Below are 576,716 nucleotides of genomic sequence, written 5' to 3'. Positions count from 1 at the left end.
TCTGTAGTCTTGTATTTCCTCCTGCCTCCAGGACATCTCTACTTGGATGTCCTGCTGACATCTCTAACTTAACATGCCTAACACAGAACTCCATATTTCCACCGAAACTCTGTCATCATCATCATCATCATCCATTCCCATCACTGTAGATATCACCACCTTCCTTCCTGATTCACAAGCCCATAACCTTGGTGTTTTCTGTGACTTATCCCTCTCATTCAACCCACATATTCAATCTGTCACCAAATACTGTGGTAAAACCTTCATAGTATTGCTAAAATCTGCGCTTTCCTCTCTGTGCAAACTGCTACTGTGTTAATCCAAGCACTTATCCTGCCTTGATTATTGCACAGCCTCTTTCCTGATCTCCTTGTCTCCTGTCTCTCTCCACTTCAGTCCATACTTCACACTGCTGCCTAGATCAGTTTTCTATAAAGCCATTCAGTCCATGTTTCCCCACTAATCAAGAACATCTAGTGGTTGCCCATCCAACTCCACATCAAACAGAAACTCCTTACCATCAACTTCAAAGCACTCAATCACTTTGCCCCCTTCTACCTTATCTCTCTGATTCCCTACTATAACCCAGAAATTTCATTCCACTCCTCTAATGCCAACCTACTCACCATATCTCAATATTACCTAACTTGTCTCCAACTCTTCACCTAAATCCTACTTTTGGCCTGGAATGCCCTCCCTCTTCATATCTGACAGACAACCCCTCTACCCATCTTCAAAGCCTTATTAAAAGCATATTTCCTCTAACAGGCCTTCCCCGATTTAAGCCTTCATTTCCTCTTCTCCCACTCTCTTCTGCATTGCCCTTGCACTTGGATTTGCACCCTTTATTCACCTCTCCCTCAGGACCACAGTACTTATATACATATCCATAATTCATTTCTTTATATTAATGTCTGCCCCTATAGACTCGAAACTTCTTGTGGGCAAGGAACGTGTCTGCAAACACTGTTTTATTTTGCAATCACAAGCGCTTAGTACAGTAGTCTGCACACTGTAAGTGCTCAATGAATATGATTGAAAGCACATCAGATTTGGTGATATCTTTGAAACATCTCCCCCAAATCTATTGATTTCCACTGAATCAATGCAAATTTGTTACTCTAATACTATTTTCCCATAACACAAGATTCTTCAGGAAAACAACATCTGTGTCATAGGACTACTCCCTGTTCCTGTTTTCAAAATAGACAACTGGTAAATATTACTTATTGTCTACTTTTTTATATCCTGAAGGCTCTATTTCAAAGTACACAGGAGGCGAAGCTGGAAAAGCTTCAGTTTTCTTGCTTTACTACAGTGTGCTTAGAAAATGAAGAAATGTTTAGCTTGCTGTCAGTAAAGACAAGTCATCTTTTAGAAATTACTGTAATGACTTTCATATCCTCCATTGAAAACAGCAGTATTTTTCTTGTTGCCTTCTCTGTACCTTAGAATCAATATTCAGAAATGGGGACAGTAAAAAGAAATTAATTAATCTAGACAAAGTGTTCTGCAATAAGCACAAGTAGTAACATGTTGAGCCCAATTTTTGTCCTGGAGTCAGAGGAATAATCTGAAGTTTGGGTGCCCTAAGATCAGCTCATTGGTGAGTTGAATCTTCCTCCTAATAAGTGGTTCTAGAGATTGTTAAATTTAGATCACAAACATGGCCTGGAGTGTCCTGGGTACGGTCATGAAGATGTCTACATCTACACTGCCAGGTGGATTTTCTGGAGGGGGAAAAGGTCTAGTTAATCAATGGTATTTATTGGGTGAGAACTGTGTGCAGAGCACTGTACTGAACGCTTGGGAGGGTAAAATTCAATAGAGTTGGTAGAAACGTTCTCTTAGTAAGAGCTTAGTAAATTTAAGAGGAACACTGCTTGTCACAGCATCCATTTTCTCATGGTGCTAGGTTAGGAGGACAGGATGTCTATCCAGCAGATATTCACTAGATAATTATAAATCCTTTACTTGCTAAGTACGTGAATCCAACCCTGCTGATAGAGTTCATGGTACATAACCATTTTCTGTCAGTGAATCTTTTGGGAAATTTGGATCACCCAGGCCTGTTGTTCTGTTTGGGTGACAACCCCCTCTCCCCTCTCCCATCCCCCTGACCCCCCACCCTCTTCCCCCTGCATGTGAAGAGGTGGGAGAAGTAATATACAAAACCTAAAAATAATTTTAAATCATGATTTTGTGATTTAGACTGAGTCTTGAAACTTTAGGGTTCAAACTGAATTCAGAATTGCCAAGTACAATTTCCAACATCTAAGAAAAAGGGTACAAAATAAAGACTCAAAACTTGTTGGACATCAAAGAACTCTTTTGAAATGAACTTTGCTTTGCAAAGTGTGAATGACTCAAACATGTGGAATAAATTTCCCTTAACCTATGTTTGGGTTTAAAAATTCAAGGGGAAAACTGCTTAGTAAATGATTCAGAATTCTGCTGAATCCCAAATGTTTGAAAAATAATTGGAGATGCTTGGTGTAAAGGCATAAGACTTTCCTTATGCACAAGTTTATCCAATAACAAAAAATAAGGGGAAAAGGGTTAAACTAATGTTGTACAGTCTTTCAAGTAGGAGCCCCATCAGCTGCTTCTTCACTCTAGTTTATGGGGAGAGATTTTCATTAATTCTGTTGTACTCTTCTAACCACTTAGTACAGTGTTCTGCACATAGGAATTGCTCAGTAATTACCACTGATTGGTTTAGAAAACTATTTCACCACCACATTGTTAGTGGTTACCTCTTTCTCAAGACCAGGATCCAACATCTATACTGCCTACCTGAATGATGCAGTTCTGGAACCTGACACCACATCTTTGGTGAGACCACACAACAAATAAGAGACAGGATTGAGCCAGAGGATTGGAACTCTCCAAAACACTGAATAAGGAATCCATCAAAATGAATGTGGAATGATCTGGAAAAGCCAGGCTACTAGAAAAATATTTTGAACCTGAAAGATTTAGTTTCATTTCTGCACACACAATCACTCAGTGCTATTTTTATACTTACGGTGTGCAGAACACCATACTATCTGCTGAACCACTGAACTCCTTAGAGGAATTTCACACTCGCCATTTTGATCAATTTGCCTACATTTTTTGTGTGTTGTGAAGGCACAAAGTTTGTGAATTGAATATCCAATTGGAGTTCTTCCCACTGAGTGTATATACAACTGCTATGAAGATGGAGGATTGTGGTGCTACAAAGAGCAATCTTTTTTGGCATGTTCTATCAACATGTGACATGAATGATGCTTTCTACTTCAAAAAAGAGCACCAGCATTTTTTTGTTAAAAATAGGCCAAAAACATTTTATCATCTAGAATTGATGTGCTCATCTTCTAAAAGCACTGTTGCTTTCAAATGTACATGCTCCTTCAGGGTAGTGATACTTCAGATATTAGGATGACACACAAAATGTGATGTTAAAAATAGTGCATATAGTTTCTGTTCATAAAATATAAATGTGTGGGTGAGAAAAGGAAAAATGTGTTTGCTCAATATTTTGAAACAAATGAAACAGAGGCTACTTGGGAAAGATTTATTTATTTTTTTTGAACTTCACTTTACCTTTGCAAATAGTGTCTAGTAACTAAGGATAATGGACAAGATTGCACAAAAGGCTGATGCTCTTCTAGCTGTATCTTCCTTCAGAATGGATGGATAATAGTGAAGCTGATTTCATTATCATGACCGCTAACCTTTCCACATGTAATGAAAATGGGAATTTATGCAGCATGGCTTACTGGAAAAAGCACGTGCTTGGGAGTCAGAGGTCATGGGTTCTAATCCTGGCTCTGCCACTAATCAGCCATGTGACTTTGGGCAAGTCACTTAACTTCTCTAGCCTCAGTTACCTCATCTGTAAAATGGGTATTAGAACTGTGAGCTCCAGTGGGACAACCTGATTACCTTGTATCTACCCCAGTGTTTAGAACAGTGTTTGGCACATAGTAAGTGCTTAACAAATACCATCATTATTATCACTTATCACTTCAGAAAAATTTAGCTGAACTTCCCTAAACCTTATTCCCACTTTGTGTTTCTGTTTTGTACAACTCTGAAGCACCAGAATGGAGAATAATAATTATAGCCAGGACCACTCTTCCAGTGAACTTGGTGATGCTGTAAATATTCAAAATGAGGAGGAAAAAGTGAGTTTAATAAATAGCATTTTACTTAGATGTAAAATAATAGAATATTCTATCTCCCTTTTTTCTAAACATAATGACCTAGAAAAAAAAGAATCTTTAAATCCATCCTCTATTAAGAGCTTTAATCCATTCCAGCTAGAATGACACTTTAGAAATCTTCAATAACTTTCCTAAGGCAATTCACTCTGAAATCTACTAAATCACTATTTGCTCTGCTAAAGATAAATAGAAATCTTTCTATGACAATTTAATATAATGCGCTGTTCATCTCCGTATTTTGTCTAGCAGACAAAATGTGAGGAACTTATTCACCTACTAAAAATTTGGTAAATAAAATATTCTGATGACAATTTTATGTTCTACTTTGTTCATCTTTGTCGGGAAGAAAAATATGAGAAACTATCAATTCCCTGTGTACCCATAGAAAAGATATGGTTGTTGACAATATAGATAGAAATATGATTCATCTAAAAGTAGCAGAAGTACAGTTGGTTCATCTGTAATGCCTGTTTTCACTACTCTTTTTAGGTAAATCAATTAATCATATTTATTGAGTGCTTACTATGTGCGGAGCACTGTACCAAGCATTTGGGAGAGTACAATACTCTGGCAGAGACGTTACCTGCCCATAACAAGCTTAGACTCCAGAGGGAGAGACAGACATTGATATGAATAAGTAATCTATAATATAAAATTAAAAGATTTGTACATTAGCCCCATCCCCAACCCATGGCACTAATATCAAATGTCCAAAGGTCACAGATTGAAGTGCATAGGCGATGCAGAAGGCAGAGTGAGTGGGGACAAGAGGGCTTAATTAGGGCTTCTTGGAGGAGATGCAACTTTAATGCTTTGAAGGTGAAGTTAGTGATGGTCTGGCATATATTATATGGAGGGGGAGGGAATTTCAGGCTGGGGGAGGATGTAGGAAAATAGACGAGAATTCTTTAAATACACTTTTTTACCCCCAATTGTGGAATTAGGGACTATTTTTACAATTTCACAACTCTGGTTAGAATGTGAAGTGATAGTCATGTGTGGTGTGGATCAAGGTGGACTTATAACCTGAGATTTCTTAAATCAGTGAAACTGTACTAAGCATTTGAAAGGGAACAACAGAATTATTGCTCTCAAGGAGCTTACAATTCAGCAGGAAAGAAAAATAATAATAATAATAATGTTGGTATTTGTTAAGCGCTTACTATGTGCAGAGCACTGTTCTAAGCGCTGGGGTAGATACAGGGTAATCAGGTTGTCCCACATGGGGCTCACAGTTAATCCCCATTTTACAGATGAGGTAACTGAAGCACAGAGAAGTTAAGTGACTTGCCCACAGTCACACAGCTGACAAGTGGCAGAGCCGGGAGTCGAACTCATGACCTCTGACTCCGAAGCCCAGGCTCTTTTCCACTGAGCCACGCTGCTTCCCTGTAAATACTGCTGCTGCTGTAAATACTAAATTACAGGTAGAGGAAGCAACAAGGGATAAAGATTTGCATGTATTCTTGTGTGTACATATCCCAGTGTACACCGTCAGGCATGAAATCCCTAAAATCTCCCCTGGTCCTCTCCAGTCTCTCCCTGCTCCTGCTCCTTCTTCAACTCTCCCATCTTTCCCACCAGTAGTTCAAGGAGAGACCTCCTGCCGCCTCTCAAAATCCAGCCCTTTCACCTGCATTTCTGACCACATCCTGTTGTTCCTTATCAAAGTGCTTGCCTCCTCCCTTCTTCTGTCTCTGACCATCAACCTCAGTTGTTCCCTCTATAATGGCTTCTTCCTCTTTGCTTTCTAATATGCTCTTGTGTCCTTTATTCTTTTTTTTAAAAAAACCCTCCCTTGGCCCCATGCCTCCCTTCAGTCATCACTCCATCTCCCTCCTACCATTATTCTCCAATCTCCTTGAGTGAGTTGTCTACAGATGCTGTCTCCACGTCCTCTTCCCCGATTCTCTCCTTGATCCCCACCAGTTTGGCTTCCGCTACCTTCACTCCACAGAAATTGCCCTCTCAAAGGTCACCAGTGTTCTCCTTCTAGCCATATCTAATGACCTGTGCTCCATCCTAATCATCTTCGACTTAGCTGTCTTTGACACTGTTCACCACCCCCTTTTCCTGGAAACATTATCCAACATTAGCTTCCATCTACATCTCCACTTCAAGTCCCTGTACATCCCTACTTCTAGTTACCGGTCACTTTAGTTCCTTAAGTTTCTCCAGCAATGTCCTCAGAGTGCACACATATGTGTGCACACGCACTTAAGCTTTTAATGGATTAGGCAATGTTTACAATTGATTGTGCCACTAAATGTAATGAATTAGCTATTTAAATTAATTACTGTCTCCCCTTCTAGACTATAAGGTCAATATGGTCGGGGAATGTGTCTGCAAACTCTGTTGTATTCTACTCCCCCAAGCACTTCCTACAGTGCCCTGCATATAGTAAGGACTCAGTAAATGCCATTGATGATGATGATCTTTGTCATTTTAGTTATCTCTTTTCAGTTCAGCAACTGCATCAACCCATAATGTCTGAGTCCTTTGCACACAATGGGCACTTGTTTAGTGTCAGTGATGATGATGATACTCATGTGAGTGGGCGTTCACTCTAGACTCAATTGTAACATGCACAATAGGAAAATACTGGCAAGATAAAATTGAAGCCTAATTTTTTTTATTTGAAGAGTGAATTAATTTCAGTGAAGAAAATAATCTTGTGTTTTTTGAAGATTTTTTAGATGCCCAGAAAGTACCTTAAAGATTGCCTTTGGAGGCACTGTCAAAAGAAAATGATGTTCAAAGCCTAGATTGCAGCATTCCTGCTCTACTCCCAAACAAGCTGCATGATTTGTGTGCATACACACATACACACACACGTATATTTGTGTGTATATAATATGTGTGTCTATATATACGTGTGCACACATATATATGTACATAAACACACATACGCACACATATATCTATGTCACATATTTTGGACTTATATATTTAAACAAGTTATTTTACTTTTGTACTTTTTTATGGTATGCATCATTATGATAATTAGCCATTTTCATATTGGTTATTGTTTCTTGTCAAACAGTCAATGTAATCTACAAGCAGTGTTTTTAGGGAGAAATCACTATCTGTATTGATGGCCTGATAGTCTCAGTGCAAAATGTAGATAAAAATGCAACATAAGAAGATCCAATACCTGAAAGCACTCAGTCATCCATTTTATTCTTCATAAACATAGGAATTCATTTAAAATTTGAACATTTTACAGGAATGTTCGAAGTAATAGATTATCGCATTTCTAGCTGAAAAGGGAACAAATTGTTCATTGAAGAGCTAAAAAAAGTCATTTAGGACTTCATTTTAGCACATTTAAAATAAAATACAGCCATGGCATTCCTGCACATTATTATCTGCTGACTCAAAATGAATCTGCTGTAGTAGAAGTAAGCATTTAGCATTCCAAAATTGCAGTCTAAATAATTCCTCTAGTAAGCTAAATATATTGGCTTCAATAACCTCAGTTGGATTTCAACAAGCCCTTCAGTATTGACCGTCAGTGCTCTTAGATTGTCAAAGAACAGATGAAATGGCAATGATTGAAAATCCAGCATCACAATCATATGTGGGTGTGAGAGAGATTTCTATTGTGGTTAATCACCATTAGAAATATTTACCAATAGATAAATCAATTAAGGAGTTATATAATTTAAAATCTATATCCTATAACAACTGGCACATCACCCCTTCAGTTAAGCATATAGAAAAACCTAGGATAATCACATTAGATTTCTAATATATTCAGGTTTCACCTGGTTCTAATATTTCTTTTGATATCAAGACATGCTGATGTCCTCAATTCTTTTCTTGAATAACTTGATGAAATAGAGAGGCAAATAAAAGAATAAAATAAAGGAAGGCTTTACTAGGCCTTTTTGGCCCACCAAAAGCTGAGGGAAGTTATAAGTGACATTTTGGATTGTTCCAACTTTATCTGTAAATACTAATATCAGGACAAAGGTATATGGGGACAATTTTTAAAATAACTTGGAGACTAATAGCATATATATGATATGGCATGTAATACCAGTTTTATAGCACAATAGCACATTCCTGCAAAAGCTAAATTCTCTCACAAAATGTGGAAACTAAGAAGAGAATTTGACCCACTAAGGAATAAATCAGAAAACATTAGAGAATGCTAGATCTGCAATCTCTTAAGAAACCAGAACTAAATAGAGAAAGGAGTTGTGCCAGAAAAACATTTTATAGCAATTATTAATATGGGGTGGACAGAGAAAGGAAAGGAAACATGCAATGTATCTGGAAATAGAAATTTGGGATATTCTTGAAGGGTTTCTTACCTATCCTATAAAGAGTATACTATAAAATATACTATACTATTCTATACTATGAGAATATATTATAAAAGTGCTATAGAAACTCATGAGCCATTTATCCTCTCTTAAATTCCACTCCTATTTCATAGTTGTGGAGAGAATATTATGGATCTTAAGGAGGGGAATGATTAGATTTGATTTATCAGGAGAAATATTCAGGTCAGGACCAGATATGACATGTTCATCTGATTGACAGGATTGATAAATACCATCAATCTAATGAGTAAGAGATTGCCCAGAATGTGCAGGAAGATGGGGAGCCAGGGGAAGATTTGTGTATCTGTCTTCCCCCATTAAAGCGGAAGTTCCTTGTGGGCAGGGAGTACATCTTGTACTTCAGCATTTTTCAAAGCACTGGGAAACAGTGCACTCCACCCAATAAACACTCAAAAAATATCTTTATTACTACTACCACAGGTGTGACATAATTAGAATGATGAATAGAAAACAACTATTTTTTATTGAGACCAGAAAGACTGATTGTGGCAATAGTTGTCCTATTTAAGTGCTTACTACATGCCAAACACTGTACTAAATGTTGGGGAGATATAAGATAATCAAGTTGGACACAGTTCTTATCCCACACGGGGTTCAGAGTCTAAGGATGTGCAAAAGGATGTGCCCATCTCATCTTAAAATTTACTTTCTCCACCTATACCACCGACCCCCATCCCTATGCAACATATCAACCCTTCCCTTCTTTCCTCCTTAGTCACAATCTTACCTTATCAATCCTTCCCTTCTTTCCTACCTAGCCACAATCTTAAAAGATCATGTTCCAATGGTTCCTTCCCCATGGCTTCCTAACACTCCCATGTATAATAATGGTGGTATTTGTTAAGCGCTTACTATGTTCTAATGTTCACTATGTTCTACTATGTTCACTGTTCTAAGCCCTGGGGGGGATACAAGGTGATCAGGTTGTCCCATGTGGGGCTCACAGTTTTTAATCCCCATTTTACAGATGAGGTAACTGAGGCACAGAGAAGTTAAGTGACTTGTCCAAAGTCACACAGCTGGCAAGCGGCAGAGCCAGGATTAGAACCCATGACCTCTGACTTCCAAACCCAGGCTCCTTCCACTGAGCCGCGCTGCTTCTCTAGTAATAATGATGGTATTTGTTAAGTGCTTACTACATGCAAAGCACTGTTCTAAGCGCTGGGGTGACACAAGGTCATCGGGTTGTCCCACGTGGGGCTCACAGTCTTAATTCCTATTTTAAGATGAGGGAACTGAGGCACGGAGAAGTTAAGCAACTTGCCCAAAGTCACACAGCTGACAAGTGGTGGAGGCTGAATTAGAATCCATCACCTCTGACTCCCAAGCCCGGGCTCTTTCCACTGAGTCACGCTGTTTCTCCCAGCTCAGTATATACCCATGTATACCCCGGCTCAGTCACACTTCCCACAGCCCCAGGACTCCCTCCAGTTATCACTCCATCTCGCGACTACCATTCCAAATTCCTTGAGCTAATTGTCTACTCCCGCTGACTCTACTTCCTCTGTTCCAATTCTCCTCTAGGCTTCCTCCAATCTGGCTTCCTCCCCTTCACTCCATGGGAACTACCTTCTCTAACTTTATGAATGACCTACTTCTTGCCATGTCCAGTGTCCTCTACTTCATGCTAACACTCCATAACCTCTCTGCTATTTTCAATACTGTAGAGCACCCCCTTCATCCTGAAACACTATTTAACCTGGGCTTCCTTGACACTGTCCTCTTTTGGTTCTCCTCTTCTCTCTCTCTGGCTGTTCCTTCTAAGTCTCTTTCATAGGCTCTGCCTCTGAATCACACAGTCTAACGGTGGGAGCCCTTCAAGGCTCAGTTCTTGATCCCCTTCCATTTTTCCACCTACACCCATTCCCTCGAGAACTTATTTGTTCCTATGAAACCATAGCTGCAAACTACCATCTCTACATTGATGATTCCTAAATCTCTCTCTCCAGTCCTGATCTCTCTCCTTCTTTAATAATAATAATTATAATAATGTATTTGTTAAGCGCTTAATATGTGCAAGCACTGTTTTAAGCACTGGTGGGGATACAAGGTGTTCAGGTTGTCCCACATGGGGCTCACAGTCTCAATCCCCATTTTACAGATGAGGTAACTGAGGTGCAGAGAAGTTGACTTGTCCAAAGTCACACAGTTGACAAGTGGCAGAACTGGGATTAGAACCCATGACCTCTGACTCCTAAGCCCATGCTCTTTCCACTGAGCCATGCATTTCCTCCTGCTTTCAGGACATCTCTAACTTGGATTTCCCACACTTCTCAAACTTTACATGCCCAAAACAGAACTCCTCATCTTTCTTGCCAAATTCTTATCTCACCAGGTCTTTCCCATCCTACCTCCTCTCTCGTTCAATCCGCGTATTCGGTCTGTCACCAAATCCTGTCCTTTCTACCTTCACAATATCTCTAAAATCCACCTTTTCCATTCCATCCAAACTGCTTCCACTCTGATTTGAGTACTTACCCTATTAACTTGACTACTGCATCAGCCTCCTTCCTGATATCTCTGCCTGTTGTCTTTCCCCACTCCAGTTCTTTTTTTATTCTCTGCTCAATCATTTAAATAAAAGAACAGTCTGTGCACTGTTCAAGAGACTCCAATGGTTACCCATACACCTCAGTATCAAATAGAAACGCCTTATCATCAGCTTTAAAGCACTTAATCAGCTTGCCCCCACTTATCTTATCTCACTGATTTCCTACTTCAACCCAGTCTAAATACTTCACTCCCCTAATGTCAACATATTCACTGAAACCCGATCTCACCTATCTTGCTTCCAGCCCCTTGCCCAAATCCTCTCTCTGTCTTGGAACTCCATCCTCCTTCATATATGACATACCACCACTCTCCCCACCTCCAAAGCCTTTTTTTTTGTATTAAGTGCTTACTATGTGCCAATCGAGCACTATACTAAGCACCGAGGTCAATACAAGGTAATCAGGTTGGAGGCAGTCTCTGTCCTCCATAGGGCTCAGTCTTAATATTCATTTTAGAAATAAAGTAACTGATGCACGGAGAAGTTTAAGTGATTTTCCAAAGGTCACAGAGCAGACAAGTGGTAGAGCAAGATTAGGCCCCAGGTCCTCTGACTCTCAGGTCTGTGATCTTTGCACTAGGCCATGCTGCTTCTGTATTAAAATCACATCTCCAAGAGGCTTTCCCAATTAAGCCCTCTTCCCTACTCACTCTTCCTTCTGAATTACTTATGTATTTGGATCTGTACCCTTTAAGCACTTGATAGTCACCCCCACCCTTATCCCCACAGCACTTATGTACAAATCTGTAATTAATTTAATGTTTGTCTTCTTCTCTAGACTGTAAGCTCCTAGAGGAGAGGGAACATGTCTACCAACTCTGTTGTATTTTTCTCTCCCAAAGGCTTAGTACAGTGCTCTGCAATCATTCAGTCATACTTATTGAGTGTTTACTTATATGTAGGACACTGTACTAAGCACTTGGGAGAGTACGATACGATAATATAACAAATATTCCCTGCCCACAACAATCTTACAGTCTAGAGGGGAAGACAGATATTAATATAAATCAAATTATGGTTGTGAGCTCATTATGGGCAGGGATTGTCACTCTTTATTGCTGTATTGTACTTTCTCAAATACTTAGTACAGCGCTCTATACACAGTAAGTACTCAATAAATATGACTGAATGAATGAGAAAGTGCTGTGGGGCTGGGCAAGGCAGAAGGGAGTGGGAAAAGAGGAAATGAAGGCTGAGGGAAGGTCTATTGGAGGAGAAGTGCTTTCAGTAAGTCTTTGAAGGTGGGGAGAGAAATTGTCTGTAGGATATGAAAAGGGAGGGTGTTTCAGGCTAGAGGCAAGAGGTGGGCAAGAGGTCAGCAGTGAGACAGGAGATGAAAATACAGTGACTAGCTTGGTATTAGATGAGTGAAGTGTGAGGGCTTGGTTGTAGTAGGAGAGTAATGAGGTGAGGTAGGAGTGGGCAAGATGACTGAATGCTTTAAAGCTGATGATGAGGAGTTTCTGTTTGATGAGGAGGTGGATGGACAACTACTGGAGGTTCTTGAGGAGTGGGCAAACATGGACTGAATGTTTTTGTAGAAAAATGTTCTGGGCAGCAGAGTGAAGTATGGTCTGGAGGGGAGAGAGATAGGCAAGGAGATCAGCAAGGAGCTGATACAGTAATCAAGGATTAAAGTGGCAGCAGTTTGGATTCCCAGTAAGTGATCATAAATAAAATTGATTGATTGTGGATAGAAACATCAGTGAGAGAGAAAACTATTCTCTACTGATTCACAGAACAGTCATTTTAGGATTTTTTTTGGCCAGATGGGAGTGTATTGAGCGGAAGGTCAGTTACTCTGGAAGCTGTCCGATGGGGAGTTCTATCACAATTTATCATTATTCTCCACACTCTGAGACCCCATTGCTGAGGTTATTACTGCCGGGGGGTGGGGGTGGGGGTTAGAAGGGGGGCTCTATTCTCCCCCAGTGGAGAAGGAGAAAAATCTCCTTGACCACTTCAAAAACATCTTCTCCACTTGCATTCCGACTCTGCCTCAGGCACTGGACTGTTTGCGGAGCTCCCAAGGAATGAGGTCCCTGCTCCAACAGCATAGGGAATGGCCCTTAGGAAATCATGAATGGAGTCCACAATCTGTTCCTAGTAATTTCCCTGGTGGCTCCTTACTCCCTCGCACTTTGCCCCAGGGAATAGCCCCTTTGGTGTCTACATGAGGAGAGTACCCACATTTTCATTGGCCACCCAGATTTATAGTAGCTTCCCTCCCATTTCGGTATTATTCAAGCAGCAACATGGCTTAGTGGAAAGAACATGGGCTTGGGAGTAAGAAGTAATAGGTTCTAATCCCAGCTCTGCAACTTGTCAGCTGTGTGACTTTGGACAGGTCACAGGTCACTTAACTTCTCTGTGCCTCATTTACCTCATCTGTAAAAGGGGGATTAAAACTGTGAGCCGCACGTAAGACAATGTGATTACCTTGTATTCATTCCATAGTGTTTATTGAGCGCTTACTATGTGCAGAGCACTATACTAAGTGCTTGGAATGTGCAATTTGACAACATATAGAGACAATCCCTGCCCAATAACAGGCTCACAGTTTAAACTTGTGTCTACCCCAGTCCTTAGAACAGTGTCTGGCACATAGTAAGAAGCAGCTTGGGAAGCAGTGTGGCTCAGTGGAAAGAGCCTGGGCTTCGGAGTCAGGGGTCATGGGTTTGACTCCCGGCTCTGCCACTTGTCAGTTGTGACTGAGGGGCAAGTCGCTTAACTTCTCTGTGCTTCAGTTACCTCATCTTTAAAATGGGGATTAACTCTGAGCCTTACGTGGGACAACCTGATTATCCTGTATCTACCCCAGCGCTTAGAACAGTGCTCTGCACATAGTAAGTGCTTAACAAATACCAACATTATTAGTAAGAGCTTAACAAATACTATCATTATTATTCAATGTTTTCTGGGTATTATACTAAGCATGGATAACTACATGTGAGTGTGGGGAAAAGACCAGTATCCAAACTAGATTCTTTGCTTCATTAAGTTAATATCTTCTCTGGCCTTTCAGTATTGACTTCTGTTCCCATCTCACACTATTGCTTGTTCTTTCCTCTTGGGATGATTTAAGAGTTAGTTTAAGATGTTAGTTTCTCTCAGAAATGACTGTCCAGGCAGCAGCATCTCATATTGGATTCAGTGACCTCATCTGTCTCACCTTCACATCCCTGCTATTCAAGGTTCATTATCTGATCAGTAAACACAATGCCAGATTAATGGATTTTATTAACTTTTTAGTATGACCAGCAATAATATTGATCTCTATCGCATGTTGTCTTCCAGGGTCACATTTATTCCATCTGACAGCATTTTCCCTACATAGATTTTACTTGGAAAGAGCTGGGTTTTTTTTGTTTGTTTTTTCTCCTTTGGAAAATATGAACAAATTCAAGTTCTTAATGAGAACCATAAATAAAAAGGACTTGGAAGTGGTGAGTTAGGTTAGATAATCAGCCATCTATTTTTCACATAAATTTGTGGTCAGAAATTGCATACTGCAGCTTCTCCCACACCAAAAGCTGATAAAAAAATTTAATGGGACATTCATGAGATCATAAAGCAGGTCGCTTAATGCACTCTGGAGATTTATTTTGAACTGTTAAGAGGAATTTTCAAAATGGAGCATTATTTCAATAAGAAATATGTAAAATATATATAATAATAACGATGGAATTTATTAAGCATGTACTAGGTGTAAAGCACTGTTCTAAGTGCTGGGGTAGATACAAGGTAATCAGGGTGTCCCACGTGGAGCTCACAGTCTTAATTCCCATTTTACAGATGAGGTACTGAGGCACAGAGAAGTTAAATAACTTGCCCAAGGTCACGCTGCTGACAAGTGGTGGAGCCAGGATTAGAACCCAAATTCTCTGACTCAGAAGCCCATGCTTTTTCCACTTATAATATATAAATAGAGAAATCCTGCAGAGTATAGCGTAGTATAAAAGAGGCGAGGATGGGTATATTAGCCATTTGCATTTTGTTAAAGTGAGACCCACCCCAAACAATGATAGCTTCCAGATGAACTTCTTTGATCATATTCCAAAGGTTGAAAGCATTGAGTTAGAGGGCATTTTCAACTCACTTTCTCCAGTTGGAAACCTCCAGATAGGATCTAATTGGTGGACACATATGCTAGTCTGTTGAGTTGCTGCTTCCTCTGATTGGTTACCCCATATGGGATGTAATTGGCAGTGACTCCAACATTTGCCGGGATTTCACGTTTCTTAAAAAAAAAAAAAGTCTTAGAATTCCTGAAGGAAACAAAGCTAGTTTTTTTGGGGTTTTTAAATGTGCACAAGGAACACTTTTCAGTCCAACTGGGCCCAGGTGAGGGATGGTTGGGAGGGAAATGAGATGTGGTGAGATAAGATGGGATATTGTGGGACCAGATGGGAGAACAGGGGAAAGGGGGAGATGGTTGGGGTATAGTGAGATGCAGAGGAAGATGAAGGGTTTGTGGCAAGATGCAGGGGAATGCGGAGGGGATTGAGGGGATGTGGGAGGAAGGTTCGACCCTAACCCTGCTTGCTTCCTTCACTCACTTCCCTCTTTTGCTCCATCTTCACTAGTGCAGATGAAGTGGTTGCCTATCAACCTCCGCTCCAAACAAAAACTCCTCACTCTAGGCTTCAAGGGTCTACATCACCTTGCCCCTTCCTACCTCTCCTCCCTTCTCTCTTTCTACCGCCCACCCCGCATGCTCCGCTCCTCTGCCACCCACCTCCTCACTGTCCCTCGGTCTCGCCTATCCCGCCGTCGACCCCTGGGCCACGTCTTCCCGCGGTCCTGGAACGCCCTCCCTCCTCACCTCCTCCAACCTGATTCTCTTCCCCTCTTCAAAACCCTACTTAAAACTCACCTCCTCCAAGAGGCCTTCCCAGACTGAGCTCCTCTTCTCCCTCTACTCCCTCTACCACCCCCTTCACCTCTCCGCAGCTTAACCCTCTTTTCCCCCCATTTCCCTCTGCTCCTCCCCTGCTCCCTTCCCATCCCCTCAGCACTGTACTCGTCCGCTCAACTGTATATATTTTCATTACCCTATTTATTTTGTTAATGAAATGAACATCGCCTTGATTCTATTTAGTTGCCATTGTTTTTACGAGATGTTCTTCCCCTTGACTCTATTTATTGCCATTGTTCTTGTCTGTCCGTCTCCCCTGATTAGACTGTAAACCCGTCAAACGGCAGGGACTGTCTCTATCTGTTGCTGACTTGTTCATTCCAAGTGCTTAGTACAGTGTTCTGCACATAGTAAGCGCTCAATAAATACTATTGAATAAATGAATGAAAACGACACTTAAAGGACTTGGGAATGCATTCATTAGATGTTCTATGCTGGCTTCATGGTCTTGTCCATGAACTTATTTTGGACCCCAAACTTGTGTATTTAAATGGATAGTTTTAAAATCAGAGGGAAAGAATCCAACAGAGAGGGAATGGCTGAAGAAAGTGAGAGAGGGAAGAAGAGTGGGCCCATGGGCCCTTAGAAGGTGAGAAAACGGTAGGGTTAGAGAGAGGCACAGATAGGACAGATTTTAAAAGCACATGGAAGAGTAAAATACAACACTCCTCCAATGCCTCAAGAACCTCCAGTGGTTGCCCATCCACCTCTGCATCAAACAGAAATTCCTCACTATTGACTTTAAATCCTTCAGTCACCTTGGCCTTCCTATCTCAACTCTCTGATCTCCTACTACAACCCAGCCCACACACTTTACTCCGCTAATGCCCACCTACTCACTATACCTCAATCTCATCTAGCTCACCACTGACCCCTCACCCACATCCTGCTTCTACTTCAGGAAGGAGTTAAAGGCATGGACTACTTGATGCAGAAAAATAGGCATGGAAATCTGAGGGAGAAACATTGTCCACAAGAGAGGGCAGAGTTATAGTAGGTGAGGATTAATTTAAAGTGACCCAATGTAGATTGGTCATTGGCTTTCCTCTAACAAATATTCTGTAGCAGGAAAGAAAGAAGTGTACTGTGAAGGTGATCCAGACTGAGTGTTGGTGGGGAGACAACAATGGAGGAAAAGAGGGTGAAGGAGTGGAGTTTAGCATAGTGGGCAATGTTGAGAGCATGAATTGTGTACAAGGGAAGGGTGGTTGTATAGGGAGTGATGTTCCTGAGATGAGTGGAGCTGGCCTTGAGATTAGATATTTCTGTGGCAGACAGTGTGAGAGGGCAGTTTTGCAGGGAAGGTTGGTGTGGAGAAAGGAGATTAGTTGGCTGTAGTTGGAGAGTGGGTTTCAGAGTCGGTGAGAAAGAAATGTACAGTGAACTGAGTTCCAGTGTGTGCTCAAGTTGGAGTTGGAAGTCTGCAGAACTGAGGTGTTCTCAAGATGAAGCAAGCAGAAGAGGTGGGGGAGGATCATGAGGAACAAGAGGTCGGGGAGGATCATGAGGGAACATCCACATTGATATTAAAGGCCTCAGGAAGGAAAAAAACAAAAGCATAAAAGTTCTCTCCCCCCTCAGGGTCGCACCTGGAGAGTTTCCAGTACTCTACCAGTTTCAACTACGGGACGGAGAATCAAGCAGAGGCCTACCCATTCCATTCCTAGCTTGGGCAGTGGCTAGTGAGTGGAAGGCAGTCTGCTACAAGTCAAAATTCACCTGTGCTGGGCAGCAGCTGTATGAGAGAGAGTTGAGAGCAGTGACTCAAGTTTACTGCGTGGAAGGAGGCAAAGGCAAACCACTTTAGTGTTTTTACCAAGAATTCTATGGATACATTACCAGAAGGATTGCAGATGGAGGTGGGGCGTTCTGGGAGAGATGTGTCCGCTGAGTCGCTATTTATTGGAAAAGACCCAACAACATAAAACAAGACAAAGTTCTCTCAGAGAAGTAGAGGTGGGGACAAGGGGTGGTAGATGACTGGAGCTAGTAATTCTAATGGATGGGAGAAGCAGATGATGTGGACTTCAGAAGTAAATGAGGTGAGGGATGGAGTGGGTGGACTGAGGCGAAAGTACATAAGGGGCAATGAGCAGGGGGACTCCTCTCCCTTTACTCATAAGTCAGGGAGAGTGGGAGAAGGTGAGGCCTCCTCACAAGAGAGTGGCAGGGGAGATGATACCTCCTAGAATGAGTCAGATCTCCGCAATGGTGAGGATGAGCAGTGACTGGTTTAGGGAGAGGTCAAGGACAAAGGGTGATTTACCTAAAATGGAACTTTGCCCACAATGGTACTTTGCTCAAAGAGATCACTTTTTGGCAGGAATTTGGGGTGGGAGACTAGCACAAGGGATGGGTATGACTTGGATAGATGGGAGCTGACCGAGGGCATTGCTGAGCATGATGGTTTGGGGCAGTGGAGAGAGAGGGAGTCAGGAATGTGGTGAGCAGAGGGTGAGGTGGAGGAGGTCACGTCACGGTGGTGTCCCCCATCCAGAGTGACCAGAGTTTAAAGTCCATGGTTCTGAGTAACCATAGAAACTTCTGGGCCAAAAACATCAGTGATGGTATTAATAATAATAATGTTGGTATTTAAGTGCTTACTATGTGCTGAGCACTGTTCTAAGCGCTGGGGTAGATACAAGGTAATCAGGTTGTCCCACGTGAGGCTCACAGTTAATCCCCATTTTACAGATGAGGTAAGTGAGGCACAGAGAAGTGAAGTGACTTGCCCACAGTCACACAGCTGACAAGTGGCAGAGCCAGGATTTGAACTCATGACCTCTGACTCCCAAGCCCGTGCTCTTTTCACTGAGCCACGCTACTTCTCGACATTTCTTCCACATGTCAAGACTTGTAACAGGTCCTTCCTCAGGACCACTATATATCTCTACTTCCATAAAGTCATCAGGTAATCTTGTTCATTCAATCATATTTGTTGAGTGCTTAGTGTGGGCAGAGCACTGTACTAAGTGCTTGGGAAGTACAATTCAACAACAGAGAGAATCCCGGCCCACAAAGGACTCACAGTCTAGAAGGGGGAGACAGATATCAAAACAAGTAAACAGGCATCAGTAGCATCATTACAAATAAGAATTATAGATACACATTATTAATAAAAAAAACTCTCATCAATTTATCACATTGGCATATATATTATTGTCCTTATATCCCATCTCTAGCAAATGATTTGACCATAGAAAAATTCTCCCAACCAGGTGAATCTCCCAAATGAGGTGGTTCCATTTTTTTTAATGGAATTTAAGAGCTTATTATATGCCTGGCACTGTATTAAGCATGGGGGTTGATATGAGCTAATTAAGTTAGGCAGAGTCCATGTCCCACATGGGGCTCACAGTCTTAATTCCCATTTTAAAGATAAGGTAACTGAGACATAGAGAAGTGAAGGTCAAAGAGCAGATGAGTGGTAGAGCTGGGATAAGAAGCAGAAGAATTAGAATTAGAAGAGAAGCAGCATAGTTCAGTGGAAAGAGCCCAGGCTTGGGAGGCAGAGGTCATGGGTTCAAATTCCGGTTCTGCCACTTAGCTATGTGACTGTGGGCAAGTCACTTCACTTCTCTGTGCCTCAGTTACCTCATCTGGAAAATGGGGATAGAGACTGTGAGCCTCACGTGGGACAACCTGATAACCTTGTATCCTCTCCAGCGCTTAGAACAGTGCTCTGCACATAGTAAGCACTTAACAAATACCATTATAATTAGAACCCAGGTCTTCCTGACTCCCAGGCCAATACTCTATTCCCTAGGCCTTGCTCTGCTTCTCTACTGGATAAATCCTAAATCATGATTTAAATGTATCATTTGACTTCTAAGCGTTTACTTTATTCAAAGCACTCTTTAAGTGTGGGAGAATGGTATCAAGGCTTTGAGTCAGGTGGTATTCCTAACTCGCAGGGAGCTCACCTTCTAAAAGTTCAGGAGAGGCAGTAAATGCTATTTCTCGAGTGCTTCCTTTGTGCAGTGTACTCTAAGTGTTTGCGGGAGTTCAGTATAGTTGGTAAACATGACTCCTGGCCTCAAGGAGCTTCCAGTCCACACTGAGAAAGGACCAGTCAAATTCAGTTATAAAAGCAAACAACATCAAAAAAAAGTCAATTCAACTATGATGAGAAAAACAGCTGTAGTGCTCTTGGGAAAGACTAGTCCTCAAGATCCTCACCATTCATAATAAGTCTATTCTTGATACCAATGGCCTCAATGTTTCTAACATTCTAAGGGTTTGGAAATCATGCTTCTGGCACCCCTGCTCTAGTGCAGTGGGTCTCTTCCTTACCAGTGAAGACCAGAGGGGAAATATTTTTCTACAATTTCAGTCACTGTTCTGTTGTCCCTAGAGCCCAGTCTCACAAGCAGATAAATTTTAAAAATCCAAAGATGCTAAATAATACTTTGAAAGCCAATGTCATGTGCTTAATTTCTATTCTAAATTACCACAGTTCAGTATAAGTGAAGTCATTTAATGACACACAGCAATAGAAAACAGTTCTCCTTTCTGTTTTACCCATTAGCCAGTGCACTAACTGCTACTGGGAAATACCAGGCGCTGAACTCAGACTTTGCCTAATAGGTAAAGAACTTTTCAATCTGTATTATTTTCCCAGGTTTTGATCAGGCCTAATACTCAAGTAGGAGCATTCTTTGTTTTAAACAGTGATGTGGAGAGCACTTCACGTTATGTTGGAGCAGAAGCTCAGAGAGCAAAAAAGCAAATAACTTTTTCCCCCCTTCAAGTTATTATGACAAGCTGCTGTTACTCTCATATTAAACCACCAAAAGCTGTTGTCAAAAGAGCCCACACATATGGTGTTTGTAAGTTTAGTTTACTTCATGTGATTTTATATTTCTCCAGACTTCCTGAAACTCACATACTCTTCCTTTTCAATTACTGAAGATAATTTAATAATGCACTCTTTATAAACAAAGAACTATTCATTGTTTGGAAGTCAAAGAACCATTTTGGCATCCATAGAGGATGACTGAGGTCCTAGTTAGATTTTTAAAACATGGTCTGTAGGTTCTGTGGTAGGATTCAAGGCCATTTCAGAGGAGAAACTACATCGCTATAATTTTTTGTCAAGACTAAATGAAATAAGCAGCATTAAGTTAATATACATAGCAAAATTATAACAATTTAGAATGTGTTTGACCTCAGATCCTACTTAATATCAGTACCAGATTTGTGTCAAATCTGTTTCTTGAACATAGAATGGTGGAAATATTGGCATAATATAATACTACATGCAATTAAATTATTTCTTAGACATTACTGGACCTCAATCTCAACTACTTCTTGTATGTGCCGGAACTCCAAGACTGAGAAAATGGCCTTTTTTGTGGCTTGAAGACCTCTGCGTGGCAACACGACTGATTTATCTCATTTATGGCAATCATTAGACTTAAGAGCTGCCCACAGAACTTTAACCAATATAGACTATAGTGAAGATAGATGGGACCAAACAACATCAGCAATGTGAACCCTCTACCACCTCCCTCCCCAACCCTCTCTATTCCTTACCTAGATTGTAAGCATGCTGTGGGCAGGGAATGTGTCTGCTATATTGTTTGTTGTATTGTACTTTCTCAAGTGCTTAGTACAGTGCTCTGAACACAGTAAGCCCTCAATTAATTTGTTTATTTGATCATATTTATTGAGTGCTTATTGTGTGCAGAACACTCTACTAAGTCCTTGGGAGAGTACAATACAACAATAAACAGAAGCATTCCCTGCCCACAACAAGCTTATAGTCTAGAGTGGGGGACAGTCAATAGATTGACTGGACCCCATGGTTTGTGACTGGGGTGACTATTGGTCTGACCCGTGAAGAGCCTGACATCCTGCTGCTCCTGTCATCTGTAGCATCATCTTTGTCTCTCATGATTTTGTCTCATCTTTCCTCATGTTTCTGTTCCTACCACCTGTCCTACCTTATTTTTAGATCCTGAGTTGCTTGGGTGCTAGCAATCAAGTCTCTCTCTCATCTCTGTCTCATTGGAGTACTTTCTTCCCCAGAGCTTGGCACACAATAGGCATTTAATAAATACTATTACTACTAAAAAGCTGCTCTGCATCAGGAAACAGGAATGTTTTCATTCAATCAATCAGTGGTATTTAAGAGCTTATGTGCACAGCACTGTATTAAGTGCTTGGGAGAGCATACAATGCAACAGAATTAGCAGACACTTTCCCTTCACTCCACAGTGAGCCCAGTCTCTATGGTCACCAATGATGTCCTTCTTGCCATCTGTTCTCCATCTATACTCATGCCCTTGGTGAACTCATTCACTCCCACGGCTTCAACTATCATCTCTACGCAGATGACACCCAAATCTTCATCTCCTCCCCTGTTCTCTCCTCCTCCCTCCAGGCTCGTATCTCCTTAATAATAATAATAATAATGTTGGTATTTGTTAAGCGCTTACTATGTGCCGAGCACTGTTCTAAGCGCTGGAGTAGACACAGGGGAATCAGGATGTCCCACGTGGGGCTCACAGTCTTAATCCCCATTTTACAGATGAGGTAACTGAGGCACAGAGAAGTTAAGTGACTTGCCCATGGTCACACAGCTGAAAAGTGGCAGAGCTGGGATTCAAACTCATGACCTCTGACTCCAAAGCCCGTGCTCTTTCCACTGAGCCACGCTGCTTCTCCTTCTGCCTCCAGGATGTCTCCACCTGGATGTCTGCCCGCCACCTAAAATTCAACATGTCTAAAACTGAGCTCCTTATCTTCCCTCCCAAACCCTGTCTTCTCCCTGACTTCCCCCTCACTGTGGATGGCACTACCATCCTTCCTTTGACTCCCACAACCTTGGTGTCGTCCTTGACTCAGCTCTCTCATTCACCCCACACATCCAATCAGTAACCAACACCTGCCAGTCTCACCTTCACAATATCACCAAGATCCGTCCTTCCCTCTCCTTCCAAACTGTTATCGTGCTGGTACAAGCACTCATAATACCTTGACTGAATTATTGTGTCAGCCTCCTCTCGGATCTCCCTTCCTCCTGTCTGTCCCCACTCCAGTCTCTTATTTATTCTGCTGCCCGGATCATCTTCCTTCGGAAACGCTCTGGGCATGTCACTACCCTCCTCAAAAACTTGCAGTGGTTGTCTATCAACCTTCGCATGAAACAAAAACTCCTCACTCTTGGCTTCAAAGTTCTCCATCATCTTGCCGCCTCCTACCTCACCTCCCTTCTCTTTCTACTGCCCACCCTGTACACTCCGCTCCTCTGCCGCTCATCTCCTCACTGTCCCCTGTTCATGCCTATCCTGCTGTCGACCCCTGGCCCACGTCCTACCGCTGTGCTGTAATGCCCTCCCTCCTCATATCTGCCAAACTAATTCTCTTCCCCTCTTCAAAGCCCTACTGAGAGCTCGCCTCCTCTGGGAGGCCTTCCAAGACTGAGCCCCCCCCCCCCCACCTTCCCCTCTGCTCCCCTTCCCCTCCCCTTTCCCTTTACTCTTCCCCCATCCCCTCCCCTCCGCACTGTGTTCAATTGTATGCCTTATTTATTACCCTATTTATTTTGTTAATGAGGTGCATATCTCCTTGATTCTGTTTATCTTGATGATGTCTTGTTTTTGTTTTGTTCTGTTTTGCTTTGCTGTCTCCCCCATTGAGACTATGAGCCCGTAATTGGGGAGGGGATTGTCTCTATCTGTTGCCAAATTGTACATTCCAAGTGCTTAGTACAGTGCGCTGCCCATAGTAGCATGGCTCAGTGGAAAGAGCCCAGATTTGGGAGTCAGAGGTCGTGGGTTCTAATCCCAGCTCCGCCACTTGTCTGCTGTGTGACCTTTGGCAAGTCACTTAACTTCTCTGTGCCTCAGTTACCTCATCTGTTAAAATGGGGATTAAAAAATGCGAAGCCCCACTTGGGACAATCTGATTATCCTGTGACTACCCCAGCGCTTAGAACAGTGCTCTGCACATCGAAAGTGCTTTACAAATACCATAATTATTATTATAGTAAGTGCTCAATAAATACTATTGAATGAATGAATGAAGTAACCAAATCTAAAATAGCTCTACTCCATCCTGATCCTCCTTGATCTCTCAGCTGGTTGTGACACTGCGATCCACTCCCTTCTCCTCACAACCTCACAAAGACATAGACTTTCAAATTGATATTAACCTGGTTCTTCCCCTACCTGTGGCCTCTCCTTAATTCTCTGTCTCATGTTCTGCCTGTCATCCTCTTACTGTAGTTGGCCCTCAAGTTTCTCTTCTGGGTATGCATGCCCATCTACTCTTTTCACTCCACACGCACTCTATTGTACTTCCCTGGTTTCACTACTATCTTGGTGTGAATGATTCCCAAATCTAACTCTCTAGCCCTGATCTCTCATCTAATTTACAATCTAAAATCATGAACTGGGAGGGGAGCAAGTGAGTTACGTTCAGTAAGAAAAGATGGTGTTGAGAGTATTAATTTGGTTATTAAGGGAAGACATTTTAGGGTACAGAGACTAAATGGGGCATGATGACTTGAGAAAATTGGATGGGGTTAAAAGATCAGAGGTAGCTGTGGGGGAACACAACAGATTGGTGGGGAGGAGGGGGTGTGTGGAAGAGAAGGCTGGTGAGGAGATTGTGGTCAGATAGAGGGATTTCAGAGGTGGTGAGATTAGAGATTGTACAGTGACTAGAGATGATATTAAATATGGGTCCAAGTTGGTGGTGCGAGAGGTGGGGTGGAGAAGGAGGTAGGTGGAGTTGAGGAGTGATACGAAGTGGGTAGTGGAAGGGTCATTAGGAACATCTATGTGGATATTGAAGTCCCCAAGGATCAAATGTAGGTATGGACAAAGAAGGAATTTGAGAAAGGGATCAAAATGGTTCAGAAAGTTGGAGTTGGGGCCTGGGGGTGGTAGATAACCACGACTAGTATCTTGAGTGTGTGCTAGATGTAGATGATATTGGCTTCAAAGGAAGGGAAAGAGATGGATGGAAGAGGTGGAATGGCACTGGGGAACGAGAAGGAAGCTGACTCCTCTCCATCTCCCAGTGCATCTTGGGGTGTGGGAGAAGATTAGAGAGAGAGACGAGAGATCGTGTCTCTTCCCCTCTTCAAAACCCTACTTACAGCTCACCTCCTCCAAGAGGCCTTCCCAGACTGAGCTCCCCTTCTCCCTCTACTCCCTCTACCTCCCCCCTTCACTTCTCCACAGCTAAACCCTCTTTTCCCCCCATTTCCCTCTGCTCTTCCCCCTCTCCATTCCCATCCCTTCAGCACTATACTTATCTGCTCAACTGTATATATTTTCATTACCCTATTTTTTGTTAATGAAATGTACATTGCCTTAATTCTATTTATTTGCTATTGTTTTAATGAGATGTTCATTCCCTTGATTCTATTTATTGCTATTGTTCTTTTCTGTCCGTCTCCCCCGATTAGACTGTAAGCCCGTCAAAGGGCAGGGACTGTCTCTATCTGTTACCGATCTGTACATTCCAAACTCTTAGTACAGTGCTCTGCACATAGTAAGCGCTCAATAAATACTATTGAATGAATGAATGAATCTGGGGAGAGCCAGGTTGCAGTAATGGTGAGGAGGAGCAGTAACTGGGTTAGGAACAGGTCAAGATTGAAAGGAAGCTTTCCTGTAATAGAGTGGGGGTTCCACAGGCTGCATTTGACTGAGGTTGTGGAGGGAGGAAGGGCAGGAGGGGATGGATGGGAATGAGCTGACAGAGGGCCAAAGTGATGGGAGGTGGTTGAGGGGTGGCTCTGGGACAGGATAATAGGGAAGGGGATGGTGGAGGGGTGGCACAAGGAGTGGGGAGGGATTGGATGGAGGGTGAGGGGTGCTGGGAAGGGAGATCAGGGATGGGCTGATTGGAGGGAGTGGATTGAGGGGATATGGTGAGGTCAGAGAAATGTAATGATTATAGGTGAGTTTGTCAGCTGCAATAATTGCTTAATTCAGTAGTTCCGTGACTAAATTGATGAATTATATGTAGGTCCTTGACAGTGAAGAGGTGAATGTTTAGGAGTAAACAGAGGGCTGGGTTGATGTTGATATTTAAGAATTCTAGTACTTGTTGCCAGGATGTCAGACGGCCACACCTGTTCTGTGTTCTCCACTGTGGATTCAAGCCAGGCTACAGGGAGAGGGAAGATGAAGGAATGGCAGCTACTCGACTTCAGCAGTTCATGAGCAAAATATCTGTATCCTGGCAGGTGGATGGTAGGGAATGGTTCTGATATTTAGTGACCTGGGCCACCTGAGGCAGGTCTGTGGAGAGATCTCAATGTCCTCAGGCATCTCTCTGTCCCAGGGGATATTTGATGGTCAAAGCCAGTTGAGGCAGGTCAGCAGAGAGATCTCAGTGTCCTCGGGCAGGCAGTGTTTAATGGCCCAAGCCAGCTGAGGCAGCTCAGCAGGGAGAAATCTCATTGACCTTAGGTAGGTCTCTGTGTGGGAGATGTTTAATGGACCAGGCTGGCTGAGGCAGCTTGGCAGGGAAAGGTCTCAGTGTCCTGGGGTAGGTCTCTGTCCCAGATGGTGTTCAATGGTCCGGGAAGACTGAGGCAGCAAAGGTTGTAAAGCAATTCAGAAGTTTGATGCCATATTGCCCACCCAAATTCATTTTAGATTGTAGTTTATGTTGATTTTTGTTTGGCAAAAATCCCAATCTTTTTAATGGGAATCCTTTTCCTCCTAACATGAAGTAATTGATAGAATAAATTCATCCCTCTAAATCTACTGAACCACAGCCATTAGATTTCTCACATATTTGTGAGGATTTTGGACAGTATACATACATACCGGAATCCCAAATAATAAATGCAGTGAAGAACTGATTCTGTTCAATGAGAAGCAGCATTGCCTAGTGGATAGAGCATGGGCCTGGGAGTCAGAAGGACCTGGGTTCTGATCCCAGCTTCGCCAATTGTCTGCTGTATGACCTTGGGCAAATCATTCAACTGCTCTGAACCTGTTACCTAATCTGTAAATGAAGATTAAGACTGTGAGTCCCTTGTGGGACATGGACTGTGTCCAACCTGATTAGCTTGTATTTACTGTATTTTGTACAGTGTCTGGCACACAGTGTTTAAAAAATATCAAAAATATGGCGTGGTGGATATGGAAAGCTGTTGAACTAGTACTCTACCTATGTCTACAGAGTTCGGCTGGAGGCCTTCATCCTGACCTACTAGAAAAGCTATGCAATAGAAAAGAAGGGGATCCACAGAAAGGAGTAAATGGGAAGAGTGGTAGTAGCATTTATTAAGCAATTACCACGGGCAGAGCACTGTACCTACTGCTGGAAGAGAATACACTGTTGAGAATTAGACATTGTTCCTGTCTCCAGGGGGTGGGGAGTGAGAGGGCTCACAATCTAAGGGTGTGTTTGAACACAATTCAAACCGTAAGAATGTATCCCAAAATTTGTCATGAGCCTGGATTACATTTTGAATTTATCATCAGATGAAAATCAGAAAAGTTTTATACTTCTTTCATCCCAACACCACCCAGAGTTCTGCTATGTGTTCTTTGCATTTTGATTATCATTCAATGTTCAAGGACAATTTAATTGCAGTTCCCAATTTAGGTACATTATAATTTCAAAGAGTTGGCATCCTTGTCCCAAAATAACTGCAGAAGTATTCAGTAAATGCTACTGCACTATCAACAACAAATTTTGATTGAGTGACCACCAGTTGGATTCTGAGGATCCATTCAGGAGGCAATGTGGACTACTAGAAACAACTCTGGGAAGTCAGAGGATATGGGTTCTAATCCTGGCTCTGAAACCTTGCTGTGTGACTTTGGAGAAGATATTGAACTTCTCTGTGTCTCACAAAGTTACTCTTTTTACCAGGAGAAAAGATTCAACTTTGTTTTAGCTCAAATTGACTTGTAATATTATAATATAGGATTAAACCTTTGGGTCGGAAATGCCACTAAAATCTAAAAGTATCAGGCAGAAGAACTGCCTCCATTTTACCATATCAGAATAAATTGGGAAGATAGTGTAAGGCAATGGAAAACTGAATGGGCTTTAATATTTAAGAAATCACTGAATTTATGAAGTCTAAATCCATTTCTAAATGTGTGAACTTGAAATATTTTGACATCACAGAGATTTGTATTAATAAACATGATGCCTTCATGCTACAACAGTTGGTGATTCATTAGCATTTTTTCTTAATTAACTGCTCTTGTTTTAGGAAGAGCAAATATAATAGAGACAGCTGGCCAAAGTTATCTTCAATTTTAGTCCATATAGAGTATTAGGGAATTATTTGGACTCCTATTTGTGTTTTCAGATGATCAGCTTCCAGCACTTGTTCATAACGGTTTCTCCTAATGCATCACAGAATTCACCATGCAAACCATTGTTAATCCAATCATAGATCATTCTCAAAAACCCAGAAGGTAACCCAAAATTCATATCCAAAATTTGCAACCATCTAAATTGCATACCTTATTACTTAAATAATCACTCACCTTTAATTAACTAGGGTTAATTGACAGTTCATTTTTTCTTCATTCAAATAGGTGATATAAATTAATTATAGGAAATGTTCATCAAATGTTTTGATTAGCGTATGCATGTTTACTTGTATTAGGAACAGAAAAAAATTAGGATTTCATTAGGTATACTCTTATCTTCAGATTACATCTTTTTTGCACATTAACATTAACTTGTCATGAATATGAGTAGATTGGACAACCAATAGATGTTACTTAAGGAGTGGATATTCTCAGATCATCTAAAATCTGCAGAATTTCAAAATCCACCCAATGCTTTCTTATCAAATTCACAGGTTTTTAAAAAATATTCTACTATATATTTGCCTCCTGGGAGAATTTTAGGGTGCAATTCTTTTTCAAAGCAATATAACTCTTTATTTTTTTGTGTAGTAAGGAAAATGATGTCCCTAACATCAATACAAAGATAAAACTCTTTCATGCAAGATTTTTCTTTCTTTCTAAAGAAGGTATGACTAAGATTTCACTGCATCTATTTTAAGTCAGGAAAATATGGTGTGAAATTTCAGGAATTTATTTCATATATCTGGGAAAGTCTTTTCATATTTATCCACACTCTTCTCCACTGTCAATCATTTGATCAGTCAATCGATGATATATACTGAGTGCTTACTAAGTGCTTGCGGAAGTACAGTATGACAGAGTTGATAGACATGATGCTTACAGAGAGGGGAAATAGAGTATAAGACTACGTAAGTGTTGTGGGTTTGGGGTGAGTATCCAAGTACTCAAGGGGTACACAGCCAAGTGTATAGTTGATTCAGAGGGAAAGGTGGATAGGGAAAATAAGGGCATAGTCAGAAAGGCCCCTTCTTGAAGATGTGGTTTAAGGAAGGTTTTGAAGGTAGGGAGAGTGGTAGACTGTTAGACGTGAAGCAGGAGGAAGTGCCAAGGCCAAGAGAAGAGGTGAACAAGGGATTAATAATGGGGTAGATGAGGATCAGAGTGTGTGAATTTAGATTGTAGTAGATCAGTGACATAAAATAGGAGGGAAAGAGCTGATTGAGTGCTTTAGAGCACTGTTTGATGCAGAGGTGGATGGGGAACTTTGGAGGCTTTTTGAGGAGTTGGGAGATTCATTCATTCATTCAATTATATTTGTTGAGCACTTACTGTGTTCACAGCACTCTATTCAGTGATTGGAAAGTACAGTTCAGCAGGAAATAGAGACAGTCCCTGGCCACAATTGGCTCAGAGTCTAGAAGGAGAGAGACAGACATCAAAACTAGCAAAATTAGGCATCAATAGCATCATTATAAATAAACAGAATTGCAGATATATACATATCATTAATAAAAAATAAGCAGAATTATAAATATGTACATATATACACACAAGTGCTGTGGCTAAGGGAGAAGAGTAGATACAGACTGAAACTCTTTTTCAGAAAAATGATCTGGCAGCACAGTGAAATATAGCCTCAGTGGGGTGAGACAGGAAGCAGGAAGGTCAGTGAGTAAGTGGAAATAAATGCTTGGATCAGCATGGTAGGAGTCCATTCCTCTCAAGCTAACCTGTCTCTCTGTCTCTCACTCTCATCTCTAAATCATCTCTAATTCAAACCATCATTAAATCCCGTCGGTTCCACCTTCACAACATCGCTAAAATCTGCCCTATGCTCTCCACCCAAACTGCTTCCTGGATAATACAATGATTCATCCCCTTCCTGCCTGGATTACTGTAACAGCCTCCTTGCTGACCTCCCAGCCTCCTGTCTCTCCCCACTCCAGTCCACACTTCACTCTGCTGCCCAGATAATTTTCCTCAAAAACGTTCTGGACATGTCACCTTGTTCCTCAAAAAACTCTAGTGGTAGTCTATCCACCCCCACAGCAAACAAAAACTCCTCACTATTGGCTGTAAAATACTCCACCACCTTGGCGCCTCATTCCTCACCTCGCTACAATCTATCCTGCATACACAGTGCTAATCTTCTTACTGTGCCTTGATCTGGCCACTCTCTCCACAGATTCCCTAGCCCACATTCTGCCTATGGCCTGAAATGCCCTCCTTCCTCAAATCCGACAGTTACTCTCCCCGCCTTCAAAGCCTTATTGGAGGCACATCTATTCCAAGACGCCTTCCCAGACAAAGCCCAACCTTTCCTCATCTCCCACTACCTTCTGCATCTCCCTGACTTGTTCCCTTTGCTCTTCCCCCCTCCAACCCCACAGTACTTGTGTACATATCTGCAATTTTACTTATTTGTATTCATGTCTGTCCCCTCCCTTCTAGACTGTAAGCTTGTTTTGGGCAGGGAATGTGCCTGTTTATTGTTGTGTTGCACTCTCCCAAGCACTTAGTACAGTGTTCTGCACACAGTAAGTGCTCAATAAATACAATTGAATGAATAAGTGAATGAATGAATCTCTGCTGCCTCCAACCTCTTGTTCCTGCCCTGTCTCCAACCTGAAACTTCCTCCCATTTCAAAATTTTCAGACCATAACTCTTCCCTTCTTCAAAGTCATCCTGAAATCACTTCCAGAAGTCTTCCTGTAAATGACATCTCTAATTAATTATTAGGCCTTCTCTAATTAATAATTTTTCCCAGGTTAATATCCTTCAATTACCACCTTTTTACTTTTGCTCCAACTATGCACTTATGTATTCACAATCAACTGTACACTTCCAAACATGGACTTACTTATCCTATTGCTCAAACACTCACCTACCTACATACCTGATTTTCCTCCTCCTATCTATAAATTAGTTTCATGTCTGTATCCTCTGTTAGACTGCAAGATCCTTGGAAGTAAAATTCTGTAATTCTGGGGATCAGTGCCTACCACAGTGCTCTGCACACAGTAGGCACCCAGTAAATACTATTGATTTATTGAATTTGGCAGAGATTACAGGATCCTATCATCCCAGAAGCCCTATAAAAATGGGAACTTCAGGTTTATCCATGGTGTAGTTACCTGACTAATAATAACTATGATATTTGTTATGTCCCAAGCATTGTACTGAGACTGGAAGATACAAGGTAATCATATGGGGCACAGTCCCCACCCCACAAGAGGCTCACAATCTAAGAGGAAGGGAGAGCAGGCATTTAATCTCCATTTTACAGATGAAGAGACAGAGGGAGAGAGAAGCAAAGCAACTTGCCCAGGTCCTCTGACTTGCAGGCCCATGTTCTTTCCACTAGTGTCGGTCAGTCAATCAAATTGTATTTCTTGAGTACTTACTGTGCGCAGAGCACCATACTAAGTGCTTGGGGGAATTGAATGTAACAACATAACAGACATTCCCTGCCCACTAGGAGCTTACAAGCTAGAGGATGCCAGAGCTGCAGACCACGACAATGGAAGATCTATCCCCTGCAAGCACAGGGGTGAGCAGAAACTAAAAATTCTGCCCACGACCCCATTTCTACCTTTAAAATATTTAAATGCCCAGAAGATGCTGGCTGTTGTAACTACATGACTGTTACCAAAACTGGTGAGGAGCCTGAGGATCTTTCTTCCAAACAAGTATCCCTTGTTCAGATATTTAATTCAATTTTGTTGCCATTGATTGTTTAGACTGTAGTTTATTGTAGTTCTTAATTTCATTCTTATTGCTCTCTGTATCTGTCCACCTCCCATTTTTAGATTGTAATCATCTTGTGGGATAAAGACCGTGTTTATTTTAATTACCTTATATTCGGCCCATTTCTTAGTGCATAAAGGAATACTAAATCAATCAATCTTATTCAGCACTTACTGTGTGCAGAGCACACAGGGAAAATGCAATATGACAATATAACTGAAAGATTCCCTGTCCACAATGAGCTTACAGTTCAGAGAAGAATTACTACCCCTACTTCTGTTAGGAAGATGGTGAGAGGAATCAAAAAAGCAAATTGTTGGAAAAGTCTTGACCCCTATCAAATCATGGAAATGTCATCCCTAAAAGACTAAGGTTAATTGTCCCAGACCAAGAGAGGGTGATCAGAATCCATTGGGAATTAAGTGGTATTGACTGGTGTATTCTCACAATTTGCATTTTGAATTTATTGGTGGCCTTAACACTAGAGTTTCAGAAATCCTTCCATGAAATATCAGTGTTGTTACTGCACACAAATGACTCCTAAGTCATACTCTTTACACAGATGTCACAGGGCAGGCTTTAAAGATGTGGGGCCAGTGGAAAGAGAACGCGCCTGCGAGTCAGAGGACCTGGGTCTGAATCCCAGCTCTGCCACTTGTCTGCTGTGTGACCTTGGACAAGTCTTTTAGCTTCTCTCAGTCAATCAAGAATCATATTTGAGTGTTTACTGTATGCAGAGCCCTGAACTAATTGCTTGGGAGAGTACAGTGTAACAGAGTTAGTAGACACGTTCCCTGTCTGCAAAGAGTTTACAGTTTAGAAGGGAAGATAGACATTAGTATAAATAAATAAATTGAATTACAGACATGTACCTCAGTGCTATGTGGCTGAGGGAGGAGTGAATAAAGGGTGCAAATCCTTGTTCAGGGGTGATGCAGAAGGGAGTGGGAGAAGAGGAAATAGCTTCACTGGGGAAGGCTTCTTGGAGGAGATATTATTTTGATAAGGTTTTGAAGGTGGGAAGAGTGATCATCTGTCAAATATGAAGAGGGATGGCATTCCAGCCAGAGACTGGATATGGGTAAGGGGTTAATGGTGAGATAAATGAATCTAAGGTACAATGAGTAGGTTAGCATTAGAGGAAGGAAGTGTGCAGGCTGGTTTGCAGTAGGAGAGCAAGAAGGTAAGGTAGGAGGGGGCAAGGTGATTGAGTGCTTTAAGCAAAAACTTTCTCTTTGATGCACAAATGTATGGGCTACCAGTGGAGATTTTTGAGGAATGGGGAAACATTTCCTGAATGTTTTTGTAGAAAAGTGATCTGGGCAGCAGAATGAAGTGGGGAGAGACAGGAGGCAAGGAGGTCAGTAAGAAGGCTAATACAATAATAATAATAATGATGATGATGATGGTATTTGTTAAGAGCTTATTATGTGTCAAGCACTGTTCTAAGCACTGATATATACAAAGTAATCGGTTAGAGACAGTCCCTGTCCCACCTGGGGTTCACAGTCTCAAACCCCATTTTACAGATGACGGAACTGAGGCCCAGAGAAGTTAAGTGACTTGTGAAGGTCACCCAGCAGACAAGTGGCCCTCTCGTAGCCTCAATCACCTTACCCTCTCCTACCTCACCTTGCTGCTCTTCTTTTACAATTCAGCCCATACACTTTGTTCATCTAATGCTAACCTTTTCACTGTACCTCAATCTCATCTATCTCACCTCTAACCTCTTGTCTACATCTTACTTCTTGCCTGGAATGCCCTCCCTCCTCATATAATGCTCTCCCACTTCATAGCCATATTGAAGGTACACCTCTTCCAAGAAGGCTTCACTGACTAAGCACTCCTCTCCTCTTCTCCTACTCGCTTCTGTGTCACTCTGACTTGCCCCCTTCATTCATCTTCCCTCCCATCCCCCAGCACATATTTATTTCTTTATTTCTTTATTTATTTGTATTCATGTCTGTCTCCCCCTCTAGATTGAGCTCATGTGGGTAAAGAATGTGTCCATTGGTTATTGTATTGTATTCTCCCAAGTACTTAGTGCAGTGCTTTACACATAGTAAGTGCTGAATAAATGCAATTTACTGAATGAATGAAGTGGCAGAGCCAGAGTTAGAACCTACAACCTATGACTCTCAGGCCCATGCTCTATTCACTAGGCCATGAGTAATCAAGGAAGGATAGGATAAGTGCTTGGATTAACATAGGAGCAGTTTGGAGGGAGGGAAAAGGGCAGATCTTAGTGATGTTGTGAAGGTTGAACCAACAGGATCTAGTGTTAGATTGAATATGTGGGTTAAATGAGAGAGGGGAGTCAAGGGTATTACCAAAGTTAAGGACGTGTGAGACAGGGAGGATGGTGGTGCTGTCTACAATGATGGGAAAGTCATGAGGAGGACAGGCTGGGAATATGAGAAGTTCTGTTTTGGACAATGTTAAGATTAAGTTGTCAGCAGGACATTCAAGGATAGTTTATGCACATAGTAAAACTTCAATGAATGCCAAGAAATAAATAAGTAGCACTGTCCTGAAGGCAGTAAGGAATATGAAACTGCAGAGAAGGAGAGTGATCAGGGATGGAGCTGTAGATTTGGGAATCACCTGCATAGAAGGAGTAGTTGAAACCGAGGGAGCAAATGAGTTCTCCAAGGGAACGGGTGTAGATGGAGAATAAAAGGGTAACCAGTTTGGGTGTGGGAGGCAGAGGAAGAGCCCATGGAAGAGACTGACAATGAGTAGAGACAGGAGGAGAACCTCAGTTATCACATTGGTAAAATAGGGATCAAATACTCTTCCATCCAGCTTAGAATGTCAGCCCAAACCTGATTATCTTTTACCTACCCCAGCTCTTAGTATAGCGCCTGGCATGTAGTAGGAGCTTAACAAATATCATAAAAAACCCACAAAAAATCACGCTCTTCTTTGACCTCCTTGCCAATAGTAGAAAAAAAAATGAAACCTAATGTTTTCCAGCAGCAACATGTAGTCACTCTTGGAAAAAATGCATTTATGCTGACTTCTATAATCATATTTTGAATCTACATTCATAGGGATAAACCTCAAATCATTTTCAAGCATTCCCCATGCAAAAAGACAATTCCTATATCTGGAAATAAAAGTCAGGGCTCCTGTTTATTATTCAAGGGGAATGACTCTACCCTATTCTTTAAAATCTGAGTTCAAGATCATATTTAAATTTACTTTCCTTTAGGGGGAGAGCTAAGACTAAGACCCCAAGAAATAAGTATCTCTTACTGGTCATTAGATTTCAGATGTCACTTTGCTTTTCATCAGATACATCTGAAATAGAGTTTGTGTTTTCATTGGCAGAAAAACTGTATCCCACAAAGGACAATATGCATATAAATTGGAACTACAGATGTGTGAACCATTTGGAAAAATAACTTGAGCTGACTTAAGTTAAATTTATGGAACTCTTCTGAACTGGTCTGGAACCATTTTAAAGTTTATATCACTCATGGAAATATGTTCCCTTTATTTCCCCTCCTTATCTTTCAACACGTAGTTATATATTGTTCTGAGTTCCTTCTTTTGTTTTCCATAAGAGAAATTAATTTTTGTGGATGATGCCAGAATGTTATCTTGGGAATCAGAAGTTTTCCATTTGAGAAGGACAACATTAAATGTCACATTTGCCTGCTGTGTGACCTTGGGCAAATGACTTTGGTCATTTAACTTCTTTGTGCCTCATTTTCCTCATCTTTAAAATGGGGATCAAATACCTGTTCTCTCCCATCCTTAGACTGTCAGCCTCAGGTGGACTGCGACTATCTCCTATACTATTTTTATAAATCAGTGATATTCACTGAGTGCTTACAATAAATAAGCCAAGCACTGTACTGAACACTTGGGAAGGTACAATATAATAGTATTGGCAGATGCTATCCCTACCTACAAGGAGTATCCAATCTATAGGGAGAAACAGATATAAAAATACATTACAGATAGGAGAAATATAGTATATACATAGGTGCTCTGGGGCTGGGTTGAGTATCAAAGTGCTCAAGGGGTACATAGTCAAATGTGTAGGAGGAGATGCAGAAGGAAGGGTGGTAGGAGAATTGAGCACTTAGGAAAGACTTCTTAGAGCAGATGTGATTTTAGGAGTGTCTTTAGGATGGGAAGAGTGGTAGACTGGAAAGGAGTTTCTGTTTGATATAGAGGTTAATGAGCGACACTTAGAGGTTTTTAATGCATGTTTTTCAGAAAAATGGTGCAGGAAGCAAAGTGAAGCATGGACTGATGTGAGGAGAGACAGGAGGCAGGAAGGTCAGCGAGGAGGCTGATGCAATAGTGAAAGTGGAAAATCTTAAGTGCTTGGATCAGGTGGGAAGGAGAGAAAAGGGTAGATTCTATCAATGTTGAGGAGATGCAAATGATAGGATTCTTATGTTTTCCCTAAGATAAATTCTATTTTGTGGATGGCGCCAGAAAATTATCTTGGGAATCAGAAGGTTTCCATTAGAGAAACAAGCAAAATGTAACCATTTCCCTACCATGTAATCTTGGGCCGGTCACTTAATTTCTTTGTGGCTGTTTCATCATCTGTAAAATGGTGATTAAATATGTGTTCTCCCACCTCCTTAGACTGCAAGCCCCTGTGTTTTTTCCCATTATTATCAGTCAATGATATTTGTTGATATTTCATCTAACTCCTACTACAGCCCAGGCTACCTACTTTGCTTCTTCAGAGCCAGCTTGCTCACTGTGTCTCCCTGCCAATCCCACACCCCCTTCTGGCTGGAAACTCTCTCCCTCGCCATGTATGCCAAAGCAGCGTGGCTCAGCGGAAAAAGCCTGGGCTTGGGAGTCAGAGGTCATGGGTTCGAATTCCGGCTCTGCCACTTGTCAGTTGTGTGACTGTGGGCAAGTCACTTTACTTCTCTGTGCCTCAGTTACCTCATCTGTAAAATGGGGATGAAGACTGTGAGCCTTACGTGGGACAACCTGATGACCCTGTATCTACCCCAGCGCTTAGAACAGTGCTCTGCACATAGTAAATGCTTAACAAATACCAACATTATTATTATTATTACTACTCTCCCAACCTTATAAGCCTTATTAAGGTCACATCTCCTCCAAGGGGCCAGCCATGATTAAGCCCCTTTTTCCTCTATTCCCTCTCCCATCTGCACTTATCTAGGCCTTTATATCTATACTATTAAAGCACTTGTTAGCCACCCTGCCCTCAGCCCCACAGCACATGTACACATATCTGTAATATACTTGTATTAATGTCTGTCTACCCCTCTAGTCTGCAAGCTCTTTATGGTCAGGGAATTTGTCTACCAATTTTGTTGTACACCACTTTCCCAAGCAATACAGTGCTCTGCACAGAGTAATTACTCAATAAGTAACATTGATAGATTGATTTCCTGATGGATGGAATGTGTAGGTTGAATGAGAGAGATGAATCATTGACAATGCCAAGGTTACAGACTAATGAGGTAGGGAGTATGGTGGTGATGTCTATAGGGATAAAATAATCAGGGGAATAATAGGATTGGGTGGGAAAAGGAGGAGTTCTGTTTTGGTCTTGTTAAGTTCATTCATTCAATAGTATTTATTGAGCACTTACTATGTGCAGAGCACTGTACTAAGCGCTTGGAATGAACAAGTCAGCAACAGATAGAGACAGTCCCTGCCGTTTGACGGGCTTACAGTCTAATCGAGGGAGACAGACAGACAAGAACAATGGCAATAAATAGAGTCAAGGGGAAGAATATCTCGTAAAAACAATGGCAACTAAATAGAATCAAGGCGATGTACATGTCATTAACAAAATTAACAAAATAAATAGGGTAATGAAAATATATACAGTTGTGCGGACGAGTACAGTGCTGAGGGGATGGCAAGGGAGAGGGGGAGGAGCAGAGGGAAATGGGGGGAAAAGAGGATTAAGCTGCGGAGAGGTGAAGGGGGGGTGGTAGAGGGAGTAGAGGGAGAAGGGGAGCTCAGTCTGGGAAGGCCTCTTGGAGGAGGTGAGTTTGTGGTGTCCACACAGCTCAGTCTTTTTTTTCCTTTTATTCATGGTATTTGTTAAGTGCTTACTATTTGCTAGACATTGTACTAAGCACTGAAGTAGATACAAGCTAATCAGGTTGGACATAGCCCCTGACCTTCATGGGGTACACAGTCTGAATTCCCATTTTACATATAAGGTAACTGAATCAAGGAGAAGTGAAGTGATATGCCAAGGTCAAACAGTAGACAAGTGGTAAAGCTGGGATTAGAACCCAGGTCCTTCTGACTCTCAGGCCCATGTGCTCTCCACTAGGCCAGTCTCCTTCTCACATTTATTAGAACATAATAAGAATATAACAAATGCCACAATTATTAGAATGGACAAACTTCGAAGATCCCACTGAGTGTAGAGACCTACACTTGGTAGAGTTGTTGTTGTCAAATGTTGTGTCATTTCCAAACCATGATGACTCCATGGACACATCTTTTCCAGAGCATCCCATCTTCATCTATGGTCATTCTAGAATGTAGTCCATGGAGGTTTTTCTTGGTAGAGTACAGTGGAAGAAATAGAGGAAATTCCTGGCCTCAAATAGGCCATTAGGTCATGGGAAGCAGCATGGCCTAGTGGATACACCATGGGTTTGGAATTCAGAGGACCTGGGTTCTAATTCCAGCTCTGCCACTTGCCCTCTCAGTGACCTTGGGAAAGGCAATTAACTTCTCTGTGCCTCAGTTTCCTCAACTACAAAATGGGAATTCAATACCTGTTCTCCCTCCTACTCAGTCCGTAAACTCCTTGTGGAACATGGGCTGAATACAGCCTGATCTGTCCCAGCTCTTAGAACAGTGCTAGGCCCACAGTAAGCACTTCACAAGTACCAAAAAAAAAGTAGTTTGCAATTTAGGGTTGGAGACAGACACTAAAATATTTTAGATAGGAGGAGGAAGTTATGGACAGGATTATGTGCTTAAGTAACCATGCATGTAAGTCATAAACATATCTACTATGGGAGATTATGAGTTAGGTAGTGCTGAGATGTCAGTAGAGGCATGGAATCTGGGACAGTTAGAGATAATTTGATTTGATTATCTTGTATGTACTCTAGTGCTTAATAGAGTGCTTGGCAAATAGTAACACTTAATAAATACCACAGTTGTTATTATTAACAAGAGTTGGCCATCTACAGGAAAGTCATTTCAGAAGGAATTTGAAATTGGGGAGAGCTCTATTATGTTGGATTTGAAATGGGAAAGGAGAAAAGGCAAGAACAAGAGGTTGACTGCAGTTGAGAAAGAGGAGGCACAGAGAGTATGTTAACTTGAGTGGAACCCAGAGTGTGAGCACAAGTGAAGTGGAGAAGAGGAGGAGGAACTCGAAGAAGAGTCTACCCTAATAGACTGTAGGCAGGGAACGGGTCTACCAACTCTTTTGCACATGACGTAGTGAATAGAACATGGGCCTAGGACTCAGAAAGTCATGGGTTCTAATCCCAGCTCCACCACTTGTCTGCTGTGTGACCTTGGGAAAGTAAATACTTCACTTCTCTGTGCCTCAGTTATCTCATCTGTAAAATGGGCATTGAGACCATGAGCGCCATGGGGACAGGGGACATAGTCCAACCCAATTTGCTTATATCCACACAGCACTTAGTACAGTGCCTGGCACATAGTAAGCATTTAAAAAATACCATAATTATTATTATTATACTCACCTAAGAATTTAGTGCAGTGGCCTGCATACAGTAAGTAATAATAATAATAATGTTGGTATTTGTTAAGCACTTATGTGCAGAGAACTGTTCTAAGCGCTGGGGTAGACACAGGGGAATCAGGTTGTCCCACGTGGGGCTCACAGTCTTAATCCCATTTTACAGATGAGGTAACTGAGGCGCAGAGAAGTTAAGTGACTTGCCCACAGTCACACAGCTGACAAGTGGCCGAGCTGGGATTCGAACCCATGACCTCTGACTCCAAAGCCCAATAAATACCATTGATGATGATGATGAAGAAGAGGTAACTGAAAGCCTTAAAGTCATTAGTCAGAATTTTCTCCTCGATGCAGAGAGGAACAGGCAACCAATTGGAGGTTTAGGAAAAGTGGGGAGATAAATGCAGAATGACATTTAGAAAAATGAGAAGCAGTATGGAAAGAGCACAAGCCTGAGAGTCAGAAGGCATAGGTTCTAATCTTGGCTCTGCCTCTTGCCTGCTATGTGACCTTGGGTAGGTCACTTGATTTTTTTACACTGCAGTTTCCTATAACAGAGATTGCATATCTGTTTTTCCTCCTAAACTGTGAGCTCCAGGTTCCAGGTGGGATGGGGACTGTGTCCGACCTGATTACCTAAGGTCCTTGCAGCTTACACTGTCTGTGACCATTTTCAAGGCTACCTATTTGTAGTCTAATCTTCTGAAATCCTCTCGTCAAAGAGAGCAACCAATTTCCCCACCCCAAGATTTATAAGCCTGCAGTGGTAGTCTCCCCCAAGTTCATTGCTGAATCACCTTCTCTTTGTATGTCTTTGAAATGCTTGTTACCTCTCTTCTTTTGTAAGTCCCCTATTACTTTATTATGCCTCAGTTATTTGGGATCTACCTTTACCTATTATTTTCACATGCCTCCCTCAGTGAGCTGCGATCAATCAAACAATCATGTTTATTGAGCACTTACTGTGTACAAAGCACTGTACTAAGCTCTTGGGAGCATCGAATATTACAGAGTTTGTTTTTCAATACATTCCTTGACAACAACAATCTCACAGTCTAAAACGGGAGACTCTAGTAGGGAATCAGGGAATTGAGGTAGGTGGGGACAAGGTGTTTGAGTGTTTTAAAGCCTATGGTAAGGAGCTTCTGTCAGATGCGGAGGTGGATGAGCAACCACTGGAGGTTCTTTAGGAGTAGGAAAAATGGACTGAATGGATGTTAAGCATTCCAATTTTCTGTTGTCCTTAGTCTTACCCTGTCACTTATGTTGAGTATCATTTGTAGGCGATGCTGGTGAAATTGCTTAAGAAGCAAGAGTAATCTTCTACAGAAGGGTCCAGTCACAAAGCATCATAGAAGTTGGACACCATCACAGATTTATTGTTCTTCAATTCATAACTAGTTTGGTTGCAATTTGAAACTGTAAATTCCTCCTCTTGCCTCAAAGTTCCCTGTGGGCAGGGATCATTCCTACCACCTCTGCTGTATTGTACTCTTCCAAACACTTAGTGCCCCATATGCAGCAAGTGATCAATAAATACATTTGATTGACTGAAGTGAATGTCAGGAAGAATTTTCTTTGCCAAATCAGTGCCTTCTATTGGAAAAGACATAGCGCCAACTGTATTTTACAGGATTAGATTTAAGGTTTCAGTAGGTTTCAAAGATTTCCTAAGAGGCTTAAATGTGGAAAATTAATGTTCTCTCCCAATTGTATGATCCAATTTGAACAATATTTTCTATTTCTCATTAGGTATGGGTGATTTGAAGGTTATGGCATTTATTAAGCTCTTACAATGCTTTGAGTGCTGTACGAAGGTATGTAAAGTAAATAATAATGTTGGTATTTGTTAAGCGCTTACATGCTTACTATGTGCAGAGCACACTTCTAAGCACTGGGGTAGATACAAAGTAATGAGGTTGTCCCACATGAGGCTCACAGTCAATCCCCATTTTACAGATGAGGTAACTGAGGCCCAGAGAAGTTAAGTGACTTGCCCAAGTCACACAGCTGACAAGTGGCAGAGCTGGGATTCGAACCCATGACCTCTGACTCCCAAGCGCAGGCTCTTTCCACTGAGCCACGCTGGAACTCATGAAGAATAAAGACAGTGGAATCCTGAACAACATGTAACAGAGTTAATAAGAGAACAGTGTTAGAATAAATAACTCATAATCCTCATTAATCTAGGCATCCTTAGTTACCAACTGCTGTAGCTTCTCCAGGGTCTTAAGTGTTCCAAGGGCAAAGACTTCTGGGAGCTGGGGAGCCTGGTCCAGTCATTGGACTGTGATGACCCTGACTTCAAGGGGTTCTGGAACATGTGCAACTCAGTCCCTCCATCTCAAAGCAGAAGAGATACCTTTAACAGAATCTTCAATCTAGAGGCGATTTTTGTCAATACTATAAATATATTCAAACAAAGAAACATATGGATATATTTTTCAATCTTCATAGTGCCATTTAGAACAGGCCCTTATGACATTAAATTTGGGACTCTACTTTAAAATACTTATATTTTCATTAACCTTCTTGCAATAAATTTTCTAAGAAGATTTTTACGTTTCTGGCAGGCAGCAAAATCTGCCACACTTTCCTTTAAGGAGGATTAAGCACAAACAAGCAGTGGAAAAAATTTGTCTAGTAAAGATTTTAGTTAGCTTGATACCTAATGTTCCTCATAGCAGCAGAGTGCTGACTCTTCTACTTTATGAGTCAGAAAAGTGTTTTAACTATCCATGGGGAAGAAGAGAAACCTGATGAATTGATAGCCAGTTTCTCTAAGACTTTAAGGTATTATTTAGTTAGTGGGTAATTCTGTATGCTGTATAAAATTTAGTGATTCACTCCTGAAACTGTGGTAAAAAGTCTTTATCAGTCTATTCTTCTAGTGTTCTTTTTTCCTCTCTCCTTGATGCCCTTTTAACACTTAATGATAAACTCAGAACAAAGCTGCATGACTGGATGAGATGGAAGAAGTTGGGAATGTATATCTTTTGTGTCTCTAAGAGTCTCAAACCACTTCAGGAAGGGGAGGGATGGACCAATTGGCTGATCCGTGGCCAGTTGGCTGATCCGTGGCCCTTCCAATCAATCATTTAATCAATAGAATTTATTGAGCTCTTACTATGTGCAGAGCACTGTAGTATGTGCTTGGGAGAGTACAACAGAGTTGGACTTAGAGCCCTGGGATTTTTAAAAAGACGTCTGCTTAGATGGACAGTGGTGTTGCCCTCCAAAGTGAAAATTCATTGTGGGCAGGTACTGTGTCTGTTTATTGTTGTATTGTGCTCTCCCAAGCACTTTGATTCACTAGTATTTATTGAGCGGTTACTATGTGCAGAGCACTGTACCAAGTGCTTGGAATGTACAAATCGGCAAAAGATAGAGACAGTCCCTGCCCTTTGACGGGCTTACAGTCTAATGGGGGGAGACAGACAAAAACAATAGCAATAAATAGAATCAAGGGGATGTACATCTCATTAAAACAATAGCAGTAAATAGAAAAATATGGAACGTTTCACGAATTTGCGTGTCATCCTTGTGCAGGGGCCATGCTAATCTTTCATTCATTCAATAGTATTTATTGAGCGCTTACTATGTGCAGAGCACTGTACTAAGCCCTTGGAATGAACAAGTCGGCAACAGATAGAGACAGTCCCTGCCATTTGACGGGCTTACAGTCTAATCGGGGGAGACGGACAGACAAGAACAATGGCAATAAATAGAGTCGAGGGGAAGAACATCTCATAAAAACAATGGCAACTAAATAGAATCAAGGCGATGTATATTTCATTAACAAAATAAATAGGGTAATGAAAATATATACAGTTGAGCGGACGAGTACAGTGTTGAGGGGATGGGAAGGGAGAGGGGCAGGAGCAGAGGGAAAGGGGAAAAAGAGGGTTTAGCTGCGGAGAGGTGAAGGGGGGGTGGTAGAGGGAGTAGAGGGAGAAGGGGAGCTCAGTCTGGGAAGGCCTCTTGGAGGAGGTGAGTTTTAAGTAGGGTTTTGAAGAGGGGAAGAGAATCAGTTTTGCGGAGGTGAGGAGGGAGGGCGTTCCAGGACCGCGGGAGGACGTGGCCCAGGGGCCGATGGCAGGATAGGCGAGACCGAGGGACAGTGAGGAGGTGGGCGGCAGAGGAGCGGAGCGTGCGGGGTGGGCGGTAGAAAGAGAGAAGGGAGGAGAGGTAGGAAGGGGCAAGGTGACGTAGAGCCTTGAAACCTAGAGTGAGGAGTTTTTGTTTGGAGCGGAGGTCGATAGGCAACAACTGGAGTTGTTTAAGAAGGGGAGTGACATGCCCAGAATGTTTCTGCAGGAAGATGAGCCGGGCAGCGGAGTGAAGAATAGACTGGAGCGGGGAGAGAGGAGGAAGGGAGATCAGAGAGAAGGCTGACACAGTAGTCTAGCCGGGATATAACGAGAGCCCGTAGCAGTAAGGTAGCCGTCTGGGTGGAGAGGAAAGGGCGGATCTTGGCGATATTGTAAAGGTGAAACCCGCAGGTCTTGGTAACAGATAGGATGTGTGGGGTGAACGAGAGAGACGAGTCAAGGATGACACCGAGATCGCGGGCCCGAGAGATGGGAAGGATGGTCGTGCCATCCACGGTGATAGGGAAGTCTGGGAGAGGACCAGGTTTGGGAGGGAGGATGAGGAGCTCAGTCTTGCTCATGTTGAGTTTTAGGTGGCGGGCCGACATCCAGGTGGAGACATCCTGGAGGCAGGAGGAGATGCGAGCCTGAAGGGAGGGGGAGAGGACAGGGGCGGAGATGTAGATCTGCATGTCATCTGCGTAGAGATGGTAGTCAAAGCCGTGAGAGCGAATGAGTTCACCGAGGGAGTGAGTGTAAATGGAGAAGAGAAGAGGGCCAAGAACTGACCCTTGAGGAACTCCAACAGTTAAAGGATGGGAGGGGGAGGAGGCGCCAGCGAAGGAGACCGAGAATGACCGGCCAGAGAGGTAAGAGGAGAACCAGGAGAGGACGGAGTCTGTGAAGCCAAGGTGAGATAAGGTATGGAGGAGGAGGAGATGGTCGACAGTGTCAAAGGCAGCAGAGAGGTCAAGGAGGATTAGAATGGAGTAGGAGCCATTGGATTTGGCAAGAAGGAGGTCATGGGTGACCTTAGAGAGAGCAGTCTCGGTAGAGTGGAGGGGACGGAAGCCAGATTGGAGGGGGTCCAGGAGAGAATGGGAGTTAAGGAATTCTGAGCATCGATTGTAGACGACTCGTTCTAGGATTTTGGAAAGGAAGGGTAGTAGGAAGATAGGGCGATAACTGGAGGGGGAAGTGGGGTCAAGAGCGGGTTTTTTTAGGATGGGGGAGACGTGGGCATGTTTGAAGGCAGAGGGGAAGGAGCCATTGGAGATTGAGTGGTTAAAAATAGAAGTTAAGGAAGGGAGGAGGGCAGGGGCGATGGTTTTAATAAGGTGAGAGGGCATGGGGTCCGAGGCGCATGTGGAGGGGGTGGCACTTGCGAGGAGGGAGGAGATCTCCTCTGAGGATACTGCAGGGAAGGATGGGAAAGTAGGGGAGAGGGTTGGTGGGGGGGAGGGGAGAGGCAAAGGGGTGACTTTGGGGAGCTCAGACCTGATAGTGTTGATTTTCATGAGGAAATAGGCGGCCAGATCATTGGGGGTGAGAGATGGGGGAGGGGGAGGAACAGGGGGCCTAAGAAGAGAGTTAAAGGTCCGGAACAATTGGTGGGGGTGACGGGAATGGGTGTCGATGAGGGAGGAGAAGAAGTTTTGCCTGGCGGAGGAGAGGGCAGAGTTAAGGCAGGAAAGGATAAATTTGAAGTGTGTGAGGTCGGCTTGGTGCTTGGACTTTCGCCAGCAGCACTCGGCAGCTCGAGCATAGGAGCGTAGGAGGCGGACGGAGGAGGTGATCCAGGGCTGTGGGTTAGTGGAGCGAGAGCGGCGGAGGGAAAGGGGGGCGAGAGAGTTGAGATGAGTAGAGAGGGTGGAGTTGAGAGCGGAGACCTGATCGTCGAGAGTGGGAAGAGAGGACAGGGCGGCGAGGTGAGGAGAGATGCTATTGGAAAGACGGATGGGATCAAGAGAGCGGAGGTCTCTGTGGGGCAGTAGCGAAGATTTGCAGGGGGAGGGAGTGTGAGAGATGAGGCAGGTGAGAAGGTTAGTACAGTGATCAGAAAACAGTAAGTGCTCAATAAATATGACTGGATGCTTATTAATTTATGGTAGCTATAGTATAGGTTGCCAATTATCCCTCCAAGATGAACCCTTTAAAGTACTTTGCAGCTAGTCTCTGGCCCTTTAAGATTTTTTTTTTTAAATACAGCCTTTTTGCTGTTGATGTTCTCCTTCAGGGCAGTGTTTCTCCTCGAGTGAGTTGGATATTTCCCAGTCCTACAACTGATATACTGTTATAATGTGACAACAGCTTATTTCACATATAGAGGCCTAGGTCTGCTGGCTGACCTTAGGCAAGTCACTTAACCTCTCTGGGCCTCAGTTACCTCATCTGTAAAATGAGGATTAAGAGTGTGAGCTGCATGTAGGACAGGGACTATGTCCCTATGTGGGGTAGGCTTCAAGGCTCTCCATCACCTTGCCCCTTCCTACCTCTCCTCCCTTCTCTCTTTCTACCGCCCACCCCGCACGCTCCGCTCCTCTGCCGCCCACCTCCTCACCGTCCCTCGGTCTCGCCTATCCCGCCGTTGACCCCTGGGTCACGTCCTCCCACGGACCTGGAACGCCCTCCCTCCTCACCTCCGCCAAACTGATTCTCTTTCCCTCTTCAAAACCCTACTTAAAACTCACCTCCTCCAAGAGGCCTTCCCAGACTGAGCTCCTCTTCTCCCTCTACTCCCTCTGCCATCCCCCCTTTACCTCTCCGCAGCTAAACCCTCATTTTCCCCTTTTCCCTCTGCTCCTCCACCTCTCCCTTCCCATCCCCACAGCACTGTACTCATCCGCTCAACTGTATATATTTTCGTTACCCTATTTATTTTGTTAATGAATTGTACATAGCCTTGATTCTATTTAGTTGCCATTGTTTTTACGAGATGTTCTTCCCCTTGACTCTGTTTATTGCCATTGTTCTCGTCTGTCCGTCTCCCCCGATTAGACTGTAAGCCCGTCAAACGGCAGGGACTGTCTCTATCTGTTGCCGACTTGTTCATCCCAAGTGCTTAGTACAGTGCTCTGCACATAGTAAGCGCTCAATAAATACTATTGAATGAATGAATGAATAGGACTATGTATCTACCCCAGTGCTTAGAACAGTGCTCGGCACATAGTAAGCATTTAGTAAGTATCACAGTTACTATTATTTGGTTTTCTTGGCTCTTTCCCCCACCCTTGCTAGGCCTCTCAGTCTTCCTCCTCATGGCAGTTATGTTTTCAGGTGATTGTGACCTGAGCTCTGGTGCCTAGCTGGAGAGAGGGAGGATACTTGGGAGAACCTTTAATGAGGTTACAAAATGAACACAAATGATCATGCAGAGAGAAGCTGCAGCTTTAGGGTCAAGGAATGGAATTTACAGGCTAACATGGAAGTTGGAGATTTAGGAAGAAACAGTCATAGTATTTATAGTTTGAAAAGAAGGATGGGAGAAAAAGCCCGTGTCAGTATAGATGTTTAAAGAGGTGATAAATTTTTCAGGTGGTTCCTACAAATGGAGAAGATTGGAAAGAGCAAAATTTGGATTCTGCATGTTATCTTTATAAATTTTGACTCTTTAAGGCTTAGCTTATTTCTAAATATGGTGTGTGTAGTAGATAATCACATCGATCTTTGTGATCCAGAATATTTTTGGCTGTTTGATGAAATCAAAATCATGTAAATAGCATGATTTGGGAAGAATTTCTACTTATATAGCACCTTCATTTTCTCCTTTAAAAGAAGTGCAGATGCTATTGATATATGGTTTTGTTGACTAATGGCATTGTCTAGGTAGTTGGAGTAGGTCAGTCAATCAATCAATGGTACTGAGTGTTTACTTTGTGCAGAGTACAGTAAATTTGAATAATTCAACAGATAGTAAGGTCATAGACATTTTAGATATCTCTCAAATGAATTGGGGGATGGGACCAAGTCCCACATCCATATGAAAGAAGGTCAGATTGTCCACTAAATATGTGTGCTGGGTGTTAATAAAACAAAAATCATAGTCATTTCTTGATGATATGTGTAATGTAGCTTAGTACACCTGTATTTTATGTGCTTACTAATAATTCTGGGTAGGTTAGAAGGCTTCAAACAAGTGTTTGACTACAAGCCATTCACTAGCAATATTCATTGCAAAACGATGTGATCCAGCACCTATTTCCATGAGCTATCCTTCACTAAGAAGATGGCTTTACTCAGATCTGACCCAGCAAATGAGGAGAAATAAAGACTTTCTAAAGATCCAGAAAGATTCATGATTCTCATGGGAGACTTCAATACTTCTGTACAAATGATGCAGAAAAGTGGACATCAAGCAATTGGCAAACTGAACAACAGTGGCCGACTCTTCTAAAAATGAATGTGTTAAATCTCAAATGTCAGTCTCCCACACAGTTTCTACGCACCAAAGGCAAGCAAGCTATCTATCTGGGATACTCCTGAGTCCTTAGCATGGGTTCCTTTTTAATTTCATTGGCTCTCGACTGTGAAACTGGAGGATGTTTGCTGCTATGTATAGTGTAGAATGCTGAAATATCCATCACCTGAATAAATCAGTCAGTGGTATTTATTGACTTTATGGTGTGCAGATCACTGTACTAAGAGCTTGGGAGAATGCAGTACAATGGATTTGGTAGCCATTTCCCTCCCCTCAATGAGCTGACAGTGTAGAGGACGAGTTTACATTCTAGAGGATAAGCTTAAATCTCAAATATTTAATGCATCACGAAGTGGCATCCAAATGGGATGGCAGAATGTCAGACTTTTAGAGTATGAAGGTATGTGCAAGGAAGTTTGGGGTAGAATTGAAGCAACCCTGTATAACTCTCTGAATGTGACCAAGCATCACCACCAGTTACTCCTTCAGGACGATCTTAAAGAATATAGATGGTGATGGCAGAATATGACCTTCTTGCAGTGTAAGATCATCTGCACTTGGACGATCCTCATGACCCTGACTAATATGAAACCTACTGATCCTTTTACTGTGCAATATAGAACAAGTATATGTAATAATAATAATATTGATTGTGTTTTTTGTTAAGAATTTACTATATGCCAAGCACTGTACTAAGCACTGGGGTAAATATAAGCAAATCAGGTTGGAAACCATCCCTGTCCTATGTGGGGCTCACAGTCTCAATCCCCAATTTAAAGTTGCGGTATCTGAGGTCCAGAGAAATGAAGAAACTTGCCCAATATCACACAGCAGACAAGTGGCAGAGCTGGGAATAAAACCCATGAGCTTCTGATTCCCAGGCCCGTGGTCTATCCACTACACCATGCTGCTTTTCATAAGTGAAAAATTGTGTGGCACTAAGGTAAGACAAAGAGAAACAAAACTGTGCATAGCCAAAGCAAACCCATATGTCACTGAAAAGTGTATATGGAGCCACACACAGCACCATAGCACTAAAGACTAGAAATGGCTTCCCCTTCATCACAGAGGACATCTTAGTGGTACCACAGCATTGATCTCTTTAACTTATTTAACTTTCACCACTGAGGGTGCCTCTACAAGGAAAGTAAAGGCGTTTTCAAATTGTCTATTTACAAAACTCTCTGCAGTCATTTCAGATATTTCTTTTACCCTTAGGGGATAAATTCACATGCTAAAAAGGTTTGAAACTTTGATCCCTTCCTTACAAGTCATTAAAGTAAGTAGCAGTTAACGTATTGGAAGTGTTTCCAGAAATACTAATGTCTGGGTCTGAAACTTTCAAGAAATCAGGAATGAATCTTATTTTAAAAGCTTTTACTTTCAATTCCTTTGCATTCCATATGATTAGAGGCAAAAGAGATTTATCAGCATGTCACAGAATCAAACAGATACACCATCAGTTATATATAATATATGTATAATCAATGTATGGCTCTCATATAAACAGATCCTTTAGAATTGGCAACTCTGACTCCTATGGTGTCTTCTCTGATCACTGAGCTGCAGAAGTGTGTCCCATGAGTGAATAGTGGGTAGGCTTCTCTCACAGCATGTTTTCAAATGTCTTTATAAAACCCATATTCCTCTGAAAATAAGGTCTAGTCAGGATCTGGGGGGATTGAGGCAGAACTGATAAATTCAGTTGCAGAAGATGCAGTTAGAAAAAGATTTTTTAAAAAAAAATCCAAAAACTTCTCCTTCCCAAAAATAAAAATGAATGAAAATGCACAATTCCTTTTTCAAAGTGTCCCACATCCTGGAGTGATGTTGGAGAGCAATCAATCTCATTTGGCCACAAGATAAGGGAGATAGACGGTGTTCTGATTCTTGGTCCTCTAGCGAGATATTTTACTTGTTTAAAACTCTTCTAGTTCTGTGGTTTGTCAGACTTCATGTACTTGCTATTATCTTCATATGTTTGGTATTATCTTTTCAAACAGTAAAACACTCATACAAGAATATAGAGTAAAAGGTTATAAATAAAGGAAGAAAGCAAGATTCCTATTTTAATGAGGGTCTTTGCAAAAGCAAGCAAATTTCCATATTTTTGGCTAATTGATATTGTGATTTGATACAATATTTACACCTACTTGATTGGCCTGAGGCCTAATTAACTTCAGCTCTACAGTGACTGCCAGCGATATTTTAGCTACAGAACATTGGTTAGTACTTTTCCGATCTGTGATGTGTTGACGGCTGTGCTTGAAGTAACTAGAGCAGCAATGTAGTAAAAGTTCAATACAGAGTGGGGCAATTTAAAATCAGCTTGCTCAGGAAGCTAAAGAGTATAAGCTCTTTTTGTTTCCAACTAAGGCAGCTTGCTTTGAAGTGAGATCCTATCAAAGAAAGCCCTAGAGGCCCTGTCAACAGAAGAACTCAATTGGAGGTGGGTAGACTATTTAAAGGTCACTTTGTCAGAAGGGTTTTGCAAGGAATTTAATACTCCCTTTTTTGGGTAAGGGAGCATTTCTAGCCACAGATCTCTCGCAGAAATGCCCCTTTCACTTAAACCCATTGTTTCCTTTAGAATTCCAGCAAGGTAACTGCCCACCACTGATCATACATAACAGAGAAGACAGTGCATTAGAAGACCATAATAGAAAGGCCCAGAAATAATTTTCCCTAAAATGATCTCTTGCTCAACAGCAAAATACAGCTTAGGAACGTTACTCTCCATGAAAATGCTATTTAATTGTATTCATTTTCCAACCAAACTAAACCAAACCATTGATACCTCAAAATACCACAATTCTTGTAGAGAAACACAAATTAGCTGTATAGGAAAATCGAGAAAGAGAACCATAATTAGGGATATGGCAACTCAGCTATTTAGAAATTGTATGATTATATGTTATGGGTCTGTGGCATGCTTAGGAGAACACTAGTTTATCACAGTTGTACTAAATTTTTGCTATTTTTGTCAAATTTAACTGTGTAAATGTTTTCTTACCACAAATCGTTGCTCTTAATCCATTTTTCTGTTGTTGTTCTCCCCTTTCTTTCCAACACTTTTTATGAACTGATCTACTTAGGTGTTCATGGTGACATAGAATTGACTTGTTTGAAACATAAATTATTGAACCAAAATTAGTTCATTAGTAACTATAGCCCTTTTTTGTTCTTAAAGATTAGTTTCTGCACTTTTTTTTTTACCTTTCCTTTTGTAGAATTGTTTCTTACCACACAGAGTAATTTCCTTTCTCATGTGTAGGTACACTTTTAATTATAATTTATTTAGCAGGCTTTGTGTATGTATGAGTGTGTTTCACTACCCATATAAAACAAAATTTAAAAATGCTACATAGATTTACACCTCCAATACAATCAAATATTATAATATACCATATAAACTTGAAAGCTGATGAGCTTTGAAAATGCTTCTATTGAACCTCTGAAAATGTTTGATTTTTAAATTAGTGGAAATGTTCCAGTTTGAAAAAGAAAGAAAAATGGGAGGCATGAATAGCTTGAAATATTAATGGCTCCCAAACCGATTTTAAATCTCTCATAGGTGTGGGGAAAATTGTTCATCTTCAGCAAATATCATAAAATCACCATGGGAGACAGTCAATTGCTACATACGTAGTAAACAATTCACTTCACAGTGAACCTTTATCCTTCATCGAGCAATTTTTAAGGGTTTTTTTCTTTGAATAGTCTTAAATAAAAGGCAAAAATCAATGTTCCCATGGTCATTCAGTGGTTATGGCCTTCAATGTGATAATTACTTTGAAATTTGCACCCTATTTTCCAAAATAATTATATTCTGAAGCAGACAAAGCAAGAAGTCAGGTTAAGATGTAAAATTTAGAGCAGAGTAGAGAAGTTCATCTTCCTCTATGTGCAACATGTTGTGAAGTGCATGTACAACCTTCACCCACAAGCTATGCACAGATGATACTAGGTATACAATCCAGATGTCTTACTTTCCAGAGCATTACACTTTTTCCACTGGGCCAAGAGTGAGGTTGGATGTACTTGGAGAAAATCATATAGCATTAAAGCAAATGCACACAGCAGAGTATATTCAGCTCCAATCCATCCCAATAAGTCCACCTAGGGAGCAGCACCAATAACAGTCAAGCACAATCAATAATTAATCAAATATATTTATTGAGCACTTACTGGGTACAAAGCAGTGTACTAAGAGCTTGGGGGTGAGTATGACACAATATAGCAGACACACTCCTTGCCCCAAAACAGAATTCTGATCATTCACAATTTAAAGGGAACAGGGGAAAAGCACAGTTCACCTACCTACACAGAGGCAGAGACCTTAGGTGCAAGGGAATTTGGATAAAATAATGGGTGAGCGATTTAGAGAGGAAAGTAAGGCATATTGGTGGAACACACAGTTTACCATTGGGTTTGTTGTCCAGGATACCAACCATTTCGGTGCTCAAAATGTATATCTACTCTGAAATCTAGAAATTTTCTTGGATCTCAGTATTAGTATATGAAAAACCACATAAATAATCTTGATTCCCTGAAAATTCCCTGAAAATCAGATGTCTAGCTTTGACCAAAAGGATTTCAGGTAAAAATTCACATAAATTGTTAACATATTATATTTTTCTCATGGAAAAGTATAGAACAATTTTACAGAAATAAATGAAAAGTGTTAGATGTGCAAACATATGTATGCTGCTACATAGAGGATGATAATTGTAGCATTTGTTTAGTGCTTACTATGAGTCACGAGCTTTTCTGTGTTGGGTTAGATGCAAGTTAATCAGTTCGGAAACAGTCCCTTACCACAGTGATCCTACATTTTAGAGAGAACAACTATTAAATCTCCATTTTAGAGTTGTTGAAACTGAGACTAAGAGAAGTTCAGTGGCTTACTCAAGGTTGCACAGAGGACAGTTGGCAGAGCCAGGATTAGAACGCCAGCCCTCTGACTTCTAGGCCTGTGTTTTTTTCAATACGTCATGTTCCTTCTCTAAGGATGGCAGTGAAATACAATCCAAATGTAAGGATGGGTATATATACAAAATGGAACATCCAAATGGCAAAAGTTATGTTGAAATTAAATATTAATATAAATATTACTTAATATTTAAACTGTAACTTGCTAATATGAAGTTATTTCTCAAACCCCATTTTGAAATAACATACTTGTCTCAAATCCCTCAGGAAAACAATCATCTGTGTTAACCAAGGATCTCTGTGAACCCTTTTCCTATTCCCCATTATATGAATAGGGGTAGGTCCCCCACAGACCTTTGTCCCCCAGTAGAGAACCCCTCTTTGCTGACAGACCCAAAGCCCAAGAGACTGAGAACCTCAATGTGTAGACTCTAGAGGGAGAAAGCAAAAAAGCTTTAGTGTGAGGTCACCAGGGGTCAAAAGAAGCACCTTCCCTCCTCTTGGGCTCTCATTTTATACCCATTCATTCAATCATATTTATTGAGCATTTACTGTGTGCAGAGCACTGTACTAAGTGCTTGGAAAGTTGTTGTTTGGCTCAGTGGAAAGATCATGGGCTTGGGAGTCAGAGGTCATGCATTCTAATACTGGCTCTGCCACTTGTCAGCTGTGTGGCTTTGGGCAAGTCACTACTTCTCTGTGCCTCAGTTACCTCACCTGTAAAATGGGGACTAAGACTGTGGCCCCACTGGGACAACCTGATCATTTTTATCCCCCCTGCCCCCCAGAGCTTAGAACAGTGCTTTGCACATAGTAAGCACTTAACAAGTACCATTATTATTACAATTCAGCAATAGAGACAGTCCCTGCCCACACCGGGCATACCCTGCACTTCACAAGAGCCATATCTAGAGGTTGAAGCAATATTGGTCTAATGTTGATCTAATGTTCCTCTAATGCCAACTGAATCATTGTACCTTCATCTCATCTGTCTCACTGCCGACCTTTCGCCTACTTCCTGCCTCTGATCTGGAACGTCTTCCCTCTTCTTATCTGTCAGATGACCATTCTTCCCCACCTTCCAAGCCTTATTCAAAGCACATCTCCTCCAAGAGGCCTTCCCTGACCTAGCCTTCATTTTCTCTTCTCCCACTCTCTTCTGTATTGCCCTTGTAGTTGGATTTGCATCCTTTATTCATGCCTCCTTCAGCTCCACAACACTCATGTACATATGCATAATTTATTTAATTACATTAATGTCTGTCTCCCCCTCTGAAGTGTAAGCTCATTTTGGGCAGGGAATGTTTCTACTAACTCTATTGTTTTCTACTCTCCCAAGTGCTATGTACAGTGCTCTGCACACAGTAAGTGCTTAAAAATAAGATCGAATGATTGATTGGTCACTTTTTTCACTCACATCATCCAAGCTGTGCAGGCTTAGTATTTGCTGGCATATTGCATAAATTGTCATGACCATTTAAATGAGTCTTGCTAGGTAATTATCATCACCTTTGCCTCTGCAAATCAATCAATTCTATTTATTGAGTACTTACTGTATTCATAACACAGTACTAAGCACTCAGGGGAGTAAAATAGTTAAGAGTTTGTAGATACATTCCCTCTCACAAGAAGTTTACAGTCTAAAGGGGGACACAGATATTAAAAGTAGATTATAGATATGTTCATAAGTGCTGTGGAGCTGAAGATGAGGTACACATCAGCTACTTAAAGGGATACAGATCCATTTACAGTAGCAACACAGAGGGGAAATTTAGTAGGGAAAATGAGAGCTTAGTTGGGAAAGACCTCTTGGAGGAGATCTGATTTTGATAAGATTTTGAAAACGGGGAAAGTAGTGGTCTGTCATATATGGGTTTGTGGAGAGGGGCAAACCAGGTCAAAGGAAGAATGTGGGCAAGGGGTCAATGAATGGTAAGATATATGAAACTGAGGTACAGTGATTAGGTTGGCATTAGAGAAACAGACTGTGTGGGTGAGTGTGTGCGTCTGCTTGCTATGACAAGGGCGGAGGTCAGCAATTAGATGGTAGTGAACTCTACCAATTTCACAGTGGAGGTGCTGGTTAGTTTCTACTCTACCAATTTCACAGTGGAGGTGCTGATCACTTTCTAGCTGGTAGTAGCAAGTCTTTCTCGTTCTTGTAATCCCATGCATCTTACTGTGCATTTGCTGTGAGGGAGTACCATACTAAGCACTTGGGAGAGTCCACTACAATAGAGTTGGTAGACATGATCCCTGCCCTCATGGAACTTTGCAATCTAATACCCAATCCTACTGTTATCTTGGGGAGCGGGTTCTCTTAGACAAGAGCCCCCCCATTGGAAGCTTCTCAACATTCTTCTTTTCCTTTTCCAACATTAACCTTTCCCTTTCTCAACAGTTACCTTCACCACCCAAGTTGAATGGAAGAGCCAGTTGGAATCCATTGTTCCAATTTGCCTTCATAGTTAGAGAGGCAGTTCACTCTTTGAACAAATACATTATTTTTGAACTTCACAGATGGGTGTTCAGTCTCCATGTGAATTATGTTTTAGAAGACTAATTAGTTTATCCTTGGGTAAATTATACAGATAGCAGCAGCATTAGCACTACAGGGCTGATTAGGCTACTCAAATGACTGCTGGGCAAGTGTCCAAGCTACAGTCAATATTACCTAGTGTAGCCCTCTGTGAATGGTTGATTTCATTCAGGATGGAACATGCAGAAGAAAATGGTGGGGGCCATCTGTAATTATATAAACCATTGAGGATTAATTTGGAATTTGATAGTGTAGATTTCTGCTGCAATGAAGGGAGAGGTTTAGTTAATCTCCCTAGTTAGCTGCAGTAATTCAGTTTAGAGACTCTTCCAGTCTACTATTGGTTTTTGAATCCCAAGACCCTTCTGAACAGTGCATATCAAATTTCTTCTCTTATACCTGGTTCTTCTCTGATTCCTCCCATTTACCCTGAATACTACAGTGGAGTCAGGATATGAAATACTATGATATCTCAAAAAATACACCCCACAAATACCCCATAGTCACTGAATGAGTAGAAGCAATAAGTGGTCTTTATGAATTATTTTTCCACAATTGGCTTATCGTGTATCCCATTTTAGCTAGTAGAGTTTCAGATTTTTATAGGCCTTCCTGGCAGTGTTAGATAAATCCCATTAGTTGATCACAATACCACAAATGAAGATGTGAACTAAATTCATGAATCTAAGTTGATGAGTGAGTTATGTGTGAGCGATTGACTATGTAGGTAAAGCTGACTAAATGTGTGCGACCATACAGTGGTGATATTTGTTACGCGTTTACTATGTGGCAAGCCCTGTATGAAGCTTTGGGTTAAATCCTGGGTAATTAGGTCAGGTCAGGAGAAACAGCATGACCTAGTGGATAGAGCACAGGTCTGAGAGTCTGAGGGACCTGGATTCTAATACTGGCTCTTTCACTTGTCTGCTGTGTGACCTTGGGCAAGTCGCTTAACTTCTTTGTACCTCAATTACCTCATCTGTAAAATGGGGATTAAGACAGGGACTAAATCCAATTTTTTTTAGCTGGAATCTACCCCAGTGCTTAGAACAGTGCCTGGCACATAGCGCTTAACAAACCCGAGGAAAAACAAAAAGACACAGTTCCTGCCTCATATGAGGTTCAGACTATGAACTAAAAGGGAGGGAGAACAGATAATTTAATCCCCATTTTACCAAAAGAAGTCAAGTGATTTGTCTGAGGTCACACAGCTGGTAAGTTGTGGAGCCAGCATTAGAACCCAGGTCTCTGACTCTACTGGATCAAACCGCTTCTTGATCAGTACCTGGAACTGATTGTGTGCTTGTGTGTGGCAGTACGTGCAGGTTTCCATGCTTGACTATGGGGTCATGCCACTTCATAAGGCAAGGTCTTCTGTGGGTAAATCAGGGTCCAGTGTTTCCTGGAAAATCTAGGGGAACTTCATTAAAGATAAAAATAAATCAAAATTTAGGAAACAAGTGAGTTGCTAGGTAAGATATGTTGAAGGAACATCCTGGGGTTTGGCTTTTTTTAGTCACTCACATAGGCTCTAAACCACACAGGGCACAGCTGAGCCTGGCCTCTCAGAAGCTTTTTCTCTGACCCAGGCTGTTCTCAGGGTACTGATTCAGCACAACCCTGAGTGGATTGTACTGAAACAAGGTGCAGTGCCCTCTCAGAACTGGAATGTTTTGTTTACAGGTGGACAGTTGTTGTCGAGGTGGACATGGAGGGGGAGCTGGAATGATTCCCCAGAAATTACCCACCTTTAAAGGATGTTTCTTCAACTAAGCGGTAAAAATCATGGTCTAGAAGGTGGGGGCTTAGCCCTCAGAGAGTGTTCCTTGAAGATGTGACTTGGAGACGGCATTTAGATGGGTGGTGAGGGGTGGGGGAGGAACATGTGTATACATGTCAACCATAATGTTTATTAATGATATGAATATATCTATAATTCTATTTATTTTGATGCTATTGATGCCTGTCTACTTGTTTTGTTTTGTTGCCTGTCTCTCCCTTCTAGACTGTGAGCCTGTTGTTAGGTAGGGATTGTCTCTATCTGTTGCTGAATTGTACTCTCCAAGTGCTTAGTACAGTGCTCTGCACACAATAAGTGCTCCATAAATATGATTGAATGAATGAATAATTGGAAAACATGAAAATCTCCAGCAGAAGGAGGAGTAGAAGTAGAGGCCAAGGCTAGCCCACAAACTCCCACCTTTCTTCCAGGTCTGGCAAGCTGGGGCTGGAGTATAGACTAAGGGCAGACCAGCACTCTCCCCACCTTATCTCCTTCCCAACCCTTTCCCCCCACATCCTTTCCTTCTACTCTCCCTCCTCTTCCCCTCACCCCTTCCTCTTAGGCTCTCCCTCCTCTCCCCCTTCCATCTCTTTCTCTTCTGCTCCTTTCCCCCTCCCCCTCCCCATCCTCTTCTCATACTATACCCCCTTTCCCTCCCCCCCACATTTCTATTTCCTTCCCTATTCCCATTCCTAATGGCAGTAACAGCTGTCACTATGAAGCAACGATGCAGTAAAATGATATGATCATATTGCACTGGATATGACGTCAAGGGTCACACAATGGCGCATAAATTTTATGTTTTGGGGAACTATAACTGCTCCAAGCTGTCATTTGCTTTGGCATTAAAAAGGATCCCCCCTGCTGTAGACTAACCCATGAAGCAAATGTGGAACACAGGCATAGCAACCTCTGAAGTAAATACTAAGCATTTTAAACTTTGGTAATTTACTCCCCTTTGTAATTAAGCATCATAATGATGAGCTATTTTGCAGTATATCTGCGTACAGTTTTGCTTCTCAGGAAGGATAACAGCAGTATCTCTCAGCCCAAACAGCATGGAATTTTTTTTTCCTCTCTGCCTCCTAGAGATTTCTCAGTTGTGGGCCAGGGCTGGTGGGGCGGTGGGGGGCCGGGGGGCAGGGAGGGTAGTGGAGTACACAAGGGGACAATGGGGAGGGAGAGGGAGAAGTAGGGGGAAGAAAAACACAGTGAAGTGGTGCACATAAATAAGCCCCTGGTCTTACTGCATAGTCAGATTGACAGGAAATCTTACGGGCTTAAAACTTTTTAGAAGGTTTTTTACTCCAGAGAACCGCCCAGTGAAGCCAAGGATAAAAGTGAAGTCAATAAACAAAGGAGGCGGAGGGGAAATAAACACCTAGTAGCATATACATTAGTGCAGAATATTACTTAGAGGGGTGCTTGTAATTTAACTTCCAGAGTCCCACAAGATAGCAATTCCTGTCCCTGCTGTGCTGTTTGTGTTGTTGTTTTTGTTCTTTTCCCAGTTGGATTTATCCTCTCAGCTCTTTGTTTCCTAGATCCCCAAAACCTCACTAGCTAAACTGTACTTTAAAAGCACTCCCCAGATCTCCAAGATTACTACTGTGCATGTGAAGGGCATTTTCATTTCTAAAAATTAATAGTTAAGGCATAGTGTCCTGTGAAAAGAACAGTGTCACCACATAATAGCCTCTTGCTGCTGGATATATCACAAGGGATGAAATCAGAATAAGCGTCAAGGTGAAACTGAGACATTGATCTTGTGACACTGTTTTCTCCTGGGGACTCCATTTTTATTGGGCCAAATGGTTGAAGATTTAATCTCTCTGTCTGAGGGAAGGAGGTGCTGTAGACAGTAGTTGTCTCTTGAATCATCAGTGTTTTACTGAATTCCGGCCTATTCATCCAGCATACTGATGGATGGATTCAGAGAGCAGTAAGCCATTAAAACTTTTGAAGCCTGAATCGTGCTTTTATGAAATAACTTGTGGCAGAGAGTCTTACTGTGATCATGTGACTTGTCAAATGACCAGATCTCTAATTGGCTAGCCTATATTCAACTGATAAATCTAAATGTCAATTCACTGCACATATCTACAAGGCTCAGAAGCAGCATAGCATAGTGGATAACTATGTATCTAACTGTACTCTCAGAGTACATAACAGACTCAGAAGGTCTTGGGTTCTAATCCCAACTCTGCCACTTGTCTGCTGTGTGACCTAGGGAAAGCCACTTCACTTATATAGGCCTCAGTTACTGCATCTGTAAAATGGGGATTGAGATTGTGAGCCCCACATGGGATAGGGACTGTGTCCAACCCAATTTGCCTAAATACATTCCACTGCTTAGTATGGGGCCTGGCACATAGTAAACGCTTTATCAGTGTGGGTAAGGCTGAAGAAATGAGTCGGATGTATTTCACCAAGCCGAGAGGAAATCAGGGCCTTAATATGTGAAACTATTTTACAATTTGTGTAAATGTCCTTTATCTTAATACCCTAGGGTGCTGAAATTCCCATTCCTTCCCAAAGCTGCAAAACCATTTTCCTCCCCATCACTTAATTGTTCCATCATGGGTGGCAGAGTATGAGGTTAAAAAAACCAATCAAGATTCTGAGGCTGCTCAGTCATACAATATCATTGCTTATTATTGGTATTGATGACCTTGGAAATGACTTTCCTGATTTGAAAATTCAGAAGAAGTTAATAGGTTACTGGGTACTTATTCTTCCTAGCAAAGAGTTTAGAGTTCAGTGTTACTGAAAAAGAGATAAGTGGTTTGGGAGTGCAGGGCTAGAACCTTAGCTATTTTTCTACTCTGTCATCAGTCATTCATTTCCACCCCTTAAAGGGGGTTCTGTCATCTTCTGAAAATTGAAATTCTATGAGAGTCCAACACCTGTGTCTTTCTGAAATCCCTCACTGATGTTGGAGAACAAAGATGCTACGTTTTTAAGAGGTTGGTATGCTAGAAAAAAGTCCTATGACATCCATAATAGAAATATTAAAAGGGAGCGTAAAATCAAATGACTGTGACAATTAGTAATTACACTCCCTTCCCCCATGGCCCACAAATCCTGGGCTGGTAGGAAGAACCATTAGACTAGACTATGAGCTCGTTGTGGGCAGCTAATGTGTCTGATTGTTGCTGCATTATAGTCGACCAAGCACATAGTACAGTGATTTGCACACAGTAAGCACTCAATACCATTGAATGAATGAACCATTTGCGAAGTCATGAATTTAGCCAACATTGTTCCATGTGTTGTGGGTTTGTCATTCACTTCCTGAGTACATTCATCCCTTCAAGCCTGAGGGATCCATTTAGCTACTCTCTGCCACAGAACAGTGAATGGTTCCATGGTACCTTGAAAGGCCAATAATCTCATCTGGCTACCTAGCAAACACTCGGGAATAGGTCACTCATCTAGAATCTTGCTGCAGCAAGCTGAGTTATAACAGACATCAACGGGCTAACTCTGAAGGATAGCACCACTTCAAATTTATTTCCATTTAGGTGTATTCGCCGGCATTAGTAAGTAGTCCCTGCAGATTGAACATGTTTTAAGAATAGTACAGCCTGCTCTACCCAACTCCCAATACAAAGATTAATAGAGCCCCCAATAAATATTCAGTACACAGGAAATAAATGCAAAATTAAGCCTCTTACTCCCTCATTGTCTCCCAAGATGGTTAGTTCCAGAAGATGGCTCCTCGAGTCTCCCTCGGGCAGGGATAAGACAAAAACTCCTCCAGTCTTCCATGTCTTAATCCCTAGAGTTCAGATGTTCACATCTAACCCATTTATCAGACAGATTTTCATCCATATTCCTTGTTTTATACTTTAGTTTTTGAGTCTCCAGGAAGTGCCCTGCTAATAAAATGGCCATTCTAAGGTTTCTTCATGGTCCACCTTCCTGTCTTCACTAGCTTTGCAGATGAGGCCTCCATGAGGCCTTCCCAGACTGAGCTTCCCCTTTTCCCTCTGCTCCCTCTGCTGCCCCTCTATCTCCCCTTCATCTCCCCTCAGCTAAGTCCCCTTTTCCCCCCATTTCCCTCAGCACTGTGCTCATCCACTCATTTGTATATATTTTTTATTACCCTATTTATTTTGTTAATGAGATGTACATGCCCTTGATTCTATTTATTGCTATTGTTTTTGTCTGTCTGTCTCCCCTGATTAGACTGTAAACCTGTCAATGGAAAGGGATTGTCTCTATCTGTTACCGAATTGTACATTCCCAGCACTTAGTACAGGGCTCTGCACATAGTAAGTGCTCAATAAATACTATTAAATGAATGAATGAATGTGCAGTCCAGAATGTTGCTTTAGAAGCCATGCTCCAGTTCCTAACTCCCCTAATTCTGTTTCTGGAGGCCCCAACTTCCTTTTCACTAAAAATCTGTTCCCATATCTCTAAAGGAGATTCAGTATTATAAATATGTGTGATTAAAAAGAAGAGCATATTTATATGTGTGTAATTTATTTCTAAACTAATGAACACTCTTGAAGCAGTGTGGCTTAGTGGTAAACCACAGACCTGGGAGTCAGTACATCATGGGTTCTAATCTCATCTCTGCCATATGTCTGCTGTGTGACCTTGGGCAAGTCACTTTACTTCTCTGGGCCTCAGTTCCTACATCTGTAAAATGGGGATTAAATCTGTGAACCCCATGTGGGACAACTTGATTACCTTGTACCTTCCCCAGTGCTTAGAACAGTGCTTGGCACATAGTAAGCACTTAACAAATCCCATCATTATTTATATTCTGTTCCACTTCATTTTTTCAGTTATCCTGATGGTTGGAGGTTCTCCTGCCCCTGTCTTCAGACATACCTGACAACCTTTTTCCCTCCTTGTTTTTCTGCCTCCTTTCCCTATTCCATTGTCTTTGTTCTGAGTCAAGTGATTTCTCCTGACTCTCCTGTGACCTCTTCCTCCCAGACAATCTCCCCAACCCAGTAGCAAACACTAGAAGTTCAGCATACTTGGCAGTAACTCAGATGGATGCCTCTCTCTACATGATTGCTACTCTATGAATCCCACAACTCCCATCCAAATTAAAATATGAAAAAAGTGATCCATCACAGTGAAGAAACATGGCAATTATACCAACTCCCTTCACTAAAGTGTCTGTAAATCTATGTTCAATCTGGACTATTTTATTCACTGTCTATTTGCAGCCAATTCTTTACTGTAATGGGGAAAAAAAAGTAAAAACAATCCATTCAGTTGGTATCAACGACCTTCTGGTTTTCACACAAAGTTCTCTCCATTAAGCTATCAAGAAGACTCATAAAAATTTAGCGTATATTTTATGAAGGATAAGTCATTAGAGTTCAAAAAGTCTATTAGGATTTCCTTTTACTGATATGACATTTACTCACAAAACAATTCCATAAATGCCTTTTGGGTGACATTTTAAGGTTAAAGCTGTTCAAAAATAAACTGAAAACATTTTTCTCCTATGTGCTGCAGTGTGGTGTGATTAACTAGCTAGTCTCTACATAGCAACATTTTTTTTATAGCTCTTATATGTTTCCTTCTGTAAAAATTACAAACATCCTACTTTTTTCTCTTGACCCCAATTCTTCCCTTATGGCTCTTATTTAATTCCGCTTGCACCTCCAAAATCCCTTTGCACATTATCGAAACATTTGCCCCCTTCCTTTTTTCCTCTTTGACTGCTATCTTATATTGTTCATCGTCCAATGGCTTACTCACACTGCTTTCAAACATGTTTGAAAGCAAACATACTCTTGTCTCCCGTAGCCTAAAAATACCCCTTCCTTAACTAATCTTCCTCCAGTTATTGTCCCTTCTCCCTCTTACCATTCGTCTCCAAACTTCTTGAATAAATTGCCTACACCTGCTGTCTCCACTTCCTCCCCTCCAAGTTTCTCCTTGACCCTCTCCAGTCTGGCTTCTGCTCCCTTTACTCCACTGTAACTGCCCTCTAAAGGTCACCCAAGATCTCCTTCTTGTCAAATCCAGGGGCCTCTACTCCATCCTAATCTTCCTCAACCTTTGGACCACCCTCTTCTCCTGGAAAAGCAGAATGATTTTCAGATTTCAGGTTCAGCTTGCATCCTGGTAATGGTAAAATCATCCCTTTATTTGTGTATAACATAAAATGAATGTAAAATAATTGAGAAGGAGTGCATGATGTGGTTTTCTTTCAGATCACTGCCCACTAATCCTCTCATCATTGGAGATAATAGCTGGATTCTTTAAACAGACTCATGAAAAAAATCATTTAATTTACTAGAACCCAGACGGCTATTATATATTTACAAGGAAGAAAATGTCACAAAGGAACATAAATTAGAATGCTACTAGTTAATTTTAATTGATAATATTAACATATTCCAAGGAATTGTGTTTTAAAAGGAAACACATCACCACTAAACGAGTTCTATCTCTGATCCAATTTTGACATCCCTACAGCTTGTGTTAATTTATCAGAAAGCAATAATCCATAGGGTAAAGAATTGTTCTGACTCTCAGTAAGATGAATGCTACTACAAAATGTCTCTTTAAAGCAGGAAAAGCATCATTTCCCAACTTGTGATGAGTAAACGGAAAGAGAAGATGTATTTATCCCCACTTTATGAGTTTTTGGAAAAGCCATTATTCTTAATATCAGGGCAGAGCACCCTGTCTCCCAAACTCAGTGCTCCAATTCCTTCACCGACACTGGTTGATCAATATTCCCACTTTAAATACATCATGAGAGCCTTTAATAAGTGTTATTATTGGCTTGGGAGATCATCAAGTGAGGTAGAAGTGAGAAATCAACCTACTTTGTCCATTCATTAGAGTAATTATTAAATGGCTCTGCTAAATCAATTCCCTTTGAATACTAATCTTTGCTTACTGTTTATAAGCCAGAGCATTTATAGATCTCCTGAAACCAGCAGCCAACTTTCAGAACAAACTAGCTAACTCTACATTTGGAGTTGATTTTTAATTTAACTGCATATAATATGGGCTTAGATAACCAAATGGTATTTTGATTTCTAGAATCCTATTTTAGTAAGCTATGTGATTATCATTCTTTGAACGACTTATGCACAGAGGGAGTGTGTTGCTATGATCATTTTTTTCCCTTTATGAACACATCTGTGATGAATGACATAAGTAAATGGAAGAACATAGGGAGGAAAATGTAGGTAAAATAAATCCATGTAAAACAGTTTTTTGTTATTTTTTTTTCTGTGACCATTGCTGGCTTGTTTTCCTCTGTGCACCCTTTATGTTTAGTGCACTATATATAACACTCAGTTGGGGCTATATTACTGATGAACCCCACATTAAGAAAACTCATTGTCTAGTATGTACATCTTGACCAAGGATGATAGAAAGTTGGTCTTTCCTGGATTGTCTAGGGAAGTATAAGCTTATATAGCATCATAGGAGATTTAATTGTGTCACAGGAAGAACATTCTGTTCTTAACCATTTGATGATATATATTGAGCAGAACACTGTACTAAGCTCTTGGGACAGTATAATGCAAGAGAGTTGGTAGACATGATCCCTGTCTACAAGGAGCTTAAGGATGATTAATCAATCACATTTATAGAACACTTACTATGTACAGAGCACTGTAATAATAATTATAATGTTGGTATTTAAGTGCTTACTATATGCAGAGCACTGTTCTAAGTGCCGGGGTAGATACAGCGTAATCAGTTTGTCCCACTTGAGGCTGTCTTAATCCCCATTTTACAGATGAGTAATTAAGGCACAGAGAAGTTAAGTGACTTGCCCACAGTCACACAGCTGCCAAGTGGCAGAGTCGGGATTCGAACCCATGACCCCTGACTCCCAAGCCCGTGCCTTTTCCATTGAGCCACGCTGCTTCTCATGTGCTGTACTAAGTGCTAGTGGAACTGCAATAATACTACTAATTAATGATTATGTTATTTAAGTGCTTAATATGTGCCAGGCATTGTACTAAATGCTGGGATGGTTACAAGCAACTCAGTTTAAACACAACCTGTCCTGCATTGGGCTCACAGTCTTAATCCTCATTTTACAGATGAGGTCACTGAGGCCCAGAGGAGTGAATTAACTTGCCCAAGGCCACACAGCAGACAAGTGGTGAAGATGGGATTAGAACCCATGACCTTCTGGCTCTCGGGCCTGTGCTTTATCCACTATGCCATGCTGCTTCTCATCTGCTTATGAGAGTTGGTAGAATTGATTAATAGGAGTCACTGGATAAGTGTAATTTAGTGGATAGAGCATGGGTCTGGGAGTCAGAAGGTCATGGGTTCTAATCCCTGCTCTGCCACTTTTCTGCTGTATGATCTTGGGCCAGTCAATTAACTTCTCCTTGCCTCACTTACCTGTAAAATGGAGATAAAGACTGTAAACCCCATCTGGGACAGGGACTGTATTCAATCCAATTGTCTTGTATCTACCCCAGCACTTAGATTAGTGCCTGGTACATGATAAGTGATTTACAAATACCACAGTTATTATCTCAAATTGGAAATGTTTAAGAATGGCCATAGAGAATCTTCTGTCTCACTTAGGAAAATGTACATTAGTCCATGTTGGAAGAGGAAATCACTAGGTAACTTCTAGTAATTCAAATAAGTCTGTTAGAACTGTGTGTAGGACCATTCAATATAAAATGATTCAAGGGCCCCTTTTTTAACATCACACATCATATTTCAGCTCAATCATTAAAAATACATTTAAAATGAAAAATACTTCACTGATATAGCACAAAAACATTTAAAGCTTAAAGGCTTATAACAAGGTCCAGTAAGCTGTGACAACTAGCTCAGTGCACATATGTATATATTATTATACAAGCAGTGAGACTGACTTGATCTGTATTCTGAACTCAGTGAAGCAAAAGGGAAAATTGAAATGGAGAAATACGACACAAAGAAGTCCCCTCTGTAAGTGAACAAATCATTGCTTAGTATTAGTGTAATCATAAACTGATTTAATTAGAATTAAGGTCCTTAGTCAAAGGTCACATTAGGTCATTAATAAAAGGAAGGCATGGATTTTTGTCTAGAGAATAGTAGCGTGTCTTAATGGAAAGAGCATGGACCTGGGAGTAAAAGGACCTGGGCTCTAATATTTATTTTGCCAGTTGCCTATGTGACCTTGGGCAAGTCACTTAACTTCTCTGTGCCTCAGTTTCCTCATCTGTTAAATGGGGATTCAGTACCCATTCTCCCTCCTCTTTGGACTGTGAGCCCATATGGGACAGGGGTGGTGTCCAACCTGATTATTTTGTATCTACTCCAGCATTTAGAACAGTGCTTGGCACATTGTAAGTGGTCAGTAAATTCCACAATTATTAGAAAAAGGACAAAATACCAGGCAGTGTCTTTCTCAATATTTTATTTAAACTTTGCAACCTGTTAACTTTTGGGCTGCCCTTAAAATTACATTCTTGGGAGAGTACAATGCATGTTCCCTTGTCACAGGGAGCTTCTAGTCTAGAAAGGGGGAAGGGAAGGCGGGAAGAAGTTAACTGACTTGCCCAAGGTCAAACATGAGGCAAGGATTAAAACACAGATCCTCTGACTTCTAGGCCCATATACTTTCCATTAGACCATGCTGTTTCTCCAAAGACAAGGGAGCATCAAGTTTCATTTGTTTGCCTGTCTCCCCCGATTAGACTGTAAGCCCATCAAAGGGCAGGGACTGTCTCTGTTGCCGATTTGTACATTCCAAGCACTTAGTACAGTGCTCTGCACATAGTAAGCGCTCAATAAATACTATTGAATGAATGAATGAATACTAAGTTGAAGGCTTGCCGAGCTGTGGTGGAACCATTATAAATATGACGTGTTAAGTGCTCACTATATTTTAATTGCTGGGGTCAGATGGGACATGTGGCTCACTATCAAAGAGATGGAGAGCAAATATCTCATCCCAATTTAGCACATAAAGGAACTGAGGTATGAGAGGTTGTGACTTACCCAAAGTCAACAGACCAGGAGTGGTGGTAGAGATGAAGGTAGAATCCTGGTCAAATAACTCTTATACCCATACTTTTTCCAGTCGTTCATTAATTCACTTGTATTTATTGAGAGCTTACTGTGTACAGAACACTGTATGAAGCACATGGGAGAGTACAGTAAAACAGTTAATAGAAACTTTCCCTGCCCACAGTGGCCAAACTGCCTACCTAGGAGATTGGAAAATCAACGAGGCTTAGTGGATAGAGCATGGGCCTAGGACTCATGACATCATGGATTCTAATCATGGCTCTGCTGCATGTCTGCTGTGTGACCTTGGGAAAGTCACTTCACTTCTCTGTGCCTCAGTTACCTCATCTGTAAAATGGGAATTAAAACTCTGAGCCCTATGTGGGACAGGGGCTGTATCCAATATCATTTTCTTGTATCCACCCCAGTGGTTAGTTCAGTGCCCGGCACATAGTAAGTGCTTAATAAATACTATATTATTTTAAGTGGATATTAGAACCCAGGTCTTACTATATGCCAGGCACTGTCCTAATTGTTAGATACAAGTAGATACAAGTTAATCAGACTGGACACAGTCCATGTCTCACATGGGGCTCACAGTTGTAATACCCATTTTACAGATGAGGTAACTGAGGCATAGAGAAGTTAATTGACTTGCCAAAGGTCATATAGCAGACAAGTGGTGAAGCTGGGACCCAGGTCTTTCTGACTACCAGGCTGGTGTCCTATCCACTAGGCCACACTGCTGCATGCAGAGCACTGTACTAAATGCTTGGCAGAGTACCATATAACAGAGTTGGTAGACATGTTCCCTGCCCACAAGGAGCTTACAGCCTATAAATTCATTTACATATGTGTAAATAAATTAGGGATATGTGCATAAGTGCTGTGGCAATGAGGGTGGGGTGAATAAAGGATGTAAATTCATGTACAAGAGCGACATGTAAAGGAATGGGAGAGGAGAGAATGAGGACAGAGTTGGAGAAGGCCTATTGGAGGAGATGTGTTTTATTAAGACTGCTTGGGAGTTGTGAAACAATGTGACATAGTAATAATAACTGTGGTTTTTGTTAAATGCTTACTATGGGCCAGGTACATAGCACTGGGGTGGATACAACCAAATCGGATTGGACACAGCCCCTGTCCCAAATGGGGCTCACAGTCTTACTCCCCATTTTACATATGAGATAACTGAGGCCCAGAGAAGTTGAGAGACTTGCCTGAGGTCACAGAGCTGAGAAGTGACAGAGCCGGGATTAGAAAACAGGTCCTTCTGACTCCCAGGCCGTGCTTTATCCATTAGGCCACAATGTACTTTCCTAATTGCTTAGTACAGTGCTCTGCACATAGTTAAGTGCTTGTTAAATACTCTTGATTGATTGACTAGATATAAGTAAACACTGTTGGGAGAAGAGTGCAGCAAACCCACCATTTATTCATTCAACAGTATTTATTGAGAACTTACTACGTGCGGAGCACTGTACTAAGCATTTGGAATGTACAATTCGACAACAGATAGAGACAATCCCTGCCCATTGATGGGCTTACAGTCTAATCGGGGGAGACAGATGGACAAAAACAAGACAACTTAATCACGATAAATAAAATCAAGGCAGCAGTTGGTGAGGGGTTGCAAAGTTTCACAAAAATGAGAAAATAAAGACAGAGTTGACAGCAGTGACAAGAGCTGAATGAGAAAAATCATCTCTCTTTTTTTTTTAATAATGGTACTTGTTAAGCACTTACTATGTGCCAGGCACTGTACTTAGTGCTGGGGTAGATACAAGATAATCCAGTTGGACACAGTCCTTGTCCCACATGGGGCTCACAGTTTTAAGTACATGCAAATAATACATCAGGATGTTTTGATTATGAATCTGTCTTTTCAAGCAGAATCACACAGACAGGCAGAGTATGACCTCCAACGTGTATCTTCAGAATCAGAGTGGCTCCACCTTCATTGAAGAGATCATGAATATCATGACTATATAACAATAATAATTATGGGATTCATTAAGCACTTACTATATGCCAGGCACCTTACTAAGTACTGGGGTGGATACAAGCATATCAGGTTGGACACAGTCCCTGTCACACATAGGGCTCACAATCTAAATCCCCAATTGACAGATGAGGGAACTGAGGCCCAGAGAAGTGAAGTGATTTGCCCATGGTCACACAGCCGATGTGACAGAGTCGGAATTAGAACTCATGACCTTCTATCAGGCTTGTGCTCTATCCACGATGCTATGCTGTTAATCACACCTTGCTTGTACCTTGACCTGTATTCTTTAAGCATTTGATATTGACCCCTCCCTCAGCCCCACAGCACTCATGTACAGATCCATCCTGTGTCTGAATGTCTGTCTCCCCTTTTAGACTAATAAGCTCTTGGTGGGCAGGGGCTATGTTTACAAACTCTGTTGCATTGTACTTTTCCAAGCACTTAGATCAGTGTTGTATACACAGTAAGCAACCAATAAATACCACTGGTGAATTGACTGATTGATGGTGTGGCAGAGTTGCTTCAGATGTTTTGAGTCAGTGAAGACTTGAATATTTGTTCAACCACACTGCCTTCTCTCTCAGCTGGCATTCCTGAGTTTATCCGGTTAAGAAATTAAAGCTCCCATGTGAAATCACAGAGCAGTAAAAGTAAAACTTAGAGTTCTATATCTGGATTCATGAATACCATCAGATAAAGGCATTCTCCTGGAATTTAAGTGGGTAGAGACTTATGTGTGGTAGATAGAGAGGAAATACAGTTATATATGACATCTGTGGTAAACTCAAGCAACACAATCATATAGATGAGACCTGCAAGTGTTAGAGGACATCATGGAAAGAATATTAATATTATAAAAGTAATCCAAAACTCTGAAATTTTATAAATGTTGTGTACCAACAACAAAAGGAGGACAAGCTTTTGGCAAAATAAAACAAAAACCTTTAAATTTGGAAAATTTGACTTATTTACCCAGGAGAACTACTTCACTGATGTACTTCTACATGTTTAACTCGCCATCAGTGGCATCACCTTCATATCTGAAGAATGGATATATAGCTAGATCTGTGATATGATAGCTATGATAGCTATGCTACAGATAGAGAATAATCAGTTCTGTCGATTTGAATATCTTTTTTCTGCCAACATGCTTTAAACGGATAGTGAAATAACCTTTGGATTTTAATTAATTTACAACACAATTCCATAAAAAATACGGGTAAATAATTAATTGCTGTGAGCTTTACAGCACAAAATCAGCTCCCTCCTTCCTACTTTACCAATCTCCTTCTGATATCCTGAAGTCCTGCTACAGCCCTGCCCGCACACTTTGTTCCTCTAGTCCTAGCTTGCTTACTGTGCCCCAGCCTCTATATCTCTCTGCTGACTCCTTTCCTACATACACCCTCTGTCCTAGAACTCCCTTCCCCTCTACATATGCCAGACCATCACTCTCCCCACCTTCAAAGCCTTATTAAGGTTACAACTCCTCCAAGACGCCATCCCTGATTAAGCCCTCTTTCCCTCAGCTCCCTCTCCCTTCTGTGTCATCTATGTGCTTTGACATGTACCTTTTGGGCATTTGGCATTCACCCCACCGATGCACATATCTATTCATGATTTATTTACATTAATGTCTGCCTCCTCTAGGTTGTAAGCTCATAGTGGGCAGGGAACATGACTATCAACTCTGTTGCATTGTACTCACTCAGTAAATACAATTGATTGATGTTTTATTCCTTCTTTAGAACTGTCAAGCAAGTTGTAGATTTTTCTGAATTTTCCCACTGGGTGGTAGCTAATACCTACTTGGCTGCAAGTGTAATGATGATAACCCACAGTGCTCAGTAAATGTTAAAACTTCAAACTATTATAATGTTCATGACAGGATTTTGCCTGCGAAAGCTTAAGATATCAAACATCTTTGTTTTCCCTTAAATGAAAAGGAAAGTACACCTGCGCTTTTGAAATACAATTTTCAGCTGTTCATCTCATGCTGTGGGTTAATTACTCCTACTATTTTGAAAGCTGAATATTAGCATGGTGACTGAATGTGGAAAAAATATTTTTGATCTTGCCCTTCACATGCCTGCTAGGCTCCTGATTTCACCTGGTGTTTATGAATGATTTCTCCTCCTGGATTTATAATATTGGAGATTTAGTATATTCTGGGTTTTGTGTGCTTTCATGTATAACATGAGGCCTGGGGTTTCAGAGAACACTAGGATTCTTATAATTACAATTAGTATGATGTATTTTCAGATATTTGCTTAATAGTGTCATAGTAGAATAACATTAACTGACGATGCAAAAATGGCTTTTAAAGATTGGTGGCTTTGAGGTCAATATAGCAGACCAACTCAACACTTACATAAAACCTTTAAGGATACTTTTTGCCTTTACTAGTGAAGAGGGGACAGGTGGGGGAAGCAATCGGGTTTGGACCTTCTGCTTTCCTGGGAGTGGACCAGGTTGGAGCTACTGTCGTGGCTGCAATAATGTTCCAGGAGTGAGCTTTGAACCCAAACTGTCCTAGAGAGCCTATCTCCCACCCCCGTACCCAAACCCATTCTCCCCCGATCCATTTTCCAACCAGACCAATTATCCTGCACACTTTTTATTATAAAACATGAAATTCCCTTCTGAGAAGGAGTGCAGCTATAGCTGCTATTTTCTTTCTCTCCCCAGCGCCTGTAAATCAGATTCTCAAGAGGAGGATTGGCAGATGTACCCACTATTAGGAGTCTGTCTGGAAAAACCAATCAGAGGAAGTGACCCATTAACACCCTGTGAAGGAATGATTTCAAAGAAGGGGGTCTACCATTTCATATTCCTCCATACATTTTGAAGGCACACCTTTGTGGTATTTTAGTGTTCCATAGTGCACTATGATGTGGACAATTTGTCTACCTGCAAATTGTCATTTTCCTTCTGACTCTTGGAAGTGAAGGACTTTGAAATGGCCTGGAAAAGATCAATGGAGCAAATGCAGCCTTAAGGGAAGGCAAGCTTGCTTTATCCTGGGGGCCATCTGCCTTAGGGAAGATGAGCCTGAAATTGAACTTAATGTTAAACATACTTTCTGTCTCTACCAGATTAAAAGTTTGGTCCTTTTACTACACCTATTGATGAAACCAATTAAAGTTAAAGTGTCCAAATTTACTTAAAGTCAGCAAAATGAAATGATGTTGGTATTTGTTAAGTGCTTACTATGTGCAGAGCACTGTTCTAAGCGCTGGGGTAGACACAGGGGAATCAGGTTGTCCCACATGGGGCTCACAGTTTTCATCCCCATTTTACAGATGAGGTAACTGAGGCACAGAGAAGTAAAGTGACATGCCCAAAGTCACACAGCTGGCAAGTGGCAGAGCTGGGATTTGAACTCATGACCTCTGACTCCAAAGCCAGGGCTCTTTCCTAAGAACTCTAAAGCATGGTGACCAGATGTCTTTCTTCAAGCAGGACAGCCTGCTGTTCAGGGGTCCAATCTACCACCCAAATGGTCTAGTGTAGGACCCCTGAGGCACATTGGTCAGTTATTTTGGCCTGTGGATCACATCCCTTTTAGTAAGTGACTGGAGCTGGCTGTGTGAAGAGTTGGGGTGCAGGAGGTTTAACTGTAGAAATATAGGTAGAAATCTAGCCACTTCTTCCCTTAATGGCTCTTTACTGTCTCACAGGTGACTTTGAATGTACACACAGTAATCTCTGAAATGTCCCTGTTCCTGGATTCAGGCCTGCCTCATATCCATCAGACAATTACTTCCCCCTGCACATCTTGGAGACACATCTCCTCCACAGCACTTACATACATATCAGTAATTTACTTAGTCATTTTAATGTCTGTCTCCCCACTGGACTATAAACTCACTGTTGGCAGGGAATGTGTCTGTTATATTGGTATATTGTACTCTCCCAAGTGCACAGTACATTGTTCTGCACACAGTAAGCACACAATAAATATGGTAGACCAACTGACCGACTGTTGAGAAATCACTAGGCCCAGTAGGAGCCACTGGAGGCAGAAGTATGGCCCAAGATCCCAGGCTTGGGAGTCAAAGGTTATGGGTTCTAATCTTGGCTCAACCGTTTGTCAGCTGTGTGACTTTGAGCAAGTCAATTAACTTCTCTGTGCCTCAGTTACCTCATTTGTAAAATGGGGATCAAGACTGTGAGTCCCATTTGGGACAACCTGATTACCTTATATCTCCTTCAGCACTTAGAACAGTGCTTGGCACATAGCAAGTGCTAAACAAATGCCATTTCATCATTAACTTGGTCGGGTCTGACTCATGGGTCACTTTTTGCCTATTCCTGCATTAGAATCTCACTTTCCTCCAGGGTATGCAGAAATGGTCTTAGAGAAATGTCAGTAGAAGTGATAGCATAGCAACAGGGTGAGAAAGAGGAGGAGGAAGAGAGGAAATAGAAGAGGCCAAGCAGCCTATTTAGATTCTTCTTATAAATCAATCAGTGATATTAGTTGAGCACTTACCGTATACAGAGTTCTGTCCAAAGCCCTTGGAAGGGTACAGTAGGGTAAGGGCATATGATCCTTGCCCTCAAGGAACTGACAATCCAGCTTTCAATCCTCCTCATTTTCAGTGCCAGAAGCAACTGCCAATGGTTCCTCTGCCTTCACTACTACAACTCAACTGGCTAATCCTTGGGCAGAACTGAGAAGTTTCTAGCCTGGCCAGAACTACATGTTTCTAGCCACACTGGAAACAATGGATGGATGTACGGATCCAGGCGGCACTAGTTTACACAGAAGAGCTAGTAAGGCTGTCACCATGTTGCATGGTGATGACAGCAGGTTCTGGGAGCAGCCCAAGCTGAACGGACCCTTTTGGACCTTGATGCCACTACCGATGCTTCTGGCTAGTGGATTGTTAGCCGTGACAGCAGTGCAGATGACCTGGCTTATCGGGACCACCAGTCTTCACCACTGTCATTGGTCCCTGGGTGGAAGTGGCAGCAGAGAGAGTGGTCCTGGCTTAAATGACTCAATGTGGAACATGGGGCTGTTTTGTGGGCTTTTTTAATGAATTCTGTTAAGCTCATAATATGTGCCAGGCATTGAATAAAGTGCTGGGAGAGATGCATCATAATCAGGTTATACCCAATCTTGTCCCACTTTGGGGCTCACGATCCAAGTAGCTCTAATCCCCATTTTATAGCTGAGAAAACTGAGGCCCAGACAAGTTGATTTGCCAAGGTCACACAGCAGACAAGTGGTTGATTAGAACCCAGGTCCTAGAACCTAGATTAAAACTCTTGATTAGAACCCAGGTGCTTCTGACTCCCAGGCCCAAGCTCCATCTACTAGGCCATCCTGATTCTTTCTCCTTTTTCTTTCTTACCCTTTTTTCTCCTCATTCCCTCTTCATTTCCTTTCTCTCTTTTTTTATTTTACTTCTGGGAGGACCTTCCCTATCCCAACATCATTCTGGTCACCCTAGTCTGCAGAGAAATGAAATGAGTGAGTGATTTCTGCTTATGATACTGGCACACATGATTCATACAATCTTCTAGCACTAAATGAACTCAATTCTAAGGCTTGAAGATGAGGAAAAGGAAGATTTCTCAATAGTTAATTGCTCCCTCTGAATTTTGAAAGTCCATCATGAATCCTGTGTATAATCATGGTTACCTCCAAGCCCTTTCAGCCACATTCCCCCCACCTGGAAATAACACAGGAGAAGCTACACATGTCCAATATACACATGTCCAGGGTCTAGAATTGTAATTGTTCTTCAGTGTTTCTGCCTGGCAAATTATCTTTGATTCCTGGCTCTTGACAAATACTTGTTTGTGCTTTACGCAGTGCATAGAACAGTGCTTGGCACATAGTAAGTGCTTAACAAATACCATAATACCACTGGTGATGATATAAACCTATACTCTCTGAATATAGTATATTTATCAGTTTATGTCAACATCTCTCCTTCCTTAGATTGACAACACTCTGGGGAGTAGGAGTCATGTCTTCCAATTTCTTCTGTGTTCTACAAGTATTTGGTATAGTAGTCAGAACATAATAGGTGCAAAATTATAATAATGATATTCATTAAGCACAGTGTGTACTAAGCACTCTGCTAAATGCTGTGTCTGTCCTGTGCTGACCTCTCTCCTATATCCTCCCCCTAATCAAGACCTCTCTATAAAAGCTCTCTCCACCTTCAAAGCATTATTAAGGTCACATCTCCAAAAGGCCTTCCCCGATTAAGCGCTCTTTTCCCCAGATCTCTCTCCCTTCTTTGTCGTCTATGTCCTTGGATCTGTGACTATTGGGCATTTGATACTCACACCACCCCAACCCCACAGCACTTATGTATACTTCTTTAACATGTATTATAAGTTGTTCATATTAATGTCTGCCTCCCCTTTTAGACTCTAAGATCTTCATGATCAGGGAATGTTTCTGCTAATTTTGTTGTATTGTACTCTTTCAAATGCTTAATATAGTGCTTTGCATGCAGTAAGCACTCAATAAATACCATTGGTTGGGTGACCGATATAGGAAGAGGCAGATATATTATTCCCGTTTTACAGGGCAGAGAACTGAGGTACTGAAAGGTTGTGACTTGCCCAAGGATAGAATGCAGGTGGCAGAGCCAGGATTAGAGCCCAGATTTCCTGATGGTCATCTCCATGCTGTCTCCACTAGGTCATGCTGCCTCTGCTCAGTCAGTACAGGAGATGATGATGATGATTACATGGATCTAAGGAAGGGAAAAACACCAGTTGTAGAATATATGGCAAAGCCATAAATATCTCTAAGATTCCCTGCATGCAGTGCAGAAGCTCCCCCTTTCGTCTCTGTAGATGATTGATCTGCCCAGGTGAGGTAATGTGTAAGACCCAAAGGAGTTTGGGATGATGGTGGAAGTCTCAGTTTGAAGATGCTTCATGTAGCTTACCTTTTCTGGGGCGGGGTGGGGTGGGTGGGAGGTGGGGCGGTCCCAGAGATCAACAATCCACTCATTTTAGCCATTTTGACCTTGATGGGTACCTTGCTCACCAACTCCTCACACTTCTTTCATTTTTCTCATTCTCCTTCCTCTACAAATGTTTAAACCATTTCCCTAGTGACCCACACAACAGTCAAAGCTGTGCAGATTAGATGCATTTCTATTGAGGAAGTGTGGAAATGTGGGAAGTCAAAAGCAAAAGAAACCAGTAACTAATAGATGGATGGAGATTATGTTTGAAGAATGAGGAAACTTTAAAAGGTTCAGAATGGGTATTGATGAAAATTTAGTCTCACATTATCCTGGGTTTTCAAGGCCAAGCAGTAAATCTCGAAAAAAAAAAAATAGTTTTGTTTCCTCCAGAATGTTTGGAATTCTACCCTAAATTGCTGTGAGAAACATCACAACACTATTTTCCAATCTCAGTCAGAAAAAGAAGCTGCGTGGCATATTGGAAAGAGCCCAGACTTGGGAGTCAGAGGTTGTGGACTCTAATCCCAACTCCAACACGTGTCAGCTGTGTGACTTTGGGCAAGTCATTTATTTTCTCTGTGCCTCAGTTACCTCATCTGTAAAATGGGTATAAAGACTGTGAGCCACAAGTGGGACAATCTGGTAACCTTGTATCTACCCCAGTGCTTAGAAGAGTGCTAGGCACATAGTAAGTGCTTAACAAATGTCATTATTATTGTTATTATTTTTTAAAAAATGAGGAAACACTTCTGTATTTGGATCTCAAACATGCAAATTTCAAATTCCTTGGAAAACCAGAAGCCATATCATTGGGTATTATTTTTGAAGGCTGGAACAAAATACACTTCCAAGTTTAATGCCTATTTTAATGCATAATAATTGCAATTATAGAAACATCTCCCTGGATTTTTAAACATCACTTGCCCCACTGCCTGCCTTCTCATTCCTTGCACCCACTACCACAGCGGGAAAATGACAGGCAGGTACAGGAGAGTGTAAATGATGGTGAATTGCCACCATCATTTAATTAACTTCTTCTCAAACACTTGTGTTCCAGAAGTCTTCATGTCTAGATGAGGACACATCCACCGTTTACAATGGGAAACTGCAGCCATGTATTATATGCTGATGGACACTCTCAAAACAGGAGTTAGAAACTAAGCTTCTAATGGCAGGGGACATGCCTGCCAACTCTGTTGTATTGTACCCTCCCAAGCTCTGAATTCAGTTCTCTGTACACAGCAAGCACTCAATAAATACAATTGATTGATTAACTATTTATTTTTATATCCTCTGGCTAGATCTATAAACAGAAGTTTCTGAAAAACAATATAAAATTTTAAGATATATATCAGGTGGGACCAGGAAAACACTTCACACAACCAAATGCAACTCTGTCGTATTGTACTCTTCCAACTGCTTAGTATAATGCTTTGCACTCAGTAAGTGCTCAATGAGTACCACTGATTGACTGATTCTGCAGTGGGGAATGTGGGTTTGGCAGCAGCCTTTCAAGAAACCCACTCAGTTCTACTATAAAATGGCACAGGCTTAATAAGTACCATTTAAAAATAAAGCAGTGAAAACCTTAAGGAAACTAGTTGGTTAAAAAACAATTTGAATATAAAATGAAACAATGATTAATAGTAATTATTCTGGTATTTGGTAAGTGCCAACTATGTGCCAAACACTGTACTAAACCCTGGGGTAGATAGCAGAAACATTAAAATTGCCCTGGTCAAACCCACTCTCCCTGACAAATCACCACCCCGAATGGTGCAATCCATTTTTTTGACAGTGGCTATATCTCCCTGGCCCCACCCTTGACAAAGAATAGCCTGAAAATGAAGATAAATTTCAGGTCAGGCTTGAGGGGGCAAAAGCCCATTTGCTGATTTTATCTCCAGGTCCTGATTCTGAGCAGTTATAATAGCTTTTTTTATCCTTTAGGTTCATTTCTTTCACTCCACCAGCATTAACTCAATTAAACAAATGGCCTGGTCTTTCAGCCCTCACTCAGGAAAATCTCCATCATCTTGCTAAACTGGCAGTATCCTTTGATGAATTGCTTTCCTTCCAACCCGCTGACATCAAGGAAGACTGACTTGTTTCTCCTGGGGAATTCCTAGACAGGCCTTCCTTTGGGATAATAAATCTGGAGTGAAAGAACAATTCCTTCCAAAGAACCGTCAAACATGAATGTGCCTGCCTTAAAATAGTTTCTGTGCACATATTTCTTTTAATTAGGAACAAAGACAGCTTTCACTAACTCTAATTTTGTGTTTCAGGGTGCAATAAGTCCCGTAACTGCACTTATTATCCACCTGATCAACTCCCAAAGCCAAGTGCCACCTGTTGAAGTGGTCCAGAATGTAGGTTTATGACTAAAGCAGAAACATCAGCTGACCCCCAAAGATTCACAGCAAAATAGCTGAGAGTAAAATCCCATAGAAATCCAAAGAACCCCAAGGGAATAACTTCCCTGCCTAACCTCACTCTTCAGGTCTCAGTTCAACAGCTGTTCTGCTGTACCATACACCTTATCTCAAATTTCCAGATGGACCCTTTTGGGTCTGGCTGACCCTGTAAAGAATAATTGCAAAATGCTGAGAAGTTTAAACACATCCTTTTAGTTGAATTGAAGGCCCTGGACTGGAATAATTCATGAGATACACTTAACTTGCAAGATTTTAATTATGTCTTTATCAGTTCTCAATTTGAAATGCCAATACAGCAAAGGAGTATAGTCACCTAACATTTCGAGGTCTGGTGTTCTATGGACACACTTAGAAAATACATTTCATACCTTCATGGCCAAAATGACAAAAAAAGAATGAATTCCTATACATTTAAAAATAGAACCAGGGCATTTGTGCGAATGTGAGGAGTCAGAGTCAGGGATCCTACCTGTGAAATAACCTTTGTTTAGGAGACCGTGGCATTCATCCTAAAAATGGTGTGTATGATGTCATTAAATTATGTTGTGCCCCTGTTACATCAGATCTGGCTTCCACCCCTCCTTCACTGGATGGAAATTAACCTCTCAAAGGTCACCAATTATCTCATTGCTAAATCCAATGGCCTCTACTCCATCATAATCCTCCTCAATCTCTCAAATACCTTTGACACTGTGGACCAGCCCCTTCTCGTGGAAATATTATCTAGCCTTGGCTTCACTGACACTGTTTTTTACAGATTCTCCTCCTATAGCTCTTGCTACTAATTCTTATTCTCTTTCATAGGGTCCACTTCTTCCTCCCACCCTTAATTGTGGGAATCCCTCAAGGATCATTTCTGGGTCCTCTTCTATTCTCCACCTACACCACCTATATTGGAGAACTTATTCACTCCCATTGTTTTAACTACCTTCTATATTTCCAGCCCTGATCTTTCTCCTCTCTGTAATTTCACATTTCCTCCTGTATTCAAGCGTATCTCTACTTGGTTGTCCTGCTGACACCTCAAATGTAACAAGTCTAACACAAAATTTGTTGTCTTGCCAACCAAACCCTGTCCTTTCCATCAGTATTACCCTCAACTCGTCTCATTCAGTTAACCCACATAGTGAATCTGGAACCAAATCCTGTTAGTTCTACCTTCACAAGATCACTAAAATTTGTCCTTTCCTCTTCATTCAAACTGTTACTACAGTAATCCAAAGTATTTATCCAATTCTGTTTTAACTACTCTAACAGCCGTCTTGGTGACCTCCCTGTCTTCTGTCTCTTCCCGCTCCAGTCCATACTTCATTCTCCTTCCTATATCATTTAAACAACAACAATCACAGAAAATGTTCAGGCCATATTTCCCCACTCCTCAAGAACCTCCAGGGGTTGCCCATATACTTCTGCATCAAATGGAAACCCTTTACCATAGACTTTAAAGTACTGTCACCTTGCCTCCTCCTATCTTAGCTCACTGATTTCCAACTAATAATAATAATAATGTTGGTATTTGTTAAGCGCTTACTATGTGCCGAGCACTGTTCTAAGCGCTGGGGTAGACACAGGGGAATCAGGATGTCCCACGTGGGGCTCACAGTCTTAATCCCCATTTTACAGATGAGGGAACTGAGGCACCGAGAAGTTAAGTGACTTGCCCAAAGTCACACAGCTGGCAAGTGGCAGAGCCGGGGTTCGAACCCATGACCTCTGACTCCAAAGCCCGTGCTCTTTCCAGTGAGCCACGCTGCTTCTCAACCCAGCACATTTACCCTGTGCCTCTAAAGCCATCATATTCACTGTCTAACAATCTTGTTTACCTTGCTACTGAACACTTGCCCATATTCTCCCACTGGCATGGCTCTCCCTCCATCTTCTTATCTAACAGACTATCACTCTCCCCTAACTTTAGTACCTTATTAAAATCATAGCTCTTCCAAGAGGTCTTCCCTGACTATGTTCTTATTTCCCCTACTCCCTCTCCCTTCTGTATCATTCTTGCACTTGGATTTTTGCCCTTTATTCACCCCATCCTCAGCGCCACAGCATTTATGTACATATCCATAATTTATGTTAAAATCTGTCTCCCCACCTAGACTCCTTGTGGGCAGGGAACATGTCTACCAGTTCTGTTCTATTGTACTCTCCCATGAGCTAACTACCATGCTTGGCACATAGTAAGCACTCAATAAATTCAATTGATTGATAAATTGATAATATGCAACTCCTTTTGGGTATTTGTTAGGGCTGTCAATGGTAATCCCACATATAGTATAATTCCACTCTTGGAAATCTTTTAGTGTTTTCTGATCCATGTAATTTGCACTAGACAAATTTACATTTCTTTATGACACAAGCAGTCAATGGTATTTATTGAGGGCTTACTTTGTGCAGAGTACTGTACTGAGTTCTTGGGAGAGTGCAGTGGAATTGGTAGACATGATCCATACCCTTAGTTCATCGCCTCACCTCTTTCTACTCCTCCTCACTAGCACAGTGCCTAACTGAAGAAAACACATTCAGACTTCTCTGGCAAGCTCTAGTTTCTATAAAATATACAGCAGTGTCAAGACCAGGCAGAGGAGGATCCATTTCTACTAAGACCTGTTCTGCACTCATTATTAGATCCTCTTCTGTTTCCTTCAGATTCTAGAAATGACCAGATTTTCTTTTCCTGGCTACCCTAAGAGAGTTATCTGCAACTTGACTTAATAATTATGGTATTTCTTAAGCATTAACTATGTGCCAGGTACTGTACTAAGCACTGGGGTGGATACAAGCAAATCAAGTTGGACACAGTCTCTTGTCCCACATGGGGCTCACTGTCTCAATTCCTATTTTACAGATGAGGCAACTGAGGCACAGAGACGATAAGTGACTTGCCTAAGGTCACACAGTAGACAAGAGGCAGAGCTGGGATTGGAACCCATGACCTTCTGACTTCCAGGCCTGTGCTTTATCCACTATGCCATGTACTGTGTTTGATAATGTACTATTAAGACAATGAGAATGAGAAATCAGTCAGTCAATATAATTTATTGAGTACCTACTAGTTTCATAACACTGTACTAAGCACTTGGGAGAATACAATAAAGTATAATTTCAGCAACTTTAAAAGTGAAGCTTCATCCATGTAATTTGTGATACAGACCCAGGGATATAAACTGCATAGAAAGTTTTTGCTAAATTTATGGGACACTTGGAAAAAAATTAGCTGAAAATGGGCTGGCATCTCTACACAGCAGTGAGAAACAGTGTGGCCTACTGGATCAAGCATGGACCTGGGAGTCAGAAGGACTAGGGTTCTAATCCCGGCTCCACCAGTTGTCTGTTATGTGATTTGGGCAACACCTCAAGCTTAATATGACCAAAACAGAACACCTCATCTTCCCCGTCCTCTCCCTGAATTTTTATAACTATAGATAAGAAGACTATATTCTCTGCTTCGAAAGCCTGTAACCTTGTGATTATCATCAACTTTTCCCTCATAAAACTTGTATATTGATTCTGTCACCAAATCTGCCCTTTCCTTTCCATACAAACTGTTACCACAATTATCTAAGCACTTATCCTTTAATGTATCAGCCTCCTCACTGAGGTCCCTGCCTATTGTCCCTCCTCACTCCAGTTCATATTACACTCTGCTGTCTGAATTATTTTTCTAAAATATTGTTCAGTGCATGTCTCCCCAGTCTTCAAAAGCCTCCAATGGTTGTCGATCCACCAAACACCCTTACCATGCATAGGCTTTAAGGCCCTCATTCAGCTTATCCCCTCTTCTTATATTACTGAGATAGAAGTAATATCTATTACTCAGTAAATACCATTAATTGCTTGTGTCAGAAGGAAATGTAAATTTGTCTAGTGCAAATTACATGGATCAGAAAACACTAAAAGACTTCCAAGAGTGGAAATTCTTAACTCAGCCCATACAGTTTACTCATCTAACACAGGCCTACTCTCTATCCTTTGATCTCAACTATCCCACCATGGGCCCCTTGCCTTATCTTCCCTTGGTGCCTATTCATCTGAATCTTGAACCCTCTAAACACTTTATATTCACCCCAACCTTAGCCCCACAGCACTTATGTACATATCATTAAACTCTGTCATTTCTATTATCTGTAATTTATTTTAATCTCTGTCTCCCCATCTGGCCTGTAAACTTCTTCCAACTCTGTTGTATTGTACTCTCCCAAGTGCTCTATACAAAGTAAATGATCAGTTAATATCATTTATGCATTTATTGCAAAAGTTGTGTTTTTCTGACAGTTTGTAAGTGAACCCATAGTTCATTAGACATAAAAACACTCGGAAGTTTGACTGCACCTGGAAAGTGAACTATGAAAGAAATGTTTCAGTGTGATTTATTCTATCCAAACCTGATTTTAAATGCAGTATTGTGGAAGGTAGGTGTCCATCTGGCTTATATATTCAGGATGGGGGGGTGGGGGTTAGCTACAGAAAGATGTTATGTTACTGATTGGAAATAGCCTTAGATGCCAGCACAAAATGAAACAATAAAGTAAATATACTACACCATGTCTAATAAAATCATCATCAGCCATTCACTAATATCAAAATTGTACTCATTCAGTAGATATGAGTCCAGATTCCTTGAGTGCACTCCTTCTATCTTAGAGGTCTGGCACTGTCAGTTACAAAGAAGTCATACGTGAGGTGCAACAGTAATTCAACACTAACCAACTTATTCCCAGTAGCTTTCACAGTCATGGGTTTGAAGAAAATGTAGACCTTAGAGCCCAGACATTTCTAATGTTCACTGCCACAGCCAATAGAACACCTGAGTATCTGCTGGTGGCAGAATGTCTGATGTCAAATGTGGAGCCTGGAGGTAAAATAGTTTCTTCCCCTGTAAAATTGTGTGCTGATCTTTAAAGAATAAAATTTCCTGTCCCTCTTTCTGCTTGAAGGAAAGGGACTAATCTTCTTGAGAGTAGAAAAGAGTGTTGTGGGGGAAGAAACTGGCAGGCTTGTAATGCTCCATTCTTAGGCTGTGAATAGATCCTTTGAATGAGAGATCTTCTGACAGACATAAAGTCAGTTCCCTCTTGATGCCTCTCAAACTACTTCCTGCTGTGTGACCTTGGGCAAGTTGCTTTTCTGGGACTCAGTTTCCACAAAACCCACAATTTTCATTATCATTACTATTATTATCAATGTGGGAACATCCTTCTGCATGTTTTACAAGAAGGACCGATCCTTATGCTAGTGGTTCTCTGTTTCAAGACACTACCTCCTTATAATCAAATCTTTGTAAAGCCTTTTATGATTAATTCATTCAATCATATTTGTTGAGCACTGACTGTGTGCACAGCACTCTACTAAGTGCTTGGGAGAGTACAATACAACATAAACAATCGCATTCCTTCACCACAGTGAGCTTGCAATCTAGGAGAACTCTGGGAGAACAGTGTCTCTCCTGGTTTTGCCCTTCTAGTGGCATTGTTTGAGACTGTGTTTCACCTTCTCTTTTAAATGCTAATTCTGTCCTCCAGCCTTCCTCTTAGTCCATCCACTTCCCCATACAGCAGCTGTTTGGGTAGCCTCTGTCATCCGTTCTTCTCATAGGTTCCAACCAGGATCTGACTTGCTAGAAGTATTTCTGGGGAGCTGATTTTTTTTTTATTATAGTATTTGTTCTGATTGTGTTTCAGTAGCACAGTGTCAATCTTGTCCTGCCAACTGATACTGAGTGTGGTTCAGAGATAATGTTGAAGAATCTGCTCCAGGATGTGAATGTGTCTCTTCTAGAATGGGTCTAGGTTTTAATCAGCCAATCAATCAATAGTATTTTTTGAGCATTTACTGCATGCAGAGCACTGTACCAAATTCTTGGGAGAGTACAGTGCAACAGAGTTGGCAGACACATTCCCTGCCCACAATGAGATTAGAGTCTAGAGGGGGAGAAAGACATTGATATAAATTATGGATATGTGCATGAGTGCTGTATTACGAATATCAAGTGCTTAAAGGGTACTGATCAAAGTGCACAGGTGATGCCTTAGGGAAAATGACAGTTTAGTCAGGGAAGGCTTTGGATGAGATGTAATTTTAGGATGACTTGGAGAAGCAGCGTGGCTCAGTGGAAAGAGCACGGGCTTTGGAGTCAGAGGTCATGAGTTCAAATCCCAGCTCTGCCACTTGTCAGCTGTGTGACTGTGGGCAAGTCACTTAACTTCTCTGTGCCTCAGTTACCTCATCTGTAAAATGGGGATTAAGACTGTGAGCCCCACGTGGGACATCCTGATTCCCCTGTGTCTACCCCAGCGCTTAGAACAGTGCTCGGCACATAGGAAGCGCTTAACAAATACCAACATTATTATTATTGAATCTGTGGAGAGTGGTACAATGTCATATCTGAAGTGGGAGAAAGTTCTAGGTCAGAGGGAGGATGTGAACAAGGGGTCGGTAATAGGATCAGCGAGACCTAGGTACAATGAATAGGTCAATGTCAGAAAAGTAGACTGTGCAGGGTGGGTTGTAAGTTGTCATAGGACTATAAAAGCCTGAACACCACAGTGGCTCTGTATATCTTAGTCTTGGTATGCAGGTGGAAAAAGCTGTTCCTGACACCTTCTGTCTTGCAGTCTTCTTTGAAGTCATGCTCTCTTTTTGAAATAATCCCTGTATGAAGAAGAAAACAGATACTTGCTAAAGTTCTGCTGAGTGGACTTATCTAAAGACTGACAAAACAAAATCGAGAGAAATTATACATTCATTCTATATAGTGAAAAATGAAGCAAGTGGGAATTTGAAACCAAAAAAGGCAAGAAATTTGAAATTAAGATTCACTGAGTAGAGATTATATAATAACAGGAATAGAATGGGGCCCAAGTAACACCTTTGAGGTCTTTTCAAGAATCTTACTGAATTAATAAGGGGATATCACCTCTTAGGCACTCAGTGATCATTTTAATCAATTTTTAAAACATCTTCAAAGATAAATTTCAAAACTAAACTAACCTCTTAAAATTGTCATTTGAGAATTGGGGCTAAGAGAACCAGGCAAATTAAAATTCCTACAGAAAAAATGATTTTTTTCTCCCTATACTGTATACGACATAGTCCTTGGAATGGGTTACTTGGGGTTTAAGGAAAGAAAACTGTTCAGTGAAATCTCAACATTTTAATGATAGATTTATTGCACCTTAATCAAAAATCCTGCTGTCCTAGCCACTCATCATAGACACTGGAGTCGCCCATTTTAAGAGAAATTAGATTTCTGTGAGGAAGCCATTGAATTTGACCTCATAGCCCTGTCCCCCTTCCTGCTTCCTGGGACCAGGCTACCAGCTAGAGTTTGCCATAGGCTCTGCCCCTCCTCTCCATCCTCGAGCAGTGGTGTGTCTTTGCCTGGCTTTTACCAGTGAATCCTACCGCTACCTCCGTGGGCTATAGTGGGCTTACACTCTTACCCTCACCTAATGGAATAAGACTTTTGCAGTGGGGGAATTGTCTCAATTTTAAGAGTTCCCTCCCACCCCCAAAAGGCCGAAGGCATCTCCTGTTCAAGTCCTTCTTTAATTTAGGGTGGCAGAAAGGGAACTTGATAGGCTCCATGGTGGAAGAGGCATAACAGTGGCATGGAGATAAGAAAAAGAAGGAGTCTGTAGTAACAGCAGCCACTGCTGCTGCAATCACTACTAACTTCTTCTGAGAAGCAGGGTGGCTCAGTGAAGAGAGACCGGGCTTGGGAGTCAGAGGTCATGGGTACGAATTCCAGCTCTGCCACTTGTCAACTGAGAGACTGTGGGCAAGTCACTTACCTAATCTGTGCCTCAGTTCCCTCATCTGTAAAATGGGGATTAAGACTGTGAGCCTCATGTGGGACAACCTGATTACCCTGTATCTACCCCAGAGCTTAGAACAGTGCTCTGCACATAGTAAGCGCTTAACAAATACCAACAATATTATTATTATTATTATTATTCTTTATTACTGTAAGTTCCTCTAGACAGTAAGCTCCTTGTGGGTTGGGAGCGTGCCTACCGACTCTGTTGTATTATACTGTCCTAAACTGCACATACTAAGTGCTCAATAAATACATCGGTTGATTGAAATGGCTCATCTAGGGGTTAAGCCCAGGTATTTCTGATATATCCAGAATGACACACTTCCAGTTACCCACAGATGGGCAAGATCGGGTCCAGGTTTGTGTTAGGATTAGGTAAGACTGATTCAGTCACGATGGCTGCTGGGTGATTACGGCTTCTATCCAGTTGGTGGTGGTGAATGTGGAGGTGGTAACAGTCTCCTCTCCCTTCTCCTTTCTCCCTTCCCTCTTCTTCTTTATACATTACCTCCTTTCCTCCTCTCACTCTTCACCTGTTCCTTCACCACCACACTCTTCATTTCATCTGTTTTCCATCCAGAACCCATCTCTCCCATGCTTTTTGTTTCCTCCAATTTTCTGGCTCTGCCCCATAACCACCTAAAAGTGATCAAGAATCTGATATTTTTATTACCCTACTAATTTTGTTAATGAGGTGTACATCTCCTTGATTCTATTTATTGCGATTAACTTGTCTTGTTTTTGTCCGTCTGAGCAAATAGCTCAGAAGAATGATGAGATATGAATTGCACCCCAAGAGTGTGAGGCATAAAGGAAGTGGAGACCAGTATTACTTAAATTATAAGATATCAAACTGGTTAATAAGAACACAAAAATGGGAGAAGAAATATTTCCAAATGTTTGTTAAAATGGGAATTTACTGTTAACTGTATGATAACAAAGAACATGCATTTTTGGAAAATCATGTTAGGAATTTGAAATGATTCTAAAAGGCCAAATATTCTGGTTTCTCCACCATGAAAAATGAACGAAAATGCAAAAAATATGGGATCATTATCATAAACAATGAAAAATGCCTTAAAAAATACATTATGAACTAAATATAAAGTACAATTATCTTGACGATTAACTATAGAAACAGAATAAAAGCCCAGCTTCAGAAAAACTGTGATCTCTCTGAATATGGAAAAATGAGCTGTGGAGAATGTCATCCCGCTACCAAATCTCTAAGGGTAAAAGAAAAATAAATTGGCTCCTGAATCCAGGAGGAAATTGAAGATGTGGGAGTAGCATTCATACTACAAAGCACACTGCATAATTCAGGACAGTATAATGACAACAGTAGACTTAAAATGGCCTAAAAATTGGACAATAATTCAAAAATACAATCAAGATAAAAATGAATATAGGAAAAGTGCCAATTTAAGAGTTTGAAATAAGTGAAATCCTTCTGAATTCAAAACCATTCTAAGGAGAATTGAATTGTTTCCTTAGGGAAAGCATCAGGAAAATACTTCATAAAGGGCTCGATTCTCATCCCAGTAAGGGAAGCAGCTTCTCTGGTTAAATCCACCCTGGGCTGTTTCTGCTGAGGGAGGAGAGTCATTCCCCAATCCCACGCACAGCAAAGCACTTCTGCTCAGCTCCTGCTCTGACACACATTGGGACACTGGGCCAAGAATTGCCTACAAGAAGCATTTTTCTGACATGCACAGGTCCCTTTGCCAGAGACCCTGATTGCTGCCCTCCCTTTCCATTTAAAGCAACAATGGGAAGATCTATACCATTGTCCTGCGAGCTGGCAGAATTAAAGGAGGATCCAGGATTGGTCTAACGGTGATGTTTTCTCTGCTCCATCCATGGAAGGCAAGTTTTGCTTAGGCCCTCTTGGGTATACAAGAATACATAGAGTTCAAAGTATTCTCACCTTCTTTTTATGGTATTTGTTAAGCACTTGCTTTGTGCCAGGCACTACACTAAGCGTTAGGGTAGATACCTTGCCTGCACCTATCTCACTTCACTTCTCTCCTACTACTACTCAGCCTGCACACTTCATTTCTCTAGTGCTAACCTTCTCACTGTGTCTCCTTCTTGCCTGTCTCACCACCGACCCCTACCCCCACATCCTGCCTCTGACATAGAATGCCCTCCCTTTTCAAATCTGGCAGGCAATTACTCTCCCCTCCTTCAAAGCCTTGTTAAAGGCACATCTCCTCCAAGAGGGCTTTCCAGACTAAGCCCCACTTTTCCTCATCCCCACTCGCTTCTGCATCACCCTGACTTGCTCCCTTTGCTTTTCCACCTTCCCAACCCCACAGCAATATTGTACATATCTGTCATTTTATATATATATATACTTCTCTTTGTCTCCCCTCCTCTAGACCATAAGCTCATTGTGGGCAAGGAATATCAATGTTTACTGTTGTTTTGTACTTTTCCACATGCTTAGTACAATGCTCTTGACAGTAAGCAATCAAATATAGTTGAATGAATAATTGAGTGAATATAGGCTAATCAGATTGGTCACAGCCCTTGACCCAAATAGGGCTCATAGTCTTAATTTCCCATTTTACAGATGAAGTAGCTGAGGCAAAGAGAAGTTGTGACTTGCCCAAGATCAAACAGCAGACAAGTGGTGGTGCAGAGATTAGAACCCGGTCCTCTGACTCCCAGGCCCATACTCCTTCCACTACTACTACTACTAATTATAATAATAATGGTATTTGCTAAGTGCTTACTGTGTGCCGGAACTGTACTAAGCACTGAGGTGGTACAAGGAAATTAGTTGGACCAAATTACTGTCCCATGTGGGACTCACAGTCTCAATCCCCATTTTACAGATGAGGTAACTGAGGCCCAGAGAAGTGAAGTGACTTGCCCAGTGACATTTAGCAGAGAAGTGGCAGAGCCAGGATTAGAATCCATGACCTTCTGACTCCCAGTCCCGAGCTCTATCCACTACACCATGCTGCTTTTCACTACGTAACACTGCTTCCATATAAATGCCATTCAATTCAGTTCACTACAAAAGACAAATGTTAGATACTTAGTTCGGCTTGATATCTCATAATATCCCGGCTAGATTACTGTGTCAGCCTTCTCTCTGATCTCCCTTCCTCCTCTCTCTCCCTGCTCCAGTGTATTCTTCACTCCGCTGCCCGGCTCATCTTCTTGCAGAAACACTCTGGGCATGCCACTCCACTCCTTAAAAACCTCCAGTGGTTGCCTATCAACCTCCACACAAGACAAAAACTTCTCACTCTAGGCTTCAAGGCTCTCCATCACCTTGCCCCCTCCTACCTCTCCTCCCTTCTCTCTTTCTACTGCCCACCCTGCATGCTCCGCTCCTCTGCCACCCACCTCCTCACCGTCCCCCGTTCTCGCCTATCCCGCCGTCGACGCCCGGGCCACGTCTTCCCGCAATCCTGGAACGCCCTCCCTTCTCACCTCCGCCAAACTAATTCTCTTCCCCTCTTCAAAACCCTACTTAAAACTCACCTCCTCCAAGAGGCTTTCCCAGACTGAGCTCCTCTTTTCCCTCTGCTCCCCCTCTACCCCCCTTCACCTCTCCTCAGCTAAGCCCTCTTTTCCCCCCTTTCCTTCTACTCCTCCCCCTCTTCCTTCCCATCCCCTCAGCACTGTACTCGTCCACTCAACTGCATATATTTTCATTACCCTATTTATTTTGTTAATGAGATGTTCATCCCCTCAATTCTATTTATTGCTATTGTTGTTGTCTGTCTCCCCCGATTAGACTGTAAGCCCATCAAAGGGCAGGACCTGTCTCTATCTGTTACCGATTTGTACATTCCAAGCGCTTAGTTCAGTGCTCTGCACATAGTAAGCGCTCAATAAATACTATTGAATGAATGAATAATTTCTAAAATATCTTTAATGCTGATGAATTTTTTCCTAATGAGTGCTGGAAGAAGCATGGTATAGTGAATAGAGCTCCGGCCTGGGAGTAAGAAGGTCTACTTCTAATCCTGGCTCTGCCACTTCTCTGCTTTGTGACTTGGGCAAGTCATTCCCTTTCTCTGGTGCTCAGTTACCTCATCTGTAAAATGGGGATTAAGACTGAGCCCCAGGTGGGGCAGGGATTGCGTCCAACTTGATTTGCTTGTATCTACTCCAGCCCTTAGTATAGCACCTCATACATAGTAAGTGCTTAACAAGTACCATAATTATCATTATTATTATTCTGGAGCCACCATCCCAGGGGCTTCCCTGCCTCTAGTCTCTCCTCTCCCTAGTCCATCTTCTACTCTACTGTTTGAATCATTTCTCTCCCTCTAGACTGCAAACTTGATGTGGGCAGGGAATGTGTCTACTACCTCTGTTGTATTGTACTCTCTCAAGTGCTTAGTATAGTGCTCTTCACACAGTTGGCACTCAATAAATATCACTGATGTTTATGATGATAATTTTTCCTGAAAATACTTTCTTCACACATCTCCCCACTCAAAATCCTCCAATAGGTGCCATCAATCTCCAGGGAAGGAGGAAAGGAAGAAAGGAAGAGAAGAACAGGATGGAAGCGAAGGGAAGAAAGGGAGAGGGGAATGGGGGAGAAGGGAAATGAGAGGGAAGAGAGGAAAAGGAGGAAAATGAGGCAAAGGAAGTAAGGAAAAAAAGGGAGAAGCAGTATGGCCTAGTTGAAAGAGCATGAGCCTGGGATTCAGAAGAGCTGGGTTCTAATCTCAGCTCCAGCATTTAACCACTCTGCAACTTTGGGGAAGTCATTTAGTTTCTCTGTGCCTCAGTTTCCTTATTTGTAAAGTGGGAATTCAATACCTCTTCCCCCTCCTACAAAGACTATGAGCCCCATGTAGGACAGCAGTATGTCCAACATGATTGTTTTGTATCTTCACACATAATAAGCTTTTAACAAATACCAAAATTATTATTTTTATAATTTAAAATGAAAATAGGAGTGGGGAAAAAGATCAGAGGATAGCTGCCCTTCATCTTTTAAGATGACACAAGTGGCAGACAATGAGATCCTATTCATGCATGAGAGAGTGGCTGAAAAGATGATACATTGTAAGTAAAGATAAAACCTTCATGAATTTGTCCACACATCTGGCTCACTCTATTCTTTGAGTCTGACCTTTGGTATCTCAAGAAGAAAAATCCCTCTCCCAGTGTTTGCCTGTCAGGCTGGCCGGTCTGCTGCCCTGGACTCCCAGTGGAAGGTAGTGTTAGTTATCAGCATTTTGTGGTATATCCACTGATAAATTGATATTTAGCTTTCTAATACTATGTGATTTGATGATTGCATTTCCCTAGTTCAGCACTGCTACATTCCAATGTGTTGAAATCCCCTTTAAAGATCAGTGTCCCACATTTTGGTTTTACTGTTTTAACTGTTTAATAATTTAATCTCAGGTCTTGATCAGTGATTTTTGGTCACATCCTTGCCCCCAGAAGTGATTGCCAGAAGACACATATCCTACCTTGTGCAGGAGACAGAGCTTATGTACTTTCTCCTCCCTCAACTGCTTTGCACATTTATTTACTTCTACAATTGAAAGACATACTGGAAGCTCAAAATAAGACAGCTTTTTCCTTCAAAATAGTTTATAAATCCTCAAGTAGAGATCAGAATGCACTGTGGGTTCTATATATTGGAATAAGAGTGTGTGACTATGTAATGGATCTCTTTTGCAAAATAATCACTGGATGGAGGCCTCAAATTCACACACAGTTTTGATAGAGTGACACAGTAGTTATATCTCTTTGGTTAGTGTAATGTGACCGAGAATATGGCAACAACCTTTCTCTTGTTTATCAAATGGCTTTGTCCATCTATGGTTCAGCTGTGTGCCTTGGTGCTGAGATTTCAACTTTAGAAACTTGAATGGGTAGTGAACAGGTATTATGGGAAAATCTCTATTCCTGCCTTGCATGTCATAATCTCTTCTTCTGCGCTTAGAGGAGTTCAGTTCCTAGATCTTCCAAGCTGTCACCTTTCACAAGCAATAAGAGGCATTTAAAAAATTAAACCTGACTTGCATATCTATTCCTAACATCCTCCAGAAGGGGAAAATAACTCACCCAGGAGGGCAAAATATCCATCAGTATGTGTCAGAATGGGCTCCCTAGCCTCAGATGATGTTCCAAGCGTTACTCATACTTAAGCTCACATAGTGAAACTACAGCCAGCAAATCATCTATGATCCTTGAGAGGGAGAGTGATGAGGAGAGATGGAACAAAAAGAAAGGAGGTCAAAGTGCAGGAGGAGCTGAGGGAAACTGTATTACTTTATAGGTAATTAACCATTCAAAACTGAATTTGCTAAAGAATCAAGTGTTAGTCTGTGTGTCTTCCAGGAATGCAATGAAAATGAGAGAAAGACTGACAATTAAATCCTGAGTTGGAGCAGAAAATCCATTTCACACTGTGATTCTTTTTCCTTTCTCCTAATTTTTCATTTGTTTGTTTCTCTTCTGGATTTTCCCACCTAGGATGTTGTTATTTTTCAAGCTCCCTCTAGACAGTAAGCTCGTTGTGGGTAGGAAACATGTCTCCCATCTCTGGTGTATTGTCCTCTCCTAAACTCTTAGTACTGTGCTCTTCACACACTAACTGCTCAATAAATACCACTGATTTATTGTCGGATTCCTCTTCCTCCTTCATTTGGGGATACATGACAGTATTCCTGGTGTCACCAGCCAGTCTACAGGTACCTCTACTATTGGTTATTAAGAGTAATAGCAGTCATACACAGGGAGCTAAATGGTGGAAGGTGCTATTTTCCTCCCCAACCCATAAGTTGGTTTCCTCTGGGGAAACAACCAGACATAGTTGGGTCTAAGCCAGCGGTTAAACTTAGCTAAAGTGCTCTTTCAGCTCCTTGACTTTCTCTACCGGTTTATGACCTGCTTAACCTTTCTTTTATCTCTTTGAGAATGGTTAGAAATTATGTGAATCCAGATATGCAGCTGAAAATGCAGCCTCACTTTCGAATGCCTAAAGGTTATCAATGGCCTTATAACAGAGACCAAAGTGATCTATTCTGTTTGTCTCCTCCTCCGTGACCATCAGCCGCCTTTGACACTATGGTCCACTCCTGTCTCCTTGAAATACTAACAAGCTTTGGTTTTACCATCAGGTATTAACCCAGCTTTCCTCCTACTTCTTCCATTGCTACTTGGGTTTTTTGGCTGCCTCCTCCTCTTCCTCCTCCTGGCAGTCCCTAACTGTAGGTGCCCTGCAACACTCTGTCCTGTTTTCTCTACTCTTCTGTTTATACTCTTTCCCTGGGGAGACTAACCCCTCCCATAGATTTAACTGCCATCAATATGTGGATGATTCCCAATTCTACCTATCTAGCCCCAATACTCATCTAATTTATAATCCTGCTTTTCCTCTTGCCTGCCAGCACCAAAAATGAGTGACTCAACTTCCACACTAAGCACTTTCCTCCCAATGTTCCCATCTCTGTTGATGACAATACCATCTTTCCAATCCTGGAGACTGTAACTCCTGTTTTATCCTTGGCTCTACATCTGTCAACTCTCATATTAAAGCTACTGCTAAATCCTGCCAGTGCCTACCACACATTTCCCACGGCTGACTTCCTCTCCCACCCAGATTGCTACTGCCTTGGTCCAATCTCTTGGTTTATTTTTCTAAAAAAAAGCTCAGTCTGTGACTCCTTACTTCTTAAGAACTTCCAATGGTTGCCCATCCACCTCCGTAACATACAGAGACTCCTTAGCATTGGCTTTAGAGCATTTGATCAGCTTACCCTCTGCTGCCCTACCCTACTGATTTCCTTCTACAACCCAGCCTGCACACTTTGCTCCTCTAATGCCAACCTGCTCTCTGGACCTTGATGTCATGTAACTTTACACTATCCCCTTCTCTATGTCCTTCCTCTGGCCTGGACCTCCCTCCCACTTCTTATACAATAGACCATCACTCTCCCCCATCTTCAAAGCCTTATTTAGGTCACATCTCCAAGAGAGCCCTCATTTCCCCCTACTCCATCTCCCTTCTATGTTGCCTATGCACTTAGATTTATACCCTTTAGGTAATTGAGATTCATCCTACCATCTCTCCCCCAGCACTTCTGTGCATATCCATTATTTATTTCAATGCCTGTCTCCAATTCTAGACTGCAAGCTCCTTATGGGCAGGGAACACATCTACCAGCTCTGTATTATTGTTCTCTCCCAAGTGCATAGTTTGGTGCTCTGCACAAAATAAGTGCTCACTATATGCCAGTGATTGACTGATTGTTGTTACGTCTTGACCAGACTATTGTATCAACCCCCTCTCTGGTATCCCTGCTCTTAAGCATCTTTCTCCTCCGATCTATACAATAACTGCCACACACAAACCATTTCTTTAAGCATCAATCCTCTTTCATTTATCTCATGGTTCCCCATTTCTCTCTACATCATAATACCTTCTTATGATTAACTTTAAGGCTCTCTACCAACTCTCACTCCATCATATTCTTCAGCTCATATTCCTCAGTGCTCCCAAGTCAAGCTCCTAGATCTACTTTGATATCAAATCACCGCTTCCCCCCGCCCCCCTTCATCTAGGTCACTCTATTCCACACACCTGAAAATCCCTTCTTTCATCCATAATAATAATGGTGGTATTTGTTAAGTGCTTACTATGTGCAAAGCACTGTTCTAAGCGCTGGGGGGTTACCAGGTGATCAGGTTGTCCCACATGGAGCTCACAGTTTTCATCCCCATTTTACAGATGAGGTAACTGAGGCACAGAGAAGTTAAGTGATTTGCCCAAAGTCACACAGCTGACAAGCAGTGGAGTTGGGATTCGAACCCATGACCTCTGACTCCCAAGCCTGGGCTCTTTCCACTGAGCCATGCTTCCAACTTATGAAAGCTCTCCTGACCTTTAAAGCCCTCAAACTCCTACCTCTTCCAACAAGCCTTCCCTAATTGACTCCTAAAATCCATCACATTGACCCGTCAGCCATTATTTGCACTTATACATAATTTATATCCTCACTAGTATTTATTTCCAAAAATGAGATAATCAAAATAAATGAATTGATTTTACAATGTCATAAATATATATATAATATACCTGTACATATACAGTCAATTTATTTATAAATGAGGTAATCAGAATAAATTTACTATAATAGTAATGTTGGTATTTGTTAAGTGCTTACTATGTGCAGAGCACTGTTCTAAGCGCTGGGGTAGATACAGGGTAATCAGGTTGTCCCATGTGAGGCTCACAGTTAATCCCCATTTTACAGATGAGGTAACTGAGGCACAGAGAAGTGAAGTGACTTGCCCACAGTCACCCAGCTGACAAGTGGCAGAGTTGGGATTTGAACCCATGACTTCTGACTCCCAAGCCCAGGCTCTTTTTACTGAGCCACGCTGCTTCTCCAGTGCAATGCCACTGACTGTACAGTCAATTTATTCTGACTACCTGATTTGTAAATATTTTTATGTCTCCCTCCTTAGAGCATAAGCTCACTGCAGGGAGGAATGTGTCTGATGCTTCTGGGAAGCAGTGTGGCCTAGTGTAAGGTCTGAGAGTCAGAGGACCTGGGTTCTGATCCTGGCTCTGCCACTTGCTTGCTGTTTGATTTTGGGCAAGTCACTTAACTTCTCTTTGCCTCAGTTTCTCATCTGCAAATTGAGATTCAGTATCTGTTTTCCCTCCTCCTTAGTCTGTGAGCCCCATGTGGGACAGAGACAGTATCTCACCTAAAACTCTTGTATGTACCGCAGTAGTTAGTACAGTGCTAGTACAGTACACAATGAAAGCACTTAACCACTACCATAATTATTATTCTGTTATACTTTGCGAAGTACTCAGTAAAGTGCATTGCAGCTAATGGATGCTCAATAAATACCTTTATGCCTCTTCCTTCCCCTCTTCTTCTTCTTCCTAATTCTAGGAAGAAAGTCTGTCTCACTAACACTAGCAGCACTAACACACAGGAATTCAAGCAAAGATATTCTAGTCTGCAGGAATGCTTTTTCTGAGCTCCCTCCAAAACCAATCTGGCACCAGGGCCTGGGAGTCAGGGGACCTAGGTCCTATTTCCAGCTTTACCCCTTACCTGCAGGTCACTTAACGTCTCCATGCCACAGTTTCTTCATCTGTAAAATGAAGACAAAATACCTCTTTTCCCTCCTTCCCTCTTTATCCAGTGTGGAACTAGGTCTATGTCCAATCTGATTATCTTGTATTAACCCCCAAATTTAGTTGGATGACTGGACAATATTAAGCACTGGATGAGTAACCTCATTATTATTGCTCTTACAATCTGTTTCAAAGGAGAAATCTGAGAGCCTATTCAACTCAAAATGGCTTCTCTCTTTCAGTTTCCCACTCCGATTGGTAAGGTGAGCCAGAAAAGGAGGCTTCAGGGTGGCTCTGGGAAAGAAAATCTCCAGGAGAATCTATTGTTCTGTGGTTAGTGTTTCTCCTTCAGGGATTCGTCTGGACAAGGCCGCAGCTGAGAATCTAGGGTGGTCCTGAGGAAAAAAAAGTTTTTGCGGGCTGCTGAGGAAAATTATGTAACACTGGGTGGACTTCACACTGTACTAGGACTGATGTGCTGACCAAACATATTTCTTACTTACAGGCAACCTCAGAATGGGATCTTCCTTATCCCATTTGAATAAGTCCGTTGTGTTCTTTGACTCCATTACAAAATCCCTAACCCACTGCAGGACTGGTGGTTCAAAATTAAGGAAACATAGCTTAACAGAAAGGCCATTACAAGATAGATGTCTTCGTTGAATTACTGTCACTTTTTCTAGATTCTCCCTCTAGACCGTAAACTTGTGGGCAGGGAACTTGTCTACCAACTCTGTTATATTGCACTCTCCCAAGCACTTAGTAGTGTTCTGCACACAGTAAGTGCTCAATAAATCCAACTGATTGATTCCATGGTGAAACTACATATATATGTGTGTGTGTGTGTATATGTATATATATATATACATATGTAGTTTCACCATGGAATATATGTATATATATATGTGTGTGTGTATATATACATATATATATATATATATTTAGAAAGAGAGAGATTCTAACATCTTCCTCAGAGTGTTTGCTCTGCACAGCACTTTGCACAAAGTAGGCACTCAATAAATATTGAGCACAGTGACAATGACTCACAACACTATACTAGGCAATCAATAACTGGTATTTACTGAGTGATTACTGTGTGCAGAGCACTTTACTAAGTACTTGGGGGTATACAACATAGTAGAGTTGGTAAACCTCAAGGAGGTTGCAATCTAGTGGGACAGACATTAAAAAAAAGCAAATTAGCAAATACCATTAATGAGGGCCAAGGCACATAAACGTCCTGACACTTCAGTCTACTCGCCCTGTCCAAAAGGGATTCTGGCAGGCAGGATTCCTCTTCTGTGGGTGGAGATTCCTGCCTCCATGAACATAGCCTATGGTTAGAACCCTCCTGGCACAAGGCTTGCCTACCTTATCTATATTTCATATAGTTCCAATATATCCCAATTGACATCAATGTGATAAACTAAGCTGCTGAATCTCAGAATGAAGAAATGCAGTTCAAGATTGTCAGTGAATGGTGCAGCTGTCTGTATGTACATCTGGAGTTCATTCATTCATTATTTCAATCATATTTATTGAGTGCTTACTGTGTGCCACACACTGTATTAAGCACTGGGGAGAGCACAATATAACAACAAACAGACACACTCCCTTCCCATAACAAACTCACAGTCTAGAGGGGGAGACAGACATTAATATGCATAAATAAATAAATAAAAGATATATAGATATATATACATATGTGTTGTGGGGTTGGGATAGAGGATGAATGAAGGGAGAAAATCAGGAGAAGCAGCATGGCATAGTGGATAAAGCATGGGCCTTAGAATCAGAAGGTCAAATGGGTTCTAATCCCTGCTCCACCATTGGTCTGCTCTGTGGCCTTGGGCAACTCACTTCACTTCTCTGTACCCTAGCTACCTCATCTGGAAAATGGGGATTGAGACTATAAGTCCCAGCTGGGACCCAGTTTACTTGTATTCATCCCAGTGCTTAGTACAGATTTAACAAATACAATAATAATAATTAATAATAATCTTAATAATCACATTCTGCTGAATCCAGCTGTAAATCTGAGCACAGGTGCATGCATTGCAACCTTCACTTCAGAACCTCTTCTCGACAATAATAGATATTTTGAGAATATTAACATTTAGATTTACAATGCAAGAGGCTTCTGATAACTTTATCTTAAATCAAAAACTTGGAACTAATTTTCTCATAGATGTAACTTTATAATTAGAGAATTGTTTTTTGAATCACATTTGGATACTATAATTATTTTGGCTATTTATTAAGCATTTACCTATGCCAAGAATTGTGCTAAGTTCTGGGTTAGATATAAAATAATCATATCATATCCAATCTCCTTTTCCACTCAGGGTCATCATTCATACATATATATATATAAAACTGTCTCTCTCTTTATAGCTCTCAGACCACCACTCTCCCCATCTTCCAAACAATATTCAAATCATAACTCCTCCAAGAAGTGTTACCTGAATAACCTCACATTTCCCCATCCTATTTGCCCCTCCCTTCAAAATATATATACATATATATGTGCTACATATATATGTATATATATATAGAGAGAGAGAGAATCTTATTTTATCTCCATTTTATAGATAGGAAAACTAAAGGACAGTGATATATTAGGGACTTGCCCTAGGTCACACATCAGACCAACCTAGGGAAGTGTCTTACTTAGCAATGAATTTAAAATAAAGCACACAAAAATAGTATGGGAATAGCTGTCCCATTCTCTTTTCACCAGACCATCCTTGATATCCTATGTTTAACCAAAATTATCCAGAACTTAGTGATCATTCAGTTATATCTGAGTAATGTATTCACATTAATGTATTTGTAGGAGTCAGAGAGTTCCCATAGTAGGTTCTCTAATGTTTACTTCCTCAGAAGATAAATGGAAGGGTTGGCCATCTCTGGAGACTCCACATGGTGAACAGGTAAATGTCCCAACAACAGAACCCCCTCTAGCCTCTACCATCTTCCCTCACCAAACCTCCCTTCACCTTTCCTCTCCTTATTAAATTTTAAAATTGTTTCCCTCTTTCTCTATGACCCACCAAACTCACAGCTAGTGTTGTAAAGTCAAAACAGATGTGTTGTGAAGTTTAATCAGGTATAATGATAATAATAATACTGGTATTTGTTAAGTGCTTACTGTGTGCCTAGCACTGTTTTAAGTGCTGGGGTAGATACAAGGTAATCAGGTTGTCCCATGTGGGGCTCACAGTTTTAACCCCCATTTTACAGATGAGGTAACTGAGGGACAGAGAAGCTAAATGACTTGCCGAAAGTCACACAGCTGACAAGTAGCGGAACCTGGATTAGAACCCATGACCTTTGACTCCCAAGCCCATGGTCTTTCCACTAAGCCATGCTGCTAATTACAAATGTTGTGTCACTCACTTTATCACTAAAAGGCTTACATTGAAGACTGTATTTAAAATAGTTGTAAGGAGAGAAAAGTTTGAGGTTACAGTACTTTATAAATTTTTGGCTAGGTCCTGCAGTACTCCTTATCATTATTATTGTAATAATTTTTGCTGATATTTTTGACCACCTACTTTATTAATAATAATAATGTTGATATTTGTTAAGCACTTACTATGTGCCAAGCACTGTTCTAAGCTTGGTAGTATTTGTTAAGCACATGCTATGTGCCAGACACTGTACTAAGTTGTCACCCATCGCCGGGGACAGGTTCTTTCGGAATCGGCACGGCGAGAGAGAGAGAGAGAGAGGCTGGGGATGGAAAACCTGAGTTTTGTATAGGATTTATTCCGCGGGGCAAATTGAATTAATTAATTATTTAGACGTGACAATCCGCCTTCCCTTTTGGGAGAAATATTGTGTTAAAGCTTCCCCTTTGGGAGGAATATGGTGTTAGAGCTTCCCTAACGGGAGGAATACACTGATATGTTACTCGCGTGTGGGCGGACACCCGAGCCTACTTATGATTTACTCACAACATGGTGAGGCGGTTGGCTCCCACCATGTGCTCACCCCACCCAGGAGGAATACACCTTTGCATTAAAAACACTTATGCATTAAACACTAATGAGTTACATACACTTAAGAGTTAATAATAATAATAATAATAATAATAATAATGTTGGTATTTGTTAAGCTCTTACTATGTGCCGAGCACTGTTCTAAGCACTGGGGTAGGACACAGGGGAATCAGGTTGTCCCACATGGGGCTCACAGACTTAATCCCCATTTTACAGATGAGGTAACTGAGGCACCGAGAAGTCAAGTGACTTGCCCAAAGTCACACAGCTGACAAGTGGCCGAGCCAGGATTCGAACCCATGACCTCTGACTCCAAAGCCCGTGCTCTTTCCACTGAGCCACGCTGCTTAAATCCAGTTATGCATTACCCACTTATGGTTACTCGTGCTTGGTGAGGCGGCTAGCTCCCACCATATCAACGTCCCACTGGGGAGGCACCCACTTAGACATCAAATCCACTTAAATGTTACATACCCATGGTGAAGCATTTGGCTTCCAACCCCACGAGCGCTCAGCAGGACAGGATACTCACCCATCCCACGGCTCCTCACTCGGTGCAGGCAGAGTGGCCTTCTCACGCTCTGGACAGAGGCGACCTAGAGCCGGCTGCTGCAAGTTCCGTTCCTCTGCATAGAAGGTTAGAGGCGTATTTATCAACTGTGCCCTTAGGCCATTCCAGCTTCCAGCCTCAGTTTATCCAATCTCTGCCCTCCCCCCTCCTCCATTCCTAATTTGATTGGCACGGGGGCGAGGGGCACCTTCTGTATTCCCATCTTGGGCGGTCAATCTGACAGTTTTGGTTGTGGGGCGGTGTCCCACCCTCACTTCCGAGTTCCACCTGCTGGCTCAGGAGGTCACGAGATAGCATTTGACCTTGAGATGGTCGGTACCCCAGGGTCACCTTGGGACATAAGTGCTGGGATTGATTCAAGCAAACTGGGTTGGACATAGTCCCTGTCCCACATGGGACTCATGGTCTTAATCTCCATGTGACAGATGAGGTAATTGAGGCACAGAGAAGTTAAGTGACTTGTCCAAGGTCACACAGCAGGCAAGTGGCTGAGTCAGGATTAGAACCAGGTCTTTTGTTGAGAAGTAGCTTGGCCTCGTGGAAAGAGCTTGAGCCTGAGAGTCAGAGGACCCAGGTTATAATCTTAGCTCTGCCACTTGCCTGCTGTGTGACCTTGGGCAGGTCACTTAACTTGTCTGTGCCTCAGTTCACTCTAACCTGAAAAATTTGGTTTAACTACCTGTTCTGGTATACCTCCAGATAGCTCAAAGGAAAGAACCCTTCTAAATAAGTGTTTCCAAAATAGATTCCAAGGATATGAAGGGAAAGGAATTTCATTTACTGCTAAAATGCCACTGAAGATCAGTCTATCCTAGAGCAGGAGGTCAGGAAGAAATGAATCTATGTTCTGCTTTTTATTCCATCTGGATGGAGTGGAATAGAAAAAGCCCTGGTGACTTAAATCACTTTACTGATTTTCAGGCAACTGCTTAAAGGCCATTAGAAACAGCATAGCTGTTCCTAAATCAAACAGAAAGCAGCCCAAGCACTGAGACATTTCCAGGAAGCATATGTGAAAGTGTGTGCTAGAGGGAAATGAATTGCAGTGGATGTATATCGTTTAATGCAATGTCCCATGTTTCTGCTAGGGAAGGGTCTTGGTTAGTGTTGAATGTCACAGAAAACAAATCCAAAAAGAAAAAAAAAAGTATGGGAATTGCAGATTTGTGTCGGCCTAGAAGACACAGCCACATCTGTGCTGCATATGTTTGAACAAAACCTTTGGAGGGAGAAAGCTCCGGTTCCAGGGTAATTAAAGGTCTCTCACCCTCTGTCTCACACATACACACACACACACCTACACACATATATGCACGCATGCACAACCATCCACATTTTCATGCTGCCGTTAAAATCCTAACTAAAAGTGAATGTTGGTATGAACAATGGATAAACAATTGGAAGCATGGTAATGCAGAGCATGTTTAGTGGAAGCAGTATGGCCTTGTGAATAGAGCACAGACCTGGGAGTCAGAGGACCTGAGTTCTAACCTTGGCTTTGACAGTTTCCTGCTGTGTGACCATGGTAAATTCACTTAACTTCTCTGTGGCTCAGTTCCCTGGTCTGTAAAATGGAGATTCAATACTTTTTCTCCCTCCCCCTTAGACTGTGAGCCCCATGTGGGACAGGGACTGTGCCCAACCTGCTTATCTTGTATCTATCCCAGCACTTAGTACAGTGCTCGGCACATTGTAAGCACTTAGATTAGAATCCAGGTCCTTATCCTGGCTCTATCACATCTGCTGTGTGACCTAGGGCAACTTAACTTCTTAACGTAACTTCTTAACAATTTAACTTCTTGGGCCTCAGTTACCTTATCTGAAAAGGGGGGTTAAGAGTTCGAACGAGGATGGCATTTGTTAAGCGCTTACTATGTGCCATGCACTGCTCTAAGCGCTGGACCCATTTGGGAGTCAGAGAAAGTGGGTTCTAATCCCGGCTCAGCCACTTGTCTGCTGTGTGGCCTTGGGCAAGTCACTTCTCTGTGCCTCAGTTACCTCATCTGTAAAACGGAGATTAAAACTGTGAGCCCCATGTGGGACAACCTGATTGCCCTGTATCTATCCCAGTGCTTAGAATAGTGCTTGGCACATAGTAACTGCTTAACAAATGCCATTATCTTCATCATGTGGGACAGGGAATGTGTCCAACCTGCTTAACTTGTATCTACCCCGGCACTTAGAACAATGCTTGGCACATAGTAAGTGCTTAACAAATACCATACCATAATTGTTAACAAATACCATAATTTTTATTATTATCGTACCTTATTCATATCAGATAAAACAAAGGACAAGACCTAGTGGGTTTAACTAGAGTCACAAGCTATTTTGGCTTACTTTGGGTTATGAGTTTGCCTCTGATGCCTAAAGACAACCTTGCATTGTTTGGTGTGCTTAATGCAAAAGGCCTGGGTTTGGAAGTCATGGGGCCCAAATACCGGTCCCATCTCTGCCACTGGTCTGCTGAGTTACCTCCAGCAAGTCACTTACCTTCTCTATAATAATAATAATTATGGTATTTGTTAAGTGCTCACTATCAGCCAAGCACTGTCCTAGGTGTTGGGCTAGATAAAGGTAATCAGTGTGGATACAGTCCCTGTCCCATATGGAGCTCACAGTCTTAATCCCTGTTTCACAAATGAGGTAACTGTGGCAGAGAAAAGTTAAATGAGTTGCCCAAGGTCACACAGCTGATTAGTGATGAAGCCAGGATTAGAACCCATATCCCATCATTCCCAAGCCCATGATCTTGCCACTAGGATATATTGCTATTCTGTGCTTCAGGGTCCTCATCTCTAAATGAATACTTACTTCTCCCTACTTCGCAGGGATATTGAGAGGAGAAACTGAAATCACTGATGTGCAAATGCTTTGCAAATGTGCTTTATAAATTCAGGTCATTATTATTTTTAGATGCTTTCATTTTTATTTCTACAAATAACATGTAAGGTTAGTAGTATGGAGTTATGTATTATGTCAATATTATGATAAATGATCAGTGGATTGTTTTGATTATTTGATAAATATAAGGGCTATCTTTTAAGTCCTATCAACCAATCAATCGATCATATTTATTGAGCAATTACTGTGTGCAGAGCATTGTACTAAGTGCTTGGGAGAGTAGAATAAAACAGACTTGGTAGACATGCTTACTGCCCATAAGGAGCTCACAGTCTAGAGAGGGGCTTAAGTGGCTTAGACTGCCCTTTCCTCTCCACTCTTTCTTCTCCATCCAAACTGCTACCACATTATTGCAATCTCCTTTCATCTCTTGCCTTGATTACTGTATCAGCCTCTTTGATGACTTCCCTCCCTCCTGTCTCTCCCAATTCCAATCCATACTCAATTTTGCTGCCTGAATCATTTTCCTTCAAAAACATTCAGAACGTCTTTCCCCACTCCTCAAAAAAATCCAGTGGTTGCCCATCCACCTCCACATCAAATTAAAACTCCTGACATTGGCTTTAAAAAAGCACTCTGTGTTACCATCACCACTCCTACCCAACCTCGCTACTCTCCACTAATGCCAACCTTCTCACTGTGCCTACATGCTGACTCTCTCATCGCCAACCCCTCGCCCATATACTTCCTCTGGTCTGAACATCCTCCCTTCTCAAATCTGACAGACACTTACTCTCCATCCATTCAAAGCCTTATTGAAGACACATCTCCTCCAAGAGGTTTTCCCTAAGCCCCCCTTTTCTCTTCTCCTACTCTCTTCTGTGTTGCCCTGATTCACTCCATTTATTCATCCCCTCTCCCAGCTCCACAGCATTTATGTATTTTTCCGTAATTTATTTATTTTGATGACCTGTTCCCCTCTAGACTGTAAGCTTACTGTGGGCAGAGAATGTGTCTGTCTGTTGTTATATCGCACTCTCCCAAGTGTTTGGGAAGCATCATGGTGTAATGGAGAGAGCATGGGCCTGGGAGTCAGAAGGTCATAGGTTCTAATCCCAATGCTGCCACTTGTCTGCTGTGTGACCTTGGGCAAGTCACTTCACTTCCTCTGCTCCCCTGTTACCTTATCTGTAAAATGAGGCTTGAGACTGTGACCCCCATGTGGGACAGGGACCTTGCCCAACCCAATCTGCTTGTATCCACTCTAGTGCTTAGTACAGTGACTGATATATAGTAAGCCCTTAAAAATGACACAGTTTTTATTAGCAGTGGTAGTACAGTGCTCTGCTTACAGTAACTGCTCAGTAAATACACTTGAATGACTTGCCCAATGGAGGTCCTCTCTCATCTCCTCTTGAAGCCTCTCCTTCCTCCCTCCCTAGGAATTCCATTTGCATCCCCTCTGGAAACCTCTCCTTTTAACCCAGTTTAATTTTACACACATAATTTATGTCTTACACACCTTTCCATATAGTTTCACCACATTCCATTTTTGGCCTCCTGCCAAGTCCTTCTAGAAAGTCACTTCCACTAGAAATTTTCTCACAGGCACAATTCCAGGAATCAGGTATTAGTTCCTGAACTAAGATCAGATACCCTGTTTTTACCAAAACCACCCAGAATTGTATATTCCATCAATTAAAGATTTTTAAAATGACATTGCATTCATGTATTTATAATGTCAGAGATTGCACACTTGGGTTGTTAACAAGATTACCAATAACATGATTCTGGGACTGAGTCACTTCACCTGTACTATTGCACAAAGCCTCACAACTTCAATGCAAGGTATGTGGGGATGGATGATAATAGGGTAGAAATAAGGAAGAGTCGTCCAAAAAGGGGCACCCATAACAGAATAAGTGCTGGTGTGCTCTTTCCAGCTTTAAAGAATTACTGCAAGCAGAGAACCGTGCCCTAGACATCTTCATTTAAGAAGACATGCAAGCAATTGTAACCATTCCACCAGGCATTTCGCATGGTCAGTAAGTCTAAAGAAAATCGAGGGAATGTTTCAGTCTGCACCAGGAAAGTCATAAACACCACCAAAAATGTATCTCAGCAATATACAGATCTAAACTCTGTGCCAGAATTCTGTTACCTAGTCAGCACGCTGATAAGTGACAGAATGATGGACAAGGAGTAGAATACCTAATAAAGCAGGCCAAAACATTCTTTAGGAAACTGTCAAGTAGGGAGTAGGGTAGTACGCTATCAGGGTCTAGACAAACTAATGGTCTCTAATGTTGTCCAAACTTCTCAATGGCTGTGAGACCAGAGACCCACAGAGGCACCTGTCAATCAATCAATCCGTCACATTTATTGAGGACTTACTATGGGTACAGCTCATCTGTCCAGCTCATCTGTCTCCTTGAGCCACTCAATCAGCTCCATACACTGGCAATAGCAACTGGCAAGGCAAGATCATGAACGATGGAGTTCTGGAACATGGTCAGTCTCCATGCTCACCTTCATACCGCTATGCTGGGTGGGACACACAAGGAAAATGAGAACAAACAACTACTGTGTGATGAGTTGAAATGGGGAAACTGGAAGCAAGGAGGGAAAAGGAAGCATTTGAAAAACATGGTAAAGCAAAGCCTTAGACTTTGCTACATCTCAATGGGAAACTGCTAAAAATTTGCTGAGGCAGGATCAAGATCAGCTTTCCAGAAATGAGTGGCTCTTAATAAACAAAAGGTTTATAAGGAATGAGAGACATGAAGTCATAAGAGAAAACAGCACCAGGTGCTGCAAACATTCAGCATGACAACACTATCACGGATGGCCTTTTGACATGCACAGTGTGGCTGGGTCATTCAGGAACTAAGTCCCTGGGGTTGGTAAGGGCCACATTACAGAAGGCAAGGTCTACCCTTGCAGAAAATGGGGGGAGCACAGTGCAGTAAGCTAGGGCTAGGGTATAATAAATGAGAATACAGGCAGCTTGAAGTGACAGGTGATGTTCTGCTTGGAGGTGGTAAATCATGGTTACAAAAAACTGGATCTTGGAGAAATCAAATGGACAGAAAAATTAGAATGGACAGTCCAAAGCATTGTTGGAAGTCCGGCTTGGGGAAGGAAACCTGTATACCATCAGATCTGGTATCTTTGTCCTTCTTTGTGCCTATATTTGCAGTGGTGATTTGACTACGTATCGGAGAAAATCAATCTTTTTTTTATCAATCAATCGGATTTATTGATCACTTACTATGTGCAGAGCACTGTATTAAGAACCTGGGACAGTACAGTATGACAGAATTGGAAGGCATTCCCTGCCCACAGTGAGTTTATATGTCTTTGCACATTGACAGCTGATTTATTCTCTGTAGACTGATTGGTATCGTGGATTTTGAGGAGATAATTACAGTGTTGCTGCCAACTTTATAAGATTATGTCATTGTCTGTATAGAGATGGGTGGCACTATCATATTATCATATGGTATGTGTCAAATGTCATCCCATTTTAGATAATTTTATAAGTACTTATTACATTATAATAATAAGAAAAAACTGTTGACCACAATGGGTAATGGCATTGTTTTCCAAATATTTAGAAATTAAATCCACAATTTGCTTTTTGCAAAACTCTCAGCCTCATTCAGCAGTGGTCCTGTAAATAGCTAATGAATTTCTTGGCTCTCTAGCTTTCAACCTTAGGATCTCTATTTTTTAACCTTCAAATGTGTACTAGTTTTCAAAGTATTCTTTCTTTGATTGTTTTTATCAATAGCTTTTTTTCATAATCACTCTAAAAAATCATTCAAAATAGTTTCCATTGATCTTCTGAAGGGTTTAAAAAAACAGTAGAGTAAGATCTTTCTGGAATCATCCTCTTTTTATAAATAGCCTTTCTTCTTTTCTGAGTGCATTTCCTCCTGAAATATTCACAAATGCCATTAACTCTCATTCTTGTGGCCTTAAATCTCATCTGCCTATTTCTGTTCTAGTCTGCTCCCTGCAGTTCATGACTATGTCACGTTTATTCAATAACTTTGGCTATCTTTTTCCATTTTTATCACAACCTTGATAATTCCCTCAGTCACCTATGTACATTTATGTTGAATTCTTTTCACAAAAATTGGAATTCCCTTACCTAAGTTTTTCTTTTTAGTTCACTAAAGCATCATAACAATCTACCCTTTCAAGATACTGATATCTTGTTATTAATGTAAACATGCAGGGATTTCATCCACACTGGGAAATGTCTAGAGTCCATGCAGTTCTTCCAAAATGTATGTTTTGTCTTACATGTTTTGGACAGAATGCTCTTAAGGAATTAGGGAATGTTCTTTGAATGACATGTATTTAACTGAAAAGAATATAATGATGATGTTGGAAGGTTGTGTATAAGCAATATATGCTGAATAAGGCCTACTTACTCAAATTATAATTTGGTATTTAAGTGCTGTCTATGTGCCAAGCACTGTACTAGGTGCTGGCACAGATATAGGAATATCAGGTTAGATACAGTCCCTGTTCCACTAGGGGCTTACAGTCTAAGGAATATGGACACATATTTTATCACCATTTTAGAGATGAGGAAAATGAGGCAGAGAAGTGAGGTGACTTTCCCAAGATCACACAGCCAGTAAGTGGCAGAGTTGGGATGATAATAATAATATGTGTCTGTGCATATATTCATTCATTCATTCAATCAATCGATTTACTGCACTAAGCACTTGGAAAGTACAATTCAGCAACAGAGACAATCCTTGCCCAACAACGGGCTCACAGTCTAGAAATGATTATATGTATGTGTGTATATATATTCATTCAATAGTATTTATTGAGCGCTTACTATGTGCAGAGCACTGTACTAAGCGCTTGGGATGAACAAGTCGGCAACAGATAGAGACAGTCCCTGCCGTTTGACGGGATATGTGTATGTGTATGTATGTATATGTGTATATATATGTACATACCTACAAATATGTATGTATATGCATACACTTACATACACAGTCTTATAGAGAGAGAGCACATAATCTATATTTGATTATTTATTTTGAACACTATAATTGCAAATATTTTAATGGTTTGTCTCACCCAGGAAAGTGTCAGTTCCTTGTGGGTGGGAAATATGTCATTTCTTTATTTTGAAATCCTGAAGTTCAATAGCAGGGGAGACAGACATGAAAATAAATTACAGATGGGAGGATGTAATAATAACTGTGGTATTTGTTAAGCATTATGTGTCAAGCATTGTTCTAGGAGCTGAAGTAGGTTGAAGATGATCAAGAAAGACTCAGCCCCTATCCCTAATAGGGCTCTCAGTCTAAGGAGTCTAAGTCCCTATTTTACAGATGAGAAAACTGAGGCCTGGAAAAGGTGAGTGATTAGTCCAAGGTCACCTGTCAGGTGAGTGGCAGAGCCGGGATTAGAGTCCATGTTTTCTGACTACCAGGCCCATGCTCTTTCAACTGGGCCATATTGCTACTCATAGTGTGCATATACTTTGTATATAAGAGTGTATATAAGATGTGTATATAGGTAACAAGGCCGTAGGTGGTACAGAAGCAGCATAGCTCAGTGGAAAGAGCATGGGTTTAGGAGTCAGAGGTCATGGGTTCTAATCCTGGCCCCACCATCTGTCAGCTGTGTGACTTTGAATAAGTCACTTCACTTCTCTGTGTCTCAGTTACCTCATCTGTAAAATGGGGATTAACACTGTGAGCCTCACATGGGACAATCTGATTACACTGTATCAACCCCTGCGCTTAGAACAGTGCTTGGCATGTAGTAAGTGCTTAACAAATACCAACATTATTATTATTATTATTATAGGGGTTGTGAGCTCATAAGTGTTTCGTGGGTGCAGAAGGACTGAAGTGGCAATTGGGGATATAAAGGTGGGAATACCAGAAAAATCTGGGAAGATTTAATGCTGGAAATACCATCTTAATCCCAATCAGAATCTTAGGCATCAACAGAGTTTGGCACACGGTTAAAATGCCAGAAAATGGAGAAGGGAGGTATAAAATGGCATGGTATATCCTCATCAATGGTTTGCCACCCATGGACCTTCTGAATGGCCCTCATGGTCAGCAGAGCACCAGATGCACAAATAGGACAAGCTCATATTCAGGCCATCTATAAACACTAGAATTCTTTCCCAAATGACCACACTCGGCAGGTGATTTTTAATAACATGGCATAGCAGCAGAGAGCCATTAATACTGGAAAGGATTTTGTGGATAGTTTCCACGCAACCGAGTTAATGAGCAGGTGCTCCCACATGTGGGCCCTTAAAAAGCTTGGGTGGGTTGCCTAATTTCCAGGCAGCAGGTAGGCCCGGCTTTACTCTCTCAGTGGACAATATCAGAGGGCAGAAGAAGCACAGTCGGGTCAGTAGAAGGGACACTCCATTGAAGAGGGCAGTGGGGGGGCCCAGGATTCAACAGACGTGATGGCAGAATGGCAGGGAACAGCATAAAAGAGAATTCTAGACTGTAAGCTCCTCGAGGGCAGGGACTGTGTTGTTTTTTGTTGTACAATCCCAAGTGCTTAGTACAGTGCTCTGCACACAGTAAGTGCTCAATATATACGATTGAATGAATGAATGGAGAGGCAGATAAGTAGGGACACGGTGTCATATGAGGCTGCAGTGCAAGTCAGTGATAGAGGATTAAGGAATCTCTAGTGCTCAGTGTGAGTTGGAAGTGGGATCCATTGCTATCAGGGACCTGGACAGGAAGAACATTGTCTCTCAACTAATGAAGGAGGGTCAGGTTCACCCCAGACAAATGCTTTAGAAGTGGAAGATGAAGTGGGCTTCCAAATGATGTCACTATTTTATACTGTATGTGGATGCAGAAGAATGTGACATCACCTGTGACACTGACTTTGCATACAGTATAATGAAATGGGATGGGAGTCCCATTCATATGGAACCAGGGGCAGTGGCAGATTGTTCCTTGTCTCCAGCAGCCGAAGGTATGGATTTGGTCCTGTCAGAAAGGTGTAAAATTAGCGTTAGCTTCCTTTTATCTTCATGAAATTCTGTAGAGGACTGGTTGAAATTATAATGTAGCTGGCTGTTGTTATATTAGATACCCTAGTAAGTGCTCAATAAATACTATTGAATGAATATCCTCTTTAGGGTCCTCTTTGATATCCTCTTTTAGATATCCTCTTTTTAGGCTGCTCTTTCTCAGTTTCCAATTCTGGCTTTTCATTTTGCCCTCACATTTTAACTGTGTGTAACTCCTAATGCTACTTCTGAGTCTTGTTATATATCATTCTCTTGGGAAACTCATCTCCTCACGTGGTTCTAGTTACTACCTCTTGGGGAATGACTCCTAAATCTTCACCTTCACTCCGCCCTCTCACCTGCTTTAAAATCTCTTATCTCCTCTTCCATCTGGGACATCCCCCTGGCCCTTGGCATAAACTTGACATATCCAAAGAGAACTCCTCAGGTTTCCTCCCAAACCATCTCCTCTCCATAGTTTTTCCATCCTGTGCATTTCCAGGATTTTGGGATGTTATCTATGAGAATGAGACGTCCATCTGGTTTCACACCTGTAAACAACATAGGGCAACTTCATTTACTTTACTTCAGATCTTGTATTCCACCTCTGACATCTGTTCACAGTTTGATTTCTTCATTTGGAATATATTCTCTGGGTGAAGACTTACACCTACGCCATTCCACAGCTCTCTTCTCTTCTCAGGCACAGGGTGGTAACTGCCATTCCTATTGGTTTTCATCCCTGGCAAAACAGTGGAGCTGAAAAGCTAATTTTCTTCTTCTAGAATGACTCACTGACCAACAGACGTTCTGATTTGATTGAAACTGATCCTTGCTGTTTTTCTCCTTCAACCGTACTCACTGTCAGATGCGTAGATATTGTTTATTTTCTGGCTAAGGTCCATGTAGCTTTCCGCTTCTTTGCTTTCTTCACCGTTTGCATGACTGAACCCTTCCAGGCACTATCAGTGGGGTGCATCCATATGTTTCTTAAGAGACTTATCCCTAGAACAACTTTGTTTGATTACATCTATGGCACTTGCATTTTTCTTTTCAGTTTTAGTAGAAGTATTAGCAATTAATAGCACTTACTGTGTACAGAACACTGCACTAAGTGCTGGGGAAGAGTAAGCAAGCGGGAATTAGACATAGACCCTGTCTCTTGCTGGGTTTGCAATCTACCAGTCAATCAATCAATTGTATTTATTGAGTGCTTACTATGCACAGAGCATAGTAATGTTTGGGAGAGTACAAAAGAATTAGCAGACATGTTGCCTGCCCATACAGTCTAGAGGAGGTGACATACATTAATATGAATAAATAAGTAATTTATAAAATATAACTTAAAGTTATATACTAGGTGCTGTGTGGTTGAGAGTGGGGAGAATATCAAGTGTCCAAAGGTCACAGATTGAAGTGCAATCTATGAATAAAGGTGGGAGAGAGGACTTGAGACAGACACATTGAGAGTAATGAAACAATAAAACATTAAAGTAGCATAAGAGACAAGGGCAAAAATATGAAATACAGAATTAAATACCGAAGTCAGTAGGGAGTTGTGGTTGAAGGAGCAGAATGTGAGACTCATGATTCAGAATCCCTGGCATACCCATAGCCACAACAATGGCTACCATGATCACTAAACTTCCCAAGGTTTTTAAGAGTCTTCATGCTGCAGGTGTGATTCTCTTCCTTGCCAAGGTTGTGGAGAGCAGGACAGGATCAAATCTCCTCGACTGTGTGGAGGGGAGCCGTAGTCGATGATTCCTGGGAAGGCAATGAGGTAGGTGCACATGGCAGGCCAGAGGCAGGCAGAGAGTTCCTCAGCTACTGTGTAGGAATGCTGAGGTTACAAAGGGAGATGAGGAGACAATTACCAGATCATTTACTTGGATGGTGGTGCAGAGTAGTAGTGTGGCCTAACAGAACACAGGCCTGGAAGTCAGCAGGACCTGGGTTCTATTACCAGCACCACCACCTCTCAGCTTCTCTGTTCTTCAGTTACCTTGTCTGTAAAATGGGGGTTAAGACTGTGAGCCCTGTGTGGGACCTAGACTGTGCCTAACCTGATTATCTTGAATCTTAGAACAGTGTTTTAGACATAGTGAGCCCTTAATACATACCATAAACAAAAGAAAGTGACGAGCTACAACAGGGGCTTTCATACCTGAACCTGCTGTGCACGGAGCATTCTGGGAACAGGCTGGGATCTGTGGGAAGGTCTGAGCATGCAGAGCTCACATTTTGCTCAGCTGAGATAGAGGGAAGAGGCCAAGGAATCACAGTAGTGACTTTCATATCAGGCCCAGGATGCAGATTGCGTGCTGTTTGTATGTTTGTTTGTGGTATTCTTAAGCACTTACTTGGTGCCAGGCACTGTGCTAAGTGCTGGGGTAGATACAAACTAGTCAGGTCGGACACAGTCCATGTCTCACATGGGGCTCACAGCTTTAACTCCCATTTTACAGATGAGGCAACTGAGGCCCAGAGAGGTTGAGTGACTTGCCCAAGGTCACACAGCAGGCATGTGGCAGAACTGGGATTAGAACCCAGGTCCTCTGACTCTTTAGGCCCATGTTCTTTCTGTGCTGCTTCTCTGCTGGGGACTGGCAAAGAGTCCCAAAACCAAGGCTTTGGTGGTTGGAGAAGGGTTTCCCTGAGGGCAGACAGGGAGGCAAGACAGCAATTACAGATATTTCACTCAGCTGTTGGTATAATATTGGTAAATAGAATGTAATCCTTAAAGAAAGATAATACATCAGTTATGCTCATCATTAATTCCTAGATCCAGATTAGTGTGTGAATGAATCATGACTCCAGGATGACTGTATTCAGATTTAGCAAGACTGTGTCACTCTATATGACTTCTCAGTAGGTTGATACAGAAAGAGCTTTCGAAATCATCATTTCTGCTAAAAATGTGCATCTTGTTGCCTCCAAAGGCTTATGTATGTTTATTAGATTCCAGTTTTGTTACCTTTCTTGAAAAATGTCAAATTACATTGAGCTGTATATTTTCCTGTTTTATTTATAATTGTCCTTCATCTTCAAAGTTGGCGTCACTGTCAGTGAAATTTAAGAATGGATGAACATAGGGTTGGAAAGGTTGATGCAGGTCTGACAGCCCTAAACACACAAAGTCTGTCCTCTGTTGTTCTGATATGTTTCCTAATAATTCAGTTATTTAAGTATTCACTACATGTCAAGCACTGTACTAAGCCCTGGAGCAGATACCAGATAATCACAGTAAACCTGCCCCATATGGGCTCACAGTCCAATTTTACAGATAAGGAAATTGGAGCCCAAAGAATTTAAGTGACTTGTCCAAGGTCACACAGCAGATAAATGGAAGAGCAGGGATTAGAACCCAGGTCTTCTGACTCCTAGGACCTTGCACTTTCTATTAGGCTGCTTCTCAGTGTTTTTTGGCACAACTCGTGCTTTTTCTATATTTTCCCTCAGTCATGGGAGTCTCTTGAAATCTGTTCAGTTTAAATACAGCCACTCCTTTCTTAATTTAAGTGCACCAGTGCATCTCCCTGCTGCAGTTGACTTTTGACATTCACACATACAAAGTGCTGGATACAAGCAAATTGGACTAGGTCCAGTCTCTGTCCCACACGGAGCTCACATTCTTAAGTACCCATTTGATGGCTAAGGTAACTGAAACACAGAAAAGGTAAGTGACTTGCCCGAGGTCGCACAGCTGACAAGTGGCGGAGTTGGGATTAGAAACCAGGTCCTTCTAACTCCCAAGCTCATGCTCAATTCACTAGGCCACACTGCTTCTAGATATGAGGCCTGATGGTCTGAAGATGAACTTTATAATATTTTTAAAGCACCTTGCTTTTTGTTTCTCCATTTCATCTCCCCATTAAGCAGTTATTTGGGTAGTCTCCTGTTTTTTGATCACTTCTCACATCCCAAGTAACAAGCTACGGAGAGGTCTTGCTATTTAACTTCCCTTTGTCTATGTTCTCATTCTCTGCCCTCTGTGCCCTAGAAAGAACATGCATAAGAGAGATGAGACAGTGCAAGTGGCAATAAGCAAACCCACTGGCAGTAAGTCAATTCCTCTGCATGAGTTCTTGGTCCTGAAGTCTGAATTCTTAGCGTCATCCATCGTTCCTAGCAGGAGACTCCATCCACTGTCAGACCTCTTGGTGGTGAGGAGAGCTCCTATGTGGTGCTGGTAGTATTGCTCAAAAAGACAGATGCAGCATTCATGGCATGTCTGGGCTTAAAGCATCATATAAATAATAGAGCAGCAAAACAGTTCTAGAGACCTTTTGATTGCTCTGAAGCTTTAGGCCATACTGTGGCCTGGCAGTCTACAGTCAGTCAGTTATATTTATTGAGTGCTTATTTGGTGCAGAGCACCGTACTAAGGATTTGGAGGACTACATATATCAGCATAACAGACACATTCCCTACCCAAAATGAGTTTACAGTTTAGAGGGCTTCCAAAAGATCTTGATTTGATCAAATCAATAACTTCTTTGATCAAATCTTGATTTGATTTTCTTCTTCCTTGCTTATTTTTGGACAGAATGATGCAACCCCTTGCCCACATCCCTCTAGCCTGGAACTTCCCCCCCCTTCATACCCAACAGGCGACCTCTCTCCCCACCTTCAAAGCTCAACTAAAATCATGTCTCTTTCCCCAAGGAAACTCTCACTTCCTCATCCTATTCATCCTACCTTCTGTATCACTTATGGACTTGGATCTGTACTCCTTAAGCACTTTGATACAACACCTTCTGCCCGACAACATTTATGTACATATCCTTACACTTTGTCTTTTACCCAAAATGTAATTTAACATCTCTCTTCCCCATTTAGAGATTGTAAACCAACTGTGGACGGTGTCTCCCAACTCTATTGTACTGTACTTTCCCAAGTGCCTAGTACAGTGCTCTGGACACAGTAAGAACTCAATTATATCAGTGATTCTGCACACAGTAAGGGCTCAATAAATACAACTGATTGATTGATTTAATTTTAGAATTCTGTGACATTGTTCAGTCCTGCAGTGCTTATGGTGGTGTGCTGGATTTCTCTATGGCTGGGTGCCACATTATTTCTGTTTTCTTCAGATTTAACAGTGGATTATCACAAAAGACTGACTCACCAACATGTCTCACGATTGTTTCATAGGAGTAGCTTGAGCACTCACTTTAAGTGTCCTGAACTAGACTCTGGGAAATACAAAATAAAGAAGTGTCACATTCTCTGCCCTCAAGGACTTGCTCTTTTAACATCTACGGGAAGCAGAGTGAGCTAGTGAAGAAAACACAGGCCTGAGAGTTAGAGGACCTGAGTTCTAATTCCAGCTCTGCACTTCCCTTCATTGTGACTTGGTAAGTCACTTAACTTCGATGTGTTTCAGTTTCCTAAATAGCAAAATGGGGATTCAATACTGGCTTTCCTTCCTACTTAGACTGTGAGCCCCATGTAGGACAGGGTTTGTGTGTGACCTGATTATCATTTTTCTAACTAATCATTTAGTATGGCTTAGTGGAAAGAGCACGGGCTTGGGAGTCAGAGGTCATGGGTTCTAACTCCGGCCCCATCACTTAGCTGTATGACTTTGGGAATGTCACTTATCTTCTCTGTGCCTCAGTTACCTTGTCAGCACTTAGAAAAGTGCTTGGCAGATAGTAAGCACTTAACAAATACCGTCATTATCATTATTATTATAATGATTGACACGTAGTAAGTACTTAATAGAATAATAATAATGACAGTTATAATAATCTACATGCTTTGTGCATAGCTGCCAATAGAGTAACATCACAGAAACAAAATAATCAATCAATTTGAGTGCTTACTGTGTGCAGAGCAGTGTACTAAGTACTAGGGAGAGTACACTATAACCGAGTTGGTAGACACAGAATAACTCTGGAGTAATTGTCCCTAAGATACTTCTATTGAGACTTGAAGCTTAATGACTTGAACTAGTTTCTTCTAAAATTGATGAATGATGAGAAAACTGGAATTTTGTACCTCACTAATTATCTTTTAGCTGATGGAGGAGTGAATGTGGTAGTTAATGTAGTCAGTCTTGAACAGAATCTGGCTAGTTTTCTGTTGGAGTGCTTTGTTTTGATGCAGTCTGATATGGGATTTTATGAGAGATTAATTATTCAACAGCATTTTGGACTACCTTTGGTAATCCATGAACAGTACTGTTTTCTGAATGGTTAGAGTGCCTTTGTACATGATGTGTTCTTTCAAATATTGTGCCGGTGCCTTAAATGGAGGTATACCTCCTGTTTGGAGATTTCAGCCATATGTTATACTGACCTGGGAAATTTGGGGGGCATTACAATACAATGGTATATTAAATTATTTCCAGAATTATTTCTGAAACTAGTTCTAGGTTTGTTCTTGGTGGAAGTGACATACTGTGACTTTGCTGGAAAATTTTGTACCCATTCCACCCAGTTTCACTATCATTTTCATTTCTCTGGGCCTCCAACATAGTCTATTTCTCATTCTAGCTCTATCAACTGAATTCAAGCCCTCCTTCATTTCAGCTGCTATTCTCAATTTCTTCTTTCTGAACTCTTCAGGTATGTTTCTAATCATTCCCGAATACCCTTGCAAAATGTCCTTTATTCTTTTCTGGTAACATCCGTTCTTGCCATCCTTTTTGGTATCTTCTTCTTGATGCTATCTTTTTAACTTAAATTCAATGCCCATAATTCCTTTGCAAACACTTTGAAAAACTGGGACTTTTGCACTGCGTCCTGAGCGAGCTTTTTAATTTGATCATACTTGGAAAGGGCTAATTTTTAATCCTGATTATTGTTCTCAACTTGCATAAGTGTTGCTTTCTTTTAGGATTGGTGTGTTCGTGACCTGCAAGCCAATCAGAAAAAGCCATCTGAAGTCTTTTTCACTTTGCTGCTCTTTCCCAAATTAGCCAGTGAAATAATTTTGGCCACTTTCTATCCCATGATAGTAAAATCTCCTTGTACCATAATGATAATTGTGGTATTTGTTAAGCACTGTATTTAGTGCTGGGGTAGATAAAAGATCATCAGGTCCAATGTGGGGCTCACAGTCTAAGTAAGAGGGAGAGCAGCTATTGAACCCCCATTTTGCAGATGAGGAAAATGAAGTACAGAGAAGTTAAGTGACTTGCCCAAGGTATCAGTTATGTTTCTTTTATCCTTCTAAATTCTTAAGATGTACACCTAGAAGGACAACTGGGGATAATGTGGAACTGTAGTTTGCTCTTTACGGTTTGATGATTCCTTCAGCCTGAATCCATTACTTCCTATGCTGCCTCAGATGATGGGTGATGCTTAGCCAACACAGAAGTCTACACCCATTTTTCCATGACGTCAGTGAAACAGCTGGCACTCATTTGTCATGCCAGACTGTGTTCCTGCTGAGCTGATTAAAAGAAAACTACCCATTGACTTCAGACGGAATGTGACTTTTGAGAGAACTTTTTAGGAAGGAAATCAATGTATTGGAAGTAAGGAAAATGCAAGTAAGACACTATGTTTTGCAGGATGGTTGACATATCTAAGCATTCTGATTGGCTCAGGGATGACCCCATGTATGATTGATAGGACACATACACCAATATACTCCTCTTCCACAGATGGAAGCTTTGCTTTCCAGATAATAGGGTCTATGGTGAAAATAACCTGAGGGCAGGCAGTTACTGATTTCCCCCTCCTTGTCTCTGTTCTTTGGGTATCCACCCCTACCAGCTTCAACTCCATGCCCCACAGGAGAAGGACTGGGAGAGGAATTAGAGCCAGCAGAATGGGAAAAAAGTCATATTTACTGCTTCAGTGGTCAATTGTGGTGGTGGAAGCCCAGGAATTGAGGAGTAGCAAAAACACAAAAGGTTATGGGAAGCTATAGATTCTGCTAGCACTGATGCAGACACTAAACTCTTAATGTCATTACCTTCTAAAGGCTGCATGCCAGGCAGATGCTGTGTAACCTTGGGCAAGTCTCTTGTAACTTCTCTGAACCTCAGTTTCCTTATCTGTAAAATGGGGATTAATGAACTCTTCTCCCTCCCTCTTACACTGTGAGACCCAAATGGGCCTGTGTCTGATCTCATTATCCTATATATCCCCCAGTGCCTAGTACAATGTTTAGTACATAGTAAATGCTTAACATACTCCAAAATAATTTCAGAAAAATGACAACTTAATGATAGTTGTTACTGTGACTGAAGTTTCTCTTACCTTTTCCTGCTGCAGCTGATTTCCTCTGCAAACACTGAACCCACTTCTCTACTAGTATTTTTCTAATTTTCCAATTTTCTACAGTAACATTCAGTCCATGTTTCCCCGCTCCTCAAGAACCTTCACCTCTGCATCAAACAGAAATTCCTCACCATTGACTTTAAAGCATTCAGTCACCTTTCCCCTCCTGCCTCCCCTTGCTACTCTCCTACTACATCTCAGCCCACAGACCTTGCTCTTCTAATGCCAACTACATCTCTGTCTCGTCCATCTTTCTACCTACGTCTCACCATCATCCTGCCTCTGTCCTGGAACACCCTCCTTTTTCATATCCTACATAACCCTACTTTCAAAACCTTACTGAAGGAATATCTCCTCCAAGAGACCTTCCCTGATTTCCTCTTTCCTTCTTTCCTGTTTTCCCACTCCCTTCTCCTTCACACCCTGATTTGCTTCCTTAATTCACCACCCCCACCTCCAGACCCACAGCACTAGACTGTGAGCCCATCATTGGGCAGGGATTGTCTCTATCTGTTGCCAAATTGTACATTCCAAGTGCTTAGTACAGTGCTCTGCACATAGTAAGTACTCAGCAAATACTAATGAATGTACATAGCTTTATTTTATTTATTGTCTGTCTCCCTCTCTAGACTGTAAGCTTGTTGTGGGCAGAGCTTGGTTGGGAGTATGAGTGTGGTGAGGAATGGCTGGGAGAGGGTTGTGTGTATGTACTTGTGTGTGTGTCTGTTTCTCTGAGTATTGTTCCATAATGTTTAGATCTGTGTGTTTTTTCCCAGTGATATTAAGCAATTACTGTTTGCCAATCAGAATAGACAGTCTCTAGCCCAGATAGGGCTATCATTCTAAAAGGTTAAGAGGGCAGGTACCTTATCCACATTTTAAAGATGAAAAAACTGAGGCCCAGGGTGCTCAGTCACTGAGTTAATTATATTGTGTTCAGAGCTCTGTACTAAGTGCTTGGAAGAGTACATTATAACAATAACAGAGACATTCCTTACCAACAATGAGCTTACAGTCTAGAAAGGAAGACAGACATCAATATAAATTAATGAATTACAGATATGTTCATAGGTATTGGGGGCTGGAAGGGAAGATGCATAAAGGGATCAAGTCAGGGTGATGCAGAAGGAAGTGGGAGAAGAGTAAAGGAGGGTCTAGTTAGGGAAGGGCTCTTGCAGGAGATTTACCTTCAGTAAAGCTTTGGAGTGGGGGAGCATAATTGTCAGGTATGAGGAGAAAGGGTGTTCCCTTCCAGAGGCAGAATGTGGGCAAGGGGTCAGTGGGGATATAGATTAGATTGAGGTACAGTGAGATTAGCATTACAGGAGAGAAGTGTGTGTGCTAGGTTGTAGTAGGAGAGTAACAAGGGGATGTGGGAAGGGGCAAGGTGATTGAGTGCTTTAAAGTCAATGGTGAGTAGTTTCTGTTTGATACAGAGTTAATAATAATAATAATGTTGGTATTTGTTAAGCGCTTACTATGTGCAGAGCACTGTTCTAAGCACCGGGGTAGATACAGGGGAATCAGGTTGTCCCATGTGAGGCTCACAATCTTCATCCCCATTTTACAGATGAGGTAACTGAGGCACCGAGAAGAGTGGATAGAGCATGGGCCTGGGAGTCAGAAGGATCTGGTTCTAATCCTAGCTTTGCCACATGTCTGCTGTGTGATTTTGGGCAAGTCACTTAACTTCTATGGGCCTCAGTTATTTCATCTGTAAAATGGGGATTAAGAGTGTAATTGTGTGTCCCATGTGGGACTGGGACTTTGTCCAGTCTGATTGATTTGTATCTATCTCAGTGCTTAAAACAGTGCCTGGCACATAGTAAGAGTTTAACAAGTACCATAATGATTATTATTGAGGAGTGGGGAAACATGTAATGAAAGTTTTTGTAGAAAAATGATCTGAACAGCAGAGTGCCATATAAACAGGAGTGGGGAGAGACAGTAGTAAGGTAAGGCAGTAAGGTCAAGTAGCCTGCCCAAGGCTACAGAGTAGGCCAGGGGCTGAGCTGGGGTTAAACCCCAGAAACTTGCTTTTCCAAGGCAAATTATGCTCTTCCTATGCTAAACGGTGGCCATCTTCATTCATTTCATATTTAAAAGCAGTATTAGAGATGTTACACCAGAAATTCCTGGGGTGATAGGCTCCACACATGTTCTTACAATCTCTGGAGAAAAAGAAATATATTTAGGGCCATGCAGGAGTTAGAGTGTAGTGGATTTGGTAGTCTATTGTTACTCTAAATCACTCTGGCCACTAGCTATATCTAATAACGACTAAGCAACTGGGTCTAGTGGACAAATTGGAAAAAGAAGACTTCTCTGGAAGAGGTAGCTGAAAGACCAGGGTCTTAAGGTTTATGTTTGGTGAACTCAACAGTGTGTTTCACCTTGAAGCAGAGAAGTAGCATGGACTAGTGGAAAAAGCCCAGACTTGGGAGGCAGATGCCCTGAGTTCTAATTTCTGACCTCCGCTTACCTGCTCTGTGACCATGGGCAAGTCATTTATCTTCCATGTGCCTCAGTTCCCTCATCTGTAAAATGGGGATTCAATACATCTTCCTCCTACTTAGACTGTGAGCCCTCTGTCTGACCAGTGCTTAGTACAGTGCTTGGCACATTGTAAGCACTTAAATACCACATTTGTTATATTCTAGCTTTGGGGCAAGGCCTGGTGTAGTGGAAAAGAACATGGGACAGAGTCAGAAGACCCAGGTTACAAGTTCTAACTTAATAGTATTTACTGAGCTCTTACTATGTGCAGAGCATTGTACCAAATGCTTGGGAGAGAACAATACAGTAGAGTTAGCAGACATGTTTTGTGCCCACAAGGAGCTCACAGTCTAAAGGGGAAGACAGACACTAGCTGCTAACCTGCTCTGTGACTTCAGGCAAGTCACCTGAGTTGTCTGGGCTTCATTTTCCTCGTTTCTAAAATGAGGTTAAATTTCCTGTTCTCCATGAGTCCCCTGTGGGACAGAAACTCTGTATATCTCTTCATCTTGTATCTGCCTTAGTATTTAGCACAACCTTGGCACAGAGCACAGTCCAAAAATCATCGTGATATTATTAAATAGGAATCCTCTTTCAGTGACAGTCTCAGGGGTGCCTCAGTGAGTTTATGATGGATTTCTGTTAGGAGAGCAGACCATAAAATAGGCTAAAGTGAAATAATTACACACCTATCCCCTCTAGACTGTAAGCTCCCTCTAGACTGTAAGCACCTTGTGGGCAAGGAATGTGCTTGATATGTGTGTTGTACTCTCTCGAGCACTAGATACAGTGCTCTGCACACAGTAAGCCCTCAATAAAAACAAGTCATTGATTGATTATTCATGCCAACAAAAGAAACCATGGCAAAAAACATTCACAGGGATCTTTTCTCATGCTTTTCCATTCTCCTCCCCTTTTCTCTCTCAGTCTCGAGAGTGACAAGATTTCAAGATCTTCTTGTTTCTGTGAGAAAATTAGCAATGTTTGATTTTATAGCAGTTTGTGGCAAAGAAATGGAGAAGCCAGAAGAGTAAACGTCAGTCAGAGCCAACAGGAGAAGGAGCCAGATAGGAAAACACCAGAGGCAAAAATAGACAAGAAGCCAGATGCCCAAGCACACATGCCATGGCAACTCAGGATTTGTTTGCACATCAGATGAACACTGGAGGCATAGCTACTTCTAGAAGGGTCCAATAAACTAAAGTCATTTTGATGAAATGGAAGTTCTCTTCCTTTACTAGGACTTCCTGTCCTAGCCAGGGACAATTCTAAAAGAGGCAGTATGTACTAGAGTAAAAATCTGGGCCTCGGAAACAGGACACCCAGTGTCTAGTCCCAGCTCCATTATTGGCCTGCTTTGTGATCTTGCATAAGTCACTTGCTCTTTCTAGGTCACAACTTCATCATCTATAAATTGGTAATTATCATATTATCATCTCTCTATCTCCCTCCCTCCCCCCCGCCTTCCTTCCTGCCTCCTAGGGCCAGTTGATATTGAAAAGTGGCAACTGATTAGACAGTATTTTGAAATCTTTAAGTGTTATTCAAAATATAATTTATATTGCAGTATATAACATATTATTATTATTACTATTCACCCCTGGTAAACCAGGGATGATCATGAGCAAGAAAAGGTTGTCAGATTATCAATAACTGCCCATTAATTTCTGTAGTCAGTTTTTTTACCTTTCAGCGTGATGGAGAAAAGCAGCATATCCTAGAGCACGGGCCCAGAAACTAGAAAGACCTGAGTTCTAATCCCAGCTCCGCCACGTGTCTGCTGTGTGAACTTGGGCAAGTCATTTAACACATCCCTGTGGCTCAGAGAATTTAAGTGTCTGTTATATTTTACTCTTTCAAGCACTTAGTACTATGCTCTGTACACAGTAAGCACTCAATAAATAGGATTGACTCATTGATTGCTAGATTAATTGATTATGCCAGCACTCAGTACAGTGCCTGACACATACTCAGGACTTAATAAACACCATAAAAAAACAAAACAAGCAAAAAATGGTGGCATCTTTGCCATCCTGCAGCATTTTCTCTCGACTCCATTTGTTGAAGCAGAAGTCGGTTCAGATGTGTTACCTTACAGATACTCAGAATTTTCAAAAGAAAATTCCCAGCATCAAAAATTTCCACTTGCCCTTTCTTCCTTCACCAGTGCTGTAACAACAATATGACCCAAAACAATGGATATGAGTGACCTGAAGAAGCACGGGGCTGGTGACAGGGGTTAGAATTTCTGTTTTTCTTAAGATATGGGCTTCAATGAACTGATTCCTGCCAGCAGTTGGCCCAGTAGGCTACTTACTGATCCACAGAGCTAAGTTAAGGTGATCCAAGTCAGTATCTAGGAGTGCAGCTCCACGTATTTACTGGCCGGATGAAGCTACAACAATAACGTCAATGTCCCGACCACAGGTTTGTTCCGGAGATGTGGCCAGTACCAGATGGCGACTGTAATAACTGAATTGGCTGCCATCGGTTGGCACTGTTCTTCGTGTTGATGCCAAGAGCATTATTCCAATAGCTATGAAGGCGCTACTGGCAACTCCCTCCTACACCACTACATAATATCATATTCCAAATGTCAGCAATCAGACAGATGATCTGCCAGTTAATACAGTTGACTAATTGATGAATTTGTGTTACAAAGAAGATTAATTTGGATTCATACACTCATCATCTATGTTGTAGTAGGTAGCAGATGCCTAGGACATACTTATTTAAAGAACTGTTGTCATATTCAAGGCTCCCCAAGTAATGAATAGTTCCCAAACCTCATTAAACTATCATTTATCCTCTTGCATTTACTACCCTACTATTGCCACTTAGCAAGTTATTTGTGTGCAGATGCTTTATCTTTGATAAATAGTTTTATATCTAAATTTTATGGATTTAGGATTTAATAGCTTAAAGTCTGAAATTAGTTCAGAGTGAGTCCCCTCTCCATACTGAAGGAACTAAAAAGTGGCAAATGATTGGAAAGTATTTTGAAATCTTTAAGCTTGGTTTAATAATAATAATAATAATAATGTTGGTATTTGTTAAGCGCTTACTATGTGCCGAGCACTGTTCTAAGCGCTGGGATAGACATAGGGGAATCAGGTTGTCCCACGTGGGGCTCACAGTCTTAATCCCCATTTTACAGATGAGGGAACTGAGGCACAGAGAAGTTAAGTGACTTGCCCACAGTCACACAGCCGACAAGTGGCAGAGCTGGGATTCGAACTCATGAGCCCTGACTCCAAAGCCCGTGCTCTTTCCACTGAGCCGGTTTATACTCAATCTCATTAGCTGAAAAGATAGAAGTGCCTCTTTGCAGATGGATTTCTAGATACAACTTCAATTTCAAATCTCTCTCCTCTTACTTAGGGTCCATTATCCTGTATTTGTTATATTTTAACATAATTTACCCCACAGAGAACCTTTCTCCCTCACATTTTCAAAATATAGACATCTTCTTTCACACTCATGGGTAATAATAATAACTCCATTCCAGCTGACAACATTGTCCCTTCCAGAATCTTCTTTTGATGACTGCCATTCTAACCTCTACAGCAACCTCAGATATGAAGTTGCCTGTACCGAAATTGGCATAACAAAGTGACAGCATGTCCGATCATCTTTTTTTCCCAAGGAATATGTTAAGCACTTACTCGGTGCTAAGCACTGTAGTAAGCACTTGGGTAGATCCAAGCTAATCAGATTGGACACAGTCCATGTCCCATATGGCACTCAGTCTTAATAATAATAATGTTGATATTTGTTAAGCGCTTACTATGTGCCGAGCACTGTTCTAAGCGCTGGGGTAGACATAGGGGAATCAGGGAGTCTTAAATCCATTTTACAGGTGAGGTAATTTAGACACAGAGAAGTTAAATTTTGCCTACAGCAGAGAAATGGCAGAGTTGGGATTAGAACTCAGGTCAGCTAACTCCTGGACCGAAGCTCTCTCCTTTAGGCCATGCTCCTTTCCCATATGTACAGTGTCTGCTCAGTAGCCTTCCTGAATCAACTTTGAAATCTTTTTCACTTATTTTTAGTTTATAATCACCATTTTCCTTTCCTGTTATTTTTATATTTAAAATCATCCTTCATATTCAAAACTGATGGTATGAATCGATAATTTCACTTTTGGGTGAGAGTGTAGCCTACAATCTCAACCATACCATGTACACACAAACATGTTCTTTTGTAGTCCCAACAGAAACTGCCTCCAATGATGCTCATGGGTACTGGTCCAGAAGACGAACATGATGTCATATTCATTTCGCCATGGACACAGCATGACATCATGACATCTTATGTGTTAGTTTGCCGAAGGATGCCCACAGCTGCCTAAACTTCGAAGATTTTATCACTTGCTTTACAGCCTGAATGTTCCCTTCCAGGGTCTTTCTTAACATGGCACCACTAACAAGCCTTACAACCCTTTGGCAGGAGGCAGGTGGAAGGAAGGCTTCTTGCTAAAATTTAAATTATTAGATATAAGACTGCTAGGGTATATATATAGCAAAAAAAGGCATCCCAGCTAAAAACTGTATTGCCCAGTACTAAGCCAGATGACTGGTTACTATATCCTGCAGGCACTCAATCAGCACTCATCTGTGACTCTGTGTTTTTGAAAGTTGCCTCTTACCTCATACTTAGAGCATTTCTTCTGTCTCTTTAGCTTTCAGCTTCACCGTTTCATGTTACCATGCAGCAGTTGTTAGGATCCATACTGTGATCTGTTTTATGCATGTTCTCCACTCAGCAATGCCTAGCTCCAATGCTTCACAGCATCTTGCTATGATTTGCCAACAATGGAGAGTAGTGAGATATCAGGATAGTTACTACTACTATCTTATCTCTGATCTCTCCTTGAATATGATGATGATGATGATGAGGGCATCTTTGAGGTAGTGTGGCATCTTCTCAGTGTTTCACAAGCTGGGGAAAAGGTTTGTGTAAATCATAAGTGCATCCATTTCCATTCTGTCTACCTTAGAGGTTTTTCATCAGGGATAGGTGTTCTACCAGTTTTTATGAGTCTCTGATGGTGATTTCCTCAATACTACAAATAAGTGCCATGGTTTCATATGTTGGTAGGCCTTTCGATTTGTAGGATAGCAGAAGAACTATTCAGGGAAATACTGAAGTGTTATTGCTGTCTGCTCAGAACTCCATGATTGTAGACTCTTTGTGGCCAGGGAACTTATCTATGAACTCTATTATATTGTATTCTCTTAAGCTCTTAGGACAATTTGCTGCACAAAGCACTCAATAAATATAATTGATCATGACAAGACTATGTATTCATTCTTAATAATAATAATTATGGCATTTGTTAAGTGCTTACTATGTGCCAGGCACTCTTCAGCGGTACTGTGATAGTGCATTTGTACCAAGTACCTTTTAGTGATGAACTTAAATTATTAGTCTGGAGGCAGTCTTCATAGCCTTCAATCTCAACCTGGTCACTTTACCAGTTGTTGTACATATCTGTCAACTTAATTTACACATCACAAAATAGGCTTCTACAAGACTCTCATCTGTCAAGATTATGTGCAAATAGAATATATTGTCGCTGCATTGGATTGCACTGTTTTGATGGTTTGGAGGCCACTTTCTGATTCATAGTCTGTATTGTCAGTGAGAGTTTGGGGCTCACAATTCCACTGAGGATGATTTTGTCTTGGAAGATTATATAACATGCTTGAGATGCCATGATACTAAGATGCTATCAGATGCCAAGCATATGTCCTGTCAGTTCAAACTTCACAACATCTCTAAAATCTGCCCATTCCTCTCCATCCAAACTGCTACCACATTAATCCAAGCATTTATCCTGTCCCACCTCAACAATTGCATCAACCTTCCTACTGACCTCTCTGTCTCCACATTCCAGTCCATTCTTCACTCGGCTGCCAGAGTCATTTTCTACATCTCCTTACTCCTCAAGAACGTACAGTGGTTGCCCATCCAACTTCATATCAAAGGAAAATGCCTTACCATCTGCTTTATAGCACTCAATCACCTTGCCCCTTCCTACCTTACCTCCCTGATTTCTTACTGCAACCCAGCACACACATTTTACTCCTCTAATCCTAACCCACTCACTTACCTTGATCTCATCTATCTCACTGCTGCTCCTCTCCCATGACCTGCCTCTGGCCTGGAATGCCCTCCCTCTTGATATCTGACAGATGATCACTCTCCCCACTTTCAAAGCCTTATTAAAAACCCATCTCCTCAAAGAGACCTTCCATCAGCCCTCATTTTCTCTTCTTCTACATCTGCACCACCCTTACACATTTGCAGCCTTTTATCATCACTCCTTCAACCCCACAGCACTTATGTACATGTCCATAATTTCTTCATTTATATTAACATCAGTCTCCCCCTCTGCACTGTAAACTCACTGTGGGCAGGGAACATAATAATAATAATGTTGGTATTTGTTAAGCATTTACTATGTGCAGAGCACTGTTCTAAGTGCTGGGGTAGATACAGGGTCATCAGGTTGTCCTACATGAGGCTCACAATCAATTCCCCATTTTACAGATGAGGTAACTGAGGCTCAGCGAAGTTAAGTGACTTGCCCACAGTCACACAGCTGACAAGTGGTTGATCCAGGATTCGAACCCATGACCTCTGACTCCCAAGCCCTTTTCACTGAGCCACACTGCGTCTACCAGCTGTCATATTGTACTCTCTCAAGCACTTAATATATACTCTGCACATAAAAGAACCTCAATAAATATGACTGATTGTTAGTTGATTATTTACTACTACCTTCCCCATCTTATAAAATCTTTGGGGACATTATAATATAGTATCATCTTTCTTTTCTCTAACGATATTTGTTAAGAGTTTATTATGTACCAGACACTGTAGTAAGTGTTGGGCTAAATACAGCCCCACATGGCACTCACAGTCTTACTCTCCATTTTACAGATGAGGTAACAGGCACAGAGAAGTAAAGCGACTTACCCAAGGTCACACAGTAGACAAGTGGCAGAGCTGGAATTCAAATCCAGGTCCTCCTGACTCCCTAGTCAGGCTCCATATTCCGCTATACAAATTGCTAAGATTACGACATACTGAAGCTTCCAGTTTACTCTGCAAATGTAAGATTTTTGGAAATTGCTTTTCTAGTAAGTTGTTTCTTAACCTCTGTTCCTTTTTTCTTACTGCTTTCATAACCAAATCACTCATCCTTTTTAAATGATTATTTTAACTGCATTGGCACGCAAAAATTGATTTTAGCAGAAACATATTTTGGAGTTAAACTTCTTAATAGTCTGTATTTTTATCCTGAATGGTTGTATTTATTTTAGTAGCCTCAACTACATTTTGTTTTTGATTTTGTGTGGGTTCATAAAGCTTATTCAGGTATTACTCTTCATTAATATTTATGACTGTGCCAACTTGGACTGGTGTAGAAATAGCCTGTTTTCAAGTTGGTTAAATGCCCAACAATGCTGAACTTGGTCCTTGCATTTTGGCATTTCCCATCGCTGATGTAAACTGCTACCTGAAAATATCAAAATGAATTATTTTCATTGAAAAAGCATGAAAATAGAAAGGTTCGTGAGGTGACAATATATGGTACTGTTCAAGCACTGTGTCCATTATTTTTGATTATATTTTCCTAGAAAGTTCTGGAAGGGCCTAAACTTCAGACAGGTTTACAGCTTTTGAGTAGATTTGAACCGTATTTTTTTAGGCATATCAAAATTTGTCATTCCAGGTCTAGGTGATTTGCACTAACATACTGCTGATCACAGGTATTGATCCTGCACCAATACTGCTCCTACGGCTTGAACAAATGCTTTTGCAAGAGGCCATTGGACTTAACATTGGGCTCAATTTGCATGATTTGGATCAATTAAAAAAACTGGGAAGATGATCATTTTGATGGTCTCACACTTCATTATCCTATGAATCATACACATAAATTAATAGGGGAGAAAAGATCATTCTAAGCCTATGTTAGATCTTGGACCTACAAGTAGCAGGGGTCCTTTCGCTTATTCCTTCATTCTATTCAATGGCATGTACTGAATGCCTACTGTATGCAAAGCACTGTACCAAACACTGGGGAAGAATACAAGAAGTCATGATCCTTAACCCTCAAGAGAATAAAAATCTAAGGAAAGCTAAGGGATTCAAAAGGAAAACTCGACTGTTTCCCACCCAACACAAACACACACACACACACAAATGACTGTAAATTCCTTGATGGATTATTCTATTGGCTGATGCAGTAAAGACTCAAATAAAAATGATGGATTGAGTAAACTAGCATAAAAGCCAGAGGTAATGATGAATATAATAAGAGCACCTGGACAGTATGGCTGAAGGAGACCTTGTCAGCTCCTCAATGCTTGAGCAGGATTGTCCAGTGGCTAACAGATATGGCAGTCACAGCCTCACCAATGTTCTGAAGTTTGAGAAAGTAGCCTCCGCCATGCTACAATTTCTCCCTACCCAGTTAGGTCAAGGTGGGTTGGGACCCCCACAAACAGCACAGGGGGAAGCAGTCCAGATCCCTGATGGTATGAATGAATGAAAGTATGGCTCACTTCTCAAGGATCCTTGCTTTTTTGTAATACTTTCCTTTTGATCCCTCTGCTCCCAGTTGGAACTGTCTCCATATTCAAGAAACATCTACTTTGGGTCTACCATGATGAAAGGATTTAAGGAGTGATGTTCACTCCATTCTACTACAATAACATCCCGTGGCTTAGTAGATAGAGCATGGACTTGGGAGTCATAGAACATGGGTTCTAATCCCAGCTTCCCCACTTTGGGCAAGTCATTTCACTTCTCTGTGCCTCAGTTATCTCTTCTGTAAAATGGGGATTAAGACTGTGAGCCTCAGGTGGGACAACCTGATTGTATTTACCCTAGTGCTTAGAATAGTGCCTGGCACACAGTAAGTGCTTAACAAATACCATCATTATCATTATTATTATAAAAGAGATTAAGGGTGGTTGCCATGTAGAATGGGGAAGTAGTCACTGTTTAGGAAGTCTAAAATGAAGGAAGTCCCTCTCAAGACCTTCATCAAATCTCTCAAGCCATTCCTAAGGGACTAGAGGTTGACAGCTTTAATCTGCTTTATGAAATCAATCAATATTACTTAATGACTATCTTTTTATGGTATTAATTAAGCACTTAATATATGCCAGGGACTGTACTAATTGCTGGGGTACTACAGAGTAATAATATTTGTTAAATGCTTACTATTTGTACTCTCCAAGTGCTTAGTACAGTGCTCTGCACACAGTAAGCACTCAATAAGTACGATTGAATGAATGAATGAATGTGTCAGGCACTGTACTAAGTGCTGGGGTGGATACAAGCAAATCAGGTTGGACACAGTGTCCCTGTCCCACATGGGGCTCACATTCTTAATCCCCATTTTACAGATGAGGGAACCAAGTCACAGAGAGGTGAAGTGACTCTCCCAAGGTCATATAGCCCATAAGTGGCAGAGATAGGATTAGAACCCATATCCTTCTTTCTCCCAGGCCTGTGCTCTCTCCACCAGGGCATAAGTGCATGGGAATGTATCATAAAGTTGATAAATACAATTTGTGCTCCTGAGGATCTTGAATCTAATGAAGGAGATAGGCATTAAAATAAATTACAGATATGAGGAATTAAGGCAAAGTATATGCATATAACCTATGTTCATAAGGGCTAAGGCTAAGGGCTATGCGTGAGCACTTCAATGATTGGCTTATGCTGAAGTGGCAGTAGGGGGCATTAACAGGGAAGGTCTCCTGGAAGAGGTGTGATTTCAGAAGGGCTTTGAAAATGGGAGAACTGTGTTGTATTATATGAAGCAGGGGCAAGTTATATGTATAATAATAATAATGATATTATTTGTTAAGCACTTACTACGTGGCAAGCAATTCTAAGCCCTGGGTTAGTTACAAAGTAAGTTATGTGTCCCAAGTGGGGCTCAAGGTCTTAATCTCCATTTTACAGATGAGGTAACTGAGGCACAGAGAAGGTAAGTGACTTGTCCAGAATCACACAGCTGACAAGTTGAGGAGCTGGGATTAGAAGTCATGACCTCTGACTCCCAAGCCCGGGCTCTTGACACTAGGCCATGCTGTTTCCCCTAAAGTAGGAGGGAGAACAGGTATTTAATCCCCATTTCATAGTCAAAGAAATTGAGGCACAGAGAAGTAAAGGGACTTGTCCAAGATCACACAATAGGCAAGTGGCAAAGCTGGGATGAGAACCCAGGTCCCCTGACTCCTAGGTCTGTAGTCTTTCCACTAGGCTATGCTGCTTCCCACTGAACCTTCCTCTATCTTCCACTCCCTTAACTGTAGGTGTCTCTTGAGTCTCTGTTTAAGTTGCCACCCCCTCACAATTTATACTCCTTTCCATGGGAAGCTTATCTGCTTCCAAAGCTTCAACTATGACTTACCTCAGTGGATGCCACCCAAATATACCTCGCTACCAAAGCCTCTCTTACTCTCACAATCCACTTGTTTTATCTCCAGGACATCTCTACATGGATGTCTTGACTGTTCGGGCTCTGTGGCTTAGTGGAAAGAGCACAGACTTGGGAGTCGGAGGTCATGGGTTCTAATCCCGACTCCGCCACTTGTCTGCTGTGTGACCTTGGGCAAGTCACTTAACTTCTCTGTGCCTCAGTTACCTCATCTGTAAAAATGGGAATTTAAAAATGTGAGCCCCACGTGGGACAATCTGATTACCCTGTGTCTACCCCAGCGCTTAGAACAGTGCTCTGTACATAGTAAGCGCTTAACAAATACCATAAATACCATATGTTCAAAATTGGAACTTCCTTCCCAAATCCTCACCTCAATCTCAATTTCCTATCACAGTTGACAACATCATAACCCTCCTATTTCTCAAGCCCATGAACTGGAAAAATGACAGAAATATTTAGAGAAAACCTACCAAGCAACTATTCTCTCTTTTTCTGTATGCAGAGAAGGAAACCAGCTGGAGTTGGTAGAGAATTACATTGGTAATCTAAGCAGGAGATAGAAGTTCAACCTCTTTCTCCATAATATATTTGATCCTGGAAATCTACCCTTCGGCTGTTTCTCAGCTTTCACATCAATGCCAAAGGGAATAATTATACTGACCTTCCATACAGATTTTATGAAAATAGCTAATGAAAATTATGATGATTTTGTCATACCTAATGCAACAAAAATGAACTTCATTTTAAAAAAATCTCAATAATAAAGAGTTAAAGGCACATTTAGGGGAAAAGATAAATTGTGTTTGGTTTTAAAGGTTTTCTAAATAAGTTTCCATTGGGAAAAAAACCCCTCAAATAGACTGCATTAAAAAAAAGCCTAATGTGTCAGGAAGGTCTTTTAATAGGAGCTCCTTATTTCCCTCGGTATTTAGTTTACAGGATAAACTTTATGTTTTAAAACCTATGATGTGGAAACAATGCATATTTTGGGTACAAACAAAATGATAGTTCTATTTCTGTCAATTCTGTGGCTCCATTCCTCAGATTTTAACTGTGAAAAATACACCACCACAAGCGAAATACCAAAGCCTGAAATATCTTTATTTGAGGGAATCAAGCAATGTGTGGGTAAATGATCTATATATGTGAGGCCCCTATTTTACGAGCATTTCGTAAAACCTCAAATCAACTTTCTATTTTGTGGCTTGCATTTTTCCCAGAGTTTTAAAATAAGTAGGGAAAAATGATTTCCAAGGAAAAAATATTACCTTTCTTAAAATTTGTAAATCATGGATGCCCTTGCGTTCTTCAAAACCCTCAACTTGAGAGAACTGAGTGAGAAATCCCTGGGCAGTATCTTTTGTAACATGCTTAATATTTTGTAAATATCATGATCAGTCAGAAACTTGAGTTATTTCAAATTAGTTATATTTCATTTTCAAATAAAGCATGGCACAGGGAAATATTAAAGGAATTAGCTTAGGGTCAGTGAATGTTTAATTCATAAATTATTAGTGTCAGAATTAACGGAACTTCTCACGTATCAAGCAGCATATGTTCACTGACATCTGGAGAACAGAAATGAAAGATTTTGATTCAGTGAGTTTGATGATGGTAATATAAACTGTCAGAGGCAACCTGTAAAGCACTGTCAGTCTCCTAGGGTTCTAATAGACTTATTATGAAACCCATCTCTTAGGGGATAATAAAGGGAGTATATTATATATCCATGGCACCTACCCCATTGAGACCAACTATTTTAGAGATGGCATTATTATTATCATTATTATCACTATTATTTCTACTGTAGTGTTTGTTAAGCACTCTGCTAAGGGCTGGTTAATCAGCTTGGGCACAGGCCCCGTCCCTCATGGACTCACAGTCCAAATAGAAGTGTAGCACATTGTAGGACTATAGATGAATAGTGCCTCAGGCTTGGGAACACATCCACGCATGGCATATAAAATGAAAGCTAGAACTGCACACTAAACCGGGACATATAAGGTATGGCTTCAAATGGTCTGTGAACTCTTTCTCTCCTTTACCCCACCACAGACATCATCAGAGCACTTCTTTTATCCTGGGTTTGACCTCAATCCTCTCTTTCTCTGTCTCTCTGTCTCTCTCTCCCTCACACCCGTGCACGTGCGCGCGCACACACACACACACACACACACACACACACACACACACACTTATCCTTAGGTGCTTTAACTCTGCCCTCTCCTCTGTATGACAAAGTTATTTCTCCATCCTTATTATCACCCATGCCCACTGCCCTTGCCAGTCGTTCCAGATGTTTAACTCCCTCCTAAAACCCCTTACCTCCTTCATCCATTTCCCCTACTGAACTGACCACTTTACTGAGAAAATTGAATCCAGCAGGCATGATCTCCCTGAAATCTCCCCTGCCCCTTGCCAGTCCCTCCTTCCTCCTGCCCCTCCTTCAACTCTTCCACCTTTCCCAACAATATCTGAAGAGGAGATCTCCTACTTTCTGTCAAAATCCAGCCCCTCCACCTGTGCATCTGACCCCATCCCTTTGCACTTTATCAAAATACTTGCCTCCTCACTTCTTCCCTCCCTAACAGCCATCTTCAACTGTTTGTTCTCCAATTTCTTCTTCCACACTCTTTTCAAAAATGCTCATGTCTCCCTTATCCTGAAAAAAACCTCCCTTGACCCCATGGCTCCCTCTAGTTATCACCCCATCTCCCTCTTACCATTCCTCTCCAAACTCCATGAGCAAGTTGTCTACACCCTCTGTCTCAAGTTCCTCTCCACCAATTCTTCCTTTGACAGCACCAAATCTGGCTTCTGTACCCTTCCCTCCACAGAAATCACCCTCTCCAAGATTGCAAATGATTTCCTTCTTGCCAAATCCAATGGCTTCTACTCCATCTTATTCAGCCTCGACCGCTCAGCTACCTTTGGCACTGACGACCACTCCCTTCTCCTGGAAACATTATCCAACCTTATCTTCACTGATATTGTCCTCTCCTGGTCCTTCTTCTATCTTTCTGACTGCTCATTCTCAGTCTCTTTCATTGGCTCCTCCTTTGCCTCCTACCCCTAACTGTAGTTGTCCCTCATGGTTTCTGTGCCTCTCTTCCTTATCACACATTCTCTGCTCCTTGCCTGTTTACTCCAGTGCTTTTTTCCCCCCTACCGTCCTCAGCTCTTCATTGTCACTACCTCTTCATTACTGTCAGAAAAATATTGAGGCAACCACAAGGCTATTGATTGCTTGAGACGGAGGGAAAGAGAGGAGGGATCTGTGCCTGATAGAGATGAGCACCAGCTTCTTAAACTTAATTCACCATTTTTAATCAGCTCTCATTTCTTTGGGAATAAAAATAGTGTGCTGTCTCTCTTGCCCTGTCCCTCTCTCTGGCTCTCCCTCTTCCCCTCCTCTTTCCACTATGCCTTTTTTCAATGGTATTTGTTAAGCGCTTACTATGTGCCAGGCATTGTACCAAGAGCAGAGGTAGTTACAAGATAATCAAGTTGTACACAGTTCATGTCCCATGTGGGATTCACAGTCTTATTCCCCACTTCACAAATGAGGGAACTAAAGCACAGAGAAGTTAAATTACTTGCCTAAGGTCACACAGCAGACATGCTAGAGCAGGGAATAGAAACCAGGTCCTCTGACTTCCAAGCCAGTGCTCTTTCCACTAGGCCACGCTGCTTCTCCTTCCATCTGTCTCTTCTCAACATCTCTCCATACATGTATTCTCTTTTCCTCTTCAAAACCCTACTTAAAACTCACCTCCTCCAAGAGGCCTTCCCAGACTGAGCTCCTCTTCTCCCTCTACTCCCTCTGCCACCTCCCCTTTACCTCTCCGCAGCTAAACCCTCTTTTTCCCCTTTTCCCTCTGCTCCTCCACCTCTCCCTTCCCATCCCCACAGCACTGTACTCGTCCGCTCAACTGTATATATTTTCATTACCCTATTTATTTTGTTAATGAATTGTACATCGCCTTGATTCTATTTAGTTGCCATTGTTTTTACAGATGTTCTTCCCCTTGACTCTATTTATTGCCATTGTTCTTATCTGTCCATCTCCCCCGATTAGACTGTAAGCCCGTCAAACGGCAGGGACTGTCTCTATCTGTTGCCGACTTGTTCATCCCAAGCGCTTAGTACAGTGCTCTGCACATAGTAAGCGCTCAATAAATACTATTGAATGAATGAATGGTTCACTTCTGGATCCCCTTCCCAAATCTACATCTGCAGCCCTGATCTCTCTATCTCTCTGCAGTCTTGCATTTCCTCTTACCTTCAAGACATCTCTACTTAGATACTCTTCCATCCCTTCAAATTTAACATGACAAAAACAGAACTCCTTAATCTTCCCACACAAACCCTGTCCTTCCCCTGACTTTCCCATCACTGTAGATAGTACCACTATCTTTTCTGTCTCACAAGCTTGTAACCTTGGCTTTATTCTTGTGTCCTCCCTCTCATTCACCCCACATATTCAATCTATCACTAAATCCTATCAGTTCAACCTCCACATCATCACTAAAATCTGTCTTTTAATAAGATAAGCACTTATCTTATTCCACCTTGATTACCATATCGACCTCCTTGCTGACATCCCTGTCTCCTCTCTCTCCCCAATTCAGTCCATACTTGGCTCTGCAGCCCAGATCATTGTTCTACAAAACCGTTTAGTGCATGTTTCCCCACTAATCAAGAACATCCAGGGGTTACCCATCCACCTCCGCATCAAAGAAAAACTCCTCACCATCAGCTTTAAAGCACTCAATCACCTTGCCCCCTTCTACCTCACCTGGCTACTCTCTTAATACAACCCATCCCACACACTTTGCTCAGCTAATGCTAACCTACTCACTGTACCTTGATTTTGTCTATCTCACAACTGACCTCTTGCCCATTTCCTGCCTCTGGCCTGGAACACCCTCCCTCTTCATATCTGACAGGCAATTACTGTCCCCCACTTCAAAGTCTTACTGAAGTCACATCTTCTTCAACAGCCCTTCCCTGACTAAGGCCTCTTTTCCTTTTCTTCCACTCCCTTCTGTGTCTCCCTAACTTGTTCCCTTTATTCAACTGCCCTCCCATTCCCACAGCACTTATGTATATATTTGTAAATTATTTGTTCATATTAATATCTTCTCCCTCTCCAGATTGTAAGTTTGGGATAGGGAATGTGTTTGTTTATTTTTTACTCTCCAAAGCACTTAGTAGAGTGTTCTACACAGAGTAAGTGCTCAATAAATATGATTCTTGATTATTAACTTCTGAATTTCTTTTTATCCTTTGTTTTAGCATATTGAATAACTGAAGGGAAGGAAAAGATTAAAACAAAGTAATGTAAAAGTCAAAGAAGGCCTTCCAACTGGAAGGCAGATATTATATCTTTTGTCTGTCTGTCTCCCCTGATTAGACTGTAAGCCCATCAATGGGCAGGGATTGTCTCTATCTGTTGCCAAATTGTATATTCCAAGTGCTTAGTACAGTGCTCTGCACATAGTAAGCGCTCAATAAATACTATTGAATGAACTGTTGTACCCCCACAAGGACTTAGTACATTGCTCTGTACTCAGTAAATGCTCAGTAAATACCACTATTGATTAATTGACTGACTCAGCCTGTAAGTTAGATTATGCACTTCAATCAATTAATCATATTTGTTGAGTGCTTTCTTTATGCAGGGCACTGAATTAAGCGCTTGGGAGAGTACAATACAACAATATAAGCAGACACATTCCCTGCCCACTATGAGTTTACAGTCTAGCAGGGGAGATAGAATTAAAGGAGGCATTATTCTGTCACTGGGATCCTACCTTATCCTGACTAGGCTAGAATGAACTCCTAGTTTTAAATTAATATGCTCAAAATTATCTTTCATGGATAGTAGTATCTTTTTTATGAAGCAACATGGCCTAGTGGGAAGATCACAGCCTGGGAGTCAGAGGACCTAGGTGATCATCTCTGCTCCACCTGCCTTCTGTGTGACATTGAAAGAGTCACTTACTTTTCTGTGCCTCAGTTTCCTCATGTGTAAAATGGGGATTAAATATCTGATCTCCCTCATTCTTAGATTGCAAACCCATGAAATTCAGGGACTATGTCCAACTTGATTATCTTCTATTTACCCCTGTGAATAATGAAGTGCTTGGTATATAGTAAGTACTTAACAACCCTAATTCTTGTTAGCATTAGAAGTAATAGTAATCATACTTAGTAAGTGCAACAGACTGTGGCAATGACTTGGGAAAGTATAACAAAAGGACAAGACTTGTTCCTTGCCCAAAAGCAAATCACCCTCTAACAGGGGAAATAATAATAATAATAATAAAAATATTTCTTAATCATTTACTATGGGCCAACACTGTACTAAGTGCTGGGGTAGATACAAGACAACCAGGTCCTACATGGAGCTTACAATCAAAGTAGGAGGGAGAACAGGTATTGAATCCCCACTCTGTGAATTAGGGTACTGAGGCACAGAGAGGCTAAGAGACTTGCCCAAGGTCACACAGCAGGTTTACAGTGGAGTTGGGATTAGAACCCAGGACTGTGACTCCCAAGCCCATACTCCTTCCTCTAAGACATGCTGTAAAATCTATTTATAACTGGTGAGAGCAGGAGGAAGAACCAAGATTAACTAGGCAATTGAATGAGTATAATATGATGAAATGCATCAAAATGAATCACTGAATATACAACACAGTACACAACTATGCACAGATGCTGAGAATGGGTATATATAAATGAGTGTTAAAGATGACTGTTTGATATGACATGGGGTTGATGGGAATTAATTGAGGAAGGCTTTCTGGAGGAGGTGGTATTTAAAGAGAACTTTGAAGGTGCCAAGGGCTGAGAGATGGCAAAACAGAAAATATAAATGAATGGAAAGGAAAGGAAAGAGGATCAGAGAGAGGAAAGGGAGAGGAACATAGAAGGAAAGAAGGGGAAGAAAGAAGAAGAGATGGGAGAGATGAAAGGAGGGAGGGTACAGGCTAAAAGAGAGAATTGAGAGAGGGAAGATGAAGGAGGGGGAAGGGGAGGGAATGGAAAAAGGACAAAGAGGGGAGAGAGGAGAAAGAAGAGGGTGGAGAAAAGGGAGAAGCAGATGGGAAGGAGGTGAGAAAAGACAAAGTCTTAGGATTTATAAAAATCTTATCTTGTAGATAGGAAATTACCTAGAAATACTAAGTATTCTAGTTCAAAGACAGTTTTCTCAAAGCCAAAATTGAATCAAGCTGCAACTCCAGGAATACCTTCACAGAAAGCGACTTCAGAAGATATAGTTTATATAAACTGGCAGGAGACACCTTAATAAGGCATAGTTTAATAAATCAAATTTAAACAGCTCAGTAGGGGGAGGTTAAGAGTAGAGGGACCAGAGGGGGAAATAAGAACCAGTCATATTTTCAACAAGTGCTCCTGCTGGTCAGTGATAAGAGAACAATGAAACCTGACTAAAAAAGTAGAGGAAATTTCCATTTTAGTGCCACTGGTAAACTCATTTTCTCATCTTCTGTTGTTTTTTAGCCTTATCTACCTCACTCCCAGCAACCTGGATCCCTTTTCTCTCTCCCATGACCTATCCCTCCATTTATCAATCAGTAATTGTCTTTTAATAATAATTGTGATACTTGTTAAGCCCTTACTATGTGCCAGGCACCGTACTGAGCACTGGGTTGGATACAAGCAAAATCGTGTTGGATACAGTCCTTGTCCCAACTGGGGCTTACAGTCTCAATCCCCAATTTACAGATGAGGTAACTGAGGCCCAGACAATAACTGTCTTATATGTTAAGCACTACTATGTGCCAGGCATTGTTCTACGCACTGGGGTGGATACAAGCAAATTGGGTTGGACAAAGTCCCTGTCCCCAATTGAGGTTCAGGGTCTCAATTCCCATTTTACAGATGAGGTAACTGAGGCCCAGAGAAGTGAAGTGACTTGTCCATGGTCACACAGCAGATTTGGTAGAGCCAGGGTTAGAACTTATGACTGTCTGACTTCCAGGCCCATGCTCTATTACACCATGCTACTCTGAGGCACCTTTTTTGTTCAGAACATTGTACCAAGTGTTTGGGAGAATACAATTGAGTTAGAAGTCACTGATACATTATTTAAATGGTATTTGTTAAGCAACTTACTATGTGCCATACATTGTACTAAGCACTGGGATAGATGCAAGCTTATTAGGTTGGACACAGACCATATCTCATATGGGGTTCACAGTCTTAATCCCCATTTCACCGATGAGGTAACTGAGGTATAGAAAAAGGTGACTTATCCAAGGTCATACAGCAGACAAGTGGTGGAGTTAGGATTAGAATTCAGGTCCTCTGACTCCCAGGTCCGTGCTTTTTCCACTAGGCCATGTCCTCAAAGACCTTGTCTGCCCTCAGTATCTTTGAGGGAAGAAAATATTTACCCTCTGCTCTCAAAGATCTTACAGTCTAGCAGGGAAAAAAATCCATCAATCAATCCATCAGTGATGTTTACTGAGTGTACAGCACTGTACAAAGCGCTTGGGAGAGAACAAGAGAGCAGAGTTGGTAGGTGAAATCCTGACCATAAGTACTAGAAGTAGGAAGAAGTGGACTAAACTTTTTTTTAGAAAAATGATCTGGGTAGTGGAGTTTTTGTATGGACTAGAGAAGTGAGAGGCAGGAGGAAGGCTTCATTGCGGGCAGGGAATGTGTTAAATGGTTTTGTTCTATTCTCCCAAACTCTTAGTACAGTGCTCGGCACACAGTGAGTGTTCAATAAATATGATTGATTGATTGATTGATTAAAAGGAAGCTAGTGAGGTGGAAGGCATAGTTCAAGAGGGGTATGGTAATAATAATAATGTTGGTATTTGCTAAGCTCTTACTATGTACCGAGCACTGTTCTAAGCACTGGGGTAGACACAAGGGAATCAGGTTGTCCCACATGGGGCTCACAGTCTTAATCCCCATTTTACAGATGAGGTAACTGAGGCACCGAGAAGTTCAGTGACTTGCCCAAAGTCACACAACTGATAAAGTGGCCGAGCTGGGATTCAAACCCATGACCTCTGACTCCAAAGCCCGTGCTCTTTCCACTGACCCACGCTGTATGGTAAGTGCTGGATCAGTGTAGTAGTAGTTTGGATGAAAAGAGTAGAGTTTAGCAGTGGTGTGAAGGTAGAATTGACAGGGTTTGGTAATAGACTGAATATGTGGGTTGAATGAGAAGCAGCATGACCTAGTGGATGGGCCAAGGAGTCAGAAGGACCTGGGTTCCTAATCTTGGCTCTACTGTGTGACCTTGTGCAAGTCATTTCACTTCTCTGGGCCTCCATTATTTCATTTGTAAAATGGGGATTAAGATTGTGAGTCCTTGTGCGACAGTGACTGTTTCCAACCCGATTTGCTTGTATCCACCCCAGTGCTTAGAACAGGACCTGGCACAAAGTAAGGGTTTAACAAATACCATATTAATATTATAGTGCCTGACACATAGTAAGCATTTAACAAAATCCTCCCCCCTAAAAAGAATGTGAGATGAGTTAAGGAAATATCAAATTTATAAGCTTGTGAGACAGGTAGGAAGATGGTCTTGTCCTCAGTGATTGGAAAAGCAAGGGGAAGATAGGGCTTGGTTTGTTAAGATGAGAAGTTCTGTTTTAGACATGTTAAGTTTTATGTTTTGGTGGGACATCCAAGTAGAGATGTCCTGAATGCAAAAGGAAGGTGGGACTGAAGAGGAGAGAAGTCAGAGCTAAAGAGGTAGATTTGGGAATCATCTGCATAGAGACAGTAGATGAAGTTATGGGCGTGAATGAGTTATCCAAGGGAGTGGCTGTAAATGAAGAATAGAAGGGGACCCAGACTTGAATCTTGACTCCCAAAATAAGGGGGTGGGAGGTAGAGGAGGGGCTTGCAAAAGAGACTGGGAATGATAGGCCAGAGAAATAGGAAGAGAACCAGAAAGAGATGCAGTTTTCAAACATGCTTAAGAATGCTTTATCCTTAAAAAAAAATCCAACTCCCTTAACCCTATGGCTCCCTCTAATTATCATCCCACCTCCCTCTTACCATTTCTCTCTAAACATCTCGAGACAGTTGCTTACACCTGCTGTCTCTACTTCCTCTGCTCCAATTTTTTCCTTGATCCTCTCCATTCTGGTTTCAGCCACTTCACTCCACAGAAACAGCCAAGGTGACGATTGAGCTGCTTCTCACCACGTTTGACAGTCTCTGCTCTATCTTAATCCTCCTAGAGCTCTCGACTACCTTCAGCATTATAGACCAATGTTTTCTCTTTCAAACTTTATCCAGTTTTGCCTTCATTGACACTGTCCTCTCGTGGTTCTCCTCCTCTATCTCTGACCACTCCTTTTAAGTCTCTTTTGCAGGCTCCTCTTCCGCCTCCCACCTTCAGACAGTAGAGGTCCCTCTAGGCTCAGTCCTGAGTTCCCTTCTATTCTCCATCTACACCCACTCCCTTGGGGAACTCTTTCACTCCCATGGCTTCAACCACCATCTTTAAAGAAGCTGCGTAGCTTAGTGGAAAGAGCCTGGGCTTGGGAGTCAGAGGTCATGAGTTCGAATCCTAGCTCTGCCACTTATCACTGTGACTGTGGGCAAGTTACTTCACTTCTCTGTGCCTCAGTTACCTCATCTGTAAAATGGGGATTAACTGTGAGCCTCACATGGGACAACCTGATGACCCTGTATCTCCCCCAGCGCTTAGAACAGTGCTCTGCACATAGTAAGCACTTAACAAATACCAACATTATTATTATTATCTCTATGAGGACGATTACCAAATCTACATTTCCAGCCTGACCTCTCTCCTTCTGCAGTTTCACATTTCCTCCTGTTTTCAAGACTTCTCTTCCTGGATATTCCAATGACACCTCAAACCTAACGTGTCCAAAATGGAGCTTCTTATCTTCCCATCCAAACCTTATCCTCCCCACGTCTTTCCCATCACTGTAGACAATACCACTATCCTGCCTATCTCACAAGCCTGTAACCTTGGCATTTCCTCAACTCATCTCTCTCATTCAATTTACATATTCAATCTAATCTCAAATTTTGTTTATATTGTTATGTGTGTCAATGTCTGCCTCCCCCTCTATACTGTAAGCACCAATTTCTTAATGTAAAGTATTTATTATGTGTCAAATACAATTCTAAGCACTGGGGTAGTTTCAGGTTTATCAGTTTGGATACAGGGACTCACAGTCTAAGTAGGAGGGAGATCAGATAAGGAATCCCCATTTTACAATTGAGAAAACTGAGGCACAGAGAAGTTAATAGACATATCCAAGATCACATAACAGGCAAGTGACAGAGTTATGATGAGAATCCAGGCCTTCTGATTCTCAGGCATGGGCTTTTTTCACTAGGCCACACTGGTTCTCCTTGTGGGAAGGGCACACGCCTACCAACTCTATTGTATTGTACTCTCCCTAGGGTTTAATATGGCTCTCTGCCCAAAGTGAGTGTGCAATAAATGCCACTGATTGATTAAGAGGGATTAAGATACTCCTCTAGATCATAAAATCATTGTGGGCTGGAGACATGTCTACCAACTCAGTTATAGTGTCATCTCCCAAGTGCTTAGTACAGTGCTTGGAACACAGTAAGTGTTCAATAAATACCATTGATTTATTGATTGATGGAGTAGAGACCATTAGATTTGGCAAGAAGGAGTTCATTTGTGACCTTAGAAAGGACAGTTCCCATGGAGTGGAGAGGGCGGAAGCCAGACTGGAGGGAATCAAGGAAAAAATTGGAGAGGAGAGGAAGTTAGAGAAGCAGCATGACTTAGTGGAAAGAGCATAGCAGAGGACGTGGGAGTCAGAGGACGTGGGTTCTAATTAATGCTCTGCCACTTGTCGCTGTGTGTCATTGGGCAAGCCACTTAACTTCTCTTGGCCTCAGTTAGCATGGCTTAGTGGGAAGAGCACAGGCCTGGGAGTCAGAGGACATGGGTTCTAATTACTGCTCCACCACTTGTCACTGTGTGACCTTGGGCAAGCCGTTAACTTCTATGTGCCTCAGTTACCTCATCTGTAAAATGGGGATTAAGACTGTGAGCCCATGTGGGACAACTTGATTACCTTGTATCTACCCCAACCCTTAGAACAGTGCTTTGTATCTAGTACTCGCTTAACAAATTCCATTATTATTATTATTATTAAAGGATGGATTCTTTTAGTATAGGGGATACACGGGCATGTTTGAAAGCACTGGGAAACTCTCCAGGTGCGATCCTGAGAGGAGCCACTTTTCTCACTCCCCTTCAAATCCAATCCCTAATTTGTATGTCCCCACTGAAGGCTGGGGTTCACTGGAGGCACAGGGGAAGGTGCAGAGCCCATCTGGGTCTGTGCACCCCACTACCTGCTAATTCATCCCACTATCTGTCCTGGAAGAGGGCAGCAGGGAGTGGTTGCTGGGGAGTAGGAGGAAGAGGGAAGTGGAGAGGGATGAGAGCATGCTGAGGGAGGTTTGAGAGGGTCACTGGAGGTTGTGGAAGTACCTACACTGATGACTGAGAAATGGCATGGGCGCTGGGACAATGAGATGGGGAATAATGAGATGGGAGGGGTCCCCCTGGTTGGGTTCTGACTCCTCTCCCCCATTTCTCTTTCACTACTATTTCTCAGTCCTTACTGAATTGTCACCAAACACTTCCTCCTCCAGCCTTTCCCCTTCCAGCTTCTGCCTCTAGCTCATCCTAATTCCCTGTCCTTGCCGCTACATAATCGCCGGAAAAAAAGCAAAGGAATAAAAAGAAAACTGTCCTTCGCCTTTTTCCTCCTCCCAGGCACTCACACTTGCACATACCTATACAGAGCAGACATTTATCAGTGCATTTCATTTTAGAAAAAGTAGGTTCATTCACTCCTCAGGATCCAGCAATTCCTTTTAGGAGAACAAGTCATTGCATCTCCTCCTTATTCCATCTATAATACAGGAACCCAGAGAGAGCCTTCAACTAGAAATCTGTATATGATCCACTGAATTTTAATGGTTGTGCTGCTATTAAAGATTTAAAAACCTATACGTAGGTCTCTAATATGTATAAAGTACTGAAGGGAGGGTACAAAGGTGATCATATATAAATATCACAGTAGGAAAAAAGTTAACACCTTAGTTCAAGTGAAATATTTTAAAAATAAAACTAGATGCAGTAGTGAACGTAAGGAGGGCATTTTTGTTTTGAATCCCAGAAAATTTTCATATCTGCAAAAGAGCAGACATAAAAGCAGACTGAAAATCAATAACCAGATTTGGCCCATGTCTTAATAGTGTTGGCCATATCTGATTAGTTGGCAAGCTATAATAAAAAGGGTTTGTGCATCTGTGTTACAATTCAGCACCAAGACTAAGAAGACTAGGATGAGGATGAGGAGAGGGAGATGGTGAGGGGTGGGGAGGCAGGGGAGCAAGAAAAGGGAAGGAAGAGGCACTCTCCTGGAAAAAATACCCCTTTTCTACCTCCTCCCTCCTCTTTCCCTTCACCACCCCCCCATCTTTCTCTCATCCCCTCCTCAGGTCTCATAGTGGGAAGAGGGGAGTCAGCTGATTAAAGGCTACTACCCAGGGGTGTTGCAACCTTGGCATTCCCTGTCCAACCCTGCCCCAAGCCTCTGGAAAGGGACAAAAGGGTGAGGGGGAAGTGGGAGTTGTGACAGCAGAATTGGGGATGGAAATGCCTGCAGTGCACTGTCAGTTAGTTCAGGAGTGTAACCTCCAAGTACAAAAGAGGGAAAAATTGAAATCAATCAATAGTATTTACTGATCACTTATTGTGTGCAGAGCGCTGTACTAAGTTCTGGGGTAGATTCAAGATAATCGGGTCAGACACAGTCCCCATCCACATGGGGCTCACAGTCTAAGGAGTAGGGAGAATAGGTATTTAATCCCCATTTTTCAGATGATGAAAATGAGGCACCAAGAAGTTAACTGGTTTGTCCAAGGTCACACAGAGGCAAATGGTGGAATGGATATTAGACACCTGGTCCTTTAACTTCAAGCCCCATTCTCTTTCTTCTCTAAGCCATGCTGGAAAGGAGTGAGGCAGACAGATAGTGGAAGGAAAGAGAGCAGAACAAGGAACTGACAAAGTCAAGGAGGTAGAGGAAGTGTTCCTGGAGAGATGGCTGTGAAACCTATCTGGCTGTGAGAGAGGCAGCAGTGATGGTCCTCATAGAGCTACAACTCACAAGACCTGTTCCCTGCCCACAAGGCACCCACAAAACTGATGGGGAACACAGACACAGGAATGTAAGCAGTAGAATCATAATAAATGACATTGAATAGTTGATTGGCTATCGACTTCACTGCCACTGTCTTCTTATGGTTCTCCTATCTGTCTGGCTCAACTATTGCTCATTCTCAGTCTCTTTCAGGGGCTCCTCTGTGGGTGTCCCTCAAGGTTCAGTTCTCCATCTACACCCACTGCCTTAGAGAACTCATTCACTCACATGGCTTCGGATAACACCTTTGAGGTCCAGAGACTTACCCAAGGTCACACAGCAGACAGGTGGAGGAGCCAGGATGAAAACACAGGTCCTTCTGACTCCCAGGCCTATGCTCTATCCACTAGGCCATGCTGCTTCCCAAGCCCTGGAAGAGATGCAAGATTCAGGTTCTACCAGAAAAACTCTGTGAAATGGCTCAAGAAGGGTTGTTTCAGCTATGTTAGTTGAAGCAGTAATAGCCACACCTGCTGTTGTGAATAACAGGAGGCTGGGAAAACATTCTCAACTACATCATCTAAAGCTCCAATTGCAAAAGATGGAAGAATTATACAAATAATGATAATAATGGTATTTGTTAAGTGCTTACTATGTGCCAAGCACTGTTTAAGTGCTGGGGTAAATACAAGGTAATCAGGTTATCCCATGTGGGGCTCACAGTCTCAATCCCCATTTTACACATGAGGTAACTGAGGCACAAGTTAAGTGACTTGCCCAAGGTCACACAGCAGACAAGTGGTGGAACTGGGATTAGAACCCACAACATCTGACTCCCAAGCCCATGCTTTTGCCACTAGGTCATGCTGCTCCGGTTATGCTGGGCCATGGGTTGTCCCATTTCCCCTCTCCTCGAGAACTTCCAGTGGTTGCCCATCAACAGAAATGGCTTACCATTGGCTTTAAAGCACTCAATCACCTTGCCTCCTCCTACTTCACCCTACTACTCTTCTACTACAACCCAGCCTGCACACTTGGCTCCTCTAATGTTAACCTTCTCAACTGTACCTCCATCTCTATCTCACCACGGACTTCTCTCCAACGTCCTGCCTTGGCCTGGAGCACCATCCCTTTCCTTATCTGACAGACAATTACTTTCCCCCAATTCAAAGTCTTATTCAAGGCACATCTCCGTCAAGAGACCATCCCTAAGCCCTCCTTTCCCCTTTTCCCACTCACTTCTGCATTGCCCTGACTTGCTCCCTTTATTCACTCGGTTTCCTAGCTACACAGCACTTATGAACATATCTGTAATTTATTTATATTAATGTCTTTCTCCCCCTCTAGAGTGTACGTTTGTTGGGATGGGAGTGTGACTGTTTACTGTTATATTGTACTCTCCCAAGTCCCTCTCAGGGTCTCATCCGGAGAGTTTTCAGTACTCTACCAGTCTCAACTACAGGAGGGAGAGTCAATCAGAGGCACATCTATTCCATTTCTAGCTTAGGCAGTATCTAGTTAGTGGAAGGCAATCTACTACAAGTCAGAACTCACCTGTGATGGGCAGCAGTGGCATGGGATAAAGTCGAAGGCGGAGACTCAGTGCGCAGAGGAGGCAGGGGTAAACCACTTCCATACTTTTATCAAGACAACTCTATGGATACACTATCAGAACAATTGCAGATGGAGGCGGGGCGGTCTGGGAGAGATGTGTCCAGGGTGTTGCTATGGGTCAGAGATGACTCGATAGCATAAGACAAGACTCTCTCAAGTGCTTAGTACAGTACTCTGCACACAGTAAGTGCTCAGTAAATATGATTTACTAACTGAATCATCCTATTGGTATATACTCATGCCCACCAGCCATTTTAGAGAAAGTAAGCATTCACTGATCAGCTCCTGCAGGAGGGATATAGGAGCCTGTGGTGACACTTACATTTGCTAATTACAATCCATGAACTGACTCCAAGGAGGTGGTTTCTCCAAAGCTGAGAAGCCCTAGGGTGGTCATCCCCATGGCGTTGATGTTTATGTAGTGGGGAGTGAGTGTATGCATGAGTCAGACAAAATCCTGGTATTTAGACTATGGACCTTTTGATAGGCACAATGCAGTTCCCCACATTTGGAAGAGAAGTGAAAAAACAGGTGGTGCTCAACAAGGAACAACTGTAAATAACGATAAAACATGGAACATGTGTTTGTTAAACTTGAAGTAAAACATCTGATTTGTATTTCATTTTTTACTTAATGTTATTTAGGAGAGCATATTGTTAAAAAAAACACACAACAAAACTAAGCTAACCAACTGCTCTCTGAAATGTTCGTTATTTTTGGTTGTTTTAAAACTGTGTTAATATTGTCTTCAGGGGTTCTAATTGTTTGGAAAAAAATGTAATTAGCTAGCATTTGCTTTTATTCTCTCCATTATTGAAGGCCCAGAGGGCCAAAGTTCAGGAAACAGGAGAGAGAAGAGGTGGAGAGGATGCCAAATGAAAATAATTCACAGCTGGACACTGGTCTACAGGAAGAATTGGGTTGGGGTTGGGTGTTAATTTGGGCAAGGAGTTTGAGAAAACCAGAAAGGAAAGAAATAAAATGACTCTGGGCCTGCATTCAAGTCCCAAGGTCCTTCCGCATTGGAATCACTTTAATTACTGTCCATTAGTGGTTTATTTGTTGATGAGTTTCCTTCTCTATTTGGCTTGCAAACCCAGAGATGGGTCCATTTTCCAAATCCGGGAACGATTCCATTGTAAAATAATGTTTTTTTTATTACCATATCCTGGAAGAAACGATCATTGAAGGACAGATTAAGCCTATTGTTCCAATCCTTTCAAAATAAAAACACATCGCTTGCAATAAGCATCCACCTATTCCACCTGCCAAAAGAACCAATTCCTCTCTTCATTCCCTTTATACAACTTATGAGAGCATCTGAGGACAGAGTCTGTGACTCCACAAACACTATAAAACAAAGATGATTTCTGAACAATTTTCCATTAAATCTCACCACCTTAGCATTCCAAAGTCCCCACTTGATATAGTAGCATAAACTCATTCATTCAATCATATTTACTGAGTGCTCACTGTGTGATAAGCACTGTACTAAGCCCTTGGGAGAGTACAATATAACAACAAACAGACATATTCCTGCCCACTACGAGCTCACAGTCTAGAGGGAGAGACAGACATTAATATAAATAGATTAAATAAATATATACATTAATAAATAAGAGGTACATAGAGATATACATAAGTGCTGTGGGGATGAGAGGGAGGATGAATGAAGGAGCAAGTAAGAGTGGTGAAGAAGGGAGAGGTAGAAGAGGAGGGCATAATCAGGGAAGTCTTCTTGAAGATGTGCCTTCAATAAGGTTTTGAAGTAGGGGAGAGCAATTATCTTTCTGATATGAGGAGGGAGGGCTTTCCAGGCGACAGGTAGAATGTGGATGAGAGGTTGACGGTGAGATAGATGAGATCAAGGTAAATTGATTCATTTTGATCATGATTAGATTGTAAGCTCCTCAAAAGTGGAGAGCACATCTCTGAATTATTTAATGTGTTCTCTGACCACCTTTTCCAGGGCAGGGCACACAGTAGGTGCTCAGTACCGACTGTGATAATAATAATAATGATAATGATAATGATGGTATTTGTTAAGCACTTATTAGGTGTCAAGCACTGTTCAAAGCACTGGGGTAGATACAAGGTAATCAGGTTGGACACAGTCCCTGTCCAACATGGGACTCTCAGTCTTAATCCCCATTTTACAGATAAGGTAACTGAGGCACAAAGAAGTTAAGTGACTTGCCCAAGACACACAGCAGACAAATGGTAGAAGTGCGATTAGAACCCATGTCCTCTGACTCACAAGCCTGTGCTCTTGACACTAGGCCATGCTGCTTCCTTGAGGGTCATATTTACCATCAACAAATTGTAAGCTTCCAGCACAATGAACCACAATCAATAGCTAAAGAGTTATGGTTCTTTGAATCATAACATAACATCTTGTTGCAAGCCCACTGAAATGACTTCATATATTTTAAGTTAGATTGTTCCTATTTGGAAGCAAATATAAATTCAAGCCTGTGGGAATGCCTGGGTTCAAGAGGCACCCACAAAAACCCATCAAGATCTAGGGGAGGATAACTTTGCTTTCCCCCAGAACACACACTTGACCTTGCACACTTAGAATCTTGGAAGACTAGGTGCATCCTCTCATTTATTTTCAAAATGGCCTTGTTAATACAGGCTGGTTAGGGGTTTGATTCTCCCTTAGTTGTTACGCTCAAGATCATTTATAGATGATACAATGGTAAGATTTACAAGACTAACAATCTGGAAATAGACCTCCTCCTTTGAATATGTGAATATCTCCAATCAGTCAATCAGTGTGTGCAGAGTACTGTACTTGGGAAAGAATAATACAACAGAGTTGGTAGGCTTGTTCCCTGCCCATTGTAAGCTTATATGACAGGTTTTAAAACAGTCCAATCCATTCTGATTTGATCCCACAGATTGGAATGACCATTTGAAGAGATTTTCCCATGTTTTAGCACTGAAAGCCTTAGGCCTTAAAGAGGGCTCTTGTCTGAGAGTTTTTAATGAGAGTGGTTAATGACTAAAGATTTTTGCAGGAAGTTTTCCACATGCAGTATAAACATTCCCATTAAAAAGAAGAGGATTTGTTAATATTTGAGGGAAACTATGAGAATAATGGTGGGGCTTTTCATAAGAGATTCATACTCATTAAAGTAAGCTCTACAGTAGGTGGGAACTGAGATAAAGAGAGAGAGAGAGAGGAAGGGAGGAAGGAAGGAATTATATGTCTGTCTCCCCCTCTAGACTGTAAACTCGTTGTGGGGAGGGAATGTGTCTATTTATTTTTATTATTGTACTCTCCCATGTGCTTAGTACAGTGCTCTGTACATCCTAAAAGCTCAATAAATGCAACTGAGGAAGGAAGGAAAGAAATTAAGAGAGATGGAAAGTGAGAGGAGGGGTGGGAAGAGAGAATAAGAGAGAGAGACAAGCAATGAGGTCTAATACAAATGCACTTATGTATATACCCGTAATTTATGTACCTCCCTCTCTAAATCCCCCTCTAAGGTCATTGTGGGCAGGGAATGTGTTTACCGATTCTGTTAAATTACACTGTCTCCCAGGTACTTGGTACAGTGCCCCACACAAAGTAAATGCTCAATAAATATCATTGATTGATAGGTTGACTAATACCAAAAAGAGTGCAGAAGTAGAAGTCAGACTAGAGTTCTACATCCAACTCTGCCACTTAGGGATGTCACTTCACTTCTCTGGTGCCTCATTTTAATTCCCTAAAAATAAGGATTCAATACCTGTTCTACTTCCTTAAACTGAGAGCCCATGCGGGACAGGGAATGTCCAATCTAATTGTATTGTAGCTTGTCCAATGCAAACCCTTCATATAATAATAGTAATAATAATAATATGAAATCCTATTACTACTACTAATAATAATACTGACAGGCAGGAGCTAGAAATTGATGTGACCACTGCAAAGTCTCTTTCAAAGCAAGGTTGAGCCATGAAAGCAAGATTGTTATGAATAGTTAATCAATAATATTTATTGAATACTTACTGTATGCAGAGCAGTATACTAAGATCTTGGGAGAGTACAAATTATCCTATCCTGCCAAATGAGACTCCTTGCTGATCTCCCTTCCTCCTCTCTCTCCCCACTCCAGTCCATACATCACTCTGCTGCCTGGATCATTTTCCTACAAAAATGTTCAGTTCATGTTTCCCCACTCCTCAAGAACTTCCAGCTGTTGCCCACCTCCACATCAAACAGAGCTCCTTACCATCATCTTCAAAGTACTCAATCACCTTGCCTCCTCCTACCTCACCTCTCTACACTCCTACTACAACCCAGCCCACACACCTATCTCCTCTAATGCTAACCTATTTCACTGTACCTCAGCCTCGTCTATATCGCTGCCGACCTCTCGCCCACATCTTGCCTCTGCCCTGGAATTCTCTTCCTCTCCATATCTGACATTTACTCTCCCTCCCCATAAAGCCTTATTGAAGGCACATCTCCAAGAGGCCTTCCCTAACTAAGCCCTCTTTTCCTTTTCTTCCATTCCCTCTGTGTCACTCAGACTTGCTCCCTTTATTCATCAACGCCCCTGTCCTAGCCCCAAAACACGTACATATCTGTAATTTATAATTATTTATGTCTGTTTCCCCCTATAGACGTTAAGCTCACTGTGGGCATGAAATGTGTTACATTGTACTTTCCTAGGTGCTTAGTATAGTAAGTGCTTAATAAATATGATTGACTGATGGACTTAACAGAGTTGGAAGATAAGTTCCCCGTGCACACTGAGCTTATGTCTAGATGGGGAGAGTGTAAGCTTATCTCTAGACTTTAAGCTCATTGTGGGCAGGGAATGAGTCTATCAGACATCACTACAAATAAATAAATTACAGATCTGTACCTAACTGCTGTGGTGCAGGGTGAGATGAATATCATGGGTTTAAAGGGTACAGATCCAGGTACATAGGTGATGCAGAAGGAATAGGGAGTCGTGGAAAAGAGAGATTATTGGGAAGGCTTTCTGGAGGAGATGTGACCTGAATAAGGCCTTGAAGGTGGAAAGAGTGGTGGTCTATGATCTATGAAGGGGTAGGGAGTTCCAGACTAGAGAGACAATGTGGTAAAAGGGGTTATGGTGACATAGATGAGATCAAGGCACAGTAAGCAAACTGGTGCTAGAGGAGTGAAATGTTTGAGCTGGGCTATAATAGGAAATCAGTGAGGTAAAATAGGAGGAGGCAAACTCATTCAGTGCTTTGAAGCCAAGTTTCTGTTTGATCTGGAGTGGATGGTCAATCCCTGGAAGTTCTTGGTGAGTGGGGACATGTAGACTGAAAGTTTCATTTGTAGAAAAATGATTCAGGCAGCACAGTGAAGTATGGACTGGAAGCAGGAAGGTTAGCAAGGAGCCAGATGTAATAGTCAAGGCGGGATATGTTGCTTGGATCAGCATTGTAGCAGTTTGGATGAAGAGGAAAGGATGGATTTTAGCACTGTTGTGAAAGTACAATCAATGGGATTTGGTGACATTGAATATGTGGGTTGAATGAGAGAAGAGAGTCACGGTTACAGGCTCATGAGTTAGGGAGGATGGTGGTATTGTCTACTGCGATAGGAAAGAAAGTAGGAGGACAGAGTTTGGGTGGGAAGATTTAGAGTTCAATTTTGAATGTCTAGTTTGTGGTTCGGTGGAACATCCAAGTTGAGATGTCCTGAAGGGAGGAGGAAATATGAGGCTGCAAAAAAGGAGAAAGATCAAGCCTGGAGAAGTAAACTTGTGAATCACCTGTGTAAAAATAAAGCTTTCAGACTAGGTCTGAAGGAAGACCATTCTGACAAAGACTTCTGGAGTGATTGATTGAAGCAGCAATAAAGCCACTTTCAGGGGAACATATTTATAGTGACTTCCTTGCTGAGGTCAGGTCAGAGAAGTGCAACCACCTGCAATGACCCAAGAATATTACAGAGTTACAGAGAGGAGACTTGGTAGTGAGGGAGGCAGTGAAGGGCATTCTGATATAGGATTCCTGCACTGAGTGTGGTTAATAGACAACTATGACTAGAAGGTGCAGTAAGGAGTAAAATCTCCAATGCTTGCTCATCCTCCTCTGCATCCAACAGACTTTACCTTGCTAATTTACTACCATAAGCCAATCTGCACATTTTTCTCTTCTACTACCAACCTACTTGCTATACCATGATCTCATCTAATTCTCAGCAGACCCCTCTCCCACAGCCTCCCTCTGGCCAGGAATTACTTGGCCCTTTATAAATGACAGAACACAGCTCTCCCGACCTTCCACACCCCCCTAAATTTACATATCCTCTAAGAGGCCTTACCTGACTAACCCCTCATTTCCCCTATTTGCCCTCCCTTCTGCATCACCTATGCACTTGGATCTGTATCTTTTAAGCACTTGATATTAATTCCAAGAGAAATAGCATGGCTTAGAGGATAGAGCATGGGCCTGGGAATCATAAGGACCTGGATTCTAATCTTACCTCTGCCACTTGTCTGCTTTGTGACCTTAGGTAAGTCACTTCATTTCTCTGTACCGTAGTTATCGCATCTGCAAAATGGAGACTAAGACTGTGAGCCCTATATGGGACAGGGACTGTATCCAACCTGATTATCTTGTATCTACCCCCATACTTAGAACAGTGCCTGGCACCTAGTAAGAGTTTAAAAAATACCACAATTATTATTATTGTTATGTACATATCCTTACCCTCTGCCACTTGTCTGTATAATAATAATGATGTAAAGCGCTTACTATGTGCCAAGCACTTTTCTAAGCACTGGGGTAGATACAAGATAATCAGGTTATCCCATGTAGGGTTCACAGTCTTAATCCCCATTTTACAGATGAGGAAACCAAGGCACAGAAAAGTTTACTTGACTTGCCCAAGGTCACTCAGTAGACAAGTGGCGGAGCAGGAATTAGAATGCATGACCTCTGATTCTCAAGCCCGTGCTTTTGCCACCAAACCATGTATTTTAATGTCTATCTCACCATGCCTAGACTGTAAGCTCCTTATGGGAAGGCATCATGTCAACAGAGTCTAATGAACTATACTCTTCCAAGTGATCAGTACAGTGCTGAATACATCAGAAACCCTCAAATACCAATGATTAATTGCTTGATTGACTGATTTTGAGACTTTAGCTATGAAGGAGGAGAAACTATATTAAAGCTATGGGTGTATTTGGTAAAGAGGAGTTAGACAAGCAGGCAGGGATCCCCTTGCGGTCAGAAATTGGTTTTCAGCTCAAGATTAAAATTATAGGAAAAAACTCCATGAGAAACAGTGTTTTGTCCAACACATCCCAAGATTTAAAGGGCTTTAAATCTAAGCATGGAAGTGCCTGGTTTCCCAGGAGATTCAGTTATATCCAAGAGGAACTAATTATTTGGGGCTTAACGGTGGGAATTTTAAACCTGGCCACTCTAAATCATGACATTCCCAAGTTCAGGGAATTAGAAAATAGTCTCAGATTACATTTTCTTACTTTCACATGGGACACACATGTTCTGACCTGCTTAAGACTCTATCAATTCCTACTGTTTCTGGGTGGAACTGAAAAATGTTAAATCATTTACAAACTGAGAAGGGAGAAAAGCCTTAGTAGGGGGATGAATACTAAATAGCAGCATGATCTCTACTGCTCAGGTCTTGTGCCTTCTTTATCCCGCTCCATACCCCAAAGCTGACTACACAGCACTCGAATTTCCAGTGTACTGGGAAAATAATCTTAGCCCTTTCGACCCATCTGCAACTACTCTTCTTAGGGACACAGGAGTTCTGGAATGATTGCTACCTCAAGACAGGGTGAACGTCCCCCCACAGCACCGCGCCTACCCAAGCAATCCTGACGCCACCCAGCAGGGCTTTATATTAAAAATATGGTCTCTCTGGATCGTGCAGGAAGATCGGATTGTCAGAACAATGTGTAGGGGTGATGGAGTCTGCCAAGTAAAACACGATGGGCAGATTCAGTCTGCAGAGCCCCACGCCCCGAGATGTTCATTCCAGGGTGAATTGCGTGTAAGCATCTAATGACAAGACTTGGCCTGTGCTGTGGGGTGTTCTTAGAAGGATTTAGCTCTCTCCTGAAATGGAGTTTATATTTTGTCAGATAAATGTGGCTTTTATCAAAAACAGCAGTCGAGAGATGGGCTTACGCACCACGAGGAGACAAACCCGGAAAAGCAGATTGAAAAGGAAGGCATGCTTCACGAGTCAGGCTGGAATAGCTCCATGGGGATCTGGGGTCTCCCCCTCTAGACTGTAAGCTTATAGACAAGGAATGTGTCTGTTTATTGCTATATAATAATAATAATAATAATAATAATTGTGGTATTTATTAAGTGCTTACTATGTACCAGGCACTGTAGTAAGTGCTGCATTGGGTACAAGCAAATCATGTTGGACATAGCCACTGTCCTGCATGGGGCTCACAGTCTTAGTCCCCATTTTACAAATGAGGTAACTGAGGCACAAAAAAGTGAAATGATTTGCCTAAGGCCACACAACAGACAAGTGGCAGTCTCCCAAGCACTTAGTACAGTACTCTGCACGCAATAAGCACTCAGAAAGTATGATTGATTGAATGAATGAGCGAATGGGGAAAATCCCAGTGGGCTGGAGCTGTGGGGATCATGGAGCAGCTCATGGGAGCCCCTTCATTCTGGCTGCCTGTGCCTCTCCCTGAACCAGTTCCAAGCAACGAAGAACCTCCTTTTTTGAGCAAGTGAGCTGCCTAGCAAAAGACACAGAAGAGGAAAGTAATGGAGGGTCAACACCTCATGTCTCCCTCCTCCTCCTTCCCATTCAGTCTGGCCTTTGGAGAAAGTCCAGAGACCAGGGATCATTTTTGAGCTGTGGAAGAATAGTCCTGAATCCATTTTTCCTGAGTAAACAAGAGTCCAGTGATCCCAAGATGGTCAAATCACATGCTCTGCTGGATTCTGCCTACAGTTCTAAATGAATTTTCCCTCTTTGCCTTATGGTGCAACTGGGTCAAGTGTTCAAATCAATTTACAAAAGGTGTTTGATTCATTTCAAGGTAGTTAGGTTACAAATGTTGACCAGGAAGTTACCTGTTCTGAATGTAGAGAGGGTCTTTATAGTAGATAATGATCCTAAAAGCAATGTATGGCTGTGAAGAGCAGTTTGTAAGCTATATTTCCTTCTACATGGTGCCCAAATAAAGTAGGGCCCTGAAAGTGAAGCTGTCCTTAAGTCCACAAGAAGAGTGTAATTTGGGGTCAGGAGCACTTGGCTCAAGTCAGGACTGTTAAAAGTAATCCCTGCTCTGATGCTATCTTGAATCAGCAGTAATTAAGTTCACTCTGGGGAAAAAAAAATCCTCAGCATCACCAACACCAGAATTCTGCTCCTTTTCCCTCTCCCTTGCATTCCCCACTAGTGGCTGGGGCCCAGGGAAACTGACAAGATTCTCAAGAGTTGAACTTGGGATCTGGAAGGGCGGTTAACAGGGCAGGTCAGAGGGAAATAGAAAAAGGGGGGTAGTTACAGTGGAAAAGGGGGAAAGGGAAATGGGAGAAGGGGAAGTGGAAAAAGGACGAGAAACAGGGTGGGAAGAGGGGATTCTTTTCCCACCCTCAACAAAGACCTCCTCCTCTGCCCCTGCTCAACTTTCGTACTCAGACCCAAAGCTGAGCTGCTAATGCCTGCCACAGCTTAATCTCCTGTCACCCTCTGTCAGCCCATCCCCAGCCCATCCCAATAGTTCTTCTGAGCTAAGAGGAGCCAATCAATCAATTGATGAATGTTTCTTATTTATTAACTCATTAAATAGTATTTGAATGCTTCCTCTGTTTCTTAAAACCTTACTCTGTGTATAGCACTGCACTAAGGTCTTGGGAGAGTACAATACAACAGAGTTGGTAGACATGTTCCCTGACGACAAGGAGCTCACAGTCTGGAGGGGGAGACAGACAATAAAAAGAAAGACAGAATGTGGGGTGAATATCAAGGGCTTACAGGGTACAAATCCAAATGCCGGGATAATGTAGAAGGGAGAGGGAGTAGGAGGGATGAGGGTTTCATCAGGGAAGGGTTCTTGGAGAAAAAATGATTTTAATATGGATTTGAAAGTGAGTAGAGTGGGGGTAGTGTATTTCTGGAGAGAGAAGGAGTTCCAGGCCAGAAAGAAGAATTAGGAATGGGGGTAATGGTGACATAGATGAGATCAAGGTACACTGAGTAGACTGGCATTTGAGGAGCAAAGTGTGTGGGCTGAGATATAGTAGGAAAAGAGGGATATAAGATAGGAGGTGGCAAGGTGATTGAGTTTTTCAAAGCCAATTGTAAGGAATTTCTACTTGATGTGGAGGTGGATGGGTAACACTGGAAGTTCTTGGAGAGTGGGGAGATGTAGAGTGAATGTTCTTTTAGAAAAATGATCCAGGCAGCAGATTGAAGAATGGACTGGGGTGGAGAGAGATAGGAGACCATGAGTTCAGCAAGGAGGTCGATCCAGCAATTAAGTCAGGAGAAGATAAGTGCTTGGATCAGTGTGATAGCCATTTGGATGGAGAGGAGAGAGTGGATTTTAGCAATGTTGTGAAGGTAGAGCCATCAGGATTTGGTGACAGATTGAATATGTAGGTTGAATGAGAAAGATGAGGGAGGATAATGTCAAGGTTATGGGCTTGGAGTCAGAGAGGAGAGTGGTGCTGTTTACAGTGATGGGAAAAACATGGTTAGGTCAGGATTTGGGTGGGGAGATGAGGAGTCCTGTTTTGGACAGTGAGTAATGGAGGGGCCAAAAGACCAGGAGCAATTAGAGCCCCTTGGCCTCAACAAACCCAGGCTTCAGAGCCAGAAAGCATGTGGTCTAGTGGATAAAGTACAGGAAGAAGAAGATCTGGGTTCTAATCCCAGTTTTCCCCCTTGACTGCTGTGTGACCTTGGGCCTGATACTTTCTCTGTGCTTCAGTTTCCTTATGTGTAACATGGGGGTTCAATGCATGTTTCCCCTCCTATTTTGACTGTAACTGATGTGATTAACACTAATCTAGCCCAGTGCTTAGAACAGTGCTTCACAGTTTAACAAATACCAAATTTATTAATTATGAATAGGAAGAGAAACTAGGTTGGCCACTCCAGAAACTCACTGTCCAAAAAGGAGCAATTACACTTTTAGCTGCCACCTCCTTCGAGTGTGGCCTAGTGAAACCAGGACCCCTGGGTTCTAATCTCAGGTCCACTACTTGCCCGCTGTGTGACCTTGAGCAAGTCACTTAACTTCTGTGTGTCTCAGTTTCCTCATCTGTAAAATGGGGATTCAATATCTGAACTCTCACTTAGACTGTGAGCCCCATGTGGCACAGGGACTATGTCTGATGTGATTATCTTGTTCCTATTTCTGCACTTAGTACAGTGCTTGGAACATAGTAAATAATAATACCATAATTATTATCATCTTTGAGCTAGCCCTGTCATGTAGTAAAGAGCAGCTAAGTCTGTCCCACCTTCCCAAGCCACGTGGGAGTGGAGCACATGGAAGGAACAGGAACAAAGCAAGGAAAATAAGGGTGGGGCCAGAACCATAAGGGGATGAGGGAGAAAAGCAAGGATAAAAGATCAAAAGGAAGAGAGATTCCTTGGGTGTTTTCTGGATTTTCTAGGTATGGGATGGCTGTCATTTTACCAAATACTCATGGTTAGTCCAGATCCTCAGAAGTGGTTTATATTCATCTACTTGTCTTAGGTGTATGCCTTAAGAGCCCAGTTATTAGCATACTGGGAATTCAGCAAGAATGATCCAGAGGCTTATAATGTTGCTTCCAACCTGTTGAAAGGGTTTCCCATGAAATAGAACCAGCTCTCCCTCTAAACTGTAAGTTCCTTGTGGACAAGGATTGTTCCTACCAACTCTATTATATTCTCCCAAGTGCATAATATAGTATTATGTGCATGGTAAGTGTTCAATAAATATCACTGATTGATTGATAGGAGTAAGAAGGATAGAAGAGAAGGGAGGCAGTGAGAAAGCAAGAAAAGGGTCGGGGGCAAAGAAAGGGAGAGAGGCAGAGGGCTGCTAGGGGCTGAGGCCCAGAAATCACCTGCCTCTGTCACCACAGCTACTTCTACTAGTAGTGTGGCCTAGTGGAAAGGGCATGGGCCTGGTAGTCAGGGGACCTGTGTCCTAATCTTGGCTCTGCCATTCATTTGCTGTGAAACCTTGGCTCGATCACTTAATTCCTCTGAACCTCAGTTTCCTCATGTGTAAAATGGGCAAAGAATACCTGTTCTTCCCCCTACTCAGATTGGGAGCCCCATGTGGGACAGGGACTGTGCCTGACCTGGTTATCTTCAATCTACCTAGTGCCTAATAGAGTGCTTGGCACAGAGTAAGTGCTTAAGAAAGGCCAGAATTCCAATTAATAATTTACTATATTATTATTATCAATATTATTATTATTTTTCTCCACTACTCCTATCTTGGGGAGCTACAGAAGACACTTCCCAAACAGAGCACCAGCTAACTCATCTACTTCATCATTTCTGCTTTGGTAATAGCAACCATGTTGACTGTGGTTCCTGATATAAGTCCCGTCCTGGAAGTAGTTCCCCGGGACAAAAGGTGGAAAGCCCAGAAGAGATTGGTCCCGCCACCGCTATCATTACCCCCATTACCACTGTTGCTAAGAATTATCCTCCTGCTACCCTAGCTGAAAATGGGACTTCAACAAGTCTAGCCTTAGGCTATTGTGGTGGCAATTCAATCCAAAAAGCAGGATGATCCCACCAATAGTGAAATTTAATTCTGTAGATTGTCCCAGGAGTTTCCCATAAATTGGTGTCCTTTTTGCACAAATGCATCTCAGTGGACAGTTGTAATAGCATATAGTAGTAGCATGGCATAGTGATCATCAGCTGTAGTTGCAACCTAGCTGGGTGGACAGAACACACGCCTAGGAGTCATAAGACCTGAGGTCTAATTCTGGCTCTGCCTTTTGCCTCCAACATAACATAGTACAAGTCATAAGCCTCCCCTGTTCCTCAGTATCCTCATTTGTAAAGTGGGATACAATTTTACAGATGGACTGCCTATTCTCCCTCCTACTTAGACTGTGAGCCCCATTTGGGATCGGGACAACATCTGCCCTGATAATTTTGTATCGATGCTGATGCAAAGTAAGCACTTAAATACCACAATTGTTATTATTATTCATAGTAGTTGTAGTAATAATAGTCACAGGGTAATGCTATCAGTAAGCTTGTCATGGGCAGTGAATGTATCTGTTATATTCCTATAATGTACTCTCCCAAGCACTTACAACAGTGCTCTGCACACAGTGAGAGTTCAATAAATACGGCTCAATGAATGAATACACAGACTAACCTGATCCCATGCAGGCTCTGTGATAGAGTCTTCCAGTCTATCAGTCATTTTTTGAGTACTTCTTTGAGCATAGCACTGCTCTGAGCACTTGGGTAATTAAGAGACATGATTCTGACACTCAAGGAGCTTCTAATGAGGGGGACAGATATAAGCCATTCACAAAAGCTATGACTGTGGGTAGCGAAGGATTTGGAAGGTCCTATGTTTAATTCTGACTTGCAGTGTGCCGGTCCACCCATACTTTTGCTGAAATAAGCTCCCACATTCCTAACAAATAGGAACTAACATTTTTGATTTTAAAACTTTTATGCTGACTAACCCAGACCTATTTCTTTGATAGTTTGCATTGATCTTTAAAATACAGAAGTACTGTTGGTTTGATCTTTCATTATTAATGCTGGTTTGTATTTCATGTTTTCTTGTTTCTGTATGAGAAGTTGCTGGACTGTGACATTGGAAGGCAAAATTAAATAGCTGAAGAAAGATTGGTATGAGGAGATTTGTGGTGCAGAAAAACATTTTTTTAAACATGGCTTCATTTGCACGCAAACTAAAGGAAAAAAAGGGGGGGGGGAATGATTCTAATTGACTGCTTTCCTCAGGGGGCTTTGATGTACCCTGGGATTTCAGTGCCAGGTAACTATAACTACTACAGAGAAGGCCAAATGTGTTGGCAGAGGCATTCCAAGGCAGTCCTCTGGCCCCAGCTGTCTCTGGCCTGTGGCTTTCCCTTATTGTCATCTGCTGGTATGAGAGATGCCCACTTGTACATGTTTCCATTGCTATTCAAATAATGCCATCACTTTGGTTTTGTACACTCACCTGACATGTCACTAAAAAGGAAGAACTTTTCCTGCTGAATTTTCTAGGCTTTATCTCTGTCCGTAGAGACGTTTCAGTTTAGCCCGTATAAAAACTTGGCCTTTCTGAAAGAGGAGTACACTCTACATTTTGTACTGCTGTGCAGTCTGATGCCTTGAAAAGTCACATCTCATTATCGTCCTCATCAACAGCATTTATTATTGGGCCCATGCTGTGAGGAGCAGTGGGCTAGGAAGTACTCAATTTAATGGAGTGGTCCTGAAATTTGGAATGCTAATGGAAGATTCATAGACTTGAGGCAGAAAAGAGACAATACTGGGGAGCTAACGATTGCATGGATTGAATTTGAGCTATCCATCTTTTCAGTCACCCCCTCAGAAGCATTGTTGAATGCAAAGGCTACTGATATTCAACAGTTAATGGGCCACAATATCTTGTGCAGATTCCATTTAGCATTTCGACTACTCTGAATCGTTATTCCACCTTCCCACAAGAAAATCGTCTTTCGTAATATTCAAGCTAACTGGAAAATGTGAAATTTAAACTGCAAAATATGGACCGTTCTCCATCTTAGTCTACCCCATCTGTTTTTCTTCCTTGTCACTCTGAACTGCTCAAGGGCTGTGCCACTCTGTTCTGTCCTGCTTTCTCCAAATTCTGACATTTGTTTTTTGGGGTTTTTTTTACATTTTATGGTATTCGTTAAGCTTTTACTATGTGCTAGGAACTGAACTAAGTGCTGGGGTAGATACAAGCTAATCAGAATAGACACAGTCCAAGTTCCATATGTGGTTCTCAGTCTTAATTCTTATTTAAAGATGACGTAACTGAGACACAGAGAAGTTATATGACTTACTTTCCCAAGGTCGCACAGCAGACAAGTGGTGGAGCCGGCATTAATACTCGGATCCTCTAACTCCCAGCCCATGCTCTTCCCACTAGGCCATGCTGCTCTTCTCTAACTTTTGATGCTGGCCTACTTGCCCCATTTCCCTGCCCACATGCTCCTCATCTTGCCCTCTTTCTGCCCCTACCAATGTATCTATCCTGCTACCTTGATTGCCCATCTCCTCATCTCTCCCTATCAATCAATCAATCATATTTATTGAGCACTTACTGTGTTCAGGGACTGTACAACAATGCAGTGAGCTTACAGTATAGAGGGGGAGGCATATATTAATATAAATAAATACAGTATCCCTCTACTCCTCCCACTTCTCCTTCCCCTTGTCTCTTACCACTCTTGCTAAAGCCCAAATGTTCAATGTTGACCTGACTGGTGCCTTTTAATGAATAATTATGATATGGGCTTTTCACATTAAACCTATTTTACTCCATTTTCTACCTCCATTTTTCTAAAATTTTTGAAGATGAAAAATTTTGGAATGTGTGTCTCTGACTCAGAGTTCCTCATAGTTCCCTGTTTTGCTAACCCTACTTCCCTTCATCCTAGAAAGTGTCAGCCTTTCTGTATTGAGCCCCCACTGGTGCAGAACACTCTTCTGAGAAGTTGGAAAAGTACAGTTAAAATACAAGACACATTCCTTGCTCCCAAGGCACTCTTCAGCTTTCTCCCTACTAACAATCCCCTCTCCCTTCACAACGCAACAAAGCATACACACTTTGCTCCTCTAATAGCCTACTCCCTGTGCCTCTCTCTCATTTCTCTCATCCTCAAACCCTTGCTCACATACTCCCTCCTGCCTGGAACTCTCTCCATCTTAATATCTGACAGACTCCCACTTTCTCCTTCTGCAGTGTCCTACTAAAATCTCATCTCCTCCAGAAAAACTTCCCTGACTAATCTCTCATCTCCCCATCCTATTTTCCCTCCCTACTGAATCACTTAGGCCCTTAGTTCTAACTCTAAGCACTTTGGTACTTACCCCAACCCCATTCTCAACACTTATGTACATGTACTTAGGCATATAAAATCTATTTATTTTAATGTCTGTCACTCCTATTAGATCACAATCTCTTTGAGATCAGGAATTGTATCTACTTACTCTACTGTGGTATTTATTGAGCACTTACTGTGTGCAGAACACTGTACTAAGCACTTGGAAGAGTGCAGTACAAGAGTTGGTAGACACATTCTCTGCCTACAGTGAACTTACAGTCCAGACAAGGAACTAGAGTCTAGAGTCCAGTTGTACTCTCCCAAGTGCTCAGTACAGTATAATGAGTCAAGGATAACACCACTATTATGGGCTTGTGAGACAGGGAGGTTGGTGGTGTTTGCTGTCTACAGTGGAGGGAAGGTCCAGGGGAGGACAGAGTTTGGTTGAGAATATAAGGCATTCTGCTTTGGACATGTTAAATTTGAGGTGTTGGTGGGATATTGAAGCAGAGATGGCCTGAAGGCAGAACAAAAGATAAGACTGCAGGGAAGGACAGAGATCAGGGGCTGGAGTTGTAGATTTGGAAATCATTGGCATAGAGGTGGTAGTTGAAGCCATAGGAGTGAATGAGTTCTCCAAGGCAATAAATGTAGGTAGAGAATAGAAGGGGACCAAGAACAGAGCCTAGAGGGTCACCCAGAGTTAAGGAGTGGGAGGCGGGGAGGAGCACATGAAAGACTCAGAATGAGTGGCCAGAGAGATAGGAGGAGAACCAGGAGAGAATAGTGTCACTGAAGGCAAGGTTAGACATTGTTTCCAGAAGTGTGGAGTCAACAGTGTCAAAGGCAGCTGAGAGGTCGAGAAGGATTAAGATGGAGTAGAGGTCATTTGATTTGGCAAGAAGGAGATTACCAGTGACCTTAGAGAGGACAGCTTTGGTGGACTGAAGGGGGCAGAAGCCAGATTGGAGGGCTCAAGGACAGAATTGGAGGAGAAGAAGTGGAGGTGGTGGGTGTAGACAACTGGCTCAAGGAGTTTGGAGAGGAATGTTAGGAGGGAGATGATGTGATAACTGAAGGGAGCCATGGGGTCAAGGGAGCATTGTTTTAGGATAGGGATAGGACAGTTTTAAATAGTGTGGAAGAAGCCATTGGAGAGTGAACAGCTGAAGGTGGTAGTCAGGTAGGGAAGAAGAAAGGGTGCATACACTTTGATAAGGTGAGAAAGATTGTGGTCAGAGGCACAGGTGAAGGGGGTGACTTTTGAGAGGATGTGGGAGTACTCCTCTTGAGATACTGCTGCGAAAGTTGGGAGAGGTGAAGGAGGGCAGGAAAAGGGTGAGACTAGAGAGGACTGGACTTCATTACATTGGAAATTATCTCAGGGCAGGAACTGTGTGTTTTCGTTCTGTTATGCTTTCCAAGTGCTTAGTATAATGCTCTACACTTAGAAGGTGTCCCATATATATGACTGGCTCACAGGCCATAATAATGGTATTTGTTACTATGTGCCAAGCACTGAGATAGATACCAGATAATCTGGTCTGACACAATTGCTCTCCCTCACTGGGGTTACAATATGTGGTGGGGGGGGAATAAAGGTATTTAATATCCATTTTACAGAAGAGAAAAGTGAGGGCCAGAGAGGTTAAGTGATTTTCCCAAGGTCACACAGCAGACAAGTAGCAAAGCCATGGACTTCTGTCACCTAGACTAGTGCTCTCTCTACTAGGACAAGTTGCTTCTGATAAGTATATTCTTTGTTTTCGGTATTTTCTTTAGTGTAAACATCCCCAGTGGGTTAAAATTTAGGTCATCCCATTTTGATTTTTTAATTAACAGAAAGGTGTACCAGGGTGGAAAGTGGAGGCAAAAGTCACAGTCCCAACACCCAAAGAGCTGTGACTATGTCTTTCCTCTCACAACACCCACTTCATCTTGGAAGGCCAAGCTGACTTGAATTACAATGGAACTATACTACAACCATTCTACTGCTCAAGTTAATTGAGTTGTGATGAAATAACGACGGTGCCCTGAATTCAACATGTTGAAAGCAGGGATTGAAAATGAGTGTATTTTGCACAGGAAGGTAAGAGCCAAAATCCTGAGTTTTCTGATCCTACCATCCCACTCACTTGCCATGTAATTCTGGCAAGGTCCTGAAACCTCTTCGTGAGCATTTCAGTGCCTCTTTTGAAGATAGCAGGAGGTGGAACTGCATTTATCCATCAATCAAGCATACTTATTCATTACTGTGTTTTTTTATGGCATTTGTTAAACACTTACTATTAGCCAGGTACTATACTAAGTACTGGAGTAGATACAAGGTAGGACAATGTCTGTGTCCCAAATGGGGCTCACATTCTTAATCCCTATTTTACCGATGAGGTAACTGAGGCACAGAACAGTAAAGTGACTTGCCCAAGGTCATAGAACAGACAAGTGGCAGAGCTGGGATTAGAGCACTGATCCTGCTGACTCCCAGGCCCATGCCCTATCCACTAGGCCACGGTACACCTCAATTGCTTAGTACAGTGCTCTGCACTAAGTGCTTGGGAAAGTACAATATAGCAGAGTTGGTAGATTCATTCATTCATTCAATTGCATTTATTGAGCGCTTACTGTGTGAAAAGCACAGTATTAAGTACTTGGGAGAGTACAATCATTCCCTGCCCACAAGAAACATATAATCTAGAGAGGAGTTTATAGTCTAGGATATTTCTTTAAACTTCTGAAGTCTCAATGTACAGCACCATTCTGTATTGCTGACTATGAAGGTGCACTCTGATTCTGTAGTCGTTATTTTTTTCTGACATTTCCACTACCGCTGTATTTTCCGGTGACTTTCCTAGCTTTACTGGCAATGGTCTTTGCCACTGAACCAACATGGGCTGTGGCTTCTTTGTGTCTCAAAAGGCATCTAAACTCACTGTAGGCAGGGAACGTGTCTACCTGCTCTGTTGAACTGTAGTCATCCAAGTGCTTAGCAAAGAGTTCTGCCTTCAGTAAGCACTCAATAAATACCATTGATCTAACCATCTTGGCAGCTCCTTCTGCTGCTAAAACTGGATACAGGTTTGGAAAAGTCCACCCTGACACTGTGGAATATACCATATTTTCTGCTCTTTACTTTGCTAATGTTGGACTAGCTTGTGTGTCTAATTCCCCTCTTGTAAAAAAAAAATTAAGAGGTAGTAGTGTTAATTGCATAGACTATGTCAGAATCAAAGATTAGTGCTATTTTCAATAAAATGCCTATTTTAGTATTATGATTAAATTAGTTATTTCATTTTTCTTATTCTCCCTCTTCTCTAATGAAATCATCACTAATTTAAGATCTTTCACCAAAATGCCCAGGATGTCCTATTCACCCTCCATGTTTTCATAGCGCTTCACACAGTACCTTGAAACTCTGCCATTCCCTCTGTTTTTCTTTGGTTATGTATTCCCAGTTGATCTCATCCTGCAAAGAAACAGAACAATGCTGATTAGTAAAGTCAATGTTGTTTAAATTATTGAGAGTCTTCTGTGACTTAATTTCACCAACTACTAATTTTTTAATCCCTTCAAGATTGTATGACCTAATTTGTGTACTGTACTCCTACACACAGCTCATCATTGCTGGCAGGGGGAATACATATTAGTTGGAGAATCTAAAGGTTTTTTCAACTTTCTCAGGACATGAAACCCCTTGCAATGTGGATAAAAATCCCTCATTTGGGGAGAGGAAACAGCTGGTGATTGGGTCAAGAGACTGTGCTAATAGAAACCAAATTCTCATTTGGGCATTAGGATCAAACTTAAAAGTGAAATTTGGGAACTGGTACAGTTCTTTGTGGCAAATTTTATAATATCCATATTAATAATTTATTAATTTATGTTAATGTCTGTCTCCCACTCTAGACTGTAAGCTCGCTGTTGGCAGGGAATATGTCTACCAACTGTGCTATATTATATACTATCCCAAGTGCTTAGTACAGTGCTCTGCTTGCAGTAAGGGCTACTTTTCTGCTGTGACCTTGGGCAAATCACTTAACTTATCTGTGCCTCAGTTCCCTCATCTGTAAAATTGGGGATTAAGACTGTGAGCCCCCTGTGAGAGGGGAACTATGTCTAACCTGATTACCTTCAATCTACCCAAGTGCTAAGAACAGTGCCTGGCACATAGTAAGCATTTCACACATACAATTAAAAAATAAAGGGTAAGTCCACAATAAATATGATTGAATGATGGAAATCAATGCTAACTGCCATGCAAAGAACTGCAAAGGAGCCATTTAGTACCCTGACTGAGGAGGTGTGAAATATGAATACTCTCAAGTTCTCAAGCAACTGCTCTCTGGTGAGATGAGTGAGGTCAACACTAAGTTGAATGGGCAGAAGAAATGCCCCAGTGATGCTTGGAAACATGGCACCAGCTCCCAGGGCTAGAGCATGGAATGCTGGAAACAGCAGCAACATCAACAGCCAGCAGTCAAGAAAGGGCAAGTACTGGGCAGTCAGACAAGCAAAGAGGCAGGGCTATAAACATCATGTCTGCAAGCTGGGGTTCCCATCTTCAAACAAATGGATGCCTTACACATACCCAGAGAATCACAACTCACTTCCCATGTCACAGGGATTATGCTTCCCAAAGCAGCAATCTTTTCTGATTGTCAGTTACATTTGTTTATATTTTAAAAAGCTACATTTTTGTAGACTCATTTAAGCAGTATCCTCCATCACTGACTTCAATGTGAAACACTCCTGGCCTGGAAAACAGAGCAAAGAATGGGGTCGAGGTGGTAGGCTGGGTTGGGGAAGGGCTCTGAGGGCCAGAGGAGATTCCTGAAACTTTATAACCCTCTTCTGGCCCACAGTGCCTCCGACCCATAATCCTGTTCTCCACCCTCATCTCAGCAACTCTTTGACTCCATTCTTTTCCCTGTTGGCCAGGCCAGGGATGTTCCATATTAGAGTCAGTGATGGAGGGAACTGCTTAAATGAGTCTCCAAAAATGTAGCTTTTTAAAATATAAGCCCCCTCCCCATCAACTCAATTCCTGGGCTGTACCTTGAAGGCATGAGGGCAGGGAGCACTATAATACCTTTTGGAGAATGCAAGAGATTGCTATCAGGAATACGGCACTCCCAGACTCCATTCCTTTTCCTTCCCCATACCCGGTGCTAGCGGACCACTTCTTACTGATTCCTGTCTTGTATGACATTTTCCCCTCTGCATAACTCCGTGTCCCCAAAACTCCCAGAAACCTCTGCTGCCAGATATTGTCCCCAGTCACTTATTCGAGTGGTTCCAGTGGTAAGGGAAAGAGCATGGGATTAGGAGTCAGGAGATATGGGTGTTAATTCCACTTCTGCCACTGGCCTGGCTGTGTATCACTCTGGGAAAGTCACACATCTTCTCTATGCCTCCATTTCCTCCTCAATAAAATGGAAATAGGATAACTGCTCTCCCTCCTCTTTAGATTTGAGTCCTGTGATAGGAAGAACTGGGTCTCACCTGATTATCTTTTTTTTAATGCTATTTTTTAAGCATATACTACAAGCCAGGCCCAGCACTAAGTGCTGGGGGAGATACAAGCTAATCGGGTTAGGCACAGCCCATGTCCCATGTAGGGCTCACATTCTTAATCCCCATTTTATAGATGAGGTAAATGAGGTACAGGGAAGTTAAATGACTTGGCCAAGGTCATTTATCTTGTATCTACCCTAGTGCTCAGTACATAGTAAACACTTGAAAAACATTATAATTAATTTTATTCTTTTTATTATTCTTACTATTCATATAATGAAACATGGGGTGATCATATTTAGTTTTTAACAGTAATCTTCTGCTTTCCTGTCCTCCTAGGTTACCCCCTCAAAGTAAAGGAATTTACTAAAAAAAACTGATGTTATTAAGTCCTTTATTATTAATGCATCAGGGAGCCACAGGGCAGAGGGAAGAAGGGTGAAGAAGGAAGAAGGTGGGTGGGTAGTGAGAGTAGGGGGCTGACAAAGATGTTTGCTCTAAGGGCCTCCTGTTTCTATCTCCCACTAGGGCTATAGAATGTAGGTCAAATACTAGCTAAGGGGAGCTCTTAAAAAAGTTTGAAAAAGCCCTGGTAGAACAGGATATAATCTTGCTCTCCCAGCTGTAACATCTTTCAAAGGATAGCTAACTAATTTCCTCCAAACAAAACTCTGGGATGTTATATGAGGCACATCCAAGCATAATGAACATTGCTTATTTCATGTGTGAAGCCTTTTGAGCTTTTCAATTTTTTATTTACCTGAGAGGGTTTCTTTTTGATTTTTCAAGAGTAAGAAAGTCCAAGAGTTAGCTCTGTACCCGGAAGTCTCAATCCTGTGTTTTATCCAACTCTCTCACTGACTCCTTGTAGATCCAATTCTCTTACAGGGAGTGCTAAATGGACAAACTGACTTAAATTCTCCATGAAAACAAGCTGCTTAGCCCTGGATGGTGATTTAACCTAGTCAAGACATCTAGAAGTGGGCAATTAACCAAGTGGGATCATAGTTCTCCAAATCAATCAAAAGTATTTATTGAGCACCTACTGTGTGCAGAGCACAGTACTAAGCAGTTAAAAGAATACAATAGAGTGAGAAGATATGATTCTTGTCCTCAAGACTCTGAGAGTGAAATTCTTCTCCTTGGGGGGATATTTTCTTCCCAGTGCTCATCGAGCTGCCTAAAACAATGAAAAATGAAGTAATATATTTTAGGCTCCCTAACCTCATTGTGCTCCATTTTCCTGACACAAAAAATGTGACTAATTCCTCCTGCCTTCAATCCTTCTATCTCAGAGAAATTGAATAATAGAACTGAGAACTGAATAATAGAAATCCAAACCTTTTAAATCTCTCCCCCCTTTTTTCCTCCCTCCTCCATCTCTTATACTCTGATGATTTGCCAGGAGCCAAGAATAAGGTATCTTCAGATACATGATTGCTTATGACAGAAGTATAGCCAGGAGTTGGAAGCAAGCCATGCCACGAACCAATGTTTAGAAATATTTTTGGTGGTGCCCAGGTTTCTTTCCTGTTCCAATTCTGATGTGGGCCACTAACGTGCTGCTAGAATGATCTTCAGGGAAATTGTAGGTTGGAGAATAGGCAAACTATCTGTCTCAAGTCCAGAATGAAGCCTCTTGCAAAGAAATCCAAGACAGATGTTTCAAGCTAGCAGATGCTTGTGTTGAAACTCTCAGCAGATATAGAGAATGGAAATTTTTTGGAGACCCTTGCCTGTATAATGGATAAACTGGCCAGTATATGCAAGATTTCTAGGTGCAGCTTTAGATTTCATAAAGAGTTGAATTGAGTCCATAAATTAAATAGGAAAAAAACATATTTTTACCAGCTAAAATCAGTGAGATTCTTGGTTTTATCTTATTATCTCTTCTATAGAAGCCCAGTATAGGAGTGAATTCAGTGAATTAAAGTGTGGTATTCTGTTGGCATCTGAATGGTGCAAGGGAGGGAAAGGCAGGGAACAGAGTTAATAGATTATGGCAGTGGAGTGTATGGGTAGAACCCGTGAGCTGAAAAATGGATCTCCTATGGCACAGTGAATGTTTTATAAAATCCTAAAATTGTTCTCTCCAATCTGAAGACATTTAAAAAGTTTTTGGGTCACTACTGAAACTACAGACAAATAAGGAGAAGGCTAGATGGAGGGCTGGAAAGGAGGGCAGGTACTGTATCCAACATAATCGTTTATCTATCCCAGTCCTTAGTACAGAATTTGGCACAAAGTAAGCACTCAAGTATCATTAAAAAGAAAAAGATGAGAGAGGGACAGAAGAATTTAAGTGGTCTATTCCTACTGGAGTAAAGGAAACAAAGCTCTATCAGCAAAAGTAGGGGTGATTGATTGATTGATTAATTGGATATCATGTCAGTCCCCTCCTCCAATCTCCAGGGGACATTAATGATATTACATAGCTACCATGGTCTAGTGGAGAGAGTATGGGCCTGGGAGTATGATCCCAACTCCAGCATTTGCCTGCTTTGTGACCTTGGGCATTCATTCAATTGTATTTATTGAGTGCTTACTGTGTGCAGAGCACTGTACTAGGCACTTGAACAAGTACAATATAGCAATAAACGGACACATTCCCCACCCACAACCTCACTTCTCTGCACCTCAGTTACCTCATCTGTAAAATGGGAATTATGAATAGGAGCCCCATGTGGGATGTGACTGCATCCAACCATGATAAGCTTGTGTCTACCCCATCACTTAGTACAGTGCTTGGCACACACTAAGCACTAAACAAATACCACAATTGTTATTATTATTCTTGTACAGGAGACTGAATGTTCTGTATGCATTTAATAATAATAATAATGATATTGGTATTTGTTAAGCGCTTACTATGTGCCAAGTACTGTTCTAAGCTCTGGGGTAGATACAAGGTAATCGGGTTGTCCCATGTAGGGCTCACAGTCTTCATCCCCATTTTACAGATGAGGTAACTGAGGCACAGAGAAATCAAGTGACTTGCCCAAGGTCACATAGCTGACAAGTGGTGAAGCAGGGATTAGAGCCCATGACCTCTGATTCCCAAGACTGTGCTTTTTCTACTAAGCCATGCTGCTTCTCATTTTCTCAAGCATTAGGACTGATGATCCGAGGAAAGTGAATAGAGTTGACTCTCCTATAATGTGCATTTGGACTCTATGTTTTAGATAGAACTCTCTTAGGAAATTAAGGAATTTTCTTATGACAATATGAGTGCATTTAGGTAGAACATGAAGAAGCACTGAGAGAAATGGTTATGTACATGCTTAAGGTGTCAGTTAAAGTGCATATACCTTAATGTTGAATAACTATATGCGGGGTTTATCAAGAACAAAATGCCCATATTCTAGGAGAATTTATGGGCTCCTTATGGGCAGGGATCATGTCTACCACTTCTATTGTACTGTACTCTCCCAAGCACTTACTAAGGTGCTCTGCACAAAGTAAGCAATCAATGATTAATGATGATGATAATAATAATAATAATTGTGACATTTGTTAATCATTTACAATGTGGCAGGCACTAAACTAAGCACTGGGGTGGATACAAGAAAATTGGGTTGGACGTAGTCCCTGTCCCACATGAGGTTCACAGTCTTATTCCCCATTTTACAGATGAGGTAACTGAGGCCCAGATAAGTTAAGTGTCTTGCCCAAAGTCACACAGCAGACAAGTGGCAGCAGGATTAGAACCCAGATCCTTCTGAATTCCATCCCTGTGCTCTATCTACTAGGCCATGCTACTTGTCCAATACCATTGATGGATTAAATGATGACTGTTTTTTCTACCTTGGGGCTCAATACTAGGCTTGCTCCTCATTAGATGGTGCAACCTTTTGTGACGAAGGTTTAGAACTATTCAGATATATATTAATTCTCCTTTCCTGCTAAATCCGATTTCTTTTTCAAAATTGATCCAGCCGCTCTAGCTTTCCTATTGCTATAGTGACGTAAACGGCTCCCCGAGGACATCAAATAATCCAAGAATCTCTAATGGCTTGACCTACTAAGAGGAGGTTGCTATTTGGGAGATTAGCAAACCCCATCAATCTTGGTAATTGAATAATCTTTTTTAAATTGTGGGCTAAACTGGAATTTTGCTCATCTGAGTAGGGCCAGGCTAGATCAAGTATATGGCTATCTTATTCTGCCCTAAAAACCAATTAGGACCTGCTCTTCATTCATTCATTCATTCAATCGTATTTATTGAGCACTTACTGTTTGCAGAGCACTGTACTAAGTGCTTGGAAAGTGCAATTCAACAATAAAGAGAGATAATCCCTGCCCACAGTGGGCCTTCCCAACCTAGAGCCATTCAATAACTTTCAAAGTCCACAGAAAGCATGGTGAAGGCAGAATCTTGGAGGTCCAAACCCATGGCCTCAGGAAAAGTTAGAAATGAGTGGGACTGGAGTGTTTTCATCATTAAGGCCCACAGTATAAGCAAATTTCCTTTGAGTTATTTACTAAAATGACAGCTATTTGGGAACATCATGCAGACTTCTCAAGTGCCAACTAGGTAAACATAGGGCTGGAATTTTCACACTAGGATTATTTATTGGAAGCCACAAGCTGTAGTTAGGGTCCAGTCGATTTACATGGTGCCCAAACCATTTAGGAAAATTTAACCTTAGCTTCTCTTTTGCCTCAATTACCTTATCTGTAAAATGGGTATAAAATACCCATCCTTCCCTTTCTCTTATACTGTGAACCCCAGGTGGCTCAGGGATTGGGTCCCATTTGCTTATATGGTAGGTACCCCAGGCGTTAGTGCAGTGCTTGGCACATAGTAAGCACTTACCAAATACCACAATTACAATTAGTTCTTCTCTTGTTTTAAGACATATTGTAAAAGGATAAAGGAATAAAGATTCAGGAAAATGTTGTAAAAATGCATAAGAGTGTTTTCCCAAGTGGTGTGGGTGAAATGATTATCATCACTCCTGAGAAAACAGTCCCAGCTAAGATTAACAACAAAACATCACTGAATTTTTGCCAAATCCTTTGTGCTGCTAATTTACATTGAGCCACATGAGCTAACTCCAATAACCTTTGAAATTTTAGAACAAATAACAAAGAAATCAATAGGTAATTTAGAAGAACATAAAAATATGATAGGATGTAAAAATAATGAGTCTGTTTCCCTTAGGGAGAAGGGAGAGGCATGGAAACCACATAGGAATAAGCTAAATGCACTTTTAGACCTGTTTTAACGATGTGTCAATTTTTGAGGTGCAATAAAAGTCTGTTCCCATGGGCACAATTGCCTCATTGCAACATATGTTCAAATTGCCTATTGTATACTTGAGAACATTATCAATGGATTGGACAAAATTTCTTGTCAAATGATGGATAAGACTCAGTCCTCTATCCTCAAGACCCAGCATTCATTCAATTGTATTTACTGAGCGCTTACTGTGTGCTGAGCACAGTACGAAGTGCTTGGGTAAGTACACCCATGTAAGGGAATTGATTCTACTGCTATGATTTGTGCAATACCACGTGAACTCTCTTGTCCCTGCCAGCTGTGTTCTGCCAGGGACACAGTGTTTAACGATTAAATGAGGAGGGCGGGAAGGTGGAAAATCACCTTGAGACATGTAGACATACATGTATTCACCTGATGTTAAGACAGTTAACAATACTATAATTATCTACAAAAAATGAAGGTACAGCTGCCCTGAGAACCGAAAGAGTGCAGGACTGGGAGTCAGAAAATGTGGGATTTAATCCTGGCTCTGCTACTTGTCTGATCATGACCATGGTCAGTCACTTACTTTTTCTGTGCCTCAGTTACCTCATCTGTTTAGGAGGGATTGAATACCTGTTCTTTCTCTCCCTTAGATTATCTTATATCTACCCCAGCACTTAGTAAAGTGCTTGGCAAATGATAAGCACTTAACAAATACCACAATTACTATTATTAGTAATAGTACTATACTACTACTATAGTAGTATACTACTACTAATAATAATCCAATAATAATCAACCTTTTTTATATGTGAAAAAATAGAGAGATCTGCCTTCACTCTCAGTTCACTCCCAGAATAGTTGCCTATAGGAAAGTCCAAATGAGCCCAATTCGTTCTTTAATGACCACTCACTGCACATGAACATTAACTGAATAGGGTAGGAAAGCACAGTTCGGAGATTGAAGACATGTAAAGGGAGAACCTCAGCCCTCTGCTGACAACAGGGAAAAAGCCATCCATCACACTCTCTTGTTCAGCCCATCAATCTGTGAGTCACACTGACTGAGTGCTTACTGTGTACAGAGCAAAACTGTAAACTCATTATGGGCAGGGAATATGCCTCCTAATTCTTTTGCATTGTACTTTCCCAAGTGCTTACTACAGTGTTCTGCACATAGTAAGTGCTCAATAAATACAATTGATTGATTAAATTCACTCCCCTCCTCCAGTGCCCAAATGTTAGGGAGAATTGATGAAGTCTGTGATCACAGGACAGAAATATTTCTGATTCTTCAGCAGCAGCAGTGGACACTACTGTGCCCTCAGTCATTTCATAAGCCATGTCACAGTAACTTAGTAAAGGTTGTGAGGATCCTTTCCAATGTATTGTAAATATCAAGGAAAAACAAAAAACCACTACCACCAACAAGATAAACCCCACACAGAAGAGAAGGAGGAAGAATCCAAAAGACTACACAGTTGTCCTTTGCACAGGATGAAGAAAAGAGCAGGAGCATTGGAGTGAAGCTTATGTGCGCGAGAGAAAATTGTTCCATTCTCATAAAATTATACCCATAACTCCCTGACTCCAGAAACATCCCTCTGGCGATGAAGAAAAGACCTCTCTTAAACAAGGTCTATCCAGACCCTTTCTCTATGAGTCATCTTTCTCAGGCCAAAATCTACCAATCTGTGGTATTTTTTGAAAGTTTACTGTGTGCAGAACACCACACTAAATGGTAACAGCCTTATCCATTGCTATGATTCTGATTGCTCTCCTAGTCTTAGAGAAACAGTTAAGCACCGAGGATAGAGCATGGGCCTGGAGTCAGAAGGACCTGGGTTCTAATCCCAGCTCTGCCACTTGCCTAGACAAGTCACTTCACTGGGCCTCAGTTATCTCATCTGGAGAATAGGGATGAAGTCTGTGAGCCCCATGTGGGACAGGGACTGTGTCCAACCCGATTTGCTGGTATCCACCCCAGTGCTTAGTACAGTACCTGACACATAGTAAGTGCTTAAAAAATATGAAAAAAAATCCAAAAACAAAGCCCTCAAGAGCATGTACAAGACTTCTAACTATCCCTGATTCTTAACTCTTCCACCCAGAACCCATGGCAGGCAAAACCTCCCTCTGAATTGTCCCAAACCAATTCTCTACCCTCCTTCAAAGCCATACTAACATACCTCATTTATTCAGGTGGCCTTTCCTAGTTAATCTCCCTTTCCATCATAGCTGTGCTATCCTTTTAGTTATCCCAGCACTCTTCTATCCCTTTCTGTTTACTTCTTTTTATATATTTACTTATATGCATGTGTTAATATTAACACCTAGTTCAATACAATTCTCTCTATAGACCAATTTATTATTTAGTACAATTCTCCATACACAGTAAGTGATCAATAAATAGGATTGATTGGCTAACCCATCTTCCCCTTTAGAAGACAAGTTATGGGACAGGTATCACATCTTATTATTATTAATAATAATTGTGGTATTTATTAAGTGCCTACTATTTCTCAAGTATCGTTCTAAGTACTAGGGAAGATAAAGGATAAATAGGTCAGGAACAGTTCCTGTCCCACATACAACTCCCATTATAAATTGGAAGGAACAAAGGTAGTGAATCCCCACTTTACAGATTAGGGAACTGAAGCAAAGAGAAGTTAAGTGACTTGCCCAAGATCACACAGCAGTCATGTGGTGGAGCCAGGACTTGAACCCAAGTCCTCTAACTCCTAGGACTGTGCTCTTTCTCCTAGACAATTCTATATTTTTTCCATATGTTGGCTTTGTACCTAGTTTAATATTATTAAGTCCCATCAAGTCTTTTCCGATTCATAGTGATTCCTTGGATATACTTTCTCCAGAATGTCCTGCCCTCTGCCATAATCTGTAAACTTTCTAGTGGTTCTTTCGTTATCGTTATGGTTTCTCTCCATCTAGCTGCTGGTCTGCCTCTTTCACATTTTCCATGGACTTTTCCTAGCATTAGTGTCTTCTCCAGAGAATTAGTTCTGATTACGTGTCCAAAATATGCTAATCTAAGTTGAGTCATTTGGCCTTTCAAAGACCAGTTTGGTTTAATTTGCTCTAAAATCCATTTGTTTGTCTTTTGGGCAGCCCATGGTATTCACAAAAGCCTTCTCCAACAACACATTTCAAAAGTTTAATTTAGTAATACTTATATGTCTGTCTTGGTGCTATCACAGGATGGTCTCTTCAAATAACTTCACTGATTATACATAATGCAGAATCAAGGCTTACTTATTATTAGTAATGGCTAATTGGTATCTGACACTGCACAATTTGTCTTCATCATACTAGTAATGTGACATTTGGAAAACATAGTAGCCTTCAAAATGGCCTGGGAAGATTTATTATTCTCCACGTGAAAAGGAACAAGAAACTGAATCACTGACAGGATGAAGCATTTTAAAGGATATTTCCCCAAATTCCCCAGATAAGGGGGGAAATAACTCAGATCATTATCAGACCCAGAGATCAGCCAATGAGACAGCTGTGATCTTTGTCCCAAGCCCCAATATTTTCATTTCTATAAAGACAAAAACAGAACATGTCTAGGTCTAGGTTGGAAAGCTGGTCTATATGCCTATGCAATGGACAGTCTGAATCAATTCAGGCCTTTCCGCTTTTTGTGTAATTGAATCTGTTTTAGTTTTTCCCGAGATGCTTGGTTATATAGTCCATTAAATCAGAATTTCCATGTAATATTGATTTAGTGCTAATGCAATTATCAAGAGATTCCAAAATATAACTTTCTAAAGAAGAAAAAATGAGAAGTATTATGCTGCTTTGCTAAAAACAAATGGATGTGTTTCAGGCCAGTTGGGATTTCTAGACTTGAGAGAATCTTGATTACTGGAAGCACATGTAGGAAAAATGGCATGACACAGCATAGCCTGGTGCAAAAAGTGTGCACATAAATGTCAGAAACTGGGTTCTAATCTTAACTCTGCCACTTGCTTGCTCTGTTATCTTGGGTAAGTCACTTAACTTCTCTGTGCCTTAGTTTCCTCATCTGTAAAACATAGGGTTTGATGAGCTCGTTGTGGTCAGGGATTGTCTCTATTGCTATCGTGTACTTTCCCAATCACTTAGTACAATGATCTGCACACAGCACTCAGTAAATATAATTGAATGAACGATACCCTTTCTCCCTCCTACTTAGATTGCAAGTCCATCTGGAACAGAGCCTGTGCCCAACCTGATTATCTTTTCTCTAGCCCAGCACTTAGTACAGTGGTAGGCACACAGAAAGGGCTTAATAAATACTGCAATTATTATTTTCCTACTACTACTACTAATATTAGTGGCAATAATACTACTAACAAAAAGAACAGACTAGCTTTGTCTTGAAGGATTCTGTCCCCCAAATTGAAGAAATGACCCCAGATAAATGGTTTTCTAATATTTAGATGGGACAGGAGCCAGTGTGGATAGGATAAAGGCCATCACTAACATGAAGGGGTCTGAGGATATCCAGGAGGTGTCACAGTAAGTATATACTGCCATTTCTTCACTTTAGTTATGTTGTTTCAGAGTAATCAATCCCAAAACCAAAACTCTATGAGAACATCATCATCATCTTCAGTGTCCATCTCCTTACTGAGGCCTAGCACCTTCCAAGGAGACTCAAGTTTACTGTGTGGAAAAAGGCAGTGGTAAACCACTTCCATATTTCTACCAAGAAAATGCTGTGGATACACTACCAGGATGATGATAATAATAATGATAATAACATTACTAATGATGGTATTTGTTAAGTGCTTACTATGTGCCAAGCCCTGTTCTAAGCACTGGGGTAGATACAAGGTAATCAGGTTGTTCCACGTGGGGCTCACAGTCTTAATCCCCTTTTTATAGATGAGGGAATTGAGCCACAGAGACATTAAGTGACTTGCCCAAAATCACACAGCTGATAAGTGGCATAGCCAGGATTAGAGCCCACAGCTGATTGCAGATGGAGGTGGAGTGTTCAGGAAGAGATGTGTCTATGGAGTTGCTATGGGTAGAAAATGACTCAACAGCATAAAACAAGACATACATGCTGTTGTGGGGCTGAAGGTGAGATGAATATCAAGTGCTCCAAGAGTGCAGATCCTAGGGCATAGACAACACTTAAGGGAAAGGGAGCTGGGGAAATGGCTTAACAGGGAAGGCCTCTTGGAGGAGATGTGACCTGAAAAGGCTATTTCTATTTCTGAGTTCTTAAATGTGAAGAGGCTCCAGATGAATGGTTCAGGTACATTTAAGTATACAGTAAGTTAACCTAAAAGATCATTTATAAGGACCCTGTGAACAGCTGACTAAAGTAGATAATGAAGACCCTAACAAGTGGTGAGTCAGCTACCCTGGCAGCCAGCTGCTTGTAACCAAATTCACCTGCTTGTGACACTATAGAAAAGCCATTTTGACTATAATCAATCAACCAATCAATAATTTTTATTGAGGGCTTACTGTGGGCAGACCACTGTACTGAGCTCCCCATAATGAGCTTTACCCCATAACTACTGTGAGCATTATGTACAGTACATCATCCCTCTGTGCCTATTTGTTCATTTTACTCTGCCCCACAGAAACCTGTATTTGACAAGAGTCTGTGAGTGTCTCTGCAAAAATCACAACACTGTAACTGCTTTGCACAGGTTCTGTGTCCTCAAGACTTCATGAATGGACTATATGATTCACCTGCCATTTATGACAGACGGCTCTATTATCACCTTTAAAAGGAAAAGCTAAGTACCTTAGAAGCAGCATGGCCTAATGGATAAAGCATGGACCTGGAAATCAGAAGGATCTAATTCTAATTCCAGCTCCGCCACTTATCTGCTGTGTGACCTTGGGCAAATCACTTTATTTCTCTGTAACTGAGGCACATCTGTATAATGGGGATTAAGACTGTGAGCCCCATGCAGGAGATGGATGATGTCCAACTTGACTAATTTGTATGTATTCCATGCTTAGTACATTGCCTGGCACATAGTAAATGCTTAACAAATGTCATTAAATAAATACATAAAAATCTGGATCACTGAGTCCTTGGAGTAAAATCTGTTTCTCACTTACAGGGCCTGTCCCTCTTTTAAGACTATCTTTTGGTCGATTAATCTTTCCACATTCAAGAATGATTACCGTAGTTCTGGGTTTACAGTGACCACTCAAAAACATAATGTGCAGGATTGTCCCAAGGTCTAAGTCATTTTAGATAGTAAATTAAAGTCTAAGGAAGAACATTAACTCTTTTGAAGCAGTAGGGGACCACCTAGTGCACTGACTCTGCTGTGAGGAACTAGACTATCCTGAAATCTTACTGAGAATTCCTCCTTAGTATTAGCCTGGATGCATAATAATCATAATCTTAACAATAATGATAATAGTAATATACGTTAAGGACTATGTGCAAAGCACTGTACTGAATGCTGGGGTTGATGCAAGATAATCAGGTCCCACATGAGGCTCACAGTCTAAGTAGGAGGGAGAACCTGGGGATAAAGGCTGTGAGCCCCACAAGGGATACCCTGAATACCTTGTATCTACCCCAGTGCTTAGAACAGTGCTTGGCACATAGTAAGCACTTAGCAAATACCATCATCATCATCATCAACAAATACCATTATTATTATTATTATTATTTTGCAGATGAGGAACTGAGGCTTGTCCCCTCTTATCTTTTCTCACTGATCTCCTAAGGTAACTCAGCCCACAAACTCTACTCCTCTAGTGCCAACTTGCTCATTGGACCCTGATCTCACCTATTTTACCCCTGACCCTTTTCCCACATCCTCCCTCTGGCCTGGAACTTCCTCCTACTCCATAGACACCAGACCACAGCTCTCTACACCTTCAAAGTCTCACTGTGATCACATTTCTTCCAGGAGCCTTTCCTCAATTAAGCCCTGCTCCCTCTCCCTTCTGGGTCATCTATGCACTCAGATCTGTGATCTTTAGACAATTGATATTCTCTGCACCCTCAGTCTGACAGCAGTTATCTATATATCAGGTTTTTTTATCTAACCTGATTATCTTATATCTTTCCCAGTGCTTAGAACAGTACTTGTCACATAGTAAGTGCTTAACAAATACTATTAATAATAATAATTTATATTAATATCTGTCTCTCCCCCTACACCGAAAGCTTGTTATGGGCAGTGAATGTAACTACCAGGTCTGCTGTATTGTACTCTCCCAGGTGATTGGTAGAGTGCACTACACACAGCAAGCGCTTGATAAATACCATTAGTGAGGATGATGAAGTGACTTGTCCAAGGTCACACCGCTGACAAGTGGCAGAGCCTGGATCAGAAACAAGGTCTTCATGGCATGGCACCAGGAATTTCATTCTCAACTAAATTCATCATTCAGGCAATAAAGCACCATTTAATAGTCTGCTGCCTTAAATGGCACCCTTTTGAGCTGAAATAATTAATGTGTTTCTCTACACAGAATAGTGTGGTGGATAGAGCACGGGCCTGGAAGTCAGGTCATGGGTTCTAATCCCCACTCCACCATTTGTCTGCTTTGTGACCTTGGGCAAGTCACTTCACTCCTCTGTGCCTTAGTGACCTCATCTGTATAATGGGGATTGAGATTGTGAGCTCCCACGTGAGACAGGGACTGTGTCTAACCCAATTTGCATGTATCCAGCACAGCATTTAGTACAGTGCCTGGAACATAGAAAACACTTAACAAAAACCATATTATTATTATTACCATTATTTTTTTCCAAAGAGTCATTGAAGCATGGCTGCATTTCCCACTTGTATGTGACAATGCTGATGGTCTGCTTGTGTGGATGTGGCAGAGATGCAGGTGGTGGACAGATATTTCCAAGGGGCACGTAGGAGGAGACAGCCCATTTAGTCCATCACTGTTTGCTGCTATGTCTATTCGGCTGCAAGTTCCACAGCAACATTGTTTCAAGAGAACCACCTTCGTCCAGAGTACTGCTTGAGGCAAGTTGGTCTGTCTGTTGCTATTTTTTCCCAGCATGCCACAGTTATGCCTAATTGACTTAATGAGCCCATCCTTAAAATTATGCTGCTATGGTTGAGAATGATAGTAATGTATTAGTAGCCTGGATTAGAAAGCAAAGGGTTGGATGATATGTTCTGTTTTATTTGATTCCACAAGACAGGCAGACTGCCATGTCCCATGAATTGTGCATCCTTCTTATGGCCTCTGAGCACACTGGGTAAAGTATATTGAGCTGTCCAGATGTACAGCTGCATGAATCCCAGCGAGATGCTATATATCCCAAAGGAAATCCCAGAAACCTCTGGCTAGTCATGGGTGACATAAAGCCTTTGGGGTGACTGAAGCCAATCTATAATTCCAAAAGCAATAAAGAATATGGTTGTGATTGTTTATTGCTGAGATTCATAAAATGACTCCCATTGAGAAGTGCCACTGGGCACAAGTTTTAGGCAAAATAAACAAAATGATAAAGAGCCCAAGTCAACTTTAATTAACATATCAATTAGGAAAAGCTCAATTGAACAGCTGTCTCTTGCACTCTGCCCGGAAGTTCAATGAACCAGAGCTTTGTCAGGTCGAGAAATGAACAAAGCACCAGTCTTGAGGCTTTGGGACTTATCAGAAGCTTTCTAGTAGATCTTAAAGTCAGAGCGCAAAGAGACATAGGTAATCCTCTAAGGTATGTAAGACTCAAGCCATATGGAGATGTAAAGATTTAAAAAGAGTTGTATTCAATCTTTAATTATATGCTCTGTGGCTGCTTCCTGGCTTTCCAACATCTTGACTGTATTGTACTAATGAACATTTGCTTATGCTTTGCTTTTCCTGTTTTTATATAGGTTCCTTCATTTTAAGAAATCCTCATCTCAAGGATCCTGATAAAATAGATAGGGAAGTCCTATTTACTGAGGGACTACGATTTACATATTTTGACTGAGTAGAAATTCAATCCAGATGCCCTATCCAAGATCATGTTATAAGAAAATCTTTAGTAAGAACTGAGTCCCAGTAAAATAATGAAAGGGTAAATCTCACTAGGGCTTGGGTTGGGTTTAGTCTGAAGCTGCATTCAGCCATTCCCTCTTTCAGGTAGGGAGCTCTGGAGATGCCCAACATTTCTGGAGCATGTATGAGGTTTTCCCATTTGCCGGTTATTGTTAATGGTTGCCGTTGGTAATGGAATTTGTTAAGTGCTTACCATGGGTTAGGTACTGTTCTAAGTGCTGGGATAGATACAAGGTGATGAGGTTGGACACAGTCTCTGTCCCTTATGGGGCTCACAGTCTTGATCCTCATTATAGAGATGAGGTAACTGAGGCACAGAGGAGTGAAGTGATTTTCCCAAGGTCACACAGCATATAAATGGCAGAGCTGGGATTAGAACCCAGTTCTTTCTGACTCCCAGGCCCGCGGTCTGTCCACTAGGTCTTGCTGCTTCTCTGTTTCCCCATTTTCCAGTGGTCCCAGCAGTCCTTGGGGCAGCCTTTCAAGTCTCTAGATGAGAGGTTGGAGTCCCTAAGCATTCCTGTTTTGGTGCCAGACTGCTGGTCTGTGGCCACAACTGGGACAGGTTGGTATTCATGGGGACTACTGTTTGAAAAGACATGAGCAGAAACTGGGCTGGCCAGGTCCAGACTTCTGGCCAAGCAAGCTTCTAAGCATCACCACTTTTCAAATCTGTTCCCTTTTTCAGTAGGCACTGGCTTAAAGTGGCAGACCCACCATGTTTGGCTTGGTTTTAAAGTGCTGCAGTGTTATCTGAGCTTTATGAGGTTCATAAATTGACAAGCCTAGGACATCGTCTCCCAACAGCACTGAATGCCAACTATATGCCAAGCACTGAAAGCTGCCTTGGGATCTAGTCATCAATCAATCAATCAACAGTGTTTATTATTTATGGGATGCCAAGCAATGTACTAATCACCTGGGAGAATACAACAGAGTTGGTAAACAAGTTCCCTGCCCACAGTGAGCTTACAAGACCCTGAATCTTCCATTAAAGAGCTATCAAATCCAACAGGGGAGAGGGATGGCACATTGTTAGAGAGGGGTTTGGTCCCCAGCTGAGCCAGGATCATCCCCAGCCACCTCAATTGAGATAGCATGTAGAACCTGTCCTTCAGTTTGCATGTTAACTCACTATTTTCCAACACTAAATCTTTACTCCTCCCAATCAATCCATCAGTGGTATTTATTGAGTGCTTACTGAGTGCAGAGAAGTGTACTAAGTGTTTGGGAGAGTACAATAAAATAGAGGGAAAAATAAAACCATAAAACAAAGTTGGGATAACAGTTCCCTGCCTGCAGTGAGTTTACAGTCTAGAGGGTAAATGGATTTAAAAATAATACATACTGTAGAGATGGGTACATAAGTGCTGTGGGGCATAGCATAAGAATAATACCAAATGACCAAATGATCTTGGTGCAGATCCAAGTGCAGAGTGCAGAGACACAATCTGAACTTGTAACTATACCTCACTCAACTCTCCCACTTTGCCCCATTTTTTTCACCACTCTTCTGACCTGGAAGTCCCTCTCACTCTGAATTGGCCAGAATTCAGGCTTTCAGCACCCTATTAAAATCCCACTTTCAGGAGGTCTTCCCAATTGTCTCACAACACCCTTAGCTACTTGTTATACCCTTATTTTATCTCAAGTTCCCACTATTTGTAAATAACTGTCTCTCTCCCTCTTTAGATTTTAAGCCCCTTGAGTGAAAGGAAGCATATGGTACAGTGTCTTGCATTAAGAGCTGCTCAATAAATATTATTAACTGATAAAGTGATTGATAGTAAGATGGTATGAATGAGTGTGTCAGATACTTGGACTCCCTTGTGGCTGTTGCACATGGTCTCTATGAAATGTGGTAATTCACCTTTTCTGGTACCTTGCTACTTGGGTGACTCTTGCTCAAACCTAGATGATTAAGAGAAGAAAAGATATATCCTACTTCCAGCAAGATGTGTGTTTGAGGTGTTAGGGGGATGGTTTTTGCTAGGTCATTCACATTCTCTCTCCCAACAATTCTAATAATAACTGTGGCATTTGTTAATCGCTTACTTTGTGTCAAGCACTATACTATGTGCTGGGGTAGATGGAAGAGAATTGGGTCAGACACAATCCCTCTCCTAAACAGGGCTCACAGTTTAATAGGAAGGAAGAACAGGAAGTGAATCCCCATTTTAGAGATAAGAAAATTGAGTCACAGAGAAGTTAACTGTCTTGTTCCAGGTCACACAGAAGGCAAGTGACAGAGCTGGGATTGAACCCAGTTCCCTAACTCCCAGACCCGTGATCTTTCCACTAGGCCACTCCGATTCCCAGTCCCCCTATTCCCAGGGCAATGCAACTGGAGGGGAAAATGGACACAGGCTTTGGCCAAAGAACAGAATCTCTCTGAGATCTCAACAGCAGTGGATTATTGCTGTATACTCAGTTCATAACCCATCAATGAATATCAAGCTCAGCATAACTTGGTAAAGGGTAGGTGGTATCCTCCATTTTTTCACAAGAAACAGGGGAAAAAGCAAGAAAAAAGAATTGAAAACCCAAAGACCATCACCACCACTAACAAAAACATAGTTATCTTGCACACAATTTTTTGTTGCTGCTGTTCTCATTTAACTTTTGGTTTCCTGTTTGGAGATAGTGAATTCAGTGAATGCTGTGTGTCCAGAAAGAGGACGGAACCATGAGAGTGTCAAGGGAAAATGCTGGAATGGAGATGGGGATTTGTTTTGTGGATCTTGGAAACAGGGAAATTCAATCTTCTAATATATCCATAGTCTTTCCTTTTCCTACATGTTACATGCACCGAGCCTCACCAGAGCAAGCCCCAGATGCAATAAATTACTACTTGTATGAAATAGATTTCCATTGAATTAGACAAATAAAGCTTTTTAAACCAAATCAGTATCAAAAAATAGTTGTCAAAATAAAGCAAACATGCTTGGTGAAACATGAAAAGATGAAACACAGAAGAACAAAAGGAAAAAGATTACTACAAAGCTCTGTAGGTGTCTAGAATTCATTCTGGATTTTTTTCAGGATGATCCCTGGGCATTTTATGAAAGCCTCTTGCACATGAATTATCTTTTCAAAACTACTTTTAATCAAAACTGATTTTATTCAGGAGACCATAACCCTTGTCCAAATGAGAACCAGATCCACTTTGACATCAAACTCTACATTTGTTTTTTGGATCTTTGATCTTCCTTTCATAAGAAAACCACTACCGCTGTTGTTTGAAACACAATATTAGTTTCTAGTCACTCACTGCACCCATTTCACTCAGAAAAAACCCTACTCTCTTGCCATTTAAGCAAACATCTCTTTCCACATAATTTAAACTTCTGCATCACAAGGCTGGATTGTCAGCTTGTTGAGGCCAGGGGATGGTGTCATCCCCAAAGCAAGGCTGTAACCTCTTGGTAAAGGGCTGTGCAGCCTGTGGGCACCTAACAAATTGAACTGAATTAAACAAAAGTAAATTCTCATTTTCAAAATAATAAAAATTCATGTTACCCTATCTAAACTTTACAAATGTCACCTACTGGTAAATGTCAGATTTTACGGATTTCATTTAAAAATTAGACTCCTTTTAAAATGAACTGAGACATTTCTTATTCCCTTTGCCCTTTTTCATGTATTAAGATGAAATATGCACTGGCAAGGTTTTGGTATTCCTCTGTTTTTCCTTATCGATCAAACAATAGTATTTATTCAGAACCTACTGTGCACAGAGCATTATGCTAACTGCATGGGAAAGTACAATAGATTTCCAACAGAATTGAAATCTGCCTTCAAGTGTTTACAGTTTAGCAGGGGAACAAAAGCATTTACAGAGAGGAGGAAGAAGGAGAAAGAGGATATGTGCACAAATGCCACTGGAGGTTGTGAAAACTCTCCTTTTCTGTGGTCTCGCATTTTTCCTTTTGCCTTCAGGACACCTTTATTTGGATGTACCGCTAACACAAACTCAACATGGCTGAAACAGAACTCCACATTTTTCCATCCAAATTGTGTTCTCCCCCATGCTTTCCCAACATCCAGATGATATTCCTCAACAGTGTAGGCAACACAATCCTCTTTTCGGTTCTACCTTCACAATACCTCTAGAATCTACCCCTTCCTCTCTATGCAAACTGCTACCATGCTGCTCCAAGCATTTATCCTATCCCACCTTGACAATTGCATCAGTCTCTCTGCTGATCTCTCTGCCTCCTGCCTCTTCCCTCTCTAGTTCATACTTTACTCAGCTGGCTAGATCACTTTTGAAAAAAAAAAAAAGTCCAGTCTGCATTTCCCAACTACTCAAAAACCTCTAATGGTTGCTCATCCAACCTCAATGAAACAGAAACTTTACCATGGCTTTAATGTACTCAGTCAGCTCTGTCTCTCTCCTACCTTACGTCACTAATCTCCTACCATACCCCTAACCAGACATTCAACTCCTCTATGCTAAACTACTCACTGTAGATTAATCTACTCACCTTGATCTAGCCTATGCTTCCAATGACCCCTTCCTCACATCTTCCCTCTTGTCTGGAACTCCCTCCCACTTTGTATCCTACAGACCACCACTCTCCCCACCTTTCAAAGCCCTACTAAAATCAAATCCTCCAAGAGGCCTTCCCTAAGCCCACGTTTCCATGCCTAAGACCTTCTTTCTGAGTTTTCTATGTGCTTGAGTCTTCACTCTTTAAGCACTTTGATATTCATTCACCTCCAATCCCACAGCACTTACATGTATATCCAGCTGTATTTTATTTTAGTGCCTGTTTCTCTCACTAGACTGTAAGCTCCTTATGGGCAGGAATTATGCCTAGTACAGTGTGTGTTGCACACAGTAATTATTCAGTAAATGACATTAAATGATTGAATGATGGAAATGCCTTGTTCCAGCAACAGAACCTTAGCTGCCATCAGAGTATGGGTTTAAGTTGTTGTTTCTTGTGGTCACAATAATAGTTTTTGCTAAACATAGAAAAAATCACTGGTGACCCTGTAGAGAACAGTATCATTAGACACAAGAGGAATGAGACCAGATGGTAGAGAGTCAAGAGGAGAGTTGGAGGAAGAAAGAAATTGAGGCAGCAGTTGTATACAACTTACTTGAGAAGCTTGGGAGCAAGAGCTAGAGGGTGCAACGTGATTCAGAGAATGTTTCTTTCAGGATGGGGAGATATAAACATGTTTGAAGACAAAAGGAAAAGAGCTATCAGAGAGTGGGTGGTTGAAAGTGGTGGTCAGGGAGGGAAGAAGAATGAGTACAAGCAGTTTGAGAAAGTGAGAAAGAGTGGGGCTTGAGATACAGGTAGAAAGCATGGATTGCTTGAGATACAGCTTAGGGAAGGGATGACAAAGTAGATGTTGAGAGGGAGGGGAGAGAGAGGGGATGTTGAGAGGATGCTGAGTTGCCTTGGGGAGCTCAGACCTAATGATATCGATTCTGTCAATTAAACAATTCTCTATCTCCCCCTATGTCTCCCCAATCTTGTTGTGTCTTCCCAACTCCCCACCTATCCATGATCTTTCTCTCTGCCATCATATAGTCTTTTTCCCCTTCTTCTCATAGTCTCCATTATCCTTTTTCTCAAATCTACCTCATGTTTTATTCCCACCTCCCCCTCCCTAAATTTCTCTTCCTTGTGTATTTTTCCCTTTCCCTTCCATCTTCATCTTCTAATCACTGTTTCCCCAATCTCTCCCAGATTTTTCCATACCTTCACTAATGCCTCATGTTCTCTCTTCACTCTCCTGCTCTAGCCATTGGCTAGATTGTCATGTTGCTGCTTCTGCTTCCTGCATCAGCAGCAGTTAGGAGGCAGATACAATTGCTAGTGCTGACATCCCTCTCCACAGACCTGGGCAGGCCCAATTAGCATAGCTGGTTACGTTCTTCGCACTTGCCCAGACCTGTGAACAGAGACCTTTGGAGCTATTAGAAATATTGAATAGTAACTCCCTCCATCTCCATGAGCCTATCCAGGATAGAAAATCTTCTCTTAAATCAGAATCATCCTCAAAGCTCTCTGGCACTGGCTCTAAAGATTTCTAAATAAAGTTTTCTATTTTGAGACTGATCTAAAAAAAAAAATCACATTTTGCTAATCAAGAGACTCTCATTTCCAAAGCCCATTATAATTCATTTTGTATAGATTAATGTTAAACAGCAGATTTAAAACAGATGGATCGCTGGAACTGTGTGACAAGGCTGACTCTGGGGAGCCAGCTAGATTTTCAACATTTTAAAAATTCTTTATTTACTACCAGCATCCAAGCTAGTTCATTGGTGCAGAATACAGATAGTATCTTAGCAAAATGGAGCAGGTCTTTCTCTGGGGACAGCAGATGCTGCCTTAAAATAAATCAGTTGGTATTTATTGAGTACTTACTGTGTGCAGAGCACTATACTAAGTGCTTGTAGGAGTATGATACGACAGAGTTGGTAGACATGTTCTCTGCACACAAGGAGTTTACTGTATAGAGGGTAGTTGGGGAATTGATGAGGGGAAGGATTCTATGCTCCAAGGCATTTTGAAACAAAAAGCTCTAGAAGCACTGTTTCTTGAAAGGACAGAATTATTAAGATTGGATAGGTCAGAAGCCCTTGTGTATCTCTACCACTGGAGTGGGTCTCACCTCACAGCGAAACCACAGCGAGAAAATTTACAGGGGCTACAGAGTCCCAGAGATCCCTTTGAACATGGGACCAGGTTCACATAGCAGAGTGAACCATGCTGGAGACAGACATAAAGGAAAGAAAAATGTATTTTGGGGTACATCACTTTTCTGGGTGAGTGGAGAGATCAACCAATTAATCAGTAATCTTAATTGACCATTTACACTGTGCAGAATACTGGACTAAGTGTTTGGGAGTGTACGATTTAGTTAGCAAATATGATCCTTGTTTCCAAGCAGCTTTCAGTCTAGCAAAATGGATTACAGTTTGGGTGAAGCCACAGAGTTGGAAGAAATTTTCCATGAGTGCTAATGATTGTGGAGAATGAAAATGAATCCTCCTTCTCTCCTCTCATATGCCCTGCAGAGCTCCGGGAGACTGAGCTGCAGATGAGGAAGCACTGTGAGAGGATAGGAAGCCCACCCTCAATTTAGCAAGCAGTGTGGTCTAGTGGATAGAGCACAGGCCTGGTAGTCAGAAGGATCTGGGTGCTAATTGGGCTCTGCCACTTGTCTAAGTGACCTTGAGCAAGTCATTTCACCTCTCTAGGCTTCAGTTACCTCATCTGTAAAATGAAGATTAAAACTTTGAGCCCCAAATGGGATAGGGACTGTGTCCAACCTGATTTTGTATTTACCCCAATATGTAGTACAGTGCCCGGCACATAGTAAGTGCTTAACAAATACCACAAATATTATTATCATTATCAAAGATGATTCCACTTTTTATGCCTCCCTGCCAGTGTGGCTCAAACTGCAACATTATTTCAGAGAAGAGCAAGGGCCAAGCCAAGCACAAGCCTAAGCCCACTTCAAGCAAGGAATCCATACTTCACTCCACTGCCATTATCTTTCTACAAAAACGTTCGGGACATGTCACCCCTGTCCTCAAAAATTGCCAGTGGTTGCCTACTAACCTCCATATCAAACAAAAACTCCTCACTCTTGGCTTTAAAGCTCTCCATCAGCTTGCCCCTTCTTCCCTCACCTCCCTTCTCTCCTTCTACATCCCAGCCCACACACTCCACTCCTCTGGTGCTAACCTTCTCACTGTCCCTCAACCTCACCTGTCTCACCACCGAACCCTGGCCCAAGTCCTTCCTCTGGCCTGGAATGCCCTCCCCTCCTCAAATCCTCCTATCTCCCTTCCCCTCCTTCAAAGCCCTATTGAAGGCGTACCTCCTCCAAGAGGCTTTCCCAGACTTTTCCTCAGCTCCCCCTCCTTCCTGCGTCACCTCGGCTTGCTCCCTTTGATCTCTCTGCCTTGCACCCCACAGCACTTATATATATATATATATGTATGTATATATCTATAATTCTACTTATTTATATTAATGCCTGTTTACATGTTTTGATATCTATCTCCACCCCCGCACCCCACCCCCTGCAAGACTGTAAGCCCATTGTGGGCAGGGATTGTCTCTCTTTATTGCTGTATTGTATTTTTCAAGTACTTAGTACAGTGTTCTGCACACAGTAAGTGCAAAATTAATAAGATTGAATGATCTAAGTGGTGGGGAGGAGAAAATGGGGAAGGAGACCAGCTGGCCTTTCCATGGCATGTAAGAGTGTGAGGTTAATAATAAGCCCAATTTTCTTATCCAAGATTCCTGTGGATTTAGCAACACATCTTTTGAGAGAGCAACCTCATTCTACCCCCTCCTTAACCTCTGTCTGAGAAACTCCCCCCCAAAACCATGAATACTTTATGGGCCACAGCTAGTTAACACTTATTGATAATGCTGTCATATAATAAATGCAAATAGTATTTCCTTTGTACCATTAGCAGGACACAGAGAAGGGATACAGAACTAGTAGTCTGTAAGTTGTTGGTGCTCTTTGTGGGAAAGACTTTTTCAAAGCAATTAATGAAGCTTTATGAGGAGGCCCGTTCTTGTTTATCTTTGTTTCAATTAAAACATGACAACTTGGGTTGCCTATTGTGGCTTTCAGGATTGTAAGCATCAGGAACATGCATAAAGAGGAGTAATGATCCATCTCAGAATCTTTCACTCACTGCCATTTTCCCCATGCATTGAGTTTCTAGGACAATATTGATTTTGCAGTCATGTTAAACAACAGATTAAGGAACTATTTCCTGCCAGATTCTCTATATCCTTTCATATTCATGAGGTTCTATACTTATTAAGGACTTCCTATGCACAGAACATGTTACTGTATGCTTGGAATTATACAGTACAAGAAGCCTTGAGGAACCTCCAGTGGAATGGAGACACTTGTAGACATTTCCTCTTACCTGAGTGAGTTGGCCAAAAGTCGCCTTAGCAGTTTGAAGCATTAGTTTCTGTGTCACCCAATCTAAATCTAGAAAAAAAGGAAAAAATTGCTCACTTTTTCAAAATATTATAATTATAGATAATAATATAATGATAATAGTTAAATAATAATAATGGTATTTGTGGGCTTGATAAGTGCCAAATACTGTTCTCAGACCCAGGTTAAGTATGAAACCATCAAAACTGGCACACACCCTGTCCTTTATAGGGTTTACAGACTGAGGGGGAGGGAGATTGGGAGCATAATCCCCATTTTACAGCCTAGGAAACTGAGTCACAGAAAGGTTAAATGGCTTGCCCAGCTTCATACAAAAGTCATATGGAGGAGCCAGAATTAGAACCTAGGTCTCCTGACTCCCAGTTCTGGGCTCTTTCCACTAGGCTAGACTGTGTCTAATCATAATAGTAACCTGCAGAAGGTAGAAGAGAGTTACATCCATTGTACTAGTAGTGTTTAAAGTGTCAAAGCATAACTTTGGACCTGCGTATCTAAATATCATTACCGTCATCATTTTAATCCAGGGAGAAGGCATTTTGGTAAAATTGCTACCGAGAAGAGTGGTTAAGACCTCTAGAATCCATTTTAACAGCTACAAGTCACAACAATACTGTTCAGAACACTGGGATCTCCACTAAAGAGGGCTCTGAACCTACATAATAATAATGATTCTGGTATTTGTAAGAATTGACTATGTGCCAGGCACTGTACTAAGCGCTGGGGTGGATACAAGCAAATTGGGTTGGATATAGTACCGGTCCCACGTGAGGCTCACACTCTCAGTCTCCATTTTACAGATGAGGTAACTGAGGCACAGAAAAGATAAGTGACTTGCCCAAGGTCAGAGAGTAGACAAATGGCAGAGCCGGCATTAGAATCCATGACTTTCTGACTCCCAGGCCCGTGCTCTATCCACTATACTACGATGCTTCTTTAACAGACAGAGCATCAGAGTGGAATTCAGGGGACTCTACTTCAAGCTTTGCCACTGACCTGTTGGATAACCTCAAGTAAGTCACTTAATATCTCAGTACCTTGGATTCCTCATCTGTAAACTAGGGATGATGTTTTCTGCCTCTTCCTCCCTCACAGGGAAGTGGTGAGGAAGAAATAATTCTATTATATTGCACTATCCTATATGCTTAGTACAGTGCTCTCCTTAGAGTTAGTGCTACATAAATACCATTGAATTGATAGACTGATCGAGGAAAACATTAAACAATAGATATAATTATGCTTTAGGGGAAAAATACTCAGCATCATCACAGTAATATGAAAGCTGTGGAAAAAAAAAGATTTGTATGTAGGATTCAGATAGGCAGAGGGACAGTCTAGCCTCTGAAGAAAGAGGCATACAGTAATTATGTTATTTATTCAGCAATATTCAGCATTTTGTACATTTCATTTGTCTTAAAAACTCAGAATAATGATGATATTTGTTAAGTAAGTACATATTATGTCAAGCACTGTTCTAAGCACTAGAGTAGAAATAAATTAATCAAGTCATACACAGTTCCTTGTCCCACATGGGGTTCACAGTATAAGTAGGAGGTATATTGTAGAGAGAGAAGTGATATGATGCATGCACTAAATGTCCTGTGTTTACATTAATTTTATATTATTTGGATTTAGACACAGATGTCATTTCAACATAGTTTAAATATTCAGACAAGACACATTTCACTGAGCCACATGATAGATTACAGGGCTGAGAGCTGTCACAAGATAATTGACATCGTGATGCACAAATTTGCATGTTTTATTTTTCCCATTTACTTTAAATGAAGAAAATGTGAGCTGAAATAGTATCTTGATAAAAATATTTCTTAAATCCTGATTACTAATGAATTAGAGGCTCCTGGAAAGCTGCAGCACTAAAGGGTCACAGGCAAAGAGCAAATCCAATATGTGTATGCAATGAGCTATGGCAACAAAAACATTCACGGAATTGGAAATTAGGTTGAAAAAGATTCCTTAGCTCTCCATAAGAAGAAAAATAATTGTTAGCCCTTTTCATCATATGTGGAATTTATTGAGCACTTACTATGTGGAGAACCCTGTACTAAGTCCTTTGGAGAGTACAATACAACAGAGTTGGTAGACACATGTCCTGCCCACAGTGACCTTAGAGATATAATGAAAACAGGGAATGAGAAGCAACATAGTCTAGTGGTTAGAGCACAGGTCTAAGAGTCAGTAGGCCCTGGGTTCTAATCCCAGCTTTGACCCTTGTCAGCTGAGTGACCTTGAGTAACTCACTTACCTTCTCTGTGCATCAGTTACCTCATCTGTAAAATGGGGAGGACTAGCCACTCCAGGTCTATTAAGGGGACCAATTAATAAATAAATCCGTCCGCCTCCTATGCTCCTATGCTCGAGCTGCTGAGCGCTGCTGGCGAAAGTCCAAGCACCAAGCCGACCTCACACACTTCAAATTTATCCTTTCCTGCCTTAACTCTGCCCTTTCCTCTGCCAGGCAAAGCTTCTTCTCCTCCCTCATCGACACCCATGCCCGTCACCCCCGCCGATTGTTCTGGACCTTTAACTCTCTCCTTAGGCCCCCTGTTCCTCCCCCTCCCCCATCTCTCACCCCCAATGATCTGGCCACCTATTTCCTCACGAAAATCAACACAATCAGGTCTGAGCTCCCCAAAGTCACCCCTCCGCCTCTCCCCTCCCGCCCACCAACCCTCTCCCCTACTTTCCCATCCTTCCCTGCAGTATCCTCAGAGGAGATCTCCTCCCTCCTCGCAAGTGCCACCCCCTCCACCTGCGCCTCAGACCCCATTCCCTCTCACCTTATTAAAACCGTCGCCCCTGCCCTCCTACCTTCCTTAACTTCTATTTTTAACCACTCAATCTCCAAGGGCTCCTTCCCCTCTGCCTTCAAACATGCCCACATCTCCCCCATCCTAAAAAAACCCGCTCTTGACCCCACTTCCCCCTCCAGTTATCGCCCTATCTCCCTACTACCCTTCCTTTCCAAAATCCTAGAACGAGTCATCTACAATCGATGCTTAGAATTCCTTAACTCCCATTTTCTCCTAGACCCCCTCCAATCTGGCTTCCGTCCCCTCCACTCTACCGAGACTGCTCTCTCTAAGGTCACCCATGACCTCCTTCTTGCCAAATCTAATGGCTCCTACTCCATTCTAATCCTCCTTGACCTCTCTGCTGCCTTTGACAATGTCGACCATCCCCTCCTCCTCCATACCTTATCTCACCTTGGCTTCACGGACTCTGTCCTCTCCTGGTTCTCCTCTTACCTCTCTGGCCAGTCATTCTCGGTCTCCTTCGCTGGAGCCTCCTCCCACTCCCATCCTTTAACTGTTGGAGTTCCTCAAGGGTCAGTTCTTGGCCCTCTTCTGTTCTCCATTTACACTCACTCCCTTGGTGAACTCATTCGCTCCCACGGCTTTGACTACCATCTCTACGCAGATGACATGCAGATCTACATCTCCGCCCCTGTCCTCTCCCCCTCCCTTTAGGCTCGCATCTCCTCCTGCCTCCAGGATGTCTCCACCTGGATGTCGACCCACCACCTAAAACTCAACATGAGCAAGACTGAGCTCCTCATCTTCCCTCCCAAACCCGGTCCTCTCCCAGACTTCTCTATCACCGTCGATGGCACGACCATCCTTCCCATCTCTCAGGCCCGCAATCTCGGTGTCATCCTTGACTCGTCTCTCTCGTTCACCCCACACATCCTATCCGTTACCGAGACCTGCCGGTTTCACCTCTACAATATCGCCAAGATCCGCCCTTTCCTCTCCACCCAAACGGCTACCTTACTGCTACGGGGTCTTGTTATATCCCGGCTAGAATACTGTGTCAGCCTTCTCTCTGACCTCCCTTCCTCCTCTCTCGCCCCGCTCCAGTCTATTCTTCACTCTTCTGCCCGGCTCATCTTCCTGCAGAAACGATCTGGGCATGTCACTCCCCTTCTTAAACAACTCCAGTGGTTGCCTATCAACCTCCGCTCCAAACAAAAACTCCTCACTCTAGGCTTCAAGGCTCTCCATCACCTTGCCCCTTCCTACCTCTCCTCCCTTCTCTCTTTCTACCACCCACCCCACACGCTCCGCTCCTCCGCCGCCCACCTCCTCACCGTCCCTCGGTCTCGCCTATCCTGCCGTCAACCCCTGGGCCACGTCCTCCCGCGGTCCTGGAACGCCCTCCCTCCTCACCTCCGCTAAACTGATTCTCTTTCCCTCTTCAAAACCCTACTTAAAACTCACCTCCTCCAAGAGGCGTTCCCAGACTGAGCTCCTCTTCTCCCTCTACTCCCTCTGCCATCCCCCCTTTACCTCTCCGCAGCTTAACCCTCTTTTTCCCCTTTTCCCTCTGCTCCTCCACCTCTCCCTTCCCATCCCCACAGCACTGTACTCGTCCACTCAACTGTATATATTTTCATTACCCTATTTATTTTGTTAATGAATTGTACATCGCCTTGATTCTATTTAGTTGCCATTGTTTTTACGAGATGTTCTTCCCCTTGACTCTATTTATTGCCATTGTTCTTGTCTGTCCGTCTCCCCCGATTAGACTGTAAGCCCGTCAAACGGCAGGGACTGTCTCTATCTGTTGCCGACTTGTTCATCCCAAGCGCTTAGTACAGTGCTCTGCACATAGTAAGCGCTCAATAAATACTATTGAATGAATGAATGAATGCTTACTGTGTGCAGACCAACAAGGTTTACTGCAACAAACTTACCATCCGGGAAATAATGAGTCATTGAGAAGACTAGTCAAAAATCGGTAAGAATTAAAAGAGCAGCAAAAACCTTAAAAAAGTTAAAAGAACCTTAAAAGAACAAATCTATAAATCTTTCCAATTATCACCATTTCAGATAGCAGAATATGCCTCATGGTATAAATATTAACAGCACGATCTGGTCCCATCAGTATTTGGTGACCTCACTACTATTACAGAGAAGGAAGTACAGAGTACACAATGTGCCCAAAGCAAAGACATAGAACTCTAATTAAAGAAACGAAAGCCGAAAATGAATGTCATATCCTTCAAATTGTCAATCGTGCAAAAAGGAGATGCAGAATTCCACTCAGGGTTGGAGTTTGACAGGTTACTAAGACCAATATATGCAAAATGTTCACTAGGGTTCAATTTCTAACTGGAAAGGGATGGATTAGTTGACATAATGCAGCTTTTCCATCTTAGATAATTGAGACAAGAAATTGTTCCAAAAATCCATAGAACAACTTCTAGAATGTCAGTTCTTTAGAGGTTATAAGCTCCTTGTGGCCAGGGAGTGTCTTCCAAGTCCATGATATTGTATTCTCCCAAAAGCTTAGGAGGGTGGTCTGCAAGTGCTCAATAAATATAACTGATTGACTGCTTGACTAATTGGACGAGGGACAGGTATGTGGGGAACCCGAGAGTCTGTGTGTGGGCTTTGTTCTTGCTAGTCTTTTTGAAACATATGTTCATGTCTAGAACATTCAAATCTCAAGAATAGAAGGTCCAAGAGATGAGCAAGTTTGTGTACTGATTATGAGCTTCAGATGATGCTCATAATCATTAAAAGAGCAGCAAAAACCTTAAAAAAAGTTAAAAGAATCTTAAAAGAACAAATCTATAAATCTTTCTAATTATCACCATTTCAAATAGCAGAATCTGCCTCATGATATAAATATTAACAACACAATCTGGTCCCTTCAGTATTTGGTGACCTCACAAGATGATGCTGACCGTCAGTTAAGATGCCAATATTTTCCCACTACACTGCTGGCATTTCTGCCTTTTGGCATTTGGGTGAACCAAAATCTATTAGGGTTAAGGATGGTCCATCCCCATTGATGAGGATGAACTCTAGGAAGACAACCATCACCTTGGAGCACCCGTGGATACCACTGTTGAGACAGAACATAGGACCAGATGGACCCCATGACTAACCTGGGATGACCTCGCTGACGGTTCATGATCTAAAAATTCCCTCCCCTTCTTAGTCCAAAATAAACCTTGATCGAGCCAGTAAAAAGAGTTGTTAAACATATTAACACAAAGTAATTTTAAGGAAGTCAGAGCTGTAGCTGAGGACCCAGGGCTCTCATAGCTCCTGGTGATTTTTTTTCTTTTTCATATTTCTCACTTTGTTTACAATGACAGCTACGAGCATCCAGCTCTCTGACTGTAGCTCTTGACAGAATCATTTGTTTTCTCTCTGAACAATGAATGAAATTACCTCTTGTCCTGCCTCCCCGGCTCTCTGTGCAAAATAAATTTTGTCAGGCAAAAGTTTGTCCTTGCTTACTCCACAGAACTTAGGCCTGGTATAGTAAAAGTGATTTCAAAGGATGAGTGGAAAGGGTAAAGCGAAAGGAGTGAAATCTTTACCCCTGAGTGCCTGGGGCTTGGACACTATATTCACACTTAAAAGATTTATCAAGTGCCTAATATAGTAGAAAATTACATTACATGCTTGGGAAACAGACACATCCCTACCCTTGGATGATCATTCAATCTAATAGGAGGACAAACTTACAACTCCATAAAGTCTAGTAAGAGATCTTGACAATAACAACAGAAATAAAGTGATGAAAAGAAATAAACAGATCAGAACATAAAGAGATTCAGAATGGCTGAAATGGCAAAGGGGATATCATGGCTATTATGATGAGGTGGGAAGCATACGGGGAATTTCTAATGGAAGAGGTAACTTTTTTGAAAAGCCTTAAATAAAAGGACAAGTTGTGTCTGGCAAAGCTGAGGTAGACCAGGGGGATGGATGGGGAGTTTTTTGGGAGCCTCTCTGGTGATTCAAGGAGAAGCAGAGAAAGCCCTGGTTTTGCCTGCTCAGGCTTAGCACCGCTTGTCAAGAGAGGTATCTATTCAAACTGGCCCAAATCTGCATGGGCAAATCTGATGTTAAACACCAAACTAATGCTCATGGAAACTGCACCCCTATCATTAGTCCTTCCTGGAAGCCCACCCAAGAACTTTATACCATCAATTCTGCCTAAAAAATGGACAAGCATTTTAGACTTTTCTAATCTAGAACGCTGGATGGACCTCGGGGCAGGAAGCACCCAGGATTCAGAGAGGGTGACAGTAGAGTGAAGGGACCAGCCCAGAACCTCCAGTTATCTTGGGCAGCAGCTGTCAATCAGTGGGTAACAGACCAATCAGCAGGAACCTTCAAGGTGACAGTCTAGTAAAGAAAAGGCACTGTTTGATATCAAACCTGATGATGATGATGGTATTTAATAATCATAATAATTGCGATATTTACTATGTGCCAGCCACTGTACTAAACACTGCAGTGAATATAAGCAAATTGGGTTGGACACAGTCCCTGCCCTACATGGGGCTCACAGTCTCAATCCCAATTTTACAGATGAGGTAACTGAGGCACAGAGAAATGAAATGACTTGCCCAAGGTTACACAGCAGCAAGTGGCAGAGCCAGGATTAGAACCCTTGACCTTCTGACTCCCAGTCTAGACTCTAATTTGTTATGCCATGCTAAGCACTTACTATGTGTCAAATACTGTACTAATCACTGGAAATGTTGCAAGCTAATCAGGTTGGACACAGTCCCTGCCCACATGGGCTTCACAGTCCTAATCCCCATTTTACAGATGAGGTAACTGAAGCATAGAGAAATTAAGTGACTTGCCCAAGATCACACAGCAGACAAGTGATGGAGCTGGGATTAGAACCCAGGCCCTTCTGACTCCTAGGCCCATGCTCTATCCACTAAGGTATGCTGCTCTCCTATGCTGAATTATAACAAAAAGTGTTTGAATTAGATTCCCCCATTTTAGCAAGATATTAACTAGTTAGTAGCTGTCAGTTCCACCAAAGCATGTGTAATCATGATAATAATAATAATTGTGGTAATTGTTAAGCTCTTATTATGTGCCAGATACTGTACTAAGCACAGGGTAGATACAAAATAATCGGGTTGGGTCCAAGCCCTGCCCCACACAAGGCTCAGAGTCTTAACCCCCATTTTATAGATGAGGAAAAGTTAAATGCCTAAGGTTATGAAGCAGACAAGTGGCGGAACCGGGATTAGAACCCAGTGAATTCCAAGTAGCCTTTTCAACCTGCTGAACAGTTTGCCCCATGCCGACTTGGCATTATATCTCCATTCCTTCTATGTCTTTGGGTTCTTGGCAGAACTGAATGGACCAGTGCTCATTGTATCAAAAAGTGCAAATCCTACTATTAGCTGACTAACGATTTGGATATCGTTAGCATCATTAAGTTTCATAGGGATTGTGTGAAATGTTTTCAATCCACCATTAGATTAGTCCTATGCAGACAAGGCCAGTGAAGTCCACCAAAGTGAATAAAATGACAAGGAATCATCATCGGAGACAAATGGAAGGAACAGATGCTAAATATGACAATAAACGATTGGCACTGAGAACTCTGCCTAAACTGAAGGCCGCATTTTTGTTATTTCTCCTTCCAAACAAATTATTCCTGGAGGGTCATCGCAGACTGATATACTATGAGATTGGTAGCCAAATTACAGGATGTATTCAAAACACTGGCAAAATCATTCACTTGAAAGCTAGAAATTTCTAAGAAATGTATTTTCCATGTGTGCAAATCTTTGTATTGGTAGCCAGTATGTAGATTATTGCCAGACTAAATATTAGGCATTCCAAGGGAATTACAAGTAGAAAATAATTAGGCCTGGAAAAATAACATTGCGGCTCAGAAGTGTGGCCTAGTGAAAAGAGCACATGCTAAGGAGTCAGAACACCTGGGTTCTAACCCTGGCTTTGCCACTTGCCTGCTCTGTGGCCTTGCATAAGTTACTTAATTGCTCAATGCCTCAATTTTCTCATCTGTAAAATGAGGATAGAGTGACTCCTTGCCCTGCCTCTTAGATTATGACCCACCGTATAGGACAGGGGTTGTCCAGTATGTTTAAAGTGTATCTACCACAGAATTTAGCAAATAGTAAGTGGTTTATAAGTGCCTCTCAAAAATCAGCAAGAATATACAACTAATTAATGGGGTACCAGCAACAGTGGCAGAGTGGCTTAGTAGAAAGAGCACAGACCTTGGAAGAAGAGAATTTGGGTTCTAATCCAAGCTCTGCCACTGGCCTGCTGTGAGACCATGGGCAAGTCAATTAACTTCTCTGCATCTCAATTACTTCATGTGTGAAATGGGGATTTAAATGTACTCCCTTCTACTTAGACTATGAGCCTCAGGAGAACAGGGGCTGTGCCCACCTTGATTGCTTTAAATCTACCCCAGTTATTAGAACAGTGCCTGGCACATAGAAAGCACTAAATGAATACATTTTATTTTAAAAATAGCCCCATTTTCAATCTCTAGTCCAAGAATATTGAACTATCTTCCCACCTCTTCCCAGATCTCCAGCCAGGCATCTCCAGTTGGTAGTCTTTAATAGTGGAAGAAATGTACTAAGTGCTAAGAGTAGCTACAAGATAATCAGATCAGACACTGCTGCTGTCCCATGTGGGACTCTCAGTCTAAGAGATAAGGAGAACAGGTTTTTAATCCCCATTTTACAGAGGAGGAAACTGAAGGACAGAGTTGTTAAATTATTTGCCCTGGTCACGCAGCGGGCAAGTGGTAATGCTGGGATTAAAACCCAGGTCTTCGGACTCCCTGACCCATGTGCTTTCCACTAGGCTGTGCTGCTTCTCACTATCTTTATCTACGTGTAGCAGAGAATCCTCAAAGTCTTTTGACATTTCATGAAATGCATCATCCTTGTTCCCCAGGACTTTTGCTCCAACCAAAGTGGGTTCCTTCATTGATCCATCAGTTTTATTAACAGAGTGCTTACTTTTTGCCCTTGGGAGAGTGCAATATAATAGATTTAGTAGTCTTGTACCCTGACCACAAGGAATTTACAGTCTGGAGGGGTGACTGGAGTTAAAATATATTTTGGATATGTACTTTGGGGCTAAGGATGGGGTGAATGCAGGGCACAAATCCAAGTGCAGGGGGATGCAGAAGGGAAAAGGAGTAGAAGAAATAAGTGCTTGAATAGGGGAGGCCTCTTGGAGAAGATATGATTTTAATAAGGCTTTGAGAGTGATCACCAGACCCATCTAATACACATTCCTAGTATCTACCACTGCACCCTAGTCACACTCAGTAAATATTTAGAGGTGACAACAGCCAGCTGAGAAGCTGCCCATCTCTAAGAAACACTGTTCCAGAGAAGCTTTTAAATGGGTCTCATCTGGAAATAATCATTATGATTCATTGGCTTTTGTAACTAAATGAGGACCATTCTATTTAATTGCCAAAGTCAAATGCAGGAGCTAATCAAACAGATGGTTAGCTTAATTATCTGAAACCCAAATCAGAGACCTTGGTTAAAATTAACAATAACAAAATATCTGAGTGTTCCACTACATATCTGATACCTGGGCAGTTCAATCCTGGCTAATGAGGAATCACAGTCCCATTCCTTAATGCAGAAACACGGAAGAGCTGTTAAAATGTTCATTTACATGTAACCTTCTCTTCTGCCTCCTCTCTATTCTGTTGCCTATTTCTCAAAATCCAGTTAAAACACCATTAATCTAAGAGAGAAGCAATATGGCTTAGTGGCAAGAGCCCAGGCTTAAGAGTCAGAGGATATGGGTATTAATACCAGCTTTGCCACTTGTCTGCTGTATAACCTTGGGCAAGTCACTTAACTTCTCTGTGCCTCAGTTCCCTCATCTGTAATCATCTGGATTAGGACTGTGAACCCCATGTCGGGCAAAAATTGTAGCTAGTCCAATTTGTTTGTATCCATCCCAGCACTCAACACAGGACCTGAAACATAGTAAGCACTTAAACACCACAGTTATTACTATCATCATCATTATTATTAGGATTATTAGTGGCATGGAAAATGCCCAGAAGAACAAAATGTGGGAAGTAAAATTTAGAGCTGCTTCTAGGTTGAGGGATGGAGCCAATTGTTGGATAGGGATTGTCTCTATCTGTTGCCGAATTCTACTTTCCAAGTGCTTAGTACAGTGCTCTGCACACAGTAAGCGCTCTATAAATATGATTGAATGAATGAATGAAGCACTTAAAAGGCTGGGACCAGTAGCTCAGGCAGACTCCAGTGGACAGTCTCTTTGTACAGTGCTTTACACACAGTAAGCACTCCATTCAATCATATTTATTGAACACTTACTATGTGCAAAGCACTGTGCTAAGTGCTTGGAATGTACAATTCGGCAACAGATAGAGACAATCCCTGCCCAACAATGGGCTCACGGTCTAAACTGGGGAGACAGACAACAAAACAAAACAGAACAAAACAACACAAGTAGTCTGGTGAACAAAAACAAGTAGTTTGGCAATAAATATGATTGGATGAATGAATGGACACAATAGTATTCTGTGATAAATGTTTCCTTCATACAGAGTAATAAACATAATAATGGTAATATTTGTTAAGTGCTTACTCTGGGCCCAACACTATTCTAAAACTCTTGGGTAGATACAAGATAATTAGGTTGGACACAGTCCTTGTCCCACGAGAGGCTCACAGTCTAACTAGGAAGGAGAATAGATATTGCATCCCCATTTAACAGATGAGGAAACTGAAGCACAGAGAAGATAAGTGACTTGTCCAATGTCACACAGCAGGCAGAGCCGGCTTTAGAACTCGGATCCTCTGACTCCCAGGCCCAAATGAATGTAAATTACTCTTTTGTTGAATAGAATCAGTAGAAACTAAAGGAAATGCACAGAAACAGGTGGATTCTTCTACCATTCACAACCTCAGAAACTCCTAAGCATGCATATAAAGCTTGTGGTAGGCAGGGAACATGCCTTCCAATTCTGCTACATTGTACCCTCCCAAGTACTTAGTACAGTGCTCTGCACCCAGTAAGCACTCAATAAATGTGATTGACTGACTGATCAATCCAATTATTCCAACCTTTTTGTAATCTCTCTTTTTCAGTCACCAGGACAGGGGTTTTTGAAGACTGAAGTTTCATAACCCAAGAGATGAACACTGCATTTTTCCAGAGGATCGTGTCTTCTATTGCACTCTCAGTCAGTCAGTCATTCAATCAGTGGTATTTATTTGGCACTTGCTCCGTGCAGACCACTGCATTAAGCTCTTGGTAGAGTAACAAGAAAACGGAGTTGGTAGATATCTTCCCTGCATACAAGGACCTCACAGTCTAGACCCAAGCACTTAGTACTGTGCTCTGAACACAGTAGCCCCTCAACAATTAAGATTGATTGATAAGGACTTCAGCAAGCTTAAGGCAGAGGAAAGTATTATGCAAAAGAGTACCAATCCCACCTCCTAAGGGTCTTTGCTCGCTGTAGGTTTTCACTATCAACTGATCAGTGAAGCAAAAACAGTTCACCTTAAAAGAGATGCTTCACGGTTTCTGAGGAGCAGGATTGGTTAAAATCAGGTGGTTGATCAATAACTTGAACTGAACAGAAGATGCTTGATGACCCCGATGATAAGGAAAGGAAATTAATCTGATCTAGCTGTAGCTTTTAGTAAACCCATGGAACTATAATGCAGATGAAGCAGGTTAACGAAAGAGTTAGTTGTCAATTTTAATTGTAGACTATAGTTAACATGCTCTAGGTGTGTGCTGAGAAATTATCCCTTGATCAACTTGATCAGGTAAAATGGTAAAATATCTATTTTACCATTGAGGTAACTAAGGCACCAAGAAGTGAAGTGCCTTGCCCAAGGTCACAGTGCAGAGAAGTGGCGGAGCTGGGATTAGAACCCAGGTCCTCTAATTCCCAGGTGTGTGATCTTTCCACCCCCTATAATCCTGTAGGAATCCAGAATAAAGAAAATGCCAACAGATGAGTAGCCCTTCTCATCATCAATACAAATATTGCAGGATAGAACTGTCCACCTGTGACTATTTTATTAGTAGTAATAATAATAATGATAGCAATAATAATGGTATTTGAAAACTGCTTACTTTATGCCAAGCTCTGTACTAAATACTGAGGTAAATACAAAATAATCAAGTTGGACATGGTTTAAGTAGAAGGCATTGGTATTTAATCTCCATTTTACAATTAGAAAACTGAGGCACAGAGAAGGTAAATGACTCATCCAAGTTTTCACAGCAGGTAAGTGGCGGAACTGGGATCAGAACCCAGGTCCTCCGACTTCCTGGAGTGATTATGTTGTATCTACCCCAGTGATTAGTGCAGTGCTTGGCACATATTAAGCACTGACCAAATACCACAGTTATTGCTGTTGAATCTTTACTCTGAGTCACCTCATTTTTAATTGCACAGTACTAGGCTGATCAGTCATCTGCAGCTCTCTCCCACTTGTCAGTAACAGTGCTCTTCTGATTGAGATTCTGCTTTATCATGTCTTCAAAGTATTTCTTCATTTCACTCTACAGCAGCTATCTGGGTGTTCTGCAGTTAATTTATTCTCATATATCCTACATAGCAAAGGTGTCATTTGAAGAATATTGCTATGATGGTTGTGAATTGCCTGAATTCCAAGGCGTCATTTTTGTGATCCTGTCTTGCTTTTTGATGTTACATCATGGCATGTAGGTGACACCAGACGTGATTTACAATATAAAGAGGCAGTAGAGGCTTGTAGAGTGTGTTGTAGGTATAGGAAAAAAATAATTCAATCCATTATATTTATTGAACCTTTCTGTGTGCAGAGCACTGTATCTAGTCCTTGGGAAAGTATAATACAGCAGAATTAGTAGATATGTTTCCTGCCCACAAGGAGCTTTCAGCCTATTAGATCTTACAAGGAAGTGGTTTTCCTGGATCAGAGTTGAGTTTTCACACTGCCATTGATTTGTTGTGTGCCTTTGGACAAGCAGAAATAGCAGTAGAAGCATTAATGGTTTTCAGCAACCCAGAATACAAAACACTAAAGTAAGTGCTTGGGAAAGTCCAGCAGAAACAGAACACAGGTTCTCTGTTCACAGGGAGCTCACAAAAGAGTGGGGAAGAAGGACATACATGTGAGCCCTCTAGACTGTAAACTCATTGTGGGCAGGGAATATCTGTTTCATTGTTGCACTGTATTCTCCCAGATACTTAGTACCATGCTCTGCACATAGTAAGCTCTTAATAAATGTGATTGAATATTTACAAACGATGAGAACAGTAAGAATAATAAGGATTAAATGGGGAATAAAATAACTATGCCATATTTTTATGTATATACCTATATATGGTGCAAATGGGTATATATGTGAAAATGCTAGGGGTAAGGAACATGTCATTGATCCTTCCTTTTGTCTTGGATTTCCCATCCACAAAGCAACCCAAGTCAATGTTTGTAAAGCAATCAGGAACTGTCATAAGATGTTGGAACTCATCTATGAGCTATAGGACACTATTATGTCTGTACATTCTTCTCAAAAAGAAATAACCTACGTCTAAGCTTTAGGCTTTTCAGAGGGAGAAAATCCAGTAACTCTAAAGGCTCATTACTTAGACTTGTAAAAAACAGTAATGTTGAAGTAGTAGACCATTAGTTTAGTGAAAAGATAGAATTGAAGGAATACTTATTTACATATATACTTCCAAGAAGGAAGCATAACAGTTTAGGCTGACTTGGTTGTATGTAGGTTAATTCAGCCATAACAAAATATTATTATTCCGGCTTACCCATCATATTGCAGTATGTATAAAAACCTAAGGAAATCATTTCAGCTTCCCGCATAGAGTTGTTGCTTAAAAGTCATTTGAAAAATAAGGCTTTACAGAACATCTATCATTATAATGGTTTACGTCTTTTATGAACACTGTCTTTTTTTTCTTTCTTATTCCAAAACAATGGTTAAGGTTTAATTTTCAGAAAATGAATGTTGGGTATATGAAGGGTGCCTAGGAAAAAATGACATTGTGCAAATGAAAATAAGAGTTTTGTTTTCAATTGCATTTTGGCAATTTCTAATTCCCTTTACAGATGAGCCTGTTTAGTGGTTTTTTGTTTTCTTTTGTTTTTCCCACTGTGAACTCTGACCACCCTACTCCTGTCCAGGGTGTAACATTATGTAGCTGTAAACCCACCAGGGCTCCTACTACCTAAGTGGGCCTCATCTCATCTGGATGAGATTTGAGAAACAAAAAAAAATAATAATTCTTCCCCTAAATCTCCCTCCCATGTGCGTCTCAATGCCTCCTCCCATCTGCAACCTCAGGTCCCTTGGTTTTAAGTGTTTAAATGTTACCGTATTCTAGGCACTCTGCCAGTATTACAATGGGCTTAATATTACAGGATTATAGTGTTACCATTACAGGGTTACAGTATTTGAGAAATAGCTTTCAGAATAACATGAGAAATGGTAGAAAGCTAAATGAGGTGAGTGTGCAGTGGAATGAAATATGTAATTAATAACTGGAAATGGCATCAAAGTTTCAGGCACCTGTCACCCCACACTGACAGCCTGATGAATTATTGGTGGCCTGACATGATTTTGTCCAGAGCTCTCCAGCAAAAGAGCAGTAGCTCAGAGGAGTTTGTCTGAAATCTGAGACAGGCACTGGTCTAGACACCTTCATCATCCTCACTGTGAACATTCACCAGGCACCCACAAAAGGCACAGAATTGCCAGAACTACTCTCCAGAAACCAGAGTTGATAAGGTCCCTGCCTTTTGACCGGATTTGTTGTCTTACATACCCTACATGATACAAAACCTAGAACTTCCATGTTAGTTTCATTTTTCAATTTTTCACTTGAGACTAGCTAGGGGAGAAAACTTCTTGAATTTTTTTTCTCAAATTATACTTTAGTTGGGTTTTACTATCCTACATATTCGAGGTACTGCCTAGCTGTTTTCCAAACTGGCAATGGCAACTAGCAGAGCAAGGGAAGGGGGCTAAAGGGTGAGTGGAAAATCTTGATACGCAGTTGTTGTTTATGATATTTGTTAAGTGCTTACAATGTGCCAGGCACTGTACTAAGTGCTGGGATAGATATACGCTTATCAGATGGGACACAATCCAAGTACCACATGGGGCTCAGTCTTAATCCCAATTTTACCGATGAAGGAGATGAGGCACAGAGAAGTAGAGTGACTTGCCCAAGGTCCCATAGCATACAGTTGTTGGAGCCTGGATTAGAAACTAGGTCCTTCTGCCTCAAAGGCCCACACTTTATCCACTAGGTAATGCTGATTGCAGTTGGTCAAATAGCAATCCAGCCAGCAAAGAAGGTGACTGTGAGATAGGGTAGACAACTAAGATAGCTCCCATGGTCCTTTGGGGCTCCAAGGGGGTACCAAATATGGAGAGCAGCAAGATGGCAACTCCATTTCTGGACGAAGTATAGGGCTTAGTTCACTTCCCTGACTTCTTCCCCCTCCCTCAATCAATCAATTGTATTTACTGAGCACTTATAGTGTGCAGAGCAGCATGGCCTAGTTGAAGCCCCCCTTTTCCTTAGGTCCCATCCCTTTCCCATCGCCCTGACTTGCTACCTTTGATCTACTCCGCCCCTCCCCACAGCACTTGTGTATATATATACACATATATATAATTCTACTCGTTTATATTAATGCCTGTTTACTTGTTTTAATGTGTACATACCTATCTATAATTCTATTTTATAATGATGCTATTAACAGCTGTTTACTTGGTTTGCTGTCTGTCTCCCCCTTTCTAGACTGAATCCCAGTGTGGACAGGATGGTCTCTCTTTAGTGGTGAATTTTACTTTCCAAGCACTTATTACAGTGTTCGGCATACAGTAAGTGCTCAATAAATATGATTGAATGAATGAATGTTTAGGAACAATGATATTTAAACACAGAAAACCTCTTCACTGAACATTAGAAATATACTTTCCTTGAAATTTCATGCAGAGATCATCTATTATAATGATCTTCTCAGCACTTTTTTCGATAACAATATTAAATTTTAATCCTCACATTTTCACAATGCTCTCTCACTTCGAGATAATGCTCTTATTTTGCAACACATACAAAGAAAAACCTTCCTACTTCACCCCTTAACATTTGAAGAACTTTGGTGAACTTGAAAAGAGAGATCACCCATTGGATGACTGTTTTGTTTAATTAGCATTAGAAAATAATTGATCTCTTGCAAGCTAGAACTAGGTACTTTTTTGCTGAATAGGATGTGAAAGATTGTACATGAGAAATAGCATGGTCTAGTGGAAACGGCACTGGCCTGGGAGTCAGAGAACCTGGATTCTAATACCACTTCTGCCAGTTGCTTGCTGTGTACCTTGGGCAAGTCACTCAACTTCTCTGTGCCTCAGTTTCCTCAACTGTAAAATAGTATTCAAAACCTGTTCTCCCTCCTACTCAGATGGTTAGCCCCATGTGGGACAGGGACTGAGTATTTACCTGATTAGCTTTTATATACCTCAGAACGTAGGACAGTGCTTGGCATATAGTAAGCACTTAAATACTATAATGCAGCATGGCCTAGTGGAAAGAGCATGGTCCTGGGAATCAGAGGACCTGGGCTTTAGTCCTGGCCCTGGCAATTGCTTGATATGTGACCATAGACAAATCAGGTAAGTTTTCTGTGCCTCAGTTTCCTCATCTGTAAAATGGTATTAAATATCCATTCTCCCTCCTACTTAAACTGTGAGCTCCATGTAGGACAAGGACTGTGTCTAACCTGAAAAACTTGTATTTACCCCAGCACTTAGAACAGTGCTTGGTACATAGTAAGCACTTAAGGAATATTGTAATTTTCATTATTATTCCCAATCAATCAATCAATGGTATTGAGTGCCTTCTGTGTGCAGAACACTCTACTATTTGGGAAAGTACAATATAATAAAGTTGGGAGACGCTAATCCCGCCCCCAAGGAAGCAGCATGGCTCAGTAGAAATAGCCCAGGCTTGGGAGTCAGAGGTCATGGGTTCTAATCCCAGCTCTGCCACTTGTCAGCTGTGTGACTTAGGGCAAGTAACTTCACTTCTCTGTGCCTCCGTCACCTCATCTGTCAAATGGAGGATGAAGACTGTGAGCCCTACGTGGGACAACCTGATTACCTTGTATCTCTCCCAGTGCTTAGAACAGTGCTTGGCACATAGTAAGTGCTTAACAAATACCAACATCATCATCATCATCAAGGAGCTTACAGACTACAGAGTGCTACACATTCATAAAAAGGCATCTAATTTATTTTTTATTATTCGTTCATATTTTTGTTGCTATTCGACCATGTGACTATGTTTATTTTATTATTTATATTATTTTTAAATAGACTTATACGGTTTTGGTCAATTCTTTGGATATTTGGAATGCACTTATGCATTTTATTGCCCATGGGAAATTATACTCAATTTAGTGCTCCTTCACTTAACACTAACATTCTCTTTTTCTGAAACCAATTAGAAGTGCTAACTTGGAGGTATCACTACATGAACTTTACCTTTTAGAAATGAAACTTTGAGTTGATTAAAACTAATAATTGGCTTTACAGTGGAAAAAGGAAATGTTTCCTAAGTCTTTTGTTATTTTTCATTCATTCATTCAATCGTATTTATTGAGTGCTTACTGTATGCAGAGCACTGTACTAAGCATTTGGAAAGTACAATTCGGCAACAAATAGAGACAATCCTTACCCAACAATGGGTTCATAGTCTATACAATTGTAAATTTGTTCTTTTTATGGGTTACTCCTTTTCTCTAACCATTCTCAGTTAATAATTAATCTTAAAACAATCTCCATTGTTATCCCTCTGGAAAGTACCATTTTTGTCCAACTTCTGTCCTAGAAAATTTGTTTTCTCTCTTTTCCACATCATCATCATTTTCACTCATTCAATTATATTTATTAAGCACTTACTGTGTGCAGAACACTGTACTAAGCACTTGGGGAGATCTAATACAACAATAAACAGTGATAATCCCTGTCCACAATGAGCTCACATTATTATTATTATTATTAGATGCAGGCAGAGCTCACAGTCTAGTCCATTTCCTCTCCTCACTCATTTTCATCTGAATCATCACCATTTTGTCCCCTAATCAACAAATGAACATCAGAATATGTATCTGCCCAAATTCTCATCCACGCCAATTCCCCTGCAGCCTGCAATCGAACTGTGAACCTCATCCTCAATTATTTTCTCAATAAATACTAATTCCCTCATTTTTCAAAGAGGTTTGCCTCATTTTAGCTCAAGCTTCCACAATGGATCACTTGATTCCACTGGCTCCTTTCCTAGCTGTTAAAGAGAATCCCTGGTGCATAACCAGAAGTCACACTTTGGCCTACTCTGCCTATTATTTAGAATAAGCTGATTACCAAAGAGGTTACAGATGAGGCTATTTGTTCCATTATAGGAAAGGCCTAGCTCTTGCATGCCTGATGCTTTAAGTCACCTTTAAGGAGTCCAAAATGGCCCTTTCTGTCTTTAAGGAGAAAAAGTATTGTGGCTGCAATCCTCTGCTTCAATTTTACTCTCTTATGTCTTATTGTTTAACTACCTGTCTGATCTCCCTGTAATCTACACGCTGAAAGTATTTTAAAAGTGAATTGCTCCATATAGAGGCTTATTTCCCTTACACAAAATGGACACATATGTTCCTGTTCCCCACAAACTGGTGGAACCAATATCAACGATCAGTATTTGGCTTTTGGAAAGGCCAGAATGTTTTCCATTAAAAATGAAATGCTTCCCAAAATAGACCCTGATCATGTAGATTTCAAAGAAATTAGAATCATATCTTCAACTGGATGTCATCTATAGAATCTTGGGAATTAATTGGAAGGGGTGTTTCAATTTCAAACAACAGTGTTGAATTAATATCTTATTCCCAAGTGATTCACAGTATCGTTTCAAGATCAGTCAGGTATCAGTTGGTGTTTTCCGATTGACGAGTTACCCGCTGAAACAGCTGAACATGGATACTCTTAAGTGATTCTTTGGACCATTCTCATGAAAGAAGAATACCCAGAGGATAGTCCCTTGATCTCAAATTCTCAACACCCCCCCCTTTTCCCAAACCTGGGAAATGATTCTTCAGGGAGACATCATCCCAAGAGATGGTCCAGAGTTCCTGTGTTGTAGGGTTAGTCATGGTTTTAGGATTTTCCACTCTAACTTCCTAGAGATGGTCATTTACTGTCAAATTAGGGGCAATGACTTTGCAAGTTTAATCTGAAAAAAATGATCCAACCTATGATGAAAAAAAGCTAAGATTCATAAACTATTTCTTCAGGTGATTCAAAGTAAGATCTGCCTCCAGTTTCTCTTCTCACAGATCGATACATCACTCTGCTGCCCAAACGTGTTTCTAAAACATTGTTTTAACATGTCTCCCCACTCCTCAGAAACCTCGAGTGTTTGCTCATGTGGGCGCAGAAATGCCTGATAATTGCCTTTGAGTTCCTCAGTCGGCTTTTTCCCTACTACTTATCCTCTCTCCTCTCCCACTAAAAAGGGCCCACATGCTTTGCCACTCTTAACATCAACTGATTTACTGTCTTTTTTTCATCTCTCTCATTATTGATACCTTGCTTGCACTCTCCCTTCTGCTTGGAGCTTCTTCCCACTTCATATCCAACAGACCACCGGACTCCACCCAACTCTTCTCTAACTAATCTTTCTCCCCCCAACATCTTATCTCCCACCCCATTGATTATCCCTAATCCCTTAGCAACTCACTCCACCTCCTCTCCCCATAGTACTTATGTACATATACTTTTAGTCAGTTATAATAATAATAATAAAAAATAAAAATAATAATGATGGTATTTGTTAAGCACTTACTATATGCCATGCACTGTTCTAAGTGCTGGGGTAGATACAAGGTGATCAGGTTGTCTCATGTGGGGCTCACAGTATTAATCCCCATTTTACAGATGAGGTAACTGAGGCACAGAGAAGTTAAGTGACTTGCCTAAAGTCACACAGCTGATGAGTGGCAGAGCTAGGAATAGAACACATGACCTCTGACTCTTAAACCCGTGCTCCTTCCACTAAGCCTCACTGTTTCTCTGTAATTATCATCATTACAACTGAATATAGCAACTGAGTAAAAGTATATATACCTAAGTACTATGGGGAGAGAAGGTGGGGTGAATAATAATGCTATAAATCATAATTATAGCATTTATTAAGCACTTACTGTATGCCAGGCACTGTACTAAGCACCAGGGTGGATACAAGCAAATCAGGTTAGACACAGCCATCATCCCTTGTAGGGCTCACAGTTTCAATCCCCTTTTTACAGATAAGGTAACTGAGGCACGGAGAAGTGAAGTGACTTGCCCAAGGTCATACAACAGACAAATGGCAGAGTCAGGATTAGCACCCATGAGCTTCTGCAACCCAGGCCTGTACTCTATTCACTATCCCATGCTGCTTCTACTACGCCATACTGCTTAATGTAATCACTGGGCAAGTTCCAAAATCTCTAAAATACTTTGAATTTTAGCACAAATTCAACCTCTGGGCCTTGGTTAGGCGGCTGCAAATATGAAATGATGAAACTGGGTATAGAAGGTTGAATTGAAATGGAAAGACATTTCTAGAAAAAGGAAAGGTAAAGGTTGGAAAAGGTAAAATCGTGGGTGAGTAGACCACTGCAGAATGTTCCTTGATTAAAGAATTTTGGAGCAGTTTTAAACCATGGCCTGTGTTTGTCAGTCTCATGCAGATCCCGAAGCACAAGACTAGGAAAAGGGAGGGGTGGAATCACATAGGGAATTTAAAGGCTAATCTGTAATGGATAGGAGGCCTTTATAAGAGCCACTTATTGTAGGTTATTTTCAACAGATTTACAGATAACCTTGCCTACAAATGTTTCTAGGTCACTTTCTATTAACTCCAGGGAATGTTTATCAGAGACATCCCATTGAGGCTAATTTCTGTTATTGATTCGCACTATTCTGCTTTTTCTCTTTCTAGCCTTCTAAAACCTCTCTCACTTATTCATGTGTTCAACAGCATCACACATTTCATTTCAGCAATTTTTTCTGACTCAAATTAAGGACAATGGAGGATGAAAAGGCTTTATCTAGGGATGTTTAAAAAATGAAATCATCATTTTCTGATCATCACATTAACATGGAATGAGCTCAAAAATGGTCTGATTTCTTTCAAAAATATAGCTGCATTTACTCTCAATTTTTTTTCCAGTTTATCGTGTATTTGTGTATGTATACACATATATGCACTGCAGTTGCCCTTTGTACTCAAAGTTCAACTACAGGTGTGTGTGTGTTGCTTTAAGAACACAGCCTTGCAAACACACTAGGTGCATAAAAGATTGAATTTTGTTGCACTGTCTTATTTACTAAATAGTATTTTTGTTGGCAGTTCCTGACTCTGGCTTTGTTTTAGCCTCTCTGTCTCACAGTTCCCTAAAACTTATTCTCAAAAAGAGCTGCTCCATTCTTGAATTCACTTGCCATGCCTCATGCATCTCCCAGTTTTCAGCTGAGAGGAAGCCCTGATTGAGGCTTTGTTTATTACATCTCTAAAATGTTTCCTCTGTCCAGAGCTGAAGTAGGCTGCCTCTAAGACCCAGGGCTAATAAATTTTGCAGGGTCTCCAAGTGATGCGTGATGTCATTACAGAATGCTCTGTATGGTGTCATTGAAGCCATTTTTCTGGATTTCCCTTAATCCTACCCCCACCTTGGATAGTCCACTGGTCTGAGGAGTGGGATTCAGGGTGAGAGAATGTGTCTTTTAAGCACTTGCCTGATAAGGAGCCTCCCCTATTCCCATGCTGGCTCTTCCACACCCCCTTTCTAACCCAACTGGGACTGATCAGGTCAGAGAACTGCCTTGCCCAAGCACAGGTGCTGACTGGGGTCATGGCACTAGGGAATTATGTATCTGCCACTCCATCCCTGCCCTTCAGAATCAGCGTGGCTTAGTGGGTAGAGCATGGGCATGGGAGTCAAAAGGTCCTGGGTTCTAATAATGGCTCTGCCACATGTCTGCTGTATGACCTTGGGCAAGTCACTTAATTTCTCTGGGCTTCAGTTACCTCATCTATAAAATGGGGATTAAGAGTATGAGCCCCATGTGGGACAGGGACTGTTGTCAAACTGGGTCCAACTTATATCTACCCCAACAATTAGAACAGTGCTTGGCACAAAGTAAGTGCTTAACAAGTACCATGATTACTATTTTTCCCATATTCTGCCCATGACCCATTTGACAGGAGTCTCAGCCTCACCTGAAATCCCACTGTCAGCTGGTTACTGATTCCAAAGGAAACAGGCAGGGAGAGGGCTCAATCTGTCTGCCTCTTGGCTACCACTCAGGTTAGACAGAGAGGCTGGCAGAAAGGGACAGAGGATGTTGGGTTAAGCCTGCAAGGGGTCTGAGAGTTCAAGTCGATGTTTGAGCCAGATCTGGGCTAGGAGAATTTTAGTGGCACTGCCTCTGGGACTTGGGGTGGAAAGGTCTCCAGTTCCTTGGCCCAAGCCTGCTCCCATTCTGCACCAAACCAAGTTTGTTTCTGGTCTCCTCCCAGCTGGAAATTCTTGGTACTATGAGGGCACGGCTCTGCCCAGGTCAACTCCTTGCAGATCCCATCGCTCAAGTCTCCCCTCACAGCCAGGGCTTCAAGGTAGAGAGAAAGAAGGAGAGGGCTGCTGATGAGGGGAATCTCTGCCCCTGATTCTCTTCCTGAAATTTGCTCCCCTTCACTGAAATTCACTGAAATTTCTTTTAATGTCTGTCTCCCTATGTAGATTTTAAGTTCCTCAAGGGCAAGGATTGTGTCTGTCAACTCTTGTACTCTCCTGAGCTCTTAGTACAGTTACACAGTAAGCATTCAATAAATACCATTGATTGACTGTTGGATTGACAGTACAACAGAACATAGGAAATACCCAGAATACAGAAAATGCTCAATATCACTACAACCCAGCCTCCTCCTCGAATGCCAACCTTCTCACTGTACCTCAGTCTCATCTGTCTCACTGCCAAACTCTCACCCACATCCTTCCTCTGGCCTGGAACACCCTGCCTCCTCATATTGACAGACAGTTACTCTCCCCACCTTCAAAGCCTTGTTGAAGGCACATCTCCAAAAGTCCTTCTCTGAGTAAACTCTACATTTTCTATTCTCCTACTCCCTTCTGTGTTGCCAACATGCTCCTTTATTCACCCCCCCTTCCAGCCCCACAACATTTAAATACATATCTGTTATTTACTTATATTAATGTCTGTTTCCTCCACTAAACTGTAATCTTGTTGTGGGCAGGGAATGTGTCTGTTTTAGTGTACTCTCCCAAGCACTTGGTATAGTGTTCTGCACACGGTAAGTGTCTAATAGGACTGACTGAATAAGTAGTTTTGACTGATTGATTCCTAGAGGCCTCCCTCCCCTTCCTGACCTCTAAGAACTCTGAGAGTGCAGTGGGTGGGGGAGATTTGCTTAGCGCTCAGCAAGGGGGTTTCCAGCTAGAAACTGAGCCTGGAGCATCCTGAGCTGTTTTTACCAGGGCTGCAGATCTGACATGGGCAGGACCCATAGCTGGGGACCCTGAACTGCAGATCTTAAAACCCTCTGCTTCTCTGGACTTGCCTCTGTCCCTCTAATTTCAGCTCATTCATCTTCTTCAGATGTTGCACCCAGTAAAGTTGTGTTGAGGAGGCCATAGATTCAAAGCTAGCAGAGTTTGGAGAAACCAAAAATAAGATGCCTATCAAGGAATCAAAGACTAAGAGTTCTGACATAACAGTCTGTCTTCACCAAAACAATATATCCATCATTACGATCAATTAATTCACCCTCACCTACTATATGCAAAGCACAGTACTGGAAACCTGAGGCATTTTAATCCATCCTCATCTACTATATGCAAAGCACTATACTAGAGGCTTGAGGAATTTTCTGAAGAATGAGATGTCCCTGTCCTTGAAGAACTGACAGACTCTTAGGCACTTATTCTCCGTCTTTGGAGGGCTCAACTTTTGGTGCTCCAACCTCCCCCAATTTAATGCATCTTTCATATTATTTCAGCTGTGGAGGCATTTCAGACAATTGTGTGGAGATTTAATTTTGGTATTTATAGCATGAAAACAACATTAGTGACCTTACTGATACTGACAGTTGTCATGACATTGGCCAAGGGAAACAAATCTTAGAAAATGCTTTAGGTTCCCATTTTTTTTGTTTGTACATAATGATGTTAGCAGAAGCTGTATTAGTGGAATAGTTGGAAAATAAAAATTAGATCCAGGCATTTGTTTGGCATTTGAAAAAATAAATCACCTTATGGGCAAACCAGCCTGAGAGTAGCAATAAGGCGGCTTGGGTGTGGAGATCTCTTTAGACACTGACAAAGTCTACTTTAGGCTTTGCTTTTCTCTTTATATATTTTGTCTCACAGACCACCATCCTGTTGGATCATTTGGCTTTATCAGTGTTGGTGTCAGAATATACAAACATGCAAGGAAAATTTTACAGAGGGCCATTTTTCCAGCTCTAATCCTAGACTCACCAGATATATCTAGCCAAACATCCTATTAGCCAGAAAATCGCCCTCACTTTATTAAAAACAAAACATGGGGGGAATTCACAAAATAAATCTTTTATCTCTAGTTCTGAGACTACCATAGCATAACATCCCACCTTCTGTCTACATTTAAACTGACTAGTATAGACTCCTGCTAAGCATATTAATGCATTCTACCAGGGTTCTTGAAGCATAAGGAAGCCTCAGTCCCTCATATTACTGTTCTCTTTTTTGATCTTCCATTTCTTTGGGAATCAGAGCCAAATCATGAGGGTGAAATGGTAGGGAGGCTGACATTAAGAGAGAGGAATTCACTATTTCTGACTATAGGGGTATAATTTAGTCTGATATACTTTAGGATGTTCTTTTCCTCTTTTTGTTTTAATAGAAGGAGGGCATCACTCATCTGACAGAATGGACACCTCCCTTCCCCCCAACAAACCTCTATTCTACTGCAGGGAAACACCACGAGCAGGGATTCCAGTAGCACTTAAATTTATCAGTCCCACTAGCAGCAATGTCATTTGTGACCCTTTAAGTATGCTAGAGAGATCGATCAATAGAATAGTGGCAGAAGTGCCTTATAATGGTAGAACAGAAATATGAATGAATTAAATGAGCAGCATGGGGTAGTGGATATAGAACGGGCCTGGAAGTCAGAAGGTCATGGGTTCTACTCCTGACTCTGCCACTTTTCTGCTGTGTGACCTCAGGCAAATTACTAAACTCCTCTGTGCCTCAGATACCTCATCTATAAAATGGGGATTGAGACTGTGAGTCCCTTGAGGGGCAGAGACTGTGTCCAACCTAATTTACTTGTATCCACCCCAGCACTTAGTAAGCACTTAACAGATACCATAATTATTATTATTATTATTATTATCATTATTATTATGGGTACCCTCCAAAACTTTAGAATGGTATATGTGGTATTTACCAACTGTCTTTAAATGAATGAATCAATCTGTTTAGCAAGATTTATTTTTTACGGTATTTGTCAATCACTTAATATGTACCAACCACTGTACTAGGAGTGGGACAGATACAAGCTAATTAGGTTACACACAGTCCCTCTACAACTTGGGGTTCACAATGTAAGTAGGGAGGGAGTAGAATTTAATCCCCATTTTAAGGATGAGGTAATAGCGGAACAGAGCAGTTATGTGACTTGCCTAAGATCACATAGCAGACAAGCCACAGAGCCAGGATTAGAAAGCAGGACCTCTGACTCCCAGGTCTGTGCTCTTTCCACTAGGCAACACTGTTTCCCTGGTATTTAATAGATCAATGGTATTTCATTCGTCCGTACTGTGTGGAGAGCATTGTACTACAACTTGTATATTTGATGTAGCTAAAAGAGGTGTACCATTTAGTGAATATTCAAATAACCACATTTGACACTACCTGCATGAACAGCATTTGGGTTTTTCTGTGAAATTTTTGTCTTCTAAGAGCCACTGAGAAAAATTCTGGGCAGTTAACATAGAATAGAAGAACTATTTCAGAAAATGATCCAGAGATCAAAGAGCTATAAAGTGATATCACAAAGTATTCAATCTACCATCAGCACTTTTACAGATCAATTGAACACTAACAAAAGAAATGCCTTTAGAGGCAGGACTGAAATAAGTACCCAGCTCCAGTTAAGGAACATATAAACAAGAAGGAGAAGCCTAAACCTGTAGATGTACAGGGCTGTACAAATGTGAAGGCACTTATCCTCCAAGAAGCCTTCCCTAAGCCCTACTCTCCTCTTTTCCCTCTCCCTTCTGCTCAGCTCTTTTTTTCTCCTTCATTCATCCTCCCTCCCATCCCCACAACACATATGTATATATCTGTAATCTATTTATTTATATGAATGTCTGTCTCCTCTTCTAGACTCTGAACTCACTATGGGCAGAAATTTGTCTGTTGTCATATTGTACTCTCCCAAGCATTTAATACAGTGCTTTGTACACAGTAAGCATTCAATAAATATGATTGAATGAATGAATTAAAATTTCCATTTAAGGAAGGAAGTTTATGGATCTTAGGTAGGATTAGACTGTGAGCCCCATGTGGGACAGGGACTGTGTCTGATCTTATTGTATTGTATCTACACCCGCATTTAGCACAATGCTTGGCACATGATAGCACTTAACAAATATTATCATTATAATGATTATTAGGCTTGTCCTTTGGCAAGAAGATGACATTGCTGATGGTGCCAGGTATCTATAAGTGTGAGACTCTTCACATCACACTTTGGTCATTTCCACCTTTTCTAGTCCCTTGTCATTTGGGTATAACTCAAACACAATGATGAAGACAGGTAAACTATATCCTACTATCTTTAGGACATGCATCGGGTTGGGCACAGTCCCTGCCCCATATGGGGCTCCCACATTAATCCCCATTTTACAGATGAGGCAACTGAGGCACAGAGGAAGGGAAATGACTTGCCCAAGGTCACACAGCAGACAGGTGGCAGAGGCAGGGCTAGAACCCAGGTCCTTCTGACTCCCAGGCCCATGCTTTATCCACTAGGCTACACTGCTTTGCGGCTTAGTGGAAAGAGCATGGCACTGGGAGTCAGAGGTCATAGTTCTAATTCCAGTTCCACTTTGGGCAAGTCACTTCTGTTCTCTGGGCCTCAGTTACCTCATCTGTAAAATGGGTATTAAGGCTGTGAGCCCCATTTGGGATGACCTGATTACCTTTGTATCTACCTCAGTGCTTAGAACAGTGCTTGGCACATAGTAAGTGCTTAAAAAATACCATTATTATTATTATTATTCTCATCCTACACCACTATGCCCTCTCTCAATTGGTAAAACACCACTGAGTGCAATACTCAGGGTCTTGTCTGTTTTCTTTTGAAACCCTAGGAAAAGTGAAAAAATACAGTTATCATGTTGGTAGAAGGGAGATGGCAAGCAGTAGAAACATTGGACTGACTCCTTTAGATTGTAAGCTTAATAATAATAATAAAGCAATAATAATTCTAATAATAATGATAATTTTGGTATTTGTTAAAGCGCTTACTATGTGCCAAGCACTATACTAAGTACTGGGGTAGGTACAAAATAATTAGGTCCCAGTAAGAGTTATGATTCTAAGTCAAAGGGAACACAAGTACTTAATCCCTATTTTGCAGATGAGGGAACTGAGGCACAGAGAAATGACTTTCCCAACAGATAAGTGGCAGAGTCAGGATTAGAATCCAGGTCCTCTGACTCACACACCTGTGCATTTTCTATAGACAATACTGCTTCCCTAGACTAGACTGTAAGCTCACCTCCAGACTGTAAACTTATTATCGCCAAGATCCGCCCTTTCCTCTCCACCCAAACGGCTACCTTACTATTACGGGCTCTCGTTATATCCCGGCTAGACTACTGTGTCAGCCTTCTCTCTGACCTCCCTTCCTCCTCTCTCGCCCCGCTCCGGTCTATTCTTCACTCCGCTGCCCGGCTCATCTTCCTGCAGAAACGATCTGGGCATGTCACTCCCCTTCTTAAACAACTCCAGTGGTTGCCTATCGACCTCCGCTCCAAACAAAAACTCCTCACTCTAGGCTTCAAGGCTCTCCATCACCTTGCCCCTTCCTACCTCTCCTCCCTTCTCTCTTTCTACCGCCCACCCCGCACGCTCCGCTCCTCTGCCGCCCACCTCCTCGCCGTCCCTCGGTCTCGCCTATCCCGCCGTCGACCCCTGGGTCACGTCCTCCCGCGGTCCTGGAACGCCCTCCCTCCTCACCTCCGCCAAACTGATTCTCTTTCCCTCTTCAAAACCTTACTTAAAAATCACCTCCTCCAAGAGGCCTTCCCAGACTGAGCTCCTCTTCCCCCTCTACTCCCTCTGCCATCCCCCCTTTACCTCTCCGCAGCTAAAGCCTCATTTTCCCCTTTTCCCTCTGCTCCTCCACCTCTCCCTTCCCATCCCCACAGCACTGTACCCGTCCGCTCAACTGTATATATTTTCGTTACCCTATTTATTTTGTTAATGAATTGTACATCGCCTTGATTCTATTTAGTTGCCATTGTTTTTACGAGATGTTCTTCCCCTTGACGCTGTTTAGTGCCATTGTTCTCGTCTGTCCGTCTCCCCCGAGTAGACTGTAAGCCCGTCAAACAGCAGGGACTGTCTCTATCTGTTGCCGACTTGTTCATCCCAAGCGCTTAGTACAGTGCTCTGCACATAGTAAGCACTCAATAAATACTATTGAATGAATGAATGAATGAATAGACAGGGAACATGTCTACCACTTCTGTTGTATTATGCTCAACCAAACACTTAGTCCAATGTTCCGCACACATTAAGCGCTCAATAAATACCATTGATTGACTGAATGATCTGATCAGATCAGGACATATGAAGACAAGGGAACAACACAATGCCAGCCTCCCATCTCTGGGCACAGATAGACCTATTGCCCACAACTTTGGGACTGTGAGAACCATCCCTGACACCCATCAAGTACCACTCCAATAAGAATAGATCCATTGCACAGCTGAAGATTGTTAGATGGATCTGCTTTCATTTTAGTCAATGTGTAAAGAGTTGGCAAGAACATTCTAGAGATTCCTTCCACCATTAAAGATACGGTTTTCTTAAGAATAACAACTGCCTGGTGCCAAACACTACTGAGAATTTGATTACAATACAATAGATGTGATAGACAAGATCCCAGCCTACAAGGAGCTTATAATCATCACTGTATTTATAGAAAGGAAGGGTATAAAAACTCCTGTAACTCATATCCCAGTTGAAATCAGAGCTGAAGGAGAAAATTGTTCAGATGACTTTTCCTCAATATATATAATATCAAGGAAATGGACAGGATATTGAGAAAGTTTACCTCTTTATTTGTGAGAAAACTGATTAGGAGAAATATTGTTTTAACTCATCCTTTCCTACTGCTGGCAAGATTCAAATCAGTGACTGGATAATATCCTTAGCCTTGACTTCTCTGAATCACAACGTGACTTCAGACAGTAGCTGGGTTCAGTGAACATGATCCTTGTGCAAGTCAGATGCAGGAGAAATGCTGGAGCCATTAGGGCCAATAACAGTGTTTATCGATTTTAAAAACACACGTGACACCATCAGACAACCTGGATTCTGGCAGCTAATCCATAATTTGGGCTCCCCTGAGTAGTTTTCTGCAATTGAATGGCCAAAGGGGTCAGAGTTGAAAGGGTCCCGTTGGGCTTCATATTGGAGTAAGGACTACCTGGTATCAGTTATAGGGTCAGTATCAGGTACAATACTATTCTACTTAACCAGCCTTGAAGATTGAGTAAAAGTCCTGAAATCTGGTTTCATGTAGATCCTGCTGCTGTTAGGCAACATATTCAACAGGCTTTGAGCATCATCGAAAGTTCTTGATGTTTAACACAAGAGCTGCTAAACACTGATGACTGACCACCAACGGAAATGTATGTAAAATTGGAAATATGTAGGATCAACAACGTGCTGTGGAATGACAACAAGCCTGCAGATCGCCAAGATTAGACACAAATGAATGTATGAATCCGACCCAGAACAGCTCTCCAGAGGCTGGACTTTTGCCCTTAGGCTTTAACCCCATGGCATAAAGCTGTGGCCAAACTTGGACAATAATTGGCCAGACTTGAACAATAATAGTGATGGTATTAAGTACTTTTCATTCATTTCATGCATTCATTTGCATTTATTGAGCACTTACTGTATGCAGAGCACTGTATAGAGTGTTTGGGAGAGTACAATACAACAATAAACAGAGGCAATCCCTGCCCACAACAAACTTACAGTCTAGAGGGGGCAGGAGACATACATCAATTCAAATAAATTACAGATATATACCTAAGTGCTGTGGTGCTGGGAGGGGGAAAGAACAAACCCAAGCCCTGTCCTAGATACTGGGGTAGAAACAAGGCAATCAGATTAGACAACAGCTCCTTTCTCACAATGGGCTCATTGTCTAAAAGGGAGGAAGAGAGAACAGGTATGTTATTCCTGTTTTTATGAATGAGGAATCTGAGGATTAGAGATTTGCCCAAGATCACACAGCGAGCAAGAATGCTTGCTCTGCCTCTGGAACAAGTGCACTAAGTAAGGGACTGTGGGACAGATGAGTGACCTGCTGGATGCTCGTAGGGCTGGGAGCGAGGAGTTTTGCCATGTTCAAGAAACACATAAGTGCATTCCTCCTGAGAGAGAAGTGTTCATGGGGCAGGAGCTACTTGCTTTACCATGTGCGACTAAATAAGTATATTCCTCCCGAGAGGGAAGCCTTCAGTTTGAATGGATACAGGGCATTGCAGGGTGCAGGATGCCAAACTAAAATAAATGTATTCCTCCCGAGAGGAAAGTTCAATTCACTGTGTGCAAATAACTAAATAAGTGTAGTCCTCCTGAGAAGGGAGTCAATTTTCTGCAAGGAATAAATTTAGTATGGCTCAGCCTTTCTGACTCCAGTCTCTCTCAATCTCTCAGTTCCAATCCTTGAAACCTGGCCCCACATGACAGGTGACAGCCTGCATCCTGAGAGACCATTGCTGGGATGTCTAGGCATTCTTGAATGTATAACTTTCAAAGAGGAAGCAGCGTGGCTTAGTGGATAAAGCATGGCCCTGGGAGTCAGAAGGACCTGGATTCTAATCCTGATTCTGCCACGTCTGCTGTGTGACCTTAGGTGAGCCACTTCACTTCTCTGTGCCTCAGTTACCTCATCTGTAAAATGGTGATTTATGTGTGAGCCCCAGGTGGGTCAGGAACTGTGTCCAATCTCATTAACTTGTATCACCTCCAGCATGTTTAACAGTGCTTGGCACATAGTAAGCACTTAGCAAGTACTATAATTATCATTAAACAGCATTATTATTAGTATTATTATGGTTAGTATTATTGAACCTACAAGTCCCTGTAGCCCACTTGACCAACATGCTCAAAAGCAGCATACCTGAGAAGAAGCCCTTGTAGGAAATGATAACCAGGATCTTCTTCATTCCCATTTCTTCACTGTGACCCCCTCAAGTGCTGCATTTTCAATTACCTAGGGGTCAGAACTTGACTGGACCAAGGATGTGTGACCTATGAAAAGCTCTGCTTCACACAACCAAAAGTGTTCAGTAGTGATGATGTGCTAAAAGTGGTCAATGAATGCTGCAGCCTACACAAGGTCCCCATCCAAAGACGCATGACACATAAATAGAAACCCCAAAATAATCTATCTTCTTGAAGATTTCACAGGCAGGATTCCATCAGAGAGTAAGCTCGGTGTGGGCAGGGAATGTATCTGTTACATTGTTATATTGCACTCTCCCAAGCACTTAGTATAGTGCTTGACACACAGTAAGTGTTTAATAAATATGACTGATTGATTGATTTGGCATCAAGCTTCTGGCCTATTTAGAAGCCTAGTAACTCTCTTTTTGACCAAACAATGGAATAAAAGGAGAGGCGATTAGGTATCCCTGTCTTCAGTCCCACTCACATGCTGGGATAGGATGTCCCGAGGCTTATTTTCCTCTTTGAATGTGTAAAAGTCCACATATATTTATGTGTTATATACTGTTAGTACTAATACCAGTAATAGTGTTAAGTGTTTAAAGGGTATAGTGCACAGAACCTAGCTCAAGGAAAGAATACACTGATACAAATTAAATATGGTCTCTGTTCCTTTGAGGAACATCCCACTTACTCAGAAATACTGTCAATGTCGTCCATGTTCCATATGAAAAAGCATTATGTATTCAGTAGTATACAAGTCACTGTGACCCACTTAACCTCCATACCCAAACTACCTTCCCTTGATGACCAAATTGTTGCCCTCAACTCCACCCTCTCCCAGCTCCTGTGGACTAAGTCTTAGGGGGGCTTCAGTTTTCGACAGAAACATTCAGTCCATGTTTCCCCACTCCTCAAGAACTTCCAGTGGTTGCCCATCACCTCCACATCAAAGAAAAACTCCATTGGCTTTAAAGCACTCAGTCCCCTTGCCCCCTCCTTCCTCTCCTCACTACTCTACTACTACAACTCAGACTCACACTTTGCTACTCTATTGCCAACCTATCTCACCACTGACCTCTCACCCATATCCTGCCTCTGGCCCGGAATGCTCTCCCTTTTCCATAAATGACAGGTAATTATTCTCACCTCCTTCAAAGCCTTATTGAAGGCACATCTCCTATGAGAGGTCTTCCCTGATTCAGTTCTCATTTCCTTTTTTCCTACTCCCTTCTGTCACCTTGATTTACTTCCTTTATTACCTGCCCCCTCAGCCCCACAGCACTTAAGTACATATCTGTAATTTGTTTATTTATATAAATGTTTCACCTTCTTGACTGTAAACTTGGGGTGGACAGGGAATGTCTCTCTTATATTCTTATATTATGCTCTCCCAAGCACTTAGTACAATGCTCTGCACAATGTAAGTGCTCAATAAATACAATTGATTGATTGGTGCACTGAGTTCCTACTGTGTGGAGAGCACTATACTTAGTATGTGGGAGCCCACAACAGAGCTAAAGGAAATATTCCCTTTTATGCTAATTGTTAAGTGCTTACTATGTGCCAGGCACTGTTACTAAGCACTGGGGTAGATACAAGCTAATCAGGTTGGACACAGTCCATCTCCCACATGGGGCTAATGGTCTTAATCCCCATTATACAGATGAGGTAACTGAGGCACAGAGAAATGAAGTGACTTGACCAAGGTGATACTGCAGACAAGTGGAGGAGCTAGATTTATAACCCAGATCCTTCTAACTCTCAAGCCCAGGCTCTCTCTATCCACTAGGCCAAAGTGATTCTCTATCCCTTTCCCATGCCACCTCTATGAACTGCAAGAACCAGATCACTAAGAGCAGAGCACAGTTTGCCTAAGCTCCTGGGAGTAACTTCTAATAAGCTTTGGGTTATTAATAAACTGCATGAGGCCCATTTGCAAGTACTCATCTCCTCAGTCCCCTGGCTGGGACATGACCTGGAAGTGTGGTGAGGCTAACCTATAGCAGTGGAATAATAAACATTTCATTTGACTTTCAAAATAAATCTTCCACAATGGTGATGTCGATAAAGCTGATGATTTAGAAAACACTTTAAGTGACCACGGGGGCTATAATCTTCTCTATTTTAAGCCTCCTTATGGCTAAATTGTAGGTTTAGAATGTGTGTAGTAGTTGAGGAAAACACATTGCTTTCTTTCCTGTGTTTGGTCTTAACTCGATGCCTCAGGAATATCACATTCTATGCTCACCTGCCAAAGACCCTGTGAATTTTGGCACCCTCAATCAGTTTCTTAACAACTATGAGCACAACATTTGGTAATGTTCCCTAGGTTACAGAATTCAGTGATAGTTTTCAACTGTGATTTAGCAGGTTAAGGTTTTTCATACATGGAAAAGATTTTCCTGGGGTAAATTTTACATGACCTACGGATTCAAACCAGTGAGGAAGTCATTATCCTTTGCTAACTGCGAAAGTCATTATGAATGCAGAGAAACTCTGGGCTGCAAAATCAGGGCCTATCAATCAATCAATCAGTAGCATTTATTGAGCACTCACTGTATGCAGAGCACTGTTCTAAACACTTGGGAGAGTATAATGCAATAGACTTCACTTGGGAGAGTATAATGCAACAGATTTGCAAGTGATACATCCCACTTATTGAGAAACAGGGTCAGTGTCATCGAAGACCCATATATGACACCAAATGGCAAGAGGGGAAAAAAGCAGAAGAATCATAAAAGTTTAGTGAAATACATATCTATTCTGGGTCCCAAGTGTTGCACAAATTCAAGTACATAAGGAAGGCACTATAGTTCATGGTTTGTGAGAGTGCCTTCATGGAAAGCTCAAGACCAGACCCTTCCATGGTGGAGCTGAAAGAACCTGGCATATACAAACACAAATCCCACATATGTAAATGTCTGTGAAAAAGTTCAGACAGAAAATATGCAGATGCCATTTCAAAAATTTGTATAAATCCCATTAATGAACATGGAAATTAAACAGAAATGAATCTAAAAATAGTATATATATTATGTTTTCAGAAATGAGTGCAGCAAAAATTCCAGATGAATTTATATAATCCAAAAGGATTAATGAAAATGAGAGGGGTACTCCAGGGAGAAAGCATGTCATTATTGACCTATTTCTGGGTTATTTAACTTGAAATTTTGATTACTTTTGAGAATAAACAATATAAATACATAAATACTGAATCAGAATTTCTTTTCTGAATCTAATTAATGTTACAACCACCAATCAAGAAAAAGCACATTTTAGTACTAAAAACAAACTCAACATTTGGAATTAAATTGTATAGGTTTCCAGAAATTGAATTGTCATTTTCAAATTTAATATATCAATAGTGTAATATATTTAAACATCTGTTTCCCCCTATCTGTCTTTATAAGTGTCACCTAATCTCTGAACAAAAAGAAAAAAATCCTTCATGGAAAAAAATAATTCATTCAAAATTAGGGCTACTTAAAGATATCACTTTAAATTATATTGTTGACAGCTAGAAGTGGTTTGGTTTCCTGAGTATGTACAATAATCAATGTGTTTTTCTAGAGAAGCCCCAAGTGTTCAATGATAGTAATTTAGCTAAGATTATTTTTTTTTTGCTGATGGAAAAGTGAAACATTCCTAAATGCTTCATAAGTGCTAAGAGCATTACCATCAATATTTGATATTAACACTAACAAAAACTCATGTCATCTTCCTTTCAAGCTGAATGGAGACACTGGGAGTCATGGCAGAAAAACCACAAAATTCTTCTGTTCACAGATAATTGCCCAGAGCATCCAAGGCCTGAAAATTGGAAAATATCATATCCATGTTTCTTCCTGCAAATACACCATGCTTCCTGTAGCCCATGGCTCCAGAGGAGGTGAGTAGTCTCAGAGCTGTTTTCAGCCCTTGTTATGGCTAAGGATGGCCAAGTGCAACAAAAGGAAGTAAAACAATGTAATCACTTTTCTCAACACAATCCAAAGATTTTAGAAGAAATTGAGCTGTCACAGAAAATAACAATCTCTAATTGCTTCTCTCATCCTGACTTCAAATCAGGGGCACCTGGGCCTGTTGATATTCCAAGGCCAGGATAACCTGGCCTACATTCAGACCCAAAGATTTTCATCCCTAAAACAAGGATGTGTGACTGAGCAAGCTTGTCTTCTGAAAATTTCATTCCAGGAAGAAAACCTATACTGTATGCTTTGGGAACCTTCCTTGTAGTTTGCTCCAGACACACTTGGGGATGGTGATGGGCAGGGAACATATCTACCAACTCCATTATATTGTACTCTCTCAAATGCTTAGAGCAGGGTTCTACCCATAGTAAGCACTCAACAAATATGATTGCCTGATGGTGTCTCTGGGAACTAATTGAAGCCATCTTCTCTCAACCAAGTTTCAATAATGATCACCTGTCCCACCACCTCTAACCCATGCCACTTCTGGGGAATGGCATACCCACCTCAATGCTCTGGATAGCAAACTACACTCTGGAAAGTGAAAAGGAGCTATTACATGGTCACAGACTCTTTTCTTGTCCCTGCCAGACATGGCACCACAAATACTGAGGACCACTGGTGAGTCTGGCAATAGTGTGCGGGTGGCTCAGCACAACTTATCATTTGCTGTGTTCATTCCTCCTAAGACAACCTTCTTCTCAACTCCCTTGCCACTTCCCCTTGTTCATGCTATTTTCTAAGGTCAGAATGCCTTCCAATCAATCATATTTATGGAGAACTCACTGTGTACAGAATACTGTACCAAGCGCTTGGGAGAGTACAATTTAACAGAATTGGGAGACATGTTCCCTGACCACAAGGAGCTTATACCTCATATCTGGCAGACCACAGCTGTCCCCAGATTCAAATCCTTCCTAAAATCCCACCGCAACCAATAAGGTCTACTCAAATGATTCTCCAGCAACCTGAGTCATATTATCCCTTCAGCTAACTCTAGCATTTATGAACATATACCTCCCTAGCACTTCTGTAAATATTTCCACTTTATTCATTTTTGATCCCTCTATTTGTAAACATTTCCATGTATCAGCTCATTGTGGGCAGGGAATAGGTCATTTTATTAATCTGTTCTTTTTAAATGTCTAGTATAGTGCACCAAACCAAGTGGGGGGCTCAGTCCATATTATTTCTACCATCAACTTTTAAAAAACAAGTATATGTCCTACTATGAGACCGACCCTATGATGTGTAAAGCAGCAGCATGGCCTAGTGGAAAGAGCCCAAGCCTGAGAGTCAGAGGACCTGGTTTCCATTCTCAGATCTGCCAATTGCTTATTGGGTGACTTTGCGCAAGTTATTTAGCTTCTCTGTGCCTCAGTTTTCCTATCTGTAAATTGGGGATTCAGTACTGAGTATCCTTCCCCCTTAGACTGGGAGCTTCACGTAGGAGAGGGACTGGGTCCAATCTGTCTTGTATTTCTCCAGCACCTAGTACAGTGCTTGGCACATAGTAAGTGCTTAACAAATACCATTATTATTACTATTATAGTTATTGCTATTAAGTAATTTATTATTATTTATTTACTTAGCATCCATTTGGTGTAATGAACTATACAAGCACTCCAGAAGTACCAAGTGACACATTCCCTGATCTAAAGGAAAGTCCTTCCTAAGACATTAGCTGCCTGGACACTTGGTTGACCAATCATTCAAGAAGAAGGAGCAGTCTGAGCGCTCATATCTGGTATTTGAGAAGTCCTAGGTAGGAAAGCACTGCTCAGCCCAAATGGAGATGGGGCTAGAAGAAGTGGTTTAAAAATGTAGCAGCTCACTCATCTAAACCAGGCTCACCAGAAAATTGGATCTAGTAGACTTTAACCTTGAGTTGCTAAAGGTAATAAAAAAACAGAAAAGACAAGTCATGGAATATTAGGATAGCAATCACCAAGAAGTATAACACTCTATAATGGCCATGAATGAATCCGGACTCCTTGGTGAAGGACAGGAACAAGAGACTTGCCCTCTCAAAGTAACATCATTAGATTTGCAAATAGATTCATCTCTCAGATCTGCCCAGAAATGAGTGATCTGTTGATGATCTTACACCTTGCCTCTGGAACAAAATCCCTTTGCTACCACAAGGAGATCATATTGCCCATCCCATGTGGGACAAGAACTGTGTTCAACCCGATAATAATAATAATATTAGCATTTGTCAAGCTCTTACTATGTGCCAGGCACTGTACTAAGCGCTGGGGTGGATACAATAAAATCAACTCAGATTGGGCACTGTCCCTGTCCCACATGGGGCTCACAGGCTCAATGGGGCTTATTGCATCTACCCAAGAGCTACCAACAGTGCTTAATGCAAAGTCCTTAGCAAAGTATCATTAAGCAAAAAAGATAAATTGCAATAAAGATGAAGAAGCTTCTCTATGGACTGGGACAGATTAATTGTAGTGATGCCAAAATGCAAAGAGGCAATTTTAAGGGGGGATTCCAATGAACAAGCAGATGGTAATTTTTAAAAATGAAAAGAAAATATCAGACTTTATGAGAATGGAAAGCTATATAGATAATGATCTATTCATTCAATAGGGTCTCTCCACTCTGACTGTTCTCCTAATACAACCCAAACCCACACATTTTGTTCTTCTAGTGTCAACCTAATCACTGTACCACTGATCTTTTATCTAATCACCTACCCTTTTCCGATGTCCTCCCATTGACCTGGATCTCCTTCCCTCTTCATATCACCACCACTTACCCCACCTTCAAAGCCCTCCTAAAATCATATCTCCTCCAAGAGGCTTCCCTAACTGCACCTTCATTTCTCATCCCCACTCCTTCTGCATCACCCATACACTAGAATCTGTACCCATTAAACACTTAATAGTCACCCGATCCACAGCTTCATAGCACTTACATACAAATCCATAATTTATTTTAAATGTCTGCCTCACTGTCTAAACCAAAAGCTCCTTGCAGGCAGGGATCATACCTATCAATTTTATTGTATTGCAGGTTCCTAAGCACTTCATACAATACTCTGCTCACAAAAAGTACTCAATAAATAAAACTGATTGGTTGAGTCATTCATTCACAGTGAGGGAGCAAAACCCTTGAGATTATTACCATAAGAGAAAGACATCACTGATGATTCACTGAGGCCTAAATGATGGCATTCATTCAATCATATTTATTGAGCTCTTACTGTGTGCAGAGAACTTTACTAAGCACTTTCTCACAATCCCCCGTGTGAGGCTAAGTCAATAGAAGCCAGGTGAGACCAGTACCACAATCCAAACATCATATTGGGCAACCAATGAGTATATATCATCATAAACTGCTAGAATGGGTTAATACTCTCCAACACTGAGAATTTACTACCCTGAATCAAAGCGTAGATAGGAGTTCTCCAACATAGCATCACTTTGGAATTCATACCATGATAGCTATGACAGTGATGAGGTCATGTGATAAAGATGATGTCGATCTACCGTGGACAGGTTAGATGCAGACATTGGTGAGCAATCATTTGCCAAATGTGATTTAATCAGAAGAAAAAGAGGAAAAGGATGAGCTGAAGGACAACCACGCAAAGATATATTCTAGTCAAGTCCTGGGAAATGGAGCAGGTCAATTGCAAAATTGCTTCATGAAATACACACAATGAAGAGAAATGCCACTGATTAAAGACATAGTAAACAGAGGTCATCTATGTTTCCAATTAAATGTTATATTCCAATTTTGGCTTCACTGACTTGATTATTTGATTACTGTATCAGACTCCTTGCTGACCTCCCTGACTCCTGTCTTTTCCTATTCTAGTTCATACTTCACTCTTCTGCCTGGGCCATTTTTCTTCATGAATGTTCAGTTCATATTACCCTGCTCCTCAAGAACCTCTAGGAGTTGCCCATCCATCTCCGCATCAAACAGAAACTCCTTGCCATCAACTTTAAAGCACTCATTTCGCTCCCTCCTATCTTACCTTCCTGATTTCCTTCTACAGTCCAGCTCACACACTACATTCCTCTGATGCCAAACTCCTCACTGTAATTCAGTATCATCAATCTCACTGCCAACCCTTCACCCATGACCTGTCTCTGGCCTGGAATCCCTCTCCCTTTATATCCAATAGTCGATCGGATAGTCTTATTAAAATCAAAACTCCTCTAAGAGGTCTTCCCAATTAAGTTGTCATTTCCTCTCCTCCCACACCCTTCTGTGTCATCATCGTAGTTGGATTTGCACTCTTTTTCACCCTATTCTCAGCCCCACAGCACTTAGGTCTTTTGCCCTGTACTCTCCCAAGTGCTTAATACAATATTCTGCAAAATGTAAGTGTTCAATAAATACCATTGGTTAATTATGTACATTTTTTATGCATTTATATTTATGACTGTCTGCCCCTCTGTACTTCAAGATGATTGTTGGCATTGAAAGTGTCTTCCCTTAAATTTTATTCTCCCAAATGCTTAGTACAGTTTTCTACACACAGGAATCAACAAAATGAAATTGATTGATACAGTGTACTTTATGTGAAATATTACATGTTATCCTGTCTCTAGTTATTGCATACAAGATTTAAATTGGGAACACTCCTAGTAAAAATATATTTCTCATTAATTATATGTACATTGACTAACGGGATTTGTTCATTTTTTTCAATCAGTTACCACCTCCCTCCTTTCAATATCACTTGAGGCAGGCAACTTTTGAAGAAACATCTGGCTTGCAATGTTATGGAGGTCATATTTTAGTTAATGAAGGCAGAAATATTTTTTTTTTAAACAGACGAGATCCTTATACTTGAAGACAGTCAAAAGAGCTTTCTGATTTTTTTTTTTAATTGGAAAAATATTGGAGCGGCTTGCCTAGGGACTGAGATCAAGACCAAACATTTGGACCTTTCAAAAATGATTGAGCCAAAGGTAAAAGATTCATATGATCAGTCGAAATATTGCCTCTGGCTATAGTGTTTTCCTTTTCCACAGAATATTGTGGAGCAGCAAAATAATATAAAACTATGACCCATGTTTAATACCTGATTAACAACCAACAACTAAATAAAACTTTATATGCTCGATGAGTTTCCTTCAATTTCCATGTTTTTTATGATCTTCTGAAAGGAACTAAGAGTTTCAAATAGACTATTCAATTAAATAGGCAAATACATAAGTGCACCAACTTCTGTCTTGCGGTGTCCATGGAAGAGCCGCAGCTAGACCAAGAAGAGCCACATGAGGCAGCATAAAAGAGAAATGGTCAAAGGATCAGGAGAATCAATCACTGATATTTATGGAGAAGAAACTGCACTCTCACTGATCCTTTTCCAGCTTCTATTGACACACCCTGCCTACCCCACGATTCTCAGAGAAGAAGAAAAGTAATTTGAACTCAATGAATTCTGTTTTACAATGTATATAAAATGTTACCATCAATCAATGGATTTTTTGAGTGAATAATAACTGTGGTATTTGTTAAATGCTTACTATGTGCCAGACACTGTACTAAGCACTGGGGTAGCTACAAAATAATCGGATTAGACACAGCCCCTGTCCCACATAGGGCTCACAGTCTTAATCCCCATTTTACAGATGGGGAAACTGAAGCACAAAGATGTTAAGTTAACACAGCAGACAAGTTATGGAGCCAGGATTAGAACCCAGGTCCTCTGACTCTCAGGCCCACGCTCTTTACACTAGACTACACTTGTGTTCAGAGCACTGTACTAAATTCTTGGGAGACTACCCACAACAGAGTTGGTAAACATAGTCTCTGCCCTAGAGTGGGAAACAGACATTAATAGGACTTAATAAATTGTGGATATGTACGTTATTACTGTAGGGCTGAGGGTGTAGTAAATACAGGTGTTTTAAGGGTACAGATCCAAGTGCTATAGCAACAGCTGGAAGAAAGAGCCAAAATAAAATACATATATATATATATATATATATAATTCTTTCCTTCCAGAAATCCAGTTGATTTAGTTTAGCTCCAAGGATAAACATTTGTTGGCTACAGCATGAAATCTTGAAAATTGGGTTTCTTCCCCTTCCCCACCATACAACTTCCAAGATTCAGTATCAGTGATGAAAAGTTGAAGATGTTTTCCCTGTAGAAAAACTTTCTGACAATTTGTACCAGTATCATCTGGGAGTCTTCTCTTTCAGAGAGGATATACTCTCAACATTTATCACTTTTGGAAGTACACTGTTTACCAGTTGTGCATGAATGAGAATAAACCATACAGAAGAACAGCGACATCACTCCTGATGCTGGAAGCCATTCTTTGCTGTTATAGAAGTGCTGCATTTGTTTTCTCCTGGTAAAAATGTGATTTTAAATTGCAATAAAGTTAAAAGATTCAGGTTGGTTGGGTTTTTGCTTATCACAGTAAAACGAGATGTAAATCCTAGAATTAAAGAAAAATGTTTTGCCAAAGGAGAAGTTATAATCTTAGCTCCAACTTTTGATCATGTTATTGCTTCAGAGACTTGAAAAATGGTGAATCACCTGGATCTGATGGCACTGCTGCAGAAAACAAGTGAGGGGATTAAAAGTTTAGTCATCCCCACCTCCCTCCCACCATTCCGCTCCAGATTCTTCAAGCAAGTTCTCTATACTCACTACCTTTACTTCCTCGCCTCCATTTCTCTTGTGGACCCCTTTCTGCCACCTTCACTTCACAGAAAATGTCCCCTCTGAAGTCACCAGGGACCTTCTTCTTGCCAAACCCAACAGTTTCTACCCACTCTAATCACACAGCCCTCCCACTCAAGCACTCTGGTTGGGGATTCTCTTTTTTTGTTAATGGTATCTGTTAAGGATGTATTATATGCCAGGCATTGTACTAAGTTCTGGGATAAATAAGATCTAATCAGGCTGGAAACCATCCATGTCCTATGTGGAGATAATAATAATGATGGAATTTTTGAAGTGCTGTGTTCCAAGCACTGTTCTAAGCACCGGAATAGATACAAGGTTATCAGGTTGTCCCACTTGGGGCTCACAGTCTTGATCCCTATTTTATAGATGAGGTAACTGAGGCACAGAGAAGTTAAGTGACTTGCCCAAAGTCATACAGATGACAAGTGGCAGAGTCAGGATTCGAACCCATGACCTCTGACTCCCAAGCCCAGGCTCTTTCCACTAAGCCACGCTGCTTCTCTATGACAGTTCAAGTCTTAACCCCATTTTAGAGATGAGAAAACTGAGATAGAGAAAAATTAAGTGACTTGCCTAAGATCACACAGGAGACATGTGGCAGGGCCATGTTTTACATAGCAATGGAAGAGAAGCTCTCCTGCCAGCTTCTGTCTCTCTGCCTGTCCCCTCTCTCATTTTAAGGAGGCATCATTCCATACCTCATGCAATTTGTAACTCTCAGACTACTCTGACACAAATCTTACCTTCACAAAATACCCACAAAATTACCCATTCCCCATCTAGGTTACATGAATGATACATGTGCTTTTTCTGGTCTCTGGTTTTCTTTCTTCCCTTCTTGTTATATTTTATAGCATTTGTTAATCACTTGGTTTGTGCCAGATGCTTTACTAAGTGCTGGAATAGATACAAGCTAATTAGGTTGGACAAACCCTGTCCCACATGGGTCTCACAGTCTTAATCTCCATTATACAGATGAGCTAACTGAGGCACTGAAAAGTGAAGTGACTTGCCCCAGGTTACACAACAGACAAGTGATAGAGCTGGGATTAGAAGTTAGAACCCAAGTCCTTCTTACTACCAGGTGTGTGGTTTATCCATTAGGTCATCTTCTAATCGTTTTTCTCTGCCAGTCCCTTCCTCTTTGCCCTAAAATCATCTGTCACCATAGGTTTCCTGCCTCTCAGTCAAAGCGTACATGAGTGTATTTGTACAAATGTCCATGTGTTCCTGTGGCTCTTTTGTATACCTCCTGAGGACCCTCTGACTTAGTTAACCTAATTCTGAGTGTACCTTTATATGTGTGAATGGGTGCCCAGACACATGAATGTTTTATGTGAGAAAGAAGCCTCTGACCGCTTTCTGCATGGTCTGTACAGTTTGCCCAGAAATCAGAAACATGCTCTAGCTTAATCAATCTTATTTACTGAGTGTTTACTATCTGCAGATCACTGTACTCAATCCTTGAGAGAGTACAATACAACAAAAATTAACATACATTCCCGGACCATAACAAGCTTCTGCCTATCTCCTGCTCTGATTTGGACCAGGGCTTCAAATCTGTCAGGGTGTGCACCACAGTCACTTGGACCAAAAGGGGACTTCATAAGACTGGTAGGGTCCAGAAAAATTACTGGAGAATGCGAGGATTACATTTTCCTTTCCTTAGCTGTACTAATCAGTCATTTCTCTTAGAGTCGTTGGGACCATCATGCTTAAAGAAATGAGGATAAACCAGATCTGTAATATATCTATTTTTTTATATTAATGGCTCTCTCCCTGAGAGTGTAAGCTTGCTGTGGGCAGGGAATATCTGTTTATTGTTATATTTTATTCTCACAAGTGCTTAGTATGGTGCTTTGCACACAGTAAACAGTCAATAAATATGACTGAATGAATGAATCAATAAGTTCTGGAGGATAATGGTCTAGTGAAAATAGCACAGGCCTAGGAGGCAGGAATCTGAGTCCCAACTTGGTCAATGACCTGCTATGTGACCTTGAATAAGTCACATAACCTCCCTGAGCCTCAGCTTCTTCTTTAAATGGGGATAAGATAGATAACATACCTGCTCTCCCTACCTCTGAGTCTGTGATCCCTATGTGGAACAGGGACCTTGTCTGATTTGAGCATGCTGAATCTACCACAGTGCTTAGAACAGCATTTGAAAATAGGCACATAATAAATACCATATAAAACGGATTATGGTACTTGAACTTGATTCTCAGCAGTTACCTATAATTCTAGAATTTTTGCATTCTGATCTAATATGGATTTAAGAGACCTTCGCAAAAGTTCTGGTGTAACAGGAAAGCTGTCTTTCAACAGATCAATCAGTGGTATTTATTGATTGCTTACTTTGAGCAGAACACTGTCCTAAGTGCTTAGGAGAGTACAGTACTCTCTCAAGGAGGTTGATACTCTCTCAAGGAGGTTGCAATATAATTTTGGACACAGAGAGTGAAATAAATTGCAGGTATGGGAAGTAACCAAATGACAGTGCATTGCAGAGGGAATATTGAGGGAAAGTATGGTGGAGGGATGACAGCTCAGTTCAGGAAGGCTATCTAGAGGAAATATGATTTCAGTAAGGCTTTGAAGATGGGGAGAAGAGTAGATTGTTGGGTATGTTGAGGGAGGCAGTTCCAAGCAGAAGGAGGGGCTCAATGGCAGGTGAGATGAATGTGAATAGATTGGTATTAGAGGAGCCACATGCATGGGGTTGTGCTTTAGTAGAAGACTGATTGGCTACCTTGTATCCTATGGTGAGGAGTTTCTGCTTGATTCAGAGTCAAATGGACCTGCATTGGAAGCACTTGATGCTTAGACTCTGAGTCCCTTGTGGAACAGGGACTGTGTCCAATTTAATTAACTTGTATCTACCCCAGCGCTTAGAACAGTGGCTGACATAATAAGTGCTTAACAAGCAGCATGGCTCAGTGAAAAGAGCCTGGGCTTGGAGTCAGAGGTCATGGGTTCTAATCCCAGCTCTGCCGCTTGTCAGCTGTGTGACTTTGGGCAAGTCACTTAATTTCTCTGTGCCTCAGTTACGTCATCTGTAAAATGGGGATTAAAAACTGTGAGCTCCACATGGGACAACCTGATCACCTTGTATCCCCCCAACGCTTAGAACAGTGCTTTGCACATAGTAAGCGCTTAACAAATACCACTATTGTTATTATTGCTGAGGAGTGGGCAGATGTGTACTGACTGAGTAAAGTATGGACAAGTGAGGGGAAAAGCTAGAGGCAGGGATATGAACGACAAAGATGATGCACTCGTCAAAATGAAATATGCCAAGTGTTTTAACCAGTTTGGGTGAAGATGAAGGAGTGAACTCCAGATATATTTTTTTTTTTATGGTATTTGTTAAGCAGTATGTGCCAGGCACTGTACAAAGCACTGGGGTAGATACAAAATAATCAGTAGGATACAGTCCATGTCTTAATCCCTATTTTACAAATAAGGTCACTAAAGCAGAGAGGTGAACTAACTTGACCAAGGTCACACAACAGACACAAGGTGTAGCTGGCATTAGAACCCAGATTCTCTGACTCCCAGCTTGTGCTCTTTCCATTAGGTCATACTGTTGTTGTGATAGAATCTACAAGCTTTAGTGACTCATGCAATATGTGAGTTGAAGGAGAGATAAGGAGAGGTTTAAGAGATTAGAGAGATGGCAGAGTAGTCTACCATGAGAGGAAAGTCAAGGGGAGAAGAAAGCTTGTTAAGGGAGCTGAAAAAGTTCAGTTTTGGACATGTTGAGTTTAAGGTGACAGCAGGTCATCCATGTAGAAATATTATGGGACCATCCACAGCTCAAAGAGGCACATAACCTATGTTGGGCATCCTGTGTAACATTTTATATTTTTTATCAGCCCAAATTCATGGAGACTAGTCTTAAGTCTCTGGGTCAAAATGACAGAGCAGGATTAATATTTATAGATATGCACATTGTGAAGAATAATTGGAATAGAAGGAAGGCCATAGAAATAAGCAGAAAAGATTGTTGTTCCTCAACTCTGAAAATAATTTTTTGGGGTAATTTGGCCTTAATGCCTGGTCGGCATTTCGCTAGCACTATCTCACTTACAAAAATCTTTAATTCACCCCTTTAGAGAGACATCAACAGTACATAAAATAGAGAAATATAAACATTCATGAATTCAAACAGAGAATTTTCTCCCTAACCTATTGTGGCCAAACAATAGAGAAAATCATGCTAAACCTCATCCCCATTCAGGGAATGTTTAACTAATTATGCATACGCCATGACGGCATCTTTGAGAGCAGACAGTCTCCAATGAGCTTAATGCGGAATGAAATTTCAAATCTGAACGGTGCTAAAAACCTTGCTTAGCCTATTTGGATTTCCAGTCTGCCAGATGGCTAAGAAGATTTTAATATAGGTTGGAAGAAGCACTTTCATGTGTGAAATGTAGATTTATATAAAACAGTCCAGTGTGTATTTGTCTCGCCTCAGTTAGCATAATTAGTACAGGAAGAAAATTACTGCGTTATATCAAGTGAGATCACTGCAGTGCTAAATAATAAATTGGTAAAAATTCTCCTTTTGAGCATTATTCGGCATGAGACTTTTGTTTTGTTTGTTCGAACATCTCAGAAGTTAAAACAACAATTTTAAACAAATGGAGTTCAAATGAATAGATCATTAACAGAGCTACCATGATAAACTCTTAAACCATTTTTTGCATCATCTGTGAGATACACATGTTCCACAGAAGAACATAAGCAGTCCCATTCCTGAGTTAGACCTATTTTACATCCAGGTCAGGGCTCTTCTTTGCCAGGGGCAAGAGAATGCTTGGAGGGACTCTGGTAACTTGATATTCAGACTCATGGTGATGGACGGATCAACTAAAACCTTTAACATTTCCTTCTGCATACTAGATTATAATTTCCTAGAGCAACACATCATGGGTCATGCCTTTATCTACATTAAGGCAAGTAGTTGTCAGAAATAGGAGGATCAGTTACACTTTTTTAGGTTCTATTTTCTGCTCCCCAGGCCTAAAGGAAGACCTAATTATGAACAAGGTAACAAGAGACTGCCCCTTCACTGCAGCAGCAGTGACAGTGCAAAGAAGTGGAAGTTGAGGAGTCCTATACTAAAACACAACCATCAGTGACTCGGAAGGGCCAGGATGGCAGAGGCTGGTGAATAAAGGAAGCAGTAGCAGGAGAAGGAGAAGAAGGATACCTTTCTCATCTTTTCTACTCTAAGTAGTTGCCTTTTTGCTGGAACTGTTGACTACCAGTTATGCATGTGCTTAAGACAAGGTCACAAACTTCTAACGTAAGGGGATGTCAAAGAGACTCCCAGTGCCTCAGAAGTATCCTCTTTCCTTCACAAACACAAGGATATGGTGGGTTGGTGACAAGGAAGGGGTTGAAGAGATGAGTGAGGAGGGCAGGGGGCACTTCAGAACAGCTTCATAGGGGCAGCATGACCTAATGGAAAGAGCGTGGGCCTGAGTTCTAAACCCAGCTCTGCCATTTGCCTGCTTTATGACCTTAAGCAAGTCTCTTAACTTCTCTATGCCTAAGTTTCCTCATCTGCAACCTGTTCTCCCTCCTGCTTAGATTGTGAGCTCCACATGTGACCTGATTATCTTATATTTACTTCAGCACTTAGTACAGTGCTCGGTACGTAATATGCACTTGAAAAAAGAAAAAAAAATACACTTGCCCGCCAGCCCCCGGTGGGGCCTAATAGAGCATCCTAGACCATGTGTTGGTGAAGTCGATTAGACTGTAAGCCCATCAGTGGGCAGGGACTGTCTCTATCTGTTAGTGATTTGTACATTCCAAGCGCTTAGTACAGTGCTCTGCACATAGTAAGCGCTCAATAAATACTATTGAATGAATGAAGGAAGGAAGGAAAACTGTCAAACACATGCCATGCTGCCAGTATGATTGGTCACCTAATGTAAAACAGTGAATTCTGTTTTCAAACTGAAGTTCATCTAAGACTTTGGTCCTCAGAAACTGGGAGAACTACTCCTGGGCTAGTGAAGTAGTCTTTTCCAAGTAGGCTAGTGAGTAGTCACCAATATAGCTGAATGCTAGCAAATAAATAGGTCAAGGGCCCAAAGAATCATCAACTTTTATATGAAGACTCAGAGGGAAATACAGTTTACCTGTCACAACTGCTAATTCAAGGGCTTTGACTGTGGGGTGAATGAAAAAGGGAGAGAGAAGGGATGAGAAGCACTTTACCTACAGGAAGGGAGACCCTTACTAGAAGTGAAAACACCTTTATACCTTTACTCCAGATAATGATGATAATGATAATAGTAATAATAATAATGATATTTGTGAAATACTATGTGCCAAGGACCGTACTAGGTGCTGGTGTGGATATAAGCAAAACAGGTTGGATCCAGTCCCTGTGCCACATGAGGCTCACAGTCTCAATCCCCATTTTACAGAAGAGGTAACTGAGGCCCAGAGAAATGAAATGACTTGCTCACAGTCACACAGCACACATGATAGAGCCAGGATTAGAACTCATGACTGTCTGACTCCCCAGCCCATGCTTTATCCACTGTGCCATTCTTATCCAATTCCAATCAACTGAGCCTAATCACTGCGTGGCTCACTGGAAAGAACACAGGCTTTGGAGTCGGAGGTCATGGGTTCGAACCCCGGCTCTGCCACTTGCCAGCTGTGTGACTTTGGGCAAGTCACTTAACTTCTCGGTGCCTCAGTTCCCTCATCTGTAAAATGGGGATTAAGACTGTGAGCCCCACGTGGGACAACCTGATTCCCCTGTGTCTACCCCAGCGCTTAGAACAGTGCTCGGCACATAGTAAGTGCTTAACAAATACCAACATTATTATTATTATTATTAACTCCCTCACCTTTTAAACCTTTTTTATGGTATGTGTTACACATTTATTAAGTGCCAGGTACTGTACTAAGCACTGGGACAGATATAAGATAATTAGGTTGCACAAAGAACATGACCCACATGGGGCTCACAGTCTTAATCTCTATTTTACAAATGCGGTAACTGAGGTACTGAGAAGTTAAGTGACATGCCCAAGGTCCCACAGCAGACAAGTGGCAGAGCCAGGATTAGAAGACAAGATCCTCTGACTCCCAGACCTTTGTTTTATCTGCTAGGTCATGCTACTTCTCAATGAGAAGCAGATTTAAAGTTTCTGTACCTTAAACAAGAAAAATAAAATCTGAAGCAGATGAAAAGTTTTTTAAACTTTACCTAATATCTTCTGAGCATCAATGATCCCCAATTCAACTTCAGTTCCTGTGATGATTGTACATGTGAAAGGAACTTGCAGAAGAACACTTATCTCACCAAAGGACTCCTTTTCATGAAGTTTACCCAAGAACACCCGTCTGATCTTCTTTCCCTATTTGAGAGATTGGAAAGGACTTTGTATGTAATTCAGTGCGACTACAAAAATGTTATTAATGGTACATAGCCTTCGGGATGCTCAAGAAAGCATTTACAAACTATTTTTTATTATGGTATATCAACAAACTAAGAATTATATATGGAATTCAAGAAAACATTATTCAAAATAATTCAGTTCTCCTGAATTCCATATATAATTCTTAGTTTATTGATACAACATAGTAAATAGATGAATAGAAATACTACTAACTTGACTGATCAAAGGACAAAAAAGATGGACAATCATTACGATCTAGTTTTCTCTGGTTTAGAAATCCAGCCAGAAAAGCATACTTGTTATTTATTAACTCCCTTAGTTTAAATAATACTAAAATAGAGTTGGCAAGGGACAGGAACTGTTTACTGAACTTACAACTGTATGCTGGATTTCTCGGTCCAGATGTAAATTTCTTCTACATCACCATTGCTCAGTGTTTCAAAACAGCTAAGGCCATAAGTTTTGGATGATTTATTTCCAAGTGGGTTTTTTCTTTCTGTTGTATTTTTCCAAGCATTTAGTACAGAGCTTTGCACTCAGCAGGAGCTCAATAAATAAACCCGATAGATTGATTAATTTTTGTTTCCAATTAAAAGTTGGCAAGAAACAGAGAATCAGGTTAAGGGATTTTCAAAGGGTTCTTTTCTAATTATTTAATGAAGCAACTCTCCTTATTAGCAGCTAAATCATTAATACCAATTGGGCTCTTTCTCACCTACTCAGCATTTATGAACAAGGGAAGAGAGAAAGAAAACAAATTAAGGCATATGCCTTATGAAGTTAGAAATCAAAGTGAAATGAGGAGGAAGCTGAAAGTGGATAGTCAGCCAAGGCAAGAAATCCCAGAGAATAAGGTTCACTGAGGCTAATACACAGAATTACAGGCCACAGATACTGCCATTATTCAGTTTCTCTACTCCTGTATAGAATAAGTAAAGGACATCTCTACTTGGATGTCCTCCCATCACCTCTAACTTAACATGTCCCATACAGAGCTCTTTATCTTCTCACCCAAACCCTGTCCTCCCACTCACTTCCCCATCACTGTTGATGGCATCATCATCCTTCCTCTTTCACAAGCCCGTAACCTTTGCATTATCCTTGAATCCTCTCATTCAACCCATCTATTCAAACCATCACTAAATCCCGTCAGTTCTACCTTCACATCATTGCTAAAATCTGTTCCTTCTTCTCCATCTGAAACTGCTTCCACATTAATGCAAGCACTTATCCTATCCTGTCTTGATTATTCTATCAGCCTCCTCACTGACCAATGGTCCATAGAGTCCTACACTATGTCTCTGACAGTGGTCACATGATACTCTTGGTTAAGGTTGGATCATTTAACATCTTTAATGTTTCCTTCTGCATCCCTCTAATAGCCCACTATGGAGATTTTTAATCAATGAATGCTCTCAGTGGCCATGAAATGAAGAGCAGCAGGATGATGATGGGTTATGATGATGGTGATGAAGATGGTGGTGGTCTTTACTAAATGATTACTTAAATAGTTCATCTTCCACATGGGGCACACAGTTTTAGGGAGCTCTGAAACTTAGGAAGATAAAAGCTTGGAGCAGAAGTGGGAAATAGTGAAAAAATACTGAACACACAAGGTAATCAAAAAGGAGTGCAAATGGACAAAAAAGAGGGGAAGGGAGAAAGAAAAATATCAAGCTTCTAAATCCCCTGTAAATATATTGAGGGTTATAATAAATTGTAAAAGATTTTACAAAAACACTTGGAAAAATTCAGCTACCTATTTCAAAGAGTAGTAGTATCTAGTTATCTGAAAGGAAGTCTGTGTTTATTTGAAATCATTTGGCTAATTCTTGAATGGGCCTGTGACTTTTTACCCAAAAGATCTGTAATGATAAAAATGATGGTATTTCTTAGGTGTTTACTATGTGCCAAGCACTGTTCTAAGCCCTGGGGTAGATACATGGTAATCAGGTTGTCCCCTGTGAGACCCACAGACTTAATCCCCATTTTACAGATGAGGTAACTGAGGCACAGAGAAATGAAGTGACTTGCCCAAAATCACACATCTGATAAATGGCGGAGCCAGGATTAGAACCCACGACCTCTGACTCCCAAACCCGGGCTCTTTCCACTAAAGCATGAGTACCAAACTCTAAAGCATCAGCAGCATAAAATGATCATATCTTTTAACAATACTGAATTACACTGTTTTATCAATAGTGTGATATGTAAATAGTAAACTCAAATATCCCAAGTTAAAAAATATGTTTAATGGAATTGGTAAAAAAGACTTACCATTTTCCTAGGAGGGTGTTTCACAAGACCTACAATTTCTCTGAAAACCTTACAGTATCCAGAATGAATGAATCCCACAAATGAAATTATGTCTCCAGCTTTCACCAGCACTGCAACAAAAAGTGACATTTAAGGTTTGCAAGATTGATCTCCACCTTAAGCTATATAAATGACAATTTAGCATTGGTGGTTTACATACAGGATCCTATACCCTAGGAGCTTCACAAACTGATGCTGAACCACATGCTTTACTGAAAATGTTTGTTGTTATTTTAATGTAAGCTCGTTGTGGGCAGGGAATGTGTCTGTTTATCATTGTATTGTACTCTCCCAAGTGCTTAGTACAGTGTTCTGTACACAGTAAACATTAAATATGATTGAATGACTAACAAGCCCAAATTTCTATTTTTATGGACTACTTGAAATCTTCACATAAATAAGAACTATTTTATACAAAGTATCACTTTGAAAAATTCCTGGTAGTGTGTTATTGGTACATATAGGCTGGATTATTTGAAAATAAATCCATTTAACAGAAGAGCTTGTGGTGAACAATATGTAAATAGATCTCTCTACAATTATCAGCAATCAGTAGTATTTATTGAGCACTTAATGTGTGCATAATGCAGTACAAAGTGATTGGGAGAGTACAACTAAGTTGCTAGACATGCTCCCTCCCCACCAGGAATTTACAGCCCAGAGGGGGAAACATACATCAACAAAAATAAAAATAATAATAGTACTTAAGTGCTTACTATGTGCCAAGTGCTGTTCTAAACACTGGAGTAGATACAAGTTAATCAAGTGGGACATAGTCCCTGTCCCACTTGGAGCTCAGTCTTAATCCCCATTTTACAGATGAGGTAACTGAGGCCTAGAGAAGTTAATTAGCTTGCCCAAGATCATACAGCAGACATGTAATGGAACTGGGATTAGAATCCAGGTCCTTCTGACGCCCAGTCCCGTGCTTTCTGAGTATGAATATATGTTCGGTGAGAGTGGGGTGAAAGTTATTTAAGGAGTACAGATCTAAGTGCACAGGAGACTCAGAAAGGCGAGGAATTAGGGGCAAAAAAGGCTTAATCAGGGAAAGTCTCTTGGAGGAGATATGATTATAGTAAGGCTTTGAGGGTGGAAAGACTGACAGTATGGTGTGTACAGAGCAGGAAGGAGTTCTAGGTCAGAGGGAGGACATGGGCAAAGGTTCAGCAGTGAGATAGATGAGATTGGGGCACAATGAGTAAACTGGACTGGGTGGTACTAGGAAGCCCACTGTGGGCAGGGATTGTCTCTCTTCATTGCTGAATTGGACTTTCCAAGCACTTATTCAGTGCTCTGCACACACAGTAAGCACTCAATAAATATGACTGAATAAATGAAATCAGTGAGGCAGGGAGAGCTGCTTAAGGGCTTTAGAGCTGATGATTCTGTTTGATATGAAGGTGGATGGGCAATCACTGTAGTTCCTTGAGGAGAGAGAAAACATGGACTGAACATTCTTTAGAGAAGTAATCTGGACAACAGAGTGAAGTAAGGTCTGGAGTGGAGAAAGAGAGGAGGCAGGGAGGTCATTGAGGAGGCTGCTGCAGTAGTCAAGATGGGATGTGATAGGTGCTTGAATCAGTGCAGTAACAGTTCAGATGAAGAGGAAACCATATTGAGAAGGTAGAACCGACAGGATTTGGTGGCATTGGATACATGGGTTGAATGAGAGAGATGAGTCTAGGATAATGCCAAGGTTATGGGCTTGTGAGGTAGGGCAGGTAGTGGAATTGTCTACAGTGATGGAAAAGACAAGGGAAGGACAGGATGGATTTGAGCAGGTGTCAGTGGGACACACAATTAGAGATGTCCTGAAGGCAGGAAGAAACGCAAGACAAGGGAAGGAGAGAGGTCAGGGCTTAAGATGTAAATATGGGAATCATCTGCATAGAGATGGTAGTTGAAGCCATGGCAGCAAATGAGTTCTCCAAGGGAATGGGTGTAGAAGGAGAACAGAAGGCAACACAGAAGTGAATCTTGAGGGATCCTCACTGTCAGAGTGTGAAGGCAGGGGAGGAGCCTGTGAAAGCGACTGAAAAGGAGTGGTCAGTGAGAAAGGAGAACCAGGAGAGGGCAGTGTCAGTGCGGCCAAGGTTGTATAATTTTTCCAGGAAAAGGGGTTGTTACAATGGCCAAGGCAGATGAGAGGTCGAGGAGACCATCACATTTGGCTAGAAGAAGGTCACTGTGACCTCAGAGAAGGCAGTTTCAGTGGAGAGAAGGGATTGGAAACCAGATTGGAGAGGATCAAGGAGATAATTGGAGGAGAGGAAGTAGAGGCAACGGGTGCAGACAAGCAACGAGTGCACACAACTCACTCAAGGCATTTTGGAAGTGAATGGTAGGAGGGAGAGGGGGCTATAACTAGAGGGAGTTGTGGGTTCAAGGAAGGGTTTTCTTAGGATAGAGGAGAGAAACATGAGCATGATTAAAGCAGTGGCTCAGAAGCCATTGGAAAGTGAATAGTTGAAGATGGCAGTGAGGGAGGGAAGGATGCCTTGAGTTGCTTAAAATTATATTTTTATTTTGCTGACTTGAACATACTCTTCTATAGGAGCCAATCCACAAATGGACAATTTTAAGTCTCGAGCAATCTGGGACCTTTAAGGGAAAATGTCCCCTTGTAGACTGTGAGTCCCCTTCTAGACTGTGAGCCCGTTGTTGGGTAGGGATTGTCGCTATTGCCGAATTGTACTTTCCTAACGCTTAGTACAGTGCTCTGCAACAGCGTTCAATAAATACAATTGAATGAACGAATGAATGAAAAGAGTTAATCATAGTTTCATTCCTGTTAACTACTGGAGGAAACTCTCACCTAAAAAAACTTTTTGTCCAACATCCACATTCATGACAATCTTAGTGGCTCCCAGTGAGGTCACTGAATCCCTGTGAGTTCACGGTCACCCTATGTCTGCACTAGCTTGCTAAAGGCACTCACTATTTGACATAGACATGCTCAGAGAATACGCAGGGGAACTGGGTGACTGTGCCCTTCTAGCCTTCCATCCTCTAGCAGGATCTCTTTAAAAAAAAAAATGCATTCACTTTTTCTTTTTCTATAAGATTATTTTTTTTTCCCTTGGTTTAAAGGGATGAGAAGAGCCTAGATTTCAGGAGGCCTAATGTGTGATCGACAATGAAGATTGTTTTTTATTTCTAAGTGTAAAAAAAGGTAGCAGCTCTGTAACACTTATTGGTGTTAATGAAATGGTGATGAACTTAGAGAAAATCAAACGACTGTAATAAAATTGCACGAGTAGCATTGAAAGTCATGAAATACCAGGACAACCATCAGTAAAATCAAAGTTTAACACTGGCACAAATCAAAATAATCACTTCTACTTTATCAACCCAAACCACACAAAATCAACCCATAAAAATGAATGACTAAAACCTTAATTCGCTTGTTTATTCACTGATGAGAAAACAGCCAAGTATTACCTTGTTAACTAAACTATTTTGCACTTTCAAAACATCAAAATTACAACATAATCAATCAATTTTAAAGTATTTATGGAACATCTACTATGTGGAAAGCACCGTACTGAATGTTTGGTAGAGAATGAAAGAATGTATAGACATGACTTGTTCCCCTAAAGCAGCTTGCAATCCGGGGGGAGAAACAGATCCTGAAAATATTTCAGCTAGGAGGAAGAACTATAGACAGAAGATACACACATGTGGATTTGAGTAACCAAGTGTGGTGGAGGTTTAAGATTGCTGAAGTGACCATAGTGGAGTTAAAGGAAACAGCATGGCATAGTGGAAAGAGCATGACCCTGGGAGTGAGAAAGTCATGACTTTCCCAGCTCCGCCACTTGTCTGCTGTGTGACCTTTGGCAAGTCACTTTAGTTCTCTGTGCATCATGGGGAATGAGTCTGTGAGCCCAACATGGGAAAGGGACTGTTTTCGATCTGAAAGGGACTGTCTTCGATCTGCTTTGCTTGTATCCACTCCAGTGCTTAGTACAGTGCTTGGCACATTAGTAAGCACTTAACAAGTACAATTATTATTATAAGAAAGGGGGATTAAATAATTGAGGAAAGCCTCTTAGAACAAATCTGATTTCAGATGGCCTTTGAAAATGGGAAGAACACTGAGAAGCAGTGTAGGCTAATGGATTGACCGTGAGGCCAAGGAGTCAGAAGGACCTGGGTTCTAATCCCAGCTCTGCCACTTGCCTGCTGGTATGACCTTGGGCAAATCAGTTAACTTCTCAGTGCCTCAGTTACCTCATCTCTAAAATGGGGATTAATTCTACGAGCCCTATGTGGGACATGGACCGTCTCCATACTGACAACTTGCATCTACCCCAGTACTTAATACAATGAAATAATAATAACAATGGTGGGATTTATTAAGCTCTTACTATGTACCAGGCTTAGCACTGGGATGGATACAAGCGAATTGGGTTGGACACATCCCTGTCCCACATGGAGCTCACAATTATAATGCCCATTTTACAGATGAGGTAACTGAGGCCCAGAGAAGTTAAGTGACTTGCCCAAGGTCATACAATAGACAAGCGGAGGAGTTGGAATTAGGATCCAGGCCCTTCTAACTCCCAGGTGATTGCTCTATCAACTAAGCCAAGTAAGCACTTAACAAATACCATTTAACAAACCCCCCAAAACAGTGGTGTGTTGGTTGTGAAGAAGGAGGAAGTTCCAAATAGGGACTCGGAAGGGGAACAATAGCTTGGAAGCAGGGGAGACCAGTATAGACACAGTGACTAGTTAAGCTTGAGAAGAGTGAGAGGTACAAGCTGGGCTAGATTGAGAGATGACAATGGATACATTAATAGGAGAGAACTGATTGTGTACCTTAATGAGGCTGGCCAGGAGTTGCTGCTTGATACAAAGAGAAATGGTCACCGATTGGGAACTTTTTTAGGGTAGAGGCAACATATGCGAAGAGAGATTTTAGGAAGGCGACTCAAACAGCAGAGTAATAATAATGATGATGGTATTAAGTGCTTACCATGTGTGAAGCACTGTTCTAAGTGCTGGGGGGTATACAAGGTGAACAGGTTGTCCCACATGGGGCTCACAGTCTTAATCCCCATTTGGCAGATGAGGTAACTGAGGCACAGAGAAGTTAAGTGACTTGCCCAAAGTCACACAGCTGACAAGTGGTGGAGCTGGGATTCGAACCCATGACCTCTGACTCCCAAGCCCAGGCTCTTTCCACTGAGCCACACTGCTTCTCTATGAAATATAGACTGGAGAGGGGAAATACCGGAGGCAGGGAAATCAGAAAGGAGGCCGATATAATTTTCAAGCCAAGATATGACGAGCACCTAGATCCAAGTGGCAGCACAGTACTGTTTACTGTGCACTATTTATCACAATGATACAGTGATACGAATCATGATAAGTTTTCCTTCCACATCTGACCTTTGGGGCCTAGTGAGCTAGTAGGGTCATGAACATAACATTTTTAGGTGCTATGTTTATTAGTTTTTTTAAAAGAATCACATGAACCAGCACAATTTGAGATCAATCAATTAATCGGTGGTATTTTTTGAGCGCCTGCTGTGTGAAAAGCACTGTATTAAGTGCTTCATAAAGTGCAATACAACAGAGTTGCAAGACACATATTGGGCCTATAAGGAGTTACTGCCTGGTGGGGGAGATGGACATCAAAATAAATTATGGATATGTTAGGGTGAGGGGGAGGGGTGAATATCAAATGTTTAAAAGATTCAGATCAAAGTGCAAAGGTGGCATGGAAAGGAAAGTGAATATGGAGATGAGGGCTTAGTTGGAGACAGCTTCTTGAAGGAGATGTGATTTTAATGAGGCTTTAAAGGTGGGGAGAATGATGGTCGCTCATATATGAAGGGGGAGTGAGTTCTAGGCTAGGAGGAGGACATGAACAAGGGGTTAGAGGCGAGATAGACATGATGAGGTACAGTGAGTAGGCTGGCATTAGAGGACTGAAGTGTGAGCTGGGTTGTAGTCGATCAGTGAGGTTATAGGTAGGAGTGGGAGAACTGAAGTATGCCTTAAAGATGATGATAAGGAGTCTATGTTTGTTGTGGAGATGGATGAGAAACCAGTGGAGGTTTTTGAGAAATGGTGATATGCAAACTGAACTTTTTAATAAAAATGATCTGAGCAGAAGAGTGAAACCAAGTTTGGTGTGGGCAGAGACAGGAGGCAGAGAGGTCAGTGAAGAAGCTGATGCTGTTATCAAGGTGGGCTATAAGTGCTTGGATCAGAGTAGTAGCAGTTTGGATGGACTGATGTGAATGTAGAACCGACAGGATTGGTGACAGATTGACTTTGTGGGTTGAATGAGAGGGATGAGTAGAGGATAATGCCAAGATTTTGGGTTTGTGAAAGCGCAATCCAAGCAAGAGGATTACATTCTTCTTTTCCCAGGCCACTACTGCCTTTGGCTGTAAAATGGTCTCCCTATATCCTCCTCCCTTTCTTCCACATCCATTTTAAGCATGAAATTCCAACAATTTCCATTCTGGAAAATTTTAGGAAAGACAGGGAGGAACCTTTATTTTCTCCGGATCATCATTGTCACTATTATTCTCGTCTTTATTGTGGTCATCATCATTTTGAGTATCATCGATATTTACTGATCACCTCTCCTGAACTGAGCAACATATTAATCATATAGGGGATAAACAAAAGCAGGGAAAGACAATTGACTGTGCCAACACCATCCAGTCACAAATCCTTGGCCACTCTCCATGTACAAAGCAGCATGGAAAGGACTGCAGATTATATACTTCAGTCCTTTATGCCTCACTCAAGTGTATGGATAACTCTACCCTACCAGTAGAGAACAATGACAAAGCTGATTGTGATATAAATCAATGATCTCTTTGTGTTCCTTTCTTTCTTTGAGAATTGTGTGGCAAACAGCTTTATAATACTCCCTTAATTGATGTTCCACTACACTGGGAAGTTGCCATGATTGTGCCATTATGCTAGAGTGTTTACAAGCTGGCTATTTTCTTCTTTTGGGCACAGAAAAAGCATGGCATTTTGTTCTGTCTGCTCTTAGAGAAGCAGCCAAAAGCCAATTCTGCTGCCACACTTCAAAATCATTCTGCTTTGAAACCACACTCAGACTGATAGATTTGTCATCCAAAATTCTTTACCATTCTGATCACAGAAAGGAGCATGAAAGGGCCAATCAAAAGTCTTAAACACCATCAGGGAAATTAGGCAGGGAATCCCATAATTGAATTCATCATTATAATCAGGGCTGTAATCATGAAAGTTTGACAGTACTTTCTCACTCAAGCTACGTCCATCCTATTTAACACTATTTGTCTTTGCTTAATTTTCAGTGTAAAAACAAAAATTGAACGTTTCACTTGCTGAATATTGGTCTAGGTACCTTCCAGTGCCCTCCAAACCCCTGCTTTTGCCTTCCCTCATGATCTTCATCTTTCTCTCTGTCCCTACCATTTCTATCAAGGTAACTCCTTCTTCTTTCCACCTGAATTCTCTCATATGAGACCATGCTTTCATTCTAATCCCTGACCTAATAATAATTATGGTGATATTTATTCAGTGCTTACTAGGTGTTGAGCACGAAACAAAGTGCTGAGATAGATACAAAATAAAACCCCAAATCAGACAAACATCACTTTTCAATTTCAAACTCATCTCCAAAATCTCTTCCTTGATTGAACAGAAATCCTATATTCCCAATCTGTTCAAGTACCAACTATTCAGAATGGTAGTCATGTATATGTGTAAATATGCAATTTGGGAAAGCTATCAGTAATAAAATCATAATCATATATATAATATGATATGCATATTATCATAATTCTATATGTCCAGCATAATCCATATACAGGTAGATCCAACATAATCCATACATAGATAGATACTACATTATACATATATGGAAAAAGAAAACTTTAATTTCCAAAGCACTGTCACCAACATTACCTCACTAAATCTTCACAACAGCTCTGCAAGAGAAATGCAAAGAGGCTAAAGGTCTTTCTTAGGGTCAGGAGCAATGACCTGAGATGTACTAGAATTCATTCAGATCATCCAAGTCCCAGCCCAGGGTCACTTCCACTTAACTACACTGCCAGACATATCGTAGACTTCCCCCACATCAAAATGTCATCAGAGCAAATCATACTCCCCTTCACATCTATCATTCAACTCTAAACTCCTGAACAGAAAAGCATCTGTTCTTGTTTTTGCATTTTTTTCCCCCAACACCTAAAGCAGTGCCATATACAAAGTTGGTCCGAAATAAGTGATTTCAACATCTTTGGCATTCTATTAATACTAATTCGGATCAAACGCTGCATCAGCTCATAATTATGTAGGCCTCAGATCTCCCCATGATAGTGTAAACTTGATGGGGGAAGGTGCCATGTCTAATCTATTCTTTTTAACTCAATATCTAAGTGAATGTTTGGTCATCTTGATGTAAAAATGATAAATTACCATCAAAGCCAAAGTAATGGTTTTTCTTGGGCAAAATAAACTACTTATCCAGAGAAGAATTTTTCAGCCATAATCCAAGTAATATCTTTGAAGTGATTCTCAGGCCACAACTGAGAGGTAGGATATAGAAGGTGTTATTTATAATGAAAGTGTTGAATGTTAATTTAGTAAAATCATTAGTAATTACATAGATTACAGAAGGTAATGAATTTAATAACAGCTTTACTTAGAATTCTATGTAGGAGAAAAATGATTACTATGGATTAAAATCTGTTTTCATTTCTGAATCTGTAAATGTAATAAGAATTTGTTGCTATTTAGTTTTGAGATTAAATTTTGTACATTTCTAAATGGTAACTTTTAGCATATTTTAGTATATCTAGTTCTTCCACATTGCATGTTTTCAGTACATGCTTTGGAAAGAGCCCTGTTAAAGGAATTAGGGAACCCTCTTCAGGAAACACATGCTTATCTGAATCGAACACAAATCTAAGAGGCAATGGTTGCTCACATGCTCACTATGCACACAAGGTACATATACAGCAGTCAATCCTATTTGTGAGGTAATCTTATTTATTGAGCACGTACTGTGTGCAGAGCACTGTACTAAGTCCTTGGAAGGGTACAATATAACAATAAACAGACACATTCCCTGCCCACAAAGAGCTAGCAGTCTAGAGAGAGACATTAATATAAATAAATTACATATATGTACATATGTGCTGTGGGGCTGGGAGTGGGGATGAATAAAGGGAGCAAGTCAGGGTGGTGTAGAAAGGAGTAGGAGAAGAATAAAGAAGGGATTAGTAAGGGAAGGCCTTCTGGAGGAGATGTGCCTTCAATGAGACTTTGAAGTGGGGGAGAGTAACCGTCTGTCGGATATAAGTAGGAAGGGCATTTTAGGCCAGAGGCAGGACATGAGCAAGAGGTAGGTGGTAAGATAGACAAGAGTTTTGGTTTTACTTAAGGAGGGATTTTAAGAGGAATGTAACCCTTGTCTTATAGGAAAACTAAGTATAATTAATAAATGCTGGTATAGTGATCAGTTGCTTTACATATAAACTTCAAATAAATAAAATTTACCACAGTTAGGTCAATCAATCTGTGGTATTTACTGAACACTTACGGCTTGCAAAGCATTATACTAAGCCCATGGGAGAGTATAGTATGGTTGGTAGACATAGTCCCTGCCCTCCAAAATCTTGAAGCTATATCCTTTCATCAATTACTTTACAACAGCTCTGAATTATAAAAGACATTATTGATGATGAAGTCCTTAAAATGCCATTAATGATGAAATCCTTTTCATTCATTCAATCATATTTTTTGAGTGCTTACTATGTGCAGAGCACTGTATTAAGTTCACACATGCCTGTGGCTGAATAATAGCAATCCATAAGTGAGAAGCAGCATTGAGAGCCTCTGCTGGTTCTGGACATGGACTGTGTCCAAGCTGATTCACTTGTATCTACACCAGCGCTTAGAACACAGTAAGTACTTAAGAAATATCATAATAAAGGGGGAAAAAAGCTGCACAACCAATGCCAACAGGGCTTCCCATCAGCCCTTGATCTCCACCACAGCAGAGAGAAGCAGCAGCAACCACACCGAGGGTCTCTGCTGGTTCACTGTCCATCAGATCAACTTCTGCTGCTTGGGAAAGAAGCTGCCCTCCCCACTGCCACAAATATTTGCTTCAACCAAGGAGAGATGAGGTTATAGTTGCAACGTGAGATGGTTTCAACTTTTAGGACATTGGGAAGACCGTGGTTGTGGCTCTGACTTGTAATTGTCAGACTGAGCCATGAATAGCCTGTAACTCAGCTCCTCTAGCCACAATACCCTTCTGTCCCTTTTCACATTTACCACTGCCCTTGACTTTTATGCTGTTTCTGTGGCTTCAGTGTTTCACCTTTCCTTACAGAAAGGTACAGATCTGTCTCCACCTCTCTTTCCCCAATTTGTTCTTGGATTGTGAATTTTGGTGGGGTTCAAGGACTTGTAATATTTCCCAGGTTACATTATGGGTCTTGCACCAAAAACATGTAATAAATATGAATATTACTGCTTAACATAAATTTATATTATTATTATCTATTAGAGAAGCAACATGGCTTAGTTGATAGAGCACTGGCCTGGAAGTCAGAAGGACCTGGATTCTAATCCTGGCTCTATCACTTGTCTGCTGTTTGACCTTGAGTAAGTCACTTAACTTCTCTGTGCCTCAGTTACCTCATCTATAAAATGGGGATTAAGAATATGATCCCCATGGGGGACATGGACTGTGTCCAAACTGATTAGCTTGTATCTATGTCAAACTGATTAGCTTGTATCTATGTCAGCACTTAGTACAGTGCATGTCACAGAATAAGTGCTTAACAATACTATCAAAAAATTACTAAATGAGTGATATTTGACCAACTTTTTCAATTGAGACTCCCTCTGTCTTGATTTCTGTGAAGGTTTCTGTCAAGGACACTTAACTGGCACCTGCCCAACCAGGCATTCTGTTGCAGTGCTCTCTCAAAAGTCTACTCATCTATTGCCTTGTTAGAGACTAATAATAATTATAATTATGGTATTTGTTAAGTGCTTACTATGTGCCAAACACTATTCTAAGTGCTAGGGTAGATACAAGTTAATCAGTTTGGATCCAGTCCAAGTCTCAGATGGGGCTCTCAGTCTTGACCCCATTTTTCACAAATGAGGTAACACTGCACAAAGAAGTGAACTGACTTGCCCAGGGTCACACAGCATGCATGTGGTGGAACCAGGATTAGAAACCAAGTCCTTCTGAATCCCAGGCCCAGTCTCTATCCACTAAGCCCCGCTGATATGATTCACTAGATTTTAAATGGATAATATTGCTCTCCCCGATTGCATTACCTCCTCTATCCTTGGCAGGCATCTTCAAAAGTTCACTCTCCAGTGGCTTCTTCCACACTTTTTTCAAACATGCCCATGTCCACTGTATCCTAAAAAAAAAACCTCTCTTGCCCCCAAGACTCCCTCCAGTTAAGGCCTTACCTCCCTCCTACGATTACTCTCCAAAGTCCTTGAGTGAGATAGCTATATATGGCATAGTGAATAAACCACTGGCCTGAGAGTCAGAAAGTTATGGGTTCTAATCCCACCTCTGACACTTGACTGCTGTGTGATCTTGGGCAAGTCATTCACTTCTCTGGGCCTCAGTTACCTCATCTGTAAAATGGGAATTGAGACTTATTTCCACATGAGACAGGGACTGTTTCCAACATGATTTGCTTGTATCCACCCTAGCGCTTAATACAGTGCCTGGCACACAGTAAGTGCTTAGCAAATCCCATAATTATTATTATTAGTAGTATTATACCTACTGCCTCTACTTCCTCTCCTCTCTCTCTTTGATCCCCTTCAATGTGGCTTCCACCTCTTTTATTCCACAAAGACTGCTCTCTCAAAGGTCACTAATGACCTCCTTTGTGCCAAATCCAATAGCCTCCACTTCGTCCTAATGTTCCTCAAACTTTCAGCTGTTTTAACACTGAGGGATATCCTTGGCTTCAGTGACACTGTCCTCTCTTGTTCTCTTCCTATCTCTCTGGCCACTCATTCTCAGTCTCTTTACCAAGCTTCACCTCTGCTTCCTACCACCTAACTGTAGGATTCTCTCAAAGCTCACTCTGGGGTCCCTTTCTATTTTCCATTTGCACCCACTCCCTTGAAGAACACTTTGGCTCCCATGGTTTCAACTACCATCTCTATGCAGATGATTCCCAAATCTACACCTCCAGCCCTGATCATCTTCCTTCTCTGCAATCTTGCATTTCCTCCTGACTTCAGGACATGTCTACTTAGATGTTCTGCTGACAATTCAAACTAAACATTTCCAAAATAGAACTCCTCATCTTCCCACCTAAATCCTGTCATCCCCCTGATTTTCCCATCATTGTAAACAGCACTACCAACCTCCTTGTCTTCCAAGTCCATAACCTTGACATTATCCTTGAATCATCTCATTCAACCCATGTTGAATCTGTGACCAGTTTCTGTCAGTTCTACATTGGCAACATTTTTTTAAATCTGCCCTTTCTTCTTCATCCAAACTGCTACCATGTTGATCCAAGCACTTATCCTATCCCAACTTGACTACTGCATAAACCCCCTGGTTGACCTCCCAGCATCCTATCTCTTCCCACTTCCAGTCCATACTTCATTCTGCTGCATGGAACACTTTTCTAAAAAAAAAAATTCAGTCCATGTTTATCCATTCCTCAAGAACTTCTAGTGGTTGTCCATCCACTCTGCAAACAGAGTACTCCTTTAAAGTACAATCACTTTGGCCCCACCTATCTTACCCCAATGATTTCTACTCATGACCTAGGGAAGCAGCACAGCCTAGAGAAGCAGCATGGACTAGTGGGTAGAGCATGAGCCTGAGTGTCAGAAGGACCTGGGTTCTAATCCTGACTTCATTACTTGTCTGCTGTTTGATCCTTGGAGAAGCCACTCAATGTCTCTGTGCCTCATTTACCCTCTGTAAAATGTTAAGATTGTGAGCCCCATTTGGGACAGGGACTGTGTGCAACCCGATTTGCTTGTATCCATCCCACTGCTTAGTACAGTACCTGGCACTTAGTAAGCACTTAAAAAATGCCACAGTTATTATTACTACAACTAAGATCCTCTAATAACCTGAACCTTGATCTAATCTATCTTACTGCCAACCCTTCACTCATGCTCTGCCTCTGGCCTGGATCTCCCTCCTGCTTCATATTTGACAGACAATAACTCTCATCACCTTCAAATTCTTACTGAAATCACATCTCCTCCGAGACATCTTCCCTGACTAAGCCTCATGTTGTACCCTCCCTCTCCCTCTGCATCTGCCTCGTACCTGGACTCATTCCCTTTATTCACCACCCCCTCAGCCACTCAGAATATAGGTACCTATCCAGAATTTATTTAATTATATTAAAGTCTGCCTTCCCCTCTAGCATGTAAACCTGTTGTGGGCAGGGAACACGTCTACCAACTCTATTATATTCTACTCTCTCAAGCCCTTAGCACAGTGCTCCGCAAATGGTAAGCATTAAATAAATACAATTGATTAATGGATTGATATATGATAATTAGGTCAAACACAGTCCCTGTCCCATAAAAAACTCGCAGTCTTAGGGGGAGGGAGTTTGGGCAACACTACATCTCTATAGAGTTTTAGGTTGGTCTGGATCTTGGTACCACACTGCTCCCACTCTGTTTGACAATCTCCCAAAGGATCTGCTGGTCTTTTTTATTCTCTTTTCTACTTCTTTGTCTATTATTGTATCGTTGGTCTGTAGGCTGTATACTGGTCTGTATGTAGATAAAATTCTGTTCCAGACTTCAGCTCTGCAACACCAATACTTATTTTTAGGTGTTGGTATTATCTTCCCTGGTGCACCCAGTTTTCTTTAGACCTATCATCCATAGTGCCTGGTTGATTTGATAAAGCAGTTTACAATTCTTTACTTGTCTTTATGGGGGAGACTTAAGAATGTTTGAGGGTAGAGGGCAAAGAGCCATCAAAGTGACAGTAAAAGAGGGATGGGGCAAAAGCAAGGGCTTTTAGGTGGTGAGAAGCAATAATAATAATAATAATTAAGGTATTTGCTAAATGCTTACTCTGTGCCAAGCACTGTTCTAAACGCTGGGGTAGATACAAGGTAATCAGGTTGTCCCATGTGGGGCTCACAGTCTTAATCTCCATTTTACAGATGAAGTAACTGAGGTACAGAGATGTTAAGTGGCTTGCCCAAGTTCACACAGAAGACAAGTGGCAGAACCAGGATTAGAATACACATTCTCTGACTCCCAAGCCTAAGCTCTTTCCATTAATCCACACTACTTTTGAGGTCTTATGAACAGGTGGAGAGGGTAACTTTTGAAAGCACCTGGGAGAACTCTTGAGAGATGGCTGGTAAGGATGAGAGAATGGTTGGAGTGCAAGGAAGTTGGGGAGATGAGGCAAATTTGGGGAGCCCTGTTGCTGTCCCCTGGTTTCACTTCCCCCAAATCCCTGTTCCTCAATCCTCTATAGACCCTACCTCGAAACTCACCCAAGCCCCAGATCACTTACGTACATAGCCTTACACTCTACTATTTCCCCTATTTGTAATTGATTTCAATTTCTGTATCCCTCTCTAGATTCTAAGCTTCTAGTAGGCAGGGAACACGTCTAACAATTCTGTTATATTGGAATGTCCCAAGCTCTTTTACAATGCTCAGCACATAATGAACACTCAAATATCATTGATTTATTGATTGACTGACAAGTTTGGGCAAGAGAGATTGTCTCTTTCTCACTGCAGGACCCTGCCTACAATGAAGTATTTCACCACAGAGGAAGAAAGTAAATTGCTTTATTCAACCATATTACTTGGATAAAATAGAAACCAAAATAATGGTTTATCAAAATTCACAGGGCAGCCTGAAGAACTGTCACTAATACACTGAGTAGGAAGCCCTACTCTAAAGCCACTAATCCTAGTTCCTGAATGGCAACTGAGTTATTACTGACTTGGTATTTCATTGCTCCAGGATATTCCCCAGAGGCTCCTCCACAACGGTGGTCTTCCATCTACCTACAAAGGAGTGATGGAAGAAGGAACCCAAGATTTCAACATTTTAGTCAATCAATCAGTGATATTTATTGAACATTTACAGTGGGCAAAGCACTGTACTACTCACTTGGGAAGCTACAATATAATAGAATTGGTAAACATGTTCCTAGCCTACAATGAGCTTATAGTCAAGAGGGGCAGACAGATATTAATGCAAATAAATTACTGATATGCACATAAGTACTCTGGGGCTGAGGGGTGAATAAAGGGATTAAATCAGGGTGATGCAGAAGGGAATGGGAGAAGAGAACATGAGGGCTTATTCAGGGAAGGCCTCTTGGAGGAGATGCACCTTCAGTAAAATGTGCCTTCAATATGACTGTAAATTTGTCTCTTCAGACTGTAAGCTCGTTGTGTGCAGGGAATGTGTGTTTGTTGTATCGTACACTCCCAAGCACTTAATACAGTGCTCTGCACAGAGTAAGCAATCAATAAATATGATTGAATGAAAGGGCTGAGTAGCCATTTCTGAAGCACTCTCTGCTGTACATGGGCCCATCACAAAATTTAGCACCCTCCTGCCTCCCACCCAAATAACACCCAGCAGAAACACTAATTGCCACTTCTTGCTTGGATAGCAGCAGCAAGGATGATGGGGAGATCACCTCAGGGAATATAAAGGGCAACAACAGCAAGGTCATGTCATGGAAAGCAGCAGATTCCACACTGTAGCTTCTCTGCCCGTGTTTCTGCCAGTATTACCTCTCTGGCTACACCGAATTCTGGGAAAGATGGTAAGCTTATGCATCCTAGAACCCGAGAGCTTAGGTTAAACTTTACAATGGAAAATCAGAGGAGATAGCAAGGTTCCCTCACATTTATTCATGGTCGTTTTGAACTAACCTGAATCCTGGAGAGAGGAGGGAAAGAGGGAGGCCACATGTAAGTATTAAGAGACCCGCAATTCAGACAGCAAGGCACTGAGCTGGCAGTTCCTCCAATTAAGTAGGCAACGCACCTCCTGCTCCTCTGCATGCTTCATGACACATTTGTGCACACCATAGACCTTTATGAGCCACACTAAGCTTTTTCTCTTCCCTCTGATCAGCTAATTAAAACAACAACACTTCCATTCCTAATTAGCTTCATTCTCCTCAGAAAGAATCCACTGAAAGTGTAAGAGTAATACTAAGGGGAAATTTTGCTACATTAAAAAGTACATGCATTTTCCATGTAATTTAAGAGATTAAATTTATCGTCTTCTGTGGCAGGGCACATGGACATTTTTTGGTATGATTTTTCACTCAAATCCCTTTCTGTTGTACTTTGCTATCCATTTGCAATTTGCATTTCAGTTTAATATCAGGAGCTGCAATGGTGTTGTTTCTGCTCTTTCTTTTCCAACTTCAAATGGGATGTATTGCCCACAAGAGTCTTTGTGGGCTTTGTTGGCAGTGTGGAAAACTTCACCGAATGCTTTCAGGGTGAAGATCTCTGTGGCGAATACTGGATCAGTGGTATTTACTGTGTGCAGTACTGGGAGAGTACAAAACAACGGAGTTGGTAGGCACGTTGCTTGCCCACAACAAGCTTACAGCCTAGAGGGAGAGCCAGACATTAAAATAAATTATGGATATGTACCTAAGTGCTGTGGGGCTTAGGGAAAGATGGATATAAAGTGCCTACAGAGGACAGATACAAGTATATAGGAGTCACAGAAAAGAGGGAGAGTAGGGCAAATAAGGACTTAGTTGGGGAAGACCTTTTGGAGGAGATGTAATTTAAATAAGGCTTTGAAGGTGGGGACAGGGATGTTCAGTCAGATATTAAGGGGGAGGGAGTTTCAGGCCAGTGGGTGAGTGTGAGAAAGGGGCCAGTTGAAAGACAGATGAGATCTAGGTACAGTAGGTAGGTTGATGTTGGAGAAGTGAAGTTTCTGGACTGTAGGAAATCAATGATGTTAGATAGGAGAGGGTGGGATGATTAAGTAATAGCAATAATATTAATTGATAATACTTATGATATTTTTTAAGTGCTTACTATGTGCCAGGCACTGTACACAAGAAAATCAGGTTGAACACAATCCCTGCCCCACTTGGGTTCACAGTCTCAATCCCCATTTTACAGATGAGGTAACTGAGGTACAGAGAAGTGAAGTGACTTTCCCCAGGTCACACAGCAGACAAATCATGGAGCTGGGATTAGAACCTATGACCTTCTGACTCCCAGGCCCATATTAAGCGTTTTAAAGCTGACGGTAAGGAGTTTTAGCTTGATGCAGAGGTGAATGGGCCAACAATGGAGGTTCTTGATGAGTGGGGAGATGTGAACTGAATTTTTTTTTTGGATAAAAGTGATCCAGGCAAGAGTGAAGTATGGATTGGAGTAGGAAGAGAGAGGAGGGAAGTTGGCAAGGAGGTTGAAGCAGTGGTCAAGAAGGGATATGATAAGTGCTTGGATCAGCATAGTAGCAGCAGTTTGGATGGAGAAAGGGTACTTGGAATCTACTTGGGGCACTGGATCTTGAATAATTGGAAGGATGATTTTTGTTTCATTTGAAAAATTGGGGCACCACATTCAAGTTGCAGTTTCTACCTCCAGGGGTTCAGCAGGATGAAATAAAAATAGAACAAGCAGTGTGGGTTAATGGAAAGAACATGGTCTTGGGAGTCAGAGATCATGGGCTCTAATCCCAGCTCTGCCACTTGTCAGCTGTGTAACTTTGGGCAAGTCACTTAACTTCTCTGGGCCTCAGTTCCATCATCGGTAAAATGAGAATTAAGACTGTAAAACTCACATGGGACAACCTGATGACCTTTTATCTACCCCAGTGCTTAGAACAGTGCTTGGCACATAGTAAGAGCTTAAGAAATGCCATCACCATAAAAATGCGTTCTTACATAAATCTGTGTTCAGAGAAAAGGCACCACATGCCATTGGATGCATTAGATTTTTGAAGATGCCCAAGACTAGAACGTATTGAGGGATCACCTTGCCAACCCCCATTGCCAACCATGATCACACTTAAACCATTCCAAAGGGGACAGTCTCTTCTGTATTATGACCACCAACCCACAATGACCTTCTGAGCTTAGGCAGTAGCTGGAGGATTCTAAGTAAATGTTCTGGGCTGTCTGGAAGAGAACAGTTCTCTTGATGACTACTTCCTAGGGGGGCTTCTTGCCTCCAATTCCAGGAGTATGTAAAAATCTAACCCAGGGGAGAAAAACTCACTTTCATCAATCACTCAATGGTACTTTATGATCACTTACTGGGTTCAGGGCACTGTACTAAGCACCCACTTGAGCAGCCTGAAGAAGAACAGCATAATAGAAAAAGCACATTAATGGGAGTCAGCTCTGTCACTCGCCTGTTGTATGACCTGGAACAAGCCACTTAACATCTCTGTGCCTGATAGGTAAACCTTAAATGCAAAGGGGAAGCAGCATGGCTTAGTGGAAAGAGCACTGACCAGGGTGTCAGAGGATCTGGGTTCTAATTCCACCTCTGCTAATTGATTTGCCAATTGCTAAATGGGTGACCTTGGGCAGGTCACTTTACTGCTCTGTGCCACATTTTCCTCAACTGTAAAATGGGGATTCAATACACATTCTCCCTCTCACTTAAGACTGTAAACCAAGTGCAGGACAGGGACTTTGTCCGACCTAACTGACTTGTAACTACCTCAGTGCTTAGAAAGGTGTTTGAACATATTAAGTGCTTGACAAGTACCATAAAAGAAACAAAAAAAGATACCTGTTCTCTCTCTCCCCTTTAGATGGTGAACCCCATTAGGGAAATAGATTGTGTTTGAGCTAGTTATCCTAACATTTAGGGTAGTGTTTGGTGCATAATAAGCCCTTAAATAATATGATTATCATTATTGTGTTCATTATTGAGCACAACATAAGCAAAAGACAAAATCCCCACCCATCAGGAGCTTGCAGATTAAAAGGGAAATAGCAGACATAAATTATTTACAGATAGAGGGAGCAGGATGAACACAATGATGATGATGATGATTATAATTATGGTATGTGCCCAGCACTGTACTAAGCGCTGGGGTAGATACAAATTTATTAGGTTGGACACAGTCCCTCTCCCACATGGAGTTCACAGCCTTAATCTCCATTTCACAGATGAGGTTACTGAAGCACAGAGACATTAAATGACCTGCCTAAAGTCACACAGCAGACAAGTGGCAGATCTGGGATTAGAACCCGGGTCCTTCTGACTCCCAGGCCTGTGATCTATCCCTCAAGCCACACTGCTTCTCTATAAGGGTGTGAGTGGCCATATCAAAGGTATGGAAGGATATAAGGTATAAATAAATAATTTAAAATGCTTAATCACTTTAGTGCTATGGATGAGGATATACCCAATTTTATTGGCGACTTGAGAATAGCCTACCTGTTCCCGCTTAGTATCTGACATGGGAGTTCTTCAGTAAAAGTATTTGTAAAAGGTCCAGTTGTATTTGAAGTCTACCCCACTGTCTGATAATTCAGAGCCACAGCAATGGTAAAAGTATCCTCTCAAGGCTCTCAATGTACATGGAAACAAGATAATCCTCATAAAAACCTTTTTCAACCTGAATGCCACTCACCCTTCAACCTTCTTTATAGCAGTAGTAGTAGTAATATTTATTCAACACCCACCAGCTGCAATGCATGGCACTAAAAACTTAGGAAGTATAAAACAGAGTACCGATATATTCTTCTGCCCACCGAAGCTTACACTCTGATGGGGAAGACGGACATTAAAATATTCACCAATAGAATAATTGAGTGATCAATTGAATAGAGGATAAACATGCTCAAGATGAATATAATTACATACGTAAGTGTTGAAGATTGCCATTGTGGGTTTGTGCGAGGCGTGATGCTGGGTACTAATTGGGGAAGAGGTTTTGTTGAGATGGGATGTTATGAGGCCACTGAATGCAGGAGCACTGTGTTCTGCTGGTTTGGAGGAGAAAGTTTCATGCCAGAGGAACAGTGAGTAAGTTAAAGAAAGGTGGGAGAGGTGAGAACGAGGTACAGTTAAACAGTCAACTTCAGAGGAGCAGCGTGGACAGGTGGAGCAAGCACGGCCTGGGAGTCACAAGGGCCTGGGCTCTAATCCCACTCTGCCAATTTATTGCTGAGTGACTTTGGGAAAGTCACTTAATTTCTCTGTGCCTCAGTTTCCTCAAATTAAAATGGGGTTACCTGTTTTCCCTCCTACTTAGACTGTGAGCCCTATTTAGGACAGGGACTGTGTCTGACAACTTGTATGTGCTGCAACACTTAGAACAGTGTTTGACACATAGTAAATGCTTAACGAATATCATAAATAAAAAAGGGGAATGAAGAGAACCATCTGAGGAATAGCAGATGAAGACAGCAGGCTATGTCAGAGGGGGGTAAGTAGGTTAAGAGTTTTCAGGACTAGTGGGAGATTTTGTTTGATGTGTAAAGACACAGGGAACAAATTGAAGATTCTGTGAAGCAGAGAGATGCAAGAAGACAGTATATGAAGAAGAGGGAGAGAGCTTGCCTTGAAAGCCAATGTTCAGGCATTTCTAGTTGATTCAATAAGGCATAATCACTGATGATTTTGTAATATGGGGAGATATGAGCAGAACAGTGTTTTCACAGAAGTGATCTGAGCAGTAGAATAATGTCTGAACTGGAGAGGGGAGAGATTGGAGGCAAGGATATCAGGAAGCTGTCTAAAACAGGAGTTTGGTCGAGTTATGACAAGGGCCCGGGCCAGGGTGGCTGTTTAGAAAGGGCAGATTCATGAAATCACTATGGAAGAAATACTGACAGGACATGAAAGACTAATGTATCTAATTAGGGATTATTCTCTTGAGGAACTTTTTGGTAAGGAAAATATTCTTGATTGTACTTAAATCTTGACCAGTGGGGTGCATATACCCGTGCTCTTTCTTCTGACATCATCCGATATTCTCTCAGTTAGACGTGCTTTGTCAGAAAAATGTTGCCCAATTTCCCAAATTGTTCTATTCAAAATACTTAGTGAAAATACATATTATGGGAAAACTGTCTACACTCTAATAAAGGCATTAAGGAAATTGCTAATGCTTGAAAAAATTAGCACTATGTGGTTTAAGAGATAATGTGCAAGAATCTTATCACTTGGTGTTGATAACATTTAGAGCTACAGAACCCACTTCTTAACCCTGTCCTGGGCATGAATGTCTGCCTAATTCTCTGGAACAGTTGATGACTGGGATAATTTGTACCCCACAGCTCTCCAAATCTCTCTACATGTAGAAACTACTCCAATATGATTCCATAAATGAACTACAGCTCTATGGACTGTGATCCTGCTATTTGGGGGAATCCCTGAAAGATGGTGGCTATGAAGTGAATGTAGTGGGCCAACTCAATGCCTTCCCCAGGGTTTTCAGCATCATGTTTGCCTGTACTAGCAAAGAGAGGAGAAGGAACAAGTAGCAAGTAGGGTCGGTCCACCTTCTTGCCTGAGAGCACACTGCTTGCTGGAAACTCACAAAGCTAGAGATTTTATTTTATGATATGTTTAAAGCTTTCACTGTGTCAAGCACTGTTCTAAGCACTGGATTGATTCAAGTTAATCAATTCAGGCACAGTCCCTATCCCACATGGGCCTCACAGTCTAAGTAGGAGGGAGAACAGGTTTTGAATACCCATTTTGCAGTTAATGAAACTGAGGCACAGAGAAGTTAGGTTACTTGACCAAGGTCATACAGCAGACAAGTGATTTAACTGGGGTTAGAAGCCAGGTTCTCTGGCTCCCAGGTCTGTGATCTATCCTCTGGGCCCTATTGCTTCCCAGTTGTGCTATGGCTTGCTTTTAATGGCTTCCACTTTCTGGGTGGTTTTGCCCTCTTCTGGGATCAAGAAGGAGGTAGCATACTATCACTTATAATAATAATGATGCTATTTGTTAAGCACTTATGATGTATCAAGCACTGTTCTAAGCACTGGGGTAGATATGAACTAATCAGGCCCTGTCCCACATGGGGCTCACAGTCTTAATCCCCATTTTACAGATGAGGTAACTGAGGCCAAGAGAAGTTTAGAGACTTGCCCAAGGTCACACTACAGACAAGTGGCAGAACTGGGCTTAGAACCTAGGCCCTTCCGATTTCCGGGCCCGTGCTCTATCCACTAAGCTATACTGCTTATTAGTATGATTATCATTATGGTATTTATTAAGCACTGTGTGCCATACACTGTATTTAACTTCCAGAAAAGATACAAGACAATCAGGTTTGGCACGGTCCCTGTCCCATAAAGGGCTCATAGTCTAAGTCATAGCTCCTGGACTCAATAAGCCTTTCAGGAAGCTAATATACCATCTAGAATTGGCTAGGCTCTTTTATAAGTTTTTATAGCATTTTCTCACTTGAAATAAGTATAAATTAACTTTAGTCCAAAAATTACTGTGAAGTACTCTTTGGGAGATAAGACCTGCTACAGCGAGGATTTGGAAAGAATAACTACACATCCCATGGATTTTAGACCTATAAGGACATCAATATAATTGTTTTACAAAGTATTTTTTATGCTGGAGCAGCAATCTCCCCCAAGGTTCCAGAGGGAGCCACCATAGAGAAAAATGCCTACTACAGAGAAAAATGATCTGGGGGCACCAACAGAAAGAAATGGCTAGAAAATGCAGAGATATATATATAAAATGGTAGCAATTTACAAGGACAGACAATTGTAACTCCTCATCTGTTACCTAGCGAACATTGCCTCAAATTATTTCTATCACTGGCTTTTTTTCTAAAATGTGCTTATGTCAAAAAAGTGGTTAAAAATAGTACTTTTTTTTCCCTGCTTATCTTCAATCTGATCCTTCCATGTCATTGCAGTTCCACTTAATACATTTTTTGGGGAACACAGGGACGGTTTAACTACAGTCCAGAATACAAGAACTAAAACTTAATTTACCACATCATCTTAGGGTGCACAAAGAAATGACTTCCTTCTTACTATAGCCCAGCCCACACACTTCACTCCTGTAATACCAACCCACTCTACCTCAATCTCGTCTATCTCGCTGCCAACTCCTTGCTCACATCCTTCCTCTGGTCTGGAACTCCCAACCCTTTCATATCCAACAGACTACTACTCTCCCATCTTCAAAAATTTATTAAAATCATAGCTCTTTGAAGAGGTCTTCTCTGACTCTAATCCCTCGTTTCCCCACCCTATTTGCCAGCCAATCAATTGATCATTTTTCTACAAAAGTGCTCAGGACATATTTCCCCACTCCTCAAAAAACTCCAGTAGTTCATCCATCTCGCTTCAAACAAAAACTCTTCACCACTGGCTTCAAAGCACTCACTCACCTTGCCCTCTACTTCACCTCACTACTCTTTTATTACAGTCCAGCCCACACACTTCACTCTTCTAATGCTAGCCTTCTCACTGTACCTCAATCTCGTTTATCTCGCCACCTGCCTATGGCCTGTAATGCCCTCCCTCTCCTCAAATCCGACAGAAAATTACTCTCCCCTGTCCACTTCAAAGCCTTACTAAAGTCACCTCCCCTCCAAGAGGTCTTTCCTGACTAAGCCCTCCTTTCTTCTTCTTCTACTCCCATCAGCTTCACCCTGATTTGATCCCTTTATTCTTGCCCTCCTTTCAGACCCATAGCACTTATGTACATATTTGTGATTTACATTAATGTCTTAGTACAGTATTCTGCACACAGTTTGTGCTTAATAAATATAATTAAATAAATAAATGACCTGTCAATGGTATTTATTGAGCACTGACCATGTGCAGAGCACACAAAGTACATTACAATCAAGTGGGTAAACATTTCCCTGTCCACCAGGAGCTTACAGTCTAAGGACGGAGATAAACATTAAAATGAATTATGGATATGTACATAAATGATGTGGGGATGAGGGTGGGGTTAATATTAAGTGGTTAGGAGTACAAACTCTAGTTTAAAAGTTACACAAATTGGAGAGGGAGTTGGGAAAATGAGAGATTAGGTGGAGTAGGCCTATTGAAGGCTTTGAAGGTGGTGAGAGTGGTGGTCTGTTGGATATGAAGAAAGAGGGATTCCAGGTCAGAAAGAGAATATGGGCAAAGGGTCAGCAGTACAATAAATCAAGGTGCCATAAGTAGTTTGGTGTTAAAGGAGAGAAGTGAGTGGGCTGGGTTGTAGTAGGAAATCAGTGATATAAGACAGGAGGAGGCAAGATGAGTGCTTTAAATTGAGTGGAAAAGAGTTTCCACTTGATGCGGAGGTGGATGGGCAACCACTGGAAGTTCTTGAGGAGATGGGAAATATGAACTGAACTTTTTAAAAAAAAAATAATTGAGGAAGCAGAGGGAAGTATGGATTGGAGTGGGAAGAGACAGGAGAGGGAGATTAGCAAGGAGGCTGATGCACTAATCAAGGCACGATATAATAAATCCTTAGATCAGCATAATAGCAGTTTGGATGGAGAGGAAAAGGTGGATTTTATCAATGTGGTGAAGGTAGAAACAACAGGATTTGGTGACACTGAATTTGTGGGTGAATGAGAAAGATGAGTCAAGGATAATGTAATGGTTATGGGTTTGTGAGATAGGGACGATGGTGGAGTTGTTTACAGTGATGGGAGAGTCAGTGGGAGGGCAGTTTGGGCAGGAAAATGAGGAGTTCTATTATGGATATGTTAATTTGGGGTCATTGGCAGGGCATCCAAGTAGAGATGTCCTGAAGGCAGGAGGAAATAAAGCTGCAGAGATGGAGAGAGGTCAGATCTAGAGATGATAGCTGAAGCCATGGAATCAGATGAGCTCTCTGAGGGAGATGGCATAGATGGAGAATAGAGGGGGATACAGAACTGAGTTTTGAGGGACTTCCACTGTTAAAAGTTTGGAGGCAGAGGAGAAGCCTGTGAAAAAGAGTGAATAGGAGTGGCCTGAGAGACAGGAGGAGAACCAGGACAGGACAGTGTCAGAGAAGCCAAGTTTTGGTCTGTACCCCTTAATGATTTTGACATTCACCCAAATCCCTGCCCCACAGTATGCATATACAGATCATTATACTCTGTTCTTTCTCCTATCTGTAACTTATTTTGAGGTCTGTCTACCCCTCCCGTCTGTAAGCCCTATGGGGGCTGTAAGCTCTATGTGGGCTGTAAACTCTATGTGGGCTGTAAACTCTATGTGGGCAGAGATTGAGATTACCAACTCTATTGTATTGTATCACAAGTTCTTAGTACACATCTCTGCACACAGTAAGCACTCAATAATAATTATCAGTTGATTGACTCTGAGGAGAACTATTTCAGATCAGTAGGGAACCAGTTAGTGTAGAAGAGAAATTGTTAGTGATAACTTAGTAGCCTAGAAGTCTGAACAGGCTTTCCAAAAATGAAATACTTTTTTCTTTCTAGAAGAGTCAGGCCCTGGTTACCTGCATCCTAATTTGGAGCCTTTAAATGTTGCAAAATGATCAGAAAGAAAAAAGATAACATTTTATTTAGGTGTAACAGTCTAAGATGTTTTAGGTCACACCAATTTATTACAATAGACAAACTAGAACTAACAGAAGGGGGACAGGGTTTGGGTGGGAATATGAGTTCTGTTTCTAATTTCTAAATTTTAGAAAGTGAACTGATGAATCAAAATTGAGTGAAATTGGGTAAATCCCTAAGAATTCATACCCTATTTATTGAGCATAGCCCTACAGGGAAAAACACAATTGGTTTTATTTACTATGAATAGTAACACAATTAATAAGTTGTCTGAACTAATTTTCCTTGAGACCTACTTTTCCTAGTCCCCGACTATCAAGTATGCACGAGAAAAATATCTAATTTTTCTCAGATATTCTTAACACACACCCTTTCACATCTGTAAAATGTATGACTAAAAGGAAAGGGAGGCATCCAAATGTGAGTATAGGAAAACATAAAACTATAATGACATAGTTTGTTTTGCCTAGTTGCGGTCACTTTTTGGAAGCAATCATTAAACTGATTTATTAGGCCCTTAACAAAAGCAACAACCTACTTCATCATTACTGACAGCCATTTTTAAAATCTAGTTCTATAAAGTTGCAAAACTATGATATTGCCTATCTTTCTCAGTGGGAAATGTGAAATGGGCCCTGTCCTGCCCTAGATTTGTTTTCCATGGTAACCCGGAATTGATACAATAGTTTTAGAAATACTGTTCTTGCTACGTGTTTTTTGAATTTTCTCTGTGATTATTTCAAAATTCTCTCTCAGAGAGCCGTAAGAAATATGATCACATTTTGGGGAGCTCCAAGTGGGATGGGGGCAATACTTTAGGGTGTAGGGGAGATAGAGGGAAAATTAGAAGGGAGAGGGGAGGTAAATAGAAAAAGAGAGAAGGGGAGAGAAATGGGGGGGAAATAAAGAAAGAGAAAGAAAAATAGAAAAGGAGAGAGGTGGAAGGGAAAGAAAAAGAGGGCAAGGGAAACTTAGAGAGGGAGGGAGGGAGGGAGAGAAAAGAGAAAGAGAGGTAAAATAGAAAAGAAGGGGAGGGAAAATTAGAAGGGGAGAGAGGGAGGGAAATTTGAAAGAGAGAGGGGGGAAGTATATAAAAAGTAAGGAAGAGGGAAGGAGAAGTAGAGAGGGAATAAGAGAGGAAGGGAGAGGGGACATGAAGATAGAGTGGAAAAAAGACAAGGGAAAGAGGAAGAGACAAACATATATTGTAAGGTGTATCCATACAGATGGAGTCACCACCAGTTATTTGGTTTCCAGGCTATGCCCACAGCTGATTGAAACATGGCCTCAAAAAATGTCCTTGTTACAATTAGGAGAAGATGTCAAAGACGTGGGTATGGCCTCCCCCTTCTCATCGCTGCATCCTTCATGTTTTCTAATATCCTTGAACATCCAAATTATCGCTGGAGAGATTTGGTCACTTGCAGCGGAATGTCCTGAGAAATAGAGGTCGCTTGAGAGCACAGGGAAGGAAAAGGAATGCCTACAGACCTGCCCCTGCTGCTACTGGTACGATGGTCATTGCTCCAGCAGCAGCTGCAAAGGAGAGAGAAACCACCATGCAGCTGCAGTTCTCCCTTTTTAAATTTTTAGTATCTATTAAGCACTTACTGTGTGCCAGGCCCCATACTAAGCGCTGGGGTAGATAAAAGCTAATTAGGCTGGACACAGACCATGTCCGACATGTGGCTCACCGTCTTAATCTCCATTATACAGATGAGGTAACTGAGGCACAGAGAAGTGAAGTGACTTACCTAAGGTCACACAGCACTCAAGTGGCATAACTGGGATTAGAACCCAGGTTTTTCTGGCTCCCAGGCCCATGCCCTAACCACTAGACCATGCTGCTTCTTGTCTACCATCTCCACATTCCCAGATGACCCTGTAAAGACAGCCTCATGGGAGTGGAGGTCACTTGCCTTCTTACATGCCTTGTTGTCCCTTCCTCAGATTCCACAGTCCCACAGTATCTTTGCAGTTGGTCACAGGCTCTTTCCCCAGCATCCTTTAGGTTATAACAGCTCTTGCAGGCTTTACCACCTCATCCTCACAGATGTTCACTCAGCCTCTCACCCATCTGTCCACTCCTCAAATACGGCTAAATTATTGCAATGCAACTTTAGTTTTCTGGATGAAAATCATTCCCCAAATGTATTAATAGAGATGATTATCAGAACTAATAATAGTTTTTTGAGCACTTATCAATCAATAAATCTATCATATTTTATTAAATGCTTACTTCATGCATGGCACTGGACAATGCAAGTTGGGTGAGTGAAATGTAACAGAGTTGCTAGAAATGTTCCCTATAATACAAGGTACTTACAGTCTAGAAGGGGAGACAGAGGGAGTCATGGGCTAATGGACAGTGAATCCATGAGCATGTTTGAAAGCAGTGGGGAAGAAGCCATTAGAGAGTGAACACTTGAGGATGACAATCAGGGTGGGAAGAAGAGACAGGCCAAGGATTTTGTTACGGTGCAAAGGGATGGGATCAGAGTCACAGCTGGAGGATGTGTAGTTTGAGAGGAGGTGGGAGATCTTTTGAAGATCTGTTGGGATAGATGGGAGAGTTGAAGAAGGGTCAAGGGGAGGGAGGGACTGGAGAGGAGCAAGAACTTTCCTATGTATTTCGGTGAATAATCCATCAATCAACCACTGAGTAACATTTCTGGATATTTATTCTGTGCAGAGCACTGACCTAAAGACTTGGGAGAATACAATAGAATTGGTGGACAAGACTTCCTGTTCTCATGAACATTACAATCTAGCAGATTATAACGGAAGAAAAAAATGTGGTCCCTGCCCTCAAGAAGCTTACGATGGAACAATGAATAGACTTCGACTAATGAAATTTAACTTTCCCTAGGTCTTACTATCAAATCTGGAAAAACAAGTGTCTCAGCCTTGTGAGTAGGCCTGATGGTAATGATAAGGGAGAGGTAGCGTGGTCTAGTGGAGCATGGGCCTGGGAGTCAGAAAGAACTGGGTTCTAATCCCTGTTCTGCCTCTTGTCTGCTGAGTGATCTTGGGAAAGTCACTTAACTTCTCTTTACATCAGTTTCCTCATTTGTAAAATGGGGATTTAGACTGTGAGATCCATGTGGAACAGGGACTGTATCCAACCTGATTTGCTTGTGTCCACCCCAAGTGCTTAGTACAAGTCACCTGGTGCTGGATTGGGAGATCACCTTAAGGCCCACAGAAATGAAGCCACAAACATTCATCCATCATTCTGTGGGTAGACCATAACTTTAATTTTTTTAGTTTCTTGAAAGTAGGATAAAATACAGGAATTACTTTGCCCCTTTAGATTGCTGGGAAGACAAAAGAAAGTTTGGGAAAAATGATTTTTTTTAAGGATCAAAATGAGGACTCACTAACAAAAGCAGCATTGCCTAGTGGATAAAGCACTGGTCTAGGTGTCAGAAGGACCTGGGTTCCAACCCCAGCTCTGCCATTTGTCTTCTTAGTAACCTTGGGCAAGTCAACTAACATCTGGGTGCCTCAATTACCTGAGCTGTAAAATGGGGATTAAGACTGTGAGACCCATGTGGGACCTGGACTGTGTCCGGCCTAAATAGCTGATATCTACCTTAGGGTTCAGTATAGTGCCTGTCACATAGTAAGCACTCAACAAATACCATTTTTTTAAAAAAAGGAAATCAGAAGCTACAATCTTCTGGCTTTTAGTGCAGAGCTCTCTCTGCCAATTTGGGCTGCATGCATAATTGCTCATTTCTCTCAGTTTAACAAACCAGAATATTGAACTACTGTATTACCTCACAGTCTGCTAAACAAGAAATAGAAACTGCATATCATTAATTTACACATCTCATGAATAAATGATCATGCTAGTCAACATTCTCTACTGAATTTAGCAGTTCGCCTTTTGAACTGAGATAATTTACTCATATAATCATGTTTCCTAGTGTTAAATGGAAGTTTTTCGAAAATATTATCTCCATAGGCTCAGCTTGGGAAGTAATTATATAAATCCAATAGCGAGAAGGAAAAGGGATTACTAAGAGATTATGCCATAGATAATATATGGAATTTAACTGACATTCTTTCAATACCCTGTATTATCTAACACTCTGATTTGGCCACCCACTGTTCCGAAATCTGATAAATTGTATTTTGGAGCTTTCATAGCATTGGTGTGGTACTATAAACATTTATTAACTACTAATTCATCATATCTACTGATGAAATCACCACTTTTTTATTTCAGTTTGAATAATGTGCATAATTTTCTAAAATGCTCAGACCAATTAAGGATTACATTTTTCAGTTGTCATACAAACCAAATAAATAAGGACTGCAGATACTCTTTCTCTGCACACATCAAATAAAATACAAGATTAGCTCATGTTTTAAAGAACTAAACAGTTTCTGATGATAATTTTTTTGCTCTCCCTTTTTTGCCCCCAAATAACCATACTGTGAATTTGTAAAGAAAAAATGAAAAGAAACTCACCATATCCTGGTGGAAATTGCTGCCACTTAATGAGCGACGTTAACTCAAACAAAGATAATTTAGGCCAATTATTATAATAAGGGCATTTTTGGATTAATTGCTCCCTAGAAGTTCTTTCACGTCTTGCTATTTCCTAAAAGACAGCACAAAACTCAAAATAATATAATTTGAGGGAAACAAATGGCAATCTTGATTCATTGTCACTGTCCTCTCCTGGTTTTCCTATTTCTCTGGCCATTCATTCTCAGTCTCTTTCGCAGGTTCCTTCTCTACCTCCCTCCCTCTAACTGTGGGAGTCCCTCAAGACTCCCTTCTGGATCCTGCCTATTCTCCACCTACAATCACATCCTTGGAAAACACATTCATTTCCAAGGCTTCAACTACCATCTCTACAAGGATGATTCACAAGTCTACATCTCCAGCCTGATCTTTCTCCTTCTCTTTAGTTTTATATTTCTTCCTGCCTTCAGGATAACCCCATCCTCTCCCCATCTTACCCAATACTGTAGACAGCACCACTATCCTCCCTGACTCACAAGTCCAGAACCTTGATATTACTCTCAACTCACTGCTCTCATTCAACCCACATATTCAATCTGACACCAAATCCTATCAGTTCTACTGTCACAGCACTTTTAAAATATCCCCTTTCCTCTCTATCCAAACTGCTACTTCATTAATTGAAGTATTTATTCTATCCTACCTTGATTACTGCATCAGCCTCCTTGCTAATATCCTTGCCTCCTCTCTATTCTCACCCCAGTCCATACTTTACTCTGCTGCCTGGATCATAATCATTCAATCCACATTTCCCCACTCCTCAATAATGTCCAGTGGTTGCCCATCCACTGCTGTATCAAATAGAGACTCCTTAACCTTGGCTTTAAAATATTCAAATACCTTGCCCACTCATATCTTACCTCTCCGATTTTCTATTACTATCCATCCTCCTCACTTCACACTAATTATAACCTATTCATCGTTCCTCCATCTCATCTAGCTCACCATCAACCCTTTGCCCATGTCCTGCCTCTGGCCTGGAGGTCCCTCCCCCTTTATATCTGACAGAAAATCACTCTCCTACCTTCAAAGCCTTATTAAAATCACACCTCCTCCAAGAGGCCTTCCCCAAATAAGCCCTTATTTTCTCTTCTCCCACTCTCTTCTGCATCATGTTTTACTTGTATTTGCAAGCTTTAATCATCCCACCCTCATCCCCACAGCACTTATGTATATATCTGTTATTTATTTATATTTATGTCTCTCTCCCTCTTTAGACTGTAAGCATCTTGTGGGCAGGGAATGTGTCTATTAACTCTTTTATATTGTATTCTCCCAAGTGCTTAGTACAGTTGTCTGTACACCCTAAATGCTCAATAAATATGCATGATTAATTGATCAGATAGGTAAGGACAGTAGCATAGAAGGAAAGGGTATCAAAATCAAAGTGACCTTTCATGTGACTGAAGTTTAATTTAGGACTATTTTTTGCCAGAAACCCAATTTGCAAATCTCTAGCAATTAGGAATATAGAAATGATTATTAAAAAATATTTTTTCTTTTTCTATCTTTTTAAGATGTTCACAGATGTCTTGTATGGTCCTTGTTCTTCTCAAATGCATTCAGAAAAGAAAGCATTCCTAAAAACTTGTCATTGCAAAAAAAATGAAAAAAAAATCCAAAAATTTGTATTATCTATCTCAATAATGCACCTTTGTTTTTTATTCTTAAAGCTCCTGCTTTGTCATTCAAAACAAGTTGATTGATATGTAACACATGATAATGAAGAAAATGTGCCTTAATTTGAAGTTCAACAAAACAATTCACCTAATCAAATGTGCAGCTAACAAGTTCTCCTACTTGCAGAACCCAAGAGTGAGAGCCAAAATTTGGTTGAATTCAAAAGATTTTAGGATTCAAAAGAACTCATCCAACAGAGAATGTGTAAATATGAAGTAAGAATAAAACACATCTTCCTAAACAATCTTGACATTAATAATGTAACTTGTAACATCCCTTGGCCTTGATGAATCCCTTCTTGCCCACCAAGATGCTATGTGCAGTGACAGACAGAGAGCTGTAAATTCACTATTGCATTTATGGCTAGCCTTCAATTTATCCAAATGTACAGCATGTCACATAAGGAAAGATCAAAAAAGGAAAGATCAAAAATAGAATTTGGTGTCTTTCAAGGGTAAACTTTTGTAAAGGAAATTACAAATGTGATTTTAAATCAATCAGTATTTGTTAAGTATTTACTGCTTATAGAGCATTGTACTAAGTTCTAGGAGGAGTATAATACAATAGAATTGGTAGACATGTTCCCAGCCCTCAAGATTACAATCTAGTTGAGGAGTTTACAATAAAGTAGATATATGCAGGAAGAAGGCCTACAAGACTAGAAGCCTTTGCAAACCCCAAGATGTTTTCCTTTTACCTTTAATTGCTATATTCCTTGGAGCTGATTATAATATTTATTAAGTATTCATATGTGTTTACCCCAAGAACTGGGGTAAATAGAAGATAATCAATTCAGACTCATTTCAATATATTATGAAAATATTCATTTATGTGGATATACTGACGATATCACAATGCACATATGTATAAGCTTACTGATGCTTATGTGCATATGAGAATGTTTACATGAGTAAATCCTTATTTGGTCCCTTTATGTAGTAAAGCCCCTGGGAGGCAGATGTATTCCTTGGGAAATGTCATATTAGTACTTCAGTAGTAAATCTTCACTGCAGTTAATACAATGATGAGTACACAGCATATATTCAATGAAGCATTTTGATTATAATAAAGGAAAGACTGTTGGTATGGAAGAATGTAATGTAGTGGATATGTTATGTATGTTGTTTTTATTTAGTGGATACATTTTCTTCAGATTGGGCCAGTATCCCAAGTTTGGTATCTGAATCTACTTTCATCCCTGAAAAGACCTCAATTTCTCAATATGAAGATGTAGTGCTGTCCTCCACTTTTAAAGATGGTGAAATTCTAACCACCAACCTAAACTGCAACTTCTTTAGGATGTGTCATTTTGAGGTATGAGCAATTTATCGGAAACGTTCTTCAAAATGACTGAATAAGGTACTACAGCGCCTCACCACCTCCTCCATTATCTAAGTGTTTCAAATCAGTTGATTGTATTTATTGAGTGCTTTCTGTGTGCAGAGCACTGAACTAAGCACTTGGGAGAGTACAACACAGCAATATAACAGACACATTCCCCACCCACAGTGAAACTACCTAGATGCTGGCCTTGAAATGTGGGCTTAGGGAGCTGGGAAAGGAGGAGTGTGGGACATTTCATGATCAATCCTCCTGCCCTTCCCACAGAGGCTCAGTGTCCCTCTCCACTCATTCAATTCAATAGTATTTATTGAATGTTTACTGTGTGTAATGCACTGTACTGAATGTTTCAGAGAGTGTAATACAATAAATGGACACATTCCCTACCCAAGATGAGCTTACAGCCTAAAGGTTCTCATTCTCTATCCTCAACAGGAGTGGCAGCAGCAGCTACATGACACCGACTGGAGCACCTCTTCTGTGTCTTCTGGTGGGATGGGGACTGCCGGAGAAGAGGTCCAGCAGATACAACATCCCCCAGCGGAGACAGAACGTGGTGTTATGAGGCTTCTGAGGCTAACATCCCCTACATACCAAGGAACCAGGATGCAGCTTTGTGAAGTTCACAGGGACAACCCCCATTTTCCCCCACAAGGAGCCAGGGGACAGCATTAAGGTTCATGAGGCAACTGCCCAGATCCCTGCACCTCTCCCCCTCCACCATCTGCATCAAATTGCATCATAGGATTGGCAGATGATAATTATAATGATATTCATTAAGCGCTTACTATGTGCCAGGCAATGTACTAAGTGCTGTGGTGGATACGAGCAAATCGGGTTGGACTCAGTCCCTGTCTCACGTGTAGCTCACAGTCTCAATTCTCATTTTACAGATGAGGTAACTAAAGCCCAGAGAAGTGAAGTGACCTGCCCAAGGTCACATAGCAGACAAATGACAGAGCTGGGATTAGAACCCACGACCTACTGAGTTCCAGGCCCATGTTCTATCCACTACGTCATGCCGCTTCAGTTCCCATCTGCAGGATGAGGACATAAATAAACAGGATCTCAGTCACACCCATAAAACAATCAAATGGACTTTAAGCAATCCATGACCTTCTGACTCCCAGGCCCAGGCTCTATCCACTATGTCATGTTGCTTCATAATTAGGGCATTTGTTAAGTGCTTACTAGGTGCCAGGAACTCTACTAAGCACTGGGGTAAAAGCAAATTGTGTTGGACACAGTCCCTGTCCCATGTGGGGCTCACATTCTCAATCCCCATTTTCCAGATGAGGTAACTGAGGCCCAGATAAGTGAAATGATTTGCCCAGGGTCACATAGCAGGCAAGTGGCTGAGTCAGGATTAGAATTCATGACCTTCACACTCAATAATGAGGATCTGATCTATTGTATGAGTGGATAGAGCTGAATACATTGATCAACAATGTATTTCACACAGTGTTCACATAACAGTTATCCTTAGTCATGGCAATGGGTCTGCCACTTGCTGGGAAGGTCACTGTTTTTAAATTTTCCTCTTAGTGCCCTAAACTTCAGTAACTCCTCAATGGTAGGGAACTCATTTACCAAGTCTGCAGTACTCTACTCTTCCAAGCACTTACTACAGAGTTCTGCACACACTGAGTGCTCAATAAATACCATTGATTGATTGACTGATTCTACCTGTTCCTGGATCTCCCTGTTGATAACCTTGACCTCTCCGTTTAATGTTGTGTAGAGCTCATAAGTGCTGCTGCACGAGACTGCTTGAGAATCTGTTTTCTGTGGGTCCAGGACTCAACACCATGTACCTATTTAGACCTTTGGTATCTTATGTGATTTGCCTCCCCCATTGTCTATAAATCTAATCTGGAGGGACTGCTGTTGTCACTGCTCTTCTATCACCAAAAGCAGCTGAGGTTTCTGGCACAAGGGACCCATATGCAGAACAGCCTCTGAAGCCTCAGAAATCCCAGAGGGCACTTCCAGAAAACAGCAGCAGTGGTAGCGGCAGAAGCAGAAGAACTTTTTAAATGGTATTTGTTAAGTGCTCATTATGTGCCAGACATCGTACTAAGCTTATGGGTGGATACAAGCTAGTCAGGGTGGACGCAATCCATATCCCTCATGGGGCTCAGAGTTTTAATCCGCATTTTACGGATGAGGTAACTGAGACACAGAGAAGTGAAGTGACTTGCCCAAGGTCACACAGTAGACAAGGATTAGAACCCAGGTTCTTCTGACTCCCAGGCTCATGCTCCATCCACTAGACCATGCTGCCTCTGGATCTGGGCTGCTACTAGAGGTGAGAGCAAGAGGTGGCTTCCATTGTAATAATAATGATGGTATTTGTTAAGCACTTACTATGGGCAAAACACTGTTCTAAGCGCTGGGGGGATACAAGGTGATCAGTTTGTCCCACGTGGGGCTCATAGTTTTAATCCCCATTTTATAGATGAGGTAACTGAGATGCAGAGAAGCAAAGTGACTTGCCCAAAGTCACACAGCTGGCAAGCGGCAGAGCTGGGATTAGAACCCATGACCTCTGACTCTCAAGCCTGGGGTCTTTCCACTGAGCCACACTGCCTCTCCTGGCAGGGAGAAGCTGGGCAGGGAATGTGTCAATTTATTGCTCTATTGTATTCTCTCAAGAGCTCAGTACAGTGATCCGCATACTATAAGTACTCAAATATGAATGACTGACTGTATTTCTCACTCTCCATCTTCTACCCAGGACCTAGCAGCAAGGTGCTTATAGCCTCTGGATGATGGGCTTGACATGCCAGCACTCCAATCATCCAGTCTGCTTTAAATCTTGAAGCCATGTTGGAACTTACTCTGTCAGTCCCCTAAGGACATATTAGCCTTTAGGATTCCATTTTCAACCTCTTTCCTATTTTCACATCCTCAGACAGTTTGCTGCAAAATTCAGGGAGAGTATTTAAGTAGATTGTTGCTGAAGGAGATTCTTGAGTGTGGGTAGGGCTGGCCAGAAGAGGCCTGGATATAATTCAGTCTTCCAGATAACTGATTGAATATCGGTTTGTTGGTTTGATTAAACAGTTCATAATAATCGGTACCTCATCATAACTATCAGTATCACCTCTATGAGTGATGGAAGGATTTTTAATTATTTTCTCAGCCTGTTGAGTTGCCCATTGTTGGGTAGGGATTGTCTCTATCTGTTGCCGAATTGTACTTTCCAAGCACTTAGTACAGTGCTCTGCACACAGTAAGCACTCAATAAATATGATTGAATGAATGAAATTTTGCTACCTGCTTCCAGATTTCTCACTGCACCTTTGAGCATGACTACACAGAACAGTCTGAACAAGACTGCCCCAAATGCATGGCCTTGATCTACTCAGTTGGCAGATAGGAAAGCATCAGCTTAGATCTCCCCAATATAGGCTTAGCCTTCCATGTCATTGTGGATAATCCTAAAATCTTAATACATTTTTTTTTTCCAGAGTAGGCAAACTTTAGTGTAACCTGGCCAGAACCCAATATATTTATGGTCTTCTTGCTCTAAGCTGAGGATTATTCCTTAGGAACTCAAGATGTTAGTGCACTGCAGAGATGCCAGTTTGGTTCCTTTTAGGGAGAGATTAAGGGAGGAATGATTTCTTTAAGGAGAAAAAAAAGGCAAAGTAGTTCTACAACCTTGACCCCTTCCTATTTCCTGGAAACCATCAGTGTCCTTTATAGCTAAATGTCCAGAGCATTAAAAAACCACATTCTTACCTCTTTGATACTTGAATATTCTTTTGAGCAAATTTTAAGAATTTCACAGTCATCTTCAGTGATAATTGCAAATACAGCTCTTTGCTTCCGGCCAGATATCACCTCCAGTGTCCCAAAGGAACTCCCAATACCGAGCTGTAAATAATCAGATACAACTTAATTTTCTTCTTGAGCAGATTATTGGTAACGATTACGCATGAGGTCAGTGGCACCAGTGATTAGTATAGGAAAAGAACATTTTACATCACTAAAGAAGGGGATTATTTGCTTTAGCTCTTCCGCCAAGAAAAGTCTCCAGATTGGCCTAAACTGATATATTCAATCAATCAATTCCATTTATTGAGCATTTACTGTGTGTGGAGCACTGTTCTAAGCACTTGGGAGAGTACAGTGTAAAACACATTCCAGGTTCACCCCATTTTGTTCAATTCACAATCTCAATCAAAAAGCAGGCCAAAAGAAGTACATTTTACAATCAAAACAGGGGAAAAAAATTGCAATTTCCAAGACCAGTCTTACAATGTTTTGTTATTTTGGTTTTCCATTTCAATCATTGTCCAATCATTCCACATTTAGCCTTAATCATTCTGTCACACTAAAATATTATGTACCAGAACAAATCGGGAACAATATTTGTTTTAGACTTACGTTTTCATATTGAAATGTAATGAGATCAGAACTATAGGTGATGGAGGGAGATTATTTTGATGATATAATTATGGAGTATATTTGGAGACTCTGATTCCTAAGGGAACGAAAAAATTAATGGGAATCTAGGGAAATGTTGCAGTAAATCCAGATGGTCACCAGGGTAGACATAGGCCCAGCACATGGGAAGTACACAACTGGGACATGGGGTATAGAAGCTTGACATTCTGTGAATGAATCACCTAAGTGGGGTAGAAGTTATCCCACCCACGTGAAGTAATATCAGGACACCACTGAATATTTCTCTCAAAAAGATTAGAAATTGTGCATGCAAGATGACTAAGGGTGAAGTGATAGAACTGTGAAGCAGTGGAATGGTATTTATTGAGCACCCCCTATGTGCAATACATGTAAAGAAGCAGCAATACATTTAGAGATGTGGTGTGTCCTAGTGGCAAGAGCCAGGGCTTGGGAATCAGAAGTACCTGGGTTCTAATCCCAACTTTGCTACTTGTCTGCAGTGTGACCTTGGGCAACTCACTTAACTTCTCTATGCCTCAAGTCCCTCATCTGTAAAATGGAGATAAAGACTGTGAGGCCTATGTGGAACAGGGACTGTGTCCAAGCCGATTATCTTGTATCTAGTCCTGATTTTAGAATGGTGCCCAGCACATAGTAAGACTTAACAAATACCACAATAATAATAATAATAATAATAATGATTGCTACTATTATGATTATTATTTAAACTAAACACTCACAAAGGACAAAAGAAGCATGAAACATAGTCATTCCCTACAAAGAGCTTACATCTAATGAGGCAATCATGTACAAAAACATTTACATATAAGGTAAACAGAATCAACAATTGATTTTACAAATATATGAAAGTGCTGGGTGAAACTATAACTAAGTATTAAAGGTTACTGATGTGTTGATGTGACTCAAGGGCATGGGAAACTGAGTCTTTTTGGAGGAAGTGAGATTTTAGGAGGGCTTTGAACATGGTGTGGAGAGCTGGGAGTACAGAATGAGTGAGGGGGAGGAGGTAATTTAGTCAAGAGCAAGATACAGAGAGAAGGTGAACTTAGAAGGAATGAGGAAAGGAATCAGGAGAACTTTGGATGAAGAGGGCTGATTTACCAGATGGGAGGAATTGAGGCAGGGTTTGGAAGGCATTTGGGAGGAGTTTTTGCTTGACGCAGAAGGGGAATTGAGAAGCTACTGACACATTTTAAGGAGTGAGTAGGTGTATACTGAGCATTACTTCAAGAAGTTGATGATCCATTCAACAGCATAAGCATAAGAGAGAAGTTGAAGTCAAAGACACTAGTGGAGCAGTTGATAGAACCAATCCATCACCAAAACCTGCCGGTCTCACCTTCACAACATTGCCAAGATCCACCCTTTCCTCTCCATCTAAACTGCTACCTTGCTGGTAGAATCTCTCATAGTATACCAAATGGACTATTGCATCAGCCTCCTTTCTGATCTCCCAACCTCCTGTCCCTCCCCACTTTAGTCTATATTTCACTCCGCTGCCCGGATTATCTTTCTACAAAAACATTCTGAGCATGTCACTCCCCTCCTCCAAAATCTCCAGTGGTTGCCTATCAACCTTCACACGAAACAAAAGCTCCTTACTATTGGCCCCAGAGCTCTCGATTCATTCATTCAATAGCATTTATTGAGCACTCACTATGTGCAGAGCACTGTACTAAGTGCTTGGAATGTCACCTCCCCCCTTCTACCTCACCTCCCTTCTCTCCTTCTACAGCCCACCCTGCACTCTGCGCTCTTCGGCCACTAACCTCCTCACTATGCCTCGTTCTTACCTGACCCGCCGTCAACCGCTGGTCCACATCCTACCTTTGACCTGGAATGTCCTCCCTGCTCACATCCGCCAAAATAACTCTCTTCCCCTCTTCAAAGCCCTACTGAGAGCTCACCTCCTCTAGGAGGCCTTCCCAGACTGAGCCCTCCTTTTCTCTCTGCTCCTCCTCCCCTCCTCATTGCCCCTACTCCCTCCCTCTGCTCCACCCCCTTCCTCTCCCTACAGCACTTGTGTATGTTTGTTCATATTTATTACTCTATTTTATTAATGATGTGTGTGTATATATATATATATATATATGATTCTATTTATCTATTTTGATGATATTGATGCCTACTTGTTTTGTTGTCTCTCCCCCTTCTAGTCTGTGAGATCATTGTTGGGTAGGGATTGTCTCTGTTGTCGAATCATACTTTCCAAGTGCTTAGTACAGTGCTCTGCACACAGTAAGCGCTGAATAAATATGATTAAATGAATGAATCATATAAGAGTTTAACCACATTATGACAAGAGCTTGACCCAAAGGTACTTTGGGTAGAGAGGAAATGGTGGATATGGAAAGTGTTGTGTAGGAAGACTTGTCAGGATCTAACAGTAGCTTGAATGTGAGAGCTGAAAGATGGAGAAATTGAGAGTAACAACAAAATGTCAAATACATGGATCAGGAAGTTGGGAAAGTTAAGAGAAGAAATGGGTTTATTTGGATGTCCCACTGACATCTTAAGCTTAACATGACCAAAACAGACTTCTTTATCTCCCACCCAAACTCCGTTCGCCATGCTGATTTTCATATCACTGGAGACAGCACCTCCATCCTTCTTGTCTCACAAATCCATAACCTCGGTGTTATCTTAGATTCATCTCTCTCATATTCAAACTGGCACTAAATCCTGTTGGTTCAAGCTTCAAAAATTCAAAAATCCACCCGTTCCTTTCCTTCCAAAAGGCTTCAAAGTTAATCCAAGCAATTATCCTATCCTGTCTCAATTACTTGCCTTAGCCCTCTCTGACCTTCCTGTCTCCTATCTCTCCCCATTCCAGTCCATACTTCACTATGCTGCTCGGATCCTTTTTCTACAAAAACATTTAGTCCATGCTTCCCCACTCCTCAAGAACCTTCAGTGATTGCCCATCTACCTATGCATCAAACAGAAACTCTTTACGATTGGCTTTTGAACACTCAGTCACCTTGCCCCTTCCTACCTCACCTCACTGTTCTCCTACTACAACTCAACCCTCACACTTTGCTCCTCCAGTGACAATCTACTCTCTGTATCTCAATCTCAGCTACCTTGCCACCAACCACTCTCCCACATCCTGCCTCTGGCCGGGAACACCTTCGGGCTGCATATCTGACACTGATACTATCCCTACTTTCAAAGCATTATTGAAGACACATCTCCTCCAAGCAGCCTTCCCTGACTAAGCCCCAATACTAGCTCTTTCATGCCTTTCTGCATCACCCAGATTTGCTCCCTTTCACAGCCCATCCCCAACTCAGACCCATAGCACTAATGCACCTAGCCATAATTTATTTATATTGATGTCTGTCTCCCCCTCTAGACTGACCTCATTGTGGGCAGCGAATATACCAACTCTGTTACACTGTCCTCTCCCAAGCACTTAGTACAGTGCTCTGCACATAGTAAGTACTCAGTAAATACAACTAATTGATTGGTTATTTAGGGGTGAGATGAAGACTTCCGCGAAGTAAGAGATGTGGGATTGTAGGGTAGATGAGACATGGAAGCTGGAGAAGAATAGAAAGCCACCTGCATAGAGGTGGTAGCTTTACATCTGAAAGGGTATTAAATGTACATTTATTCAATATTATAATTATTGTTTTATGTTGCACTAATTTCTAAACTATAGACTCATAATGGCTTCTGATTCTCTCTCAGTCACTGCCTCCCTCTCATTTACAATATCAAACCTGTGAGATCAGCTTTTGTGGGTGCTTGTATAGGGGAGGAAAGTCTTCAACCTCTTTGTCATGGTATTTATGGTATTAAGCGACAGGGATAATTATATATTTCCTTCTAACCATTACTGTTAACTTCATCATGATTTTTATCAGAACTGCTTACAAGTAAAAAAATGAAATGGATTAAATTCATTGTCTCAGTTTCTTTCCACTTTTCGTTATAAATTCTAATGAACACTGAAATGACTCAAAGGCTTGCAGTAGGCAAGATGCAGAAGAAAAGAAAGGAGCTTGGTTCTGTATCATGTTGATCCCAGCTGCTTTAAAAACCTTTTCACTATGCTGTCCTGAGACAGCATGGATTAATACATCCCATTACCTGGATAATGACCTGAAGAAACACTTGGTATCAACTTATCTGGATATATCTCTCTCTGGGCCTGTATTATCAAAATCCTTTAATTGGGTTGAAATCCACAGTCAAAATCAAATTCCTACTATAAAATTAAAAGCCAGGTTTTTCAGATGGAGGAACTAGGTGGAATTCTCTCCTCACTCAACACCAAAGTCTGCCCTGGTTTACATTTGTTGAATTATCAATTATCAATTATCAACTGATAATATTTTAGTTATTGAACTTTATCTGCCCAAAGTGACAATGAGAATTAAAGTACACAAAAAATAATAACGGCAAGATTCATTATTATGGTCAGTATCATTATATTATTGTAAAAGCTTTCCTTTTTTAAGGTATTTGGTAAGTGTTTACTTTGTGGCAGGCACTGTACTAAGAGTTGGGGTAGATACAAACTAGTAAATTCCCAGCCCCTGTCCCAAAGGGGTCTCACAGGCTTAATCCTCATTTTACAGATGAGGTGACTGAGGCACAGAGAAGTTAAATGACTTGCCCAGTGTCATATAGCAGATAAGTGGTGGAGCCAGAATTAAAACCCAGGTCCTTCTGACTCTGAGTCTTGTGCTCTACGAGGCCACGCTACTTCCCTATCATTTAAGATTAACAATAGTGATTTTTGTTTATTCAAGTCCTTTCATAATGGCTCAATTAACAGAGACTCCAGAACCATATTACCTCTGACCTGACTGTACCCAAAATGTGAGAGGTCCTTACCACTTTCTCTAACTGCATTCTTGTGACTGACCAGAGATAGAAGGGTCATCAGCCAATTGTCCAGGAGTTTCTGCTTAACATGAAGAGGACTGGACAACCATTGGAGGTTTTGAGGAGTGGGAAAAAGGGTGCAGAATGCCACTTTGGAAAAATGTTCCTGACAGCAGAGTGAAGTGTGGACTGGAGAGGGGAGATATCAGACCCCGGAGATCAGATGCAATAGTCAAACCAGGGTATGAGTGCCTAGAACAGTGAGGTGGCAGTTTGGATGGAGAGAAAAGGGTGAATTGTGCAAATGCTGCAGAGAAAAAAGACAGCATTTGATGAAAAATCAAATATAGAGGGTTGAAGGAAAGTCAGGGAAACCAGGTTACAGGCTTGAGTGCTTAGGAGGATGATGGTGTGATAGACTGTGATGGGATAGGAATTGGGAGGGAAGATGAGGTGTTCAGTTTAGGACCTGCTGCACTTGAATTACCAGTGGTACATAGATGGAGAGATGTCCTTTAAGTAGGAGTTTGGACAGGAGGAAATTCAAGATTCATTCATTCAAACATATCTACTGAGCTCCTACTATGTGCAGAGCAGTGTACTAAATGCTTGAGGGAGTACAACACATTTCCTGCCTACAATGTGCTCACAGTCTGTAGTGTAGTAGTAGAAGTAGTAATAACGATAACAAATATTATTACTGTTATGGTAATTGATAAGCTCTTACTACATTCCAGGCCCTGTATTAAGTACTGGGGCCGATACAAGCAAATTAGTTTATTAAGCACTGCACTAAGCTTTGATAAAGAATACACCGGTGGCAATTAGACACGGCCCCTGTTCTCTGAGTGGCTCACAGAATAGAAGAGGGGTCAGGGAGAGGTGAGGTGAGGAAGATTTGGGAATCATTGTCTAAGAGTATGTACTCCCCAAGGGAGTGAGTGTTATTTGAGAAAAGAAGATGTCCCAGAACAGAGCTTTGAAGGGCAAGATAGCTTATACAGAGCTTTGCAACTGCCATCCAGCCACAGTTCTTCAGCTATTTCCCCTTCCCTAGCACAGACACACCCCCTCCATTTCACGACACAGTTGGCCCCTTCAGCTACAAACCCTTCTCTCAGGCCCCCTCTATCCAGAGCCATCAGTTCAGTCAGTCAATCTTATTTACTGAGCACTGGAGCACTTACTATGTGCACAGTGATGTACGAAGGACTTGGGAGAGTGCATTAAAACAATACAACAGACACTGACCTTGCCAAACAAGAGCTTATAGTCTAGAAGGGGAGACAGACATTTATATAAGCAAATAAAATTACAGATAAGTACATAAGTGGAGTGGGGCTGGATTGGGGGATATGAATAAAGGGAGCAAGTCAGGGTGATGCAGAAGGGAGTAGGAGAAGAGGAAAGGAGGGCTTAGTCAGGGCACGCCTCTTGGAATAGCTGTGCCTTCAATAAGGCTCTGAAGAGGGGGAAAGTAATTGCCTGTCTGATATGATAAGGGAAGTCATTCCAGACCAGAAGCAGAATGTGGGTGAGAGATCTGGAAGGACACAGATGAGATTGTGGTACAGTGACTAGGCTGGCATTAGAAGAATCAAATGTACTACCACCTGACTCCTCCTGGCCCAAGTTGCCCCAGTGGAGAGCCTGCAACCCAGGTTTCCCTCAACAGGGATACTGGATAAAAACCACAGCAACAGCATCTGGGGTTTGTGTACATCCACCTCACCACTCTGTCAAATGAAAAAAAAATCTCTGCAAGATTCTATTTCATAATTATTTTTTTAACTTATTTAGGCATTATAGGATCGCTGATTTCCTTTTTGTGCTACTCCCTTCCAAATGGGGAGGGCAGGTTAGAGTTGGAGCCACAAAGCATGAGGGGGTCTTAATTTTTTTTTTAACTACTGTTTGTTAAACGCTTACTATGTGCCAAGCACTTCACTAAGTAAATCAGGTTGGACACAGTCCTAGTCCCACAGAGGGTTCACAGTCTTAATCTCCATTTTACAGATGAGGCACAGAGAAGTTAAGTGACTGGCCCATGTCACAGTAGACAAGTGGTGAAAACAGGAACCTTCTGACTTCCAGGACCATGCTTTATCCACTTGGCAACAATACATCTCATTTAGAATAGCTCAATGGTTGGCATTTCCCAGTTAATTATAAATTTTTATTTATTCATATTGATATCTTTTTCCCACTGTAGATGTAAGCTAATTAGGGGTAGGGAACGTGCCTGCTAATTCTGTTGCATTGTACTCTTCAAAGAGTTTAGTTCAGGTTTCTGCACAAAGCAGTAGATATGATTGATTGGTTAGACCTTAGCTTGCTCCTATTTGGTAGTAAGGTACCATGAATCCACTCTTACTTTATGGACAGCCAACCTCCTGTTAGGTGAGTTCATCAAAGACTGGCCATCATTGAACTGTCTTATCCAAATGACTATTACCTTTCCCAAGTATATTAGAGCTTGATTTCAATATGCTAACAAAGTGGGGGTGGGGTGGTATTGGGTAGAGGAGGCAGGTTGGGATACTCTCCACAACCAGATCAGGGAGAGGTGGTCGGGTGTTTGCTTTTACTTCTCTTCTCCATGGGGTGCCTCCCGCCATAGGTTCTAGATTCACTCCTCTCCCCATCCCCAGGGGGGATTTACAGATCTACGCTCCAGTCTAGAACATGCAGCAGAGAGCAGGATGAGGCTCAGACAGCCTCCTGTTCCTAACTGAAATGATCCCTCCCCCTTTGCTCCCACCTTTTACAGTTTCTAATTTTGCTATGGTAAAAATTGTATGATTTTGCTGTGTAACATGACTGGTAGTGAGAAGACCTGGGAAACAGAGTACCCCTTAATCCTTTTCCCAGGGTTTCTACTTTTGGATTGTATAGGCCCCTTAGCACCCCGAAAGCTGACACTCCCAAATTGCTCACACCTCCATATTGGCATGGGAGACTCAACAAGCAGATTTTCCCATCAGTTCGATCATGGAGCATTCTCGACAGGCAGATTTGCTCACCAATCAGATGCTGCCCGGAGGAACCAATCAGAATAGGGTAGTTCACAAAGTAATGTCTTGACTGGCAGAATCCGAATAACAGAGGTCACCTAGAAGTTATCATTCATTTTAATGAGCATATATTAGTAAGCCACTAACCTTTTGTGTGATTTACAGAATTACTGAAAAAGAAAAGACCCTTTTTTCCCCAAAGATTTCAAAAGAATGACAATTAGAAAATGACCTAAACCCCAGCTTCCTGCTGTGTCATACATGAGAATGGCTATCTTTATGTTATTTGTTTTAAAAGAATTTGAAATGGTGATTTTCACCCATGATAAGTCTATTCTTGAATAACTATGGTCTAACATAGATGAGGAAAAGGCTCATGCAGAAGAATGACTCAATATTATCAGATAAAACAGATAAGATATAGATAAAATGTAGCAGTTTTAAGTTTCATTAATATCTAAATTAGAATATATATCAATTATAAAGCATCAAGTTATAATGCAGCCATACATAATGATCTAATTTTAAAATAACTGAAATCAGTTAATCTAAATTTAATAGGAAATTAATGGGACAAACCTCTTAAATGTATGTTTCATCTCAATCTCAACACGTTTTCTGTCATGCCATCAGTAATATACTTTATTGCAAAATGTAAAATGCTTGACTTTGGTTTCATATATGTTTATTTCCCTTTAATTCTTTATGTGTATTTTATCAATTCTTTAATTTTATTAAACAGAGAGTTTTGTATGACAACTACCTAAAGTTCTTGGGATTTGAAGCAGCGTGGCCGAGTGGATAAAGTATGGGCCTTTGAGTCAAAAGGACCTGAACTCTAATTCCGCCTCTGCCACCTACCTCTTATGTGACCTTAATTAAGTCACTTCACTTCTCTCTTCCTCAATTCTTTCATCTGTAAAATGGGGATTAAAACTGCGAACCCCATGTGGGACAGGGACTGTGCCCAACCTGCTCTGCTCATATCCACCCCAGGGTTTAGTTTCTCTTTATTGCTCTGTGCTCTGCACACAGTAAGCACTCAATAAATACGATTGAATGAATTAATAGTCCTGTGCAAGGCACATAATAAATGCTTAACAAATATCACAATTATTATTAGATTTTTTTATCATTCATTCCAATATTGGTCTTAGGATAAGAATCATGATGTAGAATTGTCCTCTCTGCTTAGCTATTGTGGTCCTCAGTAGGTAGGGGATACTGTTTTCCCAAAAAGCAAGATGACCAGTGGAAAGAGCACAGACTTGGGAATCAGAGGACCTGGGTCCTAATTCCAGCTCTACCAGTTGCTTGCTGTGTGATGTAGAGCAAGTCACAACTTCTCTGAGCCTCAGTAACCTCATCTGTAAAATGAGGATTAAGTCCTCCTCCCTCTAATTTAGACTGTGAGACCCATGTGGAACAGGGACTGTGTCCAACCTGCTAAATTTGTACTAACCTCAGTGCATAGAAGAATGTTCGACACATAGTAAGCTCTTAATAAACACCATTAAAATTTTAAAAAGAATACTTAACATCTTTGCAGGAAAACTGCCCAACAGACATACTGGCTGTATTGGAGAAAGTGATGATGTTGGTGATTGTCACGGCAGTGACAGCGACATGGAGAGAAACCCAAGTCATTGCCACTGCAATTAGGCTTGTTGGTGCTTTCAAGTTTCACACCCTTTTTCTCTAAGCTCCTTCACTAGGCTGTAGGCTCCTGGTGTCAGGAATCTTGTCTAGGAACCCTACCACATTATAATACTATCCCAAATGCTTAGTACATTGATCTATTAAAAGTAGGTGCTCAATCAGTACCATTGATTGATTGATTTCTCCTATTTACAGCTGATCCCGGCAGCATGGAAATCCCAACTACTGAAGGAAAAGAGTATTGTGGCCTGTAAAAGCTTCTGGAAGAAATTTGTTAACTTGTTTTACTTCATCCATGGGAAGTACAGAGGAGAGTGAGATCACAACAGTCCGCTGAGCAAACTTGCTGAGTAGTGCTTGTTTGAAGTTTAACATGGTATTGTCAGTGTTCTATTTTGGTTTCCCCTCCTAGACTGTGTGGGCAGAAATTGCCTTAATTTGATTTATTTTCACTTTTTCGATCACCCAAACACACTGTACAACATACTGTTACGCAAAATGATGATACCTGATATTTTCAATAATGACTATAAATTTAAACAAGAAAAACAATTTATTTTCTTGAATACCTATACCTTTTTCACTATGAAGTTAGCCTTCAGTGGAACAGAGAAGCATCATGTGGCCATGTTGAAGGTTAAAATAGCAAGTTGGGTGTTCTAAAATTGATTGGCACTCTAGGAACTGATTTTGAGTAATTACATTAGTTTTCAATCATATTTACTGAACATTTAATGCATGAGGAGCACTATACAAAGTTTGGGAGAGTACAAAATGACATAACTGATAGAAATGATCCCTGCCCACAAGCTTAGAGTCTATTATTAAATAATAATTATGGTATTTGTTAAGCACTTACTATGTGTCAGGCATGGTACTAAGCACTGGGGTGGATACAAGCAAATCAGGTTGTACTCAGTCCCTGTCCCACGTGGGGTTCACAGTCTCAATCCCCATTTTACAGATGAGGTCACTGAGGCACAGCAAGTGAAGTGACTTGCCCACAGTCACACAGAAGACAAGTGGTGGAGCCAGAATTAGAACTTGTCACCTTCTGACTCCCAGGCCAAATTTTTAGAAGTCAGATTCAATCAGTTATATGCTCTGAAGTCTCCCAAATTGATAGAAAGTTACTATCAATGTTTTGAAATGAGTGAGAGAAATAAAGAACTCCAAGAATATCTTCAAATCCCACTAAATATGTTTAAATTTCTCTTATTATACAAAATCAATACTGTAATTTGTAATACAAATCTGAGATGTTTTATATCCAATGTAATAAAAAATAAATATCTTGATGAATCAAAAAACATAAAAAAATAGTATAGAATTAGGGAATAGAGAATTAGACAAAGATTAAGAAATATTTAAAAGAATGTAAAATATGATCATGTCTTCTCAAAAAAATAGGTATAAAAGTGATTTAATGTTGCTCTACTAAGCCTTCCCTTTTTATGATCTTATTAAAGGAACATCAGTAAACAGATTTAATATAGGGCAGTAAACCATACCATTTTGACTTTCATAATATCATGACATTGAACAGCCCAAATATGCAGCAAAATTTTCCCTTCTATTGTTCTAATTTATTTTCCAGTAGGAGTCATTTTTCTATTGCCCCCCTTTAACTTTCAGATGCAGATATACACAACCTCAAATAGTTTCAAATTTGTTTTATTTTGGCAAAAACAGACCAAAAATCATTTACATTTTTGTGTCTTTACTGCATATTTTATGAATCCACCAACTGAATAATTTGTAGAATTTAACTGTTTTCAAGTACACCTACCTGATGTATTTGGGGGTACTGGCACCTTTCCCAGTGACTTTAAATGTCTCCCTAAAATCATTCCCCCTAACAAAGGTGAGTCATCCCAACAGTAAGCAGCATAGGAAGCAGCATGGCCTATTGGAAAGAGCACAGGCCTGGGAATCAGAAGACCTGGATTCTGATAGCACGGGCCTGGGAATCAGAAGACCTGGGTTCTAATCCTGTTCTGTCAACGTGGCCGGGACAAGTCGCTTATCATCTCTTTGCGTCAATTTCCTCAACTCTAAAATGGGGGTTCAATCCCTTCTCTCTCTCCTTAGACTGTGAGACCACTGTGGGACAGAGACAGTGTCCAACTTGATTAACTTAGTTATCTACCCCATTGCTTAGAGCAGTAATTGACATATAGTAAGGGGTTAACAAATACCTTAAAAAAAAAAGTTTAAGATTTTTCAGGCTTGGAAAATATTGATGTCATATATGTCTGAGCAGGAAAGGAAACTGGGCAGAAAACCTGATGTGTCTCAGAAGAATCATTAAACTTGCCCCAACCCTCCAGAGAACACCACTAAGGAGATCAGCACTTCAATGAGCTGCACTGTTCCAATTCTCTTAGTTTAGCCAGAGAGATCTAGCCCCAGTCCTGTACTTAAGAGATAAGATTTTAATCCCACAGGCAAATGGAGCTATTCATAAACCCACAAAGGCTGATTTCTCCTTGCCATTCTATTCATCGTCAGTAGGTTTCCATATTAGTCCCTTGACTGAGAAGCAATGTGCCTGACTGGAAAGAGCATGGGCTTGGGACTCACTAATCCCCACTCTTCTACTTACCTACTGTGAGATCTTAGGCAAGTCACTTAACTTATCTGTGCCTCAGTTCCCTCATCTGCAAAAAGGGAAATCAGTACCTGTTTTCCTTTCTATTTGTACTTTGAGTCCCATGTGGGACCTGATTATCTTGTACCTTCCTCAGCGCTTAGTGCTTGGAACATAATAATATTACTATGACTATTATAATTATTATTCACTATAATGGTGTAAAAGGTCTAAGCAAATATCCTGGGCCTGAATTGAAAGGGAGTAGTTACAAGAAATGATGAGAAGTGGCATGGCCGAGTGGATAGAGCATGGGCCTAGGAGTCAGAAGGACCTGGCTTCCAAATCCGACCCCACTGCTTGTCTATTGTGTGAGCTTGGGCAACTCAACTTCTCTGTGCCTCAGTTACCTCATCTGTAAACTGGGGAGAAAGACTGGTATCACCATATGGGTCGGGGACAGTGTCCAACCTAATAAATTTGTATCTGCCCTAGCGCTTAGTACAGTGCCTGGCACACAGACAGCACTAAAGACCATTAAAAATAAAGAAATTAACTGTGGGCTTCTTCAGCAATTTTGCTTGAAGCATATGAGCTGCTGAATCTAAGTAGTTTCTCAGATGCACAAAGTTACATATAATTACCAGTAGTCATAAATTTGAGAGCCACATCTAGAACAGATGCATTCAACTTTTCACCTATCCTTTGTCTGTTATTAGCACAGTGCTCTTCACAAAGCACTCAATAAATACTACTGACTGATTGAAAACAGGACCTTTCCCTAATTTGCTTTCCAGACCTCCCTGTTTAAAGTCATAGGTGTGAAAATCAACTTGTTCTAGCACATTCAGTCATTTGATTTCAAATTCCCTACTGGAAGTGAACTTTAGAGATGTAAGATGGATTGGTCTGGGTGGTCTGGATTTTTGGACTTTGTTCACTTTAGAGACTGTGACTTTCTGGAAGGAGAATAATGTTGAAAATCAACTGCGTAATATATACAAAAATTTAAAATTATGAAAAATACATGAATACAGAAAGATGAATGTATATGAGTGGTGGTAGTAACATGATCCCATCCAGATGGGAAAGTGAGGTTGAAGAGAGCAATGATGACCAACACACCTTTTTGACTGTTTGCGTTTAAGGAGCACTCTGTGTTGTACTGATGGGTTTATTCCATACAAGTTCTATTGGTTTTCTAGCCTGAAACTTGGTATTGTGTTTCTTCACGAAGCTCTTGCTCTAGGAAAGCAATGCCTCTCCTGAATGCTGCACACCAAATTGCCTGCTGCTGTGGTCTTGCAGTGGTCCACTCTAAAGCCATTTTGTTCTAGACTGCTTCACTACATCCTTAATGATAATAATTATAGTATTTCTTAAGTGCTTACTATGTGCCAGGCACTATACTAAGCACTGGAGTCCTCTCAGCTGCCTTCAACACCATCAATGAGCACTTTTTCCTGGAAATAACATCCTACCTTCACCGACACTGTCCTTTCCTGATTCTCCTTCTATCTCTCTGGCCACTCAGTCTTATTTGTGCACTCCTCCTCTGCCTCCCACTCCTTAATTTTGGGAGTCCCTCAAGGCTCAATTCTGCATTCCCTTCTATTCTACATCCATACCCACTCCCGTAGAGAACTCATTCACTACCTTAGCTTGAGCTACAATCTCTATTTGGATGATTCCCCAATCCAAATCACCAGCCCTGACCTCTCTCCATCCCTGCAATCTCACATTTCCTCCTGCCTCCAAGACATCCCTACTTGGATGTTCTCCAGACACTTCAAGTGTACCCTGTCCAAAACATATACCTTAACTTCCCATCTAAACCCTGTCCTCTCCTGACTTTACTGCCACTGTAGAGAGCACGACAATTCTTTCTGTCACACAAGCCCATAACCTTGTCGCAATCCTTGAGTCATCTCTCATTCAACTCATAGGTTTAATGTATCGCTAAATCCCACCAGTTCAACTTTCACATTATTGCTAAAACCTGCTCTTTTCTTTCCATTCAAAGTGTTATCACATTAATCCAACCACTTATCCTATCCCTCCTTGATTACTGCATCAGCATTCTCTCTGACTTCTGTGTCTTATCTCTCCCCACACCTGTCCATACTTCACTTTGCTGCCAAGATCATTTGTCTACTAAACCACCAAGTCCATGTTTCCCCACTCCTCAAGAATCTCCAGTGGTTGCCCATCCACCTTCACATCTAACAGAAACTCTTATCATCAGCTTTAAAGCTCTTGATTACTTTGTCCCATCCTACCTTGCTTCCTTGATTTCCTACTAGAATCCAGCCCACTCACTTATTTCCTCTCATACCAAATTACTAATTATACCTTGTTCATTCATTTATTCAATCATATTTATTGAGCGCTTACTCTGTGCAGAGCACTATATTAAGTGCTTGGAAAGTACAATTTGAAGCTACCTCACTGCGGATCTCTTGCCACATCCTGCCTCTGTCCTGAAATGTGCTCCCTCTTCATATCTGACAGTCACTCTCCCTCCTTCAAAGTCTTATTAAAAACACATCTCCTCCAAGAGGCCTTCCTTGACTAAACCCTCATTTCCTCTTCTCCTCCACCCTTTTTCTGTCATTCTTGCACTTGGATTTACACCCTTTAATCACCCCTCCCTCAGCCTCATAGCACTTATATACATATCTGTAATTTATTTATTTTTGTTGTCTGTCCCCTCCTAGACTGTAAGCCCACTGTGAGCGAGGGATGTGTCTACCAACTCTGTTATATTGTACTCTCGCACATGCTTAGGACAGTGCTCTGCACATAGTAAGTGCTCAGTAGAATCAATTGATTGGCAAAAAGTGAAATATATATGTATTGGAATTTTTTTTCTTCAACAGAAAAGGAGGACAACAAAAATGTCCTATCCTAGAAGCAATTACCAGTAATAATGATAATATTACTGATGGTATTTGTTAAGCACTCATTATGAGCCAGGCACTATTCTAAACGCTGGGGTAGAAACAAGGTAATCAAGTTGTGCATAGCCCCTGTACCACATAGGGCTCACAGTCTTAGTCCCCATTTTACAGATGAGATAACTGAGGCCCAGAGAAGTAAAGTGACTTGCCCAAGGTCACAGAGCAGACAAGTGTCAGAGCAGGATTAGAACCCTTAACATTCTCCCAGGCCCGTGCTCTATCCACTACACCATGCTGCTTCACTCGCTACTCAGTAAGAAAATATTAGGTTGTACATTATCAGTGGTTGATTAATTTCCTAGGGAAGACTTAACACTGGAAACAACAAATAGTGAACAAGAAAAATGGGGAAAGAAAGTGACTCATTAATTACTTTCAACCCTGAAATTCTTACACAAACAAGAACCAATTTTGCAATCTACACTGTTAAATGAGTTTAGGAAATTTGCCCAATCAAGTTGCATGATTGTAAATCTGCATGGTGACAGATTTCCTAATTTTTTTTTTTATCCTTAAGTTCATTAGAGTTCTTGTTACATTTTTGTTTAAATATCCTTACGATCTTTTTAGGAAAATAAGAAAAGATAAATTGTAACTAGAAAGACCAACCCTCCTGGGACTTTCAGTAATAATAATAATGGTATTTGTTAAGCGCTTACTATGTGCCATGCACTGTTCTAAGCACTGTGGTAGATACAAGGTAATCAGGTGGTCCCATTTGGAGGTCACAGTCTTAATCCCAATTTTACAGATGAGGGAACTGAGTCACAGAGAAGTTAAGTTACTTCCCCGGGTCACACAGCAGACAAGTGGCAGAGCCAGCATTAGAACCCATGACCTCTGACTCCCAAGCCCAGGCTCTTTCATATCAATACCTGAAAAGCTGTTGTGCCTGGATTTTCTCATCCATTATGAAATAAAATGAAAATGGTTGATACCTACATGAAAGAAAAGGCATGAAGGATAGATAGCATGGGAGGAAGGGGTAGGGAGAGACAGAGAGAAAGGGAAGTCAGAAAGACCCAAGATAAACTCCTTCTTGCCTCATCTCACTAATCCTCTCCCACCTTTCATCAACCTCTTCATTGACCTCCTTGCCTCTTCTCTTCCCACTCTACTCCATGGAGAAGCAGCTTGGGTCAGTGGAAAGAGCCCGGGCTTTGAAGTCAGAGGTCATGGGTTCGAATCCCGGCTCTGCCACTTGTCAGCTCTGTGACTGTGGGCAAGTCACCTCACATCTCTGCACCTCAGTTACCTCATCTGGAAAATGGGGATTAAGACTGTGAGCCCCACGTGGGACAACCTGATTCCCCTGTGTCTACCCCAGCGCTTAGAACAGTGCTCTGCACATAGTAAGCGCTTAACAAATACCAACATTATTATTATTATTACTTCATTCTACTTCCCAGATCATTTTCCTAACAAATGGTTCAGATCGTGTTTCCCACTCCTCAAGAACCTCCAGTGGTTTCCCATCCACTTCTGTTTCAAACAGAAACTCTTTTCCATGGGCTTCAAAGCTCTCAATCACCTTGCCCCTCTTATCCTACTAATCTTACTACACCCAGCACACTCATTTTTCTCCTCTAACACTAACCTATTCACTGTTCCTCAATCTTATCCAACCCCGTCATCCATGTCCTGCTTCTGTCTCAGAACTCCCTCCCCCTTCACAACCACTGACCATTAATCTCCTCACCTTCAAAGATTTATTAAAATCACATCTTCTCCAAGAGGCCTTCTCTGACTAAGCCCTCATTTCCCCTACTCCCTCTCCCTTCTGTATCACCTTTGCATTTGGATTTGTATTTTTTATTCACCTATTCACCATCTGTCCCACACCACTTAGGTACGTAACCATAATTTATTTAAATGCCTATCTTCCCTTCTAGACTCTAAGCTCTTTGTGGGCAGGGAACATGTCTACCAATTCTGTTAAATTGTACTTACCCAAGCACTTAGTACCATGCCCCCAAACAATGAATGCAATTGATTGATTTCCTGTCACTCCCTCTCTTCCAGATGACCCTCTTTCCACTCTCTGGCAGTTGTGCAATCTGGTGCCAATTGTCTAGCAAGTCTTAAATTGCATTTCTGGCTGTTTGCTCATCTTGACCTCTGCTGCCTACTCCACCCAAGTAGCTCATCTTATCTCTCTCTCTCTTCAAATGTCCCTTTGACTCTTTTGAAATCCCTTGCCTCTTCCATCATATTCGCCTCCTTTCCCTTCCACCATTGGGGACTAAGCACCGCATCTAATTCCAAAACTTTCAATTTTTTCCAGAATTTAATAGAGTTCTTTACACACAACCATCATTTAATAAATACTATTACTACTCAATCAGTGGTATTTGATGAGCACTTACTATGTGCACAGCATTGTTCCAAGCACTAGGGAGAGTACAGTACAGTACTCTAGGGAGAGTACATTACAGTAGAGTACATTACTAGTAGAGAAGCAGCATGGCTCAGTGGAAAGAGCATGGGCTTGGAGGTCAGAGGTCATGGGTTTGAATCCCAGCTGTGCCACTCGTCAGCTACAGTGCTCTGCACATAGTAAGCACTCAATAAATACTATTGAATGAATGACTGTGGGCAAGTCACTTAACGTCTCTGTGCCTCAGTTCCCTCATCTGTAAAAAGGGGATGAAGACTGTGAGCCTCATGGGGAACAACCTGATGACCTTGTATCTCCCCCAGCTCTTAGTACAGCTAGTAACAGAGTAATCTTTTACCTCAGTTAGAAGGTCATAAAGAGGCAAGGGTCTACCTGGACAGTCCCAGTTTAAGTTACAGGATGGCATGATGGTCAAACAGAAATGGGGTAGATGGGGGGAACAGGGTGGGGAACTGGTTTAAACTACCTCCCTGACATTGGGCACCTTGTCACTTCATACTAAGTTCTTAATAGTTTTACTGTCAAAATTCCATCATTCACTGATTATATCATATGGGTGTTTTTCCTTAAAATAACTGATTCCACTATAAAACAATAAAGATTGTACAGTATGATCAATACTATGTAAATTCTGGATAAAAATATGAGTGCTTTTTTAAGCAAACAAAAATAAAAATATACCTAGGAAGCAGTTTAAATTATACATCTTTGATTATAAGTCACTTCATCATTACTGGCTAGTTAATTAGGAATATTTAAATATGAATCTCTCATTTCCATATTAATGTTTGCATTCATAAGTGTATTCGAGACCATAAAATACACAGGTCTCTACCTGACAAATTACCTTTATTTATTACCTACTCAAAATAAAAGCTTATTGTCCTTGCCAAGGTAAATATCAAAAATGACTGCCTAAGATTACTATTGGAGATATCTAAATGTATGCTTATATATCATTATTCTTTCTTTACAAAACCTACTACATACTTTTTTTTCCCAAAAGTCTGTCATCACTTCCATTTCAGACACCTATTTTCAGCATGTCTTAAATTTCTATTAAAAAAAAAGTCTCCATGCTGAAATGCCCCAGGGAAAATGTTTTAAATCTGGGAACATTTGGTATGTCTTTTCTTTAAAGGGGGAAAAATGCTTCAAAAAAAAAATAACTCAGGTGTTTTTAGTTAGTGGGAACATTGGGAAAAATGAAAACTATTCTGCTTTGGGATACTGGTGTTCCTGTAACTTAAAATGGTTCTGTCTTTTAGAGGAAATCTTTACATGAATAAGAGCTATAATTATGGTATATAATAATCACATGGCAATAAAATGAATCATTAAGGCACTCTAAGAATATGCAGACACAATAATGATAATAACAACTGTGGTATTAAGAACTTTCTGTGTTCCATGCACTGTACTAAGCACTGGGGTGGATACAAACAAATCAGGCTGGAAACAATCCCTATTCCAAATGGGGTTCACAATCTTAATTCCTATTTTACAGAGGAAGTAACTGAGGTCCAGAGAAGTGAAGTGCTTGGCCAAGGTCACATGGCAGATATGATGGAACCAAGATTAGAACCCAGGTCCTTCTGACTCCAGGCCCATGCTCTATCCTCTAAGCCACCCTACTTCTCATGAATTTTACTTGTCAAGAGTTAGGTAAAGGAAGGGCGATGGGCCAATTTTAAGAAAAAGCAAGTACAAGACATCCATAGGGGCTGACCTTACCTTATGTTCTGAAGACTGGAAACAGTGGGTAGAATGGGAGAAGCAGCACTTATTACCCCAACTTGCTCTTTGCCTGTCCCTTGACCCCATGCTGAAACAGCCTGACAAGAGTGAGATTAACCTTTAATAGTAATGAGGTTTCCTTTCTTTTCACACTTCAGTCAATTGTCTCCCTCATGTCAATCAACCACTGGTACTTACAGAACACCTACTCTATGTAGAGCACTGGACTAAGTACTCAGAAGCATACACTACAATAGATATGATCCTGCCCACAAGAAGTTTACAGATTTAAGGGGGAATTCACAGACTAGAGGAGAAGCTTCAGATATTTAGCCACCTCAACCCATTCTGTATGACTTCATATGGAAGTCTGCCCACATCCCTGAACCTAGAGCACTTCTTTATGAAGGTACTTCTGAAGGGTATACAGTGGAGGTGCATAAAAGGTATTTGATTGGATTATGAATTTGTCTAGGGGACCTATCAAATATACAAATCCATGGGAGACTAGGGAGATGGACCTCGGTCCTGCTCCATGACCAGCATGGCATAGTGGATGGAACACGGGCCTGGTAGTCAGAAAGCCCTGGATTCTAATCCCAGTTCCACCCCTTGTCTGCTATTTGACCTTGGGCCAGTTTCTTCACTTCTCTGTGACTCAGTTCCCGCATCTGTAAAATGGGGAATAAGACTGTGAGCCCCTGTAAGGGACAGGGACTGTGTCCAATCTAATGATCTTGTCTCTACTCCAGTGCTTAGAACACACAATAAGCGCTTAACAAATACCATCATCATCAGAGGGGCTTCTCTATTCCTAGGTCCAGAGATGGAAATTGCATAAATTTCCCCCACCACGACTCCCACCAACACTAGTCCCTCCATCTCTCTGCCTCTAGGAGGGGCAGCAGCCCTGGGGGCCAGGGGTTATGGAAAGAAAACTGGGACAGAATAACTTAGGTTTCAGAGAAAACCACACACAAGCACACAGCACCTCCTCTAACTGCGAGCCCACCATCGGCCTGCCTCCCTTTCTTCTAATGAGCTTTATGGAAAGTCCCACTTCCCTCATTTCCTGTGCCACCCTGATCAGAAGGTCAGGTGGCCTAATCATTTAACCTGGGAGATGATGGGTCAGTAGCCATTATAAACTGCTAGTGCGTCATATCATCTTGAAAGATAATAATGTTGGCATCTGTTAAGCGCTTACTATGTGCAGAGCACTGTTCTAAGTGCCGGGGTAGAGACAGAGTAGTCAGGTTGTCCCATGTGAGGCTCACAGTTAATCCCCATTTTTTACAGATGAGGTAACTGAGGCACAGAGAAGTTAAGTGACTTGCCCACAGTCACACAGCTGACAAGTGGCAGAGCCAGGAGTCGAACACATGACCTCTGACTCCGAAGCCCAGGCTCTTTCCACTGAGCCACGCTGTTTCCAGATCTTGCCTGATGAATGGCTAGTAGTGCAAAATCAATAAATCCGTGGTACTTTTTGAGAACTTTGTGCTGAGCATTGTACTAAGTGCTTGAAAGAGTACAACAAAAAAGATAGACTTGTTCCTAGCTCATAACGAACTAACAGTCCAGAGGGAGAAATGGACATTAACATAAATAAATTATAAGTGCTGGGGGCTGAAGGTGGGTCAAATACCAAATGCCCAAAAGTCACAGATCCAAATGCATAGATGACACAAAAGGGAGACAGAACCAGGGAAAAGAGGGCAAAATTTGCCAATCCATCGTGGAACCATCCTGAACTACCTCCATTTTGTTCTGAGGCCATTACCTTTCCACATGGCATCATATAGTAGTCTGCTCAGATCTAATCTAGAGTTGCTTCTCGGAGGAGACTCTCTGAAGTTCCTTCCCTCATTCACTTCTGAGTTGGGCAGAGGGAGGCTGAACACTGATGATAGAGCAGTTCTACTCTTTATCCATTCCCATAATTCCTCTGACCTTTTTCCAAACCAACCTGTTCTTCCCTTGATGTTAGTTGCTGCTTGGGCCAAAGTAGAAGTCTTTTCTCATTCTCTAAGTCTACTGGACCTTAAATTAAGTAGCAGTTGGGAGAAATCTTGCAACAGATCATTCAGGTTTCTAGCCCTTTGGTGTCAATGTTATGGAGATATAATGTTATGGATAGGGAATATCTCAGTTTATTGCTGTACTGTATTCTTCCAAGAGTTTAGAACAGCATCTGCACACTGTAAGCACTCAGTAAATATGATTGACTAACTGGAAAAGGACTAGAAAGGTGACTGACCTGTTAGGACAGGAGGCAACACAATTCCTTTAGTTTAAAATTCCTCCTGGAGTTGAATACTACAAAAAACTTTTCATTGACCCAGTTACTGCCTCACTGCTGGCTGGTTGAGGTTTCAGCTCAGTCAGGTGAAAGAGCAGCACAGCGAGCAACCCCTTAGACTTATCTTCACCATTCATCCTTCTTTCACTGATGCCCATCCTGCTCCTGCCTACTCAGAGGATATCTCACAGGAGAAAGCACTTTGGAGCCTGCCATTGGGTATATGAGTGGTAGGGGAAAAGCAATATATTTGCATGCTTATGTTTGTGGAGGGGGTTTCGGGTTGAGTGAGGGTGGCAGGGAGAGGGGTGAGTAGGTAGAAAATACAGGAAGAAGTGTGTGAGGAACAGAGGAGTGAGGGAAGAGAAATACATAATCTGAATGAAGCCCAGGCAATTCCATTATCCTACTTTAGTTTTATAATCATTTGCAAAGGGGATGATTTTCTTGTAAAACAAAACAAAAAATCTTGGAGACGACATCAGCCATGTTAAACACTTGCTGCTCCAGGACAAACACTTCCAATGCTATTACCATGTTATGGTTCTTATGCTCATTAAAACAATGGCATTCGTTTATTTCTAAAGGAGTTTATTCAATTAGGTCACTGAAGTGGAATGGTTTTGAATGTGACCCAAGGACCAATTAATCCTGAAATGAGGATTTAAATTCTTCCAGAAAAGAAATGATCTTGTCAGAACCAATTCTCCTCCCTCATTATATTTGTTTTATTTCCTATTTGTAAGTCTTAACCTAGGACTAGATGCTAAATGGGATGCAGAATTAGAAATGGCCATTATTCAGTTATCATAGAATTTGTTCATTCTGAACCCAAGAAGCTCTTACACAGTAATTCTCCCAGGTCATTTCCATAAATAGACCATAATCACTCATTTGATTTTAATACGAATGAAGAGCCATGGGAGATTATCTTCAGGCCCTGAGTATCCTGAACCTAAAGTTAATGCGTGCTGGATGCAAACATCTAGATTGATTTGGACTTCCATTCCAGGAGATAAGTTTCTGCTTTGCAAATTAGCTCATATGCAGGACTTTATAATTTGATAATGATAATAATGGTGGTATTTGATAAATGTTTACAATATCTGCCAAGCACTGTACTAAGCACTGGGGTAGATATAATCACATCCCCCATGGGGCTCTTGGTTTAAGTAGAAGGGAGGACAGGTATCGAATCCCCATTCTGTAGATGAGGGAACTGAGTCATAGATAAGTGACATTCCCAAGGTTGCCCAGCAGACAAGTGGCAGAGCTAGGATTAGAACCTAGGTCCTCTGACTGATATAAAAGTCAATAAAACGACCACTTCCCTTCACCTATTCAAGTTAGGGAAAAAAGAATGCAAATTCAATTCATTACCAGCATATCTCTTAGGGGAAAATTTGGGTGGAAAACTAATTGTTCTGGTAGGAGAACTTAGAATTTTGAACAAAGCTCCTAAAACCTAATAGTTATCAATGGGTTATCAAAAACCTCTGTGCATGATTCAGAAGTTTCTGGAAAATCAATGACCAGTAGCAATGAGCTGGGAAAAGACTCAACAAAGGGAGAATGAGGGAGAGATCTGGGTCACTCCACCAGTCTTCTCAGTTCTCCTTCCTGAAGTTTCCTTTTTGATGCTTCTCTCTAGCAGTCTCTCTCCCCAAAACTACAATAACAAAATTACTCTGGTTTGACCCTTCATCTTCACCACTAATGCCCTAGCCTAATTATTTGACTAGTGAAGCTCAAGCATGGTTACAAAAGAGCAGTATGGCCTATAGTTCTCTAGACTTGTATTTTCCCAAGTGCTTAGTAGAGTGCTCCACACCCAGTAACTGCTTAATAAATATGATTGACATTGGAAAAAGCCTAGGCCTGGGAGTCACAGGACTTGAGTTCTTAGTCTGGCTCTGACAGTAGCCTGCTATGTGACCTTAGAAAAGTCACTTAACTTCTCTGTGCCTCACTTTTCTCATCTGTAAAATGAGGAATCAATATCCACTCTCCTTCCTTCTTTGACTGTGAGCCCCACGTGGGATTTGGTCCAGCACAATTGCCCTGTATTTACCTCAGTGCTTAGAACAGTGATTGACACATGAATAATGCTTAACTAATGCCACAGTAATAATAATGACATAAAGCTATGAACAGAGTGTTTAGTACAGTGTTCTGCACGTAGTAAGCACTTAATAAATACTACTGCATGAACAATGCAATAACTGGTTCAAATCCCTGGTCCATCAGCCCAGTTCAATTATCTGCTTTTAAGACTGGCAACAAGACATGTGGAGAAATAGTGTTATGATTCTTCTTCTCAACATCCAATCATTCAATCTTATTTAATGAGCATTTACTACGTGTACAGCCCTAATTTCAACACTCGGGAGAGTACAATATAACAGAATTATTTGGCGGACATGCTGCTTACCCTAGAAGAAGCTCACAGTCTATTGCAGCAGAAAGACCACCTTAGTGGGTTACAAGTGAGAAGAGTTGTTTGATGAATCATCGATGGTATTTACTGAGCGCTTACTATGTGCAGAGCATTCGTTCAATCATATTCATTAAGTACTTACTGTATGTAGAACACTGTACTAAGCATTTGGGAGAGTACAACACAGTTGGCAGACATGCTCCCTGCCCACAATGAGCTTACAGTCTAGAGAGGGAAACAAACATTAATATAAATAATTTATAATATATAATTTCAAGATTGTAGGTAAGTGCTGTGCTATTAATAACAACAACAAGGTGATCAGATTGCCCCATATGGGGCTCAAGGTCTTAACCCCCATTTTACAGATGAGGTAACTGAGGCACAGAGAAGATAAGTGACTTGCCCAAAGTCACACAGCTGACAGGTGGCGGAGCCGGGATTAGAACCGGGCTCTTTCCACTGAGCCACATGACTTCATGAAGGATTTGTGAACACTGTCTCTCTAAAAGCAGGGTCAAAAAGCTCTTAGTACAGTTGCTCTGTATGGAGGAAGCGCTCAATAAATATCATTGATTGATTGATTGAAAACAAACAGGCCCTCTACTAGACAAACCCACTAGCAAAGCAAGATCTATGATTGTGTGCCAATAATGCAGAAGTGTCAGCCATGCATCATGCTTTCCAACTGCAAGCAGGCCATATGGAGAGGACCTTAACAGCAATAATATCGTCTTCAAAACTAAAGCACAACTGCTCGGACAATTACTAATTCATTTCAGAATAATGATGGCAGTTTCACTTTGAAACCTACATTTGTTCTAATTTTACCCTACTTGCCTCATACATATGAAGATGAGTGGAAATATATATGCATATATTTCTTAAAGAAATTAATGATGGCAAGTAGGACAAAAGCAGAAGGAAAATTAGAGTGCAAATAAATTGAAAACTCCTTCCCTCTTCATAGCCAGCAAACCAGTGGTCTCTCCATCTATAAGTTCATTCTGAAACCACATTTCCATCGAGAGGCCTTGCCCAATTTATTTCTCGTTTCCCCACTCTATTTCCTCCAGTTGCTTCTTCAACACTCATGCATCACCTAAGCACCTGGGGGCTCCCTCGATTCATGTACATCATTCATTCATTTCAATCATATTTATGTTCATTCATTCATTCAATAGTATTTATTGAGCGCTTACTATGTGCAGAGCACTGTACTAAGCGCTTGGAATGTACAAATCAGCAACAGATAGAGACAGTCCCTGCCCACTGATGGGCTTACAGTTTAATTGGGGGAGACAAACAAAAACAATAGCAATAAATAGAGTCAAGGGGATGTACATCTCATTGAAACAATAGCAATAAATAGAATCAAGGGGATGTACATCTCATTAACAAAATAAATAGGGCAATAAAAATATATACAAATGAGCGGATGAGCAGTGCTGAGGGGAGGGGAAGGGAGAGGGGGAGGAGCAGAGGGAAAGTGGGGGGAAGAGGACTTAGCTGGGGGGAGGTAAAGGGGGGTAGAGAGGCAGCAGAGGGAGCAGAGGGAAAAGGGGAAGCTCAGTCTGGGAAGGCCTCTTGGAGGAGGTGTGCTCTCAGTAGGGCTTTGAAGAGGGGAAGAGAATTAGTTTGGTGGAGGTGAGGAGGGAGGGCATTCCAGGACAGTAGGACGATGTGGCTCGGGGGTCGATGGCAGGATAGGTGAGAATGGGGGACGGTGAGGAGGTGGGCGACAGAGGAGCGGAGTGTGCGGGGTGGGCAGTAGAAAGAGAGAAGGGAGGAGAGGTAGGAGGGGGCAAGGTGACGGAGAGCCTTGTAGCCTAGAGTGAGAAGTTTTTGTTTCGTGCAGAGGTTGATAGGCAACCACTGGAGGTTTTTAAGAAGGAGAGTGACATGCCCAGAGCGTTTCTGCAGGAAGATGAGCCGGGCAGCAGAATGAAGAATAGACTGGAGTGGGGAGAGACAGGAGGAAGGGAGATCAGAGAGAAGGCTGACACAATAATCCAGCCGGGATATAATGAGAGCCTGTAGCAGTAAGATAGCCATTTGGGTGGAGAGGAAAGGGCGGATCTTGGCTATATTATAAAGGTGAGACCGGCAGGTCTTGGTGACTGAATGGATGTGCAGACCACTGTATTAAGTACTTGGGAGACTACAACATAGCACTAAACAGATACATTCCCTGCCCACAATGAACTTACAGTCTATAGGGTTACATAAGTGAATTCCACTGCTGCCTCCTACCTGTAATTTATTTTAGGGTCTGTCTCCTCTGCTAGAGTGAAAGCTCCTTGAGGACAGGGATCATGTCTACTCTAATGTATTCTCCCAAGCACTCAAACATACTATTGGTTGATTGATTCATGGTGAAACCACCATTATTAATCTGAAGTAATGCATGGATACCGTAGAAATCTTGAAAAATTACAAAAAATGAACTTATTGTAGATTTTACTGGGTTATCAGAAACTCTGTGCATGAAGCCGGGCTTCCTGAAAATTTAAGATCCAGCGACATTGGACAAACACAGAATCAAGCTCCAGAGCTGCTACAAATTCCTAATGTATCTTAAGAATGCTAACCTTGTAATACTTGTTCACTGGTGAGCAATAGGAGGATTTCTTGAATTTATGGGAGGGCACCTTCTTTTTTGCCATAACTTTGAAGTTTGTATCCTCTTATCTCTCTAGGACAAACTAGGAAATGCCCAGAACAATTACTGACATTTGAACTTTGCTCTGTGGCTGAGTTCAAAATGTGAAACATCCCCAAGTGAGTTTTGGAAGAAGCTGCATTTATGCCTCACTTTATCTTCAGCAACACACAGTATCTAGATGAATATCTGTGAGCTAAAATTTCAGCTGTGAAAATGCAAATGTTTCATGTCAGTCACTTCAAAACTTTTGGAGGCAAAGGAGATAGAGAAACTCAATTAATGTTTTAAGAACCACATTCAAGCATTAAGTGGATATCCCTACTAAGGGAATGAAGGGAAGATAAGCCTCTTTAAGCCTTTTATAAATTCAAGCTTCCCTGATTTAAAAGTCTTTGCTTTAAAGCATAAATCTGCAACACAGAGAGAGCAAATACAATATAATTGTTAGATAAACTCACTTGTACTACCCATAAAAAACTACCTTTCTTGAAAGAGTTCACAAGCTGCAAAGAGTTTTATTGAAGCAAGGTCTGAAAACCTGACCAGTTCTATTCAAAAATATAGTGGTTCCATGAACTGCAAAACTGATAGCCTAGCTTTATGAATAAAAGAAGTTAGAAGCAAATGGTTAGTCTCTTGATGTCCATAATACCCCAACAACAATTTCTTCACTCAGAAACTAAAACGGTTGTATTGAGACCAAGATGCTATTTCTTTCTTCTTCATAACTTACTTCTGGATGACAGTATTATAAAGTCAAAGGACTTGAAACAAAATTGAATGAGAAAGGAAAGCCAGCCAACTGGAATTCCTAGAAACTAGAGTCTATTAATTCTGTTTTATTACATTCTCCCAAGTGCTTAGTAATAATAATAATGATGATGGTATTTATTAAGTGCTTACTAAATGTCAAGCAATGTTCTAAGCACTAGGGTAGCTGCAACGTAATCAGGTTGGACGCAGTCCGCATCTCACATGGGGCTCACAGTCTTAATCCCCATTTTAGAGATGAGATAACCGAGGTACAGAGAAGTTAAGTAAGTTGTACAAAGTCACACAGCAGACAAGTAGTGGAGCTGGGATTAGAACATAGGTCCTTACGACTCCCAGGCCCATATTCTAACCACTAGACTACAGTGTGCAAAACACGTACTAAGTGCTTGGAAGAATACAACAGAGTTGGTAAACACATTCTCTGCCCACAGTGAGTTTATAATCTAGAAGGAGAAACAGACATCAGTACAAATGAGTAATAATATATAATTTATATATAGTTGCATAAGCTCTTTGGGGTTAAAGGTCCAAAGGTCACAGATCTAAGTTTATAGAAGATGCAGAAGGGAGAAGGAGCCGGGGAAAAGAAGACTTAATCAGGGAAGGTCTCCTGGAGGAGATGTGAATTTAAGAAGGCTTTGAGGTGGAGAGAGTGGTGGGCTGGCATACATCAAGGGGGAGGAAGTTCTAGGCTAGCGGGAAGGTGTGGGAAAGGGGTCAGTGGTGAAATAGACAACATCAGTGCACAATGAGCAAGCTGCAGGTAGAGGAGAAAAGTCTGTGGGCTGGGTTATACTAGGAAATCAGCAAGATAAGGAAGGAGGGCATGAGCTGTTTGAATGCTTCAGGGTAAATGGTAAAAGAAATGAGTTCTCTAGAGAAGTGGGTTTAGGTGGAGAATACCAGGGAGTCAGGTGGTCGCACAAGGGGCTCACAGTCTTCATCCCCATTTTTACAGATGAGGTCACTGAGACCCAAAGAATAATAATAATAATAATAATGTTGGCATTTGTTAAGCACTTACTGTGTGCCAAGCACTGTTGTAAGCGCTGGAGTAGATACAAGGTAATCAGGTTGTCCCACATGGGGCTCACAGTCGTGGCTTAGTGGCAAGAGCAGAGGCTTGGGAGTCAGAGGTCATGGGTTCTAATCCTGCCTCTGCCACTTGTCAGCTGTGACTTTGGGAAACTCACTTCACTTCTCTGGGCCTCAGTTACCTCATCTGTAAAATGGAGATTAAGACTGTGGAAAACCTGATTACCCTCTATCTACCCCAGCGCTTAGAACACTGCTTGGCACATAGTAAGCGCTTAACAAATACCACAATTATTATCATTATTAAGGTGACCCATAACTGAGCCTTGAGGGATGACCTCTCTGAGAGGGTGGGAGGCGGAGGAGAAGCCTTCAAAAGAAACTGAGAAACAGTCAGAGAGATAGGAGAACCACAAGAGGACAGTGTCAGTGAAGCCAAGGGTGAATAAAGTTTCAAGGAGTTACGGTGGTCCATATTGTTGAAGGCAACTGAGAGGTGGAGGAGGATTGGGATAGAGTGGAGGCCAACAGATTTGGTGAGAAGAAAAGATCATTGGTTATCTTAGAGATGGCTTGTGTTTCCATGTAGCAAAGGTAGTGGAAACAAGGTTGGAAGGGGTTCAAGAAAAGTATTGGAGAGGAAATGGAGACAGTGGATGCAACAACTCTCTCAAGGAGTTTGAAAAATGAATAATAGGAAGATGATGGGGTGATAACTAGTGGGATCCATGATGACAAGGGTTTTTTTTTTCTTTGAGGGAATAGGGATAACTTGGCATCTTTGAAATCAGTGGGGAAGAAGCTGTTGGAAAGTGAACAGTCGAACATGGCAGTCAAGAAAGGAAGAAGGGAGGGGCAAGTATTTTAATAAAGTATTCATTCATTTATTCAGTAGTATTTAGTAAACACTTACTATGTGCAGAGCACTGTACTAAGCGCTTGGAATGTACAATTCAGCAACAGATAGAGACAATCCCTGCCCACTGACAGACTGCCACTCTCTCCACATTTAAAGCCTACTAAAATCCTGCTTCCTCTAAGAGGCCTTCCCAGACAAAACCCTCACTTCTCTAGGTAAGTCCTTCCTTCTGCAGCACCTATGCACTTGGGTCTGTTCCCCTTAAGCACTTTAATATTCACCCCCCACCCCAGCCCCATAGCACTTAGATACATACCCATCTCTAATTTAATATCTGCCTCCCCCTCGGGACTGTAAAACTCTTGTGGGCAGGGAGGGTGTCTACCCGTTTAGACTGTAAATTTACTATAGGCAAGAATGTTTCTACAAACTGTATATTGTACTCTCTCAAGTGCCTAGTACAGTGCTCTGCACACAGAAAACACTTAGTATGATCGACTGCTTACTAATTCTATTGTTTTATAATTTCCCAGATGCTTAGTACAGTGCTCTGCATGTAACAAGTGCTCAATAAATACAATTGACTAATTTATCGATTGATTGAAGTGGGTATAGATTTCCTTCCCTAACACTGAAGGCAAACTTCCCCCAGAAAGCCCTGATGGCTTCTGGAAGATGAGGGCAGCCAGCACCTTCGCTCCTTGGAAAATATTGTTTACTTTCAGCTTTCCTTCCTTGCAATTCCTTTGCCAGCTTTTCACAGGTCCTCCAAGAGGAGTTGAAACACCTGGCTCTCATCAAAGAATGATTGAGACCCAGCTATCTCCCAGAGATGTCCTTGGCTAAGAAGAACGATTGCACTGGACTGGGAATGGCATTGCTAAAAGGTTTATATCTTTGGACCCTGATATTTAATCGAGGCAGCCAACTCTCAGTTTTAATATGCAGAAGAGTGTTGCAACATAGCAGTAAAGTGTTGGGAAATCATCACGGCAGAAAGAAACCAAACTGACAGGCTGCATTAAAGAGAGGGAATACTATTTCTGACGAGGTTTCACGAAGATAGGGACCAACTCATAAAAATAAACAGGTTCTACACTGGGCAAGTGGATTAGCACAGCAAGGATCAATCCTCATGTACGTTGAATGATCATCAGGTCAGTGATGTGTCAGTCTTTTCAGTAACACATCACTAAGATTCCGTCATCTTTAAAAACAGTTAGTCAATCATATTTGTCAATCATATTTATTGAGCACTTACTGTGTGCAGAGCACTGTACTAAGCACTCAGGAGAGTACAATATAACAAACAGATGCATTCCCTGCTCACACTGAGCTTAAAGTCTAGAGGGAAACAGTTATGGAAACCCTCCATATTCAAAGTAAACACTGCTGATGGTAAAATTCACCTATGAGTGCAGCTGTATATGTACTTATATTAATTGAGCGCTTACTGTGTGCAGAGCACTATACTATGCATTTGGGAGAGTACAATAATAATAATAATAATGGTTTTTGTTAAGTGCCTACTATGTGCCAAGTACTGTTCTAAGCACTGGGGTAGATACACGGTAATCAGGTTGTCCCACATGGGGCTCACACTCTTAATCCCCATTTTACAGATGAGGCAACTGAGGAAAAGAGAAGCTAAGTGACTTCCCCAAGATCACACAGCAAACAAGTGTCAGAGTTAGGATTAGAACCCATGTCCTCTGACTCCCAAGCCCGTGCTCTTTCCACTAAGCCATGTTGAGTCTAGAGGGGGAAGCAGATTATTAAGAAAAATAAATTACAGATATGTACATAAGTGCTGTGGGGCTGAGAGAGGGGTGAATAAAAGGTGCAAATCCAAGTGCAAGGGTAATACTCAAGGGAGGGGGAGAAGAGGAAAAGAGGGCATAGTCGGGGAAGACCTCTTGGAAGTCATGAGCCTTTATTAAGTCTTTGAAGATGGAGAGAGTGATTAACAGATACGATGAGGGAGGGTATTCCAGGCCAGTGGTAGTAGTGGGTGAGAGGTCACCGGTGAGAAAGATGAGATCGAGGCATCGCCGTACAGTGAGTAGGTTGGCATTATAGGAGAGAAGTGTGAGGGCTGAGTTGGGGTGTTCAAGGAGAGCATGGCTTTGGATAAATTCAAGTCATCCAAAAAGCTCACTTTAGACAAGAGAGGCAACTTTCTCATCCATTAAACCTCTCCCCAAAATTTAGACAAATATCAAAAATGATTTATTAGAAATCTATCTACATGGATTCTCCCTGCATGATAAGGATTCTCCCTGCATGATAAGCAGAGGTACAGTTCTTGGTGCCCTCTGTTCTCCATCTGTACTCACTCACTTGGTGAACTCATTGTCTCCCACAGCATCAATTATCATCTCTATGCAGATGGATGACACCCATATCTACATCTCCTCTCCTGTTCTCTCTCCCTCCCTCCAGACTTGTATCTCCTCCTGCCTTCAGGACATCTCCACCTGGATGTCCACCCACTACCTAAAACTCAATATGACCAAGACTGAGCTCCTTATTTTCCCTCCCAAACCCTGTCCCCTCTCTGACTTTTCCGTCACGGTGGAAGGCACTACCACCCTTCCCATCTCACAAGCCCGCAACCTTGGTGTCATCCTTGACTCCAGTCTCTCATTCACCCCACACATCCAATCTTTCACCGAAACCTGCTAGTCTCACCTTCGCAACATTGCCAACTTTTGCTCTTTCCTCTCCATCCAAACTGCTTCCTTCCTGGTACAAATTCTCATAATATACCGAATGGATTATTGCATCAGCCTCCTTTCTGATCTCCCATCCTCCTGTTTCTCCCCACTTCAGTCTATATTTCACTACGCTACCCAGATTATCTTTCTACAGAAACGCTCTGTGCATGTCACTCTCCTCCTCAAAAATCTCCAGCGGTTGCCTATCAACCTTTGCATGAAGCAAAATTTCCTCACTATTTTCTTCAAAGCTCTCCATCACCTTGCCCCCTTCTACCTCACCCTCTTTTCTCCTTCTACAACCCACCCTGCACACTCTGCTCCTCTGCCACTAACCTCCTCACTGTGCCTCATTTTGGTCTGTCCCACCATTGACCCCTGGCCCACGTCCTACCTCTCACCTGGAATGCCCTCCCTCCTCCCATCTGCCAAACTCTCTCTCTTCCCCTCTTCAAAGCCCTACTGAGAGTTCACTCCTCCAGGATGCCTTCCCAGACTGAGCTCTCCCTTTCCCTCTGCTCCTCCTCCCCTCCCCATCGCCCCTACTCCCTCCCTCTGCTCTACCCCCTTCTCCTCCCCATAATTCTTGCATATATTTGTACATATTTATTACTCTATTTTGTTAATGATGTCTATATATCTATGATTCTATTTATCTATTTTGATAGTATTGATGCCTGACCACTTGTTTTGTTGTCTGTGTCCCCCTTCTAGACTGTGAGCATGTTCTTGGGTAGGGATTGTCTCTGTTGCCAAATTGTACTTTCCAAGCACTTAATACAGTGCTCTGCACACAGTAAGCGCTCAATAAATATGATTGAATGAATGAAATGAGCATTGGTATGACTAATAAGCCAGTTAACTGAAGGTTAAAGAGAACTGGAGACCTCTTTCAATGCTGAAATAATCACCCCCTCTGCATATTCAATAGTTCACTAGATTAGCAGATAAGGGTACACCACCAACAGATGATTAAAAACATTTCTCTACCTCTGCCAGTAGGAAAAACTGGTACATCTCTGAGAAATTTCAAAAATGAGCTAATTCAGAAAGAGTGGAATAAGAGAGATTGACCTTTTTCCCCCTTCCATCTTGGTCCAGGTCAGCTATATTATTTTAAAAGAACAGCATGGAAAATTCTCAATCCTTCTATATTTTAAAGCACAATTCCTAATATTAAAGGCATTATGAATTGATTCACTGTTTTAATGAGGCCAGATATCTGAGATTATACATGCTTAAAATTCTGGAAACGGAAGTCCCAAAGCATAAATTCCTGCAGGATTTATGTAGCTTTATTGTAAGTGACAAAGAGATTCACAAAATCAATCACCTACTCTAACTCTCTAAATGTCAGTAAAAACCAGTTTTGCCTAGAAACACAATAGAGGCAACAGCCATCAAATTTAGCTCCCCAAATAACCCCAAATTTAAAATTAGCACAGTCCTTCATTCAATGTAACTTCTTTACTTGCATAATTGCCTGCACCACATAACTGTCCCACCCTGATTTTTGAGAAGAAAATAAGATTGTTCATTTTTCAAAGCTGCCCGGGGCCAGGGTAGGAGAAGCATAAGGGAGGAAAGCAGACAGAGTGAGGATGGGAGGAGTTCACTCATTCACTTGACTGTGTGTTTTATGCATCACTTAGGAGAGTTCAATAGAAGCAAGAAAAGTAAGGTGCCCTCTTTCCTTCCTCTTCTTTCTCTTGTGCCTTATTTTCTTCTTTTTTCCCCAGCTACCTTTAATGCTAAACTGAATTCGCTGCAAAATAGCCCCTCCCCTCTTTTGGGGTTGCAAAATGTGTTAAAAAGTGGGAGAATTATGCAAGTAAATGTGGTATTTTAGGGCTGTCCTTTAAATCTCTATTTTGGTCACTTTAAAAATGGTTACTTCTATTATCCCCATGAAAACAGGACAAAAATGAAATGAGCATTATTTAAAATATGACATTAGTAGTTTTTGTGTAATGAGTGATGAAAACTTGATCCTTCTACTAAATGTTTTTTTTTTTCCTAAAAGTAACAGAATCACTAAGAACCACTACCAAAAGTTCAAAATTTAATCTGCTCCATTACTTTCCTTCAAAAAGTAATAACAGTAACAGCAGAGAAGGACCATGATCCAGTGGATAGAGGGCAGGCCTGGGAGCCTGAAGGGCCTGGGTTCTAATCACTGCCTGCTCTGCTACTTGTCTGCTGTGAAACATTGGGCAAGTCACTTAATTTCTCTATGCCTTAGTTACCTCATCTGTAAAATGGGAATTAATACTGTGAGCTCCATATGGGACATTGTCTGTGTTCTACCTGATTAGCTTGTATCTACCACAGCACTTAGTACAGCGTCTGACACATAGTAAGTGCTTAACAGATGCCAAAAAAGGTATTTAATAAGAGCTTATTATGTGACAAGAACTAAATTAAGTGCAGAGTTAGGGACAAGAGAGTCAGGTCAGACACAATTCCTGTCCCAGATAGGTCTCATAGTCTAAGAGGGAGGGAGAGCTAGTATTTAGTTACTACCTTACAGGTGAGCAAACTGAGGCTCAGAGAAGTTGAATGATTTCCCTAGAGTCTCACAGCAAGCAAGGGGCAGAGCTGGGATTGGAACCTAGATCCTCTGACTCCCAAGTCTGTGTTCTTTCTGCTGGGCCACGACACTCTTCTTCCCACCACAACATATAGCTATGGTTAGGATGACAGCAGTGAGCAGGTGACTTATCCTGAAGAGTTGTAGGTTCAGTGAGCATCTGCTTGCTCTCGCAGGGATAATATCTATAAAATTATGGTATTTGTTAAGCACTTACTATGTGCAAAGTACTGTTCTAAGCGCTGGGGGATACAAGGTGATCAGGTTGTCCCACGTGGGGCTCACAGTTTTAATCCTCATTTGACAGATGAGGTAACTGAGGCACAGAGAAGTTAAGTGACTTGCCCAAGGTCACACAGCTGACTAGCAGTGGAACCGGGACTAGAAGCCGTGACCTCTGACTCCCAAGCCCACGCTCTTTCCACTGAGCCATGCTGCTTCCCCTAGCCACGCTGCTTATCTGGATAGAACACAGTTTGACTTTGTTGTCGTGCACACATCTGTAATCATTTCTTCCAAAGTGTAGCATCATAATTCAAGTTTTCCTTACTATGGGAATGTCCACGAACAGAGCACCAGTAATTAACAGAGAAGTGACTGCATTTGGCTTAGAGAATAGAAGGTTATGTGGAGGTTTAATAGCAACCATCAAGGATAAGTTGGATTTTTATCAGATGGTGTCATTCTTAGTGCTCAGTGATGACTAATATGTTATAGATACTGCAGTCTTAAAGCAGAAACACAAGAGAGAACTCCATAACTCTCAAGTTAATGGAACACAACTACAAAGGGAGACACAAAGGTAGTTTGTGGGTTCTTGATTAAATAAAAGAATTGTCATTCATTGGTTCCGGGTAGTTTAATTATTCTTCTCCCTTGCAGCGGGGTCTAGACTAGAGTACTTTTCAAGCACTTAGTACAGTGCTCTGCACTCAGTAAGCACTCAATACGATTGAAAGAATAACCTCTTGGAAGTCCCCTCCATCTGTAGTATTGTCTTCATCTAGGGTTTACCAACGAGTTGTTGTTCCAAAGCAAAAATCAATTTCTAAACAATTATCACCACAGAAGTCGAAGGTTCATTCACACACCTATCAGTATCTTAGATTTGGATAGAATAGATTGGTATGAGCTAAAACTGCCTAATATCAGTGACCTACCCCTTTGTCTTAAGAGGAAAAAAGTACCCACTTAAGTACTCACTGTTGAACAGACAGATGAGACTGATTTCAGATTTACATTTGTGTAATCTGAAAGTGAGTCATCTTCTGAGGATGAATCCAGGCTTTTCTCACTTTCAGAAGAAGAAGCTGGTCTCCAGTCTCCAAACACTATCTTGGATGATCTTAACTGAGATCGAACAGAGCCTTTCAGTATCACATAAAAGCCTTGATTTCCAATTACTGAAATAAAAGGAAGAAAAATAAATTCAATGCTAAAATTCAATGCTAAGTTTTTTGTTCTGTTTTGTTTTCTTTTTTTCTCATGTCATTATGCCTGTATTCAGAGGGAGCATTTTGGGGAACTGAAAGAAAGCGCTATCAGGGAATTTACTACTTTTTAACCATTCAATTTTGTCCATCTACTAAAACACTGAAAAGCTTCCATGGCTTCAACTATCATCTATACACAGATGACACACAAATCTACATCTCTTCCCCTCCTCTCCCCCTCTCCTGCCTTCAGGACATCTCCACCTGGATGTCTGCCCACCACCTGAAACTCAACATATCCAAGACTGAGCTCCTTATCTTCCCTCCCAAATCCTGTCCTCTACCTGACTTCCCTGTCACTGTGGATGGCACTACCATCCTTCCCATCTCACAGGGCTGCAACCATGGTGTCACCTTTGATTCTGCTCTCTCACTCACCCCACACATCCAATCTGTCCCCAAAACCTGCCGGTCTCACCTTCACAATATTGCCAAAATCCACCCTTGCCTGTCCATCCAAACTGCTACCTTGCTGGTAAAAGCTCTCATAATATCCCGACTGGATTATTGCATCAGCCTCCTCTCTGATCTCCCATTCTCCTCTCTCTCCCCACTCCAGTCTATTCTTCATTCCACTGCCCGGATCATCTTTCTAAAGAAACGCTCTGGGCATGCCACTCCCCTCCTCAAAAACCTCCAGTAGTTTCCTATCAACCTTGACATGAAACAAAAACTCCTCACTCTTGGCTTCAAAGCTCTCCATCACCTTGCCCCCTCCTAGCTCACCTCCCTTCTTTCCTTCTACAGCCCACCCCACACACTCCGCTCCTCTGCTGCTAACCTCACGTTCCCTCATTCATGCCCGTCCCGCCTTCGACCCATGGCCCACATCCTGCCACTGACCTGGAATGCCCTCCCTCCTCACATCTGCCAAACTCTCTTCTCCTCTTCAAAGTTCTACTGAGAGCTCACCTCCTCCAGGAGGCCTTCCCAGACTGAGCCTTCCCTTTCCCTCTGCTCCTCCTCCCCTCCTCATTCCTTTTTCCTCCTTCAGCTCTTCCTCCTTCCCCTCCACACAAAACTTCTGCATGTCTGTAAATATCATATATTACTCTATTTTGTTAATGATGTGTATATATCTATAATTTAATTTATCTGGATGATATTGATGCCAGACTGTTTTGTTTTGTTGTCTCTCTCGTCTGTTTAGACTGTGAGCCCATTGTTGGGCAGGGATTATCTCTATCTGTTGCCAAATTGTACATTCCAAGCACTTAATACAGTGCTCTGCACATAGTAAGCACTCAATAAATTCAATTGAATGAATGAATGAATGTATGAAAGCTTTTGCCCTTACTCTAATAGTGTTTTCTTAAACAATCAGACTAAGCAACTTGCCACAAGATCATATAGCAGGCAAGTGGCACAGCAGAGATTAGATCCCAGGTCCTTTTGACTCCCAAGCTCATGCTCTATAGCTCCTCCATTCAATTCCCCCACTGAAATTTGCTTTGCTCCCTGTGCTGCCCTCAAGTGATTCTTGAGTTTCCCTCAGGGTGGGACATGAAAATTATGAGTGTGAGCCATATCAAGGATTTAATACAGAAAACTTATTGCCAATTCAATGCATTAGTCCAATTTCATGACTGGACTTTGAAACTCTTCTCTAGTTTGGCCAAGTACAGTGCTAAGTGCTTAGTAAACTGCTATACTTTTTGTACGGTGGTATGTATATGGTACGTGCTCATTAAGTACCATTAATTGATTGATTAGTTATCAATTTCCTTTCCACCTGGAAAGACACTACTAGTTGTTTTCAAATGAAGGTGTTAGTACTAATAAGAAGCTTTCCTAAACTTGGAACATTTCAAAACTGTATTCTGAGTTGTAAGCAACTAGGTTTTATACAGTTCCTCCAGGATTGCATTCCACCCTCACCTTTATGTTTTTCAAAAATAGAACCTCTTATTTACTTCAACATCTACAGCATACAAGATTGGTGTTAAGGGGGAAGAGTGCGGTGAGTTTTTTGGTTTATGGGCAACTTATATTGTCCCTCAGTTTTTGTGAAAATGCAATAAAACCATATTTTTATTGTAAGGAATATGGATCGTGTTCTATAATAAAAAGAAGGATTAAAATATTTTCTTCACTTGGGGTAAAGCTGGGTGGTGAAATGCTGTGAAAAAAAGAGGATAAACTTCTGAAAAACCTCATAAAGCTGAATGAGCAGATAGAAAAATGGCAGACAAGCTTTTCTTTAAAAGGATCAGTCAACTGGGTAGGCAAAAGTCCAACTAAGGGCTAAGAGTCATCAGGAAGGGATTATTAAACGAACAATGGGTGTGCGTTTGTTAATATAACATAACCATTGCATGTCATCCCCTGAAACACTGTAAGTTATTCTTGTCTCCAACTCTTAGGAAGACCATAATAGCACTCAAGAAGTTTAAGAGAAAGCAACCAAGATTGGAGGAATGGAGATACTTCCTTTTGAGGATGTTCTGATGAGTTAGGACTTCAGTTTAGAAGTACGCAGGCTGAGAGGAAACACACCTTAATTTTACAAAATCATAAAGAGCGAACATAGAAATTAATGTTAGCCAAATCCCAATGCCAGGTTGAGAGATCACCCAGTGTAACTTGAGCAAGGTAGACTAAAACAAATAAATGGAAATACTTCTTCACCCAGCTGGTGGTAAGCATTTGGAATTCATTATCCCAGTAAGTTGTACAGCAGAAAATAACAATAGATTGAAGACAGATTGGATATATTAATGGATAAATGACCCATCAGGGAAACAGAGGTGAGGAGAAAATGTTGGGATGTCAGATGGCATCCTTAAAATGAGAATGGACATCAAAGAGAACAACCATTACACTGTTCCTCCAAGCATCTTGTGACCTCAATTGAAAATGGCATATAGGCCTAAATTAAACCATTGGTCTAATTCAATAGTAGCATTTCTTATGTTCTTATTAAAGCCTAATTTCCCCTTTCAGTGATAGCTTTCAGATATCTCTTAGAGCAATGTCACATTTGGTACCCTCATATAGCCCGCTGTGTTTTTCGGTGCATTTGGAAAAGCCAGACTTTAAACTCTTTATTGAAATAGGAATTTTCTGGCCTTCATTAAGTATTTTGGCATTTTATGACAATAATTTTGCCAGTCTTTTCTACTGAGCCTAGATTAATTCAACGGCCACACTGGCCAAGGTTTGTGTTAACTCCCCATATTTTTATTTACTACTGCTGGCCTGAGTATAAACTGTGGTCTCCATTTTATTTCATTTGAAAATATCAAATTATTGAAGTTTGTTTTATATATTTTGTAATAGAACATAGCTCACAAATGTTTATCTTCCAGACATTGAAAAAAATGAATCTGAACTAAATATTGTAATGTACAGAAGGCATTAAGGGCTTCACCTAAGATTCAAGACTTAGAAAATTTTACAGTCTAACACAAAGAGCAGTTTCAATGATGAATATGCAGATCAACTACAAAACACTTAAGTAAAGACAGGAAATAAGGACCAATTGCCTTATATTCTCCCAATTCAGTTACTTAAACACCATTCACACTATGACATGGTGGACCACCTTCATTTCACTGACAATCTTCTTCTTCTGGTTCTGTATGTATGGCTTTTCCTTTTCAATTTCTCACTGGCTCCTCACTGACTCCCACTCCCTAACTGTTGGAGTTGCCTCAAGACTTAAGTCCAGGTCCCCTTCTATTTTCTGTCTACACCTAGCCCCTTGGAGAACTCTTTTGTCCTCATGGAAGACTTCAACTTCCCTCTCTATATGGATGATTCCCAAATCTACATCCAAAGCTCTCACCTCTCCTGTTCTTTCATCTTGCATTTGCTCCTGCCTTCAAAATATCTCTATCTGGGTGTCCCATCACCTCTAACTCAACTGTACAAAACTGAACTTCTAATTTTCCCTACCAAACTCTCCCCTGCCCTTGACTTCCCCATAGCTGTTGACAACACCATTCTCCTTCTTGCCTTTTAAGCCTGCAACCTTGGCATTATCCTTGACTCATCTCTCTTCAAGCTGCATATTTGGTCAATCACTAAATCTGGTTGATTCTGTCTCCACAGCATCTCTAGAATCATCTCCTTCCTCTCCATCCAAACTGTCATCACACTGGTTCAAGTAATTTTCATAGCCCTTCCTCAGTACTGAATCAGCCTTCTCTGACCTTTCAGCCTCCTGCCTCTCCCTACTCTCATCCATATTTCAGTCTGCTTCCTGGATCTTGTTTTAAAACTTCATTTTGCCCACATCTCCACACTGCTCAAATGCCTTGAATGGTTGCCCATCCATCTGCACATCAAACAGAATCTCTTCAGCAAATGGATTACAGGCCCTCAATCAGTTGTTTCCCCCTTCATATCACGGCTCCTCTCCTACTAAAACCACTTTGTACACATCTCTCCTCATAACAACTTACTCACTGTCTCTTGTTTCACTCATCATCATTCCCTTGTTCACATCCTCTCCATAATTTATTCAAAAGACCAGCATTGCCATCACAATCAAAGCCCTGCTAAAAATCATAATTCCTCTAGGAAGCCTTCCCTGACTAAGCTCTCATTCTACCACCCAATTTTCATTACCTTCTACTTGTCCCATGCACTTAGCCCCAACTAATAAGCACCATTAGTCACCCCACCCACACAGGACATATGTGCAAATCTTTACACTTGTTTGCCTCCCTTACCTTTAATCTATTTTAATGTCTGTCTCCACTGCAAAACTATAATCTTATTCAGGGTAAACTCACTGTGGGCAAGGAACATGTCTACCATATTTGTTATATTGTATTCTCCCAAGCGTTTAGTACAGTGTTCTGCACTAAGTAAGCACTCAACAAATACCATTGATTGATTAATTGATAGAGGGCAGGAATCCTGTTTACCAAATCTATTGTGCTGTACTCTCCTAAGTGTTTCAAACAGTGGTTTGCACACAGTAAGCACTCAAATTCCATTGATTTATCATTCTTTTCCTCCTGAATTTCATGAGCATATTGATTCCTAATCTCATTATTTAATGATGCTCTATCAAAGTCCCAATCTCTCGACTGTAAACTTATCGTGGGCAGGGAATGTGTCTGTTTACAGTGTTCTCTCCCAAGCACTTAGAACAGTACTTTGCAGACAGTAAGCACTCAATAAATACAATTGAATGAATAAATGCCTACTCTGAGAACTCAAAATTTCAAATCTTCAGCCATGCAAAGGGACAACTGTAAGGTCAGATAGTACAATATGTAGAGAATAGGCAATGTCACTGACTTTTATGTAAAATGGTTGTCTTGAAATAGAGATGCTAAAACCAACAGGACTGCCAATGCAACATATGAAAATCCAAATCCATAATTCTCAGTGAATACATGATGGTTTTTCCACATTTGTTTTAGGATTTCAAGATGGAAGGCAATAAGAAGTAATGTGGCCTAGTGGAAAGAGCATGGGGCTAGAAGTCAGAAGACCTGGGTTCTAATCCCAGCTCTGCCGTTTGCCTGCTGTGTGACCTTGGGCAAATCACAACTTCTTTGTGACTCAGTTACTCCACATGTAAAAGTGGGATTAAATCATCCTCCCTTAAATTTAGCTTGTGAGCCCCAGGTGCAAGAGGGACCATGTCCAACCTGATTATCTTGTATCTACCCCAGCGCTTAGCACAGTGTCTGCACATAGTAAGTGCCTAACATGTACCATTAAAAAATAAAAAATAAAAATAAAGGATGCCACCGGCTACCCCTTGAATTGGAGGGCAAGGATCATTTCCTCACTCCTCAAAAACCTCTAGTCAAAGTCCATCCACTTTCCCAAACAGAAACTCCTTACCATTGACTTTAAAGCACTCAAATCACCTTTCCCCCTCCTACCTTACCTCCCTGATTTTATTCTACAATCCAGACCACACACTTCACTCCTCTAACGTTATTCACTGTACCTCCATCTTGTCTATCTTGCTGCCGACTTCTTGCCTACATCCTGCCTTTAGCCTGAAATGCCCTCCCTCCTCATATCTGAGGATCATTCTCCCTGCTTTCAAAACCATATTGAAAGCACTTCTTCTCCAAGAGGCCTTCCCCAACTGAGCCCTCATTTCCTCGTCTCCCATTCCTTTGTCACCCTTGCAGTTGGATTTGCACCTTTTATTCACCCCTCCCTCAGCCCTACAGCATTTATGTACATATCTATAATTTATTTACTTATACTAATGTCTGTCTCCCCTCCAAATTGTAATCTTGCTGTAGGCATAGAAGGTGTCTACCGACTCAGTTATATTATACACCCTCAAGTACATAGTGAAGTGTCCTGCATATAAGCATTAAATAAATGTAATTTATTGATGTCTACTAACTCTATTGGACTCTCCCAAGCACTTAGTATAATGCCCTGCACACAGTAGATGTCTATACTACAGACTAATGGAATACTACCTATTCACAATAGTTTACTTCCTTTGGTGTTGCATACTGGATCAATCTACTTGAATTAAAAATGTAATGTCTTAATTACTCTTTCAAATACTATTATTTCAATAATGCATTATTTCATAGCTATGTTTTACCTTCATTTACAAAATATATATTCTCTTGTGACCAAATGATCCTTTCCATTTTTCTCTAGACAGTAAGCTCCTTGTGGGCAGGGAAATACCTCTGTTGTATCGTTGTCTCCCAAGCACTCTGCACACAGTGAGCACTTAATAAGCACCTTTGACAGACTGAGAAATTCCTAGTTCAGGAGCCCAAATTAAAAGGATTGATTATTACATTGTGCTTCTCACCTGCTCACATTTTAAAGCCAAAGTATTTAACCCTGTCATTTTCCAACCAGGCTGTACTTGGTTTGCATCAGTAAAGAGATTAAATTTTGCATTATTTATCATCAGACCAGAATCACAGTGAGGATATATAACATTAGGCAACATTGCCTTGATGATAGATAACACAGAGAGACTTACTCTAATCATGTATTTTACAGCAGAACTGTTCCCTCAGTAGAATAGATCATAAAAGCAGTGGTGCTGCTTTCTGGTATACATCATCTGAGCAATGGCATTTGGGTTTATCCATCATAAGAGGGATGGCATTTAGAGTTATACATCATCCTGGTGATGGTTCTCTGATGATGTACAGCACAGAGCAGCATTTCTTGATGATGCAGTACGGCACACTTTTAGTTTAACTTGTAGGAAAAAATCTGGTTTCTTAAAGAAAAACTTCCAATACCTTCTATGAGACCAATAAGACCTTAATCTGGGGTTTCAAATTCAAAGCGATAATGTATTGATTTGATAATCAGTGCTTAGAACAGTGCTTGGCACCTAGTAAGAGCCTAACAAATTCCATCATTATTATTATAATCATGAAGGTTCCTTTAAAACCAAAAAACTGACTTGATTTGGAATGTTTACAGAATGTTCAGTTGTTGTTTCATCTTTCACAATTGCAAATGTTACAGGAAAACCTATTCTTGGTGGCCTAGAGCTCCCATTATGATCCCCTCTGTAGCAAAAAAAAAAAAAAAAAAGCTGAATCCTAGAGTTGGTGTCAGATAATCTTTATGCTACGCTCCCCTCTTCCTTCAGATGAACACTGAAGGGATCTGCTACAATAGTTAACCCACTGGTGAGGGTACTCAACACCACATTTTTGCTTTTCTGCTTCTTTACTCCTGTCTGCCCTCTCTCCAATCCATACTTCACTGTGCTGGCCAGATGATTTTCGACAAAAACGTTCAGTCCAAGTTTCCCCTCTCCTCAAGAACTTCCATTGTTGCCCATTAACCTGCACATCAAACAGAAACTCCTCACTATCTGCTTTAAAGCACTCAATCAACTTGCCCCCTCCTACCTCACTTTGCTTCTCTCCTACTATAACCTATTCCAAACACTTCATTCCTCTAATCCCCACCTACTCACAATATCTTGATATCATCTATCTTGCCACAAACCTCTCTCCCACATCCTGCTTCTGGCCTGGAATGACTTCCCTCTTCATGTCCAACACACAATTACTCTCCCCACCTTCACAGCCTTATTGAAGGCATATCTCCTCCAAGAGTCCTGCCCTGATGAAGCTCTCATTTCCTCTTCTCCCACTCCCTTCTGCATCACCCTAATTTGCTCCTCAAATTCACTCCTCCCTTAGCTCCTGTACATGTAAGCTTGTTATGGGCAGGGAATGTGTCTGTTTATTAATATATGGTACTCTCCCAAGCGCTTAGTACATCTTGGGGCTTCAGCGGGAATTGAGATTGTGAGTCCCACATGGGACAGGGACTGTGTCCAACCCGATTTGCTTGTATCCACCCCAGAGCTTAGTACAGTGTATATGGTACATAGTAAGTGCTTAAATACCACAATTATCATTATGATTATAATTATTGACAATCAATGGTGCTTACTGAGCACTTTGTGCAGAACACTAAACTTAGTGCTGGATGACATGAAGTTTAATCATGCCATGATGGATTCATGAAGTTGAAGCAGTGAGAAAAAATGGAAAACAGGAGGGAAGACAAAGGTAAAAATTCAGAGGAAAAGAATTGGAAAAGCAGAAAGAAAAAGTTTGCAACCTAAAGGAAAATTTATCTGTTCTCCTTTAATATTTGCTTGCTCATATGCAGCAATGTAGACAAATGACGGCAGTGTGATCTGGAGAGGCCAATCATACTGGGAGTCAGAGTACCTGGATTAGGACTTGCCTTCTCTGCGACTTTTGGCAAGTCACTTAACTTCTCTGTGCCTCAGTTACCTCGTCTATGAAATGGAGATTAAGATAGTGAGCCCCATGTGGGACACTGTCTTTGTCCAACATGATTATTTTGTATCTACCCAGTACTTAGTACAGTGTCTGGCAGATAGCAAATACCTAATAAATGCCATCAATAAGAAGAAAACACGAGTCAATAACAAATAGCTCACATTTACCTCTTCTTGATACCACACATGAGTCTCATGCATAGGTAGGCACACCCTGGGAAAGCATGGCCAGCAGAGATTTGGCACCATGAAAGCAATGCCACTACTTTCACCCCAACAACCTTTTAGGTAGGAAGTAGCTAGCCTGCCCAGCCTCTCTGACCAGGAAAGAGGCCAAATGAGAGGTAAGATAGAGATGTCTCGTGTCACTGGCTGCAGGGAAATTTCCATCATTCTCCTCATGCAGAAGAATGAGCAAGGGCTGTTCTCACCCTCCCTCACACCAGCATGGGTGTAGCCCCAGGGTCAACCAACACAGCTGGGCAAGGAAGAGGCCTGTTCACCCCCAAAGAGCACCACACACACCTAGAGTTGTAGTAATGCTATTTGTTAAGCACTCACTATGTGCCAGGCACTGTTCTAAGTACTGCGGTTGATACCAGTAAATCAGGTTGGACATGGTCCCTGTCCCATGTGTCCCGCAATCTCAATCCCCATTTTACAGATGAGGTAACTGGGACACAGAGAAGTGGCTTGAAGAAAGTCACACAGCAGAAAAGTAGAGGAACAGGATTAGAATCCATGATCTTCTGACTCCCAGGCCCGTGCTCTATCCACTACACCAGTAGTAGGTGGGCTTCGTGGCTAGCAGAAAAGTGTCGGGGCAGTTGGAAACACCCTCAATTCCCAAAACCACATTTGCTTATTTCAGTTGTCGAGGGTACTAGGGAAAGAGATTAATGTCCCTTCCTACACACACACCCTACACAACTGACTGAGAACAGATAAGTGGCTGCAGAGAGGAGGGGAGAGGCTGACTGAGATGCTTGGGAACTCTGGCATTGCCCCAGTCTTCTCAAAAGAAGAGGACCAAGAATGAGTTTGTTGGTTATCCTTCTCTCTCTTTTCCTCTTTTTCCTCTCTTCCCCTTCCCCACTTCTCCTAATCCTTCTCTCCCTTCTTTCTCTCTCTACATTTTTCTCTCTTCCATCTATTCTCTTTCTCCCTCTCTTTATCATTAGAAAATGGCATTTTTAATTATTATTTTTGTTTTAATATTTCATCGTTATCACTCCACAATGAAATAAACTGTGTCAATGTGTCTTTCGCCTGCTCAAAGATTTCATTTTGTTTGGTTCTTCAGCCAAGGTGTTGCCAACTCCTAACCACCACCAGAGGTCGTCTGGCTATTGGGACCTTCATGGGAAATCTTTAATTGCAGTGTAGTAGACATAGTAGAAGGATGGGTGCAGGAACATTTTGCGAAGGAGAAACTCTAATTCCAGATGCTGCACAAATATAACCTTGTATAGGCTCCCAACAGTTGCTAACAGGTCCCTAATGGGAAATAGTATGGCGTAATGGACAGGGTCTGGGCCTGGGTTCTAATTCAGGCTTCGCCATTTGTCTGCAGCATGGCCTTGGGCAAGTCACTTCACTCTCTGTGCCTCTTTTACCTCATCTATAAAATGGGGATTAAGACTGTGAGCCCCATGTGGGAAAGGGACTGTGTCCAACCCAATTTACTTGTTCATTCAATAGTATTTATTCATTCAATAGTATTTACTGAGCACTTACTGTGTGCAGAGCACTGTACTAAGCACTTGGAATGAACAAGTCGGCAACAGATAGAGACAGTCCCTGCCGTTTGATGGGCTTACGGTCTAATCGGGGGAGACAGACAGACGAGAACAATGGCAATAAATAGAGTCAAGGGGAAGAGCATCTCGTAAAAACAATGGCAACTAAACAGAATCGAGGTGATGTACATTTCATTAACAAAATAAATAGGGTAATGAAAATATATACAGTTGAGCAGACAAGTACAGTGCTGAGGGGATGGGAAGGGAGAGGGGGAGGAGCAGAGAGAAATGGGGGGGAAAGAGCCTTAAGCTGCGGAGAGGTGAAGGGGGGGTGGTAGAGGGAGTAGAGGGAGAAGGGGAGCTCAGTCTGGGAAGGCCTCTTGGATGAGGTGAGTTTTAAGTAGCGTTTTTGAAGAGGGGAAGAGAATCAGTTTGGTGGAGGTGAGGAGGGAGGGCGTTCCAGGACCGCGGGAGGACGTGGCCCAGGGGTCGACGGCGGGATAGGCGAGACCAAGGGACGCTGAGGAGATGGGCGGCAGAGGAGCGGAGTGTGCGGGGTGGGCAGTAGAAAGAGAGAAGGGAGGAGAGGTAGGAAGGGGCAAGGTGACGTAAAGCCTTGAAGCCTAGAGTGAGGAGTTTTTTTTTGGAGCGGAGGTTGATAGGCAACCACTGGAGGTGCTTAAGAAGGGGAGTGACATGCCCAGATCGTTTCTGCAGGAAGATGAGCCGGGCAGCGGAGTGAAGAATAGACTGGAGCGGGGCGAGAGAGGAGGAAGGGAGATCAAAGAGAAGGCTGACACAGTAGTCTAGCCGGGATATAACGAAAGCCCATAGCAGTAAGGTAGCCGTTTGGGTGGAGAGGAAAGGGCGGATCTTGGCGATATTGTAAAGGTGAAGCCGGCAGGTCTTGGTAACGGATAGGATGCGTGGGGTTAACGAGAGAGACGAGTCAAGGATGACACCGAGATTGCAGGCCCGTGAGACGGGAAGGATGGTCGTGCCATCCACGGTGATAGGGAAGTCTGGGAGAGGACCGGGTTTGGGAGGGAAGATGAGGAGCTCAGTCTTGCTCATGTTGAGTTTTAGGTGGTGGGCCAACATCCAGGTGGAGACATCCTGGAGGCAGGAGGAGATGTGAGCCTGAAGGGAGGGAGAGAGGACGGGGCGGAGATGTAGATCTGCATGTCATCTGCGTAGAGATGGTAGTCAAAGCCATGAGAGCGAATGAGTTCACCGAGGGAGTGAGTGTAAATGGAGAACAGAAGAGGGCCAAGAACTGACCCTTGAGGAACTCCAACAGTTAAAGGATGGGAGGGGGAGGACGCACCAGCGAAGGAGACCGAGAATGACCAGCCAGAGAGGTAAGAGGAGAACCAGGAGAGGACGGAGTCCGTGAAGCCAAGGTGAGATAAGGTATGGAGGAGGAGGGGATGGTCGACAGTGTCAAAGGCAGCAGAGAGGTCAAGGAGGATTAGAATGGAGTAGGAGCCATTGGATTTGGCAAGAAGGAGGTCATGGGTGACCTTAGAGAGAGCAGTCTCGGTAGAGTGGAGGGGACGGAAGCCCATTGGAGGGGGTCCAGGAGAGAATGGGAGTTAAGGAATTCTAAGCAGCGACTGTAGACGACTCGTTCTAGGATTTTGGAAAGGAAGTGTAGTAGGGAGATAAGGCAATAACTGGAGGGGGAAGTTGGGTCAAGAGCGGGTTTTTTTAGGATGGGGGAGACATGGGCATGTTTGAAGGCAGAGGGGAAGGAGCCATTGGAGATTGAGTGGTTAAAAATAGAAGTTAAGGAAGGGAGGAGGGCAGGGGCGATGGTTTTAATAAGGTGAGAGGGAATGGGGTCCGAGGCAGTGTCTGGCACATAGTTAACACTTGATAAATGCCACGATTATTATTGTGTCCCTCATGACAGCTATTTTGGCCAAATAATAATAACAACAGAATTTGTTACTTGCTCACTATGTGTCAAGTTAATCAGGGTTGACAAGTTAGGTTGGATGCATTCCTCTTTCACGAGGTTCAAAAACTAAGCAGGATGGAGACCAGACATTGGATTCCCACTTTATAGATGAGGAAATTGAGACACAGAGAAGTTAAAACCTAGTTCCTCTGATGTCCATGCCCGTGGACGTCCACTAGGCCATGATGCTCCTCTACGGCATGCTGCTTTTATCAGTCCATCAAAGTACGAGAAAATAATTTCTTGTGGGCAGGGAACATGTCTACCAACTCTACTGTATTGTTCACTTGCAAGCACTTACTAAAGTGCTCCGAACATAGTAAGTACTCAATAAATGCCAATAACTGATTAATGAGGGCTGAAGTAATTATTGAGGATGAGGAAATAGATCTAATGCAAAGCACAACATTGAAAATATTACCAAGAAAATGATTCTTCAGTGAATTGAATGATTGTTTTCCATGTGCAGAGCACTGTACTACGCTCTTGAGAGAGTACTATACAGTGGAACTGGTGGAAACAATCCCCATCTTCAAGGAGCTTAAACTATCCTGCGTGGGCAAGCAAGCCTAAAAAGTGTCCTCAAAAGAGCAGGTTGACTCCTAGCCTGAAGCATGAGAAGAGTCCAGAATGTCAAACTAGCTGTTAGAAATTTCCCTGGAGACTCTTGAAGCTCCAGCAACAGACCAAAATAACAGCCACTTAGACATTAGGAGTGACAGTGAGGAATCCTTCAATAACAGGGGAGTCTGATAGAGACAGCCAGTAGAGACCCGAAAGAAGAAAAGAGGCCAAAGACAATGAAAAAGTGGAACAGTGAAGGGTTTTTCAGAGTCTAATACAATACCTCGACAAGCTTTAGGCTATGGGGAGATATAATTTTGTAGACTTAAAAGTGAAATATTTAAAATACTGTTTTTTGTGTGTGAAAGTTTGTCTTTATGATACCCGAATTAATAAAGTTTTGTTACTTAATAAAAATGCTCTTTTCAAATTTGGGTTTTAATTTCATCACACATCATGTTAAAATGTTAATGAGTAGTCACCCATGAGTGATTCAGTCATAAAACCTGTGAAACGCAAAGGGATTTTCATGCATGTTTCTCTCTAATCAAAGCAGAAAATGCAAGAAGTAATTTAGCTTAGATTTTCAAAGACATGTATCTTAGTCAAACTGGGAAGGTAAAGGAACAACGGTGTTGACTGATATTACTAATTTCACTAGATCGTTGTCTGCTGTGTGACATTGGGCAAGCCACTTAACTTCTCTGTGTTTTAGTTACCTTATCTATAAAATAGGGATTAAGATTATGTGCCCCATGTGGTACAACCTGATTACCTTGTATCTACTGTAGCACTTAGAAGAGTGCTTGGTACATAGTAAACACGTAAATACCATTATTATTATTATTATTCTCCCTCACAGTTGTTCCTTACTCTAATCCCAAAGGGCCACTATTTGGGCAACAAAAATTTTACAAATTTACCATAGTCATTATTTCTAACAAGAGAAGACACGTGCTCAGGTGGAAAGAGCATGGGCCTGGGAATCAGGGGACCTGAGTTCTAATCCTAGCTTTGACACTTGTCCGCTACATGAGCTTGGGCAAGTCACTTAACTTCTCAGTTACATATGTGAAATGAGATTTAAAAAAAAACAAAAATTGTTCTCCCTCCTAATTAAACTGTGAGCCTCATGTGGGGCAAGGCCTGTGTTCAACTTGTTTATCTTGTAGCAACCTCAGTATTTAATACAGTTCTTGGGACATAGTAAGGGCTTAATAAGTACCACATTATTATTACAATTTTTGTTGTAATTAGAAGGAATTTAAGTTTCCTAACTGAAATTCACTGTAGAAGTAAATACAACATTTATAGCACCTCAGACTATGTTTCTCCCCCAAAATCCCCCAAAAATCTGTTGAGTCAATCCTGATACCCTTATAAAGTCACTGTGAGCAGGGAATGTGCCTGTTATATCTTTGTGATGTACTCCAGGTGATAAGCAGCATAACCTAGTGAATAGAAAACAGGCCTGGAAGTCAGAAGCACCTGGGTTCTAATCCCAGGTCCACCACGTGACTGCTGTGTGACTTTGGACAAGCCACTTAACTTCTCTGTGCCTCAGTTACCTCATCTGCAAAATGAGAATTAAGACTGTGAGCCCTATGTGGGACAAGTACTGTGGCCAAACTGATTAACCCCCAGGGCTTAGAAGAGTGCTTGTCAAGTGGTAAGTACTTAAATACCATGATTTCTTTTCCTCTCCCAAACACTTAATACAGTGCCCTGAACACGGTAAGTGCTCAGTAAATACTATTGATTGATAACACAGGGAACCAGGGGACTGAGTGTAGGATTAGGTAACCTAGCTAACTGCACCGCCATTTAGGAAAGGCAAGTTCTGAAACCCAGTAAAGTTCCTCTTTTTGAAATATAATGACTATCATGTCACACCTTAGCACTTAAATATAAGATCAAATATAAGAAGAAGCAGGTATTCTGTCTTGACCCATGAGAACGAGATATTGAGACATTTTACAAACTGCTAAAAATCCCCTAAACTCACTCCTCCTAACTTTTCAGCTCAGTTGATAAGACCAGCCATTATCCTACCTGCTCCAGAAGCTCACAACCTCAGTGCTATCCCACAACTCAGACAAGCAGCATGGAGTAGTGAATAGAGCACAGGCCTGGGAGTCAGAAGATCAGGGGTTCTAATCCTGGCTCTGCCACTTCTCTACTGTGACCGTGGGCAAATCACTAAACTTCTCTGTGCCTCATCAGTAAAGTGGGGATTAAGACCATGAGCCCCACATGGGACAGGGACTGTATCCAACCCAATTTACTTGTAACCACCCCAGCACTTAGTACAGTGCCTGACACGTAGTAAGTGCTTAACAAATACCACAGTTATTACAATTATTAGTAACAATACATTATCTCTCGGCTTTGTCAATTCTTACCAATTCTCCCTTCACAGCATCTCTTGGATCTATCCCTTCCTCTTATTGGAAATAGTTTGGTCTGGACTGCTGCATCAACCTCTTTGCTTGTCTCTCTGCCTCCAACTTCCTTTCCCTTCAATTTCTACTACACACTGCTGCAAGGATCAGCGTCTTCAAGCTTCATTTAATCAGCTTCTCCCCTCTCCTCAAAACCCTCATTTGTACTCTAAGATTATACACCAGATTGTAGCTCTTTGAGGGTGGAGAATGTGCCTGCCAACCCTATTGTATTGTACTCTCCCGAGTGCTTAGTACGGTGCTGTGCATTATAAATATCATTGATTGATTTCTCTGTCCCTCAGCATCAAACAAAAAATTCTCACAGTTGGCCTAAAGGCTCTCAACTAAGTCACCCCATGTTACTTCATCTTCTCTCTACCCACTACTTTTCAGCCACTCTTGGAAATCTTCTAGCTCTACCACATATTTGACTCCCCCACCACTTGCCCTTCACTCTGTCATATTTACTGAGCATTTATTGTGTGCAGAGCATTGGGCTAAGTGTACAGGGAGGGTAGACATGATCCCTGACCAAAGGAGCTACACTGACCCTATTCCCCTGGCCTGGAACTCTTTCCTTCATCAAATACAACATTGCACAGCTCTCCCCACACTCAAAGCCTTCCTAAAATCCCATATTCTCCAAAAAACTTCCCCTATTGACCCCCAACAGCCTAGGTTATGCTAACCCATCAGCCAAATCTAATTATTTTTTTTTAAATTCCATCTTCAGCACTTTGGCACAAGCTGTGTGGCTTAGTGGATCGACCATAAGCTTGGAAGTCAGAAGGAACTGGTTTGTAATCCCAGCACTTCCACTTGTCTGCTGTGTGACCTTGTGGAGGTCACTTGACTTCTCTGTGCCTCAGTTCACTCATCTGTAAAATGGGGATTAAGGCTGTGAGCCTCAAGTGGGACATGGATTGTGTCCAAACTGATTATCTTGAATCTATCCCAGTGCTTAGTATAGTGTCTGGCACAAAGTAAGTGCTTAAACACCATTAATATTAGGTTTTAATTGTACATTCAATTATTCATCATGGCAACTTATCGAAAAATATGTTCATGTCCACCTCCCCATCAGAGTGTATGCTCCTTATTACGAGGAAACTTGACATTACTTTGTTTAGTAGATTTAAAGTGGTTAGTTCAATTTATTGCTCCAAGTCCTCAATAAAATTACTTCTATTGCCACCAAACTAATCTTAAAGATGTATTGCTACCTGTAGTGCCTTTCATCCAGGTTTCCACACAGGTACTCCTGCTGATTATTTTTAATTCTTCATCAGTTATCTGAGCAGCTATGTCTGGAATAAGTTTCATCATCTTGCACACAATGGCGTGTTCTAGCTCGGACCTGTGAATGGGGCTGCAAAAAAAATTTCATTACAAAATCAAAGTGAATAATATTAAAATGAACTTCCCTGTGACTGTGAATAGAATAGTGGTTGTATTAAAGCCAAACAATACCTTTCAGACACTGGCCCTTTCTCTATAGCACTGAGCTAACTACAGGAGATACTATAAATTCCATTAAGACTTTTCATTGAAGATGACCAAAGAAGGAGAATTACTTGTATTTCCCCAACACCAATTTAAAGCCTCTTTGCTGAGACTACAGCTTAACACTTCAGAATCTTATGACAATGACAAATACATAATTATTAAAATACAGTGGTACTAAATTATTGCATTACTGTGAACCATTTACAAAATAGAAAATGGTGTAGAGTCCAAAAGGCACCATTTAAACATTATGTATATCCTGTTTTTCAACGATGACTCCTCAGACAAGGAGATTTGATTAGGGCGTCCAAGTGTGGCTGATGAGACTGATATGTGACTGCCAATCCCTTCCACAACACGGGCCGGTCAAGATGGCATCTTGCTGTGCTGTCACGATGACTGCCCACAGTGCCTGGATTTTAAGTATCCCATTAATCATGTGCCATTCCCAGGACATGAAATTAACAACTACCTCATTATTAGCTCAGCTGCCTTTCAACTGCACTCACTTTGCTGCTTTCAATATCATTTCTCCCCAGTGACTCCCCCAAAGTAGACGTATTCATTCAATAGTATTTATTGAGCACTTGCTGTGTGTAGAGCACTGTCTAAGCACTTGGAAGACTATAATATAATAAACAGTGACATTCCCTGCCCACAACAAGCTCTCAGTCTAGAGGTGGGGAGATAGACATCAATACCAATAAATAAATTACAGATATGTACGTAAGTGCTGTGGGGCTGGGAGGAGGGAAGAAAAAAACAGATTGAGTCAGGGTGATGCAGAAGGGAGTGGGAGAAGAGGAAGCAGGGGAGGGCTTAATTGGTGTAGGCCTCTTGGAGGAGATGTGCCTTAAATAAAGCTTGGAAGTGGGGGAGAGTAATTGTCAGATTTGAGAAGGGAGGGCATTCCAGGCCAGATGCAAGATGTGGGTGAAGGATCAGCAGTGAGATAGGCAACTCTCAAGACACACTGAGAAGCTGAGCATTAGAAGAGCAAAGTGTGTGGGCTGGGTAGTAGTAGAAGAGTAGTGAGGTGAGGTAGGAGGGCGTTAAGGGGATTGAGTGCTTTAAAGCCAATGGTTAGGAGTTTTTGTTTAATGCAGAGGTGGATGGACAACTGGAGTTTTTTGAGGAACGGGGAAACGAGACCTGAATATTCTTATAGAAAAATGATCCAGGCAGCAGAGTGAAATATGGACTGGATTGGGGAGAGACAGGAGGCTGAGAGGTCAATAAGGAGGCTGATGCAGTAATACAGGTGGGATAAGCTAAATGAATGTATTAACTTGGTAGCAGTTTGGCTGGAGAGAAAAGGGCTGATTTTAGCAATTTGAAGGTGGGACCAAAAGGATTTAGTAATGGATTGAATATGTAGGTTGAAAGAGAGCATAGTCAAGGATAACACCAAGGTTATGGGTTTGTGAGACAGGAAGGATGATGGTGCCATCTAGAAGTACGGGAAAGTCAGAGGGAGGATAGGGTTTCAGAATCTCCCCTAACAATGGCCTGTAACACAGCAATCCAGGAAAGAGGAAGAGACTCAGAGTGGTGGTATCTATGAGGTTTCCAGGTATCACAGCCAAAGAAAGGGCCTTGGTGAATCCTTGATTCCTTTCATTGCCTGGTCCCTGGCCATCTCTTCACTTGTCCTGCCTAAGTGAATAAATGATTTGGCTTATTTCCACTCCACCATTCCACCTGTCTATCCCCATTCCATACTTTGCTGCCTGGATCATTTTTCTACAAAAACCTTCAGGCCATGTTTCCCCTCTCCTCAAGAACCTCCAGTGGTAGCCCATCCATCTCTGCATCAAACTCACCATTGGCTTTGAAGAACTCAATCCTCCTGTCCCCTCCTACTTCACCTCGCTACTTTCCTACTACAACTTCACTCCACACACTTCACTCCTCCAATGCTATCCTTCTCACTGTATCTTGATCTTACCTATCTCACTGTAGACCTTTCTCATCCAGATTCAGCCTCTGGCCTGGAATGCCTTCCCTCCTCATACCCGACAATCACTGTCCACCTCTTCAAAGCCTTATTGAAGGCACATCTCCTCCAAGAGGCCTTCCCTGACTAAGCCCTCCTTTCCTCTTCACCCACTCCCTTCTGCACTGCCCTGACCTGCTCCCTTTATTCATCCACCATCCCAGTCCCACAGCACTTACATACATATCTGTAATTTATTTATATTAATGTCTGTCTCCTCCTCTAGACAGTAAACTCATTGTGGGCAGGGAATATGTCTGTTATATTGTACTCTTCCAAGCTCTTAGTACAGTGCTCTGCATACAGTAAGCACTCAAGAAATACAATTGATAATACCTAACACTCCAGCTGATGTAATGTAAATTAGGAAGGTCTTAAAGATTCATAGTACAGCTTAGTGAAAAGAGCCCAGACTGGGAGTTAGAAGGTCCTGAATTCTAATTCCACCTCCACCACTTCTCAACTATGTGACTTAGGGCAAGTCACTTAACTTCTCTGTGCCTCAGTTACCTCATCTATAAAATGGGGATGAAGACTGTGAGCCCCACGTGGGACAACCTGATAACCTTGTATCTACCCCAGTGTTTAGAACACTGCTTGGCACATAGTAAGCATTAAACAAATACTATCATTATTATGATTACTGATTAAGTCTAGATTACAAGCTCCATATGGAATAGGGAAGCAGCATAGCTCAGTGGAAAGAGCACGGGCTTGGGAGTCAGAGGTCATGGGTTCAAATCCCAGTTTTGCCACTTGTCAGCTGTGTGATTGTGGGAAAGTCACTTAACTTCTCTGTGCCTCAGACACCTCATCTGTAAAATGGGAATTAAGACTGTGAGCCTCACGTGGGAAACCTGATTACCCTGTATCTACCCCAGTGGTTAGAACAGTGCTCTGTACATAGTAAGCACTTAAATACCACAATTATTAATTATTATTAATAGTGGATATTTGATGTCATTAGTATGCACCCCACTGTTCAGCACAGTTATTTGGCCTAATTATTAGTTTATGGATTTATATGACAATTAAGTTCAGTGGTCTTATTATTATTATTTTTTTACTATCTACCATGATCCTCCATGGACTTAAGTAATATGTGAGATGGGACAAAGTAGTCAAAGTGTATTCCCTTGCCAATATCTTCTAAGATTTCATTGCCAAAGATGCAGGCCATTTCTGTATTATATCTATCCTTCAGTAGTCTCGCACAATCTATGTTCCTTGACTGGGATTCCTCTGCAGGACTTTGGCTTGGTCCACCCACAAATGGTCTACTCCTCTTAACGAGTCCCTTAGAGAGAGTCCCCCTCTATACTCAGCTCCCAGTGGATAGTGGAATCTCCACCTCGTAACTCTGACTCCACACAGGGAAGCCACCAATCTCTAAAATATCTAGACTATAGATAATCTTCTAAACTGTAAGCTCCTTGTAGGCAGGGAACATGTCTACCAATGCTTTTGTATTGTATTCTCCCAAGCATTTAGTATACTGCTCTGTGGGCAATGAGCAGTAAATAAATGCCACTGATTGATATCTTCATTCCAACTGCCAAAAGATTCCAATTATCAACAGTTCCAAAAAAGCCAAACCATTAATAGATTTAGTCTTCAAAGGCTTCATTAAGTCTAGGTCAAGGATCATGTCTGTTTAATATTTTTTAATAGTTCTTAATGAATTACTGTGACTGGATAATGAGGACTATAAAGATTATGATGCCTGGAAATATGAAGGAAAATGTGAATCTGACTTCAAATATTTTCATGTTTTCGGCTTCATTTCATTGAATGGTCTCATTCCATGGAACATAAAAAAGTACACAGATTTGCAAAAATGGCATCCTTAAGATCTAAATTCTTAGCATTTTAACAAATGTTTATGTTCTTTGGAAATTAATTACTTCTCTTTGTTAGACAAAGTTTTAATCCCTCTCTCCCTCCAATTAAAAGTAAAGCAGGTCTTTTTCTTCAGTCACAAATGGGGAAGTGTAAATCACTACCAGGACTCTCTTCCTCCCACATGAAATGTCCCTGCCTCTTGGATAGAGTTCAGTTAGTGCACAAACATTTTCTAATTAGGATTGCTAGCTTTGAAATTTCCCCTCTAATGGATCAAGCACAAGTAATGGCGTGCAAGTAGCATGCAAAAAGACTGGATACAATTTCAGAAATAGGATCACTGAATCTATTAAAGTCCAAAATAAATTTATGCAGTCCATTTGTGTAGGTTAGTGCCCCTGTTTCTTCAACCAGTGACAAATCAAATTCTTAGTTCTTTCAAGGAGTTTTGTGTGTTTGGAATTACATCCTGATCAATGCCTCCTTAATCATTAATATGCACACCACCTTCTGTCTCCTCCATTGTACTGTGCAACCAGCTAGGATTAAAAATTAAAAGATTAAAAATAAACTATCTGACTACCTAAATTCATGGGACATAGGCTGGTTGGTACTCAGCACTCCAGGGATTGGGTTACTTTATTAATGGAGTCTAAAACTATTCAGTGAGGTCATGTCAATGGCCAGGGCTCTCATAATTAGCACTACACTCATCTGATATCTAAGACAACTTGAGTAACAAGAAACTGTAAGCATGTCTGTTTATTCCAACCTGGACTTAGAAACACCGAAGTTTTACCTTATTCATCTTACCTTATTAATCAATCTTTACCTTATTCATCAAATCCAACAAGTACTTTTTGTCTGTAATTGTTGTGTGGTTAACTCTTACTCGATCCCAAAAAGTGTAAAAATTCACCACCAAGAATCCTCCCTCCTGGACTTGTGAAATAAATGGAAAAAAAACCTATATCTCCATCCTGGTTGTTACAAACTCTACCAGAGACGCTTGAAATTCCTGGAAATCCGTTGTTTCCCTTACTCCAAAATCTATAAATCAGGGGACAAAAAAAAATCTCCTGCACAATTTGGATGAATTAATTACACAAATTTACAACTGTTTGTTTTTTACTCTTTGAAAAAAAAATCACGTTCATCTCCAAGTTGTACTAGTTGCATTTCAGGAAAATTGAAATCATTGTGCTGGAGTCACAGAGTGAGCCAATAATATGTATTTTAATGCTTGAAAAATACTACACCTTATGTTTGAAACTTCAAACAGTCACGTAAACAAATGGGCTGTAAAGAAGGTTTTATGGACATCAAACTTCTTTAAAGAAGTAATATTTTGTAAAAATAATCAAATTCCAATGTTTGAAGAGTGACTTCCAAAATATTTTAAAAATAATTTAATTTTCCATATCTAATCCTTTGATTCTCAAATACACTTAGCAGTGATGTGTAGAGGTAATGTAGATAAATAAAATAGGCAGATATTTTAAAATCTTTATTTTATTAAAAATCTTCCTCTGCTAAAAAAAAATCCTGAAGTTAACGAATAACAAAATTATCTCTACTTCATATCTCTACTGGCTTCCTGTGGAGCGGTTAGTAACTAGAAAACTAGGAGATATAGGCAAAATGGAGATCCTGAGTAATATATGGGATTGGCAAACAAAATTGATTAGAGACAGGTGGATCAGTTCTGAAGAAGACCTTGTAAGAAATTTCAAGAAAAAAAAATCTTTTGAAGATAAATCTATGGTGCAGAGTACTGTGAAGAGAAAATGCTAAAGTGGCACTAGGGAAGGAAATATGGTGGGGAGCTGAGAGATTAATAGGGTAAAGCCTCCTGGAGGAAATATGATTTCAAGATGGGGAGTAGTGATCTGTGGGATGTGAAGGGGAAGTGAGTTGTAGGCAGAAAGGAGGGAAAACGAGGCACAATGAGCACTGAGTAGATTGGCTCCTCTAGATTGTAAGCATCTTTAAAAAAATGATATTTGTTAGCATTTAGCTAAGCACTGTACTAAGCACAGGGATAAATACAAGATAATCTGGTTTGACACAGTCCATGCCCCAACAAGGACTCAACAGTCTAAATCTCCAATTTATATACAAAGTAACTGAGGCACAGAGATGTTAACTGATTTGCCCAAGGTCCCACAGCAGACAAGTGGCAGAGCTGGATTTAGAACCCAAATCCTTCTGACTCCCAGGCCCATATTCTATCCACTAGGCCACAGTGCTTCTCTTGGGCACGGAATGTGTTTAACCAACTTATTATATTGTACTCTCTCACAGACTAGTACTGGGCTCTGCACACAATAGAAACTCAATAAATACAATTGATTGAGAGGAGTGAAGTGAGACTACGAGTAATAGGAGATGACCAAGCGCTTAATACAGTATTGTGCAAACAGTAAACACTCAATAAATATGATTGAATGAATTGAAGGAACGAATGAGGATAAGCAAGGAGAGAAAATTATTTGAATGTCTTAAAGCCAATGTTCAAATGTTTCAGCTTAATGAAAAGAGCAGCAGGAAATCTTTGGAGACTTTTGAGAAGGGAGATCTGTACCAGACTGTTTCAGAAAAATGATCAGGGTAGCAGAATGAAGTGTGGACTAAGGAGGTGAAAAGCAAGAGGCCAGGAAATCTGAGTGGAGATTGATGCAGTAGTTTAAGTGTCTATTACAGTGCTATGCACACAGTAAGAACTCAAATATCCTTATGCTCAAGCATGGTAGAAGTTTGGATGGAGAGTAAGGGAAGCCTTCTGGAGATGCTGTGATTAAATATATACATATCATGTTTAAAATTAATACCACTTAACGACCACTATTGGCTATTTATTGCGGATAACAATCTCATTAATTATACAGAATGAAACAAATAAAATAGGGAAAACATACAGAAAATCCCCCAAGACATTCATAATTTAAAGAAATAATTGTGAATTATCTCCCAAAAGCACTAGTTCAGTAGTCTAGTAATTTATTAGTTAAAATTATTTTCAATTTGGATTAAAAATAACAACGATCTGCATTATCATCTCTCTTGAGGCCTTCACTAATACTGGAGAATCCTATCATTCTCCTAACCCAGCAAAATCTCTCAACTCTTCTCAGAAACCCTTTCAGGATGGTGCCATTTTCCCAAGCCTCCAAAGATAAAATCAGAAAATTATTTTCAAACATATTCCCTATCCTCTTCATACATTCGAGCAGTCATTCAAGCTGACACTATCATATGTTCAGCATAATGCTTTCTTCCTCAGATACAAGTGCCCATCTTCTACCTGGCCTCAAATGCAATGATCTCTCTTTCTTCAAGGATCCAAAGATTTCCAGGCTCAATGTCTTTCGTTCTTCAGGATCTATTTAAACTGCTTCCTTCTCCTTTCTTACTTGCCCACCTAGGCCCCTGAGCTTCCATAGGATGTACATTTTCTCAGGTTCCTTATTTTCCTTTGCTATCATCTTTCTCAAGGCTTTTCCCCCTCCCTGTTGTGGTGACCAATCTACGATAGGAGTGTGAGACCAAGACATGTCACAGAAGGCACTTACTGCTTCTTGAAAAGTTTCATCAGCACCTTCTTGAGCCACACACTCCACATTAAATGGCAGATCATGATTATTAACATGGAAGCAGTATGACCTACTGGAAAGAACATGAGCCTGAGAGTCAGAGGACCCGGATTGCAGCGTGGCTCAGTGGCAAGAGCCCAGGCTTGGGAGTCAGAGGTTGTGGGTTCTAATCCCAGCCCTGCCACTTGTCTGCTGTGTGACCTTGGGCAATCACTTCACTTCTCTGTGCCTCAGTTCCCTCATCTGCAAAAAATGGGGATTAAAAAAATGTGAGCCCTATGGGGAACAATCTGATTATCCTGCATCCACCCCAGTGCTTAGAACAGTGCTCTGCACATAGTAAGTGCTAAACAAATACCATCATTATTATTATTAATCCAGCTCTAAACTTTCCTGCTCTGGGACTTAATTTCTCTGTGCCTCAGTTTTCTCATCTGTAAAATGGGGACCTGTTTTTCCTTCTACTTGGATTGTGAGTCCCATGTGGGACAGGGACTATGTCCAACCTGAATATCATGTATCATCTTTAGTGCTTAGTACAGTTGGCACATAGTAAGCACTTCAATACCAATATCAATATTATCCTTATTATTATTATAACCAGTGAGATCCCATAATTCCACCAACTCAAATGATCAATTTTTTGAGTGCTTACTATGTGCAGAGCACTGTAGTAAGCATTTGCAAGAGTATAACAGAATTAGCAGACATGCGCGCTGCCCATTACAAGTTTACAGTCAAGAACTCAGCAAGCACTGATGCAATGCTCACCACCCACCCAACCCTGCTGGACAGAACATCAATGTGGCCTTTTGGGTAGAGCACAGGCCTGAGAGTCAGAAGGACATGGGTTCTAATTCTGGCTCAACCACTTGCCTGCTGTGTGACCTTGGGCAAGTCACTTTACTTTTATGTCCCTCAGTTACCTCATCTGTAAAATAGGGATTAAGATTTTGAGTCCCATATGGGACAAGGACTGTGTCCAACCTGATTATCATATATCTACCCCTGTGCTTAGAACAGTGTTGGGCACATAGTAAGGGCCTAATGCATGCCATTAAAAAAAATGTGGGCATAATGCATCACATGTGGGTTCCCACGCAGATGTTTTCTGATTAACTTAAAGGGGACACAAGCCAGGAAAAGAGAAAAGAGTGTAAAGACATATTGAAGCACCCTTCCAAACAATGTGATAACAGTAAGCTGTTGATAGGCCTTGTTTTTATGGTATTTGTTTAGCGCTTACTATGTGCCAGGCACACTACTAAGCACTGGGTTAGATATAAAATATTCAAGCTGGATAATACTGTAGGACACAGTCCCTGTCCCACTTGGGGCTCACAGTCTTAAACCCCATTTGACAGATGAGGTAACTAAAACGCAGAGAAGTTAAGTGACTTCCTTAAGGCCTCATAGCAGACAGGGCCTTTACATCCAACAGGAAGGCTGATGGGTAGCAATCGAGATAGAGATTGCCCTTCTTGAACAGAGGCTTAGCTAAGATTGAGGCAAACAATCAACTTGGAGAGGCAGTACCTGTATGAGAAAATTCCCTTAGCTCATTAAGTTTAAATGGGGTGGCAGGATGTATGAGTCTTGTATTGGTCTTTTAGGTCACACACACACACACACACACACACACACAAATGGATGGAATGCTAATGTCAATTTCAAAAATGAAGAACAGCTTTACACATATTGCGACGGTGGTAGAGCCAAACTGAACTACCACAGGACAGTGGCTCCATTTTCCCCAAAAGATTACTTAACCATCTCGGCTCACCCATTCCTAAAAGGGCAGCCCTTTCCCTTCATATTTTCCTCCCCTATTTACCGCAGAATTCTTCTATACTCTAAGTGTCAGTGGAACAAAGAATTAAAAAGAAAATACATAAGGAAAGCACTTGAGTGGGCATCCTTCTTGGCTTTTATATTATGACCTCTTTGAGGGTAGGAGCAGTAATCTTTCCCAGGTTCTGTAAGTACTTAATAACAATCATCATAAAGAAAAATGCTTGGCTGTAGGAGTCAGGCAACAGAGATTAATGTGATAGTTGAGGCAGAAAAAAAGGCACAGCAAAATTTTGAATGAAATTGGCTTAACTGTGACTTTCATTGAGGCTTAACTCTCTTTAATAGGTTCAATATGAGCTAGTGCAATAGCCAAACTAGGAATTTTTGAAGTTCATTAAGAACATAAGAAACATAATATAAAACTCCATTGGTTGTGATAGATTGCTAGATCCTTAGGACATTGTTCATGTTTACTACTTCTATTGTTCTCTCCCAAATGCTCAGTACAGCTCTGCACCCAGTAGGTGCTTAATAAATACTATTAATTGATTGACTACCCTTATCACATTAGTCACAAAGCATGCTTACAAAAACCTAAGGAATGAATAAAAAATCACTGTGATGAAATGGATGGAGGAGGTGGGAAGAGGGAGGGAGTGTGAGGTGGGGAAAAGGTGGCTTGATCAGGCAAGACCTCCTGGAGTAGGTGTGACCTTAGTAATGCTTTGAAGGTGGAGAGAGTGGTCATCTGGTGTATATGGAAAGGGAAGGAGTTCCAGGCTAGGGAGAGGAGGTGGGAAAGGGGTCAGTGGCGAGATAGATGAGATCGGGTACAGTGAGTAAATTGGCGCCAGAGGAATAGAATGCGCTGTCTGGACTGTAGTAGGAGATTAGTGAAGTAAGGTAGGATGGGCCAAGCTGATTGAGTGCTTTAAAGCCTATGGTAAAAAGTTGCCGTTTGATGAAGAGGTGTATGGGCAACCATTGGAAGTTGTTGGAGTCAGGAGACATGGACTGAACATTTTTGTTGATAGAAGATCCCTGTAGTAAAGTGAAGTAAGGATTGGAGTGGGGAGAGACAGTAGGCTAGCAGGTCAACAAGAAGGCAGATGCAGTAGTCAAGGTGGGATAGGATAAGTGCTTGGATCTGAATGGTAGCAATTTGGATGGAAAGGAAAGGGTGGATTTTAGCAGTGGAATGAAGGTACAACCAATAGGATTTGGTGACAGAATGAACATGTGGGTGGAATGAGATGAGTTGAGGACAAATGGGATTGTGAGGCAGGGAAGATAGTGGTGCTATCTACACTAAGAAAGATGGGGGAGGACGGGATATGGGTGGGAACATAAGGAGTCCAGTTTTAGAAATGTTTAATTTGAGGTATTAGCAGAACATCTAAATAGATGTGTCTTAAGGCAGGGGAAAATGTGAGATTCCAAGGTAGGAGAAAGGTCAGGGCTGGAGATATAGATTTGGGTATCATCTGCACAGAGATGGCAATTGGGGGCATGGAAGCAAATCAGTTCTCCATGGTACAGAGGGAGAATAGAAGGGGACCTAGAACTGAGCCTTGAGGGACCCCAACTGTCAGTAGGTGGGGAGCAGAGGAGGACCTAGCCAAAAAGACTGAGAAGGAGCAGTCAGAGAGATAGGAGGAGAACTAAAAGAGGATGGTGTCAGTGAATCCAAGGTTGGATAAAGTTTCAAGGAGAAGGGGGTGGTTTACAGTAATAAAAGTGGCTGAAAGGTCTAGGAGGATTAGGATGGAGTAGAAGCTGTCAAACCTGTCAAGAAGAAGGTCACTGATCACCTTAGAGGGGGCTGTTTCCATGGAGTGAAGGGTGTAGAGGCTAGATTGAAGGGAATCTAAGAGAGAACTGGAGGATAGAAAGTGGAGACAGGGTATAAACAATTCTCTCAAGAAGTTTGGAGAGAAATGGTAGGAGGGAAATGGAGAGATAGTTGGTGGGAACTGTGGGGTCAAGGGAAGGTTTTGTTTAGGATAGGAGTTCATAAGTCTATTTACTTGTTTTGAAGTCTGTCTCCTCTCTTCTAGACTGAGAGCCCATTACTGGGTAGGGATTGTCTCTCTTTGCTGCTGAATTGTACTTCCAAGTGCTTAGTACAGTGCTCTGCACACAGTAAGAGCTCAATAAATACAACAGAACGAAGGAATATGAATGTTTGAAAGCAGTGAAGAAGAAATCACTAGACAGTGAACAGTTGAAGATGGCAGTCAAGGATGGAAGAAGGGAGGGGGCAAGTGTTTTAAAAAGGTATGAAGGGATAGGGTCAGAAACACAGGTGGAGTTAGATTTAGATAGGGGGCAAGAGATTTCATCTTTAGTTACTGCAGGGAATATAGGGAGAGTCGAAGAGAGTGGAGGAGCTGGGGTAGGGGGAGATTGTAGAGGAGCAGGGGAGATTTTAGGGAGATCATAACTGATAGCTTCAATTTTGTTAATAAGTATGTGCCTAGGTCATTAAGGGAAAGAGATGGTGGGAGATGGTGGTGGGAGGACAAGAGATTTGAGAAAGGAGTTAAATATCTGGCATAACTTCTTCAGCTAAATGGTTCACACTGAGTTGTTTCTCACTGTGGGTAAAGAAGATTTCTATCAACTCTCTTATATTGTACTCTGGCAAGCATTTAATACAGTGCTTTGCACACAATAAACCCTCAATAAATATGATTGATTCTTTCCTATTCCTCTTCAATGCATCTATGAGCCATTCCAGCAGCAATAAGATCCAGAAAGCTCCAACCCCCTCCCAAGGGAATTGAGTAGGGAGCACCTTTCCAAATGGAACTTCTGGATGGAATGAATGGAATGGAATGAATGAATGGAAAGGATGGAATTCATGAGCTCTTGAACCTACTGATAGTTTTTGTTTGCACCACTATCTAGGGAAATCATGATCATAGGGAGTGATGCAGGCAAAAACTATCAGTAGGGTCATGAGGGATTTAAACGAATGAGTTGTTGATAATGAGTTAGAGAGGGAAATTTATGGATGCAGTAGGAAATGCTAAAGATTATATAGTACAACTCATAGTATGATGAGACTAGAAGCAACCATATTCCTCTTCTAAGCATCCTTTTGGAAATAGAGTATTGAGCTAAATAGACCTTTACTGTGCCTCAGTAATGGCATTTCTCATGAACGGTTGTTGTTGTGAAAGAAAGATTGAGTGGTTGGGTGCTTCAGAGCAGGCTATCCAAGGCGGGATAGGAGGAATGATCCAGAAGCTGACTCTCAGGGGAGGCTCTCAGATTACAGGCATCAACCTACACATCAAAATCGATACGCCACATAGGGATTTTAGTCCCCTTCCACCACTTTTTCATTAGCCTTGTCATATAGCCTTGAGGGCAATTAATCTCCTAGTCTTCCTTCTTCCACAAGTCAGTCCATCCACTTTTTGCTAACTTATAGGACAAAGGGCTCAATCCAAGGAGGTTGAGAAGGTACTTGAGCCTCTAACTTACCAGCAGACTTTCAAGGGGAAAGAGTAAAAATCCTCATAATCTTTCTCCATTTTAGGACAAACTACTTAAATGCATAGTTCTTGAAGTAAAAACCAGGAATACATGCATATTCAATGATCTGAGGAGGACATGTGTAAATTCCTACTGCCTTTACAAATCTATTTTAAGAAAGTGGCTGCTTAGACTTTGATTTTAACATTGAGAGAAGAAGGTTTCCAATTTGGCAAGTGGGAGAAAATCAACCCAAATAATCAATATCCACAGATTTAGAAGAATACCATGTGAACTTGGATGAAAGCAATATTTGTTTGCTAAATTTAAAGAACGTGTGTTGAGTTAAAATAGTGTTTGTTCTCAGTAGTCAAGTTCCCCTTGATATGTATAAAATTGTCCAGGATTTCTTCAGGGGAAAATATAACCAATAATAGGTCAATACTTTAATTCATTTTGTTCTCAAGTGTTCAATGTCATATTTGGTAATTAGAATTTCACATGTAACTCAATAAAGCATAACTAATGAGATTATCCAAGACTAAAAGTAAAACATTTCATAATTATATTTAAAAAGGTCCATGCATTTACTTAGTCCATATCTTTAACAGCCAGGTTGAGAGAAACTGCACACTGACTGAAAAATCACAGTAAATTGAGTCAGATTGTGGCTGAAAAAGATCCCAGATACCTAGCCCAGTTCAAACCAATCTCTGCCTCTCTAAACCTCCAGCTAGCAATGGTCTTTTCCCATTAAAATCTCATTTGTTTCCCTTTACTGCATTGAACTTCAGTCTACTCTTTCTGTTTATCATGAACATCTTTTTCATTTGTTCTTCACTGTTTCCTACTTCCCTTCAGTTTGTCTTCTAAAGAGTCTCAGGTCTTTCATATTCTATTGAGCTTTTTGTAATTGCCTATCCATGTTCACTTCTCCTTCTGGTTAAGCCATGATGGACATTTCAGATGACTGTCTTCTATCTGGTGCATTGAGAGCAGCATGGCCTAGTGGAAAGAGCATGGGCCTCAGAGTAAGAGGACCTGGGATATCATCTCAACTCCACCACTGGCTATGTGACCTTGAGCAAGTCACTTAGTTTCTTTGTGCTTCAGGTTCCTCATTTGTAAAATAGGGATTAAATTCTACTTTCTCCTACTTAGACTGTGAAACTCATATAGGATAGGGACTAGATCCACCCTGATTATCTTATATCTAGCCCAGAGCTTACTACCATGTTTGGCCCATAATAAGTACTTAAATACCACAATTATTTTATTATCATTATTATTGACAGCTACTGTTTAAGTGTCCCTTACTTTAGACTTTTCTATATCCCAGTTTGCTTCATGAAGTCCTTCATTTAAACAAATGCCACATAGAAAATTGAAAACAAAGACACAGACAATCAAAATCTAACCTAAAATGGCTAGTACCTACTTATGTGGACTATAATATCACTCTACAAGCTCCATGAAGGTAAACTGTTATCATGGGTTTACCTTGGATTTATTCTCTTTAGAAACTAGTACTTTTGAGTCTTCAACAAGACTCACAACAATATAATCCTTTTTATATGGATTGATAGGGTCCCCATTCACCTGCCATCTGAAGATAGGAAGATTAGGGCGTTTTTCATTCTGGCAGAGATGATCATTTGATGATTTTATAGTCTATCAGCCTCTATATGCAATTACAATGAAAAGATTAGGATTCTTCAGTCCAGAAAATGATGGGTGATCAGGTTTTTGGATGTTAACCATTCAGATTAGAAGGACCTTTGGGGTCTGCCTCATCTGCCATAAAATTTCGACAGGCAAATGAATTTACTTCAAAGTATTTTTATTCTCCTGCAGTTGCCCTCTTCAGCAGACACTAATTGTCTTTATATTCCCAACCAGGGACAGCTCAAACAGTCCCCAAGCAGAAGGCCTCAGATAAACAACCAAATTTGGCAAACAGATGTCTGAAAAACCAAACCCCATTTTATTCAGTGAGTTGAATTTGCCTTAATCCCAATTACTTCAGGTCATCCCTTTCTTTTTAGTAATTCTTAATTTTGGAAAACAAAAAACCAAATGTCTATTCTGACATTGCTTGTTATGCAATCCCTGAAAAATCCTTCCCCAATTAAGCCCTCAATTCTTTCACTCCCTCTCCCTTCTGTCACCCTTGTATTTGGATGTTTGCCCTTTATTTACCTCACAGCACTTACATAGGTATCTGTAATTTAATTTAATGACTGCATCCCTACTAGATGGTAAACTCCTTGGGGGTGAGGAATGTGTTTACCAACTCTGTTACATCATACTTTCCCAAGTGCTTAAGACAGGGTACTGCACATATTAAGAGAAGCAGCTTGACTTAGTGGAAAGAGCACAGGCTTGGGAGTCAGAGGTCAAGGTTCCTAATCCCAACTTCGCTACTTGTCTGCTGTGCAAGTCACTGAACTTCTCTGTGCCTCAGTTACCTCATTTGTAAAATGGGGATTAAGACTCTGAGCCCCACCTGGAACAAGCTGTTAATCTTGTATCTACCCCAGAGCTTAGAACAGTGCTTGGCATGTAGTAGCCCTTAAAAAATACCACTATTCTTATTATTGCGCTTAATAAATAGGACTGATTGATACTACTCCATATATCCACTCTCTTCTTTTGGTGACAGAACTGAAGAGCAAAAGAGTAAAACAAAACAAAAATAAAACCCACAACCCACATGATACTTATAATGAAATTGTAGCAATCCTTCCAAATGTTCTTCTATAGCCTCGTTTTAATGCTTAGAGCATTTTGAAGGTTAGCTATATATCAGTCAGAAGGTTAATTTCAAGCTCCCAGTTAATCACGAATCTAATGAGACTAAAGATTGATGATAAATAGCAAGCAAATCAGACGACCATCACTCAGTACATGAGTCCAAAGTTGCTTTTGAAAATATTGGATCTAAATTAATACTACAGCAGGTACTGAGTTGAAAATGAGCTTATTTACAGCAAATCAAAGGGAGCATATTCCACTTTCAAGGTGTATTATCTTAGCTATTTAGGGAGGAAAATGGCTATGTATATGCAGTAAAAGTCATCCTAAACCAAAAGGCTGGTTTGCGTGATTGAGAATGAGCAATGGCTCATTGATAGAACCACTAGTTCACATAAGAAATCCAACTGTTTTGTTATTGTTGTTAAAATAGTATTAAATGTTATGTGCCTGGCACTCTACTAAGTGCTGGGACAGATATGAGCTAATCAAGTTAGACACAGTTCCTGTCCCATAAGGACCTCACAATCTTAATCCATATTTTACAGATGAGGTACATGAGGTACATAGAATTTAAATGACCTTGCCCAATGTCACAGAGCAGACAAGTGGAAGAGCTGGGATTGGAACCCAAGTCCTTCTGACTCCCAGGCTCATGTTCTATCCACTAGGCTATAACCTGCTGACATTAAGAAGGCTAACTGAACTTTCTTCAAATGCTTCTCAGATTAGTTGGTTAGAGAGTTTGGGAATAAGGCCAGCGTGGCTTTTACCCACCACCACTCCCTCAGGGTATATGGAACACTTACTTCTACTCTAAGTGAGGAGGGTACCCATAGAAGGTGGTGAAATTCCACCCGATGCAGAATTCTTCACTCCTCAAGTTGGCAGCTGACAGGGAAAGGATCCCAAGCCACATGGGAGTAAGGAAACTCAAGTAGAGCAATGGGAGCCTGGGAAAAAGGCATCCCAGGCTTACAGATCCTCAAGAAGAGGTGAAGTCAGGAGTGGAGATGTTAAAGAAGATAGACAGGATATTTGTCTAGGTATAGGGGAGGGTGTGAAGGGGATAAGGGAGGAGTCCCAGCTATGCAAGTGCAGTATGATTTTATGGTATTTCCAACACCATCGTGTTCATCAAATCCACATCATAGAAATACAGTTTATCGCAATGCTAATGCTACATCCTGCTTCAGAAAGGCTACTTCACCCTCCAGTTCCTAAGAGTGTCCAGCTGAGGAGTGGGCAGGAAAGGGGCTCAGAGGTGCTGGGTGATTCCATTCCCCCCACTTACTCCAGATTCCCATCTAGACTCTAAGTTCACTGTGGGCAGGGAACGTGTCTGCTTACTTTGCTATATTTTACTCTCCCAAGTACTTAGTACAGTGTTCTGCACAGAGTAAGTGCTCAGCAAATATCAATGACTGATTGATTCACTAATAGCTCAGGCAGCCCAGCCAGAAGACAAGGCAGAACCTGAGGAAATTGAGACTGTCTCCAGCACCTTTTCCCATTATGACCCCCAATTCCTTCAAGTTCCCAGGCCCTTCACTTCTACCTATGTACCTATGTACTTCTACCTATTACCTCTCCTATGGTAATACTATTTCATCATAAAGTCATTTCCTTTACGTTTTCTCAGATCTTTTGGAAGACAAATCATTTTTAAAAAGTACACAAATCAAAAAATCAATGGTATTTACTGAGCACTTACTATGTGCACAGCACTATTCTAGGTGCTTGGGAGAGTATACTGAAGCAACAGTGGAAAGCAGTACAGCCTAATGGAAATAGTTCAGGTTTGGGAGTCCGAGCACTTGGGTTCTCAAATCCAGCTCCATTACTTGCCTTCTGTGTGCTGTGTGTCATTTAACTTCTCTTTGCCTCAGTTTCCTCATCTGTAAAATAGGGATTCAAAACCTGTTCTCCATCCTACTTAGACCATGAACCCCATGTGGGACAGGGACTGTGTTCAACCTAATTAACTGTGTTCAACCTGATTAATTTGTAGCTACCCTAGCACTTAGAACAGTGTTGGACCCATAGTAACTGTTTAACTAATACTATAATTCATTAAAAGGTGGAGTGATTGAAGAGATCCATATTTTCAGGGAATGGTGGATGAATGATAAGAGATCTGTCACTGTTTCTAAAATAGATTGTAACGATAGCTTTGTTTAGCCAGAAAGCAGAGTTCTGGGACTCCTGCTTCAAAGTCACTGTAAGATTCCAAAAGCTGAGTCTTCAGATGTTAATTATGATTGCAGTTATAGAGTCAGGAAAATCACTCTTTACAAAAGATATCTGGGGATTTGATTGCTTTAAAGCAGTAATTACCTAGAGCCATCATTTCCAGTTTGTAGGGGATGAATTGCCTGACCTTTAAAAATGATATTTCCGAACTCCAAACCGATTCCAAAATATACTTTTTGGAATAGAAGGCTCTTTTTATTAGTGGAAAACAAACCACTAGGAAGTGAAATACTGCTATACTCTATTTAGCATTCTTAATTGGAAAAAAAAACATAGTCCCAAGAGTCAGAGAACCTGAGTTCTAATCCGAGTTCCACCAGTTGCCTGCTGTGTGACCTTGGGTAAGTCACCTAATGTCTTTGTGCCTCAGTTTCCTCAATTTTAAAATGAAGATTCTATACCTATTCTCCATCCCATTTAGAATGTGAGCCCCATCTGGTACAGGGACTGTGTTCAACCCAATTGACTTGTACCTACCTCAGAGAGAGCAGTGGTTGACACGTAATTCACAGTTAAATACTATAGAAAACTAGCTCTTTGAAAATAGACTATTAAACAAAGGATTGCTAAGCAAGGTATACTTTCCCATAGATCATAATAGAAATAATAACTGTTTAATGCTCTTTTGCTTATCATTCTGCTTTCATGGAATTAAGAGCACTAACCAGGCTTCTTCCTGTGTACCAAATTAGGGTACTTGCCCTCAGTTATTTGGAGCATTATTAAATGGTTGAGAAAAAGAGTAGTCATCTTGCCTCTCTGTCTAATGCATTTAAGAAGAAATAGATATGCAAAATGTGATTAAGATTTATAATTGTAATAATTGTGGTATTTGTTAAGAACTTACTATGTCCAAACCACTGTACTAAGTGTTGGGTTAGATACAAGATAATTAGGTACCACATGGGGCTCACAATTGTCTGGACTGTCAGCTCATTTTGGGCAGGGAACATTTCAACCAACTCTGTTATACTGTGGTGTCCCAAGCACTTACAACAGTGTTCAGCACACAATAAGTGCTCAATAAATACAATTGATTGACTGAAGTAGAAGGGAGAACAGGTTTTAAATCCCCATTTTATAGATGAGGGAACTAAGGCTCAGAGAAGTTCGTGACTTGTTCAGGATTCTACAGCAGGTAAATGGCAGTACCAGGATTAGAAACCAGAGCCTCTGACTCCTGCACTCTTTCCATTAGGCAGTGCTGCTTCCTTGGTGTCTGGCATAAAAAGAATTTCCTTAAAGGGGGCATTTAAACATTAGAATGGGTCACCAAGTTAGATACTGGAAGATTTGAAAGCAGAATTCAGAACTCTGTTTTGCATAGATGGGGGGAAGGTGGGTAGAGCACCCATGAGGGCTGAAGAATGCCCTTGAAGACCTCTCTGACTCCAATTCTAGATGGAAAACTGACCAGGAAGAAAAGGGGGATGGAATTTATGAACCTGATTCATTTTGCTGAAGGGTCATTGGAGGGTTTGTGAGATCACTGAGGAGGCAGGGCAGTGTAAAGAAATCCACAGTCTGGACAGAAAACTACTAAACTGCTGAGAGATCACTTAATCGGTGCCCAGAGCTAGGATGAAAATATGATGAAAATACACCACAAGCACTTACAAGTAATAATTCACAAGTGAAAAAAAATGTGATAAAAGCCTTGATCTAAAATACAACCATCATATCACATTTTGTGTTTTCAATTATAAATCCCATTATAAATAGTTGGTGCTGTTCCTGCCTCTCAGAGGCACATTTTTCCCACACCCAAGGGAGATTTCTAGAAATGACCTGGGTCTAGCTCTGAGATGAGGCATGCAGCTCTGCAAATTTCCAAAGGGTACACTGGATTTTTGGGAGCTAGGCTAAAGTAGAAATATACCGGCACAGTTTGAACTGGCACTAATGGAACACAATCGTGTACGGTTCTGAACATCGATACTGGTCTTTTATGAGCTAATTCAAATAAGCACCGGGGAAATGGTACAAGTGAAATGATATATTCAAATTCTACTATAAAAATTGAGAGTTTGGCAGCTCATTAACTATAAAAGGAAAAGATTGCTATAAACTAGAAAATGAAATAAAAAATAAATGTTCCAGGCCTGTCTCAGATTGTGGAGAACAGATTTAGGATACGATCCAGCCAAACAATGAGTGGCAGACAGTAGAAAAGATCTCAGAAAATTAACAATATAAAGAAAAAGATGTTCAAAAGAGATGAGTGTTGACTACAACTAAATAGATATTTTAAGATTCACGGTTCTCCCCTCTCTGCCACAACTAAAAAGGGCAGTTTTCCAGGAATGCATAACTGCCCATGCAAACATCAGTAAAGGAGACCAGGTAGTCAGATTTCCTGTTACAGTGAATTAGCCCAAATTCTTTCTGAAGTCTTCTCCCCTTAATGAAATCTGCAAAGACCAGACCCTGAGTTAGACCAGCATGTTGTCTGTAGGGATTCCCAAAGTGAGAGAGAAACATAATATTCACAGGGCCACACACTTCCCTCCTTTAACATCAACCTACTCGCTGTACTTCAGTCACATTTACCTCACTGCCAGCCCCTTGGCCACATTCTCCCCCTGGCCTGGAACGTCATCCCTCTTCTTATCCCTCTGTCCACTGTTTTCCCTACCTTCAAAGTCTTGTGAAAGTCACGTTTCCTCCAAGAGGCCTTTCCTTACTCCCTCTACTTTCCTCATAACCTACACATTGGATCTGTACCCTTTAAGCATTTGAAAGTCACACCACCCTCAGCCCCACAAAATGTATGTACAAATCCATAATTTATTTTCATATCTCACCCCTCCCACCCCTGAAAAGACTCTAAGCACCTTTAAGGTAGATTGTGAGCTCCTTGTGGGCAGGAATGTATCTGTTGTTATATTGTACTCTCTCAAGCACTTAGTACAGTGCTGTGTACACAGTAAACACTCAATAAAAATGATTCAATGAATGAGGTTGGAGAACATGTCTATCAGCTCTGTTGTATTGTTCTCTCCCATGTGCTTAGTATAGTGCTTTAAACACAGTAAGCACTCAATAATGCCATTGATTGACTGAAAAAAAAGGCTTAGTATGCCCCATCCCATTCAGGTGTCCAAATAAACTGGCAAAAATGACTGCATTGCATATTTAATGCAACTCCCTGCTTCTATTCCTAGCCAGGTGTAGCACTCACCTTCCTCCACTTCCTCTCTACCAACTCTCTTCTCAATCCCCACTTCATATAAGCTGGGTTTTGCCCCACTTCACTGTACTGAGGCAGCATTTACTAAAATCTCCAGTGATCTTCTGTATGCCGAGTCTAAGGCACTCTATTAGGCCCTAAACATTCTCCTAAAAATTTCATCCAGCTTTGGTTTCACCAAACAGTATAATCCTAAATATCCTCCAGCCTCTCCAGTGCTCACTCTTTTTCCTTTGCTGATCTTAATCCTCCACTTACCTTTTAATTGTGTATATCCCAAAATACTCTATATTTCTCTACTTTTCTTATTATCTCCTCCTTCCCTCTAGACTGCAAGCAGTTTATGGGCAGGGGACATGTCTAGCAATTTTGTACTATTTCACTCTGCACAGTGTTTAGTACAGAGCTTTTCTTACAGTAAGCACTCTATTAATACCACTGACTCATTTTCCCTAAGGAGTCCATTCAAACACGTGGCTTCAGTCACCAGGTGTTCAGGGGAAGCTCACAAACTTACCTCACAAGCCTTGAACTTTTCATCTACTTAACCATCTTATATCTCCCCTGTGTCTAAGTGGTTGGCACCCAGTGAGCACTTAAATACCAAAAATGAATGTTTCATCTTACCTCCTAAAACTCCCACCAATTTTCCATTTGGATCAAGACTGCAATTATCTTCCCTCTATCAGAAGTTTGGAATTGTGGGATCAACTTTGACTTCTATCACCTCCCACATTCAGTTGATACCTACACCCTGCCAATTTTTTCCAAATTCACAAATATCTATTTATTTCTCTCTGCATTTAAATGTATAACCACTGGCTTTAAGGTTCCCTGCCAGCTGTCTCCTTCTTGTCTTTATTGTGATATTTGTTAAATGCTTACTATGTGCCAAGCACTGTACTAAGCACTGGGTTTATGTGAAGCCTTCCAAGACACAACAGAGCAGGGAGGCCCCTGGGTGGAGTTAAAAATGTAACAGTTGAAGGAAAAAATACTATTATTTTATTTTCCTAAAGAATAACATTGTCATGACCCATTCCTTTGTCTTTGATAACTGCCTTCCTCTAAAAGTATAAAGGCAAAGAAGCTCCCAATTCCTGGCTAAAACATTTACAAATGACAGCTGCTTTCCCAAGAATGTGCATCAGTCCCAAAAGAAAAGCAAAGACTTTCTGTCCATGCAAAGAAGGAAACAGAGTGGGGCCCTTTTGTCTTCACGGAAGACCTCAGTGGAGAAGAATGTTTTCCTCTGTACAAAACCCAAAGATTCCATGTTCTCTCCTTTGCCTGGTCCATCTCCTTGGAATCAGGAGCATTACAGAAATGTGAAGTGGAGAGAAGCTAGTTGGGTCCAAGGAAGTGACCCAGAATATTGGGTGTTTGTGCATGTCATGGGGGGTTGGGAGGGAAATTTGAAATTTAGTAGCTTCCACCACAGGGTTGGAGCTCTAGGGGATCTGTTGCATGATGTTGGGCAAGTCATTTAACTTCTCTGTGACTCAGTTAGCTCATCTGTGAAATGGAGATGAAGACCATGAGTCCCATGTGGGACAGGGACTGTGTCCAACCTGATTAGCTTGTATCCATCCCAGCATTTAGAAGAGTGCTTGACACATAGTAAGCACCTAACAAATACCATTATTATTATGATTATTATTATCATCTGGCACCACCAATCTGGAGGCCTTGCAGAGGGTCTGGGGATCCAGGCTATTATCTCTAAACTACAATGATAATGTGCTTAGATTGTGAGCTCCATAAGGGACAAAGACTGTGTTTAATTCCCACCTGTGTATTTTCCCCTAGTTCTTAATACAGTGTTCTGCACACATAAAGTCCTTAATAAATACTATTACTACTAGTAGTATTGTTAAACACTCACAATATGTGAAACTCTGTTCTAGGCACTGGTATAAATAGACATTAATTAAAAGGTTGGAGATAGTCCCTGACCCACATGGGGTTCACAGTCTAAGTATGAGGGAGAATAGGCATCTAATGCCCATTTTACACCTGAAGAAACCTGAGGGACAGAGAAGTTAGTGATTTGCCCAGGCTCTTACAACCAAAAAATAGGAAAACTGGGATTAGAACCCAGGTTCTCCAAATCCTAGTCCCAAACCTTTTTCCACTAGGCCACACTGCTCTCTAATCACTTTCATTCATTCATTCATTCAATTATATTTATTAAGTGCTTAGTGTGTGCAGAGAACTGTACTAAATGCTTGGGAAAATACAATGCAACAATAAACAGTGATAATCCCTGCCCACAGAGAACTCACAGTCTAGCAGAGGGAGACAGACATCAACATAAATAAAATTACAAATGTATACATAAGTGTATAGAGAAGCAGCGTGGCTCAGTGGAAAGAGCACGGGCTTTGGAGTCAGAGGTCATGAGTTCGAAGCCCGGCTCTGCCACTTGTCAGCTGTATGACTGTGGGCAAGTCACTTCACTTCTCTGTGCCTCAGTTACCTCATCTGTAAAATGGGGATCAAGACTGTGAGCCCCACGTGGGACATCCTGATTCCCCTGTGTCTACCCCAGCGCTTAGAACAGTGCTCAGCACATAGTAAGTGCTTAACAAATACCAACATTATTATTATTATTATTAAGTGTAGTGGGGCTGATTGTGGTGGGGAGAGAAAAAGGAGCAAATCAGGGCAGTGCAGAAGGGAGTGGGAGATGAGGAAATGTGGGGCTTAGTCTGGGAAGGCCTCTTGGCGGAGATGTGCCTTCAATAAGGCTTTGAAGGGTAGGGGGGAGAGTAATTGTCTGTTGGATTTGAGGAGGAAGGGCATTCCAGGGCAGAGGCAGCATGTGGGCCTAAGGTTGGCGGAGAGGCAGGTGAGATGCATAATAAGAAAGTTAGCACTAAAGAAGTGAAGTGTGTGGGCTGTGCTGTAGAAGGAGAGAAGAGAGGTGAAGTATGAGGTGGGCAAGGTGATGGAGTGGTTTAAAGTCAATGGTGAGGAGTTTTTGTTTGATACAAAAGTGGATGGGAAACCATGGAGATTTTTGAAGAGGGGGTTGACATGTCCTGAACAATTCTGTAGAAAGATGATCTGGGCAGCAGAGTGAAGTATGGACTGGAGTGGGGAGAGACGGGAGGTTGGGAGGACAGCGAGGAGGCTGATGCAGTCATCTAGGCAGGACAGGATGAGTGATTGTATAAAAATGTATTAAGTGATTGATTGATGGGACAAGGGAGCAAGTGATACACTCTTCCTGCCCCTACCACTTAATAATAATGGCATTTAAGTGCTATGTGCCAGACACTGCACTAAGTGCTGGGGTGGATACAAGCAAATTGACTTGGATACAGTCCCTGTCCCATGTGGGGCTCACAGTCTCAATCCCCATTTTACAGATGGGGTAACTGAGGCATGGAGAAGTGAAGTGGCTTTTCCAAGGTCCATCCTTGTTATTTCCATTACTTCCATCCCTGTTAGATTGTAAGGAACATAAGGGCAGGTATTGTATCTTTTACCTCTAAGGTATTCTTCCAAGCTCTAAGAACTGGGCTTTGTACACAGTATGTTCTCAGTAAATACTATTTGATTATGATTGGGGACTTTTACCCTTTCTTCCACTTTCCTTTTGGTGCTCTGCCAGAGTGCCTTCCTTAACCCCCAAGTCCTGACATGTTCATCGGGAATCCTGGGGTCAAGATTCTGGGGAATTATTTCGCCATTCTCTGGTCCCACGTTCCCTGTGGTCCCCAGAAGAGATGCAGGTGGTTACAGCGCATGGGTACCTGGTGCCATAAGAGCACCAGTAGATGCCACCCACTCCCCCACAACACACACACAGATACACACAAACCCCAGATTTGGTAGAATAAAGATGCTCCCAAAGAATGGTGCAGTGGACGTGCTTCTCATCTGCCTAGTGTTGTATCTTGATACCATTTATTCCATCATCTTCCTAAGTATGGTTCCCTCCCTAGAAACCCGAGACTGAGTCCTCTGAATTCTCTTACTTGTATCTCTCTCCCAGTTGATTCTGACCCCAATTTGTCACTGTTCTGATGGAATGATCCCTTCAGACCAATCCTTGTTCCTCATCAGACCATAGCCGGGAACTCTCTTCACAAATTGTAGCTCAAAGGTCCCTTAGGTTAACCAGAACACACAACAGGCCTAGGAGCTCTAGCAAGAGCTTTGTTTCATTTGACACTAAAATATCAGGTCATACAGCATAGAGGAAAATCATTTGGAAATAGCTGCCTGATGTATTTCTTCTGAGAGTAAAACAATTACAGATAGCAATTTTCTTTCCCAGGAGACCAGTAAAGTGCTTTCTTAGGTTCACCTTTCAATATTATATGTTTTAGTGAGTAACTACACCTTTTCTCTCAAATTATTGAGGTCATCAACAAGAGGGGGAGCTAAATTGCTAGCCAAAGAGAAAGGTGAGCATACACCGCCAAACTGCAACATTTCAAAGGCTGCAGGATCCAAAAATCATGTGAAACTAAATTGTCATCATAAAGTCTACAATCAATTAATGTAATTACATTTCCCTTATAATGCATTTGATTACAGGAAAACTTTTCAGATTGCTGTATTATCTTAGGGAGTTTGTCTACTAAAAGCTAAAGGAGGTAATAGTATTGCAACTTGAAAATAATCCAACTTTGTTTTAGCCAAATGCATTTCAGAATAGCCAGAATATTATAAATTTCCTTCTGCTCATTAAGAATATCAGATTGAGGTACTGGGGCCTAAAGGGGGTGGAGAACACCCCCAGTCCAACCCTTGTCCCCTCCTATAGACCACACAGCTGTGTGCCACTGGGAGACCAGAGTGACAGATTGCCCAGCCTGACAGGCTGTAATCAAGAATGGGGTGATTCTCTTTGAGGAGACACTTGGGAAAATTAGGACAATTAGAAGTAGGATTTAAATAGAGCAAGAAAGTAAAAGCAGAAGTTTAAAGAAAACATCAAAAGAGCAGTTTTCAGGTGCCTATCAAAGAAGAGCTTTGACCTGCTGGCCACCGCCAAACTAGGTTAACTAAAAAAAAACTCCCATCCCAATACTTTATGGAAAAGTTTATCCTTCTAACCAGAAAAGCAATTCAGGCTTGAAAACTCCAAATGTTTAAATGCAAGAGTTGTCACTTTAGCAAATAACAGAGGCAGGATGAGGTGGTAGTGTTGTCCTGTCATTTATTTTCATGAAGATCAGTTGCTTTACTACAGATGAGGCCATAACTGCACTTGTAGTTTTTAATCAAGCAATCCTCCTCTGCTAAGGAACAGTAGGAGCTGTGAGCTCATTATGGACAGGGACTATGTTATTGTACTGTACTCTTCCAAGGGCTTAGTACAGTGCTTTGCACATAGTAAGCACTTAAGTGATTAAATGAAGAAAAGAGGTGGCCCAGGGGAGATTCAGGAAGGAGCTGCAATGGGCCTTGGAAGTGGGGTCAACATAACTGGACTCAACACGTCCTAGAAGCATCATGGCCTAGTGGATCGAGCACGGGCCTGGGAGTCTGAAGAACCTGGGTTAGTAAATCATATTTATTGAGCACTCACTGTGTGTTGAGCACTGTACTAAGTACTTGGGAGACTTCAATACAACAATAAGCAGACATATTCCTTGCCTACAGTAAGATTACAGTCTAGAAAGGGAGACTGACTTTAATATAAATGAATAAATTATGGATATATACATAAGGGCTGTGGGGTTGAAACAGCAGTCAATAAAGGGAGTAAACTCAGCTGTCACCTCATTGATTGCAGCACTTAGGGGCAAAGCCAATTGCAGTGGGGGATTAAAGGAAAAAAGGAGGATACTGAGCACAGTCCTGGGAGTGAAAAGGAACTGGGTTCTAATCTTGGCTCTGCCGCTTGTCTGCTGCATGAACTTGGTCAAGTCAATTCATTTTTCTCTGTTCCTCAGTTACTTCATCTGTAAAATGGGGACTAAGACTGTGAGCCCTAAGGGGGACAGGGACTGTGTCCAACCTGATTAACTTGCATTTACCCCAGTGCTTAGACCAGTGCCTGACAGATAGTAAGCATTTTTTTAAAAAAAGCTCCCTGCCTCTTTCCCATCAGATTTCTCTGTGCCAGCCCTTGTCTGACCACTCATCCACCTGACCCCATATATACCCTTCCCAGACCTCCTCTCCCCTCCCCTAAATTATTCAACAGGTCTTGTAGGCTCACAGAAAAGCACTTGATTTACGGCTGTCATATTTGAAAAACAGAAGACGGGCCTGGGAATCAGAGGACCTGAGTTCCAATCCCAGTTCTGTCAACTTTTTAGCTATGATATCATATCAAATCATAACTTCTTTTTGCTCTTTAACTGTAAAATGGGGATTAAATATCTGTTCTCCCTTTCCTCCATACTGGAAGCCCCATGTAGGACAGGCACTGTGTCTGACTTGATTATCTAATATCTACCAAAGCACTAAGAACAGTGCTTGGCACATAAGTGCTTAACAAATATCACAACTATTATTTTTTATTATAAAAAACACAGAACAGTAATATTCTGCTTAAGATTTGCAAACAATAACAAACTAAAGTGTTCCTGGTCAGAAAAACATGTTACCAATTAATGCAATACATAATCACCCAAAGAACATGATTTGAAGCTTGATAATGCTTGAAGAGCAGCTGCAGGAAAAAAAAAGTAATTGAGTCTTAACAGGTTTAAATTTAAGAAATTCGGTTCACTTCCATGAATGTTCATTTGAAAGCGTACCGATCAGGTTTATAAATGGAAAATTTCTCTCCAGTATTTACACAACAATAAATCTGACTATCATCTGCATATAGATGAAAGTTTACTGCATGGCTCAGTGCAATGACTTGAATCGAAAGTTAAGTTTTCAAAAAACTAATTGAACATGGTAAGGACTGAAATGTCTGGAAATGCCTGAGGAAACACTTTGAGAAAGACTATTTGCAGGCAGTACATACAGAAAATTATACTTAAAATACGAAGAATAACATGCAGAACCTCAATGAAAAATACAAGAAAAATTTGAACTAGTAAAGGCCCTGCAAATATGCTTTACTCTAAAAAAGTTTTCAAAGTTTTGCCTAAAAAGATTTTTGCCATTCAGTTTGGCCTATGGGAAAAGGATGAAGACCTGGATTAAATCCAGTACATTGCTACTTTCTGTGTTACCGTAGGGCATTCACTTAAGCTCTCTGAGCCTCAACTTCCCTCAAACTGTGAAATGGCAGGATAAAATAGACTGTGAGCCCCATGTGAGTCAGGGACTATGTCCTAGAGTAGCAATATGGCGTAGCGGAATAGAGCACAAGCCTGGGAGTCAGAAGGTCATGTGTTCTAATCCTAGCTCAGTTACTTGTCTGCTATGTGACCTTGGGCAAGTCACTTGACTTCTCTGGGCCTCAGTTACTTCATTTATAAAATGGGGATTAAGACTGTGAGCCCCAGGTGGGATGACCTGACTACCTTCTATCTACCCTAGCGCTTAGAACAGTGTCTGGCACATAGTAAGCACTTAAATACCATAATCATTATTATTATAAGCTCTATCTACCCCAGCACTTAGTAGAAAGTGCTTAATAAATGCTATAATACTAAAAACAGTAATATATTCCAAATTATTTTTTTTGCTATATTAGTAAATGAGGGATCTGGCCATTAATTATTGCTCAGTGGCATTATTCATTTTTGCAAGACATCACAGTTAAGCCTATTAAGGGAAATTATACTGGCAGATTTATGAACAACCTTAGAAGAGGAAATTTGCATTTTGGAATATTATATTATGTGAAGCAGAGGGAAGCCAGGACCTGTCTTCCTCATTTCATTCAATTGTTGTTGTTTTTTAGATTCCCTAAATCTAGATTCCCACAACCATCAGCCTAAAATAAATATTTATTTTCCAGACAAATGAGAAAATTCTCATACATCTAAAGAAAATAATGTTGAAAGTGAGAAATTTTAAGCAATCCTTGCTCTATTTTGATGATAGCTATCAGGTGGTGGTCGGGGGGCGGGGGTGGGATGTGATTGTGTGTACACACACACACATACGCGCGTGCATTCACAAGGACTGTGCACCTAAATTGAGTTGGAGAATAAAATATTACTGGATATGTGCAAAGAGTGAAAGAGAGAAGAGGGAGAGCTTTTCATTGTCTAAATCATTGGGAGAGGTCAAAATAAGGGGTGGTGCAAATTCATTCAATCGTATTTCTTGAGCGTTTACTGTGTGCAGACCACTGTAATAACAATGTTGGTATTTGTTAAGCACTTACTATGTGCACAGCACTGTTCTAGGTGCTGGGGTAGATAAAGGGTAATCAGGTTGTCCCAAATGAGGCTCACAGTTAATCCCCATTTTACAGTTGAGGGAACTGAGGCACAGAGAAGTTAAGTGACTTGCCCACAGTCACACAGCTGACAAGTGGCAGAGCCGGGATTCGAACCCTCTAAAATTATAATGCTAAACCCTATAATACTAAGGTCTAAGTATTAGACCTTAGACCTTACTAAGCTTTTAGCTTAGTACAAACTATTTACCAGGATGTCCTAATAGAGGGTTCAGATTTTGGAGCCAACAAAATGAGTGAAAATAATAAGCCGTATTTAAAAAGTTTAGGACAGATGTGATCTTGGCATTCAAATTCTGAGGAATAATTTTGCAGTCAAAGTCGTGAAGACAGGTAAGTCCATGAGTCTGATGGCCTGTAGAAATCTATAATAAAGGAGGAAACCTAATCCTCAAATGTTTTCCGGAGTTCTCCTCTACATATATGGAAAATGAGAAATGCCACAGTACTTCAAAGGACGACATCATAGTCACAGTGAACAGGGAATACAGGTAAGAGAGATTGAGTATTTACTAAATGCAGGGCACCGAACTGAGTGTCTGGAGAGAGTATCGAATAATATAACACATTCTCTGCCCACAAAGACCTTACCGTCTAGAGGAGCTTGCAGTCTAGAATGGCATCTTACTCGCCTGCAAAATTTAGCCCAGACTCCTTCTAGACAGACAATTATAGAACATACCCCCTTACGATCCAATGTGGCTTCAGATTCATAACTCAGCACAGTCAATATGATCTTTGCAAAACAGCAGATATAGGAAGAGTGCCTGGAACAACAATCCAGACTTCTAAATTGAAGCAGCGTGGCTCACTGGGAAAGAGCACGGGCTTTGGAGTCAGAGGTCATGGGTTCGAACCCCGGCTCTACCACTTGTCAGCTGTGTGGACTTTGGGCAAGTCACTTAACTTCTCGGTGCCTCAGTTACCTCATCTGTAAAATGGGGATTAAGACTGTGAGCCCCACGTGGGACAACCTGATTCCCCTGTGTCTACCCCAGCGCTTAGAACAGTGCTCGGCACATAGTAAGCGCTTAACAAATACCAACATTATTATTATAAATTGTTTCATAGGTTTTACAGAAGTGTTCACTACCACTAACAGACCAAGGATCTGGCAACTGCTAAGCAAAACTGTCCATGAGATCTGGGTAAATTACAGGTAGTTACTTTAGTGGTGTCACCAGCATCACCTAAAATCATTCTCCATCCAAATGGCAGGACAAGAATAGCAACAAGTTCCTGCAATGAATCAGCTAGCTAATGTCCAGTGCTCACAGCTCTGTCTGCTGAGCAGGACATGTGAGGAGAATGTCTAATAATTGGGTACCTAAGTAGTTACTGAATGTTAAATTGAAAAGCTTGGTACAGGCAAGGGAGGACAGAATCAAGGTTAGAAGTTTGACTGTTAAACTGAGGGGCACAGAAAATAGGTCTGCTGGAAAGAACAGATTGAATCATGCAGGCAGCAATAAGGAAAGAGATTGTTCTCCTGATCAGAAGCTTTTACACAGACCTGCACAGGCAGACTCGGACAGATATAAATGCAAATGCAACAGCTAAACAATGAGAAGGGTACTTTCATGGGTACATTCATGGATACAATGTCAACTCCTGCAGCAGCATCTTCAAAAGCAAACCCCAGCTATTTTCCAACCCTTTCATCATTTTCTTGCTCTTCCCCAACTATTTCCAATTTCTCACATCTGTTTGAATGTGCTATCCAAATCCAAACCTAATACTCTAAAGAGGTGCTGGCCATTGCAGTATAGAAACACAGAAGCATTTCTTCCTAACTCACGTATGGCATATGGCTTCACTAGTATTTAATTTTATCGCGCGCTATGACCCTCAGGTCTTTTTCTGCTGTGTGTGTGATTAAGCTCAGTCTTTCCCCACATAATGTTTCCATTGATTTGTTTTGTTTACACTCCTGGGGCATTACTTTTCACTTGTCCCTTTTGAATTTCAATTATTTTGCCAAGATGAGTTTTTCTTCATTTCATCAAGGTCACTTTAGTGTCATTTAAACACATAGTGAGCAACTTTTCAACAAGGTCACTAGTAGGCGTTACATAGAACTGGGCCTCAAATCAGTGCCTTTAAACTTTCTTTTGCCACATCACCAACTGACATCAAACCACTCATTTAATCCTTAAGCTGTCTCCTAATTCCTCTTCCCCGCCAAAAAGTGCAAGCAAAAATATTTTCCCAGCTCATTTTTTTTTGTTTGTTTGCTTTTAATGGAACCTTAACGTCCTATGTGCCAGGCACTGTTTCTAAGCACTGGGGTTAGATACAAGATAATTACGTTGGACACAGTCCCTGTTCCCACATGGAGTTCACAGCCTAACTAGGAGTCAGGGTATTTCGTCCCCATTTTACAGATTAAGGTAACAGGCAAAGAGAAGTTAAGTGACTGATCCAAGGTCACACGCAAATGGCAGACCCCAGGATTAGAACCCAGATCCTCTGACCCTCAGGCCCATGCTCTTCCCACTAGTTCATGCTGTTTCCCCAAGTTGCTTGTTAAGTAGGCGGAAGCAACATCTTTATCGCCCATCAAAATAGATTAGGTTTTATTACCAGTGCACATCAAATCATGCTTTTGTTCTAATATCCCATTCTTAGATCCTTCTGCCACTTCAGCCACTTCCATGTAAGAACTATCAACTTCCCGTAACACTTATACACCAGCAGCATGATCTAGTAGAAAAAGCTTAAGGTTACTTGCCGAGAAAGATTCATAACTACTCACTTTATTAGCCTTAGGTGGTTACAGAAGGGAGGGATATAAGGTGCCACGGCTTCCTGGAGGAGATGTCACTTTAATAGGATATTCAAAGAGGAGTGCAGTGGTCTGTCAGATTGAAGGGGGAGGGAGGTTTAGGCATTTGAGGGGGGGTGAAGCCAAAACACAAAAAAGATGAGAGTAGGGCCTTAGAGTAGTGTGTGGGCTAGGTTTGTAATAGAAGAGAAAACAAGGATAAGGGGGAGAGAAAGCTGATTGTTCTAAGGTCAATGGTCAGGAGATTCTGCTTAATTTCTATGAGGATGGGCACCCTTGGAGGGTTTCTGAGTGGAAGAAAATGCACTTGATTTGTTTAATTTTTTTTTTTTTAAGAAAAATAATCCAGTTGCAAAGTGAAACAGACTAGCTGGGGGAAGAGGCTACAGGAGAGGTGGTCAGCAAGGAGGCTGACGCTGTCCTTACGTTGGGTATATGAAAATGCTTGGACTAGTATGGTAGCAGTTTGAATGGAGGAATGGATGGATATAGACATGGGAATATAGAAACAACAGGATTTGGTGACTGAATATGAGGGTTGAAAGAGAAGCAGCGTAGCTTAGTGGAAAGAGCACAGGCTTGGGAGTCAGAGGAGGTGAGTTCTACTCTCTGCTCCTCACTGTCTGTCTGTGACTTGGGCAAGCCCACTTAACTTCTCTGTGCCTCAGTTACCTCATCTGTAAAATGGGGATTAGAGTGTGATCCCTATATGGGATAACCTGATTACCTCGTGTCTACCCCAGTGCTTAACAGGGCTTGGCACATAATCAGCACTTAATACCATAATCATTATTATTATTATTATTATTAGAGAAAGAGAGGAACTGTAAACTCATTGTGGGACAGGAATGTGTCCATTTATTGTTGTACTATAATCTCCCAAGTGCTTAGTACAGTTTCTGCACATGGTAAGCACTCAATTAATACAATTGACTGAATGAAAATGCAGATTTATGAAATTGGATGATGATATTGTCAAAGGTGATGGGAATGTCAGGAAGAGGAGAGGGCCAGCCTCAATCTGGCCACACCCACTCCAGATAATGAGTGGAGTCACCATCTTGGCTAGCCTTCAGCTTCTTCCTAGCTTAATGGGATTGGGCAGGCCTGCTATTTCCTGCCCAAAAAGTTAGGAAGACAAAACAAATGTTATAATCCTCCTGGTTTAGAGCTCATGGGAGTGATGTCTCCCAAAGAGTGGGTTCCTTTACTCAAAAACCACCTTCGGTTTCAAGAAAAGCCAAATCTAACTCATAAACCATAGGCTCCTGTCCCCTGTTCAAAGTGATTCAAAACACTACCCAGATTCCTAAAATTATATTGTAATTCCTCAAGAGTTTAGTATAGTGCTCTGCACAAAGAATAATTAATAATGATAATGGTATTTGTTCAGTGCTTCCTGTATACAATCTTTAATAATATCCCAACTGGACTACTGCATCAGCCTCCTTTCTGATGTCCTTTCCTCCTGTCTCTCCCCACTTCAGTCTATATTTCACTCCACTGTCCGGATTATCTTTCTGCAGAAATCTCCTGGCATTCACTCTCTTCCTCGAAAATCTCCAGTGGTTGTCTATTAACCTTTGCATGAAGCAAAAACTCCTCACTCTTGGCTTTAAGGCTCTCCATCACCTTGCCCCCTCCTACCTCACTTCCCTTTTCTCCTTCTACAACCCACCCTGCACACTCTGCTCCTCCACCACTAACCTCCTCATTGTGCCTCGTACCCACCTGTCCTGCCATCAACCTCTGCTTCTGGCCTGGAATGCCCTCCCTTCTCACATCTGCTAAACTAACTCTCTTCCCCTCTTCAAAACCCTACTGAAAGCTCACCTCCTTCAGGAGGCCTTCCCAGACTGAGCCCTCCCTTTCCCTCTGCTCCTTCTCCCCTCCCCACTGCCCCTACCTTCCTCCCTCTACCTCCTACCCCTCCCCACAGCATTTGTGTATATTTGTACATAGTTATTGCTCTATTTATTTTATGAATGATGTGCATTTATCTAAGGTTCTATTTATCTATTTTGATAATATTGATGCCTGTCTACTTGTTTTATTGTCTGTCTTCCCCTTCTAGAACGAGAGCCCTTTGTTGAGTAGGGATTGTCTCTATCTGTTGTCAAATTGCACTTTCCAAGCACTTGGTACAGTGTTCTGCACAGAGTCAGCACTCAATAAATACTATTGAATGAATGAACGTGCCAAGCACTGTTCTAAGTGCTGGGATAGATATAAGGTTATCAGGTTGTCCCATTTGGGGATCACAGTCTTGATCTTCATTTTACAGATGAGGTAACAGAGGCACAGAGAAGTTAAGTGACTTACCAAGGTCACACAAGCTGACAGGTGGTTAGAACCCATGACCTCTGACTCCCAAGCCCATACCCTTTCCACTAAGCCACTCTAAGAAATCAATCAGCAGTATTTATTGAGAGCTTACTGTGTGCTGAGCACTGTATTAAGTGTTTGGGAGAGTACAATGCAGTACAAGCATAGAGAGGGAGACAGACACTAATATAATTTACATATACAATTTATAGTTATGTACAGATGTGGAACTGAGCTGTGGATAATGCCAAATGACCTTTAGGCAGGTGCCCTAAGGACACAAATCCAAGTGCCTAGATGAGGCAGAAAGGACAGGAAGCCAGGGAAAAAACGGTTTAATCAGGGAAGTCCTCTTGGAGGAGATGTGACCTTAATAAGTCTTTGAGGGTATGGAGAGTGAAGGTCTGGAATATATGGAAGGGGAGGGAGTTCCAGGCCAGAGGAGGACATGGGATCGATGACATCTGGGCACATCGAGGAAGGTGGAACTACAGGAGTGAAGTGTGTGGGCTGGGCTGTAGTAACACTACATAAAAAGCATAGATTGATGTTAAGATCACTGTTCAATAATTACCAATGCACTATATATTTCTATCGGCATTCCATATCTAAAGATACAATAGTATTCTTGTTACAGCTGTGATTCAAAACTATAAAATGTACTCCTTGGATGTAATGTCAAGTTTCTAAGCAGCATAATCAATAAATTAGAACCTAAAACTGCAAGAGAATCACAATAAACCATATTTAATAGACTTCCATGAAATATGCAGCTTATTCTTCCAGTTTGAAGAAATATTCAATTTTTATTTATAATAGCTTTTCTAACAAATTGTTATATTACCATCATAAGTAATAATCAGGTTCAGGTCTATAAATCAGACTTATGGAGAAATTGAGTGTGGTTTCAGACTTGCCAAATGTTCCAAAATATTATTAGGAAATTGGGAGATTTACCATGAACCTGTTTCATCAAGGACTTTTCTCCTTCCTAAAAATATATAGATAATTTAGAAGTAAGGAAATCTACTGAAATTCAAATGCAAGCTAAACATCTCTGTGCAAATATGCATAGCAAATTAGTAAAAATGGACATATATGCAGTTTTGTGTGTCCAACCATCATTCACTATTTTTCCAGTAAATAGAATATCACTCGTATATGGATTATGCATTGACCTTTCATTCTTGTTACTTTTCTCTGTCAAATTTCTAAAAAAAACTAGGATTGTGTTTCACTTACAATTGCCATGCCACTCATTCAACCACCAAAATAGTAAAAATAGGAAAGCAGCAATGGTCTAGTGGAAAGAGCATGGGCCTGGGAGGCAGAGGATCCGAGTCATATCCTGATTGCCACTTGCCTGCTGTGTGACTTTGAGCAATTCACTTAACTTTTCTGTGCCTCAGTTTCCTCATCTGTAAAATGGGGATTAAATTCTATTCCCCCCTACTTAGAGTGTGAGCCTCATATGAGACAGGGACTGTGTCCAAACTGAACATCTAGTATCTAGCCCAGAAGAGTACAGTGTACTCTGTAAGCATATAGTCACTTAAATATCATAATTATTGTATTAACTTTTTTGCAACATTATCGTTCCTCTTGGGTAGCAGCAACAACAGCTGCCATAGACATTGCCATCACATCTAAAACTGAACCAGGCTTTCTGACTGTGCCAGAGAGTTTCATCTCTGTTCTGGAAAGGCCATTTTTAGCATGACCCTGGCACTGGTAGTTGTTTTGGGTTGAGACACTAGTGGAAAAGTCATTATGTGAAGAGGAACAAGGAGGAAGGAAAAGAGCCTCCCCACCTAAAAAACCATACCACTCATCGCCTGCGCGAGTGACACTGCACCCATGCTCACTCACTCCCTTTTCCTCTCCTCCTCTTCCCTTATATCATCTTTCCCAGTCCCCTCTAGACTGCAAGCTCACTGAGGGCATGAAACGTGTCTATCAACTCGTTTAGACTGTAGTCTTTCAAAGTGCTTAATTTAGTGTTCTACACACAGCAGGTGCTCAATAAATACCACTCGCTGATTGATACTTTCCACCCTCTATCTTCATCTTACTCTAGACTGCAAGCTTGTTGTGAGCAGGGAATGTGTCTTCTGTTTGATTGTACACACCAGTGATTAGTGTACTGCATGCATAGCGCACACTAAATATATCTGATTGACTGATCTCCCATCTATCTGCTTCCCCTTTCTGGCCTCAACCTATCCTGTTCTACCTTAGCCTGGTCAGACATTTCATGCTAGACTTTTCTCCTCTAACACTTTGAAAATGAGCCCATCTAAGTCTCCTCTGCTTGCTCTATGCTTGAAAATTCTCAAAGACCAAAAAATCCAAAGTGATGATTATAGCAGGAAAATCTGCCCCTGGAAAAAGGCAAGCAAGCTATTCCCAGTTGGGGCTACTCCAAAGGCCAAGAGAGAGGAAATAGCTATAGGCCAGAAGACTGTTTGGCAAGAAGTAGAAGATGTACCCCAGAAGAAGCTTTGGCTGAGAGGACCTCACACAGTCCTTCAATGAGGAGAGGGTATAGTAGTAGTAGTGATGTTAATTAATTATTAAGCTCTTACTGTGTACAGAGTACTGTACTAAGCAGCATGGCACAGTGGCTAGAGCACAGGCCTGGGAGTCAAAAGGTCTTGGGTTCTAATCTTGACTCCGCCACTTGTCTGCTGTGTGACCATGGGCAAGTCACTTCACTTCTCTGTGCCTCAGTTCCCTCATCTGTAAAATGGGGATTGAGACTGCGAGCCCCACATAGGATAGTGACTGTGTCCACCTCAATTTGCTTTAACCATCGCAGCGCTTAGCACAGTGCCTAGCACAAAGTAAGTACTTGACAAATACCATTATCATCATTATTACTAAGCTCAAGAAATAATATACCGATGGGAATTAGATACAGGTTCCTGTCCCTCAGGGGTCTGACAGTCTAAAAATGTAATCGGGAAGAGAGCACTGGCTGCAGAAACATAAGGGGAACACCTGTCTCTAGAATCCAAGTAGCTCCATTCATTAATTCAATTGTATTTATTGAGAGCTTACTGTGTGCAGAGCACTGTACTAAGCACTTGGAATGTTCAATTTGGCAACAGATAAGGACATTCCCTGCCCAACAATGGGCTCACAGTCTAAAAAGGGGAGAGAGACAACAAAACAAAACAAATAAGTAGTCAGGCATCAGAGGAGACAATCAGACATGTTGCAAATTCAGCTGAAATCAAGCTGTCTAGAGTAGTCTCCAACTATTTGGGACTTGGATTCCACAACTTCCCTAGATAGGGTACTCTAAATTTCAGTCACCTGTTTGATTACATCACCAACACAATGCCCTCATTACAGCTGACACCTTGTTCTGTACTGTGACTGGAGAAATTGTGCAAACTAGCATCTTCTGTATATAAACTCTTCATACATTTGAAGGCAGTTTTAAGGGTGTTTCTCTGAAAACTTCTCAGAAAATTGATGCCTAATATGATCAACATTTCACAAAATAGACTGTGAAAAGAAATGATTAAATGGAAAATGCATCAGGAGACCCATTATGGCTTAAGTTGGTCTTGATCTAACATTCATCTTAAGCCTCAATTTTTCCAAATGTTTTCAATTTGAAAGCATTTTAAGGAAAACGCAACCTGAGCTTATAATTCAATAATACATATGGCAGGAAAATGTATTTTTCAGATTTCTACAATTTCTTTCCTTGATTAAACACAAATACAACAGCATTAGTTAAAAAATTTGAGCCCATGGGGTGGTAATTTAAACACAATAAATTAAAAATAGAAGGTCTTATAATTTGCTACCCCATATGGGCTTGAAAAGGCACGTTTTCTATTTGAAACCACTGATCTTGATCATTTCATGTTCAATAAGATATTTATTCATTTATAATAATTTAGCCCTTCTAAGCACTTCAAAGCACTTCACATGCATTACCTCATTTCACGTGGTATGTACAATTACAAAATTACCAGTGAAGAACCCAAGGCAACAAGTATTAAATGACTTTCACAAGATAACCAGTCAAGGAGTTTCCAGAACCTGGACTTCCTCACTCTTAACCCAGTGTCCTTTTTGACAGATGCCTTTGCCTCTTTGAAGTATTTTTTTTTAAAACTCAGAAAGCTAGAGTGACTGAAGTAAACATGCAATCCTGCTTTTCAAAGCGGTTGCTGCTAAGTGTTACTTCTCAGGCACGCAAGACTAGAGAGACAGTGGCTTCCACCCTGATTGCATGTATAATTCAGATGGCATATAATTCAGATGGCATTTAAAACTGCCAAAAGTGAGTGAATATCAACACAGAGGTTTGCCTTTGCATTCAAAATAGCATCGTATAATTGATTATCATGATGGAATTAACATAATTCTAATATAATCACCACCCTCAGTTCAAACATGCAGCATACAGGGCCTCTTAACTGTATTGTTGGTCCAGCGGAAGAGCGTTACTCTAGGGATCTGAGCTGTAGCCCCAGACGGGATTTGAACAGATCTGGGTTCTAACCCTGGAACCCTCATTTCCCTAAACCAGCTTCCCCCTCTACATCACCTATGCATTTGGTTGTGTACCCTTTAAGCACTCTGATACTCCCCCCAGCCCTACAACACTTTATATATATATATATGTATATATATATATATATATATATATCTCCTTATACTCCACTATTTCCCCATCTGTAATGTATTTTAATCCTGTCTCCCCCTTTAGACTGCAAGCTACAGAGATCAGATCTACCAACCCTATTGTATTGTACTTTTCCAAGAGCTTAGTACAGTGCTGTGCACATAGTAAGTACTCAAGAAATAAATGATAGTGTTGTAAATTACAGAATGCCACTGGGGCAATGCCACGAGTGAGGAAAGTTTCTGACTGAAGACAGACCCAGGGTGTTCCTGAAGGCAGGAGAAACAAAGCATACTGTCTTAGAGAAGATGCATGGCCTAGTGGAAACTGTAAGAGCTTGGAATCAGAAGATCTGGATTCTACTCCCATCTCTGCCACTTATCTGCTGTGTGACCTTGGGCAAGTCAATTCACTTCTCTGGGCTTCAGTTACCTCACTTGTAAAATTGTTATTGAGAGTGTGAAACCTATGTGGGACAGGCACTGTGTTCAACCTAATTTGTATCTACCCCAGTGCTAAGAACAGTTCTTGGTGCATCACAAGTGATTAACAAGTACCAAAATTATATACATATTCTCTAGACTGTAAGTTCATTGTGGACAGGGAATGTGTCTGTTTGTTGTATTGTACTTTCCCAGGTGCTTAGTAGAGTAGAGTGGTGTGCACCAAGTAAGCGCTCAATAAATATGATTGAAAGAATATCTTTATACTCTGCCAATTCCTATATTTGTAATTTAGTTCAGTGTCCGTCTCTCCTCCTAAATGGTAAACTCCTTGAGGGTAGGGATCATGTCTACCAACTCTACTATACATTCCCAAGCACTTAGTATATTATGCTCTACACACACACACACACACACACACACACACACACACAAAATGATCAATAAAAAACAATGATTGACCAGAACAAGAGAAGAACTGCCCAACACTACTTTTCCAATCTCTCATTAATATCATAGCAAAACTAAACTCTCTTTTGCTATCAAAAAGAGTGAGGCATTGTGGATCCCATATGGGCCTCTGCAATCACACACATACCTCTATATGAGTTTCAAAGTCAGTAATTTCTTCAAATAAAAAACACAACTTTATAATATGGAATATAGTGTTCCTCAGTTAACAGTATATAAATTGTTAAAGTTGCTTTGTCTTGTTCAATAAATACCCTTTTGGACTGGATTTAATATATAATTTGGTATTGTTCTATTCATACCAATTTTAGCTGCTGAATTTAATTTAATTGATGCATCTGCATATTGAACACATGGCTAGAGGCACTAGGATAATAGGTGTGTTTAAACTAAAACAGTGATTTAAAAAGACTGTAGCCTAAGCATTCTTAAATGCTTGTTCCCATTCTTACCCTGAATGGGAGCAACATTGACAAGCCTCAAACCTACTACTTAGCTATTCTATTACAGAATGACCAAAATTATTCTGAATCTATGGGTAAATCATCAAGCCAGGTGTGATAACTAAAAATATATTATCTAAAAGGATTGCTCCATTTATCTCAAGCAATTCAGAAAATAAACCTTACACAAGCTGAGAGTGCTATTAATAACATTTTGGAAATGCTAACAGTTCATTAAGGAACAAATCTGTTGGAAAAATCATACAGATATGGCTTATCTATTTGTTCTTGAGACCAGTAACTTTAACATTTTCCTTATTGATTTATTTTCCACTGGGGTTATATTCTCCTGCCTTTCTCACTAACTGGATCTATTAGTATTGGAAAAATGAAATTTTTACACATTCCTTGCCCACAAGGAACTTACACTCTAACAGGGTAGACATACATAAAAGTATCTACAAACAGATCAAAATATATAATTAACTATACCTTATATAAAGATATAAACATTCATGCTAGAGATAGCTGGTGGATTTATACAATTTAGGGTGATGGGAAGTGATCAGGGAAAGCTTGTTGGAGTTAGGATTTTTTTGAATGAGGGAGAGCTGTGGACTGTCATTTATGGGGAGAGAGTTTTAAGCTGGGGAAAACTGTAAGGAGAAAGAGGCAGAACACTCAAGAGCAAAGTACAGTTAGAAGGTTAGTTTCTAACAGAGTGAGTTGGAGAGTAGCAAGTGAAGAGAGCAAAGAAGTTGATCGTGAGTAGTTTTCATTCAGTGCAGATAGACAAAAAGACTAGTGGAAAAAAATTGAAGAGAGAGATGATGATGATGGTATTTGTTAAGCACTTATTATGTGCCAAGCACTGTTCTAATCACTAGGGAAGATACAAGGTAATGCAGTTGTCCCACGTGGGGCTCAAATTCTTAATCCCCACTTTACAGATGAGGTCACTGAGGCACAGAGAAGTGAAGTGACTTGCCCAAGGTCATACAGCTGATAAGCGGCAGAGCCAGGATTAGAACCCATAACCTCTGGCTCCCAGGCTCCCGGCTCTTTCCACTAAGCCACACTACTTCTCTAAGAGAGATGCATGCCATTGTTATTTGAAGAAACAAAATCCATACAGAAATGTGTACTCTGTGTGTGTATATTGGAGGGTGGGGGGAGTGGGCAAAGGAGGTGCCGAAAGGAGACTTGGGGCAGGAAGATCAATGAAGAGGCTAATAGTCTAGCTGTAATATGACCAGATCTTTACCAAAATAATAATACTTTGGTGGAGAGGAAAGGCAGATTATGGGCTATATTGCATAGGAGAAAACTGCAGTATCAGCGGTAAATTGAATGTGAATGGTGAAGGAGAATTAGGCCAGGATTACACCAAGGATATGGGTCAGAGAGGATACTGTTGTTATTGATTGTGACAGGAAAGTTAAGAAGAGGGAAAGATTTATAAGGGAAGATGATTAACTTGGTGTTAGACCTAATTCAGTCGGAGGTGTCGATGGGACATCCAGGAGGGGAGTCCTAGTGTCAAGAAAAGAGGCAGGATTGCAGATGAGATGATAAGAGATCCAGAGAGATGTATTTAGGAACTCTCAGCAAAGCAGTGGTAAGTGAAGCAATGAGAGGGAATGAGTTCCCTACCAGCTGCTATGTCCTGGGGAGGACAACCATACAGCTTGACCCAGGTATAACTTCCATTCAAGTGCATGACTCTACAGTTTCCTTCCAAATAGGCCAAAGGACATTTCGGCCTGTGACAACTCATATTTTTTATTTTGGAAGTTCAGGTCTTTGTGAATTCCCCATAAATGCTCATGTTTTTCTAATTAATTTCCCTTCTCCTAGCTCCACTACCAACTAGATACCATAATCAGCTATTCCTCATTTCCTGTATGGAATTATTATTTTATTAATAATTATTATTATGGTATTTGCTGAGCACTTATTATGTGCCTGTCATTGTACTAAGCCCTGGTGTGGATATAAGCAAAATTGGGTTGGACATAGTCCCTGTCCTGCTTAAAGGGCTCACAGTCTTAATCGCATTTAACAGATGAGGTAACTGAGGCACAGAGAAGTGAAGTGGCTAGTCCAAGGTCACCCAGCAGACAAGTGGCAGATCTGGGATTAGAACCCATGTCCTTTCTGATTCCGAGGCCTGTGCTCTATCCACTACACCATGCTGCTTCAATTCCAAATTAGAGCCCTCACATCAAATTGGGGTTGTTTGTGAGCATCATTGTATTTATAAAGCATTTCTTTACCCTTCCTGCTTGTACATACCCTATTTCAGTTCACTATAGAGCATCTGTTTGTATTCCCTACTAGGAAATATTTTACCCACATATTCCACCAATGGAATCTAGATAATATCGATTTTCAATGGCTTCTTTTCTGTGAGAGTCCTCAAACTTAACATCAGAAGCAGTGTGGTCTAGTGCAAGGAGCACAGGCTTGAGAGACTGAAGGACCTGGGTTCTAATCTCAGTTCTCCCACTTGTCTGCTGTGTGACCTTGGTACATAATTTCTCTGTGCCTCAGTTACCTCTTCTGTAAAATGGGGAGTAAGACTACGAACCCTATGTAGGACATGAACTTTGACAAACCTGATTATCTTATATCTTCCTAAAGCTTAGTATAGTGCCTGACACGTAATAATAATAATAATTATTATATTTGTTAAGCGCTTACTATGTGCCAAGCACTTTCTAAGTGCTGAGGTAGATACAAGGTAACACAATCTTAATCCCCATTTTTAGATGACGTCACTAGGCACAAGAGAAGCTAAGTGGCTGCTCAAGGTCACCCACATCTGATAAATGGAGGAGCTGCATTAGAATCCACACCCTCTGACTCCCAAGCCCATGCTTTTCCACTAAGCCACGTAGCGTCTCTAGCACTAAGACTTGACAAATACCCTTAAAAAAAGTATATAAAAGGTGCTGATCACCTTCCAGAAGGTCTTGTTTAAATCTCAGTTAAATATAGTCCTATCCTCAAGAGTGTAAACTCACTGTGGTCAGGGAAAGTGTTTATTATTATATAGTAGTTTACCATAGCATTTTGTATAGTGGCTCTGCACACAGTTAGTGCCAAATAACTACAGTAGAATAAATTGAGAGTTCTTTATTACTTTCATTATTTATGTGAGAATTAAAAAAAATTAATAAAGCAAAAATTTCATTCTGATTCTTTTACTACTTTGTGAGCTCAAGTTAAAGGAAAATGGAGAAAGCATGGTCTTTATTAAGCATTAAATAAAATGTCAGAAAGGACTACATTCATTAATGTCAAATGTTGGCCTTCAATCATCTTAACTTTTCTTATGAAATAATTGCCTACTTTCTTTTTATAATATATGCCTTTCAAAACACTTTCGAACTACAGTCTAATTGTCAATGAAATAACTAGGGCTTCTGGGTCAGCTAATTCAAAAGGAAATACCCTTTTACACTATCACAAATACTGCTTCTATACTTCCTTTCACAAATAAAGTCAATTTTCTTCAGCAGATCACAGAGCAACCATTAACAAACACATATTACTCTGCTATGGAGTGCTGTGTTTGAGGAGCCCCCTCCCCCAACCCTGCAAAAACCCTTGCTGCTAGCAGATAAATGTGAGGTCTCTAGATTTCCCTAAAATTTCACATCAGAAACCAAGACTTGAAGGAGCAGGTTGAAAGGGACCAGATGGAAGGAAATGGAAACGTGTAAAAACACTGATTGGCAGATTTGAAGAGGGAGGAAATTCTGTTAATGGGAAAAGTGTTAAGTAGTGGGTTGGTGATAGTTGAGTTATAAGCAAATTTCAGTAGAAGACTGTCTTGGGAGGAGCGAAGAGTGTAAACTGAATTGTGGTGAAGAGTGCAGATAGGTAAAGTACAGTGCTCTGCACATAGTAGATGCTCTAAACACTATTGATGGATTGAAGAAGTTTGGGGTTTATATGAGAAGATTTTTAAAAAATGGTAAGTGCAGAAGATGATATATAGGATAGACTGAAGAGGGGAGGAGCTGTGGCAAAAAAAACAGAAATTCAGCAATTACAGTAATACAGCTGAATAGTGATTTTAACAGCTGCCTCTGAATTCTTCTTCCACCCTACATAGCCTGCTCTGAGCCACTTTTGATCAATCAATTGCATTTACTGAGCATTTATGTGCACAGCACTGTACTAAGCACTTGGTAGAGTACAATATAACAGAGTTGGTAGACATGCTCCCTGCTCACAAGGAGCTTACATTCTAGAAGTCTATCAGTCAAAAACATTTGAAAATGCTTAATATTTATTCACTTGGCAACTCTGGAATAGTATTAAATCCTTGGTGTAGCCAGGGTGAAGGAACCACTGAGTGACTAATAGTAATGATTTTGTGCAGATAAAGTCAAATTTAGGGACATAGAGGAGTCTACCGCCCTGAGCTCTCAATAAAAACACAGGTATAAATAATTACAAGACCAAAGAAGAAAGGCTTACAGAAATAATAAAAATATCTGAAATAAATTGCAAGCTGCCATTGGAATAGAAATAACAGACAGTTTACTAAAAAAAATTCTCTATTAGTATAAACTTGGAAAAGCAGTGACAGTTCACTGCACGTAGCTATAAGAGAAAAAAAAAAAAAGATGAGCCTCATTGTTCCTCATTTGCCCTAGGAAAAAAATGTGCAGATGGATACAAATTAGGAATGCTGCAGTCAATTCTCAGGTGTCTGCTAGGAATGATGAAAAGTGCACTGAAAATTAGCAGAGTTTATTGACAAACAAGCAATGACAAACACATTGCTCCACTGATCGCATCACTCCCCTACTTTTTCCACATTTCATTCATTCAATCATATTTACTGAGCGCTTAGTGTGTGCATAGCACACACTTTATCCTACCCGCTCCTTGAAGCTTTCCCTGATAATCCTGCGCTAATGTTGGTCACATCTCTGACTGCAGCTACCCCAACATCTATGTTTAACTCTCTAAACCAAAATCTATATTTAGCTCTATAGAACTTGGATAGTTTTCTGTTATGTGGATTCTCCCGTATCATGCTTCTGCTGTTGCACTTTTATCTCAGTCACATCTCCCTATTAAATTTAAAGTGACTTAAAGGTAAGGTTCATGTAATAATAATAATAATATTTGTTACACATTTACTATGTGTCAAGCACTATTGTAAGCAATGGGTAAAGACAAGGTGATCATGTTGGACACATTCCCTTTCCAACATGGGTCTCACAGTCTGAGTCAGAGGGAAGGGGATTTAATCCCCATTTTACAGATGAGGTAACTGAGGCACAGAAAAGTTAAGTGACTTTCCCAGGGACACACAGCAGACAAGTGGCAGAGCTGGGATTAGAAGCCAGGTCCTTGGACTCTCAGGCCTGTGAATTTTTCAGTAAGCCACACAGCTTCTCTACTGCTTCTCTAAGAATAATCATAATAATTAAATACTCACTGTCACTCTTGCTCTAAGCACTGGGATAGATACAGTATGATAACACAAAACATGTTTTATTTTTCTTTTGTAATTCCTAGCCCAATCTTGTCAGTGGAAGCTGACAGTAAGGGGGATAATAATAATAACATAATATTGGTATTTGTTATCACATAATAGTAATGATGGCATTTGTTAAGCACTTACTATATGCCAAGCACTGTTCTAGGCACTGAGGGAGATATACAAGGTAATCAGGTTGTCCCAGGTGGGGCTCACAGTCTTAATCCTCATTTTACAGATGAGGTAACTGAGGCACAGAGAAGTTAAGTGGCTTGCCCAAGGTCACACAGCTAAGTGGCAGAGCTGGGATTAGATCCATGACCACTGACTCCCAAGCCCATGCTCTTTCCACTGAGCCATGCTCACACTGCTGAAAGGCCAACTGTCAACAAATCACTGACCAGCAGGAGGAAAAAAAAATACCAGTTTTGAGTTGCTCTTTTAATTAGAAAGTACCTGACCTGATTGGAGGATCCATGTCGATTTCTATAGCTGGGCCAGAGATGGCTGATCCAATCAGAACAGTGTTCACTATTTACTTGGGTTCAGGAAACCTCCATGGAGTCCAAAGAAGGAAAGGATCTGTGTCAGAAATTGACTAGATTGCAAACCACAGATGACAGAACCACTGGAAATCATTTTGAGGTAAAAATAACATCATGGAGGACAATAAAACAATAGTATTCATTGGAGCACTGCTTGGGAGATTACAAAAGAATTAGTAGATGTGACCCTTGCCTTCAGTAAGTTTACAGTCTAGAAGAGACTGGCACTGTGATATGTTACAGGTAGGAGAGAACAATGGAGCATAAAAATATGTACTTTCTTAGTGCTCAGGTGATGCAAAACTGCTGAATTGACAGTGGTGGGGTATATAAAGTGGGAGATGAGAGCTCAATCAGGGAATGCCTTCTGGAGAAGGCTAAAGACTAATCTCTTAGTTGTAGACTAGAAACACCTTGTGGGCAGGGATTGCATCTGGCCAGTTCTGCCACTTGCCTGCTGTGTGACCTTGTATAAGTGACAACTTTTCTTTGCCTCCTAAAAAAACCCGCTCTTGACCCCATTTCCCCCTCCAGTTATCGCCCTATCTCCCTACTACCCTTCCTTTCCAAAATCCTAGAACGAGTCGTCTACAATCGATGCTCAGAATTCCTTAACTCCCATTCTCTCCTAGACCCCCTCCAATCTGGCTTCCGTCCCCTCCACTCTACCGAGACTGCTCTCTCTAAGGACACCCATGACCTCCTTCTTGCCAAATCCAATGGCTCCTACTCCTTTCTGATCCTCCTTGACCTCTCTGCTGCCTTTGACACTGTCGACCATCCCCTCCTCCTCCATACCTTATCGCACCTTGGCTTCACGGACTCTGTCCTCTCCTGGTTCTCCTCTTACCTCTCTGGCCGGTCATTCTCGGTCTCCTTCGCTGGAGCCTCCTCCCCCTCCCATCCTTTAACTGTTGGAGTTCCTCAAGGGTCAGTTCTTGGCCCTCTTCTGTTCTCCATTTACACTCACTCCCTCGGTGAACTCATTCGCTCTCATGGCTTTGACTACCATCTCTACGCGGATGACACGCAGATCTACATCTCCGCCCCTGTCCTCTCCCCCTCCCTTCAGGCTCGCATCTCCTCCCGCCTCCGGGACGTCTCCGCCTGGATGTCGGCCCACCACCTAAAACTCAACATGAGCAAGACTGAGCTCCTCATCTTCCCTCCCAAACCCGGTCCTCTCCCAGACTTCTCTATCACCGTCGATGGCACGACCATCCTTCCCGTCTCTCAGGCCCGCAATCTCGGTGTCATCCTTGACTCGTCTCTCTCGTTCACCCCACACATCCTATCCGTTACCAAGACCTGCCGGTTTCACCTCTACAATATCGCCAAGATCCGCCCTTTCCTCTCCACCCAAACGGCTACCTTACTATTACGGGCTCTCGTTATATCCCGGCTAGACTACTGTGTCAGCCTTCTCTCTGACCTCCCTTCCTCCTCTCTCGCCCTGCTCCAGTCTATTCTTCACTCCGCTGCCCGGCTCATCTTCCTGCAGAAACGATCTGGGCATGTCACTCCCCTTCTTAAACAACTCCAGTGGTTGCCTATCAACCTCCGCTCCAAACAAAAACTCCTCACTCTAGGCTTCAAGGCTCTCCATCATCTTGCCCCTTCCTACCTCTCCTTCCTTCTCTCTTTCTACCACCCACCCCGCACGCTCCGCTCCTCTGCCGCCCACCTCCTCACCGTCTCTCGGTCGCGCCTATCCCGCCGTCGACCCCTGGGCCACGTCCTCCCGCGGTCCTGGAATGCCCTCCCTCCTCACCTCCGCCAAACTGATTCTCTTCCCCTCTTCAAAACCCTACTTAAAACTCACCTCCTCCAAGAGGCCTTCCCAGACTGAGCTCCTCTTCTCCCTCTACTCCCTCTGCCACCCCCCCCCCTTTTACCTCTCTGCAGCTAAACCCTCTTTTTCCCCTTTTCCCTCTGCTCCTCCACCTCTCCCTTCCCATCCCCACAGCACTGTACTCGTCCGCTCAACTGTATATATTTTCATGACCCTATTTATTTTGTTAATGAATTGTACATCGCCTTGATTCTATTTAGTTGCCATTGTTTTTACGAGATGTTCTTCCCCTTGACTCTATTTATTGCCATTGTTCTTGTCTGTCCATCCCCCCCGATTAGACTGTAAGGCCGTCAAACGGCAGGGACTGTCTCTATCTGTTGCCGACTTGTTCATCCCAAGTGCTTAGCACAGTGGTCTGCACATAGTAAGCGCTCAATAAATACTATTGAATGAATGAATGAATCAATTTGCCTCAGTTACTTCATCCATAAAATGGCAATTAAGACTGTGAGCGCCACATGGGACATGGACTGTGTCCAACCTGAATAGCTTGTATCTACCCCAGAGCTTAGAACAGTGCTTGCCACAATAAGCGCATAACAAAAACCATCATCATATCATCAACTCTTGTATTTTAATAATAATAATGATATTTATTAACTGCTTAATCACAGACTTAATCCCCATTTTACAGATGGGGGAACTGAGGCACAGAGAAGCGACTTGCCCAAAGTCACACAGTTGATAAGTGGTAGAACCAGCATTAGAACCCACGACTTCTGAATCCCAAGTCTGGGCTTTTTGAACTAAGCCACTCTGCTAGTCTCTTTTACTTTCCCAAGGGCTTAGTACAGTGCTTAGTATAGTGCTTACAACAGGGCTTAGCACATAGTAAGTGTTCAAAAAATACCAATGACTGACTGACTGGAGGAGTTGTGATTTCAAAAGGGCTTCGAACTTGGAGAGACTGGTGGACTGTTAGTTATGAGAGGGGAGGGAGTTCCAGGCAGAAGGCAGAGTGCGGGCAAGTGATCTGCAGCAGGAGAGATAAAAGTGAGGAATGGTGAATAGATCAGTCAGTGTGTGAGCCAGGGTTAGGTGAGAGAAGAGCGAGGATAAATTGAGGGAGAGTGCTGACAGAATGTCTAAATCTGATGGACAATCAGGGGGTTCTGCTTGATGCACAGAGGAATGGGCAACCATTAAGGGAGTAGGGGTGATTATCAACATCAAAAGGCCTCTGAGCTGCACTTTTGGACTGTAGAGAAAAAATGGGATAATACAAGTTATCCAGCTGTATTTCCTGATTCTAACCATGTTTGTGGGTATAGCTGAAAACTCAGTCAAAAATTCCACATAAAGACAATCCCTTGCTGGTTGATGTACTTGTTTCTTGCCATGCCCTTTACTGTTCTACAGTCTTTCCCTTTGTCTCCCAATCTTTCCTAGGCCTTTTCTCAAGAGAAGCCGCCCCTTTCCTGATGGTTGCTCCTGTCACATCTCCCACCGTTTATCTCCCCATAGCACTCCACTAGTCAGAATTAGTGGAGACTGCACTCCACTGTGTTTTTAAGACATGTTTACAGCTATCCCTGCTTGAAACCCAGGATGTTAAATAATAGAAAATAAAACTGAAGGCTAAAAACTACCTTATCTCTTTAAAACATGCATCAAAACAATTATCTCTGTCCTGCTTGGAAAAGGTGATAGAGTAAATGGTCAAGCATTTTTAATGGTTTCTGCACAGCAGGACTGTCCTTTCTCAAACAAAAGTTCTTTGAGGGACTTTCAAAACTAGTCATCTCTGATCCTTTGAAGGGCTCCTGCATCTGAATTGGGAAAGGGGGTGCTGGGGAGACACCACTGCCATCTCTGCACACTATAACTTCATCCCCAGGGGTATAAGGTGTAGTTTTATCCTTCCCCTGGACCTTGATATGACTGAAGTCCCTCCCCTGCCCTGCGGTGTTTTAGCTTTTAGGGACAGATTGAGAGGAATGTATATAACAGAGAAGAAGACTGTAAACCAGTCTTTGAAAAACATGTTGGGCTTTACTGAAGAAAAGGAATGGTCATATGTGGAGTTCTTTGGAGGTCCAGAGAGGGGTATCTTCCCTCAAGGCCATTTATTTCTTTCAGGATAGGGGTTTTGAAGGAGAGCTCAGAGCAATTATTACCCAGACAGGGGAACTCAAAGGAAATGGTTCCCCTCTCTGGCTTGCTCTTCCTTCCCTGATATGATTGGCATCTGAGACACATTAATTTTTCCCTTGGGAAGACCAAAGAGAAAGGCACAATTTTTCCATGTCCCTCTAGAAAACACCTCATAGCACTCCATATTTGACCATTCTTTTTGTTCAATAAAGCCTAGCAGGTTTTTCAAAGGAAATGGGGAGGAGAAAAATGAGGGATAGTGATATCACCCTGAATTGACAGGAGATTCTCTCTCTTGCTTTCCAACATTCCAACTCTTCATGTTCATCTACCACTGAAATTTGGGACTCAGAAATTTAGCTTCTAGGAAAATAGAAAGAGAATACAGCTGTCTGTCCCTCCATTTCCTTGGATTTAACTTTGCTTCCCAGAATAGCCTAGTGGCAAGAGCATGGGCTTCGGAGTGGCAGGTCATGGGTCCTAATCCCGGCTCCGCCATTTGTCTGCTGTGTGACCTTGGGCAAGTCGCTTCACTTTTCTGGACTTAAGTTATCTCATCTGTAAAATGGGGATTGAGCATGTGAGTCACGTGTGGGACAGGGACTGTGTCAGCGTGGCTCAGTGGAAAGAGCACGGGCTTTGGAGTCAGGGCTCATGAGTTCGAATCCCAGCTCTGCCATTTGTCAGCTGTGTGACTGTGGGCAAGTCACTTAACTTCTCTGTGCCTCAGTTCCCTCGTCTGTAAAATGGGGATTAAGACTGTGAGCCCCACGTGGGACAACCTGATTCCCCTGTGTCTACCCCAGCGCTTAGAACAGTGCTCAGCACATAGTAAGCGCTTAACAAAATACCAACAACTTGACTACCTCGTACCTATCCCAGCACTTAAAACAGTGCTTGGCATATAATAAGCACTTAACCAATACCATAATTATTATTACTATTATTCCCAGACCCAACACAACTCCAGCCTGACAGCAAGTCATCAAAACCACCCCACTTTACATCCTAACACCTTCAATGTAATACCTCCTATTCTCAGAAACACAAAGCAGCAAAAAGATTAATTTAAAGACATGTCATGGGAAAACTTCAGAAATCTTTAATGTTCTGGCTGACTGCTCATTTGTTGCTAAATCTTGCTTTATGTATTTCGCTGCCTTATCTTCCCTTTGAGCTGGCCACAAAGATTCCTGTAAAGTGGTAATGTGTCAGCCAACTCTATTTCATTGTACTCTCCTAAGCACTTGGTACAGTGTTCAGGCCACAGGAAGCACTCAAATACCATTGATTGATTGATTCCAGTCCCCACAATAAGGAATTCATATTTGTTTGTAGCTGAACATCAAAGAGACACTTCCTGTCTCAGGTCCATTTCAGTCAGGACCTTCCTGACTGATTGGGAAAACTTAATCCCATGACTTTTTTTGGTTTTGAGGGCCAAATCTAATTCATTCTCCCCTCTAGACTTTAAGTTCCTTGAGGGAAGGGAACATGTTTCCCAAATATGTTATATGGTACTCTCCCAAGCGCTTAGTACAGTAAATACAATTGACTGATTGAGGGGAGGGAAGTGTAGAGAGAGAGGAAGGAGCTGATGGGCTATGCTCATTTTAAAGATGAGAAAATTGAGTTTGAGGGAAGAATGAGCTGCTAATCCTGATGAGGAACCATAAAAAGGATTTCCTCTCCCCCACTATTCAGTATGCCGAGTGAGCACTGAGTGGCTATTCAACAGCTGCTACAACCTCAGGAAGTCCACAAGAAGCTCTGCTCACTCCTGATCACTGAACTCCATTGCCTTAGATGCTGCCTCTCTCACTTCTAAAAAACATTCCTTGAAGTTAGGGAATAGTAATAATAATAATGATCATAATAATTATGCCATTTGTTAAGCACTTGCCATGTGCCAAGCACTGTTCTAAGAGCTGGAGGAGATACAAGGTAATCAGGTTGTCCCACATGGGGCTCACAGTCTTATTCCCCTTTTTACAGATGAGGTAACTGGGCAAGTCACTTAAATTCTCTGGGCCTCAAAGTCACAAAGCTGACAAGTGGCAGAGCTGGGATTAGAACCCACTACCCACTCCCAAGCCCGTGTTCTTTTTGCTAAGCCAAAGTGTGCATTATATTGTTATGCTTTACACCTTCAAGCACTGAGTACAGCACTCTGCATACAGTAAGTGCTCAATAAATATGACTGATTAGGGAATTGGTCTTAGAGCTATTCCTGGATTAAGTCCAGTGAGGGAAGTGCCACAGAGGCCATTCCTGCACAACAAGGCTGCATCCTTCTCCCTCATTAAGGCTGGCTTAAGTCCAGGTTAAGCTACTGGAGTAGGAATAGTAGTAGTAATAGTGCTCTTGGATTAGTAATAATAATAATGATGGTATTTCTTAAGCACTTACTATGTGCCAAGCACTGTTCTAAGCGCTGGTAGATACAGGGTAAACAGGTTGCCTCACGTGGGGCTCACACTTTTAATCCCTATTTTTCAGTTGAGGTAACTGAGACACAGAAAAGTCAAGTGACTTGCCCAAGGTCACAGAGCAGACAAGTGGTGGAGCTAGTCTGTATTCTCCAAGCATTTAGTACAGTGCTCTGAACATAAGTGCTTAACAAATAGCATTGATTGATTCACCTTGGAGTCCAGACCCCCCTCAATACATCAACGCTTTCAACCCAAAGCTGAGACATTAAACTAGATCTTGCTATTCTCTGGAAATATCTGTATATAAAGCAAAAGTAGAACACTGAAAACACATTAATCAAGTGCTTGGGCCTGCGAATCAGAAGGACTTAGTTTCTAATCGCAGCTTTGCCACTTGTCTGATGTGTGATCTTAGGCATGTCATTTAACTTCTCTATTCCTCAGTTTTCTCATCTGCAGAGAAGCAGCATGGCTCAGTGGAAAGAGCACGGGTTTGGGAGTCAGAGATCATGGGTTCGAATCCCAGCTCTGCAACTTGTCAGCTGTGTGACTGTGGGCAAGTCACTTAACTTCTCTGTGCCTCAGTTACCTCATCTGTAAAATGGGGATTAAGACTGTTAGTCTCATGTGGGACAACCTGATTACCTTGTATCTACCCCAGCACTTACAACAGTGCTCTGCACATAGTAAGTGCTTAACAAATACCAACATTATTATTATTAGAATGGGGATTAAGACTGAGTTCTATGTCGTACAGGGACCGTGTCCAACCTGATTAACTTGTACAAACCTCACCACTTAGTGCAATGCCTGGAACATAGTAAAAGATTAACAAATGCCATTTGAAAAATATTTGTATCATTTCAAGAACAGTAATTTGTATTTAAGCATTCGGAGGGATATTTCTGTTTGCATTACATCTCCTTTATACAAGTCCTAGTCTTAGAGGCTTCAACAATATCTGGGATAATGAAGAAAACTTCTGGAAAAAAGAAATTAAAGAATTTAATCAGCTCATTAACTGAATAAATTCACTACACATTCTAGAGAGATAAATTAAGATGCCTTCTGGGTACCCAAAGTCATCTGTTAACATCAACTATGGTGATGAGCAAAATTAGACTCCCTTTGTGGGTGATTTACACTCAGCTGCACCCAACTATTAAAATATTCGCAAAGAAAACTATGCATATGTTATCGACTCAGAATGACTTTAGGAACTCATCCCCACAGTTTGATCAGTACCTTCCCAGCCACCTACTCAAATCCATAGGTGATATAAAAAGGGTGTTGGGAATCTGTTGCCATCAAGCCAGCTGCTCTGACCACTGCAATTTGAGCAAATGCATGTGACAAGTTCAAGTAGAAGATATTGTGTAGAGAAGCCATAATGCCTAGTTCATAGAGCATGGGCCTTAGAGTGGTTACAATCTGGGTTTTAATCCTGGCTCTGCCACTTTCATTTGTTCATTCAATTGTATTTATTAAATGCTTACTGTGTGCAGAGCACTGTACTAAGTGCTTGGAAAAGTCTAACAAAGTGTGTCAATCCCTGCTCACAATGACCTCACAGTCTAGAGGGGGAAGACAGACATCAATAAAAACAGACATCAATGTAAGTAAATAAAATTTCAGATGCCTGCTGTGTGACACTGGGCAAGTCACTTCTCTAGGCCTCAGTTACCTCATCTGTAAAATGAGGATTAATACTGTGAGCCCCACATAGGACAGCGACTGTGTCCAACCTCATTAGCTTGAACCTACCTCAGAGCTTAGTATAGTGCCTGGCACTGACACAGTGCTTAAAAAATACCATTAAAAAGTCACTTTGGAGAGGGGAAAAAACTGAACATAACTAAAGGATATAAGAGAGAAACATATTTGCAGACTTATTACAAATCATGCTTTGACCTGTACCTTTTTCTAATCACTGCTAGGAAGAGAAGCAATACATTTTACTTACCTCTCTCCTCTGCACTTTGCCCTTGGACCTTTTTTTCATCCACCCTCAGCCCCAAAGCATTCATGTATACATCTAATTTAATATCTGCCTCCCGCTTTAGACTGTAAACTCCTTGTGGGCAGGGAACATGTCTACCTACTTGGTTCTACTGTAATCTCCCACACGCTTAGTACAGTGCTCTGCACACAATAAGTGTTCAATAAATACTGTGGATTAATACTCTTCTGCTGATGGATTTTCCCTCTTCTCCTCCTCCCTCCAAATTAGACTGTGAGCCCTATGTGGGACAGGGACTGTGTCCAACTTGATTAACTTGTACCTACCCCAGAATTTAGAATAGCACTTGACACACAGTAAGCACTTAACAAATACCATTTAGAAGAACAGAAAAAAAACAAAACTCTCACCCTCTCCTGCCCCCAAACAAAAACCCACATAGTTGTTACTATGAAAAAAGGAGAAATGTCCTCTAAATATGACTTCAAAATCCAGTTGTGAAAATTCATTAATTTTCAATCATTTCAAAAAAGGAAGCATTGACCTCATAGAAAAAACATGAAACTGGGAGTCAAAAAACAAGGTTTAAGCCTTGGGTCCATCACTTACCTCTGTGTGACCTTAGGCAAGTCACTTGTCTGTAAAATGAAGATTGAATACCTGTTTTCCCTTTCTCAGACTGTGAGCCTCTTCTATGTGGGGCAGGAACTGTATCCTACCTAATCATTTTGTGCTCGGCATGTAGTTCTTGGCACATTGATGCTTAATAAATATCAACATCACATCAACATCAATTTTTGAAATTCCTCACCATTTTTAACAGTTCTAAGTATTAGTGGATGGGAGGTAAGAAAAGGACAAGGAGGAGGAAATGAAGCTCATCCAGAAGAATATAAAGAATGTATTTAAATACAATTCTGAATAAATTAAACGTTCTGAGATGTACTGATTTGGGGGTAGGCCAAGGGGATAAGAGAAGTAGGTGCTAAGTCACTGCAACTGAAATACAGTAATGGATCCTCATGCTAGGGTTTGTTGATGCAGTTCTCTTTTTTTTTTTTTTTTTTTAGAACTTTCAAAAATCAACATCATTGAAAACAGATTTCAATGCAATGACCCCTATAAAGAAAATGATTCTAGACAGGTAATTTTGACCAAATGGCAGAAAAACAGATTACAACCAGCATACGTGAAGTAACTAAACTGTCAAAAACAGGGATGTAGGCCAATGCAGCTGAATGGAGCTGATACCCGTGTGTATGGTTGGGTTTGTTGAATCTTGGCAGGTGGCTGGTCCAGCCAGGGAATCACCACTGAGAGTAGCAGCACACTGAATGCCAGTTATTGGTCAACATGAAACACTTTTGGAATATTAACACCAACTTCAGTTCTCATAACTGGAGAGGAAAAAAAGTGTAGGCATGCAATGCTAAAATCCCATTAGTGGGCATTATTATAAAGAGCAGAGCATTCAACTACTGTGAGTTTTATTCCAAAATGTGCTTAAGAGAATGTCTGGTGGGAACATTCAAGCTAAGAGGCAAACATCTCAATTCACTTTAAAACATTTTGTCTTGAAAATCAAATAACTGCAAAAATGTAATTGGGAAAAAATAGGAAATGTCAAAACCCATGAGTCCAATAAGTAGCCATTTTGGACCCTTCAGAGTACATTAGTCATTTAGTCAACACTATTTATAATTAAACTATTACCAAGCAGCAATAAAAAAAATCATTTAAAGTTGTACTTATAAGGTCACTAAATATAAGGATCAGTTCCACCCCAATTTATATACATTATCCATCCAATTTTTTCTTCAGGAGAAAGAGAAAAAAACAGCATGAGAACTATGAGAAACAGTGTGGCTGAGTGGAAAGAGCATGGGCTTGGGAGTCAGAGGTTGTGGGTTCTAATCCTGGCTCTGCTGCTTGTCAGCTGTGTGACTTTGGACAAGTCACTTAACTTCTCTGTACCTCAGTTACCTCATCTGTATAATGGGAATTAGGACTGTGAGCCCCACATGGGACAACCTGAATACTGTCTATGTACCCTAGTACTTAGAACAGTGCTTGGCACATAATAGGCATTTAACAAATATCATCATCATTATTATTAAAAATTAATACATTTAAAATTAATATTTAATGAAAAGATCAATCAAGTGAAGAACATAAGCACCTGAACAAGGCCAATCCTAGGACATACTACTACTACTACTAATAATAATAATAATGGTATAAGAACAATGGCTTATCCAGTCCAATACTATGTCTCCGATAAGGACAACAGGATGCTAGGATATACAGTATACCGATGGCTGCCTTTTCTGACGTTTCAATCAATCAATCACTGGTACTCACTGTGCACAGAACATTGTCCTAAGAACTTGGGACAGTACAATATAACAGAGTTGGCAGGCATGTTCCCTGCTTACAACAAGCTTGTCTAAGGTTTTTCCACTCCATTCTGCATCTTAATTTTTCCCTCTGCATGAAAACTTTCCTGAAGTTACTCATAATGGAATTCTCCTCCCTGACTTTAAGCTCCTCTTGAATTTGCTAACATTTTTAACTTAGCCATCTTCCCACAGTAAGGGATTTTAAGTGTTTACCACCTGCTGTGTTTAGTAGGTATTTTATTTTGTACTTTTTGAACCTACCACCTGCAAGCCTCAGTGGATGCCCCTTTGTTCTGCTGCTGCCTAACCAATAATCTAGTGCATCACGTATCAGCCCTGACCCTAACCCACATGAAACATTTAAAACACCCCCTCAGAAACAAAGAATGGGAGAGGTTTTTCAATCCTATCCTTCAAATGGAAAATTCTATTGAGTAGAATTCTAAAATTCTAAAGAGTAAGCTTTTGGAAAACAAACGTGGGCAGAAAATGTGTCTACCAACTAACTCTGTTATAATGTACTCTCCCAAGTGCTTAATACAATGCTCTGTACATAGTAAGTGCTCAAAAAGTACAACCGATTGATATTTAAATATTCAAAAATTAATTAGATAAATCTAGGATTAATGTCTAACCTTGTAACCTTTGAATCCCCTTTATAATGGCCATGTCAAATGCCCTCTTTTCTATGAGTTGCTTATGCAGCTGTACATTCATGTACAGGATGCATTTATCAAATATAGGATACATTTATTAACTATATTAAATTAAATTTATTAAAATTATTGTTTAATTACTTATAAATGATTAGTAAATGAATTCATCAGGAATGAAACAAAAGGAACTGGAAATTGGAGAGTAGAATACATCTATTAATGTCATGCAACATGCAACTACAGGTGGCAGGTGGCAGAGCCAGGATTAGAACCCATGACCTCTGACTCCTAAGCCCATGCTCCTTCCACTGAGTCACACTGCTTCTCTACAGAGAAGAAGCATTGTTTAGTGGATAGAGCATTGGACTGTGAGATAGGAGGTCGTGGGTTCTAATCCCTGTTCCACTACTTGTCTACTGGGCGGCCTTGGGCAAGTCACTTCATTTCACTGTGCCTCAGTTCTCTCATCTGTAAAATGGGGATTAAGACTGTGAACCCCATGTGGGCAGGGACTGTGTCCTAACCAATTTGCACGTATCTACCCCAGTACTTTGTTCAGTGCCTGGTACATAGTAAATGCTTTTTACTTTTATTATTCACAATTATTATTATTATTACAAGATAATCAGGTCCTACACAGGGCTCATAGTCTAAGTAAGAGGAAGAACAGGTATTGAATCCCTACTCTGCTGATGAAGAAACTGAGGCACAGAGAAACAAAGTGACCTGCTGACATCACAGAGCATGCTCTTTTCAATAGGCCATACAGCTTCTATGAGAGTAGCAGCTTTTTTGAGGGTTTTATGAGAGATGTCTGTTGCAGCTGTAGCTTAATGTGGTGTTTCTGGTGATTAATTGCAGGATTTATTGCAGGTATTTCCAAGTGTCTGAGAAGGAACATACCCAGTGAGGGAGATCTTTGAGAGCAAACAGGGGAAAGCTGATGTGTAAACAGGCAGCTGGTGATATGTAAAAAGGCCAAAGTTTCTCACTACTGTGCCAGACTGTGTTCTCTGCTGCATAATTCAGAGTGCAAGTAGTGCTGCCTGAATTACCTTGGAATGGACACCCAGCCATTGACCTTTTTCATATGTGGGTACTTCTCTTTTGACATATTCAGCATCATCTAACCAGTGGAAAATCACTTCTTTGTCTTTGAAACTGTAGGTAAACATATCAACATAGCCCAAAGATATATAATGCAGATGTGTAAATCCTGAAATCAATTCTCTTAATAAAAGCAGAAAGTTGCTTTGGCTGATCCCTCCAAACACTGAATCTCCCCTATTGGTTTAGCCCTGCACTATTTCCCCAAGCACCGGTCACCCACATTCAGTTTCACTTCTCAAAGATCTTCTGTACACAAATACATCATTTTTGAATGGTGGGTTTGGATGACTCTTGACAGAAAGTGATCCAGACATACTCAGAAATAAAGAAAAGATAAGCAAGCCTCAAAACCTAGAAAAATGGAACTATTACCAACATGATTTAAAGGGATATATTCAGTAACTGAAAGATTTTATAATTATAATAATTGTAGTATTTGCTAAGCGCTTACTGTGTGCCAGGCCCTGTACTAAGGGCTGGAGAGGATACAAGCAAATTGGGTTGGAAACAGTCCTTGTCCCACATGGGGCTCACAGTCTCAATCATGCCACACACACAAAAAAATTTTCTAGGGGTAAATTTACCAATCACAGTCATCAGTTCTGTGAAAACACAGGGCTGAAACAAAGTCTCAGACAATGCTGCAACCCAACTGAAAACTGGTAATCAACTGCTAAAAGACAAACCTTCATGAAGCATGGCCATCAAGAAGAGAGTGGCTTAATGAATAAATGTTTTGCACAGAAATAAAGAGAGACAAGGAGACAAAAAGACTCCTTAACAGTGGTAATCCCTCAAGGCTCAGTTCCGGATCTCCTATTCTCCATCTACACCCACGCTCTTGGAGAATCCATCGGCTCTCATAGATTCAACTACCATTTTCCCTTGTGTGATTCCCAAATCTACCTCTCCAGCCCTGACCTATTTTTTTGTGCATGTGCAGACTCATATTTCCTATGTTCATGATGTCTATATTTGAATTTTCAAAAAAGAACTTATCTTCCTGCCCAAACCCTTTCCTATCCCTGATTTTCCCATCACTGTAGACAATGCCACCATATTTCATGTCTCACAAGCTTGTAACCTTGGTATTATCCTCAGCTCATCTATCCACATATTCAATCTATTCCCAAATCCACTTTTTCCTCTGCATCCAAACTGCTACCAGGTTAACGCGAGCACTTACCAGCATGATAGCTGAGAAGTACACAGAGAAGCCGAGAAGCAGTGTCGTTTACTGGAAAGTTCAAGGGCTTGGGAGTCAAAGGACCTGGTGACCATGTGGGACATGGACTGTGTCCAACCTGATTAGCTTGTATCTACCCCATCATTTAGTACAGTGCCTGGCATATTGTCAGTGCTTAACAAATACCATTCAAGAAAAAAGCTCACAAAGTAAGTAGGAGGGGGTTGGATTTAATCCCCATTTGACAAATGAGGAAACAAATGCAGAGAAATTAAGTTACTTATGAGGGCAGGGACTGTGTCCAGCCTTATTATCTTGTAACTACCCCAGTCCTTTGTATAGTGCTTGGCATATAATAAGCATCTAACAAGTACCATAATCATTATCATCATATCCTACTGTGACCTCTGCATCAGCCTCCTAGATGACCTTCCTGCTTTCTATCTCACCCCTCTCCAGTCCACACTTCACTCTGCTGCCTGGGTCTTTTCTCCCCTCCCAAAAAACACATTCATTCCACATCTCCCCTCAAAATCCTCCAATGGTTGCCAATCCATCTTCCTATCCAATAGAAACTCTTTGCCATAGGCTGTAAGGCATTCAAACAGCTCTATCTTTCCTGACTTCCTCTCTGATCTCCTACTCTGACCCAATCTGCACACTTCACTTGTCAAACATCAACCTATTTGCTGTACCTCAATCTTGTCGTTCTAGTCACCAACCCTTGGTCCATGTCCTCTGGCCTGGAACTCCCTTCCCCTTCACAGCCAATTCTACACTCCCCATCTTCAAAGTCCTACTAAAATAATATCTCCTCCCAATTAGCTATTCCTAAGCCCTCTCTCCCTCCCTGGCCTTTTCAGTTCCCCACGCCCCCCTACACCCGAGACAGACACACACATACACACTTTCTCTCTCACCTCACTCTCACATAGATGGTATACATGATATGCATTCCCTATCCTCAATGAGCTTACAGTGTAGTTTAATCATGTATAATTTGGCATATTCATTCAACCTTCAATTGTGGAAAATCTCAAAAATTTGGAAAAGTTATGGTTAGGTCAATCTGATATAGTTACTTGTCCAATAACGTGCTTTTTTTAGGCTTTGGTAGAAGAATGCTCCTAAAAAATTAGGGAATGTTCCTCTTAGGCTGTGTTTCTTCATGTGCACTTGAGCATTACAGTCATCATGGGTGTGGATTATAAAGTAAATTTTCTTTAATATGATGTTCTTCAAGAATCTATCCTCCATGATTGCGTCCTTCATGTCCAAAGAAGACACCACTGAGGGTGAAATATGCAATCATGGAGGATAGATTCTTGAAGAACATCATAATTAAAGAAAATCTGCTTTATAATCCACACTCCATGAGGATTAATGCTCAGGTGCACATGAAGAAACACAGCCTAAGAGGAACATTCCTTAATTTTTCAGGAGCATTCTTCTCCCAAAGCATAAACAAAAACACATGTTATAGGAGAAGTAACTATATCAGATTGACCTAACTATAACTTTTCCAAATTTTTGAGTTTTTCCACAATTGAAGGTTGAATGAATATGCCAAATTATACAGGATTGAACTAGACTGTAAGCTTGTTGAGGGCAGGGAATGTAAATTTACCAACTCTGTTGTATTATACTCTCCTAAGAGCTTAGTATAATGCTCTGCACCCAGTAAGTGCTCAATAAATACCATTGATTGATTCACAAAACTGTAATTGCAAGGAAATACCTTAGGTGATCTAAATACTTTAAAACTACATCATTTCTTTTGCATAGCAAAGTATCCTTTATTTGCATCATGCTCACTGCCCCCAACATTTATTCTTTGGTGCTTAACTTGGGGAAAATGGTAAATATCAGAAAAACACACCGTTACTTGAGAAGTGAACCTGATCGGCTGAACCTCTTGTGGGGCCTCTGGTTAGGTTATAATAATTGCATTCTTGAAGTAACATAACCCTTGGAGGAAATGAGCAGTCTGGAATGAAAATTTATTTTTCTATCTATTGTCTTTCCAAAATTGAATTTAACATACAACCTTTGGCAGAAATGCTGAGTATTTTCTCAAAATACCTTAAATCTTTCTATGAAAATCTTGAATACAAATCAGTTTGACTCATTAAAAAGAGAAAGAAACTAATAACAAATCTAATGGCATTTCAAAATGCTCCTAAGGGTTCATGCTAGAATCAGGATATGATATAAAGCTCAAAAGTGAGTAAAGAGAGTTCTAAAATCCAGGGTGGCTGTGATCTTGAAGAAATCATCTAATAGTAAAATTGTGCTATAGTAACTATTGATTCAGTAACAAAGAACAGGTTAGGGAATACCTGATTTGAAGATACCACAACTCCTCAATTTTTTAGTATAAATTCCTAAATTGTTGCTTTTTGGAAATGGTGTTTGTAAGTACCTCCTATATAATCAAGCACTGTACTAAGAGCTAGGATAGGTACAAGATGAGTGGGTCAGACAGACTCTGAGCCCCACAAAAAACAGAGACTAAGAGGGAGGGAGAACAGGCATTGAATCCCCATTTTACACATGAGGAAACTGAGGCACAGAAAAGTTAAGTGACTTGCCAAAGGTCACAGAGCAGGGCAAGTGGAGAAGCCAGAACAACAACTCAGGTCCTCTGACTCCCAGAAGGAATCACAGAATGTACGGTAATTTCTACTGTAGCTACCAAGTGTTTGTATGATGCTCAATAAACATTATCTATTATTTGAACTCCCCCTTTGCTGCACATGCTTTGACTGCATTAAATGTTGTAAAGTTTTAATAACACAAAGAAACCCAAATTAAGACAGAGTCCGGAAAACAGCAATATCAAAGCTTGAACTGCATCCAAAATGGTGGTATACTAGAACTCACTAGGATTCCCTCCATCATGCAAGAACATACATAAGATTTTTGTACTACACACAATTCCCTGTATTCAGCCTCATTGTTTAAGTCATATGTGCATTCATGTTTTTAAAAGAGATGAGGAGATGGGTTTCTTGGCCTGGATTCCTGGTCTATGGCTGGTATGTTTGGGTTTCATCTATTTTCCCTTAGTCCACCTGCAAAACAGGAGCAATAGCACTCTTCTTATACAGCAGAATTTTTGAAAACATAATTCAAGTCTATCACGTTATTTTTGGAGAATCTCAGGGAAAACATATTACAAGTGGTAAATACTCTGGTACTCAATATCCCTATTTTGATGTTGAAATAAAATTAAACCCGTAACCTGGCTTCGCAACAACTCTCAGAGGTGATTGATGTGGAGAGATATCACAATTGCCTCCAGTTAGCAGTTTTTGATCCTTAACACAAAAGAACTAGGAGCAGGGCTCAGCACCCTCAGGATCCTATCAACGAACCATACTGACTGAGCAGTTATGATGCACAGGACTGTGCTAACACTCCGAGATACATATGTGGTGAGGAGATACCTCAAGCCTCATGCTTCCCCCACTCTTCCTCTCTCTCATCCCAGCAGAGACTGACCAGTTTCTAGAACCCCAGATGTGACATGGCTACCTCACTCCCTCATGCCTCTAGCACTCATTAATCAATTGACCAATCAGTGATATTTATTGGGCACTTGCCATGGGCACAGCACAGAACTGAGCATTTAGGAGAGTACAAAATAAAAGAATTGGTAGATATCTTCCGTGCCCACCATGGAAGTGACATGGCCTAGTGGATAGAGCACAAGCCTGGCAGTCAGTAGGATTTGGGTTCTAATCCCAGTTCTGCCACTTGTCTGCTGTATGATCTTGTGCAAGTCACTTAACTTCTCTATGCCTTACTTCCCTCATCTGTAATATGAAGATAAAGACCATAAACACCATGTGGGACATGAAATGTGTCCAACCTGATTAGCTTGTATCTACCCCAGCACTTAGTACAATGCCTAATACATAGTAAATGCTTAACAGATACCATAAAAAGGAGCTTACAGACTAGAGGGAATTCCCCAAATCCCTGGGTCTCCTCAGGGCTGAAGCTAGTGCAGCTCTGCAGAGTTACCTCCCTGACAGTCCGGGGTTGATTTGTGGGCCAGAGGAAGAAGGGGAGGAGAGACCAGGTAAGTGAGCAAGAGTCCTTCCCCACTTCTCTCCCTGCAGGTCTGGAGAGTGATTTATCCTTACTGATCTACCAAAGCTGAGCCTAGCGTCTTCTGAAGCCGGTTGGCCAAGGGTGAAGCTCCCTCTCTCCGGGGGTTGTGGCTTATGCAGTCCATGCCTGGCAATGGTCCAGAACTGCAGAGAGGTGAGGGAATAATGGTGGGTGAGTAGGAAGGGATAAAGCATACCTCATCTGGCTGTGCCCCAGGGCCTCCAAGAGGCCTTCCTTGACTAAGCCCTCCTTTCCTCTTCACCTACTCTGTGTGGCCTTGACTTGCTCCCTTTATTCATCACCATTCCCCAACCTCGCTCAATACTCAAGAAACCACAGCAAATCTTCTCTGACATTATCTAGGAAATTCTGGATCTTTAGGCTTTGATATCAAAGAACAGTAGAAAGAGGAACTGCTGAATTTTCCAACATTTTGGAGAAAAAAAGAGTGCTATTCCTTGTGGATTGCTTTCTCTTGGTTTATCCATTAAACAGTGGTGAATCCAATCTCCAAGGAAGTATTGTATCCTGCCTGAACAGCATCCAAAGATGTTGATGAGGAAAGGTTAAGCTTATGCTATTTCCTAGTATTATTACTTTTTTTCATACAGAAAACATCAACCTTTCCATAACATCCATGGAAGAGTACATGAAGCTGCACACAACTATGAAGACATATAAATCATAACTTTAACAGCCAGTTAATAATACTACCAATAATAGTGACATTATTTTAAATGCTCATTATGTTCCAAGCACTGTACCAAGCCCTGGGCTGGGCACAAAATAATCAGATCACATACAGTCCCTGTCCTGCTTGGGGCTTACAGTGTAAAGGGGAGGGAAAACAGGTATGAGTAAACTGAGGCACAGAAAAATTCCTTTTCTGAGGCATAGAAAACCCCACAGCACTTATGTACACAACCATACTTTATTTATTCATATGAATGTCCATCTACCCCTCTGTATGATGATGATGATGGTATTTGTTAAGCACTTACTATGTGCCAATCACTGTTCTAAGCCCTGGGGTAGATAGAAGGTAATCAGGTTATCCCATATAAGGCTCACAGTCTTCATCCCCATTTTACAGATGAGGGAACTAAGCCACAGAGAAGTTAAATGACTTCCCAAGGTCACACAGCAGACAAATGGCAGACTTGGAATTAGAACCCATGAACTCTGAACTCCCAAACCCAGACTCATAGTCTTCTCACAATCAGTAACGATCACTGCTAATGAATATCTACCTCAATAGCCACTGAATGCTCTGATAGACCAGTGTCCTAATCCTGGCTCCACTACATGTCTGTGTGACCTTAGTTATTCAAAAGTTAAGTGACTTCTCTGGGCCTCAGTTACCTCATCTGGCAAATGGGGATGAAGACTGTCAGTCCCATGTGGGACAGGAACTGAGTCCAACCTGAATAACTTCTATCTCCCTGAAAACTTAGAGCAGTGCTTGGCACAGCAGAAGTGCCTAACAAATATCAAAGGAATTATTATTATTATTATTGATACTAGGCATGCTCCATAGGGGAAAGGGTACCAAAGGAAGAGTTATGCTTCTTTGTGTAGTTCACCCTTAAGGAGCATAATTTAAAGTATGTTATATATGTATATCTATATATGCACCAAGACCTCATGAAAAGAGCCTGGGCCTGGCAGTCAGAAGACTGGGTTCTTATCTCAGCTCTGCCACATCCCTGCTGTGTGATCAAGGGCAAGTCATTAAACTCCCCTGTACCTCAGTTCCCTATCTGCAAAGTAGGTATTCGATACCTGTTCCCCCCCACCCTCTCAAGATTGCACCTGGAGAGTTTCCAGTACTTTACTAGTCCCAGCTACGGGAAGAAGAGTCACTCAGAGGCTACTCAGCCCATACTTAGCTTGGGCAGTGGTTAGCGAGTGGAAGGCAAGCTGCTACAAGTCAAAACTCATCTGTGCTGGGTAGCAGCAGCATGGACAGAGTCAAGGGTGGAGACTCGAGTTTTCTGAGTGAAAGAAGGTGATGATAATCCACTTCTGTGTTATTACCAAGAAAACTCTATGGATAAGCTACCAGAATGATTGTAGATGGAAGTGGGGTGTTCTGGGAGAGATATGCCCATGGAATCGCTATGGGTCAGAAACTACTCATCCATTCAATCATATTTATTGAGCACTGTACTAAGCGCTTGGAAAGTACAATTCAGCAACAGAGACAATCCTTGCCCAACAACGGACTCACAGTGTAGAAATAAATATATGTATATGTATGTGTGTATGTATATGTGTATATATACATACATATTCGACAGGACAAGATCAGTTGCTCCTACTTAGAATGTGAGCCTCCTTGTATCTACTCCAGTGCTTATTGCAGAACTTGGTAAATAGTGAGCACTTAACAATTATGCATGCATCTGTCTTTTGCACCTTAAGAAGAGACTGTGAAGCTGACCTATAGGTGTGTGTAGCTAAGAGGTATCTACTCTTGAACAAAGATCATCCTCTGTCCAACACATGGCTTACACAGTCTCTTGCTATTTTCATTCATTCATTCAATAGTATTTATTGAGCGCTTACTATGTGCAGAGCACTGTACTAAGCGCTTGGGATGAACAAGTCGGCAACAGATAGAGACAGTTCCTGCCGTTTGACGGGCTTACAGTCTAATCGGGGGAGACGGACAGACAAGAACAATGGCAATAAACAGCGTCAAGGGGAAGAATATCTCGTAAAAATAATGGCAACTAAATAGAATCGAGGCGATGTACAATTCATTAACAAAATAAATAGGGTAACGAAAATATATACAGTTGAGCGGACGAGTACAGTGCTGTGGGGATGGGAAGGGAGAGGTGGAGGAGCAGAGGGAAAAGGGGAAAATGAGGCTTTAGCTACGGAGAGGTAAAGGGGGGATGGCAGAGGGAGTAGAGGGGGAAGAGGAGCTCAGTCTGGGAAGGCCTCTTGGAGGAGGTGATTTTTAAGTAGGGTTTTGAAGAGGGAAAGAGAATCAGTTTGGCGGAGGTGAGGAGGGAGGGCGTTTCAAAAATGCCTTTTCGCTTCACTGTCATTCCGCAGCTTCCATTCTACAGAGCTGCTCCTTGATTCATTGCTGAAATCTCTACTGCCCACTGCTGCACAGAAGGTCTTAGTGGAAAGTCATTCAGCACAGAGCTATCCACTCCTTAAAACCCTCCCCTGACTTTCTGTATCCCTCAGAAGCAAGCGAAAGTTCCTCAAACTTGACTTCAAGGTTCCCGATCAACTTGCCCCTCCTTAAATATCTGGTCTCTTCACCTGTTAATTCCCAACTCATTCTCTTTACTCCTCTCAAACTAACAAATTAACCTCACTCTCACCTCTCTTGCTTCCATTCCTTCACCCATGGAGCTACCCCAGCCTGGAAGTGCCCTCCCCCACTTCCAAATCTGACAGACCACACTGCTCCCTACAGCCAATATTTTCCTACGACCCCACCTCCTTCCAAAAGCCTTCCTTGATTAGTTTCCAGCATCCAATTTATGTAAATCCACCAGAAATCTCCATCCTGAGGACTTTGGTATATAGGTTGCTCAGATGTACATTCAGTTACTTCCTTCAATCACTCCATTTGTAATTTTTTTTTTCATGTCCTGCCAATTAGAGTATAAGCTTCATGTAGACAGAGAATATACAACTTGCTTCTTTGACATTTCTCTAGTGCTTATTTCAGTGTATGGCATCTTGTGGGTGCTCACTAAATAAAATATTACTTCCATACTGGTCTGTCACAGTTACTTCCCATTTTTCAATTGAGATCTCATAAATTCCATGCTGCTTATATGGCATCTATAAGTCATTTTTTGTGCTTCCTTTGTTTTCAGTCTTCCCCTGTCCAACTCATCATTCAGGACATGTTTAGGTAATTTATTCTCACACATTCTCCTCACATGTCCCTCCCAGCAAAGCTGTATTCAGATTATAATAGGAAACTGATTCCATTCCATGATTTCATTGTTTGTGATGCTGACACTATAGGAATTGCTCAGGGTAGCATGGGCATTGAGGGGATCCAGACTTCCTAGCAGTAGAGAAGAGGGGACTAAACCCTACTGCTTTGAAGGCCTAGCATAAAACCTAATGCCATGCTGCATTAGGATGTCAGCAATCCATATTGTCAGCAGTCTCACAAAATAGACGTTGACATTCTTGATTTGATTTTCTACTTTGTGTTGTGCTGGTTCATCAGGCGGCAGACTGCCTTGAGAACTGGCATCAGTGACAATATTTAGTGGGGAGGCAGCGTGGCTCAGTGGCAAGAGCCCGGGCTTGGGAGTTAGAGGTCATGGGTTCAGATCCCGGCTCTGCCACTTCTCAGCTGGGTGACTTGGGGCGAGTCACTTCATTTGTCTGTGCCTCAGTCACCTCATCTGGGAAACGGGGATGAAGACTGTGAGCCTCATGTGGAACAACCTGATTACCCTGTAACTACCCCAGCACTTGGAATAGTGCTCTGCACATAGTAAGTAGCATGGCTCAGGGAAAGAGCACGGGCTTGGGAGTCAGAGGTCATGGGTTCAAATCGCAGCTCTGCCACCTATCAGCTGTGTGACTGTAGGCAAGTCACTTCATTTCTCTGTGCCTTAGTTCCCTCATCTGGAAAATGGGGATTAAGACTCTGAGCCCCACATGGTTCTAGTGTTCTGCACATAGTAAGCGCTTAACAAATACCAACATTATTATTATTATTATTATACTCTCCCAAGTGTTTAGTACAGGGCTCTGCACATAAGTGCTCAATAAATACCATTGATTGACAGATACATATTGCAGATATTCATTCAATTGTATTTATTGAGCGCTTACTGTGTGCAGAGCACTGTACTAAGCACTTGGGCAGTAAAATCTGGCAACAAATAGAGACAATCCCTGCCCAACAATCTCCAGAGGGGAGAGAATAAGAAGGAAAAGTCCAAATTTCAAATAAAATATCTTCTATGTTCACATTGATTTGTATCATTGGTGAACCCTACATTCCCTGGCATTTCATTTCAAAAAGACTTCTGGTGAATAGTTAGCAATAATGTCACCTAAATTTAAGAATTTTGGTAACCTAAAAATATCCATTTCTATAATAGCTCTAACATTTGGTCTTCATCTCTTCACTAACAAATTGACCATTTTCAGAAACAGAATAGATTATCATGGAGACTAAAGGTCTAAACTGATACAATCATCAAGCAATCTCATAACTCTGTCTAAAAATTCCATGCCTTTCCGATCCACTTTGTAGCAAATTTTGTCAAACCAAAATGAAACTCTTCAGGGAATTTCATAATATTACCAAGAATGAGATTCCTCATACATTTTCTACCAAAAGAAATTCAAGAATTCATTTGAACCTCTCACTCGGATAATACACTTCCATTCAAAAAAAAAAAATATCCAACACCCAGACTCAAATTTTAAAAATAGGTGAGTAAAGGAAATGTCCTCAAAGGTGTTTGTGACACCAGTTCAAGGAGAAAAAGAGTGAAAGTAAAGAAGACTTAAAAAGCTCAGCAGCTGACACCCAATAGCCCAGGACACAGCCCGGAGAGGTAACCCAAGGGCACTGGAAACCACTGAGGATGACAGAACATTTCCCCTTTAAGGGATCAAAGGCGTTTCATTTTGCTCATTTTTGTTCAGTCTGCAATTATGAAGCCAAGAAGGCTAAGTCTCCACCAGGCTTTTCTTTACAGTTTAAGACAGGATTCATGGATTTCAAAGTGGCTTTTTGGCAACGAATCTGGCATAACAGAAACATTTTTTCAAGTAAATACTTTTTTTTCTATTTGACAGTCCTGGCACAATATACTTTTGTGTGCTAATGAAATAGGATTTTCCATGCAGCCCCACTGATGGGTTTCTTGTTTTGCAGAAAAATATAACAGAACGCATGAAACGTTAACACTAGGACATTTAGTGCTTTTACCTAATTTTAGAAAATGGATTCTGCTTTTGAAGTTAAGGTTTAGAATGCATACAGCTGGTCAAATCCTTTAAATCACTTATGCAAAATTCAGGATTCATCGGAACAATCCCATTCCCTAAACACTATGAATTCCATATGTCCATAGACTAGAAATGCATAGATGATAAATGTACACCATTTGGGAAGAGAGACTTTAATCACCTTTTCTATATATGCTATACTATGATTCCTTACTACCTGCTAATATTTGTATTTATGTATTACACATCTCACATTCATTCGTTCATTCTAGAGTATATTATTGACTCTACTGGTCTATTGCCCAATATTTGAGAATTAATGTTCTTTTTTGACATACAAAAGATTTGAAAAATGTTTATAGAGTTTTTCTAGGAGTCAGCCTAACACTTTGGTCTGGCAATAAGCCTGAAGTCAACTAAAACCACAGATCACTCTGTTGTATTGAATTCCCCCAAGCTCTTCTTACAGTGCTTTGTTGCACATTACTCTCCCAAATGATTAGTGCAATGCTCTGCATACAATAAGCACTCAAATGCCAGTGGATTGATTGATCAGTCTACATACAGCAGATCCTATCCACACTCATAATTGCCTAACTCATGGTGGGTGAGGTGATGGAGGTCAGAGCCCCTATGGCTACTGGTCTGTGAAGGTAAGATCATTCAGCTTGCTACCCAAGTATCCCCTTGAAGAAGTGTGGCCTAATGGAGAGAGCATAGGGCTGGGAGTCAGAAAGACCTGGGTTTTAGTCCCAGCTCCACCACTTGTCTGCTGTGTGACCTTGGACAAGTCACTTCACTTCTCTGTGCCTCAATTACCTCATCTGTAAAATGGGGATTAAGATTGTGAACCCCATGTGGGATAGGCAACTGTAACCAACCTGATTAGCTTGCATCTACCCCAGCAGTTAATACAGTGCCTGGAACACAGTAAAACCTTAACAAACACTATAAAAAACCCAGCCCCAAGATTTGGCTCCCCTGGCACAGGGAATGACTCTAATTCTTCCTCTTAGAGCTGGCATGCTTCTTACCCCTATACATGCATAGACATCAGATGGCAGAAGAGAGGGTAAGCATGAGTTCAGTATGGCAGTTCAGCCACAGTTCGCATAACCTAAGAGGCCCTCCCACCACTATGACAATAGGTCAGGGTCAACACGCAGCTATGAAAAACAGAAAACTCATAAGGAAACACTGAGAGGAGGAGGTGTGGGAACCTGGGAGTATGGGTGGGGAACAGATAGCTAATAGAGACTGTAACTTTTCCATATTTTTGACCTCATATAGAGGATTGAATTCAATCTGTCCTTGGCTGTAGGCTCAGTCCTCTAGTCCTGCCTTTAGTAATCTAGCCATGGCTTTGGAGTGCACACAGGCCTTTCTGTGCTACACAGTGGAAGGGGAAGCAGCGTAGCCTAGTGGAAAGAGCACAGGCCTGGGAATCAGAGGATCTGAGTTCTAATCCTAGCTCTTCCATTTATCTGCTGTGTGACCTTGGGCAAGTCACAATTTTTCTCTGCCTCAGTTACCTTATCTGTACAATGGATTAAATCCTACTCCCTCCTACTTAGAATGTGACCCTCATGTGGAACAATGCTTAGTACAGTGCTTGTCATGTAGTAAATGCCTAACAAGTACCATTTAAAAAAGGAAAAAAAAGAGTAGGAGATGGTGGTTTTATGGAACTGATGCCCAGGAATGACAGGAGCCTAGTGTGAAAAAGTATCCTGACTTCTCTGAAGCCTTCCAAAGCTGCCTGGAGGTCAAAATCTAGGGATGCTGTATTGCTCCCTGAAATCATGCCCTTGTGCCTTGCTCTGATGTTCTTAGTAGTCGTGGCCGAGTGGTTAAGAAGAAGCAGCGTGGCTTGGTGGAAAGAGCACAGGCTTGGGAATCAGAAGATGTGGGTTCTAATCCCTGCTCCGCAACTTATGAGCTGTGTGACTTTGAATGAGTCACTTAACTTCTCTGTGCCTCAGTTACCTCATCTGTAAAATGGGGATTAAAACTTTAAGCCCACGTGGGACAACCTGATTTCCTTGTATCTACCCCAGGGCTTAGAACAGTGCTTGACACAGAGTAAGTGCTTAACAAATACCATCATTATTTTTAACGTGATGGACTAGAATTCCACTGGGGTCTCTTTGAGCAGGTTTGGATCCTGCCGACTACAGAAAGTTTTTATTAGAGAAGCAGCATGCCATAGTGAATAGAGCACAGGTCTGGGAGTCAAAAGGTAATGGATTCTAATCCCATCTCAGCCACATGTCTGCCGTGTGACTTTAGGCAAGTCAATTCACTTCTCTGGGCCTCAGTTACCTGATCAGTAACAGTGATTGAGACTGTGAGTCCCATGTGGGAGAGGGACTCTGTCCAACCCTATTTGCTTGTAACTACCCCAGTGCTTAGTACAGTTCTTGCCACATAATAAGCACTTAACAAATACTATTATTATCCTATTGTTTACCACACTAGATTTTTTTGTTGTTGCTGTAGTTCTTTGGCTCTTTTTTTTTTTTTTTGGTTTGGATTTTCTCTGCATTTTCACAAGAAAATGGAGGCAAGATCCTAGACCCTTCTTAAGTAACTGAGTAGCATGTTCACTGATGGTTTACCCAGTGGGTAAGGGCCCAGTGATACTCTTGCAGTCTCAGGGGTATCTTTTTCAATGACCACAAACTGTCCCCCTCTCTCTTTCATCTACCAATGTGCAGCCCTAGGGGCCCAGGTGAGACAGTGTGTATTACTCACTATAAACAATCACCACTTTGCAAAAACTTAAGTTCATGTCCTGCTGGCAGTGAGATGTTCCTTTCCACTCTTAACCATTGGTACTGAGTGGTGCTCAACTGATTGGTCATGGGCCAAAAATGGTGCCCAGGTGGATTTCTTGGACATGGTGTGAAAGTGTCCAGGAAAGCAGTGCCCAGAAAAGTGTCCAGGGGAAGCAACACTGTACTAGGAACTTGAGAGATACATAAAACTATTATTGATCAACGCTGTTCTTGATTATCCCACAGTCTACAGGAGAAGTAAGGGGCTAAAACTGGCAGATGCACTCTAGTGAAAGGATCATGCCAGTAGATATTAATAGAAAACACAACAGGATGAACATCTCAGTTACAAATGAATAAACATCCATGCATCAGTGATGGGGAGACTGAAGAGTCAGCATTCCAGAGAAGATGTGGGGGCCTCAAACTGAGAATGACTCCATCTTAACATTGAGACCCTTGAACAGAAAATAGGACCTGACCCAGGCTCAATGAGAGGATGAGCTCATCCCAGAAAAGCCTTCCCCATCTACTCAGGATCACACTGAGAAAGATCAGGGCAGCTGTACTTAATATTAGTAGTAGTAATAGTAACAATGATAATAATGTATTTTTTAATCACTTACTATGTGATAAGCACCAATCTAAATGCTGGGTAGATGCAAGACAGTCAGGACCAACAGAGTCAGCCTAGACTGTAAGCTCACTTTGGACAGGGAATGTGTCTGTCTATTGTTACATGTACTCTCCCAAGCGCTGTACACAGAAAGCACTCAATAAATATGACTGACTGTTCCTAAGTGGGAGAGAGAACAAATATTAAATTCCCCTTTTACAGATGAGGGAACTGAACCACTGAGAAATTCAGTAACTGGCCCAAGGTTGCCCAGGAGGCAATAAGTGAAGCCAGGATTAGGACCCAGGTCCACTGACTCCCAGGTCCATGTTTTTTCCACAGTCTGTACTGGTTTTCTGCTTCACTTTTGTAGACCTCTCCAACACCTCCCACCACCACTGCAACAAGGCCAACCACTTCCAGCTAGGCTTAGTGTCATGCAGTCTCTTACTCTACCTATCTTGAGAGTTGTCTAGTCCTCAGCCTCATCGCCAATTCCTTCACTGCCAGTCTTACCCACCCATTATCCCCAAACCCTATTGGCCAGCAAAGTAGACATAAGCCCACCAGCCCAGCCTTGGGATTTTCAGGAAATCAGTCAATCAATCAATCCACAGTACTTGAGCGATTAATGTGCAGGGCACTTTCACTTCATAAATATACCAAAAAAGTCTTTCCATTCTCAGCTGATGTTGACTCCACCCAGAGAAGATTAGACATGACACCTTGACAGATTGCCTCAAGGGGTATAGGGAATGCGGCCCAGTCATGGACCTCACTGGGGTCCAAATACCACTGGCTGAGCATCAACTAGTATATCCAGTTCAATCAAGGCTAGTGTCTCTAGCATTCTCAATAAGTTTTGACAGCTCTGTCACCTCACAAATCATGAAATCTGTAATCAATAGACGAAACCTTCCCTTGAAAGTGGCTTTTGTCCAGAACTTATGCACCTACCATCTACACTCCAGATTTGTGGGGGAAAAAAAAAAAACTGTCTTGACTAAACCCAAAGAAGCCCATCCGTGCAATTCAGGGAGATAAATCAGTGTGAGTTAAGAAGTTAAGAACAGGCCTGGTGTGGCACTCAAAACATCATGGCCAAGCCCTTCAAAAATCCCTTCATTTCCCCACAGCAAACACAGCTCCTTGGGGAACTGGAAAGAGATCCAAAGCATGTTTACTACATTGGCCTCAGTCCTGACAATCTGCCTGACTTGGAGGAAAATCATCCTTTCGTTGCTATAGAAATGCTGCTGTATTTCATGTATTCATACTAGAAAGCAGTTCTCAGCCCCAGTCCACATGATCACATCTTTTCCTTTGATAGAAACTATAAATCCTCCCTCCAAGCCGAGGTTGATTTGATTCTTGCAAGTGGGGGCAAATTAAGGACTCATATACATCCATAGAATAATTTAATTTGTATTATTTGGGTCTTACTTCAGTCTCTGACCTAACACAAAACTGAAAATGTTCAGAGAAAACAAGTATTGGCCCTAGGTAAAATGGGACAGTGTCACCTAGTACCAGCCCTAGGTAAAATCAGCCACTGGAGGAGAAGCAGCATGGCACAGTGGAAAGAGCACCAGCTTTAGAGTCAGGGCTCATGAGTTCAAATCCCAGCTCTGCCACTTGTCAGCTGTGTGACTGTGGGCAAGTCACTTAACTTCTCTGTGCCTCAGTTCCCTCATCTGTAAAATGGGGATTAAGACTGTGAGCCCCACGTGGGACAACCTGATTCCCGTGTCTACCCCAGCGCTTAGAACAGTGCTCTGCACATAGTAAGCGCTTAACAAATACCAACATTATTAAAATGCCTGGCTCCTCAACTCCCCACTTGAACCCTCTGACGTGAGGGACAGATCATTGTCTCTCAACTCAAGAACCTCCAGTGGTTGCCTATCCAGCTCCATATCAAAGAGAAATTCAAAAAGAAACTCCTTAACCTGGGCCTTAAAGCACTCAATCACATTGCCCCCTCCTACCTCACCTCGCTGCTCTCCTACTACAACCCAACCCTCACACTTTGCTCCTTTAATGCCAACCTACTCATTTTACCTTGATCTCATCTATCTCACCACCCACCTCTAGCCAACATCATTTCTCTGGCCTGGCACTCCCCCCCACTCATATCTGACAGACCTGCACTCTCTCCACATTCAAAGCCTTATGAAAATTCAATTTCCTTCAAGAAGACTTCATTTCTTCTACTCCCTCTTGCTTCTATATTGCCCTCACTCTCGGATTGTTTTGCAACCCCACAGTACTTAGACATCACCATAATTTGTCTATCTCCCCCTCTAGACTGTAAGCTTCTAATGGACAGAGAACATTTCTGCCAATTCTATTATCTTGTACTGTCCCAAGCACTTAGTATAGTACTCTGCACACAGTAAACACTCAATAAATACAATTGATTCATAGTCCAGGGATCAGGGGCCAAAAGGGTAGCACTAAACCTAGAGTGGTATCTTGGAAAAGGAGTCAGTGAACCAATCAGTTCCATTTATTGAGCATTTACTGTGTGCAGAGCACTGTACTAAGTGCTTGGCAGGGTACAATATAAAAAGTTGGTAGACACTCTTTACTGCTGACAATGAGCTTATGGTCTAGAATGGGAGACAGACATTAATATCAAGGAATTGTGGATGTGTGCTGTGGGACTGAGGAAAGGGTGAATGAAGGGTGCAAATCCAAGTGCAAGGGAGATGCAGAAAGAAGCGAGTGTAGAGAAAATGAGGGCTTAGTGGGAGACAGCTTCTTTGAGGACATGCATCTTCAATAAGGCTTTGAAGGTGGACAAGTGATTAACTGTCAGATATGAGAAGCAGGAGGACCTTCCAGGACAGAGGCAGGACATATGAAAGAGGTTGACAGAAAGCTAGACGAGACTGAGGCACAGTGAGTAGGATGACACTGGAGGATCAAAGTGTGTGGGCTGGATTTTAATAGGAAAGCAGCAGGCTAAGGTAGGAGGGGGCAAGGATATTGATTAATAACAATAATAATAATAATTACAGTATTTGTAAAGAACTTATTATGTGCCTATCAGTGTTCTAAGCCCTGGAGTAAATACAAGGTAATTGTGTTGGTCACAGTCCCTGTCCCACGCGGGGCTTACAGTCTTAACCTCTGTTTTACAGCAGACAAGTGGTGGAAGCGGGATTAGAACCCATAACCTTCTGACTCCCAGGCCCATGCTCTATCCACTAAGCCATGTGTCAACCAACTCTATTATATTCAACTTTACTTAGCATTGAGGCCTTGCTGCTTAAAATGCTTCAAAGCTGATGATAAGGAGTTTCTGTTTGATGCAGAGGTGAATGGGCAGCCACTGGAGGTTCTTAAAGGGGTGGGGAAATATAAAACCTCAGGGGAAGACCTGCCTTTCCTTTCCCGTCACTGTGGGCTGCAATAGGAGAACAATGGAGCTCAAGAGAGGGTAAGACAGAAAAGGAGGAAAATAATAATAATGATGGTATTTGTTAAGTGCTTACTATGTGCCACGCATCATTCTAAGAACTGATAATGATAATATTTCTTAAGCACTTACTATGTGTCAAGCACTGTTCTAAGCACTGGTGTAAATACAAGGTAATCTGGTTGTCCCACGTGAGGCTCACACTCTTAATCCCCATTTTACAGACGAGGTAACTGAAGCACAGAGATGTTAAATGACTTGCCCAAAGTCACACAGCTGTCAAGTTGTGGAGCCTGGATTAGAATCCACAACCTCTACTTCCAAGCCTGTGTTCTTTCCACTAAACCATGCTGAGAAAGAATCTAATAGGCTGGAAAGAGAGAAGGGAAAAAAGAAGAGAGGGCAGATACAAGGAAAACAGAGAAGTTAAGTGATTTGCCCAGAGTCACAGAGGTGACAAGTGGCGGAGCTGGTATTAGAATCCACAACCTCTACTCCCAGGTCTATAGATTGAGGAATTTGCTGCCTGCACAGTCTCTTGAACCCACCTTCTCCTTTCTTTCCCTGACCCAGCCCTACTCTTTTTCCTAATGGTAAATTCTTATCATTGGTAAGAAACATGCAGAGAAACAAAAAGGAAGAAAAACAATAAAACTTACCAACAAAACTTAACAGGACAAATGCTAAAAATGAAAGGAATGGAGGAGGTACGGAAAGAATGTCTAATAAAAGGTGTAGGAAGCACAGATGATGAGATTTATTATAACTATTAATAATAATAATGGTATTTGTTGAGCACTGACTGTGTGCCAGGCACTGTACAAGTGCTATGGTGGATACAAGCAAATCAGGTTGGAAACAGTCCCTGTCCAACATGGGTCTCAAGTTTCAATCCCCATTTTCCAGATGAGTTAACTGAGGCAGAGAGAAGTGAAGTGGTTTACCCCAGGTCACACAGCAGACTAGTGGCAAAGTCAGGATTAGAAATCCCAAACCTTCTGACTCCCTGACCTGTGTTCTATCTGCTATGCCATGCTGCTTCTCAGGAAGTAATGCACACACTGGTAGGGAAAAAATTTACCATTAGGAGAAAGACTAGGGCTGGGTGGGGAAATAAAAAGGAGAAGGTGGGTTCAAGAGAATGTGCAGCCAGCAAATTCCTCAATCTGTAAACCCCAAGAAACCATAATGGCACTATTCCCAAGTTTTGGATGTGGGTGGTTCTGTATTTTTGCTACAAATAAAATGAAATCCTCATAAACATTACCTAATTCTGATTTTATTTTTATTTTCATTATATTATCCTATATTTATCATTTAGTAATCCTCACATCTCCATATCAGAGGCCCCAGGCAGGAATTGTCAAAACCTCATTTATTCTTTCATTCAATTGTATTTATTGAGCACTTACTATGTGCAGAGCACTGTACTAAGAACTCGGGAGAGTATGACACAACAATAAACAGATATTCCCTGCCCATGACTAGCTTACAGTCTAGGGGAGGGGAAGCAACGTGGCTTAATGGAAAGAGCACAGGCTTGGGAGTCAGAGGATGTGGGTTCTAATCCAGGCTCCACCACTTGTCTGCCCTGTGACCTTGGACAGGTCATTAAACTTTTCTGTGCGTCAGTTACCTCATCTGCAAAATGGGGATTAAGACTGTGAGCCCCTCATGGGACAGCCTGATTACCTCGTATCTACCCCAGTGCTTAGTACAGTACCTATCAAATAGTAAGCACTTAAATACCACAATTATAATTATCATTATTATTATGAAAAGGTGGAACCTGTACACACAAAGCATGTTAATGTTCATGAGGTAGTATGGCCTAATATCTTTAGCAAAGTCCTGGGAGTCGAAGGAACTGGGCTATACCACTGGCCTGCTAGGTGACCTTGGGTAAGTCATTTTAAATCTGTGTCTCAGTTTCCTCAGTATTATCAGTGTTATTTGAGTGTTTACTATGTGCAGAGCACTGTACTAAGAACTTGGGAGAGTACAACAGAGTTGGTAGACACATTCTCTGCCCATGAGCTTACAGTCTAGAGGATCTCCCTATTTCTTATACTGTGTGCCCTGGGAGGGAGAGGGACTATATCTGATTAGTTTATTTGATAGTAGTAATAGTAATAGCATTTATAGAATGCTCATTGGTTTCAATACACCACACTAAGCTCTTGGGTAGTACAAAACTGAGAAATGAAACACTCCTTACCTTCAAATGCCCCAGCATTTAAAACAGTGTTTGACACACAGTAAAGTTATCTAGTCCTCTGAGAGACGAACAGACACATTATGGAACAAAAGGAGCCTATCAAACTAAAGGTGTCCTAAAGAGGTTTTGACAGTCAAAATGGCTGTTATACCTAGACCAATCACCCAATTTCTCCAGCAGTCTTTTCTAGTTCACCTATAAACCATACTTAACATCTATTGTGAAGAAAAGATCATCAACAATAAACTCCTCGAAAAGTCAGTTAAAGCAATCCTTCCCTCTCAGAATCACACCTGGAGAGTTTCCAGTATTCCAACAGTCTCAACTATGGGAGGGAGAGTCAAGCAGAGGCATACTCATTTCATTCCTAGCTTGGGCAGTGCCTAGAAAGTGGAAGACAATCTGCTACAACTCAAAACTCACCCGTGCTGGGCAGCAGCAGCATGGGAGGGAGTCAAGGGTGAAGACAAGCTTACTGTGCAGAAAAAGGAAATGGAAAAATATGCCATATTTTTAACCACGGAAACTCAATGAATGCACTACCAGAATGATTGTAGAAGGAGGTAGGGTGTCCTGGGAGAGATGTGTCCATGGAGTCGCTAAGGGTCAGAGATGACTCGACAGCATAAGACAAGACAAAGTAATCCTTATTTCACCATGGCTTGGCTAGCACATGAGTAAAATGGAGAATAGCAGGTTATCCATGCAGCTACTACATGGTGAGCTTAAATGAGACACATACAAACAGGGAGAGCAAAGCAAATGTTTGAAAGGGGCAGTGAACTGTAGTCACACAAAAATTGTGTTTTAACAGAAGATGGTTGGACGACAATGGCAAACAGACCAATTTTAGTATGTGTCAAGAGGAGTGGGTTGCTCCTCTTGAGCAGAGACACTGGGGAAGATCATGACACCAAGAGGAAGATTCAAGGGACAAACATCTATACAAAAGTGTGAGCTTTACAAAAACACAGGATGGAATGAGTTTTGAGTGTGCCTAGGTCTTTTTGGTCATACCCACTCTCGTGGATAGGATCTCACCATTAATATCATTCATTCATTCAATAGTTTTTATTGAGCGTTTACTATGTGCAGAGCACTGTACTAAGCGCTTGGAATGTACAATTTAGCAACAGAGACAATCCCTGCCCAATAATGGGCTCACAGTCTAAATGGGGGAGACAGCAAAGTAAAACACAATAAAACAAAACAAGTAGTCACCTACTTTGAAATATGAAAGACCTCCATATGGATGAAAGTAGACTATATACATACACACACACACAAACACACACACACACATATGCATAAATGTGATTGTCAGTCTTCAAAGTAAATAGAACAAGAGAGACTTAACCCTTCATTATTTACATTAACATCCATGTTTAATTCATTTTAAGAGCTATGAGATTTCTTATTTTCAAATTAAATGAAAAAACCTCTGGATTATAAACAGTGAGATATATGCATCTATTGCTATATTGATAATCCAGCAATGCATGCCGGTTCAGTGTCAAATGCCAAAAATCACAAAGGTAATTTAAAAAGCAATTAAAAATTGCAAGACCAGATGATCACCTATCATCTCTGAATAATAAGTAACTTTACATACCTTCAGACCCTATCATTTGTCATGTATGATATCCTTAGGTATCATAGTTTTTCAATTTTTGAGAAAGAATTCAAAGGGAAATTTAAATTAGCTAATGTGGTTTTAGCTATACATTTGACTTCAGGAAAGCAAAGAGAATAATAGTGAAGAGGACTATGCATACATTCCAGTAGGAAATGGAATAGAAAAAGAATAAGTTTCTAGTGAAAATATAATTATCCAGCAGACCCCCAGGCATAAACAATATAGGAGGCAATAAATTAATTGAAATCAGGGAAACCTTTAATCCATCAAATCAGAACTGCAAGGTAATGCTGAAAGAATTGATGAAAAACAGTTGAGCTCTGTTAAGAAAAAAGTCACCAATTGTAATTTCTTAAAAACAGAAAAGGGAAATTAATATTTACAATTTCAAAAAGGAACTCCTGCATTTATGTGGGAGATGAAAAATAGAATTCTTGAAAAAAAAATAGGATTTTAAAGTGAATGTAAGTGTACCATTTAATTGAAAAACAGAAGGTGTTCACATAAAGAAAGATTCCCAAAAGATGCACTATAAAAACGGTCTTTGATATCTAAAAATTCATTGGCTGTAGTTAATGGAATCCTTTCTTAGAACTGCCAATATCATTCCCAGATGCTCATAATTTACAGGGCCTGTCATGAGGCTTGGAATTAAGCAATTAGGGGTAGTTCTGCTTTAAGCAGTCATAGTGAAATGAGTGAGGAGAATAGACCACAACATTGTACATGCATAGACAGCTGAGATGGGTGGATTATATATCAAAATACAAAAGAAACAATTTAAAAGAATTGGCAAAGAAAACAACCTCAAAAGATAAATTAATCAATAGAATTTACTGAGCATCTACTGCCTGCTCAAAAGGTGTAGAGAGAACAGTGCTTAAGAGAGTAAAGTAGACTTAGTAGACATGATGCCTACCCTCAAAGACCAATAGGAGAGATGAACATTAAAATAATATATCTATGGGAGATAGAGGAAGAAGGGTATAATGGGATATGTACATTATGTTCAAATTATGTAAAAATAATACCAAAGGTAGGATTTGCACATATACCTAGGTGATTCAGAAGTGCTGAAGTGGCAGGATATTACTAGGTGAGTTAAGAAATTAACTGAGGAATCCTTCTTGGAGTGTTGATTTCTGGAGGGCTTTGAAGATAGGGAGAGCTGGTGTCAGTTGGATTCAAAGGGGAAAGTAGTTCCTGGTAGGAAGAAGGGCATGAGCAAGAGGCCAGCCGTGGGAGAGATGAGAAGGAGGCAGAGTGAATAGGGTAGCTTTACGAAAATGGTGATCTGGGGTGGAATGTCATTTAAATCACTAACTTCTCTGGGCCTCACATTCTCCATTCCCTCCCCGCTTAGATTCTGAACACCACATGGGACAGGGGTCCAATCTGTCCAATCTGATTATCTCATATCCATCTGTGGGTTTGGCACATAGTCCTTAACAAATGCTATTATTATCCCCTGCTAGATCTTACTCGAATGTACTCTTCCAGGTGCTTATTACCTTGCTCTTCACAGTAAGCACTCAAAAGAGCTCATTGATTTCCTCTACACTCCCTGTGGGCAGGGAACGTCTACCAACTCTGTTGTACTCTCCTAAGCATTTAGTACAGCATTCTGTACAAGGTAAATCAAGGTACTAGATTGATTTGCTGTAAAAGTGACACAAGTCAAACTTATAAGACTTTAGCAGTAAAGTCCCCATGTTTGCTATTAGGAGCTTCTCTAGAATAGATAGGAAGATGACTCAATTTTTGACTACCCCTAGGTAGCAACCGGATAAACTACCCCCATTTTCTTGCTCCACAGCACTTGTGTATATATGTATATATCTATAATTCTATTCATATTGATGTGTGTTTGCTTCTTTTGATGTATATATATATAATTATATTTATTTATATTGATGCTATTGATGCCTGTTTACTTGTTTGATGTCTGTCTCCCCAGTTCTAGACTTTAAGCCTGTTGTGGGCAGGGATTGTCTCTCTTGGTTACTGAACTGTATTTTCCAAGTACTTAGTATAGTGCTCTGCACACAGTAAGTGCTCAATAATAATAATAATGGTGGTATTTTCTAAGCACTTACTATGTGCAAAGCACTGTGGTAAGCGCTGGGGGGATACAAGGTGATCAGGTTGTCCCACATGGGGCTCACAGTTTTCATCCCCATTTTACAGATGAGGTAACAGGCAAAGAGAAGTTAAGTGACTTGCCCAAAGTCACACAGCTGACAAGCGGCAGATCTGGGATTCGAACCCATGACCTCTGACTCCCAAGCCCAGAATAAATATGATTGAATTAATATGATTGATTGAGTTATAGATTGATTGATTAAAGGACTGGATAGGTAGGAGGAATAATAATATTGGTATTTGTTAAGCGCTTACTATGTGCAGAGCACTGTTCTAAGCGCTGGGGTAGATATAGGGTAATCAGCTTGTCCCATGTGAAGCTCACAGTCTCAATCTTCATTTTACAGATGAGGTAACTGAGGCACAGAGAAGTTAAGTGACTTGCCTACAGTCACACAGCTGACAAGTGGCAGAGCCGGGATTCAAACCCATGACCTCTGACTCTGAAGCCCGGGCTCTTTCCACTGAGCCATGCTGCTTCTCAAGGAGGAAGAGAGCTGACTGATTATGCTTAAACCTCATGGTCAAGGAGGTTTTGCTTGAGCAGGAAGAAATTAGTAACAATTGGAGATATGCAAAGAGTGGGGAGTTGCATGTGGAGTAACATCTTAGAAAACTGATCCATGTAACAGAGTGAAGTATGGATTGGAATAAGGAGAGATTGGAAGCAGGGAGAAAGCTGATGCAACAGTCAAGCTGGGATATAAGTGCCTGGACTGGTGTGGTTGCTGTTTGGATTGTGGGGGAAGGAGCAGATCCTGGAAATATTTTGGAAGAAAAATCAGCAGGATTAGAAGACAAGCTGTAATTAAGGGTTGAAAGAGAGGAAGAAGTCAAGTATACACTTCTACTTGCAATTTATTTCATTCAATAGTATTTGAGTGCTTACTATGTGCAGAGCACTGTACTAAGCACTTGGAATGTACTATTTGGCTACAGATAGAGACAATCCCTGCCCAATGACGGGCTCATAGTCTAAACGGGAAACTGAAAAATAAACAGAACAAGGCAGGTGAAATAGAGGTATAGTAAGCACTGAATATATACTACTGAACAACTGAATGTATTTCAATGTCTGTTTCCCCCACTAGATTGCAAGTTCCTAGAGAGCAGGGATCATTTCTACCATCTCACTCTCCCAAGCGCTCACTACAGTGCTCTGCACATAGAAAGCTCTCAAAGAATACCATTGATTGTTTAATAATGCTAACCTTGTGGGTTTGAGAGATGGGGAAGTTGATGATGTTGCAACTATAATGGGAATGTTAGATGAAGGGGATTTGGGGGATAGCGTAGTGTATAGAGCATAGGGCTGGGAGTCAGAAGGTGAAGGGTTCTAATTCTGGCTCCACCACTTGTCTGCTGTGTGACCTTGGGCAAGTCACTTTACAGATGAGGTCACTGAGGCACAGAGAAGTAAAATGGGGATTGATACTGTGAGCCCACGTGGGACAGGGACTGTGTCCAACCAGATTTGCTTATATCAACCCCAGTGTTTAGTATAGTGCCTGACATAAAGTAAGCACTTAAATTCCACTATTATTATTACCAAACTTATTATGGTGAGTACAGTTTGTATCCTAGTGACTGGAACAGAGGTTCTAATAGATTGCGGCATAAAAATTCTCCCTGGGCAAAACACTGCACAGCACCAGAAGAGGCAAGCTTGACATGAACAGAGTGTATGGGATTGTCGGGCATGCACTGATGGAATCAATGACTGCCACGATTACTCTGCAAACTCACTTTTAGAAGTGTCATCTTTGAACCCAAAAGCCAGAAATATATAGTTCAGATACCTGTAGCAAATCTACATAGATATACACATTTTTTAAGGCAAACTAAGTATGTCTTTTCCATTTTTTTTAATTAATCATGTGGATGGAGTGGCTGATGTCCAGTAACAAAGTCTTTGCATTCACATATGAGCACCAGATGTAGAAATGGCATTCCATCTCTAAGCAAATGAGTTCATCTGATAGCTCCATTATATACAATGTGAAAGCTGCAAAGCATATTAATCCAAGAATAAATAATGGGATTTCAAGCATCAGCCGATTAAGGTGCATTGTCGAGACTGAAAGTGCCAACAATAGTAAAGTTTAAAGAAAAAGTGATGTAAACTCTAATAGGAATAAATATTTTCAAGATTGCAGCATCGCTTTGTATATCCATTTCAGTTAATTGGTGTGTTACAGTGCAGAGCAACTGTGACAGAATTTTAATAACAATGGCATCTTTTATTTCTCTAACACGTTTCATCTTTGCCTCTCTCAGCTGGAATCTGGAATCATTTCCCTCAGTCTTAGAGTGTAATCATTTGTGTTAATAATGTATGCTAAATTGTTATTACCTGGACTAAGTCACAATTTATGTTGTGTCAACTATAAAGGCAGCTGATTCCATTCATTTTACTACCGACATAGCTACCAGAGATAAAAAACAATTGATAACTGGTAGATGTGTCACATATTTCTAAAAGTGAAATAAGTGGATGCAAAGAATTGTTTAATCTGCAATGGTAAGTGAAGGTCTTAAGTATAATTTATTTTAATCCTATATGTTGAGGGTTTATCCATCTGACAGTGATCCAAGAATGATCTTGGGTAGCTGGAGTTTGCTAATTTTCAGAGGTGATCACTATCTCCAGTCTAAAGAAGTTTGATTTGGCAATTCAATATTGACTATCTCAGCTAGGATGATATCTCATTTAGCTAGGACCATAGCTCAAATTACAAATGACTCTCCCCCTGAAGAACAACTGAATGTCTTGGTTGAGCCATCTTTGTTCTGCTAAAAAGAATGAGAGATGTGGTGCATTACTGATCATCTCATTTTCTCTGTCATATTCAGTTGTGCTGGCAGTCTACACCACAGGGTATAATAATTATAGGGATGCCTGCAGAGAGGCCGTCATTAAATTCAAAAGATTAGTGTGAGGATCAATATTTAAGGACTCAAAAAACCTACTCCAAAACAAAATAAGAAAAAGTTGGCTAGCACAAATATGGGGGGGAAAAAAACTAACCCCAAGGTAATTATAATCTGGAGTACTAATGGACCAAAATAAAATTAGGTCAGGCTATAGTTCAAATGTCACTTTTCACCCCATATGAAGGGGAAGTGAAGTTATATCCACGATTCCTGTAAATGTATTTATGCAACAGAATGGAACCTATATGCTGGGTATTAATGCAGATAATATGGCAGCCAAGATGGCCACTACTTAGGCAGCACACTGAGCAATGATACAATGGTACCCAAGGAAGTACGAAACAGAATAAAAAATACCAGCACATCCTATGAGAGTGTCAAATAGAGTGTGGTGGCAGTCCATCAGTCATTACTAGAACAATAAACAGACACATTCCCTGCCCTCAGCGAGTATGGTGTCAAGCTCCATATCAAATTAAAGGTATACAAACTGATGTGCTGCCCAATCTTCTCTACATCTGTGAGACCTGGATCATACACAGCAGCCACATCCAGCTCCTTGAACAGTTCCACCGGCATCATTTATGGGTCACTCTCAGATGGCAAAACGAGATCATGAACAGTGATGTTGAGAGACTATGTTCCAGAACTTCAAAGACATGCTCACTTGAACCTAGCTACACTTGAAGGGATATTTGAGGAAAATGAGTGACAGTGAGGTATCCAAAGAGCTGCTGTATGGAGAGTTGAGATTGGGAAACCAAAAGCAAAAAGGGCAGAGGAAAGCTTCAGACAAGGCTGTATTTCTGCTGAAAAATGGGAGTCATTTTTTGAGGGTAGACTTGCAGGGTGCACAGCTGTCAAGAAGGGAGTAGCTCGCTCTGAGCAGAAGATACATTTGGGAAGAGAGATGAGGTAAAAAGAAAACAGCACTGGTCACTGCACACAATAAATGCAACATAACAAGGGAACACCTTTTGGATTGCACAATAAGGCTGGAATTCTGGATCCTGCATTGACACGTTGACTCTCTCTCTCTTTCCTTCTCTCTCTCTCTCTCTCTCTCACACACACACACACACTTCACATTTGTAGTGTCTTTTTCAAATAATACTGACAATAAGGCAGCCTGAATGGGTTCAACATATTCATCACTAAAACCCTATATCATGCATTCTGTGCTGCTGCTGCATCTATCACTTTGAACAAAGCCGGAACCAAGTGTAAATTCCCAATACCAAAGAACATCAAAGGAATATTTTATTCACTGAGGAAGGCCCTAACAGCACAGAGGTTTATAACTGACCAATTACACAACAGCAATTTGGAGAAAAATGCATTCTCTCAGGGGTCAACTAAGCTACATGTCAGCTAACATCTTTCAAATACCTCCCCCCAAACTCCTCCCTCATTAACAGTGAGGAATTCAATCTTACACTTCATCCCAGGGAGAAGCCCAACCAAAATCCTGCTAATTTTTGACCATTATTTTCCCAGATCTAAATAATAATAATAATAATAATGTTGGTACTTGTTAAGCGCTTACTATGTGCAGAGCACTGTTCTAAGCGCTGGGGTAAACACAGGGGAATCAGGTCGTCGCACGTGGGGCTCACAGTCTTAATCCCCATTTTACAGATGAGGGAACTGAGGCACAGAGAAGTTAAGTGACTTGCCCACAGTCACACAGCTGACAAGTGGCAGAGCTGGGATTCGAACTCATGAGCCCTGACTCCAAAGCCCGTGCTCTTTCCACTGCGCCACGCTGCTTCTCGTGAGCAGCACTGAAACTGAAATAACTGAAACTAGGTCCTTTAATTCCTTTTTTTATCCTCACCTTCCCTTCTTTCTTCCCCCAAATTTTTCCCTGCTTAATTTTGGCTTTAAAAAAGCCTCGTCAAATATACCTTTTTATTCCTGGCAGTTGACAGAGATTTATTAATGTTTTTTAAAATTAGGCATTTTAAAATCCATTCAACAACAAAGCATGATGGGACTGTTGCTAAGGGTTACTGCTATTAAACCTAGCAGTCATAAGACATGCTCATTAAGCAAGATACTAAGGGGGGAAAAAAAGATTGGACTCCAACAACTTTTATTTTCAAAAATGGTTATCTTGGCTACCAATTATTTCTGTTGTATGATGATAATGAACTCTGAGAACTCACCAGATGTGTTAAATTTTACTGAACAATGTACTGCTTTTCCTGACAAAACATATGTTTAAATTTGCTTCACCGGCATTCTATGTCTTCTCTACATGTTTCTTTGACTTCTGCATAACATGCTGTATCCCTGGAGAGAGTTCATATCAAACTATGCTAGGAATCGTATAATTAAAAAGCAGATTGGTGTGGTTTTGACAGGAATATTGGTAGCTTTAGATCCTTCACAACAAGATTGGACTGGACTTTGAGATTTAGAATGTAATTTTATCATAAATGCCCTTAAGGATTTTCTGGCTATGGTAGGAAAATAACTATTTCACCTCTCTTAAGTTTATTAACATCTCTTAAATTATATCACAGATTCTATTTAATTACTTAAGAAATGTATTGTAATTTAATTTTGAAACAATTTCTTTCTAAAGTCAAAACATTTCAGTAATTCTCATAGCCTAATTCTGTCTTTTCTAGTCACAAGAGGGCACCGTTTGGGGCCCCAGAGGAGAGAAAATATTCCTCATCCCTTTCCCAGATTCTCTCTTCAAGCATGAGAAGCGGTGTTGCTTAGTGGATACAGCACAAGCCTAGGAGTCAGGACCTGGGTTTTAATCCCAACTCCACATCTGTCTGTCAAGATACCTTGGGAAAGTAACAACCATTTTAAGCCTCAGTTTCCTCGAATGTAAAATGGGGATTCAATGGTTTTTCGCCATCCTACTTAAACTGTGAGCCTCAGTGGGGCAGAGACTGTCGACCTAATTAACTTGTATCAACCCTAATGCTTAGAATAGTGCTTCACTCATAGTTAGTGCTTAACATATACCATAAAAAAGCCAAGGCTGTGCTCTATTCAAGGAAGCAGTGTAGTCTAGAGTAAGAGCTTAGGCCTGGTAGTCAGAGGACTTGGGTTCAAATCTCAACTCTGCCACTTTGGGTGACCTTGGGTACATCCCTTCACTTAGCTGGGCCTCGGTTACCTCATCTGTAAAATGGCAATGAAGACTGTGAGCCCCATATAGGATAGGGACTTCATCCAACCTGAATACCTTTTATCTACAGCAGTACTTAGTACAGTATCTGGCACAAAGTGGTATTTAAGTGCTTACTATCATTATTTATATTATCATTATTATTACTATTATGGAGAAAATTCCTCTCCAGCCACCGAAGAACTCAGCAGATCCAGCTCACCAATGAACACCATCAGAAAGTTTCTGCTTCACCTCTTCAGTTGCAGCACCAAAAAACTGATCGGTGACTTCATCATATGACAGAGGTCTTGTTGTGCCAGAGTGACCAGTGATCCCACTCTTAGGCATCCCCAGACTGTCCTAGAGTACCTCGCCAAGAAGCTGCATGGCTGCATGCATGCAGTCTCTTGGCGAGGTAATAATGTTGGTATTTGTTAAGCGCTTACTATGTGCCGAGCACTGTTCTAAGCGCTGGGGTAGACATAGGGGAATCAGGTTGTCCCACGTGGGGCTCACAGTTTTCATCCCCATTTTACAGATGAGGGAACTGAGGCACAGAGAAGTTAAGTGACTTGCCCACAGTCACACAGCCGACAAGTGGCAGAGCTGGGATTCGAACTCATGAGCCCTGACTCCAAAGCCCGTGCTCTTTCCACTGGTACTTTGGGACAGTCTGAACATGCCCACTCCCATCCTGGAAGGTTGGATTCATTCTCTTCCTCTTCTACTCATAAGCATAACTGTTTGCTTTTCTTGACTCTTCCTAAGGAGAAATTAGGGCTTTTGCAACCCTTGGAAGGCAAGAATGATATAAACATAAGGTGCTGTAATTATCTTCTTCCTTTGTAGACCACATTTACTAGTATGAGTGTCACCTGCATATAATGCCCTGCACCCCACCTTGTCATGTGGTTATTAAGGAAGAAATAAAGGATTTCTTTTTTAAGCAGGAATGGCATCCTGTGCTGAGAGAGAAAAGAAAGGTAGTGATAGGACACCCAATATGCTGGTTTGAACTGCCAGGGTTTATTTTTTGAAATGTGAGCGTGTGGGGAAGGAAGAGAAGGAGAGAGGAGAGGTTGCCATAATTCACTGACTTTCTATTATATGCAACACTTGGAAGTGTGCAATAAAAATAAGTGCAGTGGGGCCTAGTAGAAATAGCTGGGACTGAGAGTTAGAGGTCAGGGATTCTAAGCCCAGCTCCTTCATTTGTCTGCTTTGGGACCTTGGGAAAGTCACTTAAATTCTGTGCTTCAGTTTCCTCATCTGTGAAATGAGCATTCAATACCTGTTCTCCCTCCTACTTAGTAGCTGTCCCACATGGGGATCACAGTCTATGTCCGACTTGATTAACTTGTATTTACCTCCCTTGGTGAACTCATCCGCTCTCACGGCTTCAACTATCATCTCTATGCAGATGACACACAGATCTACATCTCTGCCCCTGTCCTCTCCCCCTCCCTTCAGGCTCATATCACCTCCTGCCTCCAGGACATCTCTACCTGGATGTCTGCCCACCACCTAAAACTCAACATGACCAAAACTGAGCTCCTCATCTTCCCTCCCAAACCCGGTCCTCTCCCTGACTTCCCTTTCACCGTGGATGGTACGACCATCCTTCCCGTCTCTCAGGCCCGCAACCTCGGTGTCACCTTTGACTCGGCTCTCTCGTTCACCCCACACATCCGATCCGTTACCAAAACCTGCCGGTCTCACCTTTATAATATCGCTAAGATCCGCCCTTTCCTCTCCACCCAAATGGCTACCTTTCTGCTGCAGGCTCTCGTAATATCCCGGCTAGACTACTGTGTCAGCCTACTCTCTGATCTTCCTTTCTCCTCTCTCACCCCACGCCAGCCTATTCTTCACTCCACTGCCCGGCTCATCTTCCTGCAGAAAACGACGCTCTGGGCATGTCACTCTCCTTCTTAAAAACCTCCATTGGTTGCCTATCAACCTCCCCACCAAACCAAAACTTCTCACTCTAGGCTTCAAGGCTCTCCATCACTTTGCCCCTTCCTACCTCTCCTCCCTTCTCTCTTTCTACTGCCCACCCCACACGCTCCGCTCCTCTGCTGCCCACCTCCTCACCGTCCCTCGGTCTCGCCTATCCTGCCGTCCACCCCTGGGCCACGGCCTCCCGCGGTCCTGGAATGCCCTCCCTCCTCACCTCCGCCAAACTAATTCTCTTCCCCTCTTCAAATCCCTACTTAAAACTCACCTCCTCCAAGAGGCCTTCCCAGGCTGAGCTCCCCTTTTCCCTCTGCTCCCTCTACCCCCCACCACCTCTCCACAACTAAACCCTCTTCTCCCCCCTTTCCCTCTGCTTCTCCCCCTCTCCCATCCCATCCCCTCAGCACTGTACTCGTCCACTCAACTGCATATATCTTCATCACCCTATTTATTTTGTTTAATGAGATGTACATCACCCTGATTCTATTTATTTGCTATTGTTTTAATGAGATGTTCTTCTCCTTGACTCCATTTATTGCCATTGTTCTTGTCTGTCTGTCTCCCCCGATTAGACTGTAAGCCCGTCAAAGGGCAGGGACTGTCTCTGTTACCGATTTGTACATTCTAAGCGCTTAGTACAATGCTCTGCCCATAGTAAGTGCTCAATAAATACTATTGAATGAATGAATTAACCTCAGCACTTGGTACAATATTTGATGCCTAGTATGCTCTTTACAAACATCATAATTATTATTTTGCCTACCGTTTCCTTCTCTCCTTTCCTCCACCTTTTCTCCTTCTGCTCCCTTTATTGCTTGATTTAATTCCCTATATAATAGCCCCTATCCTGTTTTGGAATTGCAAAAATTATACTAAAACAAGTGAGGTATTTAAGCAGATAAATATGGTACTCTCTATTACTATCAAGATCCTACTTTAAATTATAGCTCCAGGGTGAAGGTGGCTCACCAGGGACATTGAGGGCATTCTCTTGCAGCAAATCCCTACTTGTCCTGTCTTCCAGCATCACCTATCCCAGTTATCCTTATAATAGGCAGTGTTAGAGGAGTTGAGGTAGCCAGTGGGACTAGATATCACATAAAGAGACCTGGGTTACTAATAGAAGAAAAGGTCCTAAACTCCTCCTTTCCCTCATAGCTGCTTCTCCCTGCCCATTAGTGGCTATTGTCCTATTACTACACCAGGCAAGACTTTTCCTCATCTTCCCCTATTTCAGGACAAAATCCAAAGTTTATTTTTCAGGCCTGGACTCTCTTAATGGATAGTGGGTTTTATTATTATTATTCTCTTTGTTTAATATTGTTTCAGTCAGGTGCCATTCAACAGAAGCATTTGAAATTTCACTGGTTTTTGTTGATTTTAAAGCAAAAGGCGCAAGGGAATACTAATAATGTCCTTACTTATCAGTGAACACTCTGAAGGGAATTACCACCACCATCAATTAAAAAGGGCTGCTGACACTGTCCATCTCCCAGCGGCAAATCATGATCTAGAGGATCTGTCAGCTAGTGGGCCAGCATCACTGATCGTGAGATAGCAACAAAAAAACTCTCCAACTCCTGCCATTTGAAGTTAATCCACCCCCATTCCAAGAAGAAGCAGTGTGACCTACTGGAGAGAAAATGGACCTGGGAGTCAGAAGCACTAGGGTGCTAATGCCAGCTCTGCCAACTGCTTGGTATGTGACCTTGGGCAAATCACTTTCATTCATTCATTCATTCAATAGTATTTATTGAGCGCTTACTATGTGCAGAGCACTGTACTAAGCGCTTGGGATGAACAGGTCGGCAACAGATAGAGACAGTCCCTGCCGTTTGACGGGCTTACAGTCTAATCGGGGGAGACGGACAGACAAGAACAATGGCACTAAACAGCGTCAAGGGGAAGAACATCTCGTAAAAACAATGGCAACTAAATAGAATCAAGGCGATGTACAATTCATTAACAAAATAAATAGGGTAACGAAAATATATACAGTTGAGCGGACGAGTACAGTGCTGTGGGGATGGGAAGGGAGAGGTGGAGGAGCAGAGGGAAAAGGGGAAAATGAGGCTTTAGCTGCGGAGAGGTAAAGGGGGGATGGCAGAGGGAGTAGGGGGGAAGAGGAGCTCAGTCTGGGAAGGCCTCTTGGAGGAGGTGATTTTTAAGTAAGGTTTTGAAGAGGGAAAGAGAATCAGTTTGGCGGAGGTGAGGAGGGAGGGCGTTCCAGGACCGCGGGAGGACGTGACCCAGGGGTCGACGGCGGGATAGGCGAGACCGAGGGACGGTGAGGAGGTGGGCGGCAGAGGAGCGGAGCGTGCGGGGTGGGCGGTAGAAAGAGAGAAGGGAGGAGAGGTAGGAAGGGGCAAGGTGATGGAGAGCCTCGAAGCCTAGAGTGAGGAGTTTTTGTTTGGAGCGGAGGTCGATAGGCAACCACTGGAGTTGTTTAAGAAGGGGAGTGACATGCCCAGATCGTTTCTGCAGGAAGATGAGCCGGGCAGCGGAGTGAAGAATAGACCGGAGCGGGGCGAGAGAGGAGGAAGGGAGGTCAGAGAGAAGGCTGACACAGTAGTCTAGCCGGGATATAATGAGAGCCCGTAATAGTAAGGTAGCCGTTTGGGTGGAGAGGAAAGGGCAGATCTTGGCGATATTGTAGAGGTGAAACCGGCAGGTCTTGGTAACGGATAGGATGTGTGGGGTGAACGAGAGGGACGAGTCAAGGATGACACCGAGATTGCGGGCCTGTGGGACGGGAAGGATGGTCGTGCCATCCACGGTGATGGAGAAGTCTGGGAGCGGACCGGGCTTGGGAGGGAAGATGAGGAGCTCAGTCTTGCTCATGTTGAGTTTTAGGTGGCGGGCCGACATCCAGGTGGAGACGTCCCGGAGGCAGGAGGAGATGCGAGCCTGAAGGGAGGGGGAGAGGACAGGGGCGGAGATGTAGATCTGCGTGTCATCTGCGTAGAGATGGTAGTCAAAGCCGTGAGAGCGGATGAGTCCACCGAGGGAGTGAGTGTAAATGGAGAACAGAAGAGGACCAAGAACTGACCCTTGAGGAACTCCAACAGTTAAAGGATGGGAGGGGGAGGAGGCTCCAGCGTAGGAGACCGAGAATGATCGGCCAGAGAGGTAAGAGGAGAACCAGGAGAGGACAGAGTCCGTGAAGCCAAGGTGAGATAAGGTATGGAGGAGGAGGGGATGGTCGACAGTGTCAAAGGCAGCAGAGAGGTCAAGGAGGATCAGAATGGAGTAGGAGCCATTGGATTTGGCAAGAAGGAGGTCATGGGTGACCTTAGAGAGAGCAGTCTCGGTAGAGTGGAGGGGACGGAAGCCAGATTGGAGGGGGTCTAGGAGAGAATGGGAGTTAAGGAATTCTAGGCATCGATTGTAGACGACTCGTTCTAAGATTTTGGAAAGGAAGGGTAGTAGGGAGATAGGACGATAACTGGAGGGGGAAGTGGGGTCAAGAGCGGGTTTTTTTAGGATGGGGGAGACGTGGGCATGTTTGAAGGCAGAGGGGAAGGAGCCCTTGGAGATTGAGTGGTTAAAAATAGAAGTTAAGGAAGGGAGGAGGGCAGGGGTGATGGTTTTAAGAAGGTGAGAGGGAATGGGGTCCGAGGCGCAGGAGGAGGGGGTGGCACTTGCGAGGAGGGAGGAGATCTCCTCTGAGGATACTGCAGGGAAGGATGGGAAAGTAGGGGAGGGGGTTGTTGGGGGGGGGAGGGGAGAGGCGGAGGGGTGACTTTGGGGAGCTCAGACCTGATCGTGTTGATTTTCGTGAGGAAATAGGTGGCCAGATCATTAGGGGTGAGAGATGGGGGAGGGGGAGGAACAGGGGGCCTAAGGAGAGAGTTAAAGGTCCGGAACAATCGGCGGGGGTGACGGGCATGGGTGTCGATGAGGGAGGAGAAGAAGCTTTGCCTGGCGGAGGAGAGGGCAGAGTTAAGGCAGGAAAGGATAAATTTGAAGTGTGTGAGGTCGGCTTGGTGCTTGGACTTTCGCCAGCAGCGCTCAGCAGCTCGAGCATAGGAGCGTAGGAGGCGGACGGAGGAGGTGATCCAGGGCTGTGGGTTAGTGGAGCGAGAGCGGCAGAGGGAAAGGGGGGCGAGAGAGTCGAGATGAGTAGAGAGGGTGGAGTTGAGAGCGGAGACCTGATCGTCGAGAGTGGGAAGAGAGGACAGGGCGGCAAGGTGAGGAGAGATGCTATTGGAAAGACGGATGGGATCGAGAGAGCGGAGGTCTCTGTGGGGCCGTAGCGAAGATTTGCAGGGGGAGGGAGTGTGAGAGATGAGGCAGGTGAGAAGGTTATGGTCAGAGAGAGGGATTTCAGAGTTGGTGAGTGAGGAGATAGTGCAGCGGTAGGAGATGACGAGATCGAGGGTGTGACCGAGTCGGTGAGTGGGCGCGGTATGGTGGAGGAGGAGGTCGGCAGAGTCGAGGAGGGATAGCAGGCGGGCGGTAGAGGAGTCGTCGGGTACATCCGTATGGATGTTGAAGTCTCCAAGGATCAGAGTGGGCAGAGAGAAGGAGAGGAGGAAGGTGAGAAAGGGGTCAAGGTGATTGAAGAAGTCGGAGGTGGGACCGGGAGGGCAGTAGATGACGGCGACAAGTAACTGGAGTGGGTGGTAGAGGCGAATGATATGGGCTTCGAAGGAGGGGAAGGAGAGGGAGGGGGGAGGAGGGATAGTGCGGAAGCGGCATCGGGGCGAGAGGAGGAAGCCGACTTCTCTGTGCCTCAGTTTCCTCAACTGTAAAATGGGGATAACTGTTCTCCCTCCTACTTAGACTCTGAGCCCCCTGTCGGACAGGGACTAATTAACTTGTGCCTTCCCCTCTGTTTAGAAAAGTGATTGACACAGTGTTTAACATACCATAATCAATTAATCGATTTTCTCCCTTCCTGCTATTAAACATGCATGATGTCATTAATAATAATGGTATCTGGGAAGCATGTCCTTTAAACCAAGTACAGAACGAGTACTGAGGCACTTAATTGGAGAAGCAATGTGGCTTAGTGGAAAGAAGACAGGCCTGGAAGTCAGAGGTCATGGGTTCTAAACCCAGATCTGCAACTTGTCAGCTTTGTGACTTTGAGCAAGTCATTTCACTCATTTCACTTCTCTGGGCCTCAGTTCCTTCATCTGTAAAATAGGAATTAAAACTCTGAGCCCCACGTGGGACAATCTGATAACCTTGTATCTAACCTAGTGCTTAGAACAGTGCTTGGCACATAGTAAGCACTTAACAAAAACCATCATTATTATCATTATTAATCAGGCCAGAGCCAGCCCCTGACCCTCATGGAACCGAAGAACTAATTAGGAAGAACAGGTTTTGAATCTCCATTTTATAGATGAGGACACTGAGAGAGAGATGTTAAAGCAACTTGCCCATGGTCACACAGGATTCAAGTGGCAGATCTAGGATTAGAACCCAGGTTCTCTTAACAATTAGTTTAATTTCTTGTTTAGGAACCTCAGTCATTGTAAGATCACTTATATTTTCCCGACTCCAAGGGATTTACATCTTCTCATGCCAAATAACAGAAGGCACAAAGTAATGGCAAAGCAATGGATCTCTACTACCAACAATTAATCAACGATATTTACTGAACACTTACTATATACAGAACACTGAACTAAGCACTAGGAAGAGTACAATACAACAAATTACTGCTGATGACTTGTAAATAAATAATATATGACCTAACTCCTAATCCACCTCAAACTTCCTCCTCCACCTCTATCATTCTACTTACCCCAATCCACCTCCATGAATCAGGGAAGACCTTCTGGAGGAAGGTGTGATTTCAGAAGGGCTTTGATGACAAGGAAAACTGTGGTCTGTACTATACAAAAGTTCCAGGTCTAGGGGGAGGAAGAAGTTGGAGGTGGAGTGACAAGAATGAAGTAGAGTGAATAGGTTAACATGAGAAGAATTAAGAAAGAGAATTGGGGTGCATTGAGAGAAAAGAGTGGATAAGTAGCGGAGAGTGATGTGATTTGTTGACTTAAAACCAATTATTAGGAGATTCTATTGGATGAGAAGAGGAATGGTTAATCACAAGAGGTTTTATAGAAGTGTGGAAGATGTACAAAATGTCATTTCAGAAAAATGATCCAGGCTGTACAGTGAAGTGTGAACCTCTAAACTCTGAACTCACTGTGGAAGGGACCGTACCTACCAAATGTTAAATTGTCCTTCTCTAAATGCTTCGTACAGTGCTCTGCACACAGTAAGTGCTCAATACAATGAATTGGTTCACAGATTGACTGATGGTCACAACTCAGTTGTCCACTGCATCAATCTCCTCTCTGATCTCTCTGCCTCCATTCTCTACCCAGTCCAATCAATGGGTTTTATTGAGCACTGTACTCCAAATACTGCACTACACACTTCGAAAAATACAATATAGTAGAGTTGTTAGATGTGTCCAGCCCACACGGAGCTTAGAGAGGGACAGTGTGGTACCAGTTTGGGGGCCACTTAAATAGGCCAGAAAGGCCCAGATCCTGGAAATGTTGTGGAGGGATAACCAATGGGATTTGGTGATAGGTTGAATATAGGGTTTAAAAGGGAGGAAGCCAAGATTATGGATTTAAGACCTGGAGAGGCCAGGAGGATGTAAGTGTTGGTATGGGAAAGTTAAGTGGGGAAGAAAATTTGGTAAGGAACACGAGTTCAATTCTATACAAATTGGGCTTGAAGTGTCAGCAGGCAACCCATGTAGAGATGTCATGAGGGCAATTCAAGAGTGCAGAGAAGGAAAAGGATCAGGACTACTAAGAGTTTTGGGAGTCATCTGCATACGATGGTAGTTAAAGCTATGAAAGCAGATAAGCACCCTAATCAATTATATTTATTGAGCATTTATTGTGTGTAGAGCACTATACTAAACTCTTGAGAGTTTACAATGTAAAAATGTTGGCAGACACTTCCCCTCCCACAACAAGCTTACAGTATAGCTGGGGATACAGATATTAATATAAAAAAATTAATTGTACTTAAGTGCTATTGGGCTGAGGGAGTGGTGAATATTGGGTGCAAATCCTAGTATAAGGGTGAGGCAGAAAGGAGTGGGAGAAGAAGAAATGAAGGCTTAGTTGAAGAAAGACTCCTGAAGGAGATGTCCTTTAAAAAAGGCTTTGAGATGGAAAGAGTAAACATCTGTTGGGTATGAAAAGGGAAGGGACTGCAGGCCAGAGGCAGCATGTGGGCCCATTGTTGGTCAGGGATTGCCTCTATCTGTTGCTGAATTGCACATTCCAAGCACTTAGTACAGTGCTTTAAAGGTGATGCTAAGGAGTTTCTGTTTGATGCCTAGGTGGATGGGCAACCACAAGAGGTTCTTGAGGAATGGGGAAACATGTACTGAACAGTTTTGTAGAAAAATAATCCAGGCAGCAGAATGAAGTATGGACTGGAGTAAGGAGAGACAGGGAGCAAAGAGATCCACAAGGAGGAAGATGTAGTAATCAAGGAGGGATAGGATAAGTGCTTGGATTAATATGGTAGTAGTTTAGATGGAGAGGATAGGGTGGATTTTAGTCATGCTATAAAGGTTGAACCAAAAGGATTTGGTGACAGATTGAATATGTGGGTTGAATGAGAAAGATGAGTCAAGGATCTCTCCCTAAGAGAGTGTAAATCAAGAAAAGAAAGAGACCCTGAATAGACCATTGCAGGGCACCCACACTTACTGGGTGGAAGACAGAGTGAGATGTAGTGAGATGAGTGTCTCCAGAGAGGTAGAGGAGAAAAGAGGACTAGGTTAAAAAAACAAGATTAGAAAATGCTTCCAAGAGAAGCAAGTAGTCCATAATGTTGAAGGCAGCCAAGAGGCCAAGGAGAATTACTACAGTGCCTGGCACACAGTAAGCACTCAACGAATGCCACAATTATTATCAGAAGCAGCATGGCATAATGGATAGAGCATGGAACTGGGAGTAAAAAGGTCATGGGTTCTAATCCTGGCTCTGCCACTTGTCTGCTGTGTGACCTTGGGCAAATCACTTTACTTAAGGGAAGCAGCATGGCTCAGTGGAAAGAGCCTGGGCTTTGGAGTCAGAGGTCATGAGTTTGAATCCCAGCTCTGCCACTTGTCAACTGTGTGACTGTGGGCAAGTCACTTCACTTCTCTGTGCCTCAGTTCCCTCATCTGTAAAATGGGGACTAAGACTGTGAACCCCACGTGGGACAACCTGATTCCCGTGTCTACCCCAGCGCTTAGAACAGTGCTCTGCACATAGTAGGCGCTTAACAAATTAACATTCTCTGTGCTTCAATTCCCTTATCTATAAAATGTTGGTATTTGTTAAGCACTTACTATGTGCAGAGCACTGTTCTAAGCGCTGGGGTAGATACAGGGTCATCAGGTTGTCCCACGTGAGGCTCACAGTCTTCATCCCCATTTTACAGATGAGGTCACTGAGGCACAGAGAAGTGAAGTGACTTGCCCACAGTCACAGCTGACAAGTGACAGTCAGGATTCGAACCCATGACCTCTGACTCCCAAGCCTGGGCTCTTTCCACTGAGCCACGCTGCTTCTCTGTGAGCCCCATGTGGGACAGGGGATATGTCTAACCTGACTTGTTTGCATCCACCCCAGCACTTAGTACATTGCTTGGTACATAGTAAGCAGTTAAATACCATCACTATTATTATTATTACAAGTCGGTTAGATTAGTCAAAAAGGTTATTAAATAACCTTGGAGGGAGCAGTCTTCATGAATTGAAGGAGGCAGAACCTGGATCTTGAAGATAATAAAGAAATTTGGAGAAGGAGAAGAGGTAGGAGTTGTATATAAACTACCTGAGGAGTTTGGACAGGGAAGGAATCAGGGAGATGCAAAGTAGCTGAATGGTACAATGGGATCAAAAATTGCTTTTTTTTTTTTTTGATTGGGGAAATGTGAGAATCTTTGAAGGACGAGGTACATAGTTTTAGTTGTGAAGGGATGTGGTTGGAGAAACAAGTTTAGTAGTAAGTTTTGAAAGTCCGTGGACAATCTTCTCTCAAGAGAACATGAAGAAGGATGGGAGATGAGATATGGCAGTGGGAAGGAGCTAAGGAAGGGTGGAGAAGTTTTGGGACATACCAGATGCAACTTTCACCGAGAAACCTTTCATAGAACCAAGTAATTTTTTTAATCAACATCACTGAACTTAATGCCATCACTGAATTCTGTTAGACACTATTTAGCACATAGGAAAACTATAAAAGCAGATGATAAAGCCCAACATGATTTAAGGCAGAGTGACAAAGTATATATTGTATATATCTATATATCTATATCTGTAACATATATATGTTAATGTCTGTCTCCCCCTCTAGACTGTGAACCTGCTGTGGGCAGGTCTGTGTCTATTATAGTGTACTCTCCCAAGCACTTAGTACAGTGCTTGGCACACAGTAAGTGCTCAATAAATATGATTGAACGAATAGAATGTCCAACTCGCCGCCAAGCGTCTCTGTTGTCTTTTAAACTCCTGTGAGTTTTCAATCTAATACAGGAAAAGTGCTTCACTTCCTCACTGCAGTTTCACCAGCATCACCAAGAACCCCTACATTAATAATATCACAATGAAGACCTGGAAGTGGTCATCTACCCAGAAATGCCCACTACAGCATGCTCCTTCTGAGTTAGATATACAATTACAAGATAACAAGCAGTTTCTGTTGTTTTTTTCCAATCCTTAATCCAGTAGGCTGTATCATTAATACCATTAATAAATTTTATTATCACTATGATGATGCCTACTTCAGTTAAAAATAATATTTAATAATTATGGGATTTGTTAAACACATACTCTGTGCCAGGCACTGTACTAAGCACTGGAGTGGATACAAGCAAATAGGGTTGGACACAGTCCCTGTCCCACATGGGGCTCACAGTCTCAATTCTCATTTTACAGATGAGGTAACTTAGGTCCAGAAAAGTGAAGTGACTTGCCCAAGGTCACACAGCAACCAAGTGGCAGAGCCAGAAGTAGAACCCAAGACCTTCTAATTCCCAGGTCCATGCTCTAACCACAAGCTGAATTGTGGAATGAAAAGGTGGAATATACAAGTCAGGAGTGCAGATTAAATGTTTTAAAGACATATTGAAACTGAGCCTTTAAGATGGGTTGATAGCCTCTAATAATATGATATGACAGCAGATGTCTGGGAGACTATTGCATCAGGTAGATCAGCAAAGACCTTGTGAAAATCAGGTCACTAGTAGTCAGGGTCTAAGAGAGATGCTGGTCTGATATGTGACCTACATATTAACAAAATAAGGGACTATCATTTACAAAAATTGGTCTTTTCAGAACACTCATACACCTCAAACGGGTCATTTTCTTCATTCATCCACGTGTTTTGTATAAAACTTTTCATCTCTGTTAGGGAAACAGCATGACTCAGTGGAAAGAACCTGGGCCTGCAAGTCAGAGGACTTGGGTTCTAAATCCAGCCCTGCCACTATTCTACTGTGTGATCTCGAACAAGTCAACTTCTCTGTGCCTCAGTTTTCTTATCTGTACAATGGGGATTAAATCCTACTACCACCTACTTAGTGACCCATATGGAACAGGGACTGCAGCTAACCTGGTCATCTTGTATCTACCCCAGTGCTTAATTCAGTTCCTGGCATATAGTGTGCACTAAGTATAATTATTGCCATTACTGTTGTTCCAACACCTTCTCTCCACAGAAACCACCCTCTCAAAGGTCACAAGTGATCTTCTTGTCAAATCCTAAAGCCTCTCTTCCATCCTAATCCTCCTTAACCTCTCAGCTGCTTTCAATACTGTTGCCTGCCCACTTCTCCTGGAAACATTATGTAACCTTGGCTTCACTAACATTGTCCTCTCCTGTTTCTCCTTCTCCCCCTCTGGCTGTTCATTCTAAGTCTCTTTTGCAGGATCCTCTTCTGCTTCTCACCCCCTGCAGATGTCCCTCAAGGTTCACTTCTGGATCCCCTACTATTCTCCATTTATACCCACTCCCTTGGAGAACTCATTTGCTCCCATGTCTTCAACTACGTGGATGATTCCCAAATCTACATTTCCAGACATGATCTCTCCCCTTCTCTGCAGTCTTGCATTTCTTCCTGTATTCAAGACATTTCTACTCGGATGTCCCGCCAACACCTCAAACTTAACATGCTCAAAACAAAACTCATCTTCCCACCCAAACCCTGTCCTCATCATGACTTTCTCATCACTGTACAACCTGCCATCTTTCCTGTCTCACGAGCCTGTAACCTTGGCATTATCCTCAGCTCATCTTTCTCATTCAACCCACATATTCAATCTGTCACCAAATCCTTTTGGTTCAACCTTCAAAACATCACTAAAATCTGTCCTTTCCTCTCCATCTAAACTGATACCACATTAATCCAAGCACTTATTCTATCCTACTTTGACTACTGTATTAGTCTCCTACCTGACCTTCCTGACTCCTGTCTCTCCCCAGTCCAGTTTATGCTTCACTCTGCTGCCTGGATCATTTTTCTACAAAACTGTTAAATCCATGTTTCCCCACTCATCAAGAATGTCCAGTGGTTGTCCATCCACCTCCACACAAACAGAAACTCCTCACCAATGACTTTAAAGCACTCAATCACCTTGCCCCCTCCTTCCTCACCTTGCCCTCACACTTCACTCTTCTAATGCTCACCTTTTCACTGTACCTCGATCTCGTCTATCCCACCCCCAAACTCTTGTTAATGTCCTGGCTCTGGCCTAGAAGGCCCTCCCTCTTCATATTATATCAACAATTACTCTCCTAGCCTTTAAAGCCATGTTTCCTTCAAGAGGCTTTAAATGAGGTAGGCCCTCATTTCCTCTTCTCACACTTACCTCTATGTCACCTTTGCAGTTGGATTTGCTCCCTTTCTCAGCCTTCTCTAAGCTCCACAGTACTTATGTATATATCAGTAATTTATTTATATTCATGTGTGTTTCACCCTGAAGACTGTAAACTCATTGTGGGTAGGGAATGTGTCTACCAGTTCTGTTATATTGTACTCTCCCAAGGGCTTAGAACAGTGCTCTGCACAAAGTAAACACTCAAATACGATTGATTGCTTGGAGAGGCAGAATTCTCTGGACAACATTCTTGTTTTTCATTTCCAAATCTAATCAAATCCTCACAAACAAATTTGAGCTGGGGAGGGCTGCCAGCTCCCCTGCTGAGGGACATCCCTGAACTGAAAGGGACAACTGACTCAGAGGGCTTGGAGGAATAGGTGACAGCTCTTCTTTAAACACTACATTTTTATAATTTGGAGAACCACCCTCAGGAGAAATGTGGTGAAGAAAAGTGTCTGGTGATCCAAATTATGGCTGCTACAGATGGAAACCCAATGTGTCAACTGAGAGACCAAAAAAAAAATTGCTTCAAGCAATTTCTTTCCTGTTTTCCTGACTAAAAGAAAACAGAATTAGATTTAACTTAATGGACCGATAAGGTCAATCGGCAGGAGGATACAAATAGTTGCAGGATTCGTGTTAATGGTCGTCAAGGACACTTATGTTTTCCTGCTTAATTCGCAAACAATAAAAACCAGTGAAATCATTATCTTTAGTTTTATGAGGAGTGTTTTTCCCCATAGTTCCAAATAGTTATTATGGAGCTTGCATGACTTTAGCAATTACTGAGGCAAATACTCAGATTTGTTTGATTTAAACTAAATGAATCTATATGCATAAGCTTCTTTTGGAGGCAGTCTCCCTGAGTCTGAACTGACACACAGAACGTGCTCTGGCACATACATTCTTCTATTGCTGAGGCATGTCTGGAAGTGTGTCAATGTGAAAGGAAAGCGCACGTGAGGGGAACAACCACCTCCCTCCTCCCAGCTCTCTTTGATTAGGGTTCTCGAATTCCCACTTTCCACAAAGTCAGGAACACAGGCATGACACAGTCGAGGACCTACCCCCCAACATTTACTTGCCTAGCCATTACTGCCTCCAAGGAAACTTCACCCCTTCAGGAACAGGATGCTATGCTGAAATCCTGGATTGCCGCTCAGCAAGTCCCCCTATTAGGTTACAGAGGCCCATATGGGAGAGGCCTTTCTAGTGACTTCTCTCCTTTTAAACAATTGTTGGGTAGGAGAGCAAGACAGAGGTTGCTGGAAAGGGAGGAGGCTTAGAGGAAGAGAGAGCCCCTTCTGCTTTCTAGCAGCAGTTTCTCTAGAAAATCTATCGTATTTGTTGAGCATTTACTGTGTGCAGACCACTGTACTAAGCACCTGGAAGAATACTACAGAGTTGGCAGACCCATTACCATCCGTAGTTGACAGGCTAGACAGTTCTTGAAGGAGAGGATTGGGAGTTGCAAAAGGATAAAAAATGCATGAAAGGGGAAAGGAAGGAACAGAGGACAAATGAAGAGTTAGAAAGCAAAAGTTTACCACTTAACAACAGTCGGGAAATGACTGGAGGTTTAGATGGCGTGAGATGGTAGGAAAGAGGATGGTGGGAGGGTCAGGACAGAAGAAGAGAGAGGAGAAAAAGGGAAAGGAGTCGATGGAAGGAAAGAAATTAGGGAAAAATACAAAATAAAAAGAGTGAGTTCAGTCTCCATTCCAAGCAAATCAGTCACCACAGTTATCTGGCTGTTTAGGGTCCATGAGCAAAGTTTTGTCCCTGTGGGGAAGTATGGCTGACTTAGGAGAATGAGAAAAGAAAATATTAGGGAAAAAAAGTAGGCAGGAAAAGGAAGGTTTAATGGAAACCAGCAACAATAAAGATTTACTAAGAAGTCAACACATGAAAAAGAAAAAAAATGATGGGAAAACCAATCTGATAAAGGCAGTAAGAGGAAGGGAAAACAGGGTAGGGGTTGAAAGTAACTAAAATATAGACTATAAAATGAAGAATAGGATTTCCATTCAATCATATTTACTGAGTGCTTACTCTGTGCAGAGCACTGTACTAAGTGTTTGGAAAGTACAGTTCAGCAATAAAGAGAGACAATCCCTGCCCACACCAGACTCCACTAACTCTAAAGGCAACTAAGATATCCTTAAGGGGATTTTTTAATTATTTAGCAAGTCATTAGATTAAAACAGATGATAGATAGCCAAGCAGTTGCTGAAATGGGATACTCATAAGCTAGGAGGATAGAAGACATTCTTAAAAGCACAGCCTTGAACAGTCTGATACCGCATAAGAGTACTGGAAATCAGAAGCAGTCTAGCTTTATGGAGAGAACGTGGGCCTCAGAGTTAGAAGACCTAAATTCTAAACCCCAGCTCTGTCATTTGTCCACTGTGACCTAGGGCAAATCATTTAACTTCTCTGCCTCACTTACCTCACCTGTTAAATGGAGATTGAATCTTCCTCCCTCTGATTTATACTGTGAGCTCCAGGTGGGACAGGAATTTCCCACATTATCATGTATCTACCACAGAGCTTAGAACAATACTTGACGCACAAATCACTGTGCAGCAATCTGGAAGAGGGGCTGCTCTCCTTCAGCAAATGTTTCAGGAAAATTGGGAAACCAAAAAGTATATTTGAAAACAGAAAATGCATCAGTGTATCAAATACAATTCTTATGGGCACTCAATATTTATTGATCATTTATTGTGTCCAAAGCACTGTACTAATTGCCCGGGAGAATACTCCTCAATATGCAATGGATCGTGAGTCATAACCACTCTTCAATCACACCCACAGTCATGAATTGCATCTTATTGTCAATAGCACCACTTTTGAAAATGCAGATTAAATTGATTTGTATTTAACTTTTGAACAAAGACACTACATATTTTCACAGTGAAAACAAGAACAGCTGGAGAATAGGAGGGGAATACCTTAGTTATGTTTTCTTTTTAAATGTACAGTTATTTTAAAATTCAAATTTATTTTTGCTAGCATTGTCCAAAAATGCAAACTGCAAATACTCATGTGGTAGGGTGGGGACCTTAATGTTTGATTCTCTTCTTATCAAAGGCATACCTTCAAATGTAAAAAAAATCACTTTTCTGAGACAAATGAAGTGAAAAACCCTCTGTTTGAAAGAGTCCTGTGGCTCACCATTCAGACCATCTGCTAGACAGCGGGGATGAATGACATCATAAGCACTGATTCAGATGGCCAGTGGAACTACAAATGCAACGCTTTCATTTCCCTGGGGAGGGGCATAAAGAAAACAAGTTCCTACCAACTTGCTCAGGATTCATTTTGGAGGGTTGAACTAAAAATGCATGCTAAATTACTTAAAATGAGATATTGGTACTTAAGAAAGGGCAGTTAAATAATCTGTGGACTTTTATTTCTTTAACCCTGAACCAAAACTTGTGAAGTGGCATTCCATCTCTCTTCAGCATAAGGTTCAAGGTGGACTAAACAATACTACTGCTTTTGTCTTGATCTGTATAGCGCAGTAATCATTTTATCACACTGATCATTTTTCTCATTTCTGGTATGGAGTTCCTTGGAGATAATAAGGTGAATAATCTGGGAGTCCCTCAGGATTCACTTCTGGGTCCCCTTTTATTCTCCATCTACATCCACTCCCATGGAGAACTAGATCACTTTTATGGCTTCAACTATCATTTTTACACAGATTATTTCCAAGCCCTGATGGTCTCCTTTACAATCTCAATTCTTCCTACCTCAAAACAACTTTTCTTGGATATCCCACCTGACATCTCAAACTTAAGTCCAAAACAGAATTATACATCTATCCATCCAACCTCTATCCTTCCCCAGAATTCCTCATCACTGTAGACAAACACCAGTAACCTCTCTGTCTCAAGTTCATAACCTTGGCATTATACGCAACTTAACTCTCTCATTCAACCTGCATATTCAGTCTGTGGTCAGGAAACATATTTGCCAACTCTGCTGTACTATAACTTTCCCAAGTGCTTAGTACAGTGCTCTGCACATAGTAAGCCCTCAATAAATGCCACTGATTGATTGAATGATACCAACTAAACATCATATGGCCTGGAAGCAGTAAAGTTTCAAACTGCCATTGATCACTGATTTAAATTATCGGCCCACTGATAAACACCACACCTGTCTGAGATTTTAACCTCCTTGAGGGTAGGGAACAAGACTGCCTTGAAATTGCTCCAAACCTGGTGGCATACATCCATAGAGTTTCAGTGAATGTGATATATTTTGGGCACCTTTCTCTGTGTCCAGTGACAAATCACCTAAGCCAAATTTACTAAACTCTGATCATTTGTAATCAGCAGTGGATCCAGAAATGATGGATAGCATGGTCTACTGGAAAGAATAGAGGTCTCGGAGTCAGAGGACATGGGTACTATTCCCAGATATACTACTTGTCTCTTGTGCAATCTTGAGCAAGTCACTTAACTTCTCTGTGCCTTCGTTTCTTCATCTAGGGGATTCAATACCTGTTCTGCCTGCTACTTAGACCATGAGCCTCATGTGGGACAGGGACTGTTTCCAAGCTGATTAACTTGTATCTATCCCAGAGCTTCGTACAATATAACACATAGTAAGAACTTAACGAATACCACTAAAAAATGGCAAATAGATTTTGAGGCTCTCTACTAGACTGTAAGGTCTTTAAAGGCAGGGAACATGTCTACCAACTGCGTCCAACCTGATTACCTTGAATATATCCCAGTGATTAGAACAGTGCTGGACAAATAGTAAGTGCTTAGTAAATACTTATGATCGCTATTACTATTACCACCAACTTTATTGCTCTCTATCAAGCTTTTAGTACAGTACTTTGCATATAGTAAATCCTTAATAAATACCATTAATTGAAATAGTAAGAGAGTTATGAACACTGCTTCCTTAGTTTAGGGCAATAGACTAGCATTCAATTGGGATCAAGCTACCACAGCTGGGTGAAAACTCTGACCTAGTGAATCCATTAGAATATCTCCTTGAGGGCAGAGATCATGTCTTTGATTCTATTGTAGTCTCCCAAGCACTTAGCTTAATGTTTTGCAACAACAGGTGTTCCAAAAATAGCATAAGGGACTCTCACTTAATGAGGAATGTATATATTGGAATGGAAGGCTGGCAGGAGTAGGGAAGTGGCAGTGAAGCAGATGAACAAGAGGGAAAAATGATGACTTTGCTGTCAGGGAACAGTTCAAGCCCCAGAATCTGCTACCCACTGCTGTGAGTCATACACACATAGCAGGTGCTCAATAAATGTCACAAGAGGGGTGCAGCAGTTAGGTGTTGCATAGTCAGACAATTCTCCTTAGAGCCCTTCCTCCCTTCATCCAAAACAATTCTTGGAAAACGGTTGAGACTGACTGAATCAGGGAGTGGAGGGAGAGGAAGAGAAAGGAAGGGAGGGTTAGCTGGAGGCAGCAGTGGAGGACAGACAGGAGGGCTGTCTGGCCAACCAAAAGAAGCCCCTTTTTGACTTCCTTTACCCGCTTGCAAGGTTCTAGTCCCGGGTCTGCTGCCTGTCTGCTGGGTGGCCTTGGGCACATCACTTAACTTCTCTGGGCCTCACTTACCTCATCTGTAAAATGGGGATTGAAACTGTGAAGCCCACGTGGGACAGGGACTGTGTCCAGCTCATTTTTATTGTATCTAACCCAGGGCTTAGTACAGTGCCTGGCACAAAGTAAGCACTTAAATACTGTCATTATTATTATTATTACCTCCTGTAGCTGATTTGGGTTCTCCCTCTCTAGGCTGTGTGATCTTGTTGTTGGCTCTGATTGTCTCTCTCTATTGCTTTATTGTACTTTCCCAAGTGCTTAGTACAGTACTCTGCACACAATTAGTGCTCAATTAATACAACTGAATGAATGACAAATTGTATCAGAGATCCAGAGAGAAACCAGGAGACACAGTCCATTCCAAAATTACAAATTCCCCAAGCTGGGAACAACTGTCTGAGCCCTGATGGAGAAAAGACCTACAGCCCCATTCCAAACTGGACAGGCTCGGGGAAAATAAAACCTTTGGGGCTATAGCCCTCCTCCCCATCCCCACTAGATCTGGTTGGAGGGGGAAAGAAGTGCCATGCACTACATGGTACCTTTTGAACACAGTACCTGAAAATAAACTCCTCCCTTGTGATTCTTTCCCCCATTCGATGCCAAAACTGGGTGGAGAGGAGGAATTGTCTCTACCTATAAATTCCATATAAGGGGACACCTATCCCCTGCTCAGGATGATGGCCTTGTGACCTTACCCCATCCTCCAGCACATGGACTTCTCCCTAGAGGGAGGAACACATGCCTTAGTGGAAAGAACATGGGTTTAGGAGTCAGAGGACATGGATTCTAATCCCAGCTCTACCACATGTCTGCTGTGTGACCTTAGGCAAGTCACAACTTCTCTGTGCCTTAGTTACCTCATCTGTAATGGAATTAAGACTGAGCCCCAAATGGGTCAATCTGATTACTTTGTATCTACCCCCAGCACTTAGAACAGTGCTTGGCACATAGTAAGCACTTAAAAGCATGGCTCAGTGGAAAGAGCCTGGGCTTCTGAGTCAGAGGTCATGGGTTCGACTCCCGGCTCTGCCACTTGTCAGCTGTGTGACTGTGGGCAAGTCACTTAACTTCTCTGTGCCTCAGTTACTTCATCTGTAAAATAGGGATTAGCAGTAAAGAGGCAAACCTGGGATTAGAATTAGGGTCTAGTGACTCCCAGGCCTCTGCTTTTTCCACAAGACAAAGCTGCTTCTCAAAAATATGTTTGCTGTAACAATTGTTTAGTTACCTCATCTGTAAAATGGGGATGAAGACTGTGAGCCCCACGTGGGACAGCCTGATAACCTTGTATCTACCCCAGCACCTAGAACAGTGCTTGGCACATAAGTGCTTAACAAATGCCATTATTACTTTTAACTGTATCATTTACATCTTGTAAATAATGAGAGTTGGAAAAAATAGAGTGAACCTCAAAAACAAAGAAAAAAAGTGAAAAAGATGTGTGACAAAATTTCATCAATCCCTTACAACATTAATTTCCTGTCCAAAAGGCATTTCAAAGTAAATGAATAATATTGTTATGAAAATTGTATCATTAGATATTTTATGATTAGGTAGCTTTCGAGTGGCAAGAAATTCAGTGTCTACTGGGACCAAAATAACAAATCCATCTCTGGCTAGAAATCAAAATTCCATTTTCATGTAATGACATGTGACTTTCACTTAACCAGAGCTTGACTAGGCAAAAATTTGATCTGGGTTCTGCAGAGTTCCAACCAAATATCTCAAAGAACAACAGAGAAGAAATAAAGGAATAATTCTCAGGGGATCTACATCCCCAGAGGATAGAGCTGAAGATAGATCAATAGGTTGATATTGATCTCCAAGCTGGTTGGGTTGGAATCAATATTTAGCCTGCCTGACAATTTTCAAACTGTGTTTCATGTCCAGGTAGAAAGATTACGTAGTCAGCTCTTATTTCTCCAAAACCGCTGGGGCCATACCACTGAAAATGGAAATCCACACTGGTACTCCCAAACCCCCACTTTAGTAGATAATTTCTCCTTCTTCCAACCCCAGAAAAACTGACCTGCTTGATTCCATCTTTTGCCTTTAGACTGTGAACTCTTTATGAGCAGGAATCACATCAAGCAAATCTATTGTACTCTCCCAAGCACGTACTACAGTGCTTAGCACAGTAAGCACTCAAACAACCACTGATTAACTGATTGATTGACTTAGTGGCAGTCCTTTGAAGAAAATAGCCTGGTTGAAATAAACCAAGTATAGTCTTAAACTGGCAAGCATGCAGCTAGCAGCTGCACTCATCAGATATAGCAGAACACTCAGTAACAGGGGAGCGATGCAGGGCCTTGAACTTGGAGCCTCTCTCAACATGCCCAGTTAATCAATCATATTTATTCAGCACTTACTGTGTGCAGAGCACTGTACTAACCACCTAGAAGATTACAATATAACAGAGTTGGTAGACACTTTCCATGTCCACAATGAACTTACTGTCTAGAGAGTGAGAAAGGCATCAATAAATAAATTACGGAAGAGTATATAAGTGCTGTGGGACTGAGGGAGGGGTGAAAAAACCCAAGTACAAGGTTGATGCAGCAGGGAGTGGGAGAAGAGGAACTGAGAGCTTCGTCAGGGAAGGCCTTTTGGAGGAGATGTGCCTTCAGTAAGATTTTGAAGGTGGGGAGAGTGATGATCTATCAGACATGAAGATGGAGGGTATTCCAGGCCAGAAGCAGGACTTGGGTGAGGGGTCAGCAGTGAGATAGACAAAATTGAGGTACAGTAAGTAGGTTGATGTTAGAGGAGCAATGTGAGGGTGCTGTGTTGTAGTACAAAATATGTGAGGTAAGGTAGTCATTCATTCATTCAATCATGAGTGCTTGGGAAAATACAATGCAACAATACACAGTGACATTCCCTGCCCACAATGAGCTTACAGTCTAGAGGGAAGGAAGGAGGGGGCAAGGTGATTGAGTGCTTTGAAACTGATGTATGGAGTTTCTGATGCAGAGATAGATGGCCAACCACTGGAGGTTCTTGAGGAATAAACATGAAATTAATTTTTTTTAGAAAAATGATCCAAGCAGCAGATTGGAGTATGGACAGGAGTAGGGAGAGACAGGAGACATGGAGGTCAACAAGGAGGCTGGTTCCTCAAGAAAGAATAGGATAAGTCCTCGGATAAACATGGTATTGGTTTGGATGGAGAGGGAGGGGACGATTATAGTGATGTTTTGAAGGTAAAATCAGCAGGACTTGGTGATAGATTGAATACGCCAGTTGAATGAGAAAAAGGATTGAGGATAAAGTCAAGGTTACAAGCTTGTGAGATGGGGAGGATGGTGGTGCTATCTACAGTGATAGGTAAGTCAACATGAGAACAGGTCTTGGATGAGAAAATGAGGAGATCTGTTTTGTATATTTAAGTTTGAGCTGTCAATGGGGTATCCAAGTGGAGATGTCTTGAAAGCAGGATGAAATAAGACACTGCAGAGAAGAAGGGACTGAAGATTTAGATTTGGGAAACATCTGTGTAATAATAATAATAATAATGATAATAATACTATTTAAGCGCTTACTAAGTGCCAAGCACTGTTCTAAGCACTGGCATAGATACAAAGTTATCAGGTTGTCCCACATGGGGCTCTCAGTCTTAATCCCCATTTTCCAGATAAAATAACTGAGGCATAGAGAAGTTAAGTGATTTGCCCAAAGTCACATAGCTGATAAATGGTGGAGCCAGGATTAGAACCCGAGACCTCTGACTCCCAAGCCTGTGGTCTTTCCACTAAACCACACTGCTTCTCACAGATAGTAGTTGAAGCCATGGGAGTGAATGAGTTCTTCTAGGGGGTGGGGGGTAAATGGATAATAGGAGACCCAGAACTGAACCTTGAGGGATTCCTACAGTTGGTGGGTGGAAGGCAAAAAAGAAGCCCATGAAAGAAACTGAGAAGGAACAGCCAGAGGGATGGGGGAACCAGAAGAGGACAATGTCAGTGAAGCCATTAGATCTTGTTTCCAGGAGAAGGGAGTGGTTTACTGTGTCAAAGGCAGGTGCAAGGTCGAGAAAGTAGATGTCATTGGATTTGGCAAGAGATCATTGGGGACCTTTGAGAGGGTAGTTTCCATAGCCAAAGAGGTCCTCAAAGTGAAAGGAAGAGGGACAGGGCACAAGCCACATTAACTCCATTGGCCAGTGCTCACCTCATCTATTCAGTCCAGACTGAAGCACTAGAGTTTTACTTAGTCAGTCGGTGTGGTCCATGGCCTTCGCCTCAGTGAAGCATGCTGAGGACACAATGCTCCCTAGACAGTACTACCAGAAAGTTCCTTCAAATACATTACTATTATACTTAGTACTTAGATATTTGCCCTTTTTTTTCCTATTCTCTTTTTGTGATTTGCATAGGGCTGGGTGAGATGGTGGAAGTGGAAGGCCAGAACTGAAGTTTCCAAAATTAGCAAAGGTATATGTCTCCACAATGGGATATTCAACAAAATGTATCCTTGATTAAGGCCAGTCATGCTTTAAGATCTAAATGTCCAACTTCCTTAAGGCTGTTATCTTTGTTTTTTTCTCCAGAGAAAGTTTGAGTCTTTTGTGGTGCATCAGCATTCAGGGGAGTTGTTCTGTTTTAAGTTATCATTCTTTTCATTTCATGTATCAGTCGCTTAATCTTCACAACTTATCTTTAGTGACTGTTTTTCTTTCACATTCCCAGCCTGTCCTCATCACCCCGAGGGCCACAAAAATCACTGCAGAGCCATTCCAATCACATCCCTCTCTACATCTGGCAGAACAAGTTTTCTTCTCAAAAATGGACCAAAATGAAGATAAAAATATTAATAATCTTTCATCTCCATAAGACTTTTATTTATCCTGAACTACCAGAGAATTCTGTTCCTGCTCTGACAGGCTGTTAATTCTTCATTAATGGCTCCAGGTCCCTTAATCAATGATATTGACTGAGGGCTTACTGTATGCAAAGCAGTATACTAAGTGTTTAGGAAAGTACAACCTAATCGAGTTGATATATATGTTCCCTATCAACAAGGATCTTACTTAACTTATGGAGTTAACCCTCTGGGTGAACCTTAGGGTATAATAACAAAAAATGTACTTTGGGGCTTAATGCTTCTATTTTAGTACTTGCTTTGTGATTTTTTTTATTATTTTGGTATTTCTTTAGCACTTACTACATGTTAAGCACTGTTCTTGGCGCTGGGAAGGGTACAAGTAAATCAGGTTGGACACAGTTCCTGTCCCACATGGGGCTCACAGTTTATGTAGAAAGGAGAATAGGTATTGAATCCCCATGCTACAGTCAAGGAAATGGAAGCACAGAGAAGTTAAGTGACTTTCCCAAGATGATACAGTGAACACGTGGCAGAGTGGGGATTAGAACCCAGGTCTTCTGACTCCCAGACTTCTGCTCTTTCTACTAGGTCACATTTCTTCCCAGTCTACAGAGACTGGAATTTATACCTCCAGATAAGCAAAGAGAAATGATCAGTCAACAAATGGATGGAAAATGATGAAGTTTGATTTTCTGGGGAAGTCTTAGGCATCCAAGCATCATTAGCAAAATATGTTCACTCATTAGTATAGTAACTAAGGATGCTAACTTACTGAATGATTAAGCTTGCTTGTTATTCAAGAGTGCAAATGATGGTTAAAATGTTCATTTGATTCTTGATTTAAAATTTGACTAACAAAATGTATTTTCTGATTAGCGTATTTGCATAGGTAAGTAGCTTCAAGAGTGCCTTATGATGGGGAATTCATGGAAAAAGTCAAAGTGTAAAGTAACACTTTTAAATGAGACTCATTTCTATAGTACTGAATACCATCAACATCATCATTGGTATTTATTAAGCACTTGCTATGTGCACTGTTCACTATACTAAGTACTAGGGAGAGTATAATACAGCAGAGTTAATGGACATATTCCCTGGTTACAGTCAGCTTAGAGTCTAAAGGGGGAGACAGACAATGATATAAATACTTTATAATATGCAAAAATAATGTTGGTATTTGTTAAGTGCTTACTATGTGCCAAGCACTATTCTAAACACTGGAGTAGAAAACAAGGTAATCAGGTTGTCTCACTTGGGGCTCACAGTCATCCCCATTTTACAGATGAGGGAACAGAGGCACAGAGAAGTGAAGTGCCTTGCCCAAAGTCACACAGCTAACATGTGAGGGAGATGAGATTAGAACCCATGACCTCTGACTCCCAAGCCTGGGCTCTTTCCACTAAGCCACATTGCTTCTCTAATTTATAGATATGTACATAAATGTGATAATTCAGTAGAAAACCATTCATTTAAAAATGGCTTCAAAATTACTATTAGAGTTAAATGTAGTATTCCTTTATATATATATATATATATAACACTATAGATCTATGTAATATTTACTTTTAATTGCAAGATGCATTTGTCGTATAGACTACCTTGATCCACAAGTAAGGTTTTCTATGTAGCCTCAGGGGTCTGGTCAATTGCTTAATCCAAATTCCTAGATCTACTGAAATATCAAAACTATTGCCATTAGAGAAAGTTTTCGGGGAACAAATGTCAAAAATTTACATTTTACATTCTGCTCCATTTTAGAATAAGATCCTTCTTTACTCTGTCATTCTCAAGCACTTAGTTCAGTGCCCCAAGCCAAATGCAGTCAATGAATGCTGCTTCTACTAATACTACCACTTGCTTCATACTACCCTATGTAGCTGAGAAATGGCCCTGAAACAAATACATCCTTATAATCTTTTTATGAGAGATGGGGCCAGCGATGAATGCATGAAGTATAGAGGAAGACAGTGAAGTTGCTAATCACTGAGCTAAAATCAGAAAGATGGGAAGATGAAGTTGATGGTCAAAGAGGAGAAGACTGTTCTAGTAATAGAGAAAGTGATTGACTATCATTCTCCCATGTCAGGAAAGAAAAGGATAAGGAAAAAATAGAACGGACAGAGCTACCTATTAAATAAAAAAGTAAAGTTTCCTTGAAAATGAGCAATGACCCATATTTCTGAATCCTGAGATCTCAGGTAGGAGTAAGGGCCACTAATAACAAGCATAAAGGAATTTGGACAATTGCTTTAGCAATATATACACTGCAGCATCTTCCCATGGCTTTGTGTTTAGTTGTCATGGAAACAATTTATGGAGAGAGCCTGAATATCTGCAGCAAATAGATACTTGAGCTCTTAGCCGAAGAACATGGGGAACAGTAGAAGGGGATGATCAGGAGAATTGATAGGTTAATTTGAGCAGGGCTGGTGCAAACTGTAAGCTGAAATGACATTTTGTTGTCCTAAGTTTTTTTAAAACTAAGAGCCTCAGAGCTACCTGAAAGTAACCTTGAAACTCAAAGTTCAGAAATTGATATAGGGTGATGGCTAGCATGAAGGGTTTTGAAGAATGGGAAAATCTAAAAGAAATAGATTCTGTAGATGTAGAGAAAACAGGCTAAAACCAGGAGGCCAAAGAGGGAAATGTAAGGGACATTCAAGTGCAAGACCATCAAGACCTTCCTAAGAACAAAGAGGAAAAAAGGGAGATACAGTGGATATTGACTTGGTAGAATAGACTTTGGCATTTGTTGAGCGCTTACTATGTGCAAAGTACTGTTCTAAGCTTTGTGGGGGATACAAGGTAATCAGGTTGTCCCACTTGGGGCTCACAATCTTAATCCCCATTTTACAGATGAGGTAACTGAGGCACAGAGAAGTTAACTGATTAGCCCAAAGTCACACAGCTGACAAGCGGCAGAGCCGGGATTAGAACCCATTACCTCTGACTCCCAAGCACAAACTTTTTCCACTGAGTCACGCTGCTTTGGATGGAAGTAGTCAAAGATGTACGTAGTGAAAAATACCCACAATTCTCTCTTTCCTGATGCAATGCTTTTCCTAGAGTGCCCACATACAATAATTGCAGTTATTGTTAAACGCTTACTCTTTATATGTACCAAACATTGTAGTAAGTACTGGAGTGGATATAAGCAAATTGGGTTGGTCAGAGTACAATATCTTCCCATTTGCCAAGTTCCATCTCTCCCTTTCTCTCCTTCAAAATACAAATCAAAACTTGCCCACTTCTGTCATAGAACATCTGCTATAAGAGAACAAAATGGACATTGTTTTCATAATAGAATCTCCAGATTGCCTAGTTCTAAGGTACATATTGGGCAGCGATGAATAAAAATGCTATTAAGATGTAATTCTTCAAAATACTGCTCTTTTTGCACAAGTAACAAATGGTTAATGGGTCCCAACTTAAAGGTAGGAATGTGTAGATCGTGAGTAGCTATTTGGCTAAGCAGTGTGGCTCAGTGGAAAGAGCACAGGCTTGGGAGTCAGAGGTCACAGGTTCAAATCCCGACTCTGCCACTTGTTAGCTGCGTGACTGTGGGCAAGTCACTTAACTTCTCTGTGCCTCAGTTACCTCATCTGTAAAATGGGCATTAAGATTGTGAGCCTCACGTGGGACAACCTGATGACCCTGTATCTACCCCAGCGCTTAGAACAGTGCTCTGCACATAGTAAGCGCTTAACAAATACCAACATTATTAGCCACTACCTGTCCATTCCCTACAGGCAAGCTCAGGATAGCCCTCACTCCCAAACTACAGGTGAGAATTGTTCATCATCTAGATTGTAATCTTGCTGTGGGCCTTAATGTGTCTACCAACTCTGTTGTGGTGTAGTAAGGTGAGTCCTGGAACCAGGACTGCCTTTCCAATTAAAAGAGGGCAAGAATTTTACTCTCACTTCTTGTTTCCTATTTCTTCCTTGCAAAAACTTAAAGACTAGAACAAGGTGAAGGAAAAATAGCTCACTAAATCTCTGTCCATCCTGACTCAATTTAGCCTGTTTCTCCAGCGCCTTTTTTTTTTTTATGAACTACATCTTAATGGAAAGTATCTTTGAAATCCACCTAGAACAGAAAATGGAAGATAAAAAGCTTTTTTATATATTTTTATCACCATCTCAGCCAAAATTTCATTTCTACTTATTTTTGGTTTTATATCACATATATCTAAACTAGTACCTTGACTGATAGTGGTGTGGGAAAAATACAAAATAAAACTTTTATTATCTGGAAGAATTCAAAAAACAAAAGAATATCAGGATATCATATCTTCTTGGTTCTATATGATCCAAACAATAACCTCAAATGTAATAGAAATAGTAGCACACAATTCTTATCCCATTGACAAGGGACACTTTCTGAACCTATTTTTATAAAGAGTGCTTTGGGGAAAAAGATGGCAACAGCATGGGCTTTGGAGTCAGAGGACGTGAGTTCTAATTCCAGCTCTGCCACTTGTCTGCTGCGTGACCTTGGGCAAGTCACTTAACTTCTCTGGGATGCAGTTACCTTATCTGTAAAATAGGGATTAAGACTGTGAGCCCCACGTGGGACAAGCTGATTACCTTGGATAGACCCCAGCTCTTAGAACAGTGCTTGGTATGTAGTAAGCGCTTAACAAATACCATTATTAATATTATATTTTACAAAATATCCATATTTTGCAAACAGGCAATCTTCTTTTAAGTTTTTTTTTAAGCAGTGTGGTAAAAAACCATCTTCTGGAATTTTTATAAACCGTGAATTCTAACAGCAGGCTGACCAACATGTTTCTGCTTTCATTAACGAGAAGTTGAAAGAGGGCATTTTTCATGCCCACTTTGTGATTTTCAGCAGCAATGTTCCTTGCTGTTGACCTACGCAGATCATGACCTCAAGCCGCAATGAACTTGTCAGGCTACAGACCTGGTTGGCCCTGGGTTTTGTAAATTTCTGCTACAGCACTGGATTTGCTATGGTCCGCAGATAATTGTATGTAAGTGTAAGACAAAGTGCCAAAATGTTAGTTAGCTGTCCTTTGCTATAATAAACATTTCCCCTCTTCGAGGCTCAGCTATTCCACAAATGATTATTCTCACTGTCAATTATCTGAGGTTTACTTAGACACTATTTATCTGCTTCACAGTTTCAATTGATTTTTATATGAAAACAGGATATAGTACATGCTTATTCTTTAAATTAGTATATTCTGGGACCCTACAGATGAAACAACATCTAATGTGTTACTGCTAAAAAATGGGCAGTTAAAACTATTCATTAAAAATGTTTAGTTTTTAAATTTTGGTTTTGTCTTATGATTCTGTATCTAAAATAGTTCCAAGTTTTACTTCATATAAAAAGTGTTCAATTTTTAAATCATTTTGTATTTGAAGAAATAACAATAGAAAGAATAAAAACATGAAAAAAAATCTTATGAGATAATTTCCCCTCTCATTCTGCCTGGAGTATTTATATTGACAACAATCATGCTTAGCCAAAATTTTCATTACATTAGCTATGTTCCTATCTCATCCTCAGAAACAGAGCATAAACATAAAATCCTCTAAAATTAAAACACGTCATATGTATAAACTGAGCAAATATTGGTTGAATTTAAATCTTATATTTGACTTCTGGGTAACTACGAATGATTTGCATCAGGCACGCCTTCTGCACATGCTCAGTTGAAAGATTGTTGACTCTTCTAAAGAGTTTTGGAAGTTTTCACAATCCTGGTTGCCCATGCTGGGACTTTCCTGCAGACTGTGTCAATATCCTCAGTTTTGCTGATTTTCACTTCCTTCAGGAATAGTATTTATTGAGCACTTACTGTTTGCAGAGCACTCTAAGTGCTTGGGAGAGTACAATACAATAGAACAAGTAAACATAGTCTAACAAGGACTGTTTGTTCACAGTTTAACAAGGACTCAGAGACTTTGACCTCATTACTCCTAACCTGGGAAAGGGTGAGCGCAGACCATTGTCTAAGGTTTTTCAGGCTTCACTGGTATATTTTCATCTGATAGAATTCATGTGGTAGACCACAATGATGTATCAAAAAATGTATCAGCATGAAATGGCATATATTTTATAAATATTATTTCATATATAAACAAATTATAAAAGTACCTCCACAGTTTACAAGCCAATTCATGAAAATGAATAGTCATGCTAGACGTCTCCAAATCTAGAATAAGTGTGTCGATTCAACTGATTCATGACATCAGAAGTCACTGTACAATGGCATACAGGTAGTAAGTTCTACTAATGGCAAAAATACCACATCAGAAAATAGTAGTCAACTTCATACAAAAAGGACAATCCCCACAAAATGGAACATTATTTTGGGGAAAAGAGGTATACACAAAATAGTGCAACTTTTATTCAAGGACTGTAAGCTCATTGTGGCCAGGGAATATGTCTGTTTATTGTTATACTGTACTCTGTATTATATAAGATCTTAGCACTTGTCATTTCCCTCCTCAGATTTCACATCAACCTCCTTGCTGATCTCCTACCTCTCCCCTCTTCATTCCATAATTTGCTATGATACCCAAATCAATTTTCTTAAGGAAAAAAAAAAAGATTCAGCCCACACCAAAAACCTCCAATAGCTTCAAAGGCATCTCCCCATCCAAAACAAACTCCATACCACTGGCTTCAAGGCACTAACTAATCTCACTCATGCTCATCTTCCACTTCAATTCAGTATTGACACTTCACTCCTTTCATGCCAACCTTCTCACTGTCCTTTGACCTCATCTCTCTTGTTGTTGACTCCTTGCTCATGTCCTCCCTCTTGCCTGGAACTTGCTCCCACTTCATATCCAGCAGACCACCATTCTCCCCATCTTTAAAACTCTAAAAACATATCTCCTCCAAGAAGTCTTCTCTGACTCACCCTTCATTTCCCCACATTCTTCATTTTCCCTTGTGCCCCTCTTAGGCACTTGGGTCTGTATCCCTTGCGCTCTTTAATAGTTGCATCAGCCCAGAGCCCTTATGTACATATCCTTATACTATCCTGGTAGAGAAGCAGCATGGCTCAGTGGAAAGAGCCCGGGGTTGGGACTCAGAGGTCATGGGTTAAAATCCCAGATCTGCCACTTGTCAGCTGTGTCACTGTGGGCAAGTCACTTAACTTCTCTCTGCCTCAGTTACCTCGTCTGTAAAATGGGGATTAACTATGAGCCTCATGGGGGAAAACCTGATTACCCGGTATCTACCCCATTGCTTAGAACAGTGCTCTGCATGTAGTTAGCTCTTAACAAATACCAACATTATTATGATCTGTAATTTATTTTAATATCTATCTCCCTCACTACATTGTAAACTCATTAAGGGCAGCAATTGTGCCTATTAACCTACGGCAAGATCTCAGTAAATACCACTGATTGATTGATGACTAAATAAATACCTGTTCTCATTGCCCACTAAGATGTGAGCCCCTTGTGGCAGAAATGTGTCCAACCTGATCATTCATTCAATTTTATTTATTGAGCACTTACTGTGATTATCTCATCTCTACCTCAATGCATAGTACAATGCTTGATGTATAAGCCCCTAAATGACAGTCATTACTATTATTTTGTGGGTAACACCTACAAAATTGAGATGGGAATCTCTTGCCTTAGTGTGTAGTCTGTGTAAATTAGCCCTTTTTATGGAGATCTTATGGAGATTTGAAGAGAACCAAAACCTATGGGAAAATAAAATCTAACAGAATCAAGGAAGGGTAAAGAAAATATCTGCTGGAATACTATGAGGAAAATGATTTTATAGAAATTGAACAAATTTATGCTTCCTCTACTGCTCCCAGGACCCACATACTAGACAGCAACAGCATTCAAAATTGTTACATTTATCAATCTCCATTAGCAGAATTTGACTGGTCAGGGAATTAATTATTATTAGGTTATGTATAGACACATGTTACTGAAGACTGAACACATACTTTTAAATTATTTTCCCCACAATGGGAAATGTTCCATTTGGCATCCCAATGCATTCCTGTAAATTAAGACCAAAGGAAAGAATCTCATTTTTACTTAAATGACCATCAACTAGTTCTTATTGAATGTCTGCTTAGGCCAGACTCCGCAGAAATGAAGGCTTCTATTTCCAGAGAGAATTTCAGTTTAAATGGTTCAATTTTTTTTTAAAGTTCAGCTACTCATTCCAATAATTAGCTCTTAAAAGAAAGTTCTGCTAGCCAGCTGGTCTTGAGTTTGGAACAGACAAATAAAGAAGATGTGGCCGGGGGGGGGGGGGGGGGGGCGGGAAGGGGAGAGAAAGACATTTAATGCCACTTTGTGACTTCATAAACAACAAATTGAGTTTTCCAGCTGCATAAATTCATTCAAAATGTGAACACAAGTCCAGATATCACATCCGTTTAGGAGATAAAAAGGAATACTATACTCTTCCTATTCGGAAGAGACATAAAGTGCTGTATTCTATAAGCTTGTCAGGTGAGACAGTAAACAAACGGGATGCCTTCAATAGGATAATGATGCTAATTAAGCACCAGTAAAAGTAGACTTAATTGTTGTCAGTGGTAAGCTCACAGTTTTTTTAGTTCAAATTGATTTCTTCTGTTTTTTCATTCATTAAGACAAGTTCTTAGTAAGTCCTACTCTTCTTCCTATAATTTTAATTCTGCCAAAAAAATAAAGCTCTCCAGGAACCTTGGGGCTTGGAAATATTTTACTTGCCGACATTAACCTTGTATCACAAAATAATCCTGTAGCAGAAAAATCCATAATGGATAAATGCCGCAAGAACTTCCTAAATTTGGCTGAGAAAATTAAAAGGATTCCATACTTAAGAAAATCAACCATTCGGTATGACATTAGAAAAATACCAACAAATATTAGCAGTATTTCAATTTATTTATTGGTATGTATTGTGTCCTCTAAACTAGTTCCTTGTGGAGACAGGATTTGTCAACCAATTCTATTATATTGTACCCTCCCAAACATTTAATGCAGTGCTCTGCACACAGTAAGCACTCAGTAAGTATGATTGATCTCTATGTGCAGAGCACTGAATTAAGCAAGCACTTGGGAAAACACAATATAATAGACTTGTCAAACATGAGCCCTGTCCACATGGAGCATGTAGTCTATAGGTGGAGACAGACATTAAGTTACAGATCTATTAAATGCCAGACCTGAAAGGATGTTGATATTTATCACTGTCTTTTGTGGGGTTTGGTGATGCGCCTGAAAGTGAGATTTCCTCCCTATGAGGCTGGTGGTCAGACAGAAGAAAGAGGGTAAGAGGAGGAAAAATCTCCCCTACACCTTTGCAGAGAGCAAGGAAAATTTTCCATCTTTTAACTCATAAACAAGGCTGTTTGAGTACCAAGGTTATCGCTAAAATGAGCTACTATATGGAGCTCCACACTAATAAAGGAAAAGAGAAGACACTTTTTTTTCCAGAAGCAGTGATAAGCTACACTATGCCATCCACATTCCCTCACCAGATGTCCTTTGGAAAAATAGCGTATATTGCAAGACCCCAGGGGCAGTGAGGGCAGTTCTAGACTGAAAGCTTGTTTTGGGCAGGGAATGTGTCTGTTTACTATTATGCTGAACTCTCCCAAGTGCTTAGTACAGTGTTCTGCACACACTAAGTGCTCAATATAATCAAATTATTTTCCTTATAAAACTATAAATGCACCAAAAATAAATCACTAAGTAGTATTTATTGAGCACCTACTGTGGGCAGAGCATTATTTTAAGTGCTTGAGAGTGCAAAAGAATCAGTAGGCATGATCTCCTTGCCTCAAGGATTTCACAGTCTCACAGAAATTCCCCACACATCTTCCTAGAGAACAAAATCCCCTCCAGAACTGAAAGAAACTCAGCAACTTCTATGACACACCATTTCTCTGTTACACTCTAAGGATGAAGCAACATACAAATGGATCTGCATCTGGAAAGAGATTCCTACTAGGGAAGCAAAGTTCACCCTGTGACCACTAATTGGAATGTTAATCGAGAACCCACAGCTTCACATATTAGTCTAAATTTGCACTGTCAAATGTCATTGAAACTAATGAAGTACATTTCAAAGAGGAGAGTAAAATAGTTTTTCTCTATTTAAAGAAGCAATGTGCAATTCAGAAGCCATGGGTTCTAATCTCAGCTCTATCACTTGTCTGCTGTGTAACCTTGGGCAAATCACTTAACTTCTCTGTGCCTCAGTTTTCTCATTTGTAAAATGGAGAATAAACCATACTCCCCTCCTACTTAGTCTGTAAGTCTCATGTGGGACAGGGCCTGTGTCCAACCTGATTATCTTTTAATTATCCAGTGCTTAGCACATAGCGATTAATAAATATTGTAATCATCACTTCATCATTTCTACAGTAGTAGTAGAAACTCTAAATTTTGAAATGGAAAATTCAACTTGGTGTCAGTTTTTAACCCATTGGATATCATATGTAAGTTTTATATGGTAAAATTTACTCAATTTTACCAGTTACCTAGATTCCTTTAGCATACAATCTAACAGGAACCTCATACCTCTCTCAAGTGTGACATATGGACATAGGTACTGATACAGTCACACACCTATATGCAAAACTGCACATACTGCTAGCCACAAACCCAACAGAAGCTCTGAGAAGTATGACAGAAGGAGTGAGGCAAACTGAAGACATAGAAGTGGTTATGACTCTCAGACTGGGGAGTGGATCAGATGTGAAATAAGGGAGGGAAAGTAAAGATTGAGGATGAGGTCACCAGATCACAGAAAGAGAGAACGTCATTGTGTGGGAGTAGTTGAAAGAATAGGGAAAGTGTGAGATAAGGGCTAGATGAAGGTTTGAGTTGTGCAGGAAGGGGAAAGAGGGGAGTGATGGAGGGAGGAGTGGGGAGAGGAAGGGACAGAGATATCTGGCTCATGAAGAAAGGAGGAATAAAGCGTGTCATGGCTGGGAGTCTGAGGACCTGAATTCTAATCCCAGGTCCTCCACTTGTCTGCTGTTTGGCCTTGGGCAAGTCATTTAAGTTCTCTGTGCCTCAGTTACCTCACTTGTAAAATGGGGATTGTGAGCCACATGTGGGACATGGACTGTGTCCAACCTGATAAGCTGAATCTACTTGTGCTCTGGGTACAGTGACTGGCACTATGTAACAACTGCTTAACTGCCTAACAAATATCATTAAAAAAGGGGAGGTACAGAAGGGAGGAGGAAAAAAATGAAGGAGGAAAGAGCAGAAGTGGAAGTAGGAAGTATTTGGAAGGCACAGGAAAGTGGAAAGGTCATGGATCACATTGGAGAAGGGGAGGGGAGAGGAAGTCCTCTTTGATTTAGAGTTCTGATATATTCCAAGAACACATCAAATGAACTTGAACTCATCATATGAATTTTAAGCAAATTGCCTAGTGGGTAAAGTACAGGCCTGGGAGTCAGAGGGCCTGAATTCTAATCCTACTTCCACCACTTTTTATTTGTTGTTTCTTTAAGGCATTTGCCATGCACTGTACCAAACGCTGGGGTAGATATATAGGCAAATCTGTTTAGGCACAGTCCATGTCTCCGATAGGGCTCACAGTCTTAATCCCCATTAAAGTCATTCATTCATTTGATAGACTGTGAGCCCATCTTTGGGCAGGGATTGTCTCTATCTGTTGCCAAATTGTACATTCCAAGTGCTTAGTACAGTGCTCTGCACATAAGTGCTCAATAAATAGTCATTCATTCAATAGTGAATGACTATTTATTGAGCACTTATGTGCAGAGCACTGTACTAGGTGCTTGGAAAGTACAATTCAGCAATAAAGAGAGACAATCCCTGCCCACACCAGGATTATAGGCTAGAAGGGGGGAGACAGAGATCAAAACAAGTAAAGAGGAATCAGTATAAATACATAGAATTATAGATATGTACATATATACGTAAGTGCTGTGGGGCGGGGAGAGGGAGTAGAGAAAAGGGAGCAAATCAAGGCAACACGGAGGGGACGGAGAGCTGAGGAAAAGGGGGGCTTAGTCTGGGGAGGCCTCTTGAAGGAGGTGAGCCTTCAGTAGGGCTTTGAAGAGGGAGCAGTGTGATGGCAGATTTGAGGAGGTAGGGCATTCCTGGCCAGAAGTAGAATTTAGGCCAGGAGTTGATGGCAGAATAGGTGAGAATGAGGCACAGTGAGTAGATTAGCTCCAGAGGAGTGGAGTGTGAGGACTAGGTGTTGAAGTTGAGAAGGGAGGTGAGGTAAGAATGGATAAGGGGATGAAGAGCTTTGAAGAAAATAACGAGGAGTTTTTGTTTGAAACAGAGGTTGATAGGCAACGAATGGAGATTTTTGAGGAGGGGGTGACATGCCCAGTACGTTTCTGTAGAAACTTAATCCGGGCAGCAGAGTGAAGTATGGACTAAAGTGGGGAGAGTCAGAAAGGAGGCTGATGCAATAATCCAGTCGGAATAGGTTGAGTGACTGTACTAATGCAGTAGTAGTTTGTATGGAAAGGAAAGGGCCAATCTTGGTGATGTTGTGAAGGTGAGACCGGTAGGCTTTGGTGATGGATTGGCGATGTGGGTGAATGAGAGAGTATTGTCAAGGAGACATCAAGGTTGTGGGCCTGTGAGACAAGATGTGAAGGATGGTTGTGCCATCCACAGTGATGGGAAAGTCAGGAAAAGGACAGAGTTTGGGAGGGAAGATAAGGAGTTCTGTCTTGGATATGTTGAGTTTTAGGTGGCAGGAGGACATCCAAGTAGAGATGCCCTGAAGGCAGAAGGAGATGTGAGCCTCTAGGGAGGGAGAGAAAACAGGAGAGGAGATATAGATTTTGGTGTTAGCTGCATAGAGATGATAGTTGAAGCCATGAGAATGAACAGTTTTTCTGATTCCCAAGCCTGTGCTCTGTTCACTTGGCTACAATGCTTCTCACACTTTCTGCTGTGTGACCTTGGGAAAGTCACTTTACTTCTCTGTGTCTCAGTTACCTTATTTGTACAATACAGATTAAGACTATGAGACTCATGCAGCACAGAGGCGATGTCCAACTGATTATCTTGTATCCACCCCAGCACTTAATTCAGTACCTGGCATCTAGTAAGCATTTAACAAATACCATTAAAAAAAAACTCACTTCTGAATCAAGTCATTGGGACTGGGAATTAGGATCTTCATGGCTTTAATACTTTATGGTATTGTAAAATTATTTTGACAAGCATTAAGTAGTAAATTTCAATGCATGCAGAAAAGTTGAAGGGTAAGGAACTTTGAGCCCACTCTGCAGAATGAGAATCTCATCTTTGCAGATTTAAGACTGCCCTTACCTCCAGGCTGAGCCAAAATTACCCCTCCGCAGCCAGCCAAGATGTAGCATAAATTTTTACCAGTCCTCCCCAAGGATAGAGTACCAGTTCCTTTTGTATAGTCTAGTGAAGTACAGTATAGATCTTAGTCAAATATGAGTCAAATCCCTGCCCTTGAGGATTTCACATTCTGGTAGAACAGAATTGTAAGCCACATACGACCAGCTTTAGGAGAATTTGAATTTTTCCATTCTTCTAATCATCTCCCTTGTTTTATCTTCAGAAACAAAGAAGGGGAAAACAATTGGGAAATTAGAAGAGTGAGAAAGTGCTTTTGGAATCCTTTACTTACTCCAGGAGAACCAAATAAGGGTGGTGATGCTCCGAGATGGAGATGTCTCATTAAGAAAGCCTCCTAAGGAGAAGTAAGGCTGGAAGGATATAGAAGGTTAAAGTTTTCAGCAGTGGAACAGTAGATTCAGGTCTCTAGATGGGGTGTTGGGAAAGCCGGTCCAGAGTCAGGCATAGAGGTGAGTGAAGGGCAGGTTTGCCTAAGCCATCAGTTTGAAAGAATGGCTCCTTCTGGGGACCCCAAGAGTGGAAATTATGCTGGAATATCCCTCCCTTTATCCCTTAGCTATCCAGACCCATCAGTGCCCTCTCCCACCACAACCAGAAAGTCAGAGAGCCTGCATACAAGGGGATTCCTATAGACTACATCTGGGGAAGTCTTAAGGTCAGTAAGGAATCACTGTGGGCAAACTCTGGCTACTTCCACCAATCAAATGGTGGAATATTTGATTTAGCCTAAGCCTAAAGGGACCTCACGGACAATAGTTGTACTCAACTGACCACAGGCACCAAAATGCCAGTTCGAAATGAAAACTGCATTTCTATTTACACAAAATGGAGGTTTGAAGAAAGTTTGGTATAAGAGGCACAAAAGCCTTATATGTTTTAAAGACGGCTAGTATTTCTCAGGTATGAAAATGATTTCCTGAAATTATCATTCATACAAACTTCTCTAGGTGTTCACTAAAATGGATGATCTCTATTGTAAAAACAGCCTTTTCCCAAAGAATTATTATGGGGATGGACATGTAGTGGGCAACAGCTGCACTCAAGGCAGTAAGAGATGTTAAGTCAGTCAACTGATGATATTTATTGAGTGCTTACTCTGTGCAGAGCCCAACAGAGTTTTCAGTCATGATCCCTGCTCACAATGAGCTCATAATAGAAGGGGAGACAGACATTAATTGAAAAAAAATAATAAACAAAGCATATACCTAGTCGTACTTAAGTCAACCTTTCATTATGACTGGTCACCTAAACATAATACTGTTCACCTAAACATAATACTGTTCACACATTTTTTCCTCAAAAATAGCCACCTAATTTAGGTTAACAATGAGTCCTTTGAAACCTACTTGGACAAATTAAAACTTTTTAAATGTAAAGGTAATTTTATACTACATTAGTTTTAATAATCCAATTTTTTTTTAATTGACAGGGTCAACTATTGGGTGATTCCTTCTCCCTACCTTCAGCATTCCACCCCCATTATTCCCCCCTGCAGCAGCAGCATTTCTGGTAGCAGGTCATTTCAATGCCTTGGGACTGATTAAATACAGAAAAAGTGTCGGGTTTACTGATAATAATCACTTCACTAAATCTCGCCAATTCTGACAAGGGTTTGTGAGTTCTAGTTCTGAGCCAGTTAGAAATACCCAATGGTGATTAGGAAAAGAAGGAAATTCAAAATGCCTCTATTCAAACTTAGGAAGTTAATTTTGAACTTCCTCCAAAATCAATTCCAGCCAACCTCCTGGAAAAGCAGACTACTAAGTTAAAAAAAAAAGTAGAACCCAAGTTTTGAGGGTTGAAATATTTCTTCAGGAAAAAAAAATGAATGCTACTAAAGTCCAAGGTGGAAAAGTTTCTCTAAACATTTTATTAAAAGCAGTAGGTAAGGTTGATGGTGATAAAAAATATCATAAACACTTCAGAGAAGTATAAGGTTATAAGATTCCTTTATTCCATCTTCTTCTGTATCAAGAGCCACTAACTGCCCCAGACATCTGATCGCCAATGACTTCATGTCCTTAGCATTCTCCCTGGCACTCTACAGATAAGAGTCAGGGGTCACGTGTAAAGAGAAAGATAGCTTAACCACAGCTTAAGAGGGCCAGCTCATAATTGGCTTTAAACATAAACAGCTGCTGCCTCTAGCCCAAACTACATGCTAAGGTAAAAAAGCAAAAGCAGCATCCTCTAGAAACTGAGTTTGATATTTAAGATACCTTCTAACTCACTACCCATCTCTTGCATTTCAAAATGTAAGCAGTATAAGCACCCTTTAAAAATGGAGAAAACATTCAAGGAAAGTTAACCTAGAAATAACTCATTGCTCACTAGCAGCAATATAGAAATAATTGCTGAGAAACTTTTTTCCCAAAGGCCACTTATTCAGCTAAGCAAACATACAACAAATAGGTACCCTTAATAAACCTTTATGAGAAGAAAAGTTCCAAAGAGGCAGGAAGTGCTGTGGAAACCAGTACAAGCAGCAAAAAAAAAAAAAAGGTTTACTTCTATTTAGTTAAATCCAATAAACAGGTTATTCATAATTTAATAAAACATGCAAAAGAGGACAATCCATCCTGGTGCGAGGACTGAACTGAAACCAAAATACAAGTTGGTGAGGGGAAATGATACCTGTTTAGATAGGGAATACTTAAAGGTAGAAAACACCATCACAGACTAATTAATGCTGCTCAGGAACAGGAATATCTTAATCAGGTGTGTGACTTTGCCATGAGAGCAAATGGGCAAAATCTTAAAGAAGATATTGGAAGGTGGATATTTTTAGAGAAAGAAATTTGCTATTTAAAGTATATCAAATATTTGTAAATCCCTTATTATGGGACAAGCACATAGTAGGCAGAGTGGGAAGGACTGTGGCCTTGTGGAGAAAGTATGGACCTGTAAATCAGAGGACCTGGGTTCTAATCCCTCCTCCATTACTTGCCTGTTGTGTGACTGTGGCTAAGTTACTTAAATTCTTATGTCTCAGTTTTTCTCAACCGCAAAATGGAAATTCAATACCTGTTCTCCCTCTTACTTAGACTGTGATTCCCATAATAATTGTGGTAACTGTTAAGTGTTTAATATGTGTTAAGCACTGCACTGAGTGGGGAAGATACAAGATAATCATGTCAGGCATGGGGCTCATAGTCTAAGTAGGAAGGAGAACAGATATTGAATCCCCATTTTGCAGGTTGAGGGAGCTAAGGCACAGAGAAGTTAAGTGCCTTGCCCAAGGTAACCCAGTAGACAAGTGGCAAAATAAGGATCAGAACCCACATCCTCTGACCTCCCAGACCCAAGTTCTTTCCACTAGGCAACACTGCTTTCCATATGAGATGGGGACTTTATGTGGACTGATTAACTTGAATCTATGCAAGGGCTCAGAACAGTGCTTGGCTCACAGTAAGTACTTGATAATTACAATTAAAAAAGCACAGTGTACTATGTGCCAGGGTAGATACAAGATAATCAGATCAGATACAGTCCCTGCCCCACGTGGGGCTCACATTCGAAATAGGAGGGGGAGCAGATATTGAATCCTCATTTTATAGATGAGGGAATTTGGGCACAGAAAAGTGAAGTGGCTTGTCCAAGATCACACAGCAGGTACATGGTGAAGCCAGGATTAGAACCCGGTCAATTTATTTATTGAGCATTTACCATGACTTCAATATAATGCAGTTGATAGTCAAAATCTGCCCACCAGGAGCTGACAATCTGGGTCCTTAACTCCCAGATCTGTGTGCTTTCCTTTAGGACATACTTCTCCATGAAAGCTGGAAAATTCAGGCATGATCTGGTAATCTAGAGGCAATATGGACTTGAGGAAAGAGTAGAGTACTGGGAGTTGTGAAAGTTGGGCTTGAGTCCTTGAGTCCTTTCTGGATTCTTGACTACTGTGTAACTTCAGACAAGTTATTTAACAAGGCTCGGTTCTTGATCTACTTCTATTCTCCACCTACACCTACTTCTTAAGAGAACCCATTCTCTCTCATGGCTTCAGGTACCTCCTTTACACAGATGATTCCCAAATTTCTCTTTCCACCCCGTCCTCTCTCCTTCTCTGCAGCCTCAACATTTCCTTCTGCCTTCAAGACATTTCTACCTGGATGTCCTGCCAACACCTCAAACTTAACATGTCCAAAACAGAACTCTTCCCACCCAAACCCTATCCTCCTCCTGTTTTTGCCATCACTGTAGACAATACCACTATATTCCCTATCTCACGAGTCTAACCTTGTCCTCATCTTTGACTCATCTCTCTTATAAAAACCACATATTTACCCTGTCATCAAATCTTTCCCTCCTACTTTCAAGACATCACTAAAATCCACCTTTTCCTTTCCACACAAACTGCTACCATGTTGATCCAGGCACTTATCCATCTTAACTTGATTACTTCCTCTTCGCTAACTTCTCTGCTTCTTGTCTCTCCCCACTCCAGTTCACAGTTCACTCTACTGTATGAATCATTTTTCTGAAAAAGAGTTCAGTGCACATCTCCCCAATCAAGAACCTCCAGTGGTTGCTCATCACCTCCATGTCAAAAAGAAACTCTTTACCATCAGCTTTAAAGCACTCAATCAGCTCAATCCTTCCTACCTTCCCTTACTAATTTCCTACCTCAGCCCACCCATCACACTTGGGTCCTCTAGAGCTAGTTTGTTCACTGTGCCTTTATCTCACAACCTTCTCCATTAAGTCCTCTTTTCCCCAGCTCCCTCTCCCTTCTGCACCATCTATGCATTTGAATCTGTAACCTTTGGGTATGTATTAGTCACCTCACTCCCACAGCACTTACATACATATCTGTAATTTTTTTTATATTAATGTTGTCTCCCCCTCTAGACTGCAAGCTCATTGTGGGCAGGGAAAGTGACTACCGACTCCATTGTATTCTACTCTCTCAAGTGCTTAATAAAGTGGTCTGCACACATTAAGCACTCAAGAAGTGCTATTGATTGACTGAACCATCTCTGTGGGCCTCAGTTTCCTCATCTGTAAAATGGGGATAAAATAGATTGTGAGCCCTGAATCAAACAGGGACTATATTAAATCTCATAACTTTGTACCAACCCCAGGGCTTAGCACATAGAAAGCGCTAAATAAATGTAAATAAGAACTATTATTTGGGGACCTGGATTTACCAAAGGAAAACATGACAGTAAAAAATTCTAAATTCATATAGAAGAATAAGCAGATGAAACTTTTTCATCCTCACAGTGTTAAATAATTTAAATGAATGTTTCAATTTGAAACTAATTAGAAATTCCTCAATTAGAGATGAAATAGGCCTGGAAGCACAAATATGGCCATATGGGTAGAATTACTAAAAGTGAATGAATTGTATTTAAGCAAAATCATCCAAGTATGTGAAGCAACTGAGGCTAATTCATTATATATAAAATTAAGGAGAAACAACATTACATAGTTATATTGCAAAAAAAAACCCACCCAATTCATTTGAAGTGTATAAGATATCATGGCATTGAATGAGGGTAGGATGAAGTATAAACTGGCAAAAAAAAAAAAATGATGGCAATCAACAGCCACAAAGATGTCCTGCAGTTGGAAAAATGTGTTAGCGCTAAAATGACTAAAATCATTTGAATTATAACAGCAAAGGAATACAGAATATAAAAAGAGAAGGAATATATATAATTAAAACTTAACCACAAACTTGAGCAATTCAAGTGGAAAAGAAATGGCAATTCTAGATTCACAACAAACAAGAAGACAGGAAATTACAAGAACTAAAGGAAACCAATCAGACTGGAGTATAAATTTATACTAATTCTGTTCCATTTAGTAATTTTTTCATCTTAGGTGATCAAGTAAATACATGCAACATTCATAACAGGTTAAAAAATTAAACTGTATAAATATTAATAATAATGGTATTTGTTAAGTGTTACTATGTGCCAAGCACTCTTCTAAACATTGGGGTAGGTACAGGGTTATCATCTTGGATAAACACATGGAGCTCACAATCTAGGTGAAATATTCAGAGATAATGCTCAGTTAATGCCCTTCGTTTCTCTCCCTCCCCAACTCTCAACTCAGTCACCCATTTTTCCATCTCCCCAGTGTGCTATAGTCATTTAAAAGCAGCGTGGCTCAGGGGAAAGAGAGAGGATGAGTCTCAGGCATCCTGGAGACAAGAAGTTTCCAAGCCTATGTGCCTGCCTGAGCAGTATAAAGGGAGAGCTTATGCTGTGGCTCTGAACCAACACAGGGAGGAATCTGAGGGGATCCCACATTAGGATTCGGATACCCTGAGGGTTTGGGGTCCAGAGTTAGGATCCTAGAAGAGCAAGGCTCCTGGACCTAAGTGGGAAAAAGAACAGCCTGGGATTAAATGACTCACAGAGGGCAAGAATGGAACCTGAGATGACCTGAAAGAAGAGAGGAAAGGACCAGGGGAAGGTGAGCCGTGGGACACATGCAGGGAAGCACAAATGGTCCCCAGGGAGGGAGGAGGAGTATTCAATCCAGGGAATAGTAGTTTGAATAGAATTGATTTTCATTTTTACCTAAAGAAATCATTAAATATTGCTGAGATCTCAGATCTTGGTGTCTCTGAGGTAGGAAATGGAGAAGTCCCAGGACCTGAAAGACAGATTGATCTGTGGAGCCCCCAGAGCAGATGGGAGTACATTTGTCTGAGAGCTTCCTGCAGGCAGCCCCAGAAGGGTTGTGATAGTCGAGTCCCGATTGTCTCCTTCACGGAGATGCCTGAGCTTCAGTAAAAGCACAGTGATAGCTTAGGGATCTTTTCTGCTCAGGGCTCACCAAGTCCTTTTATATCCAAGTTAGAAGAATGGTAGAACTGGAGGGCTTTAGGGCCCAGTTGAGGCTGACCAGGTTTCCAGGCACTCCTAAAGTGACTCCCAGGGTCCTTTCAGAAAGGATTTAGGGCTGTCAACCCCAAGTAACGTCATAGGCACTGCTGCTGCAAGAAGTGCATGGGCTTAAGAGTTGAAAGGACATGGGTTCTAATCCTGTCTCTTGTCTGCTGTGTGACCTTAGGCAAGCCACTTAATATCTCTGTGCCTCAGTTACCTCATCTGTAAAATGGGGATTAAGACTGTGAGCCCCAGGTGAGACAGCCTCATCACCTTGATTCTCCCCCAGTGTTTAGAACAGTGCTTGGCACATAGTAAGCACTTAAATACCATCTGTCATCTTGAGCTGCACATATGCACTGGGACTGATGAAAGACAAAGTGCATTCCACTACCACCATAAATCACAAACAGAAGAATGCTATTACTACCTGTGTGGCACCATACCCTCTTTCTGCTAGTAGCCCCACCTCATCTTCCTATTCTCTAGACTGTGAACCTGTTGTGGGCAGGGATTGTTTCTTTCTATTGCTGTACTATACTTTTCCAAGTTCTTTGTATAGTGTTCTACACACAGTAAGCACTCAATAAATGTGATTGAATGAATGAATCCCAGCTTTGGGAACAGAGACAAGGGCAGACCGGAGCAGACGGGACAATGCCCACATATCATCCTTCCATTATCCAGCACATTTCCAGCTGGGACAGAGATACAAAGGAGGAAGGGGCAAGCTTGGATGAGAGTGGGTCAGCAAAGCCCTTAAGAATAAAAGAAGGGAAATAAAGGGGGGAAGTGGTGCACCAAAGGAATTTTTTCAGGGTAATTTTCCTTCTCTAGACTGTAAACTCGATATGGACAGGGAATATGTCAGCTAATTTTAGAGTGTTTAGAGTGTTTAAAGTGTTTAGTACAGTGCTTTGCACTTAGTAAGCTCTCAATAAATATCACTAATTCCTGATGGACAGCCATCGTGTTGGAGCTGGTTCTGGAAAGAACCTCACCAATGGCATATGGGGAAAAGCAGCCATACAACCATTCTCTTTGCAGCTGCATTTTCATGGAACTTAAAAAAGATTGCATTCTAGTAATACATATTCAGAGAAATGTACCACTCCCTAAAAGAGAAAAACAAGTGGCCAGAAGCAAACATTATGAGAAAAAAATAGATGGAACTAAAGAATGGAAATTGTCATAACGGATAGAAGAGAACTGGAGAGTGTTTAGACTATGTTTGGATTTTACAAAGCTGAATATGTTTAAGAAAGAACACTTTCTCGTTCTTAGGACATTTGAGATTGAGTGTTTCTCAAGCAAAATACTTCTCTTTATAGCTGCAGCTTCAGATTTCTTGGATAGGAGAGAGTGTTTTGTCCTCTATAGAAAAACTGTTAAAAGGTAGAAAGCAAAGAACAAGCTAAACCACCTCTTTTCAAGATGGAGAAGGGTGAATTATAGTATCAGTGAGAGGCTTGTTAAAGCATCTTGATAAGCCGGAAGAAAAAGTGGATAGTGAAATCTCCAAGTTGAAAGATGCTATTCAGCTCTGAGTGGTGAAATACCTTGCAGTTAGGGATAAACTGTAGGAAGACCACGTAAATCTCAGCATGCTGCCTGCAAAATGGCAATTGAGCTTCAGTTGTGAACAAATGCAAAGTAATGGCCAGGGAGAAATAAGCCAAACTACGACCCTATGACGATAGGCTCTAGGCTATCCAGTCAGAACTCAAGAAAGAGGTCTTGGCATCACTCTGTTCTTGAAATCCTTGATTCAGTAGTGGTTACTTTTATGATATTGCCCACTGGGTGCAATACAGTACACTAAAGGCTGGAAAAGTACAAAACAAGGGATATGATAGAGAAGCAGGGTGTCATAATGGAAAGAGCATGGGCCTGGGAGAGAGAGATCCTGAGTTCTAATCCCAATTCCACCACTTTTATGCCAGGGTCATCTTGGGCAAGTCACATCTTCTCTGTGCCTCAGTTTCCTAAGTAAAATGGGGATTCAAGCCTACTTCCTCCTAGTTAGACTGTGAACACCATTTGGGACAGAGACAGGGTCCATCCTGATTATCATTTTATCAACCTCAGTGCTTAATACAATGCTTGGCACATAGTAAACACACGACAAGCAACATTATTTGCTAGACTGTAGGCCCATGTGGGCAGGCAATGAGTTCCTCAACTTTGTTGTACTGTACTCTCCCAAGTGCTTAGTATAATGCACTGCATGTAGTAATTGCTCAATAAATATCATTGATATGTTTCCTGCCCATAAGCAGTTTATACTAGAGTCAGGGAGAGACAAAGGTATTCATATAGAGAATCATTGTAATAATTAAGTGAACAGTTCAATATATATACATAAGTACTTAGGATGAGTATAAATAGGTTTATACTTATGCTAGAGATGGCTGATGGGCTTATGGGACTTGGGATGTGGGGAATTCATCAGGGAAGGCTTGTTGGAGAAGGTTGACATTCAGAAAGATTTTGAATATGAACAGTGTTGTGGTCTGTTGAGATTTTGGAGGGAGTGAGGAGAGAACTTCCAAGCCAGAGGAACAGAGTGAGAGATGGGGTGGTGGAGGTGGGAGTTCCAGGAAGTTGGCATGGGAGGAATGAAGTGAACGGGTTTGGAGTAGACTGCAGACTGTAAGCTCCCTCTATATTGTAAGCTCATTGTGGGGAGGGAATATGTCTATTGTTAGACTGGACTCTCCCAAGCACTTAGTACAGTGCTCTGCAAACAATAAGGACTCAAGTAAGCAAGTCGGTATAGCTTAAGCAAGGAGAAATATTTTTATTACATGAAAGTTTTATGGTGCAATTATAGGTGCCCAAATCACCAGGACAATGACTCCCACAGCTAACCAACCTAGCTTCTCAGACTTGCGCATTCAAAATCTCAAACAAGACCTGAGAGTTTCCAGATAAGACTGAAAAGACCACATGCGTGGCTTTCTGGCTTGTAACCTCTTCAAAGCCTCTCCCTGCCCTCCTGAAAATCCCTATCTTCTTAGTTGGGGAAAGCTTCCTGAAGGAGATGTGATTTTAGGTGGGGAGAGTGGTCATCTGGCATATATGGAAGGGGAAGGTGTTCCAGGTCAGATGGAGAACATGGGCAAGAGTTAGGCTTCAAGGCTCTCCATCACCTTGCCCCTTCCTACCTCTCCTCCCTTCTCTCTTTCTACCGCCCACCCCGCACGCTCCGCTCCTCTGCCGCCCACCTCCTCGCCGTCCCTCGGTCTCGCCTATCCCGCCGTCGACCCCTGGGCCACGTCCTCCCACGGTCCTGGAACGCCCTCCCTCCTCACCTCCGCCAAACTGATTCTCTTTCCCTCTTCAAAACCTTACTTAAAAATCACCTCCTCCAAGAGGCGTTCCCAGACTGAGCTCCTCTTCCCCCTCTACTCCCTCTGCCATCCCCCCTTTACCTCTCCGCAGCTAAAGTCTCATTTTCCCCTTTTCCCTCTGCTCCTCCACCTCTCCCTTCCCATCCCCACAGCACTGTACTCGTCCGCTCAACTGTATATATTTTCGTTACCCTATTTATTTTGTTAATGAATTGTACATCACCTTGATTCTATTTAGTTGCCATCGGTTTTTACGAGATGTTCTTCCCCTTGACGCTGTTTATTGCCATTGTTCTTGTCTGTCCGTCTCCCCCGATTAGACTGTAAGCCCGTCAAACGGCAGGGACTGTCTCTATCTGTTGCCGACTTGTTCATCCCAAGCGCTTAGTACAGTGCTCTGCACATAGTAAGCGCTCAATAAATACTATTGAATGAATGAAAGTAATGAGATAGAAGATATTGAAGTACTGTGAGTAGGTTGGCATTAAAAGAGTTAAGCATGTGGGCTGGGTGGTAAGAAATCAGTGAGGTAAGGTTTGAGGGGGCAAGGTGATTAAGTTCTTTAAAGCCAATGGTAAGGAGATTCTGTTTTAATGCAGAGGTGGATAGGCAACTACTGGAGGTTCTTGAGGAGTGGAGAGAAATGAACATTTTTTAGAAAAATTATCTGGTCAAGCTGACAAGTATGTACTGGAGTGGTGAGAGACAGGAGGCAGGGAGGTCAGCTAGGAGGCTGATGCAATAAGGCAGGATATGAGTAGTGCTTAGATCAGCATGGCAGCTGTTTGGATGTAGTGGAGAGTGAATTTACTTCTCCAGCCCTGTCTCTCTCCTTCTCCGCAGTCTCATGTTTCTTCCTGCCCTAATGGTCCCAAATAGAACTCTTCATCCTCCTACCCAAACCCTGTCCTTCCTTGTCTTTCCCATCACTGGAGATAACACCACTATCCTCCACCTATCACAAGCCGATAATCTCGGCATTACCCTTGATTCATCTCTCTATTATTCAAACCAAATATTCTGTCACCAAATAATGTTGCTTCAACTTTCTACTCAGCTAGAAAGAAATCTTTGCTTTTCTCATGGCCAGTATTTAATAAATGGCATTTAATAAGCACTTATGTGTCAAATACTACATTAAGCACAGGGGTAGTCACAAGATTATTAGTTTGGACACTGTCCCTGTCCCACATGGGGCTCACAGTCTAAGTAGGAAAGAGAACCACCAAACATATTTATGAGTACTTCCTATGTGCAGAGTGCTGTACTAAGCTCTTCAGATAGCACAATATAATTGAGCTTAACATATATTGAATCCCCATTTTACAGAGGAGGAAACTGAGGCTCTGAGAAATTAACTGACTTGGCTAAGGGCACAGTGGGCAAGTGGCAGAGCTGGGAGTAAAACCCAGGTTTTCTGATTCCCAGAACTGTTCTTTTTTCATTAGACCCTGCTGCTACTTTTATGTTGCATGATCAAGAGTTATGAAAGGAAAGAATATTTGTCTTTCCTCCCAATGAAAAAATGAAATATCCTGTTTACCAACTTTGAAATGAAAAAGAGGAAGAAAGTTTGCTATTGTCTTGATTTCCAACATTTGTTTGGGGGTTCCATATATACATTTTAGGTAGTACCTAAAAATCAATTATATTTTCCCCAGCAATACTAGGGTAAGGCTGTGTGTGTGTGTGTGTTGTTGGGGGGGAGGGGGAAGGTGTCAAGTATGGCAGGAGTGGATCTATATGTATGCATGCATACATCTACTAGACACATACAATATATAGATACATGCACATACTAAATATAGATATTCATGAATGAGGTAACAATGCCTTCCTAGGAATTTCTAGTTTCAAAGTGGTGCTGATTTAGTATTTAATAACTTGATGTATTCCCAGATCACTCATAATCACTTGGTAAACTTTTTTTTTTAAATGTTTAGCAAACCCTGACCAAGACCACAAATAAAAAAGTGGTACTCAGAGTGGTGAATTCCATCTTTGGACTCGGAAGCAGGAGCACCGTTTGAAAAGAAAACTTAGCTGAGTCTCTGCTTTCCCTTGTCTTTGGGTCTTTTCCTTCGTTTGTAATCTGAAGCAGTTATCTTCCAAATCTCTCCCCACATTCACTCTTACCTGCCACATTCACTCTTCAGTTCCAGTCATGCAATGTACAGCTTTTGGGCCCCCGAGTTCTCCTTTGCCCCTCACCAAATGTTAGATCTCTTCCATTCCATTACCATTTCTCTTGAGTATCTGTTTTCCCTCCCACTTAGACTCTGATCCCAGTGTGGGACAAGGATAGTGCCTGACCTGATTAACTTGTCAGTTAGAGAAGCAGCATGGCCTAGTAGATAGAGCACAGACCTGGGAGTCAGGAGGTCATGGGTTCTAATACCGATTCCGCCATTTTTCTGTGTGACCTTAGGCAAGTTACTTAATCCCCATTTTACAGATGAGAGAACAGGTGCACAAGGAAGTTAAGACTGTGAACCCTATCTAGGACAGGGATTGCATCCAACCCGATTATGCTGTATGTACCCCAGCGCTTAGAACAGTGCCTGGCACATAGCGCTTAAATACCATCATTATTATTACTGTATCCACTCAGCACTTGAACAGTGCTTGACACAGAGTAAGCACTTATAAAGTATTATAATTATTAGTTAGTATTAACTCACAGGATGAGACTGATGTGGCCTAGTGGCAGAGGCACAGACCTGGGGACCAGGACCTGGGTTCTTATCCCAGCTCTTCCACTTTTCTGATATCTGACAGATATCTGACACTGGGCAAGTCACTTAGCTTCTCCATGCCCCAGATTCCTCATTTGAAATATGTAAGTGAATTATCCTCTCCCCCCTAGAATCTGAGCTTCATGTGGGACAGGGACTATGTTCTGATTATCTTGCATCTACTTCAGTGCTTAGTACAGTGCTTGACACATGGTAAATGCTCAACACATTCCACTTTTTTTTTTAAGGCCATCTTGATAGCTCTCCTTTTCAACAAAGCTGTCTCGCTCCTAGTAACTCTCTCCTCTGCCTAGGTGGTCTCCCTCACAGTATTTATGCTATTAATTTGAAAGCTCCTGGGGAATTTGTTTGGCACTACACACACATTATATAATATAAATAATAGCAACCTAAACTCAAAAGTGCTGAACCCCCACAGTACATTTTGCAAGGCCCTCTGGGGAAATAAGGATTTTCTATTCAATCTGGTTCAGCAGGAATAATACCAGTTAAGTTTATTAAGATAATACATATATTGAATGGCTTTCTATGCATTGCAGCAGTAGATACAGTAGCATTAGATTTAAAAAGAATAGAACTGAACATTAACAAACAGAAGCTCTGGAGGGAATAGCACAAATCTCTCCTTCCGGGCATCAAATCCCTCAGAAACTGCCAGCTTTCTGTACCAACTGCTGATCTTTAATTTGGATTTTGTTTACCTGATAAAAGGGTGGTTCTAAAGAGACAAAACAATTTTTTTATTAGGGGTGTCATTATTCAAGTTTATTTTCCTTTTTTTCCCTCCTCTCCTCAGATTCATCGGCTTGCCTTACAGAACATAGGGAAGAAGCATTTTGGAAATGTGGGTTCGACATACTCCAAAAGGTACTAATCTCTAAGCCTTTGGGGAGGACTATTTATACAGTATGGGTTTAAAGGACCAGACTTTAAGGGAAAAATGTTAATGCTCCATCTTTGGAAAGAAAGCTAATTATTGCCTATACTGTAGAAATGTTTTCATGATTCATTTGCCACTTTCCTAGCCCTCCAGTGGCATCCTTCCAAGTGGTCTATTACTTTTCCAACTTCTATTCCACTCACTTCACTTCATCACAGTTAATCACAGTCTAAGGCTCACCTCCTATGGGATGCCTTCCCTGATTAACTCCAACCACTACATACCCCACCCACCAGCACAATGTGACCTACTCTTTCAATTCTATGCCAATGCTATTGTTTCATTTAGGTTGAGCCTACAATTGCCTGCTTTTTATTCTTTTAGATTGAAAAGTCCAATATCCACAAGGCAATGATAGAACATTTGTATGGGGGTTCCATATTTACATTTTAGGCAACACCTAAAAATCAACTGTATTTTCCCCAGAAATACTGGGGAATGGCAGTAGGGGGTGGGGGGCACACATGAACTTCAAGAGTGAATACTTTTACTCAATGCTGTATTTCTGAGACTACAGTTACCAGAAATATTTTGAAAATATAAACACCTCCCACCCCAATTCTCACGGCTTACCAGAGGGATAGAGTCGAAAACTCACAAACATCAGGAAGGAGCAATGTCATAAAGTAGATATGTCAACACATTCTAGGACAGTACACTGCTTTGCACATATTAGGTACTCAAAAACTTTGTTGTTTTCTTTTCTCCCTATGTATAAGCATTACAGTTTTTCAAAGTGAACACCACATATATTCAATGCGAAGGAGGTAAAAAAAAAAAAAAAAGAAAAGAAAAGAAAACATGACATCTATTTTTTTTTTTTGAAGCTGCCTTCTAATGGAGATAACCTCTGGCTGAGCCAGACTAGAGATAATTGGATTAAACCTTATCTGTGAAGTGGCATTTACTTGCTCATGTATAAAGTCATTCAAAACAAGACCACTTTCTGACATGACATAAATGGTGACATTTCTCAAATAGGCTAAGGTTTTCATTTCCCTTTATTGTTCCTCTCAACACTATTTTCCTTGAAACAATATTTAAATTGTTAAAGAAGATGAAATATGAAGTATGCTCTTGCTAATAAACCCTCCTTCATTCAGTTGGTAATCATAGGTCACAAGAACTCCAGAACTGGGTGATCTTGTAGATTCCTCCTAGTAGAAAGTAACTCCAGAACAATGACAAAGCCTCTAAATAGTCACTTTATCTGACCTTAAAGTTTTGAATTAGTAAACAACCATAATGATTCAGAAATTATAACCATGACATTAACAATTCAGGATTAGTCAACTCAGAAACATTTCTAATTTTATTTTTTAATTGTTTTGATTTTGTAAATCTCTTCTCTTTCAGGATGGAGAAGAAACCATCATCCATATCTCAAAAACAAAAAAGGAGGAATTCCTTTGATCATTAATAAACGTTGTTAGAGGCAAAGAAAATTATAATGGAGGAAAAAACAAACAAACGTGATTTGTAATTCAACCTATTAAATTAGAACTTCCCCAAGCAACTCAAAAGCTATGTTGATATAACAAATCTCCTTGATTCCTAATCCCTACTGCATGTTTAAGGTTATTTAAATAAGGACTCTTACATCTTTGAAGGAATATGTACAAATGCAATATTTCATATTGTAAATTCAGTAAAAAAACAATTGTATATCAAATTTTTTTTAACTAAATTTTCAATCCCATATTAATGCTTCATGTATGGTCCAAAACTTGGAGTATGATTAGTATATGACTAAACATTCAGCAGTATTTAGGTACTGTCACACCACTTTTTTGGAGAAAGAATAATCTAGTTTTTATACCTATCTTCATACTCAGAGTATGTTTTATTCATGGCTGGGTATTTAACAGAGCAAATGCATTCTCTTTATAATTCTAAGACTGAGACCTTCCTTCCATTCCACATTTTGAACCTTCACCATTTTTTTTTTTTACTGCACTATGACTTTCAATAGCACTTTGACTTTCCAAGAGGAATCTTTTCCAAACACTCAAATCATCCCTGCCATCATTTCTGAGCAACTAGGTATTTTAGCATTAAATGAAAGTTTAAAGGTAGAAGCAAAATTGATCTCGAAGACATAGTTGACTACAAGGTTACAGTTTCCTAAGTATTGAACAGATTGAAAAATTTAAGATTACTCCTTACTGCTTTTCTGAGAACATGAATGAAGCCTATGCCTGGGTATTCAGTTTGACACTGCTGTTGAGGTCTTTATGGATACTGGGTCATTCAAAGTGAAGTAAATTATTAGATGCATGGTTCAAGGGGTTGTTTCTTCTTCAAAATGCAACCACCTGAAGAATCCCAAATTATGGGGGAAATGTGTGATACTACTTATTGATTCTGTGAGAATTAGTGGCTTTAGGGGGTGGATTGCTTTGAAGAAAACACCATGACTGCCATTTGGCTGCAAAAATTCTTATATTTTCATGCCTCCTATTAGAGAAATGTTTCACAATCTGCTTCTGGATATTTTACTAAAAATTTGCAATGATTCAAAGAACCACAAAGTACAGAATAGTACAGCTTGAGGTAGAGGCTGGTAAGTGATGAACATTTAACTGTAATAATGAGATTTTCCTCATATCAAAGTTCCTATTAAAATTTGTGGAATTTTGTCTGTGCACTCTCTGAGAATGAGAGGAGACCAGCTGTATTTCCTGCTTTGAGTTGGGCTATTATAAGATCAATATTTCTCTTGCCTATTTCTTTAATTTATCTTTTTGAGAAGGTGGAAAAATATAAATGCTCTTGATTGACCCTTGAAGACTTAATTTATCTGAAGTAGGTCACGTTGGGTTAAATTGCAAGGGGTTTTTTTGATTTTTTTTTTTTGTAAGAGTTAGGTAGGATTTAATGTATTGTTACTGAACCTGGAAAATGTAAAGGAAAAAGTAATCCAAAGCATTTAGATAAAATGAAATGCAAACAATGAGACATTTCCATTTTGGTCATGGAGAGATAATACAATCTAATTTTAACATAACCAGTTGGGAATGATTGGAAACTTAAAATGACACAGTTTTGAATGAAGTTAGCACCCTGACTACCCAGGCATTAGAGCAATACTTCTCTCAGATATCCAAAACCTGAATTTGCTCATTTGCCTGGAAATTAATCCCTAAGCCACTCTCCACTGAGCTAAATTCCTCAGAAAGTATTAAAGTTGGAGAAAATATATAGAAAACAAAATAAAGTAGTGTGGACTTCGGAAGAATACTGTTAAGCAGAAATATGGATAGACAACTGAAAATCATACACTCATTTTGCTTCAATCAATCAATGTTATTAAGCACCTACTCTATGCAGAGGACCGAACTCAGTACTTGGGAGTGTGCAATACAATAGAGTTGATAGACAAACCCTGCCCCCAAGGAGCTTGCAGTCTAGAGGGGGAGACAGACATTAAAATAAGTTACAGATAGGGGAAATGGTGGAGAATAAAAATGGTATTTTAGGTCAGGGTGTGATGAAATGAGGGCTTCTTGGAGGACATGTGATTTTTACAAGGGTTCTGAAGATGGGAAGAGTGGTGCTCTGTCCGATACCAAAAGCAGGAAGGAGTTCCAGGCCTTAGGTCAGTGGTGGGATAGATGATATCAAGGTATAAAGAGTGAGTTAGTGCTAGAGGAATGAAGTGTGTGGGCTGGGCTGAAGTAGGAAATATGTGAGGAAAGGTGGGAAAGAGAAAACAGATTGAGTTCCTTCAAGTCTATGGTAATGAGTTTCTGTTTGATTTGGAAATGGATAGGCAAGCTTTGGGGGTATTTGAGAAGTGGGGTGATATGGACTAAACTTTTTTTTTTTTTTTTAGAAAAATGATCAATGTGAAGTATGGACTGGAGTGGGAAGAGACAAAGGCAGCAAGGAGATTAATGAAGCAGGATAGGTAAATTCTTGGATCAGTGTGGTAGCCATTTGGATGAATAGGAAAGGGCATATTCTACAGGTGTTGTGTAGGTAAAAATAGACAGAATTTGATGACATTTAATACATGGGTTGAATCAAAGAGATGAGTTGAAGATAAGACATCTGTTACAGGCTTATGAGATATGTAAATTGTAAGCTCCCTCTAGACCTTACACTCACTGGGGGTATGGAATACATCCACCAACTTTGTTGTGTTGTTATATTGTACTCTCCCAAGTGCTTAGTGATCAGCACAGAAGGGCTCAATATGTACAATTGATTGATCAATTGGTGTTGATTACAGCCGTGAAAAGGTCAGTGGGAGGACAGCATTTGGTTGGGAAACTGTGGTTCCATTTTGGATTAGTTCTATTTGTCTCAAGCTGCACCAGTATCCTCACTGACCTCCATAGCTCCAGTGTCTTCCCACTGGAGTCCATATTTCACTCTACCCCTTGGATCATTTTTCAAAAAAAAAAAAAAACAAACCAAAACTTTCAGACCATCTTCCCCACTCTTCGAAAACATACAATTGCTGTCCATTCTTCTTGGCATCAAACAGAAACTCTTTACTGAGGTAGCAAGAGTGGATTGAGTGTCTTAAAGTTGCTTGTAATTTCCTACTAAAACCCAAATCACACACTGCTCCTCTAGAATGAACCTACTCACCATACCTCAATCTGATGTATCTCACTGCCAATCCCTGGCCCTCATTCTCCCTCAAGCCTGGAACTCTCTCCTCCTTCATATCTGACAGTCCACTCTTCCCACCTTCAAACCTTACTAAAATATTCTCTCCAAGAGGCCTTCCCTGGGTAATCCTTCATTTCCCCACCCTATTCACTTTACTAATACTACCTCTGCATTTGGGTCTTACCCCTTAAGCATTTTTATGTTCACCCCACCCCCAGGCCCACAGTACTCATATAAATATTTTGATATTGTGTTATATTATACTTTCCTAATTATTTAGTAGAGTGCTCTGTATACAGTAAGCGCTCAAATATAATTGACTGACATACTCTGCCATGTCCAGAATCTGTAATTTACATTAATGTTCATCTCTCCCACTAGATTATAAAATTATTCAGGGCATTCATTCATTCAATTGTATTTGAGCTCTTACTCTGTGCAGAACACTGTATTAAGTGTTTGTAAAGTACAATTTAATCCCTGCCCACAAGCTCAGTCTAGAAGGGCAGGGATTTTGGCTTCCAATTCTACTGTTTTACACTCTTCCAAGTGTTTAGTACAGTGCTCTACACACAATAAGCCACTGATTGATTGCCAAAGAGTATGGGTCTGGGATTGAGAACCTTTACTCTAATCCTGATTCTGACATTTGTCTGCTGTATGACCCTGGGCAAGTCACTTAACTGCTCTGTGCTTCAGTTTTCTTATATGTAAAATGGGGGTTTGATATCATTTTTCCCCTCTCTTCTAGACTGTGAGCTCCATGAAGGACATGGACAGTGTCCAATCTGATTAGTTTATAGCTACCCCAAAGCTTAGTACAGTGCCTGGCACATAGCAAGCCCTCAAATACTATTTAAAAGTTTAAGTGCTCAATAAATACCATCATTTGAGTGAGTCAATTTAAAAAAAGTTCAATCCATGTCCTCTTACTCCTCAAGGACCTCCAATGTTTGGCCGACTACCTACGCATCTAACAGAAACTCTCTACCACTGGTTTTAAAGCAATCAGCTCTTTTCATCCTACCTTACCTAACTAATTTTGTAATACAACCCAGACAGCAGACTTCATATACCTACTCACCTTGCCTCTGTGTCATCTCTCCCTCCTCTGACCTCTTGCCCATGCCCTCCCTCACTCTTGAATTCCCTCCTTATTCACATCCAGTAAGCCACTGCTCTCCTCTTCTTCAAAGCCCTTCTGAAATCAAAACTCTCAAAGTCTGCTCAGTATGTATATCTGCTATAAACTCAAAAACAATCCTCAAAATTATCTGTCTTCTTAAAAACACTAAAAAATGCTAAACAAATGCTTTAGGCCATGGTTCTAAAACAGAAAGTTGGGTACCACTTCAACATTGAAAAACAAACAAAAATATGTGCTTCCCAACTCTCTTCCAAACTGATAGCTAGTACAACAATTCAATCTACTGATCTGCCATTATGTTTAATGGCCTCTTGCTTTTATAATCATTTTTAAACAAAAGGTGAAAAATTCTCACGGAATACTTACAGTTTCTTCAAGATAGTTATTAATTTCTCCATCTTGTCCTTAAAAGTCAGAGCCACACGTCCAATTTTGAGACCATGAATTTTCCTAAGGTGAACAGCTATATCATGAACATCTTCAAGGGGTGTGACCTCATCTTGAAGTACTGCATCCTCACTAGTTGGCCTACACACAGGAAGAGACAACAGTATTTCAGGGTTTCCACTTCCAGACTTGTTCTCTTATCAGTGGCCCCTGACAATTGGTAGCCCTGAACTGGCAAAATGGGGATCTTTTTAGTCATTCCCCAGCCAATTGTCCTGACTAACAGCTCCCCTAATCCCAGTCCTGGACAGACCCTGCAAGAAACTGAAGGAGCCAGTCATTTTTCTTCAGCTGGAAGCAGGTCATAGAAAAGTTGGAGTTGGAGGAAGGTGGGCTAGATAGGAATTCTGTGTCCAGGGGCAAGAAAACATTCTTCCAATAAGTTGAAAACACATTCACATAAATGTCCCTCAGTGGATTCCTTTTAAAAATTGTTCCCTGCTTGGAGAAACAGAAATCAGTTTAAATTCTTTATTAATAGATTTGAGAGCTTGTTGCTCATTGTGTGCAGAGCACTGTACTAAGTGCTTGGGACAATACTATATATCAGAGTTGGTAGACATGTTCCCAATTCTTCCCACTGATTTTCAGCAAGTGGGCTTTTAAAAATATTTCCCTTTTTAAAAAATCAACCTTGTTTGAATTTCTAAAACTACAGGTATTTTCACCAGAACAAAAATAGAGGAAGAAGAAAAATAAAGGAGAATTCAGTAATGATTGTATGTATTTATTAAGTGCTTATTGTGTGCCAAACACTGTGCCATATGGTATTCAGAATCTAAGAGGGAGGGAGAATATTCATTCAATCATATCTACTAAGCGCTAACTGTGTGCACTGAACTAAGTGCTTGGGAAAGTGTAATACAACAGTAAACAGTGACAATCCCTCCCACACTGAGCTCACAGTCTAGAGAGGGGGAGGCAGAAAATGTTACAAACAGACATCAATACAATGAAATAATATTACAGATATATACTTAAGTGCTGTGGGGCTGGGAGGAGTTGGGGATTCATCTTCATTTTATAGATGATCAAACAGGAATAGGAAAGTTAAGTGACTTGCTTAACTAGACTGCATCTAGTAGTGGACCTGGGACTGGAACCCAATTCTCCTGACTTCCAGACCTGGGAAAACTAGTTCTACTATCTCTTCTACTTTTCTTGTGGTCTAAGTAAAGAACTTAGCAACAACATAAACAATATACCTCATGCCTCTCCCCACTTCGGTCCATACTTCACTCCGCTGCCCAGATTATCTTTCTACAGAAACACATGGGGCATGTCAGCCCCCTCCTCAAAAATCTCCAGTGGTTGCCTATCAACCTCCATATCAAACAAAAACTCCTCACTGTTGGCTTTAAAGTTCTCCATCACCTTGCCCTTCCTACCTCATCTCCCGTCTCTCCTTCTACATCTCAGGCCAAATGCTTGACTCCTCTGGTGCTAACCTTTTGCTGGGTAGGGATTGCCTCTTTTTGTTGCTGAATTGTACTTTCCAAGCACTTAGTACAGTGTACCACACACAGTAAGCACTCAAATACAACTGAATGAATTAATTATGGACATGTACATAAGTGCTGTGGGGCTCAGGGTGGGGTCAATAAAGGATTCAAATCCAAGTGCAAAGGCAGTGCAGAAAGACAGGGAATAGGGAAAATGATTTTAATAAGGCTTTGAAGGGGGGGAGAGTGGTGGTCTATCAAAGGAAGGGAGAAGAAATTGCAGGCCAGAGGGAGGACATGGAAAAGGAATTGGCGGCAAGATAGATGAGATTGAAGCATAGTGAGTAGGTTGCCATTAGAGGAGTGAAATGTGCAGGATCATTGTAGTAGGTCAGTGAGGTAAGGTAACCGAGGCAAGAAGATTGACTGTTTTAAATCCAATGGGAATAAGAGTATTTACTGAGTGCCTACTATGTGCTGAGCACTGTACTAAGCACTTGGTAAGGAGTTTCTGTTCGATGTGAAGGTGGTTGAGCAAGCACTGTAGGTTCTTGAGGAGTGAGAAGATTGACTGATTTTTTTTTTTTAAAGAGATATGGGTAGCAAACAAAGGACTGCAAAGTGTGTCTTCATCCAGATTAACCTCCTAAAGCAGAACCAAGATGAGAATCCAGCTTTCCTGATGTCCCTCCCTGCCCCCCAGTGGTAAACAGCTGGACTCAGAAATATCTAGATACATTCTCCTGAAAAGTGAATGAACCAAATCCTCAGTTTATCTATGATTTCTTGTGTATTTTATGAAATAAGAATTCTAGCACGATTTAATTTCTTGAGACCCCCACAAAAAAGCTAGGAGACTGGCATTGTGTCTATAGTTGCCAAAATGTCCTGCTAAAGTAAACACAGGGGAGATGAAATTTTAATAATAAATTCCCACAAAAGAGAGATCATGATGTCATACAATCACCTTCCACCAGGATTTTTTTTTTGGACAAGGATACTAATCTGTCAAGATGGTTAGTAAATACAATCCAACTGCTCTTTAGGAATTTAAACCAAAAGCACAGATAAAGTCCTACTTTATTTAATTCTTCAAATGCCAAATATCTCTCATCTGGCCACAAAAAGTAAACATAAAAGTCAATTTAACTGGAGTCAGGAAATTCTCATGAAGTCTATTTGTTAAAAGCATTCAAAATTTACAATACTGCACTTATATTCTATACCCAGGCTTTAATTACAAAACTAGGTGAACATCTCAGTAGTCCATAATGACCAATGACTGGGCCCAGGTTATCATAACCATTTCTTTTCATGGCCAGTTGGTAGTAGTGCTGACTAGCTAGTGGACTATGAACTGTTGTAAGACTTGCAATTTGAGGAAATTAGGAGTGAGGCACTTTATCCAGAGGCTGCATTAATAATATTCCATCTCTTTCATCAGGTCTTCATGGGTACACAGTTAAACAGAGTCTTCAATTAGCCTTGGCTGATCTCCTTTGACGGACAAGCATTAAAGGTTATATGACTGCCCTTCTGCAAGAATACAATTTTAGGATTAACATTCAATCCTCAGAAGGCCTGGGATGTCAAATATATCTCAAAACACTCAAAAGAGTCAACATCATATACGCAGGGAGTTTGGGAAGAACTTTGTGCTATGAAACAAGGTCCACACAAAGAATGAAATATCTTCCAACAAGGATAGGCTAAAAAGATTAGGACACTTTCTCCATTCCTACACTGATCCTTGGGGATTTCAAGGTCCACATGAAGATTCTTGACAACCCTTCTTTTAGCTTCTTCACACTCCTCAACTCCAACAATCTTCTGATCCACTGCACCTCACCTACTCACCACCCTGGACACAAGCTTGATCTCATCATCTCTATTCGCTGTACAATCTAACCTTATTACCTCTGAAATCCCACTATAACCACAACCTGAACTGTTTTCTCTCCTTAACTCCCCTTGCCAGCAAACCTGACCATCTCAAATTCATTCAAACCTGCTTTAATTCTGCCCTCTCATCTAACTGGCAAAAATACTTTTTCACTTTAAGTGACTCCCATGCTCACTGCCCATGACAGCTGTTTCAAACTTTCAACTCCTTTCTCAAAACCTGTCCTTCAACACCCCCAATCTCTTGCCTTTAATGACTTAACCACCTACTTTATTGATAAAATTGAAATCATTAGGCATGGTATCTCCAAAATCTCCCCTGCTCCTCTACAGTCTTCTCCTCCTGCAGTCTGCTCTTCATCTCTCCCATTCTCCCCAAGAGAAACTCGAGATCTCCCACCTTTTCTCAAATTCGATCCCGCTCCATGTGCTTCTGACCCCATTCCTTCTCACCTCAAAGGTATTGTCTCCTTCCCGGTAGCCATCTTTACTTGCTCCCTTTCCAATGACTCCTTCCCCATAGCTTTCAAGCATGCCCATGTAGCTGCTATTGTAAAAAAAAAAAACAAACAAAAAACCCTCACTCAACCTCATGGCACCCTCCAGTTATCACCCACAGTTTGCAAATAAATGAATTGTTCTATTTCCCCATTAGAATGAATTGTCCTGTCCAGTGTCATGTAGCCTACTCCATTCATTCATATTTATTGAGGGCTTACTGTGTGCAAAGCACTGTACTAAGCACTTGAGGAAGGATTGAGGGATATGGGATAATGCTAGAAGTTGATGTCAGATTGCACTTCCAACCCTCCTGGAAACTCTTCCAACTCAACACACTGCAATAACAACCAAATGTTTCTGCGACAGCTGTCTAGGAGCTGCTAAATATTGTTCAATGTACTCGAGGAATAAAGTAAACGTGACTAATTCACATCTACTCCAGTGCTTAGAACAGTGCTTGGCATATAGTGAGCCCTTAAATACCATAATTATCAATCATTTTGACAACAATTCACTTCAGAGTCCCAATAGTGTTAAGAACCAAAATCAAGCAAGAAAAACCCAAGGTTATCAAATCCCCTCTGCCTGAGAATCCTTGCATATATACAGAGGGTTTAACCAGTAATGGAGTGGATTCATGGATGGATGGATGGATGCATGGATTCATCACTGAATTGTGCTTCTAGGGTCAAAAAACCACTCCCCATTAATGCAAGAATAAATGAAGACAACAATCTCTGATTCCACTGCTTGTAAACTTTATTTGTGCCTTCCTCATTAAAATATGAGCTCCTCGTGAGCAGGGAATGACTGGTACTTCTGCTGTATTTTCCCAAACAGCTTAATACTGGACATTGGTTCAACAAATACCATGACTTCTATTTACAATCAAAAACCCTGGCTGGTCAGCCTAGGAACAGCAAGGTTTCTGAAGAGACTTTATTCTCAATTATGTGGTTCCAACAAGTCTTCAGGAGGCCTACATAGTCCTCAAGATACCCTTGACAATGAATCAAAATGACTAACTACTTCTCATCACTCCACCCTGTAAGACACGTTTTACTGTAAAAGATTTGGTGATGTCTAAACCAATTGGGAATACTGAGAGGGATTGTGGTTTAGCACAGGCGTGAGAGTTAGAGGATGGCATTATAATCCCAGCTCTGCCGCTTGTTTGTTGTGTGATCTTGTGCAAGTCACTTCACTTTTTTGTACCTGTCTTCCTTATCCATAAAGAGGGAATTCAATATCCCTTTTCTCTCCTACTTAAACTGTGAGCCCCATGTGGGACAGGGTCTGTATCTGACCTGATTACACATAACAAGCATATGAATACCTCAATTATTATTAATGGGCCACTCTGATATGTGACCTAAATCTCTTCAGACTAGCCTAGAGATCAAAAAGAATCATAACTTCCTTGTGTGTCTCTATATTGTAAGATTTTATTTTTGATATTTGTTAATCACTATGTCCCACTGTACTAAGCACTGGCCTATCCCAGTGCTCAGATAGCTTAGATACAAGCTAATCAGGATGGACACAGTCCATGTCCCAACAATTGGACTCACAGTTTTCATCCCATTTAACAGATGAGGCAACTGAATCACAGAGAAGTGAAGTGACTTGCCCAAAGTCACATAGTGGGCAATTGTTTGAGCCATGATTAGAAACCAAGCCCTTCTGACTTCCAGGCCCATGCTCTATGCATTAGGCCTCACAGCTCCTTGTCTACCAACTCTACAGGAAAAACAGGCTACTATGAATTGGATACATAGAAGGAAAATGAAAACAAATAATACACAGCATAAAAAAGTTTATAAATACATGAATGAATAAGTGGAATATGGCAATATTCACCTGAATGTTAAAGCTGGCTGATAAAGTGACAGGACCAGGGAAAATAGATTTCATCAGTGGGTATGTTGATAATTAATTTTACCATGGAAAGTGAAACAGAAATAGCCTCCTAATTCTTATGAATATCCTGAAAATAGGTTCTGCAATTTGCCATGAAAAATAAAGGTTTCTGGCTAATGAACATTGGTATTACAACAAATCCCTTGCATCAATTTCCTTCTTTCCTTTCCTCAGTGCCCACAGTGGCAAAATAATGAAATCTGAGACTGCTATTGTGGATTAAGTCAGAAGGTTGGTATTTCAAAGCAAATACAGATTAAAAACATGCAGATATTTTGGTCATGCCTCTATTTTCCCATTTTATACTCACGATTAAGCATGAAACCTGAGGGGAAATTGAGGCTTACAAATATTGCATAAATTACTTCTGGTTAATGATAGATTCTAGTAGGCATAAGAAGCCTTTGGCATAGAATGTGCAACAAAGAATTGTCTGTATGGTCATATTTTCTTCAGGGGAAAAGGTCTTAATAGAATTAAGCTTCCAGGCTTGAAAAATAACTAATTATTCTGAAAGATTTTTCAAAATGTCAGCTTATTATTTTCTAATTAAAATGGATAGGATCTCACAGAAAGGAAAAAGGAAAGGTGGGTGAAATATTTAACATATTGCTGCTTCACAAATTGAGTGGGTAGAATAGGTATAATCATAATAAAATCCCTAAGTAAATGTTTCAACAAGCAGAGAATTTTTGGATGCTACTCTGAAAATGTAATTATGGATTATTTAGGAACATCTCATTAGTAGCAATGAATGTTTATTAAGCCTAGGTTCACATGCAATCCTGGTTGAGTTACCCTGCAAAGAAGTTTAAATTAACAGGAAACTTGCCTAAAGGGATTACAACCTTGAGCAGACACTCCACTCCAAACACAGTCATCTCAAAGGCTTGCTGAAAAATACATAAATTGAAACAAGTAAATACCCAAATCATCTAAATCAGTGCAGGCCACTAGAGGGTGGAATCAGTTGTGGTGCAGAGATGACAGGAAAATCCCTGGTTTTCCCATCGTGTCACAGACCGAGATGGCCCAAGTATTATATCCTGCCCTGCTTCCTCTAGACGAGGGCAACGACAGAGCCCCTAACTTCACTGCCTGAGAATCGGAGTACTTATCCCCACTATACTGCAATATTGCTGAATACTGCTGAATCCCCACTATACTGCAATACAGAAGGGAGATAAAGCACCATGGGAAATTGGGGGTTCAGGCCACATCTCTTGGTGACCAATCAATATCATAACAGGCCCTTCTAAGCTGACAATAGTGATTTCCAGTCTGGGTGCACCAGAAACATTCATAATAATACTTATGGTACTTGTTAAGCATTTACTAGATATCAAGCACTGTTCTTAGCACTGGGGTAGATACAAGTTGATCTGGTTAGACAAAATCCTTGTCACACCTGGGGCTCACACCCTTAATCCCCATTTTACAGATGAGGTAACTGAGGCCCAGAGAGGTTAAGTGAGTTGCCTAATGTCATACAGCAGACATATAGTAGAGTAGGATCTAGAATGTGGGTCCTTCTTAGTCCCAGGCCTGTGCTCTATCCACTACCCCATGCTGCTTCTCTGTGCCGCATTTATTTCCAAGGGGTCTTGTTTAGTTGGGGTGATTTTAGCTATAGTTGTGGATGTTTACACTGAGAAAGAGTGCTCGGTCATCCACCTCTGCTTCAGACTCAACAAACACTAATCAATTACTGCTGCCACTGCAAAAGTCCATGAAGGGTATTATATCATATCACCCTGGCCCAAAGTGGAACTGTTTATTGGAATCACACTTAAGTCTTTCATATAATGGGCTACAATTCCCCAAAACATGACCATTATACCCAAATTGGAATATCTGACTGTGATATATAAGGGCCAGAGGGTGCAGGAAATTAGTGACAGGGTCTAGTTCTCAGTCTAATTCTGGATCCTCAGCTTCCCTGCTGAGTGTCCTTGGTCAACTTCTCTGTGCCTCAATTTCCTCACCTGTAAAACAGGAGCTCAATAACTGTTCTCCCTCCTACTAAAACTGTGCTAGATATGGGACAGGAACTGTGTTCAACCTAATTATTTTGTGCCTGCCCCAGTGCTTAGTTCAGGGCTTGGCATATAGTAAGCGCTAAACAAATACCAGGATTATCATTATAATTGTTTATTAAATGATCAGCACCTGAAAACAGTGGGTATTTTAAGCACAGTGTACAGTAAAGGTATTTGCTGAGGACCCCTGAGTTCAAAGCCCTGTACTAATTGGGAAAGTACAACAGAAGCATCAAATAAGTTTGACATCACTGGGAGTTTTCAGCCTAAATCCTGGCCAAAATGACCCCTTAAGTCCCTATAGGAGCCCTAGGCCCCCTAGCTCCTTCTCCTGGGTCCTAAAGCCCTCTAGTTCTTCCTTTCCTAGGACTGGAAGGTTGGGGGAACTCTGCCTTGAACCCCCCAAATCCCAGCACCCCAATTCCTGCAATCAACTGCCGTCAAGCCCAAGAGTTTCCAAAGATGAGGGGATCTTAGGGAACTATCCCCACCCATTCCCAAGGCTGCCTACCAGACAGAAACTCAGAGAAAGTTTCTCTCCTCCCCTCAAGTGACTTCCTAAGTCCAACCATTCCTCCAACACCCTGAGTTTTCCTCGACTCCTGTTGCAGGCAGACATCAAGATGAGAAGTCTCGATGTAAAAAAGCAGTATTAATTGACAGCTTGCTGTGTGCCGAACACTGTACTAGGCTCTTGGGAGATAATACTGTAGAGTTGATGGATATGTACCCTGTCCAAAAGGAACTTAACATTTAATTAATTGTATTTACTAGGCTCTTACTGTGTGCAGAATGCTGTGACTAAGCACTTGGGAGAGTAAAATGTAACAGAGTTGGTAGACATGTTCGCTGCCCATAATTACCTTTGCTCTAGACAGGGAGATGGACATTAATATAAATAAATGAATTAGATATTTACCTAAATGTTATGGGGCTAAATGAGGGGTGAATAAAAAGGTATAAAACCAAGTGCAAGGATGATGCAGAAGGGAGTGGGAGAAGAAAAAGAGGACCTAGATGGGGAAGGCCTCTTGGAGGAGATGTGACTTCAATAGGGTTTTGAAGATGGAGATTGTCTGTCAAATATGAAGAGGGAGGGTGATCCAGGCTAGAGCCAGGACACAGGCAAAAGGTAAACAGTAAGATAGAAGAGATTGATTTAATAACTGAATAGTATTCATAGGTAATGTAGGTGCTTTTCCTGAGATCTAATACTTGCCTCTCCTCCTTCCCCCCCACCCTGACCCCTGTACTCACACCCTCTCCCATTGTCCTTTCCTGTAAGTATCCCAGGGTTCATGCTTCCCTCTGATCCTTAACCTCTCTAGTCTCTGGATGTTTCAGGTTCCAGTCTCGCCCTTACCTTCTCAGTCTTTTGGATGCCAGGTTTTCCAAGTGTCATTTCTCCCCAGAGGCAGGGGTGTCTCTCCTCCAGCATCACAGCCAAGCGATACCCCTAGAGCTCCCAGTTACACTAACCCTCAACCAGGGTCATCTCCATCCCTCCCTGTGCCCCACACCCCTCCAAGATACCTGCTTCAAGCCTTCCCTCTGCCCTGCTTTCCCATGAATCCACCTCTCTACCTTCCACCTCAAAATGGCTGAGGGTTCCTCACAACTACCTGGTCCTCCCCAATCCTTCCCTCAGATTAGCTCAATTCCAAGCTAATACCATATAGGACATTGCAACTGTTTGATTAAACTTCCCTCAGGGAGGGGCAGTTAGAGGTCTATTTCCTTGGTTTCTCTTTCCCCTCCAAAATGTGAGGGTCATTTGTGATGAGACTGCAACAGTATTCCTTGCCAAGTGGAGGAAAGCAACTAATCCAAAAGGCAGTCCAGGCCTGGTGAGCAGCATGGCATAGTGGATAGAACACAAGCCTGAGAATTGAAAAAGCCTGGGTTCTCATCTCCACTACACCACTTGCCTAAGGTCACACAGCAGACAAGTCATTTAACTTATCTGTACCTCAGTTACCTCATCTGCAAAATGGGGATTTAGACTGTGAGCCCCGTGTGGGACATGAACGGTGTCCAACCCAATTAGCTTATATCTGCCCCAGCATTTAGTACAGTGTCTGGCACATAGTAAGCTCTTAAAAAAATACTATAACAAACCAACAAACAAATCATGTCAGCAAGAGTAATCCTGAACCATTTTCTCTTCCCCTCTTGCTCTCCTCTCTGTTTTTCACTTCGGTTCACTCCTGTTTCTACACTGATCAAGTTCCCATATCCTGGGGTTGAGTATAAAATATCTTCTAATCTTCCACTTCTCACAACACTAAGGTATCTGCCAGTGAGGCTTTCATTTTTTTAAGTATCCTCTATCACAGAAGCAGCACACTGCACCATGCATTCATAGATTGCTTCATACCTCTTGAAGCAAAATAAGTCTCAAAGCAAGCACCTTCGCCTGGAAGCTAAAAAATGTAATATTAAGTTCATTACATTTGTTTGCATATTTTAAATGTGCTTCTCAACTTAATGAATGTAAAATGTTGCTCTCTCTAGCACCTGAAATTGACTTGCATTGAGTAATTCCCCAAAATCCAATTGAACAATGGATCACTAAAACAGTAAGTTAGAGAACCAAAGAACATTGCTAAAAATAGATTGAAATGGAATCACCAAGTTTAACAGGCCTCTCTAATTCTCCCTAATAATTGCCATGGCCTTTGCTAATTGCTAAATTTTACAGAAAATCAGAGGGCATTAAATCCTTCTGCAATGCCAGAGGTTCAGGTCTTAATTTATGCCAGGATTTGCTGAGCTTCAACCTATGAATTGTTGGCAGATGCTCAGGAACTAGTCTGGTGGCCTGGCACAGTGGGAGAGCTTTAGCCCTGTGGCCGGACAGACAAGTAGCGGCGGGTGGCAAAGGGAGGGATGCCACAGTCCAACTTGATTTCCTGGTATCCACCCCAGAGCTTAGTATAATGCCTGGTACACAGTAAGCACTTAAATACCAAAGACAACAGTAAGTAGGCCCAGCACAATAGGCAGAAATAGCCACTTATGCTCTTCAAAATTGCCCCCTCTTCTGCTGCCCTCTAATTTTCTGGTCAGGATGAGTTATTTTAATTGTGGGGAGAGGTCCTGGTTGGAAGTATCCTGACACCTCTTTCAGTACAAATCCAGTCCAAATGAAGTAATCTTTACATTTTAACCCTGCCTTCCGGAACTGTGAAAAACCAAGTTTGGAAGCATTTGTGCAGTGGGATGTGTAGGTAGGCCTACATTCCATCTCACTCCCTCTTTCTCTCCATGTTGTTCCATCATTCATAGCTGTTTCCCCAGTCATATTCGAGTGCTTACTATGTGCAAAACACTGTACTAAGCACTTGGGAGAATACAGTATAGCAATAAACAGACATTCGCTACCTACAACTAGCTTACAGTCTAGAGGGGAGACAGACATAAATATAAGTAAATAAATCACAGCTATGTACATATGCACAGATAGCAATGGTCTGTCAGGAGCAGCAACGGGCAACCCTTCACCACCTTAACTCAAACACATCCTCTGATTTTATTTTTATTTATATTAAAGCGTGTCTCCCCCTCTAGATAACAAGTTCATTGTGGGTAGGGACCATGCCTATAAATTCTGTTGCACTGAACTCTCCCAAGAACTTAGTACAGTCCTCTGCACATAGTAAGTGCTCAGTAAATATCAATGACTGATTCCCTCTCTAATAGGGCAGACTCTGTGGCTAACACCCACCTAATGCATCCCCTGACTAGTTCCTAAGTGCTATTCTCTCAGATACTTAATACAGTTGATCGATTTATCCCAGTTAAACTGCAAGTGACAATAGGTATCTTCACCCACACCATTTCCCAACCATGCATCATTGGGCTGTGACATCTGGGCTAGTGCCCCCATAAAGATAATGGAAAACAGAGAACCTGCACAGAGGAATTGATTATAACAATAGTGTCTTGCACAGGGTCACTTACACTGTCATCACTGCCAGTTCCATCCTCACTAGGGCACAGAGTTCAAAGAGTCACTAGGCAGATCAGGGGGCAGCACAAATGCATGTGCCATTTTTACCCATATTAGCCAACTGCAGGAAGTATCAGAATTAGAATCCAGGCATGCTGATTCCCAGAGCTATGCTTTTTCCACTGTGCCCACATGCTCAGCAGAGCTTGGACTGATGGAATAGTTCCCCTTCAAACAGTACAGCTGTGTTCACTTGTAGTCGGGTAAAAGTTAGATGGGTACAAAGGGGCCAGGAAAAGGCCTGCAGATCCTGCCTGGAAATCTGATTTTAAAAAGAAACACTTGCGGATGGAATGGAATGATTGTAGGTAGAGCAGGATGTATGAGGGCGTGAATGTCTATTTCAGTTCTCTGTGTAAAGATCATTTACACGACTACTTTTGGTGCTGCCAGAACGTGTGTTTTCACTCCACATTTGGCTAGGATGTTGCTGGGGAATTGTGAAACATCCTGCCGAAAATGCCAACCTGTTGGGATATGGTGCCTCACGGTGTCAGAGGAAACAATCACGCTTAAGTGCTCAGAGACAGACAGGGGTGAGGGTTATAGTTCCAGGAACATAGTCCTAACCGGGAATATTAGGACTTCTGAATAGATTTTGATATTTGAACCCTCTGGTTTAAAAAATCACTGCAAGATTTCTGATAGCCAAAGTCTCTGTCTCCTTGTCTGGTTCAGAGGGAAAGCAAAGAGAGAAGCAGCATGGTGTATGAGAAGCTGCTTGCTGTAGTGAATAGAGCACTGTCCTGGGAGACAGGTCATGTATTCTAATCCCAGTACCTCTACTTCTCTGCTGTGTGACCTTGGGTAAATCACTTCACTTCTCTGTTCCTGGTACCTCATCTGTAAAATGGGGATTGAGACTGTGAGCCCCATGTGGGACAGGGACTGTGTCCACCCCAAATTGCTTGTATCCACCCCAGTGCTTAGTACAGTTCCTTGCACATAGTAAGTGCTTAACAAATTCCACAATTATTAGTTATTAGAGAAGGTATTGAGGGACAGATAGGAAGACATTTCAAAATCCCTCCTGGACCCAGTAGGCTGTGATTCATTCCCTGATACAATTATACATTTTCAAAACAGCCCTCCCAGAACAAATATAGGTAATTCTTGTCTTCTTGGTGTTGAGGGGAGAGCAGACTGCTCATATTGCTTTAATAACCTTTTTCCATATACATATACCACAACACTGTGTAAGCAGACCAATCCTTTTGCAAAACTTTGGACAAATGTGCTTCTCAACAAAGAACAGATGTTTCTGTTCAAGCAGAAAATGAATTTACCACTAGCTACTAATCTTTGTCTTCTACAGCTGCTCACCAGAATACAGCATGGGACTTGACCTGATAATATCTTTAGCTGCTTTGTTTCTACGTTTTTCACATACAACATTCATTTTCTCTCTCCCCTGCTCCGTATTATACAAACACATCAATTACCTTTTTGCCTCTGATACACAAATTTTGGGCAGCACCACTTTTTCCTTGTAGAATATTTTAGGATAAAGTTCCATAAAGTTTTGGTGAGCCTCTTTGGTGGAGTACACATTCTTTCTAAAAGAAATAATGGGTATATAAGACAGTCATCTTAAAGCTCAAATCCACATCACATAATCATCATTTCCATCTTCCTGTGAAGAACAGGAAAATCTGGAGTCACTGAGCAGCCTAACATATGAATGGTGTAAGGCTTAGGATAATAAATGATGGAGATCAAAAGTAGTATAAACACATTTTACTCTGGAAAAATCATTATTAGTAAAGGGTACCCTTAGTAACTCTAGGCCAAAGAAGACTGGTAGTGCCAGCATTATGTGTTCAGTCTAAAAGCCCAGCAATCTCAATAGAATGTTATTATATGGAACACTGGTAAGTCATGGAGAATCTAATTGTCAGGGCCATACAACATAAAGTTCCCAAAATAATCAAAGTGCTTTCCACCCTGTTGCTTATTTGGCAATCAAGAAACCACATCAACTCTTTCTGGGATCCTAAGGGCCAGCTATCACAGCACCACTTTAAAGAATTAAATGGGCTCTGCTTAGCAGGACAGAATTCATGGATTCTACATATTTAGACTCAGGTTAACGGAGCTATCTCAGAGCTGGTATCTTGCTGCAAGTCCCCCTGAAACTGATCATGAAAATATCATTGAATACTGGGAAAAATTCTCCTTTTCTGTTTTTGAGGACAACAAAACTTGAAAACAAATAGCCTTTTTCCTTTTTCTCCAGCCAAGTCTCATGTGGACCACAACTCCATCACTACCGGGTCTGCCTGTTTTTCTAGCCTTCCCCCCGAATCCCCTTTCAGAGCCTTAACGGTATCCCTCCCCCAACATCTGGTTCTTTCCGACAAGGCACCTCTTGTTCTATAAGCCATCCACCCCTGGACTATCACGGACCTTGTGGAGGATCTGACTCATTGACCTTTACATAGTACTTCCACTTTGGGATCCACCTATCTCTCCCATCAATTATAGTGACTCCATGATCAACCATATTTATAATAATAATAATAATGTTGGTATTTGTTAAGAGCTTACTGTGTGCAGAGCACTGTTCTAAGTACTGGGGTAGATACAGGGTAATCAGGTTGTCCCACGTGAGGCTCACAGTTAATCCCCATTTTACAGATGCGGTAACTGAGGCACAGAGAAATTAAGTGACTTGCCCACAGTCACACAGCTAACAAGTGGCAGAGCAGGGATTCAAACTCATGACCTCTGACTCTCAAGCCCAGGCTCTTTCCACTGAGCCACGCTACTGAGAACTTACTGTGTGCAGAGCACGATACTAAGCTCTTAGGAGAGTAAAATACAACAAGAGACACATTCCCTATCCACCACAAGCTTATACTCTAGAGGGGAAGACAGACAACATTAATAAATTATGGATATTTACGTAAGTGCAATGGGGCTGGGAGGGGTGAATAAAGGAAGTAAATCAGGGTGATGCAGAAAGTAGTGGAAGGTCAATGGGCATGGGTGGCAATAAGGATGAAGAAATAATTTTGTCGGGCAGTAGGTTCTAATCCCCCTTCTGCCACTTGTCAGCTGTGTGACTCTGGGTAAGTCATTCTGGGCCTCAGTTCCCTCATCCGTAAAATGGGGATGAAGTTTGAGCACCCTATATGGGGCACTCTGATTACCTTGTATCTACCCTAGCACTTAGAATAGTGCTTTGCACATAGTAAGTGCTTAACAAATGCCATTATTATTAGAGGAGAGAACAGAGTTAAAGCATGCAAAGATGAACTCGATCTGGATGAAGTGAGGCTGATATCTAGATTTCCACCAGCAGCGCTCTGCAGCTCTTTCATAGGGAATGAAGGAAGAGGACTGTGGAGGGGATCCAGGACTGTGGGTTAGTTATATGAGATTGATGAAGGTATAGGGGAGTGAGAGAGAGGAGTTCAGTAGAGAGAGTGGTGTTGAAGTTGGAAATTTGGTCATCAAAGGAAGGTAATATGGGTATGGAGGCTAAATGGGGCATGATATCTTGAGAAAATTGCTTGAGGGTCAAAAGATCTATCTCTAAGGAATAGGATAGATTTGCAAGGAGTTGGTGTGTGGGAAATATTGAGTGATGAATTTTAGAGCCATTGTCTTAATTGGGTCTTCCTCTCACGGACCATACAGAATCCATTGTTTTAGATATTTAGGTAATTAAAAACTGCTGGATTTTTTTTTTTAACCTGTGCCAGAAATCCAAAGGATCATTCCTCTCCTACTTCATTCAGGGTACAATTTTTCAAATATAAAGTGGGTGTGAAAATGATAAACTACAGAATTCTCTCCTTCATGCCTGACAGGATCCCCAGAACAATGAAAGCCAGTCCAACAACCTGAGAAAATGAAGGGAAGGCAAAGGGAAGGGGCTTTTCCATACTTTTCATTTCTTCCCCAGACCCTCTCCCTTTTGAGGTCATCAAAGGAGTCAAAGAACCAGTCAGATTTGATATAGGGCCCCTATGAATTCAAGCTCAAATGAATGAGGGCTTCGTTTTTTCCACCTAGCTAATTGAAGTTGTAAAACTGGCAATAGAGAACCAGGTCAGAGAGTCATTTCTGTTTCATTATAGAGTATATAGATTGTGTCCCCTCCTGGACTTACTGGTCATGGCAATACTCATACATTTACAAATTTCCATTTTATCTGGTGAAAATGTCAGGAGCTGCAAATCTTTCTCTTCCACATTAAAAGGGGAGCAGGTGCAATTTCATGTGAATTAAGCTAATTTCTCAGACCTCTAAATATACTCATAACTGGATTTCACCCTTTTATTATGATCTGCCTTGAAGAAAATTGCCCTGTGATTACTTAGAAATGCATTTCTAAAATGCCCTTGACCTAGAAGAGAAGGTTGTGGTATTAGTAGGTCAATCAGACCCTCATTCTGCATCATCTCGTTCTCTTCAGTCTACCTGACCGCTTTAGTTCTGACACTGGGAGCCATCACAGAATCAGCAGGGCCTTTTTCAGTGTTCATAAACCATCCTCCTATCTCTCTTAGGGTTCACCATTTTTTAACAATCTTAGGAGATCTTGTGGTTTGAGAATTTTCCATTTTCAAATAAGTTGCGAAGTTCTATTTACAACTCATTCTTCAACAGAAAAAAAAACCACTAAGCTTTAGAAATTAAGATCTTTCTTCTGACATGTTGATAAATGTTGACCTCTATTACTTAGAGAAGCAGCATGGCTCAGTGGAAAGAGCATGGGCTTTGGAGTCAGAGGTCATGAGTTCAAATCCAGACTCTGCCACTTGTCAGCTGTGTGACTGTGGGCAAGTCACTTAACTTCTCTGGGCCTCAGTTACCTCATCTGTAAAATGGGGATTAAGACTGTGAGCCCCCATGTGGGACAACCTGATTCCCCTATGTCTACCCCAGCGCTTAGAACAGTGCTCGGCACATAGTAAGCGCTTAACAAATACCAACATTATTATTATTATTACTCTACACATATTTCACCCAGAATACCACCAGTAATTCAAACACTACTGAATATCCAAATTTTACAAAAATGAGGAACACCTTAGGCACCAAGCTAAACAGAGGACAAATAAAAAGGTGGAATTAATGAGGCAGCATTTTTTCTAAGAGCATAACAATGTGGTACCAAACTTCAGACCAAACAGTCTATGGACTAATAGTAGTGGACCCAGCCTTCTAAAGTGCCGGGAGGACTGCACTGACAACAGACACCCATATTACATTATCATCCACATACTCAAACAGGAACCATATGCTTTAAAGCACTCAATCACCTTGCCCTTTCCTACTGTACCTCCCTAATTTTCTGCTACAACCCAATCTGCACACTTTGCTCCTCCACTGAGATAGAGGGAGTAGGTTGGCAATCTCATCTATCCTGCCACTGATCCTCCTCCCTTGTCTTGCCTCTTTCAGATATGAAAAGAAAGGGAGTTCCAGGCCAAACGTTCACTCTCCCCACCTTCAAAGATTTATTAAAAACATAGCTCCTTCAAGAGTCTTTTCCCAACTAACCCTCATTTTCATCTTCTTTCACTCCCTTCATATAGCCCTTGAATTAGGATTTCCACCCTTCATACTCTCCATGAATCCCATAGCACATGTGTATATATTTGTAATTTATTTTTACTGTCTGTTTTCCCCCAGACTACAAGCTTGTTGTGGGCCAGGAACATATCTACCAGCCCTGTTATACTGTACTCTCCCTAGCACTTAGCACAGTGCTCTGTACACAGTAAGCACTCAAACAATGTGATTGAAGTGATTGGCAGCTCTATCCACCAGTGTTGAGCACTAACTGTGTACTGTACTGAGCATTTGGGAGAGTATAATATAACAGAGTTGGTAGACACTATCCCTGCCTCAAAGAGCTTACAATGTCATTACATGCACACTTAATATGGGGGAAGACAGCAGGACAGGATTATGAATGATGTAGTAAGGTTGAAGGGCTTAGTGCAGAGGTTTTAATACACCACCACAAAAAGAGGAAGAAACCAAGCCCTATGAAGAGTAAGTGCTACAGCACAATAAGGAATGTTTACACTTCCTTAATGTGGAAGGGATTTTTGGTTACTCATTGATCATAGGCGCTACATTAATACATAGATACAAATCTTACCAATCAAATCAGCAAGGCCTACTGAAAAGAGCATAGCCCTGCAAGTTCAAGATTGAGTTCTAATCCCAATCTGCCACTTGCATACTGTGGCACCTTGAGCTGGTCACTTAATTTCTCTGTGCCTCAGTTTCTTCATCTGGAAAGTGGGAATTCAATACCTGTTCTCCTTCCCACAGACTTTGTGAGCCCCATGAGGAAGAGGGACTAAGTCCAAACTGGCTATTTTGTATCTAGTTTAGCACTTAGTACAAGGTTTGACACAGTAGGTGCTTAATACATTCCACAACTATCATCTTAAATAGAACCCCACAGGACAGCATCTATCACCTCAACATTCTGTATTATTTTTGGCATCAAAATGCCATCTGTGAGAAGATAGTGTCCCATTCCATTGATGAAGAGCCAGTCACCAACCTGACAAAGACTCCTGCATTCATTCTAGTGAGAGCTGAATACTCAAAATAAAGTCTTATACAAGGACTGGATGCAGGTTATTGGTTGCTTCACTTTTGAGAAGCCTGCTTTGTTGAAAATCAGAACCCTTTATGGTATTGAAGGGAACAGTCACATAGCAGTTGTCTAAATTTTGCCTAGTCAAAATCAAGGTGGCATTACAGTATTTAGAATAACCAGATTTCCCAACACTAGCTCACAGAGAAAGGTGCTGAAAACATCTAGGGCATCACCTTGCTAGCACTGCCTTTCAAGTAAGTGGACTCATGTCTCATACCTCTAAAGTTTGCCTAGAAAAATTGGTAAATGCTTGGTAATGCTTTAACTATCATCATCAGACCCCAATAATGGAGAGTAAGAAGCAGTGTAGTCCAGTGGAAAGAGCCCAGGCCAGGGAGTTAGATGACCTGTGTTTCCATCCTGGCTCAGCCACTTAACTGCTATGTGACCTTGGGCAAGTCACCATCTCTCTGTGCCTCAGTCCCTCATCAGCAAAATTGGGATTCCATACCTGTTCTACCTCATTTAAACTATTAGACCCACGTCAGACCTGATGATCTTATATCTACTCCAGCTGTTAATTCAGTGCTTGGCACAAACTAAGTGCATAACGAATATTATCATCATCATTATATTGAGAAAAGGCCAATTCTATGAGGTTTTTATTATTACTATGCTATTTAAGTGCTTACTGTGTGTCAAGCACTGTTCTAGGAGCTGGGGTAGATGCAAATTAATCAGGTTGGACACAGTCCCTGTCCCACCTGGTGCTTAGGAAAGGGTAGGATTTACAGTTGAGGAACCTGAGGCACAGAAAAGTTAAGTGATTTGCCCAAGATCATATAGCAGGTAAGTGGTAGAGTCAATATTAGAACCCAGGTCCTCTGATTCCCAAATCTGTATTCTTTCCAATACAACCTGGTGCCTCTCATTTTAGAGAAATTCATCAAAACAGGGTAAGTTGGTTGTCATGGGGCATTTCTCTGCCCAGATTGGTTAGAAAAACCAAAACATGGGGCAAAAAATTATTGCACTGCATGATCTATTTGTGCTAAATGAGGTCGAGCATCAGTTAAAAATTAACACCATATTCCCCCTGTCAAAACAAGTTAACAGATGCATGAAAGTCTGAATAAGAGAATCCACTGATCATATTATGCAGCAATAAATATTTTTGAGTATCTGTAGGCAATGGACACTAATAATAATAGTTGTGGTATTTGTTAAGTACTTAACTGAGCCTCAAGCACTATATTAGGCTCTGAGGTAAATGTAAGATAGGTCAAATCAGAAAAAGACCCATCATAGCTTGGGCTCACAGCCTAAGTAGGAGGGAGAAGAGGTATTTAAAGCACTATTTTACAGATGAGGAAAGACCCAGAGAAGTTAAGTGTTTGCCCAAGATCACACAGCAGGCAAGTGGCAGAGCCAGGATCAGAACCCATAATTCTGAAACCAAGGGTCATGCCCTTTCCACTAGGCCACATTGCTATATTAAGAGTTTGACACTAAAGAATTACTACACAGTCAGCCTCTTGAGGGCAGGCATTGTTTCTAGCAACTGTATTGTATCTCCTAAGTGCTCAGTATAGTGTTCTGCACTATGCTCTCCCCACCTTTAGAGAAGCAGCATGGCCTAGTGGAAGAGCACAGGTCTGGGAGTCAAAAGGACCTGGATTCTGATCCCAGCTCTGCCACTTGCCTGTGTAACATTGGGCAAATCATTTAACTACTCTGGGCTTCAGTTACCTCACCTGTAAAATGGGGGTTAAGAAAGAGCCCATGTGGGACAGAGACTGTGTCCAACTTGATTTGCTTTTTATTGACCCCAGTGCTTAGAACAGTGCCTTGCACCTAGTAAGCACTTAAATACCCCTCTAGACTGTAAGCTCATTGTGGGCAGGGAATGTGACTGTTTATTGTTGTACTGTACTCTAAGTGCTTAATACAGTGCTCTGCACACAGTAAGCTCTCAATAAATGATTGAATGAAATACCACAATTATTATTAGTACCTTCAAAGCCTTATTTAAAGGCACATGTCCTCCACAAGGCTTTCCTTGACCAAACCCTTATTTCCTCTTCTCCCATTTCCTTCTTCATCACCCTGATTTGCTCCTATTATTCACCCTTCTCTCAGCCCCACAACACTTTTGTACATATTCATAATTTATTTATATTGTCTAGTTCCCCCTCCAGACTGCAAGCTCAGTGTGGGCAGGGAATGTGTCTACTGACTTTTATTGTTATAGTGTACTCTCCCAAGCACTTACTACAGTGTTCTACATACAGTAAGGGCTCCATAAATATGATTTATTGCACAAGGAGTTCAATAAATACCACTGATTCCTGTCCTTAAGTAGTTTAAAATTGAATGTGGGGAGACAGCCATTAAAATGTTACAGATAGGAAGAAATTAAAGGAGATATCTAACATTAAGCTCCTTGTGGGCCGGGTACATGTCTACCAACTCATGTACTCTCTCAAGAGCTTAAAACAATGTTCAGTGCAGAAATATGATCCATCTAGCCACCACTCATGGTTTGTGGGTATCATGGAAAAATCACTTGCATTATTTTTCCACAAAATGCAGGGTACTGAGAAGCACAGAACTACCATTTACAGAATCACTTGGGAGAAGATGATAATTCAAATGACTTTTGCTCAGATTTGAACTCTGGAAACCACCCCCCCCCACTCTATTTTTAATATGCAATCACCAAATCAGAAAATCAGCTTGAATGTCGACTAACTCCTGCTGTGATCAAATGGAAATATGTGGCTACAGAACGCTTAATGAACTGCCAGCCAAGTCAAATGTAATTATCTTGGGAGGAGAACAAAGAGGGTGAATAGGAAAGCTCTCTTCTCAATGTGACCTGAGCACCATTAATTTAAATAAATGCCTCCTGCAACTCAGAGAACCTTCTTCCTCCTGAAGGTCATAGGGCTGTGGAGTCAAGATTGTGAGCAGCTGTGGAGTCAAGATTGCGAGCAGCTGTGACCGACAAATATACCTGGTGGAGAAACATCCTTGAATCCCACTCAAAAGTCCCTCTTTTTAAAAAAGTTTCATAACTGCTTTTCCAAGTTCATCTTTTGGCTTTTATAATTCATTCTACTTAAGAAAAATCTTTAGGGTTTCTTGGTTCTAATTTTGTGCCCTAGAGAATGAGTTTGGAGACTCAGGGCCCTAGCCCAGATTCTGCTTAGTATTTTTGTAGATTTTCCCATTAGCACTATTTAAAATTCTACAGAGGGCAGAGTCTGTTTATCAGAAAATAAACAGGGCAAAATCTCCTTCACTCTTAGAAACTAAAGCCTAACTTAACTGGATATGAATAAAGTGGTTTTGCAATCTCAGAAAACCTGGAAAATATTCCCAAATGAATCCCTGAAGCATTTGGCCCAGTAGGAAAATTGCAATAGCTAGAAAATAAAATGAGCTTCTCCTTTTTAATGATGATAATAAATGATTAGCTCTCCAAGTCATATTGTAAACCACTCCATGTAAATCAGCTGACCTAACTTCTTTCTCACCAGCATAGTCAAGGGAAAATTTCTTTCTACCTGAAACTGAGATCATAAAAAAATAGTCTCATTTGTTATACAGTCTCCCAAAAGCATAGAGGCTAGAAGCCAGATTCACCTAAATCCTTGCTTGCTGTGATTCTAATTTGAATTTTTCTCCTTTCCAGCAGCTTCAACATGTGCAGGTCCTAGAAATGTAATCCAAATTACCTAACATTCAATCATATTTATTGAGTTCTTACTGTGTGAAAAGCACTGTATTAAGCACTTGGGAAAGTACAATATAACAGACACCTTCCCTGCTCACAATGAGCTTATAGACTCAAGACAGTTTCAATCTATAGAGAAAATGCAACATCAAAAATAAAATGTAATAAATGTAATAAAAACAGGGTCAAATCCTGGATCATTTAAGAGCCCTAATCAATCATCCTCTTTATTCTAAGGGGAAGAGTAGACACTTGTTTTCTTCTGGGGGAAGAGACAAACTTGCTCATGCTCTCAGTGTGGGAAGACATTTAGAAGGTGTGCCACAAAAAAGAATATAAAATACAAGTGTATTTCAATATGAAAAATTTGTAAAAGTTACAAGAACAAAAAATATACTTTTTTTTTTTTTTTTTAAAGAGTTGGGAAACTGTGCTCTAAATTTGATGAACTGCCAGCTCCAGGGACCAAGATTTGAGAGAGAGAGAGATGGGGTGGGGGGAGAAATTAAGGAAGGGGATTTCCCCTTCTAGATTACAAACTCCTTGGTATTAACTGTTGTATTGAGCTCTCCCAAACATGTAGAACAGTGCTCTGCACACAGTAATTGTGTGCACACAGTAAATACCACTGACTGGAAAGGTGAAAAGTGGAAGGGGAAGCAGTAGGGGGAATAGGGAGAGAGAAAAAGCAAAGGATTTTTGCTGCCAATCCTAGGACGACTAGAACATTCCTTACATCTCACATTCAATCTGGGCAAAGTAATGCCTGGCCCCTAATGAAAAGTGACTCTTGGATAAATTTCCAAGAACTTTGTATCTCAAATTTCTATCAAACATTATATTTCCTAGGATGTATTTCAAAGAAGCCTACTTTTAGCACCTTTAGATATTTCATTAGTCTATTGGTATATTGCTATAGATTTATTCTAGGAAAGGTTGAATCCTTTAACAATTCTTTAAAGGTATCTCTTCCACACTTTACTTCTTCACCTAGGAATGTGCCAGACTCATATTTATTCTATGTTAATAGGTTTCCTGTGGTCTCTCTATCCTGTCCTATTCATTCTGGAGAAATAACTAGGCTTACATTTTCCAGTACTTTTTCTGTGGTGATTCAGTATCCATGAATGTCTGCAATTGTTTTACTTTTGCATTCTGCCCCTAAATATTCCTATTCACATTCATCAGAGCTAAAGAATAAAGTAAATCTATTACTGTTACTTACATGGCTCGTAGTCCTTTAATGTGGCATAATGCATCCAACTGATCATAATTAATCTGCTTAGAACATTTCAACTCTAGGAAGAATAAATAAAAAATGTGAGCAATTTTCTGGAGCCATTTTCGCCAAGTGTGTAAGTACAGTTTAATTGCAACCATTTTTCAATTATGGTAAAAACAAGTCAATGAATTTGAAAGAGATATTATCATTGGTTGGATATGGGGAAATAATTTCATTGCTTCATAGGGCAATGAGGTGAGGTAAACTTTAGATGTCCTCAAGAATCTGCATCCTAGCAGATAACCACCCAGCATGAAGTCACCCACACTTTGGAATATAAATCCTGCCCCACATTCATAGGTCCAAACTAGAATGGGGTCCAAAGATCCACATCAAATCCAAAATCTGTCCTGGACAGACCAGAACTCACTTCCAGAGAAACTGGAATCCCAATATAGATTTGTGGTGAAGGTGTAGTTATCCTCTAAGTTTCTAACTCTCTTCTTCCCCAAAATTTTAAAGTCTCACCAGATAAAGGGCTTTTTAGATGATAAGTCTCTAGACTGTAAGCTTCTTGTGCACAGGGAATGTGTCTACCAACTGTGGTGTATATACTCTTCCAAGCACATAGTACAGTGCTCTGCACATAGTAGACACTCAGTCAATACCATTCATTGGCTGATTAGGCCATGACTGTTTCTAGCTCTAGATCCTGAACTCTCTATAGAAAATTTTAAGTGTTTAATAAATGTTAAGCTGCAGCTACAGTGCATTTCTCTGCCCCTTGTTCCTCTTACTTCGAAAATCTTGGCAATCTTGGCTTCCTTATTACTGAAGTCTGGACCAAATCTTTGAACATCTTTTTTCCCGTAAAAAGTTTCTAATTGGAGGTCAACAGCAGTAAGCCTTTAATTACATTAAAAAAACAGCCACAAAAGAAAACCTACAGGAGATGTGGTGCCAAAAAAGTTTCGTTATCCATCCCTTTTGAATAGTGTTTCCTTCCTGAAGAGTTAGTTCTAACACCCCTGGATCTAACTCCCTGAGTGACTGGTTTCAGGAAGCAAGAGATTGGTTAAATTTCATGCTTCCTCCTACTGTTCTGAATTGGATAAACTCTCAAGGGCATAAAATCAAGGGAGCTGGTGAAAAACTGGTGGTAAAACAAGTAAACGGTATGCATTGAATGCTTATTGTGTACAGAGTACTGTACTAGGTGCATAGAATACAGTAGAACTGGTAAACAGGATCCCTGCCCTCTTACAGTCTAAAGGAGAAGCACACAGATGAGGCAAGTCTGCTTTGCTACCCCCAAACTCACACCCCTACTAAAATCCTGCATCACCTCTTGCCTCCAGGAAATCTCTACATGTCTATGCCAACACCTCTAGGGCAATATGTCCAAAACTAAACTCAGAATAATAATAGTGTAAGTGCTAGAGTTCCATAGTAACAAATACATAAATAAATGAGTCCCCTCCATTTAACTTTCCCACCACAGTTGAAAATACCTCCATCCTTCCTGTCTTTAAAATATGAATCCTTGGCATTATCCTCAACTCTCATACTCAGTCTATAGCTAAATTCTATTGTATTTTCTTCCAAAACATTTTTAGGGTATATTGACCTGTTCTTTCCATTCAAATAGCCACCATACAAGTATAAGTACTGGCCATATCCCAATGTAAATATTGAACCAGCCTCAACCACATCATTCTGGTTCCATCTCTCCCCCCCTAATTTATACTCATTTTTGCTAAAACATAATTATATAAATCTCCCTCCTTAAAAGTCCTCAATTATTGCCCATTCCTCTTCATATCCAATAGAATCCCTGACCACTGTGTGGCTTTAAGGTATTCATTCAGCTGTCTCCCTGCTACTAACCCAGTCTTTTTTCATTCCACCTCAGCCTACAGTCTTCATTCTGACCAAATAGCTTCCTAGCCATGATTTGTCTCTTCCACGTCTGACCTTTGTTCAGTTTCTTCTCTTCCTGAAATTCCTTTTCTCTTCATATTGGTCAGACCACACTCTCCAAGTTTTCAAAGCCCTTTTGAAATCACAGTTTCTCTAGGACATAACTTCCCTAGTCATATCTCTGCAACTCTCAGATTTTATTCCCCCAAATAGCACTCTGGCACTTTTTTACTTGCCACGCACTGATTTACTTGCAACCGCTATAATCACATTTGCACTTTAGACCCAGGCATGGACTCATCATGCAATCAAAATTGATTTTGGGGTGTTTGGGGAGAGGGAGTCATCTCTACTTTCTTCCCTTCACCTTCCTTTTTATTCCTTTGGCAAATTAGTGCCTTTACAATTGGTATGTAGAGGTGATAATGGTTTAAAATTTGTCAGGGTGAGGAGCTCAGTGAGTTTTATGAACATTTAAAAAAAATTAAAAACAGTTATTTATAGCAAAAGAGCCAATGTAAGATCCTTACGTGCAGGTAATGTGTCTAACAACTCTGCTTTTTTACATCATCATAATAATAATAATAGTTAAATTCTTACTTGTTTCAGGCACTGAACTAAGCACTGGGATAAATACAAGCTAATCAGGTTGGACACAGTTTCTGTCCCATGTAAGGCTCACAGTCAATCTCCATTTCATATATGAAGAAACAGACACTGAGAAATTAATAGACTTGCCCAAGGATACACAGCAGGCAAGTGATAGAGTAAGGATTAGAACCCGGGTCCTGATTCCCAGTCCTATGCTTTATCCACTTGATCTAGCACTTAATACACTACTCGGCAGACAATAAGGACTTAATAAAAACTACTGGATTAACTGTGTTCTTTATGGGGTGCACAAGAAGTTTGTGCTTTGTTAAACCAAGACTGCAGCCAGTTCAGGACAAGCTCTAAATACCAACTGTGCTAGTTCCCTGTGTGGACCCAGTTGGATTACAGTTTTCACCACACACATTTAAACAAAAAAGCTGATCTTGATTTCTTCAGGGATTAGAGGACATTTTAAGTTATGAAACATGGAATTCCCAGCCAATGCTGGAAACTCTGCCATGGGTGCATCACCCTGCCTGGAGCAAACTTTGAAGTCAAACTGTGTTAGGGAAGTTGCCATTTCCTGCCTGGTCCCAGGCAGGCTGCAAAGTTTTCACTCTGCATGTTTTAAAACAAAAGCTTGACTTGATAAAGTTTTGCACAGGTATACTATCCCCATTTTACAGATAAGGAAACAAAGCAATAATACAGTGAGTGACTTGCTCAATTTCACAAAGCAGACAAGTGTTGGAACTGGCATTAGGACCCTGATATCTCGACTCACAGGCCTGTGCTTTTTTCACAAGGTGAAGTTGCTTCTCAAGGCAACTCAACAATCATTAACCTACATTAAGGTTGTCATTTTTCTTATCTACACTCTTGCACACCTGATGAAGTAGTATTTGGCTTGTGCTAACAATTGTATTTAAGTGTTTACTAAATGTCATCCACAGTGCTAGATAAAACATAATCAGATGGGACAAAGTCTCTGCCCCAACATGGAATTCCACACTTTAGGGGGAGGGGGTGGGGCGGGGAAGAAAGAGAGAGATTGTGATCTGTGGCCTTCAACTCGTTTTCCTCTTTACTTGCAAGTCTGTTCTTCTTCATCTTTTATATATGCACTTAATAAAGCAATGGTATTTATTGAATGCTTACTGTGCATAGAACACTGTATTAAGCACTTGGGAGAGTACCATAGAGTTGACAGACATGACCCCAAACCCCACCTTTCTCCTGCATATCTCAAAACATTTATGTGCAGGCAGATTTTCCCCATTTTCTCCTCATGAGTTAAGTACTTACAGAACATTCATTCACTCTTTCTGGACCCTAGGAGATCAATTTCCAAAGCAGTTTATGAATTGATATGCTCGGGGCATGAAAGAGTTGATGAACCATCCAAAAGGGTGTCTGTCTTGGTTATTCATTATCATCAAGTAAGTTTTTATTTTATTTTAGTGGGTTCTTGGCTTAGTGAGAGAACAGAATCAGCCTCTTTTTATGCATAACAAGCTGTTCAACTTGTGTGCAGGGCCCCACCACCTACTTTCTTCCCTAGTGTCAGGCTGCCAGCTGCTCTGTAAGTAATGTGCAGTGTGACCTCTAGTGGAAAATAATGTTTTACCCAGAAATTCTGCTCATTCTCCCTGCAAGCCTTCAGGAGTCTGAGCAAACAGAGGCTCATTCATTCATTCATTCATTGAGCATTTACTATGTGCAAAGCACTGTACTAAGCCCTTCAAAGAATACAATATAACAATAATCAAACACATTTCCTTCCCACAGGGTCAAGGAATCACCTTTCCCACCTTTAGCATGAATTTTTCAAGTCACAACGATGATTAAAATAAGCCAATCCGAATGCATAAAACTCTGGGCACTTTTCAAGTACCGTGGCTTAGTGGGTAGAGCACGGGTCTGGGAGTCAGAAGGACCTGGGTTCTAATCCAGGTTCTGCCACTTGCCTGCTGGGTGACCTTGGGCAAGTCACTTTACTGTGCCTTAAACTTCAAAATGGGGTTTCAATACCTAGTCTCCCTCCTACTTAGGACTGTGAACCCCATATGTGACAGGGACTTTATCTGGCCTAATTAGCTTATATCTACCCATGGCTTATAACACATAGTAAGTATTTAACAGATACCATAAAAGAGTGGGGAGCATGAAGGGAGCAAAGGAACCACCATTGTGGTCCAGATTCAGAGCTCTCAGTTCCTAGCACCAGGAGCTTCTGCTACATTGTAAATTCATTGTGGACAGGAAATGTGTCCACTAAACCTATTGAAAAAAGGTATTTGTAGAGCACTTTGTATATTCCAGGCACTGTAGCAAGCGCTGGGATAGATACAAGCTTATCAGGTTGGATTCAGCCCATGTTCCACATGGGGCTCACAGTTTTAATCCTCATTTTACAGATGAGGTAATTGAGGTACAAAGAAGTGATTGTATGCTTCCTAGCACTTAGTACAGTGCTCCACACTGAGTAAGCACTAAATAAATGATTAAATTTCCTAGCAACTTGTGACTGATTCAGCCACACTGTGAGGACCAGCAGGGCATCAGAGAAATACCAGAGAGCTACTTGCATTTCTATTGCAGTGATTCCCTTTTATATGAAAGGTTTGTTGTCAAAATTCTCAGAGTCAGTCCTTTTTTTATCATAGTACTGATCAAGAAAAGGATCTTTGAATCAATGGATGGTACTGATTGAGCACTGTGTGCCCAGCACTGTTCGAAGCACTTGGGAAAGTACAATAGAGTCAGTAGACATGATCCCAGCCCACAGGAACTTACACTCTACAGGGAGACAGACATATTCGTATACTCTATTTCCCCATTTGTAATTTATTTTAATGTCTGTGTCTGTCTTCCCACAGACTGTAAGCTCTACTTATGTATTACACAACTTATGTTCACAGACATTAAAATAAATTACAGAAGGGGAAATATAGTATAAGAATGTGAACATAAGTTGTGTGGGGTTGGGGTGAACACCAAAGCACTTAAGGGGTGCCCCACAAAGTGCATATAAAAAGCAGAAGGGAGGTTGAACAGGGTAAATAAGAGGACTAGCCAGGCTAGCCCTTTTGGAAGGGATGTGAGTTTTGGAGGGTTTTGAAGGTGGCCGAGAATATACCAAGGGGGAGGTAGTTCCAGGCCAGAGAGAGGTAGATGTGGGCAAAAGATCAGTAGCAAAAAGACAAGATTGAAGTATAGAGGTTGGTGTTTGGAGGAGCAAAGTGTGCAGACTAGGTTGTAGTAGGAGATTTGCAAGGTAAGATAGGAGGGAGAGAGCTAATTTAGTATCTTTAGGCCAATGGTAAAGAGTTTCTGTTTGATGTGGAGGCAATGGACCATGCAAAAACCTTCAGTTCCTGAAGTCACCTGTAAGAGAACTGGGCAACATAATACCTGGAGTTTCCATGGTGGAGGGGTGGAGAAACACTTTGAGGAGAAACACAAGAGACATGATAATACTGCTTATGAATTTAGACCAGTCATGATAGGTGCCAGCAGATGGAGTGATAGATTGTAAAACCCACAAAAGAGCTTCTAACTCACTTGGTATACTCCGGGGAGGAGGAGCCTGGTTGGAATCCTTCGAAAGTTTATTGAAGAGAGCTAAAGTCACAGGGGAGATGGGCATCCTGACCTCTTTGCAACAGCACCAGTGGATCAAATACTTTTCAAATAGTGATAGACTCCCACTCCCCAAGTGACATCATAAACCAATCGTGGTCTCTGATTGGTGAAGACTGGCCAGGGATTAACCTATCACTTTTCTTGACCATGAAGGACAAGTTCTAAATTCTCTCAGAAACCAACACCCTGTAACCAGTTGAGTGAATGGGAAAGTGTGATGGGCTGGCTTGAGATAAAAGATTCTGGTGAACAATCTTGTAGCTCAAATCTCTTGGGGGAAGTAAATAGAGTGAAACTAGAATCCTATAGTGTTACCAAGGATTTTCACTGAGGGAGAAGTGAAAGAGAGAGAGTCTTGTAGAATATGGAATATGAAGCAGTTCTATGTCATGTTTGAGCTAAGGAGGGAAGTAGCAGAAATGGATTCAGGGTGGAGAGCAGAGCTGGAAGAGGTGTTTCCTTGATGATCATAGGAGAAGATTAATTGTATTTATTAAGCGTTTACTGTGTGCCAGGCACTGTATTAAGAGCTGGGGTGAATACAAGCAAATTGGGTTAGACAGTCCCTGTCCTACATGGGGCTTGCAGTTTAAATCCCCATTTTACAGATGAGGTTACTGAGGCTTGAGAAGTGAAGTGACTTTCCCAAGTCCACACAGTAGACAAGTGGCAGAGCTGGGATTAGAACCCATGACATTCTGATTCCCAGGCCTGTACTCTATCCACTATGCCATGCTGCTTCTCACAAATTCAGCAAAGGCCCATCCATGGATCAGTTGGGTCATATTCATATGTTAGTTCTTTTAATTCATATAGTCCCATTATTGTTTAAGATTCTGAAATTCCTAAACTTTGATATATAATTTGATTCAAAATCCTTGGAGGAAATAATCATGCTATTTAGTAATTATAGTATTTGTTAAGCTCTTTCTGTTTGTCAAGCACTGGTTTAAATGACAGGGAAGTGCAAGCTCATCAGGTTTGACACTGTCCCACATGGGGTCACAGCCTTTGTAAGGGGGAGAACAGGTATTGAATTCTGTTTTACAGTTGAGGAAACTGAGGCACAGAGAAGTGACTTACCTGAAGTCACACAGCAGTTGAATGGTAGAGTTGTGATTAGAATCCAGGTCTTTCCCCTCCCTGATTCAAGGAAGTATGTTGCTCTTTTTCTTATTGTTTCAACTCTCCCTCTCCACTTCATCAAATCATTGGGATTTTCACTACTAAAACATTTGTCTTCAAGAGGCAGCCTACATTCCTACATTAACAGGTTAGGGGACAGACCATCAGAAAAGCAGAAAAACATTTTAAAAGACATGGTAAAAAGCGTGATGTCAACACCACAGTGTAGCAGGGTAGGCTGAGGGATGACTGAAGCAGAGAGATGTGAAGCAGCAAGGCCTAGTAGAAAGGTAATGGCCTGGGAGTCAGGGGACCTGGGACCTAATCCCAGCTCTGCCATATATCTGGTGTGGGACCTTGGGCAAATCACTTATATTCTCTTAGCTTGTTACCTGCCTCAGTTATCTCATCTTTAAAATGGGTATTCGATACCTATCCTCCCTCAGATCGTGAGCCCCATGTGGGACAAGGACTGTCTCTTGCCTGATTATATTCTGCCATAGTGCTTAGCACATTGCTTGACACATAGTAAGAGCTTAACAATGCCATGTTAAGCAGACCAGCCTGTCTGCAGAAATTGAGAGTGGGGTTTGTTCTACAGCAAGAGCCCTGTGAAGACAAGGAAATAAGAAGGCAGAGTTGAAAACCAATGTGGATCAAACTTACTGATGCAACAAGAATCTATCCTCACTTGTGAGTGTATTGATATTCTTAAACTCTCATGTGTGGGTTAGTTCTTCACTGTCAACAGCCCTTTGAGGTTAAGAAGGACAGCATTATTAAAAGCACATCTCCTCAAAGAGGCCTTCCCTAAGCCCTCATTTTCTCTTCTCTGTCTCCCTTCTGCATCATCATGTTTGCACTGGATTTGAACCCTTCATTCACCCAACCCTTAACCATAATTATGTACATATAGGTGTGAACGGTTGTTTCAACTATGCTGAGGTGATCGAAGAAAGGGTGAGGTCCAGGGAAAAGAAAAATGAATTGAAGAAAATCAAATCTGTTCTCCCTACCCCACTAACACTTACCCCAACACTTAAATCCATATATTTCTACTCTGCCATTTCCCCAGTTGTGATTTATTGTAATGTCCATCAACCCCACTAGCTCTTTGAGTGCAGGGATTGTGTCTACCAACTCTTGTGTATTTAATCTCCCAAGTTCTTAGTACAGTGTTCTTCACACTATAAGCACTCAAATATTATTTATTGATGGGAGAGGATTTTAGATCTAGGAAGAGCTGGGCCCTGATGGATTTGAAGGGGTAGGAGGTCTGAGGCAAGAGGAATAGCATGAATGAGGGGCTGGGAGCAAGGGAGTCAAGAACTAAAAATAGTTATGATATTTGATAAGCATTTACTATTTGCCAGGTACTGTACTAAGCACTGAGGTGGATACGAGCAAATCAGGCTGGACACAGACCCTGTCCAAAGGGAGCTCACAATTTCAGTCCCCATTTTCCAGATGAGGAAACTGAGGTCCAGAGAAGTAAAGTGACTTTGCCCAAGGTCACACAGCAGACAAGGGGCAGAGTTGGAATTAGAACCCATGACCTTCTGATCCCAGGCCAATGCTCTGTCCCTTATACCGTTCACCCCACCTTCTCCTGAGGGGGAAGAAATCTACCCTCTCCTCATCAATTCCCAGCTAATGTTGGCTTAGCACTTATTTGAAGATCAGGAGTCAACTGGCTGCTGCTTGACTTCAAGGGGCAGCTGGCAGTGGCTTACAGAACCCTGCCCTGGGAAACATCTTAAGTGCATGCAGGAAAAATATCTGTATGGGGTAAAGCTTGTGGGGGGCAGAGATTCACCCTTAGAAAATGCCAGGGTAGGATTTCCTCAGAGTCTCCTGAACACTCCGTCCCAGGTCTTTCCTCATTCAGGGTCTGGGGAAAGAAGTGGAAACGATGCACACTAAAACAATGCCTAAGCTCAGAGAGAAGGCTTCCTTGGTAAGATCATATCCTCACAACTAGACATCAATCTGTGGAAGAGAATTCTACCCTGATCACCCCAGAAATAACCTCAATCCTGAGTATTGTGATAACTGTTATATTTTCAGAGCACCATCATGTCTCATGTGATCAGAATACAAATTTTCCATTTCATTTCTAAAGTTTTTCCAAAAAACTCTTGCTATGTTTCATTGGATTCTATTTATTTTAGAACAGAGCTCTCATTCTTAATGTGTTTTGGTTACTCAGAAATGTATGCAAATGTGTTGTTCTCTCCACTTCCAAAAAGGATTATTTTTAGTTTAGATTTAATCAGCCTGCTAAAATTTTTAAAGAGACCTCTCAGAGGAGACCATCTCATTTTCTTCCACTCAATCAATGGCATTTAATGCGCACTTGCTGTGTGCAGAGCACTGTACTATGCACTTAGAGAGCACAATACTCCCAAGAAAATTCACCTGACTTAGAAACCAACTTCAGATTGGAATGATCTTAACCTTTCACATTTAACCACTTACCGCCTCAACTTAACTCTCACCACTATCTGCTAAACCATGAAGGTTTCCTGAGGAAATATAGAAAACATGCTACTTTGATGTGTAACCTTGGGCAAGTCACTTCACTGTGCCTCAATTACCTCATCTGTAAAATGGGGATTTAGACAGCAAGGCCCATGTGAAACTTGGACTGTGTCCAACCTGGTTTGTTTCTATCTACCCCAGTACCTGGAACCTAGTAAGTGCCTAACAGATGCCATTTAAAAAAAAAAAAGTGTGGGGTTATCCAGCTTCCTCATACCTCATGCTTGCTGGGTTCCCTAGCAACCAGAATGGTCTTATCAGCCCATGTCTTTTAGGAGAAGGTGATGCAGCTGGAAAATTAACTGTACTGAGCTAGATATGGGTCGTGGGCTGCTCAATGCCTCAAAAAATCCTAAATCCATCCACAAATCAACCCCTCAGAAAGAAGGGCACAGGTTCTCCACATATTTGTTGGGCTCAAAACACCAGAGTTAAGTGGGAGAAAGGGGAATTTCCTACGTTTGGGGAGCCTTCAAGAGCCTTTACCCGGCAAGGGAGAAATTTGTTCTGAACTCGATTCCCAGTGCTGGTGCTCTCTCCCACTGAGGCTAAAACAATCCATCTTTGTTCTGAGATTTTAAGACTATGAACACAGAGAGAAATTGAATATAGTGCTTGGATTTCCATAGCATCACTCACACTCTCTTCTCTGCAAGTTGCATTTCCAATGGGGCATAGAACAAGCAAGGAAGTGGCCAGGGGTGCAGCACCTTGTGAAGGGCACATAAAGCTTTTGTTTATGCAGTACCCATCATCAGTCGCAGTGACCACAGCCCTGCGCATAGCAACTTAACTAAGTAGGCGGTTGCTTGCATGCTACTGCAGTTTTCTCCCTGCCTAGAGTGCCCAATTCAGTTTGAGACCAAGAGAACCACCTGGAGGTTTCCTGCAAACCCCCAAGTTTTCAGAGATAGAATCCCCCACATCACACTGCCAGTCTCTCCCAAACCCCCAGGTTTAAGAAGACAGAATCTTCCATACCATGTAGCCAGACGCTCCCAACCCTCCAAGTTACAGGGACAAGATTTTCTCTATGTCAAAGTGGGGATGCCACCTCCACCCCCTACATCCAACGATGGAGCTTCCAGGGAGCAGGGAAAACCTATGTGGGATAAGGGGGAGAAAGAGACATGAAAAAGGAAACAGAAGCAAAGACAAAGATCTGGAGACTCAAAGGGAAAAGCTGAATTACTTCCTCTGCTCCAGTCAGGATCTCTCCCCATTGTTCCGGCACCTGACACTGAAGTCCCCTTCAAGGTCAAATTTAAACCTGCCATGGGGCCAGAGGAACTTAAACAGCTCATACTGGGGCCAGGGAGGATCACAGTCTCTTCCCATGTTGCATGCCCAGCCCTGGTATTACCAAATCCTGCAGCTGCCATGACAAGCCAAGCACTGTCACTGGCTGCCTCAGTTGCTCTGGACCCAACTGCCCCAAATGCTTCCAGTCATCCTATTCCAAGAAGCTCTCAAAGAGAGCTCTATTAATAATCACACTAATAATAATGGGATTTATTAAGCACTTACTACAAGTTGAACACTATTCCAAGTGCTAGGGTAGATATTAATCAGATTGAACAAAGTCCCAGTCCCACATGGAGCTCACAGTTTAAGTTGGAGGGAAAGCAGGTACTGAGTCTATTTTCCAGGCAAAGACATAGATCCCCCTCCAGCGTACCAGTCAAGGGACAGATTGGGGAGCAGATCCACTTCCAGGCTCATCTTTGAAGCTGCCAAGAACAGTGGTGGGCAGACATTTCCAAAACAGTCCAGCAAGTCCACACTTCAGGACAACTAGAGAGATAGGTGATTTGAATGCCAGAGAGTCCAATACATTTCAGGGAGGTTGGTCAGCTTACATGAGAGTGCTGACCGATACCAAAGCAGAAGGGCATGACTGCCTCATCAAATCATGGGTTTGCTCTCTTGGCTTTCAAGGCAGTGCCCAAGTTAAGTTTGGCCAAACACTAAAGAAGCTAGAGCAATGCTTGTTTGTGGATTGAGCTCAAACAATTTGTTCTAACGACCTGAGAAGCACTGACCCATTCTCACTCCATGGGAATAATAGTAATAGTACTTATTAAGCAATTACTGTGTGCAGAGCACTAGGAAAGAATACTGAGGTGATTAGACACAGCTCCTGCCCCTTAAGGAGCTCATAATCTAGAAAATAATTCAATGGTATTTATTGAGCTCTGTGTGCAAAGCACTGTATTAAATGCTGGGGAGAATACAAAACAGTGGACTTGGTAGACAAATCCTACCCTCAGCGAGTTCTCAATCTAGTGGGGGAGACATACTTTAGAAGAAATTACAGCTAGAGGAAGCAGTGGAGTGTAAGGATAATAGATAATACTAATATTAGTGATATTAGTAATAGTAGCAGCAGTGATATTGATAGTATTTACTAGGAGGAAGTACTAATTATAGTAGTGATAGTAGTGGTAATATTCACTAGAAGTAGTAGCCTCAGCCATAGAAATACTATTCATTTAAAATCAGGGAAGGCCTCAGAATGGTGATTTTAGATGGTTTTGAAGACAGGAAGAGTGATGGTCTGTCATATGAAGGGGGAGAGAGTTCCAGACCAGAGGGAAGTTATCATTGGCAAGATAGATAAGATTATTACTATTAATCATAATGGCATTTGTGAAGCACTGTGCTAAGTTTTGGGGTAATTACAAGGTATGAGGTTGGACACAGTCCCTGTCCCATTTGGGGCTTGCAGTATTAATCCCCATTTTACAGCTGAGGTCACTGAGACACAGAGAAGTGAAGTGATTTGACCAAGGTCACATACCAGACAAGTGGCAGAGCTGGGATTAAAACCCACATCCGCCAACTCCCTAGCCTGTGTTCTTGCCACTAGTCCACACTGATTCCCAACATGGTACAGTACCGCAGTACGCTATCCACTGAAATCTTCCACTTCTCTTCTCGGACCCTGCAGTATGGCTTCCACCCCCTTCACTCTTTTTAAAGTATTTGTCAAGCAATCATTATGTGCCAGGCACTGTACCAAGCACTGGGATAGATACAAATTAATCTGGTTGGACACAGTCTCTGTCCCAAAGTTTTAATCCCTATTTTATGATTAGGTAACAGGAACAGAAAAGCAGAGTGTCTTGCCAAAGGTCACAGAGCAGACAAGTGACAAAGCAAGGATTAGAACCCAAATCCTCTATTTCCCAGACCCATGGTCTTCCCACTAGACCACACTGCATCACACCATGGAAGTGCCCCTAAGGTCACCAACAACCTCCTTTTGGATAAATTCTATGTTCTAATCCTCCTCGAACTCTCATCTGCCTTTGACACTGTAGACCACTCCCTTGGTTTCATGACACTGTCCTCTCCTGGTTCTCCTATTCTCCAACCTCTCCTTTAACCTGCTCCTCCTCCACCTACCAGCCCTTTACTGTGGGAGTCCTGCAAGGCTCAGTTCTGGGTCCACTTCTATAGTCTATCTAGATCTGCTTCCTGGGAGAACTCTTTCGCTCCCATGTTTCATCTACCATCTCTTTCGAGATGATGCCCAAATCTATCCTTCCAGCTTTGATCTCTCTCCTTCTCTGCAGTCTTGCATTTCATCCTGCCTTCAGAACAACTCTTCTTGGATGTCCAACTGACATCAACCGAGAAGCAGTGTGGCGCAGTGGAAAGAGCATGGGCTTTGGAGTCAGGGCTCATGAGTTCAAATCCCAGCTCTGCCACTTGTCAGCTGTGTGACTGTGGGCAAGTCACTTAACTTCTCTGTGCCTCAGTTCCCTCATCTGTAAAATGGGGATTAAGTGTGAGCCCCACGTGGGACAACCTGATCCCCCTGTGTTTACCCCAGCGCTTAGAACAGTGCTCGGCACATAGTAAGCGCTTAACAAATACCAACATTATTATCAATTTAACATCTCCCCAACAGAACTCCTCATTTTACTTTCCAAACCCTGTCCTCTCACCAACTTTCCCACCACTATAAACAACTCTGCCATTCTCCCTGGCAAACCCATAACCTTACTATTATCCTCGACACCTCTCTCATTCAGCCTTCATGAGAGGTCACCAAAAACTGGCTGTTCTTCCTTCATCTCTAGAACCCATCCCTTCCTCTCCATACATACTGCTGCCAACCTCGTCTAAGCACTTACACCCCACCTTGACTACATCAGACTCTTCACTTGACACCCCCACCTTCAGTCTCTCCCCACTCCGGTCTAAGCACTCCACTTTAAAAAAAAAAAAAAAATCATTCAGTCCACATTTCCCCACTCTTCAAAAACCTCTGTTAGTTACCCATCCATCTCCATATCAAGCAGTCACTCCTTACCATCGACTTTAAGGCATTCAATCAGCTCTCTCCTTCCTACCAAACTTCACTAATCTCCCACTATAACCCAGCTCACACACTTTGCTCCTCCAGCACCAACCTGCTCATTGTACCTCAATCTTATCAGTCTCATCAATAACTCCTTAATCACTGAGGTTTCTGTCCAAGAAGTGAGGACTGAACTGAGTTCTCCACTGTACTTTTGAACTGCATACACAACATGTCCCTTCTCAATCTCAGGCATCACTCCCTTGCTACATGATAAACTGTGTTCACTGAACTGAAAATTGAAACCTAGAAATATATTCCCCACACAGACAAAAGCCTAGAAATTTAGTATTAACTATCAAAATTGAGAGCAGAAAGCAGGGCAAATATCTTAGGCTACATTTAGTTCCCCAAATCCGAACAAGCAGCTATTTCAAAGGATTAAGAAAAGCTGTTGAGGTCAACAGTTGACTGTTTAAAAATGATCACTGAGGTGTCCATTCCCAGATGTGGTCAGCAGGGTCAGAGACATTTTCCTATGTACTGGTTCACTGTAGAATTTGTTTGCAATTAGTTAGATTTCATCCAGTACTGGTTAATCATGAAAAGCAAGAACACTGCTAGTATGACTATGGCCTTTGAATTTATGTGCAGTGCTGTGCCCTTACCAAAAAGTCTGAGGCCCTAGCAGTAGAGTTTGGGTTTAGTTTTTTTTGTGTTTTTTTTTTTTAAATATAGACACGCTTTTCCCTGAGCCATGAATTACTTGAATTATAGCCTATAAGATGAGATTTTTTGATGCAGCCATATACTATAGAAAGAGATCTGAAATAACTAAGGAACATCAAATACCCAGTTGCAGGTTAAAAAGGGATTTCTCCATCGTGGTGATTGCGAAATGAGGCTTTCAAAAGGTATTTTAAAGTAATTTCAATGGCTCGGCACCCTGATAGAGAGAGTCAATGTAATGATAGAAATTTTTTCTGCAGTCCTGAAGTGCACTCCAAAAAGTGCTAAGGAGATAAAGCTTCCCCCAGAATGAACAGCCAGTGAACACAACTTGAGTCTCAGATTCATCTTCCTTTTCTTTCATGTCAACTGCAGTCCAGTCCATGAGGCCCAGAATGATGGCAAGCAGCAAGGCTTGATCTCTTGGTGGGAAATTGAGGTGTTAGGGCTCACCCCTATGATATCCTTTGAGAAGTAGAATGAAACAATAGCCTAGAAACAGCAACAGAAAGCACAGGCCTCAGTTCTAATCTCAACTTTGCCCCGTGTCTGTGTGATCTTGGGCAAGTCATTTAATTTCTCTGTGCCTCAGTTTCCTTACCTGCAAAATGAAGTTCCAATTGCTGTACTCCCTCCTACTTAGACTGTGAGCCCCTGTGGAATAGGGACTGAATCCGACCTGATTAACTTGCATCCACCCAGTGCATAGGACAGTGGTAGACATAGTAAGTGCTTAAATACCACAATTATTATTAAAGTAAGCACTTAATTGATGCCATGTGTTTTTTTTAAATTTATATTAATGATTGTCTCCCCCCCTAAGCTGTAAGCTAAAATCTCCAGTGGTTGCCCATCCACCGCCATATCAAACAAAAACTTGTCATTGGCTTTAAAGCACTCCATCAGCTTGCACCCTACTACCTCAGCTCACTTCTCTCCTTCTACAACCCAGCCTGCATACTTCACTCCCCTAATGCTAACTTTCTCACTGTGAGTCGATCTCGACTGTCTTGCTACTGACCCCTGGCCCACATCCTGCCAACAGATACTCTCCCCTCCCTTCAAAGCCATACTGAGGGTACATCTCCTCTAAGACACCATACCAGACTAAGCCCCACCTTACCTCGTCTCCCACTTCCTTCTGCATTGCCCTAACATGCTCCCTTTGGTCTTTCCCCCACCCCCGAGGCCTTATGTATATATCTGTAATTTTATTTATTTGTATTCATGTCTGTCTTCCCTACTCTAGACTGTGAGATCATTGTGGGCGGGGAATGTCCCAGTTTATTGTTGTATTGTACTTTCCCAAGTGCTTAGTACAGTGCGCTGCACACAGTATGCACTTAAAAATGATTGAGTGAATGATTGAATTTCACTCTCCCAAGTACTTAGTTCAGGGCTTTTCACATAGCAAGCACTCAAATATATTTGATTATTATCCTTGGCCAGATATGGAAGAATCTAATAGACCTATAGAGGTTGGAATAAAATCCACTCCAGAGAAAGCAGAGGCTGGAATCAGTAAGCCTCAATGACATCTGTCACAGAAATACAGGGAGCTGATTTCTCAAGTCATCCTAGCTAGCAAATACACTTGCCCAAGATCAAATGGGGGAAAAGCCTCCTTCCACTGCTCCTGTGGTCTCTCCAGAGAAGAGCCCATATCTGAACTCCTTCAGTAATATGTGAATTATAGGAAAGAATGAAATATGAAGCAGGAAGATGTTAGATAGCAGGGGGCTCCTAGGTAGGTCACTGTGGAAATGCACACATTTCTTCAGTTTTCCCACACTTATCTCTTCCCCCAGAAAAACTATCGCATAGTAATTGACGTATCTCAGTTCATTCCAGTGTGTTTCATCTTATATCAATTTAGAAAATTGTGGCCAAGCAATTTTCTGCACTAAAATCTCAAATGACTTTTGTTTTACAATGCCCAATACGAGAAAAACTGTGGGGAAAAGCAGTCCCTCTTACAGTTGTGGGATTCTCGACTTTAGCACAGACCAGGATCCAGGAAGAACACAACTGGGCCCGGATGAGTTCTTAAAGTAAAAAGGAACCTGAAAACCCTTCTCCCTTCACGGGCTGGCTTCAAAGCTCCCATATCCAGGCCCACTCAGGAACCCCTGAAGCTACCCAGGCACAGTTCCCAATTTTACGTGGGTCCCCAAACTCAGTCTAGATGTAGAGCTAGGCATACAAGGACAGGGCCCACTGACCCTGGATTCTCTAGAGTAGTCTCTTGCAATGATTATATCTAAACTGCTCTGAGAAGCAGTGTGGCTTAGTGGATACATCACAGGCCTGGGAGTCAGAAGGCCATGGGTTCTAATCCCCACTCTACCATATGTCTGTGGTATGACTTGGGGAAAGTCACTTTACAGATCAGGTAACTGAGGCCCAGAGAAGTAAAGTGGGGATTGAAAGGATGAGCCCTATGTGGGACAGGGTCTGTGTCCAACCTGAGTAACGTGTATCTTCTCCATCATTTAGAATAGTGCTTGGCATGTAATAAGCAGTACCATAACAATAATTTAAATAATGGAATCCCCTCAACCTAGTACATGATAGCAGAGAGCCTGGAGACCACTTTAGCTATAATGTACCTTTGCTCCTGATGTTTGATGGAAGCAGCGTGGCTCAGTGGAAAGAACACGAGCTTTGGAGTCAGAGGTCATGAGTTCGAATCCCGGCTCTGCCACTTGTCAGCTGTGTGACTGTGGGCAAGTCACTTAACTTCTCTGTGCCTCAGTTACCTCATCTGTAAAATGGGGATTAAGACTGTGAGCCACACGTGGGACATCCTGTTTCCCCTGTGTCTACCCCAGCGCTTAGAACAGTGCTCGGCACATAGTAAGCGCTTAACAAATACCAACATTATTATTATGGTCCTTTCTGGCTCATTTTATTTTGCTGCATCTATGTCTTTCTATGTGTCTGTCTTCCTTGTGGCCCTCTGGTGTCTGACTCCGGACGGACATCTGACTGTATGTTTGACCATTCTCCAGCTGAGGTTTTGGTCTATGACTCTGGCTGCACCTTTCTTCTCTGCCTTTTTAACCCTGACTCCCAGGAGCCCCACCAACCTTCTTTCCCTAATTTTACCTTGCACACAAAGTCATAGAATGACCTCTGTGCTCCCTGGTTCCAGGTTGTTTTGTTTTTATTTTTTAAAATGGTATTTGTTAAGCACTTCCTATGGGCTAGGGTAGATACAAAATAATCAGGTTGGACACAGTCCTTGACCTATGTGGGGCACACAACTTTAATCCCCATTTTACAGATGAGACAACTGAGACACAAAAGTTAATTGACTTACCCAAGGTCACACAGACTAGTGGCAGATCAAGGATTAGAACTCAGGTGAACTAACTCCCAGATCTGTGCTCTTTCCTAGGCCATGCTGCTTCTGAAGTTCAGAACTTGAGGAGACTCTGAGTCTTCCAGCATCCCACAGCAGTGGCCTTTCCAAACACTAGTTTTGGACAATTGGCATACATTATAAGCAAACCTCCAGTGGCCCTAGCATGCCCTAGGTAAAACACATCCAAAGTGGATAGAGATTCATACAGGTGAGAACAGAAAATTGGATTACACAAGAATTCCTGACCTGATAGTACCATTTTTTGTAAATAAAAGATCACCTGTCATGGCTGCATGAAGCATCCTAGAGAACATATTTATGATAGAAAAATATTTCTTTAACGTTTTCAACCCAATGCCCATGTAGCCCATGAAACAAATTGCTTCCAAGAAGTAAAGCTTTTATTTCTCTGAATTCTTAATATGTCTTAAGAAGTGAATAATCTCAATCTATTGTATTGAGCTCTTACTGTGATTTTCCAGTATGATTACAAATATTCATTCTCCCAAAAGTTACTTCCAAGGTGAATTTTCTCCAATCAAATGAACAGCCTTTACTCTTTCTCTAGCTTGCCCCTCTATTATATTTGAGATAAATCCTTGTAATTATTTTCCAGCAGGGAAGATCATGCTCATAAACACTGGCACCTTAAATTCTGAAACACTGCTTCACTGTACTGTCCTGTGAGGGGCCCAGGGAAAGAGCCAAGCAAGCATAGACACACTGGGGAAACCACAGCGAAGTTTCAGCTGCTTCAGGCATTGCCTCAACTGCTGTGAAGGTGCACTGGCCCTCAGATTCATCTTTGCTTCTCTTTTTAGACAGGATCCCCATGGAATACCCGGGCCCAGGGACAGATGGGGAATACCCAGATGGGGAAGAAGTGGCAATGGCTGTAAGACTCATATCTTCTTCCTGGAATCAGCCAGTGGCACCAGCTGCTATTGCCCCTCAGGGCCTGAGTCTCTACTCTCACGTGGCACACTGACCCGGGTGCCAGAGGCCAGTATGCTGGTCTCAAAAGAAGCAACTGGTACCTGAAGAAGGGTAGGAAAGTGGGGGGCCAATAGTAATAATAATTATGGTATTTGTAAAGTGCTAACTGTGCCAGGCACTGTATTAAGCACTGGGGTGGGTGCAAGCAAATTGAGTTGGTCACAGTCCTTTGTCCCATGTGGGGATCACAGTCTCAATCCCCATTTTACAGAGGTAATAGGCACAGATAAGTTAAGTGACATGGCCAAAGTCACACAGCAGAAAAGGGAAGTCAGGATTAGAACCCATGACCTCCTCTCAGGCCTGAGCTCTATTCACTATGCCATGCTGGAGTACCACTGGTCCTGGCATCAGAAGTGGGCAGCTCTCAGGCATGGAGGCATGAAGCAGTACCAGACACTGCTCTCAAATTGGTGTTCAAGCCAATAGGACAATTTGTTAAATTCCCCTATCAGTCTGAGACCCTTTAATCCCACTCCACTGAAGAAGAATTTTCTCTTCCTCTGATGGCTTCCTTTGATTGCAGAATTCCACATCAAAGCCCTTACATGTGGATTCCTCATCAGACTTTGAGCAGCGCTCCATAGGCAGATTCTGGCCCCCCGTTGCCCCCACTTATTCACATTTCTATCTTCTGAAATAATATCTGGCTCCAACTCAAGCTGCACTTTGAGAATCCCACACACCCACCCATGGAGAGACTTTTTGGGTGCTTTTCTTTTTCAACAGAATGGCTTTTCACCCTGCACTTACCCAGTCAACTGAGGGCACTGTACTGATCTAAGGTCAGAGGAGGTTAGGCAAGTACTGGGGTCATCTCCCAGACACTGCATGAAGCCAGGGTGATGAAAATCACATCAATCACTCATTCATTCTATGTGTTGATAATTTTGCTCCACCTGAGTTGACCAAAACCTGAATATCTTAGGTGGGATCAACTAGTATTAGAGTATTAGGGAGAGGCGGATGGGATGAGCAAGATGGGAGGGAAATAAAGCCAAAAAGAGGGAGCAAGTGTGGACTGGTGGCAAGAGCTCAGAACTGGAAATCAGCAGAACTATATTCTAATCCCAGCCATGTCACTTGCCTGCTGTGTGAGACCCTGGTCAAGTTGCTGAACCTCTCTATGCCTCAGTTTCCTCATCTATAATATGGAAATAAATGCCTGCTCTTTCTCCCTCTTAGACTATGACTATGAGCCACGTGCAGAACAGGCCTTATATCTGACCTGAGTCTATCTACACCAGTGATTAGTACAATATTTGGCATATAGTAAGCATTAACAAATGCCACACTAATTAACATGGGGACATGGGGAGAGGGCAAAGTAGTGAAAGGAATCACATCGGGCAGAGGAAATGCAGCAAGAAGCAAAGGGGGGGAGTGGGGGCAGGGGCGGGGGGGGAGAGGGAGTAATCAAGTTGCAAGTAACCGAGTAACAAAGAGAGCCAACTGCAGCAAACAGCAGTATATGGCGTAAATTATGCCTGAAAATCCTCAAACATGTTTCATATTCTTCAACATTACACAGATTATACACACTATAATATAGCTGATAAGTATTCTTCTGTGAATATGTTTTTCAAACTAATTCCTTCTTTCACCAAGTCTGGTCTTAAATTTACACACACACACACACAAAACCACTCCCGCCCCCACCCCTTCCCCAAAACCCAGGCCGGCATCACCAGGACATTTATAGGTCATACAGAGGTAGATACTCTGTTTCCCTCTATTTGCTCAGAGAATATAATTATTATCCCCTCTCTGCTTCACCTCCATACATATATCCATAGACAGAGAAGCTTTGCCCATCCCCAAAAGGTATATTCAGGGCAAGTTATAGGCAGAGCCAGCAATCACATAAAAAGAACAATTCTGTCACTTGAACGGAGAATTCCAGTTCCTTCCCCTGCAAGAGCTATGAAGTGGCATAATGAAACACTTTTATGAACAGCCATTTTCAAATGCCAATTGTTCCACTATTACTCCTGAGTCAAATTCCAAGGGCAAATATGCAAACATAAGAGGAGGGTTTAAACAAAGAAACTTCCACTTATTTCACGGCAACTATACCCAGACCGAAGCAGATGAGTCAAAAGCAGGAAAAACGGAACAAAGGTTTTAAAGATACAATGCAGCTAAATCTTAAATGATACGGCATTGTTATGGACTGTGGAGACAGAAGCCAGAGAGAGACCAGCCTACTATGCAGCAATGAGTTGTGGCATTGACAGTCTTAGAACAGAAACTTCCAAAACTTTAGGTTTGAGAAGGAGCAACCTTGATCTGACTTCCTACAAGTGGAGGTGGGTGCCTGACCTTTGGACACTTGTTAATGTATAACTGACTATTTGGATAATTAAGATCAATATGCCTCATCTGGATGATATATTTGTGTAGACTTGACCTAGCAGAAAGCAAAGAACCTGGTTAAAATCTGGTTGACATCCTATACAAAACTAATTTTGTAGACCAAATCCTAGCCAAGATTCTGTCCCTCCCATGCCCCTGAAGGAGGGAAGGTTCTGATTCTTTTATATCCTAGTCTCAAACCAGAGGGCTGCTCTTGAAATTTTAAACATTGATCTGATGTAAAGGTTTTTTTTCAAATGCTTATTGGCCTGACCCAAGATCAAAAGGCAATACTATCCAGTGGAAACTGAAGGTCAAGAATTCAAATTTTCAAAGTTCTGCTCTCCACTGCATCCTTACCACTCTTGTGACTTTTACAATTCCCTTTCCCTGGACTTCTCCTAGGAGAAGCAACAAATATCAACAATATCCAGGGCTGGATTAGACACAGTATTTGTCATCACCACCTGATAGGGCTCTGGGAAGCTCTGGGTTCTCACAGCTTCCTTTGGGTCTGACTTCTCCCTTGCTGAGATCATGGAAATAGCCAAATGATCATAAACCCAGTTGAACCAAATCCCAATTCACCTCTCCCATGCAATTTTCTGGCCCTTGAACGTCAACATCCTGACAAGAAAAGGTTCAAAAACTCATAGATGGGAAAGTTGGAAGCTGACTGCAAGATAAGTAGTGACATTTATATTTGATGATACACCTGGTGAAATGAACTGAACTAAATGCTATCGTATTGAACTCATCCAAGCACTTAGAACACCACACATAGGAAGCACTCAATAATAACACTGATAGATTCAGGAATACAAAATAAAGTGACAGTCTTTACCCACAGGGAGCTTAAATTCTAATGGAGGAAGATATAAAATATTTACAGCTAGAATAGACTGAATAAATCATTGAATAACATCTACATAAGTAAGCTTATTGTAGGCAGGGAATGTCTCTAAATTCTGTTATATTATTCTCTCTCATGTGCTTAGTATAATTCCTTATGCACTCTAAATACTACTCACTGAATACCAGTGATAGTGCTGAGGATGGATTTATATAAGGGCATAAGAGATAAAAATTGGCTGATGGATTTTCTGTGGCTTAGTGTTCTGGGAAATTAATCAGGGAAGGTTTGAGGAGGTAGGATTTAGGAGTACTTTGAATGTGTATGTGGGGAGCATGTCTTTGTGATAGGAGAAACCCTCAGATACCCGATACTAAGACCAGGAGCACAGTGATCATTTGTCCAGTGTCCTATATGTCTGTGTGTGTTGGAGTTTTGGGGACTGGAGGGAAAAGGAGGGAGTTTGTAAAGAGGAGTCCAGTATTCTTGAATACCATCCGCAGCCATCACGACCAAGAGCTCTTCCCACCTCAGTCCAAACTCAGGATCCTCGTGTCCAAGATCACCAACACTGCATCCTGCCCTTAATGTAGAACCATTTCACTCCCTCCATTCCCTCCCTCTATTTGTATTCCCACCTAATCTAATCCCAACTAATGGGAAATGATGGTCAGAACTCAACGCTTGGAAAATTAGTAATCATATGAGACATGTATTTGTGATTTTCCTGTTCATATTCCAAATTACTACCCAAAAAACCCATTATAAAACATCTATAAGATTGGGAATTGAAAGCTACCCCAAGACAAGATCACTTGGGTGGGGTCTGTGGTGATAATAGTGAAATATTTTTCAACAAACATAAAAGGACACAAGTAAAATTTTCCTTTTGAAGAAAATTGGGCCAAATGGTTTTAACACTATCCATTTGTCAGGAGGAGTTTTGAACTAATTTCTACATTGCTGCAGCAGGATACATTTCTTTAGTTTGCATGGCGCTAGCCAACGGTCTTAGGAATCAGAGACATTGTAAACATCTAGGCATCTTGGTAAACCAAAGTGATGACTTGTGTTAGGCTCCAGCTCAGGGATCCCAGCCAATGTGAACTGAATAATTGAGGCAATTATCTGGATAAATTAGACTTTGTGTTGTCTGCAACCTCACCCCAAATGGCTCAATATGTAAGCATTAAAACCTGATCAAAGAGAAGTCTCAGGATGGGAACCAGGGGGCCTCCCTCCAGGTGTAAACATATGAAATAGTGAGCAGATGTTTCAGTTAGGTCATCTGGAAAGAAATGCAATAATGTACCACTCCTCGTTCTATTTCTAGAAGCAAAAACATCTTTTTCAGAATGATATCAACAGACATTTGGCAACAAGAGATCATCTTTTCCTTAAAAATTAAATTCCTTCAAAGTAGAAAGCTTTAAAAGCATGTCTCTTCAGTTTACCTCTATACCTGGCATGAAATGATGTCATTTCCCAAAACTGCTGAAGTCACATTTTTCAATAAGACAAAAATGAAATGATGAAAAGCTGAAAATTTTCTGGGGCTATTTTTTAAGCAAGCTGAACTTCTTAGAGAACATAAATGTAAATTATTGTAGTGAATGTCACATTTCCTTCTGCCAGTCTGTTAGCCTATCACATGCCATTTTTTCAAGGCACCCAAGTTTTTAATCTTTCAGGACATTGTTTATGCACCTTTTCAGGGGTGTAAGTAAACTAGAAAGGGAAGGAATTTTGTTTCAGGATAAGATGAAGTTCCAAAGCCTCTACGTTTGAAAATGAATTTGCTGCTGCTAATCACATGGGCCAGGGGGCATTGGGATCTGCTGTGACAGTGACCCAGGTGTTTCCTCTGGTGAATGTTTGACTCCATGCTTCCCTTTCCCCTGCCCCTACCACCTCCCTCAACATCATCATCGGTCTAGGCCTTAACTGAGAGTCCACTGGGGCTCATTAGGGGTGGGGGTAAGGACAGGGCAGGGAGTCTAGACAATTTCTACTTCACAAGCACCCATCAGCCCCACTCTCGCTCTACTATCTGACTCTCCACACAGCTGCTACACAATTGTTCCACTGGCTGATACCACCTGTGGACAATTCAACATTCAATAAGCAGCACAGTTCAGTGGATAGAGCACATATCCTGGGAGTCAGAAGGACCCAGGTTCTAATCTCCACTCCACCATCTGTCTGCCATGTGACAATAGGCAAGTCACTTCACTTATTTAACCCTCATCTATCTCCTCTGTAAAATGGGTATTAAACTGTGATGCCCATGCAGGACATGGACTGTATCCAACTTGATTATCTTGTAACTACCTCAGTGTTTGGTATAGTGCCTGGAACATAGTAAGTGTTTAAATACCTAAAAAAAAAATAAAAATCTTCATTTCCCCTCCAAGAACCAGCTTGGTTTATGTGCTCCAGTGAAATTCCTCAAGTTACTTTGGCCGTCTCCCACCAGGCCCTTCCCTTGGTGGCAGACTGCTCCTCACCCACCCACATCCTCTCTATCCTCTGAGATTCTTACCTAAGGACTCAATTCTTCCACCCAAATAGATCACCATGATAACCCAAGAACCGAGACCAGCTGGTCTTCTCTGGGTGATTTCAGGAGTTTATGTGGACAAGTTCCTTTCTGCGGGTAACTGGAGTGCTTGAGAGAGTACGAGTACATTTCCTGCCTTCAATGAGCTTACAATAACCTCACTGACAAGTCCAGGAAGTTCCTTCTGAGCCTGCTCCCAGCTTGAAATTGTCCATTTCCTTAAAGTACCTGGGTACAACATAAGCTTATAATTAAGCCTAACAGATTTGCTTCCTAAGTTCAGGGACACATACGGGATTTCCACTTTGCATTAATTTGTCCATTCATCTATATAAGTAGGCAGGCAGTGGTGAAAAAGTCCCAGCACTAAGTAAAATAAATCATTAGTGTAACCTACAGCAATTCTATTCAAAAGCATTTTTCAAGGACAATCTTCTCAGTTGCAATAGTGGCTTCTAGTGATAGAGCTGCTTTCTAAAATGTTTACCCAAAACTGCCAAGAGCTTGAATATGTGGTAGATACCTCCATGGCAGAGGCACCAACAAACTGGGTATTGTCCCAGAAAAACAGGGGGATTCTGGCAATCTTCCTCCATGTCTCTTCCTCAAAGACTGAAGGGTTGCTGCTTCTACCCTTATTGATGGGGAGCTTCGGGCTGAGAGGACTACCATGACGATTGTCAGTATGAATGACTTTTCAGAACAGTGATAGAACAGGGGTACAGAAAGAAGCTTGGCCCCACTGAATCATGCATATGTATCACACCTTAAATGCCAACAAGAGCCCAGAATCACAGCCTGAGAAAGAGGGGCTGCCACTGGACATGCCTAGCTTTGGGGTGGGTTGGCTCCTTCTTAATGGCTACACCCAAAGCTGCTAGAAGTGCTCACATGCCCTGAAAATCCTTGTCTAACAGCAGGAAGATGCCACCTCCTTCCCACAGAATCCAGAGATGTGGCTTCCCCGTTGTTCCCCTGACATCTGGCAACTGTTCCTGGATGAAGGCTCGCTGGCTCCATCTCAGCCCAGACCAGATGGCAGCAACAGCAACAGGGCCCTGGAAGGGCGTTTAGGCAGTGTCCAGGATATAAAAATGATTCCCAGGAACGTGGGGTGGATTTTTCAGGCCAGGATGGCAGCCCCACAATCCCCACCTCCCTGGCCCTGACTGCTCAGCACAGCCTGGGAAAATGTTCAATCTGTCAGGTTACTATACCAGTTTCAGTGGCAGTGATATTGCCTGAATGAAGCATCAAAAGAGGGACTTGGGAAACATGGCAAAGCCAAAGTCACTATCCCTGCTTCCAAGGAGACATCTGTCCAGTGGAGGAGATGGCTGATTTAAATTGGTGAGTACACCTTAGTTAAGAGTAACAGGGCAGTTATGAATGCAAGTGAGCGGAAAAAACAAACACAGATACATGTGTGTTGAGATGGATGGGGAGATGACTTGGCTGGTAAAGTGATGGGAATCAGGTAATGCCTCTTGGAGCAGGTGAATTTTAATATAGCCATCCTTTATGTTTGAAGAGGATGCTGCAGATGGTGAGATCTTATCCAGGTGAGAGAGTCTGGGTAAAAAGCCTGAAATATGAACTTCACTCTCTTACAACCTGCTAGGGGGTAAAGATAGGGAGTTTGTCTCTATTTGAGCTTGAGGTAGTGGATAGAGCACGGGCCTGGGAGTCAGAAGGTCATGGGTTCTAATGCCAGCTCTGTCACTTGTCTGTGTGATTTGGGCAAGTCACTTCACTTTTGTGCCTCAGTTACCTCATTTGTAAAATGATGATTGAAACTGTGAGCTCCAAGTGGGACAAGGGACTGTGTCCAACCCGATTTCCTTGTATCCACCCCAGCTCTTACTACAGTGCCTGGCACATAGTAAGCATTAAATACCATTATTACTGAGAAGCAGTGTGGCTTAGTGAAAAGACCACAGTCTTGGAAGTCAGAAGGTCATGGGTTCTAATCCCAATTCTGCCTCTTAGCTGTGTGACTTTGGGCCATTCACAACTTCTCTGTGCCTCAGTTACCTCATCTGTAAAATGGGGATGAAGAATGTAGCCCCACTTGGGACAATTTGATTACCTTGTATCTACTCCAGCTCTTAGAACAGTGCTTGGCACATAGTAAGCACCTAACAAATACCATCATTATTACTATTATGATGACTGCCCCTTGAGATCCCTATCTTTGCAAAGTCTGTTAGAGAAAAGCAATCCTATTCCTGGTTTCCCTTTTGCCTGGTCAATCTGCTGCAATAGTCTCCCGTTTTCTGTTGCACTGTTGAGACTGAGCTTCATTGTGACTTGGTTGTTTATTCAGCCTTCCTGGTATATGTGCAAGCTCTCTTGCAATTCATTATACAGGTGGCTCTTTAGGAGAACTTTGGAAAGGGGGAAGAATGAGGGCTTGGTTTAAATAGTGGATGGGCTTCTCTCTCCTTCAAACTTCTTTTCACAATCCACCTTCAGTAATAATAATAGTGATATAATAATACCACCACACTTAAGAGCTGCAGTTGATACAAAACAATCAAGTCAGACACAGTCACCATCTCACACGGGATCACAATATACTGGAGAGGGAGAATAGGAATTTTTTTTTCCATTTTACAGAGGAACAAGTTGAAGCACAGAAAGGTTAAGTAACTGCCACAAGGCCACATCCAGCAGGTTAGTAATGGAAGAGGAACTAGAACCCAGGCCTGTGTTCTTTATGATTAGGCTATGCTGCTACAATCAATCAGTTCTTAATCATATCTCCAAGGGATCTTCCCTGAATAAGCCCTCATGTCCCATATCACCTAATGCACTTGGACTTGTACCTTTTAGCATTTGATATTCACTGTCATCAGCCCCATAGCACTTATGTGCATATTCACAATTTAGTGACGGTTCACCCCTTTTGACTAAGCTCCTTGTGGACAGAGAACATGTCTGGCAACTCAATCAGTGGTATTTAATGAACACTCACTGTGTACAGAGTGTTATATTAAGAACCTGGGAGAGTACATTACAATAGAGCAGTTGCACATGTTCCCTGCCCCCAAGGAGCTTTCAGTCTATGGGGTGGGGAGGGAATCCAGAAATTAAAATGCATTAGGTATAGGGAATAAGTAGGATATAAGAATATCTAAATAAAGTATTGTGGGGCTGGAGTGTGTATCAAAGTCAGGGAGAGGATAGGGTTTGGGCGGGTGGGAAGATGAGTTCTATTTGGACATGTTCTGTTTGAGGTGTTGGCTGGACAACTAGTTAGAGATGTCCTGCAGACAGAAGGAAATGTGAGACTGCGGGGAAGAAGAGAGGCCAGGTCTGGAGAGGTAGATTCATTAAGAATATGTAAATGTGAGTAATAGCTGAAGTTTGGCTGACTTCATAGTCTCATATCCCCTCAAAGTTGTTCTTCCCCAAACCTATCATTCCCCTAGGAGACAGAACAGCAGCTTAGAGTCCGGACTAGCATATTAAAATGCAATTCCTAATTAATAGAATACACCCACAGGCCTAACTATCTAAAGCCAGCTTGTACTAAAATGTTATGTGCAATTTTCCTCTGCTATGAGGTAGAACCACCAGGGATATATTTCATCTCATCTCTCTCCCTCACCCTCTCCCACAATTCCTTTTCTCCAGTCATTTAATTCACACTTTGTCAGAATGGAGGCTGTTAGCATCACATGATGCTAGCTATGTTTTCAAAAATATAGTTCAGTGTTTTCATGTTCACTGGAGGATGTACTGGAGAAGATGGGCACCCAGTAGAATGCCAGTAAGAAGTGGTGATGACCAAAAGGGGATTTTAACAATTAGTCATGATTGTTTTATTTATATGCTTGCTATGCCCAAGGCCTCTACCGTCTCAGGTCGATACAAGATAATCAGGTCATACACAGTTTCTGTCCCACATAGGAGTCAGCTTAAGTTGGAGAGAGTATAGATATTAACCTTTTTACAGATGAGGAAACTGAGAAGTTACTGGCCCAAGATCACATTGCATGCAGGCAAGAGGCCAAACTAGGATTAGAACCCAGATGACAGTGCCTTAAAGGCAATGATTTCTGCTTGATGCAGAAAGTAATGGATAACCATTGGAGACTTCAGAACATAGTGGTGCACAAAAACATTCTAAGAAAATGTTTTCATTGCAGTGTCATTTCCAAACACACACAAGACATCTTTTTCACCTCAAGACACAGAGGAAGTGCTGGGGACAGCATCTAGCCTGCTCTACTGTATTTGTACATCTGTGAGTCCATCCACAGGCTATCTGGAAACTACTAGGTAAAGTCAGGCTGTCCTGAGAACTTCAAGTCCCTAAGGCTTCTGAAAATCAGTATGGTTGATCAACTCTGACTTAAAAGTCCTCTGACTGGTCCATTGGTGAAAACCTGATCTATAGTATAGGCCCAGTCCTGTATACCTAATCTAGGTCACCATGCTTGAGGAACTAATGAGTTATCCGAAGCTGACGTGAAAACACACTCCCAATCCATCCAGAAACTCTTCCATCAACTGCAAGCATCACTAAAGTGTTTAATAAAGCCTCCAGGAAATGCAGCAGGCTGATGTCTGTCCAGAGACAACATGTGGGATGTCAGTTTGTTTTACCTCAGCAACGCCTAAAGTTCAGAGAGGATGGAGATATGGTAAAAGAAAGTAACGGGAAGCCTGAAACAATATAAACAAGACAGAACAGAGAGAAGGCCATGGAAGGAGAGAGGAGTAAAAGTCACCCTTCTGGGTCAGATTTTTTTTTTTTGATCCATCTCTTCATGTTCAATCCTAAACCAATATTCTATCTAACCTCCCTCCCTTTCCTTCCCACCCTTATTACTTTATTTTCACAAGCACAAAAATTGTGGTTAATAAGGGCCTTAAAGCTGCTGATCTCAATCAGGTGCCAGGATGATCTTGGGCCAGTTCCGGGTTTTGACCTTAAGGCAAGTATAATATGAAACTAGTTTGGGTCTCTGTCCCCATCTTCTTCAAGCCTGGGAATTCTAAAAAAAAAAAAAAACTGGGAAAAGATTTCTTGGTACAGAGAACAGCTTTAAAGTGTTTGTTTGCCTTATATACAAGACATTATAATATGCCTATAGCAAAGAGCTATAGAAAAAAAATCACATATTAAAAAACATTTGCTACACCTGTTTTATAAACACCTTGAAAATGAATACATGGTATTACGACTTCTGGAAATATCAAGGCAATCAGATGATTTTGCTTCCACTTTTAGTTCTCTACAAGGTGAGAAGTAAATTATCTGAATTGAATATATCTTCCAAAACTCAATTTTATCTTAAAATCCAATTTTGACAGTTTTTCTTCCCAAAACATATTCATTCATCTTTACATTTAATTTTTACCTGCTGTCTTTCTTCTGATGTACAAAGGGTACTGTTGAGCTTAGTTAAAAAGTTAAGCTTTCCTTGCATGTCAGCTGATCCTTCAAAAATTTACCACTTAAAGCATTCCTGATTCCAGAGCTGGAGTTGAATATACGGATGAAAATGTTCAAGTGTCTTTCCAGATGTAATGCCAACAACAAAAAAAATGTTTTCCATACTAAACTTCTGTCTCCTATGCTTGGCCCTCCACTAGAATAGTTTCCAGACCATAATGGATGTTAGCTTGTACCTCTTTTGGCCTGAATTTTCAAGATATGTGGAACAAAATCTTTCTAGCTACAGTATCTTGAAAAAAGGGTGAAGCTAGCTCCCCTCCCCCAATCAAAGCATTCAAAAGAAATAAATGAAATATCAGGTCTGGCCAGGATTTGAATTTGGAATCCAGCATAAGCCCTTTGAAAATCTGTAAGGTCCTCAGTGAACATGCCTCAGAGAAAATGTCCAAGCATAGTAATTGGTGGCAGTTAGTACAACTCAGAAAAGAATAACTTGAAGAAATGCAAGAGGAAAAAACTAAGATTTAAACTAGAAAATCTGTCCTTTTTTGCTTTGAAAAACCTCTCACCCACCTGCAGTAAAACTCCAGGAAAAAGAGTGAGCTAATTTCAATGGCTTTTCAAGGGAGCTCTGGAAGCTCGACTACATACAGAGCTCCTCACTGCTTTGAATAATAATAACAATCATCACACATTAAGTGCTTATGTGTCCGACACTGTGCACTGACTTCTGGGGTAAATACACAATAAATCAGTTACAGTCTTCATCCTATTCAAGGCTCATTGTCTAAGGGGGTGAGAGAATAAGGATTTTGTCTCCATCTTAAAGATGAGAAACAGACCCAGAGACAATTTCTTCAGGTCACAGAGTAGGCAAGAGCCAAGTAGAGCCAGGACTGGAGCACAGATCTAACATCTAGACTGGTGTTATCTCACTAGGCAACCCTGATATTCAGTAAGTCAACTCTTTTTTTTCTGGGAAATGCAGTTTTCCCTTTCATGACTTGCCCACATCCAACAGAAGATTCAATCAGCTGTTTTGAAAAAAAAAAAAAAAACAGTTCCAAATGTTGATTGGCTGTAAAGCAACACAACAGTATTACAGGATAATTGCCTTAAAATTGGTTAACTTTGCATAAATGTAGTCACAGCCTAATTTCCTTCCATGATCGGAGCTGTAGGCATTATTATTGCTTACACTATTCAGTATCAAGCCTCTTCTGTATACATCACTGGACTTGAACAACAACAACAAAAAAATTCAACAGAGTACCAACCTCACAAAAATGGGCAAATCTTTGTTGTGTGGTCTAGTGAAAGAGCCCAGGACTTGGGTGGGAAGGGTGGGTGGGATGTCAATGGACCTGGATTCTAATGCCAACTCTGCCACTTGCTTGCCATATGACCTTGGGCAAGACATTTAACTTGTCTGTACCACAATTTCCTCATCTGTAAATGGGGATTTGATGCCTGTTTTCCCTCCTATGCATACTGTGGACTATCTACCGCTGCATTCAGTGTTTGGAACATAGTAAGCATTCAACATTATTATGAGAGGGAGAAGAAACACAGTCAATTTACTCATCAATGATTGCTACTGTAGTTATGGTATTTAAGTGCTTACTATGTGCCAGGCACTGTACTAAACAACTGGGGTGGAAACATACAATTAGGGTTGGACAGTCCCTGTCCCACATGAGGTTCACAGTCTTAGTCCCCATTTTCCAGATGAGGTAACAGGCCTAGAAAAATGAAGTGACTTGCCCAAGGCCACACAGCAGACAAGAGGCCAAACTGGGATTAGAACCTATGACCTTCTGACTCCCAGACCTGAGCTCTATCCACTCTGCCACGCTGAGCACTTGGGAGAGTATGCTAGAACAATAAATGGACGTATTCCCTGCTGACATCGAGCTTACAATCTAGAGCGGGGAAGACAGACATTAATAGAAAGAAAGAAATGACAGCTAGGAACATACGTGCTGAGGGCCTGGGAGTGGAGAAGAAAAAGGGATCGAGTCAGGGTGATGCAGAAGGGAGTGGGAGGAGAGGAAAGGGGGAGGCTTAGTCAGGGAAGTCGTCTTGGAAGAGATGGGCCTTCAATAAGGCTTTGAAGGGGGGGGAGGGTTAATTGTCTGTGGGATTTGAGGAGGGAGGGCCTTCCAGGCCCAAGGTAGGATGTGGGCCAGGGTATGGTGGAGGGCAGGGGGGGGGGGGGGCAGTGGATGGGGCAGCAGGTGGGCGGGAGTAGGAAGGGAGGGAGAGGCCCTCCCCCAGAGGCAGCCTCTGGGTGCCACCCACCTACCATTTTTGGAAGGGTCTTTAAACACTGGTGTAGGAAAAATATATGAATTAGTGAGACCTACTTTCTGCCTACAGAAACATCTCTTGTAGTTTCAGCTCAATGTATTATCCCTCTTATTATATCCCTCTTATTATACCTTGTCCTCAAGCATCATGTGCAGTAGTTCTCATGCTAGTAATAAGTTGTCAGTTCCACTGAAGCCCTTGTTAGGATACCAGCCTGAAGTTACCCTAAAAGACCTGCATATCATTCAGGTGAGGCAGAGGATCATTCCAACTAGATTGATATATCTCAATGCAAACTTCTGCAAGTCTCTCTCTTTTGCAAAACCAAAGACCACACAATGCTGACAGTACACCACTGGTTTGGTTGCAGGCAATTCTTAATTCTTTCATCACACCAGCTTAAATTCTGCTAACTTTGCCTCTAATTCTTGAAGGTTGCCTGGTCAACAGTTTTACCAAGAAATACTTATTGACTGCTTTCTTTAGAATCTGTAGACAAGATTCCTTGGTCTTTATTCGGAAGCTGTGATGTTGCCATAGAGCTCCTTGAAGAAGTGTTTCATTCTCCAGGAGCCCAATATTAAGTCTCTTGGTAGACAGGGACATGTTTAGAAGTAGAAGCTGAATGGCCTAGGGGAAAGAGCATGGTCCTGGGAGTCAGAGGACCTGAGTTCAAATCCCAGCCCTGACACTTGGCTGCTGTATGACTCTGGGCAAGATATCATCATCATCATCATCATCATCATAATAGTAGTTAAGCACTTACTATGTGTCAGGCACGGTTCTGGGGTGGATACAATAGGATTGGACATAGTCCCTGCCCCACAAGGAGCTTACTCTCAATTCCCATTTTTCAAATGAGGTAGCAGGCACAGAGAAGTGAAGTAACTTGCCCAATGTCCCACAGCAGACAATTGGTGGAGCTGGGATTATAATACCTGACCTGACTCCCAGGCCCATGGTCTATGCCTCAGTTTCCTCATCTGTAAAATGGGGATTCAATATATGTTCTCCCTCCTATTCAGATCAAGTCCCATGTGGGAAAGGAACTGTGTCCAACCTGATTATATCTACCCCAGTGTGTAATACGGTGCTGGGTATTTAGTAAGTCTTTAACAAATAATCACAGTTGTCATCACATCACCACCACCACCGCTGGGACAACTATATCATTTCCCTTCACCTACAACTTCACTTGAGATGCCCTGAAAAAGTCTTATGTACTATGAAAGAATCCAGAAGAATTTCCCTCTAGACTGTAAGTTTGTTACGGGAAAGGAACCTGTCTACCAACGTTGTTATATCATACTTTTCCAAGCACCTAGAATAGAGCTCTGCACAAAGTGAATGTTCAGATATGATTGATGAGTAAGGAAAAAAAGTACCCTCTACATTCAGGGAAAGGTTAATGTCCTTAGTCTGACATTTTCTTCTAAATCCTCAACTTGTCAGAGAAGTTACCTATACATCATCCTACATGCCTACAATAAGCAAGTAAAATATTTGCTTCTTTGAAACAATAAGATAATTGGAGTAATTCACCTATATAAATTGATTACACTCATCGCATAAAACATTTTGCACCATTTTTTTCATTATATGCCATGAGATACAAGTCATGGGATTTATTCAGGCAATCAGGCAGTCATATCCCATTTTCTTGTAATGTACTACAAATGTACAGTAGCATTGTCTAAAGTATTTTTTTTAAATCTAGAAAACCATTTTAGTAGATTATGCCTTGATAAGGCTGTTCCATCATAGCTGCAATTGACCAGTATGATTTACAATACTGTGCTATAACATTTTTCATTTTGATGAAATAATTCCTTTTTCATTAACTTGATCTGAGATTTTGAAGGGGAGCATTTGATGTTTGAAGCCTGAACATAGAGGGAATACAAAAATAAGATTTAAAAAGAAATTAAACCTCTTCCATTTTCTACCTTTTAAAAATATAGAATAATGCTTTCATCTGAGGAATGCAAAGCAGTTTCAGAGAAAGAAGTCTTTTATTAACACAACATTTTGGTCTTAAATGGCTAACAGAGCCATTTAACAATGCTCTAAAAAATCCATGAGATCAGTATAGATAGTTGAAGCAGTTATTTGGAAAATTCAGGCCAAATTACCTTGTTGTTCTGCCCTTTTTTCAAGTAATCTTAAGGCTATATCTTTCCTTCTGACTTTACCTGGGTGAGTGCAGTCATTCCCTGGTAAGATTTGGTCAAGACCATCAAAGTGGAAAATTAGGACAAAAATCTCTACTTTCCCTTGAAAAGTAGGTTTCCTGCCTGATTTATCTAGATACTTATTTTACCTCAACATTCGTCATTATCCACAAGTTTTATTGAGGTGCAAATTATGGGCAGAGCATTGTCTAGAACATTTAGGAGACATATGATTCCTGCCCTCCATGAGTAAACATTTGCCTCTGTAGACCTGGCTGCAGAATTTCCAGAAAAATTGAGTGAAATGTGGAGGATGTTTTTTTGAAGGATAACCACTGCTCTCGAATGACCCTGAAGCAGAACCTCACATTTGCACCAACCCAGCCCATTTGCCTCCCCAATCCAAGGAGGTCCAGATGACATCTGCCCACCAGACCAAGGACAAATCAATGCTGATCCAAGGTGCCAAGGGTAGGACCGCTAGACGTAGGGCTTGGGGGAGGGTGGCCATTTGCCCAGTTTTATAATGGACAGTCCATTTTTTTCAGCTGATTTGTCTCCTAACTCTGCACTAATGTGCATTTAAAATTGAAAATGCCAGACATAAAGACAAGTGCCCTCCAGATTCTCTGTCACTATGCCCCAAAGCTCAGAAGCAGCACCTGTGGTCACAAGGACCTGGGAGGAGAAAGCGATGGCTCTGGAGCAAAGCAGGGGATCTAGGGTCCACCCAGTGACAAGATCAGCAAGTTTCCACAAACAACATTTTTGCGGGTTCTTATGACTCTTGGATTATTTTACTGATATTACAGAGTTTACCAATACAACATACTTTGTTCCTTTACAGAGACGGGGATTGACAAAGGAGTCTCTGCGGTCTTACATTGCCTCCTGCCTTCAAGATCTCTCTACTTGGATATCCCAACAATACCTCAAGCTTAGCATGTCCAAAACAGAACTCATCTTCCTACCCAAGTCCTGTCCTCCCTGGGACTTTCCTGTCACCAGAAGAAACACCATGAACTTCCTTGTCTCCCAAGCCCATAATATTGAAATTGTCCCCAACTCACATCTCCCATTCAAATCAACCTGCATAGTCAATCTGTCAAGAAATCTTATTAGCTCTACCTTAAATCAAGAATGCTCCCTTTCCTCTCCAAACTGCTGCCATACTGATCCAAGCATTTATTTCCCATCTTGACTACTTTGTCAACCTCTCCTCTGACCTCCCTGCCTTCTGTCTCTCCCTTCTCCTACCCATAATTCACTCTGCTCCCCAAACTATTTTTCTCACACACAAAAAAAAAAAAGCAACCCCACAGTCTATATCTCCTCACAGACTTCCAATAGTTGCCCTCCCACCTCCATAAGCCAAACTATTCACCATCAGCTGTAGGACACTCAATCACCTATTTCCCTCCTACCTCACTGATCTACAACCCAACTCGCACAGTCCATTATTTTAATGCCAACCTACTCTCTATACCTCATTCTCATCTAAACACCAACTGCTTGCCCACACCCTTCCTCAAGCTTGAAACTCCTTCTCTTAAGCAGCATGGCTCAGTGGAAAGAGCACAGGCGTGGGAGTCAGAGGTCATGGGTTCTAATCCCAGCTCTGCCACCTGTCAGCTATGTGACTTTGGGCAAGTCACTTGACTTCTCTATGCTCAGTTACCTCATCTGTAAAATGGGGATTAAGACTGAGCCCCACGTGGGACAACCCGTTCATCTTGTATCCTCCCTAGCACTTAGAACAGTGCTTTGCACATAGTAAGCACTTAAATGCCATTATCATTCTCTTCATATCCAATCGTCCACAACTCTTTCTGCCTCAATACCCTCCTAAAAATCACATCTCCTCTAAGGACTTTCCCTGACTAACCTCATTTCCCCCCTTTCCTCCTCTCTGTGAACTCTGCACTTGGCTGTATACCCTTTAAGCACTTTAATACTCACCCCAGCCCCACAGCAGCATTATACATATCCTTATACTCTATTTCCCCATCTGTAATTCAATTTAATGTCTGTCTCCCCCACTAGACAGTAAGCTCCTTGTGGGTAGGGATTGTCTCTACCAACTCTAGTGTATTGTGCTTTCCTAAGCTCTCACAGGGCTATGGACATAGTAATCATTCAACTGTGATTGATCGAAAGGAATGTAGTGTCATCAGTGACTACATGGGTTTGGGGCATCCAACATACAGAGTTAGGAGAGTGAAAGATTCAGTATAATTCACAGTGTTGGACAAAAGCACAGAAGCCTTTGAGGTGGCTCTAAGTGATCTGGTCCTGCAGTGTACCCCAGAATCCATAACAAAAATGCACAAGAACCTAAAAAAAAAAAAAAGTTTCTCTGGATTGAATTTTCAGCCATGTAACCAGTTTTGAAGAGTGACAATTTCTTGAGGACAAATCAGAAATGCAGAAGGGCAGTAGATGTAAACTCATAAGTGGAATGGAGGTGATTATGAAAACAGATTGAAATTGAAATATGAAGTATTGGCAGTGGGAACTGACTTGGATGAACTTGATTCAAAGTCTCTAATGCTCTTCTTCAAGCAAATTATAAGAGAACCAAAAGTTTTTTTTTTTCCTAAAGTCAAGGAATAAATGATTCTCAATGAACCTTCTGAATCGCTCTTCAGGGTGCCCCTCTTGTAATTTTTCCAGTTTCAAGAAATGCATGCACTGACTAGGTGACTGGACTTGAAGGATGTAAAAATGGATATGGAAATCAACATTTCCACAGGCAAACCAGCTAATGAAATAGAGCTATAGAGCAGTTTTGCTCTTGAGCAGATTTATATCCAAATAAACAGCCATATCTTATGAACCCCAGCCTTAGAGAATTAAGCACCAGGGATTATTTTCATCTTTCAAAAATACACACATCTAGGCAAAGAAAATTTTCTCATTTAATTCATCTTGCTAAAGTCTAAGCAAAATATAGAATCCATATGCTCAACAAACTCTTGCCTATACAGAACTGAGCAATTATCTGGAAAATTTACTAAAATGTAAATGGTCAATGTAAATAGGATAATTTAGGTCCCAAAATGATTTTTCTTGCTATACAAGGGTTTGACCTTTAAAGCAAGGGGTACTGTATCTACCTGGTAGTGAAAATCCTAAGGGATTCTTCCATTTCCTCTCCATCCAGCTACCACATTAATCCAAAAAATTATCCTAACACCTTGAATAGTGCATCAGCTTCCTGTTGACCTACCTACCTCTCCCCACCTCAGTCTATACATCACACTGCTGCACATATTTTTCTACAAAACAGTTCAGTCCATGTTTCCCTACTCTTCAATAACCTCCAATGATTGTCCAACTCATCCAAACGAAATTCCTTACTATAGGCTTTAATGCACTTAATCACCATGCCCCCGCCTACCTTACTTCGCTGATTTACCATAACCCAGCCTGCATACTTTGCTTACTCTAACTCAGTCTCATCTATCTTGTAGCCAACTCCTTGCCCAGGTCCTGCCTCTGTCCAGGAATGGCCTCCCTCTTCATATCCGACAGATACTGAACAGGAACAAAACTAAGGAAAGTGGAGAACTAAGGGAAGGATTTAGATTTGTACTAATTCTTGGGGAAAAAAATAGTATTATAACATCCAGAACAAAACAGGAAGAAAACTTGGAGGTAGGAAACAGAGGGGAGTGTTTTTATGCAGAAAATTATAGAATAGGCAATACTGTCTAGGGAAACAACTGTAATGAAATGATGTGGCATGAAATATTTTATCCTTGTTCAAATCTATAAAAGCAATTTTGCTTTTCAAAAAGCTAGCTGCTTACCCATTATTCTGCTTTGAGAATACTTTAGAAAGGCATCTTTCTTCAGGAGGTCTTTATTTCTTAGACTGTCACTCTCCCCACCTTCAAATTTCTATTAAAAGCACATCTCCAAGAGGTCTTGCCCAACTAAGCCCTCATTTCCACTTCTACCATTCCCTTAGGGATTGCCCTTGCACTTTGATTTACATCCTTTATTCACCACTCCCTCAACCCTACACTTATGTACATATGCATAATTTATGTTAATATCTCTTTCCCCCTCTAGACTGCAAGTGCACTGTGGGCAAGGAATGTGTCTACCAGCTCCTATTTTTTTTTTACTCCCCCAAGCACTTAGTAAAGAGCTCTGCACACAGTAAGTACTCAATAAATGAAGTTACTCCCAACTTCCCATGCATTCAACAACAGTGGTGACAGTCACAGTATTCAAGCAAATGTAAAGCAGAACTCACTCCAAACCCAGTTCATGGCCTAAAATCTAAGCCTGGGGCAAGAATCTGAGGGAAACAGCTTTCATTTCCTTCGATCACTTCCCATGAATAAAACCCTTGCCTGTAAACATCTTCCTGTGAAGATCCTACTTTTTCCTTCAGACATTTCAGGATATTGTCCAAGCAACAGTGATCCATGTAATCAAGGTTTCAGAAATAACCAGACTCCCTTTCCCCACTAGCATCTGATTTTATATTTGGAGTAGGAAGATATGTTCCTGGGAAAGGTAAATCCCTAACCACCTGTTATCCTGGTTGACAAGAGTTTCTTCAATTCTTAATTAGAAATTAGATGCAATGGTTTTAAGTTTCCAGAAGGAGAGGAAGCTCAAGCAGCTGAGATGCTCTCTTGGGAATTTCTCTTCCCTCCACTGGACAGTTTGCTTAAGAAATAAAGACCTCCTGAAGAAAGATCCCTTCCTAAGGTATTCTCAAAGCAGAATAATGGGTAAGCAGCTAATTTACTGAAAAGTAAAATTGATTTTATAGATTTGAACAAGGATAAAAGATTTCATGCCATATTTCATGACAGTTGTTTCCCTAGATAGTATTGCCTATTCTATAATTTTCTATATAAAAACACTCCCCTCTGTTTCCTACCTCCAAGTATTCCTCCTGTTTTGTTCTGGGTGTTTATAGATACTATTTTCTTTTCCAAGCATTAATACAAATCTAAATCCTTCCTTCCACTGGAGGTTTTTGAAGAGGTGAATGACATGCCCAGAGTATTTCTTTGCAAAGATAATCCGGGCAGTGGAATGAAGTATAGACTGGAGCAGGAAGAGTCAGGAGGATGGGAGATCAGAGAGGAGGCTGATGCAATAATCCAGTTGGGGTAGTATGAGTGCTTCTACCAGCAAGGTAGCAGTTTGAATGGAGAGGAAAGAGTGGATCTTGGCAATATTGTGAAGGTGACACCGGCAGGTTTTGGTGACAGATTGGGTGTGTGGGATAAATGAGAGCAGAGCCACAGATGACACCAAGGTTGTGGGATTGTGAGACAGGAAGGATGTAGTGCCGTCCACAGTGATGGGAAAGTCAGGGAGAGGATGGGATTTGGGAGGAAAGATAAGGAGCTCATTCTTGGACATGTTGAGTTTTAGGTAGCAGGCAGACATCCAGGTAAAAGTGTCCTGAAGGAAGAAGGAGATATGAGCCTGGAGGGAGGGAGAGAGAACAGGGGATGAAATATAGATTTGGGTGTCATCTGCGTAGAGATGATAGTTGAAGCCATGGGATCGAATGAGATCATGTCCTCGCCTTATCTTGGAACTCCAGCACCATCCATAGATGCCAGACCACCACTCTCCCTACCTTCAAAGTCTTATTAAGGTCATATCTCCTGAAAGAGGCCTTCCCCAATTATGCCTTCTTTTCCCTGTCTCCATCTCCCTTCTGCATCATCTGTGCACTTAGATCTGTGACCTTTGGATACTGATGCCACCCTCAACACCATACTAAAGTACATATCTATATATTATAAATCACATTTATATTAATGTCCATCTCCCCCAAAAGACTCTAATGTTGTTGCGGGCAATGAAAGTGTTTATCAACTCTTCCAAGTGCTTAGTACCGTGCTCTGACCATAAGCGCTCTATAAACACAATTGATGATATTTATTAAAGTTGAAGAAAACCCCAAATGGTGGAAAGTCTTTGTTCTGAGGATTCTAAGAAAACTGGAACATGTATTTCTTGTTGTCTGACCATGGATTCAGGATTCAAATCTGATTGGAATGCTGTTAGAATAATTCTAGGTGGATAAAGGTTCAGTAGCCAAACAGGGCCAGATGGTGGACCTGTCTTTGATTTGTGGTTAGAGGAAACAAGCTCCTCTGGCACATTTACCAGTTTTGTTGTATTGGACTCTCCCAAGCTTAGTACAGTGCTCTACACACACAATAAGTGCTCAATAAATGCTATTAAGAGGTGACTAACTGTATTTAATAATAATTATTATTTTACTTGTTAAGTGCTTACTAGGAGCCAAGCACAGTACTAAGCACTAAGGTAGATATAAGATAATCAAGTCTCACATCGGGTTCACAGTCTAAATAGGAGGGAGAAAAGTATTAAATTCCCATTTTGCAGATGAGGGAACTAAGGCACAGAGAAGTAAATTGTTCAAAGTCACACAGCGAGTAGTGGAGTCAGGATTAGAACCCCTGTTTTGATACCCAACTCCATGGTCTTTCCGCTAGTCCAAGCTGCTTAATGAATGCAGAGCATTGTATTAAGCACAATATAACAGTAGAGACATTCCCTGCCCACAGTAAGCTTACAGTGTAGAAGGGAAAGCTTACAATCTAGGGGGGGGACTTAGCTTTAGAGACCTATGGTCTGGGGAGGGAAGCTGGGATGAGAGGTTTGCTGAGGAGATGAAACAAGAATCCTGATTGGGGAATTTGGGACTAGGATATCTTCAACAGGAGGGAGAGAACATGAAGAATGACTTCATCATTGTAACGCAACTCCTGGGTACTGGTAACTAGTGGCAGCAAATTTCTAGTTAGAAATTTCGGTTCGAACTAGAAGGGATTCTAGCAAAAACTTCATAATACCATTTCAAGCACCGCTTAAGCACCTGCAAAGTTTTGGAGGACAGTAATTAACAGAATGGTTTCATCTTCACAGTGTACACTGTGCAAGGATTACTCCTTGTTGAGCTGCTACAGGTGAATTTTGTTCAGGTTTCTCTGGACATTGTCAGAATGACATTCCAGTCAGAGCTGCACTTGAGCCTTCCTGAAGCTCTGCAGTGAAGTGAACAAAATGCTGACCAGAGCAACTCAATAAAGGGGCCACTTAGACCCAAAACGTTCCCAACATTGACACATACATATGAGAGAAGCAGTGAAGCATAGGGAATAAAACCTGGGCCTTGGAGTCAGAAGACCTGAATCCTAATCCCAACTCCACCACTTACCTGCTGCATGACCTTGAGCAAGTCACAACTTCTCTGTGCCTCACTTCCCTCATCAGCATAATGGGGATTCACTACCTCTTCTCCTTTCTACTCAGACTGTGAACCCCATAAGGATTCTTGCTTATATCTACCCCAGCAATTAGTACAGAGAAGCAACATGGACTAGTGGGAAGAGCACAGCCTAGGCAATCAGAGGAGCTGGGTTCTAAATCCAACTCTACCAACTGCCTGCTCAGTGTCCTTAAGCAAATCACTTGTGGTCAGGGAATGTGTCTGTTATAGTGATGTAATATACTCTCCCAAGCATTTAGTGCAGTACTCTGCACATAGTAAGAGCTCAATAAACCCGATTGACTGACTGTGCCTTTTTCCTCATCTGTAAAGTGGGGATTCAATACCTGTTCTCCCTTCCTGCTTAGACTGAACAAAGCATGAGACGGGGGCTGTGTCTGACCTAACTAATGCTTAAAAAAGCACTTGGTACATAGTAAACACTTAAATACTGCAATAATTATAGGTACCAATATACTGTCTGTGATTTCCGCAGCAGGCTCACTGGGAGGCAATGGCTGCAATCAGAAGGAAGCTTGCTCTCCATAAACAGTACCTTAAGAAAAATCAGGAAAACCAAGAAGTCATCTCCAAGGCAGTAGTACACATGGCAAGGGCAAACTTCAGTAAAGGATAAGAATAAGAGAATGGGGGTCTTCCACATCAGGTTTTTTCAGCCTATACACCCTCCTGAATAGGATCCTGCTGTTATCTCCACATACAGAGGACAGATATGATATGTATTTTAAACATCCAGATGCCTACAAACCAAACATTCTTAACTTGGTCATGGTTTTTGGACCGATTGCTTATGGAGGCTCATAGAAGCTAAATATATCCAAATTTAAAAGTACAGGACAATTTCCATCACTCAAGACCCTTGAAAAAGAAGGTTTTTTGTTTTTTTGGGTGTGGTGGGGGGAGAGAGAAACAAAGTGAGCCAATTTTCTGCTTGGTTGGATTTCAAGGTCCAGTCAAAGTCTTTTTTGACAAATGATAATTTCTTCTCTGGTCTCACCTTGTGAAAGTGGATTGCTATTATGAAGGAATGTTTTTGTGGTGGGTGAGACAGGGTCCAAATCAAATGCTGTTTGTATTTTAAATCTTTATCCTAAAGTGCATGTTGCAAAATGAATAAAGGAATACTCCATTAGTGTAAACACTGATAAATTTAGAGAAATCCAAGCTTCCCAGTTGAAGAGGCAAGGTTTATCCAACTCTATACTCCAGTGAAGCTGATCTGAGAGGGAAGTTGGCTTTGAAGTCCTGCAGGGAGTGGTGAGAGTAAATCAAGAACCTGGCCTGAACTAGGCTCACTAGTGTGCAGCTAAAGAGAAGCTGTCAATTACTTCTTTAGATGGAATTTTTATGCCTCAACAGGTGTGCAATAAGAATGCTACTTTGAATTTATTAAATACCTCTCTCCTGGGAAATCAAAATGTTTGTGCAGATGTTGCCTCAATAATATCCTCCACAACCCTGAGAAATAAATAGCAAGTACAGTCATCCTCTCAATTTTCTATGTGGAGAAACTAACAGTAAAGTTATTAAATGACTTAAGCAAGGTCGCTCAGAGAGACAGGGTTTGGAGGAGAAAAATAACTTATTCTGCCTTGTAATGAATTGTACTTAACATGCAGCCACCAATATTTGCGATTCTTTATATTTCATTAAGTACAGCTTCATTTCTTTATAAAGATATTTATATACCTTTCCAAATGCATGAGGAAAAAAGATTTTCTTGCAGAAACAGAGGGTTTCTTTTTTTTGTTAGATCCATCTGTTTAGGAAATTGGAATGCATGGATGGGAAGCTGAAATAGTTGCAAACAGAGAATAATGACCATAGTGGAAGAGCAAAGCAGTATTGCTTTAAAAAGGAAGTGTTTTTCCAAAGTTTTCCATAGTTTCAGCAACTTCTTAAATATGATAATTTGTAATGGGTTCTCAACCATGTGGAGCATTTAGAAACATCTAGTCATTAGTACAACAAAGTTACAAAAAGTTGAGTTCTCTGGTCCAAAAGAGTAATATCTCTTCCTAAAGGCATAGGGATATAACTGAAAACTGGAATTTGCACACCTAATGCTCTCCTTTCAAAAACAGAAATCTCTGAAGCCCAACTTTCTCCTTACATTTCTGTCCTAGTCCAAACCATGTTCTGATCTGAAGAGTTTTTCTGATGAGCCAACTGATGAAAAACAAAAGTAGGATACAGTGTGGAGTCTGCTGACTCAGCACACCCATTCAACTTGTAGAACTATTCCTCAAGTCTCCTGCTCAGCCAAATCCAAGACTCACTGGCTATGCACCCTAGAACTAAAATCTCTTCAAGAAAGGATACTGAATAAAATACCTTGTCTCTACCTACCCCAGTGCTTAAGAACAGTGCCTAGCTTGTAGTAAGTGCTTAAATACAATTTATTATAAAATCCACAGCAGGATTAAAATGAAAATGATAGTGCCCAAATTTCAGGTGAAATGTAGTAATAAATTGGATCCTATTGGGCACAAATCACACCAAACTGTGGGAATCATTATAAATTATTAACTGAGCCATCTGTCTTCTTGGCGCTTTTCATATTTAATGAGGCAGGAAAATATGTAAGGTGTTTTTAGTTTGTGATGTAGTGACAAAATAAAATCTTCTAGCCTTGCCCCATAGAGTTTCACCCCCATTAGATGCTGTGTTCATCTGAGAATCTTCTAGTTAGAAATACAATATTCTCTTGGTTCCTATTGACAATCATACTTGATAGTTTATTTGAATTGTAATAAAATCAATTAGGAATGTTAGAGTAATCATTTATTTCATGTGTTGAGAAGTGTTGGTGTCACTTTCCATCTTTTTTCTTTCACGAATCCCATAACTATTAAGAAATGATGTGACTTTACCCAATAAAAGACTGAAGAAAAATATGAAGAAAAAATACGGGAAGCAGCGTGGCTCAGTGGAAAGAGCCTGGGCTTCGGAGTCAGAGGTCATGAATTCGACTCCTGGCTCTGCCACTTGTCAGCTGTGTGACTGTGGGCAAGTCACTTCACTTCTCTATGCCTCAGTTACCTCATCTGTAAAATGGGGATTAACTGTGAGCCTCACGTGGGACAACCTGATTACCCTGTATCTACCCCAGTACTTAGAACAGTGCTCTGCACACAGTAAGTGTTTAAATACCAACATTATGTCAATTTTCACCATGCCAAAAATACAGCCTGAGGGCTATCATTTGAGAGGCATCTAATTTCCAAAGTACCCTCACCAGAAGTGACACAGCTAGCATACCTGGAAGAATAGCTTCTTCAACTTAGACAAAGAAGAAATATCTCCAGAGGTGTGAAAGGAGCAATACACCACCAAATAACTTCCCTTTTACCACATTGTCTGGAAAATCTCCAGGCAAGCCAAGTATTGGATAACGATGAACGCCTTGCTACAGAGGTATATTTCACCTCAAGCGTGGTTACAGAGGAAAAATGTTTTCAAGTACTGCCTTCATGTTTGATGTAAAAAATAACGCTGCTGTGAATAAGCAGCAGCATAGCATATTGAGACCTTTTAGTAAACCCTTATTTGGCTGCTGTGTGAGCTTTGGATGTGTGAGGCTTTAACTACAAAGTGTCCAACACCCTTTTCTAGACTGCATGCAAAAGACTATCCTTGAGTTTGATACTATAGAAAGCATTTGAAAGGCGTGATGAATTTGGTTACTTTTTTCCCCTTAATACCTTTGATCAGAATTGTCCCTATACATCTTACAGAAAACAGAGGGAAGAGAAAGGCATATTCTCTACATCCTTGGAGAATCCATTTATGCTCAAGGCTTCAGCTGCCAATTCTATGTAGATGATTCCTAAACCTCCTTCTCCAGCCCTGACCTCTTTTCTTTTTCTACAGTCCCACATTTCCTCTGGTGTTCATATCACCTCTACTTGGGTGTCCTATTGGTATTTTCAACTTACATGTCCAAAACAGAACTCCTCATCTTCCAATCAAAATCCTGCCCTCTTTTCTGTAGGCAACATCACTAGCCTCCCTATCTCAAGTCCTTATCCTTGGTTTCAGTGACACTGTCCTGTTTCTCCTATTCAATAATAATAAGGGTAATAAGTGCGTATTATGTTCCAACACTGTACTAAGCACTGGGGCAGATGCAAGCAAATTGAGTAGGACACAGCTCCTGTCCCATGTGGGACAATTCTCAGGCCTCATTTTACAGATGAGGTAACTGAGGCAGAGAGAAGTGAAATGACTTGCCCAAGGTCACAGGCAAGTTGTGGAACTGGGATTCGAACCTATGACCTTTAGACTCCCAGGCCCATTCTCTATCCACATCACCATACTGCTTCTCAGTATTTCTCTGGCCATTTATTCTTAGTCTTTTTTGCAGGCTTCTCCTTTGCCTCCTACCCCCTAACAGTAGGGTCCTTGAAGATGATGATGATGGAATTTGTTAAGCACCTTACTATGTGCCAAACACTAAGTACTGGGATAGATACAACCTTAACAGGTTGTCCCACATGGGGCTCAGTCTTAATCTTCATTTTACATGTGAGGTAACTGAGGTACAGGGAAGTTAAATGACTTGCCCCAAGTCACACAGCTGACAAGTGGTGAAGGCAGAATTAGAACACATGACCTCTGACTCCCAAGTCCAAGCTCTTTCCACTAAGCCACACTGCAACTTTCAGTTCTTGTCTCCTATCCTCCATCTATAGCCACTCCATTAGAGAACTCATTCACTCCCATAGCTTCAACTACCATCTCTATGCAGATGATTCCCAAATCTACATCTCCAGCCATGATGTCATCGCTTATCTGCAGTCTCATATTTCCTCCAGCCTTCAACACATCTTTACGTAAACTGCCAACATCACAAACCTACCATATCCTAAACAAAACATCTTCCCACACAAACCCTGTCCTCCTCCTAACCTCCCTATCACTTTAGACAGCACCCCCACCCTGTCACAAGCCAGTAACCTTGGCAATACCATTTCTCTCATTCAAGCCACATATTCAATCTATCCTTTAGGTTCATCCTTCATTACACCACTAAAATCCACCCTTTCCTCTCCATCTAAAACTATTACAATGATACAAGCACTTATCCTATGCCACCTTTACTACTGCATCAGCCTTCCAGCTGACTTCCCAGGCTCCTGTCTCTCCCTACTCCAGTCTATCCTCTGTTAACTGAATCATTAAAATTTTTTTAAAAAAATTTCAGTTTCCCCACTCTTAAGGAACCTCTAGTGGTTACCCATCTACCTCCATAAATAGAAACTCCTTACCATTGACTTTAAAGCACTCGATTACCTTGCTTCCTATCTTACCTCCCTGATTTCCTACTACCACTCAGCCCGCACACTTCAATCCTCTAATGTCAATATAGTTAACGTACCTCAATCTTGTCTCACTGCCGACCCTCTATCCCACATCTTCCCTTCGGCCTGAAACTCCTTCCCCTTAATTTACAACAGACCACAGCTCTCTCCACGTTAAAATTGCATCTCCTCTAAAGAATACATCCAATTGATTGAAGAGGTCTTCCCCAAGTAAGCTCTCATTTCCACTACTACTTCTCCCTCCTGCATCATCCCCACACTTAGATTTGTATCCTTTATTCACTCCACCCTCAGTAGTAGTGCACTTACATACATACCCATAATTTAAGTTTGTCTTCCTCTCTAAACTTCAAGCTCCTTTTGGGAAAGGAAGAGGTTTATCAACACTGTTATATTGTACTCTCCCAAGAACTTACTACAGTACTCTGAACACAGTAAGCACTCGATGATCCTCAACTCATCCCTCTCATTTCATATTTATGTCAAATTCTATTGGTTCTAATTTCACAAAATCTCAAGAACCCACTCTTGCCTCTCCAAACTGCTACCAAACTGGTCCAAATACCTATAATATGCCTTGACTTATTGCAGCAGCCTCCTTTCTGACAGCCCTGCATCCTGTCTCTCCCCTCTCAATCATATTTACTGAACTCTTACAATGTGCAGAGCACTGTACTAAGCACCTGGAAACTACAATTCAGCAACAGAGTCAATCCTTGCCCAGTAACGGGCTCACAGTCTAAACGGGGGAGACAGGCAGCAACTTCACTCTGCTGCTTGGATAATTTTTCTTAAATAATGTCTGAGAACAGGACACCACTTTGTCCCTACTCAAAACCCCTCTGATAATTGCCTATCCATCTCTGGATCAGAAACTCCTTATGACTAGGTTTAAGGAATTCAATCAGCTCTCTTCTTCCTACCCTATCTCGCTGATCTTTTACTATACCCAGCCCACACAGTTTACTCCTCTAAAGCCACCCTACTCACTGTACCTTGATCTCATCTATCTCACCAGCAACTTTTGCCCACATGGCTTGGAACTCTCTCCTACTTCATGACAGATCACCACTCCCACCACTGTCAAAACTCTCCTAAAAAATTAAGAATTTTTTAAAAATCACATTTCTACAGGAGGTGTTACCTAAGCCCAAATTTTCTCTGTTAACCTCCCTGCTTCCGCTATGCACTTAGACCTTTATCCCTTAAGCATTTGATATTTACCCCATTTTAGCCACATAGAATTTATATAATCATATATGTTCCCATTTAGAAATTTATTTTAAATGTGCCTCCCCTTCTAATCTGTAAACTCCTTGTGAGCAAGGATCATGTCTATTACATTGTACTCCCCCAAGTGCTAAGTACAGAGGTCTGTTCTCAATAAGCACTCAAACACTGTTGGTCATATCTGTTCTTTATGACAGCACCACCTCCCAGCACTTGATACTGAGAACTAAATGCAGGCTACCAGGAATAGTACTAGTCTGATCATTCCCAGAGAACAAATTAGATTTCTGAGATTACAATCAGACTCCCTTTCTTAAACACCAACCATACAAGACTATTCCCAGTCCAGGACATTTGTGCTCATTTTAGAACTTCTGATGTAATTTCAGAGATTCTGTAACTCCCTAAAATCTGCATCACCAAAAAGAAAAAAAAAAAAAAACCACCACAACCCAAAACCCAGGTATATGGTAAATCTAGTGGTATCTTGGGCAGCAAAAGAACATCTTGTATCCACCTCAGTGCTTAGTACAGTGCCTGGCACATAGTAAGCCCTTCACAAATACCACAAAAAAAGAGTATCTTTAATCCCAGGACTATACAAAGGTTTCCAAATCTAAAGGGAGATTGCTGAACTCTGGAAGGAGGAATCTTCAATACTTTAAATAATAAAACAAACAATAAGGCAGATGGAAAGGGTCCATTAGAATGAGCGGTTTAAGATGGCAGAAAAAATGTTGGTTCAAATGTTTCTAGAAGGTGAAAGTTCTCTTCCAGCTGACTAGACTGCAGTGTCATGACATTGCCCTCTGAAGCAAGTGTTATTTGGTAAGAGTATGCCAGCCTGTTGAATGAATAGCACCATATGGCAGCAAGGGTCTAGGTTGCCCTCTGTCCTTACTTCCTGGCCTTTGGGTCAGATGGCACTCTCTAATACCAAATGCCCATTTGCCAAGCTAAGTGTAACAGACAAATGACAGTGGTCATACACTGAAAGAACCCCTTGGACGTAACTTTTTCGGGAAATCCTAGAGCATGGACTGCAAAAATAATAATATAATAATGTTGGTATTTGTTAAGCGCTTTCTATGTGCAAACTGTTTTAAGCGCTGGGGTAGATACAGGGTAATCAGGTTGCCCCACATGAGGCTCACAGTTAATCCCCATTTTACAGATGAGGTAACTGAGGCACAGAGGAGTTAAATGACTTGCCCACAGTCATTCATTCATTCAATAGTATTTATTGAGCGCTTACTATGTGCAGAGCACTGTACTAAGCGCTTGGGATGAACAAGTCGGCAACAGATAGAGACAGTCCCTGCCGTTTGACGGGCTTACAGTCTAATCGGGGGAGACGGACAGACAAGAACAATGGCACTAAACAGCGTCAAGGGGAAGAACATCTCATAAAAACAATGGCAACTAAATAGAATCAAGGCGATGTACAATTCATTAACAAAATAAATAGGGTAACGAAAATATATACAGTTGAGCGGACGAGTACAGTGCTGTGGGGATGGGAAGGGAGAGGTGGAGGAGCAGAAGGAAAAGGGGAAAATGAGGCTTTAGCTGCGGAGACGTAAAGGGGGGATGGCAGAGGGAGTAGAGGGGGAAGAGGAGCTCAGTCTGGGAACGCCTCTTGGAGGAGGTGATTTCTAAGTAAGGTTTTGAAGAGGGAAAGAGAATCAGTTTGGCGGAGGTGAGGAGGGAGGGCATTCCAGGACCGCGGGAGGACGTGACCCAGGGGTCGACGGCGGGATAGGCGAGACCGAGGGACGGCGAGGAGGTGGGCGGCAGAGGAGCGGAGCGTGCGGGGTGGGCGGTAGAAAGAGAGAAGGGAGGAGAGGTAGGAAGGGGCAAGGTGATGGAGAGCCTTGAAGCCTATAGTGAGGAGTTTTTGTTTGGAGCGGAGGTCGATAGGCAACCACTGGAGTTGTTTAAGAAGGGGAGTGACATGCCCAGATCGTTTCTGCAGGAAGATGAGCCGGGCAGCGGAGTGAAGAATAGACCGGAGCGGGGCGAGAGAGGAGGAAGGGAGGTCAGAGAGAAGGCTGACACAGTAGTCTAGCCGGGATATAACGAGAGCCCGTAATAGTAAGGTAGCCGTTTGGGTGGAGAGGAAAGGGCGGATCTTGGCGATATTGTAGAGGTGAAACCGGCAGGTCTTGGTAACGGATAGGATGTGTGGGGTGAACGAGAGGGACGAGTCAAGGATGACACCGAGATTGCGGGCCTGCGGGACAGGAAGGATGGTCGTGCCATCCACGGTGACGGAGAAGTCTGGGAGCGGACCGGGCTTGGGAGGGAAGATGAGGAGCTCAGTCTTGCTCATGTTGAGTTTTAGGTGGCGGGCCGACATCCAGGTGGAGACATCCCGGAGGCAGGAGGAGATGCGAGCCTGAAGGGAGGGGGAGAGGACAGGGGCGGAGATGTAGATCTGCGTGTCATCTGCGTAGAGATGGTAGTCAAAGCCGTGAGAGCGGATGAGTTCACCGAGGGAGTGAGTGTAAATGGAGAACAGAAGAGGGCCAAGAACTGACCCTTGAGGAACTCCAACAGTTAAAGGATGGGAGGGGGAGGAGGCTCCAGCGTAGGAGACCGAGAATGATCGGCCAGAGAGGTAAGAGGAGAACCAGGAGAGGACAGAGTCCGTGAAGCCAAGGTGAGATAAGGTATGGAGGAGGAGGGGATGGTCGACAGTGTCAAAGGCAGCAGAGAGGTCAAGGAGGATCAGAATGGAGTAGGAGCCATTGGATTTGGCAAGAAGGAGGTCATGGGTGACCTTAGAGAGAGCAGTCTCGGTAGAGTGGAGGGGACGGAAGCCAGATTGGAGGGGGTCTAGGAGAGAATGGGAGTTAAGGAATTCTAGGCATCGATTGTAGACGACTCGTTCTAAGATTTTGGAAAGGAAGGGTAGTAGGGAGATAGGACGATAACTGGAGGGGGAAGTGGGGTCAAGAGCGGGTTTTTTTAGGATGGGGGAGACACACAGCTGATAAGTGGCAGAGCCTTGATTCAAACCCATGACCTCTGACTCCCAAGCCCGGGCTCTTTCCACTGAGCCATGCTGCTTCTCTTATTAAAAAAAAAAAAAAGAGGCAGGAGAAGGGCCTCCTGATCAGCTTCCATTGTTCTTCAACCACTGAGCCCCTTCCAAGGTCTTTGAAATCAGGGACGCCATTTCCAAACCATGGGACTCAATGGCAGGAACCTAAGTGGAGGTAGATATTTGAAGTAAAACATTCTGATAATAAGGCACCCATGCTAGATCAATACTGCACAGGGACAGAACAGCTGAAAACCAGATAAATGGCCATCTTAGTTGTGGAGGCTGCTTGGTCCTAACAAATACTTCAGAGCAGTTCAGGCTAAGGGTGTACTCCTCTCCTGCTCCACACATGAGGCTGGGAGTCAGAGTCCCCGAGAGGCAAGGAGAGAGAACTGGCCTAGGGCAGCACCACTTCCTCAGAGGAGAGGAACTGCTCCAGATTTTAATCAGTAGTATTTATTGAGCACTTACTGTGTATAGAGCACTGTACTAAGCACTTTGAAGAGAACATTAGAGTTGGTAGACAATTCCTGCCCTCGAGCTTACAAACTATTGAGGAAATCTACAACCAGGAACATAGAACTGTGGCTTTTTAAAATCAGGAAATGTGTGTGTGTGTGTAAGAGAAAATGCTATAGAAAATTTTAAAGTTAAAGTAAACTCATAAAAGGGGGTGAGGGGCCATGGAGCCTATCTTGGGAGGGATGCACTTAGAGAAGCAGTGTGGCCTAGTGGATAGAGAATAGGCCTGGAAGACAGAAGGACCAGGATTCTAAACTAGCTCCACCACTTGTCTGCTATGTGACCCTGAGCAAGTCACTTCACTGTGCCTCAGCTACCTCATCAGTAAAATGGGGATTAAGACTGTGAGCTCCATTTGGGACATGGAGCATGCCCAACCTGATTAGCCTGTATCTACCCCAGTGCCTGGCACAGAGTATATGCTTAATACCTTAAAAAAGAAGCGCTTGGCCCTTTTCCCTTATTCCTTCCAGTTCCTTACCACCATAAACATGGATTCCTCATGCCAGGGAGGGAATATGGGGGTGGGGGAGTGGGAAGCAGGGGGAGGGTAAGGGGACAGGAGGGTGCAGGGGCAATATAGGAAACTTTGACCTTTGTCAAATTTATTATGTGGCACTCAGCTGGGAGAGGCCACAAATCCACTCTCCACCCCGATAGTTCTTCAAAGTTTTCACTTAGCAGAAAAGTGGCATGAAATGTGGCTCTACTGGCAGTGTGACCTTGGGCAAGTCACTTCACTTTTCAGCTTCAGTTGCCTCATCTGTAAAATGGGGATTGAAACTGTGAGCCCCATGTGTTGGACTGTGTCCAACCTGATTTGCTTGTCTGCCCCAGCATTTGGTACAGTGCCTGGCACATAAGTGCTTAACAAATACCATGATTATTATTAATTACTATTATTCTTCTGAAAGGTAGTACAATGCTCTGTACAAAGTGCTCAATAAATACCATTGAAGATGATGACAGAAGTCCCTGCATACCCATAACATCAGTTGAGGCTAAAAAGAGTTATTCTTTTAAATTTAGGAAGGAATAAAATTTCAAGTTTGTGACAGACTGCTTTATTCTGCACAGTTGAGTTTCAAGACAGTCTGAGTTGAGTGAGAATATATTTAAATTTAGCAAGTCCAGTGCTTCCTTTGCTTGTGCTTTCAATCAATGGTATTTATTGAATGCTTAATAATAATAATATTAAGCCGACTTGTTCATCCCAAGCGCTTAGTACAGTGCTCTGCACATAGTAAGCGCTCAATAAATACTATTGACTGACTGACTAATAATAATGATGGTATTTGTGAAGCACTTATATGCCAAGCACTGTTCTAAGCGCTGTGGTGTTCATTCATTCAATAGTATTTAAGCGCTTACTATGTGCAGAGCACTGTACTAAGGGCTTGGAATGTACAGTTCAGCAACAGATAGAGACAATCCCTGACCAGTAACAGGCTCACAGTCTAAATGGGGGAGACAGACAGCAAAGCAAAACGGAACAAAACAAAACAAAAAACAGACAACATCAAGATAATAGAATCATGGAGATATACACCTCATTAACAGCGTGGTACAGTGGAAAGAACCCAGGCTTGGGAGTCAGAGTTCATGGGTTCAAATCCCAACTCCGCCGCTTGCCAGCTGTGACTTTGGGCAAATTACTTAACTTCTCTGTGCCTCAGTTACCTCATCTGTAAAATGGGGATTAAAACCGTAAGCCCCACGTGGGACAACCTGATCACCTTGTTTCCCCCAGTGCTTAGAACAGTGTTTTGCAAATAGTAAGTGCTTAATATCACCATTTATTTTTATTAACAAAAATAGGGTAATAAAAAAAATATACAAATAAGCACAGTGTGGAGGGAAAGAGAGGAGGAGCAGAAGGAAAGGGGGGGCTCAGTCTGGGAAGGCCTCTTGGAGGAGGTGAGCTCTCAGTAGGGCTTTGAAGAGGGGAAGAGAGTTAGTTTGGCGGATGTGAGGAGGGAGGGTATTCCAGGACAGCAGTGGGAAGTGGGCCAGGGGTTGACGGCGGGACAGGGGAGAATGGGGGTCAGTGAGGAGGTGAGCAGCAGAGGAGCAGAGTGTGAGGGGTGGGCAGTAGAAAGAAAGGGAGGCGAGGAAGGAAGGGGCGAAGGGATGGAGAGCTTTGAAACCAAGAGTAAGGAGTTTTTGTTTCATGTAAAGGTCAATAGGCAATCACTGTAGGTTTTTGATGAGCGGAGTGACATGCCCAGAGTGTTTCTGTAGGAAGATGATCTGGGCAGCAGAATGAAGACTAGACTGGAGTGGAGAGAGACAGGAGGAAGGGAGATCAGAGAGAAGGCTAATAATAATCCAGTTGGGCTATTATGAGAGTTTGTACCAGCACAGTAGCAGTTTGGATGGTAAGCAAAGGGCAGATCTTGGCAATATTGTGAAGGTGAGACCGGTAGGTGTTGGTGATGGATTGAATGTGTAGGGTAAATGAGAGAGCAGAGTCAAGGATGACATCAAGGCTGTGGGCCCATGAGACGGGAGGATGGTCGTGCCATCCACAGTGACAGGGAAGTCAGCGAGAGGACAGGGTTTGGGAGGGAAGAAAAGGAGCTCAGTTTTAGACGTGTTGAGTTTTAATTGGTAGGCAGACATCCAGGTGAAGACATCCTGGAGGCAGGAGGAGATGTGAGCCTGGAGGGAGGGGGAGGGAACAGGGGAGGCGATGTAGATGACATCTGGGTAGATACAAGGTGATCATGTTGTCCCATGTGGGACTCACAGTCTTCATCCCCATTTTACAGATAAGGTAACTAAGGCACAGAGAAGTTTAGTGACTTGCCCTAAATCACAGCTGACAAGTGGCAGAACTGGGATTAGAACCTACTACATACAACTCCCAAGCCCATGCTCTTTCCACTAAGCCATGCTACTTATTCTGTACAGAGCACTGTACTAAGCACTTGGGAGAGTAAAATAGAATAAGTAGGCTATCATTAAATCTTCCAAGGCCTTTCTGTTCTCTAGATGAGATGTGCTAGCTTGTTAATCTAGAAGCTCCATTACCTGTGTGAAGACTCCATTCCTCTTCTGTGTAAGGAGTAGGTTTTGATCAGTATATAATTTGCCCAGATTAAGCCCCCCCATTTTTTCCCCTCAGCTCCCCCCCACATCACACCGACTCACTCCCTTTGCTCTACCTCCGCCCCCATCCCCACAGCACTTGTGTGAATGTTATCTATAATTCTATTTATTTATATTAATGCCTGTTCACTTGTTTTGATGTCTGTCTCTCCCCTTCTAGACTATGTGCCCACCAAGGGGAGGGATAGTCTCTCTGTTGCTGAGTTGTACTTTCCAAGTGCTTAATGATAATAATAATGGTATTTATTAAGTGCCCACTATGTGCCAAGCACTGTTCTAAGCACTGGGGGGATACAAGGTAATCAGGTTGTCCTACATGGGGCTCAGTCTTAACCCCCATTTTACAGATGAGGGAACTGAGGCACAGAGAACTGAAGCGACTTGCCCAAAGTCACACAGCTGACAAGTGGCAGAGCCAGGATTAGAACCCATGACCAGACTCCCAAATCCATGCTCTTTCCACTGAGTCACACAGCTTCTCCCAGCTTAGTATAGTGCTATACAATATCACAGTAATAATAATTTGGTATTTAAGTGCTTACTATGTGCCAAGCACTGATCTAAGTGCTGGGACAGATACAGGTTAATCTGGTTGTTCCATGTGTGGCTCACAGTCTTCACACCCATTTTACAGATGAGGTAACTGAGGCACAGAGAAGTTAAGTGATTTACCCAAAGACACAGCTGACAGGTGGCGGAGCTGGGATTAGAGCCCATGACCTCCGACTTCTAAACCTGTGCTCTTTCCACTGAGCCACGCTGCTTCTCTAGTGGTTTAATGGATAGAGCATGGGTCTGGGAGTCAGAAGGACCTGGGTTCTAATTCTGGCTCTGCCACCTATCTGTTGTATGTGACCTTGGACAAGTCACTTAGCTTTTCTGGGCCTCAGTTACCTCATCTGTAAAATGGGATTAAGACCGTAAACCCCACATGGGTTGGGAATGGTGTTCAACCTGATTAACTTGTATCTCCCCTAGTGCTTAGAATCGCGCTTGACACAAAGTAAGCACTTAAGTATCATAGATCATCTATTATGCCTGTTTGTTTTGATGCTTGTCTCCCCCCTTCTAGACAGTGAGCCCATCGTGGACAGGGATTGTCTCTGTTGCTGAATTGTAATTTTCAAGCTGTTAGTACAGTGTTTTGCACACAGTAAGTGTTCAAATACAATTGAATGAACTTAGTTATAATCTCTACGTAAGTTCTGAAGAAAGGTGGATTTGGGATGTACTACCATGCAGTGCAACCTAAATGAAATCCTTTAGTATGGGTTTACAAGCGGATCCATAGTGCAGTGACTTTTAACAAAGGTAAAAAGGAGGCAGAGTTGGAGCTCGAGGAGGAAAACCTTCAAATCAGTACTCCTTTGTAGCCCCAATTAACAAAGGAAGATTTAGCATGTCTTTGAAACCAGATCCAAATATCAATTGTTCACTTACTGAGCTTTTAGAGAAACCTATACCCACATGTTATGTGAATTGGAGGACAACTGAAAAAAAATTCCTGAGGAAAGAGAGGAACAAGTTTGTGGGTTTGAGAGGAGGGGAGGGTGGTGGTGGTTGTGTCAACTGTGATGGGAATTTTAGGTGGGGGACCGGGTTGAGAAACAGCTTAGCCTAGTGGAAAGAGTATAGGCCTGGGAGCCAGTGGCCCTGGATTCTAATTCTGGTTCCTCCACTGTCTATTCTGTGACCTTGGGTAAATCACTTAACATCTCTGTTCCTTAGTTACCTCATCAGTAAAATGCAGATTAAGTCTATGAGTCCTGTGTGGGACAGGGACTGTGTCCAACCCAATTATCTTGTACCTACCCCAGTGCCTGGCATATGGTAAGGGCTTATCACATCATGAAATTAAACAAAGATTTTTGGAAGGGAAGAAGAGGAGTTCAGTTTGGAAGTTTGAGAAGTAGCAAGGCCTAGTGTATATAATGTGGGCCTAGGACTCAAAAGAATCTGGGTTCTAATCCCAGTTCTGCAGCTTGTCAGCTGGGTGACCTTGGGCAAATCACTTCACCTCTCTGTGCCTCAGTTCCCTCATCTGTAAAATGGGGATTAAGACTGTGAACCCCATGTGGAACATGAACTATCTCCAACTGATTAGCTTGTATCTACCCCAATGCATAGTATAGTGCCTGACATAGTAAACATTTAACAAATACCATAAAAAAGATGCTAGTTTGAGGTACTGGTGAGATTCATCTAGACATACCCTGGAGGCAGGAAGGGGTAAAAATGAAGAGAGGATCAAGGCTAATGAGTTAGGATTCCATTGTGGTGGTAGATGAATCCAAAGTTAGAGGTAGAAGAAAGGAGAAATTATGAATGAGAAGAAAAAGGTACCCAGAAAAGACCTTTGATGGTCCCTTGAAGGTGAGAGGCATCTAAGGATGCCCAACAATCCTTTGCTGACACAGAAATAACATTTATGGTATGTGCATTGTGCCAGCTAGGCCCTGTAATAAGCTGGTGCCAAATTTATTAAAGAAATCCACAAAACCTAGTGTTTTGCTCTTCACTTGCTCCCAGACTGTCCCCATCCCAGGCCCCAGAGAACACAAGAGGTACTTCCAAGCCATAGTATGAGGCAGCTGAGGCAGAGGGAAACTGGAAGTTTACAGTGAAAATATCAGATTCAAGGGATTGACAGAACAATCCTTCTGGAAACTAGATTAACATATTCCCCAGTTTGAGGGCCAGAACTCACCACTCCCTTTTGCCAGAGTTTTCATCTCAATTACCTGAGGTTGTGGTGCCTACTTGTGCTCATTTCTACTTTGATTATGACCTTACTGAGTGGGCAGTGTTTTAATCTGAGTGCACCAGTAGAGCTGATAAGAGCAATACTGGATTTAAGCCTTTCCACATTGTTTGCATGTAAAGAGGAACCCTGCTGCACTTCCCATAGGTAACCCAGTATCAGACAATGCTATGATCTCACAGCCTTCCTAAAACAGCTGCAGGCTCCTCCTCCCCCTCCCATTATCTAACTGTAGGAGTTTCTCTCAAGGGTCAGTTCTTGGCCCTCTTCTGTTCTCTATCTACACTCACTCCTTTGGTGTACTCATCTGCTCTCACGGCTTCAACTATCATCTCTATGCAGATAACACACAAATGTACATCTCTGCCCCTGTCCTCTCCCCCCTCCCTTCAGGCTCCTATCTCATCCTGCCTCCAAGACGTCTCTACCTGGATGTCTGCCCGCCACCTAAAACTCAACATGTCCAAAACTGAGCTCCTTATCTTCCCTCCCAAGCCCTGTCCTCTTCCTGACTTCCCTATCACTGTGGATGGTACAGCCATCCTTCCCGTCTCTCAGGCCCGCAACCTAGGTGTCATCCTTGACTCAGCTCTCTCATTCACCCCACACAGCCAATCCATCACCAAGACCTGCCGGTCTCACCTTTATAATATTGCCAAGATCCGCCCTTTCCTCTCCACCCAAACCACTATTTTACTGGTACAGGCTTTCATAATTTCTCGGCTGGATTATTGTGTCAGTCTTCTCTCTGATCTCCCTTCCTCCTGTCTCTCCCTGCTCCAGTCTATTCTTCACTCCGCTGCCTGGCTCATCTTCCTGCAGAAACACTCTGGGCATGTCATTCCCCTTCTTAAAAACCTCCAGTGGGTGCCTATCAACGTCCACATGAAACAAACAAAAAAAAAAACAAACTTCTCACTCTAGGCTTCAAGGCTCTCCATCACCTTGCCCACTCCTACCTCTCCTCCCTTCTCTTTTTCTATTGCCCACCCCGCACGCTCCGCTCCTCTGCCGCCCACCTCCTCACCGTCCCCTGTTCTTGCCTATCCCGCCATCAACCCCGGCCCACGTCCTGCCGCTGTCCTGGAATGCCCTCCCTCCTCAACTCCGCCAAACTAATTCTCTTCCCCTCTTCAAAGCCCTACTGAGAACTCACCTCCTCCAAGAGGCCTTCCCAAACTGAGCTTCCCCTTTTCCTTCTGCTGCCTGCCTCCCCCTTCACTTCCCCTCAGCTAAGCCCCCTTTCCCCCCCGCCCCTGCTCCTCCCCCTCTCCCTTCCCCTCCCCTCAGCCTGTGCTCATCTGCTCATTTATATATGTATTTTATTTCCCTATTTATTTTGTTAATGAGATGAACATCCCCTTGATTCTATTTACTGCTATTGCTTTTGTCTGTCTCCCCACATTAGACTGTAAATCCATCATTGGGCAGGGATCGTCTCTATCTGTTGCCGAATTGTACATTCCAAGCGCTTAGTACAGTGCTCTGCCCATAGTAAGCATTCAATAATTATTGAATGAATGATAGTAATAGAAGTGCTAATTAAGTGCCTACTTTGTGCAAAGTCCTATTTTAGACACTGGAGGAAAAAATACATTCTGATGAAAGTTAGACATGATCCCCTACCCTCAAGAAATTTCCAATAAAAAAAGAAGGATGGAGAGAGGGAGGCAGCATGGCCTACTAGAAAAAGCAAGGACCTGGAAGTCAGAAGGCCTGGGTTCTAAGCCAGGTGCATCGTCTCCCTACCCTCCTGGCTAAAAAAGAATCCAAGAAAGCACCCAATTTTTAGTTGCAATTTACCAGATAGGTTCCTCTTCTTCTCTTTCCCAACTGTCCACTAAACACACAGAGTAAACTCTCACTAAGAACTGCTGATTAAGGTCTTATATCATTGTGTCTGTAAAGTGATTATCAATGATTTTATAGAGCATTTATTGTAAGCAGAGCACCATGTTAAGCACCTAAGAGAGTCCAGTACAATAGATTTGGTAAACATGATCCCACCCTCAAAGAGTTTGGAGTCAAGCAAGGAAAATATCTCTGTTTATGTCTACCCAAGTCAACACTCTGTAGAGTGGTTATTTAGATAAACTAATTGTACCCATTCTCCTCCCATAGCCCCCACACTGAAGTCATGACAATGTGGTCTGCTTCAGTGTTAAAGTATCAACAGGATAGTTTCTTAGTTCTTGAAGATGTTAACAGTTCTTCCAGATACTGCAAAATGGGAAGCAGCATGGCCTATTGTTAAGAGTACAGGATTGGGAAACAGAGGACCTGGGCTTTAATCCCTGTTCTGCCTCTTATCTGTGACCATGGGCAAGTCAATTCACTGGGCCTCAGTCACCTCACCTGTAAAATGGGGACTGAGACAGGGGGCAGGGACTATGATCAACCCAAGTTACTTATCCCAACCCCAGTACTTAGTACAGTGCCAGGCACATAGTAAGCACTTAACAAATACATAATTATTACTTTTTCTAAGCTTCAGTTTCCTCATTTATATATAGCAATTTAATCCCTCTCCTCCTAAATTAGACTGTGAGGCCAATGTGAGAAAGGAACTGTGTCTGATTACTTTATCTCTATCCTAGTGTTTAGCATAGTGTTTATTATTAATAATGTTGGTACTTGTTAAGCACTTACTATGTGCAGAGCACTGTTCTAAGCACTGGGAAAGATACAGGGTAATCAGGTTGTCCCATGTGAGGCTCACAGTCTTAATCCCCATTTTACAGATGAAATAACTGAGGTACATAGAAGTGAAGTGACTTGCCCACAGTCACACAGCTGACAAGTGGCAGAGCCAGGATTCAAGCCCAAGATCTCTGACTCCCAAGTCCATGCTCTTTCCACTGAGTCATGCTGCTTCCCATACCACATAACATACCCTATAGTAGGTACTTAACAGGTACCATTATTACCATCCCTAGCCAAAAACACTGCAATTCCTCAGAGAAAGCCATATTATCTAACTTAATTGTGGAGGAATAGTTCTTGTTCTTACCCAGTAATTCACTTAAGTGAAGAGAGAAAAGGGAGAAAGCTAATTTCTTGTAAGTCTATCATAAATACAAACTTCAATACATAAAGCTACTATTAATACCAAAGCAAATATACTTCCACAAAAATATAAATAACTGCATACTCACAAATCAGGATGTTCAGAAAGCCATCCAGCCAAACCACCAGCACATGACACAGCACAAAACAACGGTCCCTTCTCCTGCAATTAAAGGCTCAACCTGGCTTGTTGGTTGGTTCTCCTTTTCAGTGGATTCTGGGAAACTAATTAATCTCTGCCTCTAAAAGTGTAGTTCTCAGGTGCTAGAAAAAATCAGTTCTCTATTCTCCCTTTATTCCTCTTGACCTGAACTTTTCCATGACCAGATTTCACCAGCTGTTTCAGAACCTCGTTATTGGTGATTCTGCTTTGCAACTTGATATAAAGGATTGCATACAGGTGGCAATGTTGAAAATACTCCAGAATTCAGATGTTGAAATTGAGGTAGGTTTTAACCTTACCACTTAAAAAATAAAAAAGCCACAGTTATTGCTTAAAGGGTGGACTTGAATTTGGATTTCCAACCTTTTATTCACCCCACTACACTTATTTACACATCTATATTTTATTTATAATAATGTTGGTATTTGTTAAGCGCTTACTATGTGCAGAGCACTGTTCTAAGCGCTGGGGTAGACACAGGGGAATTGGGTTGTCCCACGTGGGGCTCACAGTCTTAATCCCCATTTTACAGATAAGGTAACTGAGGCACAGAGAAGTTAAGTGACTTGCCCACAGTCACACAGCTGACAAGTGGCAGAGCTGGGATTCGAACTCATGACCTCTGACTCCAAAGTCCGTGCTCTTTCCACTGAGCCACGCTGCTTCATATTTATATTAATTGATTTATATTAATCAATCAATGCTATTTATTGAGCACTACTATGGGCAGACCACTTTATTAAGCACTAGGGAGAGTACAATGAAACAGAATTAGCAGACATATCCCCTGCCCATAATGAGCTTTTGGTCTATGAGGGGAGGCAGATGTTAATATAAATAAATCATTTATGGTACATAATTGAAAAATATGTACTTAAGTACTGTGGGGTTGAGGGAAGGGCTAATGTCAAATACTCAAAGGTCACAGATCGAACAAAGAGAGAAAAGTGGGCTTAATTGGGGAAGGCCACTTGGAGGGGATGTGACCTTAATGCTCTGGAAGTGGAGAGATTGGGGATCTGGCATATTTGGAGAAGGAGGGTGTTTCCAGCTAGGGGAAGAACATGCGAAAGGAGTGGGAGGCAAGAAAGACAAGATTGGGGCACAGTGAGTAAACTGGCGCTAGAGGAGTGGAGTGTGTATAGAAGATCTGTGAGTTGAGGTAGGATGGGGTGAGCTGATTGAGTGATTTTAAGTCAATGATATGGAGTTTCTGTTTGAGGTGGAGTGGATAGGCAACCACTGGAGATTCCTGAGTGGGGGATAGCAGAGTGGCTCAGTGGAAAGAGCACGAGCTTAGGAGTCAGAGGTCCTGGGTTCTAATCCTGGCTCCAACCATCAGCTGTATGACTTTGGGCAAGCCACTTAATTTCTAGGTGCCTCAGTTACCTCATCTGTAAAATGAGGTTTAAGACTGTGAGCCTCACGTGGGACAACCTGATTATCCCGTATCTACCCCAGTGCTTAGAACAGTGCTCGGCACATAGTAAGCACTTAACAAATACCAACATTATTATTATTGTGAACTGAACTTTTTTTTAGAAAAGTGATGTGTGCAGCAGAGTGAATTATGGACTATAAGCAGGGAATGTGTCTACTTATTATTATATTTTACTCTCCCAAGCACTTAGTGCAGTGCTCTGCACACAGTATGTGCTAAATAAGTCTGATTGGATGGGAGAGTCAGGAGACTGGGAAGTCAACAAGGAGACAGATGCAGTAGACCAGTCAAGGTGGGATAGGATAAGTGCTTGGCTCAGCATGATAGAAGTTTGGATAGAGAGGAATGGTGGATTTTGACAATGTTGTGAAGGTAGAAACAACAGAATTCAGTAACAGATTGAATATGTAGATAGAATGAGGTCTTCATTCAATCCCTCCCTCCACCCCATAGCACTTATGTACAGTATGGCTTAGTGGAAAGAGCATGGGCTTGGGAGGCAGAGGACATGATTTTAATCCCAATTCTGCCCCTTCTCTGCTGTGTGATGTTGGGCAAGTCACTTAACTTCTCTGTGCCTCAGTTACCACATCTGTAAAATGGAGATTAAAAGTGTGAATTCCACGTGGGACAACCTGATTACCCTTTGTCTACCCCAGGGCTTAGAACAGTGCTTGGTATATAGTAAGCACTTAAATACCATAATTATTATTATTATAGCTGTGTTTTATTCATTTATATTAAAGTCTGTGTCCCCCACTAGACTGCAAGCTCTCTGTGGGCAACGAATGTGTCTACCAACTCTGCTATATTGTAGTCTCTCAAGTATTTAGTACAGTGCTCTGCATGCAGTAGATGCTCAATAAATATGATTTTTAATTAATTGGCCAGGGCAGAATCATTGCTCATAAGTTTCCCTGTTCCTTATATTTCTGAGGTAAAATTTTCATAATAAAAAATTTGCAGCATGCTTACTAATAATCATGCAGATCATTTTGAATATGTACTTAACTTTTCCCCTCTTATTTGGCATAACTTTCCCTGTTTTCTCAATATTATATAATGAACTGTAAATTATAGTAGAAATGGTAACTCTGAAAGGATAATATTTAAAATGATTTGTATGCTGCTTATTGATTTGAATTCTAGTGGGTCTAGTTGGTTTGGAAATTGTTTCTGCATTTGCTAATTAAGGTCACCTGGTTAGTCTTGCTACTACCCTTCCTACAAGAACCTGGGTCTTGTTGCTAGTGATTATGAAGGTGATTTTTTTAAAACCTAAAATTCTATTCAATCTGTGCCTAAATATTAACTGAAGTCGAGAATCCTGAATTCTAATCCTTGCCTAGCTACCAGTCTATGTGACTCTAACTCACTGTTAATGCAACTAATTAATCTCTCCAATCTTCCACTTCTTCATCTATAAAATGTGAATAAACTGTCCTCTGTCACTACCTTTTAAATTGTGAGTTTTTGTATGAAACAGGAACTGAAATTGATCTAATTATCTTAAATCTACTCCAGTGTCTTGCCCATATTCAGTATTTAATAAATATTACCTTTTAGCATTTTAACAACATACATGGGCTCAAAGAGCGCCAGAAATATTTTCAGTATATAATACACCTTGTTCTTACGTCAATTATCACCTGGTAACAACTTGTCCTGTCTTTCAGGTCCTTTTATCTCCATCATCAAGAAATGGTAACAAATCCTATGAAATCCCACCTAATGGTAAGCCTGACAATTCTAAATCATAAATTCAAGATAAAGTCTTAGCTAGAGAGATGTTAGGTGTCCTTGAGTTCAGAATAGCTTAAAACTCTGTCAAAGTAAATGAAAACTAATAAAACAGCTAGAGCAGAAAGTTGCAAGTTAACAGTCTTAATTGTAGAACTGGAAATTTCAGTACAGTGAAGGGGCAGAGGTAATGATAATGGTACTTGTTAAGCACTTTCTATGTGCCAGGCACTGTACTAAGCTATGGGGTGGACACAAACAAATCAGGTGAGATAAAGTCCCTCTCCCAAGTGGGGCTCACAGTCTCAATCCCCATTTTACATACTAGGTGAATGAGGCACAGAGAGGTGAAGTGACTTGTCCAAGGTCAAACAGCAGACAAGTGGCAGAGCTGGGATTAGAACCCATGACATTCCGATTCCCAGGCCTGTGCTGTATCCGCTGCACCACGCTTACTGCAACTGGTCAACTTGTGTTAAATTTAATTGTAAATTTATTTTAAATAGCTTATTCTGCAGTAATATGTTCTATCGGAAAGGTTACTTACAATAAAAGTGCATATCTGCTGTCTTTAAATGGTTTTAATTTGGGCAATTCAGGATAAATGTCTGTCTTTTTGGATATTGAAATAGAAATTTTGGCTAATATTCCTCTTAACCAAACTGGAAATTTTCTGGGATTACTTAAGAATTTTACTAAACTATTTCTTTTTAGATTTTTAATACTTTGGGCAGGTTATATATTTTTAGCATATAGAAGTAAATGCAGCAGCTTTTAATGGATACTTAATAAATGCAGATGTTTAAAATAATTGTATTAAAATATTGTAGCATAATACTTGTAGTACTTGTATATTAAAAATAAAGTTCAATCAAAGAAAAACTACAATGAAACTACAGTTTCTTTGTTATTCTAGATTAGTCCTCCTTACTCCACTTTATGCAGTAACTTTAGCTTATTAAACACGAGTTAGATCATCACTGTAAAATTACCTTACATATTTTTCTGTCTTGATTAAAACATAAACCATTCAATAATCCAACCACAAGTTATCAATACTTATTTAAAACACCCTGGTCTAAATTAAGGGACTCAATTCACACCTCCATGTGGGGAAAGTTAGAATAAAGAACAAACTAGTTTTCCCAGCTGCAGGCTGACCTGAAAGTAACAAAGTGGATCAAAAGAACAAGATCTCTCCAGAGCAGTGATTTTACAAGAAGGGAAATGGAAAACATCAATTTTGACCTCCCAGAAAATAGTCAATTTTAAGTGTTTCTGATTCTGGCATTTCTCAAATATAGAAAAGTCCCTTAATAATAATAATAATGATCGTTATTAGCATTATTAAAGTATTAAGCACTTATTAATACACTAACCTCTGGATGTTTCCCATTAGGAATAATGGATATTCCATACTTCACTCCGTTGTTAGGATTTTCTTACCCTGAATGTTTCTGTGGAATGTCACCCCCCTCCTCAAAAATCTCCAGTGGTTACCTATCAATCTCCATATAAAACAAACACTCCTCACTATTGGATTCAACGCTCTCCATCACCTTGCCCCTTTCTACCTCACCTCCCTTCTCTCCTTCTATATCTCAGTCCGCACACTCCTCTCCTCTGGTGCTAACCTTCTCACTGGGCCTCCATCTCACCTGTCTCACTACTCACCTCTGGCCCACATGCTACCTCTGGCCTGGAATGCCCTCCTTCCTCAAATCCTGCAAACAATCACTGTTCCCCCCTTCAAAACCCTACTGAAGGTGCACCTCCTCCAAGAGGTCTTCCCAGGCTAAGCCTCATTTTCCTCAGCTTCCCCTCCCTTCCACATCACCTCAACTCACTCCCTTTGCTCTTCCCCCACCCCCCCACAGCTCTTATGTATACATGTATATATCTATAATTCTATTTATTTGTATTGATGTCTGTTTACTTGTTTTGATGACTCTCTCCCTATCTCTAGACTGTTAGCCCATTTTGGGCAGGGATTTTCTCTTTTTATTGCTGTATTGTACTTTCCAAGCACTTAGTACAGTGCTCTGCACATAGTAAGCATTAAATAAATACAATTGAATGAATGAATGAACAGTTGTGCCTCACCTTGAGACTTGAGTATTGAAAACCTGGGCAGAGGAGTTGATTATAGTGCTAGAATGGCACTAACTAACTCATTCATTTCTGCCAGTTACATTCACCATCATCAAATGCCGTCGAGTCATTTCTGATCCATAACGACTCATGTTGTGGATGGATTATTGAATGGTTTGTGTTTTAATAAAGACTGAGAAATGTGTAAGATCATCATCACAGTGATGATCTAAATTGTGTATTTGATAAGCTAAAGTTACCGGATAAAGTGGAGTAAGGAAGACTAATCTAGAATTAATAATAAACTGTTGTTTCAATGTAGTTTTTCTTTGAGAGAAGAGTTACGTGAGGTATGAGAAAATCAAATAGGAAAGTCAATTTCCCAATCAGGACTCACGATCCAATTAGTCGTAATTCTTTCCCAATAGAGCACTGTCGTGAGCACTTAGGAGACTGCAATAGGGTTAGACAAAGATTTTGCCATGTATCAGGTTGAAGGAACCAAAGAGAATAAAGACATAAACATAAGTGCAAAAGGGGTATGTGAATTACTTAATGCTTAGCTTGCTTTGTTTGTTTTATGGTATTTGTTAAGTACTAACTATGTGTCAAAGTCTGTTGTAAGCACTGAGGAAGATACAAGTTTATCAGGTTGGACATGGTCCCTGTTCCTAATTGGGCTCACAATCTAAGTAGGAAGGAGTAGGATTTAATTCCCATTTTGCAATTGAGGAAACTGAGGCACAGAGAAGTTAAGTAACTTGCCCAAGGTCACATAGCAAGAAATTGGCAGTCAGGATCAGAACCCAGGTTCTCTGACTCTCAGACCGGTGCTCTTTCCACTAAGCCATGCTGTTTCTCAGTTGATGCAGAAGTACTGAAGTGGCAATCTTAGAGGAAATAAGATCAGGGATCCTATTCCCATTTTACAGAATATAAGTGTGTTTTCATAGGTCACTCAGCAGGCTAGTGGAAGAACTACCATTACAAACCCAGTTTTCTGATTCCAAGTTCCCTGCTCTTTCCTTTAGGCCACATTGCCTCCACTTTGGATAGCCTAAATGGCTAGTATCTGTTGCTGCCTACAATCAGTCTATGTTATCTGACAGAAACGGGTTGTTTTTCAGGAAATGAAAACTCTGTTCTCAAAATGCTTTGTTTCACATCATGCCATGCTACTGAACTACTCCCAAATGTGAATAATTATTTTAAGAAAGTTCCCAAATCCTCAAGCAATTGTATTTATTGAGAATTACTGTGAATAGAACACTATACTAAGAGCTTGGGAGAGTACAACACAACAATATAACAGACATATTCCCTGCCCATGACAAGTTTACTGTCTAGAGGGAGAGACAGACAATATAAATAAATTACAGATATAAACATAAGTGTTGTGGGGGTTGGGATGCGGGGGATGAGTAAAGAAAGCAAGTCAAGGCAACGCAGAAGGAAGGGGGAAAAGAGGAAATTAGAGTTTAGTCAGGGAAGACCTCTTGGAGGAGTTGTGCCTTCAATAAGGCTTTGAGGTTGGGGCAGTAATTGTCTGTCGGTCATGATGAGGGAGGGCATTCCAGGCCAGAGGCAGGATGTGGGTGAGAGGTTTGCAGTGAGATAGGTGAGATTGGGGTACAGTAGGTAGGTTGGAATTACAGGAGAAAAGTGTGAGGGCTGGGTTGTAGTAGGAGAGCAGCAAGGTGAGGTAGGAGAGGACAAGGTGATTGAGTGCTTTAAAGCTGGTAATAAGGAGTTTCTGTTTGATGCGGAGATGGATGGGCAACCACTGGAGGTACTTGAGGAGTGGAAAAACAGGGACTGAATGTCTTTGCAGAAAAATGATCCAAACAGCAGAATTAAGTACGGACTGGAGTGGGGTTAGACAGGAGGCTGGGAGGTCAGCACAGAGGCTGATAAAGTAATTAAGGCAGGCTGGAATAAGTGCTTGGATTATAATAGGGTAGCAGTTTGGATGGAAAGGAGAGGGCAGATTTTAGCGATGTTGTGAATGTTGAACCGACAGGATTTAGATTGAATATATAGGTCGAATGAGAGAGACAGGTCAAGGATAACACCAAAATTCTGGACTTGTGAGACAGGAAGGATGTTGGTGCTGTTTACAGTGATGGGAAAGTCAAGGGGAGCACAGGATTTGGGTGGGAAGATAAGGAGTTCTGTTTTGGACAATGTACATTTGAGTTAGCAGCAGGACTCCAAGTAGAGATTTCCTGAAGGCAGGAGGAAATGTGAGACTGCAGAGAAAAGAGAGGTCAGGGCTGGAGATATAGATTTGGGGATCATCCATAAAGAGGTGGTACTTGAAGCCATGAGAAAGAACAAGTTCTCCAAAGGAGTAGGTGTAGGTAGAGAATAGAAAGTGCCCCAGAACTGAACCTTGAGGTACACGAGCAGTCAGGGGATGGAGGGCAGAGGAGGAGCCCAAGAAAGAGACAGAGAATGAATGGCCAGAGAGACAGGAGGGGAACTAGGAGGGGATGGTGTCAGGCCAAGGTTGGGTAATATTTCTAGGAAAAAGAGGTGGTAGACAGTGTTGAAGGCACTTGAGTGTTCAAGAAGGATTAGGATGGAGTAGAGGCCATTTAATTTGGCAAAAAGATTATTTGAGAAACTTGAGAGCGTGGTTTCTGTGGAGTGAAGGGGCAAGAAGCCAGATTGGAGGGGGTCAAGGAGAGAATTAGACAAGAAGAACTTGAGGCAGTAGGTGTGGACAACTCACTCAAGAAGTTTGGAAAGGAATGGAAGGAGGGAGATGGGGTGATAACTGAAAGGAACCGTGGGGTCAAATGAGGGGTTTTTTTTAGGATAAGGGAAACATAAGCAGTGGGGAAGAAGCCACCAGAGAGCAAACAATTGAAGATGGTGGTCAGGGAGGGAAGGGCCAAGTGATTTGATAGGGAGCAAAGGGAGGGGGAGGATTTTGAAAGAAGGAAGGCAATCTCCTTTTGAGATACTGCTGGGAAATATAGGAGAGTTGAATAAGGGGACAGGAAGAGGAAAGGAATGGAAAGGAGCAGGGGAGATTTTAGGAGATCAAGCCTGATAGTTTTAATTTTCTCAATGAATTAGGTAACCTGGACCATAGGGGCAAGAGATGGGGGAGACAGGGGGAAGGGGGTCTGAGGAGGGAGTTAAACATCTAGAACAACTATTGAGTGCAATGGTCATAGGTGTCAATAAGGATGGAGAAATAATTTTGCTAGGCAGGGTCAGATTTCCACCAACATCACCCTGCAGCTCATGTGCAGGAGTGAAGGAAACAGACTGTAGAGGTGATCCAGGGCTATGGGTTAATGGTACGAGATCAGTGAAGGGTTAGAGAAGAGAGAGTGGAGTTCAGTAGAAAGGGTGGTGTTGAAGGCATCATTTTGGTCATCAAGGGACGGTACTGTGGATATGAAGGCTAAATGGGGCATGATAACGAGAAAATTGGATGAGGTCACAAGACCAAAGTTCTCTGTAGGGGAACAGGGCAGATTTACGGGGAGGAGGTGTGTGGAAAAGAAGGCAGGTGAGGAGGCTGTGGACATATAGAAGGATTTCAGAGTTGGTGAGGGTAGAG

The 576,716-nt window shown here is 41.5% G+C and overlaps 1 protein-coding gene and 2 non-coding genes across 4 annotated transcripts; 1 reads left to right on the top strand and 2 right to left on the bottom strand.

Moving 5' to 3' along the window:
- The first annotated feature begins 17,603 nt into the window (after window positions 1–17,603).
- LOC114811622 lies at window positions 17,604–17,741 on the top strand. Its single transcript, XR_003759318.1, has one exon. It is a non-coding gene; the product is annotated as a small nucleolar RNA SNORA7 (small nucleolar RNA).
- A 25,553-nt stretch (window positions 17,742–43,294) lies between these two features.
- Window positions 43,295–43,402, bottom strand: LOC114811646. The gene has a single exon (XR_003759342.1). It is a non-coding gene; the product is annotated as a U6 spliceosomal RNA (small nuclear RNA).
- A 105,878-nt stretch (window positions 43,403–149,280) lies between these two features.
- Window positions 149,281–512,645, bottom strand: CNBD1 (cyclic nucleotide binding domain containing 1). Of its 2 annotated transcripts, XM_029062265.2 has the most exons (13): window positions 512,532–512,645; window positions 506,457–506,529; window positions 496,361–496,474; window positions 483,022–483,183; window positions 336,038–336,183; window positions 319,072–319,271; window positions 282,606–282,740; window positions 275,778–275,910; window positions 245,747–245,856; window positions 243,277–243,427; window positions 192,946–193,013; window positions 167,691–167,750; window positions 149,281–149,450 (listed from the first exon to the last, which is right to left on the bottom strand). In XM_029062265.2, the coding sequence occupies exons 1-13, from the start codon at window positions 512,614–512,616 to the stop codon at window positions 149,316–149,318; spliced, it is 1,572 nt and encodes a 523-aa protein (XP_028918098.1). In that variant the 5' UTR covers window positions 512,617–512,645; the 3' UTR covers window positions 149,281–149,315. The 2 variants fall into 2 exon arrangements, with proteins under 2 accessions (XP_028918098.1, XP_039767739.1); XM_039911805.1 differs by lacking the exon at window positions 496,361–496,474.
- Window positions 512,646–576,716: the final 64,071 nt, after the last annotated feature.

The sequence above is a fragment of the Ornithorhynchus anatinus genome, chromosome 4, assembly GCF_004115215.2.
Source record: "Ornithorhynchus anatinus isolate Pmale09 chromosome 4, mOrnAna1.pri.v4, whole genome shotgun sequence".
Taxonomy (NCBI): Eukaryota; Metazoa; Chordata; class Mammalia; order Monotremata; family Ornithorhynchidae; genus Ornithorhynchus; species Ornithorhynchus anatinus.
The sequence above is the reverse complement of the archived record's forward strand: the minus strand, read 5'-3'. Positions and strand labels throughout refer to the sequence as shown.

Bases quoted from the DNA above. Each gene is read 5' to 3' on its own strand.
- CNBD1 (XM_029062265.2), bottom strand. From the start codon at position 512,616: ATGCCCATCTCCCCTGTGACTTTAGCTCTCTTCAATAAACTTTCGAAG. The intron at 243,428-245,746 runs GTAAGTCTTTTT...TCTCTCAAATAG, and splicing joins AACACCCTCCTAGGAAAATG to GGAAAGAAGATCAGACGGGT. The intron at 193,014-243,276 runs GTAAAGTTTAAA...CTTTTTTTCTAG, and splicing joins TGATGCTCAGAAGATATTAG to ATTTAGATTGGGTGACACAG.